The 576,716-nt window shown below is 41.8% G+C and overlaps 4 protein-coding genes across 20 annotated transcripts; 3 read left to right on the top strand and 1 right to left on the bottom strand.

The window, feature by feature from the left end:
• Positions 1-89,268: 89,268 nt before the first annotated feature.
• Positions 89,269-104,318, top strand: MYLIP (myosin regulatory light chain interacting protein). The gene is made up of 7 exons (XM_005525267.3): positions 89,269-89,485; positions 90,499-90,689; positions 99,501-99,686; positions 100,413-100,610; positions 100,950-101,114; positions 102,192-102,612; positions 102,947-104,318. The coding sequence occupies exons 1-7, from the start codon at positions 89,399-89,401 to the stop codon at positions 103,034-103,036; spliced, it is 1,338 nt and encodes a 445-aa protein (XP_005525324.1). The 5' UTR covers positions 89,269-89,398; the 3' UTR covers positions 103,037-104,318.
• Positions 104,319-139,825: 35,507 nt separating this feature from the next.
• GMPR (guanosine monophosphate reductase) lies at positions 139,826-181,268 on the top strand. 3 transcript variants are annotated; one of them, XM_014254519.2, is made up of 10 exons: positions 140,012-140,140; positions 143,456-143,524; positions 144,124-144,243; positions 144,866-144,949; positions 146,537-146,710; positions 154,456-154,537; positions 156,839-156,945; positions 162,447-162,489; positions 168,626-168,785; positions 176,424-181,268. In XM_014254519.2, the coding sequence occupies exons 3-10, from the start codon at positions 144,199-144,201 to the stop codon at positions 176,602-176,604; spliced, it is 876 nt and encodes a 291-aa protein (XP_014109994.1). In that variant the 5' UTR covers positions 140,012-140,140; positions 143,456-143,524; positions 144,124-144,198; the 3' UTR covers positions 176,605-181,268. The 3 variants fall into 3 exon arrangements, with proteins under 3 accessions (XP_005525325.1, XP_014109994.1, XP_087923324.1); XM_088067198.1 differs by having other exon boundaries at positions 143,456-143,591; XM_005525268.3 differs by lacking the exon at positions 143,456-143,524 and having other exon boundaries at positions 139,826-140,140.
• A 176-nt stretch (positions 181,269-181,444) lies between these two features.
• ATXN1 (ataxin 1) lies at positions 181,445-549,934 on the bottom strand. Of its 15 annotated transcripts, XM_088066567.1 has the most exons (13): positions 457,915-457,948; positions 455,018-455,079; positions 411,140-411,204; positions 409,466-409,545; positions 403,541-403,670; positions 403,038-403,317; positions 396,296-396,415; positions 374,399-374,497; positions 342,925-343,047; positions 328,654-328,793; positions 273,768-273,891; positions 197,640-199,680; positions 181,445-190,135 (listed from the first exon to the last, which is right to left on the bottom strand). In XM_088066567.1, exons 12-13 carry the CDS (start codon positions 199,518-199,520, stop codon positions 189,605-189,607), a joined length of 2,412 nt encoding a protein of 803 aa, XP_087922693.1. In that variant the 5' UTR covers positions 199,521-199,680; positions 273,768-273,891; positions 328,654-328,793; positions 342,925-343,047; positions 374,399-374,497; positions 396,296-396,415; positions 403,038-403,317; positions 403,541-403,670; positions 409,466-409,545; positions 411,140-411,204; positions 455,018-455,079; positions 457,915-457,948; the 3' UTR covers positions 181,445-189,604. The 15 variants fall into 15 exon arrangements, with proteins under 15 accessions (XP_087922693.1, XP_087922651.1, XP_087922600.1 ...); XM_088066525.1 differs by lacking the exons at positions 455,018-455,079; positions 457,915-457,948 and adding an exon at positions 521,141-521,313 and having other exon boundaries at positions 409,466-409,551; XM_088066474.1 differs by lacking the exons at positions 455,018-455,079; positions 457,915-457,948 and adding an exon at positions 521,141-521,313.
• Positions 549,935-550,006: 72 nt separating this feature from the next.
• On the top strand, positions 550,007-560,676 carry RBM24 (RNA binding motif protein 24). The gene is made up of 4 exons (XM_005525270.3): positions 550,007-550,323; positions 550,849-550,972; positions 552,039-552,093; positions 558,561-560,676. Exons 1-4 carry the CDS (start codon positions 550,156-550,158, stop codon positions 558,889-558,891), a joined length of 678 nt encoding a protein of 225 aa, XP_005525327.1. The 5' UTR covers positions 550,007-550,155; the 3' UTR covers positions 558,892-560,676.
• The last annotated feature ends 16,040 nt before the right edge of the window (positions 560,677-576,716 follow it).

The raw sequence follows: 576,716 nt of genomic DNA, 5'->3' as shown, positions 1-576,716 counted from the left end.
AATGGGATGTCCTTATCCACTTGGCATCAGTTGTTTAAGTTACTCCAATTACATAACAGCGACGGTAATCAGACAACCATGTCACATCAAGAATGTTAATTGGGTGTTGAGTAGCAAATCTGAGCAAAGGAGAACTTGGGATCAATTCTTTACAGGGAATCTATGGAGTAGATCATCTATGGAGAAACCATGGAAACTTCAGGGTTTCAGTTACCTGAAGTGACTAGACAGGGCTCTGGAGCAACACAGAAATTTATTTTCCATTGGCAATTCAAAAGCATCAGGTGCATTATCTTACCTAACAGCTAGTGTCTCTGCTTGATATCCTCTGAATCTGTCTTTCCCAGGAAGCTTGACAGCCACCTACAGGGAAAGAGGATTTTATGACACATAAAAGAGGGCCTTGAAGCTACTAGGTGACAAGGAAATGCTTCATGTCTGCCAAACCCTTGGTAGTGCCCCTCCTGGCTGTTCCATTGTTCTGCATAAAGCAGGACCTGCTTTTGCAGGTCCTCCTGCTCTGGCTCCAGGTAACCCAGCCTCCTCCTTTCCAAATGGGAGTATAATGGGCATTTGTGGTATGGGTGAAGTACAGACCACTACACCAGTTCCACAAGTTCAACAAGTTCAATACAAGGGTATTTCATCATTCATCAATCAAGTGCTTGTGGTGCTCTATGGCCAGAAACATCATTGCTCCATTCATGGCTTTTCTTCATCTTGCTCTAAATGAATGAGACTAATGATGCTTCTGAGCCCTTCCATCAGGAGGTTATTTTGCAATTTAATAGAGTGCCAGGACATCCCTCCTGATACTGTCTGACTTATATTTTTCATTGCTCAACTTCATCCAATTAATTTTACTTTAAAAAAAAAAAAAATCTTTTACAGTTTTGTGTTTTTACATGCTCTGAATATTTTTAGGTTGTTCTTGTAGTCCCCAAGTAGTCATTACCGGGAAATATTTTGTTCTTCTTTCTTGGAAACTACATGCTGCATTTAATTGTAAGCTTGTGATTATCCCATGAAGATAATAAAAAGTCTTTTAAATTACAACTGATTAGAAATTATAGTCATGGGGCAGGAAGCCAATAGGAACAGTAGGCCAAATTCAGTAAAGTTTTTAGGTCATTAGTTTTCAATGAAATAACTGCTGGCATTGGTGTGATGCTAGGACTCTATGCGAGATCTAAAACCCTGCTTAAGGAGACAAGATCCCAAAGACTTTGCTGGACACAAGACTTTGTATTTCCATATATTTTTATTTTATGAAAGTATGTCTGAGCAGGAAGCCCTGACTGCAGCATACATGGGTCCAGACATTTTCACTCAGGGCTCTGGGGGATCACAGCTACACATCACGGGATGTAGGCTGGTGCTGTACCTATTTTCTCATCTGTAGGTCAATGACCTTACGGAAAGTTTCAAAAAGCTTTGGCAACAAACGGAGGAGACAGGAGGAAAAAGGGTGCCCTGATCTGCCCAGGCCTACAGCAGTTCAGGGAAGGACTGTCACAGAAGATGGCTTTCAACAAAAAGTAACATTAATTAGCCCAGCGTTTTATTTCTTATGCATGCGTAGTGGCACTGTGACAGTAGACATGTCTACACTACTTTTTCTGCTAAAAGACTTTATTACATGCCTAGGAAATTGAAGAGGTGAAAATCTCCTTTCTAAAGCTGCTAAAAGGAAATTGCCAGCCTGAACAGAAAACAAGTTTGCAACCCGGCTTGCAAACCAAGAGGCCTTTAGCTTAGAAAAAGTTCCAGGAAAGCTTTTCAAAAGGAACAAAGTGGGGTGGCACCACACAATGGCAGGAGGGCTTGGTGGTGTGCAAGAGATTTCCAAACACTATCATAGTGTGAAGTACATCCTAGCATGGACAGACATATTATCAAAAATAAACTAAGCAATTGGTTGAGAAGGCAAAAGGGGTTCTGAAATAACTAGAACCTTCAAAGCAGTTTGTAGGAAGGGGTGCATGCCTCAGAAATTACAGACTTCAAAGCATTTTAAACCAGACTTTAAAAAAGCTGGAAAAACAGTATAGTGTTCACAACTGTGTTACCTGCAATGTTAATTCTCATACCCAGCTGTCCAATGGTTCTTTATTACCATTCCTGTATAGGCAGGATCCATCATCCCTTTTACTACATGCAAAGCATCTAAGTATCAGCTAACTAAACAGTACAGCAAGATTGTCTTGTGTGACTGTTTCTGCACCTGCAGGAACAGTTTATACTGACATCTTATCTATAAGTTTGGTCCGTTTTACAGCAGAAATGACCCAATGGATTTCCTCTATGGTCAAATCCTCCACCCATAGTGCCATTCAGCACAGCAATACACCCAGATTTTGCCTTTGGATAGATCTTCAAATCAAGAGACCTCATGGAAAATCTTCAGGACTGTGAAATTCCCACCTGTAGAGCTCTGGTGTCGAGCAGTCAAATGCTTGCTTGTGCTGCTGTCCAGAAGCTGAGACAGTGACCTGGTCAACCTTCAGTCAACACAGTGCTAGTCGGTTGTCTCTCCATTCCAGAGAGACTGGGGAGCTCCTGTTCCAGCCTGCCTGACTGGCCGCTCTTTCAGGGCCAGGGAGCTGAGGGATGATGCTGCCTGGCTGGTGGTGCTGGGACTGATCAGCTCTGCCTTACACTGGAAGGTGTAAAGAGAGGCAGCAAGGTCAGCAGCATGGTCACACACCCCTGTGGCAAAAGAGGGCAGAGTGCTGCCCCATTCTTCCCAGGGCAGAGCAGCTCCAGGCAGGGGGATCCAGAGAGAACCAGGCTTCCTCTCACCAGTGCCTGGGCCAGCACTGTCATCACACTCATACGTGGCTGCTCCAGGTGAAGCAATGTTGGTGCATGCCTTTGGAAACACAGGAGGAGCAGAGGACCAAGTGTCATGGCCTGGGAAAGCAAATAGATTGGTGGCCACATCATCCAGGGCAGGCAGTGATGCAAGGGAAGCTGTCAAGGACAAAGTGACCCAAGTGCAGGGGTGCAGAGTGCCTGGCAGAGATTCCTGAGCTGACCCTAACTGTGTGCCAAGAGACTTTGCTCCCAGAGCCACCGGTGTGGTGAAGAGCCTGGGCATAGTCCCAGGGGCATCCTCCAGTGCATGGAGGACCATGTGGTCAGTGCTGACAGAAGCATCTTTTCCCTCTCCCTCTTTGCAAGGTCTTCAGAAATCTGGCCAGACCAGAACTAAAACAACATCAGGACTCTTAAGGTCTTTTGAGTACAGTGTTGCTGTTTATTGGCATTATTTTTATTACTTCTGGAGATCAGCTATAGAGAGTGTTCTGTTCAACTGTCCTTGCAGGCCAAACTGAATTTTAAAAAAATGGATAGCATTTTTTAATATATTGATGCATATTTTTTAATATATTCATGGATATATTTAATTAATCCATGGATAATGTGGATTGCTATTTAAAATAGATCTTTGTTCCTGACTATTTTTTTTTTTAAGATTCCTGCTTTTCAAAACCCTTTTCCATTTGACATTTTCACAAAAATAAAATTTTCATGAGAAATGTTCGTTTCAATGAGCCTGGTCAGATGACACAAGCTTTCCACCAAATGCTGTAATTTTAAGATGAGATGGAGAAATGTGGAGAAAACCAACATGTGAAGATTAGAAACAATAAATTAGAAAACCATAAGATATTTTGTTCCCCAAGCTAGCCATTTTTAAAGGAGTCTATACTTGGTTTGTTCATTTTATTTTAATGATCAAGAGACAAATATGTTTTTATCCTCTTTTCAGGTTTTCTGAACCTGATTGGCAGGGTACTGAGGGATTGGCAGGGTACTGGAAAGGGTATGCCCCTGCTGGTTGGACTTTCTCCTGTCTGGCATTTCATGCCCTGAAATACAGTAATTTAGATACCTGCCTTCCATTGTCACTGCTGCAATGCCTCTAATCTAAACCATGGTTTAAAGTGCTTTAGAATCTTTCTTGATGCTATTACAAATTCCTGGATGTGCAAATTTACTATAAGCTTGTCCATAAAGGAAAAGGTGCCTGATGTGACTCTTTCCAACAAGAGAATATTTTTAATTAGAAACCTCAAGAAAACTATGATGTGGCACTTTAGAACATGCAAAAGATACCAGACTATGCCTGTTTCAGCACCCTGCATAGCCCAGGCACTGAGATTAAGGAAATCACATGCTGCTGCATTGGGTGTTGTGGTTTGGTCTCCTTTGCTGTCTCTACTTTAACATTTTAATTTCTTACTGTTGTTATGTCAGGAGTTCTTCACCCAAACCAGCTTTTCTCACTACGTAAGCCATACAGAAAGGATTACTGAGCCAAGTACTGGCAGTGTCCCAAGGTTTTTTGCTATGTCAGGACATCAGCCCTCTTATTCTTGAAAAGACCTAAAATCAAATGTATTTCCTCATTATTAACTTAGTTTGATGAGAGCTGGCAGCACTGACCAGAGTGGTCTTTCTGTATTAGACCTTTCAACATTTTTGTGATCTTTTCATTGAGTACTGCAAGGTGCATTTTGCTTTGCCCTGATCCTTGTGCTTAAAACCTTAGTTTCTGTAACTGAGCATATATGAAGCATTTTTCCTTCTTTCAGTTTCCAGGGGCTGGCAGTGAACAAGCAGATGCTTTGTGTCATTGGATAAACTTAAATAGTATTTTATTCTCAGAAGTTAAATGGGAATCCCAAAAACATGAAAGGAAACAAGTACTTTACTTTTTTGAGCATAACTAGAAATAATATAACAAACATGCATCCTTCTGCATTAATGGGATTTAACATGAGTATGATTGGTTTCAGGTGGTCAAATGATAACGCAGAATGGAAATCCTGTATAGTGGCACAAATTCCTTGGAGCAATTTCTTTGCTGGGCCTTTGCATGTTTTTTAGCTGGTTGTTCTGATGGAAAACACACTCTTTCTGCTTACGTAAGTATCTTCCCAGCAGATACTTTCTCGCTCCACGACTTCTTTCTATTCCAGTCTCCAGAACTCTTAAGGGTATTATTTTCCCACTAGATCAGTGAGTTAAATTGCCTGCCATGACACATCTGAAAATTATTCCATTCCCAAAGAAAAAGAGTGAAGCACTTCTCATAAAAGTAACAATCCTTTAAGGGTACTTCAAGTTGCATCTTTTGAACCACTACTTACGGAAAAATTGTTCCAGGGATATTTGCTGTTTAATTTTGAGTATTTTTTAGTTAGTTTTAATTTCTTTTTGTCTTGCATCTTTGGATAAATTTCTCCAGGCCTGACCAGCACTATATTGAAGATGATATGCTATCAGCCTTTTTATTAAAACTTAAAATATGACCATCAGGAGCTCAGACACTGAAGAACTGTATTTCTCTCAGTTTTTCTAATTAATTACATAATGGACAGATTGAATGAGTAAACTGTCTGAAGAGGCTGTTATGTGTTTTCCTGGGGTTTCTTTTAGGAACGACAGAGGAAAAAGTTATGTAACTACAGAAAAAAAAAAAAAGTGGAAAAAAACCTTAAAGCTCTTGAATTGAGATTTATAAATTGTTTCACCAGAAGTAATAGTGACTCATACTTTCACTTCTTTTACAGGAGATAAATCTGAGGTGTTTTGGCTGAGGCACAACTCTTCCCTGGGGGAAAAAAGGCCAAAAGCCAATTCACAGAAAGACGGGTTGAATACTAAAACTCAAGATGACAATCTGACAGCCACTTGGCATCTGCTCTCAGATGGCAGCCAGCTGGCTTCTCACAACAGTATATGCACCAGCAACATTGTTAGGAAGAGCTTGCTGAGAAAGTCAAGGCAGTCCCTGCTTTGATGCGACACCTCCTGTGAGGCTCCTCTTGCGCACAGCCCGGTGGGTTGGTGCGTCACAGCGGGGCTGCTCTGGCACTGCTGCCTTTCCCCACAACACGGGTACCCCCCAGCATCCTAACTAACATAACATCCATCCTAACTAACATCCATGCTAAGGAGCATAGCAAATTAGTGATGGGAGATAATTAGTAATAGCCACCTGATTTTCTGGGCTTCATTCTGCTAATACACAAGAGTGTATAGCTTTATGCAACGCAGGGCCAACCATTTGACTCAAAGGATAACGTGACTGTAGGGTGAAGGCTTCAGAATGTTGTCTCTGTGGACTTGGAGTTGCTTTTGCTTGCACAGTGCCTTGCAGAAGGACCCACCTATCATTTTGATTCATAGCGGCAGTATGGCTTTAATTAGATATTTTGCTGGGAGACAGCAAAAGTTTCCATCTTTGCTCTGCTCTAGAATAGGTTGAAAAAACTTTAGGTTGAAAAACAGCTGTCAAACAAAGCTGTCATGCTCTGCTCTGTCACAGGGACACCTCGCCATTGTTCCCAGTAGGGATAAAAATAAGGGCAGGGAGAAATGCCTGCATCTACAAACAAGGACCATACTGCATCAAGAATGGAGCTGAGTAGTCTAAACAGCTGCTAAATATGTATCAACTTCAGGTCTTTTTCTCCGTCCTGTCTGCACCAGCTTTTTCAAGTGCTCTCGTTTTTGCTCTGACAATTCCTGTTCTATCTCTGGTTTACTGATAGCTGTCACAGACACACAATCCGTCATCTTAAGTATTTCTATGATCATGAATTCAATGCAGAACACTGAAAGCTTTCCACTTCTGGCAATTATCTTGAGGTACATAAAAGTGGTAAGAGGAGGCATTAAGTTACCCACCTGCAGAAAACTGGCTCTGTGCTGAGTGCTCTTGACAGATGAGTGCATCTGAGGAAGTGCTAATTGCAATATATTCCTTAATGGTTTTTTGTTGATGCACAAAAGATTGGGAAAATGGGAAGAAAATGAAAATGCTTCTGTCTTTTGAGTCACAGTGGAAAATATACAGGAACTGGACTCTCAGAAAAAGAATATGCTAAGAACAGGGGAACAAGCAGAGGATTAGTGCCATGAATAGAAATGTCCATCTGTGCTCTGGCCATGGTCCAGACTGTATGACATAGTTTACCTGATGCAGTGCCATTTGGATCATTTATATAACATCATAGGTGCTATGAGTAACGCCGGAAGATGCTCTGTGTGACCAGAGAGTCTCATGTTGAGAGTGAGACAGACACAATACAAAGGTTTGATGCATACACAGGAAAAAGCAGCACCGGATCAGATGAGGAGCAAAGATCAGGTAAAGAAGCAAGTGCTGATCTTGGCCATAAAAATGGCATGAGAAAAGACAAAGGGTTGCTAGGTGGAGACAAAGTGCTGTGAAGTAATGGAACCAAGGGTGAGGGCTGAGAGTGGGACAGAAAGAATGGTGAAATTAGAGCTACGTGTCTCTAGGAAATGAAGTTACAAGGACTTCGAACTTGGAAGAAAACAGGAAACTGGGTTGTAGGGGTGGTGGATTGTAATACACACATATAGTATGCAGCTGGTTAAGCAGAAAATCTGACTTGGTATACAACATTTTCAAAGGCATGGGCAAAAAACAGAAGCAGGATAAAGGCAAAAGTATCGGGAGTAGATTCAACCAGTGCAGTGAATGCCTGACATGATGGGAGCCATGTAAGCTGGTTGGCACTGCTAACCCACTTCAGGTGAGTTGGCTTGGGATGAAATAGAGTTCATCAGGTAGGAGGGAAATGCAATGTACTAGCATCCCCATGGCCACAACTAATGGGAGTGGTGAGAAATCCATACCCCCACACTCATCCTGCACCCTCTGTCCCCTAAAAGACTGCCAAGTGTACCTCTTGTCCATTAGGTGATAAAGACCTCTCAAAAGGGAGTGCAACAACACCAGATTGGAAATATATCTGAATTCAACTGCAACAGAGCTGCATTTAACCCACTAAACAAAATGATTCCCTGAAGGACAGTATCACAGTTGTGCAATTGCCCACCCCTACAAGGGAAAATGCATGCCGTATGATACAAAGGGCAGGGAGGGTAGATGTGGTAGATGCTGGAGACAATTGTTGTAAACCTGCATTATCTCTTCTCCATGTTGTATGGCAGTGATTATTTTTTCCTCCATAGAGAAACCATAAAAAAGTCAAAGAACAACCAAAGGTTTTTTGCCAAAGGTAGAGCAGATCCTTTGGCTCTTCAGATACTGCCCCTTTGGAGAAGGGAGAAATGCAGCCAGGATTGCGTGTGGCAGCTCAGGAATATCTCAGGGAACAGCACAAATATTCACAACAACCTCTGACCTGCTGCACAGAATCTGCTCCATGCAGATTGGGAATGATGATTACAACACAGACCTGGCATCAGCCGAAGAGCACAGCATATTCGAAAGTCTCATTTACAGCATTATTTGTGTCAGTAGAAACCAGGAAGGAAATGGTTACGTGAATGTTTCTTCACTGTATTGTTTACAGGATACACAGGGAAATTTTTGGCTTCATATTTGGGTAGTTCAAAAGGCAGAGCCAGCATAGTTGAGAAGAGGAATTGGCAGCACTGAATTTGGCCATAGCAAAGGCAGATTTCAGTGCTGACTGCCAGAGATTACGTCTTTGTTCATCCTTTCAGTGGCAGTTCTGGCAGGCTTCCACATCAAATCACTCCAGCTCAGGCCAGCAGAGCTATTCTGGCAGGCTTTATCTGCTTACATAAGTAGGGAAAAGATGAGATGCAACCTTGACCAGCCTAACCGAGTCGGGAGCAGCCTCCAGTTCTGAAGCAGTTTTCTTGCCAGAACCATGCAGTTACCTGGATGACCTGGTTTGTTTTGTGAGGCTTCTAACACTTGTTTTGCACTGTGGCTGTACTGTGGGCTGCCTGCACAGACCTGCCCATGACTCTCAAGTCTGGATTTAGTGGCCATTTTAGCCTGACTGGAGTTTCCTGGAGTGGGACAGCACAAAATATTGTTTCTTTAATGTATGTATTTATATGGTGGCAATGAAAAATGTTACACAGTGTCAGACAAATTAAAATTTCTGTTCCAAGGAGCAGAGATATTCCAGTAACCAGTATCACTATCCTGTTGTTATACAATGTACTACAGAAAGTTCAAAACATCATTTGGACTAGGATTGATGAAAGAAAGGCCAGCATCATTCAAGCAATATTGGATTTAGATTTTCAAAAATCGGGATAAACTATTCCTCCAGTGGGCTAATCCTATTTGTTTCATTAAAGGCCTGCCGCATTGCAGGGAACTGGAATTCAGGGGACAAAATTCTTCTAACAGAAGAAAATGGCTTTAGCCTTTTGTGCGTGAGAAAGAGGGCAAAGGAAAGATTATGGAATACAAACTATGACGCATTTGTTTTGAACCATTTGAACGGCTCTAGGCATGGGCTGTATTTTTCAGTAGTTTCAAAATTATTTTTTATGTGCTACAATATAACTGGTAAGCAACTGATACAATTTGATGTTTTTATTTCTGTACAAGGGTGGTTTACTAATTATTTATTCCATATTTTTAACACAAATTCATAGATCAGAAAAATAACAAATTGAGCATGAGTCTGAAGAGTTCTAGGTTATTCTCCTGACTTCCACTCTATCTTTTCTTTCCCATCTAATCAGGCTTGGAGAAGTAGACAATAGAGAAAAGGTGGAATGCCAGCTGGAAAGAACTGCTAATGGCCTCTTGCCATGGGAAGGATCATTTGTTAAACTCTCTCCTGGGATGGACACTGATTAGTCACAGTCCTTGTGAACTGAGCCTGATCTGTTCTTGAGATGCATCTAAATCAAGATATGTGAATTTAAATCAGAACTTGAGGATCTGCAGAACAGAGTTGGGAATTTACTTCATCAGTCCAGTTAAACTAATTCTAGGTTATGGTTATCATCCACAGCTAAGAATCCGGAGCTGATTGTGAGGAAAATACAACTATCAAAATCCTACTTAATCTGATATACCTGAAGTTAGATCAAGTTCCTTTGATACCAGTCAGCAGAAGACCAGAGCACTTTCCAGTGTTGCACTTTGACTGAAAGTCTTTGTCTTAGTTTAGGGCAAATTAGGAAGGAAAACTTTAAATGGGGATTTCCCCAGGGAAATGCTCCTCCCCACTAACTGGTCCGGGAAAAGAAAAAAAATTCTTTAGAGAGAAGTGGAAAAAGCTGTTTATTTAACAGAAATTGAGTAATATTAAATAATAAAACCTCTTGCTGTTCGATGGGATGGCAAGTCTAGGAAGAAAAGTCCTTTTCATGTGGTGTAGCTCGGCTCGCTCAGGTTCTTATCAGTCCCTCCGGCGCTGGAAAGTGCCGAGGCCCAGGCCCCGGTGGGCCACAGGCGTGAGCTCCCGGGGTTTGGCTGGGTGTTCAGTCCAGAGCAGGCTTGCACAGATCTAAGAAAATTGGGAAAAAAACAAACAAAGGTCCAGGGAACTCTTCTGCCTCAGCTAGCTAAAACTAACTAAAAGCCAGAGAGAAGCTCTGTCCCGCTGTGTGTCCGTGCTGCAGACACCACAGTCTAGGAGCGGGATGTGGGGGAGTGATGTTTTTCCTTAACACAAACTGCGCGCTTCTTCTTCCCCTTCTCTTGCTCTCAAAGGCAGTCTTAAAGGTGCAGAACTTAATATATAACATAAACCAGACGATTGGGGATACCAGTATCATAAAGTCACCCCAGGACATTCCACCCCTTATCCCCATATCGTCAACTTATTATCAAAATTAATATATATATATTTTAACTCTACAACACATACATTATATACAAGGGCATTTATTCATGATTTTCACTTAACTATCAGATCTCCCTGAGGTACACATTGTGTTGTTCCATCTTTCTGCATTATTTACCATGTGCAACCCGGTCCTTGAGCAAAAACAACTTCACGAATGGGTTTGTCTGTACTTGAAGTAGAATTGATCCAAACTGTCTTTCTTAACAAACCTTTGAGATGTACTGCTGGGACTTTGTCTCCGTCTACTTTATGCAGGGGCTCGGATTGGGCTGGGCCTGCTCGATTGGTGGAACCTCGGGTATTAACTATCCAGGTGGCCTTTGCTAGATGTTGCTCCCAATTTTTGAAAGATCCCCCACCCAACGCTTTCAAGGTAGTCTTTAACAGTCCATTGTACCTCTCCACTTTTCCCGCAGCAGGTGCATGGTAGGGGATATGGTACACCCACTCAATGCCATGTTCCCTAGCCCAGCTGTTTATAAGGTTTTTCTTTTAATTAGGTCCCATTGTCTGACTCAATCCTCTCAGGGGTGCCATGCCTCCAAAGGACCTGCTTTTCAAGTCCCAGGATGGTGTTCCAGGCAGTGGCATGAGGCACAGGGTAGGTTTCCAACCATCCAGTGGTGGCTTCTACCATTGTGAGCACGTAGCGCTTGCCTTGGCGGGTTTGGGGCAGTGTGATGTAGTCAATCTGCCAGGCTTCCCCATATCTATATTTGGACCACCGCCCACCGTACTATAGCGGCTTCAACCTCTTGGCCTGCTTGATCGTGGCACACGTCTCACAGTCATGGATAACCTGGGAAATACTGTCCATGGTTAGATCCACCCCTCGGTCTCGTGCCCACTTATAGGTGGCATCTCTACCCTGATGGCCTGAGGCATTATGGGCCCATTGAGCTAGGAACAACTCTCCCTTGTGTTGCCAATCTAAGTCTATCTTTGACACCTCTATCTTTGCAGCCTCATCTACCTGCTCATTGTTTCGGTGCTCTTCATTAGCCCTACTCTTGGGGACATGGGCATTTACATGACGGACCCTCACAGACAGTTTCTCTACCCTGGTAGCGATGTCTTTCCACTCATCAGCAGCCCAGATTGGCTTTCCTCTGCGTTGCCAGTCGGCCCTTTTCCACCTTTCCAGCCATCCCCACAGAGCATTGGCCACCATCCATGAATCAGTGTAGAGGTAGAGCTTTGGCTACTTCTCTCTTTCAGCAATGTCCAGGGCCAGTTGAACAGCTTTGAGTTCAGCAAGTTGGCTTGATCCACCTTCTCCTTCAGTGGCCTCTGCGACCTGTCGTGTGGGGCTCTATACGGCTGCTTTCCACTTCCGGTTCATCCCTACGACGCGACAGGAACCATCAGTGAACAGAGCATAGTGTGTTTCTTCTGCTGGCAGTTGGTTGTACGGTGGAGCTTCTTCAGCTCGTGTCACTTGTTCCTGCTCCTCTTCATTAATGAGACCAAAGTTTTCACTTTCTGGCCAGTTTGTAATTATCTCTAAAATCCCAGGGCGATTTGGGTTTCCTATACGGGCGTGCTGCGTGATGAGGGCGATCCACTTGCTCCATGTAGCGTCGGTGGCGTGGTGGGTAGAGGGAACCTTTGCTTTGAACATCCACCCCAGCACTGGCAGTCGGGGTGCCAGGAGGAGTTGTGCTTCTGTGCCAATCACTTCTGAGGCGGCTTGAACTCCTTCATAGGCAGCTAAGATTTCCTTCTCTGTGGGAGTGTAGTTGGCTTCGGACTCTCTGTAGCTTCGGCTCCAGAATCCCAGTGGTCGGCCTCGAGTCTCCCCAGGCACTTTCTGCCAAAGGCTCCAGGACAGACCGTGGCTCCCGGCTGCAGAGTAGAGCACGTTCTTCACGTCTGGTCCTGTTCTGACTGGGCCAAGGGCTACTGCATGGGCGATCTCCTGTTTGATCTGAGCAAAGGCTTGTTGTTGTTCAGGGCCCCACTGGAAAGTGTTCTTTTTGTGGGTGACCAGGTAAAGAGGGCTCACAATCTGGCTGTACTCAGGAATGTGCATCCTCCAAAAACCTATGGCACTTAGGAAAGCTTGCGTTTCCTTCTTGTTGGCTGGTGGAGACATTGCTGTGATCTTGTTGATGACATCAGTAGGAATCTGACGCCGTCCATCTTGCCACTTTACCCCCAGGAACTGAATTTCACGAGCTGGTCCCTTAACTTTGCTCTTCTTGATGGCAAAAAACCGGCTTTCAGGAGAACCTGGATGATTTTCTCTCCTTTCTCAAAGACCTCTTCAGCCGTCTTTCCCCAAACAATGATGTCATCAATGTACTGCAGATGTTCTGGAGCCTCACCCTTTTCCAGGGCAGCCTGGATCAGTCCATGGCAGATGGTGGGGCTGTGCTTCCACCCCTGGGGCAGTTGGTTCCAGGTGTACTGCACTCCCCTCCACGTGAAGGCAAACTGAGGCCTGCATTCTGCTGCCAGAGGAATGGAGAAAAATGCATTGGCAATGTCAATAGTGGCGTACCACTTCGCTGCCTTGGACTCCAGCTCGTACTGGAGCTCCAGCATGTCCGGCACGGCAGCGCTCAGCGGTGGAGTCACTTCATTCAATGCACGATAGTCCACAGTCAATCTCCATTCTCCTTCAGATTTACGCACAGGCCAGATGGGGCTGTTGAAGGGTGAGTGGGTTTTGCTGACCACCCCTTGGCTCTCCAGCTCTCGGATCATCTTGTGGACGGGAATCACATCTTCACGAGTTGATTAATATGGTGGGCGATGCTCCATTGAGGTGGCATTTGGTACTTGCTGTGCTTCCACTTTTAGGAGTCCTACTGCAGATGGGTTCTCTGACAGTCCAGGCAAAGTGTTCAATTGCTTGATGCCCTCTGTCTCTACAGCTGCTATCTCAAATGCCCACCTAAGCCCCTTTGGGTCCTTAAAATACCCACTTTGGAGGTAGTCTATGCCCAAAATGCATGGGGCCTCTGGGCCAGTCACAATGGGGTGTTTCTTCCACCCATTCCCAGTCAGGCTCACATCAGCTTCCACTAAAGTAAAGTCCTGTGATCCCCCTGTCACACCAGCAATAGAAACAGATTCTGCCCCTACATATCTTGATGGGATTAGGGTGCACTCTGCACCAGTGTCAACCAAGGCCTCATATTTCCGTGGTTCTGATGTGCCAGGCCAACGAATCCACACAGTCCAAAAGACACGGTTTTCCCTAGCCTCTACCTGGCTAGAGGCAGGGCCCCTCTAAGCCTGGTTATCCTTCTTTTCTTGGGTATATGTCTTGGAGGTTCCTTCAAGGGAGTCAGACATGTCATCATCATACTTGTCAGTTTGACTACAGGCTACTGGAGCGGCTTTCTTTTTGGTAGAGTATCCCCCCTGAGTCTTGCTGTCTTCTAATTCAAGCATCCGTTTTGCCAGAGCAGCAGTAGATTTTCCATCCCATCTTTTCATGTTTTCTCCACAGTCACGTAGGAAAAACCACAGCTCAGCTCGTAGCTTTTTCTCTCTATCTGGGGAACTTCTGCGTTGAGTACCAGGGCTCCTGGTCTGTACTGCCGAGACTGGAAGAAGGTCCTCCCTGAGTTTCTTGAGATTCTCCTCTATTTTGTTTTGGAAGTTTTGCATATCTGTTCTCACAGTTGCAATTGTTGCCTGCATGGGGCCATGCACGGTATCTGCATATGCTCGAAGCTTCTTCGCCCATATCCAGCACAGTCTCCTCCCGGTCATCCCGCTTCATTGTTGCTAAAGCAGAAGAAGCGTATTCTTGTGGGCCCAAGTCGAACAAGTTTTCGCCACATCACAGATGTACATGGCACCAAGTCTGGATTTCTAGTACCTAAGTCACCCACAAAGACAATCTCTACTATTGCCATTTCTCTCAAACGCTGAATGCCTTGTTCTATGGTTTTTCCAACGAGTTTGCTGTATATAGAGATCGTCTGCACACAGATATCTTTTGTGCCACGCTTCTTAGGACCCGTTCCCAGAGACTATAAGGGTCAGCCCCCCTCATCATCTCCTGGTCAATAACCGGATCGTGTGACAGGGACCCCAGATGCCTCGCTTCAGTGCCATCCAGAACTGTAGCCTCACCTGCAGCATCCCACAGACGGACTAACCAACTAATTATAGATTCATCAGCTCGTCGAGTGTAATCTTTTCTCAGGCCACGAAGGTCCTTCAGGGAGAAAGGTTCACCAGTGCCTTCTGATTTTTGATCAGTTGCTGGTCTTGAGGGTCCTTCCCCCGCATCACCATTATCATCATCTACTGGCCGATTGGTTTTGGTTTTGAATTTCTTGCCTCTCGTGGCAGGAGCAACAGACACTGGTTTAGGCTCACTGTCTGGTTTGGCTGCTGGCTTGGCTGCAGCCTGAGTGACTGGGGTAGCTGCTGATTTATCTGCCTGCCCTACAGTATCTAGCAGCGTGCGATAAGCATACGCTAGGGCCCAGCTTATTGCAATGATATTTTTCTTCTTAGAAATCATCACAGCAATTCTCTTCCAGATATTTCCCTACTTCATCTGGGTTCTGAATTTGTTCACGTGAAAATTCCCAGGCTGGGGGATCAGAAAATTCCTTCAGAGTCCGGCCCATTCTCTCCCATTCTCTACACCACTCAGGATTTCCCACACCTGAGTCTACTTCTGGGGCAGGGGTCTCGTTGGCTCCTCTGGATATCTCAGCCCTCACTCTAGAGAAGTTGCAGACCATATAGAGGAAGCTCAACAGCTGAACTACCAGGAAAGTGACCAGGAATGTGGTATCCTTAACACTCAGGGGAAACTGGATATTCTCAAAGAGGGACATAACAGATTCAAAGGAGAAGAAGGAAAGAAAAGGCTGAAAAGCCTCATCCCCTGGTCTTCCTCTAACAAACTGTGTGCAATTACCAATAAACTCCCAAAATGTGCTACTGGGACTGGGAGGCAGGGTCAGGCGAAGAGACCATAAACCAAACATACCTGACAGAAACTTCAGTAGTTCTATAAACTTCCTATAAATCATTATCACCGAGCCCAGCACAATAACCATTCTAATCCGTGCCCCTCTACTGTGAAAGAGGGCAAAGACAGGTATTAAAACCTCAAAAACTTTTAGGGACCAGGTCCACATGAAGGCCTCCACCCCAAGAGACATTATGTATCCAAACAACATGGCTACTGACTGCTTTATCCCAATACAGAATAAATACGACCAACACTCAGTACAGGTTTTTCCACTTTCTCTTGCCCCTGTTCAGGCGCCAAAAAAAACTGTATTTGTCTTAGTTTAGGGCAAATTAGGAAGGAAAACTCCAAATGGGGATTTCCCCAAGGAAAATGCCCCCCCCCACTAACTGGTCCGGGAAAAGAAAAAAAATTCCTTAGAGAGAAGTGGAAAAAGCTGTTTATTTAACAGAAATTGAGTAATATTAAATAATAAAACCTCTTGCTGTTCGATGGGATGGCAAGTCTAGGAAGAAAAGTCCTTTTCATGTGGTGTAGCTCGGCTCGCTCAGGTTCTTATCAGTCCCTCCGGCGCTGGAAAGTGCCGAGGCCCAGGCCCCGGTGGGCCACAGGCGTGAGCTCCCGGGGTTTGGCTGGGTGTTCAGTCCAGAGCAGGCTTGCACAGATCTAAGAAAATTGGGAAAAAAAACAAACAAAGGTCCAGGGAACTCTTCTGCCTCAGCTAGCTAAAACTAACTAAAAGCCAGAGAGAAGCTCTGTCCCGCTGTGTGTCCGTGCTGCAGACACCACAGTCTAGGAGCGGGATGTGTGGGAGTGATGTTTTTCCTTAACACAAACTGCGCGCTTCTTCTTCCCCTTCTCTTGCTCTCAAAGGCAGTCTTAAAGGTGCAGAACTTAATATATAACATAAACCAGACGATTGGGGATACCAGTATCATAAAGTCACCCCAGGACAGTCTTTCAAAATTATTTGTTATAACTGTTCGTTCATAGTTATTTGTCAGTCATGGCCAGCATTGGAGCCAAACAAGGTCCTTTTAATCACAAGATATTTCAACTTATTGACCACCTCTGTATGTTTCAACCATAACCTGCCACCACTGGGCTCTGAGATCCAAGCAGTTGCAATGACTACAGATGCACTGAAAGTTGCCAGGGAAAGCAGGAGAAGGAATTGAGCCTCAACACAGACTTAGTTTTAAAATTAAATCCATTAAAGAGTGAAGAATGGCCTCTTATCTTTTTTCTTGGCCCATTCTTTTCCTCTGAGATGGATAAATAAAACAAAGGCTGTGCAAGAACTATTGCATTTTCCAGTTTAACTTCTATTTTATTTTATTCAGGGAAGAAGATGCATGTAGTCTGACAGGAGGCAATAAACTCAGTGAATATTTTTCAGTTCAAAAACTTCAGGCCCCCCCCCTTTAAGCAAAATATTTCAAAAAGGAGAGCAAGCAACTGGCTGCTGCAGCAAACTTAGCAAACATTTTTGGTACTCATGGCACCATTTTTCCTGCACATCAAAGGAAAATATCACTCTTCATTAAGTATATCAATTAACTTATCACAGGATCTAATTAATGTTTCGATTCCAGCAAATAACATGCTTACTTTTTTTGTTCTACAGCTGCACAATATCTGACAGCTCACTGAGCAGTCAATGTTGTGGAGAAATCTTGATCGGTTTTGTAAAGTCTGTCAATCATTCAAATATTCAAGTTCTCTTTAGACAGAAAAAGTCTCTGAATTGTATTAGACATTGTGAGTTTCAGTCCCAGGCAAAGCCAGAAATACATGAGAAAAATAAACACTCAAACAAAAAATCTATAACTAGTTTATATGTATTTGAGCCCTGAAAAAGGTAATTCAATTGATTGATTCACTTTTAGAAATGGTTATCTCTTTTTTAGCAGGAACTTCAGTATTTTGATGTGAGCAGAAGGAAGAGCTTGTTCCTGTGTATGTGCTTCAAGTGGAAATTTAGCCTGGAGTAGTCAAGGCTGAAGGACACAGTTTGTTTTTTAAAGGGTGGGAAAGGAAGAAAATGGAACAGATTAGATCTGATTCCAGAACTTTGAGCTTACACATTAATTGCCCTGAGACAAAAAGGTTGACGACTACTGTGGAAAATGGTCTGACATTTGCTTCAATCCCTGTAATTCAGTGGTATTTCTGTGCAGGCCTCATGCTGGTGCCTCTGTAAAAGTAAGCAAGAAATCTCAACTAGATGAAAGGTAACCTTATGACAAAGTATTTGATTGAGATTCAAGAGACCAGGATTCATTTCCAGGGCTTGCACCTGTGTGGACTTGTACACATCCCTCCCAAACTCACATTCTTAACTTTGGTATGGGGAAATAACACAATTGGATTATATGTAATAGAGTCAATGTTTGTGTGGTGACAGGTCTTTAAAAATACAGAGCAGCAAAAACAGCACCACCTCCAGAATCTAAAATTAATCTAACTATGTCATAGAAAGGCTGCATAAATAGCAGGATTTTTTTCTAGGTTTGCATATTTTCTATTCAATAAAGACTGGGTTTTTTTTCAATTCATTTACATCTGAGTTATCCCAGTTTGAACTGCACTGAGAAACACCTCTTTTCCACAGGTAAAATCAATGTTCTCCTGGGAACATGGCTGAGTCCCTAACAGAAGGCACAGTGCTGATTCTACAGTGAGAGTCATTGCTCTTGAAATGTGGTGGATGGTGAAGATGAGGCAGGGAAATACACTTGCATTTGAACTTCAGACAACAGCTCACATTCTGCAAGAGAAGTTTTTGAAACATGTTGTTGTATTTATTTCATTCTCTGTGAAAAATATTGTAAGGAAAAAAATATCTCCCTAGGTGATTTCAGGTCTTAATTCTGATCTTTTTTATTGATTTTTCTTAAAGTCTGGAAGGATTCACTTAAAGGGCTTAGTTTTAGTCTAAAGTCTTTCAAATCAACTTGTAAGTCTGTGAAATGACAACCACTGTTTTTTAGAAATTTTCTTTCCACTTTGTCAAAGTATGTTTTTTCTCATATTCTTTTTTTTAGTATATACACCATTAATGTGGTCAAATCATCACTGACTTTAAACACTGACTTTAAAGATTCCCTCACTGTTTCCATGGTCCTACTAAAGAATCATAGGTCCCAGCTGAAAACAGTATCCTCCATTTGCTTTTGTGCCCTTCTTTGTCCTATTTCTGTCCTTTGTTTTCTCCCCAGAAAGCTCCAGGCTTGATTCAATTATCATTTGCAGAACTGCTAGAATTGATGAAATATGATAATAAAAATAGTGGGTGGCTAGTGCAGAGAAGCTCCTTGTGTTTGACATCAAGTGACAGTGGAAAGCCCTCACCCATGTTCAGCTTTGCATTCCACCTCCCAAACCGCTTCTTCTTTGGAGAAGAAGGGCCACATTATTCTGCTCTAGTGCTTTCCACCAAAACTGGGTATCTCATTCTGATGTTGCTCATTCTGTGCCCCTCTCTCCCCCCTCCTTGGGTTTCCTTTGGGCAATGCCCTTTTGCTACTGCCTGTGTCCCTCAGGCTGCAGGCTGGTGTCCCCCAGACCCAGCACCAGGGGACCTCCCCCTGCCCCAGCACTCTTCAGCTCCACATCAGGGGGTGGTAGTGGCCCAGGGTTTTGGCTGAAACTCAGGTTTTTTGGAGACCCAAAGCCTACAATGAAGATGCCACCTGTAGTTAAAACGTTGGGTAGTAGCAGGAGCTGGTGAGCAGGCTGGACTGCATTGAGCCTGTGAAACGCAGTGGATGAGAGTCACAGACGTAGGCTGGGATCCCTGATTGCAGTGGAGTCTGGGGAAGCAACAAAGACTCTGATGGCCTTGGGGACTGGGATTTGGGAGCAGCCACGGGGTGGCAATGCAATATCTGTGAAGGCCCTGGTGCCAGAGCTAGGGACAGCCCTAAGCAATCCTTCAGAGCTGCCTTTGTCATCTGGATGTTCAGCTTGAGGCCTGCTTAATGAGGCTAAGCCAGAAATTGTTTTGACTGAGTGTCTGAGCTGGAATTCTTTGAATAAAATTGTTGTTTTTCTTTGCAGCCTCTAAGAAGTTTGATTATTCCACTAGAGACATTTTGAGACCAATCCCATGAACATATTTTGAGCTTATTAAAAGCCTGTCTTAAACCTGGCGCATACAAGCAGCAATCAATGAAAACTTGGCACTGCTACACTGAACCACATTGTGCTGGCCATAATATTGATGTTTGCTGAATATTTACAGCATTAAAGCAACCGTTCATTTAAAAGAAACAAGTTGGAAAGAGCTTACACTGAAAGCAGTAAATTATATCAAATACCATATGAGTTTTGATGCAGCATAAGTAAATCATTAAAGCCAGCTAGGGCTGTTTTGATAAAAGATCTGTCTGAGAAGCTCTGCATAGAAGATAGTGGATTAACATAGATTTTGGTAGCATAACTTTTTTTTTTTCCTTCCCAAAAAGGTGGTTTCCAAAAGGTAAAGTGATTCAGAGTTGAGCACAAGAGCATAAGAAGTTAACTTGGTTATGTGGTATGAGTGCTATATTTCACCCTGTGGATGGATTCATGTCTGTGTCTAGAATGTAATTTGACTGCTGTGTGTCATAAAACAGGACACAAGTTGTTTTGGAAGGAAGAATAAATTTGTGCTCAAGAAAATATGGCTTTCCCTGATTGGCAAAGGCTCAATGTTTTCTCAGAAATGGAGTGCAGAGAAAGCCTTTTGCCCATCTCTGATAACAGTGATAAATTGTAGGATAGTTGAAAAATTATTTCAGAAAAAAAAAAAAAGAAAGAATTTTTGGTTTTGTCAAACAATAAACCTAAAGCATTTCTGCAACATTTTACACATATTTCTAGCTAGGCAAGAAAAACATCCTTTAAAAGTCTTGCTTTATTTTAGTCTTGAAAGGAAATTCATCAGAAATTGAAAACATTGAAAATCTTACAATCAGCACTTAAAACTTCTGTTTCAAAATGCATTTTGTAGGCAAATGTCAGGTGCATTATAATCAGCAAGTAACTGAGCTCCATGTATATATCTGGGATTCCCAGATGGAGAAATGAAAGGCATAGAGCAAAGGAACAACTTTCTTGGCATCAGTCGGTCAGTGGCAGAGTCTGGCTTTCAGAATGTCCAAACCCTTGTTTCAACCATTTCACAGATATTCAGTCTAAGGCTAACATTGTTTTTTTTCAGGAGTCATACTGGAAAACACTGCTTCTCCTAAGTTTATCCGATGCCTACCTGCTATGTATGAAGCACAAAAAGTATAGTCAGAGGCTAATTTATAAAGAACTTCAAGGCACAGACAACAGGAAAGCTCCCACCGTGGCAAGTGCTTTAGTGTGAAGGCTTGTGCAGTGGTCTCACTAAAACCAATCCATGCTCCAGTCTCCAAAAATATCAGACTGAGGTGACAATTTTACTCAGTCTCAGGAGTTACATGTAATTTGCACCAAATTCTTACTGAAATACCTGGGCATTTATGTAGTCTGTAGTACGTAACATGTTCATATTGTTTCTTCTGGACTGCATTTTATGTGACCTGGAGAGATGGGAAGAAAATCCCTGCCTATGGAGCAGTGAGGTTGAGTTCACTCCCTTCTGGGTGAAATATTCCCCTGCTTATGCCTTGGCAGATGGGAAGGACCAGCCTGTGGAATACCAGACTGAACATGAGGAGCTGAGGGAGAAGAAGCTGTGTTCATTTCACTCACTAATCAAGAATAATTACAGAAGTTCAAAATTACTACATTAGTCAGCACCATGACAGCGTAACAAACATGCATTGTGAGGTAGTTAAATAAAATATTTAAGGGAATGCACCTGGCAGTGGCATTTGGTCCCACAAGGAGGGGTAAGTTGGAAATGCACAGATAAATGGATTCCTCCAGCCTTTGTTTTGGGATTCAGAATAATAACAGCAATAGCTGACAGTGGGGTTTTTTCACAGCAGGAGGTATCCATTTGGTTCTTACAGCTACTGACAATTCTTAGGTGGCTTTTGTTGTTACATTTTTTCTGATCCTATTTGAGTACCTGTTTTTTATGAGATTAATGGCTCACAGTCTGTGAGACACTTATTTAAGATGCAGGAAGAAGGATGTGTCTGCTAGACACATCTGTGCTCTGCAGTCTAAAATTGCCTCCTGTTGTGAGAGAGATAGACAGAAAGAAGTGACTAGAGTACACTTGAGCTGCTAACAAACTGCTTTGTAACCTTGCCCCTGGAATTTACTAGTTGCCATTTCAAAAAGCAACTTTGGATGAGCTGTTGTTGGGTTGAATTGTGATATTCCCTTTTCTAAGTGGGGCTGTCAAGAGCTATATGGTTTAAGAACTCTTGTTTTCTCTTAAATGATACTACATCTGCAAGAAAACAATTTGCTATCCATTGAGGTCTGTTACAACTGCATTAGAAACCTTTCTAATAGCAAACTCTGTTCCAGGGAAGTTAATTCATATTTAAATTTATTTCCCCTGGAAGTGAGACACTGACAGCACTGACTAAAACCAAGTATTGTATCAGGCAGGTATTGTGATGGGCTTGCTCTCTTTCAGTCACATATCATATGTCTTTATGGAAGGTGTAGAGACATGGAGGTGGTTTTCATCTAATGCTGCACTGTGATTTGTTGAATGGCTGTGATCTGCATTTTGAAGAACTGGTTCTGATGGCTTACAGGGTCTCCTGGAACCCCATACTCCCAAAGCAAACTCAGTGTTATGAAAGAGCTCTGTAGCAGACAAATGTACAGTGAGGTCCAGCTGCATAATGCCTAATTCCTGCTGAAATCTGTAATGGATGGGGAACTAAATGTTCCTACAGATCTGCCTAGATGGCAGAGAATGAATCATAGTATCATTGAGGTTGGAAGACGCCTTTAAGATGATGCAGTCCAACTGTCCACCCAGCACTATCATTGTAACCCCTGAACCACTAAACCACCTCCCTCAGCACCACGTCCAGATGCCTCTTAAACACCTCCAGGGATGGTGACCCCACCATGCCCCTGGGCAACACATTGTTACTGTTCTGCATCCTAAGAGTAAATTTCTCTTTTAATATCTAATCTGAATCTCCCCTGTCTCAGTTTAAGGCCATTTTCCCATATCCTCTCACTGCAGGAGCAGTAGAGGGACCAGCCCCCACCTCACTACAGCCTCCTTTCAGGTGGTTGTAAAGAGCGATGAGGTCCCCCTTTAGCTTCCTTTTTTCCAAGCTAAACAAACCCAGCTCTTTAGCCATTCCTCATAAGGCATGTTTTCCAGTCCTTTTGTAAACCTTGCTGCCCTTCTCTGGACTCACTCCAGCACTTCAATGTCCTTTCCAAAGTGAGGGGTCAGAACTGAAGCAGTATTCAGTGTGTGATCTCATCAGTGCCAAGCACAGGGGAATGATCACCAGCTCTGCTCCTGCCGGACACACTGTTCCTGATACAGACCAGGATGCCACTGTCCTTTTTGGTCACCTGGGGACATGCTGGATCATATTGAGCCAGCTGTCAACCAGCACCCCCAAGTCTCTTTCTGCTGAACAGGTCTTGAGCCATTCATCCCCCAGCCCCTGGCACTTTGCCTTGTTGAACCTCCTGCAGTTGTCCTCAGTCCATTGACCAAGCCTGTCCAGGTCTCTCTGTAGTGCTTTTCTATCCTTGAGCAGATCAACACTTGCACCCAAAAGTGTTGATCTCCAATTGTGTTGTCTCCAAATTTACTGAGGGTGCACTCAATCCCCAAATCCAGATCATCAATAAAGATATTAGACAGGACTGACCCCAAAGCTGAGCCTTGGGGAACACCACTGGTGACCTGCTGCCAGCTGGATCTAACTCCATTCACCACCACTCTCTGGGCCCAGAGTTTTTTACCAGTTTTTTACCCATCAAAAAAATAAAAAAGAAACAGGCTGGGTACAGGGGAGCTGCTCTATCTGTGTTTGTTCATTTGCTCCCAATCCATGTGTTTTCAGACTGAAAACCACAAAAAATAAAGCAAAATCTTTATCCTACCTGTTTCACCATATTCTGCACCTGCAAAGGCTTTTGAAACAGGAGGATCAGGGGATTTTTGCTTTTTCCAGCTCATTTCAGACTGAAGTCTGAAGGTACTGCTGCGACTGTAGTGGAAGGTAGGGCTCCCTTGGCTGTCTCAGAGAGCAGCAGCTGTCCAGCCCCCATGGTTTGGCACCATGACTGCAGTGGAAGTCTACACAAAATTAGATGTGGCCCTCTTGATGAATGCTCGCTTTCATCATCTACCAGAACCACTGGCAGCAGATCTTCAGGATATCAGTCCCATCTGCAGTGATGCACAGGATTTGCAGAGAGCTTTTCCAGCTACCATACTGACTTATAGACTTATTCTGATGAATTTGCCCATCTGTTCCTTTCCAGACAGCAGGATTCTTAAGACTGCACCATATTCACAGTTTTCAGAAGAAAAGGAGCCAACTCTCAAATTTGTGCTACTGGGCCACCGCTTAGAAGATCTGGATAATTTAAAATCAAGGAATGTCCTGAACACCCTGGGATATATGTTTTCTCACAGTCATAGCTTCACAGGCCTCTGTAAAAAGCAACCTGATTTACTCCCTGAGATCAGTATAAATATGACACATCTGATGCTTCATGCTATTCTCAACATGCATCCTAAAATGCATTGGTGCTGTCCTCTGATAATGTTCTCTGGGTGTCACAGTGGGACTGCCAAAGTATTTCCAGAGCATACTGATCAAAGTCCAATAATCCAGCATACTGGCAAGGGATATATGACTATATTTGAAAGAGAATAGCCAAACAGATGCAGATGCATTTATTTTTAATGGTGTTTAATTTGATCTGGTCACAGGCATATGCAGTCAATATACATAACCAAAACAGGATCCAAGTTACTGAATACTCCAGATTACCGAAGAAGAGAAAATTTGTTAACAAAGAGGGAGAATGTATTAATATTGTTGAGGAGAAAAACAGAGCTTTACATTGAAACATCTACCAGCAGATGACCTGCCCCATAAAGTGCTAGACACCCATGTAAGAGAGCTGATGGTTGCAGTGGTTAATTGAATACCAGCCCAACAGCAGAGGAGGTAGTTCTCTTGGTCAGGCAGAATATCCCAGCCTGGCACGAGCAATCTCATGAGCAGAGCCTTAGCAGCTCATTTCTCACTGCAGTGTTTTCAGAGTTCATATGCTGACCAGCTGTTCATATTGCATAGCCTTCCAGGCATCTGGGGATGTTGGTAAAGTCAAGAGAGTAAGAGCAACACAGTGATATCCAAATACTGAAAAAAAGCCTCTGGAGTGGGTAACATGGACCCTACCCTCTCTTCCCACTTCTAACATTTCTTAGTTGACTATTCCAAGGAATGTTTTCCCCCAAAGAGACCACATTTATCATGGTTGACTTATACCTTATACCTTATATATAAACTTATACAAATGTTTTGCCTCTTCCAAGCAGTGTTTTTTCCAATTGTTCTTTTGTTGATTGCAAAAGCACCAGTAAGGAGCTGTAGATACGGCAGTTTACCGAGTGAACGAATACAGCCTGAGAAGCTCTAGCATTTTGATTATGTAGGATGAAGAAGGGTTTAAGAGGTAGCTGACTAATCAGCAAGAAGCAAACCTTCCAAGTTTTCTGAGCACAAAAGCCCTGTTGTAGTCTGAAGGAGACCAAATGCTTCCAGGGTATGTTCCAAGTGGGGTGGAAGGGGAAGAGTGGGAAACTTTCCTTTTTGGGATACGTACAATTTCCTCTTTTACATTCGCAATACAATTGGGGTAATTGAACTGGATGGGTGCTCTGTTTTCCTCCATAATGATCCCATTCCTACACTGAGATAAACTACAGGCTTTAGGTCTCATAGTTAGTCCCCTTGGAAACCAGATTATTTCCTTTTAAAATAGAGCACACCAATTATCCTCTAAATAGTTTCAATTATTGTTCTTACCCACATAGCAACAAAAGATGTATTATCCACTCCATCATGTACAGTTGAGCTTCGCACTCAAAGGATTCTGGCAGATGTGTGTGAAGGACTCATGCAATGGCCTCCTTCAGCCACATATTTGAGCAGCACAGAAACAGTGATGAGTGATGTGTTTGGTATATCAGTAGTGGTTACACATAACTAGATTTCCTGTTTATGAATCCACTCAGAATTACTGGTGGAGAAACAAGTAATTACTCCTGATACTGACGGTTGATATATTAAAAAATGCTTTATTTGCTGTTAGCTTACATTTCGTGGGGCATCTCAGAAGATATTAGAAGTATCTCAGGAGTTATTAATTATTTCATTTGTGAATGTGTTCATTACTCTAGGCACTACAGATATACATAGAAAATACAGCCCTACCTCAGAGACTGACAGTCTAATGCTTAAACATTTGTGTCTTTCGTGCTTTTCAGAGTAGTAACATGAAGGCAAGGATCAAACACATAGAATTCTATTTTTCAGGGGAAGCCTTTCAGTCTTTCATATAAAATACACCCTCTTTAAAGGTATTCTGCTCTCCTTTGGAAGACTCTGGAGATCAAGCAACACAGCTTACAAGAGTGTAATTCTGTGTTTTCTTCTCCCATTGTCTACTTCAAGGTGTTTAGTCTGCATTGCAATGGCTAAGACAACATTGCATTACTAAGAAAAGATCCAGTGGGTCTGTGTTAAGCTGCACCTTATTACACCTTGGCCAACAGACAGTGAAGTCTGAGCTCCAATTTGGCAATTTCCCTCTGATTAAGCCATAGAACCACAGAGTGGTTTGTGTTGGACCTTAAAGATCATCATTCCAGCCCTGCTGCCATGGGCAGGGGCACCTTCAAGCACTATGAGCTTCGTAAAATACTTGTGAGTTCAGTGATGCTGCTGCTGAGCTAATCCTTTGCCACTGAAGCTGTGGTGCGAATAATTGGTGCTGGGGTGTGGATAAAGGAGTTCCTCTCTTGCTAAAAACAGAGTCCTGAAAGCTTCCTGCAGAGCTTGTGAAAAAAGACGTTGAGTGTTCACCTCCAGGAATAACCATACGTAACAAATTTCTCTGTCTTTGGGGTGCCTCTTTCTGGTAGGACATAATTACCCAGTTCTGACTGCTCTCAGAACAGTGCTGCGAGTGTCTTTGCCCCCGCCCTCCAACCCTTTACTGTTCATGTGCTTTCCATGGTGGAAAGCTATGTGGAACTCGATCAGTTGCTCTCACAAAAGGTCTTTATTTGCACAGAATAGACTGTTTCCCTGCACTGTCATTTTCATATTCAGCAGATGATTAACTTGTCTGGCTGCTTTTCTGACCCCACTGACCCTCCTCTCTTCCAGGTGAACTGCCGCAGCTGCCATGTGAAAGCAGCCTGCTAATCTCCATCAAAAGAGCTCAATTAGGGAAATGTGGCTAAAATGGCAAATGCAGAAGTGAGAGAGAACGTGTTTGCGTGTGAATATGACATTATACATCAGAGGCCTACAAAAGACTGAGGCGATAATTGCCTGTCTAAAAACCTGGCAAATATTTTAATGCAGCCTGTGGCCTCACATGGCACTGTCTGCCTCACTCGGTGACAAGTATTGCTCGTTGATTCGTTTCAGCCGTGTTCCCTTGGCTCGTTCCTTACAGTCATTTGAAACCTAGCTAACATGAGAATGAAGGGGCAGATCATTACAGTAAGCATTAATTACCTGCAATGAATACCTGGGTATTCTGTTAACCAAACTTGGTGCGCTCCTTTTAGCCTTGCACACTTCCTAAAAGCAGCCAGAGTTGTTTTTAAAACACTAATGATTTTATTCTCCTTGAGATGTGCTGATTTTTCTTACAGTCCCCTCTGCTGTTTTTCAAGGTACTGTAAATGTCCCCAGGGTAATTGTGAAATGAGGAGAAGTGCTTGATATTGAGCTCTTTCCTTTTAATTACCATCAAAAATCCCAGCCTACATTCTGAGACTGTTTTCCTCTATACACATGTGGCAACCTGCATTTTTGCCCAAAAGACAGATTCAGAAGAGCATCTCACCTCTTTGGAGCACATCAAACAGCACTCAGTCCAAACATGTATCTTGAGACATAAAAAGTTGTCTGGGTTAAATTAAATTTTCATTTTAAAATGGAGAAGGGAAAATGGTTTTAAGAAGGGTGGTCAAAGTGCAGTGACTCCTAGGGAGAATACCTATTTTCTAATTAATTAAGCAAACTATTCTGCCTTTGAAATTTTCATATTGGAAAGCACTGTTTGGGGTAGGATTCTGTAGTATAAAAATAATTTTACTCCATAAAGGATAATTCAGGTGTTTGGTTATAGGCTTTTCAGTGACTGCTGCTCAGAAGATGTTGCTCTAAGACAACAATCTTCACCTGTCCTGAATCCCATAGTTGTTTCTTCTTCTTTAGGAAGAGCAAATACTGTCAGCTTATGTCACATGGACCTTATTATCCAAATTTTCTCCTCTATCAGTAGTCGTAAGACTTTCCAAGGTCTTGAATTCTTTATCTTTTTTCCCCCTCAGAGACAATGGATAAACTGGGTATTTTTAGATAGTGTAGGACATGAAAGACATCTTTGGTAGTGCAGAGGAAGATTACAATTTGTCTGCTTAGAATGGAAATCTTTTAAGTGGATGCATGTCTTGCAGTCTAAAATCACTTGTGGCATTCCCTGAGCACACTGCAGTGTGAAAAGAGCAAGGCAAGGCTGTGTAATTTTCTCATGCTTGTTGGTCAGAAGTCAATTAGCAGGGCTATGTGATGCTCAAATTCCATTTGGATGTTAGGATTGCACAATGGTGCAGGTAAGCAGGTGCACATGGATAACCAAGGGGCTTTCTTAGATACACTGAAAATGCTGATGGGCACAGAGCACAGTTATATTAACTCAAATGTTAACTACCAAACATTTAGATCTATCTGATTTGTATGCACAAATGACCAACAAACCAAATTGGTTTAGTAAGAACCTCCTCTCATTAAAATTAATTTTTTCAAGATATATTTTTTTGTTTCAAAATAATGTTTCACTTAGATATGTATAATGAGGAGTAAAAACCACCTAGAAAAAAAGCTATAGAAAATACAAAATTAAAACCAAAAAGTATTTAATTACAAAACATTTTTCTGGGGAATGAAAAAAGAAAAATATATCAACTTAGAGTCCAGTTATAGTCAACTTTTCCTGTTCAACCACAATACAACTTTCTGTAGTGAAAGAGCAGAACTAAGAAACCTGTGCTAGTGCTGTGTGAAAAGGTTTGAGGCAGATCAAAATAGTTTCTCTTAAATACTGAAAGTGGTCTAATCATGTCAGAATGGGAGGATATTCTGGCTAATTTATACTGCTTTCTTTTATCTAGCTTGACTCAAGTCAGTTAGGTGCTCCTCTGTTGGTCAGGTGCAAATTGCTTTGGATCAATTGATTTAAAGATCAAAAAATGTTTGCTCTTACTTCTTTTTTGAGGTAATGAAACAACTTCTTCCTTTCTTTTTCAAGAATTTGATCCAGCAGTTTCTTTTTTCCTACTAAGACTAATTCTAATTAATTCTCCTTTTCATCTTAGCCTGTCAGTTCGGCAGTCTGAGCACAGAGAGAGATCTTGATGAAATGTCTAACACATTTAGCATATTAAATCTGAATATTTCTTGAAGAACTACAAAAAGAAAAGCTTTTCATAACAAGTATTTTGTTTTTTACCTCCAGGTGAGCTATTTCACAGATCCTACGTACATAATAGGCCCTTCATAGCTTTCACTCCATTTGCTCTCCTGGTGGTCTGATATATATATACAAATGGTTAAATGAAACAGGAGCATTTTTTATACTTCAAGTAGAATAATGTGGGAACAGAACAAGACAAGAGATTGATGAGTGAGGTAATACAAGCTGTTCCTGAAATCTCAAATGCAGCTGAAGCCAGGGAAAACAGCACAACTTTGTACACGATGTGCATTTCTTTCAGCGTTCTGAGGCATATTTCTAAGATTTACCTGAGCATCTCAATTATGCAGCATGAGAAAAGTTGTTTTCTGGAAGAGTAATTTATATGGAGAGACAACATTCATCTTGAATATTTGTTTTGGTCTGCAATATCCCTTTGACTTCTACAAGGTTCAACTTGGATATTTATTTTCAATTTAAATAATTTCTACTCTCAGAGAAGTTGTGACTCATGCTTTCATGTTTTGCAGCTAAGAAAGTAGTTGACAAACTGAGTAAAAACCTCTCAAAATTATTTACCATCACAGAAATCATTCATGAAGAGAAAAAAAGCACACTGCAAGGTTTTGAGTGCCATCTCTGTGGTGCAGGTAAACCCCGCTACTGTGCAAACTGCTCTGCCAGGGTAAACATCATCCCTCCTCTATCTTCTCTGAAGTGTCTCTGAAGTCTTGGAACTTGTCTGGTCCTTGGTAGAGTTTTCCTGACCCTGTGCAAAAGAAGCAGGGTTGAAGGGACTTCAAGAAGAAGACTGGTCTCGTGTCATCAAAAGATAATATAAGCTGTATTTACACATTTAGGTCACTAGCTTCATCTAGGACTTCAATACCCCCAGCAAAGACAATCCCAAGAGCTATCAAAGGAAGTTGCTCCTGTGCTTCAGTGTGTTGCTGCTAGAAAGTTAATTTTACTAGTGCCTGACCTGATTCTTCCTTCCATTTAAACACATTATGTCTTGTCCCATCTGACAAGTAAATAAAGAAAAGAAGCTGCTTCCTTTGCAGCAGTCTTTCATGTACTTTGAAGTTATGATGTTCCCTTTTCATCTTTTCATATCAAGGATGAAAAGCCCCAAGATAACCTTTTCTTTTTTTGCCCTCAGTACTAAACTGGATTCATTCACTGAAGCCTTCTTCCAGTTGCCACGTGCTTGTTGAAGTTCTCACATTTGTGGCTGCAAATTCACATAAACGTGACAGAGACTTCAGAAGGAATAAATCTCATCTGAAAACCACTGTCAGCTGAATGCAGACTTTTGAGAAGCTCCAGACTGAGACTTTAGTTCTGTTTCTCTCTGGAAACCATCTATACTTCAAGAGTTTACTGAAGGGTTGATTTCTTCCAGCAGGTACCCCATTGCAGACAACAGTAGCTCAGATATTCAAAAAGAGAGCTCTTGCACTGTAAGGCACTCTAGTGTCCTTCAGCTCTAACAACGTGATCCCTTCTCATCACAGAAATTTCAGGAAAATGTCAGAGATTTTGACTTTTTAATCCCAAAAGGGTACTATTACGCAAAATGTCTTTTGGAACACAGTGAATAAATTTATGTTTCTGAAAGTTTAAGGTGTAAGTGGTTGACCCTTGGGAAATAAGCATACTGCTTCGCTTGCTGATTTAATGAAGGTCCTCTGCCAGAGAACATGAAGTTCTTTATGGAGTTTGCTTTTTAATATTGACTTACTTACCTGGGCTGGCAAGGAGCTCATATCTCTCCATCAAAAGTCACATTAACTGCTTCGCTGCTGCCCAGCATGAGGTGCTGCCAATGCTGTAAAACACACTGGGGCTTGGCCAGGCTACTGTCTCTCCTTGCTGCTATTCAGGAAACTCAAAGACCTGCTACTGTCCTGCCTGCTTGATCCCACCTTCCTGGGCTGCACTACTTGTCCTTAGTTACAGATTCTGGCCATCAGATCAATTCCTATAAATGTGTGTTATCCCCAATACACAGCTGTTACAAATGAAAAATATACAGACCAGATTGAGCACCTATTACACTTCTGCTCAATACTGTGTAACAAGATTGATGACTCCTTCATATCCCAGTCCTGCTCCTACAGAAGTCAATACATTCATTGCCAATATGAACAGGAGCAGCTCCCTATTTCGATAGAACACAACCCCCACAAATGTACCTCCCTCTATTCCTTGCTCCCAAGGAGAGCCTCAATGCCCTTGCAGGTTGTCACACTTCCCTAAGTAAGCATGAACTTAATGCCCCCTGCAAAGAGGAAAAAACACCAGTGCAAAACCACAGGCAATGAGATGTTGCCAAAGTGTTCAGGCTGGGCAGCAGGCTGGAACAGAGTGCTTTGCTGAGCCTGTTTGTGCATGCACTGAGCTGGCCTAACTTATCTGTTAATTGCTTTGACCTGTTTGTTTACTTCCTGCTTGGGAATCTCAGAATTTGCTGCACTCAAAATGACTTCTGGATTGCAGCACTGAGAAAACATTGACTTAACCTTTTCTGTTACTCTGTGTCAATATTTCCTGCTTATTCATATGCATGTGCTATTGCACTGGATAAACCGGGATTGTGTTCAAAACTAATGCTCTTTTATTTATCAGGAGGTATCGTATTGTGCAGGTACACAAAGCACCCACATGAACGTCTTTAATAAAAAGCTTAACCCTTATCAGACAAAGAACATGTACCTATGGAGCATCGGGCTGGAACATCTCCAATTTAGAAAGCTTTTCTGGTCCTTGCCAGTGCTCTCCTCACTTCATCACCTCTCACAACTGGAGCACCAGGTACAGGCAGCGTTGATCCCCATTTCCCAGTGGCAGCAAGCCAAAAATCAGGAAGATACACTCAGTGAGTTCTTTCTGGGACACAACCTTCACCCTTGGGTTGTGCCATTAGATGACAGTTCAAAGGACAGCCCAAAATTGACCAGTAAGCATTCTGGGAACACTAACCCCGGCAGTGAGCGGTGCCATCAGAACTATTAAGATCAATAGAGCGTTCAGGCCCTCACCCCAGCATTTTGTGTGGGTTATGTGTCGGGGAGCAGAATGGAAAATGAAAGTCTGTTAGAAACATTTAATTTTTTTATTTGAGATGACAAAACCAATTATTTTGTTGCTGATACCCAGCATGGCTCTTTATTCTGCTTAATTCTGTATACCTAACTCATTACTTAAGATATATTATATTTATCAGAGGGACATTTTATGAAGTACTTTTGGGACTCTTGCATCTAAAGGGGACTTTGTAAAAACAAACTTTGATCCGACTTGTTTGATCTAAAAGTCAACCGAGCTAGGTAAAAGATGAAGAGCTGTTTGTGCACTGGCTGCCTTTTTGAATAATTCTTTCCTTAAGTAGTCAAAGGTTCAACATAGTTCAAACTAACAGTATTGCTTTTTCGTGGTGATAATTAGAAATTTTCGTATTTGTAAGTTACATGGTTGTCTCCTATGCAACATTTGTCAGATTAGCCTTTAAATCAAACTTTAAGCTGCCATTTTGTAACTATGTGGAGTTTTTTATTTGGGTGCGGAGTTTTGTTTTCGTTTTTAATGAGCTGGTGTTGACTATTGTTCTATTTTTCTTAACTTCTACAGCCTGGCAGGCATACTCCATTACCCAAAGCCAGGGGAGGGCATAGGAGTGCATGCCTAAGAGATGCAAAGAGAAAAATCACTAAAAAACCCCTTGTTTTCAGACTCTCAAATACACTGTAGGAAAACCCCTGGAAGGGCAAGGGCTGGGGGATGATTTTCCAGAGAACAAGTCTTGTTTAACCAAATATACCTGTTAGCCTAGGTAGAAATGGGGATTTGGAGAGAATCCTTACTTTACCATCTTGTTCCTCCACCAAAAAACTGAATTGCCTGGGCACATAGGCAGGAGCTTATTTTTCTCCAGTGATCAGACAGAATATATCTAGACAGATGACAACAAGCAGTACTTGTGACATGATTCATGTCCACCCACCTGCAAATTAAATAGGCCTAGCACCTAAAATCAGTGAAAATAATTTATTTTATTAGTTAGTATAGAAATTTATCATCATTGTCTTTTCTTGTCACTCCCAGAAAAGGTGTGCAACCGATCTCTTATGATTTTTTTTTAATCTTTCTTACACATAGTGACAAATATTTTATTCTGTACACTGGTTTTCAGTATTGAAACAAAATGGTTTTGTCTTAGAACCTGCCTTTAGGGGAGATTTTATTTCAGTTTATGGGTTTGTCCATGTAGGATGGACAAACTAAGCAGCATCTCAGAGTATTTTTGCAGACTCTGTGACTGAACAAGAAGCATATTTCACCAGTCTAAACCTAGTTCTTGCACAAATTTATTCAGCCAAAGAAGCATTTGGGACCCTAAAGTAGGACAGCTTTTTGGTAAGACTGTTGCAAGTTGGAAATTGGAAGCTAAATCAGACACAAAATGTTTGTCTTTGCTCAGACATCCAATTGAGGAAGTTTAAATGCAGCTTCCCTTTGTTTAAAAAGTAAAGCACATGAATCAAGCCTTTTACTTAAATCTTCCAGCTTTCTCTGAGAAACGATATCCCTTTCAATGAGCCTCAGGCATTCCCACTTGACTCAGGTTAATGCGTTTGGTCTCTATAGAAACAGCAGCAGATCCCACATGTAACTTGGAAAGGTCACCTCACTTTTGTACAAAAGCTCACATTGTCTCTTCCTTCTGTTTCATAAAACAGCAGTAAAAGGAAGCAAAAGGCAATGCACTGTACTCATCCAGAGTCTCAGGGCTCTTCTGCTCTTGCAGACGCTGATGAAAGGCCAGGCCCTTCAGTGCTTGTGCTTGATGACCATCCTGGGTCAAAAGGAAACACGAGCTTTTAAATAGAAACTAAATAATACCATTGAGTTGGCAGGAAATTCAAACTGTCCTGAACTGTCTGGGAGCCAGCAAAGCTAATGAGCTGTACCATTTCCAAATGGGCTGTTGGTAACACCATCTGAGAGCTTGTGTACATACACAGTTGTGCAGGTTTGCCTCAAAGCATAATTCAAAATGGATTTAATTAAACAAGAGAAAAAATAATATGGAAACGTAAATAGATATCAAGCAAGCTTATGTCAATTTGATTAAGGGAGCAGTTTAAACTGAAGCAAAATAATCCTCTCTTAAATAGAGCAGAGCTGTCTTTTATCAAGGGTTTTCTAGTGCTTTAGCTGCTCTTGCTCTTAAAAAGCAATTGAAGTTAAAGACAGTCTGCAAGTTAGTTCCCACCCTCACCATCATGTCTGCTAGTACAAATGGTGAAAATTTTGGGACATGGTGATCGGTGAGAGACAGAGAAGAATGTTTTATGGTATCAAAGAAACATACCTGTAAATAGCCTTTTTATAGGAAAATGGAGTACTGGAAAGGAAAAAAACCTTCCTGAATTTCATACGTTTTGAGAGCACATTTTTGTGTTTCAATGTTCAGTTACACAGGTTTTAGTGCAAGGAGTATTGTTCTTTGAGGGGAGAAATAAAGGCGAGAGAGCTCTGCTTTATGTGCAGAGACATTTCACAAGCAAGTCCTGTGCAAGCAAAGTGGTGATTATTCAGGAGGCTAACTCCAGGCCACAGCCAAAACCAGACAGTCCTGGGCCAGCCCAGCCTGCACAGCACACCCATTCAGGTTTTCTCTCTGAGGCTTGTGGGTTACAGGATTCATGCAAACACCATCCATACGCTTTCACTCTGCCTTCCTTACGCAGCTGCTTTCTGCACTCCGGGCAAAAGCGAAGCTGTACTGCTTGGGAGTGCATTTACTGAGAGCATGGGTTGTGTGGCTGAGGGTGACTGTGCTCCCCTCAAAGCAGTCACATAAAATAGGATGTGTGCTTTACGCATAAAAGGCAAACAACGAGATCAGCTCAGTATTTGATAACAACTCAGACCTTTTGAGTGCAAAATTCCAATGACTGTGTAGTACCAGCAAGTCACTGGCTTTTATTACCTGCCCAGGGGAATGAGCAGTTGCATGGAGACAGAACCACTCCTGGGACCTGGGCACATGGCAAATGACTCTGGCTAATGCATATCTTCAGCTCCTGTTATGTTATTTGCCAGATTTCTAGGTTGTGCAATACTAGTCTTACTTTGCATTTCAAGCCAATCTTCTTGCAAAAGGATGCTGCTGGAGTCTAGCCAGCCAAGTCCCTTCAAAAGAAATTTGCTTAGAAGTCTATAGTTATAATGTAAATTCATCTTCAATTTATCTCAAACCCATTAATGTCTTAACGAAGTATTGTTTATACGAAAGCAGAGACTATCACAGGACTTCTTTCAACTTTCTGGCTCCCTCTCTACTGCCCAGGGAGGGCAACAAATTGAACTAGGACTCCACAGAGACTGCCTGCAGTCACAAATGTGAATAGTACCTAGCTCAAAAGGCTCCTAAGTGCAGGTGAGACCTTCAGATGCCACTGTAGCACTTACTGCTGTAAATCAAAGCAACAAGAAGTGCTTCAGAAGCATAGTTCATATGGGGCTATGCTCCAAAGCCAGATTTCACTTACTCTTTACATTAGTTTTCACAAGAACCAAGAACACACATCTCAGAGGGCCAAATATGGAATTAAATGGAAGTTCCCCATATTTTTCAATGCAGATACCATAGTGCATGAGATTTGGTAGTACTTTGATGAAGCTATATTGATAGTAGCATGTACCATTTAAATCTAGTATTTCTCAAGTTAGAGCTGAGGTGTGTCCTGCACTCATAAGACACATTTATCTAATCTTGAACTGAAGTCAACTTGATTATTTTTAATAAGTGCTCTATTAAAAGAAGCATGAGATATACTAGGGAGATATGACACTGCTCCTCAGTTATCTTCATCATCACAATAAAACTCCTGTCTTTATACTGAGTTATTCCTTACATTCATATATTAATTGAACCTCTTTCTTGTTGAACACTCTCCACTGTTTTTTCCTAGCTTAAAAAAAAAGGGCTTGCTTTTTTTGCTGCAACTCCAGCTCAGCCTGTGCCCAGATAAATAAATGCCTTGTGTGCATCTGCAGACATCTCCAGGTTGTCAGTTCTTTTTCTACTCACCTGGAGCTGATGCCCTGGAAGACACATATTATTTGCCCCAGATATTTCTAAGATGGGAATAATCAGACGTTGTGTAACAGGAATCCAACTCTGCTCCAAGCAGTATGTTCCAAGTTAGAAAGATTTTATTTCTCTTCGAGGAGCTCTGCTTGCACAATGTTAAGTAAATAGCTTCTCTCATCTGTGGAAGATTTAGCAGGAGAGGGGAAAGGATCAATGCCAGCTCTCTCTGTAAAACATTAGTGCACTTGCAGTGCCTGCAATAAATTTTTAACCTTTTCCAGGTTCCCTGGGGATGGGCAGGTATTCAAAAATATCAGCACCCTCATCCTAAAGCTTCACTTTGCAAACCAAGATGAATGAGATGTTTAGCAAACCACTGATAGATAAACCATAACATTCTCTTCTACTAGACAAATAGCATATTTTATTAAACAAACAGGAGAGAGATTACCACTTTCTGAGGGAGTCAGAGTTTAACGTGAAGGACTATCTGATTTTATCAAGAGCTGAAATTTCCCGTTAATTCCATTTTTATTTAAAATTAATACCCATGGAAGTCTGTGATGACCGAGGCAGGTTTTAATCTAGCGTGTTTTGAACATCAAGTAGCTTGTGAGCACAGCAGCAGCAGTACTGCTGCAGACTTGCCTGTCTGTATTCTCTTCATTTCTTGAAAAGGTCTGTGTCCCTGTCAAGACACGGTACCATGGTGGCTGCCCAGATCAGTTCTGAAGGGAATTGGCTCAGGCCTTGAGTGTGGTGTCACGCTGCCGGGTGTTGCTCACAGACAAACTCGCCACAAAGCGCGTGGGTGGGAGCAGGTCACGTTGTGTAACAGCCCTCAAGATGCTGTGGAGGCTTAGACATCCTGCAGTGAACCTCAGCTTTTTAAGCACAAAAGGTGCTCCTTCATTTGACTCCAGCAGACAAAGGTGATGGCACAGGGATTGCCTTGGTGAGGAGGGGCTTGGACCACCAGTTTGGCACACGTGTGACATGAGAGCTAAAGGGGCAAGGAGAGATTTTGCTTGTAGTAAAAGCTTATGGAGAAAGGCAGAAAATGTGGGATGAGAGATGTCACTGCTGCAGGCTGTCAGCAGTGCCCAAGAAGAAACATTAGAAACTTAGATCAGCTCAAACTAAGACTGGCAGTCATAGGTTGGAGGAGGGAAGGACAGAGAAGGTTAGAAATCTGCCTAATTATAACATAGCTGTGGCATATTATCAATGCCTCAGCTCTGGAAACAGAAACATAAAACTTAAGGTTGACACCTCTAAGTAAGTGTCTGACCAGCAAGAGTCCTTTAATGCTGGTGCCTGAATCCTGACTACTTTTTGCACTAATCTCCCTTACTGTCTTCTTTCATGTGGATTTTAGATCACTTGTAAATAACAAGTCCTTTTGAAAGCTTTCAGGGCGAAAGGTAGTATACTACATCTTTCCAAAGCTATATTGGATATACTGCAGAGCTTAAAAATTTTAGAATTTAGAAGCTATATGTCTGTCTGCCTATCTATCTATCTCTCTATCTATCTATCTATCTATCTATCTATCTATCTATCTATCTATCTATCTATCTATCTATCTCAGGCTCAGTGGGGACCTTAAAACTCTCTATAACTACCTGAAAGAATGTTGCAGTTAAGTAGGGTCGAGTCTCTTCTCCCAGGTAGTGACTGACATGGCCAGAAGAAATGGCCTGAAGTTGTGCTAGGGGAGGTGTAGATTAGACATGAGGAAAAAATTCTTCACAGAGAGGATGGTCAGGCATTGGAATACTCTGCCCAGAGAAGTGATGGAATCACCATCCCTGGAAGGGTTCAGAAGGCACGTGGATGTAGCATTTAGGAACATGTGTTATTGGTGAGCAGAGTGGTGCAAGGTTAATGCTGAGACTCTTTTAGGTCTTTTCCAGCCTTAATGATTCTGTCACAATATATTTATATGAATTTATTTATATTAGAAATTTCAAAATGTAAATTGCTGTCTCATTTACTGCTACTTTATTAACATATGGCACAAGCAAACCTCAAAGAACTCCAACATTGTTTTTAAGGCTCTAGTTCATCAAATTAAATCTTCGAGCAAGATCTTTGGATAAACACATGCTTAGCAAGCATGTAGCCAGCCGGGTCTGGGCCTGACCTGCTGTGCCACGCTAATTATTGCCAAAATGGGCAGGGTGTGCTGGTGTTTGCCACTGCAAGAGTTTGCAAGAAACTTTCTCTCCAAATCCTGTCAAGGCCTCCAGCAAGGGAAAACCAGTCTTTCAGTTCCCTAAACTCAAACTCTGCATCTCTGTGTGGCAGTGTTTGCAACCCAGAAAGGATAAACAGGGAGGGAACAGCTGCCTGAGATGAAATAGTAATGCAAGGTACAGCTGGCCCAAACTGATCTGCAGAGGTCTGGCTTATAGGAAGTCAGAAGCGGGGAACTGCAGTGCAAAATTGGAACTGATGTCACTGGGGCATATTTATAATAAATTATTCTGAAACATATGTACTATAAAATTAAGTATGTGTGTAACTCCACCCTCAGTTTCTGTCGTAACAATGTTTTGTGCTCACTGTCAAGGGAGGCCAGCTGCACTTGCAAATTAGTGTTAATTTTGAAATGCAGCTGTCATATGCAGTGGGTCAGAGTAATGAAAAGGGTTTTAATAAAAATTGAAATTAGTTAAATCAGAATCTCATAAGTAAATTCTCCACAAGAGGAACAAAATACTAATACCTCCTTTGTATTTCTCCAGTAATTCAACATTCCAATATCATGTCAGTCACCTTATTTGCATTTTGTCATATTTTGTGGATTATTCAGTATTCAATTGCAGATTCTTCAGAGCCAGTGCAGTGAATCCTCTGAATGCATATTACTGATAGCTCCACAATCAGTATTCTGCACTCATAACATGGAAGGAATTAACTGATTTTATGTGCTTATGACATTCAGAGTAAAATATCTGAAAGATATTAGAGTAGATAACATCACTGTATGCATGCATAATAGCATGTATCCAAACAATAAAAATTGTAGGGAAAATACACACTGTTAAATTCAGTGTACTTCCCTGCCAGTAACAAACTAACAAAACTTTAATAACATTTGTGGGTTTTTTTAATAGAATCTCATTATAGAATATTTTTTCTACAGCCTTTTGTGTTTCACTCCCTAGGCAGCAATCCTGCCAGTTCCTTGATATATGCTTGACTTTCAGTATCCACGTAATCCTAGAGGAGTCAGTGGGACTACTCATAGACTTAAACAGAAGGAGGGGAAGGATAGAAGACTCAGATTGTCTCCCTGAAAAGAGCTCATCATGACCCTTTGAAATGGCCAAAACCTATGGAGCGTAACAGAAATGTGCTCTTGAGAAAGGAAAAGCTATAAAGCTCAATTTGATCCTGATACATGCAAGCCCTTTGGAAATGAATGGCAAAATTGATGTTGACCAAAGAAGTGGGGGTCTCTCTCCCTGACTCTGGTGGTAGCCCCAAGGACTACCAATTTATGTCACTTGGGGGAACATACATTCTTGTCAGTTGTCTTTGTGAGTGCAAATCCAGAATACAAAAGTGATTATCTAGTTGAGATTAATTTCAGATCTAATCTGCTGGGTTTCCACATTGTGGAACTCCCTGGATGTTTCTTGGGTTTGTCCCTCTGTAATCAGATTATTATTTGAAGTTCTATCCATCACAATTGATTTGCTCTGTAATGCATTTAATTGGTGTGAACTGGTGTAATCTGCTAACATCTTCTGATGCTTCTTTCCACAGTGCTGCCTCAGTCACTAAACAGTGCCTTGATGTGAAGGTATTAGACAAAGTAACATGTGATGTATTTGGTAGTTGTAGGCAAAGAAGGAGAGAATCCTAAAATAGGAATTGACAAATGCAACGTAGGTTTTATTAAGTGCCAGAAGCACTGCCGGAGTCTGACAAACTTCACAATTTTTTGGACCTTTGAGTCTCCTTGCCCTCTGTCCCCAGAAACATGTTATCTATTCAAAAGGTACCATCTTTTAACATTTCAGGAGTTTTAGCTTTCACTATCAGCCACTGATTGATTTTTTGATATTGATATTCTACTGGAAAAGATGCAAAACATCATGTCAGAAACCAATTTCTGGACCTGAAATTTCCTGTTTGAATAATAATTTTGTGCCCTATCGTGATGGTAGGCAGATTAACTGAAATAGCCACATAATGAATCATGAAACAACTTCAAGCAATGAAGGTGTGAAAGCCTTCACTCAATTGTGTTTTAAGTTTTATGAGTTTCATTCCAGCAGGAGTGGAGCAGAATAGTGAACTTGAACAGAACTACCTATTAATTTTTACAGCCGGTTTGACTGTTGCGCTATAAACCATATTTTCTCATGCCCAGTCCTGGTAAAATAAGAAGTATCCTCTTTCACACTTGTTGAATCAGAAGAGCAGAAGTGAGCTACTTTATAAACTAAGGGTCTGCACTGCCTTTTAATGAAACTCGTAAAACTTGTGGGATCCACTAAATGGGATCTGCAGAAGCAGGGCTGCGCTGGAGTCTGTAGGACAGAGTGTCTATTTCATTTTAAGGCCTGTATTAAATGAAGTAGAAGGGTCAATATAACACCCAGATTTCTCATTTGCAGTAGCAGAGAAGAGATTCTTGCATGATAATGGTTGTAAAGCAATAAGTCCTAGTTTTCTGTGGAAACAGACACTTGAATTCATTGACATAAAACAGTGTGGAGGTCAAGAATTTAGTAGGATTAAAAACTGAACAGAGGCATATCTTACACAAAAAAACCCTGGTGCCATTAATCATGGTACTGAATCAAGGTTTAATCTTCCATCTTCAGCCTCTGAAGTTGAATTTTAAAGTTGAAATGGAAGAAGGGAAAGTATATCATCATCTTCAGCAACACCCAGACCTGTCTGCAGTGAGAGACATCTACAGATGGAGCTGGACCTGCTGTGAAAAATGGCTCCCAGTAATTTCTCATCTTTTATAAATCATGTCATTTGACTGACCCACTGTTCCAATTATGGTTTAAAAAGAGGCTAAATTCAGAATATTATGAAATGGATATTGCAAGATCACAGCTAAAGATACAGATTTTTGTGCAGCAATCTCTGGGCTCGGCTTTGGAAGCTTCTTGACTTTCCTGTGATGAGATCCAAGGTCATCAGGGAATGCTTGGGAACACTTTAAGAAATTTGAGGTACTTACAGCTACCAGGCAAGGACAAGGTAAGGAAGCTTCTGTAGCAGCTTCAAGGAGCATGATCAGCTGCCTTTGTTACAGCTGCCCCCAGCTGGAGAGGGCCAAGCTGGTGCTTTTAGCTGGTGCTCAACTAAGAACTATAGGAGTGCAGCTCCCAGAGCACAGCTAATAGATAAACCAGTTTATACAAAAGGGGACAAAGAAGAGGGACTCGGGTCAGTTTTTCTGCTTCAAAGGTCTCAGACATGGTGTTAACACACCTCAGAGTGGTTTCCCTGGCAAGCTATCCCTGTTGAGATAGAGGCTTTGACACAAAGTTGCAAATGGTGGATGCAGCCCTGCAAGTGTCCTAGGCTGTAGGGAATGCTTGGAGTCTCTTTCTGAGGCCAGGAGAGATGGCCCTCTGTCCTGCAGGAGCCGTGCTGCCAAGTGGAGGAGTTAAAGAACAGCATCAGAGAAGAGGAAAGCAAGGTAGAGAGTATTTTCTCTGGAATGAGCAGTTTGAAGAACTGAATCCCATCCGCAGCAGTGGGGCAGGTGGTGTTCTCCCCTGGTATTAAGGTAAGTGTTGGAAGTCAGTGACTTCTGATGCTGAGAGAAAGGCTTCTTCCCCACTTAAGGGCTTGCAACTGCAAAAGAGGTTTACTGCCCTCAAATCTTGAAGAGGGTCATGGGTATGTTGTCTGCACTGCTGATGACATGCGTGATGACATGGATGTTACATCTGTTAGAGGTATCCAGAAGCACTAACCTTTCAAAAGAGGCAAGCAGCTCTCTCTGTCAGAGACTGCTTTATGCTAGAGCATGAAGTTGTGGCAGCTGAATCTTTTGCTGGCTTTTCTCTTGTTCTTTTGTGCCATGGGCTAGAATGGAACAAGGCTGTAAATTATGGAAATATCAGTTTTCACTCAATTGCTCTGGATGGAATTTCTCTGAGCTCTGCCAGTTACCATTGGAACAATTTAGTATATCCTTCAAAATCAGCATTGCAAAAAAGTCTTCCTGGAACTACAAAGCATCCTCACTTCAAATGAGAAGTATTTGGACAATGTAACAGTGATATTCATTGCTTTGTATAGCAGGGCAAGAGTGTTGGTACATGTTTTGTTGTTCAAAGTTTTTTTACCCCTAAGCTGAGGTTTCTCCTGTTTATTTGCTTTAAAGGTGCTTTGTGAATTGGCAAAAGATCTTACAAATGTTCTACATATTTTTATTCATGTTTTAAATGCCTCCAGTTCTCTTTCCATGTTCAAGGCAGCATACAGTTCAAATTATTTCATTCATGCTGAAAAAAATTCCCATTCACTGTTTACAAGAAACATTTACTTGGATGAGTAGTTTGAAGTTTTTATTGGTAAACAAGAGTTCCATGGATAAATCTGTGTATTCCCCCAGGATAAATACTTGGAGTGTGAGGCTACTGCTACTGCACAATTTAAATGTTCAGTGCCAGTCATGAGTACAGAAAAGGCTGTGTGCTTTCTCTTTTTACACAACCTGCATTTCCTTAGGAAGTACTGACAATAGGACAGGTCCTGTCATCAGTGGCCAGTCTCGACCACCCTGACTAACCTATGTGCTTGCATCACCTCTTTCAGACTCTGAGATATACTGAAATATGACTTGAAATCTAATGGCTTAACTGTGCTCAGAAAATATGATGCAGACAGAGATTCTCCTAGGAGTACAATACATCAAAAGAACATTTCACTAGAGTGTCCTTCAGATAGAGTATCACCAGAAGTTCCTTTGATTGAAGTGTGTTCTGCAGACAAAAATGTGGCACACTAAAGGAAAAAGCAAAATCTATGGGAAGTGATACATATTGGACAATTGGTTTTGGTTTTCTTACTGTACACTTGATTTTCCTCTTATATCTTTGATTTGCTGGGAAATGACATGTCTCTGTTCTTGTGATTTTTATTTCTTTTTCCCCTGATGATTTGTCATTTCCACTGCTGGCTTTAAGTTTCAATATTACAAATAAGGTAAGTACCCTGGACTGTACCTAACAAAACACCTCCTTACCTGCTACGCAATATCAAGCACTACAGGGCCTCGTAGAGGTCACATTTAGACATTTTGTTGTTTTGGATTCTAGTGTGCAATGAATTGCAGACTGTGCTTTTTGCTTCTCCATCTTTAAAACACTTTTAATAGCACCATGAAATTTTCATTTAATAGTATGTAATTAATATTATTTCTTGGTAAGAATATATGCTAGAGAAATTTCACCTTGTTCAAGGGTACCATCTGCTTTGGGTAAGACTATGTAGTGTCAAGACTATAAAAGAAATCTTGTCAAAGCAGTGTATTCTTGTTGCTTGTATGCTCTGTTCATGGTCTTCCCAGTTGATTTTTCAGCAGAAATCCTGTGCTGTTAAAGTTCAGCTTTTGAATTTCTTTTGTTCAGCTCTGTCACTTAATACACTACTAACACATCTTAATTTGGCAAACCAGATGAGTCATGCAGAAATCTCCAGCTATGGTTCTTTCATTCACAGAATCAAGTGTTTTTAAAAGCCCATCTTTTCTCCCCAGCATAAATATTCCCAAGCATCACCTGATTTCCTCATAATGACAAAAGTTGTCTCTAATTTCTGATCAGTTTCTTTATTCCTACCATAATTGTCCAAAACCTTGTTTCCAAAAATGAAGGCAAAAAGTTTTTTAAGAATATTCAGGTTTTATTGTGGTGGAAGTGTAACAACTGTAAGGACCCACAGCATCACTTAAATCAAAGATTATATTACTGGTTTTATGAAGTTGTAAATTTTGTAAACAACCTACTTGGGATGACAAATGTCTGTTCTTCACATATTAGTCATATAAGACACTGCTGAGTCCAGGTCATTAAGCTAAAGAAGAAATGAAAGGGTCTGATTCTTCATCTGTTGAAGTCCCACGGGTGTAAGTTCAATAAGAACAGTACTACCCTCTTTGGTTCCGTAGATATTGTTAATCTATATTTAAAACCTGTGTTTTAATTAAACTTGAAAATTAATTTGCTTTAACGTCTGGGTAAAACAGATTAAAATTAATAAAGTCTGACCCCCTTATGGGTTACCATGAATGAGTAATTACTCTTCAGCAGCACAGGACAGATTGTACTGGACTTTCTGGCACAAGTTAACAGTAAGAAGTCAAAGGAAGTCCAGGAAATACCAAAAATCTTGAACTGCACTAGAAGTTTAGGTTTTCAGTTTCTCTTTTATGTAAAGTGAAAAGGCATGTGCTAGACTTTGTCACTGATAATAATTATGGAAATTACCTGCATAAATGGAATATAGGAATATTCTAATTTGGAGCTTGAAACTGACTGCCAAAAAATTACTTCCTAAGGATGGTGCTCTTCAATAATAATGCTAATTTAGGTATCACCACCTGGTCTAAATTCGAAGTGAAGAAATGTCTTCCTAAATCCTTTCAGTGCTTTAGGAAGCCAGCACTGTTGGCTACAACTGTTTCTTACCGTTCCAAGTGTATTCAAAGGCTGAAGTCTCATTTAGTCTCAGCTGAAAAAGGAACCACCTACAAAGAGGCACATGGTGGTATTTTGGCTGCAAATACTGGCAGTGTGATTAACTGAAAGCACCTCAAAGGAAACTCCTGTGGTAAGATAGCATTTTCTTTTTGATTGGGGAAATAAAATTAATGAAGATTTATGGGAACCTATAGTTCTTCAAAGAATGGTACTCGCATTGATCCTCAAAGCTAAAGAACTTCCTTGTACAGATATTTTCCAGAAAGTGGACTTATACCAGGTGAAGGTCTGATGTTTGAGACATCCCTGCCTGACCCAGTGCTGCCCTGCACAGAAGGGACCTTACTGTTTCAGGGGAGGGACATGTGGCAAGATCTGAAGCATCCCAATCTGTGCCTCTGAATCAGCATCTGAGTGCTTCCCTGGAGCAGGGTCAGCCATCCACCCCTTGTGCTCCAGGACAGGACATGCAGGGGTGCCAAACCATGGTCAGGGGTCATGGGATGCACCTGGGCCTCCCTGTGGACCACAGCAGCTGCAACCTGCTGGACTTGAGCAAGGCCTAACTATGGGTATCCCTGACAGTAGGGCAGGACTGTGAGCAAAGTGGGGTTTCAATACCTCATCACAGGAGCTGAAGTACTGGAGAATAGAGATCTCTCTCTGCAGCAAGTACTGCTACTTGGTCCTTCAGTTTTTTTCTGCCCACACACTGACCCTGACTAAAACTTAGCAGATTATGTAGTTCAATGAGGCTGTAATAAAATGTAGTGGGATTGCAGGTAGCCTGCTTTCTGCTACAGTAGTGTTGTTTAATGGGCTCAGATTTATCATTATCCTTGGCTGGTACAGCTCTAACCAGCAAAGCCCATGGCCATTTGCTAAAAGGAGGTGCTTTTGCTTCTTTATGGCCCTCATTTCTCCAGATGCACTATTTCTTCCTATTTAATCTGTGCAAATAGTCTGTCTCAACACCCTTTGTGTTCTGGGGAGGGAAGCAGAACAGTGAGAGAATGAATAGCTTCAATGCTAGAAGTTCCCAGAAAAAAAGGATTTATTTAGCATAAGGAAGAGAAGGCACTAAGAACAATTCATCTCTGTGTATCTTTATCTCACATGAGGGCACAGAGGAGACCAAGTCAGACCCGATGATCCATGTGGGTCCCTCCCAACTCAGCTGATTCCGTGACTCTCTTGAAAGTGCACAGTGATAGGCGAGGCAACAGAGACAAGTGAAGGGAAATGGATGTCAGACATGAAGAAAACTCTTTCCCCCTGGTGAGGGTGATCCCATGCCAATGGAGGGTGCCAATGGAGGTACAGCCTCCGTTGAATACATTGGAGGACCCAGCCCTGTGCAACTTGACCTCACTCAGCTGGTTTCTCCCATCCTAAATTCCTCTGTGGAATCTTCAGTTTGATGCTGCTAAATGGATATTTGGCTGTTTCTTGTGTTCAGTAGCATACCTTTTGTTATTCCACCTGGTGCAGCCCAAACTTCCCCTGTTTGTGTTTTCACTTTGAGCAATGGGGGAATGAAGCACTGAGAAACAGGCTTCTCTGAAGTTTCTAGTAATGCAGGATGTCAGTCTATTTATAGCAACATCTGTAGCTTGGGAAACCTTTGATAACTTCATTTCAGAGTATATGTATCTCTTCATCTGATCTGTCCTCCATACTCAGTGTGATGTTTCCCTATTGCACTGCATTTATTCAGCGTGTAGTGCCTATTTTCCAGAGACAAGCAACAGCATAAATTAATTTATCACAACTGGTGTGATTAAAAAAAAAAAGAGCAAAACCAGATGTTGAAGGTTAGTTAGGGATAACCTGTTTCAAAGGAGGGAGAAAACAAGTGCTGAGCCTGGCCCCAGTGTGTCAGACTGCACACTATGACTGAATAAACCTGACCTGGCAGGATCTGTTTCTCTGGTGAAAGCCAAAGTGTTGTGTGAAGGGGGGCTCTGTGGCTCAGATGGGGGTGTAACACCCAGCAGCCTCATCACTGGCCATGCTGTGACACTGAATTTTGCTGCTTTATGCTGAAAATTCTCTCACTTGTATTTCCTCCCATCCTAAAGCTGTTCAAAACTTTTTTTTTTCCCTGCCAAAACAGATATGTATTATACATGACACACAGCACAAAGCATTTTCTTTTTAATTTTCAGGGAGTCTGTTAGTGCCAAAACATAAACTGCTTAAGAAGGAGGAGGAAAACTGGGGTAAGTGATAATTGGCAAGATCCACATGTTCCATTTGTTTGTGCAACAATCTCTGTGCTGACTTACAGCTTCAGAGGCAGCTGTGTAAATACAGGGCTGAGGAAGCCAAGAAACAAGCTGTGGAAAAATAACAGATAAAACCAGACATGTTCTGGATGCCACAGGGTAAGGCAGAGCTGAGCTATGCCACAGACATCTTACTCTGATGCTAAAATACCTTCAGTATCCTTTTTTGGAACATCTTTCCTGTTGCTGCTGAGGTGTGTTGTGGTTTGGTTTTTTCTTTGCCTTTTTTTTTTGTTTTGTTTTTGTTTTAAAGGACTTGAATAAAGTTTCATTATGAAAGAGACTCAAACCATTCCTGAAAACATTAAGAGGACTCTGATGCAGTCTGCCAAACCCTGCTTTGCCAACTGACCTTTGTGCTCCTGAGCACAAGGGCCAGGAAGCCTTGAAGGTATCAGCTTGTGGTGTTTGCTGGCTTCTTACAAGTTGGATTTACTCATTTGTTTTGTGAAACAGTGCTAGGAACTGAAAACTTATGCATTTAATAAGTGCTAGAGCTGCTGCCACCCAGTCTTGGTGGGAGCTGACCTTCCCCAGATAAGGCCAGCACAAGCATTTTTTACAAGGCTGATGCTAATGCCTGCAGCCTGCTGAGCAAGTTAAGCCTTGGCAGGCTCTCTAATTTCTTTTTCCTTCTGATAAAGCAGCAAAAAGATCATGGGCATAAAGAGGCAGACTAGATTAGAAAACATTATCTACTGGATTTTTAAATTGCAAATATTAATCAGTAAAGCATATTAATTCCTGCATAACTTTTCCAGAGTTAAGAAATTTTATGAAGCAACACTATTCAGCAATGTTGTGACCAGTTTACAGGTAAATGATGCACCTGAGCAATTCATCTAACTCTCAGCTTTCAAAACACTGTCTTTATCTTTTTTTATCAGGGTGTTACCTTTGTCTTTCTCAAAGACATTCTTATGATTTCTCTGCATTGATTTTTAGCTTTTAATAGAGCACAAAACTTCCCCTTGTCCACGATGTCAGATAATGCCTTTGCTGATTAAGCTTTTAAATTATTCTATAACAATGTATATGATATTCTTTCATCCTAGGATTCTCATTTCTTTCATGTCTGCTCTACTTCATAAAATCCTTCTCCATCCTACCTCTCCCTAAACCACTGGTCAAATAGGCAGATGCAGTGGCATTTAACTTGGTGCTGTAGTTCAAAAGTTCAGCATGAGGGTCTTAAATAGGCTGCAAACTATGGAAAGATTCAGATTTTCTTTTGATGCTTGCAAATTTCATCCCTCTTCTCTAATTTTGGAATGAAATTGATCTAAATAAATGTAGAAATCCCCAGTTGGACTGTTTCTGTCTTTTTTTGGGCAGAAGGACAAAGTTTTGCTCGTAATAGGGGAAAGTAAAGGCAGTTCTCATAATAACTTGAACTGTTAACCAACAAAAATTTAAGGAAAATCCCTTCAGGAAAAAGGTGTTCCTACCTTATGTAGTAAAGGGGAGTTTGTTTGCTCAGCTGCCTTTGCAGGGCACATTTAAGTGGTGTTACCTATCTTTTAGCAGCAGGACTGTCATTTCTGCATTCCTATTATGTACAAAAATTTTGATTAATTTTTTTCCATGCTTGGTGCAATTTTATTTTTTTCTCAAATCAACAATCACTAATCATAAAGTACTGTGAGAAAAAATATTATGTTAATCAGCTGATGGAGTTAAGAAAATATATATCCTCTGGCTTCTTCCTTTCAGATCAGGATTGCATTTGGATTATAGGAATAGCTCCTCATTCCCTTTCCAGGGATATCTCTGCTCACACTGTAGAGGTAAGCCTGTGCTTCAATTGACTCTCTCTGTAGACCTGGGGAAGAATTTTAGTCAGAGGCAGAAACTGGCTTCTAACTATAAAGGAATCAAATTAATTATCCATTTTTCTTCCAAGGAGAACAGTATTTTCTTTTGACATCCCTCTGAAACCATGTGATTTGAGATGGGACAGGACATTTCTCTGTATTAAATCAAATAATGGCTCACCTGAGCAAATCAATCTATGAAGCACCTCCAAAGCACTTTACCAGGCCTTGATCTGATATTGTTGATTGATTTCAGTGAAAGATGTGAACTCTAAGGGCATACTTCTATGTGAAGTTTCTTTGAGAAAAAATAAATCTGTTGAATTGTTGGATAACTCCATGTGATAAAGCTGCAGGATAAAGCTTTTGATGGTTTGGATGCAAGCAGCTAAATAGAAGTGCTGATAGCAGGTTTCCTGGTATATGTAACAAACACTATTTATCCAGTCACAATATTCTGTTTTGAATTTGGGGAGAGGACAGGTCAAAATACAAGCTAATAACCTGTAAAATGGGCATAGTTTGTCTTTCCACAGAGCCATTGATAGGTAAACACCCAGCATTTCAAAAACATTTTGCCTTTATATTAAAAGTGGTTTTCACCTCCATTTTATAGGTGAGGAAACTGAGGCATGTTGAATTTTAGCAACTTTTTGATATCAGAAACCTGGAAAAGGGCAGATTAAAAAACAGCTGGGTCGGGAGAGCAGTAACCTAATCACTGAATAATGTTTTCTTAGAGCTAAAAGCCTGCAGGAAAAAAATGAAATGTCTTTCTTCTCAAGTCTGTCTTTACCCATGTCTGCATATCAGAATCACTGAGCTGGAAAAATATGAATGTTGCAGTACAGCATGAATGAACTAAGTTTTCTCTTGAGCAGTGAGTGCATATCCCAGCTGGGTAGGACATTGAAAGGCTTTTAAGAGTGTTAAGAACCATTTCACTGAAGCAAGATCCTCTTGAGGATGTCCCAGTTGAATGTTGCTTCTATTTTTCTTTTTCTGTGTCTGAGAGACATAACAACCTCCTGTTTCCTGCACAGCCCTTGCCAGAGCCTGCATCAGGATGCATAAACAGAGGTCTCTGGTGCAACAGGAGGTGTTTCAGAGCTTCAAGAGCTCTGACTGCGAGTGGGAAGGGTATTCAACAGTTTACATGGTTATGTCTTTATTAGCTGAACAGGAACATTTGCTGAAACCAATAGGAAATAAAAATTTCAGCAAAGGGCAGTGCAGATAAAATCAGTGCCAGTGCGATGAGACTGCTGCTGTTTCCACATCAGATTGGTCCTTGCATTGCAACTTGAAAAAAGAAAAAAACCCCAAAACTGAAACAGAACCACCCATCACACTAAACCTACCCTCCCCACCCCTCCCTGATCCCTCTGCAGCCCTGATATTTCGAACTAACTCAACTTTGCACCAAGTAATCAGAGTTTGCCTTCTGCCCAGAGGAGGACACTGCGAAACTTGCTCTTTTTTGAGATAGCTCCCAGCTTCTTCTCCAGCTGCATTTTGACATGAAATGGAGATGGTCAGATTGCCTTCTGGTGTCTGTCTGGGCCAGTAACCACTGATGGTGGCTTGTTTCTCTAGCAATGTTCAGAGGTGATGTGCTAAGGGAAAGGACTTCACTGTTTGACAGGGGACAGCTTTATTTACACATTGCTTCCAGGCTAAAATCATCTGAACTGCGTGAAATAATGTGCACTGGTTTGTAAAAAGAGTTGGAAAGCTGTGACACTGATTGGCAGTGAAAAGCCTGTAAAGCAGCACACATCAATGGAGTAATTGACTGCTTCACTCACATAAATGATTTTTTTCCTTGCCATACTCTTCGTGCACTTGAGCAAGCTGTGCTTCCTACTGATGGAACATAGCAAACTTAAATAATTTTCTGAAAGCTGTGTAAGACATGAGACAGAGCTTGGGTGAGAGGCTCTTTAAAGATATTATTAGTAATACTAATAGCAATAATTTAGTGAAAAAGACAGTGTCTTTTAAACTGTACAAGGAGAAAAATTTCCCTTACAGGAATTCAATCAAGCAAGAGGGCAGGACACTGCTGACTTTGCAGATCTAATGCACCCAATCTCCTTGCATCCATCTCCTTGTATCCATCTGCTTGCTCCAGTCCCAGAGCTGCTGGGTAGCTTGCTCAGCAGCACTTCCTTGAGTGTTGTTCAGTTGTATCCAGGGATCTGGCATTTGAATTTTGGAAAGGTAAAAACTCCTTTGTTGAGCTCCTGCTGGCCTTGGTTGTTAATAATGATTTTTCCAGCTTGTGTTGGCTTTGCTTCCCTTATAGGGAGGATCAGATTTTCTTAAAAACACAGCAGGAGTCTGTGCAACTTCTATATCTGAAGCAAGCATACATTCAGGGCACCTGCTGTGCAGCTGGGGCAGTGCCCTCCAGCCAGGCAGAATTAACCGGCGCTGCAAGATTAAAGGATAAGCTTGAGTTTAGCGAGGACCTCAGAAAAGCAGAATTCCTCTCTCTGAACAACACCCTGCAATAAGCAGAGATAAGTCTGAGCCACAGCACCAGTTTTGGAGCCAAGCTGTTGTGAAGTCTGGCCTGCTCAGAGGTAGGGTTTCTTCATAAACCTCTCCACAACAGAAAACTTTGAGGTTTCTCATTCACTGTTCTGGATTCATAACTCTAGGCATTCTGTTGTTGAGTGTGTTTGCCTTATGGTTTTTCCTTGATCTTTTGCAAGCTAAGGGGTAATGTGGGGTTTGGAATTTTTTGTTCAGCATTGCTTTAATCTTCAGTGCTGCCTTCATATGCTATTTTTTTTGGGCTTACACAAGATTTTGTGAGCTCCTGCCATCACAAAATTTAAGGAGGCTGTTGCATACTGACTATGCAGCTGCACTGTGGGATCAAAAAAAAGGAGCCTGGTCCCTTGTGTGGGAATGAAGCCTTGCTTAAGTGAGAGTATCTTTGAATGCTTTCCTAGGTGCTTTACATGACCACCATTGTCCAAGGCAAGGAAGTGGAAGTGTTCTCCCTTTGGAAACCATTTTCCAGGCAAGGACAGGAGCATGTACCAAGGAAGAAGGCAAAGAGGAGGCGGTGTAAGTGTCCTGCTGGGAGTTTCCCTTTGCTCCCTCTGGTCTTTTGGTTTCTGCTCTTCAATGGGACACGGCTCACAGCTGGCAGAGATGCAAAAAAAACAGCATCAAGGACAGGCTGCCAAAGCTGACTGCTGGTGTCTGGTACTTCAGTGGGGGCATGTGACTGTTGAAGGTGCCTCTCCTCTGTGTCCAAAGGGCTGGAGAGGATGTAACAGATCCATTTGCTCAGTGTGAAGACAAGAGTTCAATGACATGTCTCTAGGGACCACACTTAATTGATACTGCAGAAGATAATTAAATTCTGTGGCAGTTTATCACAGGAGATGCCTGGATAATCAGGATTTCAAAGGTCTTTAAATCATGGGTTTGTAGCCTAGCTGTGTTTATGAGCTATAAGGAGCTCCTGTGGATTTTGCTTGGCTGTAAGATTCCATGGAGGAGCAGTCAGTTTCTGTCCAGTTCTGTGACCTCGCTTCATTAGAAATGATGAAGTACTGACCTGGCTGCAGGCAGCAGGCTCTCTTGCTTTTCAAATCCCCATCTGAAATTTCACAGAGGGTGAAATACATCACGTTTTTAAGTGAGTGTCTTGATATGTCTCTTCCATTCACAATTTCTCCTTTCCTTTGTCAATTATTCCCTCTATACTTTCTTCTCCTTGAGCAAATCAGGAAACATTGTCTTCACTTTCTGTATGATTCCCTCCCATGTTATGGTGGTTTCTGCTAGTGGAACAACAGAGTAGCAAAACCTTATTTTCCTGAAGTGGAAAATAACTTCTGAGTGGGGCTCCTGGTTGCAGGAGGCAAGACCAGATTTGCTGGGAAACTTTAAGCAAAATGTCCTGGGTGATGCTTAGCATACGTTTCAAACCAACCTTTCCTAGATAGATCCCAGGGTGCAACAACATGGGAGGCACCAAATCTCTGAGACACACCTGATTTTGTTGCCACTGAATGATGTTGTTTTTCATTCCTTCTGTCAGCAGACTGACTCAAACCCCTCAGCCACAAGTCAGGACTCAAAAGTATTTTTATTAAAGCAATCCATGTAGTCAATAAAGCACCTCCAATATATCCTAGGTGTTTTACCTGATCCACTTGGATGCTTCCTGCACCAGCATATTACTTCTTCTTTTCTCTATGTCATTCTCTTAGTATTTTTTTTAATTCCTGCCCTAGTCATGCACAGATGCAAATTTCTACCTTAGGCTTCCAGACCTGTATTAGCATATGTCAAATTTGTCACAGTGACCTGGACCCTGGGAGCCCAGAGCCTGAGAGAGCTGGGACTGTCTGTATTTGTCTTGAACATTGATCCAGGACCTTAGAAATCTTCTTTCCTTCAGGATGACTTTTTTCCTAATTAATGGCTGTAGATGATGAGGTGTGCATACACATACATGAAGAGAAAGACAAACACAAATGTTTGTGCAGCTAGCAGCTGCTTTCATACACGTGTATTTTGCATGTACAGCTTCAAGGTTTCCCTCCTGCTGACAGACCTGTCATTCTCACTGGGCCCATATTTTAACACTGATTAACTACAGGTATCTTATGTGATTTTTTTTTCTCTTCAATCAATTATCTCCCAGTTCCTGAATTAAGAAATGATATATTTAAAACTATCATATTTTTCCCGTAAGAACAAGGAATACTAGAAAAAAAAATTGCACAAGTAACTTTTTTACCTTTTGGTATTCATAAGCCAGTCTGTTGAAATGAATGAGCCCCTGTGTGTTAAATTCTGTCAAGATGTAAGGCATTAATAGTGTTTTTTGAAATCCATAAAATAAATAAGTTCTCAAACTCAGGACCCACCTGCATCAATATGAAAACTGTTGTACTTCATATATCTTGCTATCATTTAGGCTTTTCTAAAAGTGGATTACCTAATTGTTTCCTGCTTTCAAATAATATGGTTGAACCGTGAATTTAAAATAGGCCAGATTTAGCAATTCACTAATAAGGCAATGTCAAGAACTCTCTATTTCAAACTCTCAGTTGCAGGAATGATGCTGCAATCAGAAATGTTTTGCACACTTTCATAGTCTTGCAGCTCCCATCTGTGTATGTGTAAAGCTTAGATTTTCAAAACACCTTGTTAAAAGCAGGGTTTCTGCTTCAAGTTTCTGTTTCAGGGTTTCAAGCATGAAACACATATAAAGGAAGAAATGGCAGAATTAAGGAAGTATTGTGCAGGTAAAATTTGCTCTCCACACCTTTCTTGCTGATGTATATATGTTCCAGTACAGTCTATAAAGATATCACCTAACCCTTTTTTGCCTAAGCTAAAAAAATTTATTAGGGTTGTATAGTGAAAGAAAATAATAAAAAACCCAGAGGCCCTACCTAAAAAATTTGGAAGATATGGAAGTCCATAGGAAAATATTTTCATGAACAATAAAAACTGCTTTCCTATTGTTTCCAGCCATTTATTCCTTAAACTCCTTCCCCTACCTCTGTAACTTCCCTGTTTGCCTAAGCAAACGTCTGCATGTTGTATCTGAGCCCATTCTAGGTCCCCAGCTCTACCCAAGTGTGCCAAATCTGGGGAGTATTAATTGTCTTTGACATCGCTGACCTTCTGTGAAACTGGGTTGAAACTGCCCAGCAGGTTCATATGTTGTTAAGGCAGAGAGGTGGGAGATGGATGGATGGATGGATGGATGGATGGATGGATGGATGAAGGCTCTGACTGACCTCAGTTTTATTAATCTTTCCAATTATCTGTAAAAGATAAATATTATCCCAAATAACTCAGTTTTGCTATTCCAACAGATTCCTGTGAGGTAAGAAATTTGAGTCAAATTTTTCATAGACAGTTGCATATGTGTACTCTTGATTTTTCTGAGTGCCTTGTTTAAGGAAACTGTCATGTGGAAGGGGTACAACATTACAATTACAATAAATGGGACAGTGTAATGTTAAGTAGTCACAAAACATCAGACCTACAGAATCTTAAATTAGGCCAGAACATGCTGATGATTCATCAAGATACTGTAGAGATGACTGCCAGGGACAACCCCTGGAAAAATTGATAATGGTCCTTTTAATGGGGCTTGGCTGGTGATGTTGAGACCTTGGAACTATATTCTAAGCAAGAATAAAGCAGTCTATTGAATAGCTGCTCACTCATTCACCTCTGTCTGGACATGTTCCAGATGAGGTATGTTCCTACAAGTAAAATAATTTCTTATTATAGCTGAAGATAGTGCCAGTTTGAACACAAGGCAATTATTTCCCACAGGCATGGTATGAATGGAAGAGGGGAGAAGGAAGAGGATGGACAGTCTAAATTCAGCATTTAAATTCAAAGTACTTGATTTGCAACTGAAACAAAAATTCTTAACCAATGAACATTGTTCTTATATGTTTAAGAACAAACATAGAGTGAATATTTTTCAAAAGCTTGTTTCTTGTGGCCCCTGCTATTAAAAACTTAGAGCAAGTGATCTATATATAACTTCCAAACAGAGCAAATTTTGAAAGGCAGCTGTCATAAATCCCCAGAGCTGGGGAGAAAGGAGGAACAGAAAGGGGGAACCATGATCTGGTACGTAATTTTTCATCCAGCAAGACCAGACCTGTACTGACCAAAAAAATCCCCAAAAACCCAAAGAAACAAACAAAACAAACAAAAAAAATCCCAACAGAAACCCCAAAACAACAAATCCCAAAAGACTTTATCATATTACAAAAACAGCTTTTTCTTTTTTTTTTTTCATATCTCATCATCCAGACCATACCAGAAGCATTTTCATCCTTGAAAGTTTGCTTTTTCTCTAGTTTGTCTCTTTTTCACTGTGGCACTGATGCTGGCCAGAACACTGACTTTTTTTTTTTATTAAATGTTTTGTGTAGTTTATTCACTGTGAGATGTCCATAAATACAAGACATGCCAGCAGGTCCCAAGATGACATAATATAAAAGGATTTTCAAATTATGGTTCTGTCCTCCAGACCTGAAAAACATATTTTAGAGACAAATAGACAAAGCTTATTTTTAAAAATGAGGCCCTTTTTTTGTGCTGGCAAGCTCGTTAACAAAGAAAAAAGATATTGTTTGCTGTCTAACTGACCATGGCACCCAATATAAAGAAAAAAATGAATGCCAGCTGAAAACTTGAGTCTGGCACATTCAATTACTGTAAGACTAGTGTGAGGATTTACACATCAATTGAGTCCCAGTTTCTCCCAGCCTCAAAAAATCACAGATTCTCTTCTCTGCATCCTTTGTGGTACAAAAGAGGACAAGGATTATATGGATATCTAACAACTTCGGTAAGATTTGACATAGTTTGGTGATCTACCCACACAGAGAAACTGGTCTGTCTCTTTCCCAAAGTATTTGTGAGGCAGGAGAATTAATTAATTCCCTTAAAAAAGAGCAAATTGAAGCACCGGTGATTTGCAAATTTCCTCTTTGCCAGCCACAAGTACATGCCTGTGGTCATGTGAGTCATTTCCAGTAAACCTGGAACATCTGGAAAAAGAAAACAGAAACAGGGATCATATGACTCACTCTCATGTCAACTCAGAGAAAAAAAAAACAGAGGTAAAGTTCATGAGCTCCAAAAAGTAAGAAAATTGCAAGAGTTGTATTTGTAAGTCTGCTGTTTGCCCTCTTGGTAACAGAAATAAAGGGGACTGGGAAAGATCTATTGAAATATTAGGATTTTATAAACTTTATTACTGGTGTTGATAGTGTCAAAAAGTTACTGACAAAGAATTTTCAGTATAAATTTTAAAGGGAGAAAATATCAGCAGTATTCAGAGCCAAATAAAACAAGTCATCCATCAAACTGCAAAAATCCTGTGTCCCCATCCTTTAGCCTTTAAACAATGCTTTCTTCCTTTCCCTGATTTATTTTGCTTTTGCAGAGTGACTCCTGTACTCTGTGATCACAGAGTGACTGCTGTGGAATTTTACTCTTCCCCTAGAAAAAGACAGCAGTGATCTAGCAGGCATCAGGGTCCAGGATGACCCTACAGATGTACAAGCATGTCCTGTGTGTGACAGAGGAACCTTTAACATGGTACTGCTGACCGTGTGTGCTACACCTCTTCATGTTTTTAAGCAGAGGTGAAAACAGTGGGATCAACCTGGTCCTTATTCCTTCATAATTCAGGTCTGAAGCTGTTGTAGGGAGCAAGAAAATGGGCACAGAGGGTTAGCCATGAACTCTACATTGATGTCATCAAGAAGCACAGCAGCTTTAAGGTAAATAATTCCCTTTCACGCTCCCATGCTGGTTTGTATCTGCACAAGCTGTTGTTGTCTTCATGTGAGTGCAGATGAGGAACCCTTGGTGCATCAGCCTGTCTTGCACTGCTGCTCCTCTGAGCTGGCAGCATCACAAACAGCAGAGTTCAAAGTACAGTTCTTTCAGAGGTCAGTGGCCTAGATCAGATGTCAGCTTTGCCAGTTTTTCATATTGACAGTCTTCAAGATAAGAGAGCAGATGCCCCTGAACTTTGAGGTCTAGTAAAAGACACACGCCAGGCAGTGGATTATACAAGGAAACATTAGTGTAATTTGGTTTTGACTCTGGGATAAGATAGCCAGACTGTAGTCAGAGCAAGATAAGGCCCCTTTCTGAAAAATTGGCTTATCAATATAGTTAGCAAGTTATTTTGCCTACAAGTAATTACTGTCATTCCAGCTGATTATTTTGTTTACGATTTTCTGTTCTGCAGAGAGCAGTCCTTATCCATAGTAGTAAAGCAGAGATTGCTCACAATTGCAGGTGCAGTGATTTGAGTTATGGATAGAGCACTACATCATGAGACTGAGTTTAGGTCCTTGTCTGAGGGCTGGATCACAGCCTCTAAGAGTCTGTATTTACTGCAACTGTAGGATGTCTGTCAGCCAAAAGTATCATGGCCTGTCTTAAGCTGTACAAGTGATGCTGGCTTTGTTCCTCTTGTTGTATGGTAAGGGCACTGAAGAGCAGTGATTTTATGGAAAGCATAAAACAGGATCTAGGACCAAAGTCAAAGAAAGTCGTCTTGACCTAATAGCTACTGGAATTGATTCAGTACTCCCTGCATATTGGCCCTCTACAAAAGGAGTTTTCATTGTGGAATATGACACATGCTGAAAGTGAGTCCTACCCAAAATCATTTCATCCAGCTTCAGTTAAATAATACTTGACAACCCAAAGAGTAATTTGGCAGATTCGGTTTGAGCTCAGCATCTGTTGATTTGGAGCCACACAGGAAAAAAACCCTTCTTATAACCTGTTGCTTGTAGGACAAGCAAACAATCAAGAAGAAATGTGATTATTAGGGAATATGGCAAAACCTGGGGAAGTAAACTGCTCAGTGCTGAACAAATGGATAGAGAATGTGCAAAAATACCTAGCAGCATTTCTTGGAGACACAAATATTACCAAAACAAAATGAAGCAAGTTAATTCTTAAAGATAACATTCAGGGTAGAATATTTTGTGGTTTTCCTTCAGTTTCTTAAGACTTGGAGATCAATAATGACGTACAGGAATGTACCTTAGTAACTCTGTAGTTTGCAAAAGGATTTTATTGGGATTTTCTTTTACCCAGTAACTTTGTTTCCAATACTTTAATGGATCTTCACATTCAGCTATAATCAACATGAATTTTCCCCTTCAAAGATTATCTGCTTTAAGAGAAATGCTGGGGTAACTTTCACTGGAGTAAAGCACATTGATTAATCATCTTCCACACCCACACTCGCTCTTACACCTGTACGTGGGAAGCATTCAGGCCATGCACTTCCCACAATATCCTGAGGGCCACCTTGGACTGCCACCAGGGCAGTCTGCTACCATGAAACTACACCGTAAAAAACCATTAAACAACTACACTGCTACACTGTGACCATGATAGTCTAATGGATGTCAGCAAGTATTTCATTTACTGCTTTGTTCAGAGACAGTGGCAATCTGGAGATGCTCAGTTTCATAATCTGTGACATTTGGAACTACTGGCTTTAAATTAACTTCATGCTGATAATCAACAAGAAAAATTCTTTCAGCTTCCCCAGCACTTGCTCTTAGCAGCAGAAATCACAATGAGAATACGGATTTGGTCACTGTACATGAATCCTAAGTATATCTGAGAGTCTCTGGCCTGGGAATGTGTTTTCAGCCAAGTCTTGAGGAATGGGTTGAGAGTTGGTACCATGAAAAGCAAAGTTTTGAGGATAGATGTTTCTTCTGAGGTGTTTGTCAGTGGTCCTCTGACAAAAAGCAAGGAGTTAAAGGGACATTGCAATGACCAAGTGTCTTCAACCTTTCATGGGTTCTAAAGAGAGAGGCAAATCAAGTACTTGTGAATGCTGTTCAATACCAAGGCACACACCGCCACTAAGGACATGAATATTCAGGAATGTGATCTTACTGGTCCAGAGTTCATGCAGACTCTCAGTAAGATCCATGCTTTGTATTTAATTCCTAATGCTTCATATTTCAAGCTGAATACTAACTTCAAGAATCAGAAGAAAATGAAGTTCACAGAAAAAGAATAATGAAACAGTTTTGAATAAAGCAACTTCATAGGAATTTTTAAGTGAAAAACATATTTGGTTGGTATGACATTTTAAGCTGCTGGTTTTACCCACACTTTACAAATGCAAAAAAAAAAATTGCATGTGCAACATTGTCTGTGTCTTTATATATTATATATGTGTACATATGGAAGGATGTACACCCATATGTACATATATGTGTGCATATACTCATGTCACTGAAGAATCTGAATATCCAGTATGTCTTCCAGTGTTTCAAGGGTACAAACTACATAACATAACAGTTATGCATAAGCAGGGACAATTTCACTAATTCTGTCATTTGTGCTGAATAATTGTTGATAGATGCACTTATACAGTGTCTACAGTTGGGACACAATATTTTTGCTTATCATTTTCCCTTTCATTTTTACATTACTCTACCAAATAATTTACTCTTTGTTTCTCAAACCCAGAGTAGTAGTGCACAAGACCTGTAACTCTAATGGTCCTTATTTTACTATCCTATGTATTTCTTCTAAATTAAGTTTCCAGATCATTTCTACAAGTAAACTGAGATAACATGCAGACCCACTTTACAGTGGGCAAAAAGTGTCAGGTAGGGTGATGATGTGCATCAAGCCAAGCAGACACAGAACTGTTTTGGCTACAGAAAGAGGTACCTCAGGTTTCCTTGGGAAAATACCCTGCCATTCCTCCATGCTGTCACCTTTAAAAGAATTGCTGACACACGTGGGGTTGTCACAATTAGCACAATTTTTACAAAGTGTCACCTCCTGAGAAGGAGCTCTGATACCAGGCAGGGATAAGCTTTCAAAATTTTCTTGAAGTGCACTTGGCAATGTGTGAACTGGACTGTCTACAGTGTGTTCCACTTGCCATGTTTGGCAGGGTGGTGAAGATGGAAGGCGAACTATGATGATGATTTGAGCTTAGCAGCCTTCCGGGGTGAGCAGTAGAACCTACAGAGAAAACAAATGGTTTCTGAAGTATCAGAATCGCTCTGTGGGTGACTTGAGTTCAAAGGACACAGAAAAGTTCTTCACACACCTCCGTAAATGCAAATAAGGACAATCTGTGCCTAAATGAGATGTTGTCCTCACCCCAGCCACCCCCCCACCCCCACCCCTGCCCAGCATTTTTTTAGGAAGACTATACAAAAAATCCCTGACATATGGCAACTGTCATGTCTGAGCTTGAATTTTTTGTTCCCTTTTGTACTTTGAAAGGTTTAAACCAGCTCCGCACATTTTTCACTAGCAAATGACTCCTACAGCCCTGCTGTTCTGCCACAATCCATCGGTTTCATGGGGTGCTGCACAAATGCATACATTTGTTCTTGTCATAAATCCACTGTGCAGTTTACCTTCTTTCTGTGATGTTCTCCAGGAGACCTGTAAACTCACTTCTAGACAGTGATCTACAAGCACAACAGAGCTTTGAGGGCCTGCTGGACCCGCACTACTGTTTAATTGCATAATTGTTGATCAATGTTTTTCCACCATATGCCTCTCTCTTTTCCCCCAAGCAGGTGTAAATAATCATCAACACACCTGTAAGCAGTGTTTCCTAGAAGAGCCACCACGTATTTCTCCTGTAATAAAGGAGTCAGGCTGACTGATGATATGCATTATGGATGTCACCTCCAGCATAAACACTATGGGAGAGCACAAAGAGCTACGGAAGGGAAGGGAAATGAAACATAGAAAAATGTTGGGAAATACCTGGCAGAAAAACAGCATGGCAGGAAACAAGGTTAGAGAGTTACAGGTGAAATATGAGCCAGCAATGTGATGCCAAGCCAAGGAAATGATATGTAAATGTCATGTAAAACACATGGAGATAATTACCGTGCTCCACTCCTCCTGTAGAGGCCTCTGGAGGCTGGTTTAGGTGTGTGACAGCTTAGGTCACCACGTTTTGAGGAGGCTGTGAGAGAGAACAGCAGAAACCAGAGGTTCAGAAAAATAGGACCTATGAATAGAGGTTCAAACAACTGGCTGGTTTTGGTCCTATCCAAGAAAATTCAAGTGTGATGTATGTTTTCTAATATAAAAAGGGCTATAGATAATGGTCAGTAAAACTGTTGCTGTATGTCACTCTGCTAAGGAAAATGGAAAAATGAAATTAGTTAATTTGCAACAAAGGAGAATTCAGCTAAATGACCAACTTGGGAGGTTTATTTTTGGCTCTGGTTTAGAAAGTATATTGATTTAGGCTGAAAATTAGAAGACTACACCCTATAGTAAGAGCAATGAAGTTCTTCAATAACCTTCTACTAGGAATAATGGTCATAAAATTATAAAACTCACTATTTTCAAGGTGTATTTTAAATCCATTCTTTTTTCCCTCATCCTGCTACATGGCCTTTACAAAAAGCAAAAAATAAGTGTTATTTAACTCTTCGAAAAAGATAAAGACACAACAAAACAGACCCACTTAAAGTGCTGTATCAAACCAGAGTGCTGATCTTACATAATTGTTTATATTTTTATTTAGATAGGTATGTGAATCAAGTCTCTTCTTACTGTACATATATATGCCACACAAATCTATGGGCAGTGATTGTCCCACATACAACAGGTGTAGAATATTATGCCTTTTTCTGTATTGTCACGTATTCCTATGGAATTGCATATTCTACAATTCTGTTTTATGCAAACTGGAAGTTGACGTTAGAACAGAAAACGTTTTTTCTAACGCAGCCTTAGGTTTTTATCCCTTATGAAGCCACTGGACAATTGATAATGATTTACCACATTTCATCACAGGACATCTGTACTGAAACCTTACAACCACACAGTATTTCAGGACCTGCAGAAACAAGGTTAGAGAGTTATAAAATTATCCTTCCATCTCTCCTTTGCCCCTTTGGCTGTTGCCATGTATTGCTGTCCCACAGTCATTCAGCCCAATGTAACATTTTGTAGGGAGTCATATTCCCAGGTCTTTTATAGCACAATCCAGGGTCTATACCTTATCTGTGGTCTTTAAGAACCAAAGTCCTGCTGGAAAGCTGGGAAGTATCTCCTAAAATAAAACAAGGATGTTTTCTTCCACTGGATGTCTAACCTACCTGCTAGCAGCGGTGTTTAAAAGTGCTGTCTCTGGCTGGCCCATACTGAATATTTAAAGGCAATAGAAACACAGTTTGAGGTTGAGGCATGAGCTTTGCATGCCACAGATTAAGACCCTGGAAGAAAGCAAAGGACTTTGCCAGGTTTTGCCGTCTGTCCCTGCGAGGTGCCCAGACAGGAAGGACACTCCTGTGCCCATCTCCAAAAGCCACAGAGGAGGTATCACAAAAGAGTAGGCATGACAGTGATTGCATAATTAGAGACAATTTAAGTAATTGTTGCTGTTGAAATAGATGGTTGCTACCCACCCCTCTGATCCATGAGGTTTCCTCAGGCCTCCTTGCATATCCACTCACATTTATGTAGTCTCGTGCAAATGAGATCAGGGGGTTGCTCTGTCTGAAACTCCAGAAAACCCCCACAGTTCCCAGCCAGATCACTTTTTGCTCTCCCTCACACATAAATGCAATGCCAGTGCAAAGCTGGGAGCAGCAACATCTCCTAGGGTGCCAGGGTAGTGTGAGATCACACATTTCAGCTGCCGTCTGCATCTAGACTGGCTGAAAAATGCCATGAAAATGCAGCCTAGTCTGTCTGCTGGTATGCCTCAGGTTATTTGGATGAACATGGCAGACACGCTTAAGGAAGCTTGAGCTGCTTCTGGTTCATCTGCAGAAAGAAAAGTAGTCTCGTCTCCTTTAGAGAACAATTGTAGGCAGCACTTCTGTGGAGCACCACAAGGCTGCAGGGCAAGGAAAACTCACTGATGTCCCAGAACACAGGTCTGATGGGTACCATCATGTGCTTGAGGTGGGCACATAGTTTATGAAATATGTAATACATATAGAAATGTGTATGCATAAAAATTGAAGCTAAAATATATTTCTGTGATTTGCCTTCTTAATTAATTCATTCTACTTTACTGTATAAATTAATAATACAATTTCTACTTTCAGGGGAAGGGAATTTCTAGAGGCAAAAGGTTCTCTCTGATTCATTATCTCTGTCTTTGTTATCACATTTTGATGATAGGAAAGTGAAGAAAGAAAATTACAAACTGAATGGCCTCATGAAATTATAAACTATAAATGAGGAATCTGATCTGAAATATATTATAGGACACCTTGCCAAGCTTCTTTCACAGTCTTTTACTATTTTTCTTGGATATTGTGTGCAGTTTTGGTCACCACAAGGACATTAAGCTGTTAGAGAGTCCAAAGGAGGGCCATGAGGATTGTGAAGGGCCTGGAGGGGAAGCCATGTGAGCAGCAGCTGAGGTCACTTGGGCTGTTCAGCCTGGAGGAGGCTGGGGGGAGACCTCAATGCAGTCACAACTTCCTTATGATGAGAAGAGGAGGCACTGATCTCTTCTCTGTGGTGACCGGTGACAGGACACAAGGGAATGGCCTGAACTCGTGTCAGGAAAAGTTTAGGTAGGATATGAAGAAAAAGGTTCTTCCCAGAGTGATTCACATGGTGTGATTCTTGAGGATGGTGCTGTGCAGGGTTAAGAGGAATCAGTAATCCCTTCTAACCCAGCGTATTCTGTGATTCTGTAAATAGCATCTCCTTTCCTAGACAAGAAAACAGAAGTAATGCTACTTTTGTTTTATGAAATGACTGAGTACCTTTTTAGTTCCAGTGGAACATTTAGTGTTATAGGTGAATTCCTAGTTCTGTTGTAACATATTCTCTTCTTTTTCTGTCTCCTTAAGTTGTGCAGGAGGGCTTTAAACCACCATGAGTAATAAGGAATTTTCTAAAGAAAATTGCTTTTGACATGTTTCTCTTTGTAAATAGGTGAGGTATTCCGCTTAGTCTGGCATGGATATTTGCTTTTTGGTGTTGTTACAGTCTGCTGTGCCCAGAGGTGAGCAGCCTGCTGTAAACGCAGCTCTGTCCTCCAGGCAGCTCCACAGATTTCTACATGGCTCATTCCTTCCCTGTGTTTCTATTACAGTAACATGGAGTGAGACTCCTTCCGCTTGACTGCAAGAAAAATAAGCCAGCCTCCAGTCTTCCTCCCTTCCCCAAACCAAAGCTTCCGCAAGTAACTGAAAATGGATGCTTGTTTTCAAAGGCATGACTTCAAGCTGAAGACAGGTTGCGTGCTTGGGCTTTGAGAATTATCACACTCTTCTTGATGAGGGGGTGGAAACTTATCTTTGATAGAAGTGTATATATCTCTAAATATAATATAGGTACTAGCAAAGCTGATTTTGAAGTTTCCATTTAAATAAGCAAAAGGCAAATGCCGTTTGCAAACAATGAAACAAATCTATTTCTCCAGTACCTACCCCACTTGCACAGTGATGGATACTATTGTTGAAACTGAGTGTAATGAGAAGTACCCATGTAATGCATCTATCTGGAAAACACACTTTTTAAGAGTGAAACACCAGTCTGTTCCATGGACTCAGGTTCTGCCCCTCAGACTTCAGTCATCTTGATTTTTGAGGTTTTTGTGTAGATGCACAAAATCCAAATACAATTCAGCTTAAGGTGCTGAATGTTGTCTCTTTGGGGATTACATGAATGACACATCTTTTCAGTCAGTAACAAAATACCTACTTAAATTTTCCCTTGGGCTTGGAAAGCACCAGTCAAGGTAAGCACAAAGAGTATTCATTCTTTCCTGTCAGTTCTGCTACTTCTCCCATCTCCAGTCTCATACACAAAATGTTAAGATTAAAATCCTGTAAACTCAGGGTTTCCAAAAGCACAAGATTATGTAAGTATACAGGAAATTTATATGTGGCTTCATTGTGGTACAGAAATGCCAGTTGAAAGCACCTCTGGAAATCCCCTCAAAGCAGAATTAATGCCAGCCATGGCTTGCCTGGCCAAAGTCTTAACACCTCCAAGGACAGAAGTTCCACCATGTCTCTATTTTCCCTAATGCCTAAAGCAAACAGGCTTGGCAATTGCCTCTTCCAACATTGTCCATAACTACCAAGAAGAGTTTGGCTCCATCATCTTTGTAACTGACTTACAACTGGTTGTAGGCTTCTGTTCCTCTTGTTTTAAAAACCTCTCTGTAACAGCTGGGGAGAGCTATGAATCTCTTTTATCTGCACTAGAGCTGTGCTATCTTGCTGTGCTAGCCAGCACCTAACAACTGCTAATTTCTGTACACTGGAAAATTAAACACTACCCTGGGCTTGGAATAACTTGGCACAGAGTGGGGCACTGCCTGTATTCAGGAGGTTTGGGACTGATTGTTTGTATACCTTCCATAGCATGCTAACTACAAAGAAACAAACACAGACGTATAATTCTTCTGGTCTTAAGTACTCACTAATTTGGAAACAGATTCTGGTTTGTTTTGACAAATGACCAAATATGAGCAGTACTGGAAGATTTTCTTGCACCCTAATTGCAAAAATTGAGCTTGTTAGCTCTAAATAAGACTATGATCCAGCTTTTACAAAATGATTTTAAGCAGAAGACCTGGATCCTTGCCTCAGTTCATTTGACTCTACCCCAGATACCTAAGCTTAGTGTTTAGAAGTTCATCAGATTCTTTTCACAAGCACCTGAGTGGGCCTTAGACCCAGAGAACATTGATTTTCTTGTATAGTAGTCCAATAACTTAATATTGGGGCTTTTGAAAACTTTAGGGAGTTTCTGATAATATTCAAGTCTTTAAGAGAAAAATTATTAAAGATCATCCCAGAGGCAAAAATCAGCTGTTACAGCAAATAGGTAGTACACAAAAAGAATGCCAGTTGGACACAGTGTGTAATATGGCAGAATAGTAAATTGGACACATTACATGACATAGTTTGTTTAGAACTGTATTTTCAGAAAAAGATTTCTCCATCTGCCTTGCAGCCACTTTTCTATGAGGATAGTGTTGATGCTGTAGGTTTGGGGTCTGTGTGCTGTGGGTTGCTTTCAATTTGATAACCTTTAGCTCTATTAGAATATAGGAGTTTATGAAAGAAAATTTAAATTTGGATGAATAAGAAGGTCTACATGTTTGACAGTTCAAACCCCAAATCTACAGAATCTAAACTTCATTTATTGCAGGGTCAATGCCTCAAGAAGGACTTCACTGGAGCTCTAGGTTTCATGGTAAGAGTTTTGAGCACATTTCATTGTCACCACAAAGCTCTAATCCTCTTGCTTTTTATTTTATGAAAAATCAGTTGTGACTTCCTTTAAAAAAATCTGACAGATTGTTTTTTATAGATAGAGAAGCAGACTGTCTTCTTTGCCTTGAGGTTGTGAAGGCAGAATAATTTTACACTATCTAGATTACAAAAGAAAAATGAAAATTGCTTCTTCTAGCTCTTCTCTTTGTAAACCCATCCAAAGAAATATTTTCTTTTCATTCTCAGTAACATTCACACACACACATATTTATATGTACAGTTAAAAGTTAAAATCATCTTACCCTGTCAGGTTTCTTTGTTCAGCTTTCATACCTTTCATATTACCAACAAACTTCTATCCACCTTCATGGTGCTTTGTTATCATAGGTTTGGGGTTTTTTTTAACAAGCTGTGGCCCTATAAGCTTCAGGGAACATTGCTTATTATGACTATGCTTTGTTCTTAATTTTGTTTAGAAATTTACCTACACTCTATGCAACAGAAATTTACTTTGCAAACAAATAAAAAATGTTCAACATAATACAAATTTATATCTGTATCAAAAATGACACCTTTCTTCTCTCTGGCTTTTGTAATCAGAGTAGCAAAAAGTGACTGATTCAGACATAAAAATTAAACATGTCCCCAAATTCATATTTGGAGTTTTCACATTTGTATTAGAATATATATGTTTATTATAAGACCTGTACTCAGTTCACTAAAATAAGCTTAATTCCCTGATCAAGGAATTATTCTCAGTGTATAGCCCTTCAAATCATATTTCTGTTCATTTGCAATGACAGTTGTAGGATTAGACTTCCAAGCAACTGTATCATTGAATGTTTATGAATAGAGGATATAATTAAGTAATTTATAAGCAAAAATCAGGAAAATGAAAGAACCATACTATGGCAGGAAAAAAAAAGAGCAGTTATTACATCTTCTCTCCTTCTTTAGATTTGATTTGTGCTCTTAAGCATCCTGACCTGCTTTTTATAAAAACAGGGTTTGATTTTACTGGCCAAATTCCAACTGCATTTTGCCTAGCTAATTGCTTCTTGTGTTCTTAATTGGAAAAAGCATTCCTGAGTTTCCAGCCTTGCCTGATTTACTTTTATAGTGTCCTTAATTCAGTATAAACCTGGGACAGCCTTCACAATGAGATGATTGATCTTTGAGGGCAGATGATAGCACACTTAGCTATGCTGAGCATGTCAGATATCAGTTGCAATGTAATATCACTTATTGCTTCTCAATATCCAGCAAAGAAACACTCCCCTCCTGTCACTAGATTTGATCAGTTCTGTGGAAATCATCCTAAGGAAAATCCTCCTTTCCGTGCCTCAGACATGCATGCAAATGACAGATGAGTGAATCCTTTTATTTCTAGATCAGGAGCAGCAGTGAATTGCGAGGGCTGGCTGTCTTACCCACAGCCCTCCCATCTCTTTGTCCAGCACTGCAGAACTTGGATCTTCTGAGGAGAGACAGATGGCATCCGAGCGCTTGGTACTGCAGAGTAAGCTTTCTTGTGTCCTCTTCATCAGCAGTGCAGCCAGCTCTGCCTGTGTATCCTGTATCTCTTCCTCTTACCCCTTCAGTTTTTCCAAAAGCCAGGCATGGGAATTAATAGAATCTGCATATGTTAGGCTTAGCAGCTTGCTGACCCCAAAATGAAGTGCTTTATGGTTTGTTAAATTCAATCAGTCTGCTTGGAAGTTGATGCTGTTACTCCTGTAGCTCTCTTTTCTCTACTTACTAGGTTTGATACTCCCGTGTGTATGAAATGCTCAAGTGTCAGCAGACATTATGTTTGAATTATGTAGTGTAAGTACAACACAGAAATAAAATTTTAAAAATTGCAGGTATTTATTTTGAAGTGTGACTTTAAAAGGTACGAAGTTCCTGTTTAGGCAGCTAGGCATGGGAAAGGTGTGATGGGAGGGTGGAATGGAGAGACCTAACCAGCTGCTGTTGCACAGCAGCTGCAGCCACTGCTGCCCTTTGGCTAATTCAGGGGAACTCTAAGGAAATACAGATTTTTAGAGGTCGTTTAAAAGGTGGGAGGGAAGAATACACAGCTGAGAATGTGTCTGGGTTTTAACGAAAGCTTAGCCACTGATTTATTTGTGTTTTGCTTTCAGGAAAGGTAGTTGATCTATCTGTGCCTGTTATTTTTCAATGAAATTGGGGTAAAATAGAATTCCTTTTTCAAAAAGACACTGAGAGTTTGTGTATAATACTTTTTGGCTTTATTTCCATGGCAGCTGATCAGACATGAGGTCTCTTTCAGACTTGCTGCTTGCAGAGAAAGTCTGTGGAGTACGAAGGGCAGCACTGAGGCAGCACATTCAGATCCCTGGAATGAGAGATGCTGCAGTACTAAGCAGTGTGAATTTCTCAGGTGAATCACCCTTCTCCTCTTCATGCACTGCTGCTTTATGAATCACATGCTACTGCAAGACAGTATTGTGGTATCTATTTGTCCTTCCTTCCATGCAATTCCCCTCCTCCCACCTCTGCTTTGGAGCCCCCCCTTTACCATGTTTTATTGTCACTGTGGAGAGAGTAACACTGACCTTTTCTATTCTGCTCTGCATTCTTTGTCTCCTCCTCAGTTCGTTTATTTCAGCAATAAAATTATATGACTCTAGACAAGTGTTATTTACATCTGTTTGGTGGCAGTTTGACAAGGCTTGGGTAAATATAGATCTGGTGAAGAGCCCCACACAGATTCTAAGAGGTTGTTTCACAGACTTCCAAATCAGATCCTTTCATGGATGTTTTCCATGGGTTAACTGTCAGTAAGAATCAAAAGTGTTTCCATTTTGACCTGTTGCTGGAGGTTGTTCCATGTCAGATGTGATGAATCTATGGTACATTGTATACTCTGTGATGTGATATGTTGCATAACAGAATTATTTAGCAGCATGTTCAAATAAATAATGCATTAGTACAATGCTAATTTTGAGAAATTAGTAAGGCCATGATACATCTGTGGGCTTTTCTTCTGAACATACCTTTTTCTTCCCATCCAAGTGTATTTTTGGTAAATGCAACTTGTCCCTGGATTTCTTTCTATCTGCAACAAGCAAGATTTTGTAGGTAAGGCACTGAAATCAGGTGGGGGCCCTGTGTGTGCTGGTAGTCATGGGAGTATGGACAGGAAGGAGGAGGACAGCAGGAATAGCAGCTGACTGGCAACAGCTGGAGGAGACTGCCCGGGTGTGACAGATACTGAAGGCTCCCAGGGAAGCTGGGCCTGAGGCAGAGGTATAAGACATGCAACAAATTAAGAGCTCCAGGGTTGGAGGAGCTCCCAGCAAAAAGGAGGTGTAGGTAGTGAGGGGCTGCAGCATGTGTGTAGTAGAAAAATGCAAAACCAGCATAATTTTTTTTTGTTTGTGAGAAAGGCAGGAAAGGAGGAGGTTTGCAGTAACAATTGAGGTTCACAGACTTGAGGCAAAAGAGTGAGAACTTGCAGCTTGGGAGACGGAAAGGAGAAGGAAATGGGGATGTGATGGGAGGAGTGGGTTGGAGGTGACTTCAGGGCAGGCAAGGCATGGAAGCACAGACATGAATGGTGCTGTTCCCCACTCACCCCTTTAGGGCTGCTATGGAGATATTCTCCTCTCTCACCTGCTCTACTTTTTTAGTTATTGGAAATGTGGTAGCTCAAAATAAACACCTTAAATTCAGGTGATCCAAAACATTGGGGTAAATGGTTTGTATCCCAGTGTTATTTGACATATCCTGTATATTTAACATGAGAAGTCAATACATAAAAGTTTACTTTCAACGAGCATTGTATTTTAATTGGCATATGTTGGAACTTCCCTTCCTCTCATTAATCTATTGCATCTATTTCTCACCATGATGAAAAATAAGCACAGATAAAGCAACCTTCCAGTACTTAAAGGGTGTCTGTAGGAAAGACGGGGAGGGACTCTTTGTCAGGGAGTCTAGTGATAGGATAAGGTGGAACTGTTTTAAACTGCAAGAGGTGGATTTAGTTATTAGTGAGGAATTCTTTGCTGTGAGGGTGTGTCTTGGTTTGAAAGACAGAGTGGTGAGGCACTGGAACAGGTTTCCCAGAGATGCTGTGGATGCCCCATCCCTGGAAGTGCTCAAGGCCAGGTTGGATGGGGCTCTGAGCAGCTTAATCTAGTGAAAGGTGTCCCTGTTCACATCAGGGGAGCTGGAACAAGATGATCTTTAAGGTCCATTTGAACCCAAACAATTCTATGATTCTGTGACTACACAAATATCTTTGTAATGTATTCTGGCAAATTTTTCCTATATGAAAAATTGCTACATTGTAAATTAATTGCTGGAGTGTTTGTAAAGTACTATCAGTCAGATGTTTATCTCAGTAATAGCACTGTAGCTCATTAGCAATGCTCCATACATACATTGTTGTAACTGAAAGTACAATTTAGTTCAAAACAATAAAGAAATACTTTACACATGAAAGACTGAAAAAAAGACCTTAATATGAATTCTTAATCCTCTCGTGCTCAATTCTAAATGCTTAAGTAATCTAGCTTTAGTATTTACTTTCTTCAACTTACAGAAAGGGGAGAAATAAAAAAATAGAATTATATTTCTTTAAGGAAACCTGAATAAAATTGAAATGCTCTGGGTCAGCTTTGCAGCTTGTGAAAAATCAATGTTGCTTCAAGTACTCCTTCACTTCAGTGTACTGGTGTTAATTTACAGTAGTGGGGAGCTACACAAAGATTAATAAGAAAAATACCTTGGACTTTCATAGCAATTTCTACCTTGAAACTCCCAATTGCTTGTCAAACTCTGTCTTACAGTTTGTGAAGATCAAATGTTGTATTCAGGAGTTCATAAGCACTTTTAGTTCAAGACAATTACAGTTTTATTCAGATGAATATCTTATTAAGAAGTCTTATTTAATTTTCTTATTTTTATGTACATGATTTAAGCAAGATAAATGCCTGGAGGCAGTTGAAATTGTTGTTTGTGAATGGTCCTTCCAAGAGGTGTAAAACCTTTTTTGAAAACTCAAACACAGCTTTCAGTCCTGCTGTCATATTGCAGACAAAATGAGTAAGTATCTTAAATCTAAAATCATAAAAACTGTCATCCTTTGAGGGGATCCAGGTTATGTACTACTGCTCACTCTGTGTTCCCTTCAGTTTGCTGCATAATCCACAGATGCAGTCCAGCCATTTCTTTCCTCGTGGAGAATTTTTTTCTTGTCCCATCAAGCTCTTCTCAGCTTTTTTTTGTGGTACTTGATATCACTTTACTCATTCTCCAGTGATTTTTTACATGAACTATAATGCATTAGAGACTCTAATTAACTTTTCATGGTTATTTAAGGGAAGAGGGTGTAAAGATGATCCTCTGTAATACCTGTGTAGGGATCATAGATAGCTACAGCTGTCATTAGTATACAAAACCCTCCAGCTAGTAGCTTTAAAATTCCCAAAGGATACTGTATGGAAAACAGGGGCTGGCAAAGACTTGTGTCTGGTGATGTCCTGCAACTAAACAGCACAGTCTGTCCTTGTACTGGTTGGACCTGGAGGCAAGGAGTTGCAGCATGCCAGTTTCAGAATATTTTCCTCTACTATATAACTTCCTAGGTTGTTGTAGTCTTTTTACTTAATTCTGCTTTACTTAATCCTGGTGAAGGGTTGAAAAGCCCTTTGGCCTATAAATACCACTGAATATAGAATGATTGTCCTTTAGATCTCCTTTCTCATTATCACCCCTCTGTCCTTTCACATTGAGGTGTATTCACCTCCAGACTTAGCCCATATTGAGATTATCTAGAGCTGGAATCTGCTGGATAACAAAGAGCAACAACCCACATGATACCAACGTAGCTGAAGAACTTGGAATCTGTTTCAAGTGTCTGTAAAGCACTTTGTACTCTCCAGGAGCAGAAACAGTGATAAGCTTTACTAAAAAAATTCATCAAATTCCCAAATATTGGACTCTAAGAGTGTGTTGTACATGTTTGTAGGTACCCATGATTCAAGAACAAATTTCTGATTTAAATGAGTGATTTGATAGGTTAGTGATACCCATTTAAAACACCTCCTATTTTCAGACAGATGCCAACTAATTTCAATACTTGATGAAAGCAATATCATAGAGTACTTAATCACACCTATTGCACAAATATGAGGACTGGAACCTGGATCTCCCATCTGTTGAAACACCTAAAGCATTAGGACTCTGATTCATGCTGAAGATGACTAAATATTTTAGTACTTTAAATAAAAAAGAACAATAGTATCAGGTACTTTTAAATCTCTAGATTGTGCTGCATGTCAAATTCCTGGCAAGTTATTCAAATTTGAAAAGCATAAAAGATTCAGGACATATTAACTAAAATTGTTTAAAATAAAACCTTCTTTTCTTCAATAACTGTCTGCAAGATGTAGGCACAAAACTCCACACTCAAATTCCCTCACTCCCTGTTCAATAATTGAGTGTTGGTCTTGATATGACTGATGCAAACCTTCAAAAATTGTAATTGCACATGTAAAGCTAGAGCAACAAGGCATTATTTCTACATCTTTTAGAGCACAGACAATAATTTAATGGAACTCTACATAACTTTCAATAAAATCACATCCTGGTTTAGTACCACTATTTGCAATTTGTTTCTTAACATTGGAACATTTTTGTTTTGTTTTGTAAATTAGTCTTCATGGATTAGCACAGCCATCTGGCTAAAGTGCTTTAGGAATCTGCTTTGCAGAGTGCAAATTGTTTCTTTTTGATTTTGGTTATTAGTTATGGCTGAATATAGACTAATGCCATCAGAAACTGGCATGCTGGGATTGGGACAGGCTTCAAAGTCTATGACTTTTATGTTCTGGACCTTTCTTTGGATTTGCTTCGAAGAACATATTTGGATTTATAATATCAATGTTTTGGAAAACGCACTGTTTCTGAACAACTGTGTTTTTTAAGAAGCTGGGACATGAGCCAGCTGCAAGTGGATGCTGAGATTATTCAGAGATTTATGGCAGACAAGGATGATCAGTCAGAGTCAGATGCTGAATGAAGCAGGGCTCTGCCAGATATTTGGGTCTGAATGCTTTTTTAACTGCAGAATGTGATACCAGGAGTAGTGGTACAAATGAAGAAAATAACATCAGCAAAGGGATGGAGCAATTAAAATCTCTGCAGGAGAAGTACAGTGCAAAGGACAACCAGGGAAGGTTAAATGAGTGGATGCCAGCAAAATCAGGATGATTGGTCAGAAAGTAGCTTTTTTTTTTGGGTAATAGTATTGCACCATTTTAATAGTTTCCTGTTAGCTCAAGGAGAAAAAGTAATAAAACTTTAAAGAAACATACCAGGAAAAATACATTATGGAGCATTTAGGACTACTTGGACTGTCTAAACTTGATGTTATGAATTAGGTAACTGAATTAGAGGGATTGTTTTCATATGTTATTAATGAAGAGAGAGAGAAAGCGAAGGGCTGAAAGAAAGAGGCTCCTTAAACAATAATTCAAAATTCAGTTTAAATGCCACAGTTCTCCTAGTAAGGAATTCTTCTGTGTCTTCACTGACTGTTTACAAGTGCAACAGGCAGGCTAAAACTAGTCCACAATGAAACAACAAGGATTCGATAACAAGAAATTATTTTGTCCAGAAGAGCAGCCATAGAGAATAGACAATGTTCAGATAACACAGTTCTGATAAAAGAAGCTTGAAACAGAAAGACATGTGGAGGTCAAAGTAAGCCTGCAAAAAGCAGCACATGTTGTGGTAAATAACACAAGCTGAGCTTGGCTTGTTAGTCATAACATAAAACAGAGGAATTTCAGTGAATGTATCACTGCAACGATTTGATGGTAGTAGCAGAGCATTCTGGTGTAAATACAGTGAAACAGCACCAAAACCAGCACCTTACATTTTGAAAACAATCACCAATATAGCAAAAGCAAATACTTGCAGTAGAAGATGGAGATCTGACAGTAAATTGGATACTTCTGTCTGTTTTAATTGGACAAAGATGTACAAGGCAGTATGGTGCACCAAAAAATACTGGAGCAATGAAGAAAAGACTACCAGCAGTTCAAGAAACTACTTTAAGCCCCTACCTCTTTCTCCATGCAGAATGTTAATCTGCAATTATATCCTATTCAATTTAAAATTATTATAAAATGATATAATTATTTGGGTTGGAAAAGACCCTAAAGATTATCAAGTTCCAACACCCCTGTTGTAAGCAGGAACACCTTTCACTTGACCAGATTACTCAATGCTCCATCCAACCTGCCCTTGAACATTTCCAGAGATAGGGTATCCACACTTCTCTGGGCAACCTGTGCCAGTACCTCACCACCCTCACAGTAGAGGTTTGTTTTCCTAGTATCATATCTGACACCTCCCCTCTTTCATTTTAAAGCCCTTGTCCTATCACTACCCCTTGTCCTTTCACTACCTGCTTTTGTAAATAATCTCTCTCCATCTTTCTCCTAGGCTACCTTTAGGTACTGGAATGCCACACCTAAGTCATGTCAGAGCCTTGTCTTTTCTACTTTTTTTCTCAAATCAGTAGGACAATCTCAATTGAAGTTCAGAGGAATAAAACAGCTGAGGAAGAGATTAAGGATATTTTCCAAAGCAACATAAAGATCTCTGCAGAGCAGAGCAAGAAGGGTTATGGCTGGATCACAGTTTGTGACCCAGCAAAAGCCCATGGTAAAGCATATGCTAAAATAATGTCTGAAATGATTTTTCCTCAGGAAGTGATGGGGAAAATAGAGGGAATAAAGAAGAAATTAAACACCCCATGGAAGTAATGCTTCACATAGCAAAAATTAGCAAATATATAAAAGGAAAAGCTTTCTATTCTTCCTGCTCTTTACACAGGAAGAAATTCTAGATGAAATTATGTCAAATATTTTTCTCTTCTTTTTGTATCTGCTGGGTTCTGTTGGGCTCTGTTGGCAAAACAGAGTGCATATGAGTTTACACTTAGATTTGTTTTATACGGTGTTCCCCACACACTGCCACATCTTTGTCTCTTTTGTTTGGCATGAGGTGTTTCACCAGAAAGTGTCATGATTTGTTTTTGATGTAGAGTTGGAATGTTTGCATAGAGGTTGGCTTTGAGCTAAGAGAGACCATCTGAAAAGTCTCACATAAAAACTGAGGTAGCAACAAGATTACTGGGCCAAAGCTGAGGAAATACAAATGCCAATTCATAATAATGGAATTAGCATGCTAAAATTAGCAAATGCCACAACATATATAGAAATTCCCTGAGATATTGGTCTTCACTGGTAATCCTGTCCAACAGAGAAGGGGTGCAAGTAGTCACTGGAAAAGCTGTAGAACTCATGTCTAACCCAGTTTGCCTGCATAAGCAATCTGACTGTAGTGCTCTGACAAGCAACCTATACTGCAAGATGCCTGGAACAGAAAGTTTAAGGGAATTTATGACACTGAATTACAGTCTGTCCTATGAGAAATGGCCATGGATAGTTCAAGAAGGTTGCAAACACACTCCTCTTACAATTGTATAGTCAAACCCAAAAGCTGATAACTTATTTGTCACCAGCAAAAACTGATAGACATGCATGAATGAACCAACATGGAGGCTGTGGCCTTAGTTCCTAGAGGTAAAAAACTCACAAAAACCAATAAAGGGAACACTGAGCCTAGATTCCTAAGTAAGAATGGTACATGTATCACTGTTTCTGCTGACTCCTAATCCAGTAAGTTTTGAAGCTGTAGGCCAGTCTGAGCTAAGTCTAACAGAGAGGCAGTTGTCTCAAAGACACCAAATTATTATATAAGCTTTGTGAAGCTGGATACCTGTGCAAAGAAGAGAGACAGTATCAGTCTCTTCAGCAAGGAAAGACTGCAGCACAAACAGCTTGTAATAGAGACCAGAGAACCACAAGAGAGGACATTATGAATGCTCCAGTAAAAGGAAGAGCTTCAGTGGGAGGCAGCAAATTATTAGGCAGCTGGGAATCCAACCACAAGAAAAATCCATAGGCTTCATTAGTTTTGATGCTCATGGAAATAGTTGTTATTTATGGGAGGCCAGCACTCACTGAAACCTCCCTTTAATGACTTCCTGACATAGCCAAAAGCAGCTTCACAAACAGATAATTTTTTTTCACCCACCAAAATATAATTTGCAAATAGAATACAAAACTGGGAGTGGTTTGATGTTAAAAAAAACAAAAAAACAACAGACCAAAACAAAACCACAACCTTTTTGAACATCTAATAAGGGATAGCAGAACAGGGTTAAGGGCTGTGTTACCTACATGGCAGGAGCTTAAAAAGGCAACTGGGTTCTTACAAAATGTAGGTTTTGACTCACAGAGCTCCTGCTGAGAATGAATTCCCACAACAGTAATTAAACTAGTGCACAGGACAACATATTTCCAGTTGCCAGCTAATTGGAAGACCTCTGCAATAAGACCAAAGCGTTACTAAAAGGCACAGGGTTAGTGATTCCGAAGACACTACGGGAAAAAAAAAACTTCTAAAAACTATCTGGAGGTCATTTAGGGATTTAAAAATCTATGGGAAAAGACAGCTTCTCTACTGGCCTTAAATGACCGTTGACATTAAAGTAGTTGTTAGAGCTCTGTGAAAAATACAGAGCAAGTCAAGTGAAAGAGCCCATGTTGATGGCACATAAAATATAGGTTTCCTCAAGCAAGTTACACTCCTGTGCTCGTTCATGGGCATAGCACTACTTTTTTTCTGGTTTGGTTTAGTTTTCTCTTCAGTCAAAAATATTAATTAATATAAAGATGATCCCCTTTGTAAATGGAATTTCTGAACACGTAGGGCCTTCTGCAGAAACAGAGAAATGGTGCTAAAAGTTAGAGGTATGAATGTAGTCTTTTGTAGCTTGTACAGGTCTTACTTTTCTTTCAATGTTTGTAAGAGCTACCAAGTCCAAGCTGAAATAATATTTTAGCTAAGTGAGTCTGCAAACAGATGCTGTGTAATGGATGTTGAACTGAATTTTGGAAAGTGCAAAGAATTGTCATTTCTCAAAAACTTTTTTTTTTCTCATTAGAAGAATTTCTATACAGCTAGAAGAGTGAGGGGAACCATAAACCAGACATTTTCTCTTTAACCTTGGACTACATAATTATGATGGGGTTTACAGAGGACAGGCTCTGACTTTAATGACTTGCACATGATTCACACAGACTACAACAAAACACATTGTAATTCTTTCAAAGCAATACAGTTTTCCCACAAAAAACTGCAGATACAATAACTATCTATGGAAATTACGGTTTTTCTTGCCAAGCTATAGACACACAAAGCAGCCTCTGAGAATAGGGATATTTTTTCTGACTTCTACTTATGCCACATATATTTTATAGAAAAGCCTACAATTTGCTTTTTGTTCTCTTCACAGCCATGGTCAACCACAAATAAACCGTAACTTCAAGATATTTTCATACAGGATGCCCATTTTTGCATATCCAGTCTGCCATCTGAGAACTGTGAATGGGTGTTTTTTGTTTTGTTTATTAAGTTAAAAATACAATTCTGGGCCACTTTTCTTGTGTTTCTCTTAAAGCCTGACCAATGCTTTCACTTGTGGCATCAGAGGTTATCAGGATATTTTGCTTTCTGCAGATAGGCATTCTCACTCACCAAGTATTAAATCAAATGGAAAAGAAGGCAAATGCAGAAAAAAAAATAAAATCAAAGTATCTTTTAAGTTTTTGATGATCTTGAATCAAGAGGTTATGCTGTCTGTGAAGTATTGTATTCAATTGTGTGTTCTGTGGTTACTGTACAGAGCTCTCCCCAAAAAGTTTCCAGATAGCTATTTCATATAGTTTTCTTCATATTTTCAAATTTATCCCCTTTCTTTCTCCAGTCTTTCACAACCAAAGAAAAACAAATTCTATTTACCTTCTTCCATTATCAAGGACATAACTTTTTCATTGTGCTTCTCCCTATACCTAAACTCGTTTATGTTGTTTTTGTTACGTCTGTTTTTCTCTCCTTTGCACTGCCTTGCTTCCCCAGATAAATAGCCCGAGTGCTCAGGCTATTTCCCAAATTGCACCAGGCAAACAACCTCTTTCTCCTACAAAATGCACCTCCCCAAACCTTCACAGTCTTCTTCTCTTTGCTGATGTTCTTTTCATGCTCCACACTAGGCACCTACTGTACCAGAGGAGCATGGCAGTGCCCTTCAGCTGCAGATGTGGCTATTTGAGCATTTCACACATATCAGCTATGTCTCCTTAAATATATATGACATTTGTGACTTCTGTTTGGATCATTTACTATACTAGTTTAATCAAACAACTTATCTAATTATTTCTACCAACTGTTAGCAGTTTCGTTATCTGCTGTAAAAGCAACCACCACTAACTTTGGGGGTGGAGGTGGGGGTGTTCTATGAATAAAATATCTTTCTTCATGAGCTTATTAAAAACATTTGCAATAAGCAGTGTACCTACCAGATCACAGCTTTGAGAAAATGATCACTGATTTTTCTTGGCATTCGAGAATACACTGAGCAAATGCCAGTGTGGGGAGCTGATTCAGGCAAACAAATTCATTCACAGTGCATATCATGAGCTTTGCCTCTTGTCTAACAAGTTCCTGATCGTGCTAAAAAAGTGTCATGTAAGTGTGAGACAAATGTGTCAGAAAATCAATTGTCACACTTTCTTGAAACTGGCCATGTTTTTATTGAGTTCATTAAACAATTGGTATCACCCTTTGGAGTAACAATTACAATGCAAGACATTACTTAGTAATAATCAAGGTATATGTGCAACTATATATATATAAGTATACATACACCTGTCTATATATCTTCAGCAGGAACTGATATTTTGTCTTAGCTAAATGACACAATACCTTTTTTCTTTTTTATTTTTTCTTTTCCCTCTCCTCCCCATTAACTCTGCTGTCTTTGGTGTAAGTACACAGGCAAAAAGTTAATCTGTGAGCTAATTTCCCTTCAGGATTTGAAAGAAGTCATTACCTACTCCATACATCATCAGAGAAAAACACTGTGTGCTGCCAGTGTGGCAGAATTCTGTGTCACTTGGATCTTCCCTTATTTGTAGAAGTGATAAGTACTGGATCTGTCAAGTGACAAAATCATTGGCTGTGACCTAAATTCTCCCTAAAACATGGTATGGAGAGAAGAACCCACACACGTTGCATTAACTTCTCAATCCTGTTCTATCTACAGTTGTTTGCTGTGACCTTAGCAAAGGATAAGCTTATTCACAGAAAAGAATAATCACCTCTGTAAAAGGTTTGTTCCAAATTTATGGCAGAGTTGAAAGTTTCTGACTTATCTTAATTTGCTCATTGTATTTCCACTTAACTGGAATTACCACAACTTGGTATTCATTTCTCTTCTACTCACAACAAATTCCATGCACGCTTCGAGCCCTAAAAAGGAACTTTTGATATGTTGTCGGATTAGACTTCTGCTTTTGTTAAAAATAATGAGCAACATTTGAAAATTATGAAAGTATTAATCCTCCAATTAGTTTATGAACTCTTTACTGTGATCATGGGAGCTGTAGACCCTAAAGTCTATTCTAATTATGAGATGAGAACACTGAAGCTACTGAGATACTCTCATTTGAAGAGATTGTAAGAGAAAAAAATGACTAACAGTGGTGAGTTATGTTGTTTCTAAGAGCAACCAGCTTTGCTTCTGTTTTGTTGGCAATCTTGTTGGCTGACATTTAGAACAAAACGTAATTGTTTTGACTGCAAATACTTGCAATTGAAAGATAATAGTCCATGAAAATGCCTTCCTGAAAAATATGCTTATAAAATTGTGCAATCAGAGTGCTTTTGTGCTCATGTGCCTTTGTTTCAGACATTCAATGGCTAAATACTGGGACATTAATTCCAAGAGACTATATTTTTTGCAGTAAATCAGTTGATTGCTATCAAATGCTATCTCTCAAACAAGTTGTTTTAATAATAACACTTGGGGGACACAATATTTAGCAGCAAACAGTATTCCTCAGTGTGTATCAGAAAACAGATATATGATAGCTCAGGTATTTATTATCTATCCTTTTTAGACAACAAGCAAATTTTGTGTTCAATTGCTTAAAAGAATGGTGTGAATTAAACTTATACAAAGATCTTCAGACATAGACTAAAATAATATAATATTTTGAAGATATTAAACATTAAAAAAATATTGCTAGGTTTTAGAAATTCTTATGTTTCTGTAAATTCTAAGTGAAATAAAAATATAGACTAAACTGATCATGGAAACTATATTATTTTTCTTTTCCTCAGAATTAGTATTTCAAAGAAGCCAGGGGAATACCTACTGTTAATTTTTTGGCAAAAATGGCCACTTCCCTTTCCAACCTTTTGTGAATAATTCATAGGTGAGTTTATTTTCTTAAAAACTTTATGTGGCATTTTTGATCTGCACATGGATTCATGAAATCTGATAAGTAGCTCTAAAATCAGAAGGATAGACCATTATCACAGGAAACAGAATTAGAAATCACTCATTTTGTCTAATTAAAATTCTGGAGGAATTCACCTCACATAATTCCAGTTTCTGCAATCAAATAACCAGTGTGACATCATCTGAGTAGTCTCAGAAGCCTAAATTTCACAATCATAAAAAGAAGAATATAATTTCTGGTTTTTGCAATAGAATACACTGCTATAAATAATTTTATTAGCTTAAGCTAGGTCAGTGTGGTGGAGTTAATGTTTCTGTAGAATGTCACAGTACGACTGTTTGATAGTACAAAATGCAACAAGGAAAAGAGGAAAAAGAGGCAATGAGAGGACGTTTTCTTGTAAACCACTTGAAATTATTATAGTTATTTCATTGAATAGTTACTGAATTTTCAGACATTAATTCAGAATTTTAAAAAATATTACAATAATACCATCTTTGTCTTTAGCATTCACTTTGCTTGTATATGTGCCCTATCATACATGTTTTTGATTGCCTAGACAGATACTTAAAAAGTGAGGATAGATTTTAGCTCAGGATGTTCAGGGTCTGTGAAATGAGGAAAAGTACACAGATGAAAAAATAACCTAAAATAAAAATTAAAAAAAGGAAAGAAAAACAGAAAAATAAGTAGAAGAATTGATTATGAGAGTTTACATTATTTTACTATTTTACTATTTTATATTATCTATTATCATATCAAGATTTAATGACACTGTTAGGTTTCAATTTTTCTGCCAGTGATGTTGTTTTGCATTTTCTTGCACTGATTGGTTTGCAGGAGAGAAACAGTGGAAATGAGTACAGGCAAAGTTAGGTCAAATGCACTGATCAGCTCAACTAAAAATAGAGAAATATGTATTTGGTCAAGTCTCATTGTTAGGTGTTATTTGTAATAAAAGCGCATTACAAAAGTTATATTGATTGATGGACAGAGTTAAAAGCAGAAGAGTTATACTACAAGATTTATAAAATCAATATTTGACAGGTATGATACAGCAGAATAAAAAAAAGGCTTTTTAAAGGCTTTTTTATTATCATTATATTCTTTTCTATTTTGTGGAACTGACTGTTATTATGACAATGTAAAACCTTCTGAGATACGCTCAATTTTTTTAAATTGTGGTTATCAGTTATTTGACACATAGAAAAATAACTATTATACAAGTCTTTCTTCATATTTTAAGCTATTCAAATTCCAGCTCATTTTTCTGAATGTCTTGGCAGTTCTGAAGGTGGTGTGAGGAAGGGCAAATAGCTTTTATATATGAGCTTATAATGACAGTAGTAGGAACAAATGTTGGTAAGAATTTAATTTGTGAAAGCTTTGATTCCAGACCACAAGAACACATTTTAACAATGTGAAAATAATCAATGATGACTCCATTTTACAAGCACTAAAGGAAGCAAAATGCTCAGAAATTGAATCAATGACCCAGAAAACAAGCTCAAATTCAAGGGTGATTTGATGTTTGGAGCTTCTGAAAAAATGCAGACAGAGGAATTTCTTTCTGATAGCAATTATAAAATAATTAATTATTAAACGGAATTAATATATTTCATGAGCAGCTGATATATGTCCCAACAATAAGAACAGGATTTCTACAATAAGTTTAGTCTCCAACTGGGAAAGTTTGGGAGTATGAAATGCAACACATGATAAAATTATTTATCTAATACAAAAAAGTCCCTGAATTACAAAACAGTGGAAGCTGGAGAGGATTATGGGGAGTAAGATTGAGAATTTCTTCTTATACTCTTTGATACAACATGAGGTATTTGCCTTGGGCACTTTGCAGCATATAGACATCAATAAGTACCTCTTATATGTTACACATGTCATCTACCACTGGACAAAATTCCCAAGAAACAGGATTCAGGGCTATGTGAATCCTTGGTCTGATCTGGCAGGATAGTTGTTATGTTCATAAAACATCCTAGACCAGTTTATCAAAAGTCCTGGGGATGACCACCAAAAAATGCTTTGTAAAACAATCAGCTTATGGCCTGTTGGCTGCATGGACAATCTCAGCACTTCATTCTGCATTCATTATTTTGGTAAAGTAGAACCAGCACTGTGGGAATGTCAATGACTGACACACTCTTTTTTCCATAGAATTATGCACCATGGACAGTGCAGAGCAGAGGAATATTTTTCAAAGAGTTTAGGCAAAGGCATGATGTATGTGCAAACACTAAAATAATATTTTAGGTAGGAAAAAAAATGTTTGTGTGTTTATGGATGGATTATTGTTTTTCCCCTAAGCAACCATCACTGTCAGAATAGCTTCTCAGTTTTATGCCCCTCTCCATGCTTCAGTCAGAAGATCATCATCCACGTAAGTGATGCACATTTGCAACATGACCAGCAGTCTTGACAGTGACAAGAAGGAAGACAGACACTACTGCTGTGTTCATGCACAAAGCAATTTTACCCAGGGAGGAGACAGTAGAAGAGACTGACTACAATCATATGATCCTGCTCAGTTTCATTTCAAATCATCCTAAACTGCATTTGTGCTGACCTGGTCTGTAGTTACTCAATTTGATACAGAATACAAAGAGACAGTCAGAAAATGTAGCATGAAAAAAAACCAACCTGAAAGCAGGACTAAAATAGCAATGGCATGATATGTGCTTTCCAGCGTTTTTCTCTAAGGATTTGTGTTAGTGGAAAATACCTATTTCAGCAGCCTGAGAGAGGCAAGTCTGCTGCCACTCCACATCCCCAGGTGCAACCTGTAATGAGGCTGAACATGTATTCCCAGCTGACACACACAGAGCACATGCATACAGCACAAAATACACATATATACACTGCTGGCCATACAGATCACGTAAAGACACACAGACCACTCACACCAACACTGGCAGCACCACCAGCCTCATCCTGCTGTCTGCTCTAGCTGAGGAGAGCAGAGGTCCTTAAGTGTGCTTATATATATATATATACATACACAGCTACAAGATAGAGTCTTCCAGCAGAAGGCCTTGGTATATCTAGCTGCTCCTGGATCCCGGCCTCCCCAGCTACTGCCACCTGGATGTACAAGCTCTCAAAGCCACTGACCCAGTACTGCTGCTCGTACAGACCTTCATCACTCACACTCTCTCACTCACTCACTCACTCACTCACTCACTCACTCACTCACTCACTCACTCACTCACACACTCACTCACACACTCACACACTCACACACACAGCTGTCACGAATTTCCCTGGTCCTTATAGTCCCCTTCCCATGCTCTTGTCCTTAGAGACCAGCAGCCACTCCCCACCCAAAGGTGGCTCTCAGAGACTTCCAAACCCATCCCTGCCTCCAACCCACTCATCTGCATTATCTTTGCCAGCATACCCACACTCGCCCCAGCTGCTGCACCACAGCCAACCTCCTCTCCCCCCATACACACAGGGAATAAAGAGCCCCTTACTGGAAAGTTGTTGAAGGTGGAGTTATTGAAGAGAGAAGATAGACTGTGCTGGTCAGAAGCAGGGCACTGCACAACCACACAACTCTTCACACAGGTGAACCCTATTATTTCCTTGTTTCACACTTCTCAGTGACCCAGTCTCTTAAACCCCTACTTTGTCCTGCTTTTGTTTTCTCATCTGAATACCTTTGATGAATTCTGTGCAATCCCCAAAAGTTCTTGCCCTGCACCGCATTTTGTGCCCCACACCTCCACCTAGCTTGTCCACTTAGTAACCTGGAAAGCTGCTCCCCATCACACATAGATGGATTGATAGATTTCATACCTGGACACAAGGGCTGAGCCTCTGCTGGGACAGCCCTGGGAGAGGACCAGAGAGGGTCTCCTTTCCCCTTAGTCTCTACTTTGCTTTCTTATCTGCCATTGTCACAGTGCTCCTTTGGGCTTGCAAAGATGGGCCTTTCATGACTCTCCTGTGGTGGCTGTGCTGTTAACCAATCAATCTGTCAGTAGTCTAACAAACCGTGTATTTAAACCTACTTAATATTTCTTACTTAAGATTAGACAACAACAAATAAGAATGGGAGAGCATACACAAAGTACGAGAGTAAGGGAACAGAAAGCCAGAATTGATATCATCATACTGCTTTTTTTTGTTATATAAACTGGGATTCCAATTAGAAATATTTTCTCCTGCAGCCATTCATTCTTGCTAGTACAAAAGACACCACACACCACCAGTGCTGTGAGACATCTGTTGGTGCTTGGAATTCCTATAGAGGGGCAGGCCTCTTCTATGCAAGGCTACAGAAGCACATCATTTGTCTGGGTTATTGTCTCCCTCAGTCAGCAGAGCACACCTTTGGCACCAAGAGCTGAGATAACGCAGCACTTCATTCATGCCTTTCATGTGACTGCCACAAACTAACAGCAAAGATAAATTATAGGAACTTCTAAATACTCGATGAAGCCTCATCCTGAGCACTGGCAGCAACTGAGCATTTTAAACCTTTTACCCTGGCTTTCTGTGGCAGAAAAATATCATGTATTTGATCAGAGTCAATACCATAGACAACAAGCAACCACTGAGGATCTTTTCTGAGATCTTGCATAAACATCTGGGTAAAGAGACCACAGCTACACTACTGAATTCCTCACAAGATAGAGTAGCATGACAATAGGTTGGAGGAAACTACCTAGGAAACCTTGAGAATAAAAATCTGTACAAGAGGCATGAGTGTTCTTTGGAAACTATGGTCAATCTTGTTGGTTCCAACCAAATTGGAACTAAATTCAAAGGTCTGGAGATTATCACTTCCCTTCTCCTAGCAATTAGACTTTTCACAGGATTTCCACTCAAGTTCCAAAGACAAGGAGGCACTATAACTAACTATTTGAAGCAGAATGTGACAAAGAATTAACCTTGTAGATAGATTACATCTAGGAGAAATAGCCAGTGTTAGGCAAAGAAATGTAAATATATAAATGTATATAAGATGAATCACTTATGCTCAAAATGACACCATAGCAAAAGACTGACCCACCATAGAGATCTATGTCATACAGCACGCATCATTTTGTGAAATACAGCACTGAGGTGACATGTTGATAAACATTGCTCTTTTATGGTACACAAAAGGTGAACATTCCATGCTATGAGCAGTTTGACAGTGTAGCTCACTGAGTGTTGATAATTCATCAAAGACATCAGGCAGAGGACTATAAGATATTTCAGCTTTTTCTCTCAGACAAAGCCCAAAGGGTTGCAGCGGGCACATGTCACACGAGCTGTCTCCTATGTGCAAACACAGGGCTTGGTCCTTTACTCTCTCCTGTACAGCATGAATAAAATATCACAGAGAGACTGTAAAATGAAATGTATTTCTGTGACAGAGGTGTCCAGATGACACCCTCGAAAACAAATGCTTGTTTTACACAGGGCTTAACCAATTTACGCAATTTACTGCCACAAGCTATTTTTGTGGCTTACAGTTTAGCAGATTTCAAAGCAGGATAACACTTTTACAGACATAATAAGAACACCTGCATTTACATTAAGTCAGATAAAAGGAAAACACAGAATAGATATTAATACATATAGAAAGGGTAAGTTTATCTTTGTCTGGACAACGCCTAGCATAAACTGAATGAATTTCTACTATACAAGAAAAAGTAAAAGCTAATCTATCAGGTACAGGACAGCTTTAATTGTTTAGTGTTAGAGAAAATATACAAGCACATTATCATATCACAATTATATAAACATTTCTTGCACCTTCCTCTGTAACATTTGATATGAGCTACTGTCAGGAAGAGGATATCAGAATACTAATGGCATGAGTCATTGTGGCAGTTTTGGTGTTTCTTGTTCATAACACATCTAGGACTTTTTTGATTATGACAGAAACATCAAAATCACACAAAATACCACAACACCACAATATATGGAAGTAAAACCAAAATAGAACTAAAATCTAATTTCCTGCATCAATTCCAACAAAAAATAAACAAGAAGTGCAAACCACAGGCTTTTTCCCCATACTGAAATATTTTGTAATTTTTGTCAGTAGCTGATCCCCTTATAACAGCATCACCCAAAGAGTTTGGGTTTTTTTCCACCACAAAATTACAGACTTGAGATGCAATTAATTTTGCAATTTTTTTCATCTTTCTTTCATGTTACTTCCCTTTTTCAACCCTCCACTTTATGGGTCTGGTCCTTTAAGACTGCAAGTTCTTCAAATTAAACACTCTAGACCTGAGCATTAAAATGTGAGCTAGGGAGTGTGCAGGTGAAATGTAGCACCACTCAGGTTTGACATCTCATGTCCTGACTCTTGTCTCCTACTGTTCTCCCTGGTTCAGAACTGAGAGGTCTTCTAGAGTTCACATGAACAAAATGCATCGAGATCCATATACCATGTGTGCAAGAGTTCCCAGCAGAATAAGCATCTGTTCGGAGCACTGTTTTATTAAAAACTGAAAATACTAACAACCCTGACAAGCATAGCAGAAATTATGAAACAGAAGCAAGTGACCCATGCGCATGGGAACAAGCTAATATTTCGTCCTGTGGTGACCTTGCATTAGTGCTGTGCTTTGTTCTTTTTCCTACTATTCACTCTGTTTTCAGAGTGAAGACATTTTCTCTCATAGCTCTTCCCCTGACAGCCTACTTGTTCCTCACCACTGCACTGCTCAGTATATCTTTGATCTGCACTTCTTTTGGGCAATACATACAGTGTGCACTTTGTACATAGTCCTCCCTGTTGTTTCAATTTACATTGTTAAAAGTGGAGCCATAAACTACTTCATGCACCTTGGGTATGCTTGACAAACACAGTTCCAAGGGCTTGCCTGGTGCAGATGTTCTTTCCCTGGTCAGGAATCAGCTATGAGATTCATATCTACAGAGTTCAATGAGTGTAAAATCTCCACCATCCCTTGGCATGGTGGTGCATGGAGGCTGTGACAGGCCTCGACCAGTTTTCTTCAAATTTCCATCTTTTCTGGGGTTTTGCATTCTGCATAACACAGAGTTGAGGAGGCCAAAGAGAGTATGGGAGTGAGAGCATCAGTTTGGATTTTATCTTCCATTTGACAAAAAGGAGTGTTTGAAAGATGAGACATGAGCCAGGGCTCAGAGGGACCTTATCACTTTCTGTAATGACCTGAAAGGAGGGTGTAGCAAGGAGGGTGTAGGTGGGGAGCAGACTCTTCTGCCAGGCAGCCAGCAATAGGATGAGAGGAGACAGTCTCAAGCTGCACCAGGGGAAATTTAGTTTGGAAATGAGAAAGAATTTCTTCACAGAAAAGGTGATTGGACATTGGAATGAGCTGCCCAGAGAAGTGGTGGAGTCACTGTCCCTGCAGGTGTTAAAGGAAAGACTCGACGTGGCATTCAGTACCATGGTCTGGTTGACATGGTGGCGATTCATCATACGGTGGACTCGATGATCTAAAGGTCTTTTCTAACTGATCCTGTGATTCTGTGAAGGCAGTATTTGGTTGTCACACAGCCCATGGCTGCCCTCTCTCATTTGTATCACAGATTGTCCCTGCCCATCAGGCTTGGCCTCCACCTGCGCTTGGAAGAGCACACTTTCCTTTGATTTGGGCGGACACAGCGCCGGGGTGAGCAGCTGCGGGCAGCGCTGGCTGAGGGAGGCCGATTGTGCCGAGAGCCGCCGGCAGCTGAGGGAGTCCCGGCAGCTGAGGGAGTCCCGGCAGCGGCCCCAGCGCGCGCTGCGACCCCGCGGCCACGGCGGGGGGCGCCAGAGAGCGGGCACAACGCACGCCCGCGCGGCCATGGCGGCGCTGATTGGTGGCGGCGGCGGCCCGCAGCCATGAGCGGCGGCTTCTGATTGGTCTGCAGGTGCGGAGCCGGGCGGGGCGGGGCGGCGGAGAGTACATAAGGAGGGAGCTGCGCTGGCGGCGCGCAGGCGGCGAGGGGCGCGGGACGGGCGCTGCCGGGGTCCGGGTGTGGACGGCGGCGGGCGGCGCGTGCAGGGCTCAGCCCGTGGCGACAGCGGCGGCGGGCGCTCCGGGTGTCCGTGGCAGCAGCAGCGGAGCCGGCTGTCGCCAACCATGCTGTGCTATGTGACCAGGCCGGACGCGGTGGTGATGGAGGTGGAGGTAGAGGCGAAAGCAAACGGCGAGGACTGCCTCAACCAGGTGAGGGGCTGCTCCTCGCCGCCCGCCCGCCGGGCGCCAGCGCTCGGGCGGGGCTGTGACGGGCGCAGCGGTGACCACGGGGCAGCGCCGAGCGCTGGTGCCCGGCGGTCGCGCGGCTCCGCTGCCAGACCGCTGCCCTGTCCCCGCGGCGGGGCCCGGGCGAGGGGCGGCGGTGGCGCGGGGCTGGGCCGTGCGGGGGCGGCCGCGGCGGCGGTGGGGGCGGGGAGCGCCGCAGTCTCCCCGCTTCCCTTATGGTTTTGGTTTCTTGTTTTTAATTTTCCTTTTTTGTGTGTGTGTGGTTTTTTTTTCCTCCCCAACCCCTTCTCCATGTTGAATGCAGAGGGTGCTGCATGCCCCGCCACGGGGCTCTCCGGCCCCTCTGCCGTGGGAAGCGCAGGCCCGGGCTTCGCCAGTGAATCCCGCTGGAAGTGTCCCCGGGGAGGGGACAGCACTGGGGGCAGAAGCGGGGGATGTAGCACCCGCTGCATCCAACCCTCTGCATCCGGGGCCGAGCGCGCTGGAGCTGCCGTCCAGGTGCCTTCTCGCCTTTCCATCGCCAGCGCCTCGGTGTGTCTGCGGTGGCTGCCTTGGGGATGCTGGGGAGAGACAAGCAAACAGTCCGGTCTGCTGGTGGCACCTAAATAAAACTTGCGGTTGACTGTACTTCTTTACTCAGTCTTGCCCAGCAAATGCGATCGGCTGTGATATTGAGTATTAGACATTCTCCTCTTGTGGCAATCTGCTGACCCTCTAAAGTGCCTGACCTGGGGGTGAAATTTGTCCGTGGAAGCAAGTGTATATTTGGCTAGTAGAGAAATTCCCAGTTCACGCTTAGTTGTTTTTTTTCTGGGCTGTTTTGTATGGAACCTAAAATCCAAGTAATTAAGCCTTTGTATGAAGGTGCTGACAGCAGGATCTTGTGTGTGTTTAAGTGAGCAGTCTGAAAGACCACTTCAGATGTTACTTTTCATTGTCATGTTGTAGCCTGATTGTAAAAAAAATTATTCTTTCAGGTTTGCAGAAGGTTGGGGATTATAGAAGTTGATTATTTTGGACTGCAGTTCACTGGCAGCAAAGGGGAGAATCTATGGCTGAATTTGAGGAATAGGATCTCCCAGCAGATGGATGGTTTAGCCCCTTATCGATTGAAATTGAGAGTCAAATTTTTTGTTGAGCCACATCTTATCTTACAGGAACAGACAAGGTAAGTAATTATGGTTGTAAGTACACTTTATTTAATACTTTGTTTTCAATTTCTGTAATTTACGAAAATGATTGCACACTGTTTTTATTTCTTTCATCATATGGTAATTTTGCTTGACTTTTCTATGTAGTTTTAAAATCTTACTCTTTTTGAAGTTTATTATTGCTTTTTTTTTTTTTAGAAAAAATGTAATTAAATTGGCAACATTAAGCTTTGTATAGCTACCCGTAAGTAATGAGTGTGAGTAATTTTGTGAGCACTTAGTGCTGGAACTGGAAGAAACTAAGCTACCAGTAGCAAACTTTTTATATGGTGTTTGTGTGTCCGATAGTAACCTCTGTTCTGTGGTGTTACTCTAGGTCATTCTGAACCACTAGTACAGAAAGGCAGGAAACAATTCCTCCCACAGTGCAAAAAAAACTTGCTGAATTCCTTTTTGTCTGGTATTATGTTACAGTAACTTTCATATAGCTACAGGCCCTTAGAGGCTACAAAAGAAACAGCTGTCTGGCTGCTTCTGTGGCAAGTCCTCTTAACTAAATTGTTATACTGCTATTAAATCAGAAGAAATAGCCTTCTACAATTAGTGGGGAGCACTTGCTTTTACTCCTTGAGTTTGATTACCACATGAATTGCAGTAAGATTATCTTTTAAATGTACATGCTGTACACATGTGTATTTAATGCTGACCTTCCAACTAATTTTTCCTGTTAGTTTTGGATAGTACAGTTAATATGAATGGGGCCAATTGAAATCTCATGTCTGTATGATAATGCCAAAACTCATTTTCACTACTCCACCAGAACTTGTTACTCTCAGAATCATTAACTTAGTACTTTCAGAATTAAGACCTTGAGTACAACGTGGTGCTTCTGCACAGAATGTCTAAAGAACTTGGTCAGATCCTGACAGTCTGATTTGGTGTTTATTTCAAAGGAAAAAGTTTTTGAGTTTATTTTTTTGATCTAATGTGGAGGTGAGAGGCTTTTGGGATAGCATTGTTTCCAGCTTATCAATATGGTTGAAGTTTTCAGAATGCTGTAGTGGTAGACCATGGTTGTCCTGGATAATTGCTCCAGTTAGGCGTATGTATTGAAATTGAATTCCAGTTCTGATATACTTTTATTTAGGAAATAATTTCTACTATCCATGGCATATCGTGGAGTATTTTTTCCTTAAAAAAGCTCTTACTTAAATATTGGTAAGTATAAAGCCCAATAACAAATAGGATTGATTCAGAACAAAAGGAAACACAGTTTCATACCTGATGAGGCAGAAGAGATTACCCTGAGCATGTCGGATATGTCTCCACTCACAAAACAAATCAGGGTGAAAGTCTGAGGAATCCTAAAAGTGGCATTTTTATGCTATCATTGATGAATACTTGTTCAACTTCACAAGGCTTTTACAGATGTCTGTGTCCCTGCCTTCAGCACTGTCAGTGCAAGACTTGGCAGGAGGTGGAAGTTTAAATAGAGAGGTTGAACTGGTGAAACATGCCCCAAGGGCCTCAAAGACTGGCTTATGTAGCTAAACTGTAACAGAGCTTATATACCTATATCAAAGCAGCAAGTATTTCTCCACTGTAAAGATGATTTAAAAGGATGCAGGTGGGGCAAGCTTCCTTTTATGTGTTAAGACAGTTTTGAAACTAATATTTTTAACAAACAATTTGAAAATTAACCTGGGCTTAGGCATCAGATGAGATATATTAAAACCAAATACAAGTTATATGTCATGTTACAATAACTGCCTTTTAGTTGTGTAAGCCCAGTAGTCCACACATAGCAGACCTAGATTTCCAGCGACTGGGGTAAATGTCTATTCTCCTGGATTGTTGGCACTGAGTTTTGGTAGATTGACTTTTTTTTCTACTCAGGTCTGCTTGAGGATTTATATATGCATGTAACTGTGAGTTCATACTTAGTTTGTGTGTAAGCATCAAGGAGAAGATGAAAAACTCGTAAACCTGTTGCCAAGTCTTGATGAAGAAAGTGATGGGTATCCTTAGTTTCCTTTAGCAGCTGTGTCCATATTTGGTGTTTCTGGCAGAGCTGTTGCCTTGTGGTCCTGTGTGTAAAGAACGCTGGGGAAGTTTTCCAGTCTTTTGCTTGCAGCCTCCAATCCTGTTTTTACATATAAATCAAATGCATGTTGAGACTGCTTTTGAAATCTGAGAAGCTGCAAGTAATTCTAAATTTTGTTGATGTGCTTCATCATGATTATAAAGGCAAGCATTGTGACTGAGATACCAGCGATTTTTTTCTGTATACTTAGGAAGCTTTACCAACCCCAGTTGCAGTGCTTCATTAGAGACCCTTGCCTTGCGCTTGAGTTTAAAACTCAGTTGTATGTTTGTTTGTCGCAATTTAATGTTCAGGTTTCTACATGCTGTGAAAGCTGATCTGGCAACAGAATGTTGACCTCTGCCTCTGTTATCTTTAATCAGCCCTGAGGAAGATTGCAGCCAAGTTTAATATTCTTATACAAAGCAGCCTGTTGCTACTGAGCACAAAGACAGAGCAGGTTGTAATTGTACCTCTGACCACTGTGGCAACAAACCACATTCACTAAGTGCTTTGGGAGTCTGAGAATTGCATGGAGAAACCCTTTCTACTGCACTTTTTTTATAGGGTTAAAAGCAGTTTATTCTTCTTTGGATCTCAACTTCTAGGTTTTTTATTTGACTACCTGGTACTGAATTGTACCACATGATTTCATAGTTTAGAATTGCTTTCAATGGAATAAAAGTGCTTCAGTGAAAGAATGTCATTCAAATTTAATCTGCTGCTGTCAGTTTTGCAAACAAATCTGAGATGTGAACAGTGTGCTGCTTTAGAGGAGTTTGAAGAGCTATGAGTTTTCTTTAGCATGGAGAATCACATTGGCTTGAAAAGAATTGCTATCTCTTTCCTTAAAGACACGTGATGGTCCAGGATAGAGATCGTAACTCTGGCTTGTGTTGTGTTTGTTTTCACTGTTTCCTGTATTTCTTTGATAGGTCGTGCAATAGTTGTGGGGAAGAAAAAGCAAACCTGCTTTTCACTTCTTTACTGAATGACTTGTGGGTGGTTCATGTATCAAATGTTGTGAAGTGTTGAATTGCAGTAAGGAGCTAGGGCTTAGAGAAAGGATTATACTAAGCTAATAGGAATTTTCAGGAGACTTTTTGACGGGGGTAGGGCTGTGAGGAGGTGCCCGGCAGGGGTGCAGGCCAGGCGGTCCGGCTGTGCCGGATGTGGTGTCGGGGCAGTGACCGGGAGTAACCCAGGCCTGGTGGTGCTGGGGCACGGCCTGGGAGCCAGCTCTCCTTTGGGTTATCACAGCCCCTACCTGGGGCAGAGAGCTCCAGACATCGGCCACAGGCTGCTGTGGAATGTGGAGCAGAGGAGTCTTGAGACTTGCAGCCACCTGTTAATTGGAAGAGTGTTTGCCAAGCCACCCAAGAGGCCAATAGTGCCTGGCAGCAGTCTGGGAGAATGGTGGGTTTAGGTTTTAAATTCAGCATTGTTTGCCTTTGTGTAGTGTGACTGAAAATCAGATATTCACACGTAAGCCACGACAACTTAAAATACATCAGATTCTGGTGAGCCACACAATATCATAGACCATGCAAAAGAGCTGTCTTTCCAACCTTGGAAGTGGCAATTATAGTTTTAGGGGCTGTTAAAGGTTGTGTGATGTTTGCCAGTATTTGAATTATATTTACACTCTTTTGCTATGTTGTTCAGTTGTATTGATGAACTAGTTGAAATGAAGAATGGCCTTAAATCTGTTGAGGAGTCAGATACATGTAGTAGATAAAAAGTGAGGAAACCAACCTGTTATCCTATAGCACTGGGTAGCCAGTGCAGCAGTGACATAATGTTTGTTACAAGGCAGTAAAAGTGTATGTGATAGACACTCGGGTGAGTTTAATGGATCTGTTTGTCTAAATCGGAGTTGAATTGCAGTTGGTAATCTTTTTACCCACTCTGCTGAGAGCAAGGAAGGACAAAGATACCGAGGAGCATAAAAAAGGCAAAAAAGTTGCTTTTTTCCATGTGGGGTGGCCTTGACTGCTTTTAAAAAACAGAATTATATTCTATAGATTCAGAAATCTTTAACAATATATTTTTAGGGAGAACAATTATGCCTCTAAATTTTGATTTTAGACTACAGAGCAGTAAATGTACTCCACAATAGGAAAGAGCCTTAACCTGTAAGGTTAAGGTGGTAAGGAATCATACCTCAGAGAGAACAGGTAGTTCCTTAGGAGATATGCTAAGATTCTTGCCAACAGTCTGGCAAGAGAATGAGGTCTTTGGCTGTGCTTCTAGTTTAGGGGTCATTAGTCATATGCAGATAATGTCATATGCAGACACCATCCTTGGTAAAGGATTAGGGTTTGTCACTTCTTCCACTGACAGCTAAATTTATAGTTTAAAATTTTTAGCTACCTATTTGCTCTTGCCTTGCCTGGATTAAAAAAATTTTAGTACAAACTACTAGTAATAGTGCAGAGCCTTGATTCCTAATGCACATAATTGTCTTTAATGAGTTAAAAAAAAAAGTATGATCTTGTGTTACATGTACTTTTCATAGTATTTTTTGTGGAGTTGTTAATGCCAGTTCATTTGGGTGAAGACTAACTAGGTGATTTTCCCCCTCTTGGAATTCCATTGTAATGAAGTAGTAAAGTCTGTTTCTGGTAGTGGTGTTCAGTATTGTCAGCCTGCATAAATTACTTCAGAGGGAGGTAAAAAGCAATTAATGTGATTGATATCTGGGTCTGTGACTTTGGTTTGGTAGCTATACTTTTTTGTGAAGTGGACCATCTGCTGAAATCTCCTTGCAACCTCTCTTTTCTACAGTTTTTGTATCAAATTATTTACATCCAACTGCAATACATTAATCACACCACATTTGGTTTTACTGAGTGTTTTATATGCACATAAATTATATGCAAAACATGGATCCAAAAATAAGGATGCAAAATTAATATAAAATCACCAGTATAGCTAAAGCTTGAAGAAAATCTGTGATCCTGTTCTAATTGTAAAACTGCCCTTTGTTCATTTGGAAAGGAAGAAATCCGTCTGGGCAGTGACTGATGGAGTGTAGCTTTGGCAAACTTAATGTATTGCACTCTCGTCAGTATCCTTATGTAGTGTTTTGAGCTACTAAACTCAGAGGAATTGTTCTGTAATTGAATACACAGGTATGTCTAGGTAGCATGGGGTTTGGAGAAGAAGAAGCAGTTTTGGGCTACAGACCCTGTCTTCTGTACTAGTGCTGTCACTTGTAGAGAACTTGGGCTACAAGTACGGTGGGAAGTTCTGTTTGTCCTTAAAGCTGCCACTAGCTGATCAATGTCCCAACATGTCTGGCAGGTGTTAAGATGTCTAGGAGTCACAGCAATTGATGGGCAAAGTTCAGAGTTGTGAAGATTTAAAGACTGAGTGAAGCTTTGGCAAGGTAGTAAAAAGCTGCAGAATGTGCTGAAAGAATGTTGGGGCTGGGGCAGGGGGTAGGGACAGACATACCTTTTGTCTGACTTCAGTTACTTCTCAAATTTTAACATGTAATATTAGTGTATCAAGTACAACTGAAGTGCGAATGATGCATAAACAAAACCATTTGGTTTCTTACATGGTGGACAGACTTTAGATTTTCTACCAGCATTATTGGAAATTTAACCTTTAGGGAACATATGAACAGTTCAGTTTTTAGTTTTAAGAGTTCATTGTTCTAAAACTTGCTAGGTAAAAATTTCATTAAGTCTAAAATACTAGTGCTGAAATAATTCCTTGGAAGAAATGTATCCTTTTACTGTACATCCTGACTCCTTAGAGGTTAGAGAAGTCTTAAATTTTTTTTTATATAAATGTTCCAAGAAGAAGAGGGATGGTGGATGGTGCATGAAGCAATTAGGTCACAATCTAATTTACAGGAACTTACATAAATCCTTTCTTGTAACTAATAGTATCTGTGCTATGAGCAGGTTTTCTACAAGACAGTCTGTTGGGTCCTTTAGAATTTGCAGAATTAGATAAGGAGCTGCATCAAGGATCCTAATGCTTTAGTTTTGCTTGACTTTATTCATCAATAAAATCATTCTTATGCCTTTTTCTTTAAGGATCAAAAGACTTTGTTTAGTTTTGTGTAAAAAAAAGTCTGCATTTGTTATGATTGTGGCTAGTGTCATATTTTGGACCTTTTGAAGAAGAATGGTTTTACAGTGGATATTAATATAACTTTAATAAGCTGCACTCTGCAGCTGGATGGGCTAAACAAAACCACTTTTTCAGATGTGTTCATAGCCCTCACTGTCTTTCAATTTCTAGGTGCCTTTTCTTCATCAAACACACTTAGAGTCAATACAAACAAAAAGCCCAAAAACAAACAAACAAAAAAAACCCCAACACACATACACGCACAAAAAGACAGCAGAGATTTTGCTACCCAAACTCAGGTGCATATGGACTGAATTTGCATAACTAGTTAGTTTGCAGTAACTGTCCTTTATATGTGCTGTTTGTTCTATTTAGCAAAAAAAATGTAAAGTAGCTGAGCATTGGTGAGATGTTTTTCCTTTTGTGATAAGAGCCAGTTATGGGAAGTTACTGCACATTAGTTGGCATGATGCTACTTCACATTGTGCCTTAAACTCATTTGTCTTCCTATGCCATTACTGGCTTTGTAGTAATGGAATGTGACAAGCCATGCATCTGCTGTACCTTTCTGTAATTCATCTATATTTGCAGGAGGAATATTTTGGTTTTCAGGTCCCCTTGAGATGTCAATAATGTCTTCCCAGCAAGCAGAGTACTCTTGATTTTACCCTGTGTAGTCAGTGCTGTCATATGAAAAAAAAACCTGAAGATAAAAGAATTTAGGTGTGGTAATTGTAAATCCAATGAGAAAAATAAAAAGTCTAATCTTTCTTTGAAATGCTGCATTTGTAATTAGTACTTAAGAAATCCTGTTCTGGTATTGTCATAGGATCAAGAGTTCCTGAGAAGCTGTTTATTTTATGAAATGTTGATTGGAGTTAGGTAGTTACTGTTTGCCTTTATTTTGGCCCTAGTGTTTTCGTAATTTATACTGAATTCTTTCGTTTTATGGGCTGAGCACCAAAAAGAGTCTGTACAACTAAGATATTTTAAAAGGCCACAGATACTCCTTTCTGGGGCCCAGGCCCAAAGAGCTGTGACTGTGCAAGGCAGGAAAAACACATGGGAGCAGAGGTTTGACTTTCTCAAAAAACAGAGCCTAAAGAAAGAATAACCTGCTGACAGTGGAGACAACTCTGTCTGAAGTTCTGGTCCTCTTGCCACCTAAACTTGTGTCCTTCACAGTGTGAGAACATTGGCTTTCACCAAACCCCTTCTAGTATTGCTGAAGGGTGTAGGTTGATGTTTAGACTTGAGAGATGCAATTAAGCACTTGCATCACGACTAGCATGATACTCTAGCATGACAGTTTGCAAAGGGGAGTGTTGGAGCTGAGACTTCTTGCAGGAAGTGGACTGTAGGAAAGTTTACAGGATAATTTAATACCAATTCTTCTTTCCTGATGCAAAAAGTTGTGGATATGAGGCATATTTTGGTCTGGTATCTTATTAGTTGCAACATTTACCAATAGAGCTAAGACTGAAAACAACCTTTGCAAGTTCTGCAATTGCTCATAATGCTGAAAAAAAGTTCTATTTGCCTTGTTGTACAAAGGAATTACAGAATGCTACAACAGAATATATGTAAGATATTACTCAGAATTCCTATTGTAAGGAAAGCTCATTACTTTATTAGCACCTTCAACTTCAGTGATGAGAGATTAAATACAGTACTGCAGCAAAGCTTTTCTTAAAAGTAGATTAGACTTGATTTTAGAAAAATAAATGTCCTGTTCCTGTGGAAGCCAAGACACATCCCTGTTGGGTGCTAGGCTTCATTTATTGAAAGATAATTTTTTTTCAGTGAAACATTATTCTCCATCTGGCTTCCATAAATACGCTGAGTCTTAAATGGTAAGAAATTTATATTGTGTTCCCTGAGGGAAAATAAGGATGATCTATAGAAGTTAGGGCAACCCATAGGGGATAATAACATGCTGCTATTAATGTTGGTGAAAATGTTGATTTGTCTGTCAAGTAACCTATTAGATAATTAAGAACAGCTTCCTTAAGTTTGAGCAAGCTGTCAAACCTGCCTTGGTCTCAAGTGCAAAGTTTGGTCTGACAAGTGCTTACACAGTAGCTGTTTTTCTGTTTTATTCCCCAGTGCCTTTTCAGATATTTCAAGTTATTCTGTTAATCATGTCACTGGTAAAGGCACCATGGCTGTAGTGGCAGGGGCATTTCCACTGTGTAGAGAAAGTACAGCTTCCCCTTTTGAATAACAGGAGTGTGTATGTCTTGAGATGCTCTTCCCAAACTTGCTTTTGTAAAATGCAGAATAACTTGTAAATTGCAACAAAAAAATGTGAACACAGGAAACTAATTTAAATCTTTCATTGATATTTTACTCACTAAATTTAAATTACTAAGTTGCCTTAGGAAGTAAAGCAGTTCTTATTCTTGAGATACTTGTGATGATGGTGAAGTGCTCTTTTCTTTTAGTAGTGATTTTAGATGCTATCTTCAGTTGTAGCTTCATGTTTAAGAGTAAGTAAAGAATGAGACAGAGTCCCTTTTCTTTCCCTTGTACCAGACTTTATCTGCTTGGTACATTCATTGCAAATTCTTGATTACCATACATAGCAGAGATGTTACTTGTTCCATTCTTGATTACAGATGTCATGTGTAAGCAAATGTTTCTGATTGTGTTGCAGGCATATGTTTTTCTTGCATATAAAAGAAGATCTTCTTGCTGGTAATCTTCAATGTTCTTCAGAGCATGCAATTGAACTTAGTGCACTGTTGGCCCAGATGAAGTTTGGAGATTATAACCAGAACACTGCCAAGTACAGTTATGAAGAGTTGTGTGCAAAAGAGCTCACCACTACCATTTTGGAGAGGTAAAAAGCAAAACGATCTAGTTTCCCTTTTAGCAGAAGATTTTGTTATGCAGTAGCTTTGGAGATCAAAATCTCCAAGCTGAAATGTTTTGATACCAGTTAAATTCTTAAGCTCAGTTATGAGGTGGGGTTTTTTTGTTGTTTTTGTGGATTTTTTTTGTTGTTTTTTTCTTGTGAAAATTCTGGTATGTGGGAAGATACAGATATATTTAAGTAACTGGAACAGGGTATTTAAATTGTAAACATGTCTTAGACCTATACTTGTGAATTAAGGAATTCATGTGGCTTAGTACCCTTACTCTGAAGAGTAAACAGAATTCAGAAACATCTTCATAGCTCAATTCCTGAATATCAGGAAACATTCAGTGTGTCATACTTTTCTGTAGCATTTTCTTTAACTATGAACTTAGTGGTAGCTCAGGGAAATATTTAGGACTGGTGGTGTTAGTTAGAAAGCCTTAATTACATGTAGCTTTTTCATATCTAAGCAAATCCATAGTATTTTCTCCTTAACATTCTCAGGATTTTTTGATAATTCTCAACTGTTTCCAGTTCACAATTTCTGGAAATCTATAGACGGATAAAGCAGGTCAGGAGCATTTACTAATCTGCTTAACTAGGTCATCTAAAAACCCATGTTAAAACGAGTGACATGTTAAAACTGCTGTTGACAGTAATGGCAGATATTTGAGTTATTTCACCTATCCTTAATCTTTTTATCAACAGCATTATTACAAAACACAAGGAACTAGAAGGTCTAAGTCAAGCATCTGCTGAATACCAGATTCTACAGATTGTTACAACACTGGAGAACTATGGGGTAGAGTGGCACTCAGTGAGAGATAGTGAAGGGCAAAAACTCCTTATTGGTGTTGGACCTGAAGGCATATCCATCTGTAAAGATGACTTCAGTCCAATCAACAGGTATGTGTTTCCTGGAGCCACTTGCATGATCAATTTTTCAGAAATATGGAGTGTGCCTCTAGTTTTCACATAAATACATAAAACTACTCTGAGAATTACTAAATATGACTATTGGGATGTAGGGTCTGAGGACACTACCTGCTTGTAATCAAGATAAACAAGTGACCTTAATAATTTTGATTTTTATATATATTTTTGGAGCAGCATCTTCAATCAGCATTGCTGACTACCATCAGAAATCATTGGAACTTCTGATAAAAATGCACTGTAATAGTTTGTAGGAAATGCCCTAATCCTTAACAACTAAATAACCTTTATTTTTTTAACATTAATTTTTAGGATTGCTTATCCTGTTGTTCAAATGGCAACTCAGTCTGGGAAGAATGTATATCTGACTGTTACCAAGGAGTCTGGTAATAGTGTGGTTCTCTTGTTCAAGATGATCAGTACAAGGGCAGCAAGTGGACTCTACAGAGCAATTACAGAGACACATGCATTTTACAGGTCAGTATTGCCCCTAGAGTCATGTGCTGCTGCTCTTCTCCAATGTTTGAACTAAGTGCTTAAGTCTTGACTGCACTTTGGAAATGCTCTGCAAAATTTCATTGTCTTTGCAGCCTCACTTTTCTTCTTAAGTCCAGAAGCTGAACAGGTTCTTGATACTTTCCATTTTGTGGGGTGGGAGTAACACGAAAAGTAAGCAAAATTTTCCTGCTATGAATAATAGCGTTTCAGAGTATAAACTTTGTATGTTCCTTGATACTTAATAAGCAATACATACATTTTTTTTTTGTTCCTATGTAAGAGAGAGAATGAGAGCAGTTGGGAAGATCCTTTCATTCAGAATGTGTAGACCTTTTATTTGGCTCCTTCAGCTGTTACTTTATCTGTACGCCACCTTCCCATCCTAGATCTTGCACCTTGGGCCCTGTGAGGCTGCAATCCTGTTCTGTGTTTGTTTTCCTTCCTGTGTTGCCTAGAGAAGTGATATGCCTTAATAGGCTTCTGAAGATTCAACTGGATCACTGAAATATGTGATGACCATGGTTAGGATACCTGAAATGCACAGCTGGACTCAAATACAAATGCCTTAATTCTCTACACTCCATTCACTGTGGTTCCCTCCAGAATGACATAATGCTAGTGTATAAAGTACTGGGTGGAAATTGGGTTAAAAACATTGCTTGACTCTGTGATAAAAATTCACAGCCAAAGAATCTTAATTGGAGTTCTTAAAGGCAGTGTTTGGAAATGCCATGCAAAAAGGTGTTGCGAGGCTGAACTGTGGATTAAACAACTGTTTGCTGTTTGTTAGCATAATTTGTTAAGTCCCTTCCACAGGCTGACTCCATTTTACCAGACACTTCACATTTTGAAGATGTAAAGTAAGAGTCACTTTCCATTTTACAAGTTTCAAAGGAGAGTTTTCATGCAAAGATCAGCAAGAGCTTAAGTATTACCTCAGACTGTTTAATTTGCTTTAGTTTCAGTGCTGTTACTTCAATTTGGGGAAAAAATTATTGTAGGATCATTCTACTGGTATTAACTAACCAAGTTTGCGTTTGTCCTTTTGCTTTATAGGTGTGACACTGTCACCAGTGCTGTCATGATGCAGTATAGTCGAGACTTAAAGGGTCACCTAGCATCTCTATTTCTGAATGAAAACATTAATCTTGGTAAAAAATACGTCTTTGATATTAAAAGAACATCAAAAGAAGTTTATGATCATGCGAGGCGAGCTCTGTACAATGCTGGCATTGTGGATCTTGTTTCAAGAAGTGATCAAACCCCACCAAGTTCCCCCCTTAAGTCTTCAGAAAGCAGCATGAACTGTGACAACTGCGAGGGTCTCAGCTGCCAACAAACAAAAGCCCTGCAAGAGAAGTTACGGAAGCTGAAGGAGTCCATGCTTTGTATGGTGTGTTGTGAAGAAGAGATAAATTCAACCTTTTGTCCCTGTGGCCATACAGTTTGCTGCAAGTCCTGTGCTTCCCAGTTACAGGTAAATGCAGTGCCATTAAGTTATGAGTTACCAATTTGTGTGGAAGGTTTGTTTTTTTATATTTGATGGTCATGGATTAATATGTTTGTGTTGATGTTCTAGTAAAACTGCTAAAATTTTGTTTGTGGCAAACTGATTTCAGAGAGCATTGTCTGAACAATGTGCTAACATAATTTGTGGTGAGGCTAAGAATGAGCTGCATACTTCTCACTATACCCTGTCTTAAATATGGGATGATGGAAAAAATGCTTTATTGTGTATGTGAAGTCTGCAGGAAGTGCAGAGACTCTCAAAATACAAAGTAAACTAATGTCCCAATGTTTTTCCTTTCCAGTCGTGTCCTGTTTGCAGATCCCGTGTAGAGCATGTCCAGCATGTGTACTTGCCAACCCACACCAGTCTTCTCAATCTGACTGTGATATGATCTACGCACACACTTTAAACGCATCATGTACTCTTCAAACTGCACTAGTAAGAAATGCAACCATTGATTGTGAAGAAGGCAATCACTCTGGCACCTATCCACGATCAAAAGCAAAAAATACTGCATTTTTTAACATAAATATTCTTTGTTCAGCATGTCCAAAATGGTTTGGGACATCTTCTGAGAGTAGAAGTGTAATTGATTCATAAAAGAATGATCATAAGTTTGTAGCAGGGCAGTGTAGCCACAAAGCTCAGTAACCCTGGAGAAATGTGGTGTACACATGCAGACGTACCTGGCGAAAGCAATGCAGCCTTTTCTTTTACATGCTCTAAATCCTTTTTAGTACAGTTGCACTGTTTATTTTAATGGTAAGACTTGCTTTTACACATACCGGTTTAGTAAGGCTTGTAGGTTCTGCTTTTAGTAAACTGCTTTAAAGAGGAGAGATCTTTAAAAATTAGTTCTTAAACTGGAGTTACAAGGCTTCTCTAAGCAGCTGTGCTTAACTCAGAATTCTATTAAATAGAAAGCAATTCTGAGAAAATAGCTTTGGAAAGGGAAGACAAGATGGTTAATCTTCAAGTGTTGAGGGTGGGTCAGGAAAGTCTTGTGGTTGACAGTGTCCTGTGGAAGCATTGCTATGGGACTTCATTCACAGCTCTCAGCGGACAGAAACTCCCAAGTTTCCCACAGGCCACTTTTGGCTGGTGGACTTGGGAGCTGCAAGCAACTGCCCTTCAAGTAGGCTTTATTTTTGGACACTGATTTTAAAATATTAAACATGCACCATTAATCTTTAAGGGTTGTGTATAATTTTAAATGCTTTCTTCAGTTAGCGTCTTTAGCAGGAAATGACCTACCCAATAAAATGTTCTTGATTTCCACCCCCCTATGTGGGCATTTTGGGCTCTAGTTTCCTAGTGTCTTCTCCAGGGTACAGTGGGAACTGGAGACCATGTTTGGGTGCAATACTGGCTTAATCAAAGCTAGAAAAGTACACTGTCACTTTACTGAAATTTTCTGACTATACTTTTCATATTGCCTTAATGTAGCAGTAATGTGTGTTTATGCATCTGTTTCTTTGCACAGACATTTTGTCAAAATATTAAAACTCTACTTTTTTATGACACATTAGCATATAAACCTTACTCTAAGAGGGTATTTATTTTTTCACTTTGTAAAGAAAATTTTGTTTCCTCATGAAGCAAGAGCTTTGTCCTATATTGTTAGGCAGCTTCTGTCTTTTTTATATTCAGATTAATAAAGGACTTGAAAAATCTTTGTTACTGCTAAGACTGATTTTTGTTCTGCAGTTCATCTGAGGCATTACTGAACTGAAAACACAAGGCAGTATTTTTGTGTTTACAGTCTTGAATATTTTGTCATGTTTGAGGTAATGAGGTCTTCTCAAGTGCATGCAAAGGAGGGAAGAAAACTGACATTTGTTACAGACAGTGAACATTAAAACAGCTGACATATTCAAACTGTAACATAGCCTTCTGAATTGACTTTGTAAAGAATATTTCCTACAGTAAATTGCCCCAAATCTGGAGCAATATAGCTGGAGCTGTATTCCAGGGGAATGAGAAGAATTAAAGAATGCAGCTTGAGAGTAGAGAGTTGTTTTCAGTAGTCTTGTTTAGCAACTTCTTAATTACAGATGTGGTGTTGTCTTTTTGGACTGGAGCTATTCATACTTGGTAACTTAAGAATTCTCCTTTGACATCGTTGAAGAGATAGTGCTTCAGCACTTCTTCCAGATCTGTGCTCTGCCATGACAGGGAGTGCGTTCAGAAAAGACCACCCAGCTACTGTACCAGCATACAGAAGCTTGAGCAAACCTTTGCTTCCAAGATTGCAACCAAATTGTGTTAGTAACATCTAATCCATTATTTTACGGCAGCTGGCTGAAATGGATTATAAATTAATATAAATGGATATTAATACAGGAATCTGATTTAAAGCATGCAACATGATCAAGCTGTTAAAATAGGCAAGCGTGAGCTCTGGCTCCTTGTAATTAAATTGACTGTGTAATTAAACCTTGCTAATAAAAATAATTCAAGTAGTTAGAGCTCTAATCAAGGTAGGGTTTGAGACTGGTTATATGGGAGTGGTGGAATTTGGCCAAATCCTGTGACTTGTGTAAACATACCCTCTTAAGTGTTGGAAAGCTGTGCAGGGCACCAACCCAAGCTGCAAGGTCTGAGTGCAGGCCTGGTGCAGGCTGTGCCTGAAGCTGCTGGGGTCCTGGTTCTGTATTGGCAAAGCAGAGTGTGCAGCAACAAGTGAAGGCTGATGGAGTTTGGTGGCAAGGGTCTCCGATCAGTGGGGAGTGTGGTTTTTTTTAATGAAATGATGTTACCTGTCCTTAGAATTGAGCAGCAGCTCACCTCTTCACAGTGTTGTAAATCACCACAAAAGCCTCACTTGGTTTATATGCAAGAAAAAATTTGATGTAAAACAATGCAAGAATAGCTTTGATTTGTTCACAGACTTCATTGCTTGAAATGTAGTTGATCATGTTCTGCTAGGAAAGTTTTGCTTAACCACCCAACACTGCTGTGACTTGTGTTGCTCAATGTTTGTGGGTCAAGTACACTTTATTACAAGGAGTAACTGTGTCTTGTCCACGTGAGCTGCCGAGTGCTGTGAAGAGTGTAAAAGAAGTGATAGGAAATCTTGAGCTCCACATGCCATTTAGTCATACTGCAGAAAAAAATTAGATCTTGTTTACTGAAGTGCTGTTCTTTTCTCCTGAGGTGCTTTGAATGTTGCAATGGATGGCAGAGGGGTTGAAAAAAAATCCCAAACCAGCAAACAAAAGCACAGTTCGTGGGAGTAACTGGAGTGTGTGTCCTTTACGCTTCTTCCTCTGCAGCATTGATCACAAAGCTTCATTTAGTACCTCACACATAAGTCAGCTCCTGTACCAGTATCTGCTACACAAAGCTGGTACAAATTAGCAAGAAAATTCATGGAACATTCAGTTTTTATTTGTCCTCAGAATTGCAGTGCAGCTGCTGTAATCCCACTGGGTGTGTGCAATGTCACTTTAAAGGGCCATAGTCTCAAATATCCACCACAGCTACCTAAATGGGAAAAACCTTCAGAGACAACACGACTTGCTGAGCCAGAGCCTTGCTAGTGAGGTGCACCTCCTGAGGGCAGAGCAGCATTTAAGAGCAGCCCTGTGGGGAGAGGGTTACATGTAGGAAATCTGGAGAAGATAAAGTACTAAAGTACAGTTACACTTGAGTATTATTAATAAATAAGACAGGGCTGTGAAGTTCCAGACTTCCACCGGTATCTCCCTGGCTTTCATCCTCCTCCTGCTGCACCAAGGTCTCTGTTTACAGAGAGCTCAGTTGGAGAGGAGCTCCAAATGCAGCATGTTGAGATGTTCCAAGCTACAGCTGGTATAAAGGCACAGTTCCATCCTCCAGCTCATAGTTGCTCATTTCAAGGTACATACAAAATGTTCAAATAGCAAAGAACTGTAAAATGAAGGCTTCTGTATTTTTGAATTATTTTGATTACTTCCCCAAGTGCCATAAAAGCATGTACACAGCAGCATTCATATATGTTGAGATTTATTTCCTTGCTAAATCAGCAGTGTTGCCTTCCTAGGAGAATGCCCTTGGGGGAAAATCCTCATCTGTCAGCCTACGCTGTTTCATTTCACAGCAGCACGCTGACATGTTGATCAAAGACGAGGAAAATAACAGCTCAGATTTCCTGTATATGCTTTTGAACAACAAACTCCATGGAGTGTTAAAATTATGAATTGACAAATTTTAGCTTCAGCAGTGCCTGGTCAAACATCCTTCTGGAATCATCACCACCACCATTTTCAGTGAAAGAATGCTGTAGTGCCAGGCAAATGCTTCAATCACTTTGTGCCCTCAGATTCAGCCAGCTGGAGCCTGTTAAAACAGAAATTAGCAACTGACAAATGGGTTTAAAAAGTAAAATTGTGGAGGGGAGAACCCCCACAACCTGGGGTACTCTGCTAGAAGAAAGGTGGACTTTCCAAGGCAGAGCCTGTTTTGCTGGAAGAAGCCTGAGTGGGGGCTCCTCCTACGGGGTCCAGGGTTGTGGCTTCACCTGGGACAGGTGGCCTGGCAGGAGCACCACTGACCCTTAGCAAGAATGACTGGGTGGGATACAGACTAGGAGAGGCAGGAGAGGGCCAGGCAGGAGATGAGGCATGCTTGGGCAAGCAAGCCACTGCCAGGCCATTAATTCCCCAGGAAAACTCTCACTGGAGCACTCTCCAGACAGGCCACAGCCAAACCTCCCCATCTGCAAGGAACCCTGAGGACCACATGACTGCAAGGTAAACCATCAGCTGGAACCCCATGGTTCAACATGACCTTACACAGTACATGGCACCAGTACCATGGTTTCTGGGTCTTCTGGTCCTGCAATGGGTGGTGTGAGCTAGGAAGAGGCACCAGGAGGAATGCTGAGGAGGGATTCTCAGAGCCCCGACTAAGGAGTTGGTGCAGTAGCAGGAAAATCAAGTTGTGACAACTCTGAAAATTCTTTCCATGTGAGAGTGGGACACAAGGGATCCAAAAGATTGAATGGGGCTGGTGCTCCTGGATGCTCAGGGATGGTGAGCAGGGTTCAGCATGATCTCTGGTTCATGCCAGGGTAGGGGACTTTGGGGTCTGGCCAGCAGCGAACTTTCAAAGCACTTACGTGTATGCCAAGTTCCTGAAAGAAAAAGGTCAAGCAAACAGACCATACCAGCTTTCCCAGAGCTTGACAACAGGTCACTTGCCAATTCTCATCAACTAAAAGGCAGAATTCATTTCTTTGCTTGGAGGCTGGGCTGGGTGGGGAATCAGTCTGATCCTGAAAGCTGATGCCTTTCTTTGCCTTCACTTTGACTGTCTCCTGAGTGATATGGTTTAGCATGTTTGCTCTTTGCTAACCCTTCCTTATTCTTGAAGACTCTTCTGTTCTCTCACAAGTGATTCCTGGAATCCAGGCTCTGAAGCCAGCCCTTCTTCATCTAGTAGCTGTTCACATAAACTCTACTCCAAGAAACAATCTGACTTGCTTTGGCCAATCCTGTCCAATGAGGATGACACACCCAACCTCTTTCTGTGCCTTGTCAGGAGTGCAAAGGGCACCACCTCTGTCAGATGGAAAAAAGGAAATCAGTAGAAAATAATCTTTCCTCTCACCATTAGGGTGTCTAAATAAGACTGTTTGTCTGTAGCTGCCCTGTCAGGATCACTTACTGGTTCCAATGGGAATAACAAGGCGTGTGTGTGTGTGTGTGTGTGTGTGAAGGGGTTTGCCAGCTCTGTTTTATCCAGTAGTTTGTGTCTGGCTTCTTTGCTTCTTCAAATCAAGCCAATGCAGGTAATGAAAGCCAGTAACATGGCAACTTTTTACATAAACAGGCTTGCCAGAGCCAGATCTTCCTCTCTCTTGCCAGAAAGCTGTTTGTCTGAGGAATCCATGCATCTGGCACCAAATTCCAATCACAGCACTACAACTTCGGGAATTACAGAGACATTGGCACCTCATCTGAAGAGACAGTATTTGTTTTCCTTGTTTAGAACTATAAAGAGTCAATAGAGGACTCTCATTCAAGCAGTATTGATGATTGAAATAAACCAGGCACAGAGACAGAGCCAAAAATTGGACTTGTGCTACAAAGCCAAACCAGCTCTTGCTTCATAAGCTGAAATTCCAAAAGGGCAATGCACAAAGCAAACTGGCCCTGAAGGTACACTGACACACCGGGTGTCTGTGTGTGACCTTAAAACTGCTTGCCTAGGTCACTGTTTGAGCTGGAATTTTTTAAAAATGCCTTCAGCTCTGCTGTGGTTTGAGCAGCTGACTTCCTCCTTCCCCTCTCCAAGACCCACCAAGTGAAGCAATACTGGAGTGGCCTGAGAGCACCCTGCCTGTGCAACCCACTGACAACGCTGTGGATACTCCTGAAGGGCAGGTGCAGTGTCTTTACATTTAGCACACTGGAGGTGGTGCTTTACAACCTTATCAGGAGAGCTCTCCAACCCTGTGGGAGACAAGCATTTGAACCTCCCTTGGTGATGAAGAAATAAATTACAACAGTTATTCTATTCCCTAGGTGAAAAATGCCTTTGCTACAATAGGAGGAAAAAGGCTTTATTTTTAGGAAAGAGAGAGAGGGAGAGAAAAAAGATTAATTTCTGTCTTTTAGAATAATTGCCAGCCTCTTCTTGGAGAAGACTGGTAGGAATAAAAGGCGTGGAAAATCTTCTGAAAGGAAAAAAAGAGAAAGAAATGTGCTGCCACAATGGATGCTGTTACCCAAAAGACCATGATGCTGGGTAGGTTCCCAACTGTGCAAGTTCTGGAAATTCCCTCTCAAATTCTGTTCCTACCTGAAGAGTTTCCCTCAAAATTAACTGCCATGTTCTTCAGGCTAAGCTCACAGAATCACAGAATCATCTAAATGTTGGGTTGGAAGGAACCTTAAAAACCATCTCGTTCCAACCCCATTTGCCATGGGCAGGGACACCTTCCACTTGACCAGATTACTCAGAGTCCCATCTGGGGACTCTGAGTAAGTTCCCAGACTTGGGAACTTACTGGCCTTGAACTTCAACCTGGCCTTGAACGCTTCCAGGGATAGGATATCCACAATGTCTCTGGACAACCTGTGGCTGTGCCTCACCATCCTCACAGTAAGGAATTTCTGCAAAATATCCAATCCAAACCCCCTTCTTTCCATTTAAAGACATTTCCCCTTGTCTTATCATTGCATTTCTTTCTTAAAATTCCCTCTCCAGCTCTCTTGTAGGCTTCCTTTAGGCACTGTAAGGTGCTCCAAGGTGTTCCTGGAGCCTTCTCCCAGCTGAATAACCCCAGGTCTCAGCCTGTCTGTGTGGGAGAGGTGCTCCAGTCCTCTCAGCATCTTTGTGCCCCCGTTCATGGTCATTATTTCATGGTCATGGATTGCAAACAATAGTTTCTCTCTCTGGCAGGCAGCTCTGTAGTAGATGCAAAGAGGCAGAGTAACACCAGAAACCAAGCACAGTGTGGTGACTAAAACATCAGCAGCACAGCTCTTGCTGAAAATCATGTCCTTGAGTGGGAGGGGGACATGTGACTGTGGAAAGAGAAACTAACAAGGGTAAGGAACAAGTCACAAGAAGAAAAAGGGAAACTCCCCCAAAACTGAGTACCTTGCAGAGGTTTCTAATAATAAATTGCACCATATCGTGTTTCTTTCCTCACTCTTGGCTATGCAAATGTTAAATTAGCAACCCCAAGTTGCTAAACCCTTCTTTTTTTAATACCGGTCAGATAGGCACAACATTGTTTTGGTGTAGGTACAACCCTCATAGCTAATCCTCAGCTGAGTGTTGTCTCCCCGGATTTCTTCTAAAAACTTGAGTCCTTTGGGATTACACTGGGGCACATTTGTCCTTGGAGCCTTTCCTTGCACAGCCTGTTTGTGAAAGGGATACAGCACTGTTGTAATGAATATTCTGCAGCTTCACCACCACCTTACTGGATACCTACCAGTATTATCCTTGTGCAAGATGATATTTCAGTCTCATAACTGCTTTACTTGTAATCTCCCGGTTCTCCCTCCCTCCACAAAACACTTCCCTGCTTATCATTCTTGGCTCATTCACATGTTTCTGAGTGTCCTTTTCTGCACTCTGTGTTTCTTGGATCCAAATTCCAGAAGCATGCCAGCTTCCTCAACTCTATATCACCTTCTGCCTGCATGCATTCTTTGGTACGTAGCAGCATTTCTCCTACTCTTAATTCAAGCCAAATCCCCAAATCTCTATAGTCACCTATTGCATTTTGGTTCTTCCTACAAATTGCCTGTCTCCTCTGATCTTTTGCCTTTTCTACAAAGGACATCGATGCATTTTTTAAAATATGAGATGGCACAGTGTGGGTACTTGGATCTCTGATGAACTGCATATCAAAGAAGAAAAAGACAGCTGGCCTTCCAGATGTGCAGTCCAAAACTGGTGATGCTACTAATAACTTTCTGAAGAAAAAAACAAATATGCACCTAAAGAATCGTCAGTCACGCTGGGATTTTCCTAGTGATGTTCTTGAATCTAGAAAGGGTTTGAGAGGAAATGTATCTCTAGTTCACTCATCCAAGATGAAAAAGTATTTACAGCAGTGTTTCCTGAACAGTCTCCAATAAATCAGAGTTATTAATTGTTTATTCCTCCTAAACCTTTGTTTCTCTCTGCTGTCAGTGACTTAGCCTGCAGCAGACTCCAGTCTAGATTGGAATTTTCAGTTCTTATCCATCTCCCTTACAGTTTTTGTGATATCTGTATTTCCTCTTAGCGGTCTTAGAAGCTGCGAGAGTTTGCCCCAAATATAGGCCCAAGGACAGTGTTTGAGCTCTCTAGACTTTGTTCAGGGCTTTTATCTGTAAGAGACACTGAAGCAAAAACAGATAAACCTCCAGCTTGGGAGCTCAAAGTTAAGATTGTCACCTAGATCAGGATCTCAGCTGTGCAGAGACGGGCACATCTCTTGTTTCCACTAAATAGTGAGACATGTTTTTTCCCCCTGACATTCTTTCCCTCTGGTTTTAATTTGAAGAATTAGATAATTACTACCTTGGAATTTCCATCCTTTGGAAAATGCTGTCCCCTCCTACAAAAGATAGGCCTTTCTATTAAAAGAGAATGCTCATGGTGGGTGAGTTAACTGTGGTGCTTCCCTTGTGATCATTTCTTTGACAAGTGAACATTTTCTCCAGAGCTGCTTAGGCCTAAGGGAGGTGAGTCATATGACTCATTTTACTGTAGGAGTCTTTACACGGACATTAATTAGAGTGAGATATCAGTTTTTCTCTGAGATTCATTTCCCTTATCCCACCAAACCACACGTTCCCATCAATGCTGCTATAACCAACAGGATTCCCAGTTCCTCCAAACTGATGTTAGCCCAACTGGACTGTGTAAAGGGGCATATCTGAGGCCCTATTTCATGGTGACAGTGACATGACAGGATGGTCATCTCAAACATTAGGGACTGGTCCAGTTATGTCTTGGTCTGGACATGGCCCCTGCTGGCATTTTTCTTGGCACAAACGCAGTGTAAGGCCACAGGGAGTAGCTGATGGGGATGGAATGTGGCAGCCTCTGCTGCTCCACCTGGACTGTCAGGCTTCTTCAGCTGTGAAATGGGCTTGGAGAAATAAATGGCTTGGGTTTATGGAAACAGAGCCTGCTGGTTGGGTAAAGCTTCAGTAAGGATCATCATGCCCTGGAGCAAAGGTCTTCCTTTATCCTGGCAGGCTTGTGCTGGGAAAGGAGCACTGGGAAACTGCAGGGAAAGGACGTGAAGCCCTTTTGCAGGAAAAAGGCAAAAGCCCACAAGATGTGAGTGCTCTGGGACAGTGTGGGGAATGTGCTGTGGGAGATGTATTCTAAATTGTGGTCCCAAAGCTCAGAAAAAATGTTCCAGATGAAGAAGTACACAGGGACACCTTGTCCCTTTGTTGACAGATTGATTAAAGTTGGGTTGAGCTGACTACAGAGGCTGCATATGCATAGGTACATGCGTGGCTCTCTGCTGTTGCTGATGCTACACTTCTGCTTTTAAAACACTGTACAGCTACTCTGACAATAACACCTGAGTGATTCCATCAGGTCTCTTTCCTTTTAAAAGAAAATTATTTAAAAATCATAAAATGTATTTGATATCCTTGACTGGATCCCAGATCACCGGTCTAATGAACTAAAAGCCTGAACAAGAGCTCAAGGAAACCAAAGGAAGTTCTGTATTACTTGTAGACAACTGCCCAGAAAATGGAACAGGCACCAAGGAATAAGTGAGATGGAAAGAATCTGATCCTCTTCATTAAACTGCTCACTCTACAACAACAGATGGTGTGTTTGTGAGTGTTTGCTGTTAAGGAAGTCAGGGCCCTGGACCAAAGAGAAAATATAAGCCACATTTAAGTACTTGCATATGTTGACTTTTGGAATCATTTCCAGCCAGATATAATGTCAGACATCTATACACTGACCCCTTAGTTTTGTCTGCCTGTGCTTTCATTTGTCTGTCATTACGGTTGACCCCACATGGCAGCAAAATGTTCAGTATTGTTTTACCATAAATAGCAAACAAGCTCAGACAACTACTTAAAGAAAGGAGAACTGCAGCCCGTGGAAGGCTTTGTATAGCAGAAATGTTTTAATATAGGCAGGCAGCAACAATTATTATGTCTGCCTATAACACTATTCAAATAACTGTGCCAATTTGCATCACTTAGAATTGATTTTACTGTGTTGCCTGTCTGTTTCAGACTGCTGGTGGTTTTTTTAAGTCTCAACCAAAATTTTCTAAGAATGACACGAAGGGAAAATATGTTGTTTTGCAATCCTAAAAGATCTTGTTTATGCAAAACCCTTGTGTGTGTGCGATCCAAATCATATAGATGCATGTATTCACATATATCTTTGCATCTCTGCACATATATATATAATTGCATTGTGGTAATTTTTCTTTCTACCCTGCCTCCCTCAAATGGCTCTGACTTGGAGAACATTCTAGCATCAGGGAGGGAGGAGAAAACCGGCTTTATGCTTAAAGCAGCAATACTCAGGACTGAAGAGCTGGATTTGAATTCTGCTTTTTCATGGAGCTCCCACACCATGCCAGCCATGTGATGTAGGGTGGTTTTCCCCGGTTGTTAGAACACATTTATACTGCAAATGGTTGTCCTGAACCTGCAGGGCAGCTTCTACGAGTACCTGCAGCAGAAGAGCCCTGTGCTGCCTGGCACTTCCATCTCACATCACCCTTTCAACTTCTTCTGCCCCCAAACCCTACAGGGTGGACAGACAGTGCCAAGGGGGAGAGAAATTGCCTTTTGTAACTGGATTTTCAGCCAGAGCTGACCAAAGTCATATTACATCTGAAGCACTGCTGTAACCACTGGGCTGTTTGATTTCAGCATGTATGTCAAAATTAATTCCACACACCCCCACCCCACACCCCCTCAGTACATTTTGTCTTATCTTTGCATTAGGCATTTATTCCATATATTTTCCATATATTTTCTGCTGAGCACATCAGATTTTTCTGTCTATGCCACAATAGATTGAAATTAGTCTCAGATGCAAGGAAATGTATTCACCCTTCCACTCCATGCACATCTTGTACACTAGCCCTCCCAAGAAATGAAGACAATACGCTTGTCACTCTGATTCCCTCAGATTCTGCCATGACCAGACCAGCAGAGCCTGTAGCTCCTCTTCCAAGGTAAGCAGCACAGCAGGTCAAAGAGTGTTGCTTCCCCAGAAGAGATCTGGGGCTTTGCTTCACTGACCTGAGCTCCCACTGCAAAAGCATTACAGCTCAAAACCCACCACTGGTGTTGGAGGTACTAATGGGCAAAATTGTCATTCCTGATTAGCAAGGCTGTGTTAGTACAATTTACTCCAGAGATTGGATAATATACCACCTGCTATCATCATCAAAATACCTTTTTTTTTTTTTTTTTAATACTAGGTGAATCCCAAAGGCATTCCTGAAAGAATGAAAAAAAGAAAAAATCAGCCATGTACTGTCTTTACTGGAAGCAGTAAATTTATTTACATTAAAATACAGTATTAAATCTCATTCTTCTATTCCACTGTGAAGCAATGGGAGACTTATAAGCAGGATTTTTCTAAGATTTTTTGAAACAGCTTCACAGCCTTACCCCTGTCACTGATAACTGTCAAATTGGCATACTGTATACCTTGAAATGCTGTGCATTGCACAGTCATAAATCCCAGATGGATTTATCCAGCAGGCTTAGTGTCATTAGCCCCTGTTACAGACAGGCTGCAGTGCTGAATGAGCGCATAACTTGACAGAGGTCATCCAAGGTAGCAAAGACCTCACAAGGGAGCACAGATTTCATAACAGCCTCTCATTTTCTGAGCGTTGCTGGGAAGGCAGCCTGGATGTGATGCGCTCTCGCTCATCGTTTCCTTTTGCCTGTTTCCATTGAAAATGCATCTGTGCGTCATAAAAAACAAAAAAACAAAAAACAAACCCAAACATTCATCAGGCATTTTGTTGTGTGTTTTCTGACCCCAAAAAAGCTACCTGTCATTTTCCAGAGTCATTGCCAAATCTCAACATGGCATTTTTTTTAATATTCGTTGTAATTGTGTTAACATGTTTGCTGAGTGAGCACTCCTAGCCTGTGCTGACCGCTTGGAATTCAAAATTAGCACAGTAATTATATTTCACAGGCTACTGGTCCATGGGAAATTTCACCTCGCTCGTGAATTTGCATGTTCTGAAATAGGTCGGAGAGGCAGATGGCTTTGAAAGAAGAAGCAAAACAAAAGGGACTGGGAGTCAAGACTCCTGTTTTGCTTATGAGATTAAGCCCTTTACGACAGGGTGAGCGCTCACATCCAGTTAGGTGGTTCACTAGCGCTGAGTGAATCATCAAGAGAGTCTCTGGAATTTTCCTGGAGGGTATTTTCTGGGTAGCTTCCAGGAGTATTTATGCACAGTGCATCCGGAAGCACCGGCTTGTTATTCACTGCAGTTCCATCAGGGAGTTGAAAAAGAGCAGCAGTTGGATGAGCCTGACATCTAAGAGTCTAAGGGCAGAGGATAAACTGTTTTCTATTACCATGATTCTGAAGCTGTAATTAAATATAGGCATTGCCAACTGCAAGATCTGTTAGATAACTGAGCAAACATATCTCTGGGGAAGCAACCTTGGCCTGAGGTATTTTTCTCACTTCTGTGGACACGAGAAATATCAACAACCCTATTCAAGCCCTTCTTTGATTATAATTTCAGTCCCAGTAATTAAAGGCAGTCTCAATAAACTAAAGTCCCTCAAGGAACAGGAACAGAAGCCCACTGTGTCCCTCCAGTGTATCAGCATATTATGATATTTTCCCACATATTATGGCAGGGTGAAAAATAAATAAAAACACTGCAGAGACACACAACCTAATTCTGCAAGTGCTTTCAAGCCATGTGCTGTCTGGGATTGCCTCTTTCTGGGTTTCTGTTTTTCTTTTATGTGCCTTCCTTCCTACATACCCACAAACACTTGATTTATTTCTCAGTTTAATAACATCAACAAAAAAGAACGGAATCATATTAATGACCAGCTTTATTTTTGGAAGAAACCAACAGTCATGTATATCCAACTTGCATATGGAGTCTCTTGCTCAGCGAAGAGGCAGCACCATCTGGAAACCTTTCATGCTGCCTCTTTACATTTCATCTCCACTATGAAATGTATCTGCAGAACCATCCCTTGGCCACAGCATATCTGCAGATACAACTGCACCGCCAGTCATGGATGCCTGGAGACAACCAGTGGGCTCCTGACGTGAAGATGCAAGTCCTTTCCACTTAAGCCAAAGGAGAATTTCTGCTGGCTTTTAGCTGAACCCAGGCTATAATTATTAGGTGACTGACCATGGATAGTACAGCATATCAAAATCAAGGATTTTAGTTTCTTAAGTGATAAATTTACCTGGATATGCCAATACTGTAATATTCTTTTTTTTTTCCCTCAAAGTCTGAAATTGAAAAACATTGAAATTGAAAATATTGAAAAACAATACTCAAACATTTCCTGATTGTTGTGCTCCTGCCTGGATATGACAGAAAGAGGTCACGTGGACCATCTGAGTGTAAAGAAGTTCCTAAGAAAAGCCTAACCCAAGACCTGAGTTTTGTTTATCAGTCAGAAAGCAATTAGTAATAACACCATTTTCTTCTCTCAGGAAATGAGATCCACTGTTTAAGTCAACTACCTGAAACTGGTCTGAATGCAACACTTACAGACCTCTGCCCATCAATAGCACCTCAGACAAACCTAAGCTCAGCCAAAAGGACTCAGTCAGCTTTCCATTGCTTGGAGGAAGCTTATAAAAGAGAGCAAGAAAGACCATTTTATATTATAAAAGAGAGCAAGAATGTCCATTCACATGGACAGGGAGTGATAGAATAAGGAAAAATGGTTTTAAACTACAAGAGAAGAGATTTAGACTAGATGTTTGGAAGAATTCTTTTACTGTGAGGGTGGTGAGGCACTGGCAGAGGTTGCCCAGAGAAGCTGTGGATGTCCCATCCCTGGAAGTGTTCAAGGCCAGGTTGAATGGGGCTCTGAGCAACCTGGTCAAGTAGGTGTCCCTGCACATGACAGGGGGGTTGAAACTAGATGGTTTCTAAGGTCTCTTCCAACCCAAGCCATTCTAAGATGCCATGATTCTATGAAAAGCCAGAGGCTTTTGTGTGGGATGGTTTCTGTGTGCTCTAATTTCATGCTTAGCATTGCAAAACTCAAGAATTGATTGTTTATTTATGACATTCAAATCACATGCACATTGAGATGGAAATGGAGGATTATTTTAATAAACATATCAATAATCCTTGTTAGTAGAAGCCTTGTGGCTTGCTTTGCCCGACAATGTACTCACATTGTCTGTTTTCTTGTTTTGTTATTTTGATTCCCATTTGATTTATATACAGAAAAAATAGTGTATCAATGTGCAAAGTGTGTATCCATGTCAAATAATTTAATCATGAGGTTGATATGAACTGCAGAATAATGGGATGCCTTGAGTAATTCATCTTATCATCAGCCTTGAAGTATGGCTAAAAAAAATCTTACAAAATTCACAACAAAAGTTATCTAGGAAAAAATGCGACTTACTGCTGTCAGCAAAACCATGTTAAGGAGATCTAAAAGGACAGGAAAAAAGGAAGAAAACAATCAAAGATGTTTTATGTTGCATCTCAGGTTCTTCTGCCATTGTAATTGTTTTCGGTGGACTGTGACTACATTGTCCTTAAATATTTCAAGGAGCTAAATTCTTGCATACAGCAGAAAGGCAAATAAGACCATATTTACTGTACAATCATTTCACTATATTTGTGTTGTAGCTAAAGTAGATCAGAAAAAAATATAGCCACATTTTTTTCCTTTTCTTGGAGTCTGTTTTTAATGGATGGTATTCCAGCCCATTGATCTTACCCACAGAACCAGCTTGCAGCAGACAATCCATCACAGCCCCAGCATTCCAAGCCGTGATGGGTGGTTGTCATCTCATGAGAGCGGAATAAGACCTGAGGGTTTGAAGTCATATTTACGTTCTTGTGGGAACACAGAGAAGAGGCTTAAAATGAGACTACCCTGAAAGATACTTGGATGCTTTGACTGAATTAAAAAGTCAGCCCTTGTAAGACATTTCTTTGAGAAATCAACAAGAAATAGAAAAAGAAAGACAATTTGCAGAAATTTGCTATTTTAAGGATTTATGCAATCTGGGATGATTCTGCGCCCATGGCAGGGCCTGCTGGTGTTGTCACCCAGACTTTTGCTACAGGTCCAGAGATCTTGCTCAAAACTCATACTAGTCCCATATGGACTAGCCACAATCAGTTTCTTTAGGTGGTTAAATCAGAAGCAGCTCAACATGATGCATCCTACCTCTAGCTGTCAGCTGCACAAACCAGCTCACCGTGACCACTTGGCCTGACGTGTCACCAGCATGCACCGTGTGCCTTCTCAGTGTTGTCTGTGCTCAGAATAATGACAGGAAGACAGAATCAGGAGAAGCTGTGATGCTTGAAGCACAGAGAAATCATAGAGCATATAAAAGCAGCCAAAATAGCAAATAAATTTCCCAGTCTCCTACTTCAGATTTAGAGAAACACTGAGGATCTGAAGCACACCCAACACACTGCTCAGCTCATGAGGAGTGCTCTGGCCCTATAAAGTACTTGAAGAGTGGAGCATGGGCAAGATACAAACCAATAAATGCTTTTCCAAGAGAAATCCAGTGCTTAACACGGACAAAGTAACAACAAATAGGAGTTGCTTGCACTCAGCCCACTCCTCAAAGTTGGAGCTACCCTTACCAAATAGTTTAGACTACAAAGCAGGTACGTGAAGAAGTGGAAAAATCATGGTTTATTGACAGATATGAGAAGATAGGGACACAGTCAGGCACCTTTGCTCCTGACAGGCATCAGAGTTCAAGCCACATCAACCTCTTAATTCCCCTGAATTCTGCCCAAGCAAGGTTGGCATCAGTGCTCTGTGAAGCCAGGGCCATGGCTGACCAGGCCTCTCTCTTCAGCAGCATAATTTCCAGGGCTCCTAGCCCACATTTTACAGGCCTCCCTGCACAGCACTAACAGTGCTAACTGCTAATTTATTTATAACAAATTCCTAAATTATTTTTGGCTTTCAAATGCTAGAGAGAAAGAGGGAATCAGTCAGTCAGCAAGACTGACACACAGCAAGTATCTCCAGGGAAGAGAGTGATCTGTACCATTGCTATTGACTTTACTTGGCAGTCTAGGCTGCTTTTTTCCCTTCTGTCTTTTGCACAAGTTGCATCTAGAGCTTGAATTCATCTGGTTTAATGCAGGGTGCCATCTGATCACCCTCAGGCAAGTGGTTTGAAGCTCTCTGATGGACGGGTCGTAGGTCCAGAGACTCACTGAGAGCTGGGGCATGTGTGATGCTAATCTGGAGTACAGCTTTTGGTGCAGTTTCTTTCAGAGGAAGACTAGATCCTATGTGCCAAGCAATTTTGTGAAAATTGAGAATGAGAATAAGCAGGGTGTTCATTTCAACACTATGTTACTCTACCAAATCAAAATGCAACTGCAGATGAAGACACAGATAAGGCATTTCATGTTACTAACCATACCTACTAACCATGGATGCGATCACATTGTTCAATTGTACCTATCTGAAAGAAGAGGAAAGAAATTATAAAGAAAGGACTCCAATAAAGGACTGTGACTGTGCTCTTTGGAGGTGTCTTTATGTTCCCCAGATAAAATCTGTGACATGGGTGATTTGGAAATACTGGGGAGAAGCCTGAAGGAATAAAATCTAGAAAAAACTTGGAAATTACTCTAGTAGTAAAGCATTCAGTAATCTCTCCAGAGCCCTTTGTAGTTAATGACTATTAATGGATTTTGTGAATTTCATAGTGTTTTAGTCTGCAGTCTGTTTGTGAGAAGTGATTGCTCTAGAGGGAGTTAGGGCTAAAGTTAGAGACAAGTGAACAGAATATTATCTTCCTTTGCAAAACCCATCAAGGCATCTTACTGTTCTTAAACAGTAAGGCCTGTTCCCAAACAACAAAGGTATTTTCTCAGATAAGATGTGGACCAAAGAGGCACATCCACCCCCACCTTCTTAAAATAAAACTATAGTCTGCTTCTCACATTATTCCAGAAGAACAAGCAAGTCACCTACTTTCTTCTATTTGGAGATTGTTTTGGATTCCAGAATCCATAGGAGCTGAGGTGCTAAGAAAATGAAAAAGCCTTTTAAGGTATTTTTTGTGATCACAGAATTTATATACTGAGGTTCTAAACTGATTCAAGAAACACAGTACATTCCAGTGGGCTGTCATTTCAAACAAGTTTTATTTAGCAGGTCTAGGATATTATGAGTCATTTCACTCCTTATTCCCTGACCCAAGTCTGAAAATAAATATTTCTTCAGCTCTCCATTCCAAGATAAAACCCAGAACTTTCCAGCAACTTCTATCTGTGTCTCTGAGCAGCGGTTTCTGTGGGGATGAGCAGGTCTGTCCTCTGCTGTTTACTTTTTTCTTTGTTCTCACTACAGCTGGCCATACTCTGAAATGGGTTGGGTTCAGCAGCAATCTTCAAAAAAATTCCAATCCTAAAGACTTCCATGCATATTTAACCCACAATTTCTTAAATCCTTGTTGAAAAGATGAAAAAGACAGAAACAAAAGAGTAGAAGATAATTTTAGCTTTACTAGATCAACACAAAATTTTCACTTGACAAATCATTTGGCTTTGAGATTCTTCACAACCTCTGTATAAAATCTATCAAGAATCAGCTGCTTTCTCCTTAAACAGACCCTGCTGGTGTTTTAAAAATATTTGTTGGTTTAATAAGAAACTCTCTTTTAAATTGCCATTTTGTCTGAGTCTTTCATCGCATTTTTACTTGTATTCCATTCCAGAACAGCAGTTGGGTGAGCAGGATATTTAGATTTTTTTCTGAGGTAGGCTCTTACTTATTTCCCCCATGGGAATTCAGAAATTTTGAACATAAAAACTTTGTGTTTCTGGAAACATCAGTTATCAAAACCAGAGTTTCTTCATCCTGCTCCTTAAGTGTCCAAGTAGCTGTTTCCTTGCCTGGCTGTTTCCTCATGCAGTCCTTTATGAAAAAGGGGAAAGCACCTGACAGGGAAACAGAGGAAGAAGACAGGTATTGCACAAAGAGCTCTGAGGGTCTGTTCAAGAATACGAGGAAGCAGATAAATTCTCAAAATCTCCACTTTTCTCACCACAGAGAAAATCCTGTTCCCTCCTGAGTTATTTATTAGAGATTCTCTGTACAAAGGCCCCCTAATGGCTGACCTTTGCAAAAAAACAATTTATCTTGTTTTGTCTGTGTTGCTGTGTTAGCTTGGGGCCTCAGTCCTGCTAAGTCCAAGATCCCGCTGCCCATGCTGCTTCACCTGCTGCCTTATTGCCTGCATCTAGACTTGAGTGAGCCTGTGGCCTTTCCAGGCAGGAGCACAGGTATCAAACACTCCTGCTCCCATATTACTGCAGAACACTATTATAATTCAAGTGTTTTCTCTGGATCTAAAAGCCAGCAATACAGCTCAGGAACTACTTGGGGTGAGAGTTCTGAATGAAACAGGGGAGGCTTCACTGGCTCTCAGTGGGAGCTCTGCTGTGCTATGGCTGCTCATTGAAACAGACAAGAACACTCAACACTCACTCACTGCCTTTGATCTTTCATTGAAGGTAATTTATATGAGTGTTTCTGGCCTTTTTGTGCTCACAAGCATGACACCAATGGGCAAAGGAGCTCAGACTTCAGGTTGGCTGTTTATGCCACCGAGGAAAGGAAAGGTCCAAAAAAGGCTCCAGGTAAAACCATGTATGTTCCAGCATGTGGAAATCGAGCAAGGATGAATGGCTGGAATCAATGACCTTTATAACTAATTTCCAAAGATCAGCAGTTTCTGCTGAGTTTTGTTTAGAATAGACAGCACCAGGCAGGAGTTTGGCAGGAGTGAGCCCTGGGTCAAGGCTGTAGTGAGCACCACACAAATCCTGTGTCCTTGCACCAACCCTAGCCAGATGAGGTCCAGGTACTTCTAGCTGGGTCCTGACTCTGTGCCCTGAATTTCATCTCCATCCTTCTACAGCAAATAAATATACTTTTGTAACATTCCAGAGCCAAAATGCCCATTTTAGAGCCAAATTCCTGAGTGCTTATGTCCTTTTCCTTCAGAGGGCCAAACATTGCCTTCCCTTATGAAGGCAATTAAGCTTTGCAAAACAAATATATAAAGACGGTCCTGTTGTGGTTTATATCCACTGAGTAGGTCTGCAGAGTTGTTACTGGCATGATGCTGAGCTTGATAGTTCTGGTTTCACCCTAATATGTCCTTTTATTTCAGAGCAATTCCTCCACTCATCTTGCTTTTTTATTTCTTCAATTCTTTACCAGTTTCACCCCATTTGGACTAATGAGCTTTCAGGCAAATGCTGTCTCTCATTATATGTTTGTAAAATCAACCCCTCAGCTGAACTGCTGTCCTTACAAACTATTACAATATCAACAGGAATGAAAATTAGATCATCTGCACATGGAAACACTAGTGGTAAATCCAGTTAATGAACTTTAATGTTCCTGAAACCTACTATTTTGTGTGCTAGGGTTGCATGGAGCTACCTTCACCAAGACAGTTTTAATGTACTGTCCTGTTTTAGGGCAGAACTTAACATCCAGCATAAACAGAACAGACGATTGGGGATACAAGCATCATAAATTCACCCCAGGACATATACCCATCCTGGCACAGTTTTCTTCCAAACACAGCAGCCACCATCTCTTTTCCTGTCAGGATACACCCTGCTGGTATCCAGCAACATCTCCTGGGTTGCACATGACATCAGCTGCCTGGGAACTAGCAAAATTGCATCGCCCTAATCCTCAAAGCTTGCTTGAACAGATTTGCTGGCACCATGCCTGTGCTAGAGGACAGGAACACTTAAAATCACATAATTTTTTTGGCTCATTGAAATTATTCTGTTGCCCTGTTTTTCCATTGCCATTCAGCCTGATTTGCAAGCAATTTTCTCAATGGAGTACTCCACAGAGGTTGGGAGTATGCTGTGCTCAGTACTGCATTCTAGCCATAAGCCACATTGGTGTTGGTTTCTTTTCTGGCACTGTCATCTTGCAAGTAACGCTACCTTCCCAGGTTTTGGCACAAAATGCTTCCTACTTAGTCATCAGATGCCCAGTGAAACTTACTTCATTCAGACAGATTCTCTTCTTCTTTTTTTTTTGTAGCTCACTTTCAGAATTCGTTTCTGCTTGTTAATGCAAGCCTCCGAGCATGCTGCTGCTGTGCATTTTTAAACACTTACCCAAATGTCATCTCTATTATTTCCAAACTCTCAGACTCTTTGGGGATAGCTTAGATGCAAATGAGCTGTCAAAGAAAGATTACTTGAACCAACATTCAGAATGACAAAAGGCTTACAGACTGCATGCACAGCACATGGCTTCCAGCTTCCCAGTCAGCCATTATTTGCCAAAATCAAGGGTTTATACACAGTCCAAAAAAACATTCAGCTTTGTTACAACAGGGCACAGTTATTTCCCATTGAAAAATTTAAACTTCTTAGTTTTAGGAAAACTCTGATTTCCATAGCTTCTCAGATGTTGCTCAGCTATTCATTCAACCCACACATTTTTTGTACCTAAAAATTCATTTTAGAGCCTGTCTGTCCTCCAATAGGTAGAGCTATTTCTCCCTGTCACACACTTTTTTGGGGATGTTGCAGAGGTGGATAAAAAGAAAAAGCACTCACTTTACCCTGCACAGCAGCCTGAGAAACAGTGAGTGCTGCTCTGACAGAACAAACCAGGACCCCTCTTCCAGAATCAAGGCCCACGTCCATGGCTGCACATGTTGTGATTCTTGGGGCTGTCCTGTGCAGGGCCAGGACTTTGGTAGTCCTTGTGGATCCCTTCCAACTCAGAACATTCAGTGATTCTGTGATCCAAGAGGCTTCATGAGGAGATGCAATGCAGTCACTGAAAGCAAAGGCATCATTTTGTGAAGCCCAACTTTCTAACTGCAGATGGCACCCCTGATTCTGCTGAGGTGACACACATTTTGCTGAAGAGCTGATTTCTTCAGCAGGAAATAAAGACAGCCCCAGAGACTGAGTGATTTAAACCAAATCTTGACCTGTTTTAACACTCTCTCAGTGTTACGCACAGGAGATACACACACTTGTGCACTCATTAAAATGGGACAGCAAGCCAAATTCGTCTCTCATACAACTACTGACATCAACAGAAGGCCCAGTGTTTGAACAGCAGCTGTCACAATTTGTTCTCTGAATAATATTTAGCCAAGATTAAACCTAGATAGAGATAGCAGGTATTTTGCAGATATTCTGGTCTTACAATGAGCATTGAGCAAGTCCTGGAAGTGTAGGGTTTGAGGGGTAAACAAGATATGCTTCGTTCTGATTTCCTGTGTCCACTGAGAACTCTTCCCTCCCATGCTGGCAGTGGTCCAAATTATGCCTTTTTCAGCAAGATAGTAAAATACAGTTTTAAAAGGAAATACATACATTGCACTTTTCATCTCAAGAGCCTGGAAAGTGCAGCTGGGCATTAATTAATCAGCAGAACATCTCTGCAAGTTAAAGGAATATTTTTATCCCCTGTGTGGAAACTGAGGCACCAGGGAGTAGAGTATCCTATAAAGGTCAAAAGGAAGTTCATCACTAGAGAAAAGAATTTGCCTAACTGGTGATACCTCTGGGCTAAGAAATACTCTGTGTACTTGAAAAAGATGAGTTCTGTGTTTTTCATGGTTTATTCCTGCTGAGAGATGCTCATCGCCCACAAACTGCTGAACCAAGACTGAATGTTACTCAGTATGTCATGCCCTGTTGGTCCTCAGCCCAAATCACTGCAGTCTGTAACCCTTGCCAGCACGTTTTTTTTACCTTTATGGCATGAGATCTTCAGATTTGAAAGTAGCCAAGACTGTGGCCCACAGTATCTGCAGTGATAACATCGAAGAAAGGGTGCAGCAGGATCAAATTTACATGCCACACACCATTATCTTGTTGGTCAGTATTAGTCCTTGGATAAAAGAGAGTTGTGTGTCAACCACTGATACTGTTGATCACAGCACATGGAAAAGTATTGTTTTCATATGTATGTCACTATCTTTGAATGTGTGTAATGGGTGAACTCTTACTATTTCCAAGACCATGGATTCCTTCACATGTCCAGTATAGGGCTAGACTAGAGTGTACACCAGAATTGCCTCTCTGCTTGCACCTTGCTTTGGAATCTGCCTCTCACTCTGAGCAGTGTCTTCCTACTGGTTCCTTGTGCCTTTTCAATCTACACCTCCTGACTCACACTGAAATTGCTTCATTCTCTTATTTTATTCTGCATTTGTTCGGTGGTATGCCAGGGATGGGATCCTTTGTTAGCCTTTCTGTCAACAGCAAAGCATCCTGAGAAGATGAAGAGAGGATGGGGACTGCATTTCCCTGACTACACTATGTGCCACAAAAGCCTCTCCTTGGGAAGAACTAGCCAGGGGAGGGGGAGTGCAGAGCAGTTACAATCCTCTCAACTTGCCTGGTTAAATTTTCTCCCTTAAGAATGATTCATGCTGACCTAGAAAATGTAACAGAAATGGATATGTCGGTTACCAGGTTACTGCTGTGCCTTGCAAAATCATGGCAAACTCTTTCCTAAGGGATGAACTTTCACTCTGTGCCCCAAGTGATACTGTCCTCTGAAGCACTGGGGTAACTGCAGTTTAAGTTGATTTAGTCACAGCACAGTTGACACTGCCTATAGGGTAGAAAAGGCATCTGTGGAAATAAAAAGACCCTTCTGTATAAAATGCAAGAAATATTTCTGCAGGAGCTTAAGTTACATATCTCCAGATGAACATGGGAGAAAAGTCACAGTGGGTTCACAGCACCCCCAGAAACCTCTGCAACCACATCACCAAATCTACAAATAACATTTTCATGCATTGTGTTGAACAGAACTGCAGAATTTTATCTTTGAAGATGAGGAAATGCACTGGGCCCCTTAGTTGTGACTATTACTGGCTTTAGTATCTGATTGTCACCAGTTTAGAAGGCTCTGCCTGTATTCCCAGACAACTTGGAACAACATCTAGGAGGATTGTGAAGATTGCCCATTTGCTTACAAAGTAGTGACAAGTCTGAGACTCAAAAGGGACATTACAAATCTATGCACTGCAACTCGTCCACTGCCAGGGCTCCTAAACTTTTGTCCTATATCTGTCTTTTTCTAGGGGTCTGCATTATTCTGGCTCAAAAGCACTGCAGCAAGGCAGAAACAGAATTTTTGAGAACTAGTAAAATAAGGAGAAAAAAATGTGATCTCAGATAAATAGCAAGAGATTTGCAACGCTGGTTGTATTTTTCTTTCCATATAAATTCTAAAGATGGATTTCCTAACTCATCTGCATTTGTTACAGAACTTGGAGGATTTTTACCATTGTGCTACAGACCTAGGAGATCACATAGCATAATTTAGGCTTCTCTCCCTACAGAGTATACCAGTTCTTTGTTACAATGGTGATAGAAAAAAAGGACAAAAAAGGCTGAACACAGGCCAGGAATGGCTATATTTTCCCTGGTGTTGCAAAGAGCCATTTGTGGCATAGGTTTATTTGCTTTTATTCAGTTAACTTGTGTTAGCAAAAAAAAATGCCAGGTCTGCAGGAGGTAGAGCAGAATCTAATTAAGTGACTTAACCACATTATTAGTTGGACAAAGCAAACATTTTTCACCTGAAACGGCATGTACCTCTCCAGTGAGCCTGGACAGCCTGGTCTGAGCTTTAAGGCTGTAATACTTATGATTTCAGGGCTGCTGAGTATGAAAATGACAGAAATCATCTGTGTGTGGGAAACGTGGCAGCAAGACATTGTACATGTGAGCTCAAAATCTGATTTTGTTTTTTGGTTTGGTTTGGTTTTTGGGGCAGGAGGGGGTTTTGTTTTTTACTTTGGTTTCTTTTTCAGAGGCTGCTAAAAATAACATTTCACATCCTTAGATCCTATCTGAGGCATATAGCACTGAAAAAAAAGCGTAGATGTGAAAACAAAACACACTTCTTAAAACTGCTGGATATTTTTTCTCAGCACTGTTGTTTTGGTTATGACTTAGAAGTTTGACTTGTAAGGCAAGTTGGCATTTTGTTCACCAGAACACTTCTTATGCTTGGGAGAATGCCTGTACAATGATTTGGGAGCTGATTTAGGCAGAGTGAGTACACTGAGTCCTGCAAACAGCACTGCTGGCAGTGCCCCAGATGTATTCAAAGCATTCACACCATGGTTAAGAAGAGTTGAAACTGGAGTATTTGCAGGTGAACTGGCCTGTGGCATGCTTGGCCTTGCACATCCCCAAGCTGTCACATCTTACTCTTAAGAACTTGGCCCTGCACATATGATCAGTCTGTTTCCTTGCAGACTGCATGCTTGCATGCAAACAGTAGAGATGAGCAGTAAATGCAGGCAAGGCCACAGGGTCAGACTTGCATTTCCCATCACAGCCTGCATTTCATGACTTGAAAAGTTGTCCCTCACCAAGGAAAAAGGGGGTATTTGAGTTTTCTGTGCTGAAAGACATCTGAGGTAACACTAGCACACCAACTCTGGGCTTTGCAGATGCTCAGCACGTCTCAAAACCAGGCACTTTATTTTGGCGCTTGTATACAACTGCCTTAGGGGTCTCATTTCAGAAACGTCATTTGCAAATTCAGTTCTAAATATTTTATCATGTCTATTCCCCTCAGAAGGAGCTGCACAGATTAAACACAAAACGCTTGTAGAGTCCTCAGATAAGATGCACTACTGACACAGAACGTATTGTTAATCATGATTAATTATTATTATTCTTCCGGCTGACAGGCATCTGACTGACGGATACTCTCTAATCCCCATTCTCTCCCCAGATTTTCTTCCTAATTAGTGTCCTCTAGAACCTTGTAATCACACGCCACGCAAATGAACTGCATGCTATTCAGCCAAACATATGACAGTGGATTGGGTGACTTCCTCTGCCTCCATCAGGCTGGAAGAAAAGAAGCGGGGAGACGCTTCACGGTGTAAATGCTGATTTTCCCCGCCGGGAGAAGGGAACGGCGGGCACAGGGCGGGGGTGCAGCGCCCTCTGCAGGCTGCGCCGCACCGCCACCAACCCGGGCACCGCATCCACCGCGCCCAACGACGGGGCTCAGGGATCCCGGGAATACAGAACGCTTCCCCCTGTGTTGCTAACATTCTATATTAACCGGAAAATCCCCCGACAAACACCTTAAAAAAAAAAAAAAAAAAAAAAAAAAAAAGCCACACCAAAGCAGATGCAGCATCACCATTGTCCAGCGGGAACCCCTTGGAAATTGCCTTGAGTTGCGCCGGGGGAAGTTTAGGTAGGATATTACATAAAAAAATTTCTTCGCAGAAAGGGTTGTCAAGGAACAGGCTGCCCAGGGAAATGGTTGAGTCACCATCCCTGGAAGTATTTAAAAGACATGTAGATGTGGCACTTGGGGACACGGTTTAGTGCCAGGCTTAATGGTTGGTCTGAATGATCTTAAAGACTTTTTCCAACCTAAATGATTCCACGATTCTATGAAATACATTCAAGCACTGGCCACAAGGCAAGGCCAAACACAGAGGACAGCTCTCATCTTGCCCAGCCTGTGGTGCAAAGTTGGCTGTCTGGTTTGGTGTTCCCCGAGCCACATGAGTCCTCTGGCCATGAGTAGGGGTCTGTGGGCTGGCACACCCTGACCTCCCAAACCCTCCCAGCCCATGTTAAACAAAGTTCCAGACCTACACCCAGCCAGGCTGGAGGGCTCACAGTGATTACCAGCATGGCCAGTATGGTGCACAGATAGAGAGCAGATGCTGTGCCTGCCAAAAAGGTTGGGTTTAATCACTTGGTCTAGCTGTAGAAATTAGTGAGAATTGAAGAGACGTTTGCAAGTAAGAGGAGACAAATTCTAGACAAGCTATAATTGGCAAAACTGAATGAGAACAAGGAGTGAGCTAAGATCTCCTTCACCTGATTAAATGATGCCTGGAAGTGTTTCAACTACACAGTAGGAATTTTTAAGTACTAGCAATATCTACTTGTCAAGATTGCTTCATGACAAAAAACAATGCCAAGATTTCTGATCTGCCTGCCACTGAAACAAAATTTGACTCATTCAAAGGCACTCAATAAATTATAAATATAAGGTCTATATCTTTCAGAAGAGCTACACCAGCTGAGGTTTAGCCTGTATTTCCCAGGAGTCCCAATCTATCATTTGACTATCTGTCAGTTCCTAAAAATTTCCTCCATCTGTAGGCTTGGTGTTTGTGATGTAGAGCTTTTTTATATATGTACTCTGTGTATGTGTATATCCCTATCTTTCTCTAAATGTAAACCCACGTTACACTCCAGCATCAGAGGCATAGATGGAAGGCTCCACCAGAAGCTAGGCAAAGCTTTGGATATACTTTCCTTCCAGACAAGCCCACCTCTACACATCCCATTATGGGCCGCTGCTGGGCAGAGAAGACAGTGGAAAGCCCCCTCTGGAAGGGGTTGTTGCATGGGATGTCTCACTGGAAGCCAGGGGCAGCTGAGTGTGTCCTGGCATTCTTCCTGCACTCCGGTGTGCACTCCTCATGGCAGCAAGGGCAGAGTGTCCTTCTCCAGCACAGTAAGAGGAGTACCTGTCATCCCTTCAAAAAACCTGGGTACAAACCCCACCATCCCTCCAGTACTCTTCTCTTCTGCCACCCAACTCGGCTCCCACATTTATCTGATCAATTGGTTTGATTTACTTATATTTTATTTAAACCACACATGAGCCATTGAATTTTAACCTAGGGATTACTATTTTTCGTAGTATAGAACGGCAAGGGAGACAAATATGGTGTGGCCTCCATAGTGCTGTCCTTCAAGAGGGAATTAACGCTGTACCCTGCTTCCCTCTTCCATCTCACAGCTGTGTGCAGCTCTGCTCAGCCAAGATTCATAAACAGACTTATTAAATAAGAAAATGATCATCAACATTTTATCACCGTTTCTCCAGACTTCCTGCTAGTAGGCAACAAAAAAGACTCAGGGTGGGTGTAGGTGAGCAGGAATGTTAACATTGCATGAGGAGAAACTGGCTTTCATAAAGACACTTGATGGCCCAATAATTGATACAGTCTCTTAATACATATGTTCACTTGATGGCAATTAGATCTGTAGTCTAAGCATTTCTGGACTTTTTGCCAGGAAAGAATTGGGAAATTAATGAAGGCAAATGAATTATTTGTCCCCATGGTTTCTGATGTAAGGATACAGCTGTTCTTTATCAGCATAATTCATTTTTAATGTCTCCCAAAGCTCAGCTCAGCTATATGCCTATGTTCTTCATATGCCAAGCTTCTGTTCTGATTAAATATCAAATGGTTTTTAAATATCAAAATGGTTCGGTATTTCTGAGCTCTGTTATGAGCTATGGGGAAAGAAAAACAAGGAGTCCTTTGATCATACACTCACGAGCTTTATATGATGACACCACCACTGGCTCCTATGGATGTAGTCCCAATTTACACTTAGGGAAGTGAGGGAAGCTAGATTGTGTGCCATGATATATACCAGCCTGCTACACTGCAACCCAAATGGTGGCTTGGGAAAGTAATAAGAAGTAAAGAAAGATGCATTTTTACTAAATTGGGCACCAGATACAGTGATTCAAATGAATCATTTTCAAAATTAGAAATCTGAACATTCATAGATATTTATTTATTCCTGTATTTTCTCTCCCATGACAGCATAGCCCCACATACCCTTAACGAATTCCTCAAGACTTGTTTGCCTGACCCCAAAGGGACACTGAAGGTCATTGATTTTCTTGACAAATTCTTGCTCTACTTAGAAACGCTTTACCTACCACCCGACAGCAGGGTGTCAGCAGGAAAAGTAGCCTGCAGTTGAATGTAAGAGGGTTCAGGAATAGGAGAGCAAATTAATTGAGCTGAAATAATGAGGAATGAAAAAGAGGGAGTGTGAAGAAGTGCCCCTCCATGTCGCGCTTTTACCATCAGAGCTCTCAAGGGCCTGTTGTGCAGCCTTGGGTGGGTGTCAGGGCAGCACCAGAGAAGGAGCAGGGAGCGGCAACGAGGGCACAGCTGGGAGCGGCTGCCTGCTCAGCTGTATTTACTCAGGGATCGCTGCAGCTCTAAAACACTGGGGTCAAGTGAGGGCAGGAAAGGCAAGGCAAGGGGCTGCTGGCCCTGTAGCTTAACGAGGCTAATTATTCCCTTTCCCACAGAGCTGGGCAGAGGGGCTCAGAAAAGCAATTCTGTTTTGCTTCTCTCTTGAGAAGAGAATGAGGTGCTGTTTAGGTAGCTTGGAGATGCTGATTATTGCCTTCCTCAGAGTGATCTGCCTAAAGAGCCTTTGCCATCTAAATACAGGGGAAGGTGCGGGAAGGGAAGGGAAGGGTCAGAAGTCCAAAGAACTATCCCTATGGTCCTATTTGTTCATGATACAGGATCAGCACAGACTTAACAATGTACTGCAGGTGAATTAATGTGGGAAATAGGGCCTGAACGAGATCTGGAGGATTAGACTGAAGCAGGGAAACTCTAAGGCAATTGTAAGAGAAGCTATCGAGGATGATAAGAAGAGGCATTTGGTAGTAGGAGAATCAATTGTGTGCCTGGAGAATAGCCATCCTTTTCTAAGGATGGAGCTAACCGAACACTGATTATGACTGTGCCTGAAGCAAATGTTCATGGTATTACTGAGATGTTTGACAATTTAGTCAGGGGAGCTCAAGATTAAAGGAAAACTTATTAGTACTGTGTGTGCTGCAGAAAAAAAAAGGGAATAAACGGTATCTAATATTTGTATCACACCTTTCATCCTGATGGATCCCACAAATTGCACATGGAAGTGGCTTCTGCCTCTGCTGAATATGGACGATGGGATGAAACATGCCAGCTCTGTTAGTATTAGAAACCAGCACTGCTACACAGCAGCTTAGGGGAAAAGAGAGGTAGGCACTAATCAAAATGCAAACTAATAATTTTCTAGGCAAAGATGTGGAAGAACAGACCAAAAACATGCAGTGTTTTCAGAAGTCTTCATTATACAAATGAAAAAAGACTGTAATTAGGATCCATGCCTTACTGCCTCTGGGTGCTGCATATCCAGCACCAAATAATGTTCTTGCTCCACAGATTTCCCAGCAGAGGAACTATATATGAGACTAAAATCCAAGTAGATAAGTGATCTTGAGTTTAGCCCCTTGTTCTACAGAACAAAATCACTTCAATTCCTTCAGATTTTATTGACAGAATGCATATATCTATTTACCACTACTAAGGATGTTATTTCACTTGGATGTAATTTTTTAATCACATGTATTTTCAGGAAGGTGAAAACAACTAAAAAAGGTCTGCTTTCTTCCTAAAAAGGAGGAGAGCAGTTAATGAGATTTGATCCATCGGTTTCACATTGTATTTTTCCTATTTGATTATTTAAAAAACATGGGCACCCAAACCACATGTTAGGTTTAAGCTAACAGCAGCTACAGATGTGCAGCTACTGTGGCCTCACATGCTAATAATATTCACTTTTTAAACAGCCTTGCAAAACTAGAGCATATTTTACAAGCTCAGGCATTAAATTTTCCCTTCCTGTTTTATCATAATGATATACGAGAATACTTAGCAGGGTTTTATTTGCTGTGGGAAAGAGAAGCAGCATTTTCTAGGTCATTTTAAGAATATCTTTAACTCTAGCCAGTGAAGAATCATGGGTAAAAAAGGCATAGTGGTGACAACTGAGTTGATGTTAATCATAATCCTTATGTAGGTGTCTTTATGAAAAAGTGCATGACAGCTGATAAATGCAACAGCTTTTATCTACATCCCATTAAATGCCTAAACTGCAATAAAGGACCAAGCCAATTTTGTTTTCTACATCTCCATGATAAGATCCAAATTAATACAAGGTTTGCAGAGGCAAGCTCCCTGGTCCAAGTGTACAAGGTATTTAGAGTTGTATGAAATGTCATTTTACACACAAAAGGCATAATGCCCTCATACTAATTAATATTTAAAAAGAAAAATTCTAGTTTTATGTATTAATTGCAAGGATTAAAGAAAGTGCTTGAAACAGTTAAAACATTTTGTAACAGGATCATTTTTCTGCCGGTAGATGGTGCAGTAGGGCAGCAAAGTTGTTTAGTTTTTCCAAAGATTAAATTGGATTTGAAAGCTGTTCATTACCAGGTGTTCACAGTTCAGAAGCATTTCTCCAGCTTAAAATTTGTAGCAACATTTCCACCCAACATAAAAATGTCAAGGAAAGCCCCAAAAATGAAGAAAATCCCACTTAGTTATATAATGGGTGGGGCTTTTAAAAAATGTTGTGTGCTTTATATTTATTTCGTATAGCAATGGCAGTGTGCTTATTCAAACACACTTTGGGCACCAAGCCAAAAAAATCCACAACTGCCAGGATTAGAGTAGGCAATGTCCTGGCCCCTCTCCATAAGCAGGAAATGGACTTTCAGAACCTCAGTCTGACTTATGTTCAAGAGACTGAGCAAATCAATGGTGTTAAGTGCAAGAGAAGTAGATATTATTTTCTTTTCTGTGTTAAGCACCTTGGTCCTGAGTAAGACAAACTCGGGGATAAGCCTACAACAGCACTAATTCCACATGCAACAGATTTATATGAAGAAAGCAGCACATTGATCTAGGTATTACGTTAAAAATAGAGGCAAACAGCAATATTAGTATTTGCACTGCCTCAGCAATGCTGTGGCTGCTTCTGTTGCATACTGTAAAATCAGCTGCTGGTGAGAGAAATATTTACGCATAATTTCTCCGTGAACTTAATATTTTCCTCTATTTACATGAGCAGGTTGAATTGACAATGGATTATTGGGAATTTCTGGGCTAGAATTAATGGATGAAGTTCAGGTGCAAGCTTTTTTCCAAGCTGGAGTTCAAACACTGACAGAAGGAGAGGGTATGGCCAGCCCCAGCTGAGTCTGGCTTGTAACATGGTGAAATTCTTATGTGCTGTATGATAGTAGGTGATTTGCTACCAAAAAAATCATCAGCTGGTATACAAGCAACACCAGAAGTTTATTTTTGCTGAGTTCTTCTCAGCCCAAGTCCTTCTGCAATTGTGCATTCTTGCTTTTGTTTGCTTATTTTTAAATATAATTATTTACTGAGGCAGTTTTTCTACCTCACTGGGGTTGCTATTTGGTCTAGTACATTTTGGAAAAGCCTGGTAAACCAGACTATGTCCAGCCAAGACAAAAGAACTTCACCCCCTCAAACTGAGATGGTGAAGCCAAGTAGCCAGGCTGTCTGACAACTTAAAAGGAAAACAGATGTGAAAAAATGGGCTCAGCCCACTTCTTGCAGCAGTGGTATTAATACAAAATCAACATTTATCTCTGATGAGTTTAGTCTCCAGCCTATTTCTCCCAGCCGTGCTATTAAGTAGGAATAAGTTCACTGAAGCTGGTGGCTTTTACTGCTATAAAGCCAGTATGAAATCACAATCAGTTATTGATGTGTAACCTGAATAGGACTTCACTTCATCCTTAAATTTTTCTCTCCACATCCTTCTCTTATGTCAACTAAGAGAAATTAGTCAACTAATTTGACTATCAAATGACCACCAAATAAACTATGTAATTATCTGGTTTTTTTAAAGGCCCTTGAGATCTTGCAGAGAAAGATACTCCGCAATGACAAAGTAATGTACGGAACCACTAAACCACGGAGTGGCTGAGGTTGGTAGAGACCTTTCAAGATCATGTAGTCCACACTCACAGGAAAAAAAAAAAGTGCTTTCTAAAGTTCAGATATAATTTCTTGGGTTTCACCTTGTGACCATTTCTCTTGTTCTATCAGTGGGCACTGCTAAGGAGTGGATGGCTCCTTATGTAAAGTTATGTAGCAGCAACAGAATACCTGTTACATCCTGTGAGATTTCCACAGAGGGAATCTCACTGCCTTTTACAGTATGTAGAACTGTAATTCTGTAATGAACAGAAGTATCAGTTCACAATGGAGAGTATACAACAGGTTTTGACCATTTTTTAAAAATCTACAAACCACTTTGTGCCAGTAAAGTCCAATAGTAAACCAGACTGGACCTGAGCATGGACCCAGCTACAAGCTCTACAATGCAATAGTCCCCACTCTTTAATTAGAATCTCAGTGCCTTGAACAACCTGGACAGCTACCACTCCTCCAGGTAGTTTGAGGACAGTTTGGGGAACAGCATCAAACTGTTTCCAATACACAGTTCGACTGAGACCCCTTGAAGCTCACATATGGCATCTAAACAGCTACGTGTGAGCCACACTCTGTCTCTTGCCTTGCAGGGACAGACTGGCGTGGTCCATTTTACTTATCAGCACAGACAGGCTCTAAGCATATTTCTTAAGCCAAGGAAGGTCAGCGTTGCATTAATTATAGATTGCTGTGATTACTTACAATTAACACTTGAAACCTGCTGAAATCAAATGGCAATGGATACTGTCACTTACTCCTAAGTAAACTGTACCTTGAACGAGAAGCTGTCCTACTGGCTTCAGTGTAGACCTGGGATTTAATTGATGATTAGCAACTAAGATTATTTTTTCTCTAAGACCTTTGAATTTAAATGAAAATACTTACAGCATACAAGTTTCTTCATAACAAGTGATCTTCATGCACATAGTTGGAAGTCTGCTTGGCACACATGAAAGGCAGGGGTGTCAGCCCCACCCCTCCCATTTCTGGTGGCTATCAAGGTCAGCAAATGTAGATGCTGTAATAATACTGATAGTTCAGAGAAACACCCTTATCTCCACTACGAAAGGAAATCTGCTTGCATTTGCAGGGTTTGCTGAGTTATGTTTCTTGATCCATCCAGTGGGAAATGCTGTTCAGCATAGACAAGACCCAAACTCAAATAGAATAATAAAAGGGATTTACATTACTCATAAGAAAAACAAGGCTCTTTCCTCAAAAGTACTGCTTCTCCTTAAGAGTGAAAGATCTTCATCACACATGTCCTGCAGCATGTTGTTCTTTCCAGATATGGGATTTTGCTGGGAAGTTGTGACACACAGTTTGTGGGAGCACTTGCCAGCTGAGCAATGCTTTTGCTAGGGCTCACCACACTTCTTAAACAGGCATGCTAATTATGTTACAGGCTGTCTGCATGGAGCTATATGAGGCTATAGTATTTTCCTGGGAACCACAGCAAGCAAGTTGGCATGTGCTTTCTGTTGTGTTAGCTGTCTATCTGCTGTGACCAGAATTTCTCTTGACAACAAATAATGGCAACATCATTAAGCATTCACCCTACAATCACCTAGGTGTTTTGGGTGCTCATAAGTGTTCATACTTTCAGGTTGTCACTGAATTCTTCTTTCAGTACCACGGAGTTACTGAGGAAGTGCTCTTATTTAAATAAGAAAAATACTAGACATTGATAAAAGTGTTTTTAATGCCATATGTAATTAACCTGGTGCACCACAAATAGCTGGGCTCCAGCTGTACTTAATGTCACCAATCACAAGCCTTTGAGCCCAAAGTTCAGTCTGTTTTCAATCCACTTCAACATCCTTTTACCTAGTCCACACCTCATCAGTTTGCCTACAAAAATGTTACTTGGAATTTGTCAAAAGCCTAAGTCAAAATAAACAAGATGAATTGCTTTTTCCTAATTCACTGAACAAGTAATTTCATCTTAGAAAGTGTGCTGAGCATGATTTTATTATCATAAATTCACACCAACTACCTTCAGTCTTTCTTGTCCTTCATTCATTTTAAAATTATTTCCAGGATTATTTGCTCCACCATCTTCTCAGGCATTGAAATGAAGCTGACTAGCCCACATCATGCTTCCTTCTTGCTCTTCTCAAAGACAGGACTGACATTTGCTTTTCCTAGTCCTCAGAACTTCCCCCTCCCAATCTGATCCTGCTCTTATGATGGTGTCTTCGCTACTCCTGATTTTCTGATGTGTCTCAGGGGCCTGGGAATCCTGAGAAAAATCTTACCAGTGAAAACCAAGGTGAAGATGCCAATGAGTACCTCAGCCTCTTCCACATCCTTTGTTACCAGGTCAGATTTGTTAACTAATTTGTACTATTACATACAACAGTATTTACAATTACAATAGCAGGATGAAAAGCATAAGGTCAAAAATCTTAGCTAATAATAGGCTTTAGATGCAATAGTAACTATTTGCATTATAATGATCACTTTTTCCTCTTCTCAAAAACACCAAGTTTAGAAAACTTTTAGAAGACCTACAAATCTACATTGGCATTGGTCTTTTCAGCTACAGTGGCTAAGCAATTCTCTTCTGAGTGCACTGTTCCATCTGCTTTTAAGTATAAATATAAAACAATGAAGCAGAGAAAAAAAGAACTCTGAAGGAAAGTAACAAATCATTTACATATGCTAAATTTGAAATCAGTGATGGCTCATTTGCACTTGAAGACTAAACTGTATACAGCCTGGTTGAGCAGCTCTTTTTTCCATAGCAGAAAGAAATAATATGGGATCGCTTATGGCAGGCATATAAAGAGGAATAACTAAGATACATAAGAGGCGATCTTCATTTCTGGCTATAATATTAATGTAATTATTGACCGTGTCCCCTCTGGTGTCCATACTTCAGACAATGAAAAAAACCAGAGGTAATTCAGCAAGAAAACGTAATTTTGATTACAGAAAATATATCTTGAATTAAGAAACTGGAGAATTTCAAACTTTGTAAACTATAAAGAACACTCAAGCTGATCTGAGATGCCTGACTAGTCTGTTGGTATGTGTTCATGGGGAATTAATGGATATTAGCAGATACTGTGATCTGCAGGAAAATAGCACTGTGAGCTCTGTGTGTAGAGACTAAAATACTGGAAATTTTAAGCAGCATCAGGCATGCATTTTCTGTGGCTCACACATATCACTGCTAGCCCAAATCTACTCTTCAAAATTGCGCTGACCTTTTGAATTCACAGTGCAAGGCAATGGCTTCTTTCTTTCTTCTCAGCATCACATGCCTGCCATGAGGGCAAAAGGAAGACATGGTGCCAGGCACAGACAGAATGCATTTGTTTTTTTCCATTCTCAGTTCTCTGCTACAGACATGCTGCTTCCACAGGACCCATTCTCATCAGTACTCTTATTACTTAACAGTAAATAGTGGCACATATGTCTGTCTGAAAAATATGTTTTAGTAGTTCCTTTATATTGTGGAGAAAATACCAAATGAATGGCCTCTGTTATGCAGATCAAACTAATTATAAAGAGTCCTTTTTCCTGACAATCTCCATGGGAAATACCCACAATGGCAAGGCTCCCTTGGAACATCATCTGGAGTTCCAAAGTACCAGATTCAAGGCCTCTCCCCCAGACAATCAAAAGTGCAAACCCTCAAATGCTCTGCCTTCTGTGTAAAACCCTGGGTTCATGCTTGGTCATACTGGATTATCTGGGACACTCAGGCAAGGAGGTGTAAAAGAGCTCTTTGGGATTCAGGGTGTTGACCAGACGTATGCATCTTCCAGATAAGGAAGAGTGAGCGCTACCTCCTACTGCAATGTGTCTGAGGAAGTGTCCCAGGCTTCACTTTCCAGTCACTAACAGGGCTTAGCTCATGAAGAAGTCCAAATCTTACAACCCACTGACTTCATAATTAAATAGACTTTAAGGCTCAAAGCTCCTAGGAAAGTAATCTCATGTGGTATCTCGTAACCTTGTATTGATCCCTCTGGCAGCAGATGTAGATGGACTCAACTTGTGCAATCCTGCTGCTCTGAGTGGTTTGTGAACTCCGTGTTGAACCGTGGGCTAGCACCACTGAAAAGGGAGGAAATAGTCACAAATCAGGCTCCTGTATGCTGGGCAAAAAAAACCCAAAACAAACAAAAAAAACCCAATCTAAATACAAAAAATAAACAAAAAACCCCAAACAAAAAACAAACAACCAAGCAAGAACTCCCTGTTGCTTCTCTAAGTGCAGCGAAGTCGGAAATTCCCGAGGCAGCTGCAGGTGGCTGCTGCCCTGACCACTCTCCTGTGACCAAGCAGCTGCACATTTCTCAACGTCTTTAACGCCAAAAGCACACTCTGGCTCTCTGCTGTGCCCTGCAGTGCCATGGGGAGCCCAGCTCTCCCTCAGAATTACCGGGCGCCGGGCAGGCCGGGGGCCGGGTTCGGGCTCAGACCAGAGCACCCCGGGAAGTGGGATTCCCACGACAGCCCAGCTAGACCAAGATGTGTCTTTTCTATATGGCTAGAGGGACAGCAATTTGGGCCGTGCTGCAGCAGCCCTAACAGCGTGGCAGAACGCCGCAAACCCCCGGCCGGGGAGGTGGAAGGTAGAGGGAAGCAGGCCAAGATGTCCGTTCAGTCCCGCAGCGCCCGCCGGGCACGGCCGGGCTCCGACACCCGGTCCCAGCGGCGGCGGGGCCCGCTCGGTCACATGGAGGCGCCATTTCCTCTGCCCTTGCTTCGCCCTTAAGGCCGCCGCGGTGCCGCCGGCGCCTCGCCCCGCACGGGGCGGCTGCGGACGGGCGACGCGTCCCCGTCTGCCCCCCACCGCACACTGCCCGGCGGAGAGGCGGGGGTGGCTGCGGCGGGGGACGGGGCAGGGGCCGGCCGGCCGGCCGCTCGGCTAAAAACAACCCTCGCCTAATAAAGCGATGGGGCCTGGTGCCCTCGCCCTATAAATACGCTCGGTGCGCGGCTGGCGGGCTTTGGCCGGCTCGGCTCGGCTCTGCAGGCGGGGCGGTACAACCAGCACAGCAGGGCCGCCGCTGCCGCCGCCTCCGTCGCCAGGACAGCCCCGGTCCCCGCACCCCGACACCCCAGCGAGATGCCCCGGGTAGACGCAGACCTCAAACTGGACTTTAAAGATGTCCTGGTCAGACCTAAAAGGAGCAGCCTCAAGAGCAGAGCAGAGGTGGGGGCACCCAAACCCAGCATGCTTCCCCCCTCCCCCTCCAACGCTTAACTTCCTTAACCCGCCTTCCCCCCCGCTTTATTTTTATTCCCCGGTCTAGCGCAGCAATGCCCTCCCCGATCGAGACGCCCTTTTTGCGTGGTGCTGGGATGCCGCTGCTCCCGGGAGGGGAGGACGGGGCCGGGGTAGCGAAGTCCGCGCCGTGTCCCCCCCACGGGCCCGGCGGAGCCGGGGGCGGCCGGTGCCGAGCTGGCCTCCCTCGCCCCTCAAGCTGAAATATAAGGGGGGCAGTGGGGGGCTGCTTGCTCCTAACAGGTGCCTCTGCGGCGCTGAGCGGGGGTCGGAGGGGGCGGGGGCGGCGAACCAGCAGCGCTGCAGGACAGCGGTGTCCGGTTACCCGCCCCGCAGCTTGGGCCGGCAGAAGCCGGTGATGCCACCTTACAGGCGGTGTTGTCCTCAGCCCCGGGGGGCTGTGGGCGGTGCTGGTACCGAGGAACTGATGTAGTCTTTAAAAAAAAATGTATAAAAAAAAATATTGTAATAAAAACTGGCGAGGACGCCGGGCTGCGCTTCCCAGTGCGCAGGGTGCCCCGGGCTGGACCCCCATCATGGGGAGGGAGTACTAAGGGAAGTCACATCAAACCTGGGGAGATGGGTGCGTTTCACCCTCGCTTGGGTTTAACCCTCGTGTGAGCTGCGTGTGCAGAGCCCTGCAGTCCCCCTGGGGCTCTGTGTCCCTGCTGGCCACTGTTAGCCGGAACAGTCCTGTAGTTCTCTCCCATCAGGGATCGGGAAAAACCCCAGGAAATCAATCCTGTGAGGATCGATTGCCTCCACAAAAAGATGGCTGCTTCGGGATCGAAGGTGCCTTCTCGTTTGCCCCACATAACCCCAAGGTTAACAAAGGATTTAGGCTGGCTAAAGAAGGAATTATGTTGCTTTGGGGGATGAAAAGAGGATTAAGGTTTTCTCCAGGGGAAGTTGTATGGAGCTGTAAGAGAGAAAGACTGAGGTAGAAAGGGAAAGTGAAACAGGGAGGCTGTGTTTACTGTGGGCCTAAGGCCAGGGATTTTGAATGCAACAACTAAGCAAAACTTCTTTGCCATCGTAAGGTGTGAGATCAGAGAGGCTCTCTCAGTAGAAAGTTGATCTCTGGCAAGTAATTTTTAATTTACGATGAACAGTGTCACGGCTGAGTAACTCCTCATCAGGTACAATTACTGCAAATAAAACCTGTGGGCACTTTCGAGCCACTTGCTTGGAGACCTATGGATCCCTCCTTAAAATTCACTGTGCCGGCCTGGCAAACAGGTGGAGCTGTGCTCCACCGAGTGAGTGGCAGGCACATGGCTCCTTCAAGTGCAGTGTTTTGTATATTTAGCAGCGTGCAGGCTGTGGAAAGAAGGGCTGCTGGGAGGGGAAAACGATAGGAGGAACATGAGCTGATATGGCAGGGTTGTAACGGGTGGCTCTGATGAACTGTTAAAACATTGCAGATGAGAAAAAGTGTGTGTCATGAGGGGGTCAGTGAAAACCGATGAAGGTTAAGAAATTGAACACCATCACTGAGGCTGTGGCAACGGGGATAAACAGAGTCTGCGAGAGCCAGATCTGAAATGGACAGCCCCAGTCTGCTTCAAAACAAGAATATAAATAAATAGTTCTGGCAGAGGAACAGAGGCAGCATACTACAGTGCCTGTTACCCAGCAAGCTGCTGCTTTGAAGCTTATATCAGGAAGCGTCTACTTCTCTGGTGTGAATGCCTCGTTTTGTGCAAGGATAGCTTTTTATGCAGTGACTAGAGTTAAGTCAGCTTCCTAGAGAGGCAGTTTGGGATGTTTGCAGATCTTCTTATAGGTTTGCTACGTTGGTACTTGTTTCTGATTCCTTGCACTGTCTTCATTTTCTGTGGTTGCTTTCTCCTTTTGAAAAGGTATCAGAAAATGTGATGCTTGAATTCAAATACAGAAATTGGTTAGAGCAAAGATGAGAGTGGGAGCAGCATTATCTGTCTCTGGGGTCTTGGTACTCACATAGCCTGTTCTTGCCTTGGCTGTGCTTACCCATGCACTTTGGCCATTGCAAGTTCACTGGATAAGTGTCTTGTAGGAAGTTGTTAGTTTAAATTTTTTAAATTTAAGTAAGTCCACAGGAACAGCATCATTTGCTGAAATAGGTAGAGGGAATGGCAGCCAGTATGATCAGCAGTGTTGACTGATTTCCACATGAGGAAAAAACTAAAGCTACCAGGGTAATGCAGTATGGAGAAGAAGCAGCTGTGGAGGATATACTAAAAGCCCATAAAGTGAGGAGTGGAATGGAAAAGGTGAAACTGAGTAGTGGCTGTTGATTGTCTCTCATAAAACAAGAAAAAGCATTGAATGTATTTACTAGGCAAAGGTTGTAGTTTTTATGCAACACATTATTTGTACTATTGTGGTGGGATATTGGAGAGGCTACAGGTGTGAAGAGCTAAAAAAATTGCAAGGCAGGTTCTTGCCTTCTGTCTATTTTGCAGTATTTTGATGTCTTTTCTGAAACATAACTCTTCTCCTTTCTGAAGTTCCTTTGAAATGTTTTTCCTTTCTAAAACTGTAGGGCAGTGGTTCTGGTGGTGGTATCTCTGTGGAATTGGTCGTGGGATACTCTTGTTTCCCCCCTCCCCTTGGGTTCTAGTTAATACATTGTATTAAGACAGAGTGAAGTAAATTAAAATTTCATACTTGTTTCATACTTCTTCATACTATTTTCTAATGTTAGAAAAGTTAGTTCTGCAGCTAAAATTCCTGGTAGAATGGTTTGTCATCTGTGATGGCTGGAGAATTAGACCTCTGATAGTAAATGGGAGAAGGGCGAGTCTCCATTAAGATATATCTTAGCTTGTTAACTAAAGGGACCCTTCACCTACAAGCTTATATGAGAACATGATTCACAGTTTACCACTAAGGCACCAAGTTCTTTTTCTTATACAAATAAGTAATAAATTCCTCACAATATTAATCAGAATCTAGCCTGCAATTTGGAAGTGCTCAAAATGTGTTTCAATTGAATAGTAAAAAATCCTGTATTTTTTTCTGTTGCTTTCTTTCTCGTGATGGATTTCTGTTTAGTTCAGGTCTCCAAATGTTACTGGGTTAAAGTTGCAGTGAGGATTAGTGAAAACTGAAAGAGCTTTCATTTTCACTAGACACTAAACTAATATCTTAGAGTTGTGCATTTCTTTTTTTTTTTTCCTTTTGAGCATTTTTCACCTAGCTAGGAAAATCCTAGGTAGGCCAGTGGGAACTGATCTAATTTGATAATACCTCTTGCAGATGTAAGGAAAAAAATGCCTGATGTTACCGTGATCATTTGAAGGTGCTGAAGAAGAAATAACTTTGAAGGTGAAGGCGGATACAGTTTTAAGGCATTAACTTAGAAACTAGCAGCTTCTTGGTTTAGCAAGCCAAGGTATGATTGTTCATATTGTATGGCAAGAGGGCTGGTAACTGTGACCAAAGAGCATACTTCATTATACTGTTATTTACCTTAAAGACTGGGACAAAGTCCTCTATGCCCTGGAGATGGAGGGAGTTGCAATTCTGACTTCTTTGGAGTTAGGACTTCAACTTGAGTTTCTCAGACAGCCATACAAACAGCTGAGGTTACTTCTGTGTACAATAAACCAGAGTTCTCGTTGTCCTTTCCAAGCCCTTCTGCCTTGTTCCTTTTCTTTTTTTTAGTTTAATTTTGATTCTTTTTCTTAAGTAAGAGCTCTATTTAATGCAGAAAACATTCTCTTAAACTTTTTTATTGTTTGGAAGGCAGAATTGTAAAAAAAAAAAAAAAAAGAAATTAATGATGTAATAGCGGAACAAAAGGAACAGGAAATGTGAGGAAAATCAAGAAGCTGTGTCTGAACATGCTGTATCTGAAATCTGTGGCAAAACTCGTGTAATATTACAATCAGTTACTTAAAAGAATGCGTGTATGTTCACTGCAGGTCGACCTCAAGCGCACCTTCACCTTCCGTAACTCCAAGCAGACATACACAGGAATTCCCATTATAGTGGCAAACATGGACACTGTGGGGACATTTGAAATGGCTGTGGTTATGGCAAAAGTAAGTGTCAGCTCTCATTTCTGCAACAGTTGGGAAGCTGCTGGGTGACAGTGAGCAGCCTTTGTTGATTTTTAGCTGCGTTTGTTGGAGAACAGGGGAACATGAGTTTAAAACTCCAGAATAAGAAAAAGCAGGTGTACTTTTACAACACAGTTACCACAAACAAGGCTCCTGGTGTAAGAGTTTCAGTGGAGATGCTTCCATACTGGAAAGCTTCCATCTTGAGTGTATCTCTGCTTCAGTTAGAGCTTTTAGAGCTTAGTTATTGAGGTCCCTTTGTGCTCCCTGCCAGAAAAAAAAAATTTAACTGACAAGTTTTGCAAGTGTAGGCTACAGGATAGAACTGCAGCACTTTCTAAGTTAATGAGCCTCTGTCACATTCAAAATACTGACAGTAGCTTAATGAAACATATCATAAACCTGGACCTGAAAGGCTGGCTAAGTACATAAAGTTGCTCTTGAAGAGCTGTTAATAGTTGCCTGGTCAGTTATTCACTGTTACTGTTTCTTCCAATCGGGATGAGCTTACACTTAAAAGGGGGTTTTCTAATGCCTTATTTTGCAGCTGAGGGAAAAATTACTAACTTGGACATTAATATCAGTTCTCTTGGTTTTTTGCTAGCATGCAATGTTCACTGCAATTCACAAGCATTATTCTCTGGAAGAATGGAAACTGTTTGCTGCCAATCACCCAGAATGCCTTGAGGTACATTTTTCTACTGTAAATTATTATGGTTTATTGCTTTGTTCTGAACTCACATACACTGGAGTCTCCTGGGAATACTGTTGTCAAGTGAGGTTTTGGGGAATGAAGATATTTGCTGTTTTTAAATTCATCAAGGGAAGTGGCTCATCCTGATTTAAAAGAACAGTTATGTGATTCCATTACAAAAGTGCTTATTTTAAGATGCAAAAAAGCAAAGTTTATTTATACCTGGGATGGAAACAGAGAAGTATCCTGAACAAAGAAGGAGGAAATACTTGGGAATAGGTATGAGTGCCGTGCTTCTGTTGCTGTTGGGAGCTGTGGTAGTGCACCAATGTGAATACTTTCAAGTAACCCAACCACAGGCTGGCCCCTTGTGGCAGGCAAAGTCTTTGCCATCAGGTGTGCAAGCGGATCTGGAGTCTGCAGGCTGGAGGCACCTAGGTGCTAGGCCCAGGCAGGGATGAGCATTGAAAGTTGTCAGAGCTTGTGTGTCCTTCACTTACCTTCTTGCACCAGAGCTCACTTTGTGCTATTCCTGGCTGTGCTATCACATTTGTTCACAGGGTCCTAACCTGAGCCATTATATTTAGTCAATTTAAACATTGACTTAAGTTGTGATGTTCTCACATTCAGACTTACTTTCCTCTGGCAGGCCCCTGTACCAGGAGAGGCGCTGTGAGTGTGCCTGGCCATCTCCCCTTCCTGCTCAAAGTTCAGTGCAGTTTTTGATCTGTGTATAGAAAAAAATACCACACATCTTTACCTGTGGCATATTTTAGAATTACGTTATAAAGGCTATTGATTACAGAGTTATCTGAAAGTGAGCCTAGCACTTCAGCCGGTGAGGATACTTACATGCCACCGTACGGTAGAAAGTGGTCCCAGGAATGTCCTGTGTCTAAGCACTTCCAAACTTATTTGTGGTACATAATGACTGGAATAGGATCTCCTATTCCTGTAGTGATTAAATACTGACTTGCACTGTGACCTTGGATTTCTGCAGAGGGTTTGTAGGCCAACAGCTGTGGAAACTATTTTTCTTTTGGAAAGAACTCATTGGAAGACAAGCAATCTGCTTGTTTTCAATGGTAGCTGACCCTGCTTGAGAAAGGGGATTGTACTACAAAATCTCCAGAGGACCCTCCCAAACAAAATTGTTCTGTGATTCTGTAGATCACAAGAGTGCTTGGTGAACTTAAAGACCCAGATTTTACTCTCTGACAGTGCCCAAAATTTTGCCTCTAGCTTCCTGGAAATATACCAAGTTAGGGCTTCGTCTTCATGTTCATATGAGTGTGGCTGAACCTTGATTGATCTCAGATGATTATATAAGCCTGCGACAATCCACTTGTGAATGAATGCTAGAATGCTAATTTCCCTCTCTTTTATATCATTTAAACAAGACAGAAATAGCCCACTGATTTTCCCAGGAAGGTATTTATTTCATACTGCATGGTGTGATTTTTCACTAGATACCAGCACAAGTCCCACCAAGACTATGCAGGAAAAGACATACAAATTGTGTGTGTTTATTTCAGTTTCTGCAACCTACTACTCTGTTTTGTTCTTTCTGGTTTTTTTTAGCATGTAGCAGCAAGCTCAGGTAGTGGACAAGATGATTTGAAAAAGTTAACAAGTATACTAGAGGCCATTCCAGCTATCAGATTCATCTGCCTGGATGTAGCAAATGGCTATTCAGAGTATTTTGTGGAGTTTGTGAAGTCTGTCCGTGCCCTGTTCCCACATCACACCATTATGGTAAGTGTGTAGAAAGGCTGGAAGGGGGTGTGTGTGTATGTGAATTCTGTCCAGGAAGAGGACCCAGAGTTTGACTGGTAGGCATCAGAAGCTAGAAAAGGAAGGGAAGCAAGGAAGGATGTTAAACAACTGTTTGGCATTGTCCGTCTTCCATTGCTGATGATTTTTGTGGGAATGTTTAGTGTGTACTCTGATACAGCTGTCTGATTAAGTTGGCACAGAGGACTGGGTGGATCCAGTTCACTTCCTGCTCGTGTCCTCTTTCCCCCACTAGATGAGACCTCTAATCGTTAAGTGTTACAGGTCGATTTGGGTGATTTCAAGCAGAGGTTAGCTGTGGGAGTGTGCCAACATTTCTGGCCAGCTGGAGCCAATGACTGTTAGATCACTATGAAGACAGCTCAATGCAGACTTATCCTTGCCCGTGATAAGAGTGAGAGGGATGCTGGGTAGTTGTGAACAGCATTATCAGAGAGCAAAAAGGTCAGTGCTAGGGCTTTTTGTGGTGCTTTCTGTGATGTTACTATCCTGTCACAGAGTGCTAATTCCACGCTTCCTTGAGCCCTTTTGCACTAAGAATAGGGTGTTTGCATATGGGCATGGAACTCCTGGCAGCAGAGCACTACTGCTGCTTTACAAGAGCTCTTGAAAAAATGTGTCTGAATTGTTTCCATGAGAATAGCAGAAATCTTCAAACAAGCAGCAGATCTGTAATGAGGCTACCAGCCTTTCTTCAAGCCAGTGCAGCAAAAAATCATGTGTTTAGGCAAGACTTGCCTGCTTTCCGTGCCAGAGATAAAGCTTCATGTATGTAAAGTAAATGTGAAATAAGACTATTGACTATTCCTAAGTGTGCATTCTCCCTTGGTTCATTAGAGAATAACATGCATCAGGCAGCTCAGAGGAGGATGCATTCCTTTCTCCCATGTCAGAGGAAGGCAGTGTTCTTGCTTCTGAATGATGGAAAACTGAAGTGAGCTGGAATACTTGTTGGGTTCTGGATTATCATAGACTAATGAATAGGCATTCTTCAACAGCTGCCAGGAGAGGTGGGAACCCTTTGGTGTGGTCATATTTCCCGTGGCTTTGGAGAGAGATTTTGGAACTATGAAATGATAAATGTGGGCCTTCTGAGCTTTCTGCTTCATATACCCTGCAATGAGGGAAGAAGCTGTTTCCTTGCTTTGTATCTGAAGTATTGTCCTTAGTGACATGATTACTCCAGTGTCTTTGTCTTTGAAGAGTTGTGGGGGGAGTTTAAATTGTCAAAGATTTCTCTGTCAAGAAAATTGTGTGTCATGCCTTCCTCTACCTCTCCACAGATTGATGACTTTGCTGACTGAGGAGGGAAATCAACCAAGATGAATTCCCCAGAAGGCAGAAAAGGTCAATGTGAAAGTCAGATGTCAAGCCCAGATTTTAGTCCAGGGTTCTTAGGCCAGTTTCATCTACCTACCATGACTGTTCTGCTGCCTTCCTAGTGTCTCTGCTTTTGTGGCTAAGGTTATTGTTACTTCAGGTGTCATTGTCCTGACAGCACCACCTGCTTGAGCACATTTACAGCCCTGATCAGTTGCCTTCTCTGACTGTAGCTCCTTTCTCTGAATGTGGCTTAAATATGGCTTATGTTTTTCATCTCTGATAATTTCCACCCCTAAAAGCATACTAACAGACTTGGCGTGTTCAAAAACCTTCAGTTTCCCACAGCCTCCAGGGTCTGTTTGGTCCCTGAAGGTCTCTGATTCAACTAGAGACACCCACCTCTACCCTGCTTCCAAATGAATTCCCATTCTGTGCCAAAATGGCCTTTTGAAGCTGTTCCTGGCTGAAATGCAGGAGCTGGTCTAGGCTTCTTTTAATGGTAATCTGGAAGACATGTCCTGCTGCTACCTGTTCTGAATGCTTTGATGTGTCTGCGCTATGCCTGCAGTATGTTCTCTGCTGTTGGGGCTTTCAAACAAAAGGGTTAGCAGTTAAATAGTAGGTATAAAAATAAAGACACTTTCTCATAGCTGAAAGTGATCTCCAGGACCTTGCAGGCTGTCTTGTTTGCTTTCCTCAGCATGACTATTCATTCCACAGTCAGCTGCAGTGCAATACATAACAGTAACCCAACCCTGGATCTTAGGGAATGTGTGTTCCCAGGGGCCACGTAATGGGTTCAGCTCTGAGGTTCACAGGGGATGTGCAGAGCAGCTGTGGTTAATGTAGTACTCTCCATGGCCAATACTCCCTGCCAGATGGAATATGTCTCTTGTGTAACAACCTTTCAAATGCATGTTTCTGTCTTTTTAAATACTTACTTACAATCACATTACCTTATTTTCTTCTGCCTGGTTCTGACACAAGGTTTTTTCACTACTGCTTTTTGTATTAACTTACAAAGAAGATCAGTTTCTCCATGGAACACAAAGGGTAGGGAAGACAAACAGGGACACAGAGGTACAACGTGACTTGTCTTAAATCACTCATCAGGTTGGGAATGGGGGAAGAAGGAATATTTAAGTCTTCTGAGTGTCTCACAAGTGCTTCCCAAAACCAGGAAGGTCCTGAGGAGAATCACCCATTGTGAAACAGTGTTTCACTGTTGCACAGCATTATTCTACATCCATTGTGCTTGCTTGCTCAAGTCTAAAGAAAACCTTTAAGTCAGCATTCATGATGGAGGATCAGAGCCTTTATATTACAGGTTGCATAGTCCTTGTTTATTAGTTTAATTGTAGACTTTAGGGTTATTCCATCAACCTGAAAGTCAGTTTACAAGCTAAGTTATCTTTGCCAGCAAGGTTTGCCAAGTTTTTATGCTGAATTTTTCTTTCTGTGGTATTCCTCTGTTCATTATAGAAGAACAACCCTGAGGGGAGCAGGGAGTGTGGCAGGAAGAAGAATGAGGCAGGAGCACACTTGGAGATACAGTAGCACCCATAAATTGTGGGCCAGAGAAGGAGACAAGCTGAATTACAAAGCAGAAGCAGAGGGAAACAGCAGGAACCAGAAACTTTTGCTCCTCCTTGGAGTCAGTAACAGAACTTTTCTGGGCCTTAGCTGGAGGCTGGAATCAGTCAGAGAAAGCCATGCAGACTGCTCCCAGTTCATCCCTGGAACACACACCAGAGTAAATTCAGTTGTGGCATGTCCACCGGGGCTGACGTCTTAGAACAGGGGCCAGGCAGGATCCCTGGACAGGAGAGGGTGATGCTGCTGAGCCTGTCTCAGGTCAGGCACGATACTGAATGCAGGCAGTCACCTTGCAAAGGGCATCTCCCTCCATCTCATGGTTAAGCACCCCTTGCTTTTGTGGGTGGGAAGTGTCCTTTGGCCGTCTTCCTGATAATGTGGAGGCACAGACTGTGCTTTCTTCTAGGATACAAGAAGAAAGTTTGAGAACTGTTGTCATAGACACTTCTCCCCAGCTCGATCCATTGCCATTTGCCAGAAGCTTTCAATCAGTGCAGCAGTGTTCCTGTCTTAGGCAGTATGAGTTGATATTTATAGCAGGCTTTCGTGAGGCACAGTATCAAATGCCTGACTGAAATTCAGAGGCACTTCCCTACTGTGTTCACTAATTTTGTATCTTTGTCAGAGAAGCCGTACTCTTTATAATCCTGTTAGGTAAAATCTTGATCTTGTTAAAGTCAGTAGGGAAACTCCCTTTGACTTTTCTGAGGCCATTGACCCACAGTTCAGTCATCCTGGATAGTGCTGGAATGATCCAGGATGGTGTTCACTTGAAACCTCATACTGAATGATGGTACAATACTTGCATCAACTTCTGTGTTCCCTGACTACTTGTATAAACACACTGCAAAGTGTATTGTCTGTAGTGACTTCAGTGTGCACATTCCAATTGTGTTCTATTATTTAAAATTAATTTGAGAGGGTTTCATTTCTAACTGTAGTCTCAGACTTTCTTTATTGACCTTTTCAGGTTTTTTTTTAATATTTTTTTTAAAGTTGAAGTATTCTGGCTTTACCATACCAGTGGAGACTTCAAAAGCTCTTCTGCCTCAGTTTATACTGGTATCAGTGGTAAGGCAAGCACTGGTTTCAGTAAAGCAGAGTTCAGCTGAGTGTGAGTAAACTGATTTCCTTTGAGCTGTCATACTGGGGTTTCTTCACATACAGATAGCTGTGCCTCCCTCATAGTGGTTTTTTGTGCTCTCTGAGGTCTGCAGAAGGTACCTAAAAGAAGCAAGCCTCTCATTGGCAGGTTGAAGTCTGCTATGTAGAGCTTCATGTCTTCCTTGAAAATTTGTTAAGGATCTGCAGATTCAGAAAGACAGAAATCAGTGATGTGTACATGCATTCCAGGAAAAAATGTATGCTGGGGACATAAGTGTTTTTCCCTGCTAGTATGAGCATTTTGAACCAACATATGCAGTTCCAACATTTTCTAGCAGTAGCTTAACAGTAAACGTCTGGTTAACATTTCTGAAGAGACAGTTTGACAACCCTCTATGCTCTGCTAATAAGAAGACACTGCTGTTTAAGTTAAATACATGTTTGATCCCAAATCTCATGAAACCACTGACTTGTTCCTTCCTATTTATGAATTTTTGAATGTATTCCAGTATTTTACCAAGTTGTAACGTGGTGTGTGTCATACAGCAAAGGTGGTCATCTGCCTTCCAGAGGTAAACTGCTTCCCTCATGTCCTAAGTGGCACACTCCATCATCCCACCTTGGAATGTGCAGCACTTAGTATATACTAACAAATTACCATTGAGCAGAAAGGAAGCAGCACTTAGCTGAAACACTGTGCCTATTATATATTCTTTATTTCCTGATTGTTCTATTTTATTTTATTTTTAGTCAATATCATGCTCTTTTGAGCAAAGTTAAGCAGTTCTGTATCATAGACCACAAATTGCTGCTTGATATTATCATTGTTTTTATAAGTGCTTCAGGTGGTGGCTTGTCAGCTGTTTCAAGCTAATAAAAGGAGGAAGCAAAATTCAGTAAAAATAAATAAATTATAAAATAGGAGTCAGAAATCATTAAGGGGAGAACAGGCCTTGCCCAGTATTCCCTGGGTACCCTTCTGTTGACTTCAGCAGTAGTTACATTTGAATAAAAGCTAAGAAAATACTAATTGAGGTCTTTAGAATTTGCTTCCTTCTCTGCCCATATCAGTACTGCTACAAACACTTGCTAAGTCCTGCAATATCATTATGTAAGAAGTTTTCTGAACATCCCTACATCTAAATTCAGATCTCCAGAAATGAATAGCCTGTCTTTTGTAAAAAGTGCAAAACAGCTGATGTGGAAAACTGGAGATTTATCTTGTGCAGTTTTTCTAGTTAGGAATGTTCTGTAGATGTGAGACAAGCCGCAGAGCTGAGATACAAACCAAACATGGTTTGTAATTGTCCAAAAGTACTGAAGGAGCTAGCAAATGTTAGAGCAGGACCCCTCTCATCACCTATCAAAGGTCTTGGGAGTCTGGGGAGGTTCCTGCTCACAGAAAGCAAGATGATGTTACTCCAGTTTACAGGAAGGGTGTGAGGGAAGACCTGGGAAACTAAACACAGAGGCATGGGACATTGGCCACCTCTTCAGGAAGCTTGTTCCAGGGTTTGTCTACCCTCTCACTTAAGAACCGATTCCTCAAGTCAGGTCTGAACCTCCCTGAGGGACACAGCTTTGAGCCATTCATATGCATCCTGTCACTGTATCCCAGGGAGAACTCAGCACCTCCCTCTCCACTTCCCTCCTCAGGAAGCTGTAGTGAGCAATGAGGTTGCCCCTTGGCCGCCTTCTCTCCAAGTTAGATGAACCCAGTGCCTTGGCCACTCCCCTCAGTACCTGCCTTTCAGTTGCATCACCAGCTTTGCTACCTTCTTCTGGCACATTCAAAGACCTTCACATCTTCCTTAAATTGTGGGGTGCAATTTATAGGATTGCATTCCTTCTACAATGTTCTCTCAGAGTATGGGAATGCAATTAGTATAGCTGTAGTGAGTCAGTTCAGCGTGTGCTATGTCAGCATTCATTTGCCTTGTGCAGCCCTTTGCAGAGAGGAAAGCGTGGTCTGAAAATGCACTGGATAACAGTTTGTTTTCAAATGTAACTCAAAGCGTAGGTTTTAGCTCATAAATCTGCTCTGAATAGGATTCAAATGTCATTTGAAATCGTTGCTGTTTGAAGACTGTCTTTTCCCCAAAAATCATCTGGATAGAGGATACTCCTGGCAAGGGAATTAATCACTAGCCTTACTGTGATTACTGATCTATCAGATCCACAGTTAGACGCATGCAAGGGCCTGTCATGTCACACTGAGCTTGCATCAGAATGTTTCTTTAACTGAATAGAAATAGACTGGCAGCTCTCTGCACTTATTGCACCAGTTTTACAAGCCAGTTACCCAAGTGTGTGCTAGAAGGTTGTTTTGTAGTTTCTTTTATTAAAAGTATCTAATTTCATCACACTGGCATTCTCTGCATTCACAGCATCCATGGACCAGAAAAATCTGTGTCTCATGGTATGTTACTACAGGCCTTGTACCCAGCCTAGGCACTGACAGAAGAGGGCCACAATAAACCACGTGTGAAAAACCTTACTCTAGGAATAGGTAACACTGTATCAGGGGAAGTTCTGCAAGTTTCTGCTACAATTTGGAATGGGTAAATGTTCCTGGAGGCATAAGTAGATCACACCGTGACTGTGAGCCACCAGTGTGACACAGGCAAATGCATTCTTTGTGTGTCAGGCAAGATAATTCCATAGAAAAGACAAGCATTGTGTAAAGCTCTGAGAACTTGGTGAGAACAGAACTCACCTGTACCACTGTGGTTAGTTCTCATTCTTGAGGTTCAAGAAAGATCTGTCTGGTATGACTTCAAGGAAGTATGGTATGAGGGCAGACAAAGACTAAGCAATTCATTAGGGGTGTGGAGAGCCAATAGAAGAAGTTTTCTAGAAGAAGCAAGGCAAATGCCAAGAGAGCTGCCTTCACTTTCAGCAAAGATAACAATGTAGGCAAAAGGAGGAAAAGAGCTGTTGAAATGGAAGGAAAAATATAGTAAAGAACACAAACCAAATCAGAACTTAAGGGTGTTACCCTAAATAGCATGGTCTCTGTATCACTACAAAGGTCATGCAGAGGGAAACAAACCCCTGTTTTTAACCAGTAATGTCACCACAACCAAATGTATGTATATATATGGTGTGAATGCTCAGATTTATATAGTCTGTATGTACATACCAATTTTGGCACCAATGCACAAAATTAGAAGTCTAGTACCTTACTTTCAGTGGGCAAAATACTGAATCCTAAAGGAAAAAGATATTTTCCAGTGTTTTAAACAAGATCTGAACTTCCTGTAAAGGGAGTTAGACAAAAGGCATGGAGATCTCTCGGCTGTTCAGGAGAGATAGGTAGGGCAGGAGAGGTGGAGGAGTTCACTGTATATGAGAAGAATAACCCCTGTAGTTAGGGATGATGTGTTTGAGAGCCTCTAGGTGAGGATTAGGGGGATGGATGACAAAGCAGATCTCCTGATGGGATGCTAATTATCAGGGTTTACTGGACTAATTGTAAAATTCATTTGATTGGAGAATTTACCTGTATGACTGGTTTAGTCTCAGTGGCACGTTTAAGGAACAGTATGGTGAACTGTTTTCTTCCATACTCTGTATAGTTCAACTTGTAAAAGCTCTAGATAAAACTTTACATTATCATCTTTAGTCTTAACTGCAGCAGTCTTGAGATCTCCTATACATGTGATGCTGTTCTTTCTTTCTAGGCAGGCAATGTGGTGACAGGAGAGATGGTAGAAGAACTTATTATTTCTGGAGCAGATATTATTAAAGTGGGTATTGGACCAGGTAAGTCAAATAAGGGTGGCTTTTGGAACCACTGGTAGAGGAGTTGTCCAGATGGAACAAGTGTATAATGCTGTTTTCTTGCCTGTTACAATGCAAGATCCTCTCAGCAAAATGAAGTACCAGTGAGCTTGCACACATGGTATGTTTAAGAAATACACACACAGGGTGCTGGAGTTTCATACTGCACGGTGTTGCATATTGCACCTTCAGTCAGTGAAGATGCCTGTTATTGGAAGCACTGGGCTGCCTGAGTTCCTGACATTATCACTGATAATGTGTTGTGTTTGGGAATACTTTTCTAGCCTGTTGAAAAGAGGATGAGTCATCCAAGCTAAAGCTCAAAGGATACTGTGTTCAGGTGTCCACTTCTATCAAGGAAAGATGGGTTTCTGAATAGAAAATTATTTATGATTTGTGTTCTGTGAAGCTGAGGTTATTCTTGTCAATGTCTTCAAAGATGAAATGGTGTCAATTGTGAAATACTGATAACTTTGCCTCTTCCTGCTACTATTGCCTGGGAGCTAAAATTTACATTTATGCACTTACATGCTATCTATCACTCTAACATTTCCATGGATAAACAAGAGGATCCTGAACTTCTTACACTGTTTTCTCTGTCTTCCCCAATATTGTTGTCTGGCATACACTGCCATCATCTATCTATTTTCCTCTTCCTCTTCCTTTTTTTTTTTTTTTCTTTTTTTTCCCTTCCTTGTGCCTTCCTTCACATGTTCCTTCTCTTGCTATTTTCTTCTTAGATTGCAGCTGGAGTCTCCATATGTGGGCTAGATTTTGAAGTGGCTAACACAAATGCCACTGACAGTATAGCTGTGATCAGCCAGTGCAGTGCAGGCAGATTGTTTACTCTGCAGTGCCAGATAGTTATGGTCCATGAATGGATAACTGGAGCAGAGAAAACGTTGTAATAAACATTGCAAAAAAATGTAATAAACATTGCAGTTGTGCCCGGGAAGATACCAGACAATAAATACTGCAAAATAGATGAAGAATAAATAACAGAGATTTCATGGTGTAATTGTCATGGACAAATTCAGATTTAAAAGAAGAATAATTATACTTTGTAGCCTCAAACATGGAAAATGTTTGATGTAAATGCTGTATAGTCTTCCCTGGAGGCCTTCCTGAACAGATCTGAACAAGTTGACCATGCAAACCCACAAGTAACAAATGTTTCTCCCTCAGGTCTTGAGGCTCTTTTCCAAATAATGATCCATCCTGTGGAAAATGGCAGTGATTTATTATAAAGCATTACATACACTATAAAATACAAGCCCTGTGGAAATCATATTAAAACTAATTTTCTTACTATTTTGCAAGAATTCTTCTTAGTGTTTTTACTTTGCCAGTTCTTTGAAGGATCTTCAGTAACTTTTGCTTTACTGGTAGCTTGAGTGTATCTGGATATCAGCTGAGTGAAGGGATCCAGATTTCACTGCATTTGGTTCAGAATCTTTTGGTTTTGAAATTCTCATTATCATGCAGACCTTTTAGGTCTGTATCCTAAATTATAGGACCTATACTGGCAAAAAGCAGTCCTCATTGTGACTCTTAATTTAAAGAAAAAAATAGAGAAGGTATTCCAAGAGGTCTATAGCCATGTTGCTATGTTGAACTGTAATTAAATTGTATGTGTATATATATATACACACATATATACACATTTTTTTTCTATACATTCATGCACAATGTATGGATATAAATAATATAGTTCAATGATTAGATATAGTTCATATATTTCCCTTGATGTTGGACTATACAGCTTTCAGATGATTGTTTATCTCATTTTTAAATACTGTGAGCTGATTTTTTTATATTGCCCAAAACCAAATGTTTCTGGCCAGAGAATTACTTCTTTAAACATGCAGAAAAGAGATAAATGTACTTATTAGAAGAAGTAGTCAGGTAATAAATGCTGCTGCAAGAGTCCCTCAGGTTGTGATTCTGGTCCTTTTGTCCCTTCCCTTCAGGCACCTCAGTCAGATTTGCTTTCTTGTGATGCAGTAATTCTCTTACTGAGAAGCATTACTGATGAGAACTAAACTGGGACTAGCCCTGGAGAAAAAAGGGAGGACATTAGTCTACTCAGCCACAGCTCCCATGAAGTGGCGAGTGAGCATTTCAGAACTCAAGTTCCTATGTTTTGCTTTTATCTGTGAGAAGCCAGCACTGGCAATATAGACTTCTTGAGAGAGAAATAATGCTGATAGAAACACATTTTTTTCTGTATCGTTTCTGTCATCCTAATGGGCTTATGTTTATTCCTCTTGTTCTCTTGTCTAGGTTCTGTGTGTACCACTCGGATTAAGACAGGGGTGGGCTATCCACAGCTAAGTGCTGTTATTGAGTGTGCGGACTCAGCACATGGCTTGAAAGGACATATCATCTCTGTAAGTAACTATCATCTACTCTCAGATTCCCACTGTGCAAATCGTTGTGGAGCAGGAGAATCAAACAATCTAGTACCTTACATGTTAAAGCCTGCCCTTCTGTCATCCCCTGTTGACTCCTGTATTAGCTCCTAGGACAGTCAGTGGAGATCCAGATATAAAGAAACCAACTCCCTAACATTAAAAAGATGTGGGAACCTCACTCCTGTTTATGACTTTCAAAATCTGCTTCCTTCTCCCTGAATGGGAGCTGTTATGTAAACAGAATAGGAAGCTTGATACTGTTTTCACTATTGAAGCAAACAGTAATTCCAATGAAAGACTTCTGAAAAAGGGGTGGAATGTAAACATGACTTTCCTCAGAGTGTGACTGAGGGGCAGACAGGCAGTAGAGGGGAGCACAACGTAAAATGATGCGAGCCCATCTGTGCCCTAGTTGGATTGATTCAGATAGCATCCTCACAGAGCTCTCTGTGCAGGGGCAGGAGTGTTTGAGGTGGCTCTTTTGAGCACAGTTGGCACGTGAGCCCCTTGTGTTCTCACTAAGCTCTGGGGAAATAACGAGCCTGTGGAGGAAAAAGAGCATCTGTCTGTATTGCCTGCTAATGGCAGTTTCCACTCTTGTCAGCAAGACCAGATTCACCTCACAGAGAGAAAATGAATTGGTAAGCATGGCCCCAGACTGAGCTAGAGGGCAGTCTGCAGCACCCAAAGGCCCCGTGTGCATGGGCACACACAGGCAGTCAGCGTGTCCTGGCCATGCCAGGCTGGCACAGCCTCTGCAGGCTGCCTTTAAGGCAGCTGCTCATGGGGAGGGCACAGGGCCTCACCTGTGTGCTGTGCTCACAGCCAGCAGCCTCCCTCTGCCACCTTGGGAGAGACCACATACTGGATTTTAGATCTACTGCCAAGTGAAATCACTGTAAGGCCTTGGTTTCTTTGACCCAGTTGGGACTAGTATCCATGTGAGGAAGGAGGAGTGTTGTGTTGTTGAGGAGGGAGATGAGAGGAAAACAAACTGATTGGGGATGGGTCAAGGGTTTGACTGGATCTCTTGGAGTATAATGAAGAACGAACATGTTATAGTCAGATCTCTCTTGCTCTTAACTGTTAATGAATATGCAGTCCCTCCTCTCCATGGCTCCTCTATATGAATTTTGCAGAAAAAAAGAGAAGCAGTATGTGATTTTTATGACTTGGGCAGTATTGCAAATGTTTCTGTCTATAATAGACAGTAGAACATGTGTGCAATAGAGCATGAAAGCTTCACTCGTTGCTGTGAAGGCTGGATAAGTATAGGTGTCATCCTAGCAGTGGTGCTCAGAGACCCATCCTAGTTTTGCAATAATCATTTTCTGCCAGCAGTCCTCAGAAGAATGCTGTATCCTGATTTTATAAGACAACAGGGAGTGTGTGTTCAGACTGTTGAAAAATTAGGTGGTTCTATACTGTATCTCCTGCTTTGGGAATGGATCAGTTCTCATCTTGCACAGGTTTCAGTGATCCCACACCTATCAGCCCCCTATAGAGGAATATAGGAGGGCAATTTGATACCTGTCTGCTACCAACATCTGGGCCAAGAGAAATACCTTCAGCTGTGGCTGGAGTCTCTAACATCACTTTAGCTCAACTGTCACCCAATCTAAGAGTAAAGCAAGGGTAAGGACATTATGCCTGAATTCTGGAGTATTCAGAGGGTGTTGGTATATTTATTAGGGAAAGAAAAAGCTGGACTGCATGGCTGTTGCCAGAGCTCTGGGAAGAATATCATGGAAGAGAGGAATCCTCATGACAGAAAAGCAACATGTGGCAGCAATTTCAAGTATAGAATTGGTTCTGGTGGCAACAAGTATACCTGGCATCCCTCAAAATATCTCACTGCTGTCTTTCTGGGGATTGAAGAAGGGACTCACCCTTCCTGAGCCAAAAGAAATCCCTACAGGCAGAGTATTACCATAGATATGTGTCAATTTCCCAGGAGAAAATGTGTACAGCAATTTTTGTTATGTTAATATGGAAGTAGCAGGAAGTATGTGAAAAGATTCAAAGCTTACTAGCTAGCTTCATGAAATTATAGCTAATGGTGTGATACGGGCTAGTCCCTTGGGGTACTTTCTTGTATCCACTTCTGTTTTGTCCAGTACCTTCATCAAATTAACTCCTTATTCTTGTTATGTTGGTACAATTTCCATATGAAGGAAAAGAAGTCTTACTGTCAGAATGAGGAAGTGGTGGTGCTGAGCACAGCATAGGCACTGCAGAGAGCACAGCACGACTGAACCCTGATCTTCAGGAGCTCTGCTAGGATGGGAGCACAAACTGGGATTTTAAACATTCCTGTTACTGAAGTTACCATGTATTTTTTGGAACTGATTCGTTGACAGGGAAGATGACAATTTTCAGGCAAACATGATAGTCCAAGTGAACACCTGGTGTCTGTCTAGTCATTTACACAGAGAAGTAGGAGGTAAAATTGCACCAGTTACTTTCCTCATGCTAAATTATCTGTAAGACTCAATGCTCACCTCAGAAATTAATCTTTCATGACTCACTGAAAGCAGAGAGGAAACCCTCCCTAAGATACAGGCATCGTTTCTGTCCCATGATGTTTGCCTCGGAGCCAGTAGTCTCAATTTTCATTGCTAATCCATTGGCCTTGAGAAAGTGCTGCAGTGAGTTACAGTGGAGGCGGGCCTGCTGGAGATGTTTCTTGTAGGTCAGAGAAGTCCTCTGCTGGACAGAGAGGCAGTCACATATTCTAGTAAGCCAGCAATGTGCGGAATGGAAAACAGCCCTGCATGTGTCCTTTCTCATGTGGCTATCATTTGACAGAGATCCCTGTTTCCCTTTCTCCCTGCCTGGGTGATAGGTCACCAGCATTCAGTGAAAAGAATGACTAAGGGTTCTTCACCCAGCTGCTGCCATACTGTCCCTTTTTCCACACAGAACTCTTTCCACACATAAATATACCTGGTGTACGTAGTTCAGAATAAAGCACCATGTGTATTGTATTTACTGCTGCATAAGCCACATACTTTATATATCTTCTGCATAATAAATAGTTATCTGTTTTCTGATACTGCAGAAAGCACTGGTTATGCAGTTTATTATAAAGATTGCTTGAAACACAAATCATAGTTATAAACTCATTATAAATTGCATATAATACTAAATGTTCAACTAAATGTATACTGATTTTCCAATTTTGTTTCTGTAAAATGGCTTATCTATCTGGAGAACAAGACTGAGGACAAAAATGTTACTTCAACCACATGAAAGTAATTCTGTTGACTGGAAAGCTGCTTTCCCCTGTCCTTCTCCCTAGTACCCACTTGGCTCAGAATCATGCTGTCTGCAGATTCCATGACCGTAAGCCTTTCCAGTAGTCTTACTTTGGTATTATGCCAGTTCTCCTGAATTCAGAAGCAGATTTTTATAGATAAATTTCCCCAGGATTCTGAGGTAGAGGCTGAGCCTCCAGCAAGCTCTGTAACTGAAGCCTACATGTACAAGTCATTTTGAACCCAGGCCCAGGGCCCTGTTGGGACAAGCTGAATTTCAAGGGGAAGCTTCCAAGGCAATGCAGCAGCAGAAGAGTCTTTGTAAACAGAAAGCCTGCTTTTTCACATGGAATGAAGTGCTTTACTGCATCTGGTTTTATTATATAGCATCTTCTGACATAACTGCTTAGTATGTTCCCTTTTTGTTTCCCTTTCTATGAATCACTAAATTTACCTGCTTATCTGAATTAACTGGAGACATCTACAGATAAAGAAGGGCTGTGAATCATCATTGTCAGTTCCTTTTATCTTAAATGGTAACCTGTGAGCTTTTAGACAAGTCTCTTAAGCTGCTCAGCATTTTGTAATTTGGTAACATTCAAAGTGATATTTTTTGAAGCTGGTGATTAATGGTTACACAGTGAGGCCCCCCATTCTCATGGTACCTCATAAAACCTTCATCACTGCCTCTACTGGGTTAGTTACAAAGGTCAGATACTGAGCCACCCAAAAACAACTGACTGCAGCCCATCTACCAGAGAGCATTCAAAGCCAGTGTCTCTTCAGACAGTGAGAGACCTAAAACTGTTCTTTGAAGATTATTAGACCCTTCTTTCTACCCTGGCTCTTCCTCCCCTGACACATGCACGCATACTCACACCCTCCTCCAGGCTATGACAGACTTGTTAAAGGGAAAGAATTGCACAAGCAGAGTGCTTAAAAGGAGAGAGAGATTCAGCTGTCAGCCCAGCACTTGTTCCTGGAGATGACAGCAAGGGTGTCTAAGCTCAACAAAAGGCATAATGTGCTAGAGGTTATCAGCAAATGGAATAAAAGCCTTTAAAGTTCTACCAGATGCTGTTTGCAGTGGGGTGCCCTTTGAAAAGCCACTCACTTTTGGATCCACCTGCTCAGTTTGTGTCTGAATCCTTTTCTGCGCTCACAGAGTTTCTAACCCACAGCCCTGCTGCCAGCTGCCCATCAAAGCCAGCTCTATTGTGGCTGATGGTGGGGGTGTCTGGCTGTGCTCGGCCGCAGGTCATGCACAGCCACACATTTCTGCCAACAGGGAGGTGAAACAGCGTGAGGTAACTGGCCAGTGTGGGGGTAGCTTCAAAAGCAGGAAAGATGCTGGCTGTCTGCAACGGATCCAGATCATCAAAGGAATGGGGAGCTCTCCTGGTACAATGACTGTGTATAGACTAAAGGATCTTTCATCTGGTGCTCAGACCTTTACACATCCTAAAGAATCATAGCACATGATGAGCTCTGCTGTGTGCCATTCCTTTTTTACAGCTCTATCACACATACACAACCTCCCTCCCCTCAACTGAACCCCCTTCATCAGACACTGCATTGCACTGAAACTGAAATACATAGGTCTAAAATGTTAAAGGTCCAGAGTGCTGTTGTTTCCTTACCAAGCCCATAGCAAACAGTAAGGAGTAGGATGAGAGGCTCATTTTCACTTACCAAAGATTGTATTAACCCAGTTTGTTAGAGATTATCAGATAAAAATCCATCATAACTGATGGTATATTCCCTCTCCCCTCCCACTGTGACCTTTTAATATATTGTAAAGTGCTGAGAAAGTTATTTTAAATGTCTTCGGTGGTTTAAGGTAGAGGCTTATGGTACCTCTGCATCACACAGCCTTTCATTAAAATGGCAGGGGATGATTCAGATCATCAGAGAGGGTTTTGTTTTCTGGTTTCTGGGATTTGGAAACTTGCAGCCAGGAATTTTCATTGCTGCTGTTACCAGTGGTATTATCAGTAGACTGTACAGTAGAGTGGGTGAGCCTCAAGGAGGTAAGCAGTGGAAAGGATTATCTGGATTCCCTGAAAACGTAGCCAAGATGATACATCCCAAGTGCACGGTCAGCTCTCTTGACACGCTGTTCCTGAGCAAGGGCCACAGTGCTGCAGGTCGCAGAGCTCCAGTGCTCACTGGGTCCCTGAGTGACCTCGCTGCCACTCACTGTCTCTTTTCTTTGTGCAGGATGGAGGATGCAACTGCCCAGGAGATGTCGCCAAAGCGTTTGGTAAGGATGGTGTGTTATGACACACCCACGTGTCTCCAGCACCCCTGGCAGCAGGGATGCCTGAGTCGGTGTGACCCTGAATGTGTAATAAATTAGGAGGAGGTTATGTTAGTCCCTGCAGCTGACTCCAGTGAAATTAATGCACCAGGCATGAATTTGCTCTTTGGAATAGACAGTACAAATTCTTCAGTGCAAAATGTAGAGTGGTCAAAGTGCTATTTAGAAAGTATCTGCCAGGTGTGTATGAGATACAGCTGCTGGGAGGGTAATACGAAGAAAGCTGATAAGGGTTTCTTCTGAGTAGGGTTCAGAGATACCTGTAACATTGCCAGATCTGGCTGACTTGAGCCTTGAGTGGAAGGAGAGCTGGTGGAATGCATGTTGGACAGAAGAACAAAACAAAAAGGCAGGCCAGATCCCTGGAGATGTTCTTGGGATCAGCTGTCCACTTGAAGAGATGAGATTTTATTTATACCGTATTCCCTAGAGCTAGGCAGATGGCTGAAACATCTAAGTTAATAATTAACAGATTTTGCTTTCATGTCAGTAAGTTCAGTGAATTGCACCAGCTTTTAGTGATAGAAGATGTAATCTGTAAGTATTGTCTGTTGGGCATGAAAGTTATGTTGGTATTGGGGGGGGGGGTCAAACTCACGATTGTTACTTAGCCATAACCTTGTTACAGCAGCATATGGGAAGCAGGTGCTAAGTGCATCCCGAGATGAGAAGATATTTAAAGGTACTCCCCCACTCTCCCAAAATGCCAGACCCTTTGGAGGTGTCAAGTAGGGTAATGCCTGGAATACAGTGGGACAGCACAGTCTCACTGGGATTTCAGGGTGGTATGAAAACAAGAGATAGCACATTATGATACAAAATGTCTGCTTTGCAGGAAGCTTTGCAATTATGGGAAGTAGAGGCAGGCCTAAACTCAGATTATAGACTTGCCAAGAAAAACTCTAGGCCTCCTGGAAAGGTTGAAACCAAAATCTGTCGTCTAAGTTTGCAGATAGTTTCTGTTTTGAGACAGGTCAGATGACAAGGAAGACTTCATTAGAGAATTCTAAGGACAGCTGTAGAGGGATTGCTACCAGCAATGAATGGGCTTGCTCAGAGGATTTCTTATAACCCTTGTGTTACCCAGTGGTGATGTGATGCAGGGAGTAGATACTTCCAGTTGGGTGATTCAACATAGCTGAATAGCAGCATCCCTCCTCTTAAACAAGATTGTATTAAAAAATGCCCAAGCTCTCCTCAGCCCCGACTCTGACATGCTGCCTGCAGTGAGGTCTTTATTCTGCCTTTCTCTGGCTCCACAGCTCACCAAGTTCTTGCTGGTGGTGTGGTCCTTGGGAGCTTGTGAACTGAAACTGTGACCTCACTGTATTCCCTGCTGTCTGTACAGAAACCTGGCCTGTGGAAAAGGTCTTTCTTCAACAAGAGCATTTCCAGGAGCTAGAACAACAGGAAGCAACTTCACAGTGTTTCAAATGTTTTTCTTTGTAGTGTTTATTACAAGTCTGAAAGATCCTTGTAGTCTCTTTGGGCTAACTGAACCTGAACCTGCTTGAAACCTATGATGAGACAGCTTCTGGCTTTGCTGTTCATCAAGAGGTGCTGGGATTCACAGTGGTGCATGTCTGAAGGCTGCCACAGAATTATCCCTTGGAGAGAGGAGCATCAGAAAGCTGATATTTTCCAGGCAGTAGTTGTACTCTTGATAGTAACCCAAATAGATCAGTGTGACTGTGTGTCACAGCTGCAGAGCTGGAAATGATGGAGATGACCCCGAGGCAGTAAACTTACTGTATCTGGTTATGTACACTTGAGGTAGACACTGTAAACATCTGACAAGCTGGACCCAGATGTGTATTTGTCAAAGGTATGTGGCAAAATAAGCTTTGACATAACATTATTACTATCATTGTTTATTGAATGCTGCTGAAGTGATTGGCTGAGCTTTGTAGAATGTAGCCACCATGTCCAATATTTACAAGTCAAAGCCTTGATACTGAATTGTCTGGCATGGACCTCTGTGCTTGAATTACATGAGTGTACTGGATAGCAAAGGCCAGGTAATAAAACACCCAGATCTACAGTTTCATCTAGGGATGAAGGTCTGGACAAAGCATGGGCAAGAAGAGACAAGAAGAGGACTTTGGTTAAAGTAATTATGCCATCTCTTTCTGGTAGATTGCTGTAAAATCTTCATGGGATGGGATGATTCCCTATAAAGCAGTGACAGAACATCTATTTGAATTATGGGAAGTGTGAGGGAGTCCCAGACGTGAGGACAAGCACTGACAAATGGCTAAAGGTGTCACTGGAGAGGAGCCAAGTTCATGGAAATAGGAGGAGTAGATTGGATTGAGTGAGAGAATTGTGAAGAGCCGAGAAATAGATGTTGAGAAGCTTTAAGGTGACACCTCTGACTTGGTATCAGGACTCAGAGGCAGATTGGGCATTTTGACAGAGGGGAAACAAGGTAGAAGCCTATTTAAAAATGCAAGGAACAGGGAAGCACTGAAGGTGAGGGACAGAAATGCATGGAGAAACATACTTGGGAGAGTGCTGGAGTTCTGGAACCACTGGGTGGGAACCTGGTATGGATTCAGTAAACTGAAGATGTCACTGCCATCTGGATATTAGAGATGATAATGAAAAATATGTATGTAGTTTGATAGGAAAGAAAAGAGCTGTTTTGATGCAGGAATGCGATAAAGCATGAAAGAAATTAATGCTGGCCTCTTAGATGGTTCATACAACAGAACCCTTGGAAAGGCTGATAACATGAACGCGTTTCTCAGAATGCTCCAGGGAGGCACTACTGTCGCCTTTTTTAATGATGAGAAGTCAAAGCGCAGAAGTATTAAGTTCAATTTCCTGAGGTCACATATATTTTTATGACATAGCCAGGAAAGAATGTGCCTTTTGAATCCTATGCCAGCATCTTTAACACATTACTCCTGTTCCTTACAGCAGTGGTGAGAAGAGATGCAGGAGCAGGGAAGGAAAAGGAAAGAAAAATCATATGGAAAAGTCATCTGGGGACATACACTAGTTTCAAATTATACCAGATCGCACTGGCTTTTTCTCCGTTTTTTTTCCAGCAGCTGTGTGTGTACCTACTGCTGCAAAAGCTTACTGGCTCAGCTGGAGCACAGGTGAATGTTAATTCCAGGGCAAGCTCTGGTCGAGGCAAACTTACGCTGCATCTGCCTGGAGGGCTGCCCAGCTCACAAATCCAGGCTGACTCCAGCTGAATTTGTGCAGAGCCAATCTGGTTATCAGTGACTTGTATAATCGGGCATACAAAAGACATCTGAGGGACTCTATCCAGATCCAGCAGAACTGTGTGAGTGCTGCAAGCTTGGGCTGGTGTCAGCACTGCTATTCTGTAATGGCTTGAAAGAGGAGGCACTGTGAAATGTGAATAGCAAAATCAGCCCAGATACAGCATAGGCCTCAAGGGGAAAGTCAGTGCGCGAAAGTGGCATTGTGTAAAACCAGGACACGTCTGGCCAGCTCTGGGTGAGCTACTGGGATGCTTTTGTGCAACATAGCCCATCACATTCTGTGTTATCTAGGGGGTTGTTGCCAGGTGTTCCCACTCTCCCACAACCTAAAATAATGTCATGCTGTCAATCTGTACTTGAAAACAAAAGACTGCAGGTGGATGTTGCAAGCATCACTAGTGCTTCCAGTGGTTATACAAGAAAAACGTAAGTTAAAGACCATGCTAAAAACTACAACCTCCTTGTCAGATATTAACTGATGGAAGCATAATGGAACAGACTTGAAATTTTCTGGTATCTTTGCAACACTGAAGCACAGTGGAAGGTTCTGGAGAACATTGGAGAAGAATATTTAATATGGGCTTGTCATTTCTGGAGCAGCAGGGCAGCAAGCATGTGTCATTTCAATGTTTAGACGTGCTGCATCTGCTATAACATAGCTCCTCTCTTCTGGAAGAGCTTGATGAATTATGTTGTAGTTTGCAAAAGTTACTCAAGTTGGATGAGTTTCAATCCTGTAATTCAAACATATTTGCTTCTCTCCCAAAAATATGCAGCCAAAAGGAAAATAATAAATAGATAGTGAAGTGCACAGGAACTAAAATTCTGTGATTCTGAAGTGTAGATTTCATGTGCCTTTTGCATTATTAATTTGAAGACTGTAAGACCCACCAAAAATGGCACTAGAATTGGGGATCAGGAGATACTATTGACAAGGCAGAGTCCAGAATGTCTTTTAGCAGGCTTTTGACTTGTTTAAACGCCCTCTTTGCAGCCTTGATCTCAAATCTGTCCCTCTTTTCTCATGTTTTCTTCCACCTGTGAAGGAGACATAAACTAGGTTTCCCAGGGTGCTTATTTTTTTTAAAAGATGGAGCAAGGTTGTGCTAGGTAGCAACAGGAACTTACCACCAGTAATTAAAAGGTGAGTATTCTCTTCATTTTTGGCAGGTTAATAGTAGTAGCAGACATGAATCGAACCAAGACTTTAAAACTCAGCCATCTGAAACAAGAGAGCTCAGGAGAAATGTGCCAGGTAGCTGACATGATAGGACACCTGATTGGGTGCCTGGCTATAAATATTGCTTGTGATGTGGTTTGCACAAGCTTCATTTTTAGTATCCCTTTACCATGGACACAGTGTTCCTTTCGAGCAGCCACCAGGCAAAGGGAGTTGAGGTCAGCAGAGCAGATGGGTGCTCTGCCCTCAGGCACTGCTGCCAGCTCTGCTCTTTGGCAAAGGGGTGGAGGGAGGAACTGGCACACTTCACCCTTGTCATGTGTTCTAAGATCAAAGTATTCCCAAATTCAGGTTTGGCAGAAGCTGAGCAGATTTGATAGGGATATCACTTACTTTTCAGATTTCAAGGTCTGGTGCTATTGTTTGGGTAGTGACAGAGATAAGAGCAAATCCTAATGCCAGACTTACCTAGTCTGGGATCTCCCCAGAGTTTGGATGTGTTCTTAGAAGGATGGTTGTAGTTCAGGCTCATCTGCTTTCTGTGAAAAGTAGTGTACAGCTCAGTTCTGGGAAGAATCTCAGCAGAGGAGAGGCCTGTTTTGACACATACATGCTGAAGAAGCAGGGAGTATGAACAGAAAAATGCTTTGTTTCAGGGGTGGGTCAACACAGGCTCATAAAAAACTAAAAGCCAAACTTTTCCAAGCAAGACTAGATATGCCAGAATATCACAGGAGGAGCTGCTGGTGGAATAGTTCCAGCCCAGCTGGAAATATTGGAGATCACAGTAGAAAATTAAGAATGATTCCAAAAACTGTCTTCCTGATCTTACTCCCAGTGGAGCTGATTTCATGATTTACAAAGCCAGAGGAGATAGACAGACTGAACAGTCATGACTGAGTATTCAGTGTTGCTACTCAGTATCTGGAACATATCTAGATGTTCTAGCTATGGGTTAGACCTCCTTTGTGGTACATGCTGAGAACCACAGAACCCAGGAGTGGTGGTCCTTGGCCCAGAATTTTTAAACAGGAACCAAATACAGACCCATCCAGATCTCTTTGACTAGGAATCATCCAGAATGACACTGAACACATACAGCTGATGGACTTGAAAAATCTGTAATTTCAGTTAAAAATCTGTTTGTTTTATGTCATTGTTGGGAGGATTACATTACATTCATGAGTCTGCTTTCCTTCAGGGTAGATTCCCACTCACCACTTGTGGCTGAGAAAGCTCTTGAAGTAGAAACCATGCACTTCTCTGTACAACACTGAGCTCAACAGGTCTCAGCCCTGTGTTTAGGACTTCTGGTTGCTGCAGTCTCAGTTAATAAGGAATCGTGCTCATATACTATTATGAAGTAAAGGGTTAAAACTGAATTTGAAAATAAAAGACTGTGGGGTAGAGTAGAATAATCTATTTTTTTTGTCATTGTAACAGAAAAGGGTTTTTTCCATTTAAAGTACCAGAGAAATACAATTCAGCCTGTGTGAGTTCTACAACAAAGTTTTTCTTCCAAGTTTGCTGTGATTGTTACAGGAGAGGATTCCATACCAAACTGTTAAATGCTGGCTATTGTTTCTGGAGATTGCTGTGTTCTTGTTTTGGCTTTCACCTTCTTTCCCTGCTTTCTTACGTGTCCCTTTGCTGATCACAGGAGCCGGTGCTGACTTTGTCATGATTGGAGGAATGTTTGCAGGCCATGACCAGAGTGCTGGAGACATTATAGAAAGGAATGGCAAGAAGGTGAAACTATTCTACGGAATGAGCTCTGATACAGCCATGAAGAAGCATGCAGGAGGGGTTGCTGAATACAGGTATGAATTCCACACAGGAGCAATTGCAGTGAGCCATCCATCCAGGAATGTTTGGAGCAGAATTGTGCAGAAGGAAACAGGCCTATGCTGCTGCTCCCGTTGAAGAAGCTGTTGCCTACACTTATAACAGCAGATCAGAGAGAGGGATGACATCCAGAGGGAGACAGGGAGAAAGAGCTGGGGTTGGCTAGCTGAGAGCAGTGATGTTCACTCACTTGCAGCTGGTGTGGTGTGCTGTCAGTGCAGCACCAGCAGTGTGGTCTGGGAAGTCATTAGGCACTCTTCTGACTTACTCCTCCTTCAGGATGTGTATAAACTAAATGCTGAAGTATGACATACGAGGCTGCAATTTCTGTCCCTCTGCCTTGTCCACATTGGGTGTCTTGTTGGTGTAGAGATTCCCAGATAACCCATATGCTCCCTTCTGCTTGCAGAAGGTGGGTGCTGGTGAACTGGTGAAGCTCAGCTGGGGTTTCCCCAGTACAAAGATGAGGGCTCAGGACCTCCAAAGCACTCAGTCACCAGCAGCAGCTCTGGGACTCCCTTCTGCATTTGTTGGGCAGTCTTCTTAGACAACAGAAACCTGCTGTACAGTTTTCCCACCTGTCTTTTGGTAACAAAGCACCAGAGTAGCCTCAAATGATGCAGAATGCAAAAGCTTAATTTTTGAGCTAAATCCTCAGAGGAGAGGAAAGGAAGACAGATTTTGCAAAGGAATCTGTTGTCCATGCTATTTTACTCTGGAAAACGCTGAGAATTTTGACTTTTTGGAAAAGCAGATGACATCAGAAAACCTCTGTGTCTTCTCTTACAAGTGGCAGTCTTAGTCACCTTGGACCACTTGGTTCTTACATACTTTATTAGAGAATGACTACTGTCTTACAGTAAACACCAGACAAAATGACCTTACCTGCAGTTCCAGCCAGACGCTTGGGATCGATGGGTTTTGTTGGCCTCATCTGCTACAACCACTCCAACATACAGGTTTTTCCCAGCGTGTCCAGCTGGTACCATGGGTAAGAGTTGCAGCTCTGTGAAGGTGACAGGACAAAATGTAAACCAGAATGGGATCCACAAAACAAAATTAATTCATGCTTTGACACAGAGACAAGCTGATAGATGATAAATAGACAAGCAATCCCAAATGTCTTGCTAGATAGAAGGATCTTCAATCCCACCTCCTATTCTCCACCCCAGTATTGACTCCTGTGGTGGTTTTTGTCTGCACCATAAAATTGTGCACTTGCTCAGATAGCACTTGGACTACAAAGTGGTAAAACTTAGCCTCCTTCAGAGCATTTACAACCATCTCTTTTGGCCTAAATTGTGGCATCACAGAATCACTTGGGTTGGAAGGGACCTTTAAGGTACATCTAGTCCAACCTCCCTATAATGAGTAGGGGCATCTTGAACTATATCAGGTTGCTCAGAGCTCTGTCCAGCTTGGCCTTGAGTGTTTCCAGGCATGGGGCATCCATCAGGTCTTTGGGCAACATGTTCAGTGTTTTTGCTTTCAGAGACAACTGCTTATTTGCAGAAGAAAGAGCTGCACAGGATGCCACCTGCATCTGAGACGAGCTGAAATCATGCACCAGAAAGATATTCTTGCATATCTCTGAGCTTTGATTAACTTGGGTTCATATGCCACTTCCCAGAAACAGTGTACAGTTTGGGGGCTCTTTTTTTTTTTTTGTCCCCCAGTAAGTCTGCTTGTCATCAAAGCCTCTGAACAAATGGTCTGAGTGGAAAGCACTAATAAGTGTCTCATAATGTCTTGTAATGTAAAAGTGGCAGCTGCCAATTGCACGGTGCTGCTTTTACCTGAATGATCATTTCCTGTCCTGTGCTACCCTGTGCTTGAGTCAGCTGGAGTGTGGGAAAGGCCTGATGATGCTCATGCATGTAGTTAATGGCAGCTCCCTGAAAGATTACAGAGCAGCCCAAGCATGCATGGATCTCAGTGCACCACAGTCATTAGGCATTAGGCCTCCAGAGAGCTGGTGAAAGTTGCAGGAAGAGTTTGAGAAAGGTGACTGTACCATAGGGACAAAGGACTAAGGCAGCTCTTAAATTCTATTCAATTTAGTTAGGTGTGTATGATCTGGCAACAACATCTCCAGCAGGAGAACTAATTGACACTGGTCCCTCTTAAAATGAGATAAAGTGCAAGTATCCCATCTTGTAGGAACAAAGGATGTACAGAAAGGTGCTGTATTTGGCTCAGTCTAGACAGACCTGTTGAAGTCATTATGAGCAATGCTATACAAATTTGGCTTGATCCATAGCTGTATTTTGATTTGCATCCTCGATTTGAGAAATCCCTGCAGACCAGGTTCTGACACTTTCTCAGCAGGAAGGGAGCCGGAGCGCAATCTGAAATTTTTAGTCCCTGTGGAGATACTACATTTCTGAGCCACTAATAGGTAGCACAGAAGGAGTCTCCCAGTCTGCTGCTAGATACAACAGCTCCAAACACTAAATCTGTGAGCCCTGACTCTTAACTAGGAAAGTGCTGATACCCATCTTCACTCTACAGCCATGACACAGAGCTGGCTACCTGTACCAACCTTGGGCTTGGTCTTCCTTGGCCTGTCCCAGCACAAGTGTCACTGTAGTTTAAAAATAGCAGCTGCTACATCCAGTATTGTCAATGTGCTGGGCATTGAAAGGGGGATTTGAAATAGCACAAGGTTTTCTTTTAATTGCTCTTAAAGTAAAAGTTACAGGAAGTTTAATCACTTCCTAGTTTAGCTGATGACAAGCTTGAAGCAAAAAGGTTCTTAGTCAGCATTTTAAATGCTGGATACCCCAGACTTGACCCAAACAGGTCAAGTCAGTGGGGCTACTTTATATGCATTTAAAAACCCCAGCTATAAGTCTGTATTGGTGACCCAAATAAGCTTTTTTGTCTTTTAAAGAGCCTGAATACTCATAATGTGTTATTCGAGAAGTGGGGAGCTCTGTGTGCTCAGTCCCCTGCAAATCATACTGCTTGTCACTTAACTTCATCTTCTCAAAATTACACATGTTGGCCAGAGAACCTGAGCCTGCAGCAGTTGCATTAAAACTGACAGATAAGGTGAGATGGGTGTAGTAGGGAATAAAGTCATGAGAGTAATTGTTTTTGTAATGAATATGTCAAGCTGATCCTATTTAATTTGTGTACTCACTTTCATTAATCTTACGTCATTTATATATTGGCTTATTTTCACATTTTCACCTCCTTTCATGAGGAATATGGATCAGAGCTGGGGATTTCTGAAAGGCAATTTTTATGTTTCTTTTGTGGGAGAAGAGAATTAAGGCAAGCAGGGACTGAGGCTGCATGCAGTATTGTTTGGTTGGAGCCAATTTGTTTTTGTTAGCCCTTTTGAAATTTCACGCATTTTGTGTGAACACTGCGGTTCTGTTGTGGCCACTCAGCAATTCACAGCTGCTACTAGGCTGGGTTTGGGCACTTCATATTAACTTTAGGGTGAAATTTTGGCCACAGAGGCAGAATAGCACCAACTGCTGGCTGCTGCTTACCACCTTGTGTATATCAAATGATAGCCTGGAAGGCCTGCCCCCAGTTCCTCCATTTCTTAAATGTCCCACTTAAAAGATTGCTTCATGCCAGGGCAGCCCTTTATTTGACCCACATTTTGCTGGGCTGGCAAAGCACCACATGTGCTTCATCTCATCCAGCCTGCCAGGATTCCCACCAGACACATCTCTCCATGCAGCAGCCTTCAGCTGGCCAGGAGGGGCACCGCAGACCGGGCCCTGTGCAAAAAGTCTGAAGCAAATCATTCTCTCTTTCTATTCAGTGGCTGGCAAGAGTCAGAGTTACTGCTGAGAGCATCTGAGCACACCTTTCCCAGCCGCTGGGAGCCTCAATTGCTGTGTCATCACCTTTTCTTTCTGAGAAGGGGTTACTTTTGGGTCATAACTCCAGGAGAGATGTCAGAGCTGCAAAACCCTCAGCAGTTCCTGCTGACTTGCTTATGCAGCTCTCTGCCAAGTGTGCCAGCTTTTGTGACAGCCCGTGTAATCCATTGTCATGGTTTATCCCAGCAGGCAGCTAAACACCACACAGGCACTCACTCACTCCACCCCCCACTGGGATGGGAGAGAGAACTGGGAAAAAAACAGCAGAATTCATGGGTTGAGGTAAAGACCATTTAGTAGGATAGAAAAGGGAAGGGATAATAATAACAACAGCAATAATAATACACAAAAGTTATAAACAATTTTTCACCACTCCCCATCTAATGCCCAGCCAGTTCCTGAGCAGTGGCCCCAGTCAACTTTACCCCTTGGTTTATATATTGAGCATGTTGCCAAATGGTATGGAGTGTCGCTTTAGCCAGTTAGGATCAGCTGTCCTGGCTGTGTCCCATCCCCATGTCTTGTGCCCCCCAGCCTACTTGCTGGTGGGGTGGTGTGAGGTAAAGGAAAGTCCTTCACTTACAGTAAGCACAGCTTGGCAATAACTAAAACACTAGTGTGTTGTCAACACTGAGGGCTGTCCACAGGACACAGTCGCTTTACAGCTGTCCCTGTTCTGGCACAAGTCACACAGGGACTACAGTCCCTTTGGGAGTGCACACCTTTGGCATGGACCACCTCCTTTCAAGGGTGTCTCTAGCTGCACGTCTCCTCAGGTATGTCCAGGTGTGTCTCCTCTCCCAGTGGCCACTGCTGTTTCATAAATACACTGGAGAAGAGGTGTCATGTGCTCCTGTGACTTGCTTAAAGTTTGGTAGCTCACACCTTTTTTGGAGCCAGGTGGAACCATCTTTGCCATGATGCAGGTCATGGCCTTCTCCCACACAGGTCACACAGGACCTCCGTATCACCTGAACCCTACCATGTTTGCCCAGCACAGCACCCGTGTGGGTGCTGGTGGAAGTCAGCTGGGAGCTCATCACATTGGGCACTCATTAATCTACTAACAGGGTGTTTGGACATAAATAATTTGGGTATACATGCATGAAGTGATTGGATGCTTATGCAAAAATTATTGGCCATTCATGCATTAATTAATTGGGCACTCATGCATTAATTTATTCAGTGTTCTTGCATGAACTAATTTGGCACTCACACAAGAACACAGCAAGCCCAGCAATTTATGGCCTGTACGTCATTCCTCGGCAAGGCATGTATTGGGGAACTCTCAGAACGTTAATCCAGTATGAACTCTTTGGACATCATTGCAGTCTTAATGTACATAAGTTAAAAACACAATTTTCCCTCCCTTTGGACCAGCCACTGGGGATTAATACTGTAGCAGTACACTTACTAAATGTCTCCTCTCCATCCTAGGTAGTGTTAAAGGGGTTAACATTTGATTATACCAATATGGATACAGGTCCCACGCCTGGACCAGACTAAAGCAGTTAATAGTGCACCAGTGTGTGCATACATGTAGTAAAATTCCACCCACACTTCCCTGGGAACCAGATGACTCCTCAGCTCAGTCTGAGCAACATGTTATCTCTTCAAAATCCTTTCCTCTGGGGACAAGATTGTTTGGGTTAATGTTAGCACAGCTTGAGTATATATTCATCAGAAACTTCATCCCCTTATCCCTGTGGACAAGGCTGTGGAACTAATCTCACACCTCTCTTCTATTGTCCTTTCCCCAGTACAGGATCTGCAGGTTATTCCTTGATCAACAGGACATCCCACCAGCTCATCAGCTGACACTCTGAGGAGCAGTAGCAAGTGTTCAGCTGTCAGAGCTCTGGGGCTGTGTCATTAGGTGTTCACCACTTTTGTAGATCTTTGTCTCCAAAGCCTAAAGTGGCAACCCACAAGCTTCAGCTTCCTAACACCACTGCAGCCACTGCAAGGACATGTCCCAGGGGCAGTGGCTGTAACCGTCACCCATTTCTGTAATTTTTCACTGAAAAAAGGACCACCAAGTGTTCATGCTTGTAGGAGCAGTGTTCAACTTATGACCCATAAGGATGCTCAAGCATGAATTAACAGGTACTTTGCATTTGAACTGATGGTGCTTTCATGCATCATTTGTGCATAATTAACCTCTCCTGCATGAACTGAATGGGTGGTCGTGCACAAATGCAGTAGATCCTGCACTTCTTGCTCCATGCCTAGAACAGCATGCAGAGCTCTTCAGGTGGCAGAATGTGGTAGAATTTGCACCGGTTTCCACAACTCCCAGACATGCACTGTCTCTCACAATCTCACAGGAAGCTCCCTGGAGCCTGAGCTCAACCGCTCAACTTTGACTGGAAGAGATGGGCATGGCCAAAAGCCAGGAGCAGTGGCATGAGTGTCATTTCATGGGTCCAGCCTTTCCCTGCTGGCACTGAAGCCAAAAATAAAAGCCTGTGAATTCCCAGTATCACAGGCCACACAACAGACCCCTAAGCCCTCTGCGGTCTGTGAGATGCCACTGGCACATCCATCTTCGACTGGCCACTCACTGCAGTGTTTACGAGTTTCAAGAAAGAGCCAATTACTCATCAGATGTAGGGAGAGATTAATCGTGATTCCTTACTCACATGGCATATCAACACTTTGCCTTTATTGTCTCCCTCAGGCTGTGACCTCTCATTTAAACTAACAGGATGAAATATAGCCAGGCTCACCGAAGTACCTCCACATGGCAGCTGTTGCTGTTGTTAATGATTCACAAATGGAGCCCACAAGTAGGCATGCTTTCTCGTACTATCCCCTGGAAACTTTTTTAAGGAAGAAGCAAATAAAGCGACATTTAGAACAATGACAGACCACTGCCATGATTTCTGCCTCCATTTTGTTAGGCAGAAAGAAAGCAAGGCTTGCCTTTCTAGAGGAGCCAGTGTGCCAGGCAGAACAAGCTTCCTCTAAAGTGTAGTGAGATCAGCTGCTGATTAAGGGTGTCAGGAGGGATTGCTGAACATGGGGCTGGAGAAAGCTGGAGGAGGAGTGCAAGTTATTTGCTTGGATTCTTCCATCGTGTAACTCTTCAGATGTGCTTTTTGGGAACAGTGCAGTCTGTGCTGGCATGCACCACCACTTGACAGTATTCACAGCTCTGGTATTTTTCTGGCCTTTGCCTGGCACTGAATTTTGCTAGATCACCTTTTAGCTTCAAGGGACAGCTGTGCAGCAGGTTTCTGTAACAGGTTTCCCACTCTCTCTCTGTGAGCTCTGGAGAATCGCACTGGTAGGAGACAGACAGAGCACTTCCATTTGTGTCTGATTGGTGACGTGGCCAGAGCCCAGGGGCTGTGAAGCCTCTGTAGAGCTGTGCTGGATGGTGCCTGCTGAGAACCAGCTCCAATATTTCTCTGTTTGAGTCTGGCCGTTCCTTACACTTTAAAGCTTTCAGCTCTCACAGTCAAATTCACCTTTCAATAAAGCTGGAAGTCCCACTTGCTTGTAGGCAGATGGTAGAGGGGACAAAAGGGCAGATATGTAAATAAACTCATGGGAGCATCTACAAGATCTGTCTGCTTCTACTTTTCAGTGTTGGTGGTGAGTGGAGCTAAGGCGTTTCAGTGCTTGAGAGCACCAAGCAGCAAGCAGTAAAGCTGAGGGCACATTTGTAAACTGCAGCCTGCAGAGTTAAGCTCCACATTGCTCCATTAAACACACTCATGTTTTGCATCCAGACGTGAATGCAGTGACTAATCTCTTCTCCAGGGCTTCAGAGGGCAAGACTGTGGAGGTACCATACAAAGGGGATGTGGAACACACCATCCTGGACATCCTCGGGGGGCTGCGCTCCACCTGCACCTACGTGGGAGCTGCCAAACTCAAGGAACTGAGCAAGAGAACAACGTTCATCCGGGTCACCCAGCAGTACAACGAGGTCTTCTCCTAGCCTAGGCCTGGGGGTCTGGAGAGAGGGGCAGGGGAGAAGAGCAGGAAGGACTGTTCTTTTCCTTTGCTTTCTCCTCCATGTTGTGTTAGTGGCAAACTTCCCTCTCAGAATGGCAGTGTCACAGCCATTGACTATGGCTGGGATTTGGAAGGGGAAGGTCATGCTATTAACACAGTGCCGTTGATTCAAAATGCAATAGCCTCATCTTTATTGTTGTGCCTATTTTATTTTTTAATCAATGTTTCTTCACCTGTTTTTTTCCCCCTCTGATAAATAGCTGCTGAAACCTCAGTTAACAAGGAATTGGCTTGTACAGACATGGCTGTTAACGCCTGCACACGTTCACACATTCCCTTTTTTAAGACTGACCTGTCAGCTACCTCCACTTTCTGGCAGTGCACCTTTCAGAAATTGCAGGCTGGGAGAGAAAAAGGTGCAAGGAATTTCAGGGTGAAATCAAATTCTCTTAATCTTTTTTCTGGCCAAAGAATAGATGTTATGGCACAGCTGCCAGCCTGCAAAATGTCAGAGGTGGATGGTAGATGAGGCCTGGCTGCTGGTGACATGCTAAAAATGCCAGATCTCTGTCACTTTCAGTTCACAGGGCTGATGTTGCTGTTGTTACTTAAGCCTTCCTATTCAATGGACTTGCCCCTTCAGAGAAGCTGGCACTGAATGTAACAAAACCATGCTGGCCACCCTGCCCCCATCTGAGGAGATCATTCAGGTGAACACTTTTCAGAGCTTGCCTGCTTTATCATGAGTGCAGTTATTGAATTACATGGATTCCTGCTTTTACTTGCTCTCTGGGAGCAGGTTCTTAAGACATTGAAACTCAGCAACTGTTACCCTGACAAGGGGGGACGATTCTTGCAGTCCTCCCTGTTCCCTTGCCTGCTCACATCCATTTAGCAAAGATGTAAAAACGCTGTGCAGTGCATTGTCTGTGGCCAGGTGGAGGAGGCCAGGGGGATCAAATTGCATTCTGGTTATGTGGTACCACTCCTTTGCAGTCCTTGACATCATGTAAAGCAAGAGAGAGTTTTTGGCAGAACAGCCTGATTGATTGCAAGACACTGTCAGGCAATGGAGTTAAAGCATTTGCTCTAAAGGCAGTAATGAATGTTTGAGACTCTGGGTAACACTTCAGTAAAGTGTATTGCCTTATAATTAATTGATAAATCACAATGAAAATTTGGAAATATGTGTATTTGGAAATACATGTTGCATCCACATGAATACCGCAGTAGCTCGATACGATAAATGATGCAAAAGTGAGCACCAATGAATTAATAATGCTTGGCCACTTACTTTAAACTGCTGCTGAGATCATAATGCGGCTGATGATACTTCAGTACTTCAGAGTCTTACTTTCCTCTCCTATAGACATCTGTAGAAAGAGGCAGGCTTCCTTTGAAAAGCAAAAGAGTGATCTGTAGGAAAAGGAATAGCAAAGAGAAACTCTAGAATTAAACTCATATGCTGGACTGCTCAAAAAGCCAATCACAAGGACTGGTACAATTGACCTGCTGAGAAGCATGGTCACCACAAGCTGATCACTTGTGATTTTTAAGTGTGTTGTGCCCATTAGAAAAAGCACAGGATATCTTCTGAATTGCCTGATATTTTAAATGTCTTCCATTTAACACGTAGGATGTACTTCTTAATTGTGGGATGACCCCTTCCTCTGCTTTGGAAGTGGATGAGGCCTTGATGTGAGCACAGGTTATGCTTGTGCTGGCTGCAAGGACCATTTGTCCTGCCCACATATCATAAAGGAATGTGAGTGCAGAAGAGAAGCAGGCTCTGTGAATCCAGGCCCTGACCTCTGTTCCCTCCAGCCTGGAAGCATCATGTTAAGAGAATGCCGGGCTGCCTCGCCACAGAAAGGCGCCATGGGCCACCTACTGCTCTCAGCTCACTGGGCCCAGAGCAGGAGCAACATGACCTCTCTGCATCAGTACAGCTGTGGGACAGCACTGTTCCTCTATTTATGTTAAGTAAGAGGGAAGCAAATGGACACCTCTTGTCAGGAGTGGGGTTAGACCACCACAGCCCAGGCCTGACCACAGGTGTGTCTCCACACTGGTGCCTTCACATGTGGGAAGTGCAGCACTCTGCTGGTCTCATGCCCACTCTCAATAGCGCTTTTCTACTTTGTTTTTAGCTACATTTCTAAGTGGAATTTAAGAAATACATATGCATATAAAAAGATATATATTTGTAAACATTTTTTTTTTTTAAAGATCATGCACACATCAAACCGAGCAGCTTCATGATGGCCTCAGAACATTTTCTTTCCCGAAGGGCAAGTGCTGGGGGCAAGGGGAGGCTGCTTCTCCACAAGTGTGGCAAATGGAGCCATTCTTAAACCTGCTTTCCTTCCGCTCCTGCACATACCTCTGATCATTGACTAATAGAAGAGGGACAAGCTGTTCTTAAGTTGTCCCCCAAATTCTTCAGGCTGTGAATGATGCCATGAATGGTGACTGATAAAGTTTTGATATTAGGTATATTGTTTTGATATGCAGGATGTTTTCTTTCATTTTCTTCTCTCCAAAAGTGAGCAGGAAAGACAAATGAGATGCAGAAAGGCTGAACTGGTAGCATGTCTGCATCTCACCCAGTTATATGTGAGTTTTGTTCAGGAATAACCCTCAGCTATGTCAGTGCCAACCATTGACACTGTACATATACAGCTCTCAGACAGGCTGGAAAATAAATTTTAAAAAACCCTAAAAACTTAAAAAAGAAAAGAGTACTTGAGTCCCCCTTCCTGTGCTGCAGTAATTGCCCTGATCTTCACTTAGCTCCAGGTCCTGTACCCTGCTCAAGCCTGCTGCCACTCCCACAAGGAACTGAGGCAGAGGGAGCCAGGAACACACTTTGGCAGGATGGTCCAAGTCAAGACCACAACCACTGACAATGCCATGTGCCATTTGTGGATCTACCTCACCTGCGCATCTAACTGGGTTCTTTGTTATTTGGTGTGCTTTTGTGGGAAATGAAATTTGTAAGTGCTTAATAATGCTTAGTGTTGAGTGATTCTGCATAACCAGGTCTTCTCTAACCCTACCCCATCCTCTGTCCAGAGGAATGCTATGAGTGTGACAGCCTGTACTGGCTGCCCAGGGCCATGCCTGTTTCCCCCAGCCAGGCAATTGTTGAGCTCCCAAAAGCAGTGCTGAGGTTCCCACTGGCTCCACAGGGGTGCGGTTTAGCATACCAAAGACCTACAAGTGGGGATGCTGAAAAGGGCAACATTACATCAATAAGCAATCCCTGCTGAGAATGTCTGCCTTTGGCTTCTTGAAACGTAAGGATGCCTCTAACACCCCTGGTGCTCCCAGTCCTGCTCTGGGGTTGCTGCAGCACATTGTGCAGGGTGGGCTTATGCCCACAGAGCCTGGTTACTGGAACTCTCCTTGGAGAGGAAGGGCTCAGCACAGGAGAGGCCTTGCTTACTCCCCAGTGACTGTGTGGTGGCTGCAAGGAGTGCACCATGCACATGGACACCTTGTAGGCGTAAGCAGTTGATAAAGGGGTAGGCCTTGAGCCAGCATCCTGACAGATGCAAAACAAACCATGCAGGTCTCCATTCTCTGGGAGAAACACATTCCCATCTGCTCATTGGAATAGCCAGTCCCCACTGGCACTGGGGCAGGGGCTTTGGCTGTGCTTTCCTCTCCCTTAGGGTATGGTGGGGTTGAATGTAGGATGGGGATACCCTGTAAATAACGGAGCATTGTAAGCAGGATCAGAAGAAGCCTCTGTTTGCCTTTGGGTGAGTTTTCCCATATGAAATGTGCCTGTCTCTTCTTTCAGCTAACGGGGGTAGAAAGGATGGGGATAAGGAAGAAATGTGGCAGCTGTTGGCCAAGTCCCATGGTGTTGGGACAGGTTTTCAGTCAAGGACATGATGAGAGTTTGAAGCTTTTCTGAACCAAGCACTCCCTACTTTGTACCTGTTGAACTCCACTCTCATGCCAGACTTGTTGCTGCAGCTGCCACTGTATGTAGTGTCTATCCATCACCATCTCACGTCCTCCACCAGGGGATGGTGCTGTTTAGTTGCTGATAACAGTTTTACACCAAAAATTCTTCTTTGGAGTCAGGAGTGCTTTTGCAACCAGTGCCAGGTTTGGCCTTATGTAGAAGAGAGGGGAGGAAGTGAGGCCCAATACCAGCAGTTTGCCCTCGCAGCAGCCAGGGCCAGCAGGTGGGAGAGGGCCAGCCCTTCCCTGTGGGCTGGGAGCTGCCAGGGGCAGCAGCATTGAAGCATATCTTGAGTAGAGCTGGCACAGCTCTGTACTCAGGAGAGACCACCCCCTGCAGCCTTAGCTTCATTTGTGGTCACACAGATGCTTAAGCGAGCCCTCCCCAACATTTATTTGACCCAGTGTTTACTGGCTAAAGTTTTCATATATAAATCAGCAGTTTGGAGTCCAGAACTCCCTGACATTGCTTGTGATAACTGTGAAGCGCTTCCGTGTCATTGGCCAAAAGCTGATGGGCTTTCAGTGTTTTGCTGCCCTGCTTGGCCCTGCTGAGATGGTGATGAGAGCGCTGCCCCCCTTCCCTCTGCTGTGGCATTGCCGTGTGCGCTACCCAATCATCCCAACTGCTCCCAAGTTTTTGTTATGCAATAAAGAGCTTCACTCTGACGGGCTGCAGAGAGTTTTATGGCCGTGGGTGGGACGGTACGGGCGCCTTTTGGAATCGTTGCTAATAAAAGCCAATGCTCTCAGATGCATTGCCATGGTGGGGCAGGGAATTAAACTGGGTAAATTATGTCCCTAGGAAAGCTCTCTCCCCTTCAGTCATAAAAGACAAAACACGCTTTTGCAATTGGCACTGTTATTTTATTAGTACGAGTATACTGAAACAATAAACTTGTACTGGTATACAGACAATTTCTTTAAAACAATTTTGTTCAAATTTTGAATCAAACATTGTTTTATTATAATAATGAAATAATTTCTACCTAGAAAACCTGCAAGCACCATCAAAGAAAGGGACCATAAAATTCAATAAACAGACGCGAGTGTATCCTACAAATAGACACACCACCATTAGAAAATAGAATATGAATTCTTCCATTTTTTTTAATATTTGTTTTAAAAAAGCTAGTGCAAGTACAATATTTTACACTGGAATTACAGAGAGTATGCACGCATATGGAAAAAAGTTCTCCTGTCACAATAAAAGCTCTTAACTATGTCTGTATGCACTTAAAATCTTCTCCTCTTTTCAATAAGGTGCAAAACGTTATTCCCTCCCTATTTTCTCCTTTGTACTGGCCATGTCAGCTCAATTTCTCCCCAACACAAAGCTGCGATATCCCTTTTATTGGGCCTACACTAGGAACTACACTGGAAGTGTGATTTGCAACAACCCTCGTTAGTAATACCAGACAATTAAAAAAAAAAAAAAATTACTTTAAAAACTACTGATGTCAAATGGCTGGACCTGACCCCAGCTTGGCCAAGTGCCACTGCCAGCTGCTGCTGGGAGCGGTGACATAGCTAGTACAAAATGGATTTCAGTAGCTCACCCAAACTGAAAAAGGTTGGGAAATTCCCCCACCCCCACTTTTGTACACTGCGAAAAGAACAGTGTTCAACAAGTTAATATATTATTAAAAAAAAAAAAAAGGAGCAAATACATACATTAGTGAGTTTCAACATTAGCTGACTGTCGTGAAGAGCTGCATCTATGCCCTACCAGATTAGTAACTTTGCGAAGCGCCTGGCCTGACGGCCCGGCTGAAGACGCAGACCGAGCCACCTGCAGCCACCCCCGGCTCGTTTTTGCCCTCAGCTGCCCAGATCCAAACCCGATGGACTGGAACAAGAATTCTGCAGAGCTTGTTCAATGGGAGAGTACCTGGGTCCTGCACTTTTAAAAGGTGGAATCCCCTCACCAGTGGGTGTGCAGGGGCAGGCCTGCACTGCCTGCAGAGCCAGTGGTCCCACTCTGGGACCCAATCTGGGCCCTGAAGTTTCTGCCCATCACCCATCCTGTAGTACAGCAAGGACAGCTTGAACAAGTGTCTCCGCTCGCTGCAAACAACACTTCCAATGCACACCTACTGCGTGGTCAAGGGAAAGGGCACAGGAGCTTTAACTGCTCAAAATAGAAACTAACAAAAAAGAAACAACCTTGGATGAAGCCTCCATAAAATCTCAGTGGAAGACTTGAGTCCTTTCAGCTAACAACAAGAAAAAAAACCTATGGAAACCTTAGAGACTGTTATTGTATAAATACTACCTGTTGGCTGAATGCACTTCACCGTAACACAACTGGGGCTGGTCTCTGAGCACCTGGGGGTCACTTGCACAGGGCGAGCATTCCCACTCCGTGTTCCTGCGGAAGTCGAAGCTGGGGTCACCTCCGGGGAGGGGGATGGGAGCACCCTTAAACTTTGCCCTCTCCACCCTGCCACCAGCTCCCAGCTGCCCAGCTCAATCTTTGGAACAGAAAAGGATCCTCTCTTCAGAAACTGCTTCAGGATCCTCTCCTTTTGGCTTCTGGAAAACATCAGTCTTGCCATCAGTCAAGACCATCACTGGAACCATGCTCTGTGTGACCAGCTGCTCCCGGCGCCCTGGCAGCAGCGGTGGGGGAGAGGGGCAGTGACAGGGGCTGGAAGGCCGGGTCGCCTCAGGTACCATGCTGCTGCTAGTACTGGGCAAGGACACCTTGTTACAAGCACTTCTAGCTCAGGGTTGTACTCTTTGGATTTCATCTGGAACAGGCAGTGCTGAAAACACATGGAACAGCATCCCCAGAGAGAAAAAAATGGGACCAAAAGGCCTCAGACAGAAAGTACACAGGTTGTGCTCTGCCAGCAGCAGCTCTCAACCCGAGGGCTGCCAGCACCAGCAGGGTCCCCAAACTCGGACCAGCCAGGCCATGCCTGCCCTGGACACGGCCGAGACCTCCCTCAAAACCGGCCTTGACCTCTGGGCTGCCAGGGGCTTCCTCAGCGCAGGCAGAAGAGACTTAAAGCCAAAATATAACTGGAGAGTGAGACTCTAGTTTTGCACAGTAGCCACCCTTCGAAGTGCCTGGTAGCTGCACTCAAGAATTGCTGCTCCAAGGTGTATTTTCAGCACAGGAATAAACAGTGTGACTCCATTCCCCAGAAATGGGACCCATGTAATACAAACAGAAAATTAAGCACAGTTGTTCTTTAAGAGCCTTTTAAGTAATAATTCTTCCTGGCCAGAGCCAATACAAATCAGATCATCTAGACATGACATTTTCTATATACAAAAAACATGTAACTTTCAACCTTTCTCTGCTTTTGTATTTAAAAACTTTTTTTTTTTTTTACAAACAAGGTATGAAACTCACTGTTCAAACAGAGCCATCTCTTTTTCAAACACTGAATGAATCATTCCAACATTCATTTTTCTTTTGTGCAATTTTTTAAAACATTACCTGTACTCCTCAATGTGAGTGCTTCAAAAAAAGTTTCTATTTTTAATAAGCTTCTCAAATTAGGTTTACATCAAAAAATATTCCCACAAGGTATAGTGCTACAAGAAAAGATCCTATCAGTAAAGGTAACACATCTGAAGCGAGGTCGTCTATGTAAAAGAAATTGAACTCTGGAGTAGAGGTGTGCAACGCGTTTGGAATTTCCCTATGGGCACAAAGCAAGGCTGTCCTCAGGACAGGGAATCAAGTGGACATGTAGGCATACACGTAAAAAAAAATGCACACATAACTTCTTTGTGTGCAAACAGACACTTCTGCCTGGGGGTGTGTGTGCACATATGCATATCTGTATCAACAAATTCTCATTTTGCTATGTATTACAGGATTTGGGGGAGTGGGAGGGTTAGAAAAACCAGAGAAAAGGAAATTACTGCCTCCACTCAGGTGGTATGTTCATTCCCCTTGCTTTTCACATCAGCACTGGCCAGAGCCCACAGTGGACTCTGCTGCTACCTGTGATGATGGGGAGGGAAGAAATGGAAACTGTATGAGTGCATATCCCATTCTGCCATTTGTCAAGTTTCTGGGACAGCAGAAGTGTTTCAATGGGCCAAATCCCCTGCACCTGCCCAAGGCTTCTGCCCTGGTGAACCCCGACATTTTCCAGCTGCTGAATTAAGGTCAGGATCTGGCCCTGATTGAACCACGCTTCAATTTCACAAAGATTTATACATGTGCTTTACAGCAAGCCCCTGAGCAGTCTTTGCCAGCCAGCCCAGACCTCCCATGGGGACATGTATAAGTGTTTGCAGAACTGGGTCCCATGACACACAGAGCATTGCACCAAGAGCTACTCTGAAACACTATTAGTGTTTAAAAAGATTGAGAATTTGCTCTCCTTGACACAGGCTTTTTTTTTTTTTTTCTTTTTTTAAGCAGTTGCAAGAATTAACAGAATTTCACCATTTCCTTTTTGCTACTGGCAACACACTTTAAAGAAATATAAATCTCTGCAGAGAGTGTATTTTCATGATAACCAACAGCTACAGTTCATTCTGAGCCTGCTGCTTTTGTATTGCAATCTAAGTGAGATCTACAAAGTTTAAACCATGAGATGCAGGAAATCCAAACTTGTCTGTAACATTGTACATCCCTACTCCGGAGCAGTAAAAGTGCTGCTTCTGGTCACATCAGTGTACCACACATACGCCAGCCCCATCCCTGAGTAAAAGGTGTGAAAGGTTTCTAAATGTTCCTTGATTTAAGGGAAACAAGAGTAGTGATGTCACTTCCCCATGCTGAGAAAATGACGGGGAACGACAGGTTGAATGAAGCGACAGTGGGACGAAGGAATTAAAGGAATGAAAAAAGGAACGTTGTGTCCCTCCCCTCCTCCCGAGGTCTGCATCTTCGAGGGAAAGCAAGCCTAAGGGCAAGGTACAAAATGGTAAAATAGGTCAACAGCGACCCTGATTCGGGTCTCAACCAGAGGACTTGAGGTAAGTGACATCAAACTCAAATTCCCCACGATGTGGCCCAGACAAACTGAAACAATGCCTAAGTTAAACGCTATAAGGAACAGTCACTTTATATATATAGATATATAGATAGATGATAGATAGATAGATAGATAGATAGATAGATAGATAGATAGATAGATAGATAGACAGACAGACAAATAGATTTTTATTTTTTTTTTTAGAAATCCCTATAAAGAGGTTCTTGTTTTATTTTTCTTTGCCCTGACTAATTTCTTGGTGATTGTATGTATTTCGTTGTAAACTAAAGAGGCCTGCTACAGAAGGAAAGAAACAGACAAAAAGAAAACTGCTGTTAGTTACTATTGCAAAGCGGCAGCCACGCAGAGCGGAGGCCAAGCCTTGTCCTTTGGCTTCACCTCAGCATCCCCGTGCTTGCAGTGGTATTTTGCACCTGCCCTGTGGATCGATGGCACTCCTGGGCCTGGGGCTGCACTGCAAGGGATGCTCAGTGCCAGAGGGAGAGGCAAAGCCCCGCCTTACAAAGGACTTGGCCCCGGTGGGAGCCAGCTCCTGCAGGCGTGTGTCCAGGCGGAATGTGGCACTAGGCCATATGGTTGAGTGCCACCCTCTGCCTGGATGCCATGTAGACAAGAATACATCTCTTTTTTTCTATTTTTTTTTCTTCCTGGATCTCTTTAAACAACAAATACAAAAAGGGTTCATGTTTCCCGGGGCAAGGGATCTTCTATCCTTAATATGGTGTGGGTTTTTTGGAGGGGGGAGGATCGGGAGGGACTTATTAATGGTGGGTGGTTGGCAGGGAGAAAGGTAGAAAGAAAGAATTCAAAAGAGACAAAACCAGGGGAAATCAGAAGTGGATATGAGATCTAGCTAACACCGCACAGGTGAGTCTAAGTTGGCACGTAAAGTATTGCACATCCTACAAAAGCTAAAGCATGGAAGGGGACAATTGTTTGGAAAGAACCAGTTATTTCAGAATTCCTCAGTCTGAAATACAAGCACAGAACTAATACATTCCTATTGCTCCAAATGTATTTTTTATTATTATTTTTTTTTTTTATTTTTTTAGTGTTAGTTGAATAGATCCAGTCAGTTTAATAGCCCCTGCTTCCTTATTAACCACAAGTATGTATGTGTATGGTTTTACTTGAGATTTCTTTTTTTCCAAGTACACGTGAAGTACAGAAATAGTGGTACGACTGTGAACTAAAATCTGTAATTCTTTCTATTCCTTTACCATCAAAGCTTAAAAAAAAAAAATACAGGAAACAAAACAAAACAATAAATTGCAAGTGCCCTGAGCAGAGTATATGGAAGATTAAGCAACTTCTCTGAGCAGAAATATTAACAAATAAGCACTAACTAAGCTGTGTGATTGTGAGAAGAAACCCACTCAGCTATTTGGTAGCCCGCTGAGAGGTTAATAAAATTCAAGGAAATTAAAAAAAAAGTTTCAAGCTATTTTAAACATATTTCAACTTTTTGGTGCACCCCAGAATATGGTATAAAAACAATTAGGTCTGGTGTGAGCTAAATTTCAAGTAACAAGTAACAAGAGTCAAAGATGGGGTTTGGGGTTAACATTTCTTCTCTTAAAGAAAAGCACTGTATTTCAGGGGAGAGGGAAAACAAGACTTTAAATAAATTTGTTCACTTTAGGTTATTGTGTTTCTAATGACAGACTTTGATTTCCTGTTCTCCCTGTGAGTACAGCTTCTTCAAAACTACCTGAAGGATGTGAACTCGCCAACCAAAAACGACGACACAAACGCTTGCTCACGGAGGGCCCGAGCGTGATCCCACTGGAATCCCGCTGGGATCTTTCAAGAGGCAGCGACAGGTTTTAGCACTCAGCCCCAACATACTTCATACTCACACCTCCCCAAGGCTCGTGCAGGGGGCTGGGTGCACAGCACCGCAGAGGATCCGGCCCTACCTGGGGAAAGAAAAGACTGAACGCGTGAATCCCTCCGCTCCTACTTGGTTTGTACCAAACTCTTGAAATGTCGCCTTTCCAATGGAAAACGATGCAATTAAAATAACAAATAATAATAATAATAATAATAACAATAACAATAATAACAATAGGTTTGTTTTCAAAACAAACAAACACCTTGCTTACTTATAGAAATGGTTTGTTTTTTTCTGGAAAACTCTCTCAGCAAGTCTGAAGAAAAATTCTCAGAGGTGTCCCGGTAGGACCTGGTTCTGTGTGGCCGATACGGTAGAAAGACCGAAAATGAACTCTGAAAGGAACGTAACCCTATGAAATGGCCTAGAGCGTAGGCAGGTTAGTGAGTAATTGCTACATTTGTTTATGCTCTTTCAGACCCCCCCCACCCCACAACATTATTAGGTAAAAACTGCAGGAATACCACACAAATGATAAACTCAAGATGTGCAAATTGCAAGATTCTTTAAAGTCCATCTTTTTCAAAAACACTGGACAATGATTTTTTTTCCTCTTTCCTTTTTCCTTTCTCTTATTTTTTTTTTTATTATGTCAGCTCGCATATGCCTTTAACTCTTTCTCAAGCATTAAAGTTTAAAAAGTGCCTCCTATTAAGTAGTCCTTTGTGGACAATGACTGTCACATACTAGTTCAATAATTCACATTCATCCCTTTGAAACCACATTAAAACTTTCAGCATCTTGCCTGTGAGAAAACTTTACATAGTTGCATGTAGTTACAGTGTTGAAGAGATTTGTTTGTTGTTGTTGCCTTCTGAGCAGATTAAAGTGATATACAGTACGTACTGAGTGTTAGACCAGGATGCTCAGCAATAAAGTGTGAACAGCATTTTAAGTGCTTAAAGACATTCTAGGTTCATCTTCAACAGCGGATTCCTGTGTCACACACCGCAATTTGAAAAAAGTGGCACCAGTTGTCCATAACCATGAACTAAAACCAGTACTAGAGTTAAAGACAAAGATTTGCAACCTAACTGCAAACGATGGATGCCTGTGATCTCAAAGGGGCAGTCTGCGTCTACCTTGTGGAAGCAAATGTCAATGGCGTAACCCGGTCAATTTGTCTAACACTGCACAGAAACAGGAGTGAGCCTGAGCCAGGCGCATCCACAGAGCCAGAGGCCTCCTCGCACACCCACGCACACCCACGCCACACGCACACACCCACCCCCCCCCCGCTGTCAAGGGAAACCCTGCAGGGCGACCGGCGCGAGAGTCCGTACAGCCTCGCCGTCGCTGACTCTGGGCAATGGAACTGCACTAGCAAGCAGAAAGGAAATGTGGTGTGGCAGTTTGCTTTAGGAATAAAAATCAGTGCAGTCAGACCCCATGGGGGAAAAATATATATATACATATACACACACACAAATATATATATATATATATATGTATATATATATATATATATATGTATAGTAGAGCCTTGAGTAAGAGTTGGCTTGTTGTTGAAAACATCAGAGACTGTCTGATCCTTTTCAGTAACACACCCAAGGGCTGTGTCCTCAGCATCCACCTGGGGTGAGGAAACCTCATCACCAACCCGCCAAAGAGCGGCCGTCCCGCCCCAGGGGCTGGCATGCACCCACCCACCCACACACACACACACAAGCATGCACCCCATGTTTGACACACACCTCTGCTACAGTTCCCTTCTCCTCACCTCCACCCAAAAAAACTAGAACAGGAACTAAAACAACAAAACAAACACACAAAAAAAACAAACAAACCCCCCCCCCCCCAAAAAACAGCGACAAAAAGAAAACAAAATCACAGCTGGACCCTGTCCTACACGAGGTGTTAGAAAACAGGAGCCATGACAACACATTCATTTCCACTAAGGGTGTGTGAAGCAGATACTGCCCCTTCTGTAGCTCTTGATAAACCTAGTCACTGACAAACACTTGTGGAAAAACATATGCACCAGTCTCCTGCATAATACCAGCTGCAACTATAACAACAAGGTTATAACATAAACCTAAAATAAGATGATAACATGTAAATACTGGGTTATTTAGTCTACAGTACAGTAATCTGGATAAAAATGACAAGGGATAGCCTAATTTCCTTTCCCCAAACAACTTTTACTTTCCTACGTTGGATCGACCTTCAATGCAAATCTTAACCTCCTGAGGAATAAAAGAAGGCTTGGGAAGAGTCAAAGGTGGCTCCTCTTCTGATTTCTCTAGTTTTCGTGTTTCGGGGGCTGACCACCTCCTCTTCCTCGTTGCTGGGGGCTTGCTGGGTTCTGTTTTGGTGAGCAAAGGTGCTGCAGGCAATCCTATTTTGTCCGGAAACTTCAGTTCACCGTTTTCAGCTAACATCTGTGCGCTTCCCTGATTAATCCCATTTTCCTGCTCCGCATACCTGTGTCTACTTCCACCTAGACTGTCATTCTTTGAATGCTTCAGCAAGATACTAGCTGAGTCCATGGGCTGGCCCTTTTTAATAGAGCCGTTCTTCAGGTTCTTGAGTGTGAGCGATATGCAGACGTCCCCCACTGAGAGTTTGGAGCATGGCAAATCAAAGAGCTGGCTGGTTCTTTCAGGGCAGCAGGATGACCAGCCTTGTCCAAATACAAAAAAAGGGTATTCTACCAAGACTTCCACGCTGACCTGCAGAAAGAGAGGGGACAACACAGGGAGACAGAGGGAGAGAGAGGGGAGAGCATGAGATCACTCCATGAGCCCTCACACATGTGCAGTGCCTGCCATAGGGTATGGAGGGATAGAGCTGGAATTGCAAAAGTGATGTTCAGTTTCTGCAAAATCAGAATATTGGTCACCAGACCTCACACCAGCCTTTGTCACCCAGCTGTTAATACTTTCTCTGAGCTCAGTATTTCATAGCACAAACCTCAGCAGGAATCAAGCTTTACCTTTACCCAGCCACTCAGGCATAAGAGTTAGAACAGCTTTGGTGTCCAGCAAGCTGTTTCCCACCATATCCTTGTGGTACCTAGGACCTGTAATTAAAATCTAAAGACGTTCCAACCAGAGGATGGTTCAAGAGAAGCTCTCAGTTCTGACACAATCTCCTAAATGATCACAGGAATGTCATCCTGACCTCTGTCCAAACAAGCTTTCACTGAGCAGCTTGAAAGGGTGAAGGCACTCTGCCAGGGGAAGGCCATGAGCACATGCAGAGTTGTAGCCGTAAGAGCAGCAAGTGAGAGCCTGCCTTCCCCCAGCAGTCTGTTACCAGTCCAGTTTTTTCCCTTTTCACGCCCAGTCTTCCACTCTGCTACAGAGTTTACCTCCTGCACTTCCTCAGGGAGGCAGTCATCCCTCCTTCTTCTGCAGTTCCTGTACCCTGTTTTCCTTTTCCGTACCATGTCTCCTTTCCCCCTGCTTCACCCCACTTTCAAGACATATCTGGTCAGGAATCCAGATCTAACCATCTTATAGGGAACTGCCATAGCCAGAACAGACCAATAACAGGTGCCCCCTGCTCCCCGACCTTGCAAATGCTGGGCCTTGAGGTCCCAACAAGATAAAAACATCTGATAAAACAACATGATAAAAACACATGATAAAATACCCACTTATCTTTGAACGCGGTAGCAGTCCAGTACTCACTGCAGGCTCAAACACTTGATGTGGACTCGTGATTCTCAACCTATGGGGCTGATTCCACCCCCGCCCCCCCAGCAAACTACAAAGAGAGCAGGAAATTCTGACTAAAACTTCTTTAAAACTGGCTGTTTTTAGCTGCTGCCTGTCACACCAGTGAGGCCTGCGACCCTAATAGGCTGGCTTGTGCTGAAGACAGATACCCTTTGCTCTGCTCACATGGTCCTTAAGTCCTCTGGTGCCCTTCTCAGGCATGGGGGCAGGATCTCACTTGGATGGGTGGTAGGGGAAAAAGGGTAGGAGATCACCTGAATACATGTGCTCACCTTTTTTCTAAGCCATTCAACAGCCACGGACTATACCAGCTGCCTGGAGAGACTTACCTCTCCAGGACCAAGGACTCATAAGGAACATCACAGTAGGCTCGTGAAACCAGCTCTCACTCTGGGAACAAGTAACACTGTCACACCCAGCATGGCTTTCCATCATTAAAAATGCATTTCAACACAGGAGCAGTTTGAGATGCACACTGCACTGCAGTATTCCAACACATTTGTTCATAATATAATATTAAGTGTGAACCTTGGGATGAAGTTGCACGGTCTGTCTCACAGAAGAGGCTGGACTCTTTGGAAGCACTGCCCCCAGCAGCCTTTCCTAGCTAGCCCTGCTAGCTAGGAAGCTAGCCCTTTGCTAGCCTAGCCCTGCTAGCAATGCCACTTCCACAGCTGCCCTCCCTGCAAGCAGGGCCCCTGGTGGTGCCCCTCACACCCCACCAGCTCCACAGCCTTCTTGGGCAAGAACACTTGCTCAGGAATGTCCGATAGCTCAGAGATAGAAGCTCCAGAACCAGGAAATCAATGATGCCCACTGGGTGCTGATGGTGCCTCTGACTAAGTGCATGCCATGCACTAGCAGCCAACTGCTGGTTATGAAAGAGTTGATTCTGCTGGAAAAAAACCTAATTGAGTCTATAAATATATACTATGTACTTCTGCAACTAGGCCAGCAGATAATGCTGCATCCATTATCCTGCCACTCCACCTGCCCAACACAGTAAGCCACTGTACAAGGAATTTCAAAAGGACCAGTTTAGAGGCGTAAGATACTACATCAATTTCTGTCATGCTAAACCTTTTCCAACCAGAACTATTTGCCAACAGTCAAATTACACACACTGCAATAGTGGAAAGGGTCCTGACTTGAGCCCTGGTTTAAGTTTTGAACTATGGGGAAAGTGGGGTGAGATAACCATGAAAGCCCCATCCCTTCAAGCTGCTGGATAGAAACACTCCAGCACCAGGATTTGCAGAAATATTTGCCCAAAGCTTGGGATGCTATTCCATACACACGCATCTCAGTTTAAGTGGAGTCTAATCAGGAGAAGTTCTGAGTATCCAGCATCTCCCATGGACTTACATGGAAACTGCTGTCTGCACAAGAACTTTAGGTTGTCTACAGGCATGGATCATCTGGTGGACGCAGCTTTCTCCTTTATATTGCTTTTTCTCACCTCTTTCTTTCTTCATGCCTGCTGCACATTTTTTTTTTTTCTTTTTCTACGTTGCCACCCATGTCAAAATGTATTTGTGTCTGTGGGAATCATACTTGCTTGTGTCCATCACCCTTACCAATACACAAGCTCCTCTTGATGTCAACACACTTCCACCACATATTATGATTTTTTTTTTAATGTAGCATCCAAAACACTTGCCTGTAGGGTTGGTAAGTGAATAATGCCAAATTGGTGGCGGTGATCATGAATTAACACCAAAGACGGTGGAGTGCTGGAATCTCCACAATCTGGTCACACTGTTCATGTACCACTATTGATTTGAAATGGGTTCCCTCATGGATTATCAAGCTGTTTTATTTGTCTGCTTCTAGATTCAGCTAAGAAGGGATTTGAGGCAACCATCCTCTAAAAACAATAGTAGTTTAAGACCTTTGAAGTGTGAAAGTTCAGTAAAAACACCCCACAAAATTTTTTTCTGACCACTGCATTCAAACACAAACTCCCTTATTTTAAAAGCTTCCCCCCCCGCATCCCCCAGTATTTTGCCATGATTATTATAAGAGAGAAGGAAATTTGGAACTTTTCTACCTACTAGTAAGAGGACAAAGTAAGAAACAAACATGCTGGTTCCTCTCAAAGCTTTCTGAGGCTCTACTGCAAGCTACATTTATATTTCTATTTGTTAACACTGACTAGTAAAACCACGCAAAACTCTTCAGTGAAGCCACTGAAATCTGCAACTTTCTATGACCCTTTGTAATTTTTATTTCTCATCCAAACTCAATAGGCAAGACAGGCTTAAGACAGCTTAAGAAGCCCCAGCTGGAGCTGGAATGCAGATACTAGGGGCTGGCAGATCTGATGCCCAGGAAACACCCTTCCCACCATTTAGAAACACAATAACTTTGGTCTTGGGCCTCACTGCTGCAACCAAAATAACAAGCACGAAAGCAAAAGGTGCCTAATGAAAGTGGTTCATGAGAACAATATTTTAATAAATGTAAACATACATTTTCCAATTAAGTGTTTTTTCTCCATAATGCTATTAAAATGTGATGAAACTAGGAGTGGCAGGTTGGAAACAAAGAGAAGAAAGCAGTTCTGGAAACAATGTGTAATTAAGCAGCAGCACTCTCCACTGAAGGCCTTGCTGTGGGTGCTGAAAGGCTCCTCGGGCCCAAATAACAGCTGGGTGGATTCACAGAATAGAAGCTCTCCTTCTCACAGAGAGAAGCCTATGCAGTGCCATGCTCCCACACAACCTCCCCTGTTCAGAAACTTCAGGACTTTTAATGTTCTCCCCGCACTCCAATGCCTTCACAAGAGTGGATTTCCTGTAAGAGATTTCTGGGGCGGTAAGGCAGCACCGTGTGCCACGGAACCACTCCCCAGAACGTGGTCTGACTGGGCACCCCCCCCAGGGCTGCATCTACCCCAGTAGAAAGTACTACTTTCTACTAGTAGAAGTAGTATAGTCTTTACTATAGAAAAGGCAGGCAGGGCTGAAACATCAGGGGCTGCTGCTATCTGCAGTCACGCAATCCCGTAATTTCTCAAGAGAAGCCGCCAGCAGACCACAGGTTGCCGCCTTTATCACATGAGCTGTGTCATCTGCTGCATTCCCAGAACGCAGTAACGTGAGGACAGACCACAGTCACCCATCACTTGGGAGACAAAAGGACTTGCTGTCCTGTGACCAGGGGACACAGAGATCACATGAGGGGAAGGCTGGGGGAGATCTCCATCTGCAGCAGTGAACTGAGTCAACATCTCTTTCTGTGTCTGTTACAGTGAAAGAGATAATGAAAAGGGAAGCTCAAAGAAAAACTAACCATTTGTACATGCACTGAAAGATGTAAGGGGAAAACTGAACTAGATCATGGTTTAAACTCATATGCACTAAACTAAACTAGTTATGGCTACTAACTGGATGCTCTAATGGGACTTTCCATTACTTCAGTGGTTATGATTCCAGTTTGGTATTGTTGGTGTTTTTTTTTTTAAAAATAAGGAAAATTAAGAACTGTATGATCATCTTTTCCATTTAATCTATACTTTAGAAATTATTAGGAACTGAAATGTAGCATTTCAGAGAACTTATCTTGCATAGCCTGTGGGCTTTGACCTTAATATCAAGGGAGGTGAATTACTGGCTTTTGTGTTCTCCCAGCAGCAAAAGGACGGACAGGTAATAATGATGGAATTCTTATTACAAAAATAATATGTGGAATTCCAAAGAGATGTAGATCCATGGGTCTTGTCTTCTAGGCACCTTGAATGCAGAGGAGTAGCAGCTGGACTTTGGGTTCTGGCCCAGTTGATACTTACATGACTTCTTAATCCAGAGCTGGGATGCTGTGAAACAGAAACCTAGCATCCCTCCAGGGGTAAAGACAGCTAGTTCAGTTATTTCAGTTATTAAGGCCTTCAGCTGAGTTGATTTTCCTCTAGGTTTCCATACCTGGAAGAGGGATGGATTTTCTAGGTGACTGGAGGACTGGAAAAGGAGGGAAGATGACCCCTTTCTGCCCAAGTGCTGTTCTGGGGAGGGCCAACTGTTGGCTTGCAGTGACACTACACAACAGTAGCTGCATGATGCCTCCCTGTTTACTTTACAGTGGTTTATGCTCAGCTGAAAATAACCTCCTACCTCTGTGCCTCAACTGGTGAGAAAATTAGCTGATGTTTGCACAGAGCCTGAAAATACAGATTCATCAATATTATAATGACTTCCCAGAGATCCCTGGGAGGAGTAAGTAAGTGAGCCAAAGCTAATGATAACAACACTATTTTTGTATGGCACTTACTCTTTACAAGTTACACTCCCTTGGTAATACCACTCGAAAAGCTCTCTCCTTGCAGAAGCACGTATGCAAGTGAAACTCAATTGTAATGAAACACTTTGTGGAGCTGCACTACACACACAACTCTATCCCCCTGCACTCCAGAGTCAAGAGCTCTATTTCAGCGTGGCAGCACCACAGTGCCGGTGCTCAGAGCAGCGTGACCAAGTACTGATCTTTCAGCAAGAAGACTAAGCCTCTTCACACGGGCAATTTTCTAAGGAGTAATGACTGGTGCACACCTGCAAATACAGCTGAATACTTCCAGAGCTCCACGGCAGGCTAAGGGTGAGGTCACAGAGACTTCAAGCACGTAGAAATGCACACACACTCTCTCTCTCTCTCTTTCTCTCCCCCTGCCCCAAGACGAAGGAAAACCGGCAGTCGTCCCTGCTATGCAGGGACACAGCTGATCTGGGAAGAGACCCAAGTCCTGGAATCTGCAGGAAACCTAAATTAAACCCCTGTTTCTAATCATATCTCTATGTGACTCGCCCTCCATTCTGGAAGCATCCCCGGTGGGAAACACAGCTGGGGAGTATTTTGGCGCGATGATGTCAGCCTGCTCCTGATAGGCTTCTCTGTAAGGTGACACTTTGCTGGGTAAGACCTGTGTGCCAGGCCGTGGATTTGTGCAGCCTCGGACTCGCTCCCTTTCTGCCAGAGGATGGCACTCCACCCCCTGCAAAAGCGCAGCTCTTCCCAGGACTGCAGCCCATTGCCTGCCTTGACAGTGCTGTGACCGAGACATGACACAAACGCTACCTGCTCATTTGTACCTCTTCTGCTGTGCAGACACCGATAGCCAGGCTGCAGGCAGAGAAATGTGAGCAAGATGAAAATTGCAGAGTAGAGATTGCTAGTTTTGAAATCTCATTATTCAAGGCACCACAGCAAATTATAGTAACTGGTCATGATCCAAGGACAGTTCCTCTAACCGTGACACCTGAGATGCACCAAAATACAATTAAGCAGCGGGGGGAAAAAATCGAGTCTCTACACTGAAAGCACCAGAGGCTCGACTTCAATCAGCTGTGCAGATGCAAGCACCTACGTGAATGAATCCACACAGGGAATCTTCCTGTTTGACTTGAAAAGGAGGACATGTCACATGTAGTGATTTACCATGTATATACACTTGGGGAAGGACAGGCCACAGGATGCTGAGACTGTAAAAAATTTTCTGTGTGATCCACTTCTCAGTACCATCACCATCTGCTTTTTGCCTTCAAACCATCAGCCTGAGGTGTGTTACTACCTGTGTCTGTGTCCAGTTCCTCTCATTCTCCCTCTCTCTCACTCTGTTTTTCCAGCACTGAGGCTGCAGCATCAGAGCTGCAGATGGAGTTCACAGCACTCGCACCAAAACAAAAAGATTTGCAACAGGATTATCTAAACCGAGTACCTCCAGGAAGCCAAACGCTACGCTTTACAGCATCAACCAACAGAATCTAAATTGCTCAGAAAGAAAATGGACAGCATCAGGGTAATGCTTTAAAATCAATATGCACTCGTTCTCAACCTAAAAACACCTCTGGAAAGTTACAGGTTTTTCTTCCTGCTTTGCAAACAGAGAAACAAATGTCAGAAGCACAGCCTACCCAGACACCTAGGCGGTTTTTCCTTCCAAATTGCACTTGACCACAGAGTTTACATGAGCCATGCAATGTTAAAACCACCTTCAAGTGAAGCCTCAGTAAAACTCTGTAGTGCATTTCAGTAACTTATGTGCATGAGAACCATTCCCAGGCAGCTCCAAGTTTTCAAGGCATGGAAATTCACTGCCTTGTGCCCTACCTATCTTTTTAGAGTAGGTTTTGATCTGATTCTATCACAACCTTTCTGGTGTGAATAGTAAAAATCACCTATCAAAATGAAAAATGTAACCCTTCATACCCCTTATACTATCTGGTATTTTAATCAAAACCCACAAAAATCATATAAGTCTTCCTGTGAGTTCTCCAGACCCGTATTATATCCAAGAGTTTACATTTATCACCAGTGTGACCTGATGGCTCCCCCAGCTCAGCCAGGTGGATGATTTGTGGTCTACAGTTTGGATGAAGAACCATCTACAGATGGATGAAGAATCCGAGTGGATCCAAAGCAAGTGAGCTGTGATGTGGCCTGGGGGGCCACAGCATGCATCCCAGTCCAACCCCCCCAGCCCATCACGCGTTGCCATTACCTGTGCTCGATGCTCCCCCACCGCAAACTGTATGATGGCGATGCCTGGGCTATGGCTGTCTTCGATCCTCTCCACAGTGCTGGAGTCTATTTTCAGGTCGTTGCTAATTTCCGCACTCTGTATGAAGTCTTCTGTTTTCAAGTCCTCTACTTTCTTCAGCTCCCCGTTGGCCAGCTGGATGATCGACCCCTTCATGAAGTAAGGGGGCAGCGTGGGGGGCGCGGCGGCGGGGGAGGCAATGGACTGCACCACGGGCAGGTGGATCTGCGCCTGCACCATGGTGGCCTGGTAGGCAGGCTGGGTGGTGAGGGGCTCCGCGCTGAAGTTCTCGCTCTTGGGGACGGCGGTGGTGACGAACGTGTGAGGCACTGCTGCAAACTGAGGAGACGACGTGACGATCGCAGGCGTGACTCCCGACGGCTCGACGTCCGCGCTGCCGACCGGTATCAGCAGGGACTGGGTGCCCGGGATCACCAGGTGCTGCGGCAGGCTGCTGGGGTAGCCGATGGCTTGCTGCTGGCCACTCAGGTAGCCGATCACCGGCGGCTGGGTCCCAGTGTAGAAAGCTGTCGCCGGCAGCCCCACAGGGAGCTGCTCGGAGGCGCTGTGGGTGGTCTGAATGACGGTGTGAGGGGACAGCGTGGCCACCGCCTTCACCCCCTCGTGGCCCAGAGCCTGCTGTGGAGACAAGGCATAGGACCGGTGGGTCGGCTTTCCTAAGTGCAAACTTCCCTTGTCGTTGAGGGCTGAAGGAGAGGTCTCACGGTTGGCGGCCTGCTGCACCTCCATGTCTGCCGTGGGCGTGCTGCTGTTGGGGACCACCATGACAGAGGCACGGACACCTGAGGAATCCCGCACGCCGTACTCGGCGGGGCTCGAGTGGACCACCACGTGCCTGGTCTCATAATGATGGGGAGCTGGTTTATTGCCTGCTTTGACTAGACCCATGTCGGCAGAAGGCGAAATGCCGTACCTTCGGCTCTTCTCTATCTCGCCATTCAGTACCTCCTTGGCCTGCATCGCCTGCAGCCGGCTGCTCTCGGGTTTCTTGGGGGGATCCCTGGTGACAAAGTGGCCCCCCGAGTCAGTGTACTGCACCACCACTTGGGAGGAAGGGCCGAGGGTGAGGGTGTGCGGGATCACTGTCTGATGTGGGTGAAGGGGGACAGGGATGGTTGGAGGAGAGACATTTCTGACAGTGCTCTGGGAAGAGCTGGAAATGTGGACGTACTGGTTCTGCTGGGTGGGTGGAGGAGACCCAGCAGCAATCAGTCCAGGCGTCCTGACCAGGTGCGGCTCAACTTTGTGCCCCTGCTGGCTTAAGCCGCTCATGCTGGCCAGCAAAGTGGAATAAGCCTCCAGCTGGGAACGCTGGGATGGAGTGGTCGCAACAGCTGTGGCCGCCGCCACGGCGCCAGTCGCAGAATTGGCTGTTGGGGAAATCAGCTGCGAGGGGATGAACCCGGTGTACGATCCACTGTACTGGGGCCCGACGAACTGGAAGGTGTGCTGCAGGTGAGTGTACTGCACGGGGGAAACGGGGGTCCCTGACTGGGAGAGGGCGGGCGAGTACACCGTGGGAAGAGTGGTAGAGGCTGGAACGGACCTGGGCGCACTCGGCGGGGAATAGTCCAGCCCTGCAGACAGTGACTTGTGCAAACCCTGCTGCAAGCCTGCCTCCACCGAGGAGGTGCCCCCGGGCCGGTGCCGGCCCCCCAGGCTGCCCTGGCCACTGGGTGTGCTGGGGAGCCATGCCAGGTTATCTGCACGGTGGTTTTCGTTTGGCAGGACCGGCTTCACCTCCGAAGGCAGGCTGGTGGCAGGGATTTCTCGCTTCTTAGGCGGCAGGCATTCATTGCTCCGCTCTTGGTTGGATTTCATCTTTCGCCGTCCCCCCTCCACTGTGCTTGCTTCACTGTCTGGCTGGTTCTGATTTCAGTCTGATAAATGGAAAGTCACATTTGATTTCTGCAGGGGATCCAGTGACTTCATGAGGAATCATCTCCCTGTGAGCACGATCCTCCGACAGCTCCTCTGGATTCTGCAACGAAAGGGTGGGCAAGGGAGACGGGAGTTATATCGTCAGCAATGAGAAATGAAAACAAATAAGCAGATACCCTAAATCAGCAAACAGGAAAAAGACCTCTGGAAAAAAAAGAAAAATGGTCAGTCATTGCCACTCTCACGTCAAGGAACAGTTGACAGCTAGCTATGCTGTAAACAGCAGAAAAATCCTGGGCATGTCTGCTAATACATCAGGAAAACATTTAAAAATTTAGGCATATCAGAAACAACCTGGCCATAACTTGGCACATTTAGTAGCAGTCATTCATTTATTTCCCAAGGCCCATTCTCCTCCCCCTGCAAAAACCCTCCATGTCTCTATGGTGCCTGTTTCGTTTTTCCAGCCTCTTCTTCCCCTGCAATGATGACACTGCCTTCACCCTAACATGCCCTAAAAAAGCATGGGAGCACAGCAGGAAGCCCTGAGGAACAGGCACACACAAAAATTATTGTTAGCAACAAGTCACTGTGAGTGGTACAGAAGGATGGTGGTGGGTCACTCCTAAACCCCTGAACCCCAGAGACACTGGCAGGGCAACTTCACGTGACACCATGCAGGGCTGTGGAGGCAGCAGCTGCCTCCTGTCTCTGCTCCACACCACAGCTCATTACAGGGACACGTGTGCTTCATCTCCCAGTCTGGCAATGAACCTCAGCCACGGGAGCTATTTACAGCAGCAGCCCAGAGCCAGGGATGGATCTGAGCCAGGTTTTTGATATCTGGTGGGGATTTTTTGACCCAGTGCTTTGAACTAACTCCCTCTGCTACTGATGCCTCACATTCAGGTGTCCATGCAGGACTTTGCTGGGAGGAGCCCTCAGCCACATGCAGGTAGGCCAGAGCAGGTGCTGGCACCATATCGGATCTCTGACAGGATCCAACCCCACTGTTTCTTAGCCACTGCTGCACCAGAAAGGCTGTGGGTACCACACTCACAGCCATGGCCACAGGTCCAATCACTGAGCAAACTACTCAGCCTTGGGGACGCCTGCCCAGATCTGCTCAGAAAACCATGTTTGAGCTTCCTGATCCAATTCATGAGCCCCCACCACTGCAAAAACTCACAGTTTTATATTGGGCTGATTTTGCTATTGGAGAAAGTAAGTTGCTTTTCTCTGGATCACCTATTTCATCCAAAGGCAACAAAGCCTTCCTAAGTCTTCTATTACCTTTTAAAGAAAATATTGTAACTAAAACACATTTACTCTCTTCCTGAAACCTACCTTGCATTGAGTAATCAACCCTTGTGGAGAGTGAAACCCTTCCTCAGCCCCTGTCCAGCCACTACCTGTCATCTGTATTTCTGGCTGTTTTGAAAGTTGTGCAAGAATGGGTAATGAGAATGAGAAACCGCGCACCTCACGTGAACAGCATGAACTGCATGAACAGCAGCTCAACAAAAAAAGCATGCATTACATGTAAGAAGAATAGAGAGAAAGAATTAAGAGTGGATGTGAAAGAAGATGGAAATAGGATATAGCCCACTTTAAAGGGAATGCTGAGCAGCAGTAATGATACTTATCTTATGGCAAGTAATATTCCTTTGGGGGATTTCTTTCCCTGCTGCCTCACTTCTAATGAACAATAAGCCTGATGTTTATATGTGTTTGAAGTACTTTGAAGACACACTAGACTCAGATTAAACCTATCTTTAAAAGCACTCTTTACGTTTATGGTCCTCCAAGTTGCTTTAAGCCTGCAGGAAAAGTCCAAACCTACTAAAGGTTTGATATAATCAGTCTTAAGTTAATTATTCCATTCTTTAAATATTGATAAACAGTAATGAAACACCAATAGCTAGAGCTGAGGGAGAGGGAGTAAAGCACTGCTTCAGGGTAGATTCCCTGGCTTTCAGGAAATAGGGAGAATGAAAGAACTCGGGGCAGCTTCAGATGGCCCGATGACACCCAGAGTGCAGCAGCCCAGGCACTATCCTGACCTGCCCTGGTCTGTCAGCGCCATCACCTCAGCACCGCGACTGCGGCGACGAGAACAGCCAGGAGACAGGGTCCCTGCTAGATCAGCACGGGCCTTCCCCTCCTCCTAACAGTTGCTCAGCGTGTCTTGGCAACAGCTAAAATTATTATATTACACATGACTTACAGATTTTTCTTTTTAAGTTCGACTAAAAATAAAACTGCCGAGCTCACATTTGCGCAGTCATCCTTGGTTAACTTTAGCTCTCTGTAGCCTTCTGCCCCGGGCAGTCAGCTTGGGTAGGTAAGTCAGCAGATCCTGGCCCAGGCAGCTGCCCAGGGGGAATGTCCTCAGCATGGGGTGCTCTTCCTGCTCCCCGTTCGACAAGGAGCTTGTGCTGGGCTTGGACCATCCTCCAATCTCTTCTGGAACATGAGCTGCAAATCCAGAACTGAAATACACTCCCACAGGGAGGCAGAGGGCTGGCTTCTCTGCCTGCAACAGAGCAGGGACCTTGTACATGGGATTGAATAGGGACAGGCTCTTTTGCTGTGATGGGTAAACCAGGCTTCCAAAACCAGTGGTTCCAGAAGTTTGAGGCATCTGCATTTGTTCTTCATCTAAAGTAGTATACTGTGAAGTTCTGTGAAATGGGGTGAAGTTTCATTATGCAGGAGCTGAAGCAAAGATTTTATTCTTCTAAATAGCATTGAACCAGTGAGGTTTGGGTGGCCTCCAATGTCAAAGCTAACATCCTTCAAAAATACCAAATACTCTTTTGGGTTGTGCATTTTAGTTTTTGTATAAATCCTTCAGATGGCTGACTTCATCTTTACCAATAATAAAAGGGCTCCCCAAAATCTTCTGGAGAGCACAGGAGGAATGAATACATTTAATGGAGACAAGGGATGAGACAGCATAGAGCAGTGAATACTGCCCCACTTTTCCAAGCCCAAGCATTTCACAGTGAGACTTTGAACTCTTAACAGACATAGGATTGGATTTGCAAAAAATGCAAATATGCAGCATTAAACAGCCTACTTCTACTTCAAGACCTAAAAGACCTTTCAGCATAATTCAAGTTCCAGCAACAGTAGAGATAAGACAGGACTGATTTTGCTTGAGAAGCAATGAAAGGGAGACAACCCAAACAAGAATGTCTCAAAGGCAAGAGGTACAAGACCTGGTTAAACAGTTTTTTACTGGCTGTCCTAGAAAGATGAATGCCTGCCTTCTGTGGTGTGCCGCAGGGTTTGTTATTTGGATGCTCCTTTTTTTTTTTTGGCTCAAGACATTTTTCCAGCTCTGGAGCTTTCCTTTAACTTTAGAGCTGTCAGTCACGATTTGTAAGATATGCAAACGAGTAGGAAACACCAGGTGATTTTTTTGCTCCTGTGTGTGTCACAAGTGCGTGCGTGCGTGCAGGCATGTGTAATTATGGCTGGGAAGGTAAAAGGGACAAAGAGATCAGGGAGAGCAGCTGGACTTTGGTATCTCTGGCAGTGAGTACACATGAAACATTGCTAAACTGTCTGGACAACCAGTGTCCGCTGGCAGTCTGCCCACACACAAATTCCTGGAAAGGCTTAAGGCAGAAAAATAATCGCTTGAAGGAGTCACCATCTGGGCTTGCTCTGGTCCCAGAGGGATTGCTCACTGCAGCTCGGGATGTGCATTTTCATGCAAAATTCCAGTGTCTCTTTGCAAAGTACTTTAAATCTCCCCGTGTTTCTCAAAACAGCATTTTTCTACTTAATTCATCTAATAAATTTAAAGCACAGGAGTGGATATTGGGTTATAGCTTCAGATGCTGACCTCCTTTATTTTTCTGGAGTTCACTGCAGCAAAGGTAAAACCAGCAACACAAGCGTCCAAACACAGCGATATGCTGTGTCCCACCACTCAGGACTGAGTCCTGGGGTGCAGGGAAGTTGGGGCCAGAACCACAAACCACAGCAGCACCTGGCTATGCAAATGGTGGCACTTTCACTGCCCTGAGAAATCAAGTACCTTCTCTGTTCCATGGTGCAGCTAACATCCTTTTTTGGGTCTCTAAACCTCCTACAAAAATCTGGTCCCTCATCCTCCTCTGGTCCTTGACCTTTCTGCAGCTGCCAGCAAGCTCACACCATCACGTGGAACCAGAAGGAAGGACCGGCGCAAGAAGCACTCAGGGGGGCAGTCGTCAGCTTCCAACTTCAGGGATATTCAATTAAACCAGTCACTTATTGTCAAAAGGCTCCTTTGATCGCAAATCCTAAAAACACACAGAGTACTCTGACTTCTCAACTTCCACTTTCCAGGTATGGTCGGCAGACTCTCACATTTGTCGGTGCACTAGAAAAACTGCGTCTCTCCTCCATCGGACACCGCTGCCCTGCCTGGCACCTAAATGTTAATGCAACATTCGCAGAGTGGAGCCTGATCCGCGGCTCTTTATGTCTGGGGTGTTACCGGGCAGATGCAGCAGCGCAGTCTGATGCTCCCGCCTCAAATCACCCGCCCATCCTATCACGAGTGAGTAATTTCGGCAGCGCTGGAAATGAGTGAGAAGGGAGGCATTTCGTCCCACCTCTCCCCTCCCCTCCAAGGAGGCTGGCATCTTGCGGGATCAGATTCAGAGAGACGAAAAGACAGACACACTGCAGAGGGCTCCGCAGCTGCATTCTGGCTCTCAGATCTGTACGCCAGCTTTCTCCCCACGGCTCTACAGCCTGCCCGCTGCCAGCTACATATTCATGGTTGTAACTGCTACAGATTCCATTAGCCCTGCCATGTGCAGCTCAGCGCACGCCAACAATAGCTATAGGAGCTTATTGTCCAACCCGACCAATTTCACAGCTCCCTGGCAGAAATCCCGGGAGGGCCAACTGCAGAGATCCATTAATAAGGAACATGAAGACCTCTAATAAAATTTGAAATTCTCCTCCCAAAAATGAAAGGACTTCTGATCAACACTGCATCCGCAAGACAGATTGTCCAGTGCAGTGTTAGCTCTTATTATACTTCTGGGAATCTGCCACTGCAAATTGCTACAGGTTTCGGCACGGTGAGCAGCAGTTCTGCATGTCCTTCCTCTCCCCAGTCAGACCAGACAGACTGCACACAAGACAAAAAGCAAGTGATATGAACAAACCTCAGCGAGCACATCACCAGATGTGAGATGCCCAAAGGCTCAATATTCCAATGAATTTCATGGAAGTATGTAGGTACCAGAGCTGAGAGAGGAAGGTTTAGGAGGAAAAAAACAGTCTAATACATATTCCCAAAAGGACAGACAGATGATGGACACCCATTCATGAGCACAGGTGATACAAAGGGATTATCAGAAAGCTACTCTGCTGGTTAACTGTCTGTTTCTGCTACTTACCCTGAATTCTGAGGATAAGGAGAGATGTGCATGTCCTAAGCAGGGAACATGCATCCTGTGCTACTGTAGTTAGACTATGCTTAGTTAATAACACATACTTTTTTATACCTGCTAGCTGCTGGTGAACTGCACAGGAACATGGTGCTAGAATTATCTTTGGTTTTAGTTAAGCTAAATGCTGAATGAAGAGTTGGAATTAACTATCAAAAGTTTGCAGTTTTCTGCCATCAGATCATCTGGGTGCCATCACTGCATTCTGCAACAGGAGAGATGCCCTTATTTTCAGCATCTGTAAAAGTCACTCCGTGCTCTGGGTGTGCAGCAGATTTTCTGTCCTTTCTGTGCACACACACAGCAGTGCAACTACACATTAAGCTTTGCAGAACTATACTATGGGTACTATGAGTACTATGGGTGATTTAAACAGATTCACAGCTGCCTACATCCTTTGTCTACACAGAAAAAAAAGCTTTTAGCAAAGGTAATCTCTCATCTTCCAGCATGCTTTGCAGAGAGGTGGTACCAGAGCACGCAGTACAAGATGCCAGGGAAGCAAGAAAGCATTTCCCCTGAGAGCTGCAAGCTGACCCCATGTCAGGGCTCACATTGGAGGGCTGGGTGTGTTGGCTATCCTGCCACCCTCCCAGCCCACCCCACGGCAGCATCCTCGCTCCCCAGCACAGATATCCTCCACCATGCAGTGCCAAACCTGGACTCTCAGATGTCAGGAGTCAGGCCCAGCTTGCCTCTGAAACACATGATACCGGTTCACAAATAAAAGATTTATTAAATTTATAAAGGTGAAGGGTACTACTACTACTACTACTACTACTACTACTACTATTATTATTATTATTATTATTATTATTATTATTATTATTATTATTACTATTTCTTTTAACTTGCCCTTCTGCTTTGTGAGGCCTTTCAGGCTCAAGGTCTCTAGCTTTTCCCTGCAGCCCACAAGATCAGAAACTTACTAGTTTAGCTGAAAATGGAATTTCCCATCTCATCATTTGACACCAGGAACCAGAGATTTGTGAAATAGCATCAGATATCCACAGATAAAAATGCATGAGCTGACAGTGCTGATTACAGTGAAGTTTTTTTTGAGGGTGAAATGCTGGACTCCAGAGCCTTCTGCGTCTATAGGGGAAGGGAAAGGATGTAACCGCTAAGTGAGGGTCTGAGCCCTGGAGCAAAGCCATTTCAGTGTGCACAGCTTGATGCGCAGCTTTCTCTCTCAGCTGCACAGCAGTAAGTGCACCTCAGCTGACCCTACGAGAAGCAGCTCCATCTGCAGCCACAAAGGAAAGTTCTAGGGCTGCTCAGGCCTGGGGTCTCAGCTCAGGCTGACTGCCAGCTGCATAGTCCCACGTGGCCGGAGCTCATTCCAGCAGCTTCATGATCCACCACCATGCCGTACTGAAGACTGTACAGCCTGACAGAGGCCTGCCAAACCCCTCCAAAGCCCTGCTTCCCAAGCCTCGGAGTCAGCTGTGCCAGGACATGAGGACCACCAACCCAAGATGCTCGGGAAGTCAGCATTCTACTGCACACATACCCAGTCTGCAGTGGCAACATGGACACCGTGGAGCAAACACACATAAATTAAAGTGCTCCTTCAACCCCACCGACACCAGGACAGAAAGGGGGATCCCACCTATGCAACTCCACAAGTGGCCAGTGCAGCATCCAACCTTTTATCTCCTGCTTTGCAGCGACTGCTGTCGGAGCAGGACATCTGACAGTGCTCAGTGACACTCTCTCACACCCATCCCCTAGAGGCGCTTCTGCAGCTTAAATGAGTGAACAGAGTTCATTTATAAACAAGTCTAATACAGAAATTACTTTGTTGATGTTTTTCATTTATCTAAAATGTGCCTACAATGTGGCTACAATGGGAGCTGCCTACACAAATTTCCATTGAAAATTTCACATGAGTGACTATAAACGTAGCAACACCCACTCGCCACTCATTTTAACTTGTGACAGAAACTGTCATGCCTGTATGAACACATTTGTACTGCAGATATGTCACACAGGTCTCCTTCCATGTGTCTGAAAACGCTCGCTAACATTCTCTCCATCTTCTGCAGAACAAAATAAGAGAGACGCCTGGCTTCGCTGCCAGGAGACTTGAATAAGACCCCCACAAAAAATTACAGAAACCGGGGGCGTTTCACCCCTTTGAAGATCCAGCCAGAAACACCAGCAAGCAGCAGCCAACTCAGAGCAGCCATTTTACAGATAAGCACAGGCGCTCACGGGGAGGAGTGTGCCTTTAAGCCTGGCTGATAAGGGGACAGTGTGAGAGCATGGCTTTAGGGGAAGATTTGGAAAGGTCATCTGCATGCTCAGTGCCTTTCCTTGGAAGCCCTCCCTGCAGACTGCTTCTCTGGTAGATTCCACGTGCCAGCAAATTAGACTATAATTAGTCCATCTGTAAAGTGTGAAATATGAACTGATGTTAAATTCCCCTTGAAATGGATTCCAACACCTTGCCTTCTCTCAGACTTCATTCAGCTAAGATTTAACTTGAAGCCATTTTGCACCAGCCCTTGCTCACTGCCTCAGCACACTGCCTTGGTGGCCTCCCAAATCAGGATGACTGACCATCACTACTGACAAAACAGAAAAGCCAGCAGCTCATGCTGATCTCGAGGCACACAGCACATACCCCCAGTGCTGCGGACAGAGAACGAGCTATGCCCCTCAGGCACCTCTTTTTTCTCTTCCATTTTTCTCTTCTTCATTCCAGTCAGCTACATTTGGGTGTGGCCTGCAGCACCACCCACTCATCCTGCACAGACCCTCACGCTGACCACCTCAGCACTGGCACTGTCATAGGGATCACTGCATGTAGGAATACCCACAAGCAAGAAAAAAGCCAGATCAACTCTTCTGCACCTTCTCTCTCTCTGTAATGCCTCCCCAGGCCCTGCAGCCCACAAAACCAAGTGACTACTTACTCTTCCTGACTCAGTGAGTAGGGAGCCTCCCTCCTGCTTAATGGGGAGCAAGAAGATAAAAGAGGCACAGAGCCAGTGTCACTTGACTGAGGCCAGCATGGCGAGGCTGAGAGATTTCCCCAACTGTTCTGATTAGGCAACACAGAAAACAATCAAAAGAAAATGAAATAATGCAGGATTATACAAACATAGCATGTTCCACAGTCACAAGCTTCAGTTGCAATTAAAAAATCCACCCATTCCAACTAAGAATGCAATCATCATCGTTGCTCTCAAGCAGGGAACGTTGACAAATGAAGGCGGTGTGCTAACAGGCAGTGCCAGTACTCTTAATTTAAGTAGGTGAGAAACAAAGGTATGTACCATCCAGGGCTGCCAGAAAGAACTTTGCCTTAAACAAAAATCAAAAAGAACTCTGAGGATTTAAAAATTACTTTTCTTACGAAAAAACAGATACAAGAAAACCTTTTGCTCTGCTTTTCCCAGCCATGTGAAGAATGAACAAGAAAACAAAAAATCACGCAGCTCCCATCAAGGTTATTTATATTCAAGTTTTGAACTCAGGAACTGAAAACATTCCTGGACTGAACCTGTGGGTCCAGTGAATCACAGCTTGGAAACCTGAATGGACCTTTTGTAAAAGCCACTGAGCCACGAACATGCTTTCTCACCGCTGCGATCACTTCTGTGAAAACACCTTACCCATCTGCCCCTGGAAATCCACGGCACAAGACAAGTGACTCCCGGCACCAGTGAAATGGACAAAAGGATGACTAGCTACCTGCAGCTGGTTTCAATCGGAGAGCCGAGTAATTATTGCAGCCCTCTCCTGTGGCTCATATGGAGCGCAGCATGGAGCTATAAAGCGTTATGCAAGTCTAATGCGCTGCCAGATCTCTTAGAGCAGGCAGCAGCCAAGTCGCTCCCTCCCACCATTGGCTCAGCTTCATTAACTTAATCAGGTATTCATTCATTCATTCACTCACTCATTCAAAAAAAAAAAAAAAAAAAAAAAAAAAATTACTCTAAACTTGGCAAATAGCCAGTGCCATGCATGCATGGAGCATGCTCACATCAGCCACTGGGGCTGGAAGAAAAAGGATAGTCTAACATTCCTCAAGCTCTGAACAGGGCTTTAGCTTTGCACGCAGCCCAGGCACAAACACATCTTTGCCATGGCCTCCCCAAGAGCACGAAGGGCTTGGAAGTTGTGCTGAGGTCAGACGCTGACGCTGGAGATCGCGGAATCCAGAGCAGCCCCGTAAGTCAGTGCAGCCAGCAGGAAGCTGAGTAGAGAACTTCCCCAGAGCAATGACTAATTAAACAGTTTGATTTTTTAGGGAAAAAAAAAAAAAAAAAGGAACTGTGGCAGGATTGATTCAATTAATTTTGCTGCAAGGTTGTGCACCCCTTTCTTCTGCACTTGCCACATACATTGCACAGCTTAGTCCAGACAGAAGGGACAAAAGCAGAACAGAAAGGGGTTTTAAAAAAAACCTAAAAACCAAAAACCAAAAAAAACACACAGAAAAAAGAAGGGAAGCATCACTCAGCTAATACTAAAAGCAATCGGTAATGGAAATCTGTTTGACCCCCACGTTTATAAACATAAGATTTCCTACAGGCATGTAGCACTCAAGCATTGAATACAGCCCCCTCCCTTGTACAGTTCTTCCACTTATTTTTCTTAGTCTGCAAAGAAATGCAGCTTAAATGAGTGAATAGAGTTATTACTTCCTTCTAGCTGTCATCAGAATGACTTTCACTGCGTTTTTTTTTTTTTTCCCAGCACACTACAAGAAAGCTGCTTCATAACTATTCCAAAAAGCAGGCCTTGAGAGTCAGCTCTGAGTTTACTGTGAAGAGCTTCGTGCAAGGAGCCAGGCTGGACATTAAGGAAAGGGGAAAGGTGTTACATTTCCCTCAGCGGAAGCTGAGCAACAGCATGGAAGCAGTCAGCATCTCTCCCCCCTTACCTCATTCTGCCCTGTGTGAAAAAAATACCAGATGGCAGATTACTCTGAGCGAGTCCATAAAAGTAACATGGAAATATAAAGCACTTTAGACTGTTTCAAAATAGTGTTTATGGCTATATAATGAAAATGATATATCCTGGTGCAAATCCTCAGCCACAGACCTGGCTGACATGGCTCAAGAGCATCTACACTCCCCACCTTCCCCCAGTGATGCAAATCAGATGTTATAACCCTCCATGCTCTGTTATTATGGAGAGCACAAATGTTTTCTGTAGGAACTTCAAGTGCCTCTTCTGTACATGGCCTAAAAGTCACTCTTTCTCTTCAGGAAAAAAAACCTAAACAAAACCAAAACCAAAAAAAAACCCTGAAATCTTCTATGGCCACCACCACAAACCATGATACAAATGGCAAATTAGACAAAGACTTTCAAAAATTATTATTAATGTAAGGCCAACACTTAGCTGAAGGTCTGTAGTTCAGACACACTCAGCAAAAGCATCTAAAAGACCCCAAACCACAACCTGTTACTCTGATCCCGACTCCACTTCTGACCATAGCACAGAGCCCTCGGTTAACCTGAGGATCGCCTCCTGAAGTTCTCTGTAGGTGGATGGTGCTGAAGAGCACCCAAGTAACTAGCAGATAAGCAGACACACAGCTTCTGAGGAACCAGCTGTTGACATGTCGAAGGGCTCCAAGTGAGATTTACGCTCTGCAGCTCATCGGCAAGCAAACACTGAGGTATGGCCGAACATCATTTCTTTGCTACGTGACAGTACCATGGATGTGCTGACTGTAAGAGGAAAACTGCTCAGCATGCTTTTACTGCATTACTAGAATTAAAAAAGAGAGCGATGCAAAGGTGTCTGAAGCAATCTGTTTCTTAGTCCTTGGCCTCCTGCACTCCAGAGTGTACAGGACACCAGCCAAGCAGTCTCGAAGTACTCTACACTGAAGTCAGCCTCCTTCACTGGACGTTCAGTCTTGAGCTAAGGGCCTTTCAATCATCTAAGCTCTTAAGCACTGTGGCTCTTTAGTTACCTTTGCCCCCACCTCTCACCCTTCTCCAAATGGAGTCCAAAGTTTGGAGGCTCCTTCTTTTCACTTCAACTCCCTTCTCTTGCAGCCCTGACACAATTCAAGGCACAGTACAAGCCCTTCCTCTTCTGCCCAGGCCTAACTTCTCTTGTCCTGCTTGAACAGGTGCTCAAACCTTCTCCACTGCAGTCACCTCCTTTTCTGGCATCAGAGCAACAATTCACCTGAAATTCCTTCTCTTGAGCCTCTCCTCCATGCATCATGCTCCATACATGGGAACAACCAGCAAGACACCAGAAGTAGCTATGCAGTTTTAAAGCAGGCTGTCAGAAGAAGGTCAGGAACATAAAGGAACAGGAGAAGAAAACCAGCTTGGGAACACTAAGTTTTATCCTAAATGATCCAGACTTTGGCAGAAGTTGTAGTTTGGTCTAGATAAATAAAAGGGATGTGGTTTGAGCAGTTCTGGTTCTTTATATGAATAATTTCACTACTCCATCCGAAAGAATCATTAGAAAAGTGTGGGGTTTCGTGATTCAAGATAGGAGAATGAGAAGGCAGTATTTCAGCACTGTGAAATGAGGCTTGCGTGTCTAACCACACTACCAGCTCAGAGTTCACTTCTCACAAGTGTCAAGTATATTTTCCATTCTGTACTTCTTCAAGCCCTAGTTCTGTCTGTTGTCATCACTCGTGGGGATTTACCTAATCCCTGAAACAGCAGAAAAACATCATCTTTTTTGCTGGAGGAACAGAATCATGTCTCAAGCACACTGAAACATTCAAATTGTATGTATCATTTATTGCAGATCCATTCATCCATCCTGTTTTGACAGTATAAATACAAATGATGCCCTTAACAAAATGCTGAACTGCAGTCCAATGTATTAGTGGTATTTCTTAGAGTTTTCCACTCACTTTTGCTGTTTCTCTGCTCACATTCCTCACACTTCCACATACTCAAGCAGCTGCCTGTTTATAAAAACAAAGCCTGAAAGAGAAATGTTGATTCCCTTCTTCATCAAAGCTAGTGACTTTAGCTCTATCCACTGGTCTGAACTAGAAAGTGGGCCAAAGGCAACCAAAAGTTAGTAATTTGAAGTCTATTATCTTGCAACTCAGCTACAAAGGAAGACTCCACAACTTTCTAAGCACAGCAATTCACCTTTCCAAAGTTTTATTTTAAACACTAGTGGGCCGCTATGTTGACCTTTAAAATTCATTACATCACATTATACATGGCTGGTACAACTTGCTGTATAGCTCTGTTCATACACAAATAAATGATGGTGCAATTCCAGATTTTATTGGCGCTCCTTGGACCCATGCCAGCAAATCCAGCTCAGAACTGTGTGCCCTCTACTGACAGAGCTCTCCTACCAACTGCAGCCTTTTGCACAGGGCCCAGCAAATCTGTGTTAGTCCTTTTGGGGCAACAGACACATCCCACCGAGGTTTGCCAAGGAGCTTCAGCGGGTATTACCCACAGGGCTCTGAAGTGCTTCCCCCTGGCTGGGGCTAAGGCAAGACCTAGTATGAAAACTTCTCTATCCAAAGATACCTCGCTAATGACCAGATTTCAGTATCCACATCAGTGAAGGACCTCTCAGAAGCATTCCAACTAAATTAGGGGAAGGAAAGATTCAGCCTGGGATCTGAGTGCTCAAAACCTTTGTGCATTCTTCTTCAAACCATAATTTAAGTGCTGTTCTCCCAGAGACAAAAAATAGTTAAAACAGGCTCAGATCCTTCCATTGCAAAGCAGAATCCAATGGGGAAACTTCATTGGGAGAGATGGCTCCTAGGGGAGCTCCTTGCAAAACACTGCCTCATCTTACCAGGACATCCACTCCAGCCAGGACAAACAGGGAACACTGACATAACAGTCAGGCAGGTCTGACCATGGAGGCACTGTGCTTGGCTCGAGGGCTTCAGAAGCAATAGCTGAGTACAGATGTGATGCATCCCACTGCTCCACAGCTTCCCCTGCAGCCACAAGAGCATCACCACTCCTACAGCAAAAAGGAGAACTGGGTTTTTCCTGGTTTTATTTATGCCTGTTTAGCTCTGGACCAAGTGATTCTCCAGTTTCTGATCTGCTTACCACTTTATCTCTCTGCTTACTGTTTCTTCTGAATGTGTAATGATTTTACATCTGTTAATCTGGTTTGGTTTCTTTTTCATATATGGTTAGTGACTTGCAGACTCCTTATGGTAAATATGAAATAAAATGCTGTTTCTTCTGCCTTTTGTTCTCATGCTTATGGATGAATGACGTATTTTCTTAGAAACGTGAAATAACTACTGCAATGGGTGATAACGTAATTGCTTTGGTACAATGGACAAGTTATAAAAATATGGAATGATCATGAGATCATACAACCAGGATGACTAAAACAACAACATAATTGGTCAGAATTTATTCAGCTCCTAAGGAGAAAAAAACCTTGACAACACTCTGCTGTAAGGTTAGCGAACCTAAAACCGAAATAAAGTGCACAAGTCACTGTTGACCTTTGGCTAAAATTAAGTGACAACTAATGGTGTCTAATAAAAATGGTGGGAATTTTTCAAGGAAAAATTACCTTAGGAAATATTTGTTTTCAAGCCTGAATCTGTTGGAGGCAAAAATGTTTGACTACATCTACAGCTGAGAAAAAGTGCTAGAACTTCTTTGCAAATATTTTTAATAATTAAAACCTATTTGCTGGTTCCAAAACTAAATTTTTTAAACAATTAACGAAGGTGTAATTAAAAAACTCTGTAACTGCAGCAGAAGTTTGGTTTAAAATGAAACCACCTTCTAGCTTGAATACAGGACTATAAGCTTTGCTGTACTGTTTTGTAAAACATTTTCACCTATTACCCGATTCTCATTTTATCTCAGCTTTTTAAGTTTTCCTCACATTAGAGCAAGAAATATTTTTCTGAGATCCTGGAAAATCTCATGGGCAGAAATATAATTTTCTCTTATTTCTGATTTCTAATTTGATTTAAATCTTTCCTAGCTGGGGCAAGACCTACCCAAGCATTTTGAAACATTGCTAGCCTGTATACCTATATATATATATATATGTATGAAAATTCAATGAAAATTGTTGCTCTTGCCTGTCAAAACCCATGAGCTACACTCGAATAAGAGTCTTTCTTCTTCTGTGACAGCGTCATTCAGCTCACCTCCCAAAGGTTCAATTCTGCCTGCAAAATCTTTCCTTTTGGTTCAACCTGCTGCCAAAATAGCACAGTGTTCTCTCTGAGGTACAGCCAGGTTGAGCTGACAGCTACCACACCCGATTAATGAGAGGGAAAAGAAGAAAGAGAGAGAAGGGCACTGATAGCCTGTCTGGTAAATTGGGGTTGAAGGAGCTGCAGCATTTCAGAAGCTGGTCCATTCCATTCAGTGGGGAAGGAAGGAGAGAGGAGACGTCTCTCACATATGTGCTGCCTCAGCTGCTGTGGAAAGCTGCCTGCATGACTAGCACAAGGGGCACCACAGAGTGAGTTTATGATAATCTCTAAATAATAATCTTATAATAGTGGGGGATAATAATCTCCCATGAGCTGCACTGGTACAACTCTATCAGTGAAACCTTGTGCAATTTAAGTTCACTAGTGGGCTGCTGGCAAGGATGGGAATATGCTTGTTACACCTATCCACTGAAAGTGTTGGAAGACACTCAAAAATTAGATTTTAGCAGGTGATTTTGACAGCTATGATTTGTGTTGCCACTCAGCACAGCTGAAACCACTCCAGTGAGGAGCTGCAAAGGTGGGGGTAACACAACTGAGTCCTCTGTACCACTCAGGTCAAGGCCTTGCCCCGGACCCCTGCAGAGATCCATGGCAGCTGCTACTCAAAGCGTGAGAGCGCAAGGGGAGCAAAGCACTCTGAAAACACTGCAAGCCACAGCATGGCCACACTGTACCAGCACATAATGGCTCTTCCATGCACTTGCACTACCTACATCCATCAAAACCCCAAACGCGTCACAGATAAATTACCAGCTGACAGAAAACCGGCAAAAAACCACCTGCGTACCACCTATTGCACAGACCTAATTCTCCAATTAGACTAGGTGCCTCCTCACACAGCTTACTTCATTTAGGCAAATATTTCCAGAGGAACATGCAGACAAATTGGCCCTGGGATCACCAGCAGCAGCTGCTGCTTTCTGCATGCAGAGTGTTGAGCAAATCAACAGAGATGAGCTGCTGCTCCCATCAGAATCTCAAAGATGTGGATGACAACGCTGGTTAATTAAAAGACACAGAATCAGACTACAGGAAAATTGTCATTCAGCAGCTTAGACTGAAAATCAAGCTGGTCTGACAAGAAATAGGAGCTTTACCAATTTTCAGACTACGGCCAAGTAGTCTTTCTATGGCACTGGTATAAAATTATTTCCCCCCACACTCTGTTCTTTTCTGAACTACTGTTCTAGCATTTTTCTTCTTTATTCTCCTCATCTTAGCATTTCTGTCATTCTTGCTTCCTCTTAAATGCTTCTGTCCTTGCTTCCATATCAGTTGAAATGCCACTATCACTAACAGCATGAGACTGAGTCAGAACTGAGACTGCGCACTCACTCACTTTTGACTCTAGGAAAGAATTACTAAAAGCCAAAAAAAGTACTGTGATTTACATGCCCTCTCACTGATGCCCAGAACAGAAGAACTGCACTAGTACAGTATGTATACAGTTGCTATGAAGTGTTTATTGTGTCACACTCTACATAAATTTTTTTCACTCTGTCCTGTCTTTTCCCACCCCACAACTTTAAGCCTAAAGAAAAAACACTGAGAGGGTTGGCAGACTCATGTGGGCATTAAATCATACTTCAACATGTTCTTAAGGAGGAGTTTTTTTTTTTTGCATGACTCCCATTTTAACAACATAAACCCGTGGTGAAGAAGCCTTCCTGAGGGGGCTTTCTCGTACCTTTGCGGGGAGGGAGTGGGGGACATTATTCTGTGCACATTCACTGCAGAGAAGCCACTCTTCAGAGGCAGATCAGTACAAAATTTTGGTAAAAACTCAGCTACTGATCTCAAACAGGTGTTAAACAATGTTAAATATGCATTTGAATTGCCATTTGGTTTGGATTTAATGGCACAGATTATAATCTTTAAAGAGCTGATGCAAGACAACCTCTCTGTTTTCTTCATTTCCTACCTGCAGAATGTGGCCTGGAGGCATTGGACACAGAGGAGGTAACACAGTCAGGATTGTTCTGGTCATATAATAAAATTAATAGAACACTTTTTGATAGTTATTTCCTAAAGTTTTGCTTCTTTAATGCTAGAATTTGTTTATGGCTATGGGAACAAGATCGGTCCTTCCTTATATTAGCAATTTATTAGGAAGCGAAATCACAATTAAATGAGCAGAAACAAACTCCCTCCATAAGCATGGGTTATATTCATGCAGTGGCAGTGCTTGCAAAACATGTAAGACAAAGACTGTCCTGTGCCATCAGAAAGAAAAAGCCATTGAAGATCAACAGTCTTTAAAAATTAGTTATAGGAGATTATCTAATTCCCATCATATTTAGTAGTATATGGCTTTACTAATTTTCTGTTATCATCAAACTGCTAGCACTAAACAAAAATGGGAAATTGTCTCTAATGCCAATTGAAGGATCAGTTCTGCCCTCTGGGTCCTTGGTTTGGAGGAAGCTCAGGTTGGAAGTGAAAGCCATTCCTGCTGGGTGCCTCTCTGAAGTGAGCTGGTGTTCTTAGGCTCCATCCAGTTCCACATTCATAGAACAAAGCCCATCACCACAACAATTGGCTGTGCTGGAGATGGAAATTCTTGAAAACATTCTGTCTCTGGCTTTTTGTTAGCATGCAAATAGATCCTAGCCTGGAACAAGGATATTTATACAAGAATATTTATGCCAAAGCAAATCTCACCAACAGTGACTGTATGAAAGTTGCATGCATTTTATATTGCTGTAAAACTAGAACGACTTGTGTTCTCCCTTGCAGCAACAGGGGTGTTTTTACCCCTGTGTGACCCCGTTACTTTGGTGAGGGGCAGCAAACCCAGGGACCACGAGGTCTGCCAAGCCTTTAATAACACTGACAGCTGCATGTGCATCTCTGTATTATTGCTGCTCTCTTTTAAAATGCCTGAACAAGGCTCAGCTTCAAGGTGCACCCTGGATCAGGCTGAATCTAGAGGACCTACACTGGCTGAAGAGTTTCCAGTAGGTTCACGTTGCCCAGCAGGTCACCTTAAATCCAGCTAAACAAGCACTCAAACCCAGTTAAACTAATGCAGGTGCAGGTCAATAAAGAGCTGAACAGCTCTCCTTTTTTTGGAGGCTGGATACTGTGAAGTGTAAACCAACACCCTATCCCTCAGCACTGCCCCTTTCCTGGCAGAGGCTGCAGCACATTAACAGGGAGGGCAGCGCAGCTTGCATTGTAGCTGCTGTGCCGGCACCATGATTAATGGAGACTTTGTCCTCTGGGGCTGTCAGCCCCAAGCCTTTCAGGAGAAGTGAAACCTCCAAGAGGGAAAAAAAAAAGGGAAAACTAGTAGTGGAATTACAAATAAGTGTCTTTCTGACTTTCAAATGAGACGTGAAACATCTTCATTTACAATTTAATAATTCAGTAAGCACTTTATTGGAAGAGACTATCTAATGGGTTAATTTCCAAATGTCATTTATCTTTACTCATTGGGGATGACTTTCTATAATTCACTCGAGGCTGCAACACTCATAGATTAATTCATCACCCTCCAACTTGAGAAGATAAAAGCCTAACAAGCTCTAACCTGCTACACAGACTATATTTAAGCAGTACAGGATAATGATAAATATCTCCCATAAAATGTGTTCTTTTCACACTTCCTGCAAAAACTGCTGAGCGAGCCAGCTGGCGAGATGGAGCCGACGGTCCTTGCTCACAGCCCCACCATCCACACGTGGGGAAACTGGAGCGCTCCCTTCCCCAGCGTCCCCCCGATCCCCAGCTGCCCACTGGCCTCCCGAGCTGAGCACAACTTTGTCCCCTGCTGATGGTTTTTGTGGCCCTGTCCACACCCCAACAGTGACCCTCCTCATGCCTGGCAGGCAGGAAAAGGCTGCTGGGGGCTGCGTGTGCAGGCTGGTTTCCATTAAACGTGCCCCGCTTCCCAAGCCGGACTAAGCACTTTGCAGAACAAAATGAAGACTGGGTGTCTCCCCAGCAGAGAGGAATGACTATTGTAGGCAGCGTGGGGAAGCAGGAACCGGGAAGAAGGCAGATCAGGCAGCAGCACAGGCCACTCGCAGGGCCCGGATGCAAACTGAATCACTTCTCGCTTCCTTCTTTCATGCGCAAGTGGTGGATGCTGATAAGCATTCAGGGACCTCACGTTCTGACGCACTCCTGTGTCCGGAAGCTAGAGGAGGTCCAGGCCAGTCTGTGCATCGTCCCCTCTTGACCAGATGTTACTCCAATGCTTTCCAGGACTGCTTTTAACATCACAAAGATTTAACTGCGGCCAAGTACAATGACCTCCAGCTGGAGCTGGCCTTCCTGCCCAGGGCCTGAAGCCTAAGTGACCTAAGCAGAGCACCAGGATGTTAACCTGGCTCATTACCCTGTGTGGGAACAATCTTGTATCTCCAAGCAATGCTGATACTCAGCATCCTTCCAATACCACCCTCCCCAAGTCCTCTCCTCACTTGCGTCACGTCACTGCATTAAACACACACTGATCACCCAATTTGGAGAACTGAGAGCAGAGCAAAGAGCCAGCCTTTCCAAGGTGCTGAAGAGGAGTCCTTGGCTACAACTGCATTTCCCAGCCATCAGACCCTGGATGTGTGCCACTGGGAACTGGAAGGGTAAACCACTTTGATTAAAAATTGAGTTACCTTCTACAAACACACTTCATCATCCAATTAATGCAAGAAAAGAAGCCATACTCCCAGCCACCTGGCCATCTTAATGGGCTGAACACATCCACCGTAAGATTTTCAAAACAGCCCCTCAGGGTAAAGGTCCTTTATCTTTTTGTGTTAAAAGCCCTCTAGGTCTTCACTAAGCCTGACTGTGTGGGAGCTGCAGAAGTCTCACTATCCTCTTCTAGGCATGTATCTTCTTCCAGATCAGCCAAGATCAAAGTCTGATCTAGAGAAAAAAAAAAAAAAAAGAACTCACACTGGCCTTGCCTCGGGCCTCCAGGTTAATGAAGCCCTGTCACCACAACTGGCTGTGCACAATGCCTTCACATTTATGCTTCCCTCTCTCCCATGAGTTAGGATAGCATCAGCTTAGAAACAATACAATCAGATTAAACCAATTTAATCCTTTCCTGCCAATTCTACCTGCATTTTATTTAGACAGTGTATTTGCATTCCCAAGGGTATTTATTTTCAGATTATCATGACCTCACTATAGTTACTGTAGTTACATACCATTGACCAACCACTTTTTTCCCCAAATGTTTTTGCAGAGGTGAATTCAATTCTTCGGCAATGGCAGAAACATGACTAAATACTTGCTGCACAGATGAACTAGTAGCACAAATTTTTTGGTTTAAATTTTAAACCAAAAAGAGATGCAATAAGAAATTAATGAAGGTATACGAATACATGCAATGAAGAAATCCTTAGTACCTCTCATGTATCTATTTCCATTTTCTGATTTCAAATGACGAACTGAGACAAGGAGCTTTTTTACCAGTTCTACAAAGAGCTTTCTTTGAAGCAAAAAGGAGATGCAGGGTCACAAGTTTATGAACCTAGCATTTTTTCCCCACAGTCTTATGTTGCATCAGTTTTAGTTTCCTTTTCTTGTTCTATCCATTCAGACCATAAGCATTTAGTGGAATGATCTGCCAGTCATTCTGCACAACACCTCTAGCAAAACAAGGTGAATCCACTTCTTGGTCACTTCATGAAGTGCTCACACAACAATGCCACATTGGTTTCTCAGGCTGCTGGGAGTGGGCAACACCCAGTACCTCACAGAAAGGCAAAAAACTGCGAAAGCAATAACAACGATGCCACTAGGCACCCATAAACAGTGTGGAGCAACAGAAAAATAGACTTTATTCACCTCTAAAGTTTCTGCTCCTGACTGCTGAGTTGCACTGAATGTGTGGCAGCTGCTCCAGCACCACTTAAGATCCAAGCATGACCACAATGGGGCTGCAGTGTGTAACATACACGCAGCCCCTGCTGAGGGGAAGGCACTCGTTCCTGCTTACAACCTTTTTTTTACATCTGTCATTTCTGTGGAATCATTTGCCTTATGCTACTGAATACATTGCACTTGTGAGTGGTGGGACAGAGCCCCCAGAGGAAGGAAAGGTAAAACCTCTGTGAAATTTGTCAGGTTCAGGATTTTGACATATGCCATCTGGCTACTGCCACCAGTATTTCTATGTGAATGGAAATCATCTGATGATACCCTGGGAGGCTTTACCCCCAGAAGAAGCTTTTCTTTCACAGCATCAAGACATTACCAGCTGCCAGGCCACAGAACGTGGTCTTCTAGGAGAGTGTAACATTTCTACTTATAAATTACATCTCTGTATCTTATGATCAGGATGCCATTAATGTTGGTCCTAGGAATAACAGATGGAAATCCACTGTCCAAAAGAAAACTGCATGGAATATGGTATCTTATAGAGAGTAACTTCTACTTATGTGTGGGAAACAACTCTACAAGCAAGAAAGTCTGCATGTTACTAACAGAAGCAGGAGACAGTAACTTCTGTGCATCTTTAAAACTGTCCAAAACATGGTTTATCCCTGTTTTATAGCACGGATTTTGTTTTATTCCCTATATGTGGCATAATTTACCACTAATTAATCTTTGGCGGAAAAGTAAACAAAACCTTGCACAGCCACACCACCTCTTAAACTGCTCCACTCTGTCTTTTTTAAAAAATTATTATTTATTTTTTTAACAGCCCTAAGCAAAACTCTTAGGAATTTTTCTAGGGCAGCTAGTTGGGAGTTGGGTAGATTCATACGATAAAAATGCAGTTGTCCTCAAAACTCATATAAACAAATCTATAAAAGTAAACAGTATCCCTTTAAAGTATAAACACTCAACTTTAATTTTTACATGGCTTCCTTATCTAGCAATGATTTTTCTTCCTTAGTAGGTACCTTTGCCAGTGCCAAAACACAATGTTTTTAATACAGATCCAGTCACTGATCACAAAATTGCTGTGCACAAAATTGCTGGCCAAGTGACTTTAGCTCATTTGTGTAGCAATCAAAGCCACTGTTTCTCTAGGTATGGACCTAAAATTCCAGTCGAGTGCCTATTAATGTGAAACTATGGGAAACCAGTCTGCTTAAAGTCCAATCACTGAGAACATTAAGTAACTTTGTTGGGAAGGCAGGCTTCCATTCTCTGATGACTGGGCCACTGAGGCTCTAGACGTGGTTGCCGCTGTGCCAAGCCACAGTTATCTGAGGGAGAGGGGCAGGCAAAAATAGCACTTAAACAGGCAGAGACTGTGAATCCAGTGCTTTGCAGTGAGTCCACTGCAGTTCACTGATCAGTTGATCTCTGGGCAACCTAGCCCCTTTATCCAAGTGGCAGCCCAACTCAGGTGCACTGTGCATTGCTGTAGTAATGCTGTGGTAAAGGTAACAGACTTATTTCCATGGAAGCCAGAGAGGTTGTGACTGGTGCATGTTGTAAACTTGCTGGAAAAGAGTACATTTTGGTTGTTGTTGTTGCTGTTTGTTTGTTCTTTTTTTTGTTGTTTTTTTTTAAAGTGAATAAACATATGCAACAAATACTTATTTTCCTTAACTACTTCATATGATGCAGTACTGCAGATTGGGTTTTCAGAGGAACCCAGCCTTTCCAGAGAAAGGGCAGAACTGAACGAAAATGTTTACAGAACCTTGGTATCTCTAGGGAATAGTTTTTGCTTTATTTTCTGGTATTTGCTATTGATATTTATCTTGTCATGCATGTGTCCATTTTTCTTTAATTTAATCCCTGCACTTGAAATAATTTCTCCTGGGAAGGAATGACTCAGTGGTTAGACTGTGGACTCTCAGATGCTGTTTCCAACTCTCCATTTGCTCACAGGGCAACAACATGTATGCATATCTTTAAATCACAAGAAATCTATTCCAAATTTTAATGACTTAACCTCATTGTGCCCCAGCAGAATAAGAACTCTTTTTATAACTTTCACTTCACAGATGGGAACAAATACTTTGAGCTCTTCAGAGGATGCTGCAAACTGGCACTGGCAGCAGGCTGCATTAAAAGGTCACACTGAAAACTGTTGTGTTGAGGAAAAGGCACGTATCCTCTTTGAAACACCAGCAAAACAGGCTGAGGGGAGAGGAAGGAGTTAGGGTGTGGACAGCTGGAAGCTGCTGCCATTTCAGTTACCAGCAGTGAATTTCAGTCATTACCCTCATCATTACTCTATTTAATGTTCTTGCAAGCTTTTCAGTGCTCTGGTGTGACCCATCCAAAAATAAAAAAACAAAACAAAACAAAACAAAAAAAAAAACAAACCAACAAAAGAACCACCACCAAACCACAAAAAAAACCCAAAACACACCTTCATGCAAGGTAACAGAAAGAGTTAATTTTCATCCATCTTCAAAAGACATCTTTTAAAGGAAGCGTTCCCTTGCACATCATTCTGTGTCATTATTCAACTGACTTTAACAGGAAAACCAGGTATTTTAAACCCCTAAAACTGAAAAATAATTTCTGATATGCTGTTTTCTCATATTAGTACTGGTGATGATGTTACTGAAAACTCACTCAGTAAAAAACTCTAGCAGTTTCTGACTGACTCAATACTTTCAGGGCAGTGCTGTCTTTCAGATTCATTAACAACAGATTTTACTCCTGAACCTTGTCCCCTGATGTTTGTGAAATTACCCCAATCACATGGGTTAGCTCCCCAGTCCTGGCAAATCATCCCAGCTTTACCTTGTTTTAACACTGCTTTTCTTTCATCTCCCACTTCAGGTTCACTGTCCTTATGTCACCCCGAAAAGCAACCAAAGAATTAAGAGGGATTCTTGGGGAGAACAGAGATAAAACAGGAGGATAAAGGCAAGAAACTATTTGTCTGCAATCCTGTTAGTGGGGAAAATGCTTTACAAGGCTGCCTTGTAGGGAACATGCCTTGCCCATAGCAAAAAAAAATCCTCCATGTAGATGCTTTGTAAAATCCCAAAGTATAAAACACATCTTTGAAGCCAAATTAATGATCCACAGCACGTTGGAAATTCTTCTGACATTCCCGTAGACATAACGTTCTTTCACCCTTTTGACTTTGAGCAGAGCCTCAGGAACAGACCTGCTCAGATTGATAAAACTCAGGAACAGAAAACACCAGCAGGGATTGCCACAATGGAAAACACAATGAGGAATACAGGGCATGTATTTGTGCCCACAGCTATCCTTTCAAAGTTACTCCAGGCTGAACATTTTGGGATATAAAGGATGTATTCTGTGCCCATTCTAATGGGCACATGAGTTAAGAATGGAAATGACAAAGAATGTAATTCTCTTGATCTGGTTTCTTAATTCTTTCTCTTGGGTTTACCTGGTTAGTTTCCCTTTTGTTTAGCAGTAAAGTTTTCATTTGTATAATTCAGTCTGTGGAGAGCAAAAAGATGATCTGCATTTATAAACTGCTAAACACTATCATCAAAATTTTCTGCAAGGCCTGGACTATTACCTTAAAACAATGGAATTTCTGTAAGTCAAATCCTGTCCCTCCCAGTTAAACAAAATTAAGGAAAAACAAACAAACAGAACCAAACCAAATGAAACTAACAAAAAGTCTAAGAGAGCCTGTTTAGGGACCTGAGAGTTCTCAGCCCTTCAGCAGAAGCCCCTAATTATAAGTGAAAACTTGAGTCTCCCAGAAGATTTTTAGTTCCTGGAGAAAATTTCCACTCCTTCAGCCTGTTGCCTGCCCTCCACTGGCCATGCCTTTCCCTTTGTGCTCCTCTGCAAGGACCAGGTTGGCACTGCCAATAGGATCACCATAAATTCCTGTGTAAAATTCTCCAAAATTCTATGCATTAGAAGGTGGAGTGTACCAAGCAACTTCCTCTCAGTTTCTTCACATCCTACCTGGCCAAGTATCCTAAACAGACAGTGCTCCAGTGCTTACTGTCTTGTGGGAAGAAGTTGGCTGCATAACCTGCTCTCCCTCTTCTATCTGGCCCCTTACAAGTGCTCTGATTCCCTTAGGTGGTGAATCAGATCCAGGAGGCATGTATGAGACTCCTTCCCAGCTATGTGTTTCAGAGAAAAATGGCTTTCCAGTTTACAACTATCGCTGAGGTGCCCAGGTTAAACACACAGGACATTGCTTCTCCTCTTTTCTGCAAGGTCAGCCCACACCTGTTTCTCTAGGGGCTCTAGACTGCTCTGGAAAAAGGGAAGGATCACGTATGTGAAACCTGTGTCTAGGAGCATCTGAGACCCAAATGCCACTGAAGGAGGACGTGTAAACTGCTTAGATGTACTAAGGGCTGCTTTCAGCGCCTCTTAATATCAGGCGTGTTGTTTCACATAATGCAGACAAGGGCAGCCTTTGTGCCCTTGGATTACTTGTTCGCTGACTGAGGATCTGATAAATTTTAAACTATATAAGAGGAACTTTCATTAAAATCCATTTCTGGCCTATAAAATGAGAATGACTGCAACAGTGGCTTCAGACTTGCAGATCAGGCACCTGTGGGACAAAACACATTTATCAGTGCAGCACCTTGCTGTACATACCACAGGACAAATGCTGACCTCAGTTGCTAGGAGACTTTTCATTTACCTTATCACAAATGCCAGATTCAGACTAAAACAGGTAACAACCTCAGCTCTTTGATCTGCCCTCCTTCTTGGGCTGTGCACATGAATCCAGTGAGAGGACTTGTCTGGATGTCTGGATAATTTCCCTTTGGTAGCCCCTTTTGGCCTAATAAAAACCATTCCCTCTCTCTTCAACACAGTCTGCAGAAAGCAGTAAAGCATCACTGCAGCGCTCTGTGACCCTGAACAACCTCAACAGGTGTCTTGCTCTTGTGGAAAACACATGTTGCTCTGTCACTATGAATACACTGGGAGTGTGAATGGCATATGCATGTTTGTTTGCGTGGGGAGCATAAATTATGGAGATCCCAGGTTTGCAGTCATCACCTTTTGAAGCTACAGAGCTGTTTCTGGGGACAGCCGAGGTGCAGGACCACAGGCACTCAGGATAAGTGAGGAGTGAAGCCCTGGGGGTCAGGCAATCACAGGGAGTGTTCAAGGGCAGACCCAGCACACTGCAGCTGAAGGACTCAATGCTCTAGCGACCAAGAGGGTTCACAGATCAGGGAAGAAAAGAAATTAATTGTGCTGCCTCCAGACTGCCTGGCTAAAGTCATCCCTCTGTTGATCACCTTTCACATTACCACATGGACAAGATGCTCACTCTCCTCACTATTCAGTACAAGGCTGGAGCTGTTTATTGTTTCAGATTTAAGAATTCAAAATAACAAGTCAAATTGATTTCCTGGGAAGTGAGATGAAGAGAAGTACTGTCAAACACTCCCTCTACTCATCATGGAGTGACGAGTAGCAAAGGCATATCTTGCAGAGCTAACAGCCGTGGGGTGACACGTCCCAACAACTGTATTTTTCCTCCAGATAACTCTGGATCCACACACAGCAGAAAAATAAGGCCTACTTTTGTAGCAAGGAAAAGCAGCACAGATTATGAACCCATGAACAGAAATCAGGTTCATGCACAAGGCACAAAATCTTCCATCTTTTAGCCTGACCACTGCTGTCACTTCCAAGCCATACCAAGTGAGAAAAGGAGAGAGATGATGGATGTAAAATGCTCTATGCTCATTTATCTCAGGGCTTTCCAATTTTATGTACAGATAGAACCTTTCCCTCATGGCTGGAGGATCTCTAGAAGATGAAAAAGTCTTGGCTAAGCAGTGCAGAATGAAAATGGAAAACACAGGGAAAGTAGCACTATTTTTTTCCCCCTCGAATTCACATAGCTGTGCCACAAACCTGTCCCTGCTCTAAATTACTGATGTAAGAGAGAGATAAGCAGACAACATACATATGCGCCCCACATGCCAAGTGTACAGGGACTAGAGAAAACCTGCATTCTCTAAGTTCATGGAGAAAACAATGATAAAGCAAACTGAAAATTTAAAACAAAATCCCACTGCTGACAGCTAAAGGGACAGAAGACTAGCTTTTTATTGCCCCAGAGGGGTCATGCCTGTGCATGATGGAACTGTGGTCATTAGCAACGGAGAATAGATGTAGGAAGTGTTACCACCCATGACATCCTCTACAGCCGCTGGGGAGTCCAGACCTCACACATGGATAACATTTTTTTCCTGCAAAGTGCAGTGGTGAAGAAAGCATTCCCACACCCCTGCTCATTGTTCCCCTGCCTTTACAAAGGGATAGCTCATAGTGCTTCAGGAAAATAAGGCAAGAATCAGCCTTGACCATAACCTCCCACCAGTGAGGCAGTGCAAACACTATGGGCCCTGATCTAAGGAGTCAGTGAAATTAGGTCTTTGCGCAGCCAACTGGTCCTTGGCTGATGAGACCACCTTCCCACCAGGGCAGGTGGTCTCTATATATATCCAACCTCATTTTTTGTGTTCCCTAGCCAGGTCCCTTCCTTTTGGGCTCACACTGCTGATGATGGTCAGTGAGTAATGTAAAGCTCACTGCACCTGAAGTCTATGCAGAAGATCAGGGAAAACCTCTGCTGTCTTCTACCGAACCAGACTTTTTCCAGATTTTCCTCCCTCTCGCCTGCTTCCTACCCAAAACTCACCTCCCAAAGCCCAGCAGGCAGCAAATCTATGGACGTACGCATCCTGCTGCATGGAGCTGCAATTGCCTAATCCTGTCCCTCTCACTGCAGCTGAGCGAATGGTTTTTATTAGGCCAAAAGGGGCTACCAAAGGGAAATTATCCAGGACAAGGTGGGCCTAGGAGGGCACAGCTCAAGCTGCTCATCACCTGAGGTGGCACTAAAACAGTTTTTTATTTTCTAAAGCACAGATAACAATAAGCAAAACTAAAAGAGAAGTCAACTTTTACAGGTCTTTTGAAAAATAACTATTAGAGCAAACAAGGTAGGAACTTGGTGTTGTTGGAGCAGGACTCCCTGCTTCTCTACCAGCAGGCAGCCTGCCCTGCCTTCTCAGCCTGGTGCACAGAGGCACTGTGGTCTACAAGCCCCAGAGTCACCATTTGACTCTGTGTGACATCCAGCAGCATGGTGATTCACAACCATAGCTGTACCTGCTTCCCACAAGAAGATCCAGAGTGTAATTTGCAGGGACAGCACAGGTCTTGGGACAGCTGCACAGCATTGCTTCCCTGCTCCATTTTCCTGATGCCTTCTTCCTGTTGGCCTCTTTTCTGAGCCCCCTTTAAGCAAGGGCAATGAAACAAAGCAATCTAGAAACACTTGGACTAGGATATAGTCTTTGCATGCACATTAATGGCATTGCATTGGAAAGAGGCAACAGCTGTGTCTTTCTCACCATTCAGCTCGCTACAGCTAACTCCCTGCTTTCACACAATTGATTAGTTTGAAAGAAAAGTTTATCACAAAAGCATTCATTTAATTCAGCTATCCACGGAGGCCTCATCACAGGTCCCATTCTCAGACTCATAACTATCAGCTCAGTCCCCTGCAGCCTCAAATCCCTTATTTAAAATGCACCTTTGGATCCCAGTATAGTATTACAGAGCCAACAAAGCAGCAATTCAAGAAAAAATATTTTTAAAAGGTAGGAATGGTGAGGGAATAATCAGAGATACAACTGTCAGAGCCTTGTGTTAACTAAGGACACCAGAGAAGTATGGCTGATCCAGCCTCCTCACCACTTAATGTGAATAAACAGCTTACGAGTGGGAGAGGCTGAAAGGGGAGCAGCCTCCTTCCCTGTCACGGGAGAGGGAATGTGATGATCACCAAGTACCAAAAAAGCTCTGATTTGTGAAAGCCATGAAGGGAAGGAGCCTGCTGCTCCTCCCCACAGCTTCCAAGCGGCGATCGTGAGCTCCCGGCGCACAGTGTCGCTCATCGCACCATCACATGGCAAGTCTCACGCCATCTTCTCAACACAGAAACACAACCGGGTTAAAAGACAAAAGCTTTATGAGATGCCTCTGTTTCTGATGTACAATCAAAGTTCTGGTACTGTTATTTTCGGAAAAACAGCCTTGAACTTAAATCAGTGTCCCCAGTCTTTCTCAGAGCCTCATGGACAGGCCTTCATATCCTCAGAAAACAGCAGATAATCCCCACATCACCACAGAGCAGCTCCTCTCCCACAACAGGAGCGGATGCACAGCTAAGTGCATCCTGGCAGAGCTCCCCTCTGGCCACTGTCCAGCCATGTGCTGTCTGCGAGCAAGAGGTCGATAGCCTTGGATGTACAGTAAACCGCTGGAAGGAAGGGCTGACCGACCATAGCCTTTACACTGCTCGCCTAACGGCTGGTGTCACTTAAATTAAAACACTGACCATTAAGTTTGGTCCCTGGCAGGCTGCAGAGAGGCAAGGCTGAATTTTTCAGTTAGCTGAGAAGCAAAATAAACAGCACAGTCTTGACCTCACACTCCTCTTGCCAATAAAGCCTAACCATGGAGCAGAAAGGACAAAACCTAAGCACAGAAGAAATATGAAGGAGTGCAATGTTTTCCCTCCAGCACTCGAGGGGCTGGCTCTTCCCTTGCAGAAGTGCCACTGTTCACTTCCACCACCAAGCTCCCCATGGTGCAAACACATGCACAGCCACGCATCTGCAATACAAAGGCCCGTACCTAACAACTACAGGAAAGGGCTGCACTGCTAAAGTTTCCCTAAAAAGACAGTTTTACAAAGACTGGACACTGGAAAATGGCTTTGCCAGATCAGCAGAACAATTTTTATTGCCTAGCTTTCACAATCAGCTTTCTTCTCAAAGAAGTGCCTTGGAGAAGCCTCCAAATGACTCCTGAAGGATAGTTTTGAGATGAAGTTGCAATGCTTCTCATGAAAAAAAAAGTGAAATCAAACATATGACAATAGTACAAATACCTTGTGCTAAATGGCTCCTAAACAGAAAAATCCAAGCTTTCCCAAGAAGGGTTCAAGATTGGACTGGGCTCTAGATCTGAAGATTTTAATAGCTAATAGCTTTCCTCTGTGTTAGTGTGAGCAGAGAGCTTCATGGTCACTCAGCTCAGCCTTCCCACCATGTTACTGGCCTGTGAATACCACCCTCCTTTAGGCTGGCATCAACAGCCCCAGCTTTTGTAAACAAACTTATCGCCTGTTTAGAAGTAAAACAGAAGGGAAATGGGCCAGGAAACTATCCAATATGGTTCTGAATGAGCATTTCAAGTGGCAGAGACCTTGGGAGTCCTAGAGTTACCACTGCTGGAAAACAATTCCTAGCTAACAAAGACATAAGAAGACACACCCAAGAAGGAGAAGGTCTGCAAAGCTAAGGAACTAGGAGAAGCTGTGAAAGAAAATAAATTATCAAGGAAAAAGAAAAAATCTAAGCAAGAACACCAAAGGGGGAAGAAATAAGTCACCAGGATTAGCAGGGAGAAGTACAGATTTAAGAAAGATCCATTATGAGTGAGTACAGCTTTATAAAAGCTTACAACACAGCTACCTTTAAAAATAGCTTTATTTCTATTGCCAAAGCACCACCACAACCTGCATCAAATAAAGTTACAATTCGTCAAGGAGCTGAATGCACTGGCTTTAATGGGATTTCATGGTGCTCAGTAACTTGCAGGATTAGGTCCCTACCACAAAGCACTAAATTGTCTAAGAAAACACACAAGAGGAAATGACAGTAAAACAACCCTGGAGACTTACACTGCACAATCTTTTACATATAACTGAACTCTGTCAGCTGCTACAATATCAGATACATTCAATATCCCAAGCTGGACTTCTTATACTGATGCAGGGTTCTGAATGCGTTTGGAAAATGCACTGTCTTCCTTAGCTGTTTCATGCTAGATTACAGCAAACAACCCAGCTCTCCCTTGTGTGCTTTGGGGTGGGGGAGTTACCCCTTTTTCAAGTGACTTATTGCTTATGAAAGACACTGATGGCAACAGTTGGGTTACCTCCTATCCCAAATCATCCCTTATCAATCAGCACCTTGCAAAGCCTGCACGTCCAAAGCACTTGTTACTCCCAGTTGCTGTGGGACAAGATTCATAAGGTTGTAGCTACATCCCCTGTTCCTTGGGCCACACTCACCTTTAAATGTGTTGTTAAACCTGGGACTGACAGCTTCATAAGGATAAATGCTTGTGCCTGAGTGAGACAGGCTGTGGGACGACCACAGCAGGGCTTCGAAGGTATTGCCTCATTCACTGGCAGGATGCAAGCAGGGGGAATGGCATGGCCCATGTCCCTACACAGCATCTCTGCAGGGAGGCTGCAGCCATGAGGGATGGTAGACACCGAGCTGTTCCAGGCAGCACTGCTGAGCAAACCCAGGATGGATACTCACAGGGGGCTCCATCCCAATAGAGGGTCTGAAGATAAACATCCATGGGCACTGACATTTGACATACCTGGAGTATGTCACTCCTTTCAGGAGCTTCTTTTGGTGACTAGGGCAACATTCTACACCATTTTTTGTAAGAAAAGCACACTGGCACTCCAGGAGCAGGGATATGCCAGAAAGAATATTCTTACTCTCTCCTTTCTTTCAAGGGTCAAGTTAGGGGGACAATTTACACAAAAGTAGCATCAGGCTTTTCAGTACTATAGTTTTTCATTGTGTCTTCAAGGCACATGGTAATAATCACAGAGGAAGGGACTTTAAATATTCACCTGGAGAAACAACTAAGTGTGCAATTTGCACAAATCCAGGTAAAGTGAGGCCAACAGGTAAGGAAATGCCTATAGAGCGATCACTCTGTGGGCACTGAAAAAGGGGTGAGGCTCTGGGTGTAGGTATTGCTGTTGTCAGAGTGTGAGGGTGACAGGAACAGCCTCCTGCCCCCCCCCCCCCTCCCCAAAATAAATAAAGGAGTTGCTTGCAACAGAAAAGACAGTTGCAATAAAAGAAAAGACCCTGCAGGTTGCTTCCTGCTGCTGAGTAGCCTGCTGATATTCAAGCAAAGCCTACAGTCCCATTAATGAGGACCGTGAAGCCAAGATGAGTCTGAACTCACCAGCAGTAAGGTTGTACAAGCACTTCAGCCTGGTAGCCTTCCCTCTCAGAGTGCTTGTCAAGGCTGACAAATCCCTGCTCAAGGGGCATGAGATCAGAACTGAAAAAGATGCTTGCAGGTCAGGTTTAAAACCTCCAGAGCCTGTGGGTGGGTGAACAAAGACGGGGTGGGTATGTATGTAAAAATAAGAGACCGCAAGACACCTGGTTTCTCAATAGTGCTACTAGCCTATTCCTTCCAACACCATTAATAGCATGCCAGACTTCACAGAAACAAAAGCAAGCAGCCAGGCTCTTCCTCCCTCGAACAATAAAATAGAATAGTAAATCAGAGGCAAAGACTGATTCAATTAGCCCAAGATCTTTTTTGATAAAGATTACTCAAATAAGCCACATATGGAAGCTCTCCACATTTACAACATTTCTGCACCATTATTTGTAATAACATGACACCTCACTTTCCAGAAGGTGCCACACTGGATACTAATAGCACACTTATTATTAGATTTTCTGCATGGTTACATAAGCCTGCAAAAGGGGAAAAATGTAAATGATTCAAGAAGATATTCTTCTTGTGGTTCTCATGAAGTCTTTAGTATCTGAAGATTGAAGACGATCCCTCCTGGCAAGAAACAATCAATTTTTATGCTTCATTAAAAGAGTTCTTTTAGTACTTTTAACAAAATGCTCAAAGGCAAGTCAAGCAAAGAATATATATATTTTTTTAATCTAAACATTCTGCACTAAATTTTACTCTCAGATCTTCTGAATTCTTTTACTAAAATGAAAATGAAGATGTGCATGCAACTTAGTGTTTATTTTTCCTTTGCAATCTAACTGTGATCTGAGGACATTTTACCCTGCCTAAACCCAAATGCAGAAGTGGGCATGAATTTCAAAAAAAGGACATAATAAGGGCAAAAGCAAGGGAGGTAAGAACTACCTCTGGGAACACTGAAGCAAGAAGACTTTGACCATAATACAAGGTAATAAATCAATGTCAGCCCCACCAGAATAACTTACCTGTGTCAACACACTGGCAGTAGGTGTTTGAAAACCTGTCCACCTGCATGACCAAGAGCACTTCTGGTCTGCTATTCAGAAATGCACAGGTAATAGCAGTCATCTTGTAAGTGCATGGTGACTTGCACAATCCCCAGGGGACCTCTTCCCCAAAATCAGTGTCATACACTCATCCCCAAAGTCCATCTCTGTGCCCACTGGATCTAAGCCTGCTGGTCTCCCTCTGGAAATACTGTCTGACATGACACACACCCAAAGGAATGGTGGGCTAAGCCAGTGCTATTAACCAGATTTATCTGGTATGACTTTACAGGTCCTTCAGCCATATCACAACACTACACACAGCATCCTACAACGCAGCAGATGCAGGAAGGGTTTACTATACACTACAGCATCTGTCCTTACCTTTCAATGAGCAGAATGCTAATTTAAGTGTCACGTTGTCTCATACTTCACTGCTGTGCAAATGGCACATAAATGCTGCTGTCACTGGTGCACAGGGTTTGCTTGCAGATAAGTGCAATAAATCTAACACAAGTTCAGAGGGCTGCCTGACAAGTAGCTGCAAGCAGGAGTCACTGTTCTTCTCCATTTAAACATAAATGGTCTCTAGTAAACTTAATTTTTGGAGGACTCAGCACTCCTGCCTTAATGCATATGGAACAGTCTCCAGCCTGAGGCAAGCCTCTGGCAGGAGCAGGGAATGAGGTGGACATCACCAAGACAGCAGAAGGTTTTGCCATTGCACTGCCAGATCTAACACCTCTCGAGATCATGAAGACAGCTCGACAGCTGGCTCACCTTGTTGCTGGCAAACATGGTACTCCCTCAGCTCATATGCAAAGACATACAGTGCCTTCTGAGATGCTCATTGAATTGTCCATGAGAGGGACATTTTAGGGTACTGTATTACTGTACCTTCATCTACTAAAAAAACACAGAAATTAGGAAAGAAAAAATCAACTACTGAGAAATTGTTAAGCCTTTACAGACAGAGTAAACTGCGACAAGGGTATTTTAGATCCTGCATTCAGGTCATGGTACAGGAGGCCAAATTCAACCTGATTTCTTTACCTAAACTACAGCTAATAGTAGCCATGTTCTGTCTGTACAGCCCTGATAAGATGACCCTGAAAAGCAAGCCAGGATGCAAAAGGCTGCATGTAAGAAGCAACCATTATATTCTGGAGGAGCAAAACCATGACCAGAACTTGGGGATTTCTACCTTGTGATCTCTGTTTGCAAGAAACAAAATGATTTCTTGTACTGACGGTCCTCAAATCCCCTGATGAATTTTCATAACTCTGTGAATTCAGCATTTTAACAAAGGCCTTTTCTGTCCTGCAGTACTCCATGAAGAGCCTACAGGTAGCTTTGAACGAACATCAGAGGACATCTGTGTCCCAGCTCAGTTCATTGCTAAAAATGTACTTTGTGTGGACCAGCATTTTTGAACCTCTATACTTAAGTTAGGCTTCTAAATCCATTTTTAGGAACCTGAAAAAATACTTGATTTTCAGATGTGCCAGGCAGCTGCATCTACTTGTTACTTATAGAGAGGATGCAGTTGTTCAGCACCTTTGAGTTTTGGGCTAGCTTTATTTAGGTCCCTAACTTCAATCACTCGTAGAACAGCAGAGTCAAGTGAGATTCGAATCCTTTTCAAAGTGTCACGCTTTTTATACGAGCAAGTGATAAAGCTGCCTGTATTAGCGAACACAAAACCGAACAGCTACTTGGAGCCACTTGTACCAGCAACATCCCACATTTAAGTAATTCCATTCAAGTGTAAATGAGGTGCATTGCAATTTCAGGATTATTTACTACATTTGTTTAGTACAATAACTTTCCAGGATGCCTTAAAGCGTGTTATTTGCAGAGCTGCAAAAATTGCCCCTAGGAATATGGATACAAGGTGTCGCATTTTATTTTTCTAGAAGCACCGAAAAATATGAATAGAACAACAAAAAAAAAAAAAAAAAAAAAAAAAAAGCCACAGAAACACATGTTTGGAAAGCTGGAAGAAGGGTGTAGCATTCTTTTGAAAATGTAGCTCTCAAGCCAGAAGGAAAAGTGCTTGCTTGTCCTTCATGCAGGTGGAAGCTACCTGTATTTATGGAGGTACAGGAAGCAAAACAAGATTAAAAAAAGGACTAATCTTTAATGTCTTGACTAACTTAATATACCAAGATTGAATTTGTAAGTAGATTATTATATTAATTATTTACAGTCCTGCCTTAAGAGGATGTAGATTTTTGTGTGTGCATGCACATTTGGATTTTTTTTATACATTTATAACTGCTGATGTGAAGAGTTTTGTGCTTTGCCTCAGAAGAAATGATCTGTTCTTCCTTCATCTACACTGATCTAACTCAAAAATCCAACAGTTACATTGCTGTAAAATTACTATTATCAAGGGGAAGAACATTCTAAAATTATCCCTTCAGCAGAGAAGCACGAAGCCTGAAACTCTCAGCGCTTTCAACACCATTTTATCGGGACTGTGATCTCGGCACGGCTGGTAATGCAGCCAGCCGAAGCCATGAAAGGGAGCTTTGTGCCCAGCTACACACCAGGCCATGTAAGACTTCCAGCTTTTTGACTGGCCGACGGAGATGTTGCTCTTAGTAACACAGCAAGATTGATTAGGTACAATAAAAAAAAGGGCGTTTGGAAAGACAGCAGTGAAATAAAGTTCCTCCTTTATGAAAGCAGCTACAGTGTGTGCAAGCAAAAAATTGCCGAGTAGTCAAAAAGAGGCAAAATGCTCAAATATTCCAGATGCTCAGCTAGTAAGGAGATTCAGAGATATGTTTGTAATGGGAGAAACCTCAGCCCTGTCTGATCTAGAATGAATGCAGCATGGTATCTCTGGTGAAGCACGCACAAACCAACAGCTGTATCTCCAGCATATCATGCCATGAAGCAACACCCAACTTACTGTAACTGTGATGTTTGCCTTCAAGACCTTATTCTGACTTCTCCTAGTACTTTGCTCCCATGGGTGTATGTTGGCCAGCAGAAAAAAATCTTCCCTGGAGAGTTGCCCTCCTTCAGATGGCTCCAGCACACACATGCCAGGCAGGATGCCAGGGAGCAGAAATGATTGAAGTGAACCAGTCTCCTCACTGATGATCCATGTCCCATTTCTTCCCCTTCAGGGCTGTTTCAGGGGATCTAGGCTTAAAAAACAGCTTTTTTTTTCTAGGAAGACAAGGGTAGAGGGAAGCAGTCCTGTTGGCCAGCTGAAAACCACAGAGGCAGCTCCTTCACAGAGTGCTCCTAGGGCAGCATGAACAGATTAGGACCAACGTTTCTGTTTTATGCTGTATGAATCCTGCATACTCAACAACATTTTGTGGCCTTTCCCATCACAGACACCTGAACCAGGTGATAGGAACCTGGATCCACAGACACCTGTAAAATTTACCCTGACATGTTGCACTGTAGTAAAAATTTCACCAACAAATGTGCTAGTTGCAAAAGGCTCCAAACCTATCAGCTAATCTTTTCTGAAGATGATGAAACAACGAGTAACAGAGCACTGAAGTTTTACTCATCTGTCAAGAAGTACGACTCACCATGGGCAGGTGGTAAGCACTGTACACCACGACTGGTACACAGTAGGGCTTCCCAACTCCAAAAAAGTAGGTGCCCCCCTGCTACCTCCACTCTGCTTCTCCATGCAAAAGCCAAGCATGGCACAGACACTCCTTCCTTTCTCCTGGCTCTTGCCAGCTCTTCAAACTGGGCAGGCAGCTGCCTGCCATGGGTAGCAAGCAGAAAGGTGGTGGTCCCAAAGAAGATGTGAGATGGTGATGATTCAATTCTCATGGTGCTCTCCTGGCCCAAGGGATGGCTTTCACATGACCTCCTTCCACACTTCCTTGTTCCGTAACATTTTCATGGGGTTCAAGTTAGATTTTCGGCTGAGTAACCCTCTTTCTCCCTTGGACTTTTCCCTTTCCTCTGTATTCCTCATCCACGTGCCTATTTCTTAGCATTTATATAGCTAGCCATGAAGAGATACTGAAACCGTATACACAAAGAAATGCAGACTGGACCAGCTTTGCTGCAAATCCCCGCAGAGACAAGCCCAGCCAGTCTCTCCCCATGCTACAAAGTTTGCAGAGCTGCTTTAAATATCTCTTCTCTTCAGAACACAGATTGGCTTGTCGAGGTGGTATATACACATTACTCTGTATACTCTGTATGTGTGAACATATGTTTGATAGCTAGATCACTCTATTCCAATACATAAAACCGCGTATACACTTGTTCTTTTAAAACCTAGCTGCTGCGGACTTTCGTAGAGGTTCCCTCCAGGAATCTCACTCCTCTCTGCCCCACTTGACTCGGGGAAGGTTTTCTTCCAGCCATCAGCAGGACTTTCAGGCTGGCTCCAGAGCTGAGCAACGATGCTGTGAGCATCAGCCAGAGGGGGCTGCGAGAGTGTGTTGTGAGATGCAACAGCCTTGAAGGGCTGAGGCTGCGGACTGTGCTAGAGGCTTTTCTCGCTTGCGTAAACCATTTCTTGAAATAATAATGCCTAAAATAGTGCAGCAAGTCTTCAGGTTCCTTGCTGTTTTATGCATGCAGAATCAGGCAGCCAGGATTGGAGATGTACATCTGCATGCTGGCTGGCTATTAGCACTGGATACCTGAGTCTAAGACTGTGCAAAAGCAGTCGGATCCTGGTGCCACCAAACTCACAGAGATGATGCCGTGTGTTCGATCCCCCAGCAGTTTGTTAGCAGGGTCTCTGTAGCTCAGCTTTTTCTTACACAGATAGATGCTAATGGTAAAGAAAGGGGCCAGACTTCTTGGGATAATGCACTTGATGGTGATAAAAATGTTTCCATGGAGCTTTACAGAAAAACAAAAATTGCTGCCCTTTATCTGATGTGCACACATTTCATACTTGCAATATGTCTAAAGTGATTTTATGACTAAATCCTGGGAAAAATGCAAAGAATGCTTGGCTAGAAGCATACTTTTCCAGTAAAAACACAACATGGCTTATTAACTGCGGCACTTAGAGAAGGCTATTCAACGTGAAGTGCATTTTTTTTTAGCTCGAGACCAAAAACATGTGTTCAGATATACGTTTTCTTTGGCTTCAGGCACCAATTTGACTGACTACATTAGAGGGGTCTCCAAACCCTTTTAGTGTACACTAGCTGCAGTACAAATGAAGTGGTATTCTATTAAACATGCCACAGTACTGCAGCTGAAGGCAAGGTTAAAACCTCCTGACTTTTTCAGAATATATTAAGCAGAAATAATGGAAACAAAAAGCTCCATTAGGTACCTCGTTAAGATTTTTGTAGCTGCTGATCAGCAACCTTGTTATGGCAACACTTTTCAAAGTCACTGCAAGAAATGTTAATTGTGGCAATGGCGGGTGGGGACAGTGCACAATGAACTGCGGGAGCAGTACTATTAGTGTTACCGTGAGAACAGATTATGCCATTTCCATTCTATCTTTGAATTCTGGTGGGTGTAGGGTGATGTGACTCTGAGTGATGTCAGATTACCCAGCCTACATTTTTCTTGGAAAGAAGCTCCTTCCTCCACTTCTCTAGCAGGAGGGCTTGTAAATACTGCGCTTAGGAAATCTCAACTTCATCAGACTCTGAAATGATCCCCGGGCTATCTGGATTTTTTTTTAGTTGGACGACTGGAAGGTGTACGCTTATCGAATGCCTGGGAATACTAGAACATGCTCGCTTGGGCTCGTGAAATGGTGAGAACTGATAACAAGGGGTAGTTTTCTGCGCTAATCCTCAGGAAACAGGACTTCACTCTCCCTGACGTGGGCTGAAATCCAGACGATCTCAACCACATTTGTAAGCGGGTCACAATGTCACTCCTCTTCTCTCCCATTAAAAAACTAATTGTAAAAGCTTTTGTCTCTAATCTGCAGCTAACAAACCGGCAACTCTGCACAAAGGGGAAGAGCGCAACTCAGTCCAACACGCCTGAAGGGTACCCTATCTCCACAGCGTGCAACTACAACACATGCAACTGCCCAGAATACAACCTGGCAGGAAATGCAGACACAGACTGCGTTTTGCTTTGAAACAGACGTGGATTTGCACACCACTGCTCCCGGCTCCCTTCCCCAGTATCCCCCAAAAGGCCGTGCACAGAGGGGTGCCCAGGGACACAGCACCGCGCAGGGCCGCACACCCAGCACCAGGCGCTAACCCGCGGTGGTGCAGCTGGCAGACGTCTCCAGGCAGCTCCGCTAAACGCAGAAAGAGCGAGCAAATTTCCTCCCTCCCTGCTTCAACACATGCACAGAGGCTGCAGGACAGGCAGCCAAACCATGAGGATTACTCAGTTTACATTCGAGCCAAAGATAAATGATTTTAAACTGCAGTCAGGGGTAAAACATGCTCCCTCCTTCTCAGTCCTGAGGCACTTTTCCCAATCATGTGGATAGGTCATGCTGGCACTGGCTCTGTTCAACCAGGTGATTATTTTTTATTTTATTTTTAACCCTATCAGGGGCTGTGGACTCTGCTCCTGAGAGAGAATAGATGGGGACAGATGCTTTATTACTCTTTTTTGTTGTGCTGCCACAGGTGGGGAACCAGAGACACTGGTCTGGTTCAGTCTGTCACAATATACCTGACTTTTTTACCCACTTTGGGAGCACATATGAGAGTGGGCATGCTCCTTGCCCTCCCCCTTCTACACTGGAAAGCAGCTCCAGTAACACTCAAACCAGTAAAAACCACCTGGAAACAGACCCAGAATCAAGCCCAGAAAGAAAGAGACATCAAACTCTGGTAATTTCTACTGTTGCTGAACTCAGGCAGGACCGAGCTGGGATGAACTACACACATCATCTCCTCTTCTGCAAAAATCACTTGCACTACTGTCCCCTTCATACTGCATCAAACAAGCTCCCAGTGATACTAAAAGGGGAGATCTGCTGATGCCATAGCTACAGGAGGGTGCTATTATTTCACCTCCAGCTTTTTAAATGTTTGAAAAAGCCCCCTCTCACTATGGGAAAAAGCCCCCTTTCATACGTTCAGAAGCATTTGTTTCTTTTCTGAAGTAAACACAGGAACTGAATTTTTCTTTTTCCTACAGAAAACTATGATGCAGGGTTTTTTCACTTTTTCACTGGGTTAAGACAAAAAGAAATACAAGAAAAAACACATCTGAAATCCACAAATTTGAAACTTTTTACTTTAACATCTTTTCAGTGTGCACTGAAACTTTAAAAACTAACTCTGAAGCTTGCTGAAAAAGAATATAAACAAAAAGTAATCCTCAGGTTTGATGATAATTGCCACACATACACTCTTACATAACAACACATGCAAACTTTTCTATTGTCCCCAGGTGTTCACAGAAATCCCAGTGACACTACTGGAAGGTGGAAGGATGGAGAGGCCAGCTAAAGCAGTCTTAAGTACACACCTGTGTCAGGAAACATTGAAGAACTCATCAGCTCATCTCACAAATGTGAATACTCAAATGTGATGAAAGCAAAAGTAACACCCCTTTGAGCAGAGTCTGCTGGTAATTACAGGTGAGTTAATGTGTGCACATGTAAAAGGCAAAGACTGTTTCTCATACACGGAGATGTGTTTTTAGTCATCTTGGGGCTGGTGTGCAGGGTTCTCCCTTCGCTGCACAATTCTACCCCTCATAATAATCCCTCGGCTCCTTCTGTGTCTGTCTGATTCTCCTGTAACCTTTCGGTGCCTGCTCTTTACTCCTGAAATACACTTACCATTAAGCCATTTATATCTCATCCAAGATGCTCGTGGAACACTTGGCACACCTGATGAGCCCTAAAGGGAGCTGCTGCCATGTGAGGCTGATTTGCTCTACACTTAGTGCCACCTCATCCGTATCGGTGTCCCATTTACCTTCACAGTCACAACCCAGACCCACTGATGCGCCGCCCGCAAATGTCAGGACAAGCTCTGACTAGTCTGTTGCTCACTTCCTCTGCCTCTTAGATCTGTGAGGGAATCTGAATATTCTGCTGACCTGCTGAAATTTTTCTGGTGCTTCTTAATTTTTGTGTGCTCACCCAGACCTATAAACCGAACCCTTGCACACTGTGGTTTGTTAGCAAAACATAAGCAATTTTTCTCTGAGCATCTTTCTCACTCCTTTATTGTTATCTATTTTAAGTAACTTTCAGTTGAGAAGAATGTCAGACTGACTGCTCTGGAAACCAAGGTATTTCAGAGAGAGGAGCCAAACACAACTCCCTTCCTCTAGGAAAAGTTAAAGGTGATCTCTGTCCTCTTCAAAACTGCATCTTCTTTCAGTCTGCCTTAGTTGCTGAAAAATATCTGTTCACCAAACTGATGTACTTCTGGGCAGGTACAAGACCCAACACAAATCCCTTTGAAAGGCAGGACTCAAATCCCTAGATCAAGGAGGATGAGTTACACTGGTAAAGAGGTTGCTCTCTACTTCTGTACAGTCCCATACTTCCAGGGACGATGAACAGAGGCAGTCCTAGACAATGTGCCTATGTAGAAAGGCTTCAGCAGAGAGCCACAGGGAGCCAGAAAATACAAACTCCTCTGCTGCTGGGCAGGGCCAGGTGGAGCCTTCCCAGCAGTCAGTCCAAGCAAGTCACACCAGCAAGATGTCCCTGGCTGAATTGTGCCCACGCAGCCAAGACAGCTGGTGAGAGCGAGCATCTCACTTCTCACTCCCCCTCTGGGGGAGGACAAGACTCTCTGTTTAGCCCTTGAAGGGGAAAAAAATCAGGATGTTAGCCTTCCAGTTCTGCTGCCAGCAGTGCTGAAATCCTCATCTAATTCCATAGGAAGAAGGTGGTACTGGAGAAGCAAGAAGGGCAGCAGTAACAGGTAGCCACTACCACACAACCCTTCAAAACCACTCTTTCCAGTTAAATGATTTCTCCACCTGAGAAATTAGTTTCACTGAGCAAACAAGAATTTTGCCATGCCCTATGAAATTCATTCATTCAGAGGCGAATAGGCTGGCTTCCGAAGACAAAGTTAAGCACGAGCCACAGAAATGGCTGCTGAGGAAGGCAGCGGTGCAGTTGAGTCATTATGTTAAAATTAGTACACCAAAGGATGGAGAAGACAGGCATTTCATAGAATATTCTGTTGTGGTTTAACTTCAGCTGGCAACTAAGCATCAGAGCTGCTCGCTCTCTTTCCTATGGTGGGATAGGGGAGAAATTTGGAAGGATAAAAGTGAGAAAACTCGTGGGTTGACATAAAGACAGCTTAACAGGTAAAGCAAAAGCCATACACACAAACCAAGTGAAACAAGGAATTCATTCACCACTTCCCATCAGCAGGCATGTGTTCAGCCAGGAAAGCAGGGTTCCATCATACATAACAGCGACTGGGAAAGACAAATGCCATCACTCCGAACGTCTCTCCTCCTTCTTTCCCCAGCTCTGTATGCTGAGCATGGAGCCACATGGTCTGGAATATCACTTGGGTCAGCTGGGGTCGTCTGTCCTGGCTGTGGCACCTCCCAGCTCCTTGTGCACCCCCAGCCCTCTTGCTGGTGGGGTGGTGTGAGGAGCAGGAAAGGCCCTGACACAGTGCAAGCCCTGGCCAGGAGTAATGAAAACATCCCTGTGTTACCAACCCTGTGTTCAGCACAGATCCAAAACATAGCTTCATATGAACCTCTGTGAAGAAATTTAACTCTATGCCAGCCATAATAAACACAATTCTTCTGAGATCTAACCATAACGACAGACAGAACCATTTACAAAATATCTCAAAATCTGAGTCCAGCCGGTCTGCTTACAGAAAAGCTCAAATATAGAGAGGATCATACTTTCTGTTGAATTTTCCAGGACTTAGCAGAAACACAGCTTCTGTTTCTATCACTCTTTACCACTGTTGCAATTCAGCTGCTTCCTGACTGCACAATGAAATTAAAGAACAAATAAAAGGCAAAGAACACCTCACAAATATAGCCAAAAATCACTACTTTCCTTGCAGATCTCAAGCATGGCCTTTAATTCAAAAGGTTCACAACCATTTTGAACCATCTTTGTTTTCTACAAGCATACATTTAGGAAGATACAATGCTGTCTGAGAGACGACCCCGACTGCTCCTTTGAAACAGGCTTACAAACAATGAAAACAACAAAAGCATATTAACAAGCAGAAGCATGGTTCATTATTTGCAGGCATTACTCAGTGCTGACAAACGCTGATAAAAAAACGAGTAAATCAGGCAATCAAAGCCCAGTGTATTACTAAGTGACAAAATAAACCTTGAAAACCTTGATCTGCAGGCAAACCCTATTTTTGGGTTGTTGAAAGCAGCCAGCCAGCCAGCAGCAGCAGATGACGTGCACAGTGACCAACTGCTACATTGGTTCTCCACCATCACACAGATTGATTAAATATAGTCCATATCAATCATTTAATACAGGAGAAATAAAGTCATTGTAATAGAATATGGCTTTCAGGCTTGATACTTCCTGCTAAGGAAATAAATGTTTAGACAACACCTTGATACGTATTTCTGTCCTGCACCCCATTCTTGTTCTGGTATTTCACTGGCAGCAGGAAATCATTAACCTTGCTTTTCTGAGACTTGGAAAAGTACAAAACCCAGCTGTAGCATCTAAACCTGTATGAAGCCACACAAATCCTATTCCTCACTCAGGGAGCTCTTGGAAAGAGGAAACACAGCACTCAAACACCAGGCAGCTGCAGATGCAGGATGCTGACAGCCTGGTCCATACACTGCAGAAGAGCTCTGCACTGGGAGCACCAGGCAGGAATGTGTGCCTGCTCCCTGACCTCCTCAGGAAGCATCTGAGAATACAACCTGTGCAAGCTTCAGGTGAACAGCCATCTCAGCCACAGGCCTTCCTCTCCCTAAAACTTCATAGTATGGACTTGAGCTGCAGGAAGTGAAAGGTTTTTCCTCCATTGATTCTCCATGGATTGGTAAAGGGAATAAAGAATCAGCAATCCAAAATCCTGCAGCAGCCTGGGGAGAGGAAGATAAACATTTCCATATAATTCTTTTAAAGAGAACTTAATGGTGAGTAAAAGCTGTGAAGGATATTGTGCTGCAAACATAAGTGACAGAAAAAACTTAGTAGGCTTATTAATAAAAAAAATAAAGTCCCTAGTTTTCATCATACATATTTCAGCTTTCTAGCCATGCACTGGAAAATTACCTTTATGGCCAAGAAAACAAGAGACATAACTATGGAGACCAAGCCCCTACATGAAAAGTGAAATTTAAGAACTTATGACTTGCTTGGATACAGCAGAAAAGTGAATGAGTAAAACAGGCCTGTTCTGCTCAGTCATTCTCACTTGTAATGGCTGTGTGCAGCTTGCCAACAGCTCTTCCTCAGCCCCGAAGAACAGCCTGATGAGCCTGTTCCAAGTGAAGTATAAAGAAGTTTATCACTAGGTAGTTTTACAGTAAGGCAACTTCTGCTCTCTTTCATGAGTGTTTTGGGGTTTTGTACAACAAGCAGAAACATTTGCAGGGTAGAAAGCTGAACAGAGAGGGATTTTTGTGTTCCTGCAAGAAAATCCCTATTCAAATATATGCTAAAATACAGTGCTCTTAGAAATCCCCATGCGATTTCCAGACTTTGTCAGTCTCACACAGATAGCATCACCTCTCACAGATAGCACAGGGAGGAGGGAGAGATGCCTCAAAGGTGATGCTCAGGCCCCTGCTCAATGCAGGACCTCTCCTGTGCCTTTGTTCGGTGTAGATCAAATGATTCGAGTGAACGTGGCTTCCCACCCCTTCCCACCAGGGACTATTCCACAGCCTAACAGATCTTACTAGATGGAAGTGTTTCTGGATTTCAGCCTGCATTTTCTGCACTAAAATTAATCCCAGTAGTCCTAGTTATGGTCCTAGTCATAGGACCACCCAAAACAGTTTTTCAAGTTCAGCTATTTATAACCCCTCAGGTGCAGCACTAGTAGTTTTAACATCACTCTGTTCCTTCACCCTCTTTGTCTCTCATTCAGACAAAGCGTATGTATTTAATTCTTAATCTTTCTTCTCCTCTCTAGTCCATTAATCACTTTTGCTGCAGCTGTCTGAATTCCCTGCAAGTTGCCAAAGTCTTTCTGGTAATGAAAGACCCACACACATATGAACTTTGTATCTCTTAAAGTGCTGCCTGATAAAAGACATGGAACTTATATGCAAGCACACAGAAAGACATTTTCCAAATTCATTCTTTTTATAGAAAGAGCTTAATTTCTTCCAGGCAGGAAGCAAAAGGCATTTGTCTTTTTAAGTCCCCTCACAGAGGTGGAAAAGTCACACACTGTAGTTTTTTTTCAGGTAAGAAACCGCCTGACTCCCAACTGCTTTCCACAATTGCTCATTCTGCCTTCCAAAAGTCACGTATTTATCAATGCCTACCTCTTCCAGTTCTTTAAGGAATCTCACATTAAAACTTTAAGTTCTGGTTTTCAGAAATCATTTGCCTCACCTTCAGGAACAATTCAGTGAGAGCTGCTTAACAGCAACCTCTACCCATCCCTCACTCTCTCCTTTGCCTACTTTTTGGAAAAAAAAAAAAAAAAAAGTCAGGGAGACAGGTCACAGATATGAATAGAAAAATCCAATTCAGCATTCCCTTTCCTTAGATTTTTAGAACTTCATGTTGCTGATGAACAACACAACAATGAAGAGAAGGCATAATTTCCTTTGGGACCCAGAGTAAAACTCCTGCCACCCTGATTGGGAAGTGCACCTATGCTCTGCCAGGTATCTTAGGCTGATTTTGAGCACCTGTATCACTGACTTCCTTGCATCTGCTACCTTCTCCCCAAATGGGCTTTTATATAGAATATATTAAAGCATTTAACCCTGAATACTTCAAAGGCTATTCAGTAACTACCAACCATTGCAGAATGCCAACTTCCTAGCTATAGTTTGAGGTCAGATATACAATAGAGACCTTGATTTTGTCCAGATGTTACTTCATGTGATATTAAGTTCTACTTAATTGAAGCAAGAAGAGGAAAAAATGAGTAAAAGAGTGCATATGACATTCAAATGCACTTTAAAATGAACATTCATTGACTGCAAGGCAGGCAAGAGGGAGAGAAGTCTTTGAAGGTTGATGCCACTTACCTGCAGGCAAGTTCTTTCCTCTAGTAAAAGAACTAGAGTTCTTTGGTTCTAATGGTTCTAATCTACCATTAGAAGTAATTTTATTTCTTGCATTTCCTTAGGGCATTTTTATAACAGAGAGTTGCAAAAAAAGGCCAAAAAACCCAAACATGCTCAAATAGCCACTTAAAACCTGACTATTTCCCTTTTTTAGTCTATTTGTAGGCTTACACTATCCAATACACATTAAGAGGACACCCAACACTCTGCTCTACTCACTTGTTTCACACCAACCAAACATGCACATGCAAATATCCTGAGCATAAAGAGAAACTCTTAAAGTCATTATGACATTATTTGTACCCTGAAGCAAGTCATAATTTGTATGCACCCTGCCAAGTACTTTCTGTCAAAGCTAAAGTAATTATTGAGAAGTATGAAAGCAGGTGTCACTTCTGGCAAGTTGTAAGATGGCTTTATATTCTCAGTTGCAATGGGATAAAAATGATCCCTAAAAAGAGCATAGCAGGCTATTACTTTACATCCAGTATATATGTGAAACATAACAGTTGCTGCCTGTACTTTTTTTTTTCCTTGTCTTCGGTATTTTAATTAAAGATTTGAGCTCCTAAAAGACAAAACCTAAAAATATGTGCAAAATCAATCTCATTTTGCATAATTCCTATTTAGTTTCATAACCAACTGTCAAGCCATCTGACCCTCATTTGCATGTGCTACAAGGCAGGCAGCAGAGCTCGCTTCCACCGCAGCAAGACACAGACTTTGTCCCTGCTCACTCCCACGTACAAACCTCCGGCTTCTTGGACGAATCTCTGCTGCAGCACTTCAGGACAGAGGGGGCAGCAATTGTTATGATTAAGGGGCCAAAACCTTTCCAACTTGGGTGCCTAAATTTAACCACCCAACTCCATCTTTAGGCATCTGAATGAGCTGCCAGTGTTTCAAAGGTGCTGGGCACCCAGCATCTCCTACTTGTTTCTGTCAAACTTGCCAAGAAGAACATCTGCCTTTAATTAAGTCCGAGAGCTGCAGGTATGCAGGACCTTTGAAAGCCATCCCGCTTACTTCAGTCCCTAAATATAAATCCAGGTGCCTACCTCTAGGCAGTCAAATTTTAAAATCCTGGAAAAGAGTAGTCTTATTAAATAAATAATATAAAAACCCCAGACACAGATAGTCTCAAGGTCTTTGGAGTCTTATTCCATACTTGACACATGACGTGATGTAAAAGAAAGAACATCTGATTTTGTCAGAAAGTAGCACTTCGTGCTGTAACTGGAGTACGTACATTGCTAGTAATTAACATAATTATAGTAAGGAAAGACATTCTGGGAAACTTTCTTCAAAAGCTGCTTGCTCCTCTTCCTCAGATAAGCAACCAAGCAAACCAGACCCTCAAAGTAGTTGTATTTATGCTAACAGTTTAGGGAAATTGCAAATTTACTAGTGTATTTATTATGCAAGTTTATTTTATTTTTCTTTCATTCAGCCAGACACCCACATTCTTGACAGTGTAGAACTTGAAAAGATTTCTTTTTTATTTAAAAACTGCAAACAGAAGAAAAATACAGGCTACCACCTGCCTCTGCAAATCTTTCACATGTGCATTTGTGCATCTGAGCATGAAGCAACTGACTATCCTGTTAAGAATAATATTTAAACATGGCAGCAATATTCCACCCTATAACAGGGCACTGACTCAAAAGGCAACATGACAACACATGTCTGCCTGTGCATAAAATGCTGTTCTGCATCAGGGACCAAGAATGCTTTGCTGAAAGACCAAGAGATATTCTCCCTGAAGCTGATCAGAGAAGTTCCTGGCTCCAGAACAGAGTGGTGTTGGACACAGGGAAGAGACTCGCTGCTCTGGAGCTGTCCTATTTCTACCCAGGACATGCCAGGTATGGTGTATGCATGTAAGTGCCTTCCTTATGAGCATGCAGGATCACATCGTTGCTTTGGATTAGAAAAAAATGGCACAAACCAGGTCTATGATACATACAGACCATGCAGTTAGTCTGTACCTGTGAGGGGGAAAGGCTCATACTGCCACATCTGAATTCACAAAGTTTCAGACACTGTACTATATCCTGAACTGAGCCATCGATGGCACAAAATTCTCAGAACAAAGAAAAAAAATCATCATTATTAATGTTATTAGTATTTTATTTTCTAGAAAAAGGCCTCAGATTTCAAGCAGGTTCAATCTCTAGCTGGGAAGGGAAGGGGGAAGGAAATATCCCTGGGGAATTATATTTATGGAAGTTCTACATGAGCCACATGTAACTACAAGGGATAGGACAGTGCTCCACAAAGGTCTGGCTTCTGCCACAACCAGGATGACACTTGGCCCAGCCCTGCCTCCAGCACCATGAAGAAGCTGCAATTTGCTGTTACCATTGCTGTCATTTCAAAATTTCTCCCACAGTGACCATGTGGGCCACCACCTCTCTGCCACAGCTCATTCCCAGAGCTGGTGCTGCCCCAGACCTCAGTGTGCAAGCTCTCCACAACTGGAATGGCACTGGAGGATTTATCCCACTGATCTTCAGTTTGCAAACACTATCCCCAAATCCCAAGCACAGACATGCAGGCAATCACCACCTCCTCCTCACTCACAGGAGCCCCAGCGGCTGCAGCCAAGCTCGCTTTGTGGCCATGCCATGGCAGGCTAATCCCCACACCTGCTCCAGCAGCTCATTGAAAATGAGTTTTTAATCTTTGCAGACTAGCAGCTGTTCCCCCCACCCAACAACAGCAGCCACGTCTTGCTGCCACTCACATCAAGGCAGGGGAGAAATGCCAGAACCACTGCCCAGCCACTACTACCGGGTGCAGCCACAGAGAAACCTGACCTGGTGAAGCAGCCGAAGCCATTGAGCTCCAGCAGCACACCGAGGAGATGCTCCTGTGCCTCCTCAGGCTGTGTCTCAGTTCCTCCCATCGTGCATGCAGGAGTGGGAGCTGGGTACAAAGTGTATCTAGCACATTCCCTTTGCACACTGCAACAGGATCTGCCTAGCACTTCCAGCCTGCCCTTCCCACAGCACAAATGACCTGACAGAAGCATAAAGGGGCTACAAGGGTGGTGTAGGGGTAAGAGAGTCTGGTCTTTCTCTGATACACCGAGCAGCTGCTTGACATGATGCACGTGGGAGATTTGTGCATGGGATGATGTTTGCCCAAATGTGGAAGGGAGAATCCATCTCACCACCAGGGACACCTCCTTCCCTGGCTTCAGTGTGGACCTACAGCTACAGCTGCTGTGCTCTGTGGGGACTGCAGTACAGCACAATTAGATACTCTGCAACCTTATCAAGTAAGCTCTTTATGGGCATGCACATGTGTTGGACAAAGGGCTGTAGGTGGCCCACCTTGCTCAGGAGGAGGCAGCTGAGATGCTGGCCAGGTGCCCTGCCCCGTCTCATCTCCACCACCAAGAGCCAGCTCACTACTCCTTGCAGTGCTCCTTACAGCTCTGTGGCCTTCAGTGCAGCTCTGTCCAGACAGACCAGCCAAGGGGCTGGCAGTGCCCACCTGGGGGAATTTCAAGGAGAAAGCTGCACTTTGGATTCACATAGAAAGGCAGGAGAGCAGCCATCTACACCTACCTGCTCCTCCCATGGCTTCCCCAGGCTTCAGGAGCTGTTCTTGAAATAACACTACTCATTTTTCTTTGACATTCCCAAACCAAGGAAACAGAAAAAGCAGACAAGCAATAGGAAGAACCAAAGAAGGCCATCACATATTTATTTGTCATAAATTATGCATAGGGAGCAATAGGCCCAACAAGCTATCATTCATCAAAGCAGGTTTTTGCTGTGTATCAGAGCACAGCACTACACTTCAACAGAAGCACTAACTGGACACTGGAAGGAGAGGGGTCTCTGCTCCTCCCCTTCAACCCCTCTCCAATTCCATCATTCTTCTCACATTGTCTCTTAGATTGTCTCTCGGAAAGGAAAATGGTTTTTTTTTCATACACAGGACAAGATGATACATTAGGACTTAACAGGAAAACCCCTACCCAACACAAACATGCTTCTGGTAAGAAATTTCTCTGCTAAGCTTTGGATGAAGCGCACCAAATCAAACATGTGCACACTTCCTCAGTACCTCGTCAGAGAAAAGACACATTGGCAGTGGGATGTACAAACCCATGTGCTCTGGGTCCTGGCAGCACAGGCTCAGAGCTGCAGCTCCTGGTGCTGGCCTCTGAAGACCTGCAATTCTGTTAGGAAGGCAGCAGAACTCTGAAACAAAGTCTTGCACATTATTCCTGAATGGTTTCCTTGAGGAGAAATCTGCACACATAATGAGACCAACAAATGTTTCTAAAAGTGTCCCACTAACAGGCTGTTCCTGGGAAGATGTGTTGCTCCTGTGAGACCAGGCTGATGGCGACAGTCCAGATACACAGGGCTGAGCTGTGCCATTAAAAGTGAGGGGACAGCACTTACTTTAAGGAAAGAATTCTCCAACAAGGTTTGGGGTGGAAATAGGGCTGCATTTTGTAGGTGGAGAGGCAGTAACACTTTTGGAAGAAACGTTGATATCTGCAACTGAAATAAACCCAGCCAGTGAAGCTGATTTGGAAGCCTTGACACCTAAAGCACAGACACCTAAGTGTGCTCTTCCGGGTGCTTCTGCAAGTGTTGCTGCCCTGGCTTCTCACACCACAGGCTTGTGTCACACAGCCCTGCAACCAAAACATGTGTGTTTTGTGCTGCAGTATCCTGTCACACAAGGACAGTCATGAGAAACACTGTTTGCAGGGAGACTGAGCAGCATCACCTTTCTTCCTTCTAGTATCAGTAAGAAACAGCAGAGAGCTGCCAATGGAACAAGGATATCACACTTTGCAGAGGGTATTCCCAAAGGTGCGTGCAAAAATAATCACAGGCATGACCCTATTTTCCCTGCACCTTACCACCCCAGAAACACTCTTTGAAGGGGTTAGTCCACCCACTGCAGCATTTCTGCTAATGACTCACAAAATCCCACACAAGTCCGATACCATTTGCTTGATAAAACCAGCTGCCAAAATGAAACTACAGATTTGGTGATCGAAAAAAAAAAAAAAGCAGAGAGAAAAAAGCCCATAAAGCCAACAAGATAAACCCCTACTAGTTGTTATTAGTAGTGAAGTGGTGGAACATGAAACTGACAGCGTGTGGTGCGAGGGCAAGGGCGATGGCTGTGCACAGACCCTCTGCAGACAGGGGCATGAAAGGGCTCTGCTACCAAGAACTCGCCTTCTTCTGTGTTGCAATTTACACAAATGTCCACATAATTTCTTGCATGTGGACAGCAAAAGCAACACTAGTTTCAAGAATGACGTGATTGTATGTGTGGTAAGGATAAGAAAAGAAAACTTTCAACGTGTATTCAATGTAGCCAAACTGTTCCCAAATGCACTCAAAGGACTCCTCATGAAGTCAATGACAAAATTCAGACAGGACTTCACAGCACTCTTTCTTCCTCTCATTTAAAAATGTAAATTAAATTACACTCAAGAATCTTCGGAGATTCAGGAGCACGAAACATATTGGAGCATCACAGTGTTCACTCACCATTGCAAAACATTAACTAAACTTGCTCTGAAAAATGTTTTGACTATTTATAGAGAAGCCAAGGGAAAAAAAAAAGAGAAAAAGAAGATGCTTACTGGGCTGTTGGGTTTTTTGATTGTTTTTTTTTTTTGGCAGACTTTATTTGAAAACAGCCAAACTCCCTTCTGCTTCTGAAAGGCAAACTAACAGAGCACTGAGGTCACAGGAAGAGAGTACTTAAGGTTGTGCTTGAATTAGGAACAGCCTTTTACCAGGTGCTTTGACCAAAACATACAGAACTCCAGCTCAAGCCCTGCCCTAAGAAGAAATGCTGCTTAAATACTGCCTTAAAAAGAGATACTCCGATCAGGCTGCTCCTGGGACTCCAGCCCAAACCCTACTGCAGGTTAAAGGCCGACATTTCATTCACTTCAAGGGATGCAGGGTCATGGCACAGGAAATTAAAACACTCTGCACTTCTTTTGGGTGCCCAGCACCCCTCAGAATGGAGCTATCACACAGCTCCAAAGAACTGGGAAGGGATGCTGAAGCAAATTCACTCTTGAGACAAGTAAACCCTGTTCAGAATTTTTAATCTAGTCCATTTTCACAGCAGGAAAGATAAAAAGTTTGTGTTCAAATAGCTAGCTGGAGAGAGCACACAGCGTGTGAATGGCAATGCCAAAAATTCCAATTAATTTCATTTACGGTTTTAGTTGGTTTTTGTTCAGTTTGACGTATGAAAAGAATTCCAGAAGTGAACCAAAGCTTACCTGAGGAAAAAGGCAGGTAAAGTAATTTCAGAGGTACTTTATAGCAACACCTAAAAAGCATGCATGTCTCTCCCAGCATAAAACAGACTGCAAAGGGCACCAAGAGTCCAGCTGCACGTCGTCCTCCCTAGAACAGCTTTAATATCGCCAGAAACCTCAGCATGCTCCCACCTTCCTTCTCATCTGGGCAGAACAACAGGTCTTGAGAGCTACTATTGGTTCAGTGGACTCAAAGGCTGTGAAACTTCACAGTCAGCTGCCTGTGGCATGTTGCCCTCCCCCATATATTGCTGTAATGATCTGAGCACAAGAACTCGGTGTCACCTCCAAGTCCTGACATTTCCTCAAGCAAAGAGTAACAAAGAATGAAGTAAGACAGCAGAAGGGAGTTACTCTGGAAAGCCGAGCAGCACCAAACAAAACTGCTAATGTTCTTTTGGCAAAGCAAAAGATTTGTATAACACTTTTTCCTCCTACTGAATGCATTTACTCTTAAAAATCTATTTCCTCTGACACTATTTATTGCTGCACATTACTTGGTGGTTCGAAGAAAGTGCATGGAAAATCACAACGTTACGCTTGTTAAATTGACCCTACAGGGTCACACCACCAGTGCATGCATCATCCCAAGAGGCAAGCCTGCCAAAGTCATGCTGTGCATATCATCACTAAACTCAAGACAAAATGCAAATTTGGCTGTATCATAGCTGATTTGCATAGCTTTCCATTGGGTTTGTACAACCTTTTTTTGCAAAATGCCAATTTACTTCACTTTCCTGCAGCTTATTACCAGTGTGAGGTACTCACAGCTTTTATGCAAGGCAGACTTAGTCGTGAAAACATTAAAAGAGATAATTAAATGCCTTTTGGAAATAGAACATAGCCTTCAACTTAATGACATAAGGCACAGAACTTTGACTGGGACACAGAGATGTTAACGCCCCTTTTCAAAGGTGCAGACTCTCCTCCTCTCTCACATGTGAGAGCTGCACAGCTTTTTCTGCTTTTTATCTGATCTGCAAAAGCAGTACTATTTGCTTGCAAACTATGAAGGGCCTGAATCCAGTTACTGAGTACACATTTCACTCACACTGATATCAGAATGGATGGCTGCCAGTTTAGTGTCTTGGCTGGCATTCAAACACGCTGATTGCTGAGCCTCCTTGGATTCCTCGTTCATGATAAAAAAAAAAAAAAATAAAAAAAAAAAAAGGGAAAAAATCCCCAAACACAAAACAAATAACCCTCCACAAACATTTCTGAGATGCTATTGGGCTAATTTTCCCTCTCTCCTCTTTTGTAAGCTCAGTCTCTGGAAGCAAATGCATATAAGTAGCACTCTCTGTCAAGAGAAGCAAATAGGGAGTTTGGACTTTATCTCCAAAGCTACGGTAGAACGAACATTAGATCCTTCCTAGCCAAGAAATTTTCACACATGTAGCAGGGGCCAGCCCTCATTAAAGTCAGCAGCAGAGAAAAAGATCTGTTTACACTTCTGTATCCTCACTTGAAAAAATGGAGAAAAAAGCAAGAGAATGAAAAGCTTGAAATGCTCTGAGACTGATGTCACAGCTGAGTGACAGGTAATGGAGAGTGAGGTTTTTCCTCACTACTTACTACCAAAATCCACCAGGTTGAAAGGCAAGCCAAGAGCTCCTTAAGGCCCCCCTTCTGAGCTCCCAAAAACCCCATCTCTGGGCACGCTGCTTGGCGCTGTGCAAGCCCTGCTTTCTCTGGCACGGCAGCAGATGCTGTAGATCAGACCACTCAGACATTTCAATTGAACTTGACAGGTGTTTGTTAATAGGCTCTACAATACGTTTGGGAAGGGCCGCCTGGAATTGTAAAATGCTTTATTACAACAGTTTAACAAGCCCAATGCACACAGTGCAGTGTAATATTTTGTAAGGCTGTAAATGTAAGGGACCAAAATCTGAACTGTATGGCAATATACTTGTAGCCTATAATCAACCCAATTAATGGCAAAGGCAGTCTTACAGTATCTGTACAACTGGAGCTGATCCTGACAGGTCAGTCTGGAAGCCTTTCTGCTCCTTGCAGAATCTGTCATCCATGTATTAACACAATTCACAGAAATCAGGTATATCTATTCGGTGTTAACTCCTTGGACTAATTATTAGAAAATTCAATTTATGATAATTTGCCTGAGGGGAGGGGAGCATAAAATTAACTTGACACATTTATTTAACTTTTTACAGTATTATTATTACTTAAAATTTATGACAGCATTGTGCCCAGAGGCCCCAGTCAGGATTGGCATCCCACTGTGCTCGGCATCCCACTGCGTGTGTGTGAATTTCCTCCCAGCATAATTTCAAGGAAAAGGCCCTGTCCCTGGATAGTGGTTTGACCAAACTGTTGTGCAAGTGTTTGCCCTGAAGACAGGGAGCGAAGCCATGGAAATAAAAGGCACAGGTGATCAGCCACCACATCCTACCATGCACTGGCAGCCCTCACCAAAAACATTCCTATTTTTGAAGAAGGTGACTGTTGAGTCACTTTGGTTTTTACTATTAAACACATCAACACAAGCAAGCCCTCTTATCTACCGCTGTGTTTGCTTGCTTCTGTCTTATAAACAGGACTCTCACCCAGTGAATGAAAAAAGCGGGGTAAAAGGCCGCGGAAAAGAAAAAAATAAACATGTCAGTAACTGATCCAGGGAATTGCCAAAATCTCATCTCCTATTTTAGATACACAATGTGCAACAACACATTTTTTCCTTGTGGTGAACTTTGAAGTACCCTTTGAAGGATATCTGCCTGAGAGAAGCAGCTAGCTGTTCCACCTGCCTTCATTTCTGGATACTCAAATGCCAAGACTGAAAGGTCACCATTTGGATGATCATAACAACTGATTGTCCTTGTCTAAGTTGGTAGTTTTATTTATATTCTATATGCTTAACCTCATTGAACAACTGTACTGGGCAGACTATAAGATCATATTAATCAATATGCTATCATCCCGTTACTGAAACATTCAAATATAAAATTTCACATAACTGAAACAGATTAAAACATTTTACAATTTTTCATCAGAAGTAGGGAAAATGGGAACTTTTCTGAGTTGGGCCTTAAAGTTAAACTACTCAGAGTACTGGCCAGTACTAAGTACACACAGGAGTGAAAAAAAGAATTGCTGAGAAAAGTGAGTGGTGCCTTCAGGAGTCACTAGAAGACCGTCAGAATTAGGAGAATATTAGCATTAGAAGACCATCTCCACCTCTGGCTCTTTGGCAGAGTTTTAGAAACAAGCCACCCATACTGTATGCTCTTACTGTTTGCTGAGGCTAAAGTGCACCACACAAAAGTCAGCATGGTCTAACTTTCAAGAAGCCTCAGAGGCACCTCAGCTCAGGGGCAGGGAAGATGTCTGCAAGCATGCTCTACTGCCCAGTCTTCCTCACATCCCAAAAAGAGCTGAGATTCGCCCATGCAAGCAGAGAAAAAATAGAAACATCAGAAAAATATTCACTGGAGTGGACTGTCCTAACAGCCTTACTTTGTGTCTGCATTTCAGCTGGGGTGAAAGCAAGCACACTCACCTTTAAGGCTGCTGCTCCTACACAGCTGATTTGTCTCTCCGTGCTCAAACACTACAAAGACCTTGGAGCCAATTTAAATCAAACTCACACACTGGTGTAGCAGATGCAGTTAGGTCTTTTCCAGAAATGCAGGAGTTTATTTCAAAATGTGAGTTTGGTTAATGAGTCTTCTGCTAACCTTCTACTTTGCTCTGCTTCTCTTTCTGCTGCAGTTCATTGGAGATGCTTCAGGGTTCAATTAAATAGGTCAAGCCTTTTACATGCAGCTGCAACCTTGCAACACAAAGTGACACGGAGGCAGATGAAAGAAAAAGAATCTATGATTTAGCCACTCACAAATTCAATGTATTTTGCATATCACTCCTGAAACCAACTGGCAGCCCACACCAAAAAGACTTCTGTCTGGGAAGAAAGTGATATTTGAGTCACCTTTGTTTTTCGCATTAGATATGAAGACATCCAACATCCCCTCCTGCCTAATGGCTCCTTTTTTTTGCTTCTATCTTATGAACAGGGCACAAATTTCTGTGGTCCTTTAGAGCACTGCCTGCCTGACTCAGCACTGTGACATCTTGTGGTCCATGTAGCTTGTCCCGCACTGATGAAGTGATGCTGAGCTGCCATCCTGCCATGGTGCTGCACCACTCTAGTTGTTAATACCAGAAAGGTACCTAAGGAACAGGTCTGTGGAATGCTGTTCCTGCTGCCAGCAGAAAGCACCAGCTTTGCCTGCTGCTATCACACTGCCACTTTCTGCTGAACAAGAGACTTCTGAACTCTGTCGACTTCTGCCCTGCAGGCCACGCCGTGCCTCTGCCAGAACTGTGAGTGAGACACCTTTGGTTAGATTATGCAGCAAAACAAACTTCTTGGAAAGGGGAATTTAGTCCTTTTACCCTTTTACTCCTTTTAATGGCTGGTTCTGTTCTTTTTAATTCCCAAAATAACAGCAACATCTATTGTTTGAAAACAGGCCTTTATCAGGTTTAAAAAAAAAAAATCAAATTAACTTGCTTACTTCAAAGCCATGCTCTCTTAATTTTAGCTGGCGCATCATGAACAAAATGGTCTAGAACTAACCTCAAACAGTCATCTGGAGAAAAACAACATATTTTCCCATGTCATCACCACTATAGCACATACTAACCACAACTATTCAGCCTGTCAATTTTCAGTTTATATTATGATAACTTTACCTAAAAGCATTTCATGGTTCAAAAACAGCAAGTGCAATGCCAAGGAAACATTTGCTGAACTGACGAGCATGGCAACGCTGGTGTGAGGAATGTGCTTTCTGCAAAATGGGAAGCAGAGTAAAAAAGATATTTCACTGCGAACAACGGACTTTTCAGAAATTCCCCAAAACAGTGCTTCAGGTTTATTTAATCCCATAATCTAGGTTTAGTTTAGTCCTCAGGAGTGAATTTTCCACAAAAATCTCCGAGAACTGTGATGAATGGGAAAACGAACACATGAATCTTTTTTACTTGCACTGGTATTTCCACTGCCACACAGAGGAAGGTTTTTCACATCCGCTGAGCATTTAAGAGAGGTAAAAAAATAAAGATTCATGCGAGTCTGGACAGACTGACTTTCTTTTTTGTGAAAGGCACAAAAACCAATGCTTTGGAAGGACAAAGGACTTTTGGCTCTGCAATCCCCATGATTCACGAGGAACTTCATGTGGTTACCTTCCTCATTTCATGGACGACAAAGAAAATCTCTCATAAATGAAGCAGTGTGGTTCAAATTCTATATTAAAACCCCTTAACTTTGACAATCAAATGCCCACACTCAGGCTTCAAAAACATTCTCATGTTACAACACTGCCAGTGTCATCACTGCAGAAGCAAATGAGAAGTTCCTGCATAACTTTCCAGTGATCCAGAGCAAGGAGAGGATTGTTGAAACAGCAAGAAGTGGAACTGTATGCTTAGGTAGGGACAGCAAATCAAGTGAAAAAACCTAAACCAAATGAAAACAAACAAAAAACCCTTGAGAAGCCTACAAAAACATTCTGCAGGCTATGCTACTACTCTCTTCCTTGTAGTGATTTGCCCAAAGTTAGACCATAGTGACAATATGCAGGTTTCCAGAATAAATTAATCAGTAGCTTTGCTTTTCTGGGCTGCAAGAGCAGCCTAAGCCACTTTTCTTTGTAATTTCCTAAGGTACAACTTAGACACTCCAAGGCACCTTTAGTCCTAGGGGTGGGCAGGAATGCATTTTCCCTTCTTTTGTTGGTGGGAGACACACAGAAGGTGAAGCATTCTCCCCAAGGACAGCCAATTTCAATGCCAGCTGGACTTTAAATGAGCCTCCTTTAAAGAGCTGTTATTAAGCCAGGCATTGTTCCCTAATCCTCACTTTTTATGAATTAGGAAGGATGTGTGTTCCTGTGTGTCCTCTCTGGACAGACCTTCTGTCTGGAATGAAGTAAGAAATAGTGAGAAAGGGGTAAGGATGGGGGGGACATGGGTAGGACCCTGCAAGTGAGTTTTCATTAATTTCAGAAGTGAGCTGTTACCTGTCTGCAGTGCCCACACCCAAGCCTTACAGTCTGAGACAGAAGTTCCAGCAGATCTTCCATGAACTCATGGTGAGTCTGAGATTGGTAACATCCAGCGCTCAAAACCACACAGCTGAGCCCCTCCACTGTTCCTACAGCAATTCCTGTCTGAATGTACTGCTGACAAAGCCAGGACTATGTGGTGCCCAGGCACAGCTGCTGTTAGCTGTATCTTCCCCTCATCTCATGGAAGCTTTAACAGGGAGCCACTAGGTGAAAAGCAGTAACACTGCAAGTTGTGTCCACCCACTCAATAAACTAACAGCCATTTTTTATGCAAGTATTGCAGCTCAGCAGTTGTACTATAGAATCCCACAAAGTATGAGACTTCCTTAATTTAGAAAAACTGCAGACTATGTCAACTACTGAAAATCTTGGTGTGCAGCAGAAAATGTTTTGAGTCAACAGTATGAAAAGTATATTTTTGTTTGATTTTACAGCATGTTTGATGTTTTCAAGATGAAACTTAAGGAGAGGTAGTATTAGATTTGAAATATTCTCTGTTGAATCTTTTATTATTTGCAGACTATGCAATATGCTTTAGTTGATTTTTAAAAAATAAAATCAAAAACACGTTTCACAGTTGAGGCTTTATCGTATTCACAGTACTTAGACGTGTACGTAACTTTCAATCAATCAAGCCAACTGAAATCAGAAGGACAAGAGGGTGTTAAAAAGGTAAGTGTGCCCTGAAGTGTTGTCCTGAACAAGAATTAGACACAATTATGTATTAGGTGTCTCTAAAATAGGTCTTTCATGTCTAATAAGTACAGATCATGATATACATTGTGTATCAAAGGGTAGGCAAGAGCTACATGTCTTGAGGAGGAAGACTGAACAGAGAAGAACTGAAAGCCTCTGGGCATAAGATGCGATTGTTTTATTAGAAGGAAGATTATCACATAGAGGCCAAGGATGAAGTTGAAACTTGAAAGAAATATGAGTCAGGGAAGCTGTTCCAGATGGCAGAGCCATGTGGGATGTGACTACACCATCTACTGTGGAAATAAAAAGGGAGAAATGAAAACTTAGTGTTGCGAGAGCATATAGGACTGACAGTAAAATAAGAAAGAACTGAGAGCAGTAGAAGGAAATTAAAGGCAGAGTGATGAAATGAGTCCTTCAGAAATTCTGAAGTGCAGCAACACCACTTCAATCAGCCAATACAAAAAAGTCTCAGTCACATCGCTTCAGATAAACCCAAACATCTCAGAGTTTCAGTGCCTGTCCAGAGCACATTTTCTCTGCTTTTGGGTTTGACATAACATGTGGGCAGCTTCTCAGGAGAATCTCCAAGCATGCACTGAAGGAACAGTCAATTACCAGTATCCAGTTACTGCTGATTCCACCCCTAGTGTTATATCCAACATCACAAGTGAGTTAGACAGGATTATGTAAGATAGTTCTTGGGCAAAGTAAGGCAACTTAAGGGAATTTTTAAAAAGTGAAAATTAGGCTGAATATTATAAGACTTATTAGTAAGTCCTTGAGGGAAGTGGAAGAAGCCATGAGGTCTGGATACTGGGAACTTAATAAGGTAAACGCCTTAAAAATGCATTGCAGTGACCTGTCCCATCCTGTCAGGAAAAAAGACATGGCATGAAGCACACAAATAGGTCTTCTGCACCTTCAATGCAAAGCAGGAGGCACATGAAAATAAAGCAAAAATAATAATAGACAAGGTAATAGACAAAGATCTGAAACAGATTCAGACACTATTTGCAGTCTGTAAATTCCCTTTGATTCAAAGATGGGATTTTCAACCAGAAGTTAGGAGTATCCTTCCTGGACTACTATCTATCCACTACTAACCACTGTCATCCAAAGTGAGTGCAAAGATAGGTGGATTTGGAAGCCAAGGTACGCACTGTCTGAAACCGCCATTCTCCATGCAAACATACATGTGCACATTATGAGTTCTTTGGTTTAGAGAGTCCTTTTGTTACATTTATGTACTCAAATGTCCAGCCAAAATGGGCTTTGGCTACAAACCTAAAGCCACTATAGTAATAATAAGTTCAACACAAGAGATTCTTATTAAAATGGCAAAGTATGTTGCATTTAAATAACTCCTGAAAATTATTTCAGAGACATGTCTGATCTTGACTTTATTTACTGAAAGCCTAACCTTAAGTCTATAAAGTCAATAAAAAGACTTGGAGACTTGAAAGCTGACTTCAGGCTACAGTATTTTTCCATGACTGATGCTTTTCCAATCATGTTCCTTCATGGTCACAGCTTCTCTATTTCAAATCAACTGAACTCTTAACCTACCTAAACTAACATTGTTGAAAAAAACTGACCTGAATGAAGGTAGCTTAAGAGTCTTGGTCTTCCTATAATTGCCTTTGTAGAAGCCACAGAACCTGTGGTCAGTTGGCTACTTGTTTACCTGTCCCTTCTTCCCAGTGAAAGGATGCTTCTGCAAACATTCCTTATTTAAAAAAGAAAACCAAAACAATCAATTCAACAATCTGGAATTCTCTCTTGCAAAGGATAAACTTGTTCTTCCAGGACACAAGATTAATGGGATTGCTTTAAACTCTCCTGGCTTTATCTAGGTGTGTAAACGACACATCGTACTGCCACAGCCATGTACGTCAGCCTGCCAGACCCAAAAGCATTGCTAAAAAACCAGCCTGCAACTATTGCATATCTTTCACACTTATTCTTTCAGTCTTGAGGATGTTTTCTTGGTTAGTCAACTTTAAATCTATCTCTTGTATTATATTATTTAAATAATACTGTATTATTACACAGTATTATTTAAAAACAGTGCTCAGGCATACAAGATAAACATGTGCCCCACTGAGCTACCAAACACGAGATAATAAATTTACATCCCTGTGAATTTACTACTACCATGTAGCTGCCTCCAATGTACAGAACAATACAAAACCAGAGTGCTGTGCCAAGTAAGTGAGAGGGCTCATGCAGAAACAGGCCAGTGCTCTAGAGGCACAAACAGCACTGTGCAAGGGAGAAACTCAGCAGTTACTAAAAACAGGGCCTGCCAGACATTAAACGTGTATATTGAGGACAAAGAGATTTTTTTTTTTCAGAAGAACAGGAAGGCTCTTGCACTTGATGCACATGGGGAGAAGCCCCACAGTTGAAAGGAAAGAGGGCAGCTTCCATATTGCATTCAGTGCGAGCAGCATGAAGGGGACAGAGCACAATAACTTTACCAAAAGTTCCAGGAACGATTCAGAGCTCCTTGTGGCAGAGGAGCCCAGCATTGTACAGAAGAGTGAAAATATCCCAGGAACATGAGAAAGTCATGTTTCAAGCAGCCAGAAACAAATACACCTCCAGTATTTTAAATGACAAATTCAGCCAGAGCCCTTCTAACCACACATCCCAAAGAGCAGAGCGTAGGATTTGTGCTCTGCCATCCCTCTTCATTTATCCATCTCTGCACCATCTTTGCTCTGGTATCATTTGACAGCCCAGCCTTGCTCCACATCCTGCCATGCTGGCCTGCCACCTGGGCAAGGGCTGCCACAGTCCTCTGGATGCAGAGGTGGGACTCACTGCCAGCCACCATCAAAGAAAGCTACCAAGGGCAAAACTTGGCTCTCTTTCCTCTCAATGTCAGCAGTAGCTCACGCCTCTCACCTCCCCTGCCTGTTTAATTTAGCAACAACAAAAATAATTGTAGGAATTTAATTGTCTTTGAGACTTTTTCTTCCTGCAGGATTTGCTGGGAATTATCCAAGGCAGTGTTATGGGGAGGTGGGGGAGGAAATGGGGATGGACAATCAAACAGACATCATCCCCACAACACACACCTCATGTCCTTGGAATCCAGACTAAAAACACTCAGCCTCTTGAGCAGAAATACTCATGAAAACATTTCATAATGTTTAACCAGGGAGTGATATCAGTATCATTATCTGCATTTTATGGCCACAGCACTGACTGGTCATGACATGCCCGAAGTAACCTTTCAGATAACTCTTCCTTCTCATTCTGCCACTGTGTCTCCTGAGTGCAAGTCAGTGCCTCACCAGTGGAGTAATCCCAAACCACAGGCTGCACAGGAGGAAAGGGCTGCAGGAGTTAATATATTAGTATCTAAACACCAGCTATTCTGTTTGCAGGCAGGACAGAGAGGAAAAAATTATAAAGATATGATAAAGACCATGGAATGCAATTCTCTGTCCAAAAGGCAAGACTGACCTCTAACAGCTTCAGTGCACTTGAATTATAGATGCATTTAATGAAAAGGTAACATAAGACAAAACTGACTGTGTGATTGCTTAAATTAGGAACCAAAGCAGAATCCCAAAGAAGACTGAAGAAGAGAGAAGATAGGATCTGAAACTCCAGTTTTCTGATTAGGTATCTTCTCAAACTGTTGGGGGCCCCAGTCTTAAAAGACATATAATGTTTCCCCTGCTCTTCAAATCCAGCCATGCATGGCACTTTTAAACCAAGCTTTACCAAAGCTGAATTTCTTCCATTTTCTTTTGTTCCTTTTGCACGTAAAAGGATTTAGTAATCGGTAGTTGCTCAAGAATAATTCAAATTATTCCTAATTTATTAAAAAGTGTCCCTTAGTTTATCCCCTAGGTTTCAAATTCTTCACATCAGAATTCATTCTTACCAAGGGAAAATTGTTCCCATCATTATAAGATGAATCTAAAAACAATTAGAAAAGACAGGAAGTCTTGAATTTACTTTTTACTGCAGGAAGTGATATGAAAATGCAGCACAAATAGCTGGTTTATTTCTCTAATTGCATATCCGTCTCTTTATCTCCTCCTTTCTTAATGTTTTCAGGTAAAGATCAAGCATACAATTTCTTCCCTATTCCACCATAAAACCAGAGTCAAGTTATGCCCAGCAAGTCTTGATCTCTGCCATCAGTCTCCTACCTGCTGTCAGCCTGTCTGACATCTGTGGGCTGGAAATGCCTCAAACTGTATTCCATAAACTGTCCCACACTGCTGCTATGACTAGTCTTAAGACTGATGGTCCTCACAGTCAATCGCATTTCTAGTGACAACCACTGTCTGAGATGAAAGGTTTTGCAGTGTTTGTTTCGAGTTGCTGCATTGCTACCAGTACAAGTTATTGCATATTAATGCAATGTCAAAAGAAGTTACCATGTTGTGATGTCAGGACACAGCCTTGCCCTCGTTTTGTAACCTCCTCTATCAAGGTATCAAATTTTACTTTCTGGACCACCTTTGAACTGGATTAAAATAAATAAAGTGAAAGGATGCTGTCAGAAAGGAAGGACTTAAGAACACATGGGAACAGTCCCCCAAATGAATGTTCCTCTCACTCTGCTACAATGATGTCCATATCCACTCTGATCAGGCAGGTAGGCTGGGTTAGAGCCACATGTAGCATTTTGAGGGTCACATACTGTTTAGATAAGGCAGTGGTCTGACTAAGAGCCATGAGAAAGCCTCCTACAGTCTCTGTTCCAGTAAGACGGTTTACAGACAAACAATCATCAATCTGCAACTCCTCGTCCCCCACACCATCTTCGCCAAAAACAGAAATGGAAAGTACAAAAAAAACCCTACAGAACCAAGAAGAGATGCTTTAATACTAAACCAAATCACTTGGGTTTTCCAGCACAATACAGGCACTGAGACCAAACTCATCTGAGTGCAATTTCAGTTTCAGCTACACCAATAATGCCAGCTTTGCACAACCACATACTAAGTTTGTTGTGCTCTTTGCAACGTTTTGAAGTCCTGAAGGAATATGTAAATAGAAATGCCTTCACTGAGCTGAAGTCATAAACCTTAAAATGCCAATCATAATTCAATTAAGGACCATTTATCCTATTTCCAGTTGCTTTCCCAGAGAAGCAATCACCAGTGTTTTGCATGTTACCTTTAGCACTGGTCTCATCAGACAACCAGGTTTGTGTTGGCATGGTAGTTTCCCTCTTTGACCGCGGATAAACATTCGCTGCTGCTTTGCAGCTCCAGCCCTGACACGCCAGACAGCCTTAAAAGCATGCACAAGTAAACAAGCAGGCTCAGGCCTCAAGCTCGTAAGAGAAAAAACAGAGCTACTTCAGGTCTACAATGGGAGCCATGGGGTGCAAACACTGAGATTCGTCCCCTGCCACTAGTAAGTCCAGTGTTCCTTCTCCTGCTGCTCCCCACTTCCAATTTTAGTGCAGTCATTTCAGTGAACAAAGCTCTTCCTGCTCTTTCAAACCATTTTTTATGTACTTAATTGGTGCAGATTTGTGAGCAAAATAAAAACTGCCAGTCCCAACCTGACCAAAGACCAGCATTAAATCTGGAATTCTGATTGAGTTGTCCTGTTACCATCCTCCTGGCAAGCTTTTACTAGGCAGTTTGACTGAAACCAGTAACTAAGTCATGATTTAAGACCTGTAAAATACCTGCTTTGCAGTCAAAAATTACGTACACACTGATTTCATGTGTGGTTTATACAAAACAAACTTCCTCTAGAAAATGCGGAGTACAGCTCATTCAGAATCTTCTCTGTCTTATACATGTGGCGGGGGGTACAGAGCCAGCACACATCTGTTTGCAGGAACAAAACACATCCCTCTAGTACTAGACACACTGAGCCAGTGTTTACACACTGATCTGCTAATAAGGAGACCCTGGAATTCCAGAACACGAGATTTATATTTATTGCTATTTTACATTGCCATAGAACGTGCCAAGTTTGGGCACTTTAAATGATGAGGGCTGCTATTGCACATTCCCTTATCAGTCTTTCACACAACTGCGTTACTGAAGCATCCTGATAAGAATGTATAAAATGTCTGCTATGTTTTATAACAGCAAACTCTTCTTCTTTTCAGCTCTGACCCAGCTATTTCAGTCAACAAAGCTCCTTCTAGTTTTTCAAAACACTTTCTACTCAATTAATAGTTGAGATCATACTGACTGTCTTAGAAACTGCAACTCCCCAAAATAATACAGCATAGCTATTTATTCATGGCTTGAAGTGATATTTTGAGGACTACTATTTCACAATATGGGATGAAACATGAACATCCATCTTTTGACGAGATTCAAGTATCACACTTCAGAACATCATACACAGAACATTAACGCACCTTTTAAACGAAGAAAATCAGGAAACTGTGTAACTAAAAGGACCAACTTGCCAAACCCAGCATATGTTTTTGCACTTGCTTTTCCATTCCCAGGCTCGCTCAGATCAATGTATATATAGATAGGCATGCGTGTATGTGTGTATACATACGCATTTGTTCTCAACTGCATCTCCCAGGGAAGTGCCAGTCAGAGGAAGAACAGCCAGGGAGTAAAAAGCCACTTCTACTATAATGAGTGAAAACAGTTTTATTTGTTGTCATTTTGGATTGTCAAGGTCTTTTCTTATTGTTTCTTCTAAAACCTGTCTTCTGTAAGCTTACTCTTTGAAAAAAATGTTTGATAGAAAACTTAGCTGGAACTGAATGTTGAAATACCAAATTATGGAAGTCACCTATCCTTGCACTCATTTCACTCTGCAAGAACCCCATGAGGGAAGGAAGAAGGGAGAGGTTGAGTGGGAAAAGAACAGCTAATTAGCAAGATTTCACAATCTAACTCAACATGCCAGCCCATTTGTCTGTCAGTCCTGCACATATAAACAGGATGAAAAGCAGAAAGTCTAAGCTCTTCAGACTTTTATTCCTCAGTTTCACCATTTCTGTCTGCCTTGGTGCTTCTGTCCCCTCATACAATGTCCCCAGCTGCCTCAGGACTCCAGAGCACCACCTCCAGAACCAGGAAAGTCATTCACATGCAACAGAATGAACTGGACCAAAGACACCCAGCAGGATGTGTTTTTCAGAGAGCAATGAGGCTACAGGCTATGAGCTGCTTAAGATCTTCCCTACCACTCAGTACCTCCACTGCAGCCCCAGCAAGCCACCCAAGCCTGAGTGATGCTTGATAGCAGGTGCAGTAAAACTGCAGGCAGTACCTGTGCTGGCTGCATGGCTGCTGCCACAGACTTGTGGGTTTGTGGCGGCCAGGCTCAGGCATCCAAAGGGTACACAGCATGGCAAGGCTGTACAGACACACTGGTTGGACTCTCACCCGTGTCAGGCAGCACCCTGCTCAGTCTAATTAGCATAAGCAGAGAAGATGTAAGAGAAGAGGGGCTAATTAGCCTGAGCAAAGCACCTTGTCAGCTTGGGAATCTCTGCACAGGGCTTGGATGCACAAATAGATGTACCCATAGTGACTGAGCTTTTCTTGCTCCCTGCAGTCAGCAGGTATTTCATTATGCCCAAAAACTACTTACTGCCGAAGCAACGTGTCTTGTCATGTGAGAGCAGAATGGGGTGACTCCTCAGTTCTTAATGCTGCTTTTTTGAAGCAAAGAACTGCAGGGATCTTATATATCAACGTATGATGCTTTCTCCCATTGCATGTTCTCAGACAAATAATCCAGTCTTCCTTTGCATGATCGTTTTTGAAGGAAGAGGATCCTCTTACGGTTGCTGTGTATTTGTTTATTTCTATTTCCTTGTATAACATTCTAGGTATTAGAAAAGGAGAGGAAGAACACAATGCTGAGAATAGTTTCACTACTTCACTGTACCTTCCCCGTCTCAAAATACTCTCCAGATGGAAAGAGTTTATTTGGAAGTAGGCAAGCAGAAGGCTGACTGAAGAAAAGTGATAATTACATTAGAATAATAACAACAAGAAAACCCAGAGCTAATGAAGCCTGACGGCTTCATTTAATTTAAGAAGAGACTTCACCCTATAATGAAGACATATAAAGCTCTACAGCTCACTCACCCTTTTTACGGATGCCATCAGGAGCAGCAGGACTGCTTACTCAGCCAAATCTCTTCAGCTGAACTGGTCTGACTGGTCAATGATAACAAGAAGGAAGTGCTTGTACTTATATCTCCTTGTTGGCTCTGCAGGCTATCCCTCAGGTTGAATAAAGATAGTTATACAAATGTTTTAATAGTTCTGGTAAAAGTAAAAAGGATCCTAGTAATTTGCGCTGTGGAATTAACAGACATGTCTTAACTCAGAAGTATGTTACGAGGACCTTCCCACTTCAAAAGGCAGCAATACATGACTGAGTGACAAAGAGACATTATTTTGTCTCTTTTCCCTGTAAGAAGCCGATTCTTTAACAAAGTAGTTTGCAGAGCACAGCTTAACAAAAAAAAACCCACCAAAAAACTAAACAAAAAATACTCCTTTCAAACAACATAAAATAGGCCCAAAACATTTTAACAGTGAATATGAAAAGTGTCATCTCCTCCAGTACTCTTCCTGTTGCTCCACCCTGAGTGTCAAACTCCCTTTTACTTCACCAGAGGTTCATGTTACCTGAAGTTTCTTTTTGTCAGCTATTTGCATCAGAAATGATAAATCAAGCTGTCAAGGAGACAAGTTTTATCTGCCAGAGAGACAAACTCCTGAGAGCTGAAGGCTTAAAGCACAATTTGCCCACTGCCTCCATTAAGGCCACCTTCGTTGCAAGGAATCTCCGTGGCTCTGTTTACAAACGTACCCCTGTTCTGGAAGCCGAACCACATTTTGCCCAGCTTCTTTCAACTGACACAGCTTTTGTACATTTTTAGCAGGATTCACTGCAATCCAAACATTGGGAGTGAGACAAAGGGAATTTATAAATCACCACCCCAATTCTGACTGAAGGTTGCCTGGCACAGAAAACCACAAATAATGTTCCTCCCCTCATCTAATGCAGCCCTCACTCCCCAAACAGATTTCTTCCATTACTAGTGCAATAACTTGGTAATAAGTTGCACTACTGCAATAAACTTTATTTGCCATAGTAGGGAGGGTTTTTCTTTTATTTAAAGAGCTGCCAGGAAAACTCATTAGAAATAAATAAAAAACAGTATCTCCAGTTTCCTTAGTCTGTCTCTAGTTCTGACACCTCAACAGGAAAAGAAGCTAAAGGCAATGCTTTCAACTTGCTTATCTTCTCCTTCTTGACCTTTGTGTCATCAGGTGCCTCTGAAACATTCATCAGTGTCTGTAGCTGAAAACAGCAAAGCTGATTAACAACGAGAAATATAAAACTCACTGAGAAGGAAACCTGATAGCATCAATACAGCCAGTTTGAATAAAAGTATCTGATAGTCCTTCCAAAAATATACATCCAGGGTCAACATGCCTAGCAGGCTGCAAACAAACCTGAAATAAATATGAATGAAGAAGTTGTACAGAATAATATTCTGCTACAAAGGGCTCATGATTCCTCTTAACTAACCTACCACTATCAGCAGCCTTTCCTTTTGAATGCATGCTCCAAACAGAAAATGGGAAAAAAAACTCCTCTCTAGGAGAGCTTAATTTATATTCTCTTCTTGCTGCTGCTGCCACAAACATTATCAGCTTTGAGAGAAGCATTGACAGGTTATGAGATATTGTTAGGGTCATCATAGGCGCAGCAAACCAGCTCACCAGTGATGCTAACTATCACAGCAGCACAAGAAAGAGGCTGTGAAACACAAGGAGCGTAAGAAAAGCGGAAAGAAGGCGTGAGACACCTGTGTTTTGATCAGCTTCACCCCAGACACAACCTGCAAATAGTAGGGCAGCTTTCATGCCATGCTATAAACCTGTGAAGGCTGGGCTTGGTTCCCAATGCTTCTTCTTGGTTTCACTGGAAGTCTCTTGGACCAAGAAGAGTTGCCAGCAAGGATCAGAAATTTCTCCAGCTGGCACCACCAAGTTAAAGATAAGGAACCATAAGCTACAGTGCTGAACTACAGGAGATGCTTTTTGTGGTCTCATGGACCACACCGGTATTGTGATCATTAACAAAGGCATTATTCACCTGCCTGCCTTGCTGCGTTTACTCGCTCCAATGCACTGTGCACTAGGACTGCCTGGACTTCTCTAATGCCAAATCATGAAACAAAGCTGACAGCAAAAAGCTGGGGCAGCAGTTAAAGTGACTGCCAAAGAGAAATCTGTTTGCTCAGGCAAAAGCTGTTCTCAGTCCAAACATGGGAGTCATAATCTTACAGCCATTTGCTTGGAAGACAATGAAGGAGAGGCAGAACAGACTGGGAAACTACAGCTTGCCACAGTAGAGAAGAGAACAATCTTTGTGCCCAGATTTCTTTGCTCTGCAGGGTAAGTTTTACAAAGCTGACAACCGGTAGCAACATGTAGCGGCCTCAGGCGTCAAGCTTGCCTATCAAAGACTTGGACTTTAGCCCTGGAAAAATTACAGCTTCTCACTTCTCTGGAACCTATACTGGACAACAAGAAAGCAAGAGAGTAATGAATGACCTAACTAAAAATTATTTTAATACATGGATTGCATACTATAAGCCGTACACTGAGGAGTGCAGGGAGAACTGGGAGGAGATGTAGAGAAGGAAAACATCACATATTGATAGGGACACCATAGCCACAGATGACAAAAGACAACCAGCTGGGGTTGCTACAACAGCGAAGTCATCTACTGGAGTGGTAAGGGGCTGGCACACTGAATGGAAAGTATGGGTCCAGCAGATAAGCCCTGGAGACAAAAGAGGAAGCTCAGCAGTTCAGGCCGGGACTGACAGTGGGGAAAAGGCACCTTAGGAAATCATTAGTTGAAGAGCTAGCCAGCAGGAATATGAAGAGAAAGTAAATGCAAGGAAGCTGCACAGATGTGAATAAAAACAGTATTTGGTCCTCTGGAGCACTGGTGGCTTACAGCTTCATCGCTGCATCCTTCTGCAGGACTTGAAGCCACCCTGGCCACCTCTCTGCTGGGTGGCAGGTGCAAGCAGGCACGGCCCAGCTCTTACCTGCTGTCCCTAGGTGTCCATACACTGATCATACGGGGGATCCCTCACCAACAAAACAGCTCAGCTGCTGCCAGTGGCCAAAGCCTCTCTGGCACCCATGCAGCATGGCTGCGGCTTCAAGGCTAGGAGAAGGGGTGAGCTGAACTGATGCACAGAAACACCCACCACCACCCACTTTGCATCTGCACAGGCACACCTGCCCTGCAGGACTTCTGCAACATCCATTTTAATCCAGTGTTCAACAGCTAAAGTAAACTGCCAAACTGAAGGCCCAGAGTTATGGTCAGAGACTTTTTTGAAGCCCCACAAGAGACTCAAACTGTTTCAGCTTCCTCTCCCCAACGACAGCCTTGAGCTGTTCTTGCCTGGCTGCCGGAAGCCTGTGACGTGAAATAAAAGCCAGGAAATATGACTTTCTGAATAAACATTTATTTGGTGAGAAATACTTCTGATTTTTTGGCAGAGAAACGGCAGAAACCTGAAGCCCTATGTATAGCATGCCTGCAGAGAGCACTTTCTATTTAAAGGGAAGCTGCAGCTGTCTGTAGCTCTTAATGAAGAATAATGCCTAGGAATAAATTACTGCTGTTTCTGAGAGACATTTCTCAAATTAAAGTGATTCTTCCCTTTTTCCCTCTCACTATAAATACCAAGTGGCATGTACTGGGCTGTTGTTTGGAAGAATGGACACATGCAGCTCTGCTCTTTTCTCAGCAGCCTGGTAATTTCCATAGAAAACCATGGAGTGATTTAGCATATGGATAATACCAAAGTGACACAAAAGCAGAGACATCCAGAATCATTAAGTCTGCGTGTGTCAAAGCTTCCCGTTGCTCTTCCAAGGTGCGTACAGCTCAGAAGAGAAACCAGGCATCACTTCCAACCACACCACAAACCCTGAGCTGAGGCTCCAGGAGTGGGAGATGGCTGCTCACAGAAAACCGCCGTGAAAGGCTCGCTAACCTTCAATTTCCATCACTTGCACAAGCCTCCTCCCTGAGGGGCTGCTGCAGCAGCAGGATGGGCAGGCTGAGAAGGTGATGCTCTGGGGAGAGGGTGTGCCTGGGCTGCAGCCAGCATGGCCAGGCGGCTCAGGAAACAGCACTGACATCAGCTCCAGGAGCTGTCGCTCCCAGACCCGTCACAGCTCCACGTGCCAGGAAAAACAGCCGGCAGTCGGGGGGGAGTACATAGGAGATAGGACCCAGGGTAAAGGAAGCGAGGAGGGCCAAGAAACAGAAAAAGCAGGCAGCAGCTCAAAAATGGGATGGAACTGGGGCTAAACCCTGCGCAACCACGACCTGCCAAGACCCTCTCCGGAGTCAGCCCTTACAGCAGCAGGTTCCCACTGAGGGCAGGGCATAGAAAGCCTGTCTGGGCTAGAAGTGGGGATGTTTACTATCCTACCATCTGCAGTTTGCCCAAAATAACAGTTATAGATATGAGATCAACTAAACACGTTTCTGTTATTGACACATACTGGATTTAGAGATTTATTTTCTATTTCCCACAAACTGTGCCAGAGGTTTTCGTCTAAGCACAGAAAAAAAAAATTATGTGAAGAAATGCCTGTGAGTGAGGAACATTAAGCGTTTATTCATTGCTCCTGTTAGAATGTGTTCGTGCTTGTGTGGCTAGCACTCCAAAAAAGCTGTGGCATATGTTTTCAGAAAGGGAAAAAAAAAAAAACTCAGGATACCTACATCCTACCAGAAAATTACAAAACCGTATGCTGGAATACACAAGGTACCCTCTGGCAAGAGCAAAGGAGTCTTGTCTTGCTTAATTTTTACCCTTACTAAAATAAATGTTCCTCCTTAAGGAACCCTCCTGACATCTCTTTTTCTCTCCCCAGAAGTGGAATATGGACTTGATTTGCACAAGCACTGCTATTCCAGAAATGTGTTGCATCCAAATGAAGAGAGCAGGAAAAGGGAAGCGAGAAATTTGTACTGTTTAGTAAACAGGCAGTTTCTAGGTGGATACAAGACACTGGTCCCAATTTACTGCACCCCTCCCTCCTCACACCCCCCTTCCTCTGAAATTTGCCTGGGTGGCAGAAGGAGGCAGCAGAAGGGAAAGAGAACAGCTACCACTTGCAGTGGGAAAGGTTTGATAATTTTCCTCACATCTTAACATGATAACACCCTGCAAACAGGGAAGAGAGAGCAGTATTTTTCAGTAACATCACTGTATGCCAGTATTTCCTTTCAGGAGAAACACTGTACCTCCACACCTCTGGTATTCTTGTCTCCCTGAGAGGTTAAAGGAAAGAGGAGAGGAGGAGCCTAGCTGACTGCCTCCTTCTTGCAGCACTGTCCTCCAAGCAGAAGCCAGGTGACGAAATACACCTCAAGGAACTGCTAAAAAGCTCTCCATCACCTAGAAATGATTCCTCAAAAGGAACCAGTCCTGGATGCCAGGGTAAGAGCAATTCTCAAGAACACTTTTTCCCATCCAGACCTGGTGAGAAGAGTGCTGTTTTTCAGTGCTGTTTTTCCTGCATAAACCCAGGTCTTCTGAGTGTAATCAGGGTTTTGGCAGCACAATAGCAGAACATCACACTGTGCTTTAAGTGGGCTGATTTTAAACCGTTTAGGACAGAGCAGAATGTAATGATCACACTGAAGGCATCTTCAACAGATATTCCATCCCCTGTAATGGCTGATGACTGCCTCTTTGAGTTTATCTGGCTGATCTGGCATGCCACACACCTTACAGGACCCAGGGAATGCTCTTCTTCACCTGAGGTGGTGCTGCTGTTGCTGTCAGTGGAGGTGATTGGAACATCTTGAACAAACATCTCCTGTTATCCCAACAGCTCTACATGCTAGGATGGTTTATCACTATTATTATTATTATTATTATTATTATTATTATTATTATTGGTCCTCTCCTTTTCTAGGATGCAAAGTAAGCTCTTGTGGTTTTAAAGAAAAGTTTTGAAGTGTGAGAATATGCTGATATGGCCACATCTGCTTGGATACACAGACAGGGAGAAGATCCACATCTCAGAGGCCCCTTATTCATCTTAATGAGCTACTAACTTGGCAGCTTAATGGTAAGTAGTAAGTAACAATTCCAAATGTTGGCTTTGTTAACTATTTCACTGTAGATCAAAGTGGGTGGGAAAGGGAAGAGATGATAAAAAATTTTCAGTGACTTCTCTAATATTTATTTTGCAACTGGGTCTTGGGAAAGCAGCACCACTTAAACTCTGTCTTAATCTGCTTCCCAAAGCCTGAACCCAAAGGGAAAAGTAGAGCAAAGGAGGGCATCCAACTCTGAGGAAGCTAGAAGGCATGCCAGAAAATACATTTACTACATTAATGGAAAGTGCACAAAATAGTTTGCTCAAACTGGGAGAATCTACATCTTGTTTTATCACTACTAACATCTTGAAGGACCACTGCATACTTTGGGCATAAGAATTAAATACTAACTTGCCTAACTTGGAAATTTCCATGGTTCTTTCCTAAGGAAAAAATAAGGATTATTCGAAAACCTGGCAGGCAGAGAATGCTTGTTTTCCTCTTTTTGTGAGAATGTTTACATTTGATCTGCATGTTTGCCCATTTCAACCCAGAAAAGCAGTGGGCTTCATAAGAAAAACAATCCCTCATGGGATCATTTTCTTTAATTAATACCACAGCTGAATCAAGGTCTCAGCTGAGTGACGGTGTTTCCTTCAGAAAGGTGTGCTACTCCAATTCCCATGAACACAAACCCTTGAGAGGAGCATTTGTATTGGAAATACTCAAGCTAATATAACAAACTGACCAACTCGAGTTTGGAATACCAGGCAGAAATAACTACATTTGCATTCCTCTAATCTGAAAGTAGTCAAATCATTTCAACTCTTGTACAAGTGTGCATAAAACTCCTAAATGTGACCTGTAGATTCATGAACTGTTTTCCATTGTATTTTTCTTTTTTGTTAGGCTACACAGTCACATGGACTTCCAATCCAGGCTCACATATTTAACTAAAAAGCAATAGCAGTATGACAAGTAACTGCAGTAGTCCAAAAGAAACCCACCATCTTTCCTTAGATAACACTAGTCTTCCCTTAAACCCATTAAAAGAAAAAATAAAAAGTAAGAGGGAGAGAAATTCAAGTCTTTGGTGCTCAATGGAAGCACAGGGAAGAGACCAAACACTACATGGCAGATACCACCTCCCAAAAGACACAATTGGAAGTACTTGTTATCACTGCTAGGAACTCACAACATTCACTATGTTCTTCTTCAGGGAATTCTGGATTATCCTTTAGCATGAAGAATTTTCAGAAGCTGCTGGATTGTTCACAGGTCCTCACTGGCTTTCCTCTTTCAAATAAAGTAAGGTAGAGCTGTAAAACAAAAGCAAAACCAAGTAAGAAAGGAAAGCAAGGAACAAAAAGTGGAAAATCCATAGAGCTGTTTAACAAATGAACAATTGACTCCTACATCTCCTGGAAGCAAATGATTTTTTAATGAGCTCCCAAGATGGAAATTCCAGTACAGAGTGAGTGTATGGCAAACACTGACCTAGGATAGGAACAGTCATTTGCCCTGTACATATTATTACAAAAAATTAAAACCCAGTTCAGAATTGCTGAAACAGATAGATAATTAAAATAATTCTTGGATACTTCTGTTGCTGTATCTAGAGAAAGAAAAAACTATTTCGAGTTGTTGTTTAGAAAAGTATCTGCAAACAAAGTCCACAATGTGCAGAGAAATCCACAAAGTGAAGATTTTTGTTCTCAATGAAATCCTCTAAGGGAATGCAAATACCTATCTATTTTCATGGTTATCTGCAATATTATAACAGAGGAGTACTGAACCAAAAATACACACACAGATTCTTGCTGTTCCTCAATAGGAAGTATTTTTCATATTCAAGATTCTTAATATTGTGTGGTTCTTTATTTGCTTTTTTGACAAAATTTCATTGTGACCAACTCCTAATTTAATTTTTTTTTACCTACTACGCAAGGTATCAGACTATCCTCAACCTTTTTATTGGGCTCCGAAGAAACTTCTGGGTTTAATTTTTATGAGAACCCCACAGAGAATACTTAAAATAGAGTGTGTATTTCCACAGGCCACAAATCGAACATTTTTTCCTTGAGCCAGGTTCCCATGATCTACTTGTGCTTCTTGAATTCTTAGTTTCACTTTGTGCCACCAACATTTCCTACCTCCTTAATGTAAGGCTTCTCAAATGTTTCACATGTCACTTGAGGATTTGCGCACATGGATCCCGTCCTACCAGCCTTATGGTGGAATCCACGTCCTCGAACCAAAAACAAGTGGAGGACAAAACTCTACACCTTAGACAGCGCAAACTCTCTTCATTTTTTGGAGGAAACAAGGCAATCTAGAAAATGATTCATTTGACCTATCAAGCATCTGGTTTAGGACAGAATGATTCACTCTCTAGAAAGGTCTGGTTCTCTCCATAAAGTGAGTCTAGACACTGAGCTCAGATTAGATGGCTACATATGAATGCAGATGAATCTCACATTACTGAAGGCGGGAAACAAGTCAGACAGATGGACAAGTGCAGTTCGTGGGTGAAGAGAAGAGAGAAGACAATGCAAGGATGAAAAAAAAGTTGCTATTCAAAAGAAGTTTACACCTATGACTGTTTTAGTTGAACACACAAAACAACAACAAAACCTTTCAAAGCAGTATCTGCCCAGCTGATCCAGTTTTGGTGTAAGACTACTCCTGGATTTACTGGCTAAGGCTAAAACCTGATGGAGCAGTGTCTGTAAATCTGTATCCAGCTGGCTGGGACTCAGGCAGGCACCTGGCAATGATGACAACAGTGACCACTACTCTCAAGGCACATGTGTCTTCATCGTCTCCCTGATGGAAAGTAACAATGCAAGATACCTGTTTCAAAAATCTTCCCGTTTTAAGACACAGTGGTTTCTCAGGAGCTACAACTCCTGTGTGACAGTCACCGCTACCCTGATACCCAGGCCCTGGCTTCACTTCCAAGACTTTGGTCAACAGCTTCTCTCCTCTACTGAACTGGGACTCTACTGCTTATCTGACAGAGAAACACACCATCAGGAATGGTCTCACAAGATTTTTAACTTTAGAAAGCAGACCAAAGAGAGAAAAATAACTCAGACCTATTTTAAAAAAAGCCCTTGAAACCTTGCCTAAAACCAAACCAATTTATTTTCAAGCCATTTATTTTTTTCTTTACGTTACAAGAATCTCACAATTAAAAAAACTGTTGCAGCTCGAAATACTCAAACCATTTTGCTTCTAAGTGTTAAAATGAAAGATTGCAGCATTTGCAAATTACTTATGTTTTTTTTCCCCCCCCAATAATTTGGCAACCCTAAAAGTTGAAATTTTTATTTCTCATCTCTTGTCATTCAGCATTCAGGGGAACCTTTAAATGGAGTCCAAATGACTATGAAAAAATATTTAACATTTCCAACAAAAATAGATGGTTTCCAATTATTTTTAGTAAGAGCAGGGAAGTTTACTCCTTGCAAACTCCTGCTTGGATAGACTCCTGTGAGCCTCCCTGGAGAGTCAGCTGTGCATAACCTCGGGCTGACACCCACCACACTCAGTGACTAACTCCTTCCACTAACTTCAACAAGTGGGATTAGGGTTTTGATTCTGTTCAAGTTAGCAAGGCTCCAACTCCCCAAACCAGGGTTTTGATCACTGAATCAAGAGCGAGGCTGCTTGCTAGCTATGCAGTGATCTTGCTGTCAGACTGGACATGTGTCTTGAAGACTCTAGAGCAAGGCACACAGAACAGGCCACAAGCAGCACCTGTGCAGTGGTGGTAGATACCTTCTCCACACACTCACATTTCATGGGAAAGATGACACAAAGCAAGGTAGCTTACACCTCAGGCAAAAAAAAGGGGCAAGAGACCTTGTATTCACCGCTGGGTGCCTTTGTACCATGCACACAGCCAGTTATTACGGAGCAGATGATAAATTCACAAGCTAGTTTAATCTGCTACAACTTGCTCACTTGACCTTACCCATAGGCACTTCACTCAGTGAGGGCCAAGGCATGTCTGCCTGCAAATGTTCCCAGGTACTTTTATGCTTAAGATTCAAAGATAGCACAGCACAAAATTCAGGATACATGGAGAGATGCTGCCTCTTGAAGCACAACCCTCACCTGAAGAGCCGAGCACTCAGTCCCTAATTGGGACAATCTTTTTGATATGCAGTTCTCATGGGCTCTGATGACATGCTCTTCATGGAACATGTACAACAGTCATAACTTGGAGGGACCAGCAGAGAAAGCTGGTTCACAGTACAGTTAGGTCTTAACCAGACTTTGTGACTGAAGTTTCAACGTGATCAACAAATCATTATCACATACACGGTTACCGATCACATCTCCACTATAAATGGGAAGCGTTACCAAGGAAGCTGTTTTGCATGGTCTCACAGCATTATGGTTTCTCAAATATCACAGCATAGCCCTGTCTTTGACAGCTAAAAAGGACATTGTGCTGACAGATTAGAAGTGTAATTGAGACATGAACAGATCTCAAATCAAAGAACATGGAAGTACTTCTCGGGAGTATTTTGAGACTAAAATTGGACCCCAGGGCAATCAGCAAATAAGGACTGTAGTACATGCAAGCAACTGCAAATTGGCAAAACCTGAAAACCAGAAGTTGGCTACGTGCAATATCCTGTATTTATTCCAAGAAAAGGTCATGCTCTCCCATCTTGCTTTGAAGATCAGGCAGTGAGAGATTACCATTTTACTAGTCCTTTCCTGCAGGTTTTTAATTGTCATCCTTTGCTCTCTTGCATGACATAATTTGGTTTCCCTAATTCACAAATCAGCATAAGCTAATAAAACTGTTTAAGAGACGGCAGCCTTGTGCCCAAGTTGTTTCGTTTTTCACTATTATCCCTCAACTAATCCTTCAACTCAAATAAAACCATAATTCATTTCCTGCTTTATTCTCCCTCTACATGAAATAGTTTTAGACAGGTTCAATCCTGTCTCACCACAAATGGGAAGGGTGAGGTTTTATCTTCTTGGAGTGTGCATGATTTCAATTACCTAATGTGTGTATCATCTATTATGTCAGGAAAAAACTTCTAAATTATTTTCAACAGGTTTAGCTGACTTTACACAATGATAAAAGATTCTAATTGAAATTAAAAATAAAAAAAAAAAAGAAGAAAAAAACCAAAACCCACAAACCAACCAAGAATTTACTATCTTTTAGATTTCAAGTTAATAAAAGCCTCTCTACACCAGCCATACCAAACTTTGCCCATCTGAAAATCTTCTGACATTTTGTCTAGCAAAGGCTGCTGCTGATGCTCTGCTAGTGTAAAAAATACTTAAGTTCCAATTATGCCTACTTTAATGTTTTGGTGAAGCAGTATCACCTTAGGACAAAAGAAGTTTTGTTTGCATAAAACAGGCAGGCATCACTCTGATTTCTGTTTAGCATCCATTCCTCATCTGAAGCTTGATCCTCCACAGCTTTGTCATGCAAACAAACATTTCCCATGGTTTTGCATGTGGTCGACACAAGGTGTTACAGCCACTTTGTGCTGGGTGAGTAACTATCTGGGTGCATGGGAAGAGTAAATCAAGTTGTTAGCACTTTGCATATATCCTGCAAGTCCTAAACCAGAAAAACAGCACGCAGATCTTGGGGCTCAAACAAGGAAGCAATCCATTCTTCCCCATGATTTGTAGCAGAAGGAAGAACATCAATGTTGCCTTCCCCATCTCTGTGAACATGGGACATCCCAGCCCAGACATCTTTCCTATGTGAAAAGCATCTCTAACATGAGTGCCTACTCAGAGGGAAAATGCAGGACAGGAACATCTATCTGCAAGCAGTACAGAGATGGGAGCAGCACCTGGGGCTGAAAGGGCAAGGCTGCAGCTCACACCCTCCAGTGCAGGAGCCACTACTGTAGATGGCCACTGACTCTGCACAGCTAACGTTAGCTGTGAGTCATCTAGAAATTGGTGTCCTGAGACTTAATCTAAAGACCATTATTCATCATTGCTTCACCCACAGCAGGTATTTTTCACGACTTAAGGCTCAGGTAATCCACCACTTATTTTAGCATCAGCCTGTGCAAACAGACTGAGAGTTTTCAGCTGTACTCACTGGACTCATCTGCCCTTCCAAACCTCTTCTGGAAACCATGGAAGCAACTTTGCTCCCAGAGCCATCTCCACTGCTCTTGTAACCTCTTCCCTAATCTCAACACCTTTGAACAAGTGACTGGAAAACAGATGAAGGTTCATCACCGCAGTTGTACGTAGGAAAAAATGCAGAACAGCTCAAACTCACACTCTGGATTTACATGATGCCTAATAACAGTGCAAACATTAGTCTAACTAGGACCTCAGAGACATCACTTTTACACAAATAACTGCAATCATAATCATACTCCTTATTTGTACTTCATTAATACCCAGTTTTTCCCAAAAGACTTGAGGTTAGACTGTGCTTAGGCTTGTGCTTCTCTTAGTGGGCTTAGTTTTGAAGTTCTATGTGATTTTCCTCCAGAAAGGGAGTGCAACATAAGGTACTAAAATAGCAGGTCAGGAGGTGGGCTGTGAGTGTAACACACAATGCCAACAGGTGAAAACTAAGAGGAGCTTGTTCAGGTTGTTTTGTCTAAGCAGCAACAGTGCAGACCCATATGAAGAAAAATACCTCACAAATACTTCCTATCAGATGTCAATGACATACTTCTTTATAAGAATCCATCACCTTATTCACATCAGCACTCCCTATTTGCCACTTTTTCATGGTTATCAAAGCAGGAATACTGGTAGGTGGGGGGGAAAATTTCAACACAGATCTACATTTCTCTTAGGATGCCAACTTTCTTCATTCTCATACAGAGGTTTAAAGTAAAAACATTTCTATTGCCTGTGTGTTTGTAACACACTCATTCCTACAGATCTTCTGAGCAGAAGAGATTGAAAAAAGAATGCAAATGGTCCATAATAATTCAGGCTGAGAGCCAGTAATGTTGAACAGATATAAGCAATAAAAATAACCACTCTGGATGCTTCTGTTACGTGACACAAATATTTCTCTTTTTCTTTTATGGAAGCTATTATGCAAAAAATGCAGCTCAGCCCTGAGTGGAGACAATGAGCCTCCTGCATATTTGAAGAACTGCAGCACCCTATTAACTTGCTACAGATGAGAGGAATCTCAAGGGCCTTCATAACACATACTGACACCTCTCATACGATGGCCACAGCTCTCGTGCAAAGATGGTGTTGAAGGGGGAATCCAAATGATGTGAGTTGCAAACAGCAGCAGCACAAAAAGCAATGGCTGAGATTCTGTTTAATTGCAGTATTTTAAGTAGCCAGAGACAAAAACCTCCTGAAGAAGATTGTTAATGCTACAAACCAGACAACCAGAGAAGAGGCTTGACCTCTGGTGGCAGCAATAATTCCAGGAGATGTCCATGGGACCAACTGCCTGGTGCCAGTAAGATTTGGGTCTGGGCCATGGCCTTTGCCTTGCTGGGTTCAGCCACAGGTGCCCAGAGCTATTCATCTGCTACTTACACAGAGTTTTCAGGGAGCAGCTTCCCCATCTCCTCTACCTGTGCAGCATGCAGGGTTGAGGAGGACCAGACTTACACCAGCTGCCAGGCTGGGGGGACACACACAGGCACAGGCACAAACAATGCCACCACGTGAGCATCGTTTCCTTAGGAAGCCAGCCCAGAACGCACCCTTAACCTTCTCCCCGCTTCCAGTGCCGCCACGTCTTCTGCGCTGCTGATGCAACGTGATACAGAGCTGGAAAACAAAGGCACTATTGACTAACTTTTTTGCAGGATTAATATGACTATGCTGGCTTACAACAAAGATTTCAATGATTTCGACACTGAGCGCTAAGTAACAGGAACACGACTTGGCAGTAATTCCAGAGATTACCTGTTGAAACATTAATGACAAACATCTTTTGATGTGGGCTGCTTTATGTGGTGCAAAAGGCAGTGCTGTAATTATGCATTTCCCTTCTATGAATCTAGTATTTAGCAGTAAAGCATTGCTGGGGTGGGGGGGGGGGGGCTGCACACGTGTATGTTTGTGCACATGTGTGTGTGTGTGACAGGAAATACTCCACAGCTGAGCCTGCAATTTACCAGGGTGGCTGCACGTAGTAAATCTGCAACAGTGGAGCTCAGCCTGTTCATTCATCCTGCACCAAGCAGAGGGCTAAAACAATTGCCACGCTTAAGACAAATGTCAGTGTGAGTCATAGCAGCCGGAGCGCAAACATGTTTGCTGTCGGGTGAGTCAGAATATCACATCCTGAATTCACAAATCTTCCTATAAATAATAATTTCTGAAATTGTTGCATTTCTTTAATACAATGCAATTTTAAGTATGATGCCAAATCCATAAAGGTTTTCCTGACTACAAATAATTTTTTTTTCTCCTAATCCCTTTTGTTTCTTATTGCGTGTATCTACCTACAGTAGTAGGTTGTCTATGGTACCTGAAGTGGTAAATGCATTGATTCACACTTCAGGAAAATGCAAGCATGGCTCAAAATATGTCCAAATGAGAGACAGCCTCATCCCCCTAAAAAATAAACCAAAAAACTAAATACATGCAGCAGGACCTTCACTTACTGGATATGCTTTCTACATCTTCTCTGATGCTGTAATTCTGACAAGCTTTAACATGTTCAGCATTCAGAGAAAAAGAACAAAGCAGCTGAGAAAAGGGGTGAGAAATGCTGGAGAAGTGGTCAGAGAGGCCAGGGCAGCATGGTGCATGTGAGCAAGGAGAGACTGTGCCTGCACTGTGCCCCACAGAGTGTGCACCCACAGCCAAAGCACCATCCCTGCTTCAGGGAGTGCTCAGCCCTAATGCAGCATGCAGAGATCATTCCTCCCCACGAATACGAACATACCTGGTAACAAAATTAATGCACTGTAATAATTGGCAATGATTATCCTTGACTGCCTCTAATTCAGGAAAGTATCTGAATCAGAAGTTATGCAAGTGCCTTTTGAAATAGGGCTGAACTCCAGGATATGACCAAATTTATGCAGGAGAGTCCTGATAAAGATACGTGTCGTGTCTGTGAGCAAGGGGCAAAAAAGTGTTTTGGGTAAGGTTTTTGGGGGGATGTTTCTAACTTGATTTTCAGTTGGGAGTTTATTCTCATCTTACATGAAAGGGAATTCATACACATACAAATCTCCTTACATCAAATCAAGACAGTCTTGCTTTCTTCTAATTGTTTTGTAGAATAACCACTCAGAAGTTCATTCCTGTTATCTTTCTCAGGCAAAATAAAAGGCCTTTTAGAAAAATTTTATTGCTAAAACAATGAAATCCTCCTGGGAATGACTTCGTTATGGAAATCAAGTGACAGTTTCTTTTATCTAGCCAAGCAGCAAGTCTGCATTTATAAAAGGCATTCTATGCACGAAGTATAGTGAGTAGGAGGACATGAAAATGCTATTTTTAAGATTTCAGCGTTCCTCCCATACAGATTTCCTGGAATAATAACAGCAACAACAATAATGATAATTAATAAAGCCAAAAAAGGAGTATCATCTTAAAGATGAGTGGCATGTGAGAAAGCAAATTGTAGTTAAGGACTTGTAAGATTTAGGGTCAAATGTATGGTTCTTTCAAATAAACTGGCATTGTGCCATGAATTTCACAGGGTTTGAGATTTGCTCCCTAAGTTTCATACTGCAGTTTTTTTTCAAAAAAGGCAATAAATTAACATTATGTGCAGCATATGCTGCATGTCTACCATTTGTTTTCTTGCAGCAATTGTTATTTTCAGAAACACCACTAAATGAGAAGTTAACTGTGGAGCTGATGCTATCACTGTATTTGGGTAAGTGACCATGTCAGCTTTTGGAGCTGGGAAAGAAAGGGAAAAAAAACCCTGAAAAAATCCAGGGCCAAACAATGTTTTCAAATCCAACAAGAATAAGGGTATGATGCAGACTTTGACCCAAAGCTTAAAAGAAGACACTTAAAAGATCCTTTTCTGCTTTGCTGACCTCTGGACCTGTCTCTCAGGACACTCACAGAGCAGAGATGTTGAATTAACAAATACAGGGAAAGTGCAGGTCAAATCCTTCCTCTCTGCCAGGAATACCTGTCTCCACCACACTTGGAGTGCAGTTTTCCGAGGGCAGAAGTTAGCCCCCGTTGCCAGAAGATTGTTACTCAATTGTGCTATTGTCTACCAGCAGTAATTAGGACAAGAGTCTGCATTTCATACCTAATAAAAATGAATGAAAGTGAGCAGGCAGTAACAAAATGCCTGGGACAATGCCGAGGTGCACCTGAAACCTGCTGGAGCGCTGGCACTTGAGGGTAACCCCACCACTAGGAAGCCCCCATTTCCCACGAGATTGGAGCCAGGCAGAGAAGCCACACACGCTGTCTGTCCCTCTCTTCCACTCGGCAGCTCTACACAGACACACAATGTTGTCTGGCACTGGCTCGTGTTTCAAACTCAGGAGCACCACCCAGCACAGGTGCCTGCACAACCCCTGCTCCCACACACCCTGCTCATGATGGTGCCATGAGGTACCAACCTTGTCCAAGTGATTTTCATCCACATTTTTAATCCAGTGCAAACCCCTCAACAATAGCATGAAATGTGGAGGAACCAGCAGCCTTGGCATGCTACTAACCCAGTGAAAAATCTGCCATATAACCCATCAGGTATGTCTGTTCCTAAAAGATATTATTTAACAACCATTCAGGGCATGTTTGGAGGCACTTCCACTCTCTCACTCACCTACAAGACAAATTTTCATGTCATTAACCTTTATTTGCCTTTTAAACAGTAAAATGTAAGTCTATTAAACCCTCCTATTTGATATTTTGATCATCTCCATCTGCTTAATGGGAAATGTACAGTGACAAGACAGGAAAAAAAACAGGTATGACTGGAGTAAGTTAGTGATGATTTCCTTTTTTGTCCATTGCTTGCTGCCAAACATGCTTGCTGCTGGTCACTTGCCTCACTCACTGCCAACAAGTGCTCAGCTGGGCACGTCACCAATATTTAACCCTCAATAAAATTAAATCATAATAATCCTTTGCACTCATTTAGGGTTTTACATACCACAAACACTGTTGAAAAAAAATTAACTGCACACTCTGTAATACCCCTGCAAGGTAAATTGAGTATTGTTATTCATACCTTATGCAAAAAAGAATTTCACTGGAAATGGGATAATTGACCTGCCCAAAGCTATGCAGCACAGGTGTTCCTGTTTCCTGGTTCTCTCTCTATGCCAACAGACCAGTTTCAGCCTTTTCTGAAACTCAGACTGAGTTCTGCCTTAATTTCTGCCTCTTTCTGCTGCTGAGGGAAAGCAGGGAGCAGGTTTCTGTACCCAGTGGTATGAGTGATACATGGGTGCTGTCAGAGCGATTCCTAGCTACATGGCCTGTGGTGGGACCAGAATCAACAGGACTGCAGCACTGCTTTTTCTACCTCCCTGTGGTAAGCAAGGATTAGCTGCAGAGAATTATTTTATCTATATTGGGTCTATAATAATTTACTAGTAATTTGGCAAAAGGAACATCAGAAGTCTTTCACAAAAGACTACCGAGTTTTAGCTTCTCTGGATGTCTTCTACTACTGCAAGGAAGACAGTAGAGGACTCAGCAGCGTACCACACACTGCTCCTCATCCCTCTCTCTTCCCCTCAACAGTAAAAAAGGGTAGGACTAAACAAATAAAGGCTTCATCCCAGATAAATGACAGCAGGGCAGGAGCAGTGCCCACTGCCTGCTCCTGTGGGCTGCAGCTACTCCTGCTCACTGTCACATGGCAGAAAATGCCACACTGGGCTTGCCTTCAGCCAGCACTGGCGTATTGGATGGACCTGGACTGTTTAACCACCACTCTGAGGTGAAAACCTTCATATGTCATGGGCTGGACAACAGATTAATGTAGTTAGAGATCCTGTTACAACACCAGCTGTTCCTCCTGCACCACGGCCAACAGCCACAGTGTAGGTGAGACCCAACCATGGTTACTGCATTAGAAATTAGAAGGGTTTTACCTGTAAAAGATGTGTACACTTATGTACAGTGACACAACTAAAGCAGAAACGTTAACTGCTAGCCCTGTGGATGCAATTATCCCAGTTCAAAAGAGGGCTTTTACTGGCAAAGCTCATCCCCGTTCACAGACCAAGCAAGCCCTACCTTTGATCAAAGCAGTTAAGACTGGAAAAGCACTTGAACACACTGATCAGCTTCTGAGCTAGGACAAGGCTTAAGCAGAGGGGTTTATCTCTCACAACCACTCACTTTTAACCACGTTTGGTTGGGTCAGGGCCAACTTGGTGTAACCAGATCCTCAGCCCGAGCTGCAGGTTTTGACTGCCCTGAAACTAGCTCAAGCCAAAGCCTCTTTAGCTATCACACCTAGGAGAGCAGCCACCCCTGGAGATCAGCAGATGATAAACTCCATAGTTTAAGTGGATTAGCTGTGCTGAACAACTCTGCTACATCCAGTTCCCCTGTTCAGTACTTGAGCTTCAGTCAGCAGTGATCTTTTATACAGCTGCTCCAGGAGGTTTTGCTGCAGAGGACAGAGCTGGGCTAAGGAGAAGCTTATGCTGTCCCCAGGCTATAGGATAAAGAAAAGCTTGGAGGTTGGGCTCTTTGGGCACCTCAAGGAGCTCAGTGAGCCTGTAGTGTTCCTGGAAGATCACCCCCTCCCACACCCTCTCAGGCACCAGAGTTTAGGGTTGACTTCTTGCTACATTGTGTGACTAGGCTGGCAAATATAAGCCTAACACACCACACACCACCTTGCCAGGACTGCTTATGCAAAATCCTCAGCAGTGGCATGCACAGCAGAGCAGTGCATAAACCACCATAGTAACAGGATGCCCTCCTTATACCCCCTTATCTTCTATAATATATTACAGTATATATAATATAGATTATACCATCTTAGTCTGGGAGGAACAGCCTCTGCCATGCCTTAGCAGCTACAAACCTCTGTTCCTGTAAACCTCACAATTTCCCAGGTACACCAACCAAATCCTTCTCTCAGACACTCCTCACAAAGGCAGCAGGCAGAAGCGCCGCTAACATATCATAAGCAGTGAGAAGTTGTAACAGTGTGGGGGAATGTGGCAATTCATGGAAAATGTCTTTGACCAAAAGGCAATTAGCAGTGAGTCTAAATGCAGTAGCAGAAGGGAGTGGTTTCCTAACAAAACAAGCCTTGTTAAAAAAAAAAAAAAAAAAAAGTGAAAAGAAAAAGAAAATACAAAAAAAAAACCAAACCACCCTAAAACTTGCTTTCCTGAAAAAAGCAGCATTCTCAGGACATTGAAAGCATGTGGAAAAAATACCTCTCTGAAGCATTCTGTAAAGATTATTCTTTACAGACACATTTGGCAGCCCTTTCTGCTCTGTCTCCTAACGCTATTGAGTATAACTATGTTAAGTCAATAAGCAAAGCCACTCAAAGAGGTTTTTTTCAGGTTTTCTAGGCCAAGAGAGGAAGCAGTGCAATAGGAAAGTTTTCAGAAGTGGGAGTTGTGCCTGCCTTGCTTCTAATTGTAGTGAAACTGTCAACCTCTGCGTTGTGTTTCAAGACTTTACACTTCAAAATCATTCCCTCTGTGCTTTGAATTGCTATACTTTTAAGCTAACTACTTCTAAAAGTGCTGTTTAAGAAATGACATCTTCAACCACATTTAACATTGTGAATAAATCTAAATTTTAAAAGTCTCATTGGGTCCCTGTGAAAGTGTAGATTTTTTTATTGTACTTGACAGCCAATCTCTTGGAAAGTATCTGTGCAGAAATTTAGTTTAAATTACTTCATATCAAGACATTTAAGAGAAAATGGGGGGTTGGTATAAGTTTAAAATAATTATGCTCTTTTCACCTTAGATAAAAAATCACCAACATTCAAGCAGCAAACAGCATCAAAACCAATTAGTAAACTTACAGCCTACCTCTGTGCAGGCATGTACTAATTGTATTTCAGAATGGCCTCCAAACACATGTGGCTAAAACAACTGAATAAGGCTGACTTGCCTTCTCCCTTCTAAACCACCAAAAGTGGAAGCAGGTTCAGAACTATGTTGAGAATTACAGACACTAACTGCCTGTGGAAGGATATTCTCTGCCTCTGATCACTAAACTTTGGGAATCACCCCTTCAATGCCAGAATGGTAAAATCGTAGACAAGCCAACGTGCTAAATTTCTCTTCAGTGTCCAAACCCAATCTTGTAAGGAGATAGATACCTGACAAACTGCAGGGAGCTGAGGGAGCCTTGCCCTTTCCAAGTGCTCCTGCACACATTTGAATAGCCGGGTAATTAGGAGGCCATGCTCCTTTCATGCTGTCATGAAACACAGAATATTTATGTTGCTTCAGCTTCAATGATTCTAAAATATGGAAGATCATTTCAGTAGAGTAAAAGCAGAATCAGTAATGCTCAGATATATTTACAGTCTATTGCTCAGTGTGGTAAAACTAATTCAGAGTAAAGGTTTGCTGCTAAATTCTTGGGGAGACAGAGAACAGGCAAGTAAGCAGCTCAGAATGGCAGGCTCAGAGTCAGCTCAGTCAGGAGGAGCTATTGTCTACCTAGTGTGACAGTGCCCTGCAAAAGGAGGCCCCAAGAATGATTCCAGTTCCCAAGTAATACTTTCACCAAGCAGAAAATTATACTGTACCTTGTGGGGCTGAACAACTTTGAAGTATTACCTCAAGGTCTGCCAAAGCTGTTCCAGATGCCAGGTTTCAATTTAAGCCCATCTATTTTTCATACCCTTCTCCCAGACTGCCATCTCCCCAGTTTAAAGGAGGACAGCACACTACTTAACCCTGAGAAAAAAGCTCCTACCATTGCTTGGGAATGACTCCACTCCATAGCATTTGGAAATCACACTACTCACCTTGCAAGTAAGTCCCACCCCACTTTGCTCACCGCATGGTGGATGCTTGGCTGGGTCAAGCTGAGGTGCTACAAACAAGCTCCTGCTTTGGTGCTGGTTATTTCTGGGAAGGAGGGGTATGTGGCCTACCCTCTGCACTCTGCTCATCATCATTTCTTCCATGCATGGATATGATTTCTCCTCACCTCTTCCCAAACGAAGAAGAAACACCAAACCCTTAACCAGACAGGAGCAATGATGGCAAAAAGCCTTCTACTCCAAACTCCAGCACCAGCTCAGGCAAGAAGTGAGGACACACAGCCATGTCACAAGGGAAACAGCTGTGCTATTGCAAACAACAGCAGACTTAACCAGAAAGTTCCCAACCCAATACTAGTTTCCAAGTGGAAAGGCTGCCCTCCACTTACCATGCAGACTCCAGCAGGGCTGGATCACCTTCTCAGCTACGCCTTGTCTGTCACAGCAGTCCAGCAAACATTGCCACCTAATCATTCCCATAGTACAGAAATCCCTTTCTGGCTTGGCACAAGGTGAGTACAAAGTTTTTGCTAATCTTGCATTTATAGTAATTTCCCCTCCCCGTCACATCGTGTGAATCATCCCTGTTTCCAAGCATCAAAGAGTTAATGGAAGAAAGAACCACCCTACCATGTGCTTTACTCAAGGATAAATGGACTGGTCAGCTACCAAAGCTGTTACAGACTGCACCAAGCTCCTGATTTTTTTTCTCTCAACTGCAATAATGTAATGATTGAATGTGGACATAAATGTAAACCTAGACCACATCTGCTGATAAAGCAAAGTCTTTGTACTTGCACAACTACCATTAACTGTACACAAAATACTTAAATTTCATGAATTCTTCTACATTCAAAAGCTGACCTGCCGTCTGCTCGAGGCAGCCAATGTGAGCTGCAGGCTCAGCAGAATTGCACATTAAAGACAGAAGAGAAACAGATTATAATATGAAATCAGACTGCTAGGAAAGTGAATAATTTGTGCAACTGTTAAACACTCAGAGTATTTTGGGCACACTTTACCACACCAGATTAAAACACAGCTCTGGTGGTTCTCTTCTGAAAGGCAGCATAACAGGCAACAGGTTTGTGTTACTTGCCCCTTTCATCACAGGCACAAACAAAACCCGTGCCTCCAGGACTCTGTCATATTCCACTACTAAATTTTTCTTTTGAATTACTTGAAGGTACTCTGCTATTTGTAGATTTCTACCTTCCCATAATTGCATTAATAGCTTGGAGCGGAGTGCACATGCATATGTAAAACGTTTTTTCCCAAGTATCTCTCAGAGAACTTCAGCTGTGCATCCTTGCCATATGTGTTCACACTTCTTCTCATGAGATATCTTCAGTATAGTATTCTAATTGTAACTTATTTCTTGCTAACATACTTCCAGCTTGCATTCATACCTTTCAGACATGGATTGTGGAGCTCTCTTGGTTAACTATTACCAAACCATTTGAAGGTTTCTCCATTGCCAGTGAGGTATAAGCAGCTAGGGCCTACCTAACAGGATTCCATCTCTAGACAGTTTCATTTTGAATGATGTAAATTACCTTGGCCAGCTTATTTCCATGGTGGTTCATGCTCTGCTCTGTTGCGACCTCTAAGGAGAACAACTCAGGGAGTCATCTGTTCCAAAGCCATTTGTCTCCTGTTTTAGATTCCCTCCTATTTCAAGTCTACCATAACTGACCTATAGGCATGAAATCCACTCTGGGATGTGACCAGTGACCCTTTCTACCGTTTCTATTAACATGATTATTCACATGATCATTATTAACAAGAGGAAAATATTTTAATTTGCTAGCAAATTCAGTTTTTACATCTGTGATCAACAGAATCATGTCTACATGATAGATGTTTACTCTTACATGCTGGCCTTGGAGACACAAAACATGATGTATTTCTTAGCTGTCCCCATGGCACCTATACCTAATACTGCAATCTCAAATTATGCAGAAGTCTGTGGTAACCCAGTCTGTTTTCAGTTATCCAGTACCTTTCTCGTTCATGAGTAGTTCAATTAAAAAAAAAAAAAAAAGGGGGGGGGAGGGAAACTTATGATAAAAATTCATACCCAGATTTCAAAGACCTAACAGTGTTGGAAGGTGCACAGTAGATCATGCTCAGAGTACTTCATGCAAAAATATCAATCAAGAATTTTTGGTGCTTCCACTCAGGGTTGCTTAAATTTGTGATTCATGTGGGAAGCCATTGATAACAACAACAACAACAGTCTCTGCAACAAAAATGTAGAAACTACTGTTGGATCTTTGGGTTGAGAAGTACAGTGACTTCGCACAGGAATTGCACACACCCCATCTACTGGCTTTTCAGAAGACTGAGAATTTTAACAGCAGCAAGGCAAGTTTACCTTGCATTGGAATTATTTACTGAGCAATGCCTGTGAGGTTAGTGCTTGATGAAGGTACAAGAGGCCATTACCTATCCCAGGAGAACCACAAAGCAATCCAGAACTGACAAAACTGTTCAGAGCCTACAATGGTAGAAATACAGCTCACAGGCTAAAAAAAGTAACCCAAATCATCACAGCACCTTGTACTTCATGACAGAAACCTAATAAAGAATCAGAGAAAATGTTCCAGCTGACAAAGGGCTTGGTTATGCTGAGTGCCTGCTTTGAGGCCTGCCTTGCTGCCCTTAAGACCAGAGGCAGGGGTAACATCCAGCAGAACAGATAAAGGCAGCAAACATGAACCCACAGCAGAGATTTCAGTCAGTGCTGCTGTTGTGCCACCTCTGCAGCACCCGGAGAGCAGAGCCGTCATAATTTTTAATTCAACGAAGTTGCATGAGACATCATTAGAAGAATTCACAACAAATTTTAGTCACTGAGTCAAAAATGGAACCCAAGTTATACTCTGTCAATCAGGATGTTTGATCATGTCAAATCAAAGAATCTGCTTGGCTCTGCTGAAAGCTTCCCAAAGCCAGTGCAATCCCCCACTCCTCTAACAGTCTGCAGTGTTCATTTCTAACTCCATACTTGAAGGCGAGAGCTCACAGAAGTGGCCAACAGCCACCACAATGTCCATTTATGGTCTTAGGAAACTAAATAAATTTAAATCTGTCAATACACTCTTTATATGAAACTTGCATCAACAGGAAGGCTGTTACGGATAGTTTTGTGAAATATATGGTGGTCCATGATATAGATTAGGGGGAATGTAGAGAAGTTAGTGAAGAATGCCTCTTCACTTTTCACCCTGGATTGGAAATTAATTTCTTTAGGAAGCATTTAGTACTAATTTAGTACTTAGTACTTTAGCATTTAGTACTAATATACAAGTGCCTTGTCACACAAATGCATAATGGACGTGATTTCTAGTAAAAGCCAAAATTACAGAAATTTTATTTGCATATAGGGTCAGAGATGTTTTGAAAACAGACTTTTCAGTTATCTATGAAGTTTAGACAAACTCAGTGATACAGAAAAAAAAAGTTTTTTCTTCACTTGCTACTATCCTCTTCACAGACCAAAGCCTGCTCTTGCATCCCGTGTAACTTCAGCAGAGTGGACTGGGATCAGAGTGATGTAATGCATTAAATGTCTAGTTTCCAAAAAACAGATCAAGTTTTGTTTTAAAATGCTATCTTTACTCAGAGCATATTTAAACCAACTGTTTGATAAGAGGCTACTGCTGACACTCACCCCTTCTTTCCATTTTCTGTGTGGAAGTTGTGAAGGTACAGTATTGTCTAAAGATGTACAGCAACCACGGAGAGTTGTGATGTGAAACTGGTATTTGTGTTTTGTCAGTACCAGCAGAGGTGTGTCTGCACAAAGCTGTGATAACTGTCAGCAGCTCAAAGCAATTTAGATCCTTGCTTGTTTGTGTGCCAGGCAATCTTAAAGAGCTGCAGAACTCTCTCTTCTAAGCATTAAGATCTCAGTAACTTCAACTATATAAATGCCCCAAATTAAAACACCATATTCATCAATTTCTGGGAATACACCACAGTTTGGATGACACATTATTCCAGTGCTCAGTTTCTCCTAGACCTGAAGGCATCCTAGAGGTCTTAAAACTCAGCCTTTCTTCAGATCCAACTGGAGCCAGACCAAGCATTCAGCGCTGGCACCAGACCCACTGCAGCGCCAGACCATTTCAGAAAGTAAGCCAAGAGCTGGGGAGGTGTTTTTAGGAACCCTTGCAGAAGGCACCTCTGCCAACAAGGTTCAACGAGGTTTCTGCTGGTGACTTGAGAAGACATATTGAATGTCAATTGGCATGTTTATCTTATTTAAACACTGAGCTTCCTTTCTAACATCTAATAGGGCAGATTACTGGTTTAATACTAATGGAAACTGATCAAAAGACCCTAGATTATTTGGTTGGCTTACCTTAAAACCTTTTACTGCTTCAGTTTCCATGCAAAATATATCAAAACAGTATTCCTATGAATGGAGAGCCTATCAGCTAATCATTTAAGGAGATGAGGAAAACCACCTTTAAAACTGGATTGTGGATAAAAATGCCAAAAACCGCCCAGACCAACTGAAGGACCCACTCCACAAATTTTCAAAAGGACGACTTTGGAAAACAAAACCTAGAGAAGCATACTATATAAGGCCATTTCAAAATTCTATTCCTTATCTACAAAAGGCAGTTTCTTCTCAGTTGTGATCATGGTTCATTTTTTAGGGACAAAAGTAGCTGGCAAAGTAGCATTAAAAAAACTAAACAAGTAAACACTGGCATTTTAAGCATTGTCTATAAGTGAAGATAAACAGCAGTGGTCAAGTGACAACTGACTAGCTCTCTTTCCATACCCATGTGAAGGGACGCTGGCTGAGAACAACCTGGATCAAGGCTATCAATCCATTTAAATGTAGAAATGCTTTCATGATTTCAAGGCAGAACAAATATTTCTTTTTGTCTGCACACTTTTTAGAAGGCATGAACAGTAACTTCAGAACAGAACATAGATGCCTGTTAACAAAGCCAACAACAATTACTGCTATGTCTAAGAATCAAGAAAAAAACCACCAGTGTATTCCAAAGGCATTCACTCACAAAGCAAACTCACTCCACACAAGCCCAAGCACAGAAATGTGATAGTATCTCATGATTTATGCTCTCTCAGCAGGTTGTACCGGGTCCTCCAGATTCCATACTTGCCTTTGAAAGCAATTAAGTTTCTAGCACTTCTGGGAGCGACAAAAGCTCTCGCTGTGAAAACCTGCATGCTGCACTTGTGCTGAGTCTGCAGCTCAGCAGACTGAAACAAAAGCACCACAAGAGGTATGAACTTCCTCCACTTAACTCATCTAGGAGCATTAGTATGTGAAGGGCTATCTCTAAACTTTGAAGCTATTTCCAAATCATGTCTTTGTCCAGTGCCCAAAGAGCCAGCTGCCGCTGTAATGTGGAGAACATCTGCAAAGCCCTCTCAGCCTGGAAAGAAAAATCCCTTTTCTCATCAGCCTGTACACAGGAAACTCTACAAGTTCAGCTAATGTGAACTATTCTAATTGCTCACAAGACAGAGTACTCTTACTTACATAAGAGCATGTCCAGACACCTCGATGAAACCTGGGTCCTGCTGTGCTATGCACTGTACAAACACCTGCTCCATGGAGTTTACAACTTTCACAGAGTAAACTGTACCTAAGGGAAGACAAGGGCAAGAAGCACATGTAGAGAAGTAATCAACAGGCATTTCACACAACTAGTGTGTGAATTCTGCTCGTGAATTATTATAGTACAGGAATGCTGCCTGATCAAAAAATAGATCTGTGATATGTCCCTGGCTGAATAAAACAAACAGAACAGCAGCAAAGTCAAACTATTAAACATCCTGGCCCCAGCAACAAAAGCCCAAATACTGTTCAAAAAACAGACTGCCTGGACAAGGCACAACACTTTTACCTCCTCAAGATAGAAAAAAAGCCAAAGCCATTTCCCATCGCTGCTCTAATTCTACCTGTACTGCAGGAGAGCGACCTTGTGAAGCCAGAGCCGGAGCACAGAGCTGGCGCAACAAACGCGGCAGCAGCGCACACAGCAGGGCGATGCCACCGGGCAGCCCAGGGAGGGCAACTCCTTCCAGTGCCCACCTCTTGCTTACAGCAAGGCACCCTGGCCTGAGACCCCAGCCAAGGGCAGTTACTCAGGGATTTCTCTTACACGTGGAGTTCTGTGTGTCATTTACTCTGCGGCAAACAAACTTGCCAAGACCAACATTTTTTTTCACCAACTCATTTTTGCACCTTAGACTCTGCATGTTTGGTTTTCAGGGTTAATCCTCATAACTCCAAATGAAATCAGCTGGAGTGATGTATGCTGAGAATTCCGTAATTTTATTTTTCACTTACCAGTGTACCTGTTTTCTCTGTTACACAGTAAGACACCCCATTCTGTGCAAGTAAATTAATTTCAGATTGCACCATTTTCAAAATTATTTAAGCCTAGTTATAAGAGTTAACCTGGCTGTTTCCTTCTGACAATATCTGTGGTTTCATAACTTTATTTTTTTCTACCTCTCGCTTACCTGTTACAAGGCAAGGACTTCCAAATTCAAAGAAATTATTTATCAGGGAGATTTGCAAAAAATGACCAACTGTGATTTTCTACCAGATTTAGAAGAAAATTTCCCACTCTCATCTTCTTCACTTAAAGTTGCAATCATCTTTAAGAACCAGAGGTAAGCACTTTTGGAGACAGAAATGTGTTTAAAGACACATAAAGACAAGAGTGTAAGATGCTTAAATGTCCTCTATGCCCTCTTTAAAATGCTTAACATCTTAGGACAAAAAGTATGAGCAACCGTGAGCTTGGTCACAAATAGTTGATTACACATACAAACATATACAGACATGTCAGAAATGTTAAGCCAGGAGCTAAAGGACAAGGAAATACCAGAACTGTGGCCAATCGCGTAACATTTAATCTTTATTCTTAATTTTGTGATCACACAGGGGTTTTTTCCACAGGAAATGGTGTCATTCATGGTATAGCAAAGCTATTACTATGGCTTTCGGTATTACTGAATAAGCGATCCTCAGTTTGCCTCATTCTCAGCATTAAAAATGGCCCTAAATGCTATGCTTTAAAGACAGAACAACTACTTCCTTCTAGGTTATTTTCTGGCTGTCACCATATTACCTAACTGCTTGATTTGCTAAAATTGGCACATGTTCACAACACCCCGGTGAGAAGGGTTTTTTTCCCCCCATCACAGAGACAGAACTGAGACTCAGACTGAGACTGTGGACAAAGGTCCCTTCCAAACCCAGCTATGCTGCTTGATGAGATTTTCCTCCCACACATGTGCTTGGCACCAGCTGCCCCTCTTCCTGTGCTGACTGTCTCCCTTCAGAAGTGCTAGCAGTCTGGTGTAAAAGCGTTTTGTAATCCGTTATGGTGAAAATAAACTGGAGCAGATACAAACTACTCTTTAGGCTCTTTTATGCTACCCCAGTTTTGCCTCCAACCAGCTGGGGAGCACTCACCAAAGAGGGTCCCTTCCAAGGGGAGGTGCAGTGAGCACGTGGGAAGCCTGTGCTGACAGAGGCAGACCCAAGAGAGGACACCTACACTGGTCAAAATCATTACCAGGGCTTAAACTTCTAAATGAAAAGAGACCTCTTCTATTGGAGGAACAGAGATAACTGCAAGCTATCAAGGATCTCACGTGAACCCAAGCTGTAGCATTAAGACACCCAGTTTGCCGTCACTGGTTCATGCTGACAGCACAAGGGACAGCAAGATTAAAGTGTGGGAGCAGGTGGAAAGAGATGCATTCACACGAGTTGCTGCTGCCAGCAACACACTTGTTGCATCCTCTTGATGGAAATTACTTCTCCACCACTGAGCTGCTTGAACAAACTGTATGAATACTTCTCATCCACTTCAAGTGTGAAGTTAGACACTGAACAGACTTAGCAGTGGTTTAAGCTAAATTGTGCATTTTCACACCAGGGTTATTGCACTGATGCAGAGGGGCAGGACTGCATGAGTCAGTCTGCTGTCTCAGTAGGGCTGTGAGGCTGCATCAAGCACTCGGGCTACAACAAGCAACCATAGGTGAAATGGTCCTGTATCTTCACACCAGACAGGACAAGTGGCATCCAAATGCAGTCTCAAGAATCACAAACTCCATACCAATGTACAGAACAGAGATTTCCCTTTTCTGTAGCTCAAGTTCTGCTGCTTCCCTCTTCAGACTCTACGTCAGCTTCCTCTAGGTTCCTCATCTTAATCCAAATCACATCACACAATCCACCCTGACAGTCACAGCAGCTCCAAAATGCTGTCCCCACACTTGGTGCTTTTGGCCTTAACTGCCCCTCCATCTCCTGGTTCAGACAGCACCACGTTCCTCACTACTACTCCCAAGCACATCCTCCACAGCTTGTGCTCTCTCTCCATTCTTTCCTTCTGCTGCACTCTGTCTGGGCAAAGAACAGCTTTGCTGAAAACAGGGGAGGACAATCTCCTTTCTTTTGTCTCTTACATGTCTAGGACCACAGCACTCCTCGGGAGACCAATGTTGAAATATCAAAGCAAGTTCTTTAGCTCTAAAATACAGCATACTCAACGCTACCTAACAAGCTCCTGCTGTGTGGGTACAAAATGAGAGATATCACAGTTTATATACTGACTGATTATGGACAAGTTTTGCTGCAAATGAGAAGGCAAATCCCTAATATTGGGGCAACACTACAGACAAATTTCAAATATTCACCCCCAAATGCAAAGGTGCTACACAGGTACTCAAATGGAAACAGCTGACTTATTTTTTAAAAAGGTACAAAAATGCTGAGTTTTGTATCTTGTCCTTGACCTGAACCAGCCATGCTGAAATGTAAAAAGAGAGAAAAATCAACATTAAACTGCCGCTGCTTTTGGAAAAGGTTATCCTGGAAAAATCCTGAATGTTGTACAATGCTGACTGTAAGCTTTTCTTAACTCAACCTGCTTTTCTTACGCTTCTTGTGATTCCCTACAGCTGTTACTGAGAAAGTCCCTCAAGCAAATCCATGATGTAGAATGAAAATGAAAGATTATAGTCTCAGTGATGTCTGGACATACCTCAACAGGAAAACTACAGACTATAATAAAGATGCCTATTAGTGAGGCAACAGAGAGCTAACACAGAAGACAAGACAACACTGTGTGTGGTGAATTTTTGATTCAGATATGCAAGAGACAGGAAATCTAAGTGCCACAGTAACAGCCTATTTACAAAAATTAAGAGGAAATGTTGATTGGTTTCTATAGACACAAACGCTGATACTGACACTTGAATCAAACAACTGTTCTTATGTCTGAAAGCATGGTCAATCTATGATCACTGTAGTTCAGCAGACAAAGAAAGATGGCACGAAAATCTTGTTAATACATAACCTTCACCATCGAAGTGTCAGGTGACTTGGCGACAAGAAAGCAAATAAAATTTTTTTAAAGCAAGCATTTACTTCTTTCATGTAGCTTTTCAGCAGATGACTCTAATGTGAAAGTTTGTGGTTTTTGCTCCAGCAGCCGGGTGGGCTGGATTCTGATCCACTATGCAAATGACTCAAGTGTTTTTCATTTTCTAGGGTGCCAGCTACACTCCTGAACCCTCTGCAAAGGGAACCACCACAGCTGCTGAGTCTCACAAGAAAAGAGCAACTGGGTATGAAACATTTTTTCCTCAAAGATGACTACCACCCAGTTTTATAGCATGACAGAGAGGAGTTGTAAAGTTTCTGTATCGTGGAGTAACTTTTGAAATAGAGGCAAAAGGTCTAACTTTCTAATTTTATTGAAAGAGAGGCAGGCAGGAAGATTCTTCCATGGAACATTCCAGACCTGGGCTTTGCAGAGCATCTTTTGCTAAGCCTCTCAGATTTTAAGGAAGATGTATAAGCATAGAAAGAAAAAATCCCTGCAAAATAGGTCCCACTTAGATGGGACCGACCCCTCCCTTTGTTGGATGAGACCTTCCTATAAGGACAAACTTGACTTGCAGGCCTTCTCACCAAAATGAGAGGCTAAGCACGTAAAAAACAGAAGTCTTAAAGAGCAGCAGGCAGGTAGCCTGCAAATGCAGGGGTGGAGCAAAGCTACAGATGGGCTGATCTCTCAGGTACTCCACTAGAAGCCAGGGAGCTGGGAACAGGTCTTCAAAGGGACTTAAAACACTGCTGAGGCGTTCTGAAAACCTCCTAAGATAAAAGTCAGGGATCCAGCCCCATCATACTGTATGACCCAAACTCTGTCCTGTTCAGGTGTCTTCAAACATGACAAAACCCACATATTTCTAGCAGTAAATATAGAAACGCCTGACTTTTACTGCCCATAATAAACTACATCTACACTGGGAGAATCTGAAGTATTACTGCCATATCTTTGTGACCATGATGAGAGCTGTAGCACAAAGAAAGCCTGTGTGTTTTGTTTTTTTTTTTATCCCATATAGACAGAGCTCTAAGCTGCTGACTTCAGTATTAAGTCAGACTTCTGGGCTCTCACCTATCTGAATAAAAAAAACCAAAACCAAGCAAGCTCTGCAAACATCATCTTGTCTTCTGCATTCATCTATTACACAGGTCTATTAAGTGGACCAAGTTGAACTTTTTTTTTTCCTCTGAACAGGTAAATATATATGAGGAAAAACCAAAATGCATGTATCAGCATGAGGCCTTCATAACAATCCTGAAGAGTCAGGCAAGACCAAAGAAACAGCAAGGAAAATTGAAACCTGCCTCCAAGCAGAGATGAAATGAAACTAATCCAAACAAGGAGTGTTCTATCCTAATGGTGGGTGCTCTGGCTGGAGAGAGCTCCTTTGCTCCATCTGGTGAATGTATCTTTACATTCAGTAAACACAGTACAAGAGAACGTAGCTGCAACCTGATGTGAGTGCCAGGCTGAGTGGAGGGTTCAGCCAAATTCTCTCACTTTCAAGCACAGCTACTGCAAGAAGCAGCATACCACATCCAAATATATACTTATTTTCTGAAAACATGTAACTGCTCAGATCACAAAACAAGACAGAAATGTGTACAGCCTGATATTTATCTCATGGGGCATACAGGAGTTAATTTTGATTTACATGAATTTTGGATACCTGAACTAATAACATCCACATCCCTTACTGTCAGGAACTGAAGTCAGAGGTTGAGGCAGGTAAACAGTAACAACTCAGTCTCCATGTTTTAAGTCATCCTGATTTTCCTTTGAGTCTTCCAGGAATATCAGATATACAGATCTTTCATCCTCACAATTCATCACTCTCTAGACTATGCAACAAGTACCCATAATGTTCCACTTTGGCTAGCAGAGCAGTAAACAGATGTGGAAAAAAATTCACGCACTAGTGAAGAAATTTAGGGCAAGAAAATAAACCAAAATTAACTGGACTGCATACAGACCTCTTCACAGTTTTGTGAAGAAGCATATTAGGAAGCAGAGGATACATGCTCTGATTTCAGGGACCCAGTTCCCCAACTGCAACATGAAAAATGTGGCCTAGCAAGGGGTGTGAGGAAGATTTCCATCACCATAATTCACCAGATAGTGCTTTGGTACAAATCTACACGAGTTTTTCTAGGTTGAAGAGCTATAGCAACTTACATCAGATAAGAAAATGCCTCCCTGTATCTAAAGAAACACAATTATTTAAGGTTCATATGGTTGTGGACTTGCCACAACAGACACCCTAAAATATGAGTAAGTTTGGAACAGGACATCTCAAGGGACAGCCTACCCAGCATGTCTGAAACACTCACAAGGCAGGGAAGCACTGGGCTCTGGAGAAAAGGGAGGTTTCCTGGAGTAAGAACGAGTGAGCATCTGGAAAAAGCATCCTTGAGCTTGAGATCACACTGGATGCAATACAGTAGAAGTTTGGGCTCTTCCCCTCTCCCAGATTACCTGGAGCAACCTTGAACAAGAAGAAGTCTTATCTCTCCTCATACATAGAACACCAGTGAGAAGAGACATGTACAAACTCCATGTGCAGGAAAAACAGCCCAGGGTTTAACCTCCATTTCCATGCTGTGAAACTGCTTTTAAAAGCTGTAGAGAGGAGAGAGATTTGGGACAAATGGCTTGATTTATTAGCCATGACTTTGTTAGAGGTTTGGGGTTTTTTTCAACCCCCTAGTCAGCAAAGAGAGAGAAAAAGAGAGAAAAATAGTTAATGTGAAGAGTCATCTGAAGGTTTAAATCTCCTGACAACTGTTATCTAAACTTGGAGGGCAAGGCAGTAGCTGATGGAGATATGAGAAAATAAAAATACATTTTCATCAAGTGAAAGCTTCATGGACAAGCACTGTCACTTCATTTTGTTTTTAAACAACAAAATAATTCAACTAAGTGCAGAAAAAAAATGCAGGGGGTGTGCTGCAGGTTAAACAGTTGGCCTTTAGCTGATACACAGACTGAAGTCTGCTCCAGAGCCCCAGGGCAAATTTCACTCTCTGAAGTAGTACTGTAGAGGGAGAAAGTGTTCAGTGATGTGCCACTGTCTCTGAATGCATAAAGGCTCCAAGTCAAGGATGCGAGTTAGCTGAGGTAACTGAGCTGTGACCACGCTGAACAAATGGGACAGAGAGAGCAAATGAATGACAAAAGAATGAAAGGCAAAATTTAAAAAATGGGGGAAAGGATTCTAGCAGAAGAGTGAGCTACAGGATAAAACAGTTGCAAATGATTTGGCAAATTTATGAAGTCAACCCTCAGCATCATTGATCTCTTATGAGACTGTCCTTCAGCCTTTCTGTACCTCATCTGCAGTATTTTGCCAGTAGCAGCCACTAGCAGTGCGAACAGCTGTAGGAGTTGCGCCCAGGTAGAGGAACTCCTCCGCTTAGTGAGACAGCTCAAGGAGGAGTAGGTTGAGGAGCATCAGCGAGAGAGATAGAATACTGAAACTGCAACCTAACCAGCCTTCCCAGGAGGCAGACAGGACGCACAATACAGAAGATTCCCTGGCCTCTCTCTGCCTGGCTGAACACAGTCACATTAAGGACAGGGGGCAATGGTGGCAAGCTCCTGCCTGGCAGAGCACGCACGTTCCCTGTGTGACTGCCCCACCTTCCCAGGTGCCCTGGCATAACAGGACTGGGGCTATCCAAGTGGAACCGAACAACAACAAGGATGATAATGGTTCATCTCTTGGGGCCAGTTCTCTTTAATGTCTTTATCTATGATCTGGGCAAGGGTATTAAATGCACCCTCTGTCAGTTTGCAGATGACACCAAGCTGGGTGGGAGTATTAATCTTCTGGAGGGTAGAAAGGCTCTGTAGACAGATCTGGACCGGCTGAATCAATGGGCTGAAACCAGTTTTATAAGGTTCAACAAGCAAAGTGCCAGATCCTGCACTCAGGTCACAACAACCCCATGCAATGTTACAGGCCTGGGACAGAGTGGTTGTGGAAAGCTGCCCAGTGGAAAAGGATCTGGGACTGCTGGCCAGCTGCTGGCTGAACATGGGTCCAGTGTGTGCCCAGGTGTGCTCTGGTGGCCAATAAATCCAATGACATCCTGGCCTGTATCAGGAACAGTGTGGCCAACAGGACCAGCGCAGTGATTGTCCCCCTGGACTCAGCACTGGTGAGGCCACACCTCGAGTGCTGTGTTCAGTTTTTGCCCCCCCCCCCACATTGAGGGGTGTCCAGAGAATGGAAACAGAGCTGGGAAAGGCTCTGGGGCATAAGTCTGATGAGACTGAGGAAGCTGGGGGTGTTTAGCCTGAAGAAAAGGAGGCTCAGGTGGGACCTTATCGCTCTCTACAAATGCCTGAAAGGAGGCTGTAGCCAGGTGGGAGTCGGTCTCTTCTCACAGGTAACAAGTGACAGGATGATGAAAAGACATCGAGCTGTGCCAGGGGAGGTTTAGACTGGATATTAGGAAAAATGTTTTCACGGAAAGAGTTAGCAAGCATGGGAACAGTCTGCCTAGGGAAGTGGTTGAATCACCATCCCCAGAGGTATTTAAAAAGCACACAGATGTGGCACTTAAGAACACGGTTTAGTGGTGGCCTAGGTTAGGTTAAGAGCTGGTCTCAATGATTTAGGTTCTTTCCAACAGTAACGATTCTGTTACTCTAAACATGAGGGAGGGCAGTTGCCCAGCTCATGCAAAGCTGTGGTAATGAAACCATAGAGGAGAGCAGAACTCACAGATCAGTGAAGAAGGGTTCTCCACACAACTGGAACCTCTGCCTGCCTAAGAAACCTAATTTTTGAAGTGGTTGCACCTCTCTACAGAAGCTTGTTAAAAAATGAAGACCCATGCTTAATCCCTGAGGCAGAGTGTGTATGAGAGGTTTTCTGGTTCCTTTGGCATTACAGAATTAATTTCCTCCTTTTAATGACTTTCTCACAATTTCAACTCTCCACATCTAGATTTATTGTCCATTTAGAAAAGAAATACTACTGAAGGGACCACATCCATCAGAGTTCTTATTTCATTCCTCTGAAACTTGAAATTCTCACTAAGGCACAGCATGAAGGATTTTCAAGCACAAGATCCTTTGAACGTAAAGAACCAGACATCTTAACTGCTTATAGCAGACTATATGACCTTACACATTAGGAGTCCCCTGGACATTTGACAATACTATATTAAGCAGATACTGTGGGAAAACAGAAGACCTGAAAACTCAATAAAGCAGAGAAGTGTATCTCAGCAATAGAAAGTACATGCTCAGAGAACTCAGAAAAATAAATTCTTGCCTGCAATATTAATTAGTTTCAAACACAAGCTACCAGAGAAAAATCTGGCTCAGAGGAAAGGGGAAAATATAGATTCTTCTGAGCTATGCCGCTATGATTTCCTAAGATCAATTCATTGCAGTAATTAATTAGACAGATCACTCTTTTGTAGTCTCCTTTATTAGGTCACAAATCCATGCAAATTATTAATTTCTTCCACTACTTTTAGTAATGATCTGCTTAAGAAGTTGTCTTTTCTAAGTTCTTCAGTTTAATACTTATTTTGCAAATGTGCCAGTTGACTAAGAAGAGAGGAACAAAAGAATAAAAAAAAAATTCTGACACAAACCAGCAAATGTTAGGCCAGAAGAATATTAGTCGTTAAGAAGAAAATACCAACAGTAGAACCAAAAATAGCTCTTCAACCATTTGTCTTTTCAAACCTGTTTTTTCTCCTTAGGATCCATGCTTTCTTATGCTTTTACTGGGGTCTCTCAGAACCTCTTTCCCTGCAAAGAAAAATATGTCTCTCTATCACGTTATTAACAACCCTAGCAAGTGGTTTTATTTCTTTTATCTGCATGACTTTCTTGAGTTTTGCCTACTGTTTATCTAGATGCAAAAGCTGGTGTTCAGTGCTTGTCACTTTTCTCTTTTATTAGGTATTTAAATGAAAAGTGATGCTGCCTCTTACTCAAATGTAAATTTAAGCCATCTCTACTTGGAACTAGGGAGTTTCCATTTCTATTTCCATTCCACTAGGCTTTCCATTGGCAAAACTTCATCATATAATCTCTTTCTATCTACCAGAATTTCTTCTATCACATACACCTTTACTTTTTCTTTTTGTAAAAGACGTGTGACTGGTTATCAAACCAAGTATTTTCCTTAGGCTCACAGAAGTCAAATTTTATGCTATCCTAATTTGAATTGAAAAGATGGCTAAAGCAAAAAAGCAACAAAACCATCAAAAGTCACCTGTCAAAACAAAAATACATAACTGCCGGTAAAAGTCAAGATATGGCTGTATCTTTTGTGACATGTTGACATTTTGTTGTAGTTCTTCCTCCCCAGTAATTAACAGATAACAGTTTAGTTTTAAAACAAGGGCATTTTATAATCAGTGAACTATCTATGCTTCTCAAAACATCTGATTTGTCTCAAGGTCACTGTCTTCAGTAACTCAGTAAGAATTACATCATCTGTCCTACTATAGGATGGCAATTACATCATTGATCAATACCTGAGATCTTAGTGTGACCAAAAAATTCACGTTAGGGATGAGTTACAACTGGGCAGATACCACAAAATGAAAGTCCTGTTTGCTTCAATCCACATCCCCATTAAGACTAAATTATAAAACTATCAACTCTCTTATCTGTAGTACAGTGTAAGCTGAGAGCTAAGCAAAGATGGGGTAGGGAAGGTGCCACAGAGGCATGCCTTTTGCAAAGGCATAGAAGTTCATCTTTGCCTTGAAGAGCTTACAGCAGCCTGAAGTGACAAGAGCAACGGAGGGTGGAGGAAAGATGTGTAAGCAGATGGCAGCAGACCACGTTATTTTTAAGCCTCTACTGGCAATGCAGTTTGAGGTAGTCACATGTTCGTATTCAACAGCAATAAGTGTTTTAAGCTATTTTAGTTCCCTCTTGCCTTGAAGCAGACCTGGAGCAGGCAAGCAGCAAGCTCCTGTGTCCCAGTGGAAGATGCACGCGCTTGAGTCTTCTGCTCCCCTGTAGTGTTTGGCAGTGAAACGCAGGGTTCTGCACTCCGTGGGAAAAGATCAGCTGAATGAAAGGAGCATGAAGGAAGGTCTGCAGGAAGTAGATAAAGATGATCCAGTTAAGAGTGAAGTTGAGTCAAAGAGGCTCAGGGAAGAGAGGAAATCTGGACCAAACAACGAATCAACTTAGGGTATAGATTTATATGCAGTTTGGACTCACAATTTGTCTTCTGGCCGCTTTTGCCACTGTGCCTCTTTTGGCTCAAGACTCCAAGAAGGGACAACTCCCTTGATCTCACGTAATTACAGGAACCTGTTGAAGAGGAGGAGCTTGCTTTGCCCACCTTTGCTCATGCAGGGCTCAAGCAGCCCTCAGGACCAGGGTAACCTGAGCAGAGCCCCACTAAGATGTTTCAGCAAATACCTACAGTAAGATTCAACAGAGGCTGGTAACTCACCCGTGGGGGTGGATACATAACATACAGTGGTACCTGGAGGCACTGACCTACTTGGCTTCTGTACTGCCATACAGTGAAGGACAGCTCCCATCTCAAATACAAGAAGCAATATATGGAATAGGAGTCCCAGGGAGAAAGAATACTAAGCCAACATTTTCACCCCTGGATACACTAAATTAGGTACCAATCCATATTTTGGGACCTAAATAGCTGGCCTCCTTCACAGTAGTGGTGTGTGCACCCAGAGGCCCATTAAAATGAAGTAGAGGGTTGCAGGAGACTTGCCTGCTCTGAAAATCTGGCTGGGACTAACCAGATTTGATAGCTCTGACCTTAACAGAGATAGCTGTGAAACACAGAAAAGACTAGCACCAGCAGGAAAATAATGTGAGGTTTCTCATATTATCTCACAAATTAAACACTGAATCTTGCAAATACATACACTGCAGCTACACGTCCTGTAGCACCTCTAAGGGCAAAAACTGATGGTCATTTAAAATGATGGCTTTTAAAACACTTGATTTTGCAAGGTGTAGGTTGCCTGAAGGACAGGCAACCTCATCTGTCTTCTACTGTCAGATACAAACAGTGGATATTTAGTGCCTATCACTCTGTCTTCTCCCTATAAATACCGAGATACAGTGTGGTTGTCTTTAATACAAGAAGTCAGTAAAAGCATGACATCAGAGAAAAGACAGAACAATGAACTCACCTTAAAGAAGTTTTTATTTCAGGTTAGGGCAAGGTAGTTAGTTAACTGTGATTTTCTGGTAGGGCCTACACTTATACATCTCTTACCAAGAGGCAGACAAACTCCCTGGCTTTGGAGTAAATAGCAAGGCAAGATTTGCCTCTGTGGGGCTCATTACAGGCTAAGGGCATTAGACCCTTTCTCTTGCAACAAATCCCTGGTGTATTTGCAGTTTAAAGAAAAAAAAAAATACTTCCAAAGTCTTGTTTAAAGCACTTAAAGTTCAGTGTTCACAGCCTCAGATCACATTTGCAGATTTAATGGGGCAGTACTGCTGGCCTGCAGAAGGTACTTCTTACCCTTGCTGACTAAAGAATAATTACACACAGAGAGGCTAATTCTGCCATCCCTTGTATCAGGTTTATTCTGAAATAACACCACTGATGGATGAAATTAAGAAGGCATGAGACTGCAATAATTTAATACTGAATCAGGCCATAAAAAATAAAATCTGCTTTATCAAAAATGTAGTTGACTCAAGAGATTTCTTTTCCTTGTTTCCTACACAGAGACACTCTTTTTTCACTTAAGGAATTTTTGAAAAAGCAACACCTGTAGGATTCTGAGTTAATCACAAACTTAAGTGCAAATTCCTCACAGGTGACAGGAAATTAAAAGACAATAGGAAAATAACTTGTCCATACAGCTTTCCATACAGCTTTTCAAGCAGATAAATACCAAGTTAAATAAAACCTTAAATGCTGCTTCAGTTTCATGACTGCTAGCTCTTCATCCCTGTCCCAGAACCCAACTGTGTTCTGTGGAAGAAGAAACATGTCAGTGCAGCTCATTTCACCTGCAATGAAAAGTAATTTATTGTGCCTAACTGTGAAAAGCAAATTGGTATCATCATCTAGGAGTTTGTATCTCACAAGAGTTGTTTCTGTAATTTTTCCTTCTTTTGAAAAGAACTAAGATTAGAATAGCTATGTAAAAGCCTGCAACTAATATTAAATTAAGCCTGAATGCATAAAAGGTTGCTAGATGATAAAGGTTGGGAAGAGATGTATGTATGGCACAAAAAGAAATACAATATGGTTATGAAAAACCTATTTCTTAATTACTAGTGAGATACATTAGTCTCAGGTATCACAAAAAATTCCAAGAAAAAGAATCTTTTTCTCTCAAAATGTATTTCTAGATACCAAATTTGTTAATTTAAGAAATAATGCAAGAAAGAGTGAAAGAACTGATCATTATTTCTTCCGTGTTACTGAGAGACAAGCTGCATGAGCACAACTGAGGGGAAATAAATTGAGGATTAAACATTTATCCTGAAGCACCTCACCACTGGATACCCTTAAGAACACTTAAAAATACCATAATTTTTCCTAGCAACATGGATGATAACATTTGTATGTTGCCACTGGAGCATTAGCTAGTTGAGCTTAAGAAAACTCAAAAGAATAGTGTAGGACAAGGGTTAGAACAGGAATTGCATACAACTCTGAATGCTTGCACTGCTTTACAAGTCCCTTGACTGCACAAGAGGGACAGAAGGTGAGACCTTTCCAACAACTGTTTTATGTCTGCTGTGGCAGATCTCTTCACTATGCAGCTACTCAGTTTCCAGAGAGGTAAGATATAAACCCCTGAGCTCTTATTAGCACATCAACAAGAATAAACTCCAGTCTTTTACACTGCTGAAGTACGTGCAACAACAGACTCCCGCTTCTGAAATCCAGCGCCAGCATCTCCCAATACACTTGCTTTCCACTCTCTCCCCTCTCACCCTGTCCTGATGTTTTCAGTTACCTTGTACACACTTCACTGATGCTCCAGCTCCCACCTACACTATCTTCCCAACCCAAACCTCAATGTGTAGTTCCTTCCCATGTTACTCAGCTTTCCTATTTATCTTCCCATCACTGCCAACCATCCCGCTGCTCCTTCCCTCAGCTGATAATCTGTTTTTAAAAACAGGCCCTAAGATTTGCTTTTTCCCTAACACAAAAAACTCAAAAAACCTTTCTAGGAATCTATGGAACTGATAACAGATCAAACCATTGCCTTTGCCTTAACTTCATTTAGAAGGAAGAACATCATCAAAGGCACAGATCAAATTCATAAAAACTAATTGGAATTTAAAACAAAAAAAAAACCAAAACAAAACAAAAAAAAAAACCAACCTCAGACCAGATGGTTTGACACCCTATCTCATCCAGCTAAGTACTGGACTAGCAGAACCTCACTATATTACGTGATTTCAGAAAGAAGGCACCTTTATCAGCATAAAACTAGGAGATCTTCAGGCTATGCTGCTCAGAAAGGAGCATGGAAAACACAACCCAGCTGACTCCCACAAGAAGCTTTTCCACGCAGAAGCAGAAGGGATTTAAATCCCGCAGTGTAAGGAAAAGAAGCACAGACTGATCAAGCATGATGCCCCCAAAATGAGTCTGCAAGTTGGCAGTAACAACACAACTACAGAGAATTTGAGGCTTCTTGGATCTTGACTACATCAAGCTGTTAAGAGGAAAGCTTTTCTCCTCCCTTAGTTGTGAAGTGCGACAAAGCAGTAGAAGGCAGCTGTGCTTTCTGACTTAACCTTGGTTAAAGAAAATGCTGCAAATGAGAGCCAGGGGAACTGTTCTCTGTGGAAGCATTTTCTGTTGAGACTGGGGAGTTGGGCTTCTCTGGCCACCACTTCCACGAGTGCATCTCCACAAACTGCAATCTCCTTGCCCTGGATAACCTTTGTCGCCAAATGCTGAACACACCGATGAAGCTGATGAACAGTAAAGTGGTGTAGCAGCTTAATCGATGGCTGATACAGCAAGTGTGTGGCCTCGCTTCAGTAATAGCAGATTAAAGCATGAAAATTATTCTTTTGACCTTTTATCCTCTCCCTCCCCATCCAATGGGCACCTTCCACCTGCCAACATGACAGGAGTGACTTTTGAAAAGAAGGACCTTGGGCAAACCAGAATTGCACACTGGTAGCAGTGAGCAGGAAAGAAATTTGCCTTGCAAAATGGCTGGGCCTCCAAAGTTCCAAGTGTGGCAGGGCACAGACAGAAATATTACAACCAGTTTCAACAGAACAGAAAGATGCATTGTGCAGGCTGCTCTAATGGCAAGGAGAAACTCACATATGGCCAAATAATGTGAAAACCTTTCTGCAACAGGTAGGGGATTGGAAAAGGCCATTTTTTGAAGAGAAAGCAGGGAAAATGGCACTCAGCAGGGAAACAAAAGTGAACAAAGCAGAATCCTATGTCAAAAAAGAATGATGCTCACTGATTCTGCAGAGGAAGATCTGTATCCTTGTTGTACACAGAGGATGCCCAGTTTCGGGATCTAGTCTGCTCTCATCAACAGCCCTTTATAGCTGCCAACACCAGATGCAGAAAGCAGAACCAGTGCTTGTGCTTTCTAGCAGTGAAAGCAGGACCAGGGGTATATTCAAACAGATACTGATGCTACATACTCTCAGTTTTATTCTCGAACAATAGAAACTGTAGTAGTAAAGGCTTGTTAAGCATACACAAATGAAGCCAGAGTATTTCTGCATGCAATTAATCATGATTTATTTGAAGATACTCTGTTAGCATTCCCATTTTCTGCTTCCTGAAACTCCAATTAATGAGGGCCAACCCTCAATCTGAAAATGTTTTATTTCATGTGTGGAACAAAAGCAACCAAAAAAAATGTTATTATCTAAACCAAGAAAGTGTTCTGACAAAAAATTTCCTTGCAATTTTGAGCAGAACAAATTACTTTAAAAGAGAGGTTGGGCAAACCAGATTAAGTAAGTACAGCACTTAAGAACTTGGAAGCAAAACAGGTTTTATTTAATAAGCAGATAAGTGGTGTTTCTGCCATCACTGCTATTAGTCTTCTGCTTTCTCCTCTTCAATGTCTGCAACTCATGATCTCAGAAAACAAGCTAGTTTAAAGTATCTCTGAAGCAAATGAATGAGGAAATTAACATGTCTTTTTTGTGATAAATTTGCTACACATTTTTGAATCTATAGTTTGCCAGTTTAAAAACATTTCCAATGGCTCTTTTGAACTTAGGAGGAATAGAATCCACTTTCATTTTCCCTAATATCTCAAGTCCTTAGGTATGAGAGAATCCAAGCTACTTCTTAAAACAGCTTTGTCCAATTTAGTAGAAGATGAGGTTGGTGACACTGCATGGGTTTCACACAACATATCTGTTGAAACAACCTATCTTCCCTAAAAAGCTTCATGCAATTACTAAGGGTAGACCCTCTTCACCAAATCCTGGTGAACACACCGTACCTGTGGACAGTTCTTCATAGTCCAACAACACAATGTGAAAGCAACTGATCACAATGGCCTTCAAATCACAAGTATCCCCAGAAACTGAAGGGGAAGCTTGTTTTTGTCAATATAGGTTTTCATGGTGAGATTTCTAAGCGCTGCATTTTGAACACAGTATAAAAATCTGTAGGTATTTCAAATACTTTCAGATTACCTTTTCCTTACATCAGTGAAAAGGGCTAGCTATAAATACTCTTGCTGTATAAGCATGTTCCTTTCATAATACGCTAAGTGCTTTGATACGATGCTGGTTGTTATTTCAGACCCTAAGCCAGGTTTGTTAAAATCTGCACAAATATCACATACAGAAACATGCAAAAGATGAAGGAGCCATGCCACAAATAGAGCAACTGCAGAGGCTACGGCCCTGCCCACATACACTCTAGTGTATTTTTACACAAAGCCTAGCACTGCATCATGCGGGTGCCAGCTATAGCTTGTACCATGCTGCCAACAAAACAGGATCCAAAAACAGATAACGAGGAAAATTCTGGGCAGTTTATGTGTACTAAGAGGAACAGAATTTGTTGTTGGGTTTTTAAGAATCACCACTTTAATGCATTACACAGATATTGAAAGCATGGATGCAAACAGCACTAGAAGCATCAGTCAGAAATTATTTCAAACTCATCAGTCTAACTTACTTCTCCCCTCCTTTCAGGCTTTCTGAACCTGAAGAAACACTGCCTGGCTGTTCTCTTTGTGCCAGAACAAACCATGTTCTCTGCCACTTGGACTTAGCACAGTAAACTTTTAGATATTCACACAAGAAGACAGAAGACAAAACAAAAAATGCTACACAATCTCGTGGAAGAAAAACATCTGAATTGCTTGCAATTTAAAGCCTTGACTTTCTATTTCATTAAACAATAACCAGAGTTTATCTCAGAATAGAAAATTACAGCTTGAGCTGCACATCCACAGCTGAACCCAAGCTGTAGACTTGTTCAATCATTTACTTTAGTAGGGGTTTGAAAGAGTCAACAGTTCTGCGATCCTGCAAACATTTTCACCCTTTATTCTGCTTTATTCCAGCTGAATGACGATGCTCTGTAGTAACGTTCGGCTTGGCAGAGATACAGAACAACTAGAAGTCTCTTCGTGTTGCTCCACGAGTATGCAGTAAAGTCACCTCAGGAGCAATGTGACAAACACTCCCAGTGGCTGCTGGTGCCACTCCTGCCCAGCTGAGCTCACAGTGACCCCGGGCTCCTCTGAGCGCCACCAGCGCAGCTGCGGTGCCAGCTGGCACCTGACAAAACGTAGGAACATGAAAACTAAAACGAGGGTTTGAGAGGAGCAGGCAGTGCTCACAAGGCAGCTGATCTGAGGTTGGCTCTGAGCAAACTAAGGATCAGAGCATGGGGTCATGCTAGAGAAGGCCATCTCAGCAGCAAGAAGTGCTTCAGATGCAGGGCTTTGAATTATAACAGATACATCAGATCCATGGGGAAAAAAACAAGACCCAGGCAAACTGCAGATTTTTAACATTCTACGTGCATGTTCATTAATAGAAAGCAAATTACAATGTGTGCCAGAGATTAATTAATTAATGCACTCAATAACGTAATTCCATAGTCCTTCAGATCCTGAAGTACCACGTGCAGTAGTACTCCTTAAGCTTCCATGTTGCAGTGCAAAATGGAGGGTGGTGGAGGGAAAGGAACATATAGCACCCTCACAGCAGCTTTTAATGCTGTGGGTTACAGGCCAAAGAAACAGTTTTGGGAAAACAGGGAGGGGAATCCATCTTCCCTCCCCAGCCTGCATCCCAAGCAGTCTCTGGGAAAACTTGCCCTCACTCTTTCACTATTTTACTTTGATCACATACATGGAACAGGCTGATACCTTCCTCACTGCAGCCCAACAAACAAAACAGTCTTTCAGGCCAGCCAAAAATAATGACCCCTCAAGTGAGTCATAGAGCATATTGCCATTTATTATCTAAGACAGTTGCTTTAACAGTGGAATTCAGTTAACCCACCCCACAGACTGGATTTCAACAATATTTAAATTGCTGGATTTCCATCAAAGGCTTAAAAGACTTGGTGATTTTTCATTTATTTTCAGTTTTTGAAACCATACAAGAAATGTCACTTGACAAAATTTATGGCTAGCCCAATGGTAAGTCTGGTGTTGGTTTGTAAGATTCCTAACAAACCCCACTTCTTTAAAAAAGTACATTTAAAGAAAAAATAAGACATTGCAGAGTAAGAACATTCCTATCAGAAATGAAAAGTAACTTTCCTTTCTCCAGAGATCCGGCTTTCCACCCTTTTATGTGTACTGAATAGTCTGAGTCTTTTTAATTGGAAAGATGTCAGACAAACTTTCTTGGTCCTTGTTTTTTCTGCTTTCCACCAATTTTTTTTCTTTCTGCTTCTCACTGATTTTTGAAGACTGTAGCTGATAAATACTATCAATTTCAGTTAGCAGCTTAGTCCCAATCAGGTCATATCCCAGTTCACTGCCTGGGGTTCTACCCAACAAGCAACACTGATCCAGCAGAGCCATCCTCCTCTCTTGGTTGCCATAGATACTCTTCGGTGACCTTCTGACACATTTACTTGGCTGCCAAACAGAGACTGTCATCAAATCAAGTGCTGGTCCCTCCTCGTTGTTAATAATATCACTCTTTTTCCTAGTGGCACCAAGATTGTTGTGTACATATTCACTCACTGACATCACTTCACAGCTCCACTGCGAGGCCTGAACTGCCTCTAACATGCCTCCTGCAACTGCTTCAGCAACTGAAACCACTCATACTAACCCAAAATACACACCAAACCCTCTTAGAAGACATTTGTGCCAGTGGAAGGCTCCAAACTACAAATACAGTTTCAAGACCAAACCCCAATGACGAAGAGTTTTATTAAGTTTGGGATTTATTACATAAGTGCTTCAAATTTCTTTCTTAAATTATTCTTCCCATCAGGCTAACTTTCTTTTACACTGCCTTCCTTTCCTTCTAAGGCATTTTAAGATCTTTATTTTTGCTATAATCTGAGGAACAAAGGAGGTCACTAATACCTTTATTTGGTTTGCACAGTTGGAGAACATCTGGATCCAAAAATGACAGCAAAAGAAGAAAAACTTGAAAAAAACCCACTAAACTCATATGAAGAAATCAAGCGTTTACTTTTCCTAAGAATATTCAAGTTGGAACAAAGGAAACTACAGAATATCAGAGTTTTCCACAGAATAAGTGATTCAATTTTCAATCATGGAAAAATAACTATATTTAGAAAGGCATAATACTTTTTCTTCTAGTAAAATTAGCAGAATTGGGAGAATCAGATGGCCACATATCTATGGAGTATTCATCTCTATCATCCTGATGTAGAAACATTGGAAAGGAAGAAATCCTACATGTCTTGAGAGTAGCCTGTGCAGACCACATAATAACAAATGAGATCATTATGCACAGCCTCGAAGCAAATGGTCTTTTGACTTTCATCAATTTATGTATGCTGTGGAACGTCAAGTAATTATATTTTTTTTTCTGTTTAAAAATGCTTGAAGCACTATCCTTCCAATTTAGCCCAAAGATAATACAATGATAAACTCCTACTCCAAATAAATAATCATTAGGACACTTTGGTTATCACTGAATTTGAAAACACTGGTGTTATGAAACATTGGTTTTCTGTTTAAGTGCAAGTGAAGGATGAAAAGCACAGCTCCAAATCTCAGTCTGACCCATCCAAGCATCACTGGTGCACACAGTAAAAAAAAAAGCACCCCAGCGAAAAGAAAACTTTAATGCTACTTTAACATTCCCCAGTAAAGAAAACTTCCTGGACAAGTTGTGTTGGCAGCTCCACATCATCCCTTCCCAGAGCTTCACTCATGCAAGCTGATGGCATTGAAAAGCACATCTACAACCATCACCCAGTACTAAACAGGTCTTTAAACTGCAGAAGAGAGGAAAGATGATGCAGTTCCGAGGCTCCTTGGGTGGGACTCGGGAGATCCAGCCTCAGCTCTCTGCCATGCTCCCCTTTGGGCCATGAGCCTGCCACCAGACATGACTCTGCAATCTGAGCAGCAGAGGCATCACCCCCTCCCCATCTGAGGGGAGCACGGTCGGGACAGACACAGGGAAGCCTGAGAGGCTTTGGGTCGTTATTGACATGCGGCATGCAGGCTCCCTGCGTGGGCTCTGGAAGCATATCCTGCATTTCTGTGTTCTGCTTTCACCAAACACAAAAGTAAAACTGGAGGAATTGGAAGGAAGTGAGTAACTTTGACTTTGACAAGCACAATGAAATTCTGCCAGCATTTCCACTTGAAAAATTACTGATTTAGACACACTCCAAAAATAATAGCAGTTCTGTTCTAACTTCATGGCTACAGCTATGGTAACATTCTCAGTACTACCATGTTTCTGAAATACAATCAATGATTATTAAAAAGTTTTCTTAGCATAGATTTGAGGTGAAATCTAATGTTCCGCTTTCATAGACTGCAAACAAATGTGATCACTGCTGACATGAAAAGCATTTGAACTGTGCAAACACTGTTTTCTTCTATAAGCACTAACAGGAAAGCACCATCCAGGACTTGGTCTAGATGATTACAAACTATTTCAAGCACCATCTCTACATATTGTGTTAATAATTTAATGGGTTTTTTTGTAACACAGAATTGAAAAACATGACAGCTGAAGAACCATTTGAAACACACTCTGGTTTTAAACTATGTTTATGTCATGGAGGATCATGAGCAGATATTCTAACAGTACTTTTCTTCCCCCTCTCCAAAAAAACTTTAGCATAGAATGTCCTACAATGACACATCCCTCAAAGGATTTCCCTCCTGCTTGCCCACAAACTGTCCAGCCCCCACAAAGCTGAACGGATTGCACGTCAGCCCAGCTAATTAATTCAAGCTTACAAATAGCTACTCAATCATACCTACACAGTGTTTTCCCACACACATTTTACTTGTGTATTTTATGTTTAGACAGCCTAATATATTAATCAGTATGAAAAGAGAAAGAAGGCAAAATTAACTGTATGACTTACGCCTGGTTCAAGATCTTATTACTTGCCTCAAGAGTGTAATGTGGCCTCTATGTGCTTGAAGATCAAACTCTGTAGGTGGTTATAACCTAAAATACTGGAGGGTTTGACTTCAGCAGTTACAATCCCCAAGAGGAAAATATAGTCTCAAAGACCAAGTGGTTCTTCAACCAGTCTCCTTCTAGAAGACACTGAATATGCATTGAACTCTCTAAGCTCTGATTAATTCTCCCAAGAACACTACTTGACCAGGCCTTAAACATGGAAACAGTCTGAGAATGATTTCAAACATGGTGGTTTTACTCTGCCCTCCTCTTTTTCTTTTTTTTTTTCACCTTTCTTTTTCCTTCACAGTTCACATACATACATACATTTGCTCACTTCACTGAATTGAGGCTTATAGCACCAAAATACAGTCATAAAGCACAGTTGTCATTAATTGCTATAACATCACAGTTACAGCCAGGATAAAAAACACTGCTGAAAACTCAATATATTTCTATCTACACATATGTGACTACAAACAACTTCATTGACATCAGATATGCCATATATTCTGTGCCCACCATTGCAGCTTTAACCATGAGCTTATCGCTTAACCCTTTCAAACACAGGTAACTTGTTACACTGACAAATAAAACAAAACCAAAACCCAAAATAAACCTCCTTGTGGTTTTCCTAACCAAACTACAGCATCTTTCTTCTCAAGGGAAAACCTCAGTGTTTGTGTACCTGTGAATTGGCTTTGGTGCTTCTGTAGCTAATTCAAACATTTCCCTATGCATATCATCCAAGCTGTGGCAGACCAGGTGTGCCCATGGCCAGGGACAGTGTAGGGAGCGTCTTCCCAATGAGCCCAGACACCTCTACACAAACCACACGCGGCTCAGTTAACTGAGAGGGGCCTTTGGCACACATTTGGAGAAACCTCTAAACTCCTGTCTGTGTGACACAGTATGTGAAGTGCTGTACCACATGCACTCTGTAAACTTGATACCGAAGCTGGCTGGAAAATATCCACCAGCACTACCCTCAGGTCCATGTTCCCACGGTCAGCAGTCCCTCCTGGCTGAAGCCATGTGCCCCTTCTCAGCAACACGTGACACCTCACCCAAAGTGTCAGCCCGTAAGGGGATCAGCATCAGCAAGCCAGGAGTGAGTTTTCTGGGTAGGTGTTGGTGAGGCCAGTGCAAAATGGTGTTGTCAGCTTGGGTGCTTTCCTTCTAAGAGGATGAGAGTATCTCAATCTCCAAAACATTAAATCTGCTTTCAGTAATGGACAGAAAATGATACTTAACCAGAAGGCCTATGTAACAGCTCTGAATCTCAATCACAGGCCCAGCACACACACTCACAGTGCCTGTAGCACGTACTGTCAGTACCCTGCAGACCTGGAGAGCTGAGATGTCACTCCCACCCTCTCCCTCAGCAAATGGTCAGTTTGTCAACAGAGAAAAATTCTGCTAGGAAATGAAGAGATTAGCAACTCATTTCCATTGAATCACATCAAATCACTGGGCAATAATAATAAAAAGGGGTCCACTTTAAAGCAGGTTACATATACAAGCAAAAATTAGGGTAACACACATAATTTCAGAGGTGTAACAGAAAAAGGAGATTTGTCCTTTAGCTATTATCTTGCAGTTCCGCATGGAAAGGTCTCCACTACTGGGGAAGAGGTCTTCAGTCAGTGCCACCCACTTCAGTGACAGACAAATTAGGCTGACGGAGTGCCCATGTTTTGAACTTTCTCGTATAAAGGATAAATATAAACAGTCACATAGAGCAGATGGACAGTCAGACAACTATTAAAAGCTCCATAGATAACCCTCTGGCAGTATCACCCACATAAAACAGATACTGAAGAAATTTCTTACACAATAGTTCTTGAGCTCAGATATTCTAATGCAGTTAAGATCCAAAGAATATGCTTTGTAAGTTACACAGATGATTGTCCATTTATTTTGTAAGAGGAAGCCAGGCACATTCAACAACACGCTTCTTGAAGCACTAACACAGCAGAGTTCACTTTCTGCTTCTCACTTTTAGTACACAGAGAGAAGGAATTATTAACTATTACTAACCAGAGCAATACCAGAGTTTGTTAAATAAAGATCAATTTCATTTCCAAGTATTGCTCTTGCTAAAATTTACCAAAAATATTGTCCCTTCTGATTGCTTCTCACAACAGTCACTGTAGCAGCACAAAGCCGGGCAGAGGCGGCTGAACTGACACAAGCTGCAATCTCTGGCACTGTGCTTTTTAGCACAGCATTTTGAACTAGCAATGGAAAAGAAAGCATTTTTAAGCACATTTCACTGAGGAGTTCCCAAGAAAAAGGTTGCAATCACAGACTTTTACAGATGTTCCAACCTGCAATGCTTCACTCCCACTATTGTTCTAAATACTGAGTACACACCCTCCACTCCACACATACTCACACGCAAACACACATGCACACTCACGTGCACTCAGTGTCACACCATGTACTTCACTTCTAATAGTAAACCTGACAGAAAGGAATTTTATTTTTACACTTTCACACCTCCCACTCCTAATTAATGTCAATCAGCATCTTCTGCATAGTACACACTGCAGATATACACTGCCTTATCTGTGCTCTGTACAGGGCAGGGGCAAAAATTTCCATTCCTGCTAGAAATTGAGTAGGCTCTGTGGGATGGATTCACACAGGAAGGATCTGGAGATGCACATCCCTCCTTTAATGACCCTCCTGGGGGGTCAATTAAAATGCTCTGACTTTTGGGGGACGTTTCTGTTGGTTGGTTTGTGCTTTTCACCCCACAGCTATGAATAGGAAGCAATTCTCCAGTTCAGAAGAGTTGTTGCAGACTTCCCGAGGTGCAAGAGGGCTCAGGGACTTGCCAGTACATCTTGACAGCTGCCAGGAACAGAGACAGCAGTGGGAGGGATAGTGAAGGAATTTTGCCAGTGACTTCAGTAGAGCCAGTTCCCACTGTTTGGACATCCATGGACCAGAGCCAGACAATTAAAAGAACTGGTGCTTATGGGGTAGGCACCTGTATTTGCACTCCCCAGCTGTAATAACCACCACAGTAGCAGAACTGAGGGTGGGAAAATTTTGCTCCCCAAACCTAAAGCAGACAAACTTGGTTTCCCAGCACACACACCACTCACTTCTTTTTATAGACTGCTTTTCTCTCGAATGCAAAAGTAAATCCAGCTCAGATGATTTCCCTGTCTTAACTTTTGTACAAGAGGAAGACAGAAAGCTAAAAAAAGAAAATTAGACACTTCATGAAATCCGTGATTAAGACACAGAAACTATCAAGACAGATGGGCTGAAACATTCAGGGAGCTTCAGTTCAACAACCCATGTTTTTCAGAGATCTACAGTACGCTATTGTCTTCGTTGAGTTTTTTAATCCCATTTTTCATTGCGGTAATTTAACACCATTTCTAAACTTGGAGTACACTTATTGGGTAGTCCAAAATAAACCCCAATATTTACTTGACTAGCACACGGCCCTAGAACCTTACGACGCGGTTTTTCCCCCTGCTTGCTTCTTTTTTTTTTTTTTGGGGGGGGGTGCAGGCAATGGTCACTGCTGCTGGCTTGTGAGCTTGCTGGGGAGGCAGAGCAGGGCAACTGCAAAGGGGGGAAAGCTCCAGCTCCCTCTGCTCTGCTGCAGGCTTTGCTCCCATGTGTGCTCCACGGGAGGAGCTGCTGTCCCTGTCCTTAGTGGGTTATTGCCATGCACACAGAAATACGAGGCCACACAGAGGCAGAGAGTTCCATCCTACAAATGTCTGTCTCCCACGGGCGAGAAGCAGAAGCCAACACTGCAATCTCTGAAATGAGGGGCCAAATGTTTCTAGCAAGGGTGATCTGCCCCTCCACAAACTCCTTGCCTACAGGAAGGGCTCAGCCTGGTTCATCCTGCCACTGGATCCCTTCTTCCCTCAGAAATTAAATCCTCTTTTCTGTGCAGAGCGCAAAGCAGTCACTCACCAAATAAAAAAAAAACCCAACAAAAACCAAGCCAAAACAAAACCAAAAACAAACCCACCAAAAATAAAAAAAAGGGGGGGGCAGGGAGAAGAAGGGGTTGAAAAAAAGGAAATCTGTGACTCTGCGCTTGGCAAAAGCCAGTGATCAGCAACAACTGCTGAAAGCTGAGTCACTTTTTTCCCTTCCACCTGGCGAGTGGCTGCCCCAATCCATTCAGCAGAAAGCTTCTTTTCACTGAAAGTGGCATAAATCTGGAGTAATTCCCTCCATTTCAATGGAGCTGCTCAGGGTTTATGGCAGCATGACACAACAAGCAGAATCCTTTGCGCTGAGAGCTACCAGCCCAGGTTTTCCTGCAGGAGATGGTGCTGCTTTGCTCTTCAGGCTGCAATGCCAACCATGCAACAGCACTGATGCCACAGCTTGTTCTATTTTCCCTGATGCTGTCATCTCCAGCAGATGCTCTGCAAGCAGGACCTTTGGAGAAATCACCCTCTTTCACACACTGTAGGAGAATTTTGACAATCTATGACCAGAACATTTATTAGCTTGAATTAATTATTTTTTCAGATTTCATTTTTACCCACAGATTTCATTTAAAGCTTTAATTTGCTTTAGCAAATATTTATAAAATTATTATTTTTTAACATCTCACTGGGCTGTGTGAAACAGAGTTCAGAAGACAGCAGAAATATCTTCTGTGCAGATGATGTGTGAATAAGTAAGGGATGAAATCAAGAGTTAAGGAATACCAATCAGCTTTACCAGACAATAATCTACTCTATTTATGTTCTCAGCATAAGAAAAAGTACTGCTAGGGGATTTATGCATGCACTGGAACGTTTCTATAAGCAGGGAAAGACCCTGAAAAAAACTACATAATACTCCCCCCCTCCAGTATGCAATGCAGCGGCAAGAAGAATAAAGAACGGTGAATGAACACAGCCCCCAACCTTTGAAACGGGGCTATTCCAACAGAGGATAGCTCCAGCTTTACAGTAAACACATCACCTGTGTAAAAAAATGCATTCACACATATGCCGAGGCACTGACAGGGTTTTTCTAAACAAATGCAATGAGCCTTGTCTGTCCTGGCTAAGTACATTTACAACATTCAAGCACGGGACGTAGCTGCCTAGAAACAGCAGTGTTCATGTCGTCCTTTCAATATGGGGAACACAGTGTGCTAGACAAATATTAATTTAGCCTGAACAACCAGTGAGGTATGCAAATATTACTCCCAGCTTCAACTGGGATTGATTTGAGCACAGAGGAACAGCGAGGGGGATTTTTAGCAGTGCTTCAGGGAGCCAGCTCACAGCCAGGGAAAGCTGGAATCTTGCATGTCTGCAAAGTCCTTTCAGTAGCCCTGCCCCAACTAGACCTGCCTGTTCTCTTCAGGCGACCCAGATGAGCAAACATTTTCTGTACCCTGACTGGTTATGCTGCCAAATTCAACACGGCAGTTGTGCAGACATGGGTACACTGTGCAGGTCCTGGTTTTGACGTGGCTCAAGAAAAGCCACCACAGCCACTTAACCAGGCAAGAGGAACTGCAACAGACCCCTGCTGGGAACCACTACTGTCCAAAAAGCACTGATGGTGTAAAAGCAGAGAAAAGCAGCAGGAGCTTCAGCAGCTGACACTGGCTTCTTGTTTACTGGGTAGGTTGCAGAACCCCTGGGGCTCAACTGATGAGGACAGGGCCAGAGCAAAAGTCCAGCACGTCTCGTTGTGTATTTTGCCTTTTTAAAGTTCCACCTCTAATTCAAAGGGAGGAAAGAAACATTCATGAAGTCAAGCAGACAAGAAAAGGAGAGTTGAAACAATGCAGATCTAAGTGACCTGGAAAAAATGATCTCCTGCACCATTCTTTTCTACCACTCCACATAATAGGAGTAGAGGAAAGTGAAAGGCAGAGAATTGGGTATCTCAAGGACAGGGCATATAGAATTGCCGCTGAACACAACACCTTTACACCAGCAGCCCAAAGAAAGCAATTCTCACAGCAACCACAACACTGAAGACTGTTCAACCTTCCTCCTCCAGAGCCAGGATTTAGCTTTTTACAACTCTGGCAAGTGAATTAATATTCTAAAAAACAAAAAATGCTTAATATAAACATAAAATATATTTTGAAATATTTTCTTTAAAATCCTTTGATATCTGCCTCAGACTGATATTTGAGGGAAAGTTTCAGGAAAAAAAAACAGCCATTTTGGAGAGAACAGGCAAATAAGTATATATCTGTAAAATTTACTTCTGCTGCTGCTGCTGCTGTTGCTAATTTACTGAGATATAAAAATGGCTTCAGGCTCTGGAGAAAGTCTGAAAATTTGGCAGAAGGATTATGCTGATCAGAGATGTGTTCTTAGCTATCCCTGTGAAAAAATCACCTATATTTGGTTAATTTTTAATGTCAGGTGGGGGAGGCCAGCAGCTGAATCTTCAGACCTTTTATCAATGTAAACTTCACACCCCAGGCTTTGACACAGCTCCACATGGGCCACAGCATCTATGGAAGGGTCTGTCTGCACAGGGTTCACTGCAGAACAGAAGACTGAGCTCTAAGTAGACTTTGGGATTTTTCAAGTCAAGAAACCATAGATAGCAAAGAAAGACACAATTACTTTGATGTACTATTCTTTACCTGTATATGTACAGAAACAAGGCAGAGATACAGAAAAGTGAAGAAACAGTTGGACCTTCTTGTTAGACTTTTTTTTTTTTTTTTTTTTAAAGAAAGTAAATCCATACAAGCAGCAAAGTGCAAGCACTTTAAATATCCCCACCACAGAACTTACCAGAATAAATATTTTCTGGTAACCCAGCGTGCCAGCATAGAAGATTCATGGTCTGCTGTTCTCTAAAGCATCCTTTTCTTTCAGAAGCAGCACTCAGAGAGGGTGACACAATGCCAGGTTGCTCTCCCTGTATTCCAAGGTACCTCCACTCAAATGCCCCCAAATCCCATTTCTTCCTTGTCAGAAATCTTTGTTAACAAATTTCCCTTTTCGTTTATTTTGTGAACTGTGCTTGTCTTTTTTTTTGTTTGTAAACAAAGAAACAAACAAAAAGCCAGAATGTAGCAAGGCTCTGCCAGAACTCAATTAATAAATAACGAGCATCAAGTGTTTTTGATCATTTCCTTCTGTCTGAGCCTCACAAACTGACAGTAAAACAGTGTATGACCCTTTACAGAACGATTTTGCTATCACATTACATCCTCACTGGAAATTAAGAACACGAATTTGACATTTTGAATGGGAATGGCTCATCCAATTTGGTTCAGTGCTATCCACTGGGAAGTCCAGAGCCAGCTGCAAGCCAGCACAGCAGGATTTAAAAAGCAAACCAGCACAACCTGCACTAACTTTTTCAATAACTCTGCACTATACAGGTGTGACTAACCCTATTTTGTTGGGCTTTTTGCAAGACATAACTAGAGCTTAAATTCAAGCTATTCCTCAGTATGTATGAATCCACAGGGATAGGAAAAGCAGGAAAGGAGAGTGAAGACACACTATCCTGTTGCTAGATCTGGAAGCATAGGGATGCAAGAAGTTACTTTCATATTCAAAACTGGAAAATGGGAAAAACAGGAATAAGAGGCATTTAAAAAAGGAAAAGAGGCTGAGACCTGCTGAAAAACTGTATTGGGTCATCTGGAAAAAATTTTAAAAGGATGGCTAGAGAACATCTTTTGCCACAGAGAAAATGTAAGGGAATAGAGAACACACATACAGAGACAACTACACGAGCAGTTTCCAGCATTGTGTTTAAAAATAGTGGCCAGAAAGACACAATCTCATTCCATCTTTCTTGGCATAACTTTACTTGACAGGGATATGCTAATTTGTACCAGCCATAGATCTGCCTCCTTCATTTATAAAGAGACAAACCCAGCATTAATAACACCTTTCTGTGCCCTGGTGTTTATGAGCACACCATCTGTTTGCATTTGGAAACTGCCCACCATACATGCTAAATTGTCAAAGATACATGAAGTGGGCGAAAAGTTAAGATTTCCATTACTTCAGCCCTAATTTGACTAACACCAGCATCAAGTGATCTCAATCCAAAGCATAAACATACTCCTTATAAACTGCTTAAATGCCAGTACTCTAAAGGGGCAACTGTTCATGTGTTGTAATCTCTCTAATGAGCAAAATTCAGCTGCAACCACAAAGAAAAGTAATGTTTGTTTACACTTCACTGAAAGGAAGCAAATAATGGCTCACAATACTAAGAAACCTGATGAAAATGGAAGGGAAATTACCCTTTGAATAATTTGTGCACGACCCATAAGTTTTAGCAGGCTGCAGAGAATACTAACACAATCGTTCCATACTGCTTTCTTGCAGATACTTTCATCTTTATATGTATACATATATGCTTTTTAAATGCACATTTACTCTCTTTTTCAAACTGTTTAGACTGCTTTGGGTGCAAAGGAAAGACTAGATTTGAACCCTTGGATCAATCACATGCACAAACTTTCTCAAAAAAAGCACATGGATAATAAAATAAACAAAACAAAAAGAGGATAATTTTCCTTCCCTGTCTCTTTAAGATAACTGCTGCTTTTCAGCCACACAGTGAATGCTTCATTCAAATAACAGAACATGGATTTCTCTTAGTAACTGCAGCTATAATTGTAGCAACTGCTTATACTGCTTCCATCCTATTAGTGTTACAATTGTCCAAAGCAGAACACTCATCTAAATTGCCCTCATTTCTTATAAACATCTCATTTTTTATTTGTAACAGGAAAAAAAAACCCAAACGCCTTCAGAATGTTACCCCTTTCTTCTGTTACCTTATTTTGCTTCTTTGGCAGAAAGAGCACGAAAAAACAATACTGCTTTCCCTGCCTTCAATGTTTGGCAGCCCTTTCTTAAACAAAAACACTCTGATTCAGTGAATGCTCTGCCCACTATCACAGATAACATGCCTTTTCCAAAACTAAGTCTCTTAAGGACAGTGTGGGGTAGCTTTATTTGCAATCATTTACCAACTAGTATCCCATTTAGGATCTAGTAAGAATTGGCTCTTAGCATCTTCCTCTGCTGTATACGGTATTTGCATGCATATTATGCAAAATAATGATGAAAATAAATGGCCTGGGTTGTTTTATTTACTCATACACAGAGTACATATCTCTCGTGTATTCTCATTATAACGAAAAGGCACAGGCTTGAAGAGTCCATCTCTGCATGGAAACAGCATGTTGGGCAGAGTGGAGGCAGTAAGAAACAAAACTTTACTGACTTTTACAGTGACAAGAAGAAAAAACTCCTGCACTGTCAAAATGCTAGATAAATTGTATCACTTAAAGCAGTTACTACTCCTAGGTTTCAGTATGCTTCACTGGAAAGCAATTTCTTAATAGCATTTTTAAGGTAGCACACCATGATTTATTCTTACTTGGTTTTCAACTTAAAGTGGTTCTGCCTGCTGCATATCTTTTTTCGGCTTTAAGGAAGGGTGGCCCAATAATAATTAAATAAAAAAAAACAAACCCAGCACAAAATATAACCACTTTGATTTACAGGGTCAGAGAAAGAGCTTTGAAATGTCCAGTAAATCCAAACACTATGTCCAGTCTTTCTTCTCGTACACTCACTATTCTGCGTATTTTCCTTCTTACCCTTGAGTAACATATGGAGAGGCCAAGCATATCCCAGTTATTTGCTCATTACATAACCCGCTATATTATCATTCCACACTTCAATAACTGTGCATGTTCTTGTTACCCCAACACAATAAACCATCAGAACAAGGAAACAGACTTCAGTGTGTGGGTATCTCATTTTGGCAGGTTTAAGAAAGACAGGAAAAGGGGAAAAGGGGGGGGGAAAAGAGCGGAGCAGAACAGGAGGGAAAGACAAGAGCAAGGCTTAGTCTTTCACATGGGATGGTATACCAGAGGACAACCACAGTACTTCTCAGCAAAGCTCAAGAGATCCAGGTCTGCAACAGCCATGTGCTGCGCACTGGTGTGGGGTGCTGAGCACCTGCTGCTCCCACTGCAGCAAAGCGGGTCACTGCCTCACTCAGGACTGCGCTTCTGTCACAGACCATCGCACTCCCTGCTGCCCTCAGCACAAGACATGCACCACTTGTCTTCCACAGGGGCTTCCAAGCCCCTCCGTCACACCATTGCATGCAGACCCCCACCTACGGCACGTGACAGGGAGGTGACCACAGAGACACTGGCAAACGTCATGGTATCAGCTCTTTCACCCTGACTCAAAGGTCAAACACAGCAGCAATACAGAAGCCACTCTTTTAGTGATACAATGCTAAGAAAGTCCAGGAAAAGTATACCCTTAACCAACTAATTAATGAAACTAAACTCAAGTAATCTTCCCTCTCAAAAAACTCTGAAGGAGTACCAATTACTTTCAGTCACTTAAATGAATGAAGTTCTCTATGGTGTAACTTCTCAATTCTTGCAAAATACTCCTGGAAGTTTTTTGAGCATCATGGGAACACCTGAATGCACGTGTTAAAATGCTTATTTAACAAGCCTGGTTCTTCTCTCCCTGAAATCAGCTGCCCTTAATTTAAACAGCAGGAGACCTGGGCCTTTTCCACTGCCATGTTCCTTATCAGAGCTCTATAAATGTCACATCCTTATTTTATTAGTGAAAGACATGTTTTATAGATTAACAATAAAAGCATTCTTGTATGCGAGTTTTCCAGCCCCTGTTGAGACTCTGTATTCTTGAAGGTCAAATAAAGCAGTCCATAGGAAGGAGGAGAAGAAAATGCTCTGCAATATCCTTTTAAAGAGCCTCCACAGAAAAGAGAATAAATAGCTGATTTGTTACACAGCTTTGAGGGCAGACACAAATGCTAAGACCACAGGTAAATGAACCTGGTCATGAAAGGAGCAGCAGCTCATCCAGTACCATTTCTACATTAGTTAACTTTCTTTGTGATTCAAGTCCAAGACTTTGCATTGTTCTATTTCCGCCTATTCCTCTGCTCTGGATTCCCTTTGTGACACTTTTATCAATGGAAAATCGAGGGAGGGATTTCCAGCTGGGAGCCCAACAAAAAAACAGGAGGTTCAGTCTGGTTTTCTCACTTGTGCTGCAAGAACCATTTCAGCACTAGTAATAAAAGCAAAACTACACAAAAAAAAAAAAAGAAAAAAGAAAAAAAAAAAAAAAGACATGACCTGAAATTATTTTAGCATCATAAATGCTTCACCGCTCTTCATTCTGCAGTATGGTTAGTGCCACACATTGGCACAATAATTTGCTAGCTTAAACAGAGCTCCTTGCAAATAATGAATTTATATTAAGGGCCGCTGTCAGCTAGAATTCCAGGGAAATGCAAAGAAAAAGGTAACAGCCATCGGTCAGATCTACTCTTTGTTATGCCCTTGCAGTTTTGACAGATTTATAGCTGCAGTGTCATAATATTAAAAAGTCTGACTGTGTCCTCTGTGAGTGGTGAGGAAATTACATACAAACAACAAGGGAAGCCAACCAGCACAGTGGGAACCACGCAAAATGGATTGTGCACAGGGACATCCACACGGCCACGCCTGCGGGTGTCATTGCAGCAGCCACAACAGGCAGCCAGTTGGGTGCTTAGTTTAGTTGTAACCTGAAGAGGTGGCTTTGAAAATGAGATCGCTTGTACTAAGAGGATTTTCAAGGTAATTTTCAGGGGACAGATTTGGTATCATTTAAGACCAGAAAAGACTAATAATCATACTTTTAAACATTATGGCAGTAGAGACCCTTCATCCTGGGATGCACTTGGTATAGTAACAACAGAGTAACAACTCCCATACATTTATGTGAGCACCATTTAACACAGACAACACCCTCCTTGAATTCCAGAGCTATTTGTATACACCACCAAGGAGCCCCAGCCACCACCACCTCCTCAAACAAAAGAAGAAATGTCTCAAGGCTTTCAGTAGTCAATTATCCAGCCACTGCAGGCTCTTCTAATGTCCTAAAGGCAAGTAAAATATCTTTCTCTTGTTCACATGTGTAGTCTGTAAGGGCTCTGCTGAGAGAAGCACCTTTAGATATAACAGAAATCGAGGAAGCTATCATCACCTCAGTTGCATAAGCTTGTCAAAGCTGCAACAGGATAAGAAGAGAAAAGCTGAAAGCAAAATGCAAGGGTGGAGAATCAGAAGCAAAGGCTGTCTTCTTAAAGATAGAGAGTACTTAAAAATGTGCCTTAAATTAAAAAAAAAAAAAATGGCACTCACATTATCAAATAGCCTGAAAGTTTAGAAGGCATCTGAGAGAACACTGTATGGTACCCAAATTCTCTTCTATTTTCCAGTCTGTTGGAGGAATATTTTCAAAAGGTCACATGGATTTCAGGCACCTAAATCATAACAAATTGTAAACGAGGAGACCTTAAGAACTGACTGCTAGCATTCTCTGAATTTATACCACAGACGTGTTACAGGGAACACAAGTTTGGGTAGAATCACACACCACATACCTGTCCTGTAGATACCCCCTAACAAGAGAATATGCCAAGCAAGAGAGGATAAAATACTTGCAACGTTTTTGATGAGACTGGGGAGGAAGTGCCTTCATTCCTAATGCCACAAAACCTGAAGTTTTTTAAACAGACTATTATTTAAACCCAGTTTTACAATGAGCTTCTTATGTCCTCCCAAAGTCAATGCATAAACTTCACAAATGACCAGGCAAACACATAGATCTGTGTTATGTCTCCAACTCCAACCATTTACTTTATTGCCTTCCACAACATACAGAGCAATTCTCATTAAGTAGCTGAACATGTGAAAGCTCAGTAGAGAGTTCAGGAAGTTCCTAAACCAAAAATAATCTAAGGAGCAAACTATGTGTGGAAAAAATTAATATAACTTGTGTGAAGTCACATGAAGTAACTGAAGGAAGTCTATGTGATCCTAGCAGACACAATCTATACCACATCACAGACAAGCCAAACAGGAGGAAATATCCTGATAATATTCAGCTATTTGGAGTTTTCTCAGCTCCAAATCCAGACAGCAGTACATGAGTAGGTCACATTAACTAAATCCACCAAGGAAATCTCCATATAATTTCTGATCACTGTCTAGGGTCTGGCTTTTTGCTGTGGCCAGTCTCTGGGAAAGACATCAGAAAACAAAAACAAACAAACCAACACAATATTAAAAACAAAAACAAACAAACAAACAAAAAAAAAAACCTCAGAAAACAAGGGAAAATCAACACACTCACAACTCAGACCTAATAATTACGAGCCAAAAAATGAAGTGAGGGAAGAAATCACTTCCCATCCTTGCAGGTAAGGTCCAAGTTCTCTAGCATGAGATTTGAAAATAATTAATATGAGACCAACAAGTTAAACAGCCTTACAGGGTCTTTTTAATTTATTAAATATATTTCGCTTTAATCACATTAATTTTTCAGAAATGTACAATAATCTTTGTGGTTTAAAATGACTTTGTGTTCATTTTTTAATGGAGAGTATTTTTATTCATCTAATACATTATCTTTTCAAGAAAATTATCATACTTGACTACAAGTACTTAACGGGGCACTTATTAATACTCCTATTTCTCCCCATTTAAAACTCCTTTGAGAAATGAGGTCAGAAACCTGGTTTAACACGGGAGACACTTCTCAGAGGCTAAAGGAGGTGGGGACACAAAAGGCATTTGTCACCCTTCTTCACGGAGAGCGTCCCCTTTGAACAGGACATCCCAGCCCGGCAGCGATCCCTCTGGCCGAGCCAGCAGCTGATGCTAAGCCCCCTGACCAGCAGCTGGCCCGGCAGCACGTCCGTCCCTCTGCTCCACACCCCATGAACGACAAGAAGGAATTCTCCCACTTCTTGTTCAACAGGGTGAGTTTTACTTTTCCCACTCCTGTCAGAGCTTGCTGCAGGCAACCTGCCCGCCCCTCCCGTCAGCAGGGTCGAAGGAAAGGCTTGTCCTACTACAGCACGCCCCTGGAGCCCCCATTCCCCCGTGCCGTAAGACAAGGACAGGCAGCTCCACCTCCCCTCCGGGCAGGATCCCCGCCGGAGCCGCGGCTCCCTGCCAAGGCCTCGGCAGCGGCTGTGCCTGGCCGGGAACGGCGGGAGGAAAATGCGGGCTGCAGACACCTCCCAGAGCTGCTTCGGACTCGGGGAACCGCTGCAGGGTTAAAGGGCAAAAGCAGAGACCAAGCGCAAGCGTTTCTGAAGCTCTCGGGAAATTTGCAGACACTCACCCACGAACTTCACATTTGCGTTCGCTCCGCATTGTCTGCTAACTGCAATTATCTAAGAGCGGCTCCACGATGGGAGGAGGGGAGGAGAAGAAGGCTTCCTTTTGGCACAGCTTCTTCAGAGTTCAAAGGACACATATGGCCTGCAAACACAGTGCAGGGAATAATGTAAAATTAAAGGAGGGATGAGAGGAAAATGAGAACGCAGCAGGGACCAGCACTGTTCTGGATCTGCTTGACTGGAATTTTAAATAAAGAAACAGGAGGGGAAAAAAAATCAACAAAACCCCCACACTTCTTTTAATTCCACATCTGAACAGAAGGAGGGATCACGGGAGGGGGCCCACATATGAAGGGAAGACCTCTGGGGAGCAGAACCTGAGCACTTCTGCAGGGGCCAGAGACTCCAGGCCCTACGGCCTCAGCCCGGCAGCAGGACCCAGAGGACTGCCCAGAGAGCAGGGCTGGAAGCTGCCAGAGGTACAAGGGCTTCACGAAATGTACAACCAACACCTCCAGAGAGACAGGAGAGGTTCATTTCAGAACAAACACATGTGCAGCACCAAACCCGCAGGGAAGGACAACCTGTCTCCCCACAGAGTAAAGCAAGAAAAAATAAGTGTCCAAATAGCACATGTCCCGATTTCCCTCGCAGTGCTCATCTCGCCACACAAAAGAAAGCCACACAAAGTCAGCAGCCTGCTAGAAGGTGCCTGTGTTCATGCCAAAGGCTGACACCTGCTTGTGGCCTTGTCTTTGTTAGGGCAGAAACCAAAGCCTGCTCTTCTCACTGCAGGGCATATCAAGTACAAAAATAAATAAATAAACAAAACAAAACAAAAAATCCACAACAATTCTTGGTTGTAATTTCTACAGAATTATTGCACAACAACCACCCATAACGAGAGAATGAATTTATAACCGCACACTAAAAAGCTATATTTACCAGTGGACTGGTTACAAAGCAAAACAGCAGGAAACCACAATGTGTGTCTTCATCTTAGCTCCTCAGCAGTGGTGCAGAGCAAGGCTGCCCGTGCAGCAGGGCAGGCTGGGCAGGTGAAACCCAGGTACATCCACCAAAGAGGAGCACAGCCTTATGACACTGGAACCTGGAGTGAGCAGGGCACAAAGTTGCTGCCAGATAGTCAAGGGAAGCTATGTAGAGGTGCAGCTAGTTTGTCACTTGTTTGACCTCAGGGTTAAACAGTTGGCCACACCAAAAAAACTGAAGGGAGTCTTGCTTCTATCCCAGTTTCCAGAAATTTTGATACCTAGGCAGAATTTAAAAAAAAACAAAACTAACACAGAAAACAAATTTAAAAACCACCCCACAACTGGAAATGCAGCTCCCTGTGCAGTCAGGAGACAAACCGTCCCTGCCCCTTGAAATGAACGGCCATTCCCAGAGAGCACTTTGTGCTCTTCTCCCATCAGCTATTCAACAGCTGGCCCCACGGCAAAACGGGCACAATTCAACCCAGACTGGGACAGTGGGACTGTGCCACAAGAGAAGGCCTGGCAAGGTCAGCAGCTGAGCCCCAGATGACAACTTTTGGTCACTGGGGAGAGTTGATTTGGGTCTGCCTATCAGACACCATAAATTGCTGAGGTCAGGGGACCTTCACCCCTTCAACATTGCATTTCAGGCAAATTTGGCCAAAACCGCCTCACAACTGTGGAAGTTAGTGGGCCGATGCATTTAAGGAAAGAGAGGCAGCACACTCACAAGAACCCCATTTCCTCAGGCTGACATCATACAAGCAGGCAGCATCCCTGCTGCCAGCAGTACACCCCTGACCACCTTGCCCCAGCTGCTCCTCCTCACCCCCCTCTGTGCCAGAACAAACCCTCACGCTTTCCAGGCCAGCATGAGAATGATGGCAAGCTAGATCCAGGAACAGATTCTGCTGAAAACTTACCTTTTTTTTTTTCTTTCTTTTTTTTTTAGGGATTATTTTTAACTTGGATCCTTTCCCAGACCCAGCTCAGAGCATGACTACACAACGCTTATGTCAGCACAAGGAAGCCATCTAATGAGCACCCATGAGGGGGGCAGGATCGCTGCCATCGCTATCCTCGCCACCTTAATGAGCTTGTAAAACAACGGCCTACAGACAGCAGGTTAAAAAGTCACAGAGTTTCAGTAAATTGAGGACGACACATAAAAAAACAAAAATAAAACCTGAAACTCATACGCATAGGTTACCTATCCACTGCCGTGTCAAGCTGCCAAAACACAGCAAAAGCACAGGGCCCTCCACTGAGGAAAAGCAACCTTGCACTCAGCTCCACCAAAACCCCAATGCAGAAGGGCTCCTGACACATACTCATGGAAAATCCTGGTCTTTACTACTTCCTAAGCAGGATATACAAAGAAAACCTGCACCTTGTAAACCACTGGTATCTCCAAATGACCTTTCTCTTATCTTTTTGGACAGGCATGCTTTCTCTGCTCTGTTCCTGGAGAGACACCAAACAGCCCAGCCCCAACTCAAGGAGGAAGCGTAAAAGTAAAAGAGAAGGGAAGCTGAACAGATCAAACAATTCTCCTTCCTCACGACCTGTGGGTGCAAAGCCATCACAACAAATTGTGTAACCTTAAACACATGTTAAGATGGAGACAAAAATCCATGATTACTGCTTCTGCTGTTTATGCTGACCAGTGCATTATTACTGCTCTGGTGGCAATCAGTGAATCTGTCATGAAAAGAAAGGATGTGTTGGGTTTGCTATCGATCCTTATAATTCCTGTCTGAGAATAATCATACCATCTCGAAATATAGCCCAAAAGAGCACTGTTATTCCGGAACTGAGCTGCTTTTGGAAGATGAGTAAAAAGCAGTTACATCCTTTGAGATATCTTCTTGAGGTTGCAGACAATTGCTCCTGGCTTTATAGACACATTTTCTGATCCTTAAGTATTTTCTTTCCCCCATAGCTGAAAGAGCCACGCACGAATAAAGAGAAATCCGTCTATCCCAAGAAATCATGTAACTAACTATAGACAGAGGGCTGTCAAGTATGCACAAAATAAACTAACTGAAATAATATGATTTTTTCCCCCTCTAATAGCCTTCATTTATAGTCACTGTTGGTGTGACAACCAGTAACAGTAAGTGGAATGATTTCATGCAGCACTTTCCATATTGAGATATTCTATATCCCCTTGTGCAGCAGTTTCTAACACTTATTTTGTATTAGGGCAACAGAGTAAGGCACCTCAAATTAAGCCTGGAGCAGTAACCATTCCCTCAAATCAGAGCTAAAACCCAGACTAACAGACTGTGGCTATTGCCAGCTCACCTCTTTCTCCTAAGTGAAGTCTGGACATTACCAGTGGATGGGAGGCAGAAGTACAAGCCTCTGATGGCATCCAGAACTGCCCCCAAAAATGCCTATGAAAATACATATTCCAAACATGGCTACAACAACGGTACCAAACAAAACATATGATGCCAAACCAAGTGTTACAACAAATTGTCCATTGTAGCTGGAAAACAGAGAAACACAGCCCTGAAAAGGAATCAGAACAATACTGACTTTAAAGTTGTTAAGGGTTCTTGTTAAGTGTGCATTCTAGCATATTCATAAAGCAGGTTTTTTTGAAGGTAGGAAAAAAATATGACAAAACAGATTAATAAACTAAACATAAATAATAAGGAAAAAATCAAATCTATAAACCAGAAGAAATCTGAACTGATAAATACACAAATATTTTGTGTGCATATGTGCATGAAATTTAATACAATTCCTAATTCTTGGTATCTTGGATAACACCTGTCTGTTTTCCAGACCTCAGTTTCAGAAGTTTACTCCTTTTTTCACACATGGTTTCAAAAGGACTGTGGTCTCTTTAACAGTGAAGTTCTGTCCTCCATCCCACACATGTTCCCACTGACTTCAACCAGCCTAAAGTTAACTATAAATACAATGGAAAGTCTAAGGTAGCTTGTTGCCTAATTTTCCCCTTTTTTCTGATGTGCTGTTTGGCTATTCATAATGAATATAAAATACTTTCTTTGTTTTTTAATTAACCGGTGGGACAAACAAAGGCTCTAATATTTTACAAACCTATTTGAAGCAAAACACTAGATATATGTTCTAGATCTCTGTTTCTCAGATCTTTATTACCAAATTCTGACTTCTTTTCATTCCATTAATGCTTTCAACAGCTTATTAAAAAGCACAGTCTTGCTAATTTACAGTAATGTCTAGAATACCTACTCCAAATTTATGGAAGAAATCAATAAATTAATCAATCAACAAAAAGGAACAGAAAAGTGACAAAACACATTTTGTTCTATTACTGTGTCAATTCTAAATGGTGTTTTAATTATTCATATAAATATCTCTAATGCATTAGTAAATGTGATGTATTGCACACCTACTTTTTTTTTTTTTTTCAATTCTTGGGTACCAATTCAGGAATGTGGCTCCTTGCAGAAATACAAAGAAGGCCTCTGAATACTTTTCTTAGTATTTGATTCTATATAGTCAAATGCTGTCCTGCTTTCCATCCAGAATACCACAGGATTACTTACTCCACAGCACTCTCTGCTGAGAGATCCATAGAGAAAGTCACATAAAGTCACACAGCCTTGTAACACACCACACAACACAGCCACGGGGCAGAACCACTTCTCCATCGCTCCTGCCATAGCCAACAAGCAAATTCCCAGAACTGCAGCTTGAAAGGGGAGGCAATCGTGTATATTAACATTCCACTGAGAAAACTCAGATGAAACAATGAGCTAGTGAGTTCGGGAAGAGATGTCAGGGTCTAAATTCTGGGTCTGCCTGCCCAAACCCCTCCTCCTTTTTCATCAGCATGTAAAATTCTGTGCATTTTCTGGTGTACCCAGCACCCCAGGCAATGCCATTCTCACTCATTCACAGCCACGCTCACTCTGCCCACCCAGTAGCTACACTGAAGTAGTAGCTACCATCCTTGTCCCAGGAGAGACACCAACAGCACAAAGAAAGCTGCAAAGCCCGTGGGTGATTCTGTGTAGAGGTGGAATTTTTCAAATTATGATAATGAGCTTCAAAAGAGAGTGAACAGAGCTGCATAGATACAGCCCCTTTTTACGTCAGAAAGCACATAAAGGGTTGACTAACCTCTGCTGCTTATTTTACATTATAATCTCACCCCTCCCTTATTTAGCAACTTCCTCCTTAAGCCCTGGCATCTCTTCTCCATTTCCCTCACAATCTTGGGGCCTTTTCCTCCTGAGATTATCATCTACTGGAAGTTCCCTCTCCCTGACCACTACCCACATCCCAGTCTTTGTTCTGGCTCCCTACAGCGTTCGGTGTCTGGACAGGCTTCACATTCACTCCAGATTGATTGCTCTCCTGCTCTTCAAAGCTTGTGAAGCAGGTTTTCATTCAGTTGCCCTCGCCTGCCAGGATGGGGAGCAGTGCATGGAAACTGAAAAGAGCTCATGAGCACCAGGCGAGCAGGGATTTGTAACTGAAACCCAAGGTAGAAATGCATGCCGTGTGTCTTATTTAGTTCAAAGCCAGAATGTTTCTGTCTAGGATGTCTGTTTGTATCTCAAGTCACAAAGAAGCCATTAGTACCAATAATGTGTCATTATGGGGGCGTCAGCAGAGACTCCACAGCTAAGGTTAATTTGAGATGCATAATTTAAAGCAGAACTAAAATCCCTCCATTTCACACTTTAATGACTCAATTCAAATCATTCTTCAAATTTGACACAGCAACTCTTAAGGGGACACTTGCATTTTTTTCTTGTCTCTTTTTTTTTCTGGCCAATTTTAAGTAAAGTACTTATCTAGTGTAGAAGTAAAATACACAGATTTTCCATTTACAATCACTTTAACCTGTCTTCCCCCTCACATTTCTTTTCAGCAGTTTCATATTTCACACATTCACTCTGACACATTAGAATATGCATGATACAGGCCAGTTCCTCAAGTTAAAAAAGCCAAACCCGTTCAGAGTTAAAATTTCACTCATCGTAACCCCAGGGGTTTTGCCAAGAACAGCTGACAACACTGTTTATCTTAAACATACCACATCACTTAGGTAACAGTAGTACCCCCACAATTCTTTGTCCTTAGTATTTCTACTCTAAGCATCCTGCTAAAATACATTAAATACAAAATCATTGGTTTTCAAACGGAGGCAAAGACAGAAGGATGCTGTGGTTCAACAAGTGCTTCAAGCTGGTCCAAGTCTCCCAAATCACTGATAATTTGTTTTGTCAGGCAACTTCCCTGAGAACAGCTGATAGAACACAGAAATAATTAAGCAAAAACTCCTCACAACATAATGAAGCAGCATGATAGTGAGATTTTCATGCTGCTGAAGATGCAACACCTCTCTATCAGACATCTCCTGCCTGTTGCTGTGCATTCTTCAATAAAGCTCATGTAATGTTACAAAAATGCGCAGAAACATGGAATGATTTTTTGTCGTCTGACACAACTCTATTTTGTTCTGGACTTTCAAGAAATCACAGTTCAAGCACACAGACATTCTTTGGAGAGCTGCCCTCAATGCTAAAAATGGCCATGGAATTGCACAAGGAGTGAGGGGGAGGGGAGGGAAGAAAATTCCAAGAAAACTTTGACTCATGCATTGTAATTCATCAGGTTTTTTGGAGAAGAGAATGGAATGCCATCAAGCTAAAACTGACAGAGCTATTTTCTGATCTCTAAGTGATGTCAATACTTCACAAATCCACAAGTGCTGGGAAAATTTTTCTCTGCAAAATTCTAAGAATGACTCTTAAAATTTCTTGGGTTTGGGGAGGGAGGGGAGAACCCAGAGCTAAAAGAGGTACTTGAAATTAAACTCCTACGTAGGTGTGTTTTTGAATACTGAGAGTATTAGGCTTCACAGCTTTTTGCTATCTGTGACTCAGACTTGCTGCCACAGGTGTCAAGTGATCAGGGACTTAACTGGAGCTCTGCAGAAACCTGCTGCTTTGTGATTATTTTTTTAACTATATGTTAAAAAATTCACCCTCAAAGACAAACAAAAAGCAAGCCTTTCCATTCAGTACAGACCTGAATCTTTCCAGTCGCCAGATTTTACTGTCCTGTGAACTTTCACCTACCAAAGCAGATTTTTCCGGTTTTCTGTTGTTTGATTCTTACGGTTTTCAGAATCACATCATGTCCATCATGGTTTTCAGAACAACATGATGTCAACCAAATCTAACAGGCAAAAGGGCTTCAATAAAGTTCTGAGAATAACACATCTACTCTGGCACGCCAACACACTATTTTTAATTGAAGCTCATTAAAGATGTAATAGAAGAAAAATTATATTCACTTCCAGCACTGTTCCATCAATGCAGTGAGATAATCATGCTGCTGTACCATACATAAAGCAATATTTATGAGTAGTGGTTTAGGTAATTTAATGGAAAGGCAGAAAGCAATGATTCATTTCTTGTTCTATCTGTTGTTGAAAAATGACTTTTGCCAGTTGCAGGGCCCAAGCAGGCACAAAGAGAGATTGGTTTCAAATGTTAGTAAAACAGAGACCTGGAAAATGAAAAGAGACAAGTCAGTTGAAATGCCGAACAAAAGGAAAAAATCTGGATTACAGATGAGAATTACTTTACAGAGCAGCATACAAATGCAGGCCTCTGAAGTAATTTAAACCAAATGTAGACTGAAACTGAAGTCATTTAGTGAGTCAGCACAGTAATAAGACACTAAAATTACATGTGAGAAAAGCGCAATCCTTTCTGTATAGCACACTGTATTTTATTCCAAATTTACCCAAAACCAAATTAATTGTCTCCTTTGCGTTGTACCTTCTGCGTTTCCTTTGGACTCAACCTCTACCTTCCAGAAAGAAACCAGCTTCGCCCAGGCTGACTAGTTGTGAGCTCTGATGTCTAGGACTTGAATTTCCCTTTCACAAAAGTTTCATCTCCAGACCATGACCACATTAATAAACAATCATTGGCATGAACATTACTGACCTGCTTCCAAGTTATGATTACTTTCCTCTGAAAAAAAAAAAAAATATATATATATATTCTTTTAATTAGCAGTTAAAACCAAAACTGCTGAGAATCATTACAGGTTCTGCCTCCAAGATTCTGCCATCCCAGAGGTTTTGGTCACCTACAGCTTGGTGCAGACAGGGAATTCAGTGCTAAATATGCCCATCATCAGTCAAAGAAAGGCTTTGCTTTCTATCTGCCTCAAATATTTTTTAAAACCATAACTGTTTTTAAACTTAAAAAGCAATCTTTGTCTTATTCTTGCCTCATACTTCCAAAAAAAATGTAATTCTGTGAAAGCCACAACAATTGCTTGTTCAACAAAGACTGCTGCTCTCTGAAGTGCTTTCTCAGATACATTTGTATGGACAGACGCAGGTAGAAATGAACACTCCAAAAATATCCACAATAGATAACAAGCAGTGTCTAGAAACAAAACAAAACAAAACAAAACACCAACAAAACCAAAAAAAAAAAGGAAAAAAAAAAAGAAAACCAAAACCAACCATGTACTACAAATGCAGCCCAAATTGGAATGAATGCCTACAGTAGCAACAGCACAGGAAGAGCAAAATGTTATTGTACATTACTGGCCTGAAGCCCACAATTACAAAAAATACTGCAGTATTCCACGGTAACAGCATAAAATATTATCATTTCAAACAAGCAGCTGCAGCACCCTGCCCACAGCAGCCTCGCCACAGAGAGCTGGGGAGGAGAGGGCTGCCAAAGGACTCCCCACTACAGAGGGGGAGTGGGCTACAGGGCTGGTGAACCCTTGGGATGCCTTTTCCTCACACCCACGGCTCCATCAGGGCACAAAAGCCCACTGCTCGGCAGCAAACTGCTCCCACATGGGGTCCAGCTGCTGAGCCCTCCAGCAGAAGCATGATGTTCACTCTGCACTCTCCCTCTTGCAGAAGTGTGCTTTCTGCCAAATCTGCATTTTCACATTGTCTTAGAGTCAATAAAATCTCTGCCGTCCCAGCTCCCCTGAGCTAATGCCTGTGTTACCCAGCTCCCTCTAACACACAGCCAACAGGTTTTAACAGTGGCCTAGCCAGGGGCTCCAAAAGCAGGGGTTGGCACACACTGCCATTATGACAGCTACCATTCGCCTTCTCAGACAGCGAGCAGTCGCTCCCCTACAGATCAGAAAAGAGGAGACAACATGCACGCAAATTTATCAGCAATGCTCGTGTCAACTGCTGTACCCAAGGCTGCCCAGCACAGAGGGCAGTCCCACCACAGCAAACAGAAAACCCCAAAAAGTAACAGGTAAGTCTGTCTGCTCAGTGGCATGCACTGCACACTAATGAATAGCCCTAAGGTAACATTTTTAGGAATAACACTTACCGCATTTGGGCTCTATGTGGATCATAAAAAAAGACCATCTAAGAAGCCACATGTTTTCTGCAAACTTAATGCACTTGCAGAACAAGCCATCAGAGGAAAAGCAAAGCAGAAACCTGAAACTAATGCACTATCCTGGTTTCAGCTGAGATAGAGTTGATTTTCTTCCTAGTAGCTTCTAAGTTTTGTGGGTTTTGGATTTAGCATGAGAATAATGTTAATAACACACTCATGTTATAGTTGCTCAGTAGTCAAGGACTTATCCTAAATCAAGGATTTTCCATTTTCCCATGCTCTGCCAGCAAGGAGGTGCACAAGAAGGCAGGAGGGAGCATGATCAGGACAGCTGGCCCCAACTGGCCAAAGGGATATTCCATACAAAAGAGCATCCTGCTCAATCTGTCAGCTGTGGGAGTTGTCCCTGAGGGGCTGATGGCTGCTTGGGGACAGTCTGGGTATCGGTCAGTGGGTGGGGAGCAACTGTGCTGTGGGTCACTTGTCTTTGTCATGTTTTATTTCTCTTTCTCTTCTGTTTGCCTCCCTTTTCATTATATCATCACTATTATCATTACCACTACTATTGTTATTATTGTTGCTATTGTTATATAATTATTAAACTGTTCTTATCTCACTGCATGGGTTTTACCTACCTTTTTTTCCAATTCTCTTACCCATCCCGTACTGTGTGGGTATGGGGAGTGAGTGGCTGCATAGTACTTTGTTGTCATCTGGGGTCAAGCCATGACACTCATGCTTCCTATACAGCCTGAAAATAGTACAGATTCTCCAGACAAAACTGCAAAACCTGAGCTCTGCCTCAGCTACCAATGCTGCCTCAGGTATTTGGCCTCTCCCCACAGTCCAATGAGCCTGAATACACAAACACTCTTGGGGCACCTTTTAGAGATATTCGAATCATGACGAAAACTTTTTCTCATGCAGCCAAACAGAGATAGAGTGTTTTCAGGAGGGAGCAAATTAACTGCCATACCTAAATACTTCCCAGTTCACCTGCACTTCTTATCTCTCCCACACCAGATTTTGTCTGCCAAATGCAGAGAAGAGTGTAATGTATATATGTGCAGTAAATGTGCAATAAACTGCAGTAATACATGCACTGGACTGAATTTTTGTATCCTCATAAGCAATTCATTCGATTAAGGACTCAAAGTCCCACAGGGAGTACTGCAAATACACATTAAGTCTCTGGGTGCTGGATTTGACTCTCTGACATATGTAACAGATGTGTAAAGTTACACATAATCAGATGCCTCTCTCGTAAATGCACAGCTAGAGACTGAAAAGCCCTAAAAATGTTGTGTCCAAGGGCAAAAGAAAAGTGAGATAATAAAAACAGAACCAGATATCTAGCAAGAAATTAGGCCTTATGAATTCCTTGCCTACAATGCTGAAATTTTTCATATCTGTAATTCAGCTATGGTATCTCAAAAGAGAACTTTTCAGGAGGTGGGAGTCCAGCCACTGTGGCCTGATTCGCTCCATGCCAGGGTGATAAACCATTTCCTGACATCTTTGAAATTTCAGAGTCCTACTTCTAAAGCCTCCGCTGTGATTTCAAAGACCTCCATCCAGAAGAGTGGTCTAACTCCTTTAGAAGAACGAAATACTTGGAAAAAAAAAAGCATATGGCTGTATAACAGTCACCACCACAGAGGCATTTCTCCTTTCCCTGAGTTGGTATATCCTGGCCACAGTGGCTAGGAGAAAATAGCTGCTATGCTTTTGCAATAACCTTCTAAGGCAGAGGAGAATGGTGGGTGATAAAAAGTTAAAAGCGTCAGTTTAAAATTTTTGGCTTCTCCCATTTCATGAAGTAACTTAAAACCACTCTGCTAGAAACTGTGTGAACCACTGACTTCAGATCTGGATCCTGCCTTTTTGCAAAGCTGCTGGTAGGCTTGGATCCAAGGCTTCAGTTCAAGCTCTTATGTACTCCATACTGAAATGACTTATACCATACATTCCTTATAATAAATGGCCTCACAGTGAGGAAGGACGGTATTGGCACAGTTCATCTTTGCATCACTCTTTTGAAAGTTTAGGGAAAACACTGGAAACATTACAGCTTTTAAATATTTTGCCTCACATGGTTCACAGGCAGCATTGTGAATGGCTGTGCAAGCTTCACCCACTTTCCTGGGACAGGCAGTGTGACAGCGTGACTCCCAGGCGGGCAGTGCCCACCAGAGTCGAGCAGAACGGACCTGGTGGCACTGGCAGGACCAAATTCACCACAGTGCTGCCCTGCACTGTGCCACTGCATCTCCTGCCTCCCTGCAGTGGAGGTCTCTGTCCCCACCACCTCCTCTTTACAAAGGCTCACACACACATACTGAAACAAAAGAATAATTCCATTATGTGCCTGACAGCCTGTGAGCTTTCCTTCTGATTCACAACAGCAGTGCCCCATTGAAAAGATACATACAGAGGGGGTGGGAAAACAAAAAAATCTTAAGAAGTCTCTAGCAAGCACACGTATTATTAAAGCCTCATTTCCACTTAATACAAGTTGCTTTGGGATCTAATGCAGCTGATTTGAGGGGGAAATACAAACAAACAAAGTCTTCTTCCATCAGCCAGGGCAGGGGGTGGGGAAATCGAACCAGTGCCATCTTTGTTGAAGAGCTCCACAAAACTAATGGTTCAGGAGAGCTGAGGAGCATGATCAGGGGACAATTTGTGACTGATCGCTGCCATCTGAACATGGCATGCTGACAGCTGAACGAAGAGTGAAACAAAAAAAGCGTGTGTTTAATCTGAGCAGGCTCAGTCCCCTGTGTTCACTTCCAGTGAAAAATACAAAGCAGGAGAGAGTCAGCCTCTCTGCCTGCTCAGCTCAGCACCCACATAACTCCCTGGCATTTAGAACAGGGCCTTCTCCAGGCACACAAATGGAGGCATTATTTCTTCACATGGTGAAAAAAATAAGAAAGGAGAAGGATAGCAGTACAATTTAATATATCCTAAAATGATCTTTTGGCACCGAAGACATTCCCTGCAATACTCTGACAGTGGGCTCCTGCACTCCCCAATGCAAAAAAAACTAAAAAAAACCTCAATGATTTTTTGAATGAAACCTAGAAGTTGATAAAATTATTATAAAGGCCACACAGATGCTACAAAACGCCTTTTCCTGAGCTTCAACGTGCACTTCCTCCGACAGCAACAGGAATGCAATTGTGAAAGGAAAATCATGCATGTTATCCTGATCTGACATCAGTGAAAAGAAGGTAGCAATAAAAGAATTTTGATTTGTGCTTCACAGAACCAAGAAGGAATGCTTGCCTCGAAGAGAGTGGGATGGACAGAAAGCAAGGGTAGGCTGAGGGTGATCACACAACAGAGCACTTCTCTCTCACAGGTTTGGCCAAGACTGTCACCTACACCTGAAACAGGGCTTGCCCCAGAGAGTGAGGCATTTTCCTACCTCAGCCTTCAAACAGGTTTGCATTAATACCTCATTTCACAACTACAAAAATTGCCTCAGACTCCTGCTGAAAGAGTCCAGTATTCCTGTTCTGGCTCACAGTCCCTAGTGCAAGACCTGCACATAAAAAGGAGTTGGCTACACTGATTTGAAAAACTTTTGACCTTTTCAGAAAAATTAGTACAAATACCTACAGGACCACTACAGTTTCCCAAGCAATGGCTCCTGTCCACTGACCAGGAAGGAAATATTTAGCTCCCTGCAGTGGGCCTGTTGATTTCAAAGGAAACTTAATAGCTCTGTTCCTACAAAGCAAATACAGAGCAATCACAGGGGTTCGGCTATGCTCTCCTCTCTTCTGAAATCTGGTAAGCAACATATGTCTGCAAATGCCACTTGACAAAAGGTTTTGATTCTCTGCACATTTGTGGGAACATATATCCTGCTTCTTCAAGGTTATATGTGTCTGTGATTCTGCAGATTCCTTACAGCAGTTTAGTCTCTTTCAGCACAATTGTGGGGCAGAATAGGGTATAGAACTTAAAATATTTAAGAAAGATGCTGGTGCTTTTTTGTGTTCATTTATGCAACATTTTCATTGGTTAAAAGTTTTACAACTGTAGAATTTTCTCCTTAATTGATACAGGTATGCTTCTTTTCTAATGAGAAATGAAAACAAAAAAAAAAATGAAGACTAGAGGGAAAAGGTGAGCTTTTCCTCGTGCCTCATCATTGTCTTTATTAAAAAAAAATTAACTCTGGACAACACAATTCGGCCTCAATCAGGGAACTCTTAGTTCAGTTCCTATTCAAATATCCAAGTGCTATTTGCAACTCTAGTTATTAAAGGGGACATTATTTTCTTTATACGTTTAACTTCATTTGTTCAAAGACACACTGATGAAGCAATTAAGGCAGACGTATTATTAAAGCTGGTGTAGAATTCACAGGCTCTGCTAAGATGTTTGGCATTTCAATGAGGTGTTTAAACATAAAAATGAAAACTATGTATTTCATATAAAAGTATCACTGAAGAATGCTGTAAAATCAGATTACTCATGACATTATCACCAACAGTAAGAGATTTGTATATGCATTTTTCTGGCTGTGTGTTGTATGTTCTTCAATAGCTTTCTTCAATAGTTCCCATATGATATAGATTCCAAACTAGGAAATATTTAGGCTTATGCCTAACTTTCAGGGAGAATAGCCTCATTGATTTAAACAGGGTTTAACCCTTATAAATGTCAGAATGATTGCCTGTTTGTGGGATTGGAACTCATGGGGCCCATTTTCAAAGAGATAAGTGCATCACGTATTTTTACTGCTGTTTCTGGGTTTGCTGTTACAGTTCTCTCCCTCCGTCTCCTGCCTGTTTTTATTGCCTTCAACAGCAATAACATGACACTCTGAGGTAAATAATAATTAATTTAATTACAAACTAACTGTAACTTATGACAAGACCCTCCAATCACTTACCTCAAATCATGAGTGTTTCAAGATGCAATTGTTAATCTCCTTTTTTCCCCCCTCTCACAGGAGATGTTGCAGACTTTTTTTCCTGGTATTTTGCATTAAAACTCTTTCCCTGTGCTCCAGGATCTTAAACAAAAACAAAAAAAGAAACACTCAGAATGAAAATGTCATTTCAAGTAATTGGTGGGTGGCTCAGGGGAAATCCCTGACCTTTTTTGAATGTATATTTCATTATCTAAAGCAAGTGTGGTAACTTCCTCCAGCAGCAGCTCTTCTGTGGGCTGTACTTTAAAAAAAAAAAAAAGACGCAACTGAACAAAAAAAATAAAACACTGGTTTAGACCGCTCAAAAACATGGTATTTTAAAAAATCCATAAGATATCACAAACTTCAAAGTATTGATTTAAAGCACAATCCAGGACATACCAGACTCCACAAATTTATGATGGTGAAAATGGAAGAAAACCCAGAACACAAACCAGAAGAAAAATCATTATGTAAAGTGTTAAACTGCTACACAGTTTTATTATTGCTATCACTGTTATTATTACTAATAAAACATATACAGCCCTTTCCCTCAGTCTTCAGTGAGCTCCTGTAGTATTTCTGTAGTAGCAGCGTGGGGGAAGTAGTAGCCGTGCTGGAGAAGCAGTGCAGCATTAGCACTACAAAACCCAGCCCAGCTGTCGAGAGGAAGGAAGGGAGGAGGAGCGACAAAGCAAATGAGTTAAGAGTAACTGGCAGGGCTCTAATACAATCAATTTTGACATTCTCCACCATCACCAAAAAAGGTCTGAAGGGTTTTGAATTTTCAGCAAGTGCTGCTATACCAGAACAGTTTCTCACCGCCCCCTGCTTCACCCTCCTCCCTCTCCCATACCTGCAGCAAGGCTTGGCCAAGAGCCAGCTGAGTACGTAAGACTCCAAACCAGGCTCTGTCAGCAGGAAAACAGTGCCAGCCAGTGCAGAGTTCACGTTCCCTCTGAGAGCGTGGTCTTGCATTTGCATGGCCTCTCTGGATTACAAGCATCCCAGTTATTTCTCTGCGAACAATTTTTAGGGCCAACAACCACATCCATTTTTGCTCTGTAAAAAGCCTGAAAGAAACTGTTCCCAGGGTTACACCTGTGGCTACCCTCACTGAAGCCAACAAATTTACACAACATGACAGTGAGAGGATTTGACCTTGTGTGCGTGTAAGCCAGAACACTTTGATTCTCTTCCTTGGCTAGAACAGACAGGCATGAATAATTTTCCTCTTGTTTTTAATTAAGAAATGGAGACAATATTCACAGTCTTCTGTGGCTGTATATACCTCAAAAAAGACAACTTTTCCAAAAGTGTTCAAAAATTCAAAAAGTACAGCTTTTAACACCACAGTGTATTCCCCCACATACCCTGGAGGAAAACAACCCAAAACTTGAAGCAGATGACAACACACAAATAAGGGAGACTTTGACACCTGTGCAAAGGCTGTGCCTGTGTCACCACTCTCCAAAGCTGCTTTGCTGGTACAAAATACTCTGCTTAAATCAGCCTGGGCCCCTACTCCACCGTGCTTATTCACGCTGACGTGGTGCTGCCTCTTTCTTCAAGGAACCGCTCTCACTCAACACCAGTCAAGGCTGCAAGAGCCAAGCCTACCACTTGCAGAAAGCGGACAAAGCCCTCTAAATCTGTGACACAAATCCAGAGAAGGCTGCAAGTTCAAAGTGAAATGAGGACAGTCTGTCCATGACTCATGCCACCTAGAAACCATTCTTAATTTAAGAAAAAGTGTTAGAGAGATTATTTTACAGAGCATCACACTGCCAAATCAACTAGGTTCTGCCTCTCATTTTTTTCCCCAACTCAAATACAAGGTGGCCAAAGATCAAAATCAGCATAAAATCCTCCTGTTCTCACTTCATGTACTTCCATTTTTAATGCTCTGTTTAAAAAGTCAAATAAAGCTGTTTGATGGACAGATTCCCAGCTATCCTCCAGGCTTTTCTGCATGACCTACGGGCAAATGCTATGTGACACTTCCTGAAAGGCTAAAATAGCTCTGAATGACACTTGAGCTTCTATAGTACAACTACAGCATGAGACTTTGGCTCCTAATGCACATTGTCACTTAACCCAAATTTTCCCCTGCCTCAGTTTCCCCAGCCTCTACAGCAAAATAAGAGTATTCCCCCATCTCAGAGGACTGATGCAAGCAACACAACACCTATGCTGATTTAGTGGATAATCTGGAAACAAGGAGAAAGTTACAGAAATTTACAGATCTCTTAACTTAGGCTGAAACTTCACATACCCAGAAAAAGACCCTGCAAACCGAAATAAGGAGTGAGTCATCAGCCTGTCCCTCTGAAACTGTTTTGCTGGACAGTCATTTTACTAGTACAACTCTCTTCTCCAGGGTGCTCCCAGCAAGCGTGGGGGACACTGAATAGATTCACTGTATTCACACAACAGCTTTACAGCTGCTGAAAAAAGGCCTATTGTAGGCCTGCATTTTACTATCTCGAGTAGCATACATAAAGTTGCTGTACAGCTTCCATTACCCATCTGATCCTTACAGAAACAGGAGCAACAAATCAGGGTTTGTCAAAAGAAAATAGATTTAACTGTGATGGAAGAAATAGTCTGGCTTTAAAAAAAAAAAAACAGAAGTAACAATTTATATATCAGAGGAGGATAAAACAGGATAAAAGTCTAAAAATATGTGTTCTTCCTGCAGTTGCTGTCTGCTCATGGCTTGCACCTCCATCCATCCAAAATATAATTTCTCAGTAACCAAAATAGTATCAAAACCACTTAAAAACTGAATTATTGGGTCACACTTTACAAAGACTCACTCAACAGCCAGATAATCCTGGACTTTGCAAAACATGTGAGTAGATATGACAGCCCCTTTCTAAACATCTTGATTTTTCTTGTAGTGTCTGGAGTCAGGGAAAAAGGACAGTCCTCAATTAGGCACATTCCTCCCAGCATTTGACTACTCCGCTCTCCCCCTTCTGGAGAAATGAATGCAGCTTCAAACAAATTAAAGGAAGATTTTGTCAGCTCCTTCACTCTTCCCAGTGCAATAGATGAGGCAGTGCTTGGCTTCCCTAGCTCCCAGCAGAAGCAGGTCTGAAATACAAATCCTCCTTCCTCCTCCCATACACACAGCATTAACCCTGCCAGCTGCAACAACACCAAATTCAGCCAGGGCTGTTCAGCAGACTATCCCAGCTGCAGCGCATGCTACTACTAACCCCCAAGAATTAAATGTTGGCTGATCAGCACACATCTCCCCAAAACACAGTACTTCCTTCAAAAGCAACAAGATTGGACAAAAGTTACAGGATCAATTTTTCTGGCTTCAAAGCCACAGGAACACAACAGGTGCTGTGCTGCTCTGTACTCAAAGGCAGAAACATTTTGCTTTTCAGTGAAAACTGAGACAGGCACTACCCCTTGCTTTGCCAGCTTGGGACCTTAAGAAAATACCAAGAGAGTAGCAGCCTGATAAAATACCAGCAGCAGGGCACTTCTTTTCTCCCAGTCTTCCTTCATTTCAAAGTGGGGCCTCTCTCAAAAGGCCGATGGAGCTGAATGGACTGAGATGATTTTCCATTCTAGGTAAATTGCATGTTTGCTATGGTAGCATGACTTGACTGTGATCAAAACAGATGAAAAACCACAGCAAGTGGAAACAAAGACTCAAGTAAAGAGAGAAATGAAACCCCAAGACAAGCTTCTGAGAAATACTCATCTCTTATTTCTGGATTTGGGCTTGCCTACCTCCAAGCCTGGGGGGCAGACAGAACTGCCAGCCTCCTTTGCCATCCCCAGGGCAAGCTGCTCTGGGGTGGGCCTGGGCAAAAGTAGTACTATTGCACATGACAGGACACAGCCAAGACCAGTTGAGAACAGTGGATTGCTAAAATATGATCTCATTTTGGAATGAGCTATGAGGGATGAAAATTTACAACACCAGGCCCTCTGCACATCTCTTGCCGTGGGATACAGGAACTCTTCACCCCAAATCTCACAGGAATGTACCTACCACTCTCCCTTGCCTCTGCCAAGGGTCTGGCAGGCTCAGGCACATGTTCCTACATGCCATTTACTCCTTTTCTTGCCTTCTGCTCATAAGCACACACACCGTGAACTCCCCTCTTTTCTTAACAGCTGAAGTGATTTTATTGCACGATTTTTGGACTAGAACTACCAGCCCACGCTCAGTGCCCCCATGCCTTGATGCCACCTGTTTATCATTACAAGGTGACACAGAGCCATGCTCCCCCCACTTACCCTGAGGCATGTCATGTCTTTCCAAGTCATAAAGCCCCAGACTCATCAGGTGCTGACCTCAGGCTCTCCCTGGCACCCTAAGTGCCTCCTTTATCCCAGCATGAAGGTCTGAGAGGGACAGACTGCATCACAAGTCAGTGGCTTCATCCCTTGGCAGCAACCCTGCCATATGACTGCCTGTGCTCAGAGGCACAGCCCTCCTTGGCTCACGACCTCTGAAAACAAGGAATGCCAGTGGATGAAGAGCTGAATACCCTCCACCCACTCTTTCACTGGCCAAGCTGTTCTGAACAGTAACATCCATCCCCCTGTAAAAGTTCAGCGTGCTGCCCACAAAAAGCAGCAGGCAGGCGTGCCTCTGCTGAAGAGCACACATAGTTTAGAAAGAGATGGTAAGAAAACGAAATATGGTGTGATATTCAATGTGCACATATATTCTGGGTTCTTCAAAGGAAGGGCTCTAGAAAAACAATAGAAATTCCATGTTGTTTGGAACAGATGGGCCTCGTGTTTTTTTTCTATTGCCTTCTGCTTTACTTACTCATCTCACCTACCTTCTAGCTATATGAGGTTGTTTTTTGGGATCTAGTTGCTTGCTGCTATATAGAAAAATCTGAACAATCAACATTCCTTATACAACCATGTACCTCTAGTGACAGAGAGTACAGGACACATTCAGGACACTTCAGAAGAAACCTGTGATGACCTTTGTTGCAGGAAACTTTGGAGGCCTGACCATAAGCTGTTTTTAGAACAGAAATTTGACTAAGCCACAACCAGCTCAGCACCACTGTGGTTTGGTCTTACTTTTTCAGAGTAGCAGGACAGACTATGCCAGCAGCTAAAATCTTCCAGGCAGAGGAAGAAATGTTGTCCTCTGCCTAGATTCATTGAGTTGGTTGGCTACAAAGACTGGTTAGTTTTTTTGCAGTCAAACCTACTCTTTTAATCAAGAAGAGACAGGAAACTGAGAAAGACAAAGCTTTTCTGTAAGTCTACTTCCAAACTTTTCTTTTGAAAGAAAAAAAAAACCCTGAAACACTGTACTCTTACTTCTGTCACCTCTACTTCTACTTGCTTTCCTTCAGCACAAGCCTCAACAGAAGCATTTCAGCAAATACCAGGTTTGGTTGTATGCTCCCTGGGCTGCCAGCTGTCAGATCCAGAAAGCAGGACTGTCACATCTGCCAGACTGGCTCTCACACCCACTGTCTCAGATAACAGCATGTATTTTTCCAAGTCATGCCAGCAATAATATGACATTACGCATCCCTTTACGTGCCTCAGGACACACACCAAAAAGAGGCTGTAGACCTTTAAATAAAGGATGCCCAGCCAGTGTCTTAGGATGGCTAAGAGCCTCAGTTGAGAGCACCCTCCGTGACTGAAGGTTACAAGCACTGTCCCCACGTGAGCACGTGCTCACATCAGCAGGTCAAGTACCAGCCACTAGACACAGGTCATTGCTGGTTAAGCATCTAATGTGCACTTGGCATGGTATAAACTCCTTAAAGATGATACAATCCTTTCAGTAGAAGATTTCTTCTTTCTAACTTCTCAAAACAGCCTTCCTTCTCAGGAGCCTACTCACATCAACCTTCCCCTTTCAGTAATAATTACAAAGAAAAGGGAAGAAAGAACAAAAAGAAAGAAAAATTATAAAACCTGTTTCACTAACTGGCACAGCTATACACAATCAGATCACTGAAACATGCCTTTCTTTCCATGCCTTCATCCCACTACATCCCTACAGGGCAAAGCAACCTTCTGCTTTTGTTAGATCAGGCATGCAGCTTTGGAAGCAAGTCTCCAGATAATCCATCCTGCCTGGGCTTTCAGTTGTACTGTGGGGTGGTCCTGCAGCACATGGACAAATCCCTCTTGGCAGGAATTAAGTAGAAGCATCATGTTCCCCAGAGTGAGCAGCCAGCAGCACCAGACAGCTTGGAAGTAAAAGCAACCCCAAATCATGCCTGGTGCAAACCTCAGCAGCCCAGCAGAGTTTTCACAGGTACTTTCTCTGGTTGGTTCACATTACTTTTTACTGTAGGAATAATCATAAAAATCAAATATTCTGCTGTCATTCATCTTTATGCCACCAAATAAAAATATGTTATTATTAGATTCTACTCTAATATTGCAACAGTGTCATACTGACAAGCAGCAAGAGCATCTTGAAGTGAACAATGTAAAGAATAGATCAAAGTAGTTTCGGTTACAATAACTAACCTAATTTCTGTAGTTTTACAATGAGCTCTTCTACTCTTTAAAGTATTTTCTCTTTGTCCTACACCAAAATAGTAAAAAAACAGTTACAGAAGGGAAAAAGTAAAACAAACTGAATATTTTCTCTTCATCTTGCACCAAAATAATAAAAATCATTAAAGAAGGGGAAAAGTAAACCAAGCTGGATTAAAGGACCAAAAAAGATATTACCTTTCCACCATTAAATCCCATGAAAGATAATAAACATTAGGCGTAATAATAAAAATATAGGCATCAGTTGTAAAAATTGCCAGCAGAAAATTTTAGGCAGCAGTGCTTTTTTAATATATTGCCATCTGAGCTTATGTCAAATGTCCTCTGGTATTCTGTCCTCACAGTAGATATTTTGTTCTCTTTGAAAATGTCATTAAATAGACTCTCAAAACCTTGACACTTATCATAACTAATTCAATTAATAAGACAGTCATCACTTCTTTTTTCAGTTCATGAAAGGCCAAGAATTCTGGCCTTTGTCAGAATCATGTCAAGAATGACATGATACCTAGCTTTACTTTTTGCCACCCATTAAGAAGTACCTGCTGGGTCTGTGGAGGTTTTCAGGCCATTGGCTAAAAGCCACCTGAACACAATCCCCCATACTTGTTTCCTTTCCTCATAAGCTGTTTGTCCCTAGCAGTAGCAAGAGCATAACCCTCTAGAGTTTCACTGGAAGCTGCTAAGAAATACCTTGTGATTGAAACTTCCTTGCATTTCTGGCACAGGAAGCCAACTAAACGTCACTGATCCATTTGTTCAATTTTTGTTAAATGGTTCTGGACCTGGCAACAAATTTGTGAGCAAGAATGACATTGACCACCATGCTGAGGACCTGGCTGTGGCCAAGTGAAATGCTCTCCTAGTACTCAAATCCCTCTTGAAAGCTTCTTTCTTCTTTCACATGCCTTCCACACAGGAGACAACCCTGAGGTAACTGCAGGCAGGAAGCCCAAGCACAGAGGACGTGTGTGTAAAATCCACAGTCTCAACTTTACCATCACTGTCCATTTTCATGAATGAAAAAGGCAAAGTCAGTAGGGGAAACTTGGCCCTGTCACGACTGCTACCATGCTGTTTGTCCTTTCCCTCCAAAGCATTGTGGATCTGCGTTAGTTTCCTGCAAAGGTAATTGTTTCTATGTCTTAAACCAGCCAAGGACATAGTTTCTAATATGGTTAATTTTTAACAGCACAGCTTTGGGCCTAACTCCTTGTCCTGCATTTTCGAGAGCTGTCTGAGAAAGTTTGGGACCTTTAATAAGTGATCTCTGTGTTTAAACTGCATTCACTGGTGACAGGACAGGACAGAAAAAGTGGGTTGGGCTCCAGCCTCCCAGCACCACGTTCCATCTGTCACACGGCCCTGGTCACATCACCTTGTCCATTTGTCCCAGGCTCCATTTGACTCATACAGAATATGTGAAATGACTGAAGGTGCTGTTAGTTTAGAGTAAACTGAAAACTTAAAATCCAACATTTACCAATAAAGCATGGGAGAATTAAAAGGATGTGGGATATTCTCCCTTGTAGTCCCATATGCAGTGATGTCCGTGAAGGCTGGTTCCCTGTGGCTTTGTTTCTACATGACCCCATGCACAGTGAGATGCACGCTCTGAGCAAAGCTAGCCCTGAGCAATGGCTCACCCCATCGTGCTCTTATATCTGTGATAACACAGGCGAGCCTTTCCTTCAGAAAGGTCACTCATTTCTGTTGTTGTTCTATGCCCAAATCCTTGTTCCACAAAACTGCTCAGCCTGCCTGTTAAGTTTAGCTGGACCTGGCCAGTGGACTCCAACCTTACTGGAGAGACTCAGCGATATACGAAGATAGTGTACTCCACAAGGAAAACAAACTAAAATACTCATCTTGGCCTGAGAAAAATGATGTTGAACTGGCAAGAAAGGTAAACCAATGGATCTGATGTTAGAATTGCAGTGCCAGTTCTGTAACATTCATCAGTAACAAAACAAAGCATTGACTTGCCAAGGGAGGTTTATTTTACTTAGGCTGGTTTGAAACACAGCTTTACTTGTACTTTCTATGAACTGCATTCTGTTTATGAATAATATTAGGTCTATCTTCTGGGAAATTAAATTGTAATCTGTCCTCTGTTCCATTTCTTTAAGACATTCAGTTTACTACTGTAACTTATTTGTTATTTACTAAATTCCAATTACAGAAAGTAGGACAACATTTTGTTCCTATGCAAGAGAGGAAAAAGTACAGATAACAGATTTAAATCTGCTTCAAATGACAGAGGACAAGTAGGTGTCTGGGGTTTTTGAGAGGTGAGATAAACCAAAAGGGTTTTTCCCCTGGAGGATCAAAACAGTCTATTTTTCCTTTCCATTATTCATAATATAAGACAAAGATCATTAGAAACACAGCTAAGTTTATGGAACATTCACAATGTTGCATATGGCTACGTATGTCTTATTAATTTTGGTGAGCAGAGTTTGTAACCAGAAAAATTATTTACAACCTTATTTATTTTGGATATTGTACCTCTTTACGCACATAACACGCGTACTAATGTGGGCTGTAGTGCAGTTTAATCTCTCCAGCATTTATTCATACCTAGGACAAAATTACTTTCAACCTGCATATATCTGTCATGACAGAGCTAGCACTCAACAGTTTCATTTTCTAGCACCAGCCTGTGTCAATTTAACCTTATACTCTCTTTTCCAACAATTCCTTGAATTTACACCTAGATTTTCTCTTTGGTGTCTACAGCTAGTAACTACACCACCACATAACTTTCCTGTCACCACTATCCTGGAGAAAATGAAAGCAATCCTTCAGCCAGTTTCTGCAGGATGAGCGACATTTGCAAGGAAACCAACTGTGCCGCTTTCTTTCAAACAGGCTGAAATAGACAACAACACACTTTCTGTAGCTGGTATATTACTAAAAAAAAAAAGAAAAAAAAGACCATGATGATTACATAATTGCTTTAAAATAAGTTTCAAAAGCAACAAACACACCCCTCCTTGTACTAGTCCCTTGACTCTTCTATGCTAAAATACATATACCTCAACATATGGGTATATATTTTAATGCAATATACACTAGATTAATCAATTTAAGGCTAAAAAAAAATTAAAGAGATTTTGAAAGTCAGCAAGGACAACTATGGTCCTTTAGGCTTATGATAATCATATGACAGGGCATAAAATTTGAGGTTAGAATCCCCCCCAGAGTGGGAAAAAAACCTTCCATTTCATGAAAGTGAGTAGCATCAATCTCTGAAATTTGCTGTGTAGTATTTTCAGAAAGACATCTGAACTCTACAGAAATATTTCATCCACCTGTGAATGCACTACTTTCTTCGGCCTTTTCCCAGTTATTACCGGGATCTTCCCATTATTATTAAAAACAAACTGTTCTTCATTGTGAAAGAGTGAACTGCTCCCCCTCCTCTCCCAAGTTCCACTGAGTGTGATTGTCACTAAGCATGGACACATTTGTATTAGAGAAAAAAATGTTACATTAAAAAAAAAATCCTTCACTCTAACTTCAGTATTTTTTCAGGAGTGCTTTCCACATATGTTAAAAAGTTACTTAAATTAGCATCTGCTATTTAAAATTTGTGCCTTTGAAAAATAACAGCAGCTGATCAGCACACAAAACCGTGATATTCTCATTTTTTGCATCTTTTCCAAGCACTGAAGACTGGTAGGCATAAACAAATAGAAATGGAATCCCTCCACTTCACATCCTATTGACATTATGAGCCACTCATTAGAAGTGGGAAAAGACTTATGATTTGTGAGTTTTCCTACATCACAAGATTTTGCAGCCAACTCTCCAGAATAAGCCAAGGAGGCTCTTTCAGGTCCCAAAACATTTATGTGCTTAACTTTAGGGGCTCCAGAAGTGAGCAGAACTACTCAGATTTACAAGTTAAACAGCTACCCAGCCAGAACTGTAATCCATGCCAGTCAGCAGTGCCACTGTTAACTGTCTGGAGGAGCTGAATTTGTTCCCTCTGTCCCACAGCTTTCCCTTTCTTTTTATTTCCAGAAGCAAGATGAAAGATAAAAGGGCCTTCTGCTATTTGTACTAATCACCTGTTAGTCACAGGAGTCTGAAAGGCAAACTGACACATCCACTCATTTTTACTGTTTCCAGTATTTACAGTATTATTTCTCTAGGACTATGAAGCAGCTGCCAGTGATTACTAGAATTTGGCATGTAGAAGCTCATGTATATGAAAAAACCATGATCAAACAATATGCAGCTCATTAAAGAAAGTTTGTAACTCTGTTCCCTGCCCTAATACTTTGTTTTTATCTCCTGGAAATATTTACCACACCACCTGATTAGACTGAGCTGCTTATGTATTTTGAAAATACAAATTATGCCATCAGTCATTCGTGGTATGACAGTAAACGTGCAATTATACAACTCGGCAAGCTCCCGCAGTGCACCAAGGCAGGCACAACCCAGCCCCGAGTGCCAGCACAGCACAACCAGACTATCCAACCTTTATTGATCTTAAATGAAAACTCAGGCAATAAAACAGCCCACACGCTGAAGAACAAAGCTTGGACTGGCTCTAACACATTCACCAGAGCGATCAGAGCCATGTCTTTCCAGTCTGCATTTGCAGGCAGATGAGAGGGAAGAACTTGCAGAGGAAGGAGTGACTGCACACTTTCCTAGATGTGTAACAATTCGACCTTAAGATTAATTTCCCAGAGTTGGACTTCTGTGCCAAGAAGTTAATGGACCTAAATCCCATGTTAAAACCCATTGTCACTCTTTCTTGTCTCTCTTCTTAGATTTTGTTGTGTGCTTTTATGGTCCTCTATGTGAGGATTCAGTCCTTCGCATACACGCAGAACCGTACAGCCAGGGTGTCACCCATGGCTTGCAGGAGTAGGACCCAACTCTTTTCGACTGTGACGGCTGAACAGAGCTTGCCCTATGACCACCAGGACTGACAAGTAGCTTAAGAACCTTGAGAAATCTACCCTTCAGCTTTTACTTTGGTCCTCCTTTCTACCTCTCTTAACACACTTAAAGCCCCTCCCTACACAAAACTGGCAATAATATTTATAGTGACCTAGAAGGCAGAAAAGTAAGAAATTACAGTGTATGTATAAAATTCATGCTGCTGTATTTATTTCAAGTCTCATGAATCTATCATAGCACAATTAAAACTCCCCCAATGCTAAACAGCTGGTTTCCTCTCTGTTGATGTGATACACTATCTTGATTCACATGATACTGGATTCGCCCAAGGCTGCAACTCATTCAGAAAGCTAGCACAAATGCCATGTCCCATTTAAAATCCAAATGAGGTTTTAAAAGATCAGCCTACATCTACGTAAACTTCATTCCTTACTCCTTCAGAGTGGAGAACATCATCTGAGCAAGCCTTTCCACCCTCAGAAGTCCCAGCTGGTGGTCAGTATGACTGGCATGACACAGGTAGCTGCAGAGGACTGATCTCTGCATCTCCTCATAATGTAGAAAGGAAGAAGCAATTGGTCCCACACAGATCTGCACGGCACCAGAGATCTATTTATACAGCTCTAGCAGGCTGAAACTCTGCACAGAAACTGCAGCCATCTCTTCAGCTTTCAAACTGAAGAGGGGTGGATGTCTCTAATTCTGATTCCCATGGTGTTCCCTGCAAAAATGACAATCATTTTAATTTTGCGTGGGGTAGAGCTGCTGGCATGTTTCGCACGTCTTTCCCTACACCAGCTTCAAGATTCTTACACCTCAAGGATTATCAGCTTTGTCACTGGGTTTTAGATTCCACATCTACAATTTATAAAATGGCCACCCTAATTAAATTGAGGGGGTAACACTTCCCCACTAAGCTCAATTAATCAGTAGGCACTGCAGCTTTCTCTTTTCTCTTTTTTTCCTTTTTTTTTTTTTTTTAGCATATGACAATAATAAAACAATCAAAAAAAGGTAATTTAGAGTCATACTATACCCAACTGTCATTTGTAAGACTTTACTGTATCATTAGTCAGAGCTTCTGGTGACAATATAACCCACAAGGCTGAAACCTGAGTGGTTTATACATGTCATCAAAGCCTTAAAAGATAAAAATGCCATCTTAGAAAGTGGGAGTGTTTAATTTTTTATAATACTTTTGTACTAGTATAAAGCATTCACTTAATTTAAATCAGTGACTTCTTTTCTTAAGGTATTTGTATCCGTTTGATCTTTTACAAATATCTAATTCTTTTTTTCAGATCTAATAGTGCTGAGTACTTTGAAGACAATTTGCCAGGGCTTATTAATTAGAATTCTTACAAATCTTTGGGGGTTGGGTTTGCCAAGAGGTTTTGGGTTTTCTGGGTTTATTTTTTCTGGAAGGGAGTGGGTATACTGTGTTAGATTTTGTTGTTTGTTTGTTTTGCTGGGGTTTTTTTTCTCCCCTCCAAACCACGGCACAGCACTGCAAATGCAAAATTCCAATCACCTCCCCCAGATACCAAATTCTTTTCATGAAGTGGCAGATTAGTTATGTTACTTGGTAACAGCTGTATGGTGTAGTGGCTGCTACTAGGTCTGTACAAACACATGTCCACAGGCTAGAAAACAAAACCAGACAAATTCTCAGCTAATGCAGAAAGGCTGAACTCCAATGAAAACTAGCTGTGAAGGAATGCTGTGACTCAAACTCATACCTGTGGACATTACAGCGAGTTACACAGTACTGATCATTACATATCAGAACTTGATTACTGACTTTCCTAGTACTGAAAATGCTCATAAAAATGGAAAGTTATAAGAACATTAAAACATTTTTTAAAAGTTACTGAAAGTAATTATGGACAAATTGGTTAATTTTATGACAGTTTTCCATTAGCTCATGTTGCTCCACTGCAGTTTCATTTTATTCATGGACACACACATATGCATGCACACACACACAATTTGGGAAACTGGAGGAAAAGGAAGAAAATTTGTTTTATGAACAACCAGAGAAAAGAAATTATAGAACAGACTCAGAAGACCAATGAAGCACATGATTGACTTCCATTATCTTCAGCAGAGCTTGACTACAGTTGAAGTGCTTTAATGAACGAGGGCCCCCAAAACACAGTGCTCCTCAGCCCGGTTATCTGATCATGGCTTCATGTGAAACAAAACACTTGAAAGCAACTAAAGGTAAGGAAATGCTCAGGTTTAGCAAATGAAAGCCTTGTAGGAATTCTACTACTTAAGAAAAAACCCACAGTGGCTTCCTAAATTTTCATCACCCCTAGCAGCTTTTGAATAATGCAATGGTCTTTCTGACAGCTTCATAAAACCGTATGTAATCCGCACAAGAAGTTCTACAATGTCTCAGCACTTCCTGGGGACTCAGAGCAGTAGGGTAGCCTTGCAACACAAGCAGAGATTAATCATTTTCTAATGCACAGTAATAAATAATGTATCCCCCATAGTACATAAATTAAAGCTGTAATTTCATCCAAGTTCTGTGATGACACCAGAAGCCCAAGATGGAATTTCAACCTCGTTATGACCAGTCAGGATACACATTATTCCTAAAATTATGATCTGAGAGTTTATCATGAACTGAGGAGTTCTGAAGGCATTACCAAAAAAAGAAGGATATGTAATTACAAGCAGAAAATAAAATTATTAAGTCAGATATTGTTTGCAGAACTTGCTACAGTAAGCAGTAAATCTCATCCCTCAAAAGCCCACTCAGCATATTTATAGCAAGGCAAGCAAAGATCACTACTACTATCAAAAAACTGAAAGTTGTTCTAGTACCACAGGGCAATGCCTCCACCACAGCAAACAGTAAAAAACTAGATGCTGAAGTTCGGGTTTTATGTTACAAAACCCCTAAAATGCTGAATATATGTCCTCCTACCACCACACACAGCATTTCACTCAGAAGTCAAACAAGTATTGTACAGGTGCACAACAGGTATAAAATACCAGGATAAAGTCACAGTCTATCTCAAATACACATTCCTATCTGACAAGAAAGCTACTGAGCAAAACAAAATACTCACGATGAGAAGTTTTATCCTTCTGATGAAAATACATATATATGTACACATACAGTTTATACAGTGTAAAAGATCTCAAAAAATTTCATGAAGAACATCCTCCTAGTATTTCTCCTGCAGATAATTTCAAGAAATCCTATGAAGACTCAAATGACATTTTACAAGTCTAACAACAAGTATTTTAATGCAAATAAGGTTTGAAGTATGAAGACCAAGAGCCAAAATAATCATCTATATAGAGTTAACTGTTATATTCACCCTGACTTTTGCTACCAATTCCCATGATTTTCAGCAAATCCCACAAGATTTCAAGGATGTCTGGAGCCAGCTTTCTTTCAGAGACAAGAAGAAAATAACTTTCTGACCGCCTTACACAAACAAGGCATGAAATTTCACAGGATCATTCACGGCCTGGAGTGGTTCCACGTTCTGAACTTCTTTGCGTGGTATTATTCACAGATTTATCTTATCCCCTCTCCCTCCCACCACATTCTTGATAATGTGAGACTCATAAATCATGCTTACTGTCTCTTGCTTTCTCCCCCCACCCCACACTTCACTTAGGTTTCTAGCTTAGAGCTATAAAGAAAAAGTAAAGGAGGGGAAATGTGAAGATTATGAAAAAAAGTCAAATAAATTAGTGCAGAAAGTTGATTTTTAAAAGCTGAAAATATTTAAGCTCAGAGTAACAGTTTTTGAATATCTGATGCTTCCCCACAAGTCACTGTATTATTTGTTCCTTCCAACTCTTCCTCTTTCCACTTCCCATTTCTATAATGGTAAAGTGTTCAAATCTGAATACCTGAACTTATATTTTCTATAATCACATTTAAGCACATTAACAGCAATGTTTCATATTCAAGGGGCCACTCACCCAGAGAAGGCTACTAATTTCTCTGTTCTTTTTTAATGTCTCTGATAACCAGCAAAATTTAAAATCTGCATGTAAATATTTATGTACCTACATCTGCATTTGAGAATGCATTTTCCACAAACCTATTTTCTCCCTTTTTGCATTCCCTGACTATTCACACGAACAAAAAAAAAATACCAAAAATCATGAGAAAAGGACAAGGAAAGCAAGACAATTGTCTAAAGCTCCTTGCCTCCATGCTTGCTCCACAAGAAGCATATCATCACCTCTAAATAGCAACCTGAAACCTACTCAAGAGACTTACGTAAGTCGTGAGTCAAGAACTAAAGCAGTGAGTGTCAAAACATTCAAAGACACAGTACCCTCTGCTCCTAGTAGTAAAGGAGTAACTGCTGAGAATATGCAAAGATGATCACTGCACTGGAGAAAAATAGCAGTAAAACTTGTCACGAGATCAACAAAATCATAGAATGGTTTGGGTTGGAAGGGACATTTAAAGAGTTATTCCAAAACTTCCCTTGCCATGTGCAGAGACATCTTCCCTGGGTTATGTTGCTGAAAGCTGACCATTCAAAACTCAGCCACACAAACTGAGCTACAGGCTTCAGCAACAGTAGCACATTGCTAGAAACCCTTTGACCTAGTATGATCTTGGAGGCTTATTATGTCTCAAAGAACAATATAAGCTCCCACAAAAGTGTTAACATAATGCCCAAAGCATGCTTCCATCTGCCTTTTATTGGGGACTCAGAGAAAGTGACAGTTTTCTATGGAATCTCTTAGAGAGTAGGTTATGTTGCTCATGAAATATTGCCCACAAGGAATGGCAGTCCAACACAGGGACTGAAAGGTGACCCTGTAAATAAATGTCAGCTGCAAAATCAAATACCTCTCCTGAACAAACACTGAAATATTGACAATGTAAACAAAATACAGAGAAGAGAAATAATTCCCAAATGAAAAAGAAAGAAGGAAAAAAACCTAGAGGGAATATGGGAGGGAAGGGCACATGGCGAACTTAGGTTACTGTAACTCCAACCAATGCAGACTCTTCCCATTCTCATCACCAGACCCCATCTGTGCCTAAGTATAAACGGAAGGGTTACCTATCACGTTACCTCTCACCTTTCTTCATGCAAATATCATTTAATGTATTCTGAAGACTATATAACTTAATAATTCAGAAATTAATCTAAAATTATGCTTATATAACATGTACCACATTAATTTACATTCTTACTGCACTAGTCATACAAACACATACAATAATTGTTGCTCAGAATGCTTTTCTCCTGAGAATTATGTTACACTTGCACTCTAATTTAAAGGCATTCATAAAGAATCTGTAAAATCTGAGCCTGTTAATAGGCTGTAAAACTAGCCTATTAGTTAGTCTTCTTTCCCTCATTGTTAGATCAACACACAACACAAGACACTTGGCTGAGGACTCAGAAGCAGTGAAAATTTCAGTGCTTGCAATCCAGGGAGAGAAGCAGGACTGCAGAACTGTGTAATTACAAGAAGAAAGAAGAAGTACAATTGAAAGAGTCCCTATTTCTGACACAGCACATCTCAGAAGAAACACCAGCACCTGTCACAATTAACTGTGTGGTGAGGACTTCCCTACTGACACTGTATCCAGAGATGTGGATTTTTCATCACATAGAATTTCCATTTGCCTTCTGGAAAAAGGAAGAAGGAGGAGGAATTAATTTTATTTTTTTTTTTCACAATGTTTTAAAATTATTTAACTCCACTAACTGAAAAAGTTACCATTAACTTATTGCATTGTTGCAATACAGGCACAAAGAATCCAAAAGCAGAAGCTCTTGCTGCTTATCTGATTATTGGGGCTGATTTGTTCCTGACAAAATATAGGACAAATGAACATACTGCTAATGCATACTGTGTTAATTATTCTGCAGTGCCATGTAGTAACCCTGACGGAAGTTCAAAGGAGTTGTGACAGATACGGATGGAAACAGTAGTATATATAGTTTAAATTTGCATTCAGTCATTTGCAGCTATAACATGGGAGAATTGAGTTGCAAGGCTGCACTGCTGCCTAAATGATCACACATTATGCTACCAGATTAAATACTCTTGTGAGATAAAACACTGTAGAGGGCTGAAGTTCAGAAAATCAATTTCAACACTGTTTTGTAAACCTCAGTACAGCTCCAACTCTCTGTTATTGATACCAATTAAATGGACCACATTTACATTGCTAATCCACGCCAGGCTTAAAAAGTCAACCAGTTAGTGCACAACACTGAGAGCAACGGAGGGCCTGCAGACACTAACAGACAACATGTTGCCACAACAACGCTTTAATTTAGAGGAGGAAAAAGTACTGGCCTCTGGAGTTGTAAGAACCACCCAGAGACAGGAACTGTGAGTACATAAATAAGCAGAAGCAATTCTATGAGCCTACACAAAGTGATTTCAAAAACTCATCCTCCTCCCACATCTTTACCAAAAAGCAGCCGGGTGAGCTGAGTGGCAGCAGCCAGTTGCTGTCTGGGACCCCTACAGGGTCCTGAAACTGGACCCTGCAAAACCCTGCTCAGCCCAGCTACCCGGACATCCATGCCTAGCCTACAGCCCATGGGACACAATGCTGACCCCCAAAATGCCCAATCCAGCTTGTCGCTCACTCACCCTATAGCATCCTTTGCCCCTGGAAAAACTTGGCTGATGCTGCCTCACCCCAGAGCACCTTTGGCTCCCACAAGCCCACAGCAAGTTGTGCGTTGCAGTACAAGAGGGGTTTGATGCTGAGCCTCTCTGAACACAGCAGATCCCACAGCAAAGTCCACCTATCAGGGAAAACCCAGGGTCAAACCACTGCAGCTCACACTTGCCGAGCTGACACAATGCACTCCTAAATACAGACACAACTAAACATATAAATGGTACATATAAGCTTTCTCAGTAAAAACAGATCTGCATGCATTTACAACATAACAGCCTTCTGTTTTGATGCTTAAGTTTTGTTACCTCCCCCACACTCCCTGAAATAAATATATTTTAAAAATTTCTGTTGACTTTCTTCAATCATTAATCACATTATACTAATAAATGTTCTGACAGTGACATTGTTTAAACAACCTCTTCTCCACCCAAAATCCACTGGCAAAATCCACATGTAAGCTGACCATCGCATAACCCTGCTTTTGAATGCTAATTGAAATCCACTTCCCCCAGCCAGCACAGTAAAGAGCTACTCTTTGGGAGGGGGAGTGCAGAAAAGAAATGAGAGAGGGGCCTTTGAGAGGCAATAAAAATAGGATCCCTTGATCCCACCATGACATGGCCCAGACATTCTCCCTGTGGGGGAAGACAATGTTTCTTACAGCAGTGAGAGTTTTTATAACGTTTTCTTCTCCTTTTTTTCCCCTGTGCAACTTTGCTTCCTGAAGAATGCTTTATATAAAAGACATGACATTTGGCAACCCAGCTCTGCTGCTTTGAGAAATTCTTTGGCAAGCACCCTACGTGCTGACTGCATTAAGCACATCAGTTTATTTATTTATTTATTTATTTAGGCAGAAGTCAGAAGGAGCAAGCCATAAAATTAATACACAGCACAGTATCACTTCATCCAGAAAAAATGGAAGAGGAGATGGGGAAGGAGGAGCTGGAGTTTCTTCTTTTGAGAAACCTCATCATGGGAGCAAAAATGGTTCTCCAACCTCCAAGTGTTGTTGCTGTTCTGGAGCATACACAGTGATTCTCAGATCTCAAGGCATTTAGGGAACATCAATTAATTAATTAATTAAGACTGGATTCCACATCAAAGGCAGGTATCATTACACATCTATTTTGCACATGGGTAAAACGAGCCGCAAAGTGAACCTAAGCTTGTCCCGAGGCAGGAAGCACTGCCTTGCTCCTGCTGAGGGAAAGCCACCCTGCCGTAGCGAGCAGGAGGGCTCAGCACTGGTCACCTGCAGACCCACATTTTCCCCCCTCATACCACGAGAGGAAACAGAAAATAGAGATATTTCTACATGCCACCAAGGGTGCAGCCCATATCTGTGAGGCACAAGAACCCATAAGCACTGATTTCCTTTGCTCCGCATCATGTGCCCATGACATACCTCAGCACCATTAGTAGCAGGTCAGGGACAGCACTGTGTATATATAACCAGGGTCATGGGCTTGGAAAAGCAAAATCTCCAAGGGTCAAGGACTCCAATGAGCAATGCCTGTCTCCTAGTCAGATGCCACATGCTGAGCAGGACTGCCTTACATTCATGGTTTGGAGTTATGGACTGCTTACAAGAGAACGAGATGCTTCTCAGAAACAATGGAATATTTTTTCTTGTGATCATCATTAGCTCCATTTATTTACACCAGGAGCCAACAAAGCTTGGCAACGCACTGCCAGGGACACCCAGCCACAGCAAATTCACAAAATCATGAAGTTTTCAAGCTAAACAGGAAGGAGAGATGGGAACTGGAGAGGACATGACATGCCTGCCCAGAGACAGAAGCTTGGAAAGGTAAAGCTCCTGCACTTACCACGTATCTTCTGCTATTTCCAAGCTAAACTGCTAGCAGCAAAGTTTGCCCCAGTCTGTCCAAGTGTCAAAAAAACCACAACACCAAGGCATTGTTTAGCACACACACCAGAAGAAATGTTGAAACCTTTACCTGTTTTAACACTGAAAAGTGTTTTCCACACGCAAGTCTAGAAGACACAGACATGTGTTCTCATCTGTTGTGTGCGCCCTGATGTAAAAAAGAAGTCTAACTTCTTTCCTAGAAAAGAAAATCTGGAACAGCAATCTAAACCTGCCTGGTGTTTGCTAGAAGAATATGAGGACAACTGTTTTTCTTTTAAATAAAAGTCTTGCATTACCCTCCCTTCCTGTTCTAAAACTTCTTCCAAGAATTTCTTTCCTTCATTTCTAGGCCAATTTTTATGATATCCAAGTAGTTATCACAACAGCACTATAAAAGCACAACTCTTCAAGGTTTATTCAGAGCAAACAGACCTCAACCAGACTGCCAGTTTTGGCATAAGTTTGGCATGACCAAGGACTCAGTACAGTAAGATACAGAACTCAGCATCAGTTAAACTGTACAGCAACCTCTGCCAATCATCTGTCCTCAGTGAAACATGAACCAGGCTCGCCTTTGAAAAAGATTCAGGGACCTCATCACCAAAAAGGGCCAAATGCACACAAATCTGTCCACAAAGAAATCACTTGCAAAATTCCCCTCAACTGAAGCAAGGAAATAGCAAGCCTTCAGTAGCACCACTCAGTCATTCTCTTCATCCTGAAAACAAGGCACTAGCACTTTAAGTGGGGATTTCAAGCTTGGTGAAATGAGTTACCGATGCCCACACAGGATACACACCTTGGTCTACAAGCTGGCTCTGAAAGTATAGGCCAAAAGCAAGCAAGGGAGACTTCAGCACAAGTGGCTTCAAGCTATGGTCTCATTAGCTCGACACACAGGCTTGAAAGTGCACATAAAATATGAAGTCAAGGGGTTTTGGATCTGTGTGCTACATATCAAAATACAAAGATGCATACGTTGTCCCAATGCAAAATTTCACACCAGAACATTAATAAACTGTGTTTAAACAGAGAAACAAAAAAATATTATCCACCAAACACATCTGTGATGGCGACTTAGAGGAACTATCATATTTTAGCACAGACTGGCAATCTCACTAGCTTGAGGTGAACAGTACAGAGATGCTACGAAAGACAGAATAACACAGCTTCAAACTTACGTACAAATATTTTACTTGAAAAGATTATGACAGAGAGAAAAGACTTGGAGGTAAAGGGTAGGAAAAGGATACAACACACGAGAGAGGGACAAGACTGGGTTGTTTTTAGCTTAACACTTGCCAAGTGAAAAAGCAAACATGAGTCATAGTAAAGGTAACTCAAAGTGTGATGTGACTGCAATGGAGAGCTGAGCAGACCACACTGCATGAGTCAGCAGCACAGATAAAAAGGGTGATAAGAAGCAGCAGATGGGACATGTCTTTACTAAAACAACCCTGCAGGACACAGGCCTTCTTTGCTCTAATGAAACGGCCGTGCCAAGCTGCCACACGCTGGCTCGTACACTTGCCATCCTGTGAATCAAAGAACGCCACGCATGGTTAGAAAAGCAGCAGGCAAACAGCTGCCGACAGATCCACAGGCAAAAAAAAAAGCACAGAGAGCAACGCAACAGCACCGCCCCGACACTCACACACCCTGACGAGTGCCTGGGACACCACCCTCCAAACCACTCAGGCATCGGGGTGGGGAGGAAGAGAAGAGGGGAAGGAAGCTGTCACTGGGATCGTGGCATTCAACCTGGCCGTCAGCCAGCTTCTCCCTTCCTGCGAGTCAGACTTGGCTTTCCTGGTGGGTGCCGAGGGCAGGCGGCTGCAGTATCCCCCCAGCCCCCTTCTGGCTCTGCTGCATGCACCTGCAGAGCCCGCAGGCAGCTGCGGCCGGACAGCTCGTACGTGTCTCAAGAAGCCAAAAGGGCAGCTGGGGCTACTTGCAGAGCTGAACTCCAGTGGACCTGCAGCTCAGGTGGCTTTGCAAAACTCACACTTAAAGCCCCATCTTTTTTTTTTTTTTTTCAGGGCTGCAAACCCTGTTTTGCTGCAAGAGCAGAACATTTAGCCCCGTGTTCTTGGGCAGCAGATATGCAAGGCCACATTACCTGCAAAATCCTAATGCTGCCCTGGCCACATCAACAACCTGCAGTGGTGGTTCCTCACTGTCAGGATCCCTCCACTTCTGAACCTGGTCAGGAAAGATGAAGGTCCTCTGTCACAAGCTCAGATGAGTACAGAGACAAACATAAGGCAAAGCTCAAATCAGCTTTCATCTCACTTCTTGGATGAGGTAAAATTATACCCTGCCTGTAAGGGGCAAGATGGAAAGTAAAATGCTCTATTTTTAGACACGAGATCCTGCTTCATCAGGTTCATCTAATTTCTAAGAAACAAACTTTGGCAAAGGTCTGCAGCTGAAGGGGATGAAACATGACTTGTTTAATTTTTTTTTTTTAGTGCAGCTCATAGCATGACTACCATAAATCTGAGGAAATCTGCTTTAGCCACATAGACACACCAGCTGTTTTATTTGGGCTAGTCCCTATATTTTAGCAATATATATGGAAAGAGAGAGTTCGCTTTCCCGAATCTGTCCTGCCAAAATATGCATGTTATGTCCAAGCATTTCAATGGAGTTAGAAGGTTTGTCTGTTCCTCCTGCTCCAAACATTCTTATTTATAGATTTCAAAATTTGACAGGTAAGTCGAGGAAGAGCAGTTGCTAAGCCTAACACACTCTGCACAGCAACAGATCTGTTGTAACAGATTACAGGCAGAGAGACAGGAAAGTGTTGTACTTCTTTACACAAGTCCTTGCTTTCAAATGTAGCTTTATGGAGATAACGACAGCAAGGGCTTGTCTAAAATAAAGCCGGACTGACAGCCAGGTCTCACTGCAGCCCCACAGACAGGAAAGCTTGGCTCTGCACTTTGGTCATGCACTTTTCTAACCAAAGTGTGTATATTCCAAGAAGTAGGTAGAGGAACTGCTCCCTCACAGTCATCAGGAACATTAGTGAAAGGGGAGGGTGGTCAGCCTGTATGAAAAACAGTAAAGTTATTAATTTCCTGACAGTTTAAATCTCATCTTAGAGGCTTCATTAGCTGATATTTTCTGGCCTGCATGCAGTGGAACTCCTTTTGTTACTCACTCACAGAAGGTCCCTCTCAGCTGCCTGCAGTTAAGTCTCTGTGCTCCTGGAATCCACCCTGCCCTGCCCACCATTCGCAGGCTGTAGCAGCCAGTGAATCAATCTGCAACCACAAATTGCTGTGCTGGCCTTCCCCTTGTAAGTCTACAAACATACTCCTGATTATAGCATCCACTAGCAAGCTGTATAAAAAAAACAAAAACAAAAAAAACAAAAACACCAAACAAGCAAAACCCCAAAATACAAAAACAAAAAACCTCCAAATAAAAAAACCACACCTCCAAAAGATAAATGCACAGGATTCATGGAAGCTGATGCACAATTTTTCCCCCAGTCTAATCTTTCCATTAGCCCTTGAAGGGTTTTGGCCATGCAGAAACACCCCCATGCTCATTTTCCTGCTGGGTTTCACACTTACTGATTTTCTTTGAATTCATGATGCAAGTGCTTCTATTTCTTCTGCAGATGATTCCTGAAATCACTGTGCAATTTGCATGTGGACATACAGTGTCGACTGACCTGAACACAATTAGTAACAAATTGTGATCAGAACTCAGATGCAGACTCAGTGAGGACTCTCTCGACCTCAGCCTGGAAGACAGTGCTGCACCTCCTTAACTCCCACCACAGGGCTCTCAGGCCCCCAGTGCAGAAACTGCTAATCAGTGACAGATGGATGACAAACCATGACTGATAGCTCTGCGAAAAGGTTCCTCATCTCCCAGCCACAGCCCCTGGCAATACTCACACTTCTGAGCATCACCTTTCAAAAGGACCCATCAGATGCACCCTCAGCTGAGCTCCAAGACACAGTTAGGCAAGGGTGACACCCTGCATCAGAGGCAGCTGAGGATGGGCATCAAGTTAGGAGAGAAGGAAAAGGTACAGGGAGGTACATGAGCTCTGTGAGGGAGCACAGAGCTCAGGATGCTGAGAGTTAACCAACACAGTACATGTCAGGAGCAGCAACTTCTTCCCGTGCATGAACTCTGGCCAGGAGCAGTGCTGGGAAGAATGCAGAGCCAAAATCAGATTGAAGGAGATGGAAGAGGGGCGAGCACCCAATACTCCACCCATGCCCATCTCTGAAGATTTATCTCAGCACCACATCATTAATTCCTTCCCCAGTTTCCAAGAACTGGCTTTTCTATACACACTAGAGAAAGAAAATTAGTTTTTCCAGCATCTTTCCTTCCAGCTCATGTTTGCAAAGCTCACTGAGAAGAAAACTGCCAGACCCCACAAGTGATCAGTGTTATCACACTTGATCCATATGTGCCTTGAGCTTGCTGCTGCCCATGGGACCAACAGCCATCACTGCCATTTCCTGGAAGAGATTATGTAGCATATCAGAAACAAAATTACTAACTTTATTCCTAAAATCTCTCAACATTCCTCAGTCTCAGTTCCTCATTTACAGCTGGATGAATCAAAAAGACAGAGTTACTTTTGCAAGGTCCAAGAATGTGACTGGGAACACAACAGCAAAGCCTCAAGCTCTGTTCCTCTCCTCGGTCTGCTACACAACCCTCTTCTCCCACTCTGGGATCAGTGGAGATGATCACCAACCACCTTCTGCATACAATATATAAGTGATTTCCTTCTCATGCACTTACGTATGTAAATTAAGGCATACTCTAAACTAGGTTATGACAATGTATAATACATTCAAATATTGTATCTAGTGAAACTGTTCAAATTCAGGGTTGTTTGAGCAACATTTAGAGAAGGTTGTGTTTCCTGCTGAAGTCACAAAGAAAATCAAACCTCAAAACTGCTATCAGTTACTGACTATACTTCTTAAGCCAGGCCTGCCAGACAGCCTGCAGCAGCTTGCAGCAGCAGAGTCTTCTTCCAGGCCAGAGAGGGTATCTGTCATGTCAGTGCATTTAGCAGGCTGAGTTAAATAGCTGGTTCAAACAAAAAAAAAGAAACTAGAAGTTGTAGATGTAAGGAAACAGGAGTTAAAATAATTTCTTAACAGAAGTGAAATGCAAGAGTTCAAGACCTACGATTCCCAAAAGTCTTATCTAAGATACTGTGACCAAAAAACCAAATTTGACTTAATAACTACAATTAACTGTTCCTTTTAAACATTATTTAATTTTAATGCAAAACAAGTTGAATTTTTTTTTTCTTCTCCCCTTCTATTTCTCAGCTCCTATTTTAAGGAAGCATTTAGTTGCATGGCAGAAATGTTTCAGAATCTCCTTTCTGGGCATTTTTGTTGAATGTTTATTTTAATGTGAATATAGCCTGATACAAGTCACATGAAAAAATCTGATCTAGTCAACAGTGAACAGAAAGCACACCAGTGATTTAAAAAAAATAAAAAAACTAGAGGCCCACAGAAATCTGTGTTGGAGGAGATTAGTGGCAGAACATCTGTAGAAATACAATGTAGTAAAAGTTTAAAAAAAGATATATTAAATTATTTCAAGTACTGAAAGCATTTTCTTCTTTAAGGACTATAACTAAAATGAGTAAATGCAAAGCAGGATTTAGAAGCTGATGATTGCTGATTTTAGTCACAATTGAAACCAGCAATTTAAATCCCCTGAAGAACCTCCACAGGAAGAGCAGTGCTGATTTATTTCTTATGAGATGGGACACTCAAGATCATGAAGAACATTAGTTTTCTGATGCAAAGCAGATACACTGGTGCAGAGACAAGTGCACACTGCTATTCCATATTTAAAAAGGCAAGAGACTAAAATATATGCACATATGTGCACGTGTGAATACATGTCCTCATTTTGTTATCACACTCGATCAGGACACAGACCTGCATAGCAGCAGACTAAGAAGAGGAATCTCTTGCAAAGTGGTAATGAGCAGCAACTCCTGAGTGCTCAGGGCAACTCTTCCAGGTGCAGGAACACCAGGAGTGGCTCAGCAGCAGGTCCCCTGGCATACACACAGCACTGCCAGGCCAGAGCTGCAGCGCCAGGGACATGAACGCACAGTGATGTCTGACTCCTTGGGGTTACTGTGGATACTGCCAGGATTACAATAAGCCTTGCTAAATCCATGCTGGGCACATGGTGACTCTGCACCATCCTCTGCCAGTGCTCCTAGGCCCAAGATGAGGGCGACAAAACATCCCTCAGGACTGTCAAGCCAGAGGCTGCACTGAGCAGGACACAAGGAGCCTGGCTGCTCTCACCTGGATGCAAACTGGCCCTCCCAACTTGGGGAACCCTCCTAAGGGTGTTCTGTAGCACCTCCATCATCCAGCTTGTTCTCATGCATCACAGCACCACATGAGACCTCCTCTTCCCTGTCATGCATAGCGACAAGAACAAGGGAAACTGTGTTTCAAAAAGAAAAGTGAATTTTTGTTATATAGCAGAAACGTTTGAAAGACTTCAGGGGATCTGCAGAAACTTTTAAAGTCATAGAAGGGATCCTCCAATGAAGAAAAAAAGGAGGAAAGTATACATGGGGAGACCACAAGGCATTTCTTCAGGCACTTAATGTAACATTAAGACAACAGAGAGTAACTGGTGTATAGACACCAATGAGGTAATTGAAGCTTCTCAGCCTGCTCCCTACTCCACATAAAAGAAGCACACAAGTGCATGGACATCAAGACTGAAAACAACATCTTGCTTCAGTTTAACTCCCGTGCCTCACAGAGTACTGCTGGCTTTACTACGGCCGTGCTATGCACAATCAATAACAGGTACTGATGGTGTTTGCATAATATTTCAATAAGCAAAGTCAACCAACATCACTTCCTCTATTTCTGTAGAGAGTAAGATATTTACAGGAACAGCCTTTTGAAATGCTCCAGTAAAATTAGCTTACTCAGATTTTTTTTTAAACTGGAACAGAGAGCAGAAGGGTATCATCATCACTGGGTTTTGTGCATAAATCAACTGTCTATTTACCACTGGTATGTCGCAATAATGAATTGCCGCTATCTCTTGAGTTATTTGCTGGGTTATTAAATTACCTAATTACCTAAGTCCACAGAATTAAAATAAATTAAAAATAAATATATAAAAAATCTTCATTATTTCCTGGGAAACGACCTTCAGAAGCATGTATTCCACCTCCTTCCCCAAAGCAATGCCCAAAATATTCCCGTAGGAGGTTTGTCTGTTTTATAAAAACCTCCAGTGATGATGCTTCCACAGCTTTCTCAAAGGCAAATAACTGCAGGACCAAAATACCCTTATAATCTTAAAGCTTTCTTAAATGTTTACCTAAGTCTTGCCACCTTCATATTGAGCCCATTTCTTTCAGACCTAACTCCAAGCAGTCAGGCTGCACAGTTCATTCCCCTCCTCCCCATAGGAACCTTACACATACTTGAACACTACTATCATGTCTGTTACTGGCTTTGTCCCCTGTAGACTAAACAATCCCCATTCTTTCATCTTCTTTCCCAGGTCATGTTTTCCAAATCTTTCATCATTTTTCCTGCCTTCTCCCTGGACACCATCCAGCTGGCTCTTGACTGTGTTGTGCCCCAAACTAGATGTTAAGTCATTTCAAACACTGAATGGAGTGGAGGGGTTTATTTTGTGCCTGTTCTTTACGCACCCTAAAACAGTGCTTTTTTGAGGAACGTGGATGGGGAGCCCTTGTATGACTGTATGACACCTACAGTCTCATGTCTGCGACCCCTTTCCCTCTCAGATATGCTGTCCTGCGCACATGGACCAGGCCTGGGAGGATTCGAGCTGGGACACCTCCCTAAAGGCATGGTCACCAGCTCCAGGTTCAGAACCGAAACAGGCAGGAGACCAAAAGAAAAGCTGCCTACTCAGCAGAGCACTGGCAGCCCAGGTGCCATGGGAGAGGAGAGAGGGATGTGTCACAGCTGTTTTTCTCTGCTGGTCTGGGAACCAGCTGTGATTTTTTTACCACCCTGTTTAACCAAACCAGGCCAAACTGCTGCTCCAATGCAGCCCAACACCAGCTCACAGACCTTCTTCTGTAGAACCACTACTGAGTCAGCCTCATTTTGTCTCATGCAACTGGATATTTCTATCTCTCTGTAGCACTTCTATGTTTGTATCCTGGCTGTTTTTCAGGGTTTTTTTCCCGGGTTATTCCTCCTGTTAGCCAGGGGAGCTCAAAACTTTAATCCTGCCTTCCAAGGAGCCTGCAGCCCCCCTTCACACTTCTTATCCCATGTAAATTTAACTACCGCTCTCTCTGCTCCATCAATCATTTCAATAATGAAAACAGTGAGTATTACCAAAGCCAGGACAGACCCCTGGGGAATCTCACTCACTCCAGACTTGCAGTTTAACAGCAAACCATGAATAACTACTTTGACGAGTGCCTGGTGAAATGCTGCGCACCCACGTTACAGACCAGCTAACGAGACATCCAGCCTGCCTCAAAGAAAGCTGTTTTAGAAAGCAGCCAGAGCCCCCCATTAAAGAGGGAGTAATTTCAGTCAGACAGAGGGGTCCAATTACACTGTCATAGGCACTGTTGGAAAGTCTTTGCTAAACACTGCCATAAAAATGTAATGCATGCTGATAGGAGAAAAACGAGGGTTGATAACCAAGCTTAGGATGACAGGAAGAACTTCAGCAGAACTGAGACAGCAGGAGCTTCACTTTGCTTCCAGCAAAAGAGAGACTTGGAAGAAGCAAACTGAAACACAGAATAACAATTACAGGAATTTTATGCCTTCCATCAACTGCTGCCAACTTTGCAGTTAAAGAAGATACTATCACACAGGTATGGTTTTGTTTGGCTTTTTTTAGTAAAAACAAAATGTTTTCTTAGCTCTTCCAGATGTTTTTCCAAATTGCATTCTTTACTGCTCCCTAACAGCCTATTCTGCTCAAGGATCACAAATAAACCAGACAGATAGCGAAGACCATGGTTCCCAAAACCCTGATAAAGGCTTTAATCAACCACTGAAAACATCCCCAGCCCCATGCAACCACTAAGAGAAGCAAATGGCAGTGGCTGGTGCCTGGAACAGGGAGAAAGGGTAAGTTCCATGGAGAGTGAAAGGTGAGGCAGCTTTCCAACACTGGCTCCCTTTGCTTGCCAAAATAGCAATGCCCAACCCACGCCTCACTCCTACTTCTGTGGAAGATGCACTTGCTTCCCAGGAGAGTTTACTCTCGCAATGCAGATGTGCTTCACTGAGGCAATCACGCTCTGTTGCATAACAGATCACAGAATTAAACAGTGTATGCTGTTCGGTGAGTTTTTAAAATGTACATCACAAGTTACTGTGGAGTTCAGTGATGGTGCCAAGAGTGTTAACACAATGATGTTAGCAGGGAAGAATACATCATATCCTTCCTACTCCCACAGCTTACTCGAGTCGTAATTTTGCAAAATCCTTTTGTACTTGTCAGTAAAACACAAAGTCAGACATCTGTGTGACTTTTGTTTGATCTTTGGTGACTGTGGGCATCGTCACCCTGGGACCTAACACACCTGCACCAGTGGCAGGTGCAGGGATGGGAAGAACCTGGCAGGTGACTGCACCAAGGTGCTCAAAGCTGAACCCCTCACCCCATGTCCTACAAAAGAGGGGTCAGAAAAATAAATAAATAAAATCACAAGAAGAACCCAGAACCAATCATTTCCAGTCTCCACTGTGAACAAGGAGGAACAGCCCTGCAGATGCTTCTGTACTTTGATTGAGACTACACATACATTTAGATTCTTCTCTGTTTCCAATAGCTGCACAATGCCGTTCCTCTTCAGAGGAATACAGGTCTTTTCTAAAATATATTATGCATAACCTAGTTTTCCACAGCAGAAAACTCACCAAGGGAATACTGTTTGCTCATACCAGAAATGTATCCCAAAATTACAGTAATTTATAGCCTCATTTTCATTGACAAAAGAAATAATACCATTCTCTTCTGACAAATATCAGCACACTGAAAAAGTAATGAATAAATGTCTATAAACAGGTATCAAATAAAGCAACTGTCAATCACTGCAATAAAACTTTAATTAAATCATATGGTAAGCAAAAAAAATAAGTAAAAACAAACCATATAATCTGAAATCAAAATAAAAATGTCTGTCATATGAAAGCACAATTCAGAGCACTAAAATACCATAACCTGTTAAGTGATTGGTCATCTAATTGTTAATTGGAAAGTTCCAAGTTTACAAAACAAAGACAAACATCCAGATTCAGCAAAGTACTTTGGCATGTGCCAAAGTACATCTGTATTTTAGAAACATATCTTATGTGACTGAGTTTCAAACTGGAACTGTTCATATACACCTCTACCATGATTTTTTATTTTTTTTTTTAAGAGACAGAAAGTGATCTGCACTGTTCACATTTTAGTATTACAAATCAAATCAGCATTCAGCCGCAGCTGAATACATATTTCTGGAGACACATCAGAAAGAAACCTGAGGATTAGTCCTAACACAAAAGGATGAGGGAGTTGCTTGCTGTCATCCTGCCAATTTTCCAGAACAGAAGAGTTAGCAAATGAGGCATAAAAGGATGTGAGCAAAGAAACTCATACCTGCAAAAAAATATGCAGAAATATCAGGTGTGCAACACAATGATAGTAAGTACTATCAGGCCAAATCACAAGAACTGCTGACCAGCTGAAAGTCCTCCTGGCCTCAGCTGGAAGTACGTAGCACCCTTAAGGTTAGTTAAACTTAAAAGCCATCCTAAATTGATGCTACAAATTAAATTTGAATATTCAGCACTAAACTTTTTAAGGCCCTGACCTTCTATTGGAATCAATGTAAGGCAGCAGCACTAACATTAAAGAAAATCTTCCTGAGTGTCTCCCTGTCTGTTACTGTTAAGAAATTAATACAGTCCTCTCTCTTTTATTTCTTATAGTGATAGTGGTAACAAGCAACATCCAATATACCTATGGTATTGCTGTAGGGGAAAACCCAAAAATTTCCCATTTTGCTCTCAAAAAAATCTCTCATCATGCAGCTGGTTGGCTTTCCAAGTAGAAAGACAAAGACAGGGCACTGAAGTGTGTGGGTGCACATGCACACGTGTGCGAGGCAAGTGCGGAAGAAAGAGGCGCATATGCGATAGTGCAGATCTCTGAACAGGAATGCAGCTACCAACCCCAGCTGGGGCAGAGGGACAGTCGTGTTAGAGGAGGGTTTGAGCCAGCTGCACACTTCCATATTTGCCAAAGTGGGCTGACAGGTTTCGTCTGGCAAAGACTACTTCTGGGGGAGGGGGAAAGCCAAGGTGGGGAGGAGGAGCTTCACACCTGCCTGGGGAGAACTTTTAAGCGATTATAAATACATAGGATTTAAAAAAAAAATTACAAGAAAAAATTAATTAATTAACTGAAGAAAAAAAGGTTTAACTTACTGAATAAGACACCACTTTAAGAGGTTTCCCCACTTTCCCTGCTGTAAAGTACTTCAGAAAAATTCAGCCACTGAGCTACTGCTTTTCTTGACCTTTTCACTGAAAGAGAGCAGAGTAAAAACAGGAAAGAGCTAAAACGATATGCATTAAAGATACTTCATGTTAGGAAAGTCTTTTGAGTCAATGTTGCAAATTCACTCTGTGTCAGATTTGCCCATATAATGCTTGCTAAAGACTATTAAGAGCAGCAGCAGTCAAAGCAGGCGTGTTGCCTCTCAGCTGTTGCAGCAACACCGTACACACTATATGTAGCATTTGCATCTGGTGCTGGTTTTCCACACTCAAAAGTTCACTTCATGTCTTTTCATTAATTTATAATGCCCTGAGCTCCAGGCAGATTTTTTCTGCTGATTTCCCTTTTCTTAACAATAATGCAAATAAACATGGAAATAAATCTATTCTTTGAGGAACCCTTCCACTAATTCTGTTCTTTGATGGTTTGGTTGATTTACTACGGTGAGGAATCAAGAGTGAAGTGGATCGTAGCTTAATACTGAGTGTGGTTAATCTTCCCTTTGCATAATGCTGGTACACTATGGCCCAAATACCAGAGATTTATTTGATGTGTACATGCTTTCAAGCATTAGTAAACGAATTGCAGCCCATTATGAAAGAAGAGCAGATCCAAACAGTTGTGAAGCTCTTTATGTACTAGATTGGCACTGTCAGTACAATACGCTTACATCTGCATGTGTACTAGCTTTAAAAGTTTGGACATTATTTCATGACAAAGTATCATTTTTTAAACTGTAACTAAAAATATGGCTGAGATCACTTCCCATGACCTGATGCACTGTTGTCTGAATCACAACAAAACTGAGCAAGAGGCAGGCTTTTTCTTCTTTTAATTGATTTTATTCCTCGTAACATAACCAAAATGAGGAAGAACATATACTGGAGCCTCAAAAATGTACAGACATATTCATTCTTACAAAAAGCATCTCTCACTTCTCATTTCTTTTTCTTCCACTACTTTGAAGAAGATGTTATAGAACACACAGAAGTACTCTATGAAACACCACTGAATTTTTTACTTTACTAGATTTATCAAATAAATTACAATTACATTCTATAACTAAAGTTACATTCTATAACTAAAACATTCTTCTTGTTGTTCACGTACAAATTAAAACAAATTTGTTTCTTTAGAAGCTGTCCTTAAGAGCAAAGTATTACCTCAAAAATTTATTTCAATAATGGAGTTTCGAGCAATGGTAGAATGGTAGAAATAGTTTCAAGAAATGGTAATTTCAAGAAGTGGAAGAACTTGAAGTGCACAGAAGTTACTTGCATGTGGCAATACTTCCTGGATAAAAGACCCAGTGTAGGTCTACATTATTTTAACACACACAGGTAAAACCCACCCAAACTGTAATGTTAGGTATCAATATGTCATTCTCACAATATGGTGCATTTTTCCTGCCTAGGAGAAGAATAATGATCCTACACTCAGGCACCAGCTTTAGAGCATGGTACCTAATTCCTTGCACTGTCATATACATACATGATTTTCAGCAAATCTCCCAGTGTTTATACTACATTCACTGACCCCCTACATAAGGCTACAACTGTACACCAGCTGTCACTGGCCTAGATTTTATCATGTCCTGGGCTGAACACGGACTTGGGATGACTCAGAAACAGTTGCGTCTGTTTTTTCCCCTGCTTAATAAATAAAGAAGCCACAACAGAGACAGAGAGAAATTCAGAGCTGGAGGCAGGAAGGACTGTTCAGACAGTAATTCCAAAATCTCATCTGTAGAGGTGTAGAAAATGTACACTCCTGGAGCAAGCTCTTCAGATAAAGCCTCAAATCTTGGTGGCAGTTATTAAATGGACATAAAATTATATGCCTGCAAAGGAGGTGCTGTGAGAACAAACACATCAGTGACTGAGAGACGCCAGGATACCACAAAAAAGTAACACAGTAAGAAGAGAGGATGCCAATGTCTCAGATAAGCAGTTATGGCTATGTTTACTTAAACTGTTCTGCTGAGCTGTTCCCGTTTCAGGCAGAAAACTTTGATATAAGGAAGAGACTTGCAGTTATGTCTTCATATTTTTTTCCCTTCAAAGCATGAAAGAACTTCCTTTTTCAAAACCAATTTAACAAAGTTTACATCCAAACCCTCTCAGTCCCAAAAATGTCAGATCTGAACTCTATTAAAAGCAGCAGTTAGAGCAGCCAAACGCTCCACAGTACATTTAATAGACTATAATATTTCTAATGCCTGACTGCCTGAAGTCTATGATCTGGAAAACCAGCCAAGCACACCCACCCAAAAGCAATGACTGCTACAGGATGAAAAACTCTTATCTCCCTGTGGTCCTCTATCACCACTGGCATGAGCAGACCAGAGACTCTCAGGCTGCAGACAGTGAGCATACAGACCACCTCACTGGCAAGAGGAAGCCCAAAGGAAGCAGACAAATTAGAAACGGAAGTTGTGCCAAGCATGTAAGCATAGAGCTATGGTTTCAAACTTCAGGTCCTGCAGTTTTATGGTCGTGTTTTATTACTTGATTTTATTGGACCCTTCTTCTCCTAGCCTACTGCTTCCCTCATATCACTTACAGTTCCTCCCATCCGTTTCTGCCTCACATCCTTCAGGCTGGAAGATTGCCCAGATCAGCTTCTCTAGTTCAACCACAAACTCCCTTGACACCAGTGAGGACCAGAGTAGACATCTGCCCTGAGCTCAGGTATGAGCACCCTGCACACCCAGCAGTACTTTCTCTTGGCTGGCCTAAAGGACAAGCATTTTCATGCAGATTTAGCAGCTGCCAGTTGTGACACTGGAAAATACAGTTCATGCAGTCTCCTGAAAAAGCCTGTTCTTCCATATAAGGCATATGTGTAGGAAAGTAAAATAGCTTTCCTAGTAAGTTATGCAAAGAGAAGCAGCTTCCTGGTACCTATTACAGCTGACTGGGAGCTAAAATGGTACTAATTATACTGTTCAGTTGAACTCCAGCAAGGTTCCATCAGTCCGAGCATGAAGAGCTCTGCCTAAGCAAACCTGCCAGTTGGGCAACCACGAGTGGGCAAGGCCCATGCCAGGGGTACCCAGCCTGGCACATCCTACTGCTCTTCCTCTGTCACCCTGCACCACAGCACCCATGGCACAGGACAGGAGCAAGGCTGGCCCCATCTGAGCAAGAATTTACTCCCAAATCAGGTTTCCTAAGCATCAAACTGGCTGCTGAGGAGCATTTTCTACTCTTGCCAGCCTGATTGCTCAAGATGAAGCAAAGGTATGGATGACTGCAGCTCATTCCATGTCATCACACCAGTGGGTTGATGTGGATTTGCAATGAAGCAAGAGAGGCAGCACGCTCAGATATGAACCAGGCTGAACTTTTAGGAACAGTTTCTCGTGTTTCAGGCCCATCTACCAAGGGTGCAGGGGAATTTTTAAAGAGCAGTCAGAAGTAGCGCAAGAAAAAGGGAAGGAAAAAAAGAAAAGATTATTTGCCTATATCTAAATAATGAAATGAGGCATTTTTCACTTCCATGCTTCAGTATCTCAAAAATAGGAAGGGGAGTGTTATTATTTGCTACAAGGTATGAGAAATGAATGGATTCCAACAAGTACCAACAGTAACACTTTATTCTCTTTCATAACAGAAACAAGCAGAAAACATTTTACTCCAAAGGATGAGTTTTCCAGACGGCTTTCAACTTCTCTGAAAACAGCCATAACTATAACACTGCTCACAGAATGTTTGGTAACTTTATCAAAGATGCTGTTTGTTAAACATTAACTTTTATATAGTTTCACTTAGCTATCCTATTGTACATTCAAAGTCAGCTCATTTAACTACTTTATTAGATCAATATAAAATTTTGGATATCAAGAACTGCACATATAGTCAAAGAAAAAGACAGAGGTCCTAATTGATTCAAAATGGACAGGGAAAAAAACAAGGGAAAATGACATAAAAATGAAACAGTATAATTAATATCCTAAAAAACAATTTGCATCCCAAAAAGATAACTTTTATGACCTCTCTTCACCTGCAGAAAGGCCTAGCAAGCTTTCAATCTTTTCCCACTTGCAAGGCCCCTCAAGTTTTCCCTATAAAAGCGAAGCCCACCAAAGAACCACTGCAACAGCTGACAGCCAGCTTTGCTTTGCTGAGTCCCTGCTCTTCAGAGGCAGGCTCCAAGTCAACAGCTTGACAGTCACTGGTCACTACTGCCACCACAGAGTACAAAATGAAAATCACCAGTGCACTGCAAACCAACACTCTCCCGCTCACAACCTCCAGCAAGGGCTGCAGCAGCCTGCAGGAGCATTCCCACCTTTATACACATGCGGTGCAACGCTCTTGTATCCAGTTATCCCTAAGGGGCAGCATTCCAAAAGGATAGAAAAGTTTAGGTAATATACATTATGCAACATTTGAGTTGTATTTAAAAAAACTCCAGGCCTAGCAACTAATTGTCTTGTTTTCCAGGTCTGCTGAAATTGTGCAGAAGGTGAGCAGGCTCCACAGGCAGCCCCCACATCCCTCATCCCTCCCTCTTCCGACCCCATACCTCAGCTGCACCACTGGCAGGGAGCACCCACAAGCATATGCTCTCAAGACAAACCTGACCCTGCAGCAGCACAGAGCAGCAGAAAAAAAAACATAAGGAGAAGCTGCTGCAGTGGCAGACCAGAAGAATTAAAACCTGGTCACCTGCACCCAGGCAGTTCCCCATCTCTGAACAGCACAAAGGCAGGTGAGCCCTAACTTTCACAGTTTGAGGTGAAAGAGCCCCAGCACTCCCATGATCTACCTCCAGAGGCTCCAAAATGTTCCCCCAGGAAGGACATCTCCCAAGTTTGAACCCCCTGCTCCCAATGGTTCACATGTAACTACATAGTTCTGACCAGAGGCATGAGCAATTTATTTCTCCTTAGACAAGTGACACCAGGAGAAATTATCTCTGGATTGAACTGCATGAGGCTCTCTGGTCCTGCCTGCATCTCTTCCTAGCTGCTCCTCAATTTTTCCAAAAGGCAGGGTAATGAACGGCACTCGAGGGGGCACAGTATTCAGGTAACGGGCTTTGGTACTTCACACGTATTAATCAACAGGACAGCAAAAATGGTAAAAATAAAATTCTGGGTCACAGTCTTGACTATAAGATTTTAAAAACACTAGCTATGAAATTCATGCTCCAAATGGCTAAAGATTCGGCTTTGAAAGCAAATATTTAGCAATTATTTAGAAGAGGAAGGTTGTGGACAGTTACACCTCAGGGTATTTCCAGAGATGACAAGTATTTTAACATGCAAATTCACAAATTCTGCAGCATACTGAATATGAATATCTACTATACATCCTGGCCATATACCACATTGCTAGTAAATACCACAGTGCAAAATGTATTTTTTTAGGACTACCTGTATCCCTAGTTACCCATTAGAATGCAGTTTAAACAATAGTACAAAAAGCATGTTGTATATGGCATGTTTTGGAGAAGTCCACATATGTTCTGCCAATAATCTGTGGATTAAAAGGGCCCTGATGCACAGTAACACACTGGCCACTCACAACTCCATAGAAGTTTATTCCATTCACCATGACAATTAGCTAATGTTTAGGCTTATGTCACAATTTTTTAGTCACATGTTTATGTTTGGTCAGCTCAAACATACAACTATTGGGGTTTAGGGTTTTTTTAATTGTTCTTATTTCTTTAAAGGTATGATCCTAATTTCAATAATTTGCACCAACACCAAGGAAGCAGGTCCAGACACTAAATCAGAAGATAAATGTTATTTTAACTACTTACTTCTATGTTCTTTTGAGCAATTATACTGTAAGTTTTTAAAATTAATTAATTTAACCTATTATTGTACCACTGGCAGTAGATGATACTCCAAGAAACAGTTGAAGAAATAGAGGAAATACAGGATGTAAAAAAAGTAATTTGTTTCAGTATGATTACTCACATTTTGGGCGGTGTTTCTGGGCAGTTCAAAATCAAGACACTTTTCTAAATTTTGGCATGAGGAACAGGCAGTCAAATAGATCTATACAATCATCTGCAGCAGCAACCCATCTTGTAACAGGCCAAAGTCTCAAAAGTATTTTATTTTCTTGGTTTTTATTTAGAACAGAGGTCTGAATAGTCAGGCGAATAGCTGGCCATAGAATAAAATGTCATTTACTTGTTATAGCCTATCCTAAGGTGTAGGAGGCTCACCTTCCACCCTGTAGCTCTAGAGGCTCCCATACAATCACCAGCATTTGTGCCTGGGCAAAATGACTTCAAAATAACACACTGGAATGCTTCCCAGACAACATTTTCCATTCCCTCTGTACATGCTGTGAATCACCTTACAAACTGCACAGCCCAGGAGAGTAAGATCTCCAATGCATTCCTACCTTAGTCCAAGTCTCCTTTGTGCAGATTGTGCCTAACACCTTTAACAACTCACCAAAAATGCCACTGGCATCACCAAGGGGTCAGGAGTCTGCCTGCTCTGTATGTGGTAGCAGGGGATTTGCATTTCTTAATATAAGTGCTGTTGTTCCACCCTTTTTAAAGGAATGCCAACAACTGCCAGGGATCTGTGATTCCCCAGCAGCCTGGTATCTGCAAAAGGTACCTCAGAGAGGATGCTCCCATGTAGGCTACCCCCACTGAGACCCAAAGGCTCTGCCGTCATTCCAGCAAACTGCCCAGCATTTCCTCCTGCCTGCAGTGGCAACACACAGCTAAAGGGAGCTGCCTACACTTGGCAAAGCAGAATGGTGCCACTTCCACATAAATATGTTGCAGCAGCTACAACTACAAGTACATAAATATTTCAGAAGCTAAAGTATACTCTGGCTTGGTTGGTTTTTAAATACACACCTGTCTTTTTAATTTGTCTGGTAAGCAGTTTGTGCAGAAAGAAGCATTATACAGTGCCAAACTATGCTAAAAATTCCATTTGCATTGTAAAGATAAAAATTACCAATCATCATCTGAAAATGAGAGAGTCTGAAAGCACAAGACATATTTTTTATGGGAAAAAGTGGTCACAGCTACCAAAACACTTTCAGAAGGGAGGCTGACAAACTTTTCCTTCCTGTCCCAAAAATTAAAACGCCTTTTACTAGTTTGCATATAGCTAAACAGCTAAAATCAAACTGGTGCAACCAATACTACCAGTATAAAGCCAAAAAGGTACTCTACATACTCCACTAACAAGGAATTTTGGAAAGCAATGTACCTATCCGTCCTACAACCAGCTAAGTAACTTACCAAATCATCTATACAACAACTGCCAAAAGCCACCAAGAGATTTATCAGCAATAGGGCACATCCACACCAGCACTGCACTGCAGAGAGCGAGAGATCAGAAACATTCCTGTTCTTTCCATGGGCTTTGTTTGGGATGGCCAAACTTTTCACCAGTCTACATCTTTATTTTGTATCCTCTTTGAGGGACGTTGTGAACCCAAAGAGGACACAGTCCTTGGGCTCCATCATGTAGGTAGGCTGAAACTTACTTGTACATGAAAGGCTGTATTCTCCTGGACTCACCACACTGAACTACAAAAATCAAGCAAGCCACAACAAATTTATAGTAAGGGATTGTGCACACAGATGTGGGAGAGCAAGCTTGCCTGTTAAAAAAAAAAGGACTGTTAGTACTATTTTATGTTTAGAAAAGAAAGGTCTGTCTTTAATAAAGTAGCCTATTGCCAAATCTCAGCTTTACAGAGGGTAACTTATAGTGCATCTCAAGCAAGTTTGAGACTGGTCACCGAAGACTGTACATGCCCATGTGTCTTTTCTTGAGCTCACATCCACTCACGTATTTGTTCAAGCAAACCCAAAACACTTTGCAGCACTGTATTCTTAACCTTATTTCAAACAGTCTTCATCAAACTGCAAGTGGGGGAGGAAGGGGGAAGACAGAAATGGCAAAGACATTTCTTTGCTTCCAACTTTCCCTGCAGAGATATTACCAAAACAGGATATAAAATGTCTAATCCTGAAAGGTAATTTTGTCACAGTTTTCACAAGATTTTTTTTTTTCAACATATATGAAGGGCTTTATAACTTTTTTGTCTTTATCTGATCAAAATGCTATCCTTCCTCCTGCAGCCCTGGTATTCTTTGTGGTGAACTGTTTCAGTATCAATATTAATATTCAAATGTCAAGTTTGTCACACTGCACTTCCTGTATTATTTAAAGCATTCAGAACAATTATTATCTATGAAATATGAAACAGTAAATTTTTGCTACCTGCTTACAATTTCAGCAGCCCTATCTAGGACAGAAAAGAACTTCTATTAGTCACATGGCATTTTATATAGAAATGTAGCATTCAGCTTTTCTAGCAGTACTTCTGCATTTCCCCAAATTGTCTTTTGTTGCTTCTAGCAAAGCTATGCATTTGTTCTTTTTCTGGAGCACAACCAGCCCTGAATATCAATCAAATTTACAGTATTTAGTATTTCAGGCATATATTCCCTGATAGTGACTTTTACATATAATGAATCCTTAAGCTTTGTGGGGTTTGGGGAGATTTTCTTTTAATAGGTACACAATAGTAATTCTGTATTCAATCATTTCTATTGCTCTTTTTTAAAAAAAATGTCTTTTTTTTTTCCTGTTTCAGTACTTAGTTGAATCTCTTTCTTTTGTAATTACCTAGACTGTGGTCACGCGTTTTTGGCTATAAGGGGTATTTTTACTGTAACACGTAGGTGTCTTCAAAAGCAACATATTTTAGAGCTGCACAGCTGAGAATGCACTGAACTGTCACTCCTTTCTACCGAGTTGCCAAAGTTCTGGAGAAACTTTCGTATAATAGCACCAACTTAAAATAATGAATGCATAATAATCCACATACAGAAAGGTGCATGTTAATTAGATACATTTTTCTCCCTGTCAAAGAAGAGTTTCACGAGGAAAGCATAAAAACCACATTGAGCCTTCCATTAACAGGGAACACTTTAGGCTATAGATCAAAATTAAATATCTCAAACAGCTTAAGGAAAGCTTTATTTTCAGTGTTCAGCTTGATGATGCCATAAAGAACTTTGGTACCATTGCACAAGTCAGTTATTTCCTCCATTCTCCCCTACAAAAGTGAAGGGTGACTGCAGAATATGTATGCTTCTTTCAGTCTTAATTCACTCCAAATCTGAGCCAAAGGGGTCTGATCCTAACACTCCAGAAGTCAACAGGAGGAACGCCAGTGGGAACAGGGCCTAAAACAGCATTTCTACAGTAGTCAACAACTCTGAGTTATATAAATACTTCCTAATACATCAATACTGACTGGTCATCTACGTTTCCATTATAAGCTTTGTACTTGGAGATGGCTGTATGTTGGATGCTATCCATACTTCTCTACAGCCAGCCAAAAGGAATTGTTTTTGAGTGATATGAGGCCCTCCCTCTCCTCCAGAGACCTGCAGACAACTAACAGAACCATAATTTTTCCCACAAATCAACATGATCCTACCATCCCTAGGCTGAATTCCGGTTTACCTGCTTAGATACAATGTACTTTTGCAGAGCTGTAAAAGAAATCTTTGGTTTTGTTTCAGGAAATCAAAGGCTATCAGATTTTTCATGTAGTATGTCATGATGTCAAATAATCAGGCCTACAAATACAACAATTAGGTGTGAACAACAGCTTCTGAATATGTGCCCCACAATTCTTCTCTACTTTGTTAACAGTGCATTAAGAATTATAAATTTAGTAAGAAACAGCAAAATCTAGTATACCAAAATAAGAAGCCTGTCACAAATGCTTTTGAAAAAATACCAGGGGTAATACTAACATCACAAGCATTCTTCCCTCTCCTACCAAAAAAACCAACCTTGAATTTGATCTTGCGCTCAGAGGAATGTCTGTTTGTCTACAGAGCCTCAGTACTATTATGACTGAACTCATTATTTTAATGAGCATGACAGGAGACACAGAAAAACGAATTCTGTTGGACAATATGAAATTCGTACTAATGTTAATTAATTCACATTCACAAGATAAGCTGAAGCTATTCCAAAAAAGAATTATGGTATATTTTGAGAACAAATACTAGGAGCAAAACACAAAACTTGGCTTAGTTTAACCAACCTACCAACACAACTTCATGAATCTTTCCAAAATTAAGCTGAATCTTTTCTCTCCTTCCTGCTCCTGGAACGATACTAATATTAGGCCCACCAAACTGCACTGATGAAGAACCAGTTCTAGAAGTAAATCTTATTTCTAAAGAAATCAATTATTAAGGGTACTGATTTTTAAAAGCAATGTGGGTAAAATGTGAGTGCAACTGCTTAATGCATTGGTTGAGAGGCTTAGCTGAAGGAATGGGCACACATGTTACCCCCAGCTTTTAAAGTGAAGCATGTCTGTTCCTTCACTTGCCCTTCCAGTACTTCTCTGTATATACTCATTCATCTTCAAGCCTTGACCTAAAGCTGAATGATGCAATGGACAGGTATTTGCAAACTGGTCCTATCACTGCCCCCCTGAAACTCTACAACTTCTCCATGTAAGATACAAACCTGCTGAGAAGAACTTGCTCAGAGACTGCAGGGCACGCTGCTCTGCAGAACCTGGGCCAGAAACAGCATGGTGGACACCAGTAACACAGCACTAACCAGGTGAGGTGGGGTGAACTCTGTGTGGAGGCTTATAGCATGCTCTCTTCACAGCTGAGGTGTTTCAGTGTTTTTTTTTTCCCAAGGTGCAAACACACAGAGTTTATACATTTATGTTGACAGGTTAGCAGCTTTGCTCTCAGTAGTAACCACAATTTCTTTCAAAGTTTTTAGCTGAAGTTAAGAGACGACCCAGGTCAGTATTCACACATCACACACCACAGCTTTTCTCAAACACAAGAAAAACCCAGCAACAAAAAGCCCAGCTACAGAGTAAACACCACTTACACACACCACAAAAGCTCTTATTTTCCATGCCCATCCAAGACCTCAGATTGTCCTAAGACTGAATAGTGGCTCTCCACAAAGGATCTCTGAGCCTATCCGAGTGTCTCAGCTCCCTGCCAACCTGCCGGCTCCCAACAACAGGGCATTGCACATAACAGAACTGCCCTTAGCCAGCTACAGCAATGCACTCAGCATCCAGACAGCAGCTTCTTTTCATTCCATACCTTCTTGTACAGGCTTTTGTGAAACACACACACAAAATCTTTACTAGTATGGAGGGAAATCAGTGGCTACAACTGCAAAGCGCCGTGTTGCTAGCCAGAGACGAGGAGCACACAATCCAGTGCTGAATGGCTGCCAGCAAGGAGGAGTCCCAGCTTAAGGCCTCAAAAGCGCTTTGAAAGCTGCTGCCTGGCTGATTACGTCCCCATGAAAGGGTAAGGCTCCAGAGCAGTGTGCACAGCAGATTAGAGGCAGGGCTCCCAGCAGCGCCGGCAGGAGCTGCAGAGCTGAGCCGACAGACGCACGAACTCTGCAAGCGCACCCTGGTGCGTACTCACACGGCAGCGCGGCACGAGGGCCGCTGCCCTGGGAAGAATACCCGTGAGCGGTGGGACTGCATCCCTGGGCAGCCATCGCAACTGCGTGCTCAACTCCCTCTGAAATGAACTGGTCCTTCAGAAAATTTAAACACCAATCGAGGGATGTGGTAAAACTCCAATCAAGAAAAAATAAATAGTAAGGGCAGCGTCTCTGAAAAAAGGGACAATTTGGCATTTGCAGTGTATACAAGATGTCTTCATACACTTTCCTGATTCCTTGCCAGTAACTATTCAAAAAAGACCACTTAACAAGCAAACAGGTCTTCAGTACAACAAATAATAAAAAAGAGAGCAAAGCTTGTGCTATTTAAATATCATGAAACATTCTGCTAATCATGCACAGATGGAAGTACAGACGCTTCTGCCAGACGCCTTGTTCAGAAACTTTGCTCTATTTTTAATTATTTGATGCACAGAGGACCTGTTTGCTGATTAAAAGGGCACTGCCTTTAAAAGCACTCCATCAATATGGAGTCTAGCCTTGTTTTTAAAAGAGGACTTTAAAAGTAGTAACTCATACCTCCAAGCTCCCTTCACCAGTTTTTATAATCTTATAACCATGTGGTTGGGGGGGGGGTTTTCAGATGTTTTTCTCACCTCGAGAAACAGCCTACATACAGGAAAAGTGAAATTAACTATACTCAAGCTATTGTTAAATTCACTGAGTAAATCAATTTGGAAAATGTGTAGTTTCCTCTCATATCCCTTAGTCTGTTTCTTTTTGTTGTTACTTATAACAAGAAGAGATATCAGTTTCCAGACAGAAGTTAATTTTGATGGTTTTCTGTTTAGTCAAAAGCCTCCTTTTTTTGAGAAAACATGCCAACTCCAGAATTATCAACCAAAATATTTATTAAGCTGTTTGGGTTTTTTAAAATCTACTATAACCATAATATCATTCCAATAGTCAGTTCATGGCAAAACTATGCTGACACACGCAAAAAAAAAATTTTAAAAACTCCTTTTACGTATTTCCACTTCACACCTTAAGTGAACTTCACTCATTCAGCGGGTGCTTCATTCCTGTACTTCTCCATAGCAGTCCAGGAATATTTCCCTCTCTGAAGAACCTCACTCAAAATGCCTACTATGTCACTTTTCTTTTTCTGAATGAAGTGCTTTTCAAAAATTCTTTTTTGATTTAACTTACATTTCACAACCTATTACTATAGAACTTTATCACTGGAGCAAAGTCACAGTAGAAGTGGTGATGAAGAAGCCCAAAGTACTCAAGTTGCTACTTTTGACTCATCAGTATGATATGTGAAAATGGTACATTTTTTAAATTTACATTAATAATTTGAATTATTGCTACTTATACAGTAAAAGAATCCTTTGATTAGAAGATCACATGGTATGACAATAAAGTAATAGGTTCTCCATCATTTTATGAGCAAATGACCCAAAGATTGTGGGTCCTGGCTCATGCTCAGGTACAGAGAAAATAACTGAATGATTTTTGGTTTTGTGGTTTTTCATTGTTTTTGGTTTTTTTTTAACAATGCCAGCATGTAACATTTTACAAACAAATATATGCTACTGATTTGTCAGAGATCAGCTGACAAGCCTAAAAAGCAAGATGTCTGCTGAAGAGACACTGCAGCTGGAAGCCAGGGAAGACTGGCAGGGGCACACGGACTGAAAATCCAACGTTCAGCCAGGGAAACAGGCACCCACAGAGAAGCTTCAGAGAAGAAATAATGGTCTTTTCCCATGAGGAGAAGCGGAAGGCTGCATGGAGTGAAAGGCTTGTCCAGGCAGATCATGGGGGTTGCAAAGCTCAGAATCCAGCTATGACTAACTAGGAAGGGAGGTAGATGAAACAACATTCAAATTTGCATTTCTGCAGAAAACTACTGAGGTACTCAAACACTCTAAGCAGAAGGGCATTTTAGACACATAGAAAAACACATAGAATTTAAACAAAAAAAATGGTCTACACAAAATCTAAGTACTGTGCCAGTAACAAAGCCAGTGAGGGAGCAGTGTACAAGTAGGTCAGATATACAGCATCAAGAACTGCTGAGCACAGGAGAATCTTGGTAGAGAAGGTGGTGGGGAGAAAAACTAATTGGTCAGCAACAAGAGAAAGAAGTCTGGAAATGGTTAAAACAGAAGAATAAAAAGGAAAAATACTGTTCGAGCTATGTAAAGAAAGATTAGACTTATTCACCAACACTTCCACCTGAAGAACACGAAGGAAATAAGACTGATGACATTTGACTGAGGAACAACTTTCAATCCCTTCCCACTTGAAGGAAAAGCCAAGTGACTGCTCTACTCCCACCAAACAAAGTGTCTGATCAGCACTGCTGACCTGTCTGCAAGAGTTCTGAGTCCAAAGCCTCAGACACACCCCAAAGGCCCCAGACTCTGACACACCACATTTACGTGACACACACACCTACGTGGCTCCACTGAAATCACCCAAGTAAGTACAGAGGTGGGAACCTGACCCCTTATTTCACCACAGCCTTTGGCTGAGCACCCTTCATGTTAAATATGGAGAGCAGCATAAAACTACTGGTTGCTGCAGTCCAGGTTGCACAGCATTACTGGTTTCATAAAGACACCCTGTCTGAGCTGCATAAACAGCATCAAACACTCCAGCCAGCCAGCTGACAGCTCAGATGAATGCACTTCATAGCAGAGCTGCACACATAGCAGAAGTGTGTCTTAGTTTGCATTTCTCCCATTCCATACAGCCGACATGACATTCACCAAGTTTGACTCCTTCGGTAACAGGGTTGTACTCGATTGCTGATGTTTAATGTATTTCAGATGCTTACCTTCTACCCACCTCAATTTTCCTTAGGGCTCTTTCTCACTGTACACTAACAGATAACAACATCTGGATAGTAGCCTCATGTAACAAATGTCATACTTTCACTCAGGAATTACTTTAATTTGCTCAGTCACTACACATCATATTCCCTCCTGCTACTGAGGTGAAATCAAACCAGTGGTGACAAGCAAATGGCAGGACACATCTGCGCTGGCTGTGTCACTCTCACACCTGAAGACCACGCACCAAACATGAGTTACTCTGTCATCTTGTGCAAACGGAACAAAATGCAGACTTTTACTCTTTCAGTTCTTCCACTATTGCAGTATCACATCTGTTTTATGACACTATCTAATGCATTTGTGAGCTACCCAAACACCATTTAGTATAATTTTAAACTATAGATTATTCAACTGTAAGCTCCACCATCATCCTCTTTACCTGTAAAATAGGACACAGATGTGTTACACATACTCACATGTCATTTACCTCCCCCCAATTTAATTAATCCACTGTCAAGCTCACAAAGGAAATCACAAGTGATTTCCAAGACTGTCATTAACAACAAAAATATCAGGACAGATCACAACAGAGATCCAAGAAAGCTTAGCAAGAGTGGCAAGAAGGAAAAACAAAACACAACCCTGATTCAAAGAGGAGACAGACAAGTCCTAAGCAGAGAGGTGCAGCAGCTTCGCAGTTCTACAAACAAGGAGAGGCAAACACAGATCGTTTGACCAGACCAGCCAGGTCACCCTTAGCTAGCCCATCAGCAAGTGTTACTTCCAGAAGAGTCATGTTAAAAGGGTAGCTGGTGGGAAAAAGGCAAAGAGAATCCAGAAGAAAGAAACACATTATCTAGGATGTATCAGGCTGTCATTGTAATAAAGCAGAGAGAAGGTAACATTTTATTTGGGTGCCAGGTAGAGAACAGCAGTGGTCATCAGAGAAATCTACACTGTATGTTAAGTGAGTCTGGTTTTCTTTGGTTTCAATCCGAGTCCAAATTTTAATACATTAGCATGTAATTAAAATCTTGTGTTAACTGAAGATCATGGTCACAATATTCAGATGTTAATGTTTTACTTCCACAACTATTGATAGAAATAGTACTACTGGCATGTATCCATGTGTCTGGGGCCAAACACTTTAAAGTTCAATCTTAGACACCTCTGAAGCAGGCAGATGAAGATCCATCTTAATCAACATATAGTAACTCTTTGGCTCCCTTTGGAAAAGAGATCTGATACCATGGCTCAGGATGCAGGCCCATCCACAAAATCTGTAATGGTTTGTGGAAGGATTTGTCAGGTGACAGGTCCTTTCATATCACAGGTGGGGCATCCCAAGAAAGTCGTATTTCTTTTCTGATTCTTACAGAAGATTTCTATTTTCAGCAATACCTATACAGCACTACCTGAGACACCTTGAGTCATTAAAAAATTTAATAGAATGAAAAATAGATTTTAAAAGTTTAAAAAATGGTTCAATGACCTTCTGTGAGGTTTTGACTCCTTGTGTTTTTATGCTATTTAAAATGCCTATTCACTACATTTTATAAAATCTCAAATTGTATTTGGTTTTTTCTTCTTGCATCTTTGCTTTTAAAACATGACATATTCTTTAAAAAAAAAAAAATCCAAAAAGGAAAATAGAACTTATTTTTGTATTTATTTTTTTAATATAATCTCCCAAGCTACTTTGTATCTGTGTGCATATTTGCTGTAACTATGTTCATATTTGAATTCTGTACTTCAAGCCATCTTTGATCAACTTGATTAATATTCCTTTCAAAAGATTTTATAGCTGGTGTACTTCATGAACACAATTAAAGTAGATTAATCTGTTCTGAATTATATGTTTCATAAAACTACTGTTCCTCTGATTAATTTTACAAAAACACATGTAACTATGTACAAATGAGTTTTTTCTCATTGATAAAACAATCCTGTTACACAGCTTCCAGTACTGGGCAAGCGATATCATTGTGAATATCTAATAAATCAGCAAGCCTGATGATGCAATTGTCATGTGAGCTAATACACAAAATACTGTATTTTTATTCCAGTGAAGGAAAAAACAGCCCAATTCCCAGCTTATTGCACTGGCTCAGCTACAATGGAAATCTTCAGCTATCAGCATCAGTGGAATAATGCCACCATCTAGTCAAGTGACTGTAGATGATCCACAAACCTTTCTCCACTGAAACCAGTAAAAAAAAATTATTCAAATTCATTAGCATGGTTGAATTTCAGAGACACTGGGACTAAACAGGACCCTCTGACTCCTGATGTGCAAGAGGGACTCACTTTGACCTTACCATGACTGTCATGAGCAGGCTGATGTCATTTCACCCCATAAATCCCCTTGCCTGGTGCTGCAGCTAAGCATTGCTGAACTTAGGTACCCTCTAGAAACACTGTGATGCTGTAATTAGCCGTGAGACTTGTAATGCATTCCCCAGACAGGAACAGGGGTTGCTGTGGCCACTGGAGTAAAAGAATGTGAAAAGGGAGTGGAGAAGAATGAATAAGACAGGTAACGGCAGGGAAAACACGGTAAAAACTTACTAAAGTATCTCATATTCAAAGAACACAATAACCACCAGGAGTCAGCTAGACTGTCAAATAGGTACTACAATAAACAGTGGATTTTAAAAAAAAAAAATCCATTAAATTGATTCTTTCAGTGGAGAAGAGCAATGATACATAGAAGGTATATCTCTGACATAAGCTTCTGCTTCTAAGCGTCTAAATTACATTAGGTTTGGTGTTTGTGGTTTTTTCAAGAAATTACATATTTAACATTCTGCTTGCAGTGCAACAGTAATCTAAACCCTTCCTTTAGTTTTTGGCAAATGCTGTGCATCACTCACGTTCAACTTATCGTTAATTGTGAACTGTTCATGTATCTTAGTGTGGTTTCAATGCTCCTATGGCAAGGCTAAACAGCATTTCAGAAACAATGATATCCCTAGGCCCACACTGTAGTTTCTGAAGCACAGATTAAGCATGGTATTCTGCTCAACAAGCTCATCACTGTTAAGTAACTCATCAGAAAATAAAGAGGGAATTATCAAATGGGAATTGCCAAGTAATTAGTTCTTTGAAGCAGATGACATACAACTGTTAAAGGGAGGGGCTTCCCTGCTAGTCATATGTCAAAGTAGAGCCTCCTAATCTGTAAATAAAAATTCAGTACATATGATTAGTGTGATGGGTATTTAATTGCTAGTGGTACATGGAGAATAAAGATATACCTACTTCTACCACAATAATCTACTAGGACTTTTTTCCCCTTGAATACCTTGAAATTTGAAAGCATTCTGGGTCTACTTGCTGTCAGACTACCTTGGGAAAGCTGTGAATACAGCACAGTACCAAGCAGCAAAAGTGTTCAGGGGCTTTGTATAAATTACTATAGACATTTGAAAATATCACTTTCTAGTCAGCTGCTACACATGCCACTGAAAAGGAACCACACCAATGAGAAAACATTCAGTAGCACAAAATTTCTGAGCACAGTAAAGGAGGATTAAGCCTGCTTTTCGTAATTATCCTTCTCCATTAAAGGCTGACTTTCTTTCAAGTAGCTGGCCTCACAGAAATGTTAGCTGTACAAAACTACAAAGGCCTTCACACGTGGGTACCTGACAAACAAAAATGTGGTAACAGTCACAACCACACTCCAATACAAGTGAGAAACACTTTGACATTTGTACTTTTTATAGAGCAAGGAGTGACTCAGTAAATCCTGAAGTCAGGTTTACAGTTAGTTCCAAAATAAGTAATTGATGAGAAAATAAAGAGGCAATTATTAGATTTGGGGTTTGCCTCTATCACAGAGTCCCAGCATGAGAAACATTAAATCCAGATGTTGCCACCTGGGCTAATTTCAGGCCAAAATTATAACCCTGGTAATGAGGACTAACTTTTTGCCAAAGGCAGAGCCCTGGTTTCGAGGCAAGGCAAACCCCACCAGTACATCCCTGCCCAACACACACAGCCAAGGGAAGGGGCAGCAGGAGGGCACACACAGATGCTCAGGCTTGCACACAACTGCACATCACATCCTGACACCTCACCACTTCTCGGCCCCCAGCACACAGAAGTTCTCCATCTACTCATACACTAATATCCAAAAGCCCACACTTTTAAAGGAATGCTATCAAGTTGCAGTACGTAGGACAGCAAGTCTCATTCCATTTGCAGATACACCTTTTAAAAACACCAAGTTAGAAGGTGACTCAAACCTCGGACAGTGCCTTATATCACATTATGAATGTCAGCCTTGTGTTTTTATGTAGGCATACCACTACACCCAATGCCATTTATGATTCAGACCATGTTATGAAACTTTCTATCAGTCAGGCAGCAGGCCTTCAGTATCTGCTGTAGGAAGAACAGAGCAAAAACATGAAAGGTTATGGCTGAGGTGAGGAGATCACAAAGCCTCATTTTTAAGACATCTGTCAGCACTCACATCACTTCATTTACCTTTCAGCTGTTCACACATTTACAATTAAAAAATTAAAATGATTCCTAATTACTATCAGTTATACCTAGTTCACAGCTCCATTTCACTTGTGCTGTTAACACATTAGAAATACCCATTGCCTACCTTCTTTTAGCCCTACAGCTATTGTAGACCTTTGTAAACAGCATGAGGGAAGAAATAAAACCAGCTATGATAAAAGGACACTGATATGACAACCAAAAAGCTACCACTGCACACAGTAATATAGAGACAGATTAGTTCTTTTTATGTTCACTGTTAAGTATTTCAAAAGGGCAGACTTGCCTGTTTAGAGAGAACAGTAGCCAAAAGACTGCATAAAACAAAAATTATGTCCTATGTAAAAAATAAGCAATATTAAGTAGTATACAGACATACTTACTGAAAATTCAGCCAAAAAATTTTCTTACAAATGGGCTGCCAGCCATAAATTCATCCCAGTACTATGATTAATAAATATCAAGTGACTTGACAGTAGAAAAGATTAAAAAGAATTCTTTAATTGTTAAAATGTCCAGCATCTCATGCAAAATCTTCTCAAGACAACTGTATAAAAGAAAGCATTGAGTCATTTGCCTACGTGGAAGGAGGCAGTGCATGCTCTGAACAAGTAACAATAACTCCGTGTTTTGGAGAGCAGCTAGAATTAACTAAAAATAAAAAAGAAAGAAAACTGTATCTATTTATTTATTTTCATTCTACTTTTATTAATACCCATGTCCTTATCCAGGCAAGATGCTTAACTGGCTCTGCAGAAAATGCTGCTTGAATTGGAAGGGTAAGCACACCTGGAGAGCTGACACACAGCAGAGATGTTACCCATTGAAGCCACACAATTCCTCACTCACACAAGTGAAGCCATGAATGCACATGTAGGGGCATTAGGCCACAAGTACAGTTTCTGAGATCTATTTTGGATGCCTTCAAACGAGTCCTGTGTTCCGTCCCTCTGACAGACTCCAGGGTCATAACCCAGGTCTGTCTAAAATGAAGCAGGGCAGTTGCCACCTTCATCCCAAAGCAAATGCGAAAGCCAGAAAGATGATGGGCGTGAGTATGAAATGCTGTATCTGTGGCTGCTCCCTGCACAGTGCCAGCTCATGTTTCTTTCACAGGTTACTTCTGTGAGCTCCTGTCTGTTTCCTCCAGTAACAGAAATTTGTAAGCAGGCAGTATCTATTCCAAGAACTTTTATTTTACTAATTTAGTTATACAGTGGGCCTGATTTTGATCATTCCATGGAGAAAATGAGAACTAATGAGGTCAACAGAGATGCCACCAAACTAGTGCCAAAAAATGTCCAACAACAAGAAGTTATATCAAATCTAACCTAATCTAAGGTCCACAAATACAATACTATACTTCAAGCTGAGCTGAAATAAGAAAAACAGCAATTTAGTACTATATTCTTCATGCCTCTGCACCAGACTTAACTAGGTTACATTTTTATCTAAATGTTTGTTTAACATCAAATATATTCTCTCTTGTGTAATTGCAGGAAATACCAGATGCTAAAATATCCAAGGTGACTTAGCAATACATTGTGAGTAACACAATTTGATTATTCACAGGACTTGACCAATGTCCTATAAACAACTACTTCTAATTAAGAGATATAAACCTTTCCGGCAGTAATCACTTCTTTAAAAAAGCCACTTTTATACAACCCAAGCTAATCCTTAAAAAAAAATAAAATTAAATGCTTTGTGGAAATGATAACGTCATAGCAAAAAAACTCCTTCTATTTCATATCCCAAGCCAATAGCTACTACCAATTCAGTTTTCTTCCAAAACAGGAAGACAAGGTGTGTCAGCACAGGGGCACTTTGTGTGGATTTTCACTCTCAAGAAACTCTTATTGCTCTGAAGTTACAGTACCCTCACCATTCAAGCTCATTTGGAAATTGTAACAGGCATGTCCTTGCATGTAACTACTTGCCTAGGCAACTTCCCTCTAAAACACAACACCCTTCCCCATAGCCACAATAAAATGTAAATGATGAGCTACATACTTTCTGACATGCTGTATACATTAAAAAGTTATTCTGCTATGGAGACTTTCTGATCAGCCCTGCATATATAAGAACACTACTGCAATTAAGCTTTCAGATTGTAAATTTTAAAAAGAAACCCTTTGATTTTCTGCAAGCAATCACTATATTTCATTCTCTTTTCTTTAAAGACACAGGCAATTTTATTATGACACTTTATCTTTTTTTTTCTTAAAGCATTAGCAGCATTGCCAATCCCAAGCACTTAAAAATCATAGAACAGATCCAAAAAACCAGGCTGGCCTAATGACAATCAGATTAAAGAAATAAAATAAAAATTTATGTTCTTTTTATTGGCAGTATGATTGTTGAGTCTTGGGACTTGGTCTTTTCAAGTTATTTTCCACAACCATATGGGAAGGAGAGATTGAGGAAAGGGGCAGCAGCAGACTGATACACGTGCACTGTTACATCTTGTCTGGCCACAGCATTTCAGGGAGGAAAATCAGAAGAACAGAAAGCATTCCTCAAAATAGAGCAAAAGACACACAGATACATCAGTAGTGACTAATTATCCTGGGAACTATTCTAATGCTGGACAAAGTTTAATGCACAGAAGAAACTCAAGACAGTGGAAAAGCCAAGTAGGCAACAAGCAACCAGAATCCTGAAAACGTTCATAAAAGTGAAGGAAGGATTTATACAATTTTACATATGGCATTTTATAACAAGAATCAAAGTCTGCCAACTTTTCCATTCATACTAACATATTCCAATAACTGAATATACTGTGACCTCAGGTGAGCATAAAACCACTCATCTGGAACGCACTTGTTCTGTAAGTCACTGAACTGAGTCACCAGAGTTAAAGGCATTTTTCCGAGCAGAGTTTCTCAAGGACCTCTACTGCCAGGCAAGGGAAGTACAAACCTATCATAGGCAGGCAATCACACAGCCACCAGGAAGGTGTTCCCTTTGCCTAAAGCCCAGAGCAGACAGTGTACACTTGCTGAAGGAAATAAAAAGCATTGTATTCTCACCTTATTGGCAGTGCATAACTGTACGGTGAAGACAAAAATGACGGTGGTCACTGTCCTACGGGGTCAAGAATAAATTCACAGCTTGTATTGCTTGCCCATCTGGCTTGGCCTGCAATGTGACTGTTGACCCAGGAGTTGAGGAGATGGAAACCAAAATAAAGAGAAACAAAAAACACAGTTAAGAGTCAACATTCACAGTCATTTACAACATGCTAAGATATCCCAATGAAGACTGAAAGAGTCTGCTTCTACTATTACTCAAGCACAGATAAGCTATAGATTTAATCCTGCAGACAGAGCTCATACAGTAGAGAGCAGAGCCCATTTATTCAGAGTGTTCTTTTCCTAAATGTGATCTTAATGAGGTGAAGAATCATAAGCAAGTGGAGATGACTGTCTTCACTGCCAACAGAACATATTTTATTTGAGAAGCAGTAGCATCCTGAAAACATAGTGCTGCAGCTACTACTACTAGGTGAAAAATAATCACCTATTGGAATGTGACTTTACCTTGTATACTATTTTGTCCTTAGAGGTGGCACGCTACAGTCGATGCCTATTATGCAAATTCCTAAATAATATAAACAAAGAAAAACTCTACCAATGTGGTTTTTTGTATTATTTCTGTGATTTTGCTCAGCAAAATCATTAAGATCCAGTACTGAACTTCTGCTGACATCACCTATTAAACAAAACACGTTTGGGTTTTTCACTTGGAATCTCACCAAATACTTTTATGACTTTCGGTACAATAAAAGGATTTAGTGGGACCATTTCTCCCTCACTGAGAATCATTTCTGTTGTTTCAGTTTATGAGCATACTTACTTGTTCCTATTTAGGGAAGGATTTACACGCATACTTAACTCTAGATAGGTTCTTTAATCAATTCTCATTCAGCAAAACCCTCACTGGGATGTGTACTAAAGTAACTTTGCAGACTGGGACCAATGCACACATACAGATTTGCATGTGTTGTACAGTCACTTCAGACTACAGCTTTGAGAGAAAAAAAAAAGCCACGAAGCATTACATTCTCAACACATGCACAGAGATCAAAAAGGAGCTACGGTTATGGATCTAGTTTTTGACTTTGTGCAAAAATCAGAAATCTACAAAGTTTCCTACATTTTAAAATGTTAGCCATGCATCACCTCAGCCAAAACCATATAAAAATCTTCGACTTACTCATATAAAGAATGTGAACCACTGAATAAGACTTCAAAATACAGTGCCTTTGACCAAATACCTATTTATTTATTTATCACACTTGGAGTCTTGCTTTAAAGTAAAATGAAAGGATGAGGTCTGGATTTTCACTTTGCAAAGCTTAGGCTATTGAAGTCACTGAAATACAGCAAGTCAGTTCTTTGCCATGAAATATTTACCTGTGCCAAGTCTGCCATACTTCTGTTTCATGTTCTAATTATACCTTTATCTGTTGACGCAGAGCTGGTTACAGCAGTCTCAGAAGAGACCTACAACTAAACCTGTTATCTGCAACCTCTGCATTGTACACACTGTACCCGTACAGTTCTCCAGAGCAGCCAAATCACTCACAACCTGTGTGGTTATAGGTGAGGCTGTCACACAGCCCGACTTCTCTCAAGCATCACCAGCGTCAGCTGCCTTGCACGCTGGAGTAGGTTTGCAGCCAGCCAGTGCTTCAGACCATCTATGCAGTCCTGACAAGCACTTCCTTTACAGCCTGCCATACTTTTTTATTGCATTTCCCCCTCAATTAGTACACCACAACAAAAGCAGTGTGAGTATGAACAATGACAATGATAATCCTGACTATCATCTGCTAAAATATGCTGCTAAACTTCAGCAAGTGGAAAATTAGGCCTTGATTTTGTTTTACTAGCCACGTTACTAAGACAATTATTTTAAAATTCTAACGTTTAAATCCTTAGTTGCTTTTCAGGTGACTGCATTCAAGTGTCTATTTTTTTAATTAATGGGAAACTAGGCCACTGGATCTATTACATAAAAAATTTTTGTTAAGTGAAATTCCAGGTCTCTTGTAAATGTCTTTTAAAACAAAACTAGTTTTTTCAACCTTTTTAAATAGATTCAATCAGGCTAGCAAACCAAAGTTGCACTGTTTATTTTTCAGAAAAGTTTTTAAACTATGTATATATGGCCTTTTTGAAAATAATTACTTTCTAACACTCTTAGTCACAGGTAATTTGTCTTACAATAAAATATGTATAAGCAGCATGCAGCACACAAAGGCTTACACTACAGGAGTCATCCTGATCCTGACTATTCCACTCTCTCCAGTCAGTCCTCCTAACAAGCTCTTCTATATCAAGCCCCCGCCTCAGAATGGAGGCCCAAAAACGGAGGCAGCTGCACAGAGCAGAGAATATTCTCTCCTAGCCAGAAGGGCAAGTTAGTTGAGGCACCGAGGAGCTGCACTTCAGTGCAGGAAATTGCCTGCAAATACCCTGTCCCCTCACCCCTCCAAGAAGAAACACTCCTGCTCGACAGGCAGGCTGAGACCTGCAAACTCATCCCACTAAACCCAAGACCACCGCTGCCTGTCACCACAAGAGCTGAACCACTAACAGGCATTTATCATTGCCTCCTCCTCCAACTCCGGTGCCTTACCATCAGAGTGATTAAAATATCTATTTTACTGAGATATTTCTGGATTGCTTTATGTTCCAGCCTGGTACTACAAATGCTCAGGAGCTGTGGGTGCTGATGATTTCTCATCACTGAGACACAAAATCCTCTGGGCCAAGTTCAATATTAGTGTAAGTGCACCCAAGATTAGTGACTGGAGTAGGGGTGTTACCCACTTCTATAGACACTTAATGCAGCTCCTTAATCAGGCAAAAATCCTATTTAAGCCCACAGTGCTTTTTACCATGAAAAGCAATATAGAGAAAATAACAGTGATACGCAGCAGATCACTTTCCGAGCTCGGTTACTCTACTACATGCCTGGATTATGTCCAATAAATGGAGTTATTTGAGATATACACCCATGTAAGTGGCTCACAATCCCATCCCCTGGAGTTGCTCCAGATTTATGACATTAGAACACTGTGCCAAATTTGGTGCTTTTAAAAAATTATACCTACATTTATGGAAGCGGCTTAAAAGAGTGATGTTTGAACAATAAGAATGAAGACAAATATACATTGCTTGGTGAAACATGTTTTTAAGAGCAACATGCAGTTCAAAGCTAATTATACTGCATATCCTTTTTACGGTATTATACAATGTGTCAGAAAGTCTCCTGCTCCATGGCTATAATATTTTGGTAAGCCTAAATGCAAAAAAATACACCCATACAGAAACAAAGTGTTTGCTGAGGCAAAAATTGTTTTTAACAATTCTATAATATTATAATATTATTATATATATATATAAAATATAATATATATATAATATTATTATTATAATATTTTGTGATAATATCTAAGGATACTATCACAAAAAACTGCAGTCAGCTTTCATGTAAAAAAAGGGCCTAGACCTTGCTAAGAACTATGAGGAGGCTTAACAAAGCCAGAGTGACACATACTGACATCAAGTGTCACCAATTTTCATCTTACCAGTCAGAGGGTGTAAAGTATAGTACAGTAGTGAAGAATAACAAGCCTCTGGCCTACGATGAGAATGCTGGAATGGGAACTGTTAACAAACACTGCTGCAGCCACCAAACAGTTAAACCAGACAGACAGTGGGGGGTGGGGGGGGGAGAGAAGGGAAAAAAAAAAAAAAAAAGGAAAACTCTAAAGAAACTTCCATGCTAGCTTGTATAAGCCAAAGCATTTTTACAAAGTACCGCACCTTCATTAATTTGCTAATAATACAGGCAAGTGGAACTGACGATTTAGCTGACCTGCTAAGCGCGCCACGTACGGTCCCATCTGCCTGACATTCCACTGGGCAAAGAACACCCTTCCCGAGAAGTTCGGCCATCAGGAAGCCACCTCCGGCATCTTTCAATTTTCGGAAAGCTGGAGGCGGTGGCCGCGCCGGCCGTACGCACGCCACCAAGGCGGCACACGCAGGGCTGGCGGTAGCCCGCTGGGTCGCCCGCCAGCCACACACGCACCTGGCTGGCCGGTGACTACGGTGAATCCCGTCTGTTACCATGGCAGCCTGATCTAATTACATGACTGATCAGGGCTGGAGTAAGCGCGCTGAAAGCCTGCACCGCTGACATGTCGCTACATGATGAGAGAGACAGACAGACAGCCGAGCACGGAGGAAAACCTATCGACCTCTGCCTTACGTAAAAAGTGAGGAGATTACAGCCACCCTTTCAAAATAGCTGTTACCCGTAAAATACCGGGCCAGTTTTACGAACAAATTAGGTGCAATAACGTACAATTACTACTATTATCTTGCAGCATCGCAAAAATAACTACGGCGCAATATTTTCCCTGGCCATTCTCAATTTCCCTCTCCTTCATTCATAACCCTTGTTCCATATGATAAAACTGCACCGTCTCTATCACCCGAACAGAAATAGATTAACGTGAAGCCGGGATTTTCCTTTAGGGGACGGTTTCATTCGAAACTGAAATTAAAAGTCCTTGACTTATCAGGGTGTCAGCAGAGTAACTCACTATGCCTGACTGTATCTGACGCGTAAAGTAACCATTACTGCATAGAATACATAACCATGAGCGTTAAAGGTTAAAGTGTAAGCTGTGTTACAAAATATGAATTTCTTTACCATATGAAAGGGAAAAGGTCTCCGGCAAAGGTCATTTACCTACACACCCTTCCCGTTCTGCACAGAGAAATCATTTGTAAAGAGGAAGGTTTTACAAACCTAGATTTCTTCGTCTGGTCGTAAAAGAAATGCCTCGATATTTTTCCCCAATTCTATCAGGAGTTCGGGCACATAGGGGAAAGATGCTGTTCGGAGGAGTCCCTATTACACAGCATACGGTAAACAAAATAAAAATAGCCTGTCGCTCTCGTTGTCTACACAGTGCATTATATAACGGGCTTCCGACTTGTTTTCTTTTCTATTATTACTCTTCAGTAATTCCTCCTCTTCAATAACATGTAAATCGCTCCCAATTCTGTCATTTTATTATTATAGCTATTACTATTACAGTAGGAGCTAACGCTTTTCCAGCACGCTTTAATTTAGACTTTAATATTCTCAGGAATCACATTGACGGATTCAGCACCCACAACCGTACACGGGGTCATTTATTTGTTTTTCTGCCGGAAAATTACGATGCCTTAGAAGAAGGAAAAAAAAACAACAACAAAAAAAACCAAACAAAAAAAAAAAAAACCAAACCGACAAAAACCAAACCACCAACAACCAACCTCAAAACCCCGCAATCCAACCACCCCCACCCGACCCGAGCAAACCCGGAGGCGGCGGGGGATCGGTGAGCGGCAGGAGGGCAGCGGCCGCCACTGGAGGCGAGCGAAGCCCCGGGGCGGCGGCGGCGGCGGGGAACCCCGACCCCGCTCCCCCTCGGGAAGCCGCCGGCCGGACCCCACAGCCGCAGGCGGGCAGCGGGGCGGCGGCGCCCCTGCGCCCCCCCTCCCCCCCCCCTCCCGCCCCGTCCCTCCCGGCAGTACCGGGTGGCGTCTGCAGCCGGCCTGGGCCCTGAGTGAAGCGGAGCGGGGCTGCTGCCGGGCACATCCCAGCGCCAGCGCCGCCTCCCCCGCCGCCGCCGCCGCCTCCTCCTCGCTTCATTCACCCTCCGGCAGCCGCCCAGCCCCGTACTACATACGCCGTGCGGTGGCGGCGACCGGCCCTGCCGGCGACCGGCCCCGCGCTGCGCCCCGCCGGGTCCGCCCGGCGTACGCGCCCCGCACGGCCCCCCCCCACCGCGCCGGCCGCGCACGCACACAGCCGGCACCGCACCGGCACCGCACCCCCGCACACACAAACACGGCACCGCACCGGCACCGCACGGCAACACACGCACACACACACGCACACACACACGCACACACACACACACACACACACACACCACAGCACACCACACACCCGGCACCGCACACCGCCCCCCCCCGCACACACGCACCGGCACCGCACACACACTCGCACGCACCGGAGCCCCCACGCTCACACACACCACACACACACACACATACACACCACACACCCTACACACACACACGCACACAGCGGCACCGCACACCGCCCCCCCGCACACACGCGCAGTCTCACACACCCCGAGGCCGCCGCACCGGGGACAGCCGCGGCTCGCAAAATGTCCACCGTCCCCGCGGCCACCCACACCCCGCCCGGGCCGGGGGGAAGCGGGAGGGGGTGCTGAAGAAGAAGGAGGAAGGAGCGGAGCGGAGCGGGGGGGGGGGGCAGGCAGGGCTGTACGAGCGGCTCCCGCCGCGGGGCCGCCCCGGCCCCCGTTTCCTCCCGTGTCCCGCATCCCCACTCCGTTCCCTGCGCGGTGTCCTCGGCCATTTCGCGGCCGCCCCCCTCTCCCTCCCTGCTTCCCTCTCCCTCCCTGCTTCCCTCTCCCTCCCTGCTTGTCTCCCTCTCTCCTCAGGGCCGGGCCCGCGGCGGCAGCGCCTGGGGCCGGGCCGGGCCGGGCCGTGGCGGGCCGGGGGCGGCCGCTGTAGCCCCGCGGCGGGGTGGGCAGCGCGCTCCCCTGCCCCCTCAGCCCCGTGTTTTTCCCGCTGGAAATTGCCGGCGGTTTGCAGTCTAAACAAGGGAAGAAGCCGGAGGCGGGTGGGGGGGAGGCAGAAAGCAGAGGAGGAAAAAAAAGCCACTTACTGTAAAGTGTCAGTGGAGGTGGGGTTGGCGGGGGTGGGGGGTCAGAGAGAGACTCGCACACAAATGTCTTCCTAGCTGATCACGGGGCTTGGGTCTGCTTTTTGTTTGTTTGGCTTTTTTCCTTCCCCCTGCAGTGACACAGGTCCGGGATGTCTCCACCACTGTAGTAGAAATGATGTCTGCGGTACAGCGCTCGCTCCCTCTCCGCTCTCCAGTATGTAAATGGGTAATAGAAGCCAAATATGGAGCAGTTGGCTGCCTCTGCAACAGCTCAAGGATCCTACTTCATGCAAAAGGCGGGGGGGGTGGGGGGGGAGGGAGGGGGGGAGAGAAGGGAGGAGGAGGAGGAGGCAAGGCAACACTCTGGCAGTCGGCCAAGAGAGCCACACAGATTATTGCATACGCACGGCACCGCCGGGCCAAGACGGCCTTTAACCCTTTGCGGGCCGCCGCACGCTGCCCGGGGGCGGGGAGGGGGGCTGGGGGCTCGCCTCGACACTTACCTCCTCCTTTCCCTTGTAACACTTCAAAGGCCAGGCTGGCTCTCTACGGCGGGATTAATCCCTGCGCACGCCAGTGTTCCAGAGAAGTCCCCGTTCCTGTAGCAGGCTGCGTCGCGGGGCTCTCAAATCACTTTGCAGGCGGAAAGAAATGAGATGGGGAGGGGAAAAAGAAAAAAAAAAAAAAAAAAGAAAAAAGAAAAAAAAAAGAAAAAAAGAAAAAAAACCAACCCAACCCCAAACCTATATTGTTTAAGGGGGAAGAAACAGACAGCTAGCGACGTGTGCTGTCCTTCAGAAATGGCAGGGAATGCTGGTTTAAAGGATGCATGAAAATCGGTTGCTCAGTCAAGGCTGCTCTGTCTCTCTAAGGGAGGAAATAAAACTGTGCTGGAAACCAGGGAATGCTCTGAAGCAGCCTCTGCGAGAGTCAGAAGAGGGTGATTTTATTTAAGATGCCATATTGCATTTCGCTGTGGCGAACTGTGAAGTGATTTAGAGCAAGAGCCTGCATCCCACTCCCTTTTTCTGAATTAGTTTTATTTATCCGGATCCTTGGCATATGCTTGAGTTGCTTTGTAGAAAGTACCTTCCACTTCATTCAGACCAAAGAGACTCTGACTCATACCGTCACTGAACTACAAGACAGGCAGGGCTGAACCACGCATGTTTGGGTACTAACTCCCTCTGGATTCCTCAGCACTGGTTTCATCAAAGATCCTTTTGCATTTCTCCCAGTTGTCTGCAGACCACTGTGAGCCTCTCCTGAACTCCCCTCTCAAGTCCCCACCAACTATGGCAACTTACACTCCCCTGGCACTCCAGTGTCAGTGTGTTACCCTCTTACTTCCCTCAACACAGGTGTCTGCAAGTGCCATAAACTTCAGTGATGGGCAAGTAACAAGCACAGACGCAAAACAGAGACCAGAGAAAGTATCTTCCTTTCTGGACTGTCTCAGTCTGATCTTCACATTAAAAAAAATTTTAAAACCAAACAACCAACCTCCCCCCACCCCAAAAATCAACTTACCAAGCTAGGTATAACTTAAAGAAATAAAACTGATTATGAAAGCAATGACTAGGATGAATGCAGCCAAAGGATAGTGGGATGCTATGCTTGCATGCAACCCAACAGTGGTCCATAAGAAGCCATTCACTCTCTGCTTTGGCATCAGGAAGAGAAGTAGAGCACAGAGGCCTCTCCCCACCCCAAGGACATTGCAAAAAAATGTTGCATAAATACCAAAGGCTGTTACATGCCAGCTCCAAGGAGCTAGACACTGTGGGGTCCCAGGCCTAAGAAAGGCCTGAGATGTAATATGGCCATCCAGATCAAGCTCTTTATTGCAGCTTGTACCAATTTGCCACGACAATAAGCTCCAAGGTACCGGGTTTCTAGCAGGTTTACCTCCCATGTGTCCATTTTATATTAGCATTAGGTTTTAGCTGCAAATTAAATCTAGCATTAGAGTCTAGATGCAAAATACCCTAGGACTCAGCCTGCCATTATGCAGATCAGCAAAGGAGTCCCTTCTATACAGGACTGTACTGGATTACTGTAATTGCTAAAGAACGTAGTAATAAGATTGTAAGCTGCAGCGTTCTGGATTTAAGAGTTGATACTGTAATACAGACTAGCTTTACGAAAAATAAGGATCCTTTACCACAGCACTTCCTGTATCTTTAGTTTGGGTTCACTATGAAAATCAATGTGATTTTCTGTTCTAGCAGTTATCTGGAGACAGAAGCAGCAACAGGCCAAGATATCTGGACAAACATGCCACTCAGTACTACAAGAGAGTGAATCTACAGCAGCAAAGCAGACAGCGAAATTGTATTCACCCAGCTAATGTAAGGTTCATTGATTTAATAAAAGGAACCAAGGGAAAGAGACAAAGACTGGAGATTACTGAAAATCAAGTGAAAGCCCTGGAGAAACTGAAAACCCATCATCAAGGTTCAATTCAGAGTACAAGGCATTCTGTCTGCCACCTTTTTTATTCCAGTAGTACAGAGTGTTACCTCAGGAGAAAGGAATCTTTCCTTCTCAAACATTCACCTTGCCAAGAGGTGTGGCACACGCAGAGAAAGAGAAGCCACATTCATGCTGAAGCAAGCTTTGGGCAACTTTCCCTTCTGCAGCAGGCTCATGTAAGAGGCTTGTGTGTTCCTCCACTCTGTGACTATAGTGTTTGCCTCAGGACCTTCATTTTTTGCCACTGTATACTCTAGGGTTTTACATCTTTCTTTGTGTTTCTGCTTCAGAGTAGAAAAGAGACCCCCACAATGTAAGTGCATTGTAAGTTAAAGCAATAGTGCTTTCCTGAGTCAGCAGGCACTTCACCCATGGCTCTGGGAAGTGCCACAACTGCCACCAGCCACGTCAGGTTCATAAGCCACTCTCACCTCCGTTCTGACTTGATACGTGTTGGTTGCATTTACAGACAAGGGATGAGGGGACTATGCCTCTACAAACATGGTCTAACACACAGGATATGCAACCATGTCACAAGATGTCCTTGTGCCTCAACAGTTCCCCTGCCAAGGGCCTGTACCGGGCCTCAGTATATTCCCTGCACAAGGGATTCCACAAAACATCGAGGTGCTGATGAAGGCAAGTGAGTGGGACACAAGAACTCACATAGACCCAAGCGTTTTCATTTACTGCTGGTGATGTGCTGAAACTGATAGGACTCCCAGGAGAACATAGTTCTGACCAAAAGATGCTAAACAATTTGGCATGCAAGATGCACACTGTCTAGAAGAAACTGTTTTCCAATTCAGTAGTTGTAATGTGCCATCTATACAGCATGTTTTATACAATTAACAGTACTTAGAAAAATAGGAGAATAGGAAGCATAATAAGTTGGAATTTTTTTCTTTTTTAACACTAGCATTCAGGGAAATGCAGTGATTGACAGTGTATTGAGTGTGAAAAGTAATCTCACAATTATTGATCGTTAGAGTTCACGTCTTCAATCTCTCATAAAATGACATTGTTGGTCTCATTACAGCCTCTAGTGGACAGTAGTAATCCACCTCACAGACCTGTCATACCATTTGCTCAAATGACAAGCGTTATCAAGGCAGAGGTTACTCCAAGAGAACATGAACATACAGGTCATTCTTACCCACCAGCAAAAAGGATTTTTGAATACAATCAAAGGCTTTCTGTCACTGCTCATAAGGTGCCTCACTTTAGTCTTCAGGTATAGCATTGGCTTGTAAATAAACAGAGAATTTCTGCTATTCATTTCAGCTTCTGACAGCTTTCATGAAACTAAATTAATCTCAAATATTTTTATAACAGAGAATATTGGTTGCCATATTTTTGGCTTAAGTAAGATGTTTTTAATCCAACTCAGAATCCGTTGACTGTCCAATTCACCTCCTGTCTATTTATAGCTCTCTCACATTCAGATAATTTTTCCTAATGCACTAATTTTTGTTATTATTTCAGACATATGCAGCTGATTTAAGGTATTTTTACAGCTTTAATAAATGAGAAACTATAATTTGGATTACAGCTTGCTAATGAAGGTATGCTTTCCTCAGGAAAGTTAAAAATGTAAATGATCTGAACAATAATGTGTTTGGACCACATTCTTTAAGTGTCACTTGCGTGAATGTAACAAAATATGACTAATGTCTTTAATTTTTGTGCATTCACTTAGAAATGAGTGTATCCCCTGTCAAAACAGAGCTGTTGATGATGTTCTCCAGAACTCTGTGATTGTCTTCAGATGCAAGGAAATTAGACTGGTAGACACAGAGAGCCAATGCTATCTCTTTAAAGCCACAAATATCTCATGCAAATTAACATTTAGTGAAAGGAGAGCAAAGCATTCATGAAAACTAAGCAAGTATGTAGTACTACACTGTGACTCAAAGAGAAAAATCTTATAGTCTAAAATGGTGGTCCATTGCAAGTAAATTCAAAGGAAAGGCTGTGGTTAAATTTTTTATTTTATTACACTGTGGCTAGGTAAGGGTTGTAGGGTGATGAAGAAATCATTATTTGTCATGCCTTACAGTTTAGGTAATAGGATAAGGATATTTGGGTTAAAAAATGTTTACCTTATCATCATCTTGATTTTTTAAAAGAAGCAATCAAGTTCATTTTAAGTAACAATAGATCCTTAGATGGATATCTCAAATTAGATGAGTCCTTTTGTTGTTGCTTTTTTGAAACTGGGCAAAGCAATTCATCAGGGAATTAAGAAAAATGAGGACTCTTCTAAAATCTCAAAATCAAGTTCGATTTAGTCTTTTGAATAAGAAGTCAGTCAGTTACAGGTCACTGCTCTGAAGAAGGGACCAGTTAACCTACCAGTGACCACATCAGGATGGACCACAGCTACAGTTAGCCCCATAAGATGTGGCACCCAGTGGAAAATAAAAGTGCTCTGCCCTTCTCTAAGGGTGCTTAACTGGTCTAGGCACCTATGAAGTAATAACTACTATGACCTGTTAGGTTCTTTATGGCCAGTGCTCTTCAGCCATCTGAGGTCTCCAATCTGTATCCTTGCCTCCATGTATCTCCCCTGACAGTGCAGCTACCCATATGGCTGGTGTGAGCAGAAGGGCCAAGCACAAATGGAAACTAAACTCAGTCTTATTCCTGGAAGTGATGATCTCATCTTGGGGTTAAAGTACACCAGCAGAACGCAGAGGGCAAGCTCTGCTCTGCAGAAATGCTTTGCTTCCAGGGATGTCAAGGCAGTGCTGTTAACAAGGATTAACATTCAACCAATATTGAGGAGAATTTGCTGGCCATTGTCTCGGAGAGAGTTCTCGGTGCTAGCAGGGAGCAGCCAGAGACTGAATGCCCTTGTAAGAGACACATGTTGTCCCATCCCTTTAAATCATACCTGGTACAGAGACTTATCTGGGAGTTCACTTACCAGTTTTTTTTCTGCCTCTTAAGGGAGTTATGGTCTAGACAGATTAGATTAGCATCTACTCTTTAAACACCTAGGGTTGGGAAATATCTCTTGACCTTTCTTAAAATGGTCTACCCACATATAAAGCACTGTGGTTTCCAAAACCTGTTAGTCTCTCTGATCAATGCTATACAAGTTTTGATAAGTACCATGAGTTTTTATGAGAGGAGGGGAATGGGCTAGAATGGACTGGTTACCTGTTTAAACAGACATAGAAATTGAAAACATGGATTTTTGACTCCTAAATCCTTTAATGGTCCCAACTGAGCTGTTCTGGTCTATTGAACAAATCCTTCCTACCTCATGGATAATCGACCTACCAGACCTCCAGAGCCACTGTGCTCAATCCTTCTGCCAAGTCTGTTTTTGTTCACATGCTAAAAATCTTTATGTTTTGTTAAGAAAATGCACAATTTATAATGACAGCTATTTTCTACTCTTACTGTCTCTACCTCTTCACAAAATATGATACACACAGGCCTTGCCCCAAAGCTGTCATGCAAATTCAGAAGTCTGGTTTACCAAATTCATTCTATATAGGTAAGTTTGGGCTCATGCCTTGGTTTCAAGACAGTGAGAAGTGCAAGCTGCTTAGTGTTCAAGACCAAAGTTATTTTGTATCTATATCTTCTTCAAAAAGAAAGCTAGTAACTAACAGTATTAACCAGAAAGACAGTAACTGTTCTGAAATACAAGAAAGAGCTGTATTTCTTTATTTTCAAAAGGTATCATATAGCAAAAACTTGTAGTCACCTGATGCACAGGAATGAAGACTTTGAACAGTTCCTAAACATCAAGCAAAAATTTAAATGGGATAGTTTTGGTATAAAATAATTGCTATATCCCCTTATATTTGACTCATAATTGGAAAATCACCAGACAGAGATGGACAACAGGCATGACAGTGTATTCGCCTGGGAGGGTAGGAATTCCTCAGCCTGCAAGGCTTTGATCAACAACCTAAGTGAGAATGATAAACATTTACCTTCAATTTATCCAGTTACAAGCTGAGAAGGTATTTTTCATGGTTCTTCTGCAAGGTGACAGGTATATGCCCACAGAACCCTAAAACTCCAGAATTAAAAAAAAAAAAAAAAAATGTCCAGGGAAAAGTGACAGGAGGCCTGAGGTAGGATATTACATTAAATCAGTTATTTCAGCTTGTGCAGACCATTTTATAACTAGACTGGCATCACTTTGACTTCTTACTGCACAGAGGCAGCATCTTTCCCTCAGAGATCTGCCAGATCCTCCTGTTCTTTCTTTACCCTTCAGCAAAGGCCTTTCTATAATGGCAAAAAAAGTTCTCATGTTGACTGAGATGTCATATCATGTCTCTCTCTTTCACCCTACCCAGTTTTTCCACAGAAGAGCTCCCATTTATGCCTGTCTTACTCAGCTTCATCCATCCTCGGTCTGCTCTCATATCATCCTCACATGATATTATCAATTTATTTATATTTAAGGTAATGAAAGATGCCCATTCAAAGCTCTAGAAGCCCTGAGACATAGCCATTACAAGAAAAACACAATAGTGTGAAAGAAGTTTTATCAACAGGAACTTACCTGGGCAACCAGGCAAACCAGAAACACCTGCCTGCTGAAAGTCCATCTCTAGGCTTCTGCTAAAGTGGGTGGGGTTCTGCCTCAGGGCATCTTCAAGGATCATAAAATTCAGACACTTGTGAAGTGTAGGTTCTACCACATATCCATGTGGTATAATCTATCCAGATTTGCTCATGCATGGACTATTTTGTCATGGGGTCAAGTATAGCCGAGAGAGTGGAGTGGACACCTTGGGGGCAGGACTATCTCATGACCAGCTTTCCTACTCAAGAGACCCTAGATCTGGAACACTTCTCATTATAGAGTTTTCACAGTTTATACTCTCAGAGAATCATAGAATCATTAAGGTTGGAAAGTACTTTTACTTTTACTTTTACCACCAAGTCCAAGTTGTCAGCCCAGCCATCACCACCACCATGTTCACCATTAGACCATGTCCTCAGTGCCACAGCCATACATTTTTTTAATACTTTCCAGGAACAGTGACTGCACCACTTCCCTTGGCCATCTGTTCCAATTATTTTCAATCCTTTCTATAAAAGAATCTTTCTAATATTCAATTCTAACCTCCCCTGCTGAAACTTGAAGCCATTTCCTCTTGTCTTGGGAGTCTTCTCATCTTCTTTGTGCAAGAGGATATAAAAATGACTGCAGTGGCCATATGACAACAGTGGTCATAAGCAGATGCTTAGGGAGACATGGGCATTATATACCATTTTATCCACGTACTTTCCGGCCTCCCACTACTTTCATCTTAAGGAACTTCCTGAGAAGAATGTGGTTTCTGCCCATTTAGTGACCCTCAATGGATTTATATCTCCCAAGATTTGTACAGTCTTCTCCATCGGCATCTGTAAATTTTAGGTATGTCACATGGCACAGGTCAAGTCCCTGATGCAAGAAGAATCTCCTCATCCTGCCTCCTTCATTCAATGTTCCTAGCTCTTGCACTGAGACAGGGAATGGCCAGTCCCTACCCATACCCTCAATGCTACACAGATCATTGCAGCCCTCTATCATATTCCCCCTTCTTCCAAACTGGAAGGCTTGTTACCAAACCCAAAGTCTTCACTGCTTCTGCTGCAACCCTCACCTGGTTTTGAGTCTCTCTGTCTTGGTCTTAGTCCTGAGATGTCTGTACTCCCTCTGTTCTTCTGCCTATAGAAAAGTAATAGTAAAAATTGTCCTTTTATTCCATGCAACAGTGGTGACACAGTAAAGTACAAGTATTATTACTATAAAAGCAATACAGTATGCTCTCCGTTCCCAAGGCTTAGCCAAGGACTCAGAAATTCTACATATCAAGGACAAGAGAAAACAGCAGTAATATAAATAAAAATAAACACATGGTTCTGTCTACATTTTTGTCATACTTGTTTAGCAACACAGACTGACTAAAACTCTTCCCATTTCATAAACTACCTCCGTCAACCAGTCCATTGCTGTGTAAAAATCAGAACTGATGAGACATCTCCCACCAATCTCAGACTATTTCACACACTTATATGCATATAGGTCTGAAGAATATGACATGCTACAAAAGTGGGACGACCAGATGGTTTCCCTGCCATTTAATCTGTCTCTCCCCTTTCCATGATATATCTCATTTCTTAGGACATAGGTATTAAGTCATTTGTCTCCCTTATTTGGCCCATCTTCAGCTAGGTGTGTAAACTTTGTGTCTAATTTAAGGTGTACAAGTTGTCCTGTTGTCTTAATGGTTCTGAATCATACATTCAAAGTGAGCTTTGTGCTTGAGGGTATGGCCTCATGAGCATGTTTTAGTAAGGCATTCAAGGGTGTGGATTTACAGGATACCAGCTATCCTGCAATAATTGCACAGATGCACACCCTTTGCCTGCTGGTAAATGCAAAGTTAGCCCAGAGAAAGTCTCAGCCAAGATCACCTCTGTCCTCTACATTTGGTCTTCCTGCTATTCCCTGAATGCTGCTCCTTTTGCAGTAAACATGACAGTTCATATAGAGGCACCATCACCTCCCTCATCTCCAAAGTGATCCATCTCCAGACACAGCTCAAAGCATACTTTTTCTTAATACAACCCAAAATATGGCAAACTGAAGTCATATTCAAGAGACCTTGCCCCCCTTGCTACATTATGACTTCAGCCTTTTTTTTTTTTCATGTTTATATGGGAGGGCAGGAAAGGGCAAGCAATTCCTCATACAGCTCTGAGTCAAACCAGGTACTCATTCACTTTGGGAGGAGGGAGCAGAGAGGACAGACCTTGTTACTACTGAATACCAGTGGCTGCTGCCCCCAAGGGTATTTCTGAGAGCCTACACAGGTATTGTTACACAATGTATATACTTCACAGGGTCCTGAGCAGAGTTTATCAGCTGTATAGAAATTCCTGCATAGTTTATCATCTGGGAAAGCATCCTAGCACCACTGTTGTCTCTCGTTAGCTTCTTCAGAGTACCAGAGGTTCCCAGGAACATTCCCAGAAGCTTTTAGATCAGCGTGAGTCACTGCCAAGTTGAAGAGTTTCTTCAAGTCCCTTGTAGCAATCATCCTGAAAATTGCAGAAGAGGAGCTTGCAGGCTCTACAACTGTCCCTAAAAGGCTCAACTTGTACGGGAGTCATTGTCTGGCCTCCAAAAGCATTTATCTGAACCAAGACACATTTATCTCAACCTTGCACACATTTAAGGTCTCGCCAATGAGATCACAAAAATCTCCTTGTAGCTGGAAATAAACATTTTTCCTTGGGTGGTTTTCTAAAATCTTTTTTATTCTATATTCTAATAATCCCTCAGATCCCTAAATGTGGATCAGCACCCCCTTCCAGTTCAAACTAGATGCTCTAGTCAGTTATATAAGGCCAAGTTTCCTCCCCAGGCAGTTTGCAGCATAGGCACACAGGTTATGCTGTCTGCAGTAAATGGTGCAGTGAAATACTCCATTATGTGGCATATCTCTCAGAACAGTTACCTCCTAAGAAAAGACTGCAGTTTTGAGGCCAGCTGACTTTTAAGAAATGGCAAGAAAATGGTGGGGCAAAAAGGTAGATTTCTCCAAAGGCGAATTAACACTGTTTTCTTATTTCAACCTACAAAAATTATAATTTCCTGAAAACAAAACAAAAGAAAAAACTCCATCAACCACCAAGCCCCTTTTACTCTTGAAGAACCTGCTACTCCCTATGTATTTTACCTTCTGAGGATTTGTCTTTGACACATGTTCACATTTTTAATGCTTCTTACTAGCCAAAATGTTAAATGGATTACCTGATTTCGAGTATATTGCTTCCTCTGAATCTGTTACTCTTGTAGTGGCACTTTCCCTTAGTAGCACATTGAATTAGTGTAGTTTATGGTCACCAGTTCTTAGATTCCCTCTAGTGCTCAAATCTTCAATGAACAGTAATATGCCACCTTGAAATCCCTACTATCTGCACAACAGACCAAAACTTAGTTTTTAGTTATTCCAAGACATCAAACTCTGCATGTTTGGCTATATAATTAAAATCTGGATGATTAAAATATACCGAGAATACATTTACCCTTCAATTGCTTCACCTTTTAGTTATTCTACTTCAAACTCTTCAACTCTGCACTGCTACTACTTTGTTTTCTTTGATGTTTGTTCCTTTCAAGCTAACCCCAAAGAATTTCATCTCACCCACCATGGCACCACCAAGCTGTAGTTTTTAGCACTGTAAGCATTTATGATATACAACTCTCTTCGGTCCTTCCCAATCTTTAGGAATTAATACATTTTATGCATTGATTAATAGCCCATCTTTCTTGATATTCCTTTTAGGAGAGTTAGGAATGACCACCAGATAATCATCTCCATCACTTGGTAACACTGCCCATGGTTTGGTGTATCTCTTGTGTAAGGGTGGTAGGTATGTAAATACCCTCCTTAATTGTCATCATTTGTTTCAAGGATAAAACAAACAAAACAATAGCAAAACCTCCTTTCTTTTGCATGCTGGAAGTGCATGCCATTAATATTAATTAATTTATTTATTTAAACTTGGTTAAAGCATTTGCTCTTAGGCTGGGAATGTGACTGCCAAGTTTCCTGCCTGCAATTTGTTACGGCTCAGTAGTAAACTCCTGAAAATAGGAATTTGAAATGGAAATAGTGACAGGCCTTTTAACTACACTATAATAAGCAGGGTGTTTTATCCTGCATACTGTATGTCGTTACACAATGGCAGCCTATCATAATGTGCACGGAAAACAAACAGGGTCTCTTTAGATCACTCTTCTGGCTAAAACTGGGCAGACAGAGGAAGCAAAACAGGCTGGAAAGACAAAAGACTAGAAGGTCAAGAACACCACACCCAGACCTAAGCCCTTCTGTTACACAGTGGAGCATAGGGATCTTAGAGAACTTACACTTGAATAAATTGACTTTGATCAGCTTGCCATAAAAAAAAAAGAGGTGTAGCCTGCTATATTGCTAAAGGAGGTAAAGAAGAAAACTCGCCCATAGTCTTAAGCTGCAAATTAACGTACCCAGACCCAGCCTGTTATGCAGAGCAAAGCTCCAAAAAGTATGTTTCTTGCTAATGTTTCTTATCTGCTTGTAATAGTATGTTTCATGTAACTCTGCACATACAAAACACAAGAACATTAAACAAAACACAAGAACATTAAAGCTGGTTTGCACAGCAGCTTTCCAGTGACAGTTGTAAAGTGTAATTTTGCAGAGCTGCTGAGTGTCCAGAGTCCTAAAAGGTCGCCTGAGTTTCTGCAGATCTACACCTGTGTAAGTGACAGCAGTACTGCATCTTTGTGAAAACAAAACACTGCTATTGCTTTTTACGAGGTATTTGGCAACCAGGAAAATAACTGAATCATATGTGCAGAACAGAACAGCAGAGTATCTGGGACTTGAACCGAGCACTTCTGCTCTGTAGAACACATGCTTAAATGCCGTATATTGAAGTGCCACATCACGTCTATTTTTACTAATTGAGTTTACTTGCGTTTGGGCACTGCACCAACTACTCAGCAAGTCCGGGAGATTAATGTAAAAGCCTCTCTGCATTTAGAAAGTATAGTCACTCTAGATTTACAGTTGCTTACTTTGAGGGTGGCTGACTGCTGATCCTGATGTCTTTGAGCAACAGATGGTTTTCTGAGCTGCATTGATAATGAAAATGATATAATTTACCTCCTAACATTAAAATAAAGAGGCAGAATAAAAGAAAAAGCAGCATATTCACCTTCTACAAATAGCATACCTTAATACACAGCAGGATAAGAGGAGGGGGAGGCCCAGTGAAAACTCAAGGAATAGTATTAGAAATTCATGAGGACAAACTTACATGAAATAACCCATCCTGATCTGGACTGTGAAAGTATTGGCCCTTGTAATGTTAGAATTTATGGCTTTAATCTTCTTAAGAGCTGCATGGCTCTTCTCACATGCAGGGAAAACAGATTTGATGTTTGTGAGATTAAAACTACTGAGCTGAACTTTGCTTGTTATTGGCCAGAAGCACTTGGAAACCTAATAAAGCATTCCATTAAAATCTTGGCATTTTAGTAACACAAAAGAAGTAGGCTTCTCAAAATATGGGTCCAAGGCAAAAGGACACTTTGGGGGGTGGGGGGAAAGATTGTGGAATTTGGATTTTAACAAAGTTTGCAATGACTTTAAAATAGATCAAAGGAAACACGAGGTAGAGTGGAACAATAAGTGCTTGATGTAACTAGCAATGTCCAATTCTTTGTTGTTTAAACTTTATTACACTGGAAGACACTTTTTCATGTTCTTTTAAACCTCATATTTTTTTGAGTCTATGAGTAGCTGGAAAAAGTACAATACATGTCACTGACTGACTGCGTGGTCTCTAACAGGTAATGTGAGGCCTGATTTCATAAAATTGTGAGGATCCACAACCACTGCTGAGATCAAGTTGGGCTACTCATATTCTGGGCTTTAGATGATCAGCTTTATTCTGAAATAAAGAGATCCACTAAAGCTGGCTAGACTACAATTTTAGGTGCACTGGAAGCCCATAATGAACACAGTTATGCACTTGAAATCAGTATATGGTTTGATTTGATCTATGAAGTCACAACTAATATTTCTGTAGAGAGAGGGATAATACTTGTGGTGATGGTATGAACTATGAGTTCAAAGCATGACTGAACAAGGGTTAGGATCTTATCAGCAGTGGTAAAACCTTGTATAGTACCAATTGGGCAAATGAGAGCTGCCTAGTGCCAGCTGCACTGTTGAGAACCCTTGCTTGCCTTCGCCAAGGTACAGTGAAGAGAAGCCTCATAAACTACGGCTTTCACTGTTCTCTGCAGGCAAACAAACAGTCAGAAAAAAGGACATATAATCAAGTTTAAAAGAAGTAAAGCTTCATAAACAGCCCTAAATACAACAAGCCTCTTGCTAGGGTTCATTGACAAAGTTTGGGGTTTTGTCACAAAGCAGACAGCATTAATTCCAATGTGCTATAAAATTACTTCATCCTGTCTGTACTGACAAAGCCAACCATGAAAACTATGCTAGAATTTGCCTGTGTATGGTTACAGCTAAATCAGATCTCCTAAATTCATTCTACTTACAGAATCAGGAAGTACAAAGGCTATCTTCTGGAAAACTTGTGGTTAGTTAAACTTCCTACTGGGAAGCCTGTAGGGATGATCAGGTGACAAAGAAATGCTTACAAGCAAATTTTACCTTAGATTTTAACCATTTCAACAGAGAGAACCAGTGTTGAACCTGGATTACATAGCTGGTGTGAATGAGTCCTACACAAGCTCATCCCACTGTAGATGACTGCACAGAATTCACTTATGCAATTCTATTTTTTGCCCTTTCAAAAGAAATTCCCCTTTACACAGCTGAACATTACTGGGTGCTCATAAACTGGCTGCTAACATGGCTGATATGCTTTATTTTTTGTGGCACTAACATATGAAGAGCTATCTACTGTAACAGATGCTCTTTGACAGTGCAAAATAACAGCACTCAGACTTAAACTGTAAATTATAAACAATCCCTCTCTAACTACAAAATGAATACACAGAATGGGGAGCCTTGTCAACTAAGATATTAGTAAATCAGGTTTAGGAAGACAAATTATTCACTAAAGCTAAAGTAACTAAAGTTTTATTCAGTTAACATAACTGTCATTAGAGTTCTCCTGTTCTTTGCCATAATTAGTAGATACAAAAAAGAGTAATTATAAGCAACACATGTAGCTATGGAAAAGCTACATAAAATGTTTCTGTCCTTCCTTTTTATTAATTTCTAACAGTAGAAAAGATGCTATATAAATGCTTAATAGTTATATGTTCCTGGCCACATCAAGACAGCCCTTTCCCAAGGGATTTCATAATTATATTTTTTCTCCACCAAACCATAGACAAGACTGTGAATCAAAAGTGACCTTGATGGCCTGGTGGCACAGCTGCCATGTATTTGATTATAAACTTACCGGTACTAATGCCGAGGAGTGGTATTACAATATAAGCTGAAAAGTTCAAGCACAGTTTTCTTCACAGAATGTCCCTGGTAACTTGGCTGCAAAAAGCATTCAATGCACAAAGGTAATTTTTTTTTAAAAAAAAACTTTAAAAAATAAAGTATTCCTTTTTTCCTCCCCATCTCTCCATGACATCCCAGTACCAAGTTCTCCAGAAGGATGTGCTCATGGATAATACCCTATGTTACATGGACTGTAGCTACTACATCTGGAGTACTTGTGATATCTCAGATATAAAACTTCTACATGGGGAGCTTGGAGGAAGCATGGGTAAAGGAATGGGAACCCTGTTACATAGCACAGTGGTTCCTGCCCTATTGTGGGAGTCTCTCAGGAATTCCTGAACACCATGGCAGGGATGGTGAGCACAAAGCTGGCCTTCCCAAATCCATGCAACTTCCCATGACCTAATGAGGGGTAAAATGAGCTGGCAGTTCATTGTTTCCTTCAGCATACACCAGGAGAGATTTTTGTGTCATCCAGTTCAGGATTAGGCATGCAAGGCCCAATTCTTACAGCTTTAGAAAAAACAGGTATGGTCAAGAAAAGATCCTGGCAGCTATCTGTAGGCAGAATTTAATACCCTTGCATTTCGTGGGATTCCTGGATGGTACTCTCAAACTCTGCAGAATGACAAATGAAGCCTGTTTTCATCTCATGTACTTGCACTGCCTGCATCTCCAGTGGTATCTGGAGCTAGGTACCCGTGGGTACCTTATCTACGTCTCAACAGCGTATGTTAAAGAAGCAGGACTAGCTGAACGTCTCCCTCTCCTCTGAGAGCCAAATTTGCCTTCTTTCTCCTTCACAGATTAAGTAGGGAAGCAGACGCCAACCCCACCAGTTTTGCAGATGCTGGCTCATAGTACACACAGAGGCATATTTTGGGTGCATGAAGAGCTTCACAGCATTGAAAGATTTAGCTCAGAAAATGCAAAAGATCGGGGCCTGCCTTCCAGAGCCTGACAAAAGGGTGTATGCACACTCTGAGGAAGGACAGAACACTACAGAGCTGGCTCCATGGCTCTTTCCCATCTCCCTAGAGATCCAGGGTATTTGTATGCAAGTTAGGAGGGAAGCAGCAGACTAGTCAGCATGCAGAGGGGCTTGGTGGTCTTGGTGAAGATTCCTTTAGGTAACATAGCAAAAGGACCTCTTGATGTGGGCTCTGATTCAGCCACAGTTTGGATGGTGGGAAAGCCTTTCAGTCCCCACTTGTTATAGCTGACCAGTCTCATTTTAATGCACAAAACAAACTCACTGTGCAAATATGCCATGATGGGCAGTTTGTGCCCATGATGCAAGCTATACCCAAACAAGCAGAAGGGTCATAAAATAAGGATTAAAGTTCAACAAGGAAGCTGATAATGAAGAAGCCTACCCAGACTATGGCCTATTCTAGCCAATGTTGCGTTATCTTCTAATTTTAGAACAGCTGACAGTTTTTCCCAGACCAGAAGTTGACAAGAGGCTGAGCAATGCCAATGTCATTAAATCTTTGTTTTCAGGCGCAGTGTTGTCTCCACACTGCAAGAAGTTGTTTCAGCATGTGAAATTTTGCAGGAAGGCACACACTGATGCTGGATGCCCATACAGGGAGCTGTGTAATATGTTGAAACCATCTGGCATTTTGTGGTTTTGCAGTATCAGTCAGACACACTGTCTGGAAACACAGGGCTCAAGCCCAGAGTCCTCAATTCAGGTCAGATACCTACAGATGCCTGTGGTTGTTTGGCCAGACTGGAAGCTGCAGAATAAAGCACTTAATTAGGTGGCTGAAGTTTATGGCAGATTCTAAGGGCAGCCGAGCTAGAAGCCTATTATCGCTTGGGAAGTTTTAGTAAATGTAATTACTATGGCATGTTTGATATAATACACGGTCTTCACAAAATGCTCTGAAATAGCATCTTAAAGAGACGTTGCTGTTATGCTTTGTACCTTCTGACTGAGGAACAGGCCTGATGATGTGGATCCCAATGTGAAGCTTACTGAAAACTACCACTAAAATTAATAGAGCATAGTTATGGAAGAGTATTTTGTAAAGAATTGCCTTCTCTGGAGTGTGAACAACGCTGCTGAAACCAGGCTCTGGGTTACATTATTCCTGTGATCCAAATTTTTTTAACCAGCTGATGTCACTAGGGAGATTTAAAGTCTTCATAATTACTGCTGAAGGCCTAGAGGAAGGGGGGAGGAAAGACAATGAAATTATGTTTCATATGTTGATTTAGAGAGTAACCTGTAGTGGTCTGTTAACTTGTTTCATCTATCAGGAAAAGCAAATTAATTCTGTATCCAGTCGGTTTTATGAGTGGCAGCTCAATTTGCTTCCCCAGTTAAGCAGGGAAGAAAGTGGCCTTTTGTCACAAACAATTGCTTCCTGCAATGCTGCAGAATAAGATGTAAAATAGGCAAAGAGCTTCGGATACAGCTTCCAACGTCCTACTAAGAAGTAAAATTTCTTTCTTTCATCTTCCCTCAGAGAAGGAATTCAGGTTATGCTCTGCACTAAATTAAAGTGTTCTGCTCAGTTATGTACATGTACAGCTTTGAAAACTGTTCCTGCTTCTAGGTCAAGGGCTCTCCCTGTGGCTGGGTGCCAGCTTTATCCCTGGACTCCCATAATCCCTTGAAATAAATCAACTTTCCATTGAAATCCTCTGCCAGTTCCACTTCAGACTAAAATGTGCTGTCTGTAGCATGATGCTCTTTTATACTTTTGTGGAAACCAAAAAAAAAAGAAGAGAAACAATGTGGCCATTGTGTACTGGAAACAGTTCCACGCAGCCCGCATTGTGTATATTAAAGTCTATCTTTGTATGTTGCACTAACCCAAGATTTCAGTGTTTATTATTAGAACTAAGAAAAATATCTTTGACCAAAAGAATAATTTGACTGACTGAAAAGGATCCCAGCTTGTGTGCGTGTGTGCGTGTGTATCCCATTACTACTCTGCTCACGTGGACTGAAGTATGTGGATGCATTATACTACCTCCCTGGGCAGATGAAGCTGCCCTCAAAGATTTTTTCTCTTTCCTCTATTTTTTTTATTTTTCTTTTCCCCCCTAATATCAATTTTCTTCTCTGTGTGTTATAAATCAACCCGAATACATTCACACATTCCTGTCGAAGACTAAAAGCTGTCACTTCATTTCAGGGAACCAGGCAGCTTTAAACTCAGCTGCAAGAAAGCCCAGATGCTACTACATCTCCAGGGGAAACTTATCTACTCAGAAATGGCAAAACTTCTGAACAATAATAACAAAATACAGCTTAAAGATGCTGATGCCGTTCTCCTGTCGGTGCTGAGGTCAGTACTTTGGAGAGTGGGTGCCAGTCAGATATTGCAGCACTCAGAAGACTGACATTTCTGAAAAGCTCTGCTTCTCCCCAGATCTCAGTAACTTTAAATGGTCTGCCAGTTAAATCAGAACAGCCTGGTATAAAGCCTCCAATTTTCTGACAACCTTTATATTCTCTTGGCTCCTACAAGGCCCTAAAGCTGATCGTGTATAATCCTGAACTGAATGTAAAATAAATACGAAAACCTGTCATGATTTTACAGTTTTCCAAAGGATATTTCACTAAATAAAAAGAGCTGCATTTTTGGCACACAAATGCTCCATATAAAAATCACAGTTAGTTCTTTAAAATAAAGTTACACAATGCAGTGCCAGACTCTGCCCTCTGAAGTTCCCCCTGAGTGCTGGGGAGCAGCTACAGCCCCATGAGCTGGCTGGCCCTGAAGGTCATGTGCTCCTTTCCCCTGCACAGTGGCTGTGTGGGTCAGGGCTGTGACACCAGCCCGAGCCAGCCCAGTCCCTGAGGGTCCCTCCAGCACAGGAGCCTAGCGGGAAGTACCCAGGTTTCCTTTAAGCTGGGACACAGCCCATGGTGTGGCCAGCTAAATCTAGCACTGGCAATTGCTTCCATGCTTGTGGTGCAAATACATCCCGAAAAAATCGTGACCCAGAGCTCACCCAGCCTTCATGTCCTTGAAATACGTTGCTTAAGAAAATAACAATTGTTTGCGGAAAGCTCTTCCGCTAAGCCTGCGTTATTTAGCTATCTACATTAACTGTGTGCCAAGGCGTGGGATATAAGCTGGAGTGTCCACAGCACTACAGCACGGAAATGAGTTTAAATCACCGACAAACTAGAGCTGATGTCAGGCTCCACTGGCTTCACAGACCTCAAAAACATCTGCAGGTCCAGGACAGAAACGCAAAGTAGGGCCCAAACACAGCAACCTTGACAATGGACACGAGGTGCATTTTGAGTGAAGCTGTGACTGGACTAGCAAAGGATCTATACCACCTTGCAGGAAATTTGGAAGACACATCCTGCAAGTCCTGGGGTGCTAGCTCACTGTTAAAATCACAAGTTACATTTGCACAGTACTGTTTGGGTGGTTGAGAGGGAAGAAATGGAGGCAAGACAAGGCATTTCAAAACGGGACAATCTGTGTTGTCACTCACAAGGTTTCCAGGTTTGTCTGCAGAGTTCTTTCAATGTGCAGGTTTTAAGTGTTAGGCACCTGTGTCTCATAATATCCTCCTGGGACAGGGTACGGGCAATTGCACTGGTTATAAAACCACAGTTAACTATAAAAATAGAGTTTTAATTTTTGATCAGACTTGGTGAAACTATCTGGTTTTCTCCTAGAAGCCCTCAGTGGACAGTTTCTTCACTTAGTTCCACCAGCTTCAGGCCTTCTTTTTAAGTAAGGAGTGCAGCTGAATCCAAGAATTCAAAGCAAAACTCAGCTGAAACCATCATGTTTCATCTGGTTACATGTCAAAACCTCAAACCTTGTGTACACAGGGTTCAAATTATAAACCCATCAGGCCCAACCCCAGAGCTGGACCCAGGTTTGCCTGGAGAGTCCGCAAATCTTTTAGAGAAAATGATACAAGTTTTGAGGCCATAATGACTTGTAAACCCAAAGTGGCCAGGAGACTTTTCCAAGGTCAAACAGTGAGCTAGAGGGGGAGCTAAGAAGAGAACCACAGCCCTGGCCACTTCACACACTGCTACCAACAGAGGTAGAAACTCACTCTGCTTGAACTTCATACTGCATAGCCTTTGCCAAACCACTCAAAAGAACCACTTTTTTTGCCTGTTAATTGTTTTAATAAGTCACATGGCAATGAATGACTAAAAACTACATCATCCCTCTAAGGATTCAGCTGTGGAAAAAGCATCCATTTAGCTGCAGGGTAGTTATTACTGCATAGCTTTGATTTTGCTACACAATGCACACCCTGTTTATGGAAATGCTTACACACTGCTCTGGGTGAAATCATCATCACTTACAGGTATACTCTGAAGCTAAAGGAATGACCTCAGATCCACTCATATAGACCCCAAATGAGCCCTGTCCACTTATCTGAGTCTTCACAATGCTCTCAGACATTGGTTAATGTCCCTTTGGACATTTTTGAATGCCACCCAAATCTCTGCATCTGTAACATGAAAATAGAACTTCAAGGTGAGAAAAAACAATTGCAGTTAGAAACCTGTTCCTCCTGATGGCTCCACCAAGGCACACATCTCACTGGGGAGCACTGGGATAATTTCAAGTTCACAGCATAGCATAATTCCCTTTTGAATCTACACCATTATGCAGTGGTCACTTATTTGCTGCTCCACATGCATTCTACCAAAACTTTAAGACTCCTGACAATACAGCAAGTAACTACCTCAGGAACTAGGCTTAATGTTGAAATACCATCAGGACTGAGGACTGCTACATATTGCTTTCTAATAGTCCCTGCTGTTTGACACCTGGAGTGGCATTAAGGAGCTCTGGCACTGAATCCAGAGTTCTCTACCAATAATTGAAAGTGCTTCTACAATATGGGAAAAAGAGAAGGGGGATCAAGGTTCAAGATTCAGGTCTGTTTAAGGTCATGGAAACATTTTTCTGGGGTCAGGGGTCAGCATTTGTAAAGTAAGGTATGACTTGCATACATGAGTGAAAACATGAGATTGCAATACATACTTTTTCCAATTCAGGTTAATTAGGAGTTTACTGTACTCCCAGCTAGTTTTGCTTGCAGGCAAATTTTTTTTTGAGCTCAGCAGCCAGGACTGTATCTAGGGCTAAGCTTTCCCACCATATCATTCCAATAATAAAAGAATTTTTCTGGCTTCCTGTTAAACCATGCACTGATTACAAAATTCTTTTGCTTATTTAAGGCCAGATTCAATAAAAATCCTGTCCAGCTTCTGCATCATGGAAGGCCACAAAAGCCCTGAAATATTTTGGTTTTGAAGCCTGTGTGGGCTTCCATTGGTTTGGATGCTGGGTAACTGTTCCAGTGAATGTGGTCTTCATAAAGCTTTTCAAGGTCCTGCTCCATATGGACCTAGTGATTTCTCTTTATTCTCTCCAGTGTGGATTACAATCTACTTCAGAGAATCTCTGATTTATGCCTCTAGCTACAAGCTAAATCCTTGAGGAATAGGTCCTTTTCATATCAGGTCACATCCTCAGCAGAACACTGACAGAGAAATTTGAGTTTTTGAAAAGCAAGTACCACTTACAAAAATCTGGTATGTTTTGCATGCTTTATATGAACAAAGTGAATGGTAAAATCTAAAAGGAAATTCAGTAAACTACTCATTATCTATCTATATTCATGTGACTAAGCTACACGTGGAACGTAGCTTTTATCCTCCATAAAAAATGTACAGATGTTCTATAGAAAACCGTATGAACAAACTTTAACCTCACGACTGCTATTATTTTGTAATAAAGGCTTACAGCATAATGTGAGCTTTTTTTAGAATGTAAGTTCCATGTGAGTAGCGTGTTGTTAATTTAATATTAATGCAATGCACCAGGAAGAAGTCTGCACAGAATCTCAAAGACAGAGAATCACAGTGCTGCAGACACAAGATTTGTGTCGTGGATTTTATTTGTTTCAGCACTCGGAACAAAATACATTGACCAGGATTCCCATTGCCACAGGGCAGTGGATTTGTCTACAGATGTTTTTACATGCTTTGGCATGATAATTTTGCTGCAGCATTCCCACTACTGTTCCTGAGAATCATGTGGTTAAGTCACCTTGTGCTGCACAGAAAATTTACCTCTCACTGTCAAGTGCATATGAATGAGCTTCTTTTTTGGGAACAGCAAAAGGAAAAAAGAATCCACTGAATAAACTTTTGAATTTCTTTTGCTGAACCATCCTTCAGGTAGCAGGTGCAAAGGCTTTCACTAAACTTGCAGATTGCAAATGCAGTGCCTGCTTTGCTTGCAACACAAACGAATTAAAGCAGGAACAGAACAGAAATCCAGTTTCACCCATAGTTTTCCTTTCTCAGTGCCTGAGCCCTCTCCTTTGCAGCATCTGCCATTCAGATTACATATCCTCTATTCCTCCGAGGAGTCAGTTCACTGTCTCATCTCCAAATGCATTGGTGAAGTAATTTATGACTCCCATTATTATAATCGCTTAGCACCTCCCAAGCATGTAAAAATAGCAACAATAATTTCTCCCACTTTTCCTTCCTTAGCACCCCATAGGAGAAAGAGCTTGATTAAATCTTTAGGGGTTACACTTGCACTTGTGTGTTTCTGTAACTTGCAGAGGAAGTTTGACATTTTTGGAAAGTGATGATGTCTACAGACATTCACTGCAGAAATTCCTCAGTCTAGATAAAACTTCTGGGAAAGTCCTGTATCCAGAAGCTTCCTTCTTTTGCTTGACAGTTTCATTGCCTCTGTGAAATGCACTCATGTGCTATCATGATCATAAAGGGCGGCCCAATCTCAGAAACAAAGAAGGCCGTTTCCTTGGAAGCCTTCCAGGATCAAATTTGAAAACCTACCCAGGACTCCATGCAATGAAGCAGAACCTCCATGCACAGCAGGGAGGGCAAAAATGGGGAGATGTTTATGAACAGAGCCATGGCAATGTGTCCATGGTAAACTGACGGTCTGCTCCCATTTGTTCCAGTTTTCCAAGCACATGATTGCAAATGCAGCTATCATTTTATGTAGACCATTGCAGCTGCACTGCACCCATCAAAGCAAAGACAGGAGTCTGGTCCTTGTGAAATGGAGATGGAGTTTTCCTGTATTTCTGTAGTATTTCTGTGCTTATTCTGTAGGCAAATACTAAAGCCCAAAAGTTCACAGAGGTGTAACAAGTGCCAAAAGCCCTCAGCACCTGGAATGGTTATGAAAGGAAGAATTTCAAAGCACTCCTCTGCTTCTACAGTCATCATCTAGGTCTAAACTGCTAGGAAAAAGTATCCTGGTTTTTCTGAAGGCATAATTTTAAATCCATTTTGGTTAAACCAGTGTAGAAGACACGGGCATTCTCATATTTCAGTGCAAAACCATGTCTGGTTTGGTTTAAGCTTAAATCTTTTAGGAATTGATTTTGTATTTGCAAATAAGATGGTCTTTAGCTAGCACGGTCAATTTGATTTATATGTGATTTTTAAACAGCACTGATACAGCTGTTTAACACAACTGATATCTTTGAATTGTCTGGTTCACTTCTGACCACTTGCTCTGCAATGCAATGTCAGCTTCAGGTAGCTACTGAGATAATTGGTGAAAGGCAGGCACTATGCTTGCAATAATGAATATGAAAACTTAGATAACATCTACAGAGAAGCAGGCACTGTAGTTCACCATGTGATCTCCTCAGCTCTCCAATGGTTTCACACGTGTATGGAAGAAACCTTGTCAGCTTCCAGAGATGAGGAGTTTGGAAACAGGGAAACAACTGCTCCTTGTGACTCCTCTGGCATCACCTTTGGAGAAGGAACAGAATGCTTCAAAGGAGCTCCCTCTGATATGCCCAGTTCCTCCATGCATGTTAGCAGCATTTAATGATCTACAGTATCAAATATCAAGAGCAATCCAACAAAAAATTATGCACTACCGTTTTTCACTGGTAAAAGTTACAAGGGCAGTAACAGTACCCTGTGCTACCCTGAAACAGCAGTAATGGGGATCAAGTTACTGGCTGCCTCATAGCTGATGTTAGAGATTAATTTTTGTCAACTTGATTAGCAGAGGACAGCTAAAGATTGGGAGGTAGCAGTAGGATCTCACTCTTTGAAAGACCAATCCATGAATGAAGCTTACCACACCACATATTAGCTGGAAGATTAGATGGAAGATTCAAGTCAAAGGGGGATATCATGACCTCCATTTACTGAAGCCCCAAATACCCCATTTCCACATCCATTTCCTCAAATCTGGAAAGACCATGTTATGTTTCTTCTCCTGATTTAGCTTGAGTGCCTGGGATGTTTCAACAGATGCTGTGACACAAAACACCTCATACAAAAGACGTGACAAGGTAAGGAGTGTCAGCTGAGGTATATAAAACAAGCTCCTTCTGCAACGTCAGATGAATAGGCATCTGGCAGTGGCAAGGTACATTGCAGTACTTTGTGTCTATGTCTGTGTCAGGAAATATTTCTAACCCTGGTACTCTCACTGACTGTCTTGCAGGTCTTCTGCTCAAGCCTTCTCTCATTTCTGGGAGGAATTGGGATGAGACAGAAGAGCAGGAGCTGAAGGCTAAGCATGCCTGGCAGCAGCTGTATTTCTGTCTCCCTGATCTGTTACTCCAAAAAGTTTTCTAAAACCATAGGCAACACAAAAGAAATGCTGGATTGGCCTGCTTTGTACCACTCCAACCACATGCTTTTTACAATCTGCTCCTTCAACAGAATGGCTGATTTCTTAAACAGCAAAGCACGACAAGCTGATACATTAGATATTTCTTGTCAGACTAATGAGACTTACCAGGTGGGAAGGATTTTCCTCCTTCCTGCATCAGTGACCATTTCTTCCTTTGAAATTAATTGGAAAAACATTCTGAGGAGAAGTATTTCTCATGTAGTTGATGCTCCTATCTGCTACAACCTGTGGCCCCTTTGGGGTAGGCTGAAAATGCTTTTCCTTCTCCTTTTACGGTGACCAGAACTGAGCCCCTGCTTTGGCTGCAGTTTCCCCTGCTTGCCATCACACCTTGCAGTCACACCAAATGATGAAAGTGACAAGGACACCACATATTTCTCAGAGTCCCATCCCTGCTTTTTTAGGTGAGGAACACTGCCACATCCCCCATAAAGCTCCACATATAGTATTAAAAGAAAACAACCATCACTAAAAACAACCCAGTGCCTTCTATGCTACAAACTCACGGGCAAACTATTAATCTATTAAATTTTTTCATTAAATAATTGCTCCCAGCTGAGGCTTACAAAAGGCCCTGCCAGGCCAAAATGCCAACTCATTTATGGGATTTATTATTACAACTGTCAGGCCAGAAGGGTTTACTGCAGCAGATCCATCAGGCATGCTCGGACAGGAGCTCCTGCCTTTGGGCCAGCTGCTTCAAAAAGAGAACCGACAAGTATCAGATGTCAAGTTCTCATTTCAGGTCCTGCCTCTTCCCTTTCAATCACCATGGATCAATAGATCAGTTGAGCTGTTTAGCAACTGGCAAAGACCACCTCCTGTAGGGTAAGCATCAGTGGTTGCTCAGTTTTTAGAGCTGATAGAGGTCTTTGTCTCAGCTTTCTCTGTTTTTCAGGTACTAAAGCATGACTTCAAGGGCCTGTGACTCAATCAGCAGGGGAGGGGTAAGTTGGAGGACGAGGTGTACTTTCCTCAAGGTGGTGGCTGCTGACCAAGCCATGTGGGAGATATGGCTGTAGGTCTGTATTCAGGAGTCACGGGCTGATCCTGGTGCAAGGAGAGGATTGCACTTGGGTTTCATAATGGACTTCATGGAAGTCAGTGAAAACTGAACTGCAGCCAAGGTGGAGAGCCATGTAGAACAGATGTCTTTACAGAAGATAAAACAAACAAACAAAAAAATACTCAGAGTCTGAGTTAGAACTCTTGGCCCACGTTAAATCTGTAAAAAGCCCCAAAGTGCTCTATTGTGGCTGTCCCAAACACTGAAATTCCACATCTATAAAGTAAAACACATTTGCATTGTTAATTTATTAAAGGACTTCTTGACCCAAAGTCAAATACTAGCCCAAGTCTTCTGCATGGAAAAGCTCTGATAAGCATGCTCTTTAACTCTCTCTGTGAACGTTCAGTAATGCTCCTTTTAAAAGTACATATGCTTCTTCTCGTGTCTGATGCTAATTATCTTATCAGATAACAGGCAGCCCTGTGCTGAGTAGGTATGTAATATATTAGCCTTGGGGAGGGGATAAAAAAAAAAAAAAGCCTTATCTTTCAAGTAGATTTGAAACTGTATATGATCTTTCTGAGTCTGTGGAAACTTTCCTCTGCAGCACAGATCTTATATAAGGAAGACAACGAAGAAAATAAAAGACCAGAATCTCAGACCCATACAGCTTTAAGACTGGAATTCTCCAGGCTGTTCCTCCCTGTGGAATTTTCTCCTCTATCAGTATTTTGGAATGGTATACAGGTTAAAGTGTTCATCTGGCAGGGAAAGCAGCTTTGGTAATTGTAAGTTTACATTACACTCTAAACAATCGGATTAGAGTAAACAGATGAACTGTATAAATAAAATGTCACTGCTTAGCTCTCCTTTGTGACTTGTATTCTGATACCACTACTACTGCTTTTACTACAACTACTACTACTACTGCAAGGCTTCAGCTGACAGCTCAGCCTGAAACCCTTTATTCATCTTTATTACTACTTCAGCTGTTTTGAGAGCAAAAAGGCATGGAGGACTTATTGGCCAGAGGCTCTCTAACCTAGCAGGCCTGCCTGGGAAATCAATATGCCGCACTCAAGAGCACAAAGATGGATTGTGAAGCCGAGGCTGGCAAAGGAACGCGGGCTGCATCTGGAAGGACACGGAGACAGCCAGTTCTGCTCCGCCAGAAGCCTCCCAGACCGCGCATGTTTGCACACCAACCTCGTGGCACCCTTCCAAGACAATTTGTGAACCTTGGTTCACACCATTTTCAAAGTAGGTCATACGCAGTAATCTCAGCCGAGGAGAGATACCCTGTCAGCAGCAGTGGCTGCGAGGAGGGCCAGAGCTGCAGCCAATGATGGAGCTGGTGCAAGCGGGGAGCCAAGCGCTTGCAGGGCGCTGGGGCCAGCTGCAGCCAAGGTGCTCGCCGGGCTCACACAGCTGGCTCCCACACACCCAGCCTCTGGCCATTTATAGCTGTACAAGCACCCAGTGTTCTCCTGGACACAGCTGCCGGCACGGCTTAAACATTAACCTGAATGAAAATACAGTCGGAGAAGAGATCTAACCTTTACTGAGCTCTGCTTTCCTGACAGCAGGAATCACAGCTGATTCTGAACCAGGGGATTTAAATTTACTACAAGCTTTGGATTATTGTTTCCTAACGTGCTTCCGTCACCTGCCCCTGCTCTCACAGTCAAAACACAGTCTTGAAGGTAGCTGTGTTGACAGAGAGGATTCCTAAAGCTCTTACAGTTTCCTGCATTCTCCTGTATCCCATGCTTGAGCTGTTTTAGGGGCACGGAATTAAGAACGGGTACATTTAAAGGTGCATTTTTGAAAAATGGTGTCTGGGAAAATAAATGCAGAAATGAGTGTGCCTCTTCGTTTCCACACTGTAACAATATAAAGAGCATCAGAGAATTACCAGTTTCAAGCAACAGCACTGAACTTCCCAGGCATAGGAAATGCTGGGAACACTTTGCCTTTAAATGCAGCCTGCACACCATCAGAGATGACTTGATGCTAGAAAGCTAAAGGATTGCCTAAAGAGTGCCACGGCGTTATGTAATTTTTTTTTTTTTTTTTTTTAACAGGTTAATTTTTAAACAGGCTCAATTTAACCTTGTTCCTGGTCAATAGTTACATGAATCTGAATGAAAATATGCTCTCTGGAGAAATCCACTCCAATATAACAGGCATGCATCATTTTTAGCACTGAAATCAACACTGAAACAGCAGAGCTGGACAAGCATTGCTTTTTTTGAATCTGGCAAGTAAGAGACTTTCCTCCATTTAAAAAGCTGTGCTTTTTCCTTTTTCTCTTTCTTTCCCTGTGGTGTGTCAGACTAGAAATCTTAAACAAAAAGAAGCGAGAAGTTTCTGAAGGTACCATACTCTGTGCAAAGACAGAGGGGAGACAGGACCCTGAAGACTAGCAAAAAGGCTTGTCTCCCATCCAAGAAAGAGTGCACAGAATGACTGTCTGCTCCACTGGAAGTGACCTACCTGATCAACAGCTTGTCCAGGGAGCTGTAAGACATGCCACCATGTGCTACTGTTATCAGATAAAAGGGTGCTGTAATGACTTTCTATGCAAATATACAGAAAAATCCATAAATCCAAGAAGGGTTATCACTCAGTACATCATCAAGGGAACAATTTCTTCTCTAACATGGGATGAGATACTTTCCTGCCAAAATTGCATTGCTTGTTTGTTATCACTAAGCTTTGAAAAAAAAAGTAACCAACAAAAATCCCTTCTGCTGCTGCCTCTGGAAAAGAAAATCCCTTTTAAGAAAAACTGTAACAAAGAAAACCCCCAGACACTTCACTATTTTTTCCAGAATGACTAACAACTCTAGCTGTAGTTACAAATGGTCTCAATATAGTACAATTTTGGGTCTTGTGAGTTTTATTACTTTTCAGACTAACTTTTGCTTTTTCCCAGCCAGCAGTTGGCAGTTGTCATCTCAGGACTGAGAGCAAACTACTTTGAAAACAAATTTGTTCAGAAATCTTCTTAAAGTAATACAGAAAAAAAAAAAATCCTTTGTGTTTTTCATTTTAGCTTGGATGTAACCTCCTTTTTTCTCCAGTCTTAAAAGAATGAGTCTCCAATGCTAAACAGGTCACAGAGTAATTACGCATCCACCTGAAAATTAAACACACATTCAAAAGCTTAACTAAAACCATTTACTAATTCATAACAAGTGTATGTCGCTCAGTTTTTCCATGATTGATCATTAGGATATAAGCAAAACCAGATCACATCAAACCCAGAGAGCAAACACTCTAATCTTTCAGAGGGTTAAAAAGAAAGATACAACAGCAAGGTGATATTGTGTTGATGAAGCCAATCCAATACTGCAGGGCAGCCACAGCAAGTCCTGTGTGTTTGAAATCTTTGTGTCAAGTGGGGATGGTCTCTGCAGTTAATCAGAGAAAAATCAATCCTGAGGCCTGGCCAAGCTCCTGTGCTTGGACAGGTCAGCAGAAGTCATTGCACGTTTGGGCCAACCTGAGATCAAACCTAGACAGTTCTCTCAACGTTGTAAATCCCTGTCTAAATTGAAAAGACAGGGAAAAAATTTAGCAAACCTTTTAATGTTCAGTGCACAGCCAAATTTATTATCTGTGATATGCACATCTTCTGCTTTGGTGTCACCAATTATTTTTTATTAGCTTTCTATGTTTTTCCTTACCTTTCATAGCAGAGGTTTGGCAGCAGCATTTCAGATGCACGAAAGGAATCAAATCTACATTTCCTTTACAGAGTGAAGGTGTTTGAGTTAGTAACATCTCTTTTACAGATTTCTTTGGTGGTAAAAACCATTTTTCTTTGAGAGAGGAATGCACAAAGCTGGCAGAGATCAAAGGCCCAGTGAAGAAGTTGAAAGGACCTCAGCATGGTCTTTACAGGGGTGCACAGTGGCACAGAAGAACTGTGAGCTAACATAGCTGGTTTATATATGACCTGCCTGCCTCCAGCTGAGCACTTGCTGTGACCAAGTTTGGGATTTTTTTTTTGAGCAAGTGCTGCAGTACTCCAGTAAACTGGCACTGGTTAAAGAGGTCTTTGGCCAATGCTAAAATTGAAGATGGATTAAAGGTGACTTCGGTCAACCTTCACTTCATTATGCCAAGTTCCCTAAGATCAGCACAGGTAAGACAGAGTGCTAAGTTATTATTTATTGCCTCCTGGATCTGCTGCTGCAGTAAGTTTGAAGACTAGCATGACTTGGCTCTTCCCAATTACGTTGGCACTTGGCAAAAGCTGTGGTCTCACAGTGTTCCAGATACCCACTGTGTCAGGGACAGGAGCCCCACACATCACCTCCCAGATAATTTTTAAACTGAGCTAAAGCTTTTCTTCTGTTTAATTATTTTTAATATTATTTCTGGAATGCTCTAGTTAGGCTTGGAGGATTTCATATGGTCTCTCCTGGCTATGATCAGCAGATAGCTAGACTGCAGTAGGGCAGAGCTAAAAAATGGGATTGTTACTACTGCATGTTCAGTAGTATGCACATCCTGACATGCTAGAGAAGGGTTTCCATGTCAGCACTGATGTGCCTGCAGAAGTGCTACTGAGGGTTCACTGTGGCCTCACAGTTCTTGGTGGCCAGAAAGAACATTCTCTACCGAGCCAAATGGTTGAAAGTGCATAGTGAAATTGCAGAGCACAGTTTTGTTCTGTTCTCCTCTTTCTCCTCCCTTGAGTTGCCTTAACTCTGCTGTTGGGAGCACTAGAATAAGGCCAGTGTAGGAATGCTAGGGAAGGCAATGGATTTATACTGCTGTAACTGAAAGCAGAAGGTAGCTTAGAGGCTCAAAGATCTAAGCTTGTGTGTTACCCCGACCAGAAGTGGACCAAAGCGCTTAGCTGACCACCACTGCATTAGCAAGCGTTTCACACTTCCTGCACTCACAGTGTCAGCTCTCTGGTGAGCCAAAGGAGCTGCTCCTCCACCCCATTCATTCACGACAGGTAGCACAATTACTGGCTCAGCCTGAAGATCTCCATGACCCAGGGCCATGAGCATACCAGGGCTTTTAACACAGTGACTTGCATCACCTCATCTTAGCACCACCCAAGTAAATGTAACCTTTCAATTTAAAGCACATGACGTTTTTCTTGTGTTGGCATCAAACAAAATAGCAGACTAATCCTTCTGGTATTAGTCAAATGGGGCTTAAAAATCCACTCATATGCTTTGCAGTTTAAAGATTTCCCTGGCAAGTGTCTACACTGGTCTCAGTCATGGATACTCACATTATCTAAGCTTCTGTTAAGTAAAAGAGAAATAAAAAACGAACTTCAAGGCAGCAAAAACTGCCTTTCCAAGCTTAAAGTGAGTGCAAAATGCAGCAACATTGGCTTCCTGAATCACAGAGAAATAACTTCAGTGGTTGTTCTTCTCCTCCATCCCAGTGCTACCAGCAAGCACCTACTCCTGGAGATTACCAACAGCCCAGCCTATTCTCCAGCAAGGCCCCATGCTGTGCAGGGAAAACCCAACAACCCCTAAGGTGAAGATTTAGAAAGCTAGAACTGGGAACAGGAATGGGCACTGGAATGATTAACAAGAGAGAAAGATCCTGAAGGAAGGATGCTGAAGGAAAAGATGAGTAACAGAAATAGCTTGCTTGCTTCATCTTCCAGAGAAGCAAGGAGGAGGGCGAGGGATGCTGAAACGAGAACATTACTACTTTTTTCCTCCCGTGACTATCAGGAAGTTGACAGGAAAAAAAAAGAGCTGCTCTGGTTCAACAGCTGAAAATGAGAGTTTCCCACTGAACAAACACTCGCTAGCTATGAAGGAGGAACTGCATCTCCAAGCAGGCTCCTGCAGTAACTTCCTTGCAGAAATGCCCCAAATCTCAAGTGCTGGTTCACTCATCTTCATCTAGTGTGCTTACCCACATCAGACTCATTGGTATAAATGTTTCTTGAGAACAATTTTTTAATATAAAATTGTACCAATTCTCTTTTTTTTCTTCACTGAAATGGTGAACATCAGCATGGTGATTACTTTTAATTTCACCATGTTATGTTTTTTTAAGAGAGTAAATATTATAATAATAAAATACTTGTTGGGATATGTTATTATATTTTTTGTTATCATAACCTGAATACCACAAATTTTACTAATTCAGGGTACTCTTCTCTTGACCTTGACTATCTCTTGACTATCTCATCTATGTGGTAAAGTCAACATGAAAGGCATTTCCCTGCTAATATCTCATCAGTGGTCAGAGGGACTCATAGAATCACTAAAACTGAGACTTTTCTCAATGTAAATAGCACATTCATTTTTTTGCAAGATGTTTGATTTGGCTTTAGCCACATAATGCAGAGTTCTGTCCATCTGCCCTACTTAATCATAATGATTGCAGAACCTAAATTTGCTTTCAAACATCCTTAATTAATATTATACTACAAACTGGGTGGATAAGGGGAGGAGCTCCTCTATTTATGATTCCTAAAAACTCCCAATCAAACCAAAATAATGTCTGGAAAATTTTACATTATTTTTTCAGTGAAACTGCTAGAGACTTAATAACCACAGAATGTGCCCTGTGGTCTTTGATAATTTCATATAATCAGCAAACATTGTTTGTTGCCAAACAATTTAGTCAAACATCTTAACTTGCATTTTTCTCTGTGCCAACATACGGAAGATTTGTTCCACGTAGGAAAATTTACATCACAGGATATATATTCCCTGCATGCTCTATGTAAAATAAATAGAAAATTTTGAACGAAGTGCTACAAATATCTGATTCTGTAAGTAATATAATTTTAGATAAGATTACAATTGGTTAATTCCAATTGCTCTATCAAGTCGCAGGCAGGGGGAGAAAAGCCATCTAGTGGACAAAAATGTAATTATATACTAGAAAATATTTTCAGGCACAAAGCTTTTACTGGAGAACTCTTTCTAAATTTTGTTATTCATCTGCAGTATTGCTTATCTAGGAGTACTCTAAAAGACTCCAGGAAATCAGGGTTTGCTGGAGGGCAACAGCATGGATCTCTAAGCACAGTTTTTTGGCAGATTTCTTGACTAGCAATTGTCTTAAAACATAGAAGACAATTTGTCCCTCCTATCCCTTGCAGAGAATTAATCAGCATATTTCTTACAATGCTGCGAGGGTCATCAGTCAGCTGAATATCTTATCACTAGATTCAACACTATATGCCAAGCAGACTGGCATTGCCACAGGGTTTAAATAACTGAGCTAATATTTAAACTTTTTGTCCCCTCTGATCCCTGAAAAATAATGAGAAGAGACTTTGTGACTTTGTAAACAGATGAGCCAAAGGGCACCCAGAACAGCCTTTTACTAAAACTATCTTCAAGATTCTCTGGGGCACAAGATCAGGGAGGGCTGGGGAGTGTGAGGCAGAGCAGCTGAACCACCCACCCTCACAAACCTGCACAGGCAACTCATTCAGCATCTGACATAAAAATCGGGGAGAAAGGAACAAAAACTTGCATCCCAATATTATTTACAACACCCTTTGGTCTTTGCTGAAATGCAGGCTTTCATGGTTGTAGTGGCCTGTGCCAGGAGTTAAGTAGCTGAATGTATTGCAAGCTGACAGGCTGAGCTCTGCACTGCTCTCATTTTTCCATTTATGCCAGGGGAGAACAAGGGAGTAAACACAGCAGCCTTTTTTGTGCAACATTTTCACAGACCTGACCCCCAAATTCCTCCTCTTCTGCCACAAAGTTCAGAGTGTTTAGCTAGGCACTTTCAGCTAATCTTGAAGAGCAGATAACGATCAGTCATGTTCAGGCAGGCCAAAGCACTGAAGCCAATGTATAATTTCTGTGGGATTACAACAACCCAAACCTCCATCATCAGAGACTATACTGTGATGATGCAATTAAACATCTGTAACTCCTGCTGCTCCCAGCAATATACTGAAGTGGGATTAATGACCTGCCACTTAGTAACTGCTCTGCTGCTGGAACAACAGGTTTTGCTCCCTCTCCTGTTCCCCTTTAGCTTGAAATAATAGGTAACCCCAGGTATTTTGTGCTCCCAGCAGCACAAAACAACAACAAAAATAAAAAGTTGGAATCAGGAGCATCCCATGCAATGATTTCCACCTGAGACATCTTTGCAGGGCCATGAATTTACCCAGTTTTCCCAAATGACCATGCACACACATGCTTAGACATATCACATAAGCAGCAGGCCATCTCCTTACATCACTGCTCTGTTTGCCTCAGCATGAGGACTATTTAAAGCTTTACTTCTGATAGAGCCACTATTTGCTGTGCTCAGACAACCCTTATGTTGCTGGGTTATAACACAAGAAAAATTAAGCTTCTGAACTACCTTGCACAGACCTTCTCTGCAGTGTCTTATTCATCTCTCTCCTAATGAATCACAGCCTTTTCTCTCTCTTTTCATAATAACCAAATAAGGATTTCAGGATTTGGCCCATTCACTACATTCTATGTTTTAATACAGACAAGAATGGAATACAAAATACTGCCAAAAGTTTAGCAGCAGGGGCAACCTTTTTGCTATTTTCATGTCTACAGTTCCCGATTCAACAATGCTGCTCCGCACGACCGCAAAGCTAGGAATTCATAAACAATAATAATAATAATAATAATAATCACTGTCCAGCAAGGCCTCATCCTAGCTGTGCAGAAGTGCAAGACTGCCACAGAGCAGAAAAACGCTACTTTGTGCCTTTACAAAGCTAGCAATATAAACTTTGCAATGTCAGTTTAAAACTTTGGCATCTGTGTCTGCAAATGGGGAGGAACCCATTTTCAGATACTTGTGAAATATAAACTTCAGCTGTTGCCAAGCTCAGAGATAGATTTGCTCCTTTTTATTTTTAAAAGTTTCCTGAATATGTGAAGAAACCCACAAAGACATTTTAGAGACGTGTAGCTATGAAAAATGTACATGCTTCTGGGTTTTTTTTTAAGGAGCATTCTCAATCATTGTAATTATTCTTTGAGAATGCTTTTTAAAAAAACAGAACCACTGCTATTTTTCACTGCAACAAACCCCTAAAACAGCTCTAGAGCTTTCTGTGGAATGTAACAAAAAAAAATTGCTTTTCAGCTAAGAACAGTAAAAATAGATCAAAAACCAATTAGCTGGCCCACATGGCAGAAGACAGGTGTGCTTTGGATGTGGTATTTATACAGAATCAGGATAAGCATTTTTTTACTCTTACACAGATTCCTGAAGAATGTAAATATCACAAAACTCTTCTTGCCAATGCCCATCCCAACCATTTAAAACACCGGCCACTCAAAGAATAACCTTAGGAGGCAGCCTAAAACATTTCATCTTGCCTCCTACCAGGTTATAAAAGTGAATTAACATGAAAAGCAGCAGACTGATGAGTGAATTATGGTAATAATTTTGCTTCAAAAGCAAAAACAAGTAAACTCCTTTGGAAACTGCAGCCGGAGAGAAGGCTGGGAACACTGAAACCAATTATGACTGCTTTAGTGTTACACCTGTTTAAATGAATGCCAAATCCAGCACAGAATTATTTACATTATGTTATTAACAAAGGGACATATGAGTAATGGGAAAATAGAAATGGTTTATGCAAAACAGGCTCTACTGAAACCATCTAAGAACTTCAGGTATTTGTGTCAGAAAGCAAGGCTCTGGTCAGACCTGTGGCACTGACTGCCCTTGAGTCAGGCAAGGAGGCTCCTGCTCCCTCTCTAGCTGCTGGTCACTGTCCCCAAGCTGCCTATCTGATGCCAGAATAAATACTCACGTAATTTACCCTTATGCAATTCAGTCAATGATCTTCCCACTTTTCAATACTTTCCGGTTATTCTCTAAAACTATATTGCTCAAGCAGAGGCAGATTTAGAGACAAGAAACTGTGCCAGGAAATCAGAGGGATAGTCTTTTGCAAACACTTGGCAGATGACAAGCAAATGGGAATAGGCTGAGAGCATCACCTTCTTCTCCAGACCACAGTCTTACTACACAGGGAGATCAGGTGCATACAACCCCTTCCCCTCCTTCCAGTTTCTGAGGATTCACATACCTACATACAGGATGTTCCCCCCCTGTTTAAGACACTTCATGTATTAAAGCATGTGACAGACAAGAAAAAACATATTTCTAAAGAAACCAAATGCAAGGATGGGAGCTGGAAGTGACTGAAGAAGCCTGGCAAACCTGCCAAGGGGCAGGGATACCCATGAAATCCAGGTTCCAGCTCCTTCTCCGTGGCATTTCTTCTTCCATATCCTTTCTTCCCCCCACCTTTAAGATCTTGTTCAATTCCTGATGGTTTTGGCAGGTGACCATTGACTGAAATTGACTGACCACTTTCAGGAACAGGTTTCCAATCCCAAGCTGACCTCCTCACTAGTCTCATCCTCTCATTGAAAAATGCCAGGCCATCTCAGGCAGATGGCTATGGTCAGGCTTCTCCAATGCTGGCTTGAAGCTAAAATCCTTTCTCTCTCAATTCATCCTTTTATGATGCATCTACTTTAACTAGTTCAGAAACGGTTCCTCAAGCCAGCAGGAAAATCAAGCTGTCTCTTTTACTTCCAGCAAGCACATTCAATGGTTCTGACATGGTGATAACTATTGTCCATTCTTGTCACAGCCAGGACACACATAACTCACTTCGATTGTTTAACTCAGCAATATGACAGAAAAAGACATCTCTCTCTTTTATACCAAAGAAACCTTACAAAAGCGCTTATTCTATACAAAGAAGATGGTACATTAAGATCAGTGACACAATTTTTCACAATTCAAGTTTCACTAGAGCAGTAAAATAATTCTCTTCTATTCCCATACCTAACACAAGCACTACACAGACAAGAAAACAGGGTTTTTACAACAAACTGGACAGCCTGCTGCACCCCAGCAAAGCTTTGGGGAAATTAAGAATGGAAATAAACATTGTATAACAAGCTGCACAGAACAACAACAAAAAAAAATATACAAAAAAAAAGGCAGAAGTCAATGTTATATTCAATGCACATCTCACAGCACTTTGCCAGATCCTTGCTGTCTCCTGAAGAAACGCTCATTCCAAGAATGGTTGAACACCACAGAGTGACCATGGGCTCCAACAGAAATCTGTGAATCTGTTCCCAAGAAGCTTCCAACTGTGCTTCAAAAGCCAAGATGACTGCCATTTAAGGTTCTCAAGGGCTGAAAGAGCTTACACATAAGATTTTCCTCTCACAACCAGAACACCAGGATCCAGAAAGAGTTCCAGCTGATTTTCCAAGCAATGAGTGACTGGCTTTCTCAAATACAGCTGCTTTCTTCATTAGGAGACTAAAAATAGTTCTGCTCCTAGCAGGCTGACTTCCTTTTAAGCCTTCTGCCATATCCATGTGAGTATTTCATTCAGTTTCTGCATGTCTGTGCCACTGTAATTCTATTTCAGCCTTTAAGTACATTCAAGAAATTTTTCATTTCCCTCTCCCATATTCACTCCAGATGTCCTGAACTGTCCAAAACTGTTTCATGTTAGTAGAATTTGTAGGGTTATTCTGGCATTCACACTGCTCCCATCTGCTTCAACATTTTCAGGAAAGATCAACTTTCTTCCCCAACTGTTAAAGAATATGGACAACGAGTTTATGGTTTTAAAACATCCATGATTAACAGTAGATGTTTTGCTTGTACCTTATACAGTAAGAATAATTGAGTACTGCCATATCAGGCTTTCCCTTTTTCCTCTTGGAGAGACGCTGGAGTGAGAAACCAGAGGAACTGGATGATATCCCGTGTCTTAGAGAACATATTGCAACAGCAGTAAACACTCCATGATGCTGCGTCAGCATGCAAGAACCTCACAGTGAAAAGCCACACTGAACATGGGGTGGTGGAGACCATGGGAGCACACTCTGCAGTGCTCCTTTCAGTCCCAATCACCTTGTTTTCCAGATCAAGGGAAACTGGGCAATGCCACTCTCTTCCAGCTTACATGGTGGGCATGAAAATCAAAGTGCAAGAGGGACTGTAGGAAGGGAAAAACCAGGGCAGGGGTACAGCCCCTGACTCCTCTTAATGTGACATTAGCATATGCTTGTATCCATTTAGCTCCAGAGGGTTCAAGATGACCTGGCCAGTAAAAATTTGTGGTGTATTCAGTCTTGAGTGAAAATGCCCAGTGTTGGAAAAATGGTGTATTAAAAATGTGACTGACACACCCACCAGAGCTAGACAGCATCAGCTACATTTGCTTCTACCCCAGGAAGACTTCAACCTCAAACCTTTCAGCCCAATTCTTTACATCACTTGACAACATATAGTAAACTTTGTAATGATGAGAATACTGTTTCAAACAAACTAAACAAGTTTAGTTTAACTCCTAAAACTCTCAGCTACTTGCATTTCCAAAGGTTTGGTAATAAATATGACGTGTTTCACTGAATCTGTCCAAAATGAAGCTGGGAAGCAATAGAGATCCTAGCACTCAGCATGTTTCTAGATTGTTTAACTCAGTATTTGCATAAGCGTTATGAAACTTTGGTAACATTTCTGCCCATCCTTAATCTTCTTGCAAGCGTAGGTGTGTTATCTAATAAACTTAAAGATGTACAACCTTTCTAATACTTGTAAGCTCCTTGCAAAATTTTTATTCCAGGAAAGATAATTAAAAGAAAACTCCAGGTCCTTTTTTTTTTTTTTTAAATCTGAAGTTTCAGTGATGTGAATTGCTAACTGTGCCTGAGAATGCAAAGGTATCCACAAACCTTTCTAACCCTACTTACTTCTACAAGAGTTGAGATGGTTTGTAACCTCACATTCTAGAGTCAAAAGTTGTCCTAGGAATAGTATTGCTTTGGAGTTTTTGAAGAGGAAAGAGAAAAGGGAAATGTACTGATACCCAGGCAGCATTATTTAAAATAAAACACGATAAATGGTATATCTCCTTCCTCAAATATATACTAGATAGTGCCTTCAGAGTAAACAGTCTTAGCCATTTTCCATGATGCTAAAACTGGAGGTTTCAGCTCTCCTTTCTGCCTAAATAGAAAATAATAACTGATAAGAGTGCCAATGCAAGTAGAAAGCAAATTAATCCAGCAATGTTTTGCTATGAAAAATGTTGCACTTCTATGATAACCCCAACCAGGAGCAAAATTTGGCTTGTTCTATCTTCACCCTCCAAATGCTTACTCTGACCATACAACTGTTCTATTTTCTGGTTAAACATTACATGGAGTGTGTTCATTTCTGCTTCAGCTAATTTAGCTATGCTAAATGCAAATGCTTCCTGTACTTATGAATACAATCTGTTCATAGTGAATAGTTTTGAAGATTTGGATGAGTTAAAACAGCAACAGTATCCATGTGGGACCAATCTTCCCTGGACAACTCTTACGCTTTGATTCATAAATTCTTTCCATAGGAAATATCAGTGGAAAATCTCCAACACATCCAGAAATGCACAACTCAGTTGCCTGAATTATTACGGGTTTTTAATACTTATTGCTTCTCCCTTTATTTCTCACTCTTATAACAACATTGACTCTTGGGTTCACACGAGACCCTTTTTATGCTTATTTTCTATTATTACAGAACATGTATTTAATAACTGTAACATCCGTCATTAGTACCACCACATGAATCTATTAAAAAGCAACTTCCAACTCTGAAAGAATCTGACTTCTGCATCTGATGGGTGTGCTAAGGCGCCTCCTCACCTGCTGTTACCATTCTGCATGTTTGACTTAGTGTGGAATTAAGACCCAGTTTCTGGATTATGAAAAAAAGCATACCACTCTGTGGTTTACAAAACAGAATTTAAGGAAACCTTGAAAAAACACTCCGCTTTGTGAGATGTAGGGGTGACAATGGTGGAAGCACAATGGAAAAGCACCAAGTGAATTTATAGGCCTGTGGCATTCACAATCCACAGAAGATGAAGCAGAAAAGCAAAGAGGGGAATTATGACTGCTAAGATGTCAGAATGTGCCCAGTTTGTCACAGATATTGGAAGCTGAAAGATTGTTTTCCTCTTCAACAGTTCATTTTGGAAGCAAGAGCCCTGTTGCCTCAATTGCCTGGAGTGTAGAGCTTGAGTATACCTGGGTGGTTCTCTTCTTATGTCTCACAATTTTTCATGGATCTCTGCCAGAGGAGTTTAGCTCTTTACACCAGATTTTGCAGACTCCTCAGGAAGTCCCTGTCCATCCCGCAATTGACATAGCAGTACCAGGTGTTGTCTTAACATGAGAAGGAGTTCTCTGTAGTTGTGTCTATTTTTGTCAATCCTCCTTGCAATATGGTCCCACCAATGGAGTCCAACTCTTTCTTAAATTAAAATTTGTATTAATTAAAAGAACTTCAGGCAAAACTTGCAAATTGCAGCTAACCAAGAAGTTAGAAAAAGAAGCTTCTGTTTCACATGGGTCCAGGAATAAAGTTTTTAGGTCCTGGTGGCATTTCTTGTCAGTCAAAGAAAATAGCAAAAATTTAAGACCCTTTCACAAAGCATCTGTCTTCTCACGTTTGCATTTGACAGACTCCAGTTCGTTCAGTATTTCCTCTCTCTTTTTTATTTTCTGTCTTCTTCGAATGGTGTCTCTTCCTCGTGATTCCAACACTCAACACTCAGGCAGGTTCAGGGGTATACGTAAATGTTCAAGGTCTCATTTCTGAGCAGCATTTCTCTCAGTCCTTGTACATTCTTGACTAGCCTTTCCACTCCAGGTTAGACCAATAACTGCAAACACCATCAGATTTCTCACCTCCCAGACTAAGACAAGACCATAGCTCAGTCTTCCTCTCAGCAGGAATGCTGCAGCAGCAAAATTCTTTGGGTAAGTGTTCTGTGGCCTTCTTTTAAAAAACAAATTAGTCATATGCAGAGTATGTCTAGAGTGGAGAAAAGCCAAAGATAGAAGTCCTTTTACAGACCTAGCTATGCCAGCCGAAGATGATGATCTTCCCAGCTGCCTCTCACCCTTGCCAGAGGTTACAGCAAGCTGACCTGCCAGGGAGCGATTGTGCTTCAGGCAAAATGAGTGAAGTTGGCTGAAAATGTTTAAATATTTAGTCTTTGTTAGCTCAAGTTTTTTTCAGATGAGAACAGGTTTAAGTGGTCCCCACCATGCTGAGCAACAGGTCTGAGGGGACAGTAATTCCAGTGTGGTTAATAAGTCTCCAGTATGGAGAGGGATGTTTGTAGTAATCTTTTCAGCAGGCAGTATGCAAAACAGAATGTATTTCCACAGTTCTGCACTAACATAAATATTCTCTATCAACAGTATTGTTCTTTCCATTCCCTCACTGGATTGTCCTAACAGTTTAAAGAACTTTATCATCACATTTGCAGGCCTGGACCTCCTGAGACACTTATATCACCCCAATATCTGCTGGAGGGACAACACAGAAGGACAATAAGCAATCCAGGAGGTTTCTAGAGAGCATGAATGACAAGAGCCAAGACACTTTCTGCTGCTGACGCCCACCATCAAGGAGAGATTCATTGGGCATGTCAAGGTCAAGGTCAGCCTTGGTTGAAGAGATTATGAGATGGCGGAGTTCAGGATCCTGAGGGCAGAGAGGAGGGCAAAAATCAAGCTCAAAACACTGGGCACTTCAGGAGAGTAGACTTTGGCATCTTCAAAAATTGCTTGGAAGAGTCCCATGAGATAAGGCACTGAAGAAAAGAGAAGCTTAAGAAAGCTGGATAATATTAAAGGATCATCTATCTCCTCCAAGATCAAAAGACTTCCATCCCAACAATTTCAAAAAATGTCAGGAGGCCTGAATGGACATAGCAATAGCTCCTAGACCAACTCAAGCACAAAAATGAAGCATACAGAGGATGGAGGACAACCAGGGAGGAATATGGAGACGTTGTCTGAGCCCCCAGGAACAAAGCTGGTTACACCAAAGCCCAAATGTAACTGAATCTGGTGAAGGACATCAAAGACAACAAGAAGGGCTGCTATTAGTGCATGTGTGACAAAAGGAAGGCTAGGGAAAATGTGAGCCTATTATTCAGCAAGACTGGGGACCTGGTGACATGGGATATGGAAAAGGCTGAAGTACCGAACATTGCCTTCATCTTGTAGCAAGACTGGCCTTCAGGAATCTCAGATTCTAGAGACTGTGGAGAAAGGCTGGAACAAGAGAAATACACCCTTAGCAGAGGAGAATCAGGTCAGGGAATACTTAAGCATACTGGACATATAAACTGTTCCACTGACTCTCAGTAGATCCTAAATAGTTTAGCACAGTACTAGTAGCTTGGATTTCAAGGGCAAAGGAAACTGTTAAGAAATGTCAAAGTTTACCTTCCATTAAGCTTGCCAGTTTGTAAACATGAAAGAAAACACACATGGCATTTGACTGTGCCTTGATACTTGACGATCAGTCCAAGAAAAAAGCAGGTATGACAAGTGTTCTCATTTAAGCTGTAGTCATTACCTCATGCTTCATCCCTTCTGTTGATAGCAACCTTGTCTCACAGCCAAACAACAACCAGCATAAGCATAAACAAAATCGATCATTCTCCTTCTTATAGTGCAAAAACATACATAATAAAATCCATAAATTCCCGCAGAGATACACTTAAAAATAGTTATGTTGCCACTACAAAAGAGACATAAATCAAAAATAGGCTAGCATCTAAAGGTACTCTATTGAGATGTTGGAAGCTGTAAATAGGTTAGTTTGGCTTTTTGAGTTACAGTTTGCAGAAACATCTCTACAAAATTATCATTATGAGTTACTGTTGTGTATGTTTAATGGATTTTCCTCCTCCCTAGTACTGCAGGTTCCTAGTCTTGAGTTTTATTTCTTGCCAGATCTAATCAGCTAATACTATGTTTTACAATATTTACTTGTTAGCTACTAAATTTTGGATTCTCAGGCCAAGGAATGAAGGAATGAGCGATGCACATCTGATTATGTGAAAACTGTCTCTATTTTCATCTTTGTGCTATAGATATATTTGCCTTGTGAAAGTCAAGAGGCTTACACTTCTCCTGCATCTCAGATAAATATTTTATACCCTTATTTAGATGCAATTTAAAGTATAGCTGACTGTGTTGTCTTAACTTCACATACTAATTTTTTCTGAGTAGCTCTTACACAGTTTATATTAGCCATTAGTCACTCCAAGGTCCTATCTTAAAACCCTCTTTCATGTAAATAAACATTATTGAATGCTAATACATGTGAATTCTTCCTAACCCACTGACTATCTTAATTGATAGGGTCAATATGAAAAAAATCTGAAACACCACCTTTGAATAGCATCCGTTTTTATTATTAATTTTTAGTTGTCTGCCACTCCTGTTGAATATATGGCTACAGCCTTATAGGATCTATAAACAGTTTAGTGATAAACACCCTTCATTTTCATTAAACTGGATGTTCGGTGACACCAAGAAAGTGAATTAATAAGATACCTTTGCTATGGCTCAGCTTAGCCACCTTCCCTAAAAGGAAGCTCTCAAAATGCAATCACTGACCTGAACTAAGATTTGCGATAGCATAATGATGAACATCAGACACAGTAATCTTCTGTGTAAGTTCCCTGCAGAGAGGTCACAAGATCACACTTAATTTGAGAAAGACAATTTGTATTGCACCATAAATTTAAATAAATAAAACCTACATAATCAAAAAAGCCATTCAGTGACATCACCTCTGTTTAACAATACCACTACCAAAGGAAACTGAGAAAGTCTGATTTGCAGTTTTATGAGAAGTACGAAAATCTATAAATTCAATAAACAGAATTTTTGTGTGGTGCAAGGGACTGCTGGAAAAATTGGTGTGCAGGTAAAGGATGAAATTTCTGCCGGGATTCAAGCAGCTTTTAGCCTAGACTGCAGATGAACAGCACAGTGGTAGTTTGATGTGGTTTTACTGGAGCAACCAAAGACAGCACTGTGAAAATTATATCCATCTTAGAGTCTTGGTTCCTCTTTGTACTGCCTGTCTCTCAAAAGCACGTATTAAAGTACCGCAAAATGCAACACATGACACCGATCAGCTTCAAACATCTGTTGTGTAGCACATGGAAAAGCACGCTACAGAATTTCTAAGGAAAGCTGCCTTGTAAATTCGCAGGAAAGCTTTACCGCTTCTCTTCTTGTAGGGAATTAAATTAAAACCAAAATTTTTAAAATTAGGCAAAGTCTGTGAGGAAATGGCAGAACTTTGCACACGCATAGACACACATTTCCCTGCCCCAGGCCCTCTTAACACAGGAGTATTTACATTCAACAGCAAACAGCAACAGCAACCAGCTGCCTTTCCCACTGCCCCATCAATCACCCGACAGAGCCTGACGAGGGAATCTCAATGACTGCTTTGCGAACACGCACAAGCCAGCAAAGCTTCCCAGCTCTTCGCTGTCCGCGCGTTCAGACAAAGCGTGGCTGTGCAGCACCTCCTGCCCCTGAGCCTGGCTGCCCAGCCCCAGAGGAAGGAGGTGGGAAGGGCTGGGAGCAGGGGTGCCGGGAGCCGCCCGAACCGCGCAGGCAGCGAGGGACAGCTCTACTACGGCTGTCACCAGTCAGGGGGTCGAGTTACAGCGGGATTCAGAAGCGTGGGGCAAAGCAGACCCAGGGTTATGTTGTAAGGCGGCTGAGACCGGAAAGGTGATCAGCCTTGTCACTGCTACAAATTGAAACCATGATGTAAGGGGAGCAGGGACGGCTGCGTTATTAGTCAATGACAGGGCAGCATCTGCCGAGCAGACGAACCCTACCAGTCAAAGTCACGCTCTCCGCCGGCTTCATCGCTCGAGCTAAGCCAGCCAGAGGGTATAATCCCTTCTGACATTGCTTCTCTGCTCACATTTCCAGGGCAGGCCCTACACACAAGCAAAACAGATGCCAGTTCTGGGCAGCCAGTCTCTTCCAAAGGCGCTTGACGGGAACATCTGCAAATCCCTTGCTGTCGGAGGCCGGCCGGGCCGAGGGCAGCAGAGCCGGGCCCGGGGGTGACCTCACGGCTCTCCTCAGGCAGCGCTCCCGACTGGCCATGCACCCCCCTCCGAATTCCCACTGAATCCACGCTGCTTCCTCTGATGTCTGGACTAAACTTCTATACCCATGCCATGTGGAATGCAACAACTTATTTCCTGATAAGCATTTGATATTTATATAACTGCAGACGAGAGAGGAGGGGGAAAAAAACTATCAGGAACAGCTTTATAGATGAGTCGTCTCATTGTCTAACAAGCTTTTCATTGTTTTTAATTTTCATTTCTCTCCATGGTTCAGGGCACTTTGAAAAAAAAATAAAATCTATTCAGCAGTTTCCCACTCATAATTCAAGGAAGAGAGTCATGTATTATAATAGAGATAATTAGCTTTGACTGAAAATAATAAGCTTGGCACCAAATATCCCCCACTACTGCACAGAATAACCATTTATTGTCTTATATACTCTCCATCATGCCTAATTACTGCAACAGTAATTACTAACCTGTTGAAAGAACAAAAGAAAATGCAACTAGCTCTGCACTGAAATAAGGGGAACATTGATGATTCTAATACTAAGCTCTTGGTTGCCCTCTCTTAGAACATACTCACCATTTAGACCCTTCATCGACACATGTGCCTGTAAGCTCCAGAAAAAGAAACACATCCACATATAGTCTGATTACAGTTGTTAGGTCCCACCCATTTAGGCCAAATGTTTCTTCCTTTGGACTGAAAAAATAGCACTGATGTGTGGATTTCTGGGAAGTTAAGAAGGCAGTGCCTGTCCCAGGCTGTGTGCTACAACATCCAGACTTGCATATGCTGGACAGATTTGCTTGCCTACTCTTCTGACCCACCAAACCTCTCCCTGGCTGTAATTCTGTCTTGTCTCAACAGATAGGCTGCCAATCATGCCAAAGAAAAACAATTAACAAACGCAGCCCATTATGTTCAAAGAATAACATGTGCTTAAAGGGCTTGAAGTATAATTTTTATCTGCAGAAATCTGTGTTCATGACAGCATTTCTCCCTAGCTCCACTACATCCCACTGTAGCTTCTGCTTAAATTCAGTCTTAGAGCTTCACCTGTGACAGCTGAGTAAGCCTTGGAAAAAAGCAGCAAGCAGCAGCAGCAGCAGCAGCAGCAACCCCTTTTGCTGCTCAAGGTCATAAAAGAATCTGTATTTGGGAGAGCATGTACAGCTACCTGAGAAAGCAGAGGGAAGTGTCATTAGTGTCCTTATGTCTTGCTCCATTCAGGTCCCTGAAAGGGACCTATCCCTCCCTCTGTCTTTGCCAATGGGACTTGAAGAAAACTGGTGCCTTCCGGATACCGTCAGTACTTTTCAAAATCCAGACTGCCACAATTGTTACGCTCATTGAATCCCAGAACTGGAACAAAGCCACACAACATATGTGAGCATTCACAGCTAATCAACCCAGCTGAAATTTTAGATATTGAATATTCTCTGGGAAACTGTTCGCAATCAATCCACAAATGTAAACAACACAACCTCCCACCTCAAAAAACCCCAACAAGCTATAAAGTAATTCATAGCATAAATACAACCAAAAAATACAACCTAGAAAACCTCAGAAACAGTAATCTGAAGCACTTAACAAGCATGATTTACACACAGACTCAAATAATGAGACTAGTTTAAATCAGAAGAAGTTGGGGGCTTTCTTTGAGTTCTTGATTTTTTTGCCCCTGCATTTTGAAGCATTAGAGTTTCAGAGTTCAAGAGAGTTATTAAAAAATTTCCACTCTTCCCACCTTCCTGATTTATTTAGTGTTTAACCACTTGACTGTATTTCTCAGTTATTTTCCAAGTCACCCTTCTCTGCAATGCGCGATGCATTGTCTAATGGGATCCAAAAAGAAAACCAAAAAAACCCCACTAAACAATTATAAGCTGCAGGCATTGCTCCATCCAGAGAATGTTGCTATGGGTTTGCAAAGACAACAGGTTTTTCCTATGTGTAGGATTTATATAGTGTGACTTGGTACTCTTCCGGAAGCTTGCTTTCACACACTCCAACCTTGTTTGCTTTATCCTGCATGAGTCACAGTGAAAAAGCACACTTGGGAAAAATATCCAAAGAAAACATGAGCAAACTAGTTAGCTGGAAGTAGGACAGGCCTAAACCAGAGACTTAAACATATCCGAACTTTGGGAATACAAACTTTAACTTCATATGTACTCTCCATGTCTTCAGTAGGTCTCAGAAGATTAATTTGTGTAATTAGTTCTATTTGTAATTATGCTGTTTGGTCACTAGTGCCTTTTGGCTGTTTGGATGCTTTCAGGAAAGGAAGTGGTTTCAGGAGACAAAGAAAAATGGAGAATAATTCATTCTGTTCAGAATTACTGCTTTCCTTACTAACAAATACTTCTTTAAGCACTTTGAAGACTCACCACCCTGATTCCAGAAACACTCAAAAGACATCAGAAAAGTGATTCTGACCTACCTCTATGCACATATAAATCTGACTTTTCATTGAACAGAACTTGTGAGATTCAAGATGATAAACTTATAAAAAATCTTCAGTTTTGCATGCATCCAAACTTTTGGTCAATTCTATAAGAGAGAGATACAAAATATGGATTTTGCTTTCAATGCAAGTGCTCTCTGCATCTGACAATCTTTTGCCTGAATTTTCTCTTCAAATCTCATACCAGTATCTCTGTAAAAAAAATCTTACAGTAGCTCTTTTCAGAACAGGTGGGTTATCTGATTATCTGATGCAAACACAGTTATTACAATCATTCTATTTTACAGCATGAGTCACATACACAGAGTATAAACTTGTTCTTATACAGAAAGGACTGTTATATCTTTCCAGCCTGAGCAGATTTTTGACTTCATCGCAAATTGTCCTTTCCCCTTTAGATGCTTTCATTAAGGATATAGGATTGGTTGCCAAGAGAAACATATTACAAAGAACTTCTCCAAGTTATAAATGCCTATACAGCTAATTCAACAGGACATACACACTTGGGGCATCAAGAATAATGCATGCATCCTTGTAGGTAGAAATTAAAGTTCTCACATTATAAGTTAATGCAGATCCTTTTTCAGAAAATGTTTATATCTAGGCTCTTTATTTATTTTACAATGTCTTTAAAATTTCACCCTCTTCTGGCTTTATAACATACCCCACATGAATAATGTAATTTTTGGACATGTCTCCATTGCCAGACATGTCTCCAGCATTTTATGTGCATTTTACTTTAAATGTGTGCATAAAACTTTAAATGTGGCCAGAGATACTGTAAAACTCTCTGAACAAAGCCGTCAGCTGGTCTGGAACTTAGTCATAATAAAAAAAAAACCACCAACTAAGTGAATGAATATTTACCTCTGTGAGATTCTTTGGCATGTACAAGTAGTGTTCTACAGTCTTTCTCTATCAGGTAGAACCTCTCACTATGTGTAATTTGGCTTTGACAAAGCTTGGGTGCTGTTTGGCCACCTGATCTATATTGACTCACTCTCTTACTCTGTTGCAGGAAAGGTCAAACATTAGTGTCCTTGGTCAGGTATTCACACTGGTGCATCTTTCTTGACTTAATGCTGCAGCCTGACAGGTTTTTGCCTGCCTTTTGCTCAAAGTGATGGCATTTTTAAGCCAAAACCTGAACACGAACTGATCAGTGCGTAACAAAACAATGCCATCCCACCAGTTTCTCCAAAAGGCAGCATACAGGTTTCTTCCATTCTGCTTTGCTGTTTTAACCTCAAAGTATTGAAATTTTTGCTGGAAGCACTAAAGGAGAAACAATTGTTGCTAGAAATACTTAACCCACATATTTGCTGGATTATGAAAACCCTACCTCTGCTGTAATCCACATAGGACTCACAGGCTCCTTCTTCCTCCTAGTACTGCAATCATCTCATCCTACGTCCTTTTGCAGTCTCATTTTGCCAGATAGGTCTACTTAGCCAACATCTTGAAATCCCTGCCTGCTCCTTGGCACCAACAGCAACTCCCACACAGAACGCCCCAGAGCTTAACGTCAAGAGTATATAGATATAACAAGTTCTTTACATTTCCCTGCTCTAAACAATACCACTGTGGTCTGACATAATGACAAGGGTTTCCATTGTCCTCTCTGAAGAACATTTAATGCTATCCCTTCCTCCTCCAAAAGAGAAATCATGTGTTGCTTGATGTCTGACTGGTCATGCCCTAAAGCAAACACATCTTCCTCGATTAATGCGCCTCAATTAATGCAGCCAAGAAAGCCTGGCTCCTTTCACTGGTGCTCCTTGACTTCCAAGTGTCCTGAATGAATCATCTTTCTTATTTCACATCTTATGGTTCTGCAGCTCCTTCAACTTTAGCTGTCAGTTCAGACATAAGGTCAGTTTTGCACAAAATGACCGAAACTCCTGTGTCAAGTTCACTGACAGACTTTAAAAACTCACATATCTGAGTCCTTTTCTCAGTTACCAACTAACTTGTGCATTTATGGGTTTACCTCATCCAAACTAGATAACAAACCACCCCTCCTTCCCCCCATCCCCCCCAAATCACTGTCAATAGTGTAACATCTGATTACAAGGCTGTAAGTTTCCACAGTTCAGTGTACACAGTGTCTTTGTTCAAAGCCTGGGCTGCTGTGGCACAGAAAGGGAATTAATACCTCTTTTCCCATGACAGAGTGGTTGCTTTAGGCTACACTAAACACAGTTGAGCAGTGTAGCTTGCAAGGAATAAATAACTTCAGTGCTGCCAGTCCTATAACTTTCCCATATAGAAACATTCCAGGAAAACTGTTGTTTATCTCCTACATACCTCCAAGACAGTATTTGTATCACAGTTGTGCCAGAATATCCCAGTTATACACCAATTGGTCCTGTTGCTCCACAGACATTTTTACAGTTACATAAAGGATAGTTTGATTTAGAGATACTAATATATAATAGATACTAAGAACTGACTGCATAAAGGAAGCATGAAGCAGAGAGAAGGACTCTGGGACCCAGAGGTGGGGAAGCTATAACTGGTGTGCTGCACATGGTGTATGACTTTTACATAGGGATCCTTGCAGCTGAAGTTTCTGGAGCTAGATATTGTGTGTGCAGCATTCTTGAAAAATCAGATCTGTTATAGTAACTGGGATAAAAATTTAGTGTACATCTCTCTGACAGTGGATCCTGAGCTCCAGCATGCCTAAGGCTTCTCTGAAGACAAGAATTCTGAGTCCAAGACATGTGAGTATGCTGGAAAACTTTTCAATGAGATTCAGCAGATTCAGATGAAATCAGCTAAAATTCCAATGCACAGCTTCTGGCCAGAATGATGCCCACCTTCCCCTGGCTATATTTGCTTTCCTGTACCTTCATGATGTAGGTGAAAGGGAACAAAACATGTGCTATGACCTCCTTTCCTGCCACCTCACCACCTTTTCCAAGTTTCTTTCAGAGAGGGAATACCACTGTACCCAGCAGAAACAGGACCACATGCAAGGAGAGACAGCAGCCTGAAGCATAGCCCACCTTCTGTCTGTGCCCACACCTGTAGTATGCTAATCCAGAGCCCACCCAGAAGTCTCTTGATGAAATCACTTTAACCCCAAACCCTGCCTGTCCCTTTCTGAGCCAAACATAAATACCAGCTCCAAAAAGGGTTGTTCCTCCCATGAATGCGAGAGAACAGCTTTAGCAAACAGGTCCATCTGGAACTGAGAACACTGAAACATTGTTTTTATACCTTCTCGATCTCCAGAATATCTGAGACTTCTGATGCACCAGGAAATAAACTCACTATTTTAAGCAGCCTTTTAACCCACTGGCTAGATGGGGTGGGGATGGGAAAAGGGGGTCAAAATGGAAGCTGCCTAACGACAAAATCTGTGAGCTCTGACCTTCTGTCTGAAGATGAAGGCTGAGTTGGATGACTTTTCTATAGATGTCATTAAGGCAGCTTTTAAGGCTACTCTGCTTGAACTCTTGGTTGCACTTCAGTATTGTAAACAACTGCCGGAGGGAGAGTTAAATGAGTGGAAGTCCAAAACAGTAAGAAGCGTTTTCAGCAGTGGAGAATATTGATCGTAGTGAGAAACCATTTGTGCCCTGAAGGGCCATCAGCTGTCACTATTCCCTTGGCTCCAGAGCCATATTCAGGTGTCTAATATGAGTTAATTAACATATTCATTAATAGGTGGGTGGAGCTGTGTCAGTCTCAACAGACAGGGAACGCTGACATCAAAATAGACTAATTAACATAATTTAAACCTGTCTAAACTCACAATTGATAGCAAACACAGAAACTGCAGCATCATAGCAGACAACTGGCATAAAATCTATTCCATTTGATGTGCTTCCAATGAGTGGCCAGAAACAAGCAAGTAATGTTACCTGACGTGGTCAGTTAATGAATAACTGGCACATAGGAACAGCAGATAATCAATGAAAGGCTTATTCCATTTTGAACTCACGGTCCCCTGAAACAGTTTAAATCTTATTCAAGGCAGTTCTGGATGATCCTTATATCCTCAGAAGCATCTGTGGATAGCTCATGGCAAAGCTTTCCACAGGCTTAATACATATTATGTAACACTGCATCACTTGAATCAACTTCAGGTTTCCTGCATTCAATCTTTTCTTGATGTGATTAGAAATAAAATAATAGTTCCAATTCACAATTTCATACCATTCATTAACTCATCAGCAAAAAGCTGAAATTCAGTTGTAGACATAGCCTAAATTCAGACAGATTCCAAGTACTCAGCTCAGAGACAGATCCACCTCTTTCATGCTGCTGAGCTCCCAATTGACTGATAATGCCTGAGGAACAGCAGGTGTTACTAGATCATTTTATTACAGCAGATACTGCATAATTTGATCTTGGAAGTCCAGTGTAAGGATGAGCACTTAAGAATGAAAAAAAAAAAAATATATAAAAATTAAAGATTTTTTTTTTCCCCAAAACTAGAAATTAAAAAAGCTGCTAGCATTGGATATTGTGAGGGAGCAGTGCAAAGAAAAAAAAGAGAAAATGGGTCTAAAGTAAGATCTTAGCAAATGGGAATGAAATCTCACTTGCTGGCATGCACTTCAGTAAACAGGTTGCATACTATACTCTGCTTCCCCACCACACTCCAATTCAAACGCAGCTCACATACGGAGTGTGAATGTTCTTGTTCAAATCCCATAAGGTTTTTATTTCCTTTGCTTATTGACAAAACAGTAAAAACACTATGTTGAACAATTTTGCTACAAGAAAACAGCAGTTTGTCAGAACGACCAAATAAGGCATCCCTCAATGGAAAAAACCACAATGTTATTAGACAGTGGAATGTAACAGAGGAGTTCATTATATGGATACTGAGAGATTTCATTATTTTCTCTTAAAAGGTAGCATTTATATGACTTATACAGTATTATGTATATGACTTATACAGGCATATGAAAATTACTGGAAAAGGAAGCAGAGAATGATGTTGAGAGGTTAAGTGGAGTATTCCCCTTTATCTCCTCAGACAATACAAAGCGAGCTGATACTCAAGGAAACTGAAAAGCAGTGAATTTACCAACAACAAAAGGAATTTTTTTATTCAGTGCATGATAAATAAGCTAGGAAACCTGCAGTCTTGAGACATTATTAAAGCCAAGAGCTTATCAAGATTGAAAATGAGATTTTTGTATATGCACACAACAGGAAACTGGCAGTAGCTCAGAGAGGTAGGTTCTTTTGAAAATTTCTGACAAGACCTAGAAGCTAAAGTTCCACCTTCAAAACTAATTTAAGCACACAGCAATTACACCTGCATGAATGAACCCTGCTTTTTTAATTGTCTTCATCATTTAATGTTGCAGTGATGCTAAGAGCCTCTTAACTCAAACTTACCCCACTCTTGTCTGGCCTCTCTAAGTGGCAAACCAGGCTTGCATTCATCTGCTCCTGGTTTCCTGTGAAGACATAATTTGTGGTGATTACACCTGTTGCAACCTCAGGGGGCATGACTGAGGTGGTTACTCACTGGTAAATTCTTCTCCAAGATACAAGTTCTAGACTCCTATAGAGGTCAGAAAAAAAACTGTGGTTGACGACAGAACTTGGCTTCCCACATGCACTGGCAGTCAGCTCTGCATGTATGAAAGGCTATAAAGACCATTCTAGATTCCTGCTTTCATTTTGAAACTAATTTGACAGAGAAGGGAAAGCTATTACCATGCACAAAATTACCATGAAGTGAGATGAAACATGAATTAGGTACAAAATTCAGCAAGTAACAAATTCAGCCAATGAGCGTAGCTTGGATTGTTGCAAAGTATATGTAAATGTATGCTGAGCTCATCAGGCAGTTTCATCTAGTGATGGGTATCCTATTCCAGTAAACTATTCACAAAACTGTTACTTATGCTACTTCCCATTTATAAAACACCCAAGTACTTAGGAAAATTCTTTCTTTGCCCAAGGATAGGAGACTCCTTATTTGGGAGCATCCCTTTGCCACTAACCTACAGTCTGTTGCCACTGTGCTGGGTACCCTCAAACTCTCCTCTTTACTTTGTGCAAATACACAATTCACTAGCAGAGGAGAGCCCAAAACACCAGCTTGCTTTCATCTCTCACCAGTTCAATTTTCTGCCTCTGCTCTAAGTAGCAGAATCCAAAGCTCTAGTGAAGCCTCTTGTTTTAGCTACTTGTAAACATTTAACTGCTTCTTGGGCTAAAGGGCACACAGAGAATGACAGCTTAGCCAGTGGCCAGAGGATGTGTGTGTAAGTTTCTGTTCTTGCTCCACTAAAGGTTGTTGATGTAAATTTGAAAAAAATAACAAATGTACCAATTTACCTATTCTACCTAATAGCATGGTAGAACTGGTAAAAATCTAAGTATTCAAAGCCTTTTACAGAATGGAAGAAAATCTGAAATTCAGTCTGTGATGCAGTCCTGTCTCAGACAAAGCTTTGAGGTTGATGTGTCTGTATTTTCTCCTGCAGCAAGATCCGTAACAAAGTCAAAAATAATTTCAACTGGAAAAAAAAAAAAAAGGCGTATTTTTTTAGATTACAAACTACGTAAGTTTTTTAAACAGAGAAAACTCACAGTAACTTATTTATCCCCCCATACCCAGTCCACTGTGCACATTCAGGAAGGTCCTTAGTTACACTTAATGCTGGGACTTGCACTTTTCCAGGCCTAGGATTTCATAATGGGACCTCAGAGTGCAGTATTCCTAGAGAATACTGTTAAACTCACTACTTGCCTGAATCCATATCATGTAGTTAAGGTCAAACAAAACAAGTCCATCTGATGTTGCTGCAGGAATGGATGTGTGTTCCCTTGCAATTGGTCATAAAAGAACTTGTTTTCCTATTACAGAGTCTCCTATCCAGAAATAGGAAGTGATTTCTTGCTGTAACCACTGAGTCCCTCTGAAACATCAACTGGGTCAAAAGGGAAATGTTTAAGTATAGTAATATGCAAGCCTCTCTCCCTCATCTTTTTCTGAATAACTGTACCATAATTTTCATCTAAGGAGAGGAAATTACTTTTATTCCTCCATACTCATTACAGTAAGTTCATGACCATATGTGAAGTGTATCTTTGGTTCTACCATCATACAGTTTACAGAGATAAAAAGAAAATTCATCTTCACAAAAATGCAGAAATTGCAGTAGGATGACAGAGGGGCTCCTCTAAGAGAACTAGTTTGGGGTCACCTTCTTACCACTAAAAAGGGAGTTGTCACTGAACTTACAGAATTAGTCTACACAGCTAATGTGCTATCAGTTTCCATCTGAGCACCATGAACACTAACTTTTTTAGTAGTAGACAACCCCAACGCAAAGAAAATTCTCTGATCATCTCTTGAACAACTAGAAAAATGGTGTTTATTTACCCAACTAAGAAGCCACTGGCTTCTTGCTAAAGTCACAGCTGAGACCTATCTCTTTGTGCTGAGAGGGCTAGGGGCCTTTTCTCTGTGTAAGCAACTCTAGAAAACAGATTAATGCCACTTATTTGTATCATAGGGCTTTTAATGGGTTGGATCAACTGATGCTTATGCATTGCTTTGAGGATGTAAATATTTTTCTGAAAGTTTATATCCATATCTGTTAGCAGACTATTTTCAGCCCTGAGATCATTTCAAAATAGCTATATGACATTCAATGCAACAAGACTAGAGAAAAGTCAATGTGATTATCTTCTGAGTGTACACATAAGGACAGAAAGTGGTTTAGACATAGGTATTTATGAGATAGATCCTGTTTGCTGCTAAGAATTATAACAATGTTTTGGCAAAATATGGAGATTTGCCAGAAAGGATAGCAGCAATATGTATTGTTTGGCATTTTTATAATGTGCCTCCCACCCCCAAAACATGCTTGCCTTGACTGAATAACCTCTAATCTGCATTTATATTGTTGTATCTTTATCTATTATGCATTACATGCACATGAAGCCAAGTCTCTGATCACACAGAGATGCTATTTAGAGTACACAAAACTTCCCTGGAGGGTTTCCATTTAGAGAAAGAAGCAGATTATCATAAGTCTCATGCAATGGTAAAAATACAAAAGGCTCAGCTATTTCCACTGCAGAGTATCAATGTCATTCATGTGTCCCTACTTTAATATATTCAAGTACAGAAGCAATCCTCCATGAAGAACTGGGAACAGGTTTCCAAGAACATCAGGTGAAACAGCTTTTGTTCTCTCTCCTGCTGTTGTCCAATTTATACTACAGGAAAAAACTTCAGACCAAAATTTACCATAGTCTGTTATTCAACTCACCTGCAGTACTACAATTAGTGACTTCAGAAGGTTACATGCTGCCTTTCATTTTCAGCATGCTTGGTCTGCACAGAGGGATAAAAAAGGGGCAAAGTAACCAAACAATACCATAATAATTGTATAGAGCAAAACAAGGGGGAGAAAAGCTATTAAAGGAAAAAAATGTAAAAACCCATTTTTTCCATGTAAATTCATACTGCTTACCAATCTCCCTCACAACAGAACAGCAAATCATAACTAAACACAGGTAACAGTCATGCTGAAGCACTTGGCTTTTGGCAAGGGATGGACAGCAGAAGGGAAGTGTGTGTGGGTGAGAGTTTCTGAGTGCTGATGGGTCTTATCCTTTGACAATGTTGGGTCATTTGTAGGAACACACTTGGACATTGGGTTCTCCCTACAGACTAGATGGGCATCACTCCAAGGGGAACTTGTTCCAGTAAGGACAACACTTGGATTAAGTACGTCTGTATATAGCCAGCTGGAGGCCAAATTCTTGAGACTGCAGGGTTGAAATTCATTCCTCTGGGAATCCATTAGTATGGAGTACTCCCTGGCATGACACCAAAGATATTTCTTATGGAAAAAAAAAAAAAAAAGAAAAAAAGAGTTAACTAGTTTGCTTTAACAGCCTTAAAAGTTATACCACACAAGCTTTCTCTTTTGCATTTTCATTGGGTGCTGCTTGCTTTTCTTCAAGGCAACCACTTAGACATGAAGTGTCTAACTGATCCTCTCCTATAACAGATTCATAAGATGATGAGTAAATAAGCATACTTTATTGATCTCTATTGGTCAGACTCTTACCAAAAGAAGTTACCAGGCATGCCTCATTCAAGTGCTGACATTAAAGCAAGTTTGTTAGCCCAACTGGCAGGGATATAATCTCTTCCTCACAATAATTTCCAAGTTGTGACCATCTTTATTAGCAGTTCCACTGGAGGTCAAAGGCTGATCACACCAGACTGGGAGTGTTCAGACAAAACTGGCCCAATATAAATTTGCAGATAGGATGAGCTAAAATAAACAAATGACTGAAAGGTCTTCTCACCCCCCTGGCTGATTCCTTCCTAGTTAAAGCAAAGCACTTACGTTCACACAAAGAGCCAGGAGAACCAAAGTGTTCAGTAAAAGGTCCTGTGCCCATATATTTATAAAAGAGCGAGTGCCTTATGTTTTTTTCTCAACATTGGCAAAGGGAGGGAGCAACTAGAAGCCTTATTTCTCCCAGCCCTGTTGAAACATCTCGTACTTTACTGAGCTAATGAGTATAAATAAGCAAGTAAGAGAAAAGAGGCCTGTGCAAAAGGAGTTTTTCACTTCTGCTGCATCGCTAGACTTGTCCCAACAAGGCCCAAGTCACCTAAGTCAGAAGAGTACATTTTGTCATCTCAGTTTGTGTCGAGAGTGCAGGTATAATAATTGGTCTGTACATGAACATGTGCCACATCTTTGGATAGGGGTATGTTCTTACATATAGACAAAGAGGAAAGGGAGAAAAAGGTATTTTGGGATGTGACAGGGCAGTGTTGAGTGTTGCAATCATATATCCTATGACTGGACATCAGCAACAGAAAATTAGATTTGTCTTAATGTAGAATGATACCAAATCCTAGTGTTTTGCAAACAAATAAGGCTTGTGACTCTCTTCAGCATAATGGCCATGGTTCACCTTCTGCAATAAAACAGGGATTACTTCTTTCCCTCAAGGCCCAACATTTAATTAATGCTTAACTTCTGGCTGCCAGGTACTCCTTACAATATCATCCACATCAAAGTCCACTTGCCTTTGCCTCTCTCCAGTCATCCTATCTTCCATCAGGAGGAAAGGATACCTTAGGACACTCACTAGGGCTGCAGTCCTGTGGTATGCTGGAAAGGCAGTCTGTTGCTCACACATTTCATGGCTTCTCCATGGCCTGGAAGGAAAGGCAGGGCAGGATGCTCTGACCTATGAAGAGTATCCCCTCCATTGGGTCTTTGCCACTATTCCAGCTGACTGGAAGGATATCTGAGTCTTGGATCCTTACCCCTGACTGCAGAGAGTCACAGGTGATGAGAAGCTTGCTGTTTGCAGCCCTGCCAAAGAAGGTATACAGCTGTAGGAAACACGGACATGCCTTTTGGAACAGCCCAGAGCAGGTTAGGTTCTGAGACTTTCTTTAATGTACAGCTTTTGATATTTTTAGATGTTTAAACTAGCATCACACAGCAGCTGGCTTGAACCCAGCTTCTCCTAGTTCTGCTGGTATCTGCTCATATTTCTGCTAAGAGGTTCCCCCAGCAGCAGAGCCACAAAGCAGGACACAGTCATCACACATACACAAAGACCTTAATCCCCACTAGGCCCAGGCTGCACCCCTCTGTGCTGATACCTTGCACACTATCATGACTTTCTAGACCATCTGCTTGGTGGTAAGGCTTGGAGATGCTGGGCCTGATCAGATACTTTTAGAGGTATTTTTGTAATGGGGAAGTAGAACCTTGATGTAAAGTGGCAAGTGTGTTGGTACAGCAGTACCAGAAAAGTGTACATTGGAGGGTCTCCTTTCCATCTCCAGAGACTTTCTAGAGTATTATAGGCACTGGTATGAGGAGGTGGCCAAAGTGAGAGGCTGCCAATAACAACCTGTCTCTGTGCTAAAGAACAAGTGCCAGATCAGTTTATCATAAAACCTACAAACAATTTTTCCATTTTCTTCTCCCCATTTTCCTTCATTCTCATCCTCTTCCCACCCCTGTGAAAAGGAGGGTTTCCCAACATTTCAGACATACAAATCACAAAAGATTACTCATGAATCACATGTTTCCTCTTAACTCCTGGAAACTAAGTATAGCTGGGAAGGAAACCCTGACATTTGAACTTCAGATGTCATATCTTGAACATATGAAAGATTTTTCTTGTTTAAAAAACCAAGAGACAGAACAAATGTTAGAGATCCAATTATCTGCTGCACAGCTGTATGAAAGGGGACTAATATGTTACTGGCTTAGAATAGTCAGTATGAAATGGTGGAAAAGGAAACACCTGGTACCTAATGAGATGTTACAAGCTTCTGTTTGCAATGAAAGTACACAAATGTAAGAGGAAAATGGACTCATGCAGCCAAAAGCCAGGAAAATCCAATGAGTGAGGATTGATCTTTGGGCCTCCAACATCAATAGGACTATTCATGCACTTAAATACACGTGTATTTTAGCACCTGGCTGAATTAAAGCCTCAGATAGCAGATCAGGAGATGGCTGCTTGTTTTCAGCCTGCAGAAAAGCCAACCCTTTTTGAGAACTGCACTGATTACCCTAGTTTATAATCTCCTTAATATCACAAGTTCCACAAAGATACATTTTGTTCCCTAGAGCTCCTCAGAAATCAGCTAAACATATGGACTGCTTGCTTACACCTACTACAGAAGGCTGAGTATTGAGGATTTATATATTTTAGTCTATGTGGTGTAAATATGTATAAATTTATATTGTGTTAATTTATGGCATACACTACAGAAGGTTTCGCATGAGCTACATTGCATTCCTTCCCACGTTTCTGCTGAAATATTCATCTTCGGGTCTTTTTCTCCATGTTTTCCTTAGTCTCGCCACAGATGTTTGGGCAGCTTGTGTTAGAAGGGAGTGTGCCTTAGAAGTACATTTAGGAATTTAGGTGATGAGAATACCAAACTCAAGTGTGTGGCTACAGCCTGATGGGGTTAACAGGCCTGGTGAACACTCACCAGTGTCTCGGACCTGCCTTCTGATACCCAGGCAAGCATCGCAAAACAGCCTGTGAATCAGCACCACCGAGGCAGACACCCAGAGCACAGAGAACTTCTGTCTCCAGGACTGCCAAACAAGTGCCTGACAAACATTGTGTTCACACACAAAACACGGATACATAAAGCTGCCGTGCCAAAGGAAGGACTGATTCACGCAAGAACAGGCACCTGTGTATCAACAAACTGCACTCAGCATCAGCACCAGCAGTTCCTCCCATCTGCCTGCACACAGCTCTCCAGAATGAAAATGTATTCATGTGTCCCAATCACTCTGAAATCGATAGGACTCTTGCTGTTGGATCAACAAGAGCAAGGTCAAGCCATTGGGCTGAAACACAGCCCTTATCTCCTCCTGAGCCCTTATCGCAATTCTATCAACACAGTCTTTGTGTACAAGGACTAGAGGTAACCCAGAAGTCCCAGTGCCAAAATGTGGCACCATTAAGAGCCTGCTGCCTGTCCTAATATCCAGCAAGAGATATGAATTCATACAGAAAACTTAATTAAAGCATGACCTAATCAACAAAAGTGGGGCCCAACACACTGCTTATTTGCTTAACATTCCAGTTGTGCATCAACACGTTGCATTTCACTAACTTACTGGAATATGAAAATGCACAACTACATAAATAGCACCAGAGGGAGTTACCTGAATAAATAAATCATACACAGCCAAATAAATCTTTCAGCTTTTACAGAGTCCCAAAATGCAACACTTACTACTAACTGACAGAGAGGAATGAGTAAGAGGATGTGTCTGCAAATATTTTCTCAGATATAGTTGTGAACTACTTTGAATTTTCACCCTTTTCCCCATTAACTGTCAAAAAGCATTTCTATGTTTCATGTTTATGGCAATGTACTGCAAGATCTGGGTCCAAAGTCCAATGTTGCTTCAGATTCTCTGGCTAATTCTGGGGAAGTTACTTTCTCCTTTGAGGTCCTCTGGGAAAGATACATATTTATATAAAGATATTATAAATATCTTTATTATATATAAAGACATTTTTCTCCAATCCCCTTTGCTTTTCTAACTAGGATCAGGACAGGTTTTAGAAGGTATTCTGATTGCTAAAGCTGCAACCAGTGCTCTTGCCAATCCCATCAGTCACCTCATTTTGTCCTTGAGAACAACAGCAAGTATACCCTATCCCTAAGTGTCTGCAGAGCCTCACCAGATCTGGCCCTGTTCTCTGGGATGGTGAGTGCCCACCAACATGTACATTACCTAATACAGGGCTGCTGGTATTTCACAGGGCAATTTTATAAGAATAAAAGATACAGGAGTAAAGATTTCAGTAGAGTTTAATTTAATTTTTCAGGGCAGCTTTTCCATTACTACTACTACAGCTACACTGCACAATAGCAGATGTACCAAAAATGCTGGAAAAGCATTTTTGCACAGAGTGGGTGAATAATTCTAATTTAGCAGGCAAAATTAACAGCAATTCAATGAGGGTACAGATTACATTACCCTGTTATGTTGTTGTACAAAGGTTTAAAGAGATCATACATTTTGCTGGTTTTATTTTATAAACCTCACATGTAAAATAATCCACAACGAAAACCACAACCCTCAAACTACTGCCACACTTCTACCTCACCCTTGTTTGCCCAAGTCTTTCCCAACCTATTGCCCTGGGCCTTCTTGTCTCTCATGCTGAAAGGATCTCACAGTGGAGTCTAAAGTTGCTGAATTCAGGGAAAAATCATTAGGGCTGAGCATGGAAATAAGTGCTCCCTGGTCCCACTGCATGCTCCTGCCTGACTCTAACTCTCTCCAACACCAAAATGTTACGCAGCACTGGGAAGATGCTGTTTGGCCCTATTTTCCTAGAGCAAAAGAGCCACATTCTAAGCTTGGGTCCTGAAACAGTCCTCAGAGATGAAATAGACAGTAACACAGCTTGGAGTTCTCATGTGGCTGATTTTCCCATTCTTCTACTTTCCTCCCCCTTTCCTCATTCTCCTAGGATTTAAATACTGACTGAAAGGTTAATAACAACAGAAGTTAACAATCATCCTATCGTGCCTTAGAAAAAAAACAGAACACACTCAATGAGTGTTGATGGCTTGAATACTTCAGTAGGCTGAAATATATTCAGAGAGCGTAGTGAATTTAGGTAAATGGGAAAAATTGTTAAGAAAAAAACCCAAAACAATAAAATTCAAAAAAGCAAAATCTGATCTTGGATAATTAACAGCAGAAACAGGGCTAAATTGAAATAAATTATTCAGTGCAAGTACTTCAGACAGCTCTTAAGAATAACACATGGATTCATGGCACTCTTTAGGGGACTTTGTGCCTATAAACTAATTAATAGATCTGACTTCTCCATATGTAGTTTTTCCATCTGTAACAGATAAAGTATGGATAGGTTTCTTCATGTAACAGGAAAAATTAAAACTAAAGTTATTTTTGTAAGTTGTAGAATATTCTCTAACTTATTCAGAACGCAAATGTGTGAAATACCATGACAGAATGGAAATTGATTTTGTAAAATGTGAGAGTGAACGACCGCACTCTGAAACATGTGGTGCAAAGTCAGAGACAGGGCGCTCGGCTTCCTTCCCCTCCAACCACCGCCCAGGCGTGTCGCAACCCAAACGGCGGAGCAAAGGCAGGAGGGCACCTAATAACCTGCTCCTTGCTACAGCCAGTGAGCAAGACAGACACATCAGAAGCATCTTCTTTCCAAAGCTGAAAGGCCCCACGTTTTTGCCATCCCAGTGTGTTGTACAGTGAGGTTTTGCTTAAGCCTTTGCAAGCCCTTGGACCCTTTGGTTTAATCAACACAGGAGCTGCTCCAGTTACTCCTTGGAGCAGCTACCATGCTGTGCATGTAGGAAAATGCTGTACAGCTTCCTAGGGCAAGCAGAGCTGGCATGCAGGAGCTTGTCCAGCCTTTTCAACTGGTTAGAAATATGTCTGCAGCCATTCCATCAGCCCATGTGAACTGGATGTGAACATGGCTAGAACTTGGCTGACAAATATCTCACCTCTGTTTTTGCAGATACCTTGCATTTCATGGGATTAACCTTGACACCTGGATTTCAGAGGCAGCTTCCAAAGTTTTAGCCAAACTAATGTTCGTCTTGTCAGGGTCACACATGTACATTAACTGAATCCCATCTGTGAGGACAGACAGTCTCTCCCATGCTTTGGTCTCCCTGCCTGGAGGGCTGGCCAGTGTGAGAAGCTGTCATTCACACACATATTAGCATGCCTATTTATTTGTAAAGGTTAGTTAAAATGGAGTGTATTAGCAGAAAATGTCAGAGCCTTATATTTCAATGTTTCAAAAGGAAGAATTATTGTACAGCCATCATCAACATTCAAAAAATCCTCAAACCTATTCAGAGGTTCAAAATGTATGTTTTATCTAACATCTTTTCTCCCAACATGTCTCATAACTCCCATCAACAAGTTGTCCAACAGTGGTGCCATGCCCAGCCACTATCTGTGCCAAGAATTAATACCTCTTAGTCACCTCCCCTCTTCTTATCCCACATCCATCTCCAGCCCATACCTCATCAACCAGCAGCCCAAACATCTGGCCACCTTCACTGGAAACAGCTTCTTATCCAGCCTAATACCCACAGCTCGATGCCCAGCCATGTTCCTGCCCTTGTCTCTAAATGCAACATTTGCTCGAGTGTGTTGCCATCTGACTTTAAGGAGAGCATCAAGAAGAGTTTCCTCCACTTCATCTTCTCTTGATGAATACAGACAATGAGCCCTGACATTTACCTTTAATTATCATGAATAACTGCAAACTTTTGGAGAAAACCTGGAGTTTAATCCAATCTGAAGTTAGGCCTAAACCCAAATTAAATACTCCTTAACATTTTTGGAGGCAGTACTCAGATGTGGGGGTTTGGTTTCACTTCCCCTGTAAACTGATTCTGCACTCAAGACTGCTAAGATATGTTTTTCTTTTTATTCTAGAATTTTTTCCTCAGATTTCACTCCTTACGGAGCACTTTCTGTGGAATTGCCTTGTTGCCTCCTTTGGGTCACTTAGAAATACAAAAAACCAACCATACACATCTACTTCATTCTCTTTTTTGTGTTGGGGTTTGATTGTGGTCTGTTGTTTAGGTTTTGGGGTTTTTTTGCAAACCAATGTGTCTTTTTAGCAGCTGGCATTCATATGTTCCTGCCCTTTCTTTGTAGTTATGTGCATCTTCCCTTTGTCATTCTTAATGTGCTTTTCCCTTTAGCAGGCTAAGAAGAGTCTTATATGCAAGAGATCCAAATTTGTGCTAGAAAAAGAAGACTACAAGAACATTTCAAAAGGAAAAGCAGATAAGGTAGCAAAAGTGCCTACTGTCTCTACCATCAGTCCTCAACCATTTAACAGGGTGCTCCATATGTAGAATTGGCACAGTCTTTCATGCTAACTGTATATCACAAGAATAAATTCATTTGGTGATTAATAAATCCTTCCATTGTTTCATTTACCTTTTAGCTTAAGGAAACAAAAGCTTCCTTGGCAGTCTCTCCAATCTCTATTTAGTACACCAGTTACAGAATAAGACTGAGCAAAGCTGGTTGTGTGTGACTGCTCCTCCAAGTGCCGGCACTCCCGAGGCTGAGGCGAGGGCAAGTGGTGGTAAACAGGAATCCCGTCTTCTCAGCACTCATCCTGTGTAGGCTGCTCTTATCATTGAGTCACTGTGCATCAGGGTGAAAGCTGCTCAACAAAACCTGCCTCTCCCAACACCACGGGGATACCTCATCTCCACTTAGAGCAGTGCAGTAAGTAAACAGCTGCTTTGATATCACACACTTTGTTGTTTGTAAATGTGCAGCCAGTTTGGTTCAAAGGCACATGAAACCAGCCCAAGACCCTGTTTCCAGCCTCAGCCTCTACTCACTGGCCATGCTAGGGGAGAAAAAGAAATGAAAAAATAAAAGAAAACCTGTTCTCTCAGGGGACTGGGCTTGTTTCCTATACAGTAGTTTCATAGAGGTGAGTCTTTCACTAACCTGGTTGGCTGACACAAATTGTACTGGGAACAACAGGAGGCTTGTCAGACTGTTCCAGCATACAAATGAACGTAACAGACGGGTAGCAATAAGCTCACCTAAAGATAAAATTATGATCTTCAGTCATTGAGAAAGATGATAACTTAACCACAGGATGTATAGCAATTAGCTTCCTCAGCAGCCTACAGAAGCAATATATACAAATTACAAGATAATCTTCCGCAATTTGAAACCATTTAGGATCTTTAGCATCATATACTTGGATCAATTTAAATCTTAAAGTTGCTATCATCTTTCCTTCTTACTCAGAGATAAATATCTCCTCATTTTCTAGTAAAACACAGTAGATGTTTCTATGTGGCCTTACTGTATCCATTTCTTTTTTCAAGTTAGCTGGTTGAACTGTTATGAGCTCTCCAGGACTGTGGCTGCAAAGCACAAGGAGCGCTGGCCGTGGCAATACCTGTGTTGGATTGCCCCCAGTGGCAAGGAACTGTAAAAGGCTTTGGCAAAGGGAGAGAAATGAAAATTTCTGACTGAGAAATAGGTCTGCTGGTGGGAGGAAAATAAATAAATAAATAAATAACCCTCTGCATGTGGAAATCTTTAAGCTTTCATCCATTTCTAGGAAACTGGAATGGGAGGAGCATGCCTCCTACTCCTAAAGACATCTGCACTGTGGGGATACAGGGAAACTACTGCAGCACAAGCAAGGTTTTGGCAAATTAAAGCTTGTCAGAATCACACTGAGCTTCCTGTTGGTCTGGGTCTACTTATACTTTCATTACAATTCTGTGCTTCTTTCTGCTATTCCCTTCTGGACATATAATACTTAAAAACTAGCACAAGAATTTGATTTCTCCGCAGTGTACAAAGTAGCCAAAGTATTTATTTCTATGGCCTTCTTCTTCCTCCTGCATTGTTTTTGACTTAGCATCTGGCAAAACTGGAAAAACCCTGGGACATAAAAATTCCCTTAACTGTGAGTAAGCCCTCAGTATTATGTCTTTCTTTACAAAATGGCCAGTCTGATTAATGCCTGTTTGCATGGAAAATTCCGTCCCCCCTCTTTGCTCTCTCTCTCCTGCAATTGCTTTGCATTTTAGTGTCTTCTTTGGCAAGGGAGAAAAGCTGGATGCTGGGTTAAATCGTGGCCCCTTTCTGAGATCTGTGGGACTTTTGCTGTTCATTTCCATGGCACCAGGATTTCACCCTTTTTCTTAACAACTACAGCCTCCAACAGTGGCCTACCATACCACTTCAAGTCTCTGCTGCAAATGACCTGACCCAAAGTTGCTATTTAAAAAAACAGTAATTTTGAAAAAGTCTGTTTAGTTAATCAGGCTTTCTCCAATCCACTCAGCCTTGCTCAGATGAATCCAGTAAGCTGTGTTCTTTCATGCTGTCTTGCCTTTTAGGTGACAGAAACTTTGTAGACTGAGAACTTACCCCAAACAAGTCTAAAACTTAAAAATCCTTCCCAATTGAAATCTGAGACTGATACTTGCATATATGATGATTTTAGAGGATCTGAAACTTTGCCGTAGAAAAATGTCTATTTAAAATCTAGGCCAGGAGAATATCACTTTTTTACAAATCAGTCTTACTTAAGTTTATGGCAACCAGTAACAGACCTGCAAACATTTATGTACTTGGCAATTACGGGCAGCTGTCTGGACACTCAGCCAATGGAATTAAACATTTGAGAGACTGTGATTCTATGATATAATCTGGTTATGAAGCTAATTACACCTCTTGTCATTGTTGACAATGTATGATTATAGAGACAAAAATCTTGGTTCTGCTAGCCAAATTCCACAGAGAGGTATAGACAGGGAGAAGGAAAGGGAAGAAAACAACAGAAATCAAAACAACTTTCTCCTCATTCAAGAAATGACTACTGGGTCCAGAAAAAAAAAAAAATCACACCCAACAAGAATACTGAAGTTCCCCTAAAATGCTAAAGGAGACAATACATGGATGAAAAGGTATACAAGGCTATTTTGCAATTAATCTGTGAATAATCATGTAAAGTTGAAACTTCCAGAAAACTAGCATGGAAAAAAAATTATGAAATAAAATCTTGGACATAACACACAGTTCTAGCTTTGCAAGTAAGGCGATACATTCCAGTACATCATGCAGATGCCAAGGGTTCTCTCAGAAAAAAGCACATCTCTTTTGAGAATCAGAAGTCCTCTTCAGAAGCAACAACTGAATTCACTACCCCTTGTGATCTGAAGTCTCCTGTTTCCACATGTGCAGCAGATAATACAAAGAAAATTATAAACCTTCCATATTTTCGATGGTGTTTCTTAGTTTGTATGCTCAACTCTTCATTGCTGATTTTAAACTTCGTTGGAATGAAGATTAATTTCTCAAATTATTACACCATAAAATCCTGCATGCCCTGAAAGCTATGGCTTATTTTAATAATGAAATTAAAAAAAAATTCAACCACTGTGAAACATATTTCTAAAGCAGTAATTGAATTTTTAATTTTTTTTTCTGACAACAATAATCCCCGAAGTCTAAGGAGTCTGTTTCTTGCAAAACTGAAATTTTAAACAAGCCTAAATTTTTTCAATATCATAAGTTACTGCACTCATGGAAAACATTCAATGACCTTACTAAAAAGGAAAATTTGATTATTTCTGTTTGTAGACAAAATTGAGAGCCAGAAGTAATGAACAACAAAACAAGTAACTTTTTAACACATACACACACTTCTGAAAAAATTATAAGAACAACAAAAAGCTCATGGTTTTAGAGCTTTTGTTCAGCAAACTACTAAAAATGAAGGACAAAGAAGTAGCTACAGAGAGATACTTTCATGGTTTCAGAATTAATATTCTAAGCTGGCCCCAAAGACCCTGCAGGTCATGCTACAAAGTTTACCTGGCTGCCCTGATTCACGCATCTTTAGGAAAAAAGGTAAGGACATGGCTTGCTCCTACTGTTACTTTAGTATTTATTGCATGTTTTATTCATTCTTGATTTATCTAAAAGTGACCTGGACACTCATCTTGATTTCTATATGCCCCATAAATGAGAAAGTCACTTAAGTTTCTCTTTGTATAATTATCCTTATCACCAATAATTTCTTCTAGCCCACAGCAGATAGACAGCAGAGGTAGGAAGGAGACCAGATTACTCTGTTCCAAATAATGCTACTTCCTCAGCTTTTTATATTGATATTTATATTGATACTGCTGCTAACATTTTCTTTCCAAAGCCACAGAAGAAGCTAGTAGCTGCAAAGAATAAAATGAAAACTGCACTTAGATTGTATCCTTCCCTTCTGATCAGAAACCAGTCAGCCCATATAAATTGTACTTGTATCTTTGAATTTAAAATGTTACTGTACTCAGTCTCCAGAAAGCATAATTGAATATGGAATTCACAAAGCAAAAGGAAAAAAATGGTATGCTAATGTTCCAACCTCTAACAACCTCTGACAGTGTTTTAAATCTGGAAACTGCTATGCTTTTAAGCAAGGCTAATAGTTTTGGAAGCAATACAGGTAGACTGTACTTAAACTAAATTGTGTATGATTCGTATTCTGTTCACTCAGAAATTCAACATAAATGTTAGAAATTTTAGGGAAACAGGGCAGAAATGTGCTTAAGTATGCTTATGATGATCAGGTTTTAGAAAAAAAAAAATTGCATGTGCACCTCAGCCACTTTCACACCCACAAAACAACAAAGCCTGACTGGTAGTGCTGGCAGCTAACTTCTAATGGGCATTTAAAGTGTGATACAAAAGAAATCAAATTTTTTTTTCTGTGAATAATAATCTTATCCTCTGACCATAGAAATGTGAGCTGCCAACAGCTGGGCACATATACAGCCTTGAAAATGCTATTCCCTTTCATGGTTGTAAACCAAAACAATAAGTCATTTCAGTAAGATCATTTTCTGTTGTCTGCTTGTTCCTACAAATAAAGAAAGGCATGGGTCTATCCCATTTTCAAACAAAACCAAAACAAAATTATTTGGGGATTTAACAACAATAATTTAATTTGTATTAACCATGGTACAACATAAACATTTTCCTCAAAGCTGAAGCAAAACCAGCTTATGCATATTTTCCATGTGTGGGGGTTTTTTTCTGTCTGTGAGCTGCTGAGACTGCTTTCATTAAAGCAAATTCAAAAAACCATTCGAATTCCCATATGAATCAGAGTTTCATATTTAAACTGCAGGATTCCTCGTTTAATGGTTTACTTGTTGATTGAATTAATATGGATGTTTAGCAAAGGTGGGCCAACCAGGAAAACAGAGTAAGAGGACAGGGAACAATTAAGAAACAGAAACAGGGAAAAGTGAGACAGAATCAGTATAGTGCCAGAGCAAAGAGATACAACATGAGAATGTGTACTTTTCTGTCCCCCTTTTTCCATCAAAATCAATTTTTGACACGCTTCCATGCCTTATACAAGGGGGACTTGAGGCAGGACTGTGAGAACAACCTTGCTTAGAGGCACTGTCAAAAAGTGATAAAAGACAAAGTACATGAGTTTCAGCTGTGGTGGCTGGACTTGGCACTGTCAGTGTACATTGTTCAAAATCTGCATTAGTGAAGCCAAGTGTTTACTTAAGATGCCCTTGCAGTTGATACTGCAGCTTTTTTCTCTGTGAGCTACATGGTGGGCATCCTCTTGGAAAGATGGTAGGGTAGGTAGGAAACTGGGTGGTAAGGATGGTGCTGCAAAACAAGCCACTTATTGTATAGCTGGGCCACCAGGACCAAGAGAGCTTCTCATGAGATGACACTGACAGGCCTGTGAGATCCTCAAAAAACACAGCAGGAGGGTACAGAGAGCAGGTATGGCATCCAGACCATGGGACCATCTCTACATATAGAGCTGAAGGCTGAATGGCAACTCTAGACTCCATTCCAACCCATTCTAAAGCTATAGTGAGCTCCATATGTCAAGACCTCACTTGTAGATGCCCAGTATTTGCTGGACATCCAGAAGATTAAGGCACTTTTGAAAATGCCTTAGTCAGGATCTTTTAGTAGCCAGTCTTTTTCTTTGCCTTAGGTGTGATACACCTACAATTGTTGCTACAATTGTTACCTCTGAATGCTTCTCCCATTGCAGTAGAAATCACACTACTGACTCAATTTAATAGAATTTGAACTTGCTGCTGTTTTCTGCCAAGAATGCAGAATCTTTCAGCTTTCTGTGCACAGGAACAGAGATGTTAAAATTAGCCACAAGCAGTATATTGCTCCCTGAATACAAGAGAAAGGTACTGCAATTTGCTGCACAAAGGCAATTAGTTAAAACATGAATCCAAAAGTAACAGATTTAAAGAAAGCGTTCTTTGGTTTGCCAGGACAACTATCATGCACACAGACATCACACAAATAGCAAAATGTCTGTGTTCAGGTTTTGTTTGAGAACCCATGTGAGGTCACAGGAGGTATCACTTACTTATTTCAGCATCTTACAACCAGCACTGAGATGTTTTTTAAGCTGTGAGGCACAGAGCACACAGGAACCTAGGTCACTTTCTATGCCTCTTATTGTTTCTGCTGGTAGAGTAGCCATTTCAGCTGTTACTGCTTCAGTTAATCCCTGTCCCATTTCTGAGGCCATTGGAGGAGCTGAGTAATTTCCACCAGTGCAGCAGGTTTTAGCAATCCTTGTTAAAGAATGAGGAGGTAGAGAAGAAAACACCCTCAGAGTTCCTGCTCAGTTGGATTCTGTTCAAACTAACTGTGAGACATAGCTGCAAAACCAGACCGTACAATATCCTAAACAGGCTGTTTCTGTTTCCCATTCCTAGGCCAACACAGGCACCTGAGCTATTACATTCACATGTTTTACCATGCTGGGGATTGGGGACTGACTGTGAAATCAGAAGTGTGTCGTGAGGACACTGACTCCTATCTCCATGTGCTGGTTCAACTCGCTAATCTGCAGAGAAATGAGCCCAGCTAAAAAGAAGAGGCTGGAAAGGTGCTGAGGGCCGGAGGTCACATGAAGACAGCGTGGTACAGGATAGGGTTGGTGGAAAGTAGCAGAGGGAAGGCTGGGAGTGCAGACTTCCCATTGTGGATAGCACGCTGGTAAGGTTGGTGTGGACATTAACAAAACTATAGCACTGGTGTGTGCAAAGTCCTAAGTGTTCTTTCTCTCTCCCTCTCTAACTGAAAGCAGCACATATTTTTAAAATGTGTAAGTATGTGGAACCATGAGCAGAAGCAGAATTTATCAGGATTGTTAAGAACTTTTTGTCTTCCTTACAGACAAATACCTCTGTGAGCAGCAGATCCCCTGGGCTCTTGCATTTCAGGGTGTCCTTCTGCCATGAGCATTCAGAGGTCAGATAGGCTCTGGGTGCTGGGTCCTGCAGCCTGGAAACCTTCTTGCTGCCTTCTCCCTTCTCCCTAAACACCTGCTTTTGAGAACTTAAGACACTTAATAAACCCTATGCCACTATCAAATTTGGTTGAAACATTCTATGAGTTCATAAAAGACTAGTTTCACCATGTGGAAGGAGAGATTAACAATTAATTCAGTCTGCCCTAATGCATAATGACTTTTTCATTCAGAAGCAGGTCTAACAAAAAGATATTAACGTGTTCCTCCTCTATTAACAACATCTTACAGGCCAACTTATGCTTCTGGTTATATAGCTGTAAGCACAGAACCACTCTGATTCACCACTTAACTTCAGTGAGAGTGAGGAATAATCCGAAGCACCAAACCATATACACACCACCTAAGTACTGCAGTTTTTGGACTAGCAAGCAAGAGTGCATGTTTATCAGAAACAATGGGGGCAGCATATACTAAGTCTTTGAATGACTCCTCACTTGTGTCTGGCAAATTAAAACATCTGAAATAGCAGGTTAGAATTAGGAGTACAGTATGGCATGTCTTAATTTTCCCTTTTTAGTAGCACACCAGAAATAAGAGTATTCATACATATCCCAGAAAAAGCTGTACTCTGCTGTCTGAAGTACAGATTTTTCTCAGGACATGGTTAATCTAACAAACATCACAAATTGAACAAAGCAAAATGAATTTCCTTTGTTACTGACTACTGCTACATTATAATAAAAGAATTTTAAATCTCAGTTCATTTTGTTCAGCCATTGTTTTATGCCTACTTTTGTATTCTATTGGATTAGAACAGATTAATTTGTTTGAGTTTTCTTCCTAGATACTTTTCATGTCCTGGCTCAGTAACAAGGATCCATTTTAAAAAAAGAACAAAGTCTCAACATCTTCTATAATTTTCTTCTTCATGCTACAGTTGCTTTAAAAAAAATAAAAATCTTAACAAGTTTAATATTTGGACTTATACTAGCTGGCAAAGTAAATTTCTCAGTAAATGACAACACTTCTTCAGATAGTTGTCTTCAGCCCATTTTTTAACACTTTGTACCACTGCATTGCCACAGGCCCCAGATCTAGCTAGTTAGCTGAATTCTTGCTTCTACCTCTGCATTGACAATTCTGACAGGAAAACCTCTGTTACTGCCAATGGAAAACCAAGATGTGACAATGTTGAAAAAAAATGCTTTAGGAGCCCTCTCCTGACACAACAGACTGCACCTCCACTTGCCCTGAAAGCCACTGTGCTGGTCAGGCAGAACTAATGTCTCCTACAAAAGCAGGGAAGCCAGTCCAAGACATGCAGCTTCTCCTAACTGTGAACTGGGGGAACTTGTGCTGTCACACCCCAGCAGGTGCTCATCTGCTGGAGCAAACCAGCACCCTCTCCTTGTCTGATCTAAGAGCTCCTAAGAACACAAAACTCCCCCAGGCAGCCTGCTTATCTTCTGTCCTTAATCAAGTGGGTTGCTGGCCTTCCATTTCACCAGCTGGAAGCCAGAAGGCAAGTCATGGGAAGCTTCCTCCACAGCAGGTCCCAGCTTGCATTGTTCCAGTCCTAGGCTGAGCTGTAGCAGGAAAAGGAAAATGGCTTAAACTCTGTACTTAAGGAAAACAGGGATGGGTTCCCCTCCATGATGGCAAACCATCTATCCTACCTTCCAGCTGCAGACTAAAGACAACTGTGTTTATCTGCTGTTTCCATTACAACGCTCTTCCAATGGTCATCAACGACTGGTGCAATGGGGCCATGCTATTTGTAATCTCCCATTCCTATCCTCATATAGGCATCAATAACAACAACTGGAAGCAAAGGCATTCTTATGCTGGGTCAGTTTAAAACCTGTGCACTGAATGTAAGTGTTCTCCAGTAGATTCAGTGGGATTTCCTGCAGCACATACAGCAGTGCACTTTTACCCACAGTAACTGGCATTTGCCCTAGGCTGGTTTCCATGAAGATCAATCTGATCCCTTCCTAATAACAAGAGAGTCATCTTGGAGGACATGTATTAGCTGATAAGTTAATGAATCATGCTGATAGAAATTTGGGGAAATAATATTCTAGGATAGCAACACAAATCAAAGTGGACAAGCAGACACAGAGAAAAGTGACTTGCCCAGAAATGTGTTTTTACAGTATTTAATGGTAGCAACAGTTATTATGATACAGGGCAAGGAAAGAAAATTGTAAGAATTACACACTAAGCCTAGAAAACACAACAACCATGTCCTGTTGCCATTTAGTAAAGTCATTAGTTATTTTCCCTGTGAAAAGTAACACCAAAAACTCCCCATGCTCTAGCACAGTAATGGCAGCAATTCCTTGGCATCCTGTTCATGGATCACTGTCAACTTTCTGAATGCACTCTGGGCTACCACGCTGCCTTGTAACAGCAACCTTTTAAGGCAGCATGGCTTTACAAGCCACTAGCAATATGTGAAGCATAGCTGAGAATCACTGCTCTTGATAATGTGACTTCAGCAAATCTCGAGTGGACTAATGACAGAGCTGCCTACACCCAAGGTCAAATTGTTCTGCTGGCAACGTTTTGGTATTTGATTTCTAAAGCTGATGCAAGTGGAATGATGACGAATCCAGTACTTCTTTGCTTAGAGGTCATTCACTTAAATATCAAACCACTAACTTCAGCTGTAACTCCTGGGATTTGACTCAGTGGTTCAGTCTGGAGTGTCTTGCCATAGCAGCGGCAGCCTTGAGGAAAGCGACGAGCCTTTTCCTAAGCCTTCTCCTGGAATCAGATTGCACAGTAACAAGGAATTCCTGGCACTGTGGTAAACAGTTCTCCCATGTCCAGGATATAACACCAGAACAGATGATAATAAATAAGCCACTTCAACAGGGCTGTGAAAAATGATCCATGACATATCTGTAGCGTAGCAAATGTGATCTCAGAACGGGCTTGTCTGGATGCCTACAGGAGAGCACCAACTGTCTGGCTCAAATTCGCAGCCTACTCCTGCTACGGTGCTGTGAGCAGATTGGTGACTGACTAATTCCGCACAGCGGTTCCCTACCTATGGAGCGCTCTTTCCAGCTATTAGCGTCGCAGTGTATCAAATGGGCTGTCACAAACCTGTTTATCACCCTTCCCCAAACTGCAGCAGGTATCCAGCAGCAGCTATTCAGTATGGATCTATGCACACGGTAAGCGTTAGCTCTGGTAAATTGGGCCATTGCATCTCATTCAGCACAGAATTACAGCCCTCATGTATCCTGAGATCACCACAGATGCATAAGTGCAGCTTGTTACATTAAAAGTCTCCCTTCATGAACCCTTTAAGAGCTGTTCACAAAAGCCATCTCCAGCCTGCTAAGACCATGATGCTTTCTACAGGCAGTGGAGAAGTGACCCTGATGGAGAACAAGGTCATCCAGAACAGAAGCCCAACTTAACTCTCCCAGAGGCCTTCTCTATATTCACTGCTATGGAGCCTTTGCAAATACTCCCTCATTTTATGTTGCCAACTCCTAAGAATTTAACTCAGAGTATTTGATGTTTCTCTTGAAGGCCCTTTTCATAAAGTCATTTAGTTTTCCAAGAATCATATATTTTACCAAATACATACATATATAATTATTATAAAACACATAAACCTTGCTGTTGTGGAGAAAACTTGAAAGTGTGAAGTCCAGAGATTTTTTTTCTTTTTTTAAAAAAAAAGAAAAAAGTGGACAAATCAAAAGACAAAATAAAACAAACAAGAAATTACCTCAGCTTTTTTTAAAGCCAAGGTCATGACATGTCATGCCTTTACAGTAGCAATACTACCTCTGTTTTACCACAACAGTCTAAGAAGTAATTTGAAATTTACAAATGGTATACTTATGTTTGCCTTGTGTCTTTTTCCAAAGATTTTTTACTAATATGTTTGGTTTTCTCATATTCCCACATTTATTAGAATTTCATTTCACTTGTCATTTTAAGACAAAATTTGCTTTTGACCGCAGATTAGGGAAAACTCTGCCTCCTTTTAATATCTGCACATATAAGAATTGTAATCAGTTTTCCCAAAACATTATAAGCATTGCCAGTGACTGACAGTCACAGATGCTTTAAGTAAAAGGGACTTCCAAAAGGTGTAAAACTCTGTTCATCCTCAACGAGCATCAAGTAAAATGACCATTTCAGAAGCCACTTCCTTATCTTTAAGGTCATGTCTAAAATTTTGAAAGTTGCTCAGAGAAAGAAGCAGTCTTAAGTACATGCTGCCTTGTTAGCTGATGATTTACACAACATTACATTAATATTTTAAGTCAGGTCCTAAATTCCATTTTCCTTCACCTCGATAATATTCATGGAATTCCTCTTGTATTCTGCTATGATCACTAGATGAAAAGAGGGAAGCTGCTCCAACAATTTAGAATCATTCACTTTTCCTAAGGAATAGATAATTCAATACCTGATGTTTACCCTACAACCACTACATTTGAGGTGAGGAGGACTTTATTTTTCTTTCACTGTTGGAGCTCTTTGAACTACCTCTGGATTTTTAGAAGTTAATGCACATAACTATTTCACTCCCATGTTTTCTGGGAAGAGTGAATTAATGAAATTTATATTAAGTTATTGGAAGAAATTTCACAAGGGGATCCCCCATACCACAGGCTGGCATTCAGCCAATACCAATAACTTGCACAGGACATGAACAGGTCTCCAGCTCATGATCTGCAGACAAGGAATTGGCATTGCTGGGAATGCCGTATCTTACCCAGGCAGGCAAGTCCTAGACTCTATATTACAATCTCCTCCTTGTCTGGTGGAGCTCCAGGTTACAACATCAAGAGTTTTCTAACTTTCTGTAGCATCAGAGAAGGGGAGCAAAGGAATAACCAGTACAAACAGGAACTCATGATCTATCTTCCTGACTCGTGTGCTCTGTATCTTAAATGTTATACAACAAAGGACCCCTACAACAGGGGACCACGGGACATAGAGAAGATGAGGATATAACACTAGGCCTCTCTTCTGCCCTGTATTTTTCACATATAATTTCTGTAGTATTTTGAGAAATTAAAAAAATACCCATTTTATTTTAGATCCTCTGTGGACCACAGAAGTCTGTTCTGCATATCAGTGGTTACTTCTATTAGGAAATTACTCAACACACTTTCAGTCTACACTTTCTTATGTTAAGATATTATCCTTCTGTTAGTTCCAACCTCTGGTTCATAAAAACACAGCCTTCTGGTCTTTGGCATTAAAATCTGAAGATTATTAGCAGAGCATTGATGTAATCAACTTTCAGCTATTCAAAATGTATACAAGGACAATTTGTTTTCTGTTACTTTTTCTAGACTTATTGTTATGGTGAATAGCATTCTTTATTTACCCTCAAAAGGAGGATGAAGAGTCTCCCAAGGGGAAGAAACAACTTCCTAATACAAAAATAAAGCACTAGAAAATACAGGCCTGGCCCATGTATAAACAGATAGACATGACATGTAAGAAACAATGGGAAAATGGTTTTTCCCTTGGTAACTAAAGGTCACAAGCAGTGGTGTATACTGTTTCAGTTTTTCCCCATTTCCAAGGTGAAAAGAGAGGAAACTTTTATCTCTAGTCAAGTCCCCAAACACATAGTTTGAACTTATTATACTACCTGAGCCCTACAGAAATCTGTGACCCATAATATAGTTTCCGTGCACCTATACACACTTAACAGCAGCAAGACCTTGTTGATTGTCATGTAATTAGTTTACCCATATTCCATAACCTAAACTGGTATTCTTCATACCACTGATAAATATATATATAAACTGATAAATAAATATATAAACACAAATACACAGAGAAAGAGCTTGAACAACTGGCAAATACTTGGTCTGCTTAGCCACAGTGGGCTTGGGGCTGCCACAGCTGTAGTACTGTCTATATGCAAGTTAAAAATGCCTGAAAGGTTAAAGTGTGTGCATACCATGTCAAACAGCCCTGCTATGAAAGAAAATATGGCAGCTACACATATGTGGGAATATGAGTTTCAAGACAAGGCTATAATCCCAGTAGGGAAGTCCTCCAAATGGGTGGAGTCACTTAAACAGCTGGATGCAAGGGTGGGATTTGGTTCAAGATTAAGGCACTTAATATGCAGTACGGGTATGAATTCCTACTACAGTCAAAGGAGAGCTACTCAATACAATGAAGCTAACAGAACTATTCTGCTGACAGCTGAGAAGTGTCTGCTCTAACGTAAACTAAATCACATAATTCCATAAACTCCATTGATTCAACTTCCATTGACTATAATGAGAACTGAATGGAAACTTGACTTTGGTTCTAGAAATTTATATGTAAGTATCTACAGTTACAGTAGTTTTCTAAAAACCTCATCTCGAGTTTTGATCTGGGACAAAATTCTGCTCCAAATGGCAGGAGGAACTGCACATGGAAGATGACTTAGAGAACCAGAGGATGTGTTAGGATTGCGAGACTTAACATTTGGATGCATACAGTGAACAAAACCTCTGGGATCATCAGTGAACAACTTGCTGCAGATGTTGGCTGCGCCACTCCAAGAGACAAACATTGGAAGCTGCTTGCTTCCAGAAGACTCTGGTAAAGAGACACACATAAGTGACTTTATTTAAAGCAAGGTTCTGAACATTTCCATAGTTGCTGGGTTTGGCCATACTGTCTTAGACTGACAGTCTGGTCAAAGATGGATCAAGAGTCCCATGGATGCCTTCAGACGCAGCTTTGGGAATGCAATACTGGGCACTCAGGTCTAGTGAACTTCTAGAGACAGCCTCAAAGATAACATTCCTTTTACCTCCAGCACGTGTATAAACCTGCAATGGGTAAACACCATCTCTGCACCTTGCTCACAGCTGCACCTACACCTCCTGCTCTGTGACAACAACAACGGTGGTTCTGATCAGAGGTCCCATCTGCAGAATTCACAGGGCGACCCACAGGTGCAGTCCCACTGAAGCACTAGGATCAGTATCTAAAGCATCAGGGTAATCCAGGGATAACTAGATCTAGAAGCATACAGAAAAAGATCAGAAGATGTATTTGAATTAACTGGTTCCTCCTTTTCCTTTCCTTGCCAATCCCCTTCTTGCACGAGAATATGTCATCAGCCTCATAATTACAACACCCACATCCCTATTACCATAAGAAAAAAAGCAAGGTAGATGCCCTTTATGTGCCCTTTCCAAGTCCTCTGCACATTTCATGCTACTCCCCTAGACATAATGGGCCAGAGTTATCCTGTTTCCTCACCTGACGACTTTGTGACAACCCTCAGCAGACACTGTCTGCAAAAGCCTTTTCCCTGCAACACGGCAGAGCCAGCCTGCAACAGATCTATTCATAGAGCAAGAGAGAAAAACCTTCTCAGGATTGGAGGCTCCTAGGTGAGCAGCGACAGTAACTGATCCAAATGTTTCCCTTGTATTATATGATCAGCAAGAATGTGTGTTTTCATTTGAATTTTCACCCTTTGGTTTTCTGCATCTGGTAAATACTGGCAAAGTAAATGTTAAGATGTCAGCTCTCTCTCCCAAGAAGTGATTGACAGTCCCTGAGTGCTCTGGGCTTTTTATAACCAATGTGACTGACAGCTTTTAAGTGGAAGCACTTCGTGCAAGTTTCAAATGTTAGTTGTCTGCACGAATAACATGGAATATTGGCTTTTCTTGTATCTATCTAATGCCATTTCCTCCTGCACAAGCAGCAGCTCTAAATCCTCAGTTGTTAAAAGAGGGGGGAAAAAAATGTCTGTGTTCTCTGCTCTGCACATTTCCAAAGCTCTCAGTGTAACAAAAGGCAGAATAAACCAATTCCTGTACTTAAAGTTCTTGCATTTCAAAGCAGTGCAGCAAATAATTCATATCTCTTTGTATCAGGCTTAGCTAAAAATGATGGTGTCTTGTACAGTAATATTTCTATTTTATTATTTTCAAGCACTCTGCACCAAAAACACTTTCAAGAAATCCAAAAGTATTATTACTCTGTCAATGCACCCAATCAAAGTGCTAGCAACCATGCTACTCAGTCCAGGATATCTCTTGCCCTGCCCCTCTAATAAGGAAAACAGATACACTAAATATTAGACATAAAATGTAATGTACATATCAGGAATGTACGTTACTTCTCAAACAAATGTGCCAAAATTAGTATCTTGTACAATTCTGCATTTGAAGCCCAAGCATAGGTAGAAGTCAAAATAGGGAAATTAGTGCATGAAAAAATGTTTGATTAAAGGCACCTATTTTTAGTTTGCAACAGGCAGTCAATTTAAGTGTTGTTAATAAGCACATTTCAACTCTGAGATTAACTTGTAAAAATGTTGCTGACCCTTATACCCAGCAAAGAGACTGAAGGTTTGAACAGTGTTCATTTACTGAAAAAGTTCCCCAGAATGGATTTAAAATAGAAGGAGTTGAAGGACAACCCGTTTTTCAAAGCTACAGAAATATCCATCATTTCATATATACTTCTACACTGAAGGACTTTAATTTTGTATTTCTTCTACACTGTGTAACTCTGGAAATGTTTTCAATGTGAGCACTTCAGCGTGAATCAATCAAAAAACATCTTGTGCTTTCTGAATAAAGTAAGAGGATAGAGGCTTTACATAAAGGTAAGCCACTCAAGATTAAAAAGCCCATTACCACAGAAAAATCAAAGAGTGAGATCCCTTTGTCCTTAGCCATCATGACGAAGATCAGGTGAAGGTGCATTCCCTTGATTTTTCCATTTTACAACACTCAGTCCTCAGCACTCCTATCACCCCTATCCAAAAATCTATGTGCTGCCTGACAGCAGGGAAGGCACTGGCTGAGCCTCCAGCCAGCAAGACAGAGTCGCACCGTCCCCAGTGCTCTTCTCCCCTGACTGACACAGCCCTACAGCTCACATGGATGATGCAGGGCATATATGAGAGGAACCTGCTCTTCAGTTCCCTCACAATTTCTCTTTCCTGAAATGCACCTCTGCCTAGAAATAATCCTGGGGGCTCAGGAAAGTGATGCTGAAGAGTCAGTGAAACAGTAGGGCACTATTTACATTTTCACATGCCATCATAGGAAGATTACTGGTGGGATATAGAATGAACCTTTCCAAACCTGTAAACAACACATTCCTCTTAGTGGAGAGCCTTTGGCTTCCTACAAAAGAGAAACCAGTTGTATACTAAGTGATAGTCACCTCACTTTCATGGCTGAGGTACAAGATTTTGTTATCGTTTCTTATTCAGTTACATTACTTCAGTGCTTTTTTTTTTTTTTAAGGAATCTAAGTAGCCATCATTCATTAACTGTACAACATAATCTACTCAGAGAGTAATACAATTTCCTCTTCAGCTTCTCATTTTTCTCAACTTTAATGCAGCTGTGTAAGATTCTCCCCTCTCCAGAGGGCAGACAATCAGGTTAGGTTGGTATCTTTATGATACTGACCTTAAAGTTCACTTAATTTTTTCTCCCATCCTCCCCCACCAGCCTTTCTTAAGTCGTTTCCAATACATTTTTTACTGTTGAATATACCTAAAAATAGAAAATGGACACAATTAATAATTTTACCTCAAAATTTACCAGTGTGCAAAACAAACAAATTACTGCCCAGCAAATGTAGAAAGATACTTTAATCTTCAGTACCAACTGTGTTCATTTTCTTTCTTTTTATAAAGAAAAAAATTTATCCTGGTAAAAATTAGAAAAGAGACAGAATAGTATTTTTGTTTTCTTTAAAGAAAATAAGGAAAGTCACTTAATCCTCCTAAAATAAAAACTTCTTTAAGCTTTGGAGAGCAGTGCTTTATTTATACCGGTTTTAGGTACTATAAACAGTTAAGAATTTTTGTGTTTCCTCTGTGTAATTGACTTAAACATATGCAGCAACATCGATTAGTCTAAGCCACATTATTTCCTGGAAGTGTTTTCTTTATATCTGTGTCTTTCAGGCTGCAAATTACAGCCCAAACAGAGCTACAAGTTATTTTCTCAAATTTCCAAAACCTCCTGCTTCCCACAAACAAGTGGCAGTAAATGAGGAAGAAGTATGTCTGCACTTGAGTGGTTTAAAAAAAAAAAAAGGAAAAAGGAAAATTTTCCCATGGATATAAGCATTTCAAGCTTCTACATCAAGTAATTTGAATTTAGGATACTTTTAAGTTCTTTCTTCCTCCTCAAACTGTTCCCTTCATCACTAATATGCACCACCTGTATTTTTAGAGGCTGGAAACCCAGGATTAGATCTGACAGCATGCATTTGCTAAAATAACACATTCATATATTTTACTTGTTATATTAGCTAAGATTTAGCTAGCAATGATTTATTCCAGAACATTGCACTTGGCATTTGCTAGACACACTGAATACTGCCAAGGTTAGCTACATGGGAGTTTTCCCTGACTCCAACCTTCCTTGCAGGAGAATATTATTAAGATGAGGAATCCGTACTTTGTATTGGGCATATGATGATCACAACACAATCAGCAAATAAGATGCTCTTCTGAGATTACTTCATTATCCCTCCAGTAAAATAAAGAAGCCCTAGAAAATACATAATGTGAAAAAGAAAAGATAATTCTAGATTTTCACAGAATTTTTCAGCTTACCGTAACAAAACTTCAGTTACAGGAAAGTCAGTGAGCTGGTCAGTAGCAGAGTATGAATTCCTGAGCCATGAAATGGGAGGAGATAAAGGCTTTTCAAGCCCAGCGATGCTGGTCTCTAAAGCTCAGACTTTCACCTTTATATAATGAAGCTGGAAGAACAGGTTCCAGCTACAGCACTCAGTAAGAGGAGAACATCCAAATAGATGTGGTATAAATAAACATGGAGTGAAGAAATTTGTCCTTGTATTGTGGTGTAGCCATGCACTGCTGCACAGGATGGTTCCATGCACCCCCAAGTATGTGACTTTGGAGGAATGTAGGTTTATATACCTGGTATCTGTCAGGTACTCTGAATAGAGCATATTATCATTTAGTTTTGTTCTGGTTTTCAATGATGAAATTACCTTCATTCTTCAGAGTGGGTTTTGTCTGGTGTAATCTGGTATTGTTCACAGACAGTGACATTTCTGCATGACAGCGGGGTTACACAAAGGCTCTGTGTCCTTCCTGACTCAGCGAGGAATATGCTGGTAGGCCTGGAATGAGTCGGCCTGTTTGGAACTCCTCAGGGACCACAGAATTACACAAAGAATGTCTGTAGTGACTCAGAAATGTTGTGCTTGCAGAGGCAGTTGGGACTAACCTTTCTTTGGTGAATGCCTGGTGATGTGTTTAAGGTACAGCAGGGATTAGGGAAAATAATCTTAGGTTAACAAGGGATGATCTGGAAAGTTCAGTAACAAACACTGGCAGTTTACAACCTCACCAGGAAAGATATTTTTCCCCAATCAGTTATGTTATGTAAAAGAGAGAGAACATATATATAATTCAAAAAGGTATTAGAAAGCTAGGATTTCAAACCACTGGGCTTTTTAAAAAATGTTCCTGCTTCCCTATTCTCTTCTCTTTTACATATCCCAGATCTGTCATATCTGTAAAAAAGGAAACAAGCGTAAAAAATTCCTATCCTTTGGGAAAAAAATTGAGTTAGAGTAATGTAATATTCTCTAGCTAGCCGTCAACAGCCATAACAACTGCTTAGCTGTAATAGCTTCCTGATCCACTTCTCGGGGAACTCATTCTTGAGCTGACATACTCTAGTGACGATACCTGTGCTCAGGGCCTCTAGAACCTGGTTTTAAAGTGGTAGAGAACTTTAGCTCGGTTGCATTTTGACCAGCCTACAAATTACATATTATGCGACCCCATGAACTGGATGCAGTGATTATTACAAGGCCTAACGGTCTCTGTAGAGTTGTATTTTCTTTACTGTGCGTCTCCATTGAAGATCAAGAGTTTTTTTAAAAAGAATATTCCTGGGGACCTCTCAATCCCATGGTGATATGAACAAGACTAGGTACACACCTCCAAGTTACAGCTCAAAGAGGCCTGCAAGTCATCTAAGTTATTACTGCACTCAGCTCGTATTTTCAAATTTGCATTCTAAACTATAAAGGCTAGGAACAACCCTTAAAATTTTTTTTCTTGTTGCTTGTTCCATGGCAGACGATCCAAGAACATGGAAAATACATCTGTTGGTTTTGCAGGATCTATCTTGCCAGAGGCTAACTTACATTTCCTAGGTATCCAAGCTGGTCTAGTAGAAGACATCAGAACCAAAAAGCTTCCACCAGAAAATAAATGATAGGGGTAAAGAAGGTGGCCTATTTTAGCACAATACCAAAGCAGAGGGATAAGAACAGAGCCAGTAGGGAAGGACAGAGTTAACCAAACCCATCTAGGACTGGCAGAAGAGAATCACGTGCTGTTCTGGATTAGCAGAAAGACCCGCAGTCTCACTAGGTAGAAGGCTAAGGAAAGTTGGGTCAGAACAAATGTGGTCAATTAGGTAATAGAAAATGGCTCCTTGGCCTGAGTGTGGACAGGAAGAAACTTTAACTGAAAATGCCTTCTTTGGTTAGACAGACTAACTGGTGTTTAGAAACCAAGCTAAGGAAGCACTTTGGTCTCAGCTTAACACTGTCCCTGTGGGTAGCCCCATTTGTTTATTTTGCCTTGAACCTTCCAACATCCCCTTTGCACAAATCATCTGGTCTACAAACTCTTGGGCACTGTCCTCTCTTCAACCACAGCTTTCCGGCTCCCTCACAAAGCTCCAGGCCTATTATATTTCAACCTGCTTGTCATAAAACCTAACAAGCTCTTTCAATAGCTTCCTAACACTTGAGAGTTACTGAGCTTTTAATGCTTCCTCAGCCTTACTTAAAAGAGGCTGGTACTGGAAAACCTAATATATTCAATGTGACAGGGCCGGGTGTACAAATATACTTGTCTGGTTTCTATTGACATTTAAAAACAATGTTAGTGACAAAAATGTAATTATTCCTAAATTATGGAAGCAAGGAGCCAGGCATAATGAATGAACTTTTTTTGAACCTCTATTCATTTCACTTCAGATTTTGGCAGAGGGTTCTGCTGGTTTCTATTTTATCCTAACCAGTTTATCCATGTTCCAGACTTTATATGTTCTGTGGCTGTAAAGCTTTCCTGTGGAATTCGCCCATTGCCACAGAACTGCACTGGAGAAACCCAGCTCAGCGCTGAAAAATAAGAGAATTTTCTTGCACTCACATATACAGATAAAATCGAGAACATGCTCCAAAGCATATGCTGACATAGCTCACTCTCCATCGCATTTCAGGCTGCCTCAAACTGCAATTCTGAGAGGTGTGAACTACCTCATCTATTTCAACTGGGGCTGGAAGGATTTCCCTCTTCCAGTCTTTAGAGTCTGATTTGCACTGTGTCACGGAAATTCATCATTTTTGCTACAGAATTCTGTTTTACTGCAGTCTAATGCTTTGTTTCCTTTCTCTTGACTTTGCTAAAATCCACCTACACAACTGCCTCTTCCTTTCTAATTGCAGTGGGCACAAATTGAAATACAGGGAACTCTACTTACATGCCCTTTTAAGATAAAACATTTACTGCAGGAATGGTTGGACATTGGAACAGGTTGTCCAGAGAGGATGTGGAGTCTCCATTGTTGAAGATACACAGAACATGACTGGACAAGGTACCTGGGCAGAGTTGATCACTGAGTCTGGACTATTTTCAGCGGTCTCTTTTCACCTCAGCTGTTTTGCAACTGGGTCAATTTCCCCATGGAGGAATATGTTTGCTGTATTTTAGCATTTGTTCTGCCTGCACTGTTCCACAGTCCCCTCCAGCAACCACCCAGGGACTTAATGAGCCTATACAGGTCAAGTCCACAAGTGTCAGCTTACCAACCCATACACTGTCCGACTGCAGCTAGAAAATGATACATCAGCAAAGCCCTAGAAAAAAATTTCCTGACCAAATGGAAGGGTGCTAAGAATGTCCTGGGTAGGAAGCAGAGAGCTGCCTTGATGAATACCTGCCATCTCTCCAGCTGAATGAATTCACAGAGAGGAAAAGAACACTAAAGGAACAAAGATAAGTTTTGGTGCAGAAAGATTAGAGGACACTCATAGATGTAGAAGAGGTGATGTTTTGGCAAGGAACCTATGAGTCAATGAGTTGTGCACATACCATGACTTCCACAAAGAGCTGTGTTGACTGGATTAATTTCTGGTTCTTCCTACCTGCCAGTACAGCAAAGCAACACTGAGACTTGTATAAACCAACAGAAGGCACTTCATTACCCACTTTCAGCTGCACAGTGGTCACTCTCAATTCATTTATTCCACCACTGTTACATTTTGTCTTAAACTGAGGTGGGATTTCGCTTGGACAGATTTAGCCATCTCAAATTTAAGTATTTAGTATCAGCTACTCATTCAGGCTCCCCTTAGAACACATCAAAACTAGTGGATGTGTCAGAAAACCAAGATTTCACTTCCCAGAGTTTTTGAGACGGGTTTAAAAGAAACAGAGGTTCAGAGAAGGTTGTTGTGCATCTAGGTTTCAGTGGACAACAACTTTTAGGTACCAAAAATTGGTTCATGAGTTTCCTATGATGAGCACTCACCTTGTCATTGTCACAACACTGGAAACAAACAAACAAACAAAGCATTCCAAGTTTGGTTAACTACCACAAGAAATATTTTTAAACTACCCCACAACACTGGTCATCTGAAGTGGAGCAATGCAAACTGAAAAGCCTATTAGCAACTAAATATTTCAGTCCATCTACAAGAAGCCCAAAAAATTGGTCTTGTATCTCCTTTTGGCTGCAGCTGGTAAAATGAGAGTAGCGGCTGGTCACTACATTCTCTGTCATTGTCTAAGAAGCAGCAGGTAGGGATCAGAAAGCACTTTAGAGTCACCATCAGGAGTTTTACAATGGACCAAAGAAAATTCAATATATACTTCATTAACAAGTGGAAATGAACTGGGGGTGGGAGTGGTGAAAATCAATCTTCAAAACCATTAAGAAATGAAAGCTACCTGTGAGATACCGTGACAGCAGAAGTTCCAAAATTGAATGAAGCATGAAAATTGCTTGGAAGAGTAGGACACAGGTGGGAGTCAGAAATCTTTTTGCCTAATTTTGTCTCTGATGCACTGAAATGACTTTGGCAGATCTTTTATACCCTTTGTGCCTCTGTATCCACATCTGTAATTCAGATCACAGCTAACCTGGTAACATTTACTTCACAAGGACATAGAAAGGCTTGAAAGTTGAGATCCACGATGTGGCTTAGGAAACACAATTATTAAAAACATGAGCACTTGGGAGATGGTCAATAACAGTGCTGAACAGTATTATAAAATCAGAAAGGGCAGACTCAGACAGGGGCCCAAACAGCTGGAACTGAAGAAGTGTGTCCCCAGCTTAATTGCTCCATGGAGACTGGGACCTCTGTTCACTTCCAGAAGCACACACAACGGCTGCTGGCCATATTGTGTTATTAATCAATGCCTAAGCACAAACCAACAACAATAAAACCAAACTGCCCAGATCTCACACAGCTGTGATTTCTTGCACCTACACCACAAAGGTACAATAATATGTGTCTTTGGTGGGAACAAGTGTCCTGAAATAACTAATCCATAGTGTAATGAACTGCATGAGTAGCAAACCACAAACCACCCACTGACACTCAGATGACAGCACAGGTTCAGCCTTACAGGATGTAGCCTCATTGAGAGATGACACACCCTGAGCAAGCCACTCACTGAAGATGATACAAGGAAATGCTACAGGATTAATTTACATTCCTACCCCTCTTCAAACATCATCTGGATGCAAAAAAATAATATGAAAAACAAGGTATTTTAGTTGCCATAATGAAACACTGCAATATGAGCTGATAGGCAATAGTGTCCTTAAACTAGATGAGAAGACTCATTTCCTTAAAGACTCGGTTCAAGTGCAAAGCTGTCAGCAGCATTAGTGTTAACTAATGACAGCAGGAATTTCATCCCATTTACAACAGGCTGTTTTCACTATCTGTGAAAAGCTGATGTAGTTAAGCCATGGGAAACAGAAGAAAGTTACTGGAATTAGCAAGGGTGCATATGTTTCTGGGTTTCTAGGAAGGCTGAAGTATGAGAATTTCACAAATGTGTGGAAACTTTTGATAGCATTCCAGTTGAAACAAACTTGCAACAAACCCTGCGGAGAGGTTCATTCAACAGTATGAGCTAAGCAAGAAAACAGTCAGCTCTGGCTAGTTGCACGGATATTAGCAGCAGCTGTGAACTCAGTAAACAGCCCTGTTTTCTGGTTGTCAAAGAGCTGCTAAAGCAGATGTGAAATGCATCAAAAATAGGTCACAAACAGAAAACATGCAAGGGAATGCATCAATATGAGAGTGATCTGAAAATAAGCAATGCTGGAAAAGCTTGGTGGTGTTTATAACCCTGAAGTGTACCCAGCTCAGAGCAGCACCCAACAATAGGCTGCTTCACGGGGTTCTTATGATAGGACCTTCCAGAGATGGCACTGTCTGTGTGAGTAAGGGTGCAGTGCTCTCAGCAGCTGAAGTGTCAGATGGAAGAAAAGGCACTGAATTGCACTCTGCTTTCCTTTGAATTAGCTTTTCTAAGAGAGACTTTCATTTCTGTCTTTCTCCTCACCCCCAATCCCAAACTCTATAATTAAATAGGCTATCATAATGAGCCAAGCATGGAATTTGCCACTACAAACAGATTACAAACTCACTTTGTCCGATAGGCAGCCCTCACGCAACAGTCATTCCTTCAGGGACCAGAATCATCGCCAGCGTGGTAATTACATTCTCCCTTTTTTTCCTTTCCCTTTTTAAACGCCCATAGGACCCATTCCTTGTAATTCCCTCATATGGAGATCCACTCAGATGTACTTCTAGGACTCTTGCAGTACTTAAAACACTAAAGTTCCTTTACTACCAGGTATATAAAGGAACAAGATTTAACTCTAAAGGGACAGGTTAAGAAAGATAATGTACTTGGGCTTTAACAAGACTGAACAAGGCACTTACGGGTCCCATCATTCCCCCAGTGAACCTTCGTGGCCTTCACAGTGCAGGTCTGGGATGGTCTTTGGCCAAGTGCCTTCAACAAGCTGAGTCCAAGCACTGTAGCCTGAAGCAGGCTCAAATACTTCCCACAGTCTGCAGGTGAGGACAGACACGCTCCTTTATCTGATTGCTTTTACTTCCACTATCATGGCAGGTTTTACCCCTTCAAAACCTAAATACATTGCATCATAAGCATTAATACAATAAGACTAATCAGTCAAAAAACAAAATAAACAAACGAAACGAGGCTGTTGATATATTCCATACATGGTAAGGTCAATTCTTGTGTTTAACTGGGAACACGGGTCTTAGGTAAGTCTTCAGCAACTAAATCCCTTAACTAGAAATGGCTCTGAAACAGCCAGTTTAACACAGAAACACTGTAGAGACTTCATGCTATTAATGTTATAGACCAGCAACCAAGCTTCCAGAACTTGTCTTCACTCCTTCAGAGGAAGGGAGGAGGAAAAAAAAAAAACCCACTCATATCCTACTTAAAAGAAACCCTTTGTGGCTCGCATTCAGTTGGAAGCCTTTGCTGAAACAAATGCTCGTTTTAGCATGGATTTCTTACAGACCAGAATCTAGGGTGAAATGTGGTAATTGACAACGAGGTTAAAACTGGCAAGATAAACATAACAGTCATTGTTACCAGCAGTTACGTGACAGTGCTCAAAGGTCTCTTTTTTTTTTTCTTTTTTCTTTTTTTTTAAAGCTATTCAGCTTTTATTATTATCATTCCTCTAAGCAATAACTCAAAAGTAGTCGTACTTCCTAAAGGTAGTGGTGTGAATCCTGGAGGCTGAAGCATGCTGCTGCACTCCGCTCTTTTGAAGAACGGTTTTCTAGAAAAGAAGCCTGCAGAGGGAGAACAGAAAGCTGTTACTTTCCTACAAGGACATAAAAGGATTGTTTCATTCTTTCAGAAGAAATTGGGCTATGTATTTGTACTCAGTTCTTGGCCAGCTTGTTCCCTCCCCTCCTCATGGGGCAGCACGTTATACACATTTGGCCGCTGCTCTCCGAGCGCCGTGAGCGCTTTCATTCCAGCGGCAACGCGAGTTTGTGAAGCAGCTTGGGTGGGTAGGGACAGCAGCAGATTTAAACTTTTGCTGACAAACCACTTAAGAACATACTTTCTGTCCCTACAGGATGCAGTTCATGGGTAAGCTCTCACTTCCAAAAACAGAGCAAAATGCATTTTTACCAAGTAAATATCATGCAGACAAATCAGATGGTAACTATTTCAGAAAACTTGGCATAAGTTCCGTTTACGCAATGCTTTCCAAATGTTCCATATTTGCAGAATAAAGATAAAAACTCTGATCTTTGTAGTCTGAACTTGTCTACTTGGTTTACTTTTCCTTTTTGGCCTAAACAAAACTTTTCTGTATATGACTTCTGATTTAATACAGCAAACCTAAATAAATCCCAATGAAAGAACTGTCAGCTGACAAGGTTTGGTTCAGAATTTGGTGCTTCTAACACTTGAACTCTATTTTCTCAAGTTGCTTTGAGATGCACTTGGGCTGGACTGAAAACAAATCCCATAAACCTCTTCCTTGAATTTTTATTGACTTAGTGACAGAGAAATCCTTCCTCAAAGACAACTCATAAACTGTTTGTCATCAAATCCTGTTGCAGCCAGGCACTGAGTTACCTTTTGTGCTAAACATTGATAGAATGTTTGAAGCAGTGCTTACCCCAAGATTCCACTAGCTGCAGCATGTTTTGAAAATCTGAAATGGCTTACTTCAACTTGCCTGCAATGATCTGTGTTTGTCTAGTAAGAAGCATAAGGAAGCAAATGATTAATTACACTCTTCCCAGTAATTTAAAAGTGTTGATGAATGCCAGGAAACATTGTAATGAGTACTGAAAAAACCCCAAAGGCAATACATTGGAAGCCTTATTGCTGCTTTCAATAGACACAAAATAATTAAGTCTGCTAATTAGGCATCACCTTTTAAAAAATAAGTAACGATAGGTACATTTCATGCTGTCCATATTTTTCTGCAAAAATCACAAGCTAAGCACATAAAACTGTAGCCAACAACTGTTCATCATCACAACCCAGCAGCTTAATCTCAAAATTAGCAATGTACATAGACATACACAGTCAGATAATTTCTCTTCAGTAGACACCTTTAAGTCTGTCATTCACTAAGCAGCTGGGTGCTTCAAGTGCATTCTATGGCAAAACAAGCAGAAAGTATTTCTGTGTTTCACTGTCATCTCACACCAGAAGATCATGTAAGGTACTTTATTCTGTTATTGGGTTCATGTAATCTTTTGCACAGATCAGAGGGGAAAGTTGCACATTTGGGAAAATAAAACACACTACGTAGTTCATCCAATTATTTGGAAAGTGTTTTAAGCTGTTAATTAAGTACACCAAGAATCTGTACAGGATTGGTAACGTTGAGGGTTCTCTCTGAAACAACTCAAAGAGATTTTGTTGCTCTATTCACACTGTATTAATTTCAACACTATATTTTATAGAATTAGTTAGCTTAATAACTGTCCAAGGTCTCATATCTTTACTTAATCACATAATTTTTTACTGTGAGGTGGCAAGGCACGGGCACAGGTTGCCCAGAGAAGCTGTGGATGCCCCATCCCTGGCAGTGTTCAAGGCCAGGCTGGATGGAGCTTCGAGCAGCCTGGTCCAATGAGAGATGTCCCTGTCCACGGCAGCAGGGCTGTAACAAGATGATCTTTAAGGTCCCCTTCCAACACAAACCATTCTATGACCCAACGTGGTTTGCAGATTTCCATGAATTTGAACAAACTGAGTTTTAGATTTCATGCTTCAGAGCTAACAGGAAAACTGGAAAGTTGGAGCCTCATAAACCATCCCCCACATATACACATATTTTTATTTTTCTTACCCCTCTTGATTACTTTGATGTTGTGGTTGAGGAACACATTCAGGTAAAAAGTGAGCCTGACATTATCAGGAAACAATTCCTTTTGGGAACTATCCAGCATCCATTCCTTTTTGTTCTTTCATTCCCACTCTTCCCCTCGACAGCACTGTCGCTGTAAAGCAGAACTTTTAAGGGGCAAATTTGAGCCTTTTTCCTTAAGTAAAAAATAACCAAACCAACCAGCTGCAGTGTCAGAATAAAATCCAAGGATAGTAACAAGCCATTTTCCCTTTGCAGCAGCTATGCTTGCTAAAATAAGATACTGAAACCCAAAGTAAAGCACAAGGTATAAGCAGTGAGAGAATATAACAGGCAGATGTGTCACTACTCCGAATGTCTATAAAGACAAGAGATTTTTTTTTTTTTTATACTGCAGAGGAAGAAGATCAAGTGTGGTGCCTGCTGGGTTACCCAGCAATATGCCACACAAAAAAAAAAAAAATCATCTGAACATCTGGAAGACTACAAATATATCAAGGCAGGGCTTGGCATGTAGCAAAAGGACATGCTAAATAAAATTCCCAGAAAGATGAATGGAGACACTTCCGGCCCACTTTAGGGCAAGTGCCTTAACTCTGCACATGAATCACCAGCCGTCCAAAGAGCATCCTGGACACTGAACACAGAGCGATCAGAGATGCTGCTGGTGCCCTCCAGGGCAGGACAAGCCCAGGGTCCATGGCAGAGGGATGGTAGAGGTGGCCAAAGCAGCACAAAATACCAGCAGGGGACCCAGAGAGAAAGCACAGCTACAGGCTGTGTGCATGTTCCTGTGTGAGCCCTTTCATGCATGTGGAGGCAACATGAGGCCGATGGTGAGCATTGCTTTGTGCTGCACCTGCTGCAGAGCTCTCACAGCCACTGAACTGGGAGGAGGAATTCCCATTATACACTCAGGGGACAGACCAGAGAGCACGTTTTTAAGTGCCCCCAGGAAACGTTTAACCCAGCCTGGGAAGCTGAAGAGGCAGATGAGAATTGTCTTCCCATCCCCTCCAGCTTCAGCAACAGTCTAGTGCTAATGTCCTTCTCTACTGTACATCCTTAAGAGTTCCCCAGGGAACAAGGGGCTCTGCCTGAGCTGCAGCCCAGCTAGCAAACAAGATCCATCCTCCCACAGAGAACGAGTATGCAGGGCAGCCAAGAGCAGGAGGAACCAACAAGTGACAGATCATTTGTAGCTGTCGGCCTCCCCTTCTCATCACTTAGAGATTTACACAGACTGCTTGTTCTGTCCCGAGAGAGCAGAAGTCACTTGTCAGAGCACCCTAAAGTCCAGTTACAATCCAATTAACAACTTTGCCACTACACCTGTGCAAGACAAGGTTGACCTTCAAGGCAGACATGCCAACTTGACATCCACTGACCCCGACTGGGGGAATTTAGCTCTCCTCACAACACAAGGATGCTTCTCCTTCGTGAGAGACACAGTCAATGGAATCAACTGAAGGATCTCTAAGAGGCATTCTGAATCCTCAGTCTGGACAGTGGGGAAACAACCAGGAGCAACCCAGTAGGACCCAAGGCTCACACTGCTTTCATGCAAAGTGAATTCCGAAGAAGCATATCAAAGTTACATGGTGTTATAACCCTCACTATGAGAAATCTTACTGAAACTTTTATTAATGCAGAAAAAAAAATCCAGAATTTCATTTTTAACATCCTAGAGACTAACTGAACAGACAGCCTTGTCCACGCCCTAAGCAATGCTTCATGGCACATGGAGGACAGAGATTCACTTTAATTTTACTAGATAGTTACTTGCAATCAGGTGATTGAGGAAGACGCTTTATCTAGGGATGAAAGCTCAGCTGGTTTTTTTCCTCCAATACAAAACACTGCTGCAAGGACTCCAGCCTGGAAAAAAAAACCCTACCCTACAATAAATGTAGAAATGCTCCCGAAGATTTCATAAGTGCTGCAGGCACTTAAGAGTAGATGTGATCACTACATGTTATGTCATCAACTACATGATACTTGTATTGGCAAACCGTGGAACATGTGACTAAATGAGAGGGAATACAGAGAGGGCCAGAAAGGCTGAAAGGGTTGGGAAAACATTAATGAAGAGGAAACTTTAAAATACTTGCATAGTCAAAGGAGAAATGAGAGACAGTAATAGGTTTCCAAAGTGTAAAAAGTTGGGCTCTTAGACACTAAAAGATTACAAGTGACCCTTTGTACACCTATGACCACGAACACAATTTTCAGTAGAGAGAATTAAGTATTACAAAAAGAGCCTTTCCAGCTCTAGGTATAATTACACAACCCAGGGGGTCGTGGTGTCGTCCTCGTTGGAGGGGCTTAAGTTAGAAACTCATCTGTCAAGAGAGTTTAAGTGCGGATCCTTCCGAAAAGCTGGTGCCGTACAGGTTAACCTCCTGAGGGGCACTCCGGGCTCGTCCTTCAGCCGCGCTTCGCGTCTCGCAGGCGTCAGGCAGCAATTGCCGCCCAGCTCCTCACTGCCCCCATCCCGCCCTGCGGCCTCTCGGGAGCCCGCCCGTCGGGAACCGGCCCGTTCCGCCCCTCTCGCCGCTCGCTGTCCCCAGCGCCCCCGGGCCGAGCCCCGCCAGCAGCGGGGCGCTGCTCTCCGCTACCGTGCTGAGAGCTTGCGGAAAGGGCTAAAATAGCTTTTAAAACTAAAAAAAATAGGGGGTGGGAAGTTAACCGTCATCTAGAATTACTGGCAGGACAATGCACTGGACGTGCCCGCTGCTGTGCCGGGAGCCCGTACAGCCCCCGAGCCCCGCGGAGCCTCCTGAGCCCGTCAGAGCCGCGGCCTGCGGCGCGCGGGGCAGCTCTGAGTGGGCGGCGGCACCTGCGCGCCCCCTGGCGGCCGCGTCCGGCAGCGGCAGGATCGCGAGCGAGACCCGCGGCGCGGAAGGACACGCGAGCGGCCGCGAGACCGGAGCGCGACAAGGTACGCGCACCTGAGCGAGACGTAGCACGCGATAGGGCACGAGACCCGCCGCGGGACTAGGGCGCGAGCTTCGACCACGCGACAAGGCATGCGCACTTGCGCGAGACCCAGGCACGCGACAGGGCACGCGCGCTTGAATGAGAAATAACACGCGACAGCGCACGGGCACCTGCGCGAGAAACGGCTCGTGCACCTGCGCGAGACGCGGGCACGTGACAGAGCACGTGCAGCTGCGCGGGACATAGCACGCGAAAGTCGTCCGCGCGACAGGGCACGCGACAAAGCGCGGGACCCGGGCTCGCGACAAGGCACGAGACCTTGGCACGCGCACCTGCGCGAGACGCCGGCACGCGACAAGGCACGTGCAGCTGCGCGAGGTGTAGCGCGTGACAGAGTCCGAGGCACGGGCGCGAGACGCGGGCACGCGACAAGGCGCACTCACTGGCGCAAGACACGGCACGCGATGGGGCACGCGCACTGGCGAGACCCAGACACGCAACAGAGCGGCCGCGCGCTGCTGCTGGCACAAGCGCAGTGGCCGCGGTGGCACTGGACAGCGTCCAACGGCCGCAGCGCGGGACCCGCCCCGCAGCAGGGCGCGAGCGGGGCCGGAGCGGCTGAGGCGGGGCAGCCGCAGTGACTCCCAACGTAAACCAGCCCCCGCCGCCGGTAGCGGCACTGAGCCGGCGCGGCGCAAGGGCAAGCTCTGGCCAGGAGGAAGAGGAGGAGGCCAAAGAGCAAACGAGCCCGTGAACCCATCAACCCCACCCCAAAACCACGGCGGAGGCAGACGGGAAAGGGAAAACAGCCGGCCTTAAAGCCGGCTCTGTGCTGAGTCCGAGCCCCAACGAGGGCGAACGGGGTGGTCAGAAGGGAAGCGAAGCAGAAAGGCCTGTGAGGGCAGAAGAGGAGCAGACAAGAAGATGCTGCGTAGGAACGCAGAGGCAAACCTGAGATGGCTTCAACTCACACTCAGAAACGGGGCATCCATTCGCTTTTTAAGCAGTGTCTGTAGCCCCAGCGGGATTTGCGGTGTGTCCTGAGCTTCTGCTGCCGCTCATGACTGTAAGACACAACGCCCCCGCACCCACCCATCCTTTCCCATTGGGAACCAACAGCCCAGTTCCTCCTCCCCACTCCCAGACTCATGGAAGCGTGATTTTCAAACCATAGCCTGCTGCTGTAAACCTGTAATTTAAAAAACTAAAATATTACAAGGTGTTACTACAGTCTGTTGGGACCTGTTGCTGTAAAGTGGTTTTGACAATATCAAAACACAAGAAAAGCTCATGTAGCAAGTCAAAACTACATAGTCAAAAATGAATATTTTAATCTGAAGCTTCAACTCTATTTTTAATTTATATCTTACGATAATTGAAATTCAGCTTGGGCTCATTTCTCATTTTCATTTAAAAGTTACAGACACTCGAAAGCCGTCAGGTGCTTGCTTCTGCTCTAGAAACATTCCCACACTTGCCTGTGCTTTCTCCTCAGCAAAAATTAGCACCGTTTGCCTTCTTCATTGAAGCCCTCCATGCTGGAGTTGTGGGAGGGGGAAGGTTTCAGCAAGTCAGTGTTTCCCCCACACACCCCCACCCCAAGGTCACACCATACAGGGCAAGTGATGTTACAGCTCCTTGTTTTCCATTAAGGATTCCCATGGGGCTGGAGGTGTGGGCCTACCAGTACCATTTTAACATCATAATCATCATATCTGTGAGCGAGTACAGCTTCCCTGCAATTTAATTTACTGTTTAAACAAGTACAGACCTCACAGAGCGTCTGCCCTCCAATTACTCTAGAGGTGGTTCAGAGACACCAACTTCCTAAAAGAGGTTCAAGGACAGCAGAAAAAAGCAATACGAAAGGTTCTACTGATTTCCAAATCCCAGCCACAGGAAGTCACTTAACTGAAGAAATAGTGATCTGTTACTAGGCCTACATGGAGAGAAAGGAACATTCCCCCCTCAAAAAAAACCCCAGACAACCCAAACACCAAACTCAAGTCTGACAGTGGGATCCTGCAGATTTACTAACCAAAGTCCCACCAATGTCAGTGTGACAGAGAAAAGGCAGAGCTTTCTTGGCATCAAGTGCCCTACAGCATTCCTGAAGTGTTCCATAAATGAGAAAATGGGTGTCAACTTCTTACAGCTTAGAGACCTCAGCATTTTTAAGAGTTGCTGATTCCTGCAGAGTAGAAGTCCCATTACAAGAGTCTCTTATTTACATTTAGCATCTCCATCAGAAATCATCCCAGGTCTCCTGAAGTCCATGGATCACCAGTTAAGTACTTTCTCAGACACAAGTATATGCTTCATAGCCTACAAAACCTAGCACAACCAGGCAGGCAGCCAGAGTCTGTCTTCAGACTTTTTTTTGACTGGCATGACTTAACAGCATCCCTTTTATTTATTTATATGAGGTACTCTTATGACAGAATGGGGAAGATATACACAGAGATGTTAAGTATCTGTTCAGCTCTTCCCCATCATCTGTACCATGCTGGCACAGCGCCTTGCAGAAGGCACTGGAGCCTATCCGTTTCCATCCTTGGCTAGGAGTGGATTGCCAGTCAGGATAGAATGCACTGCCAGTGCATTCCTGTATTCCTCATGGCTGAAGCTCCGGGGTCCTGATCCTGTAAACAGATCCTTGGGATGTCATGCATGCTACTCATATATGAATTGTGCATCAGCATTAATGCCTGTGTGCCTGAATATGAAATGCAGACAGATGTATGTAGTGCTTACCCAAGTACCTTCCCCCTGAGGAGAGGTATAAACAGGTCAGTGACTGAAACAATTTTAAAGTTCCTGTATGTCTCTGAGGCTGCTCATTCAACGACCACACTCTGAGAAGCAAGTGCACAGACTGGAGTGTACACATCATTCCAACCAGAGTCCACTCTGTGCTTGTGCTCACTCCAATGCCCTGCAGAATTCTTCATTTTCCTCCTTCACAAGTACCTATTGAAACTATTTCCAAACTCTCATGTGACAAGAGACTGGGAGAGAAGGAAGGGACAGACAAAGCAGGTTGTTCTGTGTTCTTCACAATACAGAACAGCAGCTGGTGGATTTTTTTTTCCCCCCACCCAGATAGAATAATTGCTCTGATGGAATTAAAATGTGACTTCCTACATATGAAGCAAGCAAGCATGAGTTGGGAAGAGAGCACTGCACAAGGATGAGAGCAGTAGAATGATGTACAAGATCATGGGAAATCCTTCTTGAACAAAAGGAGAGAAAAGCAGCCCAGAGGTGTGTGAACTCTGGAAGAAGCAGGTGGAAAAGCCAGTTTCCCACTCTCTGCCATAACACCTCATAGTAGGGAGACTAAAGCAACCAAGAAAAAAAAAAAAAGCAGCTATTTAGCACAATGTGAAATTATGCTGTGCTCATTTTTCTCTTTAACTTTGTTTTCACTTTTGTAATTAGCAGTTCATTGTATGCTCTGCTAGAATCACAGTGTTTCATTTTCAGCACAAAGAGTGACTCAGGGACTCAGGCAAGCAGCACCTCTGAATAGCAGAGTGCCACAGCCAAACTCCCAGCTGCTCAGGGGCACCAGGCCATACTCCCCATCTCAGTGATGGTGTCAAGTGTGCACACACAGATAGGTTTTCCTCTGCTGGCTGTCAGCCAACACTCTCTTCTCCTCCAGCCCTTGAGAAGGAGTGACACAGCTCCCAGGCTCTTGTCACCACAGATTCCTCACCTGCCATCTGATTTTAAGGAAGCAAAGAATAGCTAACTCTGCCTTCTTCTGGGTAAAGAATGTGGTGAGATGCACACACATACATACTTGCACATTAAATACCTTGTTTAAAATCAGATTCTTTGACACAAGAATCTTTTTAATGGCATTTTGTGTCAGACGCCACCACGATAGATTGCTTCCTCTGTATCCTGGGAAACATTTTGCCCCAGTTTTTAGGCAAGCAGCCTGACCCTGTGCTATCGGTCTGCTCCAAAGCTTCAAGATAGTGATAGAGGAGAAAACCCAACAAAAACCAACACCTCTAAAACTTTCATGCTGATTTTAGTACACATTATGCTAGCTGGTAGACTAGGCTTTTATACCAGGGGAGATTACCCAGGATCTGCAGTAGCACAGACAAGGATGTGCATGTGTTCTGCTGCCTATAAATAGGCTCTCCACTTAACAAAAACACAACCCAAACAGCCAGCTGTTAACAACTAGACCACAGAGTCTAGGCAGCAATTGCTGCTTGCTGAATAAATCTGTGCAACCTACTCATGCTTCAATTGGCAAATGATGTACAGATTAATGTTTGATGAGAGGTGATAATATTAACATGATCTCTGAAGAGGCAGGAGTCAAACATGCTAAGCATGAAAACAATCTTTGAACTGCTGCTCAGCAGGGCTGTGAGTGGGGCTTTCCAGAAGTGAGCATTTTTAACTCACTGCTTGCCACTGGCAGGTTTGGCAAGAACAGCGAAGACTGGCAAAGAGAGAAAGGCCACCCCCACACCTAAGGGGATTGTCTTTGGCTTAGGACTTACCTCTCTCACAGGTTTCTTCGGTGATTATTTGCCCAGCTCTGTACTAGAGATTCAGCAGATCCCTGGAATAGCTAGAGGAGTACTACAAGAATGAATGTACTTAAGGTCTGCACCCTACTGCAGGCACGTCTACTTTTAAGTGTTTGAACCAGCCACACAACAGAGGTTCCCTCATCATATGAATCAGCAGCTTGGACACCAGAATATCCATGTAAATAAAATACAGCCTATCTGTAGTAATGTCTTGCTCTTCCTTTATTTATTTTTTTTAAGTTAGGGTAACAAGAAAGAAAATCTTTACAGCTTAGTTATTTAAGCCCTGAGATATTTTCCATAAAGTATGCCAATATGGATTCCAGATTCAGGCCAGGCTTAGACTGTAACAACTTCACAGACTTCAGAAGCAAGACTCCACTTTAGGTAAGCAAAGCAGAATTATGCCAAGCATTTGGAGACAGCAGCTATTACAGAAACAAAAAAAAAATTCATACAAATCCAGAATGACCCAACAAAAAACTTAAAAGTCCTTTAAACAGGCACTGCTTAATTTAACAACGGTAAATCCAAACTGCATCCTCTTCCTTCTCCACCTTGCTTTCAGCCAGAGGTTACTGCTCCTGTAATAGGAGTGGAAAAATACTGCTCTTTTATGTAGTCTTCACAGGCAGCTTATGACAAGAATATAAGGCTGTATGCAAGAATATAAGGCTATAAAAGATTACAGCAAACCCTGCCAGTTCTTACCTGTCAGAGCTCTTAGAGAAAACTACTAAGGCCACACTTTGAAATTTATTCTAGCACTATTATTTTAAAGGCTGTCATAAAGTTTATGAAGAACAGAGTGCTCAAGTCTTTCACCACCCAGCATGGACACCCTCTAACTAAGGGCAAACTGTTGTAAAGGTTTGCATAAAATGACAAACTGCATTAAAGGCTTGACATTCTTTTCAGAGGAAGCTAAATTTAAGTCAATATATCTTATAGAAGTCAATATATCTATTTAGGAAAAAAGCACAGGGATAGGGGAGGTGATTGATGGTGGAAGGCCAGAGGGCACTTTTTACTTCTTTCTGGCTGTGAGTCTTTCACCTGGAAACTGGTTTTGGCATCTAAATACATTTTTTCCAGAGTGTATATCAGATAACAGTCAGTTCTAGAACAGGCCAAGTGAGAAACGCTTGAGAAACTGACATTGTATCAATAAGCCATATGTTCTCCTTTAATGGCCATGATGGGTGTCCCTTGTAAACAACAGGAGAAATTATAATGGATATTTAAAGGCTGAACATTTACTTAATTTACTCTGAAGAGAAACATTACTGATACCATTACATTGGTCATATGTTAAACTATGTACAGCACTAAAGATGTCAGGACACAGGTAATACAAACCAAATCACAGTCCCAAGTGGTCTGAAATCCATTTGCAATATTCCTCTGTAAGAAAACAAGTTCCAGAGCTCAAAACATGACTGAATGACTTTTTTGATATTTTTCATCTTCATAAAGTGAATACAACTGAAAATCCTTGCTCACAAATGCACAACAAAACATAATTTCCACTCCCACTATGCATTGCTATAAATGCACCAGTACAAATGGCTAAAACGTTCCCAGCAAGGCTTTTATAACATTCATAAAGGCTGGATCTTCCCAGGTCTCCAAACTGCATTGAAATCCTTAATTTTCAAATGTTTTTCTGTGTATATTTCAGTTTTGAAAAAAATCCCAGGTAAAACAATTATGCCTTGCTTTTGCAATAACTCTAGCACTTCTAATTAGGAAAATGCAAATCTTGGATACTCTTGCCAAGTTTAAACAGTTTTACATCTTACATGTCTATTCTGTGATAACTGCTGAAATAATGTTCTTTAGTAGCTAACTCACTAAATTCCACATGTTATCACCCTCAACAACAGCATTTTCTTGGGCATACCAACTTTTTTACAATAATGAAGCTAGTGTGGAGAGAAGAAATGCACGAATGCACACTAGGAAAAGCCATAAAAATTCCAACAAACATCAGCCATACAATTTTTCTAAAAAAATGAGCAATTGAAATCCAGGAGACAAGATTTCTACTGTGTTTGCATTTTGCTTTTTCCATTTACTGCAGAAACAAACTGTTCTGTTGCAGTCACATGGCTCTTCACCCCTTACACTTGCAAAGCCCAAAGCCATTTGCAGAGGGAAATCAGCAGAGCAGCTGTCAACAGAAGAGTAAATGTGATGGTCCTGGTGTCATCACCCAAACAAAATGCTGACTTTGGAACTCCAGCAGCCTGACAAGACTGTGTAAACCAAGCGCAGCCTTTCGCTGCAAGGTTTCATGTTAGGATTTAATCTCCAATTGATCACACATGTCAGAAAAGCGGGACTGTTGTTACTGCTGTTATTGTGTTACAGAACACATCTTGTGCATACAGAGAGGGCAGTACCTGGTGAGAATCTGTGAAATCTTCAGGAAAGGGGTTTGAGCAGGAGAAAGAAATGGAAGTCTTTTGCTGCCTCTTTACAGAGGGGACGTTCTCCATCCTGACTACCAGCTACTGCATCTCAGTGCCCACTCTTCTGGGCACCTGACAGAAACAGCCCAGGCTTTGCATTGTAATGTTTATTTCTAAAGCTGGAATTTCAAGCATTTACAGATACAGGGCATAGTTTTATGAGCTCTTCTCCAATGAAATAATTTTTGTTGTTCGGTTTGAGACTGCTCCCCAGCACAACCTTGCTGACTTCTTTCAAAAAAACATGAAGCTGTGTCTGTGGTCCTCTGGTGGTACTAATTTGTCATCAGTCCTCACTTAGTAAATTAGCAAAGTCATCCACGAAGTGAACCAGGGAAACAGCATCATCTTGTGCTCTCCTGTGCAATGCTGCAGCACACTACTAAAAATAGCTGCTGCCTTTCACTCCAGAGATGGAAGCTTCCTGAGAACAAGGCATTTCTGTACTCGGGGTACACGCACGATACACAGAACACTGATATATCACCACTTGTCCATATGTAAAGTGAATAGATTTGCAATATTTTCCCAAACAGAAAGCTGTCCCAGCCACACAGCAAGTATGTTTCTAGTAAACACTCTTCAGCCTCCACCCCCCAGGCTTGAGCAGTTGCATTTTAACTCATGTTTTTTTAATTTTATTTCCACAACTGCCAAAGCAGTTCCATGTTTCTGCTAATCTTTTTTGAAATATAAGAAAGTGAAAAATGTTTCAGGAGAAATTTTGGAACATCTTCAGATTATTTTTTTTTAAAAAAACATATTTTGTTTAAGTAGAAGCAAACAACAAGTTTTTGATCTCAGCTCTCACATAAAAATCTGGACCATTCCACATTTAGATGAAAAAATGAATCAATCTATTTCTGAACAAAACTGGCTCTGGGCAAGGATAGGCAAAGCATGTAAGCTGCTCACTCAGAAGAGGGCAGAAGCTGGAGGGATGTTCCCTCGGCAAAGGACGCACTCAATCAAGGGATGGAAGAAGTGATCACAAAGGGTTCAAATATGGATACAGGACTATGAACCAGTTAAAGATGAAAGAGCCTGGGAGTCTGAAGGAATTTGCTATTGAGCAGAGGAACAAAGCTGTGGCACAGCTTTCCTTGGAAGCGCTGACAATTTTGCATTGAACATCTGCTAAAATGGTATTTGACCACTGTGCCAAAAGGACATCTCTGATGTGTGGCTCCCAGTAAGGACAGACTGCATTTGGCAAAGCAAAATTCTCTGCCCCATGCTTCCACAAGACCCAGGATATGAGGAGTGCTGGCTCCAGCTCACTACACAGCCAGTCTCCCAGCAGCACAGAAATGCCACCAGGAACAAGTAGCTCCTTACCTCACCACTTCTGCCTGCCAAGAAAGCATGAGAGCCCAGTGCTTTGCCTGTTCAAATTCAGAAAAAAGGTGTTTGAAGAGCTTTGCTCAGCACAGCCAGCATTCTGTGAACAGTGGCAGAGTTCTAATTAACTGCACAGACTTCATCTCAGCAAAATGTTTTAAAAGAAATTTTAAAAGTACATGAATACTCCCAGTTAATCCATAAGGCAAAGAGCTGAATCACAGACTCTGACAAAGCAGTCCCTGGAAAGCAGATAGATATGTCATACACTCCATTTCTCATTCCAGGAGCATCCCAAGTCCAATGTGTAGCAGCTCTAGATGCATATAAGCTGAAAGAATGCCAGTTTCCAACACCCATGAGGAAAGTTCAAATCTGGAGTCTAATTAACTTCACAAATCTCCTTCACCCCTAGTGTAGGAAAGTTACAAAGGAAGATTGACTTGACTGCATGCCAGACATGTAGATTCCAAACAATGGCATTTCCCCTGAGCCCTTCCATAAAGCTCAAACTGCAGTCAGGACAAGCAAGGACCAGCTCACCCAGACCTCAGGGCTGTCCACTGTGTTGGGTGACTTCAGAGCCAGGTGGTGCTCTCTTGGGACAGCACTTTTCCAGGAGCAAAGCTGTCCTGTCCCATAAAAGGAGCTCTAGCATCACAACAGAGCAAGGCTGATGCCTAGAACATTTGTGGTCCATCCCAGCAACTACAAATGCTTGGGATCACAGGCCAATTTTATTCACTTCAAATAACTCCCCTTACCACAATCTTATCCTAGTGATGAGCAGAATACCAAGGTGAAGCTATCTGTACATCCACATTTCCTTCTCCATTAGCACAGCATCTCATGTAGCTCATACCCAGGACTGGAGAAATATTACCAGGAGATCCTCTTGTTACATATCCTTCCAACCACACATGTGGGCACAAGTGCAGGCTGGACAGAAAAGTGACTGAAGAGCAATCCTGCAGAGAAAGACTTGGGGGTAATAGTTGATGAAAAACTCACATGAGTACAGTGTGTGCTCACAGCCCAGAAACCCAGTGGAATTCTGAGCTGCATCCAAAGCAGCGTGGCCAGCAGGGTGAGGGAGGCGATTCTGCCCCTCTGCTCTGCTCTGGTGAGGACCCCACCTGTAGTGCTGCATCCAGCTCTGGGGTCCCCAAAATAAGAAGAATGTGGAACTGTTGGAGCAAGTCCACGAAGTTGGTAAGAGGGCTGCCCTATGAAGTCTGAGAATGTTGGGGCTGTCCAGCCTGGGGAGGAGGAGGTTGTGTGGATACCTCACAGAAACCTTCCAGTATTTGCAGTGGGTCTGCAGGGAAGCCAAAGGGGGACTCTTTGTCAGGAACTACGGTGATAGGACAAGGACTAATCAGTACAAATTGAAAGAGAGGGAATTTAGATTAGAGATTGGGAAGAAATTCTTTACTATGAGGATGGCGAGACCTTGGAACACAGTACCCAGAGAAACTCTGGATGTCCCAACCCTGACAGTGTTTGAGGCCAGGTTGGATAAGGCCTGGCAACCTGGTCTAGTGGGAGGTGCCCCTGTCCATGGCAGGGGTATTTGGATTAAATTATCCTTAAGATCCCCTCCAAATCTTAACAGTCTATGATTCTAAGAGCATCCCCTATTCTAATAGGGCTTTGGTTTGTCCCTGTGTAGGGCTTGGCACTTCCAGGTTCCTGTATTACCTTAGGAAAGCGTATTTCAGCTTAGTTCAACAGCTTAAGAGGAAAAGCTTCTCAATTTTTACTGTACCTTTGAGAATTTACTCATTGGCTTAAAATCTGATGTCAAATCTGGCACCAAGTGTTCCTGGTAAAATTATATGGGTCTGAAGAGGCCTGGGGAAAAGGCCAGCTCAGCCCAAACTGATGCAACCCTTCTGAACTATTCCCAGCCCATCGAATTAATGTGCATTCAGTATTTTTGGAGAACAGATGCCACTATGAATAATTTCATACCTGCACAGTATGAAGTCTGCAAGGACTCTTCAGTGGCAGAAACACAAGCTTTCACAGAAAACAGTGACATCCACCAATTCAGATAGGATCTCATTGAGACCAGTAGACATATTCAAAAGACTCATAGGCAATTTCAGCAATATGGAAAAGGCCTGGTGTATACAGACTGAAAGCAAGAGGATCTAAAATAGCCACAAGGAGTTTTCATTGAGATCAGCTTGAGAGAGGAGCGGGAATTTTTTGCTGTTGCTTGGGAGGGGGGAAAAGAATACAGAGAGATGTAGATGTGTTTCAGATAAACACAGCTTTATGAAGTTTTTTTTTCTAGTTAGATGGGAAAGGAAAAGTTCTCGTCCCTCTCAGGCAAGCTATGCTCTGCAGAGAATTGGATGCAAAGACAACACAACACAAAGACACAACACAGAGGTTCTGAACACCATGAAGATCAGTCCTTTAAAACTTAGTCAGATACCCATGCCCCCCACCTACACACAATCAATACTTCACCATATTACAACTAAAATCATGATAAGCCAGTCTGAATCCTTGTTCAAGAGAACAAAGCAAAAGTTACCTTGAACATTACAGTAACATTACACCTCCTCAACTAAGTAGCACAGTTCCTGACTCAGCTAGTAATTAATAAGCAGAATTAACTTTTTTTTTTTTTTTTTTTTTTGCTGGACAGGAAGGAAAACAGCAAGGTTTAACAGAAATTCCCATTTCCTATTTGTCAAACTTCTCTTAAACTATTCCATGTTCATGAGAAACTTTCAACTCCAAAGAGAACACTTTGAAGAACCAATTCCTAGTAGCAATTCAAGCAGGGTTTCAGTGCTATTCACTTGAATAGCATTCAGTCAGTCAGGGAAACTAAAACAATAACATATGTGAAACAGCTTGAATCTTGAGGATATGATCTATACAGAATTAGTTAACAGAATTTTTTTCTTTAAACCCACACACACCATAACATTCATTTAGTAAATCTGAATAAGAACTGTATTCAAGAGAACACAATCTGCATGTGAACATTCTATGAAGAGAAAGAATGAATTCCATGAATCAATAATTTAGTTCAATTGTCTTGGTTCTGTTTACTATCTACATTATGTTTGATGAGTCTTAACTTATTAATGTTGGACATCCTCCGTTTTAAATCTCTGTATAAGGCTCTGAGTGAACACAGTCTGTGTTTACTTTGAGTTCAAAGTTAATTAAGCATCTGCAGAAGAGTTTTCCAGACTGAGCTGGACTTTATTAACTCTGCTGTCATAAGTTCAGAAAAAAATAAATCTCTACATCATGTCAATTTGAGGCAAGAGGCGTTTCATTCAATATCTCTTACTCTGCAAAACAGTATTTTTCTATAATGTTGGTATCATATATAGCATTGTAGTTAACATTAGCATAATAATGATGACATATGTGCTATTACCATTACAATGTTGGCATGTTGGTTTTTAGTATTGACAGAGCTGCCCGAAATATCTACTGTTTACAACATTTGTTCTAGCTAAAGAGATTTGGTAGCATTTGCTAATCAACTGCAACCACTTCCCACCCATAAAACGGATGCAAATAAGGGAAAAAAAAAACAGCTAGAGGGATCCAAAGACATAAACACTTTTACTTATAACTCTGTAAAGAGAAATCCCTCTCTCTCTCCATATGGCTTTCTCTTGGCTCTTAATCATCTTTTCATTGGCTTCCAGCTGGCTGTCTCACTATCAAGACCAACTTGTTATGCCAAAGTCAGGCTCAGAAAGATGAGAGCTGCAGAGTGGCATGACTGGATGCAGCAGTCTTTACTAGGGGCAAGTCTAGCATAAAGGATGCATAGCAGGGTCACTTCACTTGCCTCAGCAAAGCAGCCACTGCTGTGTTCCCAAAACACAGCAGCAGGTATATGTTCACACTTTTTAGTAGAGAGAGCAAAGAACAACTACTACAATTGAAGCTACAGGGAAATTCTGCAGGCAGAAGTGTAATTACCTGAGTGGGAATTCTGGCAGAAAACCCAGACCTCTTTCTCTCCTTAAATAGAAACAAATACTGTGCAGTCACCATGGAGAGATTACGTACAGCATTTGGATCGCATACAGCACTGAAATACAACACACACACAAGAGAGCCAGCCATGGAGCTGGTTTAGCAAAACAGAACCAAGTCAGGTCTCCACTGACTACAGCCACCATTTTAGCCATTACCCCAGTCTTACAAATATTAAGCTATCTGTCAAAATTCACACTCCACATTAAAGGTCAGCTCTTCAAGCTGTTTAGTCCATCTGGGAGTATCTAGAGCCTGACATGACAGGAATGAGACAGAGAAGGAAGTACTCATAAATTGATCTACCACCACTAGGGTAAGATTTTAAATTAAGAATGGAAGAAAACCACAGGGAAAGAAACATCATATAGTGCCTGTGTGTGAAGGCCTGCTTGGATTTAGCTAAGCAGCCAGTCTCTGAAGTGCAGCAGTTCTTGTGCAGTCTGTAGAGGCTTTGGCTTCAGTTGCAAAAATTCTTAATTTTGTTCCATGTCCAACACCTTTGGTTTCCAGTCATCCTCTGCATCCAAGCCTACCTCCTCATCTCTCTCTCTAGCCCTTCCTTATGCTCATCTTGCGAGCCAGCTCATTTTTTCCCTACTGTCCCCAACAGCCTCCAAACTCAATCCCAGCTGCAGCCCCCCTCTCTGGGGTATTTCCCCTCCATTTTTCCTGGAATTTTTCCCCTCCACTCCATCACCCATGTCTCCAGCAGACAGCTTCCTCCTTGGGGCTGAGATAGCACCCCAGGGGGAGTCACCAGAGCACAGAGAAAATGGGCACCCTTTTCCCTCTTCATGCACAGTCTTTTTGGCTGTGGGATGCAGTCTTTTTGGCTTCAAACTCCACCCCCCCTCCCCCCCAAATGATTACTTGTGCTCACTAGTTGTCAGGGCACTTCCTCTTTAGCCACCTGATTATTCAGTCCTGTTTCCAAAGAGAAATATGGTTATTCAGAGCCCCTTAAAAATCCACCATCACTTTCTATTGTTAAAAGTCAGCAGGACTGTTACCAGACTAAAAATCTCAGAAATTTGCCTCTCCTTTCGAATCAGCCAACCATTGCTTTGTTAATAACTGCAGTAAGCTTCCAAACCTTAGGAGAATGTTTTTTATCTGCATACACGTCAAGGTGCTGATACTAAATGGGAAATCATTTGCTTCACAGGACTGGCAAAGCCTTGCTGTGTATCAGAAATGCCATTCCATACTTTTCTCCCCTCTCTGCAGCAGCTCACTAGTTTAAGTGCATAAATCAGAGACAGCTGATAAGGTCACAGATACCAAGATGCTCCCATTTAGTTTTCCCAAGCATCCTACAAGCCATCAAAGAGCTTCAGATTTGGAAGTTTTGAAAACAACTCTCCTCATTTTAAAATAGTCATATTTCAATTTCCTCCACATAACACTAGCAATTATAGAAGCTGCATTCTGATTTTATAGAGATTATTCCCCAGCATGCACACCCCTGTGACTGGCTTTTGTTGTCATTCCCACAAGACAAAGCATGTAGAGAGCTGCACTTTTTTCCTCCCCTTCCCACCATTACTGGCCTTCTCACTGCTCCTCTTTCTTCCCAGTTTCCTTGTTGTGCTTCACATAGGGCTCCCTTCCATGGGTTTTCTTAAAGGGAAATATCTTAATTTGTATTTATGAAAATGCTCTGTTTTTTCACATACCACACATCCTGGTGCCTTGACTGTACTGAAACTTGCCTATTTTAATGTTACATATTAATGAAAAGCTGCTAAAATGAGAGGAAGGATTTTCTATCGTCAGTCGGCATCAGCATACTGCTCTTGAAAGCCTCTAGCTCTGATTGTTCAAAAACATACTGTTCACCATGTCAATTGAATCATGTGCATCAGATATTAAAAGTTCAGGCTCTAAGTGCACAAATCCTGTTGAGATCTGAGAAAGTTATTTGCCATAAATATTAATGAGGGCCAATTTCATGGCACTTGTTACATCCCATGTACTCTTATTTCTTCAAACTATCACTTGTCTTGTCTTTTATGTGCCAATAATCAATTTGTAAAGCATAAATCATAAAGCTTACCTAGTTTTTGATTATGCTACAGCTTATGATTTTGCATTTAATCAATTTTCTTACTTTGATAAGTGTTGTTATTTCCATTTTATCATCTTATCTGTGTTTGAAGGAACAAATAAAACTCACCTCTTTTAAAAGGATTAAAATTTCACCTATTATTTACATAAAACCAAGTTTTAGAACTGCACCATCAGAGTAAGCATTTGATCAGAAATGCAAACAAGAACCTCAACCTGTACATCCTGTTCTGCCCTACATCAAGCATCAATCACTTTTCAGCATTACCACATGCAACCTGCAAACATCTGCTAAAGAGAGAACAGCAGCAACAACAAAATACCCACACACCAAAAGGTTACTTGACTTGCATTCTGTGTGAATTCAGAGTGAACGCAAGAGTCAGGTCCCTGTTGGATCAGGGATGAAGAAAGAACAAGATGTCTTAGGAGACAGCTGTTTCTCAAGAGACAGCGGGTGCACATTTCAGAGTGCCCTGCAGCGCCAGGATGCCGGCACAGGTAGGTACAGCTGCACACGTGCTCCGAGCCCAGCAGAGGCACTCGCTAGAGAGAACCTGGAAGCCCTACAGGAACCTTATGGCAGTGCTTTGCACAGTCAGGCAGGGCACACTGGGGCAGGGAAGATCACTTCAGGCTCCCTGCCATGCAAAAGACTTTATTCAGCTTTCCAACCAGACCAGCTGAGAGCTTGGACTGGGGACAAGAGGAACACCAAAGGCTGCCTGCAGCCAGCCAGAGCGATCGCTTAGGCTGGAGTCACGCTGTCTCAGCAGTGGGGTTCATTTGGTTCTGAAAGTCCACTGGCCTTACTATTTAAAAGAGACATTAGTCATGTAAACATCTCCGTGTCTCATATATACACAGAAAATATGACAAGTTTTAAAGAAATGTTGCCACTACAAGTCAGAGTAAGGTCAAAATGTGACATTTGTTTGTTACCAGGGTCTCAGGAAGTTAAAAAAATAAATAAATAAAAAATCCTCATTGTTACTAACAATTACTTGAGTTTTTGCTCCCCTTCAAAAGGCTTTGAGTTCTTAATTCATACAGAGTCTGTTTCATGTAAATATTTGGGGGGGAAAAATTCTATTTCTTCTAACCATAACTAGCTGATGATGTCAGCACAAGTGACCCAAGACATGATCTTCAACTGACAGCACTGACTTAACATTTCTCTGCTGTCTTTTATAACAACCTCTTGAAAGCATAAACTGTGGCTGCTTTTTCTTTTTTTAAAATCTCCTACAGACATCTACTTCTAAGGATGTGAACAGATTCAAACAGTAATCAAGAAATTGTACAATGATCTCAAAGGATGCTTAAAACATTTTCCCTAGTCACAGCCTGTCCCTGTCTCCCGATGACATTTTCTCCCATTTAGAAGCTTGCAGAACTGCCTGAAAATCCAGATTTAGAACTGATCTTTTTCCATGGCTAATGGTGTTGAAATATACTTAACAAATTCAACCAGACGCTGAAATGTGTGTATTTTACATGACAGTATCTTGTTCATCCAACAGCTTGAGTTCCCACAGGAGGTTCACTAACACCCTGAACGCCCTATACAGACTTGGTACTCCCAGACCAGCATCCCAGCTCCACAGATGAAACAAACTCCTTCCCATCTTCTGAGGGGAGTATCTGGACAAGGACAATGATGCCAGTATGCCAGGACATAAGAAGAATGCTTTCTGTGGAGTTATTTATTGTAGTAACAGGCCCTGGCAACAGTTAGATTCCATGGTGATAACACACCACCAGGCTCTCAAGGAAGAGAACTGGGCATTCCTACTCCCTGAACTTGCAAGAAGGAGCAGATGGTCACAGTTTCACCATGGGCTACAATATTTCTATCCAGGCTACAGTGGCACAGCTGCCTTCTGAGGGGCTACAGAATAACCAGGGAGTCAAAAGCCAGGTGGTGACCTCTTCCCCACAGACTCTGTCTGAAGTAGGTTTGGAGATGCCTTACTGGAGTAAGGCACCAGGAGTGTACCAGGAGGACATAGGCACACAGAAACATGGTTTTGCTGATACTAGGGGTAGCTCTGGCTCTATCAGAGAGTTCTCAAGGAGAAGGGCTATTACTCACTCAGCTTAATAAAATCCTTCTGCTTCAGAGGAAGCAGAGTCACCATTTGGCCCCATGCATTATCTGATTTCACAGCACCTGAAAAGCTGATTTTCACAGTCTGTCCCACTTGCCTCATTAAAGATACAATTATAGACACTTATCTCCCACACCAGTGATGAATTACAACATTGCAGCAAGGTGGATTTTGCCTCAAAAAGTTATTTTGAGGGAGGGGGCTTGTATATATGCAAATATTATATATGCAAGATATATATATATATATATATATATATATGAAGCCACTTTATGAAGCTTACAGAGTTGAGTTGGCTTAAGCCCAAGTATACAGGGAAGAGACAAGAATACATCTAGGCTCTAATCCTGCATTAGTTGGAGATTCAGAGCTATTGTTTAGAAGGTCAACAGGTTAACAGTTTGCCAAGTGCTAATTTCAAACTCAGTTTTAAATTTCTAACCTATGTTCTGCACACAGAAGGCACTTAAAGTACTGAAACAATACTCCAATTGAATTAAATTGATTATGGACACATTTAAACTTAAAGTTATACTTTGTTTCAAAAATGGAAAATGAAAAATTAATTTTGAAATGGTCAAAGAGACCTTCACTCACCATGCACCTGTGAGAGAAGGTATTCCTAAGGTATCAGGAATGCCTCTGTCTTCCACTGCACTCTGGAGCTCCCAATTCTATAGGACTACTCTAAATAGCCTCTTACATGTTTAGGAGCCCAAGGAGCTTTTCACATTTGTTTCTTCATCTTGCTGTAGACTAGAAATTACAGCACTGATGGAATAGAGACGGACTCTCACAGGCTGGGGCAGCTTGACCGACAGGGACTTCAAAGGATGGAGTCAAAAAGATGAGACCAGTGAGGAAATATTCCTCAAAGAACCACCATAAAGGTTTACTTCTTTTCAGATAAGCAGCAATTCCATAAGCACAGGTTAACAATAACTGAAGTTTGCAACAGCTCCACAAACACAGACTGAGGAGGAAACAATTTTGAAGGTCTATTGCTACAGCCAGCTTCCACATGGAATGGTTCATGCTGTGACACCACACAGACTGAGCTCTTAGCATGTTCTTCAGAATGACTCTACTCTGACTACCAGAACGGGAAGCAGGGTCGATACCTGGGATACCTGGAATAGACCAAGAGGTCAAACCCAGTCTTGTCCCAAGGGGTAGCCCTCTCCAACTGGGATTACAGTACTTTTGGAAGGGAGGTTGCCACAGGAGGGCTCTCAGTCTGCTGTTACAATGAGACAGTTTTTACCCAGGTCAATACAATGCCCTGACAAGCAGCAGGTACAGACAGTAAGTAAATACCCTGTTATTTCTTCACATTTGCAATGAGAGGTTGCAAAGCCAGTTATAATATGGAAAAAAAAAATAAAAACTCCAGAAATCATCATGACAACAAGCAAAGGTGTACAAAGAATTTTTTCCTTTTCTTTCAAGTGCAAGTGAGCACTTAGACCCAAACTTTTCTATAATGTTAGGATACCATTGCAATAAGAGTTGCTAATGGAAAAGCAGCACCATTTTTTGGTTTATTTGAACCCTCTAATTTCAAAGTTTAACTCTTGTATTTTTCAAGTGCTGTGAACATCTTACATTTCACAAACATGCTAAATTGAGTATGTACAGTGGTTGTTTACTCTTTGTAATAAACAAGAGTTGTAATAAATTTTTTCAAATAGAACACAAAAAGAGCAGTCAGTGGTGCTTGCTAATTGTTAAAGAGGACTTAATTGCCAATACCACTGAAGGACATGATGAAAGGATTTCATTTCATATTGAACAAAATTATTTGCTTGCTCTGAAATGGTTTCATTTAATTTTAACCTCCCTTTCCTCCCACTTTCTAAAGGATAACTTCACAGGAAATTTCTAAACAGAAAGTTTTGAAATCATGCTTCAATCTTCCTTTTCAAGACCGAAAAAAGAAATACCATACCAAGATACTTCAACTACATTTTTCTCCTGAATGGATTAGTAAAATCAATACAAATTCACATCACTTGTCAGCATTGCCCACTCATCCTGCTTTTATTTTTTGCCACAATGTGTTTTCCTGTATACTGGCTTCTGACATTTGCATGTTCTGACTGACAGCTGAACCCCAGTGCTTTTTGGGTAACTGGTTCGGTTATTTTAGGAGCAGTACGGAGTCAGCTACAGGGTGGTAGATGTTCTGTAGTTTTGTTTTACAACTAAAAAATAAGACAACATTGTCATACTCACTCTGCTTATGAAGACTGGCAGATGTCAAATATCTGCAATTTTGTTTTGGTCCAAGCATTTTTCATACAAGAGCTCTCACTTCTGCCAATAGAGATTGGGCAGATGGTGGAACTGTCAGCTGAGGGCTGCAAAACCTGACGGGTCTTGGCCTTAAAGTTGCTCATTGTTTATTCATGTCTAATACGTGGAAACTAAACAGACACTCAGAAGCGTTATCAAATAACTTGGTTTTTAGTCCTAATGCTGTCTATAAATACATAATTGTTGAAATGTTTATGATCAGACTCAAATGTAGCAATGCTGTTACAAAAAAAGCCCACATATCACAAAACCACATGAAAGTTTGGGTTTATTTAGCAGACGAACATAGCGATCTTTACAACATGGCTTGTTAGTAGGCTTGTACTATACCATCTTAGCCTGGCTTTCTCCAACCAGATCACAGAGCCCTTAAGAAGTCAAAATATCAAGAGATCCTATGGACCCTCTGGGATCATGCTCAAAAATTGGCTTCACAGGTCTTCAGCATAAGCTTCCACACTTTCCTGAACATGCCCCTCTGGGTGTAACTGAACTAGGCACCTGCATCATTCTTCAAGCCACTAAAACGTTTACTGCAAACTTCAAGCAGTGAAGAGAGGCTCCAGCTGGCCTTCTCCACTGGACAGTCTCAGTATGCAACCTCTTAAACAAAAACTCTGGCATTGGAAATACATCATGAAGCTTTGCTCAAATGCCAAGTGCTGTACAACTATTGAGCTTTAATGTTTACATCTTTTGAAGACACGGTGCTCACCAATGAGTTCATCAGTAAATCATCACTCTTAGAGGAAACAGAGAGGCAAAAATCACTATTCTTGAGAAGCTGAGGATGCAGGGAATAATCAAGAGTCAAAGTACCACTGCCAGAACTGTAGAAGCATATGAGAACTAGGTGTTATATGAAACAGGACTCCTGCTACAGCTCTGACTCTGCTGTGAGCACCCTGAGATGCAGCTTCTGCACACAAAAAGCATCCACACATTCATCCTCTAAGACTTTTAGAAGCAAGTATTGTAGGAATGTTAATACAACAGAAGCTGGCAATAGTTTCCAGTTGTTTACAGTTTCTGGGCTTGTTTCAAATGTGGACAAAGGAAATAACAGTACTAATAACTTTGGCTCTTTGAAACACTCACTGGAAGTGCATGCCAGTAAGGGATACAAAATCGTTTCTCAGGCCCATGAAACTAGAAGAAATGCCACTGTCAGGACTTAAAATTACACTTAAATTAAGACATCAGAAATCTCAAATAGCAACACTTCTAAGAAATCTACAATTCATATTTAATCTTGGCTTAAGAAACTATTACAAAACTGATTTTAAAAATTATAGAACTGATATTTGACTAAGATGCTAGTGTCTGTTTTCTCTGCATTCTGAATGATAACCTGTGGTTTCTTTTGGTTTCTGAACTCAAATTTTTTGTCAAGCATTTTTTTAAGAATCAGATGCCTCTTCTAGATAGGCTTTCGAGTACAGATATCAGGAAGGAGAAGGTCTACAGGACATCTGTAAGAAGTTTAACACCTTTACGGATAAGCATTATTCAAAGCATGATCCCACCACTGCTTGAACACAGGAACAATTCAGGCTTAAACCCAGGATGATGCTGAATAGCTTTTTCATTTGCAGGAAGCCATTCACACACCTCTAACCTCAGCCACTTACATTATTGAAAAATCAAACAGAAACTTTCTGATTCTGTGATAAGAAGGACTAAACAAGCAAGGGCTGCTTTACAGTCTGGCCACTGGTGCTGCCTAACACATTTCCTATTACCAGCACTTTGGGGATAGAGGGTCTCCAAATACAGCTTCTCTATAGCCTTTACTTACTTCATTCAGACAGACTTCTGAGCATCCAAGAGGTTTGGCCGCTCTGTGGCTAAATTTAGGTAACATACTGCAGGCAGGTTTTTATATTTTTCCCCTTCATAACAGAGGCAAGTGTCTGCTCTTTTTTTTCCTATTGTATTAAAAAGCTGCCTGGTATTAAATTACACAGATTCTTTTATTGACAGAAGCTCACTCTTTGCTATTTTTCCTTAGAGAATTTCTATTCTCCCAGTAGCAAGAAGGCACTTTTTTCTGTCTTAAAATGAACTTCATATTTTTCACTAACAAAACCAACTTTTCCAAGCAATACTTTATATTTGAGCTGGGCCCACTGCTGGGTAGCCTACAAATGAAAACATAAATCTGTCACTAGCTGTTAACTATTAGCTTTCCCTTAGCAGCAATAGAAAACTCAGCCTGTGATAACTTCCTTGAGAATAACTTATTCCATTAAAGCTCAAATCCAGCAGATTTCCTATTAATTGCATCAGACACAGTAGAAGAAGTGTAGTATCTAGACATATTGCAAATTACAACATGCAGCTCTGGATTTTGCTCATTAACACACAGGTAAATTCACATCTGAAACTTTAGTACTGACCAGGAATAAGCATGAATTTATGCCAAGTTTCAGTCCTAGCACTACCTTCAATGAAGAAATGAACCCATGGCCCTCACAACACTATAAAAGATGAGTACAACCAGGTTTGAGATTATTTTTACAGTAATACTGGGGAGAGAACCCTGCTAGAGCTTTCCCTTCCTGTGCATAGTTCTGCTTCATGTAAGTATCTGCATCCCTTAAGCCTTGGCAGCATTACCCATCCTCTCCAGATTTCCTGCCACTGCCAACCCTGTGAAACAGCTATATTAGAGGCTTTGGTCTTCTGACCATCCCTTACTTTATACTGAAAAAAAGAACTCAAAAACAGTACAGGTTAAGGTGTCTTATTACACCTTTTTCTAAGCATTACTGTTCTAAAGGAGCAGTACCTTTGAGAGCAACATTTTATGGATCTAGCATAACAAAGCCAAGGAAGAGCCATACACAGGGTGGGATAAATCAACCTCTACAATTTTTGCAGTGTTTTTTATTAGAAATGCTAGCAGAGACAGAGCTTTCACCTAAGACACAGGTATGTAGGCTTCTTTCCATATTACATTTAGCACCTGCTGGAAGTTGGGGGACGGGAGGAACCTATTTTACTCTTTATTGCTTCAAAGAGGTTGTATATCATGGGATATCTCAAGCTGGAAGAAACCCATAAAAATCAAACTTCCTGCTTTTTGCAGGACTACCAAAAACTGAACCACATGACTAAGTGTCATTCAGATGTTTCTTGAACCCTGATGTCAAACATGAAAGTTTGTTAATTCTCACCTCTGAGGAATTACATTAAATAGATACCCCTTCTCCCAGGAAGTGGCAGGAGTTGAATTACAGGCAGAATAGGATGCTTTACTACACTAACAGCTGTAGGATGTCATCTATCAGGTACCTTTTTTCCAAGTCTACTTTTAAAGGCATTCCTACATATGCAAGCTTTTGGAGGATAAGCAAAAGCACCAAAAGCTGTCATTTCAAATGGAGTGGTCTGTGGGAATTTTATCTCCTTATCATGAGTTATCTTTTAAAAGGAATGTGCTCGGGTTATTTTAGTATTTCTATTGCTGTTAGCTTTCAGTGTGGGTTCATTGAAGCTATGAGGACTCTTGATCTCCAAAACTGTTTAGCTCAAAGACAGGTTCTTTTCTTAGCTTATATAGACACAGAACAATCTGGAAAGCAACCTGCTTGCTGAATACTCTGCTTTGTTTGGACATATTGGGAAGAATTTTTCAACCATCTTTTTCTATGCAGTCTACAGTTTATCTTGGGAAAGGAATAACATGGTCAGTATGCAACACCTTTGTACTTTGGGCTTTCACTGGAATGGTCTTTCTCATTAAATAGAAGAGTTTCTTTCCTTTTTTTTTTCTTTTGAAAAAAAAACCTTTTGATTCATTTTTATGATGATTGAACATTGCTTTGTTCAGACTTTTTGTGTCATCTGCATTCAGAATTTCTCCTTTGTATATCAGTTTTCTTCCTACTGATTCATGCTCCACCTTCATCTCACTTCATGAGTCATCTTCTATACTATTTGCAGCACTTAACACTTCTGGCAGTGAGGCCTGACTTCTAGAGTTATTTATGGCAATAAAAGGCTGAGGAGCAGATAACTCAGGAAACTTGTAACAGGATAGTGATTATCTCAACCCTAGGTCCTCAGTGTGGGTTTAGCACTGCTAAACCTCACACAGAAAATGGCAGAATTCAGCCTCCTGGCTAATCACATAATCACCACATCTTTCAGGACTAAGTGCTACCCTCAGCAGCAGGGCTCTAGGATTGGGCTGCTCATTTGTATGCAGCAGAGACCACTATTATGATTGCGAAGCTTTAACAAAATCATTCTTAAATCTCTTCAGCAGTGATAAAGTAACTTGTCTAAATCCTCAGGACGTCGCTATCAAATCCCCACATCTGCTGGGTGTACAACAACACTGCAAGCTCCACAGACACATCACTCACCAACAAATGGGAATTCTCACTGCAGACAACACTCCCTCATGAGTGAGCTCTGAGGTTATTAGCACATCATTATTTCTAGGCTTTCACTGGTATTGGTGTCCATCACCTCCATGCATGAAAGAAAAGCAGAAGGCAAGCAGCAAAATGTCACCCCAAGAACAAAATATATCCTGCTAGAAGTTTTTAATCTCTCTCCAGAGAGATGCCCTGGGAAAGACACTGCAGAAACCCCCAGCTAGGCTGGAAAAAAATCAGTTTGGAAATGAGGAAGTGGGTGATTTTACAGTGAAGGACGTGAAGCCTTCTGCTGAAGCAAAGAAACAGGTCATTTAATTCTGCTGTGTATTTTTCCAGCTTTGTTACTTTATCACCTGAAACCCTCTACTTTTTTATAAATCAAGCTAATGCAGACAGTTTATGTACAGCCTACTACCAAAACCTGATTAACCGCAGTACAGTAGGTCTTATATTCATCTCATAGACGTTGCAAGTCCAGCTTTTTTTGCTGAAAGCCTGGATTACTCTAAAAATACTCACAAGGAAGGAAACTTCTGGAGCAGTCTTTTTTTTGTCCTTATAGCGAAAGATTTACAGTCCATGGACATCAGAACAAATTTACTAAGTTCAGTGACAACTGGAGTAATCTTCTGATCACATTTGTGTAGAAAGACAGAAGGAACTGCTGCATGTTTTTGACAAATACCTACTTCCATCCCTCATTACAGAGCATTGCGCATTTTGTTGTTTTGTTCTAGGTTAGGGAAGAGGAACTGAACAAAACGCCACAACACAGCACATCATTTTTTTCCCCCAGAAACTGCTCACCAAACCACAGGGAAACACACTGAAAAGGACTGCCCAGGTTTTGAAAGTCAAAGAGGTACAGACACCCTCAGCCCTCACCATTAGCTGCTGAGCCAGGGCTGCTGCTGAGGAAAATAACTGCAGTAGACACCACAAACAATTATACTGAGGAGGACACTGTCACTGAGTCTTGATAATTTACAGCTGCATCAATGAATCAATCTGGGTCTGTCTTGCAAATATGAAGAGCTCCTCTTGCAAATGTCCTCCTCCCTGCAAATGTCTTTTTTGAGGGCATAAGTAAATGATTTATCACGGGGCACAGCTGAGTCTTGCTGCTACCTATCTCACCTGGGAAAAGATGTCTAATCTGTGTGTAACAACACACTAATTAGAAGAAAAAAGTGAGAAGAACCAGGAAGAGGCTGGTACAAGCCAGTCACTAAATTCAAGCACACGTACATTATCATGATTCTATCAAATTTAACTTACTATTATTACATTATGAAATTTATCTAACTTCTTTAGTGGTTCCATGAAAAGATTCCCTTTCTCTAGGGATTGGGAGATTGGAACCATATTGTAAACACACAGGAAGACACAAAAGCAGGAGCACACAGGGAAAAAGCTGTGACCAGAAGGGACTTGGGGCAGTAGAAAAACATGATGGGACCCTAAGAATTTTAACTTAGTGTACAGAGAGACTGGCAGAGAGGTGAGACCTTCAGACAATAAGGTGATAACAGGCCCCAAGAACATCTATTTGACAAGTATTGGGCATATAAGGGAAAGACAGAACCAAAATGATAATGTAGAAAACAACTAATGGGCTGAGATACACAGAGCACAGGTGAGTTGGAAGATGACTGTTTCTGTTCCAGAGTTGTGTGTCTGGTCAGTCTCTTGATTTTAGAATCCTCTATGTCCTACCTTTCATGGGCATAAAACATTTACTATAGCCGGCTCTTCCAAAAAACAAGTAAAGCAATTATGCCATTTGCAGTCTCTCTGCTATCAGCCCTGCCACCACCTCCTCATCCATGCCCACTTCCATTTGGGCCATTAGCTCTGCCCACCTCCCTTCCTCACTAATCCCACATCATGCCCACCTCTGCTCCTAGCCTGGCTTTTTACTTTCTTACCTTCAGCTACAGGTGATATATTCTTCCTTTCCACTTTCCCAGCCAAGGAAATCCAGCTGTAGCACAGGACCACTCTTCTCTCAAATCACAGACCAAGCACTGCAGAACAGATTAAAAGATAGCCCCTATTTTTACAGCTTTGTGGCAGTTCTCCTATCACTCTCAGGGATAAAAAAAGCTTTCCTGCTTTCTCCTCTCTTGACAGACTTGTACTAAATCACTAAGGGGAGGAGCAAGAGATCATCTCGTTTCCTAAGCAGCTGGGATCCCACCTGAGAAGCTGAGAAAGGCAGTCCATTAGATAGAGCCTACTCCTTCAGCCCATCTCCAGGCCTGGTCCAGTTGGCATGTTTTGCAAAAAAATTATATTAGCAATAGAGAAGAAAACCTGAAAATCACCCTGTGTTGCCTGGAAAGAACAATGGAGAAACAGGAAAAAGAAAAAAAAAGCCTTAGAAAATAGAGAAACTTTACTTAGCTGGTTCAAAATTTTCCAACAACATGAGAAATAGGAAAAGTAAGAGACCTGAGGGTACATTCTCACTCTGTGCTTAACCCAAGCCGTTCCTTGAATTTTTTTCTTAGGTACACTTAGTTAAGGCTACCTGGTGAAGTATGGAATAAAAACTGTTGTATGCATATACACACATCCATACAGATATTCCTTTGAGTTAGAGTTATTTGCCTGTGCTGGCAATGAAGTTACTCAAGTGCTAATGGTTTCCCAGTGCCTTGTCATAGTTTCTGAAGGGCAAATGATTGTCTGTTTGCAGCCGATTTCTTCCATTTTTTCCTGAGCAAGAATTTTAACTCCCTGCAGCACAAAGCCTGTCAAACCCCTGATGACACAGAGAGAAAAGCACAGTATCAGGAAAGGTGCCTTTTTGTAACAGGACCACTCGTGGTTGTGCCTGGCTCATCTGTGTGATCACACATGATTGTTAATCTCCCAAATCAGCTATCCAGCAAAGATACCCTGGAAAAAGCAACAGAAAGTATAGGACTAATAGCAGGCTACCTCAGATAAACTTCCTAGAATCAAAGATTTGAGATGAAGCTGAGGCGTGGTGTAGTTCAATTGGTGAGCTGAGAAGTGATGCTGTCTAGTTTGTCAGCTTTACCTGGGGAGGGCACAAATCTGTTTCAGAAGTGAAACACTACTCAATTATTCCTCCTATGCACACCCAAGAACTTATGCCCAGAGCAGGTAACTTTTCCATGTGCATCTATTGGGGCAGGGTGCGTGTTAAAGCTAGGTAGCCTGGTACATGCTTTGTGAAGGGGTTGTTGTGTTGTCTGCCTGACCCCATTAGACCAGGGAGAATAACATTCTGAGTTGTTCTAGGATGCTTTTTGGAAGAGGCTGAACACTGTGTAGAAGCAGTGGAAGGCAACTTAAGAAAAAAACCACATGGATTGTTCCTTTTACAATCTTCACAACTTTATTGCCTTTATTAGGAGGATCTGCTGAAACCCACAATTTCATGCTTTTTGACACAATAAGCTGCTGAGCCTCTTCCTGCAATAGAAGATACAAACTCTTGGCTGGGCACACAGTTTAAATATTTTCTGCATTTGGAAATAATTTTAAAATAAAGACCAAATGTCTCTGTTGAGTAAACTAATTTCTGTGTTATTAATAAGAGAAACAGTTAAAGTCTGCCTTATTGAATTGTGCGTTTAACTGAACACTGATCTAACTCCCACTGAAAACCGTCCACATCTTTCCATTACTTTCAGTGGATGTTGGACTTGTCTCTTGATGCTTAAGAGAATAGCTAAGCAGGGAGAACTAAATTACATTTCTAAGCAAAGAAACAGCTTGCTGTTTTGACTTAGTTCAAAGGAACAGTACATTGTGAATATTCCTGTGTATAAAATTACACTGAGATGTAGCTGACAACTGCAGGGCTCCTCACCATGGCTAACTGCACAAAAAAAAAAAAAAAAGCAGGATAGCAAATAGGTGCCAGGTGCTTTTAAAATTCCTTCAAGTACTGGATTTTTTCCTGTTTGACTGCTGGGTCTCTTACCAAAACCCTCGGGGCACAGTTCAACAGCTCCCATGACTAAGTTCCACGGACTTGTGTCACAGTCACATTTGCACTACTCCCTGTCCCTTGACAGGTCGAAAAGGCACCAGCTAAGGAATAGAAGCCCACAACACCATAGCAACTGTGGAGGAGAGCACTGGTCTCCCCATCAGTGGTGATCTCTCTCTGCTAGCCATGCATGGAGAGAGACACACGAGTCTAGGCATGGGTGACTTAAGCAAAGATGCCTTTTCTTCCATGCCAGGGCTGAGTTAGGAGGGGAGGCAGAAGCATCTCAGGAGGTCAGCCCAGCCAGGGCTTGCCCTCCTCGGACATAACCATCATGGACCTCTTTCCATAGGAGTAATTTGCCTAAATTGAATCCCTTATCTTTACCAGAGGGCAGCCAACTTTCTGAGGCTGAACTTGAACCAGCTGAGCAACCAGGTGAACAGAGTCGGAGCTACAGATGTTTGAGTGCGTCAGCATCACTGGTGCTCAGCTGAGGTGCAGGCCAGAGTATTCCTACCCCTGCTGTTTGGGGACAGCCCCCCAGTCCCTGCTCTAAACCACGGACGCCCTGTGAGAGGCAGCGAGCCCTTACCTCAGGTAATGTGTGTGGGGAGGCCTTTTGGAGCCTCCTGCTTGCATGATGAAGAAATGGTCGGTGCACGATGCTGTAACACGTAGTCAAGCTCCTCTGAGCACACAGGCTTGAGTGCAGCTTGCTGCTCCAGCCCTGGGATTTTCCCTGGAATTCCAGCACAAAGCGCCCCGGCAGGGGTCACCCTGCCCCGCGGAACTCTTCTCCTGGCGCCGCTCCCTGCCCCAGCATTGCCACTGGAGAGGTCAGGTGTTTAATCCTGGCTTGTTTTTTTTCCCTCCCCCCTGAATTTCTGAACAGGAAGAGAGAATATTCCGTGCGTGCTGTATTTATGCCGCCGTCCCTTTTAAGTCAGTTTCCTAAGATACCCAGCTAAAAGAAAGATGTGAATAACTATTCGTTCACGCTGTCACCAGGAAGAAAAACGGGAGAAAAAATAGAGTTCCAAGAATACAGAAAGACAAGTTCAAGGGAAGTAAAATGATGTATGTACTATCAGTTTGCTTCTTCTCTTACACCAGAGGCAACTCTGCCACAGGAAGCAATGCCAGCCATCTTCCTCAGAGATTTTTCCTACAAGAGTCCCCTCTATCGAAGGGAAATGTTCTGTGTGATGCTGAAATTAAGAGTTCAGAGCAAGGGAAAGAAATACTCAAAACAATCAGAGGATCAGGGGCCGGTTTTTGCTTTTATGGGGGTTTGCATCTGTCTAAAGAAAAGGCAATAGCCAGGATCCTGTGCTGGTGGGAGCTTGCAGGGTCAGGCTGAGGCTGACACTCGTGTTTGTCCTTAAAGCTCATTCCTGCGAGTGCTGCTTGAGGTCCCTGTGGGGCATGGTCAGAGTTCCTCCCTTCATGAGTCTGTCTTCTCCCCTCTTACCGATTTTGTCTCTTTCTCTTCCCTTCCTCATTTTGTTCCTCTATTCCTGATACTGTTCCTTATGACCCAGTTTGCCTTCTCTCCAGCATGCAGAGGAGTCACTAGGCTTTTTCCTGTCCATGCTGCACTGCAGTTCTTTACACACTGAAGAAGAATGTTCCATTTAAAATATCAGTCCTTGCTGCTAGACTACGAAGATCTCCGATTTCAAAACAATGTCTGAACAGCTGGGACAAACGCTTTTCTCACAAAAAGCAAGACACAACTGACCACTATGCCCTACATAGTGCCATACATATGCTCCTCCTTCGGGGAGACACAAAATACACACCTAGACCAAATTCCCAAATAAGCCTTAATATTCGATAGACAGGAGTAGCTGGCAGGAACTGAGATGTCTCCAGTTTTGAGGCATTTGAACTCAACATCCAAATGGTTTTATGTTGCATAAGTCTCTGTTTTATAAACAGCCTGTAGTGCTGAGACAGTGTGCTGCAGCAGCTCTCGGGAGCTCTCTCTTGTGAAGCTGCACTGTTTCCTAAATTGCTCCGTTCTCACTTTTAATGTTATCCAGAATGATGAAACTAAATTTGTTCCTTAGAGCTTTGCATTAGCTGCCTGTCTCTCTCAGCGCACTTCAGACCAAACCAATATACTGAATGGTGGGAGCACAATTGTGCTGCACAATGCAATGGTTTGGCATGACTTCAAGAAGCTTAATGCCAGAAAGGGTCAGTAAATGATGTCATTACTTCCTATATATACAGAACTTTACATTTAATTACAGACTGTAGTACTAAGGGTACAGAAGGATTGTAAATGAGAAAAAAATGAACCAAGAGCCTTCAACGTCCCTTTGTTTTTCAATGTTACCTTTACATTTCAAAACAACTCATCCTCTTTTCAACTTCTGTCAGAAGTGCTGGTTTCCTTTGAGGAGCCAAGAGTTCTTATTTCAGGCAGCATATCAAGAGAAACCATGTTTTCCCAGCACAGAGTCAGCAAACACTGAAAAAAGACTTCAGTGACTGTAGAAGCAAATACTGAAAATATCCCAATTGGTGTAAGACTTCTACATCTTAATGTGCAGGGGAAGGTTTGGGAGCAGCAGGCATGGGGAAAGGTGCAGGATTAATGAGGAGAGAGGGCTGGATACCAGGGTGCTTTAGGATAGAAAAGTCCCTCCCAGAATGTCAATAACAATATTATTTCTCTCCTTCATTTGATAAACAAAGCAAAGCAAAACAAAACGTGAAGTTTTGATAAAACAAAGAGGCAACTTTACAAAGTAAAGCCAGTATCGATCACACACAGCAGGAACTCAATTTAGCACAATTAATTCCCTCTCTTTTCCTGTTGACTTGCAGATTAGGAAGGCACAGGATAAAGAGATCCTGTCGGGGATATTAACAGAGCTCTCCTGCAAAGATACCATACATAAGCTCTGGTCACAGACTCTCCTTACCATGAAGCAGCCAGATCTGGAGATGTGTTTCCAGCTGATTGACACTATCTTGCAGAGGGTGAGGACAGAGACAAGCTAGAATGTCCTATCTGAGTGTGTGACCCCTGGGTACCCTCACTCACAGCTACCCCATTAACCCTTCTGCCTGGGATTTCATTCTGTGGAGTGATTTGTTCTGAAATAGAGACCTGACTGATATATACATAGCAGAATAAACTTGCCCACCATCATCACTTTTCCACTCCCCTTATATACAGTTTTCTCTTGTTCCTTCTGTGCTTTGTACTTAACAGGCTATCTTTTATTTTTAATATTTGAACATCTCAGGTGCTAGATCTGTTCCTCCTCTCAGGCAGTTTTCACAATAAGAATTGTTTTGCTTTGGAGGAAAGTGGGGAAGGAAAATGAATAAGATAAATATAAACAAATTCAGAAAAATATTTGCAAAGACAGCACTGGGAAAATTCTCACTCCTCCACATGAGAGCATTTAGTTTTCTGTGGCAATATGTAGTGACTGGATACTACAGTATGCTGATATGACTGCTTCCATTATTTTCATTCTGTTTATATTCTGGAAGATACTAAAGCCGGTTAGTGATATGGAAGGTAATGGTTATTGGTGATAGCATCTCTGAGAGCTGCTTAGACTAGAGTCACACTTAAAAAATCAAAAAAGTACGATCCTGCTGCAGAAAGTCCTGCTGGCACTAAAAATTTCCTTCTGAAGTGCTACTCTCACTTAGCTGTGAGACCCATTACCGTTCCTGTTACACTCCCTGGATGCCCAGAGCTAAAAACATGAGCTATTTGAGTTGGAATTACTGAGCCAAAGCTCTCAGCCTGAGACTACAAGGGATCACAATCCTCAGTAAAACACTGTTATACTGTGACTTCCTCTGCAGTGAGAAATTAAACATGCCTGGAGTCAAGTGGCATGGAATGTCATCATATATCCTATGAAATGGTCCTTGATCCAGAGTGTCCTCTGTATTGTGCCTGGGGGCTGTTGGGACAGTGCTAGCTGGCCAGTGTAACTACTGCCAGAGGCTGTTCTGACAATTGAACTCCTGACAAGGTTGTTTATCCTCAGAAATCTTCCTTGACACGTTCAATTACTAGAGTGGGCACAACCTGTCTGAAACAATGTTTTCCTCACATTTCTGACCAGTGTAGTATTCCTTCCTCTATCCTCAATATAATGTGCCTTTGACTACACTACCAAAATACTTATAATTATCCAATGATTTAATACTTACCCAGTAGAAACAAGCTACTGTAGTCAATAAACAGTCATGTTAAATATGAAACTCATTAACCAGTACGCAGTCTTCTTGTCACAAATACTGTGGTTTTTTGTCACCAGCTCTAGCAATTGCTAAGTCTCGTGCTTTACCATATTCCTTTTCCCGTAACAGTTCCTGGAAGATCACTGCTTTGCAGCGGCAGTTCAAACATTCTTCGTGAGCACTTGCTGGTTGACAGGCAAAAAGGAAAAAAAAAAATTAGAAAGGCTGCTGAAGAGAAGACTTTCTGATGGATAGTCCTCATGAACTAGGAAGTCAGTAGACTGCAAGTGCTCTCCAGCAGCTAAGCTGCTCCTAGGCATATCCATATCAGCCTTCAAAAGAACAAGCTATTTCACGATCCTACAGGATACTGAAAACAAGCACTAGATGGAGCAGTGGGTAAACTTCTGGACTCTCTCTCCCTGCTTATATTCAATCCGTGAATTTACTAGATAGTCCTCTTGGAATCTGAGCTGACAAGCTGATGATGCCAGGTCAGTACTTCATGAAGACACAAGTGTGCCTAGGGTAGGGCTGAAACATTAGGCTGTATTACATACAGGACTCTGTATTCACTGCAATTAACACTGATGTATAACTGGTGGCCACATTCCTAAATATATTCTTATATGTTTGTACATTCTTCTTTGTCTAACAGTTTTGACTAATATACATCCTTTTTGAACATTTTTCCTAAGGATCTATAAGTCCACAGTATCCCACTAATCATTTGACTGCTGAGGATGTCAGTCAACAAAATCAAAACCAGACCTTTCTTTTTAATTATGGATATGCCTTGTCTGCCTTACAAAAATATCACAGCTTTTTCATAGCTGAGAGTCCACAAAGACTCTGGTCTTTCTTGGTGTTTGAAGATTCCCAGTATAGGGTGTCCCTAACATTAGAAAACTCAAAATGTATATGAAGGGAGAGAAATTTTCACAAGGCATCTGGTCTGGGTTTAGGCATCTTCCCAGCTGGAGAAAAAGTTATCTTGTTGGAGAGGAAATAGCATATTGTTAGGAAACAGCCTCGTGTTTCTTAGGGTAACTTGGAGGGAAAGAGGAATGCTGAAATTAACAGCTTTTAAGCATTTGGGAGTGCCAGTGTGGCCTAAAGCTTAAAGTACAAGAAATAGAAAAGGGGAGGGAATATTTCCACCTCTTCCCTTGACGAAAACAATCTTTGTAGTGTCAACCAACAGCTAGTGCTGAGCTTATCACTGCCTCCACTTTGCCCTGCTCTCCCATCTCAGTAACCTGTTCTGGCTTCTGAAACTCACACCCTCTGGAACTGATTGAATAATGGACTTTTCACTTCAGGCTCTGCATCAAATAAGAGAAAAAAATTCTGTGGAATGCATATGGAGTTCTTAAATCTAACTACAGGATCCTACATTTGAAAATTCATTGTAAAAGTGAAAGAGGGTCACTTCTAAAATTAAAAATTAAAGAGGATTGTTTGGAAAAGAACAAATGTTTTAAGGCCTTACCCTTCCTTGTTTTTTTCCCTCTAAACTGTTTATCAAACCCTGCCCTAGTTTGCCAATTTCATTGCAAATAACTTCAGTTTTCTAGAAACTGCAGATGTCCCTTACCAGGTTACTAAGAAAATAACAGTAGAGTATATAATGTTTGCGTGAGAGCTATTTGAAGAATTACTCATGTCAGCAGTTAGTCAGTCATAAACCTTTATACAAACATATATATCACCAGAAAGCCAATGATAACCCTAAATTCTTCTCCTAATTTTTTCCCCCTACTCTTCCCATTTCTAATGTGCTTTCTGAATGAATATAATCATTTTCCCAGAATTCATCCATCTGACTTTATGCCTTGAATGCTCCAAAGAGTCAGGAACAGCTTACAGCCTGGTTAGAACCACTCAAAAATAGCTTTCATTTACTCATGTCAACCTGGCATTTAGCTGAATTCAAGCATTGACAGGCTAATGGTTGTTGTTTAGCTGCAAAACCAATTTATTTTACATTTTAAGACCCAGTGTAGCACTGTGCTACATCTCTTAACAGCCCCAGTAGCACCTCTCAAGAGAAGCATCAGTGACTTTTGCTGCAAGGGAGAGCCATGCCCAGCCCACACAAACTAATTATTGCTTTGTTCACTTTGTTCCACTTCAGTCACCAGTGACAAGAATTGATGCCCAGGCAGCAAAGAGTGGTCAAACAGCTCATTGTCATCTCCTCCAGCACAGGTACCACAGGCAGTCACTGAGGAGGACGGATGACTGGAGTCAGGAGATTCCTTTATCTGTGCCTGAAGCTGGTCCTGATTCCAGCTGTGATGGCAGAACATGACAACATGTGAAGCACTCTTATTTTCACAGGGTATGCAAGATGTCAGCATTAAAACCTGGGCCTGGGAAAGATTGAAAATAAGCAAAGGAATGCTAAATCACACCTTAAAACCCTACTCCAGAGAAACGCAAAAAGTATTAACCTGAGCCAAAAACACTTGGCACTGGAAGGAAAACCCAAGCAAGAATGGCTAAATTTACAGAAAAAAGGCCTCAATTTGTGCAAGTATGAATGACAATATTGATCAAGAACAAGAACTTCACTGTCACATGATGGGGAAAAGTAATTTGCACATGGCAACATCTGCTGGCAGTATTGCTGTAAATAATTACTCTGAGGTTCAATTTAGTAATGATTATCACTGAGACCATTTTAAAGAAGAAAAGAGTATAGGATGTTAGTAGAGAAAATTTTTGTTTGTTACTTTATTAATAATGATTTGTATAATGCCTTATTAGTCATCATTTGTATTTGTGTAGAGGCCTCCATTACAAAAGTCACTCTACAGAGAGACCTAATTGATTCCATCGAGTGAACCACACTGATTTTGAAGACATGCACAATAAGTATTACATCACTTTCACTTGCTCTTCTATTGGCAGGAGACAAATCGTCTTTCTACCATATACTCTCTCTGCAAAACTGTAGACCCAGAACTATGCTGGAACAGTGAGTACACACACCACATTCTGCATTTGTCTAAAATATACATATTATTGCAGTGTACTCCTTTTTCAAATGACAGTTGCCCTGAATTATGATAAGGTACTTTAACTAAAGATTTTACCTCTTATAAACATTCCTTGAACTTGAAAGGCATGCACTTATTCAGCAGCATGCTATTCCTCTTAAAGGGATAATGAAGAGTAGAAGCAAAACCAGGCTACCTGCACTTTTTAGCATCCTATGTAGCATTGTCATCAAAGTGATACTGTGGCAAGGGGAACAGCTCAAGCGTATCACTAAGCTCTGGAACTAGCTATGCCATTATGTGAAAGTTCCTATGAAGCCCCATTGACTGTTAAATTATTGAATGTGAGTTGCTTAGAAATGCAGTATTTCCAACAATTCCTCTGCAAAAGACTGAAGTTTTGTTCACTAGGAGATGTCTCAAACAATAATAAAATCAAAGCACAAAATCCTTATGCAACAGCAGATTAAAGAGAACAAAGAGAGCATAAAGTATTACTGAAAAATAAAATTAAGGATGATCTTGTATTAAGTATTATTGGATTCAGTCTTCATACAGAAAGAAAATCTTACAATAATTACCTATGGATTCATCTTCTGGTAGCATGAAATGTCACTTGTTTCCCCACACTGTCACTATGACCCTATGTGTGGTAGAGTCAAAAATATTTGGCTCATTGCTGTGAACTGTCTGTTCTGTTATTGTCAGGAGACAGCACTCCTTTTCTGCCAAAAAGCTGGGATGTGTGCAAAGCAGGAAGACTTGGGCCTCGCCCTTTCCCCCTTGCCTGTTACCCCTTCCCTTCCCCTCCCCTTCCTCTCTCCTTCCCTTTCCCTCTCCTTTCATTTCTATGCTTTTCTTGGGACAGCAAAACAGCTGTTTTATTGGTGTGATTCTGGAGAACTCGGATTAAAGGCCTACCAATTTATACCCAGTGTACATATATATATATATTGCGTATGTATATTTGTACACACAGCATTTCATATTGGCCAGTTTCACGTGATTACAGGACTTTGTTTGCTTGCTGGTAGAATATATCTTTTATTTAATAAGAGTAGCATAGGTATTGCTGCTTTTCCTGAATGCCTCTTGGGAACTTTCTTTGACATCTAAAGCCTTTTTCTGGCAACCAGTTTGTTCTCCAACAACAGCAGGCTGGGAGTTGTGATAGATCCCATTTAGTCTTTTGAGAAACAACTAAATTCTGTGAGTTAACTTGTCTTCTTTTACCATCTAAGGAATATTGGCAGGCTGCAACCCTTTTCCTCTGTTAGCCCTTGAAATGATTCTTCATGCTTTTGTCACATAATTAAAATTAGATTATTGCAACTCCCTGCTGGCTGGCCTTAGAGCTTTGTAAACACTCCAGCTGGCCCCTAGGTTCATAGTGAAAGGGATGCTCTAAGCATATTCTTTCTTTGTCCTCTCTTCTCTCATCTGTGTTGAAATCACTGCACTTGCTAACTGCCAGCAGAATGCATTGGGTTATTGCTTTCTAAGGGCAGTGAACATAATGTTAGAGACATTATGTGCCAAAGTCTCTCTCAAGCTTTGCTTGAAAGAGCCTGGATGCGAGAGCTTTCAATCTATTTTCTCTTTGTTGGTGAGGTCTCTTTTTGCTGAAAAGAAGGGAAAGAAGGGGGAGGGAGTGGAGGAGCACAGGCTCTCTAAACACAGCATTCAAATAGAAAATGCATACAGCTACACAGTTTCAAAAGCAGGGGCTGACTTTCACTGACCAGTGTGTAAATACCATGGACATTATGCAGTTGCTTCTTCTCCTATGGCAAAATGACTCCCTTCCACCCCAAAAGATGAAAAGCCGTTTTGAAATAACAGCACTCCCACTACAGCCAGGCTTTCTGAGTTCAGTAGGCAACATTCCTGGCTGGCTTCTTTTTATGTCACATTTGCTTATGGACTGTTACTCCCACATTCACATCCAGCCAGTTCCGTCTTGTAAATCTTGCATGGAACATCGCGACTGTGTGATATTTGCCTGATGAGCTTGTAGGGATTATCATATTAAAGTTCTCAAGGGTCTGAATGACTAATTGTTAATGAGAGAGAACAATGCAGGGATAATGGTGCTTTAAAAGTAAGTAATACTAATGGCATAGTTTGTGTTTGGATGTGATTGCGCATGTAGAGATTATCTCTTGGTGTCCTCTGGTTTTATGGGCCCATAACCTCAGCTCTATAATCAGATAGGCACTAAGCACTTATTCCGCTGAAGGAGAATTACCATGGTGAAGAAGCACACACAGGCAGCAAAGCTGGCTGTATTGAACTCTCCAAAACTATCAGAGCCTCACCAATGAAGCCAAGAGTACATTTGTTTGGGTTGAGTTTTTACACAGTCTTGGCCAGCCAGTGTTATGAAACGGGGACTATGGCTGCAGAACCACAGGAGAAATACTGTGGAATACAAATATTCCCTTTATTTGTGTTTCACCTTATCTCTCATATTAATGATTTATGTTCTAGCATGGTCACCTCTGTGCCTAGTCACTTTATCTGTGCTATCTATTCTTTTGGACACCAATATTTAGTCATACAGTGCTGTTACTAGCCAGGAGCTTGATTTTAAATCCCTTGGACAGATTTCCAGAACAACTCCCCCATCCAGCTGAAAGCATAAGTACTGTGGGTCTTTGGCAGCTCTGCAAATCAAGACTACAGCTCCTAGAAGTCTGAAAACAGTTGATTCTTACACTCAGCTTCCTGCCACAGTGCAGTTTGTGACTGCTGGCAGCCACAACATAACATAAGCTCCGTTTATTTTCTCCCCTGCCTCGTTGGGACTTTCGCTAACATAAATACATTACCACGGGTGAGCAAGTGCACAACACCATGGCTAATGCAGAGAACATCCTCTCCTATGACAGAGATGGCATTTGCCATGCTCTGCTGCCTTCCCAGTGCAAACATCTCCGCTGGGGACCTCACCACTGCAGTGCTGGCATGCCACTGCCTTTGAACAGGGACGGTGCCAACCTCCCAGACAGCCGTAAGCATGCGAAGCCAAGACACCATGTATCAGGGCCTGTGCATGTGTCAAGGACAGGTTTCCCAGTCTGAAATGTCAAAGCAACTGTTTTTTCCCTGAGGAGGTGCATTTGTCTCTATGGTGAAGAAAGTGTATTATCACAAGTGTTGCCTTTGAGCTCAGAGCTGGATAAAGACCAAATAGACACTGAATCCAGCAGAATTTCAGCATCCCCCTCCTTCAGAAACATTCAAATCCTCTGACAACTTTTTTCTTCCAAGAACCAGTCTGCTTCCAGAAGAAGAGAACTGAGTATTGACCAACACACTCCTTGCTTCCAGACTTTACATGACAACTGCTTGTTTGAGAGCTTGTTCTATTGAGGACTACTCTCAAGTCTAATGCCCTTGTTAGCAAAATTTGGACTCCACTTCTCATGAGCCTGTGTCCTCAAATATTGGTGTCAATAAATGGCTACTAACCAGGCTCTTCATTTTGCTCCTGACATTACGGACCCCACACAGAGACATAACCCTTAGTTTCAGACCTGGGGGCTTGCAGAGGGCTGTGCAGTGATCCTGTTGCTGCTGAGTCTAAAAGGCATGAAGGGGGCAAATTTTTCCAGCATGCAGGCAAGCCAGCTAGGACTCCTGCTCCTCACCTCACACCAGCTTCCTTCTGGGTCTAACTCTGACTCTGACTGAGTTAGTCACTGCTGAGAGCCAAAGGACCCAGGACCCACAGGGTATTTCACTTTTAAAGCATCTTGCAATGCTGCAGAAATGCAGGCTTGTGGAATAAAACAGACAGTTAGGCAGAAGATGGATACTTTATCGCTTGACCAAAATGGGCAAGCAGAAAGTCTCCAGTTGCCTTTCACAAGTCATTTCATATTATTTCTCCTGTGTTGCTCTGATGTTTTTGTTTCAAAGAGAGTAAGGGTGATATGAAGTTTTGTTTCTTTCTTTTTAATTAGCACCTCTGGGCAGTGACCCAATCAAAGCTTCATCTCCCTAATAGAAGCCTGTCTGACCAGAACTTGCATGTTCTAATTTTCATTCACAGGCAAAGACTATCTGTTGTCCAAGTATTTTTTACTCTGTCATAATCAAAATACAAATTGTAGCTTAACTTAAAATAGACATGTCAGAAACACTTGACATGACCTGCATACCTGTCAACAAGTGATAATCAAATTTCCTTGCCATACTAAAGTTGGGCAGAAGACATTTATTTAAAAAAAAACAACACAACCTATCTGGTTTCCATATCATATTGAATTTCTGAGACACAATGGGAGTTTTTCTTTTATGCAAAGGAGTCTAAAAGGAGTACAAGCAGTTAAAGGGATGAAGCTGGGACAAGGGTACAACTTCTCTTTGAAACAGCTGACATGCAGCATTACTGAAACTTAAAGAGCAGTGGTGGAATTATTTCTCTGATTTTTCCATTAATTGATTATACATATACACTTTTCTTCATATAAATATTTAGTTTCTCTGTTTCTCTCTGAAAATCAAACAGCAACAGGGCTAGGAAAGCAGGGAACACAATTGTAAAATTGGCATTGCGGTGTATTTGTGAAAGCTGAGAGCACAAATAGTATAGCATTTTTAATGAAGGTAAAATCCAAACTGACACTGTCCTTTACAAAATGATTGGGGAAAAAATGACACAGAGTCAAAAGGAAACTTCATACAGAGAAGTTTGTTTTTTAAAAAAAAAAATGCAGTGATAACATGACAATGTTTAGCAGAGAACAATAAAGATGTAAGGAAAGAGAAATTATTCCAGCTCCTTTCTGCATAAACTTCCTCTGGAAGTGTTTGCCAGAAACAAAAAGCACACCTCAGGAATACAAACAAATAGGCCTGTATAGTACATGGTTAAAATTATCAATGTCTCACTAACTTGTGATCCAGACTAAGCAGGGCATTAAAAAGTCCAAAAGAGCACAGCGTCTTCTATTCCTGAAGAGACTGAAAGGGTACACTGACATAACAGTTTCCAACAGCTGTGATAACAGCCTGCACAGGGTCATGCTGGAGCTGATGGACAACAGCCCCTTGCACACAGAGCACTGGAGCTGAGCTTTGTGGGGCTGCCTGTTGCCAGGCTCGGCTCTGGTTACCTTGTACAGTATATCACAGACTAATCCTTCTGTACTTGTCTGAGTCCTCCTTCGAGGGTTCTTCCCCATCTCCTTTTCTGCTTTTGCCAAGGCAGAGGAATGCCTTTCCCTGCCTCCTTTACTTGATTTTGCCTGTTTTAGCTTCTGACACAAAATGGCCCTTCCTCGCCCAGAGGTGTTGTGAGACGCATAGAAGGGGGCTTTTCTCTATTGCACTAATTGCATGGGTTTGGGATGTAAAAGTTCCAAATCTCTGCTAAATACAACATCAGAACAAAAGCATCTCTTTGTCATGACATCGCTGCTCTAAGACAGGAACTTAGTGGGTTAAAATCTGAGACACTTCTTATTTATTTGAACAATCTCCCACTAAGTTCAATGCAACTGTACTGAGAGGAAACTACAGTGGGGACTGCTGAACAGAAAAGCTCACAATTATCATCTAATTATCCCAGGAAACCTACTGCTGTGGGAGACACTGTTGGCCTTGATCCCGTGAGACAAGAGGACCAGGACACAGCAAGCTTTGTCATCCTTTGCTAGCCTTAACCCCAGGTCTGGGAAGACTGTTGTTCCTCCCTGAAAAGCCACTCCATGGAAGAGGACCATGGTAACATATCCCAGAATACTTCAGCAGGGTAAAATGGAGGGCAAGCTGCCCACAAAAACACATGGTAAGTAAGGAAAGTAGATACCAGGCCTCCTTAGCTGATGAATATTCCAAAAGAAATGTCACAAGAAGAGACCTTTCTCCTGTCCAACTTCAAGAGAGACATTTTCAGACCAGGCATTGCCGTGGGATGCCTCCAGATACAGTCTCAGGATGTCTTGACTGTTTCCTGTGGATTCACAGAGCAGGTGAAAGAGTGAATTCTGAAGATCTTGGCCTCTCAAGTCTGAGGGACCTGGAGCCTGACTCTTCATAAGTCTAAAAAAATTGCAAAGACTATGTAATTTCTGGCGGGAGGAAGTGTGACTGGCACCCCAGGGGAGCTGAGGAGCATTAAAAACTAAAAACCAAATCTGACTTTTTTTGCAAAGATGCCACCTGGATTCTGACAAAAACAGATTTGCAATGCACATTTGCATATTTTAGGAAAGTCTGAGTGCAGAGGGCTAGAAAGATGTCAAATGTCTGATACAAACAATGTTCTGAAAATATGTGAAAGGCGTATGGATAAAGATGATGTCAGAGGCATTAACCAGTTTTCTGATAATTTGTCTTTGCAGATGGCAATTTGTGTCAGTATAATTTTTAAGCTGCTTCTGGAATTCTCCCTTTCTGTTCCTCCAGGTTCAGCTGTCTCTTGCAATCCTTTTGCTCTGGACTACATGCTAATGCTCTCTGATGTACCAAATGGGGAGAGAACCAGTTGCATATGCCATGCTTTACTGGAGGGGATAAAACCTATGAAAAGCAATAGGAATTGTAAATTTTTAACCATTTTCCTCTTTCCTCTTTCTCACACAAAATGACTGTGATTGCACTTAAAAGATAGAATTAACACCTGAGAATACAAAGTCAAAGGATGTGGAATTCATATTCTAAGGAAACAATGAAGAGTAGCTGCAAGACTTTTGGCACCCGAGTATGATGAAGCTTTCAAGAGCATTTCCTCTTGAAGGCACCTGATCTGCTGGAAATTACACATACTGCATACTCAACTTGCACACTTACAGAAGAATTCCCCTTTAGGCAGTTGTAAAATGCATGTGTTTCAACCATTTCCCTGGCACTAGTATAAACAAAAATAAAGAGAAGAGGGCTGCAGAGGACGATTCACAGAGGCAGAGGATTAGTGGAAGAAACATGAAACTATGAAAGGTGTTTATGCCCATATTTCCTCTAATGCTTACAGCAACTACTGAGTAAGCAAATGGCCACTCCTAGTATGACTAATGGTGTAAGTACTTAAGGACTTATTTCTACTGAAGTTTATGAAAGTTAAATCAAAACAAACCACAGTTTAAAATAGAAATGTTCACTATCTGCTGTGAGCTGCAGCAGACTACTTCAGCCCATGTATGATTTTAAGCACACATGCAGTTCTTTGGAAAGAGATGCGGTGCTTAAAACCACGTGCTCACCTTGACTGCTTTGCTTAAGTGGGGTCTCCATCTGACCGTACTGAGCTGCACATCCAAAGTCTTTGCAACTCTACTTTGTAGCCATTAGTTTTGGCCCTGGCAAGCAGGAAGCTATTTATAAATATCTGAAATAATTAAATCAGATCTGTACAGCAGAAAAAGGAATCAATGAAATATGGTCACTATGGCAACAAATATTTTCTGGATGTAGTTTTGCTTCTAATCCGCAATGGCATCCCCACGTTCCTAACAATGGCAAAAGTTGTCAGGCTTTTCTTGTTTGCCTGTTTGTATTAAATGTGTTCTTACAGAGTAAAACAATAAATGTAACATTCAAGTATTTTAGACGAAGGTCCCTTTTCATAAGTATTCTACACTAGTTAAAAAAATACTAGGAAATCTAAAAAGAAATCTATTGTTTTCCCATCTTCTTACTGCTCTTCTACCTCCCTGGTGCAGGCCAAGCCTCTGCTACACCGAGAAATTTCACAGGCTCCAACTCTGCATTCAGACATCAAAGTTCACCACCACCAACAGCAGAAAGCAAGGTTAGAAAAAAATGATGCCACAAACCAAACTGCTGTTTTCAACAGGCAGTGCTGGCTGATTCCTGTGTCCATATTAAACAAAAACAGAAAATAAAAGGTGCTCACACTTCTCCAGACCCCACCTGCAAAGTATTATTCTGGCCATGTCAATCACAAAAGTTAGGCCCTACGTGCAGTACATGCTGGAAAAGTCCAGGTTATGTTTGTGCATAGTCTTTGAACTCACCAGCATGGCCACAGCCTCCTTGGAGTTTTGCGAATTTCATGCTTTGTGGATTGAGTTTTTGATAGGTTGTAGATATCTCAGAGGGCTTTGTGAATTTGTCTGCACTTTGGTGGAGCTCAAAACCGCCAAGGAGTTGTTTGAGCTTGCTTTCTCTTTTATTTTTTTTTTCCTTGAGTACATAAAACAATATTTCAAAAGTCGTTTCAAACACCCATTGCCAAGTGAGAGGGCATTTCCACGACAGGTCTGGATTTCCTCTCTGGTTTTACATTCCTGGTTTTTTTTATAATCAGTGGCCTCAAAGGTGTGCAGTCAGTCCACCTACTTTTTTCCTTTGCTTAAAAACTAACAAATCCATTGGCAGTGTCAACCAAATGCAGTAAGGGAGGTCAGTCCTCAGAGATTGTTAAGATTGTACAAGTTTCATGAAAACAGTTCTTTGGTAGACAAAAGTGATCTTTTCCATGCCGTGACTGCCAGAAAAGTTTGTTCACTGTCTTGTCAGCTGTGCAAGAGTCTGTTAGCAGTGGGCGAAGAGGCAAAAAAGTACCCATGCTTCTGACTGCCCCACTCAAGGGAAAAGGTTCAGTGGGTGCTGACACCTTTTTTAGACACTGATATAAATCATAGCTCTTTATGAAATCAGCCTTTGTAAATCCTGGTGTACCTGACCTTGCCAAGCTTACATAGGCAATTAAGTTGTTAATACTGATCTTTAAGAGTCTCTTCACAGTTACCTGTGCCAACTCAGATGGGAGGTTTTAGATTGAGGTCACTCTCCAATGTAGATTTATTCATTTATTTATTTATGATAATTATCATGTGATATTTTGGAGAAGAGAAATCTATTTATGCAAGAGAAGCATTAGGTTTGTAAAGCTCAAGCCACACCCTCCACACAACCAAAACAGCAGCAAAGCCATACAGAGATGTGGGAGCAAAGGATATGCTCAGCAAGCCTCTGACTTGCAGACTTCAGGGTTTGCTTTTCTTCTCTTTCATCAATACAGGAAATTCATGGTAGCAAAGGAGTTATAGCTGAAATAAGGCATTTAGAAAATCAGCAACAAAATACTTGGAGCTGACATGACTACTTTCCATCTGATCTTCAGCCTCAGAAGTTGTGTGAGACACAACTCACCTTGTGGGCATAGCAAAGAGAGCGAAGGAAATTGATGACCTCTCACCCACATCAGCAGCTCCAGCGCATTAGCTCAGGATGCTCTGGAAAAATACAGCTGGATTTTTGGCATGATATTTATCTTCTTTACTCACACAGTGTCTTAAAGCAAATATTCCTAGTAAAATTAAATGCTATTAGACTTGTCCTATATTAAAGAATGTCTTCATGTCCCCCTGTGCATGGGTGAGGAATTTGTAAAATCTTAGTTTCTTTATGTTTTCTTTTTGTATTGAGAGGGAACCCTCACCCTCAAGGTGGCTGTTTGTTAATGGGGTGACAACTGCAATATAGGGTTATCTGACATTTGTTTTCTAATGCGCATGCTGTTTCAAAAAGAATAATGAAAATGTAAATAAATGCAAAAGAATCCTGAGGACAGAAAAATATTTGCAAAAAAAATAAGCCCATATATTGCTCTGTATTGTTTCACTGACCATATATATGTTAATTCTTTTAAGCCTCATTTGCCTAACAGCATGGAAACTGCCAGCATTTTAAGAACTGCTATCAGATAACTTGACATGACATTAGACAGACCAAACAGCAAACAGACTCTAGTGACTGTTTTCTTGGATCTGATCTGACATGCAGCGTGGCTTTGCTACATGTAGACTTTAAGGTTGCTGGACACCACCTGAGTCCCTAAGCTTCTGTGGTAAGAGAAGTTACACAATGTATTGCAAGGACTGGGCTCTGAGAAATTTCACATGTTGGGGACTGATCTGAAATTTTAATTTACACCCTTGCCAGTCCAGGGGGTTGTTTTCCCCTGCTTCTATCTTCTCATACTTTGCTGTCAATTCTTAGTTAGTGAGATGAGAAAACTGTTGCATAATTCCTGAATTTCACTTTTAGGACTGTTTTCCTGATGCATGCCAGGGTCATGGCAGTACAGAGAATTCCCAAGGCACAACTCCCTGTGCTACACACTAACTCAAAACAGTCACAGAGACAGGCGGTATGGATCTCAACCGCAGAGATACTTTGAGATCTTGAAAACACTTGTGCATGTACTGAACTCATTAAAAGGAACTCTATTACTTTCTAGGGGCCTTTTCACATGTTTCACAAGATGCCTATTAGGATGACAGCACAGACAAAACTAGTAAACTTACAAAGGATGCCTTTAGAGAAGAGGGAGGAGAACAGAACAAATCCCCCTGAACAAACTGTATTTCTAGTATACAACTATGCATCCTTTCACAAAGAGTTCCTCCATTTAAATAAGATTATGAAAATATTTTCCTATCCCCTGCATATAATGTCAAATTTAAATTACTCTTCTTACTCGCTAGTATTTCCCATGAACTTCTAATCTGGTTGCATTTAGGGTCTCTATTATTTTCAAGCCAGCTGCATCCCCTCCACCCCTCCATTTTAATAAAACCTGTTAACACACTTGAGATTCAAACATGAACAAAAATCTCCCATTCCCTCCAAAGTACGGCATTCATGAAGATGTCATGAATAAATAAACATTCTCTAGTGTTCTGTTTCTTTTGTCTAGCTTATTGGTGTTGAGAAACCTTCTTCTTCATTTATTTATGTTGGTATTTTATTTCCTGATTGAGTTTCAAAGATGAAAAGAGAAAAATAAGTACCAAGGAAATAGCTGATAGACTGAAATGACCAAGAATTTTCCCAGGGAGGTTAAAAATAATATGCTTTAATATAAAGATGTTGGTGTCTCATTATTTCATTTACTATACCTGCTTTTAATATGGAATGCATGACATTCTGTGTATGAGAGTAGACAGCAAGCCAGTATAGTAAAATCAATGTGCAGGAATGCAGTTTCTCCTAATTCTGATTTAATGATATTGCATTTTAGGCCCTGAAATGACTGTTGTGCTTTGAAGTGAGGCAATCCTACCTAGTCCTGCCTTATTCAAATGGTAGAATATGTACAGATCAGACAGCAGGTCAGTTTTGCACAGATCCACTGAAGTCCCACACACTTGCCTGCAGCAGATGCAATATCCTTACCTTTTCCCAAATTCCCAGTGCATGGCAACATACTTGCAGCTCCCAGTGAAAAGACAATGTGCAGGATCAGGTCAGCAAGTGGATCTCTTTATGTCACCTTGTACTTCATAACAGATCTTGGTAAATTGAGCAAATGTCAGAAAAATTATTGCTCAGACTCTAATTTTAAAATTAATTGATAAATGGTGAAAATTAACAGACTTTGACAAATGCTAATTGGGTAGGCAGGATGCTTATCATACGTTTCAAAATACAGTCTACCTTTCATGTCTTAAAAAATCCAAGCACTATACCTCATTCTTACATTTAATTAATATGAAATTTTAATTGTTTCATGTTGTCTGGGTCCATTTTTCAAAGCCACAATAATTATTTGGTAGAATTAAACCCAATTTGATCCTTGTACATGGCTTACCAAAGGACAATATATCTTTTCTACAGCACTGTTAACACTCTCGCAGCTGTATTTTCTCAGCAAAGTCCTTTCTAGAGGTGAAAATGGAGGCATTAGAGCACAACATGCTTTCTGTGTCCTACTTCATAACCTCACACCTTATATGAACTGTGAAACTTAAGACTAAGGGACAAACATGACAAACCAGCCAAACAGTACTATTTTTATTCTCATGACAAAGCCTGAGTTTGGTTGGTTGTGTTTTTTTACTTCTTTTTAAAGGCAAAAGTCATGCCTTTTCCAACTGAGGACAATAAAGGCAGTAAGAATACTTAGAAACCTCACATTACCTTACTGGGTTGCAGCGATAAGTATGTAGAAGCTACACTGATGAAATTTCCACTAGTCAAGCGGTAACATGCTCAAACTTCCACTTGTACAGCAAAATAAAACAACCAAAAACCAACCTGCTGCATAGTTTTGAAGCTGTAGCCCTTGGGGCTAGAATCTTACAGGTTAAACTTACAGGTAAATTTTTGACAGAATTTGACTTTCAAATTTGTAGGGTAAATATAGAAAGCAATGGTGACTCAGTGCAGGCAGAGCTCCTCCCTTCTGAGTCACTTCTGCTTGGATATCACAGGAAGATGGGAGCAGTGCTGTATACCTGCAGGTGTCACCTTACCAAGGGATCGTACTACAGAGATCCTGACCTTTTGGCAGGGTGTGAAGAAAGTGTCCACGATCTTCTGAAGACGGAGGGTTATTCCACTTCAGTGTTTGGGCCAAATTCTAACTTACCTCATTTCTACCTACCAAAAAAAAAGAAAGCAGGCAGGAAAAAAACCTCTCTGAACCAGCTAAGATAATGTGATCTGACAGTCCTTGAAGAAGAGGAATGCTGTGTTACAGAGGAGTGCTGGCTGTACCACAGCAGCAGGTGGTGAGACTCAGCGCAGGGTAGTAAATCTCTCCAAGGTCCTTCTGGAATGAAGGCACTGAATGACCATCACATGATGCTATTTTTTTTTTAACAAATCACATATAATCCAACAAGCAGAACCACCTAAAAGCTATTGTTATATTGCAGCTATTTTTAGCTGAAGAAACCTGCAGTTGAAGACTGAAAAGTAAACTGGATAGTAAGAAGATTAGACTAAAAATACTTGACAGCAACATGATATCTTTGGATCAGAAAACACAGTTAAGCTAGCAAACAAGCTACATTCTCCTACGACAAAACTCATGTACAGTATGGGTAATACACTGTCTATCCAGAGAGAGGACAGCGCATAAATGGGATGACCTCCAGCAAAAGTCTATCTTCCATCCTAAATCCCCTCTTCAGCCCTTGCAAAGAAAGTCTCAAGCTCTAGTCTGATTGTCCAAGTCACAACATGAAGAACTCCTCCACATCCCTAGCAAAAGATGCCATGAGAAGATGGAACGCAAATTTAATTCATCTGCTTTTCCTCTACGTGTCTTTGTGCCCCAGATACCTCCAAAGGAAAGGAGAGGACAGTTCTCTGGAGCAATTCTCTCTCTTATTTGCTCATTCTGTGATTAGCAGACATCCCTGGGTGAGTGCTGAAGAACACTGAAACCTCTCTTTTCATCTTAATGAAAAGGTAGTCAAGGGAACATTTTGGACTCTAATTGCTTCAGCAGTGAGGTGAAAGCAAATTTTCTTGCAAACTCACTTTCCATGGTACAAGGAATACAAGAAGAGCTAAGTACTTAAAAAATATATATATATATCTTGGGTTGGGTTGAACTTGACAAATGAGTCTGTGATATTTTCTAGCCATAAATTAGAACCTTCCAGCTCTCTGACAGGAAAGTGCAAGTCACTCCTCTGTAGGGCTGAGAGTGCACGAGGCCACTGACATGGCTGTTCCTGAGCCCAGAGCTGCAGTACTACAGCATTCATGTGATCAGTTTCTCACTAAGGACTAAGGGCTGAAGCGTGTTTGAATGAGCTCTTCTCTGCATTTCTACCCATGTATCCACATATCTTTTCCACTAACCTACTTCTGCTAAGAGATGTGCAGTGCTCTATGAGGCTGATGTCTGGCACACAGCTTGTCGACTGCCAGTTTAATCCCTTGTAATAATAACTGGCAAGGGTTTAGTGACTGTCTTTCACCAGCATCCCCATATTTGTTTCTTCTCTTTTTTCTCCTACTTATTTGACTTCAGGTCAGATGCAACCTGATGTATTTTGGTTTAATTTCTTTGCTTTTAGCAGTGCTTCACCAATTTAGACTGGTTGAGAATTTTTTCTCAGCAGTATTCTTTGCACCAGAGTCCTTTTTTTGCATACAAAATACAAGCAAGTAGTGAGTTACATGTTTTATCAATCCGGGCTATGTGTATATGGCTCAGCAGACAGGTCCAAGCACTGGTTTTCCCATTGAGTGGGGTGGGTGCACAACATTTTAAAGATGCACAGGAGTGTGCTTAGCAGGCAGTCATTCAACTATCACGCCACACAGAACATCAATGGGATTTTGTGATTCGTTAAATGTCTGTCTCTTAGTTGCCTGTGATCAGGACAGGTTATATGAGACTCTGATGTTTCACACTCCAATTTCTAAGCTTTAGCTAGTCTGCAAATCCCAATTTATTGCTTCCCTGACACAACTGCCTTGCTTGTTGTCAACATTAAGAATCATTGTTCTAACCCTGAGTGTGTCACATGGTGGGTGTGAGAGCTTCGTGATTTTGCAGGTTCAGCCTCTGGCATCAGTGCTCCCTCGATTACAACATCATAGGACAACTTCAGTTCATGCCAAGCACCAGCCACATTCTACCTTCTGACCTGTTCTAGCACTGGCCAGCACTGTTCAGTATAGCACTCATGATTTGGTATTCATAAACCCTTTCCTTTGGATTTTTTTCCTAAGATACCTTTTCCTCATGTTCCCCTACCAACATGGCATGCATTGTAATTTTATGGATGCATTCAAACTTCTGGCTTCACCCATCATTCACCCCTGCTTCCCCTGACATGTCTATTATTTTCCTGCAGATAGGCAATGTGTCTTAAATCTACAGTTCCACAAGCTTTGAATTTTGTTTGCTGGATCGCTGAAATTCTGTGTCACCTCTTCCACTGCCCTTTAAAGGGAAAAGTATTCCCATCAGAAACTACACCTGGTGGTCAACGTTTGGTGATTTAATTGTGAATAAAGATGTTTTCATAGCTGAAGATTATGTGGCTTAGAGCTCAGATACCGTAACAAAAGAGAATTTGGAATACGGCAATGTTAATATGTTTCAGGGGGAAAAAAGAATCCTATGATGAAATCTGTTATAATGGGAACACTATCAGGAGAGAGGTGGTGGAAGCTTCCCCGTGTAGGAAACTTTTAGCAGAAATCCACAATTCAAGAACTTAGCCTAGATAAAGATTGTAGATCAGCAAGAAGAGTGAGAAGATGATGAGGTTTCCAAGTTTCTCTCACTGTGATCTGTTGGAACGTGAGTGTACTGACTACTTAATGCTTCCCTAGACAAAGTCAAAGTATCACCCATGTAGCACACACTCAGCAGAGCAAAGGTTAGACATTCTGTGCTTCCCTGAAAAGGGATGTGGTTGGTGGAAGTGCACAGATTAGCAGACAAAGCCGTGCCTAATGTTGTTAGCCGAATGCTTTCACGGAGCTATGGCATTATGGAACTTCAGCAGAAATGTCTCACTGCCCAAACTGATGATCTTATTCGGTTAACAGAGAAATAATTACTTTTATTTTCAGCCCTGCATAACAAATCATGGTGGTTTAGGCCCCAGGCATTCTAATAATAGTGTTAGCAAATAAAATGTGCATGTAAACATATATATTACTTGTATATGTATACAGAAATTCCAGACACATTTAATTGATGGTGCAGTGAATGTTCTGAAGACCACTATTATTTACTGAAATAAAGCACTAGCAAGAATGACTGGTGTGGAATATAATCACGGGTCTTTGTTGTTTCCAGAAACCTAATGAATGAACACACAACATCCATTGGTTTCCTACATGACAGGCATATGGTGTTCATAAATAAATAAAAAGCATGATATTACAGTTACGCTGATACCGCTGAATGGCAACATTTGGCAAACTGGAAAACTGTCTATTCTATCCTACCTCAACAGCAAAAACACAAAATCTCTGAGTAAAACCAATTAATTGTGACTGATAGCTTTTGGGGTTTCCTCCCATTGAGCCATGTTACTAGGTTCCAAATGAAACACTAGATCACTGTTGCATTTATAGCTTCAGATATATATTTTAAAACCATTAAAATTACATAGAAGGTAATTTTCAGCTACAATACCCTTCAGCAACAATACCTCCAATACCTAGGAGAGATTCCCAGTGATGCAGAAGACTGCAGCAGGACCTGGGTGCCTATATTCTACTTTGATTTAAAACTGAGATCCTGAGAAGACCAAAAGAGCTGCCTACAGGACCAATACTGCCCTTTTACAGTGATCTACTGTTTGTGGTACTCACCAAAACATGGGTGACCCTGGTTCAATTTCCAAATTTCCATGTGTTTAGGAACCTCAGTTTCACATCTCTCCCAGGAATGCTCTGCCTAGACACTCCTTTTTCACTTCTTTCCCAAACTGCCACACTTTCATCAGTGGCATCACTCCGCAAAATTTGCAGCATATAGGAAATACAATTCTTTCTGCTACGCTTGCATTCCAAAGCCACAACCACATCCCTAGCAGTAAGTCATCAGATGACCCATCTCAAAACACCAAAACACACCAAAATACATTATTATCTCAAGCAACTGGGAAAAATTACACTGGTGAAGTTGTCCATGGACTTCCCTTCAGCACAATAAATGCTGTACAGTCCATGCCTTTCAATCTTAAAATCCATTAGTCTGACTGCAAACTTAGCCAGACATCCAGCATGGCCAGGTAAATACTGTCACATAACTCAAGCTAACTCCAGGCTAATCCTCATGGGAATTCATCTAGATTCCTCAGTTTTCTGTGGTACCCACAGGTTCTATACATAAACCTCGCTCTTTAAGCTTTGCAGAAACCTAGCCCTATCACAAGCCCCAGCCAGTCCCGGACATTTTCACAATGGGTGAATCTGAAAGAACTCCCTTCCTAGGCTGTTTGTGGTAACCTTCTTTGGCTTAAGACTAGCCCAAAATCTGGAGTAAACATATGGTATAGGAGAGAAGCATACAATATATTCCTGATCACTAAAGTGTTCAAATGGTCTTTAATTAATTTCCATATGACAGAGGTCACTGTTCTCTTTGGGTAAACATAAAGTGATGATTAAGACTGAGATATGGTTGGAAAATATTTTTATTTCTGAGGGCTGCTGAAGAAGTAGATAGCCTGGTGCTGGTAGAATTGTATCAGCCACAGTTCAGTCATAAGATCATGCATCCAAGAGCTGGAGGTCCGTATTTGTTACAAGTCATGCTACATGTCACAAGTTATGCTACGCAAAAATAAAGGCCTGTGTTGACAGTGGACTGAATGGACTAGAGGAAGTCGCAAATGATGAGGTATCACTTCTCTGGGATTTAGGTAAGGATTCCTAAGACTGGAAAATCATAACTTAGATTCTGTCAGGACCACCAAAGCAGAAAAAGATCTGATGGGGACTAGATGGGAGATAGAAGGGATGTAACGTAAAACTGAGTTTTGAGGATTTATCCTGCAATAGTAGGGTTTTTTTTCCTGTGATAGGGTTAGTGATACAGTTCAGTTATAGGAATGAATGGGCTGGAGAATTGTATTTATTCCTGAATTTTACTGGGATTGCCACCTTAAATTGAGTGTGCTAATTCAATAGTAGGACTGTTGCAGCATAGCTTACAGGATATATTTTGATCTGTTAATAGCCAGCATCACTTTTGGGTGTACAGAAGAGGATGTGTTAGCCTGTCAGAGTAGGTTGAAAACTGTACTGCAGATACTTTGAATCAGCAGTACAAACAATGGCTGCATGATGAACCCTACATAAATGCAATGCCTTTTGTTGAGACATAGGTGTGGAAAGTTAGGGTTTGTTTTTTTCTGAAACCTGAAAGACCTGCTGTTGTGGCTAGACTAAAAAGCTAGAGTTTGGGTCTGTCAAAGTCATCAGTCTTCCAATTGGGCTGAAAAGGTGAACTCCTAAATATATCTGCAAGTAGTTCTGGGACAGCCAAATGTTGCTTTTCTGGCCTTAATACAGGAGTTTGTGTAATGACTGGAAAGCCAGGCAAGCTAACCCTTCATGCAAGACACCACAAGACACTCAGGAGTGCTGGGCACGGCAAGGAAAGGAAACATGATGGGGTGGACTACATTTGGTTTTAGGTGAAGTTCATCTTCCAGGTCCACAGGGGTCTGAGAAGTTAAATGCACTACTAAGTGGGCTGTGTGCTGCAGGGCTCCATTGAGCACTGACACCCTTAGCTGGGCTAGTATTTAAGTTCAGGTCACTGGGCCAGAGTTTAAAGTTACGATTAACCCTCAGAACAGAAGTGGCTGGAGTATCAGGTTTAACACAATGTTCCAGACCAACAGGAGAGTCAGGCTGAAAGACATTTGGGCACAGAGTTAGCTGACCTAACTGAATTCAGGTCAACATTAAGGGCTTGTCATCATTTCAGTTGAAAAGCAACATTTATGTGTCATCCTGCTGGTGTTGCTAGAGTTTCACTTGAATTAATCTGAACATGTTAAACCAAATTTCATCTGGAGAGTCTGAAGGATCAAGTCGGGTTTATTGAGAGCATGTCTTAGGATTGTGTAGGCCATTAGAATGAGGAAAACTACTGAGGAAAAAATCAAATGGAGCTAAGGTTGGATATGGGCAATCAGGGCCTGAGTTTAGGGCTAAGTGCTCTCATTACGGTTCATGTTTGGTACCAGAGGGGCTGAAGAACTTTGTAAAAGTCTGTCCTGCAAATGATGCATTGCTCTTTTTTCTAAGGGAGAGAAAGAATTTTCATAGGGAAAAGCCTAGCAGACAGAGGAAGCAGGTGAAAGAGGAAAATGAGACATGCAGTACTTATCAAGACTTTGAGACCACAAGAGAATGGTTTAGAAGTCTATACACATATGCAGATCTGTCTTCCCCAATCTTTAACCTTCCTTCCATCCTTCTGGTCTCCCTGTGAGACTCCCTTCCCCCAACTCCCACAGTCCTCTCTGTCTTCATGTCCTACAGACATTCCTTTCTTTCTATTTCTCTTCATCCTTCCCAGTCACAGCATTAGGCAGAGGCAGCAAGAGAAGAGAAAAACACGGGAAACAGCTTTACCATTTTTTTTTCATCTTCTGACCAAACGAACAGCAAGAGCCACAACTACCAGCACCACCGCAATAAAAATGGATGTGTTGCAGCACAGTAGTTTTGCTAGCCTAGAGAGAGCAGTAAGTGAAGGCTGCAGAGGTTTGACCACAAGCCTTCGTGGAGGAATCGAAGCATTTGAGGACCGCCAGCAGCCAGTGAGCCGGCCGTGCCCGCGGGCTCTCCGGCCGGCCGGGCACCGCTGACCCCACCGAACCCTGTCTCCTGGCACTTGCTGTTTGCAGCAAACTGGCCTCGAAGGGCACCGGGCCTCCCCGAGGGGCACTTCTGATGCCGCCCCTTTGCCTGGCGGCCCCGAGGCCCGGCTGCCGCCGCACGGGGGGCATCCAGCTGTTGCCAACAGCTGTGTGTCACTTTCGGCTGCGCCGCGGCCGAGCGCGGGGTCCGCCCCGCCGCCGTCCCCGCCCCTGCGAGGAGGAGGAGGAGGAGGAACCGAGAGTGCCCGACCCGGTGGCTTTTAGGGGGAGGCCACTCAGTTGTTAGAGGCCAGGCCCTGCACTCCTCTTGCAGCTGCTGCTTCTGCTCGTTTCCAGCGCTACAGCCGCCAGGCTGGCTGCTGCCCGGCCTCCCTTCCTCCTTTTGCCGGTACCTACCTCAAAACCGCCCGAGGCTGCGAGGCTCCGCTCTTGAAGGAGGAGGAAGCTGGGTCTGCAAAGGCAGAAGGGAATTGCATTGTAGCTGGGTGGCGGGGGGAAAACGGGGGGCGGGGGAAGAGAGGAGGAAAAAAAAAAAATAAAAAGGCGAAAAAGAGCGGGGCTGAGTCTGGAAGCGGGTCTCGCCGCCCAGGACCCGCACGCCCCGGCGGCCACGCGTGGGTGCAGATCGCGGCGCGGCGCGCAGGGCCGGGCGGAAGATGCACACGACGCAGAAGGACACCACTTACACCAAGATCTTCGTCGGGGGCTTGCCCTACCACACCACCGACTCCAGCCTGCGCAAATACTTCGAGGTCTTCGGGGACATCGAGGAGGCGGTGGTCATCACCGACCGGCAGACGGGCAAGTCCCGGGGATACGGCTTTGTAAGTGCCGGGGCGCGGGGCAGGTGGGCGGCTGCGGGGGGGCATCGCGGGCAAACTTCCGCGGGGGCCGCTCTGAGAGCTCGGGGGCCGGGAGGGGCTTCTTGCTTTTCTCTCTCGCTCTCTTTCTTTCTTTTTTTTTTTTTTTTTTTTTCCTCTTTTTATTTTTCTCTCTCCCCGCTGGGGAGTTTGGATAGAGGCGGGGGGTGGGGGGGTGGATTACTGAAAAAGGAGATTGGGGGGGGGGAATTGCCCAATTCCTCGCACGCCGCCAGCGCGCCTGTTGCTCGCTGATACGGCCGCTGCGGGGTTTATCTGCCGCCGGCGGAGCTCGGCCCGCGCCCTCCGCCCTGCGCCCGCCGCGGCTCCCGGCGCCCCGCTCCGCTCGACGGGCGGACCGGCACCGGCACCGGGGTCCGGCCGGGGGGCCCTCGGCGCCGCCCGCGGGTACGGCCGGGTCGCTGCTATGGGCGGGAGGCTTCTCCTTCCCTGCGGAAAGGGATCTAATGCGCGGCATCGCCCGTTAAGGTCACCATGGCTGACAGAGCTGCTGCTGAAAGGGCTTGTAAGGACCCCAACCCCATCATCGATGGCAGGAAAGCCAACGTGAACCTGGCGTACCTGGGTGCCAAGCCGCGGATAATGCAGCCAGGTGAGGAAGCAGCCCCGAATGGCTTTTCTCTACGTAGCTCAGGTTTCTGAAGAGAGTAAAACTTCAAAAAAAGGTAGTGCTGCCCTCCACCTTCTTGAAGTACGCGCACAGTTGGGCGTGCTTTGGTTTTGATTTTTAAATGCAGCATGTAGTAACTCTCTGGTTAATTTGCACATGTGCCTGATTTAAAAAACAAAAGTGATCAGAGATAAAATATCTGGAGTTCCCCAGGAAGACTTCCACAGCTCAAACACTTCATTGGTTATTCCTGCTGCTGGGAATGTGGTGGCGCTGACCATTTACAGTATCGTTGCAGGGTAAGATTGGCCTAGGAGTGAATCGCTTCCAATGTGTGCGGTCTTATTAATACAAACAATATCTCAATGCAAACTTCTCAAGCAGATGGGAGCTATTATGCAGATTTTAAAATGGAATGGCTCTTCCTAAGACCACATCTGAGACAATGTGATGTCCTAGCCACTTCCCAGACTGCTGCTTTGCAGGAAGAGTGAGAGGAGCGTGGAGTGCGTGCACATTTGTGCTCTAAAGGAGCTCATTTACCCTGATGAACACTTGTGCTAGTAATAAAGTGCCCATCAAGGAAAGACAGGGTTTATGCTAGGGTGTTTGGAGAACAGAAATGAAGTTGGGATTTGACCCCCTGTGCCAAGTCCTCATGAGTAGGGATGACTTAAATTTTAAGTCTGTAGAAGTTACACAAATACACTCATGAATGGAAAGTACCATCCAGTCATTCAGATGCTAAAGTTAGGGATCCAAATGGAGCACCAGGTCAAATATGAACGAAAACCCTGTGCTTGCTTAAAAAGTGTCATTTTCCTAAACATCTGTAGGAAAGCGTGTGCTTTACTGGTTTAAGTTCTCTCTGTGTATGTATGGACTGATACATTTTGCTTGCTTTCAGATGTTGTTGCTGCAGGCTGTTAGTGAAGGCTCTTATTCTGCATTTTGTGTGTGTGTGTGTGTGTGTGTGTGTGTGTGTACAGCATAAATAAGTGGCCAAAAAAACCGCCATACATAGAATGTGATGTGTTTTTGTTGGTAGGTTTTGCCTTTGGTGTCCAGCAGCTTCATCCAGCTCTCATACAGAGGCCTTTTGGGTAAGTCTCAATGGGACCTCAAACAGGGGAGGAAAAAAAAACTTTTTTTAAAAAAAAAAAAAGGAAAGAAAAAGTATGATTGTTGAAGGCCTCTTGCAGTAGCATCCTTAAAGCTGGCCAGCAATGCTGAAGCTCTCAGATTTATAAATGTATACCCATAAATGCGCTCACCTTGTCGGTCATGTTCTAAATGCCGCAGCTGAGTCAAGTTGTGTGGGACGTGGCCCTTCCGACTAAGCAGTCCAGTCCCACATGACCCTATGATAAAACAAGGAGGTATGACTTGATGCAAGATTGCTGTGCCCCATTTCTCTTTTTTTCAGCTTGACTCAATGTTATTTATCTCTTTCTAATCTGACAGGGATCGTTTACAGTTAAGATAACTGATCAGAAGGATATGATGATAAGAGGTGGAATAGTTCTGTTTGGAATTAAACTCTGTAACCAGTAGACTCAAACACAAACAAGCTAAAATGGTGATTAACGATGCATGTATGTTTTTTCATATAGTCAATAGACCTCCGTGTGCTTTTTTTTTTTTATTTATTACAGTAATGAAGTGGTGTTGATAGCTAAACTGTGTGCTTTTATTTAATTGAAAGAGCTGTAGTGAAAGTTTTTTTGGGGGGGTCTTTTTAATTTTGGTTTTGTTGTTGAGGAGTGACTTTGCCATGGGGAGCAAAGGGCCTTTTTTTCCTTGCTTTCGAGCTGTAGCCTGTGAGTTTTTTAACCATATTTTGTAGTGAGTGCTAAATTGTGTGACTTCTTGATTTTTGAGTAAATCAACATACTGCTTGCATGTTCACAATTTTTTGGGGGTTTGTTCTTGGGAAGGGTGTGGAGCTCTTTATTAACTATGTGCGTCCATTTGGGCTTTCTAATTTGAGGGGATATTTTCTTCAATCTGTCTTTAATATGCAGTGCATTTCTCCTGAATTTGAGTATAAACTATTCCTAAGTGGATCTAACTCTTGCTTTTTATAGGCATATCATTAGGAGGTGAAGTCTGCTTAAAGCTTTCCATAGTGCCACTTCACTAATGCACACTGAGAAACTCATTGCGAAATAATGCATTTTGGTAATTAATGCATAAGCTAACAATAAAGTAGGGAAAATGTGTCACAAATGTATTTTGTTTATTTGATTAGAATAGCTTTAGAATATCATACTTATCTGTAATTAAGCAACAATAGCTTCTCAGTAATTTGATTTGTCAGAATGGGGGGAAACAGTTCCTATCCTTAAAACCACAAGAAAAAGTTTTTCTTAGAAACATCATGTAATTTTAAAAGAGCATGTTGATTCTTCTCAGAGTGAGGAGGCTGTAAAAAACTTCGTGTCTTATTTTTTTTTTTTTCACCTTGTTATGATTATCCTCTACTGTATTTTGCTTGCTTCTTTGAAGTGTGAGATGACAGTGTGTATGCAGGGATCAGTTTTTGATGCCTGCACTAAGGTAGGCAGGAGGTAGAACACCTTGTCTTCAGAGCTGTTAAAACACTTGTTGAAAAGGGAACTACTGAATCGTGCAGGGATCAGCTGTGGAGAGACTGAATATTTGCTGAGCACAACAGAAAAGGAGGACCTGTGGCAGCCCCTTGCTTAAAGAACTGTGCAAATGTAGGAGTCTTTCTTGCTTTCCGTATCCAAAGCCAACAATAGATGACATAAACCATGTTTAGGTCAGGAAAATCCTTCCAGCAAGCTCAATAAGGTTGGATTTCTAATGCATTGCACATAAATCTGAAGGAATGTTGCACGCAGAGTCATGTGTATATGAAATTGGTAATTTTTCATCCTTGGCTGTTGCATTTCTTTTACTATGTGTAAACAACAGATATTACTAATCCTTCTTCCTCCTCAAAATTTCCAGTGACCTGTACCTTTATCTAAAATATGTAGTTCAGATTAAGGAGAACAGCATTCATTAGGATGAATGAACATATTCATTCACTTTATTGACAGTAACAGGGGATGTTTCAGTGCTTATTTAAATCTCCATTTGTTGAAGAGTTCACTTTTGCTGTGTGGATTGCACTGAAATACATGGTCATTCTGAAGCCTTTGTTCTTTGCAGTTGCACTTTGGAAGTACACTTCCCTAATACACTGTGTGAAACAGGCTGTAGTGGTGATTGACTACCAATACTCAGCTAATCCATACACAAAAGCTTCAAATGTTTTGTGGTTGAGTTTAGGGTTTTTTTCCTAACAGTGCAAATTAGTGAGGTGCTGCCATATTTTGGCATGGTCAGCTATGTTTTAGAATCACAGAATCATAGAATGGCCTGGGTTGGAAAGGGCCTTTAAAGATCTTGTTGTTCCTACCCCAGCCATGGACAAGGCCATGTTGCTCTGAGTTCCCTCCAGCCTGGCCTTGAACACTTTTAGAGACGCGGCATCCACAACATAAGGTCTCGCATTTATCAAATAATAAACTTAAAATAATTTGATTATGTTACATTACTTTTACTGAGAAGATGCAGAAGTTCAGTATTCTGACTTAAGTACAACACTGTTGTGGTGGAGGGAAAGAGAAACTAGATTAGCTTCAACACGATACATTTAAAATGCAGGGAATTTTTTTTATTCAGTACTGTAGAACAACATTTCTTTCTGCTTTTTACATTCAGCATCTCTCTTTCTGTTGGTGTGTTTCATAGAAAGCTGTTTGATCACAGGACTAGTTATTTACACAGCTTTGTTTTCAGGATTGTTTATTAAAATACTGTCTCTGAATTCAACAGGAATTTCTGGAGGGGGAAGATGACTTTGCTTCCCAAGATAGATTTTTTTTTTCTTTTGCTTATGTAATTTTTACTTTAATATTGGTGGGAAAATTAGGGGTTATTCAGAGGTATTGGTGTAGGATGTAACTGGTGTGGAGATCTTTTTCTTTATTTTCTGTCTAAAACCTGTACTTTGATCAAACTGAAAACATACACACTGTTTTCAGTAAGACCAGAGTTAAATCCAAAGTTATTAAGCCCATTATCAATTGGTTAGCTGATACGACATGCTTGATATCTTTTAAAAGTTAGGCAAATCTGCCTTTCTTAAGAGAGAAGGAAATGCCCCCTCTTGAGTTTGTGATCAAAAGACCTGTATAATACTAGACTACAGATAGTCTGAAAAGAGGGAATGAAGCTGGAACAGTCAGAAGTTAGCCTGCTGTTATGTCCTCTTAGTGGTTCTCAGATAAAAGGAAACATAGGAAGGGTCTTGTATGTTTAATGTTTATGTAACCTATTTCTGTTAAAAAGAGAGCTTTTCATTGGTGAAAATCGACTCTTTAATTATGCTTACAAAAGCAAATAATGCCATGCAAGGGCCGAAGCAAAACATTTTGTTTAAAGTTAAATATCTACTTTTGTGAGAATGTAATGCTGAGAGTTAAAGATGCACTACTCCTCCTGAATTTCTATATGCCACAGCTCTGCATTAGTCTGAAAAGTCTTCTTTCCTTTGAAATTATCATTCACTTTATTGTTGCCTATAGGATTATTTTTGAGGTCTTTAGTTAAACATAAATCTTCTGTTATAACAACAAAGAAAGTCTTAAGGCACGTGGCAGGGATGTAGGTCATTGAATTTTGAGTATCTCAAAGCTACAGTTATTGCTAAAGTTAAATATGGCTTCTATTTTCCTTTATTGCAAAGGCATAAAACAATAAATACACATTCCAAAATAAAAACTACTGACAGGAAAGAGAGTTTAAATCCTGTGCATTTCTCACACTATTACTCTGAAAAGTAAAGCAGCAGCTTTTATTTAAAATTAAGGATACTAGGAATTTCTAGTGTAACTGGGAATTGCTTTTTCAGCTTTTGACCTGGCAGAGCATGAAAAGCAGTTGGGTTCTGAACAGCTGACATCTTCATGTCCTGGCCTCTGCAGTAGGTAGAAATTTACTTTGGCCATATAAAGCCATTTTACTTGACTGAAAACAGTTGTAGCATGACAGATGATCAAAAATAGCCCCACTGCAGCTTATGCTGTCAATCATCATGTGTTAAATGGCATGGTGGAGAGGGAGCCTGCACAGGGTTTATGTTTATTGTAGGGTAAGATGTGGCAAACAGATAATGTTTCATAACTTCACCACCTGTTAGCTTTTTGGCTTAAATAAACCAAGTCACAAGAGCTTAAGTAGAAGCACATGTATCTTTCTGTCTTGTTCAAGGATATGGCTGAGTGTCCAAATGTCTTCAGAAAATCTTAGTAACATCGGTTCAAGACAACGCAAGCAGCCTGATAAGCTTGCTTACTGTTTCTTCTGTTAGAATTACTCTCTTCTATAAGTGCTTAATGTAAAGATTCATTTGATGTGGTGTTATGTAGACTCTTCATGATGCAAAAGAGGCTGTCTGTGACTTCAAATTTGTTTTTATACCTCCTTCCTTAAGTGCTTAAGAAATACGATGTTACGTTTATTAGAACTATACTTGGTTGGTGACCAGTACAAAATGCTTGCTTATGCTCATCCATATGGAGGGCTCAGGTAATGATGTGTATTTAAATGCACAGAGCCAGCTTAAGTATGCTTCAAATGCACTTCTGGCTAATCACTTCATAAATTAGGTGAGTGTTAAAAACCCAACTTATGGTTTCATTTTATGTTTTCTTCCCTTCCCAATCCCTCCTTATTTGTCACTCTTTTTTTTTTTTTTTTTTTTTTCCCTTTTCATTTCTCCTTCCCTCAATAGGAAATGAATTTCACTGACATGTTGGGTTTTTATGATTGTGGTGTTCATGTCTTAAACATGGCAACTGAACATTTCTCTCTGCTAATACTCTTATTCAAGCAACTGAGCTCTTTTTTTCTGAAAAAGGAAACTAAGCTGTTTTAAAGTCTATCATTATTTTAAACTATGTTTCACTATGATTCTAGTTGACAGTGTCCCTTCTGATTGCAAATGTTTCCTTGTTGACCATTTAAGTATATATTAAAGCTATTTTAAAAGTGAAACAAAAAAACCCCAACAAAGCCCTTCCATGAAATCTTGAATTTGGAGAATAGAGGACACTTTTTACCACTACAATTTTCATCTGTGCTTAAAGTGTGTTCAAAGGTTGGTGCAGTCTTTAGAGGTGTCTCTAAAGGTAAAGAAAGTCCAGTATGAAATTGTAGTGAAACTGCACAAAAAGTTTTTCATGCATTTTCACTGGATGGGAAGGAGTTGCATGTATGAAGGACTTCTCTTAGGAAATCCAGATGCGAGACAGGGTTATGAATGTAAAATGAGAATTATACAGAGCATTTTTTTAAAATCATATTATATGATAAAATCCAACCATGAGATTAACATGTATGTACGTTCCTGTGCTAAGACAATGATATGACCAATTTTTAAAACTAAAGGGCTAAGTAAACAAGCCAAGAAGGCAAATTACGTGACTTGGACAAGATGGGAAAGTGTTTAATTATCTATTCAGAATGCTTATTTCTTAAACTGTAAAATTGTGGTTTTTTCTGCTTTTGTTAAGCACCAGATCTATTTAGACTTGATCTTATGCCCACCTCCCAAAAAACTCTATGCTGTATGTCTTGCATAGAAATAAAGCTGGCACAAAACAGGACATCAGTGACCTGATAATCAAACAGGTTTGACCCTTGTGTCCTTATGAACTTTTATAAAAGTGTGATGCACATGTACTTAGGAGTCACTGTTATGGATTTTAATAGCATCTATGTAGCTTCCCCTCAATGGCCTCTTGTGACGGAGTGAGCTGCACTATCGTTCGTTTGGAAAGTGTGATTCTTGCTGTGTTTACCACACTTGTGAACTCTATTTAAACTCCTTTGTCGCCTGTGTTGGTTTTTTTCTTATTTTTAATAAGGGTGACTGAGGTTGCAGAGAAATTAATGTGTGCTGAGTCTGCATAGCAACTTAAGTAGGGTTGCCACAATATGCTCTTAACACGCCTCCCTGGGAAGACTTGACATAAAGTCAGGGTTCAACCATTTTGTTGTCTTATTGGCTGTTGTCAAACTTGTTACAGTGATGCTGTCAAACTGCTCAGTTACTAATAATAAAAGCATTGCAGGAAGTAATTTTACTAGGAGTCAAGTAGTTGAGAGAGAAGAGGGGTAATAAAAATGACTTACAGGTGATTTGAAAAACAAGTACTGCAATTTTCCAGATGGAACAATCAAGCTTAGTCCTTCAGAGTTGTCTAAAACAGACATCAGTAATGCTGGTCCTTCTAAAGATCTGAATGGGATTAAAGGTATCCTCAAGGAACACATGAACACCCTGATTTAACTCAGCTACGACACTGTGCTTTGGAGCGATGCATCTCTTTGGGCCAGTGAACTGATAATTAGTCCACTGAGTCAAGTTATTGTGGCAACCCTATGCACATAACAACAACTAAATTGAGTTTGTTTTAGTTCGGAGTATGGATATGACGCTTAGGCGCTGACTCATGTACCAATTCTAACTCCCTCTCCCATCTTTCAACAGGATACCCGCTCACTATGTCTATCCACAGGCTTTTGTGCAGCCCGGAGTGGTAATTCCCCACGTGCAGCCCGCAGCAGCCGCTGCTTCCACCACACCTTACATCGACTACACCGGCGCAGCGTACGCGCAGTACTCGGCGGCGGCGGCCGCCTATGAGCAGTACCCGTACGCCGCCTCTCCGGCCGCTGCCGCCGGCTACGTGGCAGCTGGGGGCTACGGCTACGCCGTGCAGCAGCCCCTCACCGCAGCAGCACCCGGCACGGCCGCGGCGGCCGCGGCGGCTTTTGGCCAGTACCAGCCCCAACAGCTGCAGACAGACCGCATGCAATAGCAGATGGACTCCTGAAGGAAGCTCGCGCTCTCTCTTCCTCTCCTCAGCCTTCCAGCATAAGTAGTTAACAGACACAATCCATAGTAACTAAGGAGCTTTAAGGAAAGCGATGCTATTGCGAAACTAAGGATTTTTATTCCACTGTCTTCATACAGTATGCATCCAAATCATGTTGTTAGAGGGGAAGAAGGGTAGTGCGGTATGTCTAGTTTCAAGTATCAAGCCAGAAGAAAATGGGGGGAAAAATACTGTACTGTCATGAAAGAGTGGCAGGAGTAGCAATGGGACTTCATATTCTCAAACAAACAAAGAAGAACCAAAAAAAAGCAAAGATGTACTTTCTACAGTATCAGGGAAGCAAAACTGCCTTTTATAAGTAAGAAAATGGTATCTGAAAAGTTTGAACCAGGGAAAAAACTTGAGTCAGCAATATGTAACGTTTATCCATTTTAAGAGGAAACCAGCTTAAAGCACTGATTGTCCTTTCTAGCTTTCAGAAGTTGTCTTCGTGAAACAGGACCTTGTCACTGTCTCACTGATGGGCACCGAACAACCCAAGGAAGATGGCCGGCTAGTAAGATGGCGGACAGGCACCAAAGTTATTTTCTTCTCTGTCCTCTGGATGAGTGGAACTATGGAGCAAGTGATGTGGAAGTAAGGGGTGCAACAGCTGTAGAGACAATCAATAACACAGACAGTTCTGGACAGAACACATCACTCGTGCTCATGTGATGAGCTTGTCACATCCTAATCCCTCGCCCCATCCCGTTTCACTTTTGGGAAACTTTAACTGCTGGTGTCAGCTATTCTGATTCTAAAATAGGATCAGCCCTTTACTACGACAGCCTTCTCTTTCTATTTATTGCATCTATTCGTAACTTGTGAATAAAGGCAGGAAGAAGCCTAATGAATTAAAACCTTTTCAGAACTGTTTTAAGGGAATCTTCTTTTCTGAAACCATTTGTACAATTTTAATATCTATTTCAGGATTATATTTAAAATATTTATTAGCAAACATACAGTACACAAGGCAACTTTTTGTTACCAAGACTGCAGTTCTTGAAGGGTTAATGGTATGTGATTTATACTGTGCCTTAATTGTTATGCTATTTAAAAAAAATATTTATTTTGAAAATTCTACTATGCTGCGCTCTAAAGAAAGCGACTTTAGATGTGACACTGTAAAATTATGTATTCATCTCATGGTATAAATTATTTAGTAGGCTTAGATGTAGCATATTAAATATTAACCTAATTAACTAAGGATGTTGACTTGGATTTATTTAAATTCAGTATGTGCACTGTATGAGGGTACTCTTAAATTAACACTTTCTTAGGTTTTTACATAAAATATTGCTAGTCCATTCTTTTTCCCTCTACTAGGTATTCATGTAGACCTCTCAAATACATTTAGTGCCGTTTTCTCACTCATCTGTATGTAGACTGACTATTTTTCCCTTTGCTAGAAAATGCTGCTTTACATTGTCCTGTGAAACTACAATACTTGCAATTTTTATTCTTGACCGAAATGGAATTTAATATTTTACACTGTATTGGATTTTTTATACTTGAACAATTTCATACAAGGGAAGACAGGATAGCATTTTTATGGACTTTATCCAATGTCACTGGATTTATTTGAAGTATTCTGAATACTAGCCAGTGTTACAATGTAGACATGACTCTCCTGTGCATATTATTTATTCAGTATGTATATTGCTTTACAACATTTCAGATCTCTTAATCTATTCACTCGTATTAAAACAATAAAAAAATGTTGTCTCATCCTGCCTAGTGTTGTTCTTGCCCAAATTGTCTTTAGTTCTTGTCTAGTTAAAACTAGAGGGACAACCTTTTATATAGTTTTCCTGGTCTGTGGAGTGAATAGCAGCATATACAGTGACTTCAAATACACAGATTGATGGGAACTGTATTACACGGAGGAAATTCTCTTGAGGAGATGGAGAACCATTCTGCGATTTATCATAAAGTAATTCAGAATGGAAGAGACTTCGGGAGGTGTGAGGTCCCTTACATCTTTGTCCAGCCAGGTCTTAAAAAATCCCCATGCGGAGACTGCACAACCTGTCTGGGTAATCTATTCCACTACCTAATTATTCCAGTTGTGTCATTTTTTCTTTCTTCTATCTAACCAGCACCTACCCTGCTTGTTACAGCCTTAGTCTCTCACTCTTTGGCAGAAAGCCCAGCCCTATCTTCTCAGTAACCTTCTCGTAGGAACTGGAAAATTGCTGTTCTCTTCCATAGGCTGAACAAATCCCAGTGCCGCACCCTCTCCTCACAATTCTCATGCTTCAACCTCCAGCCATCCTGCTGACCCTTCATTGGAGTCGTTCAAGTCTGCCAGCAGCTGTCATGCACTGGGAGCCTCTAGAGTGGACCCATCCTGCCAGCTGTGGTCTAATGAGTGCCGAGTAAAACAGAATAATCAAGCTCCTTGATCTGCCATCTGTGCTCTTGTTGATACAGTCTGATGCACTTTCACTGCTGCCAGAATTTACCACCGACTCCTGTTCAGCCTGCCCCAAGCCTCTCATGTCCTTTTCAGCAAAGCAGCAAACCAAGGCATGGGTTAGTCCAGCTGAGATAAAGAGCGCTTTATTTGTCCTGACTGAACTTCATGATGTTCCTGTTGGCCTAGTCCTCTGGCAGGTGTATGTCCCTCTGAATGGCAGGCCTGATTTCTAGCTTATCAAGTACACCCTCCATTGAGTATAATCAGTCCACAGACCTGACAGTACTGCATCCCACCTCTTCCTCCAAGTCATTCATAAAAATATCAGACCAGCCAGACCCCAAAGAAACACCACTATAACCAGTGGAGACAAAGGATAAGCCCTTTTGACCAATGATTCAGTTAGATTTTTGCCTAACTATCCATTTGAAATCAGATACTAGGATTCTGTGGGAGACTACATAGAAAGCCTTGTTAAACTCGAGGGAGACAGCATTGTCTGCTTTCCCCTCTTTGACAGATGAAGTAACTTCATCACAAGAGACAATTAAGTTGGTCTGGCATGATTTACCCCTGTAAATCCATGCTGGCTGTTCCAAATCACCACATTCTCCCTCACGTACCTGGAAATTTCTGCTGAGATGGCTTGTTCCATGATTGTTCAGTATTTCCCTAGATTGTCCTGCATGCCCTTTTTCTGAAGATGGGTGCATCATCTGCTTTTCTCCAGTCATAGAAGACCTCCCCAATCTCCATGACCTTTCTGTGATGATAGTAAGCATCCTCAGAATGACAACACCCTTGGGTGCAGCCCATCAGGTCTCATGGGTTTATGTGGACTGAGCTTCCTCAAGAGGTTCCTGAATCAATCTCCTTCCACACCTGTCAGTTTTTTTTGGTCCTTGAACCCTTCCTAAAAGCAAAGTGATGTTAATAAAAACCTAAAGGTCAGGACACCTTTTTGCATATAGTAATCAAACTGGGAAGCAGTGAAGTAGCTGCTCAAATCCAGTTGACGATGGATTTGTAATCTTTAGTACTACTTAACATTTCAGTGTCAGTCCAAGCCACTAATGACCAAAAGGAGTTGCTACTTGAAGTCTGAAAGAAGGCTATGTGAAATGCATGGCAGTCTTAGCCAGTTCTTTGAGGAATGGGGGGATATTCATACAATCTTCATGCTGAAATTCATCACTGCAGCTGTCATTCTTACTGTGCCTACAGCAGAAGCACAGGCTTGACTGCAGAATTCGAGCTGCTCTTTCATCCACAAAAAGGGTCAAAAAAAGAGAGTAGTGAAATTGAAGTGATAGAAAAGATTTTTCCTGGTCTTTGGGTCACATTTCATTTCACCATGGATGATTAATCCAGAACTAGAACACTCACTAACATCCTGGCCTGATGCTGTCATGGTTCTTCACGAGTACTTCAAGCCTGGCTGCTGAGAAGTGCTGCTGAACTGCCTTTTGCAATCTGACCTTAAGATCTGTGACCTTGCAGAGTACACTGTAGTGCTCTTTTTGCTAAGCATGCGAACACCCATCAGGGAGGTGAGTAGAAAACAATAAATGCCATTTTCTACTCTGTTCTTCTATTTCCTTACCCTGGTCTTGCTCCAAGGGGCTTGCCTAGAAGACATGGTATCAAATAAGAATCAAAACCAGAAGTCCCTCTGAGAGAAAGGCAGAACACACTGATGGCACACTAACCTTCTCTTTGATACAGGATGAAGAAAGCATCTTTTCCCTTCTGATGCATGGCCCTGACAGTGTCCTTGGGCTTTCCCCTGCATCTGTGTGTAGGTGACAGACACCCCCAGGGAGGGCATGAAGGGGAATGCTTGCTGCCCTGCAGGGGTCTATCTTGTGGTAAGCCACAATGGGAACAGAATAGAAGTTTATGACTCAGCTTATAAAGGTCAATTGCATGCTGGCTCTAACTTGACAGAATAAATAAAGTCAGCAAAAATGTAAATGGGTGAGCTCCACTAGCAAACTTAGCTTTGGGCACACAACATGAACACTTACGCTTGCTTTTGATAAATGAGTAGTTGAACAGATGTTTGTATATAAAACACACCTCAGTAGCACCTCACATACATGAAATGACAACAGTTCACATTACCAGGACCAAAATAAAATAACTGAGAATTAGCATTTTATTTGAGAGATGACATATATGCAAAAAAATTGCTCACAATACAACTTCCAAATGAGTTTCCAAAACCTTCAAAAGAGATACTGAAAAGTGACCAGTGCTGAGTTTCTTGCAGAAGGAGGGAGAAGAGGGAGAAGTTGAAATGTTGTTAAGGAATGTGTAAATTAAAAAAGGTGTAATACTTTGAAAGGTTATATTGATGACCTAGCTGCTAGAATTGTAGTTTTTCCTAGTACTTTTATTTTCCTATTAACAGTGAATTTAACTTGGCATTAATAGACTTCATTAATTCTAATTTTTCTTGGGTTTTTCAAACATGTAGAAGGACTATATTAGGATGAAAATAATGATGCAACCACTCAAAGCACCTCTTAGTCTTGTTCATCAGATGCTTACCCATTTTAAACTGAGCAATTCCCTAGCTATATGCAAACCCTTGTGAGAAAAATCATTCCATTTTGAACCTATGTTTCAATTCTAAAGAGCCTGCATATATTTTAAAATAACATGGTTATGTGTGAATTTACAAAATGCTTACTATGACTGATGATTTGCCTTTGGGGGCTTGTTTGCAGGTATGTCTATCCCTCCAAAATGCAATGTAAAATTTTGAGAAAAAAATAAGATTTACATAGTTTCAAAGAATAAGGAGAAAACTACAACTGTGACTGCATTCAAACAGATGTGTAGATGTGCACATAGAACAAGCATCAGCTTTTCTCAACATAAAATAAATTACCTCTGGAATGTTTCCCAGTTCCATGTGCCAATTTTGCTGAGATAAGCTGTTGCCCTGAAAATTAAGCATTCTGATAATGTTTTCATAGTTTTAGTTACTTTCCCATAAACATAAGTTGTTCATTACATTCCTTCTAAGAAACGTCTTTTGATGGATGTTTCTCATGACCAGTGTGCTTGGGAAGGTGGCAACTTAATTATCCAATCTCTGGTCATTGTCGAGAATCTATAAATATGGAGTCAGAGAATAAAAGATCGTTTTTTGTTCTGACCTTGAGAGTGTTCGTGTGAATCATTTCATGTCCTTTAGCGACAATAAGCCATGAATTTGGGTTAGCTTACACTATCATTATTTTTGACCTGAACAGTCTGGGAATAGGGAGAAATCCATCAGAGTCTCTTTCATCACATCTGAAAGTCAAAAGGTGACATCCAAATTAATTGGTGAGAGGTCTCTGACATATATCAGTATCCTCATGTTAATCTCTGGACAAGACTTCACTGTGCCTCCTGCTTCTTCTCTGTTCTCCGCATGTGACTATTGTGGATGATTTGTTCCCCACTCCTTTACAAGGCAAGGGCTCTTGCAGGTGCCCAATCACTTCTTTCTTAAGACTTAAAATGGGTAAAATAAGAAAACCCCATTGTCTTTCACCTCACCATTTACAAAATCTGGAAAAGATTTTACAAAATAGCTCTTTCTATCTGCAGTATATCTTCTTCTGAATTTGATTACTCCATCTGAACCCAAGGAAAAGATGTAAAAATACCAAAACTGACAGAGCTAGGTCATAAGCAAAGCTTAGCGAATCCATCATCTGTCATTACACTGTTAAAAGAGTTTTTTCACTGCACTCGCAAGGACATGAACCAATCTTTACAACACAATTGAAGAACAAAACACCTTTTTATCCAGCAATGCAGATACCCTGTGAAAAACTTGGACTTGATGTTCATCAGCTTGTGTTGATGTTTTTTGGATTTGTAGTGACGAAAAAATAAACTAAAGTTTAAAACCCTGCAGTAAACAAAACTGTCTCCCAGAACAATAAAATTGGATAATTTTTAAAACATTTTATATTAAACCGCATTATTTTTTTAAATCATAAACTGCTTAAAAGCAAAATATCCCTGCACTTAGAAGTAAGAAGAGTAGATTGGTTTTGGTTTTTCCTGACAAGAACCAGTAGAAATGAATGGCTTTCAACAAACACACCACTGCATATTCCAACTGCTTCAAAGGGAAGGCTGATTAACTGCTCAAGGCTGTGGATACTATGAGGTTGCCAAAAATTGGGATTCCCTGGCTACTTGTTCACACCGCTGGAATTCATCTCCTAATTTGATCGCTAGTAATATTTCTGAATGAAGACAGAAATAATGGAAGTCTAGAGGAAAACCTTGTTTTCACTGAGGGTAGGTGGACAATTTGGGAATCATAGAATCATTTAGGTTAGGTAAAGAATTTTAAGATCATCAAGTTTAACATCATACTGTTTTATGCAGACAAGTAAACACGGGGAAGAACAAGCCAAGCGTAACAAAGCTGAAACACAAGTTTTTTTTCATATAATGGCCAACGTTTTTTTAAGCAATGGACACTCTCAACTAAAATGTATTTTCTTCATCACAATAGGAACGAAGGACCTTAAAAGCAGGCTCTCTTTGTCCGGTATGTCCAGTATTCTCTCTTCCTAGCCTTGGAAGATGGTAAGTAGCACACTAGTGGAATAAGGATAGTTTACAATTTCTTTTTCAATATATGGTTATGAAGGAGTGTGCGTTCCTTTATATGAGTTTATGTTATGAGCACTATTTAAGGAAAATCCGCTCTTCATTAACCAAGGTTTAGGCATCACGGTATGTAAGTTTATGCACCAATCTTTCTTGATTTTCATCAGTATTAGCTTTTTCTCCATCAGAGAACTGTTTTATCAACTGAACTCTTTTCTAATTTTATGTAAAGTGAATCCTTTCACTAACCTGAGTGCCATCATCATTTTTATACTGGTTTTCATGTAAGAGAGAGTAAAGAGATCTCCAGGCTTTATTCTTCTGGAAATGTCACCAGTTTTGTGTACACTATTGTGTCTTGAAACTAGTTTTCCTCTGACCTTATCAAGAAGGGCTGTCTACTCTAACAGCACCTGGGATCTTGCCAAAAGAAATCAGAGTCTAACATAGAGTTCTGAGAACAGCAGCTGAGTGTGAAAACAGGAGTGTGCCCACTAGCCTTCAGAGGGCCAATGTCAATGGGAACTGCCCCTGATGTGGCTGCAGTAGCTCAGCTGAGCGAGCGCCTGAGAAGGGCACACCACAGCTGAAAGGATTTCTTTGCATGGACGGATCGGTTTAAGTTTAGTAAAGGCCAGTCAAAGGGCAAAGAAAGCAGCACTGCAGTGCCTTTCTAGGGAAGAAGGTCTTGGTGCCCACTAGAACGTCAACAATGAAGCTGGCTTCAAAGGTCTTGTGTCTTGTTTTCGATATAATGCGAACTGTATGGAGTGCCTTGGGCTGATCTCAACAACAGCAGTGGTGCTTGCCAGCAGTTCTCTAAGAATACAGGTTGGCAGAGATACAAACAGTGTGTGGAGGAAGCTCAAGGAATCTGGCTTTCCTAAACGCAGGGAATAGCAGTATTAGGCAGAAGCAGGCACTGTCTCTATTGCATTTAAGGTAGGGTTTATTTGAAATGTGGCGGCACTGCATTAATGATCCCTTGTTTCAGTTAGACAGCTGGGATGCTGACTGCCACAACCATTGCTGCAGAGAGAACAGAATAGCAAGCTTTGGGCACAATCAAATGAGCTCAATATCCAGCCAGAGCCCTGACTGAAAACAGAATGGATGAATATGCCCTGAGAGAACTGCAGGAGACCAAACAGTTTTGCTCCAAAGGGGCAAAAACTACAGTCTGCTTGGTGGTGGTGAAAGTACAACTAATTGCAAACATTAAAAGATTTTAATGGATGCTCAACACTTACTGTGGTATTTAATGTGATTATGAAGATGGTATGATTGTCTGGAGATCAAAAACTAAGAGGAGATACTCCAGGTCTTAACTGGATGAGAACAAGGGTAGTTATTGCCCATTTGTTGATCTCTGAGGACAAAATCATAAATATGCCAACATAAAAAGAAATTGTTTCTTGGTGGTATGTTCTTCAATCTAAGCAGGTTTACCTACAAAGTCTCAGGTTCTGTCAGTCATACAGATAAAAGATCTAATGATACTGACTTTTAATCCCTAATTCAGCAATGATCTCAAGAAAATAACTATTTAACTGCACTGCTCACTTATCCTGGTATTCAGAAGAATACTGGTGTTTACAAGTCTATCTGACTACCCCAAAGAGCAACACATGAGGGCCTTGTTGTTAAGCAGAACAAGCAGCATGCAATACCTTCAAGAAGCTTTGTGTTCTACCAGGCTCTCAAATTTATAGAATTGGAAAAACTCTTAACACCTGTGTGGGCTTAGTGGAAGAACAATTCTGCTGTTCAATTTGATGTGCTAAAAAGAAGAAAAGGGCAGGAACATGTTCATGTTTGTGATGAAGGGTCCTCTTCAGATAATGACTTGGTGTAGAAGAGAGGAGGGGGAAAAAAGAAATATTTAAGCGATGCTCAGTTAATTTCCCAGAGTTTGAAGCAAATCATCAGTGGTGAAATTTCACATGTTCTCATTTTTGAGGAGCAGTAAAAAGCATGTCATATTGGGATTGTTTGAGAAATTATGTTTTGAGTAGGATCATTCAAAGAGCAGAATGTGTGGAAGCTGTGCCAACTACGAAATGGACGTATTGTGATCTGTTTAAATGGAGCTGCCTAAGCACATCTCTAGGTTGTAGATTTCACAGCAGTTTCTCTGGATATACAGGTTCATGCTCCTGCTGTAGGAGGTGCTGCAAATTCTGTCTCTCCACCACTGCCTCATTTTAATTAAAAGTATAACTGAACAAACAATTTTTTCTTCTACAACTGGAATCCTCTGTTCTCAAGGTCTACAGCTACATGACCATGGGCAGCTTTCCTGGAGGCAATTCTCCTAAGTCACAAGGTGGTGCAAGCCACTGACAAAGACCTTCTTAAGCCACAGGCTGGAAAGCAGGATTTCTGCAGAAAGCAGAGTTATTTCAACTACCAAAAGCACTGCACTGAAAAAACCTAGCTGGACAGTTCCTCCCCCATTATTTCTCAAATCCACTGTCTCACATCTTTTCAGATATGTGCACCTGCACTCATTTCTCAAACTTTTTTTTTTAAAGAAGAAGCCATCTATATTTACACCAGAATGTAGAATAATAAATTGCCTAATCTGCTGCTAATCATGGAGAAAATAAAAAAGGGAAGATGAAATTTCTTATTCCAAGAGAATAATTTACATAAGCATAAAACATGCAACACTACATCTTATATGCAGAATTTCTTGCAAGATTATGCTTCTGTTTAATTGTTCCTGTTAGAGGTATATAATGGCAAAGGCTTCCAAAACAATAGATCGTATTTTAAAAGACACAATCAAAGGCTTTCAGATGACTTAAAATTTAATTTAAATGCTTTCTTTGAAAACAATTAATTTGCACCATGAACATGTTTTTTCACTCAGTCCAAGAACTTTTCTCTTTGCCAGACAAGCATAACTTTCCATAACTGGAAAAGGGAAAGTGCTTCCTGTCCTTTCTGTCTCATTTAGTATTTTATCATATTGGATTCTAATCCTTTGACCTGACATTATTATTTTCTTTAATTAAAATTTTTGGTATAAGCTGCATAATGAATTATATTTCAGCAATAATAAGTGGTAATAATTCAGATGTCTTTAAAAAAGGCTCATTCTAGTATATTTTAATATGCAGTTTTATACTCTCTCCCCCTTTCAAATTGCTCTATTATTTTATTACTCTGTGAGTCTATTTTCATGCCCTTCAAAATTGCTGCTTGCTCTTCCTGAACACAACAGTGTGCTTCAGGCAGAATGAAAGATACCAAGAATTTTATACCTGATTATGGCTTTGTTGTTTTAAAATGATTATTAACTATCTCCATTCTCTTTAACTTGCTTTGAATCCTTCTCTCAGTCTGCTGGTTTTGCTTCTCTCAGACTTCAAGCTGAAACTATGCTCTCTAACATTTCCTAGTTCATTGGAGGTCATTAACAAACAGCTTCAGAGAAGACAGACAGCATGTTTGCTCTTTTCATGTTGCTGTATTTCAGTTTTTGATGGAACAGAGATCTTCTCCTATACTTTTTTTCTTACATGAGCTCTTTGTTCCTTATGATATATGGGGAAAAAATACATATTTTTTCTTGCTTTCACAGATGAAAAACAGCAAGCATAGTTTCAAAGGTAAAGAACATGCTATTGTATCACATATTGGCATATGTCTTTACATCACTGATGCACACACCTCAGCAAGATTCAAATATGTGATCACATAAAAGTAAACTATAAATTTATATATATGGTAAAATACATGCAAAAATACAGTTGCAAGTATAATGCATAGAACCTTGAGAATCTGTGTATTTTTTAAGCTTGCTTTCCAAAGTCAGCATGTTCTTACTACAAACTTGGTTTAGACCCTGCCACGCTCGAAGCAGTTCATCAGGCCCATCCAGCCTGCCAACTCCTCCAGCTAGACCTCTGTAATACAAAGCCATCTTAATCTTACAGGTCCTACCCAGAATGACACTTGAAGCAATTAAAATCAACTTCATCCCATGCATTTCCTTCACAGAAAATTATGTTCCACCAAGAGTTTTTCACCTTCAGAAGCACAGGCAGGGAAAGTCTTAATAAGTTGAGGAAATATAAAAATAAGCAGTTAAAATGTTGGCCTAAGAGACTATAAACAATTGAACAGTACTGTTCAGAAATACTGATTTTCTGTGGAGGAAGCAACTGAGAAAAAAAAGGTCAAGAAGAGGAAGAGGCAGCAGAAAAGGACACTTGCAGATTCTGGAGAAAGATATATGAAATCAAGAGGAACTTAGGAGAGCAGAGATGGAAAAAACCCTAAGCAATTAATTTACTGATTCAATAGTTAGCACAATTTGCATATCCATCCCTGTTTCAGAAGCTTTGAAATTTTGTTTTTCTCCAGCTGTTTTTCTTATCATTTTGGCATGTTTTCTCATCACATGCAGCCATTTAGGTCTCAGATGCTCTCGCTAACAGACTGCTGGCACCTTTCAGCTGCTCCCAGGCCTTCTCTTTTAAATCTCCCAGCTGCCTTTCTTACCCCTCATAACACAACTGGCCTACCCAATTCTTAAAAAATTGTTTCCAGCTGCCACATTTGGTGCTCTAGATATTTTCCATTCTCTCCCCCAGAATGTGGTATTTTGGAGTGTTTCTGTGGGCTGATGGGATGACAGCAGATTTCCAAAGCCAATTTCTACCCTAATAGGAATCTCATTTGAGTCCTTTTGATATTTTCATGCATCAAACTGAAATTTTTATTTTTTGCTGTTAGTGAATTCTGGGAAGCTGAGAGGAGGATAGCACGGTGCTAAATCACCAAAGTGGTAAAAATACAATGATCTATGACCAGATTATCAAATCTCACCTCTTGCTTCTATTCCACAGATCTCATGTATCTTGGTTCTCTCTTCTCTTAGAACCTATCAATTCTCCCACACTGTATGTAACACCTCTGGAATTTAGAAGAAATTTCAGGTCATGTGAGCTTAAAATTTGGAATCACTAGCCCAACAGCATCCCAAATCCTCACACTACTCCTGCAGACTGCAGCCTCTGGAACTGACACGGAAAAGGTTCTATGTATATTTAAAAAATATAGTTTGGTACATCCTTTGACTTTCAAGGTCAAAAAACCCCTTTATACACAGGTTCATTTTAACTGTGTAAGAGACAATTTAGACACCCCTGGTGGTGATTCTCGTGCAATCTTTTGCACTTTAGAAAACAGGTAATGCTGTAGAAATTGCTGTAGAAAACAGCATTCTACATGCTACAAGTTTGGGACAAAATTTTACAAACCATTCTACATGCTTTCATGTAGAATGGTTTGTAAAATTTTGTCCCAAACTTATATGGTTAGAGCAAATTCTAACTGCCATCTAATTAAATGTAGTCAAAAATAAATTTAAAAGCTATTTGTCTTCCTTTTTTTCCACATTTGGCCAAAAGTAAAATGAAATCTGTCATATGCATTTAGGAATTATGGAATCCTAACTGGATTTCAACAACTGCAATGTAAATAAACATGCTTGAAAGTTCAGAAAATAATGATAATTTTAAAAACCACAAAGATCTTTTCTGCATATCATTTAAGTTTTTATGTGATTCCTTTTTATTCAAGAAATTTTCTTATCCAGACAGACACACAGATTTAGTCACAAGAGAGGCCTGGGTGAAGAATCTTCTGTGCAACAGGTGCCCACTCTACCCAGATGAGCTAGGACAAAATGTGTTGGCTTCCACCACTTGTTTTGAAATAGAAAATCCATTTATAAACATTACACCAGGCTGCAGAACAAGGCACATGTTTGGTGGTGCCCAAGAAAGGAACCCTCTTCTACCACTTTGGAGGAAGCATCCTCTGTTCTCCTTCTTCCACCCTCCTCTCTGAAACTCATATCACAGTGCTGCAATTTAATTCTAACTGGAGACTAACTGTCCAAAACCAGGACACACAGGAAGAGAAAAAGGAATTCTGGATCTGTGTGTGCTCATTCTAAAACTGTAAGAGGGAGAAAGGAACTGTATTATGAGGCCTCGAAAAACACTAAGACGAGCTTGCAGCTTGATTTTAAGAACAAGTTAGGTCAATGCAATGGTGAGTAGAGAAGCAACCACAGAATTGACAGGTTCAGATTGAGGAGAGGTCAGGAAAGGTTTTTAACAGAATCACAGACATTTTCATACTGTCTGAAAATGGTTTCCCTCTTAAAGGGTCTAGTGCTCTTCTCCACAGCACAGTGAAATTATGGAGCGCTCTCCAGATACCTTCAGAGAACTTTGTGTTGGGTCTTGTGGTCTTGGTTTCATACTAGACAGCTTTAATAAGTGCATTAACAGATGTTTTTAAAAACACTTCAAAAGTCGTAAGAGCTATGAGATCTGAGTCATGAGACATCACTGTTACCAGACCTGAGAACAAAAATCCCAGGTTCTTTCCCAGTTTGATTTTTAATGCTTGCAAAATGCTTCCCCGGTACAAAGTCAGCTCAAGAAATAAAGAACCAAATTCCACAATTAACTTGGCCATCACCTAGCAAACATAGTTCTCCATTCCTGCCAAGTACTATCAATACTCTAAAAAGAACCCTATTAATACGAAATGTTGTTATTTGGAATAGACAAAGTTGGTGTTGCCTAGTTCCAAAGAAACCAAATATGCTGACCATGACACAGCACTCTGAACTTTCCACATGAGATCACTAGATATCTTTGACAGTGAGAAATGAGAATGGGATTATACATTCAGTACACAAAACACAGAATCACTTTCTATATCTAGGCTGCATCAAGTTAAACAGCAAGAATGGGTTTAAGTACTTTCCTTCTTGAAAAAATTTTTAAAAAATTAAAAAATCAAATAGTGTATACATCCTTCTGTTCCTGTAATTAATTAGACAAGCATTAGCAGATAATGCCAAATCCTGTGATTCGCTATTTTACATTTTATCAGCTCTGCATATTGTAGTCTGGTGAAAAGCAGAAAAATAGCAATAATTGAGAGTTATTCCCACAGGCTTAACTTTACTTAATAAAAAATTTCCCTAGTCCTCCTCTGTGGTCAAGAGACAGACACATAGATCCTCTGAATTAAAGTTAGAAGGATCCTCTTTCTCCTGCTTGTAAAAGGATGCAAAGGGGACTAGCTCACCTAAGGTAAACTTTGCTTCTGTAGTATTATTTTCTCTATGTAAAAAGGTTTCTGCTGATTTTTTTTTGTTTTTCAAATTGAAATAGAAGACAGAGATTGCCTAGCTTTGCCTCTCTGATTAACACTGAATTAAATCCTAAAGACAGTTCCTAGAGACAATCAGAAAAGCAATATAAAAACACAATAAATTATGAATGTATTGTATCAACAGCAACTTTACTGCTAACTCAGTATCAGGTTGACAGATCCTTAACTATGGTACCAACAAGTGGTGTCTCCAGTACATAGTTCTTTAAAGGAAAAAAAAAAAAAAATACCAAAGAGAAATAAAAAATGGAAGGAACATATAGCAGCACATTTTTCATCATTTGAAACAAAGTTTTCTCCGGAAGAAAATCATTATACCAAAATTCTGTAAGTGTGTAATTACATGTTCTTTTATGAGGGCAAATGGAAGTGCACAGTGATCTCCAAGTGCCTGGTGAGAACTATATTTTTGATTCGATTCTTTTCAAAAATCTACTAGTAAATCTAGCATCGGCATCTAGTTAATAGAGCTGCCACAGTGGGGATGCTGCACAATGTTTGCATTCCATGTGACATGTATTCCCATGTAGCTTTTGCAAATGAACATTTGTAACTTTCTAAAAGCCACAGACTGTAAGTTAAGAACAGATGCCACAGACTCAAATCCCTATCATCAAATACTAATGTATGAAAGAATTAACAAAATATAGTAAAAATATCACATAATTGCATATTGAATTTATCTCACGTATGCTGTGGAATACCAAACATATATGTAACACATTCACTTTATGCATACAACATGTATTTTTTAGATATTGGTTATTCTTTTTAATCAACAAATCATTTTATTTCTGACACAAAGTTGTCTGTTTTCCCTTACACACATACAGCCAAACATAGTTGGGTAAAAAAGTCTTTTCTACATAACCTTTTCCTCAACATTTCTACTTTGTTTTGCTGCTCAGTGTTTCAGCTGTGTTAAGCCACTTTTGCTCACTGCGGTGTGAATACACATGCATCTGTGTGTGGACTGAGAGCCAGACAACATGTGGAACACCAAATATGCTTCCCAGGTAACTAAATAGCACAGGAGGAATGCTACAAAGCTGCAAACACAAACGCCTCAGATGGCTGTGTGTGTGAATTTCAAATAAACTCAGTGTCTGGAGGTCAGGTTTTGACCTTGTGTAGCTTTCACCAAGTTTATAGTGTTGCATTGTTGTGGCTGTTTTTCACAAAAATGCCAAAACTCAAATAAAAACCCTGCTAGAAAAATACAAAATACAGCCTGCCTTCCTTCCTTCCTTCCTTCCTTCCTTCCTTCCTTCCTTCCTTCCTTCCTTCCTTCCTTCCTTCCTTCCTTCCGCACCTTCCTTCCGCACCTTCCGCACCTTCCTTCCGCACCTTCCTTCCTTCTGCACCTTCCTTCCGCACCTTCCTTCCGCACCTTCCTTCCCCACCTTCCGCACCTTCCTTCCGCACCTTCCTTCCGCACCTTCCTTCCTTCCGCACCTTCCTTCCGCACCTTCCTTCCTTCCGCACCTTCCTTCCTTCCGCACCTTCCTTCCTGCCTTCCTTCCTGCCTGCCTTCCTTCCTGCCTGCCTTCCTGCCTTCCTTCCTGCCTGCCTTCCTGCCTTCCTTCCTGCCTGCCTTCCTGCCTGCCTTCCTTCCGCACCTTCCTGCCTTCCTGCCTGCCTTCCTGCCTGCCTTCCTTCCGCACCTTCCTGCCTTCCTGCCTGCCTTCCTGCCTTCCTTCCTGCCTGCCTTCCTGCCTTCCTTCCTGCCTGCCTTCCTGCCTTCCTTCCTGCCTGCCTTCCTGCCTTCCTTCCTGTCTGCCTTCCTGCCTTCCTTCCTGCCTTCCTTCCTTCCTGCCTTACTGCCTTCCTGCCTGCCTTCCTGCCTGCCTTCCTGCCTTCCTCCCTCCCTCCTTTCATTAAAAAGAAAAAGATGGAAAAATATTTGAGCTGGAATTATTGTTGTCTTAATGACCATATCTACCTAGCTAAGACAGTGAATCAATACAGGGTATCTATTTGTTAAACAACTTCTCTTCAAATAAAAGGAAGTAGCAGGCATTTAATGAATAAGTAGTCACAGAAAACCCATTAACTTTTAAAAGATGGGCTATGAAGTTGTGAAAAAGTAAAAAAAGTTATGTCATATAAGCAAAATGATGATAGAAACTTTCATTTCTTCACAAAGCTGCATCAGAATTTCAGAACTGATAAGGGACATGCAATAAAGTCCAATGTTCCCTCAATTACTGAAACAGTGACTGTATTATTTTGAGCATTTTCTTATGCATTACTACTACTATCCTTCCTCTTTTTTGGACAGATCACAAGTGCAGTGTCAATAGTTACAAATCCTAGAGCCAACCAAATGTTGGCCGTTACAACACATGCATGGAGCTGGTAGTGGCCAATCCCACCTCATCCTGCACAACACCAGCCAAAATAGCCAATGGTGCTACCAGACTGAAAATACGTCACTATGTCCTCCTGATAATACAAAACGACAGAGTCCCACAAATTCAGATCTGTCTTCTTTTTGAAACAGATGGAACTTGATGGGAAATTTATCATAAAAGTTGATTTGAGTCAATTGAGCCAACTGAATCATAAAAAACCGTAACAGCCAGCTGACGTATATCCCCTGCCTTTTGCCATAGACAGGAACAATCTATCTTTATCCACTGCATATACAGTTACTGGTATGCAGGTTTGATGACAAGCTATTCCTTAGAGCACATAACAAATTCCAGGTGAGTGTGGTTGTGCTGAGCTGCAACACCGCAGAACTATCTGAACCCAGATCCTGCAGCAGCAACAGGTATCACTGGAACTCTGAAGTTCAAGTTATTCTTATAAAGCCCAGTGCAAAGTTCAGGCACTGAGCTTTTGATCCACAGGATTTGGTCTGTGACTCCACAGGAATGTGACATATTCATACTTTGCTGTAAGTACCTAGATTGAGGCTTCTGAGGTTAATAAAAAAAATATAAAAAAAAAAAAGACCGGTAACATATTTGACTGGTATCAGTCCACGATTCATCAGTCTATGTTGACACCTCAGAGCTCCCATTTCCTTGTGGGCATGACTGGACAATGACCCAAAAATATTTAATATAGAAGCCACTTTTGATTGGCATGTATTTTTGCTACACCAGTCACATAAATGAAGTTTTAAATCCTTAGCAGCATATATGTTCCTAGTTTCAGATTATATTTCAGCGAAATAACTGCATAGACACCAAGTCAGATGTGCGGTGGCTATAAACCAGCAGATCTCTGAGCTTCCTGTAAGATCTGGAGACCTAGAAGAACTTAGCATCTAACCCAAAGTCTACTAGGTAAAAATAGAGCCCCCTTCTAAAATACTTATGGAAAAAATTACTGAATTTGTCTCCAAAAATATACTGGCTGATTAATACTGCCTGAACACAGTTCTTGCCTTAAACAGGTACCCTAATCTACGATGCAAATGAACAGAGATAAAGGAAAATAGGGGAAAATATACTGGAGAGATTCAATACAATAAAATCTTCAGCTTTCACAGCCTTTT

Source organism: Pseudopodoces humilis, chromosome 1 (assembly GCF_049639895.1).
Source record: "Pseudopodoces humilis isolate 2021_Gansu_Grassland_sample_001 chromosome 1, ASM4963989v1, whole genome shotgun sequence".
Lineage (NCBI taxonomy): Eukaryota > Metazoa > Chordata > Aves > Passeriformes > Paridae > Pseudopodoces > Pseudopodoces humilis.
Note: the sequence above shows the minus strand (reverse complement) of the source record. Positions and strands in the feature narration are given on the sequence as shown.

Bases quoted from the DNA above. Each gene is read 5' to 3' on its own strand.
- MYLIP (XM_005525267.3), top strand. From the start codon at position 89,399: ATGCTGTGCTATGTGACCAGGCCGGACGCGGTGGTGATGGAGGTGGAG. The intron at 89,486-90,498 runs GTGAGGGGCTGC...TTATTCTTTCAG, and splicing joins GCGAGGACTGCCTCAACCAG to GTTTGCAGAAGGTTGGGGAT. The intron at 90,690-99,500 runs GTAAGTAATTAT...ATTGTGTTGCAG, and splicing joins ATCTTACAGGAACAGACAAG to GCATATGTTTTTCTTGCATA.
- GMPR (XM_005525268.3), top strand. From the start codon at position 140,054: ATGCCCCGGGTAGACGCAGACCTCAAACTGGACTTTAAAGATGTCCTG. The intron at 140,141-144,123 runs GTGGGGGCACCC...TGTTCACTGCAG, and splicing joins GCCTCAAGAGCAGAGCAGAG to GTCGACCTCAAGCGCACCTT. The intron at 144,950-146,536 runs GTACATTTTTCT...GGTTTTTTTTAG, and splicing joins ATCACCCAGAATGCCTTGAG to CATGTAGCAGCAAGCTCAGG.
- ATXN1 (XM_088066906.1), bottom strand. From the start codon at position 199,520: ATGAAATCCAACCAAGAGCGGAGCAATGAATGCCTGCCGCCTAAGAAG. The intron at 190,136-197,639 runs GTAATGGCAACG...CTCTTTCTGCAG, and splicing joins TGGGGGAGCATCGAGCACAG to GTCAGCGTGGAAGTCTTGGT.
- RBM24 (XM_005525270.3), top strand. From the start codon at position 550,156: ATGCACACGACGCAGAAGGACACCACTTACACCAAGATCTTCGTCGGG. The intron at 550,973-552,038 runs GTGAGGAAGCAG...TTTTGTTGGTAG, and splicing joins GCCGCGGATAATGCAGCCAG to GTTTTGCCTTTGGTGTCCAG. The intron at 552,094-558,560 runs GTAAGTCTCAAT...ATCTTTCAACAG, and splicing joins CTCATACAGAGGCCTTTTGG to GATACCCGCTCACTATGTCT.